General features: G+C 39.1%; 2 protein-coding genes across 3 annotated transcripts; both read left to right on the top strand.

Annotated features, from left to right (window-relative positions):
* The first annotated feature begins 1,645 nt into the window (after positions 1 to 1,645).
* Positions 1,646 to 153,610, top strand: LOC136879358 (ionotropic receptor 21a-like). Its single transcript, XM_068229089.1, has 11 exons — positions 1,646 to 2,008; positions 2,548 to 2,917; positions 6,005 to 6,654; positions 36,698 to 36,921; positions 55,392 to 55,535; positions 56,980 to 57,147; positions 77,499 to 77,740; positions 90,675 to 90,815; positions 126,309 to 126,501; positions 152,830 to 153,034; positions 153,503 to 153,610. The coding sequence occupies exons 1-11, from the start codon at positions 1,646 to 1,648 to the stop codon at positions 153,608 to 153,610; spliced, it is 2,808 nt and encodes a 935-aa protein (XP_068085190.1).
* Positions 153,611 to 212,848: 59,238 nt separating this feature from the next.
* Positions 212,849 to 467,751, top strand: Nhe3 (Na[+]/H[+] hydrogen exchanger 3). 2 transcript variants are annotated; one of them, XM_067153086.2, is made up of 15 exons: positions 212,849 to 213,106; positions 224,628 to 224,857; positions 263,423 to 263,500; positions 269,033 to 269,109; positions 269,209 to 269,415; positions 271,653 to 271,797; positions 312,462 to 312,567; positions 312,651 to 312,853; positions 315,102 to 315,213; positions 334,785 to 334,938; positions 366,573 to 366,624; positions 381,323 to 381,352; positions 404,790 to 404,981; positions 405,068 to 405,166; positions 466,740 to 467,751. In XM_067153086.2, the coding sequence occupies exons 1-15, from the start codon at positions 212,866 to 212,868 to the stop codon at positions 466,779 to 466,781; spliced, it is 1,968 nt and encodes a 655-aa protein (XP_067009187.1). In that variant the 5' UTR covers positions 212,849 to 212,865; the 3' UTR covers positions 466,782 to 467,751. The 2 variants fall into 2 exon arrangements, with proteins under 2 accessions (XP_067009187.1, XP_067009188.1); XM_067153087.2 differs by lacking the exon at positions 381,323 to 381,352.
* The last annotated feature ends 104,212 nt before the right edge of the window (positions 467,752 to 571,963 follow it).

The following is a 571,963-nucleotide window of genomic DNA, read 5'->3' as shown; positions in this document are numbered from 1 at the left end:
TATCTAGCTAAAGAGTACAGCACTGTGCTCTGTTGATTAAAGATGGTGGATGGTAGCTGTCAAAAAAGCACGTGAGTTTGTTTCCAAACAAGGGCACGTGGAATTTTTCAATTTGCCGCCACCACATAGAGGGCAGCACGGTGCTCTCTTGATTAAAGATGGCTGCTGTCACGTGGAATTGTCTGCTACCACAGGTATCTAGCTAAAGAGGGCAGCACTGAGGTTTGCGATGCAAGATGGCTGCTGTCAAAAAGCATTTTTCAAATTATCCGCCACCACATTTCAAAGGTAAGTAGCTAAAGAGGGCAGCACTGTGCTCTATGGATTAAAGATGGCGGATGACAGCTGTCAAAAAACACGTGGCTTTGTTTACCTCGCGCTAGTTAGGTTAAGTTGGTAGCACTAAGGTTTAGACCCGTCAAGATGGCAGCACTGCCGATGACAGGTGACGAATTTTGCAGCTACTGCGATATAGAGGGCGGCACAGTGCTTTGTGGTTTAAAGATGGCGGATGACAGCTGTCAAAAAAGCACGTGGCTGTCAAAAAACACGTGGCTTTGTTTACCTCACGCTAGTGAGGTTAAGTTGGCACTAGTGAGGTTTAGGCCCGTCAAGATGGCAGTACTGAGGTTAGCGTTGCGTTGTTGTCGATGACAGCTGTCAAAAAGCACGTGGCTTTGTTTACAAATTCAAATTTCCCGCGGGAGGTGGAGGAGACCTCTGGGAGGCCTCTGGCTGAGGTGGAGGTGGAGGAGGCATCTGGGAGGCCTCTGGCTGAGGTGGAGGTGGAGGTGGCCTCTGGGAGCCTGAGGTGGAGGTGGCCGCCGAACCATCCAATTATACTACTCTCTTCTAATGTTCTATTTCGTAGGAAACTTAAGAATTGTTGTATGAGAGGCATTGCCATAGTTAGACTAAAAACTGGTCCACCTAGTGCACTCATGTTTTTTAATGAGTAAAAATACGATCAAAACAAGCACATTCTCACATTACTGCGTATAATTACAGATCCTATGTACCCACCGACTCATATAAATACACTCGCACACTTATATTCTACAAAGAAACTAACATTTATCGTCAAATTTAATAAAATTACACCGACTACGTACGATAACAACAAACCAAAACAAACCCACATTTCCAACAATTTCGGCTACTCGATTCGCCATCTTTGAACGATCGAGAGTAGCATTAAGGTCTGAGGATTGGAGTCGGTCTTGATCCAACCAATCCCAACCTGCCATTTATATCGATGTATATCGGCAGAGCACGATCTCGAAACCTAGTTGCCAAGTCTGATATTTACATTCACCACGTGGTTAACCTATCTCGTTCAACGTGTATGGTATTCGGTACGGTTCGCGATCTTTTGCATTTTCCTCCAGTAATTAGTGTTTTATCATATAAGTTTTATCTCTCTAGTATAGTACAGTATAGCGTAGTTTACAGTTTAGCATGGCATAAGTACAGTATAGGTTTAATTATTAAATAGCTGTAGTTTTATTTACGTCCGTGTATCAGTGTACTTAGTTCGTCGTGTTTACCATATCTCAGTGTAGTTCAGCAAAGACAAGTGGCAAGAAATCGAGACGTGTGGGACAAGGCACGCCCTTGAGAAGCCAGGCTCGTGAAATTGTGTCCAATGTGCGCGAGTAGGTACTTTGAGAAAGAAAAGGAGGACGGTGCTACATTGCTTCCTTTAGCACAAGCTGTACAGAGAACTGCCGACGCTACCAAAGTGAGTAAATACACAGTAGTGGCAATTGGAAAGGAGAAATACCACGCTGAGGAACAAGCTCCTGGATCCTCTAAGTTTGAAACACCGGGTAAGAAAAGGAATCGGGCCAAACCAGTGACGAACTTGGACAGTTTCGAGAAAGATGCCATTCGTCGTCATATTTATGACTACTACCGCAGAAAAGAACACCCTACTCTTGCGAAGCTACGTGAGTCTCTGAAGGAAAGCGAACTATTTAAAGGCAGCAAGACTTCACTGAATGTTGTGGTAAAGGAACTGGGATTCCGTTACAAGAAATTAAACGGTCGCCGAGTGTTAATGGAGAGAAGTGATATTGTGATGTGGCGCTGCCGGTTTTTAAGGGACGTTATGAAGGAAAATTTTGATTCGATTGCGTGGTTAGATGAAACATGGTTTAATGCAAACCATACCGTAGGAAAAGGCTGGACAGATGATTCTGTGGAAGGTACAATGGCAGTGCCCATTGGAAAGGGGGAAGAATTATTGTGCTACATGCCGGTACCGCAAACGGATTTGTACCTAACTGTTTATATGTTCTGAGGTCTAAGAAGACTGGCGATTACCACGAGGAGATGAATAGTGTCAATTTTCAGAACTGGTTTGAATACACATTGATGAATAACCTGTCTGAAAATTGTACAATAATAATGGACAATGCCCCCTACCATTCCGTAATTCAAGACAAAGCTCCGACAATGGCAGCAAAGAAGTCGATTCTTGCTGAGTGGTTAAGGAGGCACAACATTCCTGTGCGGGACGACATGAAGAAAGGTGAACTGTTGCAGCTTGTGAAAGAAAACAAGCCACAATTTCCTGTGTATGTCGTGGACGAAATTGCAAGACGTCATGGACATAAAGTTATTCGACTTCTACCTTATCATTGCCACTTCAATGCAATAGAGAAGATTTGGGCTCAGGTTAAGGGTTATGTTGCAACAAAAAATAAGCGTTTTACTGTACCCGAGGTGGAAAACCTGTTAACCGAAGCTGTGGTGAACGTCAGTGCCGATGACTGGAGGAAAGTTGTGCGCAGTACACAAAGATTAATACGTGAGGCGTGGGAAAATGAAGATGTACTGGAGAACTCCGTCGAAAGTTTAATAATATCTTTGGGACCTGGTGATAGTGACAATGATTCATCGTTAGAGGGTTTCAGTGACTCTGAGATCAGTGGAGTGTTCCCTTTGTAGGCCATAACCTCCTTCCTGTGTCAGCCATTGGCGGTGAGTGATGTGTTATTTCCTAATTCTCTTTTAATCTGAATAATATATTCTCTTATTAGTGTCAGATGTTGTTAGTAAGTGTAGATTTTATGAATTTGTTTTCATTCCATATGTATTCGTTTTTCTGAGTACGGTATTACATTTTACTATATATGGCTGTTTACCGCGGTCGTATTGCTTCAGCTGTTCTCGCGGGTGTAGCGCGCTGGCAACAGAGGATTGGCGATGCTCATTTGTTTTGCGAAACTTCAATTTAGAAGTAAGGCCGTGCGGAGTAGGCAAGATGAGGAGTAAGGTAGTTTGCCATTGTTTTCCTTACACAGTTGTAACAGGGTTCTGTAAATACAGCAATTCCCCTCACACAGGAAACATAACGTAGAGCAACAATGATCGGCATCTACAACCCTAATGTTGTCATTTAAAGGTTGATATGAACTCAATCCTTTGTGTATTAATTGTCTGATGAAATATACAATTGTCGGCATTTGTGGTGTAATGGTTAGTGTTATTAGCTCCCACTCCCGGAGGCACCGGTTCGATTCCCGGCTCTGCCACGAAATTTGAAAAGTGGTACGAGGGCTGGAACGGGGTCCACTCAGCCTCGGGAGGTCAACTGAGTAGAGGTGGGTTCGATTCCCACCTCAGCCATCCTCGAAGTGGTTTTCCTTGTTTTGCCACTTCTCCTCCAGGCAAATGCCGGGATGGTGCCTAACTTAAGGCCACGGTCGCTTCCTTCCCTCTTCCTTGTCTATCCCTTCCAGTCTTCCCATTCCCCCGCAAGGCCCCTGTTCAGCATAGCAGGTGAGGCTGCCTGGGCGAGGTACTGGTCATCCTCCCCAGTGGTATCCCCCGACCCAGAGTCTGAAGCTCCAGCACACTGCCCTTGAGGCGGTACAGGTGGGATCCTTCGCTGAGTCCGAGGGAAAAACTGACCCTGTAGGGTAAACAGATAAATAATAATAAGAAGAATATACAATTACAGATATTAGCGACCGGCCAGTGAATGTTAATGTGTTGAAATTAAATAGGAATCAGATGAGATTTGCATGTTATTTATGCAGACTGAGTGAATACAATACCACACTGAATACAATACTACAGCGCATATACTATGTTTCTGAACGCCCTACACATGTAACTTTGCAATAAATTTCTCTGGCAGTAATATTGTTATTATTTCGCACAATGTTATTACTGGTACAAGTTTTCCTACAAGGACGTCGAGGGAATAATATTTCACAGCCATCAACATTTCCCTGGTGGCTACTTCCAGGCTGCAAAGTAATAAAAGAAATAATAATAATAATAATAATAATAATAATAATAATAATAATAATAATAATAATAATAATAATAATAATAATAATAATAATAATAATAATAATAATAATAATAATAATAATAATAGAACGTTGCCGTTATCGGCATTGGAAAAGGTGGGGAACACAGTGAGGAAACTATCCCCATTCCACGCTTATCTGTCTATCTTTCGAGTTAACCGTTTGTTAGTAAGTAATACATTTTAGTGCCTATGATGATCATAAGTATTGTAACAATCAATTTATTGACGGGCGATGACTCAACAAAACTAATCATTAGCAGCAAACACACTTCAATCCACACCACAAAAATAGTCTGTATATGACTCTGAATGCCGTGCACTCCAATACAATAGATTACAGTTCTTAAGACATGTCCACAGATAGCGACACTAGTATGCTTGGAGTCGAGTATTCCGATTCTAAATAGCACATTACTCGATTCTACTCGATTCCACTCGATACCGTCGCTAGCCCATCACTACTAATTTACCACGTGTGGCGCACGGACATTTTGACATGTATTGATCGCACGCTAACAAGGCGAGATGACATCACAGGAGATTGGGAGTGGTCTCAAATGAAAGAGTATGTCCTGACGATAGAAACGATACCCGCAGTACGAGCAATGTACAGCGATGAAGTTATTAGCATTTAAAATCTTTCATGACGCGGTGACGTGTATTTTCCTATAGGGACTGCCGGGAGAGTATTCTACGTCAAAATAATATTGAACTCCGCTGCGAACTTATTTAAATATTCGCCCAGAAATCAAAGCCAGGACGTTGACCAGTCAGTCACTTCAGAGTATCGGTATATGATAACCTGGTTGTTTCTTTTCCGTAATCAGCAGTCGTCTTCACGACCACCATGTCTCAGCATTTCTCACTGTCGGACGGGGAATTGAACCTGTGGCCTTCGAACGAACCTAACACTCTTGGCTAGATATTTCCTAGTTTAACCACAATGCACTTATGATTACACCATCGATTGGGATATTTTCTCGTTTTAAGTTACTACGGTAAGCCTCCGTGGCTCAGGCGGCAGCGCGCCGGCCTCTCACCCCCGGGTTTCGTGGTTCAAATCCCGATTACTCCATGTGAGATTAGTGCTGGACAAAGTGGAGGCGGGACAGGTTTTTCTCCGGGTACTGCGGTTTTCCCTGTCATCTTTCATTCCGGCAACACACTCCAATATCATTTCATTTCATTTCATTGATGCTGCGGTTTACTAAAGACGGCACCGCACTTCAATCAAGAAAACGAGGTTCTGTCTTCTTCTCGTCCCTTCTTAATTATCTCTCAAAAATAAAATTTGCCCGTTTCGTTTCTAGATCACATATTACTGCGATCTACCTCACTGCATTTAAACTGACATATTAACAACAAATGTGTTGTGTTGCATGGAAAGGCCATGACTTCCGCAAGCCTGTTATATTATTCTATTAACCTATATAAACCAGAAGTTGAATGAGGATCGATGACTCCTGTAATAACTGTTATGAAATTCTTATTTACCTTTATGTTCGTTTCCTGTGTAACTCAGTTTCTTTTTGTTCTTTTAAGACGTAACATATTATTGTATCTGCTACAATCATGGTTTTTGCAATAGTTTCTGTTCAGTAGTGGCCATGTTACATATCATGAGATCACTAATGTTGAAAACAACTTTGCGTTTGGTTCTGTTTTATATTTTTCCAGCGTTGAGCTTCAGTGTTATTCTGAGAGAGAGATTTCCTCCACGAAACTTCACACCGGGAAAAGAAATTAATTTCTGCAAAGTAAATCTAGACAATAAAATTAGTAGATTCACTAACCTTTTTGGAAAGGGTATTCGGCAAAACGTTCCTAAAAGGAACTTATATACTATAAAATTCGGCCTCGAACGGACAGATGGTGTTGAGACTGCGTGTTGGGAATTCCAGAATGAATGTAACGACAATAATGCCAAAACGCCGCCGATTATTAAACTTTTAGATTATATAAACGGTCGGTACCTTGGAGGTTGTATCACGGTCATTAAGTATGACGATTATTATAAATACAACGAGGAATGGATCTTGGATTACTTCCTTCGTCAAGAACAATCACCCCATATCCATGGACCGGTCGAAAAAAAGACCAAAAAGAGTGCAAAGGCTCTTTCAGTTTCATTTAAGGGAAGAGATTGCAGGAACTACATATTTTTGATAAGTGATGTTCTCCGGGCTCGAGGGAGAATAGGCTGGCACGTCGGCAGTAAAGTTGTGATAATAACGCGTTCGTCCAAGGAAGATATCCATGACTTCTTACGCCACTTCACCTCCTCAGCTGTACGGAACCTTCTCATTGTTGCCAATTCAAAAAATGAGGTAAGCCTCAGAAAAATTTGCTTTTAGTTCTGTATATAGGAACTTTTGCTATAGTCTTACTAGCTCCTGTGTCCGACTCGTTGCCCGAGTGGTCAGCGCACTGGCCTTCGGTTCAGAGGGTCCCGGGTTCGATTCCCGGCCGGGTCGGGGATTTTAACCTTCATTGGTTGATTCCAATGGCCTGGGGGCTGGGTGTTTGTGTTGTCCCCAACATCCCTGCAACTCACACACCATACATAACACTATCCTCCGCCACAATAACACGCAGTTACCTACATATGGCAGATGCCGCCCACCCTCATCGGAGGGTCTGCCTTACAAGGCCTAGAAATAGCCATACGAAATTTAAAAAACTAATTGCTGTGTAGGTACCCATTATTTTGTACTTACAACAGTAATCGCTAATCAGAGTTAGGAAGTATTTGAGTAAAAGTAATCGAATTACTTGTAACTTTGAAATCATTTCTCTTAATACACTGACTGACAGAGCAAATGCAACACCAAGAAGGAGTGGTTCGAAAGGGATGAAAGTTGGGGAAAAAACAGAGACGGCACGGACGAATAATTGATGTTTATTTCAAACCGATATGCAGGTTACACAATGCGCACGGCATCGACTCAGTAGGATGTAGGACCACCGCGAGCGGCAATGCACGCAGAAACACGTCGAGGTACAGAGTCAATAAGAGTGCGGATGGTGTCCTGAGGGATGGTTCTCCATTCTCTGTCAACCATTTGCCACAGTTGGTCGTCCGTACGAGGCTGGGGCAGAGTTTGCAAACGGCGTCCAATGAGATCCCACACGTGTTCGATTGGTGAGAGATCCGGAGAGTACGCTGGCCACGGAAGCATCTATACACCTCGTAGAGCCTGTTGGGAGATGCGAGCAGTGTGTGGGCGGGCATTATCCTGCTGAAACAGAGCATCGGGCAGCCCCTGAAGGTACGGGAGTGCCACCGGCCGCAGCACATGCTGCACGTAGCGGTGGGCATTTAACGTGCCTTGAATACGCACTAGAGGTGACGTGGAATCATACGCAATAGCGCCCCAAACCATGATGCCGCGTTGTCTAGCGGTAGGGCGCTCCACAGTTACTGCCGGATTTGACCTTTCTCCCCGCCGACGCCACACTCGTCTGCGGTGACTATCACTGACAGAACAGAAGCGTGACTAATCGGAGAACACGACGTTCCGCCATTCCCTCATCCAAGTCGCTCTAGCCCGGCACAATGCCAGGCGTGCACGTCTATGCTGTGGAGTCAATGGTAGTCTTCTGAGCGGACGCCGGGAGTGCAGGCCTCCTTCAACCAATCGACGGGAAATTGTTCTGGTCGATATTGGAACAGCCAGGGTGTCTTGCACATGCTGAAGAATGGCGGTTGACGTGGCGTGCGGGGCTGCCACCGCTTGGCGGCGGATGCGCCGATCCTCGCGTGCTGACGTCACTCGGGCTGCGCTTGGACCCCTCGCACGTGCCACATGTCCCTGCGCCAACCATCTTCGCCACAGGCGCTGCACCGTGGACACATCCCTATGGGTATCGGCTGCGATTTGACGAAGCGACCAACCTGCCCTTCTCAGCCCGATCACCATACCCCTCGTAAAGTCGTCTGTCTGCTGGAAATGCCTCCGTTGACGGCGGCCTGGCATTCTTAGCTATACACGTGTCCTGTGGCACACGACAACACGTTCTACAATGACTGTCGGCTGAGAAATCACGGTACGAAGTGGGCCATTCGCCAACGCCGTGTCCCATTTATCGTTCGCTACGTGCGCAGCACAGCGGTGCATTTCACATCATGAGCATACCTCAGTGACGTCAGTCTACCCTGCAATTGGCATAAAGTTCTGACCACTCCTTCTTGGTGTTGCATTTGCTCTGTCAGTCAGTGTAAAATGTAGCTTTTACACGTAATTTACTTCTTGAAATAAAATTGTTATCGTTACATTCTAGTAATCGGCATAGGTATTATGGAAACAGAAAATCAAGTAAGTAAGTAAACTCGTGTCCTCATCCCGAGGTGGTGCAGCTCTTTTCAGGCACACCCGCATTGGAGGTGAGCTGCATGTACCATTCCAACCACATACCAGCCCTCCTGCCATTCTCAAATTTCTGGCAGTACCGGGAATCGAACCCTGCCCCCGAGGACGGCAGCTAATAACACTAACCGTTACGCTACGGAGGCGGACAGAAAAATTAAGTGATGAAGAAGATAACTTTTTCAGTTTTAATACAGCAGAATCAGTAGTTTCACCATAATCGTAATATTGAGGATGCGTTCCGACAGTTAGAGGGAGGTCCCTTTACTGTCTTCCTGGGTGGGGAGAAGGAGTAGGGGATGTGGTTGCCATGGAAACGTTAGCGCACCCAGTGCTGTTTGCATGGAGATAACCCTGCTGGCTGGCTCGTGTTAGTAGTAGGACTAGGCGAGTTCTAAACCATGGCGTCAGAATTTTTTTCTGCTGAGTCAGAACCTGAGGTCATTGACTCCATGACGTCACAAGCACGTGGACAAGAGAATGTAGCTAACCTCACTGCCGCAATCTTAACGACGTATAGGGAACAGAATTTAAAATCCTCGTGCTTTTATGACAGCTACCATCTTGTCGGGTCCTAACCACGTGGGTGCGGATTTAACCTCACTGCTGCCATCTTAACAGGTCCTAACCTTACTTTTTTGGCCACGTGGGAGCACGGAATTTGATTGTGTGAACGTGGCTAACCTGACAGCTATTATCTTGACAGGTCCTAACCTCATGCGTTTGTTTTAGCACGAAATTTTGAATTTGTGTGCATGGCTAACCTCACTGTTGTTATCTTGATAGGTTCTGACAACGCGCACTTGTTTTGGCGCGGATTTTGAACAAGTGAACGCGGCTAACCTCACTGCTGCCATCTTAAAAGGTCTTAAGCTCACTGCTGCCACCTTAACTACGTGGAGGGCGCTGAATTTAAACAGCTGTAAAGATAAGAGCTGCCATCTTGACAGGTCATAACTACATGCACTTTTTGAATAGTGAATGTGGCTAACCTTACTGCTACCATCTTGACAGGTCCTAACCTCACTGCTGCCATCTTAACTACGTGGAGGCGCGGAATTTGAATAAGTGACAGCTGTCAAGATGATCGCTGCCATCTTGAAAAGTCCTAACCACGTGCACTTTTTTGCCGCGGAATTTTGAAAAGTGAACGATCCCTATAACCTCACTGCTATCATCTTGACGGGACTTAGACACGTGAAGGGGCGGAATTTTTGAAAAAGGGTACGATCCTGACCTTACTGCTTTTATCTTGACAGGATATAGCCAGGGGACTTAACCACAGAGGATTATAGTTTTAAGACTAGTTGCCCTTCTCGACACCATCATAGAGGGGCTTAACCTCAGAGAATTAAGGCTGGCTGTCCCTCTCGACATGCCCCTTCCCCGTCACCATCTTGGAGGAGGCCTAACCTTAGAGGATTATAGTTTTAAGGCTAGCTGCCCTTCTCGACGTGTCCTTCCTGACATCTTGGAGGCGTCTAACCTTACTGGGACCATAGTTTTAAGGCAAGATGTCCTTCTCGACACTATCTTAGAATGCTAGCGTAACGACTCTAGTTAAAGTTGGCTGCACTTCTCGACAGCGTTACGTTACGAAGGTCAGCTCAATCCCTCCTCCTCACAGTTTTACAGACAGATGCCCTCCCCTTTACTATTTTTTGGAGGAAGCCTAACTACACCGTCGCTAAGACTTTACCTCTCAATCCGACACGTGACCTCCCCTCCTGAACAAGATAAAACATCTTGTTAATTAATCGTGTTACAGAGGACCGGAAATGATGTGCCCCTCTACTACGAGCATCATTTTGTTGTGTTTAGAACATATATACAGTCTGATGTTATCTCACAGTAAAGATTTGAATAGTCAGCATACATTCCTATCGTGTTCTAAACAGAAAAACTTACCTTGATTGTATGATAGGAGGAGGGCGCGCGGTATTTTGTTGATATAAAAAAGGGAAATTGACACGCAGGCAGATGATTATTGCATGGAATAAAACTCCCTCTCCTTATTTTGTGAATATAACATGAACTTTTGTGACGCAAACAGAATAAAACATCATGGATTCGAACTCTGATCTCTACCCCGTTCTTATTGATTAATAGTAGAATAAGAAATATCTTACTCCTTATTTCGTATGCTGTCTACACATGGTTCTTGGCACAGTTGCCGTAAAAAATTACATGCATGGGAATCGAACACGGAAACTCTCTGATGTGGAAGATAACAGACTATACATGATAACAAACGCACTACTTCTTTGATGTTATACACACACAACACACTCTATCGTAAAACCGGACTCTCACAAAAATACGGAATTGATTGTAGAACAACCAAATGCTGTGAGGTAGGCCCGCACACTCATACAATTCTTCACAACGCACAAACACACACTTTATTTAGCAATTACATTTTGATTACCTGAGATACTTACGTGTGAAAAAGAAGGGAGAGTGTAGTAACACATACTCCTTTTTTCTATCGAATAGCATTGTGAGGTTAGCATAAAGCTTTAGTCCCAATCCGACAAACAGATACAGTAACTATGAACAGCGTCCTCTCGCTACGGAGGGGATTTTTTACACACACAGAATGGTATATACCTACTCTGTTTTGCTGAATGGCTTGGATGACTCTGTCCTTAATGATACCATCTTCTAATGCAAAGCAGTAAATTAAGGAGAATCTAAATAGCATCTTCTGCTGGCCTCACGAACTAGCCCATAGTAAATACCAAGAAAATACTGCGACTGTATCTTCCATCGATATTCGTTTAGAATTTAAAACATCTCAAACTATTCCGGCAAACACAACAGCTTATTGTCATGATACTTACCATCTTCTAACGAATATTGTTACAAGACAATCCCTGTTCTGACTGGGAATCGAACATGTGAATACTATCTTACTTAAATGTGCAATCACAACACTGTCACCATTGACGGGAGGGCTGTGTGCGTAAGCTTGAACGTGAACACACAACAAAGTACTTACTTTAAAACTAATTGAATGTCATATTGTAAGAATAAAGAAACGGCCTGTCATGCGATAATAGCATACGCTTATATTGATATTATTTGTTCGATTTAATGGCTAAATGAGTTAGCATACTGGCCTTTAGTCATATAAGTTCAGGATTCGATTCCGTCAGTGTCTAGAATTTCAACAAAGGCAGCATAAATAAAAATACTACGACCACAGAACACATTTTAATCGTAAATTATATTGAAGAAAATATACATACACTTACCTTTGAATACACACCCATAACCGCGTGGCCATTTCGCTCGATATATGTGTATTGCAATGACATTAACACACATGTGTTTAGAACACTGAATGTTTAATTGTAACATTTTGAGCTTCTTAATTAAACACTACAGCCTCTGACTAAAACAAAAGGATTGGACAAACTGGGGCAAATATTCATTTATAGGAAGGGGAGTTAGGGATTGGAATAACTTACCAAGGGAGATGTTCAATAAATTTCCAATCTCTTCGCAATCATTTAAGAAAAGGCTAGGAAAACAACAGATGGGGAATCTGCCACCTGGGCGACTGCCCTAAATGCAGATCAGTAGTGATTGATTGAACTGATTAATAAAGTTGACTTTCCGTGGTTTGGTTTTCCGTGGCTTGTCATTTTCACACCAGGTGAATCGAACACCGGGACGTACAACGCATTCGATGATAGCATACGCTTATTTTGATATTATTCGTTCGGCTTAATGGCTAAATGGGTTAGCATGCTGGCCTTCAGTCGTAGAGTCCCGGTTTCGATTCCCGACAGTGTCTGGAATTTCAACAAAGACACACAGCATTAAAAAATACTACGATCACAGAACACATTTTAATCGTAGATTATATTGAAGAAAATATATATACACTTAGCTTTGAATACATGTCCTAACCGTGTGGTCAAATCGCTCGGTGTAGGTGTGTTGCAATGACATTAACACACAGGTGTTTAGAACACTGAATGTTTGATTGTAACATTTCAAGCTTATAGATTTAAACACTACAGCCTCTGACTAAGATAAAAGGACTGTATTCGTAACTGATTAATAAAGTTGGCTTTCCGTGATTTTACATTTTCACACCAGGCAAATGCTACCTACCGAAACAAACAGAATCACGTAGCCTCTGACTCAGAGAAGAGAACTGTATACTGTTATTCATAACTGATTAATACAGTTGGCTTTCCGTGGTTTGTCATTTTCACACCAGGCGAATCGAACCCCGGGACCTGCAACGCATTCGATAATAGCATACGCTTATATTGATATTATTAGTTCGGCTTAATGGCTAAATCGATTCGATTCCCGACAGTGTCTAGAATTTTAACAAAGGCACACAGCATTAAAAATACTACGATTACAGAACACATTTTAATCGTAGATTATATTGAAGAAAATATACATACACTTACCTTTGAATACATATCCCTGACCGCGTGACCAATTCGCTCGGTATAGGTGTGTTGCAATGACATTAACACATAGGTGTTCCGAACACTGAATGTTTGATTGTAACATTTCGAGCTTATAGATTTAAACACTAGAGCCTCTGACTAAGAAAATTATTGTATTCATAACTGATTAATAAATTTGGCTTTCCGTGGTTTGACTTTTCACACCAGGCAAATGGTACCTACCGAAAAAAACAGAATCACATAGCCCCTGACTAAGAGAAAAGGATTGTATTCATAACTGATTAATACAGTTGTCTTTCCGTGGTTTGACATTTTCACACCGGGCGAATCGAACCACGGGATCTGCATCGCATTGGACTACGTAGATTTGTTTCTTTTTACGATAAAAATGATGAAACATAGATATATTAAAACACAACACATTGCACACGCATTACGTAACACTATATTCTAATGTAGTGAAGACATACACTTGAATCGCATTTTTTCACTTATACACTTGATCGCATTTTTTATACATACCATATACTGTACTTACATATTCATGTTTTATAATGATATATGCAATCTTTAATGTGTACGTGCTGGCTGCATGCAGTAAAGGAATGGAAGAAGTCTGCTTTCTGCAGCGGAAGCTGGAAGTCGAGTTAGCGTTTATATGCATGCATGTACAATGTCCTTGAATTATCTCTGCTGCCTGCGATAAGTCCTGCAGCGTGTTAACCATGTAACATTTACTATCATTCAGTCGAAGCGAATTATTCACTTACCTTTGAATATATATCCCTGACCGCGTGACCAATTCGCTCTGTATAGGTGTGTTGCAATGACATTAACACATAGGTGTTTCGAACACTGAATGTTTGATTGTAACATTTCGAGCTTATAGATTTAAACACTAGAGCCTCTGACTAAGAAAATTATTGTATTCATAACTGATTAATAAATTTGGCTTTCCGTGGTTTGACTTTTTCACACCAGGCAAACGGTACATACCGAGAAAAACAGAATCAGATATGATTTTAAAAATGATGCACGGTTATATAGTGTAGGGGATGAGATCATTACCTAGACCACTCGGGGGTCAATTCCCGGCCAGGTTAGAATTTTTAACCTGCATCTAAGGGATTGTTTGTAGCCGGAAGTTCGATTCGCCGGTCAGAGTAGTATAATACAGGGATTCGGCGGCCACCGCAGAGCTCCGAGGGGTCTCCTCCACCGCCACCGCACTGGGGGGCCTCCCAGGGGCCTCCTCCACCGCAGCCAGGGGCCTCTTCCAGTGCTGCCAACTTAACCTTACTAGCGCGAAATTTGAATTGGTAAACAAAGCCACGTGCTTTTTTTTGACAGCCACGTGCTTTTTGACAGACAACAACGCATCGCTAACCTCACTGCTGCCATCTTGACGGGCGTGAACCTCAGTGCTACCAACTTAACCTAACTAGCGCGAGATTTGAATCGGTAAAAAATCCACGTGCTTTTTTGACAACCACGTGCTTTTTGACAGACAACAACGCATCGCTGCCTGACTTGTTGGCTGAACGGCCAGCGTACTGGCCTTCGGTTCAGAGGGTCCCGGGTTCGATTCCCGGCCGGGTCGGGGATTTTAACCTTAATTGGTTAATTCCAATGGCACGGGGGCTGGGTGTATGTGTTGTCTTCATCATCATTTCATCGTCATCACGACGCGCAGGTCGCCTACGGGGTCAAATAGAAAGACCTGCACCTGGTGAGCCAAACCCGTTCCGGGATATCCCGACACTAAAAGCCATACGACATTCCATTTCAACGCATCGCTAACTTCAGCGCTACCATCTTGACGGGCCTAAACCTTCGTGGTGCCAATTTAACCTCACTAGCGCGAGATTTGAATCGGTAAACAAATCCACGTGCTTTTTTGACAGCTGTCATCTGCCATCTTTAATCAACAGAGCACCGTGCTGCCCTCTTTAGTTACATATCTTTGAAATGTGTTGGCGGATAATTTGAAAAATGCTTTTTGATAGCAGCCATCTTTAATAGACAGAGCACCGTGCTGCACTCTTTAGTTGAAATGTGGTGGCGGCAATTTGAAAACTTCTACGTGCTCTTGTTTGGAAACAAAGCCACGTGATTTTTTGTCAGCTACCATCCGCCATCTTTAATCAAGGGAGCACCGTTCTGCACTCTTTAGTTGAAATGTGGTGGCGGCAATTTGAAAAATTCCACGTGCTCTTGTTTGGAAACAATGCCACATGCATTTTTTGACACCTACCATACGCCATCTTTAATCAAGAGGGCACCGTGTTGCACTCTTTAGTTGAAATGTAGAGGCGGAAAATTCGAAGTGCTTTACAAACTCACGTGCTTTTTTGACAGCTGTCTTCCGCCATCTTTAATCAAGAGAGGACAGTGCTGCACTCTTTAGCTACATACCTTTGAAATGTGGTGGCGGTAATTTGAAAAATTCTAGTCGCTCTTGTTTGGAAACAAACCAACGTGCTTTTTTGACAGCTGTCATCTGCCGTCTTTAATCAACAGAGCACCGTGCTGCCCTCTTTAGCTACAAACATTTAACATGTGGTGGCGGACATTTTGAAAAATTCTTTTTGAGAGCAGCCATCTTTAATCAACAGAGCACCGTGCTACTATCTTTATTGTAGTAGTAGTAGTAGTAGTAGTAGAAGACAATTTCTACGCCACAGCTGTCATTCGCCATCTTGCATCGCAAACCGCAGTGCTGCACTCATTACCTACTACCTTTGAAATATGGTGGTGGATAATTTAAAAATTCTACAACAACCTTCTCTCGACGCTAGTTGCACAAGATGGTGGCTATGCATCACTCCTTAAGGGTGGTTACGCAAGATGGCTGCTATATATAGGTTCTTGTGAGACACCCTTGGGATGCTTGCCCAAGATGGCGGCTATACATGGCTCCTTACGAGACTCCCTAGGGATGCTTGCTCAAGATGGCGACTGCTCTTATGAGACAGCTTAAGGGTCCTTGCACAAGATGGTTTGAGACGCCCTAAGGATGCTTTTGCAAGATGGCGGACACAAGATGGCGGCTATACACGACTCCTTATGAGATTCCTTAAGGGTGCTTGCGCAAGATGGCTGCTGCTCTTATCAAGATACCTAGCTTAGAGGCTACCGTGCCGTGCTAGTTCGATTCATTAAATTTGGGGCTTAAATGCATAATGTTAAATATCTCGAATATGGTGCATCGTAGAGCAAAACGGACAACATTTTTTCGCCTCATACCCATGTTCGCAGTATGAGGATCATGATAGCATAAGAAAAACATAGTCTAATGATGAGATCAACGGTTCGGTACCTACTTAGGCCCTTTGGCATTTGCACTATTTTAGCTTGTATTGAAGCAAGTTTGTGTAACATGATCAGGTCTAGCTATGGTAGAGAATATTCGATTCATTATATTTGGGGATTAAATGCAAAATGTTAAATATCTCGAAAACGGTGCATCGTAGAGCAAAACGGACAAAATTTTTCTGCATAATACGCAGGTTCGCAGTATGAGAAACATGATAGCATAAGAAAAATATAGTCTAATGATGAGATCAACGGTTCGCTTCCTACTTAGGCCCTTTGGCATTTGCTCTGTTTTAGCTTGTATTGAAGCAAGTTTTTGTAACATGATCAGGTCTAGCTATGGTAGAGAGTATAACGTGCTATGCTGGTTCGATTCATTAAATTTGGGGCTTAAATGCAAAATGTTAAATATCTTCAAAACGGTACGTCGTAGAGCAAAGCGGACCAAATTTTTCTGCCTAATACCCAGGTTCGCAGTATCAGGAATATGATAGCATAAGAAAAACATAGTTTAATGATGAGATCAACGGTTCGGTTCCACTTAGGCCCTTTGGCATTAACGGCTATCTAATTCTACAAGATGGCGTCTGCTCTTATGAGACAGCTTAAGGGTGCTCGCACAAGATGGCTTGAGACTCCCTAGGGATGCTTGCGCAAGATGACGGACACAAGATGGCGGCTATACATGGCTCCTTATGAGACGGCTTAAGAGCGCTTGTACAAGATGGCTGCTGCTCTTATGAGACTCCCTAGGGGTGCTTGCGCAAGATAGCAGCGACAAGATGGTGACTATGCATAGCTCCTTAAGAGACAGCCTAGGGGTGCTCGCACAAGATGGCGGCTACTCTTATGAAGAAAGCTAGCTTAGAGGCTACTGCGCAAGATGGCGGCTGCATTAGTAGTATAATTTGACAGTTCGGCGGCCTCCTCCCACGGAAAATTTGAATTCTGGCGGGAAATTTGAATTTTGGCGGGAGATTTGAATTTGTAAACAAAGCCACGTGCTTTTTGACAGCTGTCATCGACAACAACGCATCGCTAACCTCACTGCTGCCATCTTGACGGGCCTAAACCTCAGTAGTGCCAACTTAACCTAACTTGCGAGAGGTAAACAAAACCACGTGTTTTTTGACAGCCACGTGCTTTTTGACAGACAACAACGCATCGCTAACCTCAGTACTGCCATCTTGACGGGCCTAAACCTCAGTAGTGCCAACTTAACCTACTAGCGCGAGGTAAACAAAGCCACGTGTTTTTTGAGAGCCACGTGCTTTTTGACAGACAACAACGCATCGCTAACCTCAGTACTGCCATCTTGACAGGCCTAAACCTCAGTAGTACCAACTTAACCTAACTAGCGTGTGGTAAACAAAGCCACGTGCTCTTTGACAGCTGTCATCCGCCATCTCTAAACCACAGAGCACTGTGCTGCCCTCTTTATCGTAGTAGATGTAAAATTCGTCACCTGTCATCGGCAGTGCTGCCATCTTGGCGGGCCTAAACCTTAGTGCTACCAACCTAACCTCACTAGCGTGAGATAAACAAATCCACGTGCTTTTCTGACAGCTGTCATCCGCCATCTTTAATCTATAGAGCACAGTGCTACCCTCTTTGTGGTAGCGGATAATTTGAAAAGTGCTTTTTGACAGCAACCATCTTTGAGCACCGTGCTGCCCTCTTTAGCTACTTACCTTTGAAATATGGTGGCGGTAAATTCCACGTCATCTTGTTTGGAAATAAACACATGTGCTTTTTGACAGCTGTCTTCCGCCATCTTTAATCCAGAGAGAACAGTGCTGCAATCTTTAGTTTGAAATGCGGTGGCGGCAAATTCCACGTGGTCTTGTTTGGAAACAAATCAACATGCTTTGTTGACAGCTGTCATCCGCCTTCTTTAATCACCGTGCTGCCCTCTTTAGCTACTTACCTTTGAAATGTGGTGGCGGTAAATTCCACGTGCTTTACAAACCTATATGCTTTACTGACAGCTGTCATCCGCCATCTTTAATGCAGAGAGAACAGCGCTGCAATCTTTAGTTGAAATGTGGTAGCGGCAAATTCCACGTGCTCATCTTTGGAAACAAAGCCATGTGCTTTTTTGACAGCTGTCATCCGCCATCTTTAATCAACAGAGCACCATGCTGCTATCATGCGGGCAATTTCGTCAGCTGTCATCCGCCATCTTTAATCCACAGAACACCGTGCTGCCCTCTTTATGGCTACTACCTTAAGCACGTAGTAGCGGGCAATTTGAAAAGTTCTGTTAGCTATCATCCGCCATCTTTAATCAAGAGAGCACCGTGCTGCCCTCTTTAGCATCTTTAATCCAGAGAGAACAGTGCTGCAATCTTTAGTTTGAAATGTGGTGGCAGCAAATTCCACGTGCTCTTGTTTGGAAACAAAGCTATGTGCTTTTTTGACAGCTGTCATCCGCCATCTTTAATCAACAGAGCACCATGCTGCTATCATGCGGGCAATTTCGTCAGCTGTCATCCACCATCTTTAATCCACAGAACACCGTGCTGCCCTCTTTATAGCTACTACCTTAAGCACGTAGTAGTGGGCAATTTGAAAAGTTCTGTTAGCTATCATCCGCCATCTTTAATCAAGAGAGCACCGTGCTGCCCTCTTTAGCTAGATACCTTTGAAATGTGGTGGTGGCAAATTGAAAAATTTCACGCGCAATTGTTTGGAAACAAACTCACGTGCTTTTTTGACAGCCATCATCCGCCATCTTTAAGCAACAGAGTACAGTGCTGCCCTCTTTGTTGTGGCGGTAAATTCCACGTGCTCTTGTTTGGAAACAAAGCCATGTGCTTTTTTGACAGCTGTCATCTTCCATCTTTAAATCAACAGAGCACCATGCTGCTATCATGCGGGCAATTTCGTCAGCTGTCATCCGCCATCTTTAATCCACAGAACACCGTGCTGGCCTCTTTATGGCTACTACCTTAAGCACGTAGTAGCGGGCAATTTGAAAAGTTCTGTTAGCTATCATCCGCCATCTTTAATCAAGAGAGCACCGTGCTGCCCTCCTTAGCATCTTTAATCCAGAGAGAACAGTGCTGCAATCTTTAGTTTGAAATGTTGTGGCAGCAAATTCCACGTGCTCTTGTTTGGAAACAAAGCTATGTGCTTTTTTGACAGCTGTCATCCGCCATCTTTAATCAACAGAGCACCATGCTGCTATCATGCGGGCAATTTCGTCAGCTGTCATCCACCATCTTTAATCCACAGAACACCGTGCTGCCCTCTTTATAGCTACTACATTAAGCACGTAGTAGCGGGCAATTTGAAAACTTCTGTTAGCTATCATCCGCCATCTTTAATCAAGAGAGCACCGTGCTGCCCTCTTTAGCTAGATACCTTTGAAATGTGGTGGTGGCAAATTGAAAAATTTCACGCGCTCTTGTTTGGAAACAAACTCACGTGCTTTTTTGACAGCCATCATCTGCCATCTTTAAGCAACAGAGTACAGTGCTGCCCTCTTTGTTGTGGCGGTAAATTCCACGTGCTCTTGTTTGGAAACAAAGCCATGTGCTTTTTTGACAGGTGTCATCTGCCATCTTTAACCAACAGAGCACTATGCTGCTATCATGCGGGCAATTTCGTTAGCTGTCATCCGCCATCTTTTAATGAACAGAGCACCGTGCTGCCCTATGCGGGGCAATTTCGTCAGCTGTCATCCGCTCGCTCTACAGCAGCCATCTCTCGACGCTAATTGCACAAGATGGTGGCTATACATGACTCCTTAAAGGTGCTTATGCGAGATGATCGCTATACATAGTTTCTTATGAGACGCCCTTGGGATGCTTGCGCAAGATGGCGGTTATACAAGGCTCCCTATGAGACACCCTAGGGATGCTTGCGCAAGATGGTGGTTGCTCGTACGAGGCGGCTTAAGGATCCTTGCATAAGTTGGCTAGAGACGCCCCCCACCCCTAAGGATGCTTGCGCAAGATGGCTGACGCAAGATGGCGGTTATACATAGCTCCTTATGAGACAGCTAGTACTCGATACAACATGTGATCAGAACATTCATTGATGTGTTCAGAACACAAAATAAGTGATCAAGACTAGAATCGAACACTGTACTCGATGTCGTTAACTTCAACATGTGATTAAAACATTGTTTGGTGTGTTCAGAACACTACATAAGTAGAATCGAACGCTGTACAACATGTTAGGGGGTACCTTTGTTCTAAGAAGATCAGATTGAAACATAATAAGACTAGAATTGAACACTGCACTCGATGTCGTTAACCTTAACATGTGAACAGAACATTGATTGATGTGTTCAGATCACTAAACAAGTAGAACCGAACACTGTACAACATGTTAGGGGATACCTTTGTTCTAAGAAAATTAGATTGAAACATAACAAGGCTAGAATCGAACACTGCCCTCGATGTCGTTAACCTTAACATGTGATCAGAACATTGATTGATGTGTTCAGATCACTAAACAAGTAGAACCGAACACTGTACAACATGTTAGGGGATACCTTTGTTCTAAGAAGATCAGATTGAAACATAACAAGACTAGAATTGAACACAGCACTCGATATCGTTAACCTTAACATGTGATCAGAACATTGATTGATGTGTTCAGATCACTAAACAAGTAGAACCGAACACCGTACAACATGTTAGGGGATACCTTTGTTCTAAGAAGATCAGATTGAAACATAACAAGACTAGAATTGAACACAGCACTCGATATCGTTAACCTTAACATGTGATCAGAACATTGATTGATGTGTTCAGATCACTAAACAAGTAGAACCGAACACTGTACAACATGTTAGGGGATACCTTTGTTCTAAGAAAATTAGATTGAAACATAACAAGACTAGAATCGAACACTGCACTCGATGCCGTTAACCTTAACATGTGATCCGATACAACATGTTAGGGGATACCTTTGTTCTAAGAAAATTAGATTGAAGCATAGCAAGACTAGAATCGAACACTGTAAGAACATTGTTTGATGTGTTCAGAGCAAAAGTACAACTTCAATGATTTACCTAGTGTAAAACACACACTGTGCACATATCGCATAGCTATCTCGCCTATCACTTGCCTAGTATCAAAATCAAAAACACACTGTGCACATATCGCATAGCTAACTCGGCAACACTTCAAATGATTTGCTTAGTACGAAAATAAAAAATCTATACCGCGTAGCTAACTCGTTCATCGCACTGCTAAGACGCTTAGTAATTGCAAATACACTGATATATGTCATACGAAAATCAAGAAAGCACACTGCGTAGCCAACTCGCTCGGGTCACTCGCTTAGTAATTGCAACACGACTAGAACACTGATACACGTTACTCTTTTTTTGTCGAAACACACACACACGGATAAGAATGTTCCGAGATACTACATACTTACATGTTTTTTAAAAAAATTGGGGGATGAAAGATCATAAATTATATGTACACATGTTGTCTCCTCCAAGTTGTAAGACGAAATAGACGCAGTATTGCGAGTTTCCGCTATAGCTGGCGAACGGAAGTAGCATGATATCTCAGCAAAAAAACAAAACAAAAAAAAAACGCGTGAGCTTGCAAGTCAGACACAATGATGGATACCGCGATTCAAATCCTGGCAACTTATGCCGTCAGGAAGGGCATCTGGCGAGCATCTAGCTGTAAATCCCCGATTCTCATGTTAGAAAGAACAACTTGTTGTAAAACATTCTAAATCCCAGTTCTTTGACGTCAGGAAGGGCAACCGGTCGAAAGCAATAGTGTATGATGTAAGAGGCTAGATACTGCTAGTTTTGCGTCAGGAAGGGCAACTAGTCTTAAAACAAATTCTTCTGATTTAAAATCTTAGTTTTGCGTCAGGAAGTGCATCCGGCTGTAAAACAATAGTTCACGATACAGCGATTTAAAATGTAAGAAGTGCATCTAGCTGTAAAACCTCGATTCTCGTGTTAGAAGTTGTAAAAGAGATTCTTAATCCAAGTTCTTTGACGTCAGGAAGGGCAACCGGTCGAATACAATAGTGTATGATGTACGAGGCTAGATACTGCCACTTTTGCGTCAGGAAGGGCAACTAGTCTTAAAACAAATTCTTGCGATTTAAAATCTTAGTTTTGCGTCAGGAAGGGTATCCGGCTGTAAAACAATAGTTCACGATACAGCGATTTAAGATCTAAGAAGTGCATCTAGCTGTAAAACCCCGATTCTCGTGTTAGAAGTTGTAAAAGAGATTCTTAATTCAAGTTCTTTGACGTCAGGAAGGGCAACCGGTCGAAAACAATAGTGTATGATGTAAGAGGCTAGATACTGCCAGTTTTGCGTCAGGAAGGGCAACTAATCTTAAAACAAATTCTTGCGATTTAAAATCTTAGTTTTGCGTCAGGAAGGGCATCCGGCTGTAAAAATATAGTTCACGATACAGCCATTTAAAATCTAAGAAGTGCATCTAGCTGTAAAACCCCGATTCTCGTGTTAGAAGTTGTAGAACATTCTTAATCCTAGTTCTTTGACGTCAGGAAGGGCAACCGGTCGAGAACAATAGTGTATGATGTAAGAGGCTAGATACTGCCACTTTTGCGTCAGGAAGGGCAACTAGTCTTAAAACAAATTCTTGCGATTTAAAATCTTAGTTTTGCGTCAGGAAGGGCATCCGGCTGTAAGACAATAGTTCACGATACAGCGATTTAAAATCTAAGAAGTGCATCTAGCTGTAAAACTCCGATTCTCGTGTTAGAAGTTGTGAAAGAGATTCTTAATCCAAGTTCTTTGACGTCAGGAAGGGCAACCGGTCGAAAACAATAGTGTATGATGTAAGAGGCTAGATACTGCCAGTTTTGCGTCAGGAAGGGCAACTAGTCTTAAAACAAATTCTTGCGATTTAAAATCTTAGTTTTGCGTCAGGAAGGGCATCCGGCTGTAAAACAATAGTTTACGATACAGCGATTTAAAATCGAAGAAGTGCATCCAGCTGTAAATCCCCGTTTCTCGTGTTAGAAGTTGTAAAAGAGATTCTTAATCCGAGTTCTTTGACGTCAGGAAGGGCAACCGGTCGAAAACAATGGTGTATGATGTAAGAGGCTAGATACTGCCAGTTTTGCGTCAGGAAGGGCAACTAGTCTTAAAACAAATTCTTGCGATTTAAAATCTTAGTTTTGCGTCAGGAAGGGCATCCGGCTGTAAAACAATAGTTCGCGATACACCGATTTAAAATCCAAGAAGAGCATCTAGCTGTAAATCCCCGATTCTCGTGTTAGAAGTTGTAAAACATTCTTAATCCTAGTTCTTTGACGTCAGGAAGGGCAACCGGTCGAAAACAATAGTGTATGATGTAAGAAGCTAGATACTGCCAGTTTTGCGTCAGGAAGGGCAACTAGTCTTAAAACAAATTCTTGCGATTTAAAATCTTAGTTTTGCGTCAGGAAGGGCATCCGACTGTAAAACAATAGTTCGCGATACAGCGATTTAAAATCTAAGAAGTGCATCTAGCTGTAAAACCCGTGTTGAGGGTGATTCATTTGTCGGATATGGGTGATCCTACTGTTGCATATTACATTCTCAGGTAGTTTCGAGGGCGTGCAAAGAGCCAGCATTAAGTAAGGGCTGTTGATGGAGGGGTGTTAAACCTTGTACAGGCTCCTTCAACAGGAGTAGCCTACATGCCGGCGTCGTGCAGGCTCTTTCGATAGGAGTAGGCTATATGCTAGCACTGTGTTTTAACCTCTCCGTACAATCATGATATTTTATGTTAGGAACTTACATGGGCTAAATGTTACACATTCCGTGGCAGAGCCGGGAATCGAACTCGGGCCTCCGGGGGTAGCAGCTAATCACACTAACTACTACACCACAGAGGAGGACTATTTCAGTTTTACAGAACAGAATATTTTACAACCTTAATACGCTTATAATCTATCAATAAGACGTTGTATGAGTTACAAGTTGCTTATCAGCACACCGTGTCTTCGTTTCAAGGTTAGTGTAGCCGGAAGCCGAGTGTACAATTTCAGCTAACACATGCATTCCATATCTCGCTCTGAATGACTGCGCCGATACAACTTCAAAGATAGTGTTCTATGCAGTAGAACAAAAAATGTAACCTATAACCCGTTCCTAAAGCTTAAAACTGTAAATGTTTGAAGCTCCTGTTTTTACAGCTAGATGTGGTTCCTAACGTAGCAAGGCCGGGATTAAAAATATGTTTTAAAGCCGAGTGCCTCCTCCTGACGCAGGAGTTTAAAACGCAAGAATATGTTTTACGACCGGTTGCCCTTCCTGACGCGAGATTTTAAATCACAAGAATCCGTTTTACAACAGGATGCCCTTCTAGGATTTTAAAAAGCAGTATCTAGCCTCTTACATCATACGCTATTGTTTTCGACAGGTTACCCTTCCTAACGTCAAAGAACTTGGATTAAGAATTTCTTTTACAACTTCTAACACGAGAGTCGGGGTTTTACAGCTAGATGCACTTCTTAGATCTTAAATCGTTGTATCGTGAACTATTGTTTTACAGAAGGATGCCCTTCCTGACGCAAAACTAAGATTTTAAATCGCAAGAATTTTTTTAAGACTAGTTGCCCTTTCTGATGCAAAACTGGCAGTATCTAGCCTCTTACATCATACACTATTGTTTTCGACCGGTTGCCCTTCCTGACGTCAAAGAACTCGAATTAAGAATCTCTTTTACAACTTCTAACACGAGAATCGGGGTTTTACAGCTGGACGCACTTCTTACATTTTAAATCGCTGTATCGTGAACTATTGTTTTACAGCCGGATGCCCGTCCTGACGCAAAACTAAGATTTTAAATCGCAAGAATTTGTTTTAAGACTAGTTGCCCTTCCTGACGCAAAACTGGCAGTATCTAGCCTCTTACATCATACACTATTGTTCTCGACCGGTTGCCCTTCCTGACGTCAAAGAACTAGGATTAAGAATGTTCTACAACTTCTAACACGAGAATCGGGGATTTACAGGTAGATGCTCTTCTTAGATTTTAAATCGCTGTATCATGAACTATTGTTTTACAGCCGGATGCCCTTCCTGACGCAAAACTAAGATTTTAAATCAGAAGAATTTGTTTTAAGACTAGTTGCCCTTACTGACGCAAAACTAGCAGTATCTAGCCTCTTACATCATACACTATTGTTTTCGACCGGTTGTCCTTCCTGACGTCAAAGAACTGGGATTAAGAATGTTTTACAACAAGTTGTTCTTTCTAACATGAGAATCGGGGATTTACAGCTAGATGCTCGCCGGATGCCCTTCCTGACCGCATAAGTTGCCAGGATTTAAATCGCGGTATCCATCATTGTGTCTGACTTGCAAGCTCACGCGTATTTTTTTTTGCTGAGATATCATGCTACTTCCGTTCGCCAGCTATAGCGGAAACTCGCAGTACTGCGTCTATTTCGTCTTACAACTTGGAGGAGACAACATGTGTACATATAATTTATGATCTTTCACCCCCAATATTTAAAAAAAACACATGTAAGTATGTAGTATCTCGCAACATTCTTATCCGTGTGTGTATCAGTGTTCTAGTCGTGTTGCAATTACTAAGCGAGTGACCCGAGCGAGTTGGCTACGCAGTGTGCTTTCTTGATTTTCGTATGACATATATCAGTGTATTTGCAATTACTAAGCGTCTTAGCAGTGCGATGAACGAGTTAGCTACGCGGTATAGATTTTTTATTTTCGTACTAAGCAAATCATTTGAAGTGTTGCCGAGTTAGCTATGCGATATGTGCACAGTGTGTTTTTGATTTTGATACTAGGCAAGTGATAGGCGAGATAGCTATGCGATATGTGCACAGTGTGTGTTTTACACTAGGTAAATCATTGAAGTTGTACTTTTGCTCTGAACACATCAAACAATGTTCTTACAGTGTTCGATTCTAGTCTTGCTATGCTTCAATCTAATTTTCTTAGAACAAAGGTATCCCCTAACATGTTGTATCGGATCACATGTTAAGGTTAACGGCATCGAGTGCAGTGTTCGATTCTAGTCTTGTTATGTTTCAATCTAATTTTCTTAGAACAAAGGTATCCCCTAACATGTTGTACAGTGTTCGGTTCTACTTGTTTAGTGATCTGAACACATCAATCAATGTTCTGATCACATGTTAAGGTTAACGATATCGAGTGCTGTGTTCAATTCTAGTCTTGTTATGTTTCAATCTGATCTTCTTAGAACAAAGGTATCCCCTAACATGTTGTACAGTGTTCGGTTCTACTTGTTTAGTGATCTGAACACATCAATCAATGTTCTGATCACATGTTACGGTTAACGACATCGAGTGTAGTGTTCGATTCTAGTCTTGTTATGTTTCAATCTAATTTTCTTAGAACAAAGGTATCCCCTAACATGTTGTACAGTGTTCGGTTCTACTTGTTTAGTGATCTGAACACATCAATCAATGTTCTGATCACATGTTAAGGTTAACGACATCGAGTGCAGTGTTCAATTCTAGTCTTGTTATGTTTCAATCTGATCTTCTTAGAACAAAGGTACCCCCTAACATGTTGTACAGCGTTCGATTCTACTTATGTAGTGTTCTGAACACACCAAACAATGTTTTAATCACATGTTGAAGTTAACGACATCGAGTACAGTGTTCGATTCTAGTCTTGATCACTTATTTTGTGTTCTGAACACATCAATGAATGTTCTGATCACATGTTGTATCGAGTACTAGCTGTCTCATAAGGAGCTATGTATAACCGCCATCTTGCGTCCGCCATCTTGCGCAAGCATCCCTAGGGTGTCTCATAGGGAGCCTTGTATAACCGCCATCTTGCGCAAGCATCCCAAGGGCGTCTCATAAGAAACTATGTATAGCGATCATCTCGCATAAGTACCTTTAAGGAGTCATGTATAGCCACCATCTTGTGCAATTAGCGTCGAGAGATGGCTGCTGTAGAGCGAGCGGATGACAGCTGACGAAATTGCCCCGCATAGGGCAGCACGGTGCTCTGTTCATTAAAAGATGGCGGATGACAGCTAACGAAATTGCCCGCATGATAGCAGCATAGTGCTCTGTTGGTTAAAGATGGCAGATGACACCTGTCAAAAAAAAGCACATGGCTTTGTTTCCAAACAAGAGCACGTGGAATTTACCGCCACAACAAAGAGGGCAGCACTGTACTCTGTTGCTTAAAGATGGCGGATGATGGCTGCCAAAAAAGCACGTGAGTTTGTTTCCAAACAAGAGCGCGTGAAATTTTTCAATTTGCCACCACCACATTTCAAAGGTATCTAGCTAAAGAGGGCAGCACGGTGCTCTCTTGATTAAAGATGGCGGATGATAGCTAACAGAAGTTTTCAAATTGCCCGCTACTACGTGCTTAATGTAGTAGCTATAAAGAGGGCAGCACGGTGTTCTGTGGATTAAAGATGGTGGATGACAGCTGACGAAATTGCCCGCATGATAGCAGCATGGTGCTCTGTTGATTAAAGATGGCGGATGACAGCTGTCAAAAAAGCACATAGCTTTGTTTCCAAACAAGAGCACGTGGAATTTGCTGCCACCACATTTCAAACTAAAGATTGCAGCACTGTTCTCTCTGGATTAAAGATGCTAAAGAGGGCAGCACGGTGCTCTCTTGATTAAAGATGGCGGATGATAGCTAACAGAACTTTTCAAATTGCCCGCTACTACGTGCTTAAGGTAGTAGCCATAAAGAGAGCAGCACGGTGTTCTGTGGATTAAAGATGGCGGATGACAGCTGACGAAATTGCCCGCATGATAGCAGCATGGTGCTCTTTTGATTAAAGATGGCGGATGACAGCTGTCAAAAAAGCACATGGCTTTGTTTCCAAAGAAGAGCACTTGGAATTTGCCGCTACCACATTTCAACTAAAGATTGCAGCGCTGTTCTCTCTGGATTAAAGATGGCGGATGACAGCTGTCAGAAAAGCATATAGGTTTGTAAAGCACGTGGAATTTACCGCCACCACATTTCAAAGGTAAGTAGCTAAAGAGAGCAGCACGGTGATTAAAAATGGCGGATGACAGCTGTCAACACAGCATGTTGATTTGTTTCCAAACAAGAGCACGTGGAATTTGCCGCCACCGCATTTCAAACTAAAGATTGCAGCACTGTTCTCTCTGGATTAAAGATGGCGGATGACAGCTGTCAAAGAAGCACATGGGTTTATTTCCAAACAAGAGGACGTGGAATTTACCGCCACCACATTTCAAAGGTAAATAGCTAAAGAGGGCAGCACGGTGCTCAAAGATGGTTGCTGTCAAAAAGCATTTTTCAAATTATCCGCTACCACAAAGAGGGTAGCACTGTGCTCTATAGATTAAAGATGGCGGATGACAGCTGTCAGAAAAGCACGTGGATTTGTTTATCTCACGCTAGTGAGGTTAAGTTGGTAGCACTAAGGTTTAGGCCCGCCAAGATGGCAGCACTGCCGATGACAGGTGACGAATTTTACATCTACTACGATAAAGAGGGCAGCACAGTGCTCTGTGGTTTAAGGATGGCGGATGACAGGTGTCAAACAAGCACGTGGCTTTGTTTACCACACGCTAGTTAGGTTAAGTTGGTACCACTAAGGTTTAGGCCCGTCAAGATGGCAGTACTGAGGTTAGCGATGCATTGTTGTCTGTCAAAAAGCACGTGGCTGTCAAAAAACACGTGGCTTTGTTTACCTCGCGCTAGTTAGGTTAAGTTGGCACTACTGAGGTTTAGGCCCGTCAAGATGGCAGTACTGAGGTTAGCGATGCGTTTTTGTCTGTCAAAAAGCACGTGGCTGTCTAAAAACACGTGACTTTGTTTACCTCGCGCTAGTTAGGTTAAGTTGGCACTACTGAGGTTTAGGCCCGTCAAGATGGCAGCAGTGAGGTTAGCGATGCGTTGTTGTCGATGACAGCTGTCAAAAAGCACGTGGCTTTGTTTACAAATTCAAATCTCCCGCCAAAATTCAAATTTCCCGCCAAAATACAAATTTCCCGCGGGAGGAGGCCGCCGAACTGTCCAATTATACTACTTGCATTTATGCATGCGGTGGAAGGCAATTTGTGACAGCTCTCATCTTTAATCAACAGAACATCTTGCTGGTATCTTTAGCTACTACCTTTGAAATGTGATGGTGGGTAATTAAAAAATTCTTCGTGCTTTTTTGACATCTAAGAGCGGTCATCTTTAAGCAATGGCGGTTATACGTAAACTGTTAAGGCCTCTTCCTGTGTCAAGACATTGTTCTATCGAACAAGTTTAAACCTGCATCGCGAAGGCAAGGGTGTGCAGCGATAACATCATCGTGCATGTTTAGACTTGCGAAACATAACAAGACTAGAATCGATGTCGTTAACCTCAACATGTGATCAGAATATTGATTGACGTGTTCAGAACACTACATAAGTGATTAAGACTAGAATCGGACACTGTACTCGATACAACATGCGTTTAGACCATGTTAAGGGATACCTTTCTTCTAAGAAGATTAGATTGAAACATAACAAGACTAGAATCGTTGCTGTTAACTTGTTGATGTTTGATATGTTGAGAGCAAAAGTACAACTTCAATGATTTGGCTAGTGTAAAAATCGAAAACACACTGTGTACATATTGCGTAGCTAACTCGCTCAGTAAACGATATCGCAAAAGTACAACTTCAATGTTTTGCCTAGTGTAAAAATAAAAAACCACATACTGTGCACATACTGCGTAGCCAACTTGCTCGGTAAACGATATAGCAAAAGTACAACTTATGTTATTCGTCTTGTGCGAAAATAAAAAACTACAGAAAAAACTATACTGCGTAGCCAACTCGCTCGGTAAACAATAATCTGATTTAGTTGCAATAGAAAAAACATAGATTCAAACCCAGTTCTATCATCGCAAACACAGAGAGTAAACATTAAACAGAATGATTGGTGCTATAAGAAATACATTGGTTACATTTAAGTCCCTCGCAGTCAAACAAGTTATCGCATAAACATGTAATATGAAATATCAGCCAATCTGTTGGCATACGTTACAAGAATGTAGCTCATACGGAATGATACAACATGTGTTCAGAACATTGCTTGATGTGTTCAGAACACTAAATAAGTGATCAAGACTAGAATAGAACACTGTACTTGATACAACATGTGTTTAGAACATATTCTGGGATAATCTTGTTCTAAGAAGATCAGATTACAAAAGAAGTGATTAAGACTAGAATCGAACACTGTACTCGATGTCATTAACAACATGTGATTAGAACATTGATTGATGTGTTCAGAACAAAAGGACTTTTCCTCCACCTCCTCCTCCTACGCCTCCTCATCATCATCCTAGGGCTAAAGGGCTAATGGGCTAAAGGGCTAATGGGCTGAAGGGCTAAAGGGCAAAAGGGCTCCTCCTTTACCTTACTACGCCCTCTTCCTTCCGGAAGGAGTTAGCTAAACTAGGTACATTTTTAACGCCCTCATCGATCGCTATCCGCAAGAACGCTTCTACTTTGTTAAGTGTAGAAAATTAATCTTTATTGGTAAATGGTTTTATGTTCAGAACATGGAATGGAACCTAGGGGTCACGTCTTATCAGAATTACCTAATAAAATCCCTGAGGTGCGATGAGTTGCGCTTTTCTGACAGAAATCAGTATCTGCTTGATTGTTTTAAGTGTTTGGAACACTGAACTTTACAAGAAGGCAGCAGTGAGGTTAGCGATATTCTGTTGTTGGATTTTAAATTCCGCGCTACGACACGTATAAGGTGGCAACCTTGAGGTTTAGCGCCGTAAAGATGACAGCAGTGAGGTTAGCGATGTTCTGTTGTTGGATTTTAAATTCTGCACTACAACATGCATAAGGTGGCAGCCTTGAGGTTTAGCGCTGTAAAGATAGCAACAGTGAGGTTAGCGATGCTCTATTGTCCTTCAAAGTGAGGTTAGGGTCCGTCAAGATGACAGCTGTTACATCACGTTTTTCATCTTAATAAATAGCTGTTTTAATTTGTATTTTCTGAAATTATTATTAATGATCCTTAAATTCCAAGTTAGTGTACTTAATGGATAGTGTTCCGTCACCCCACCCCTGGGAGGTTTTAGAGTCTCATTACGTGTTGTTATTATTATTATTATTATTATTATTATTGTATTGTATTGTATTGTATTGTATTGTATTGTATTTTATTTCGTCCAACTGATCATACAGTGATATGGGACACGTCAATAATCATATTTACAGTAACAAAGGATAAAACAGTAATATACATGCCATGATAAATAAAGAGAAATATACAATGTAGTAAAGAGGCACAGATTTTTAAAAAAAGTGATACATAAGTTAATTTTCAAGAGCTAAGTATTCTTCAATAGAATAAAAACAATGGTTAGAAACAAATTTGAATAATTCTTTCTTAAATTTTGAACATGGTTTTATCTGCTTAATGTAGTCTGGTAATTTATTTAATAAATGTACTCCTGCATAACTCAAACTTGATTCATATAGCTTAGTTTTGTGTGGTTCTATGTGCAGACTGTGTTTATTTCTGGTATTATACCTATGTACATCAGAGTTTATGGTGTAGCTGTTTACATTCTCCTTCATATATACAAGTGTATGGAAGATATAAAGGCTAGGCAATGGTAAAATAAAATAAAGTTTAACGTATTTCTTGCAGCTTGTCCTCCTGCCGACACCGGCCAATCCTCTAATTATTTTCTTTTGTAACTTAAAGATGACTTCGCTATATCGTGAATTCCACCAGTAAATGATTCCATAGGTTAGTATGGGATGGACATATGCAAAATACATAATTTGGCAAGCCTTTAAATTAAAACTATTTTTCAAAGATATTATCATGAAATAAATTTTACTAAGCTTTTTCCCTATAAACTCTGTATGTTTTTCCCAGGTTAATGATTCATCCATCCACAGGCCAAGAAACTTTGTTGATGATGAGTACTCAATTATGGTCTCTCCAAATGATATTGGACTAACTTCCATATTTAAATTAATCTTATGGTGAAATCTAATCACAGAGTTTTTTTGTTTACTTAAAATTAATTTATTATCTTTAAGCCAGCTCAGGATATTACTCACTATATTGCCTGCATTCAATTCTAACCCTTCAGAACTTTCATCAGCTACAAAAACAGTAATATCATCTGCAAACAAAGTTAATTGCACTCCTTGAATATCATCGACAATTTGGACGATATCATTAATAAATACTAAAAATAATAATGGTCCCAAAACTGACCCCTGTGGACCACCATGATCTATGTTTCTGGCACAGGAATGCACATTCTTAATTACATTTTTGCTCAAATCAGTACCGGTATATGATATTTCAACAATCTGTCTTCTATCCCCTAAAAATGATTTGAACCAGTCATAGGCCATTCCCCGAACTCCATACATGTATAACTTTTCTAAAAGCAAGCTGTGGTCAATTATATCAAACGCTTTTGTTAAGTCCAAGAAAATACCTAAACATGCACCCTTCCCATCTAGTGTGTCATATATCCGTTCAATAAAGTTAATGAATGCTGTGGTAGTTGATCTATTTTTACGAAAGCCATTCTGGCAACCAGCTAATATATTATGCTTCTCTAAGAATGATAACAGTCTATCGTACATAATTCTTTCCAGTATTTTGGAGAATACAGAGGGGAGGCAGACAGGCCTATAGTTACCAGCATCTTCTTCACTACCCTTTTTATGTATCGGAACAACTTTGCTTACCTTGAATTTGTCTGGAAATTTACCAGTGGTTAGTGACAAATTTATCAAGTAACAGAGAGGCTTGATTATGTATTGGTAACAGCATTTAATAAGGTAGTTTGAATAACCATCTAAACCAGAAGACTTCTTTTTACCCATCTGTTTTATTATCTTATCTATCTCTTGCTCAGTCACAGGAGTAAGAAACATGGATGATACATTCCTGTGAACTGTATTCAAGCCTGTTCTTGTCACTGATGTTTGAAAATTTTCCGTTAACCTCAAAACTGCTTCTATAAAATAGTTACTAAATATTTCTGCAACTTCTCCTGGATCACTGATTTCTTTCCCTGCATTTGTAAGAGTAATATTATTTTTTAATGGAACTAGAGTACCTTTCTCCCTTTTTATAATGTTCCACATACATTTAGACCTGTTTTTAGAATTTTTTAGCTCATTCTCATTATGCAATCTTTTGGCAGCCTTCAAAACTTCTTGATATATGTTCTTATATTTCTTATAATAATCCTTCAATTCAGATGAGGTGTTACTCCCTTTCACACATTTGCTTAAAAACCTTAATCGTCTACTTGAATTTCTAATTCCTGTTGTTATCCACCCATTCCTATAATTCTTTACAATTACCCTTTTGACTGGTATTGCCACTTGATAATAATAATCGAACAAACCCAAAAACTCACTGAAGGCCTCATTAGTTGAGTTATTTCTATATACACTCTCCCAACTTTCCTTGGCCAATAACTGGTTAAAATATGAAATATTTTCCTTGTTGCACATTCTAGTTTCCCTGTAAATTACATTGTTATTTTTTAAATTATGGTTTCCTATTACCCTAAAATTTAGATGCACAATTTGAGCAAAATGATCTGAAAAACCTGTATCATAAAGTTCTATTTCATAGTTCCACATTTCCTCATTCAATACAACTTGATCTACTGCTGACTTTGTATCCCCAGATATTCTAGTTGGTTGATTTACAACTGCCTTTAGTCCGTACAAGGAAAACAACATTTCTAGCCTTTGCTTATCTCGCCCACCATTATTCCCTAAAAAATCTACATTGAAGTCACCCATGATTATTACATTTTTGTTATGATTCTGTAGGTCATCAAAAATAATTTCAATATTATTATAAAAAGTTTCAACATTACTAGAAGGATTTCTATAAATGCATATAAGTATTAACTTATAATCCACTAGTTCAACAAAGCTAGCCTCGAAATGCTCCTCTACATTCAGATATTCAAATTTATCCAACTGCTTACATTTGATATTATTATTCACATATATACATGAACCTCCACACTTAATTTTCTTTCTACAAAACTTACTTGCAAGAGCATAACCTTCTAATACAAAATTTGAAATCTCATCCTCTATCAACCAATGTTCAGTTAAGCATAAAACATCATACCCTTGTAGGTTATCTGCCAACAGAACCTCCATACTTAGAATTTTATTTCTTAAAGATTGAACATTCTGGTGGAACAAATTTAGCTCTCCCTTTAGATTATAACTATTGCTACCTTTTACCGTAAAAAATCCTGCTCTAGTAATACTGGTCGTTTCCTTGTCCTACTTGACGTTCTTATTTCTGGTTGTTTAGCTTGCCCTCCTTCAGTTCGTCCTGATGGTGCTCCAACATCCAACTTCTCCAGTAACTCCTCTCCTCGTTCATCCAACTGACTGCTACTGACGATCTCAATGGTTATTATTATTATTATTATTATTATTATTATTATTATTATTATTATTATTAATTATCAACTATCATTTTCAAGCCATAAGCTAGAAGGCTGGCACCCATAGGATATTGTTTATGGAGAAACAATGAGATATCATTTATTTATATTAATATTAAGGTGACCTGCCACGTCATAATTTTGTCACACATCTGTGGGCAGAGTGGGTACATCATAAGCTGAATGCGGGTTGTTTCCGTTTCCATACAGACTACCTTCCATAATGCACAATTAATGCACATACACATTGCAAAGTAAAAAGTGCACTATAACAGATTGTTTAAAACAATTTTTGCACTCTGTTTGTCAGAAGGTAGCAATATGGACTATTTTAAGCAAAGAAGGTCATGTAAACATATGTTGATTGATCAGTCCTATGACAGAAACACAGATACATCAATCCACTGATTAATCTTCAATTATTTGTCAATTGCTAAAACAGTTAAGTCACACTTGTTATAAGTTTAACAAGAGGACTTTGGAATCAACAAATTCTAGTAGTTAAGACTGAGTAACCCACATTTTTATTCTGTAAATTTATAGTACAATCTGTAGTTTTAAAATGTTCATTTTAAGCATATAGGTGTTATATTCCTACTATATAAATTGTCAGTTTTAGTTGTAATGGCTGAGCATGACCCTTGAAGGGTCAAAACCGGTCCCATTGTATGTATTTAATGTAAAGATAACTTACATCAAATATTAATTTGTATTGAATAGGTGGACCTTCCTTCAATTCTTATAATTGTGAATGTTTGTCAATACGGATCATAATGAAATTCATATATTATGATATTCAAACTTAGCAACAATAATGTTATTAATTTACAACTGTTCAAACTTTTTTAAATGTCATGTTTCTCACAAAATGGCATATTCCCCCTAACCCAAAGGCCACAGAACTATACCAAGAGACTCTATCAGAATATTGTGATACCCCTCATTTTTGCTCTGATTTTATCATTCACAATACTGATTACCAAAATTTGTACCAACTTCTGGGATAAAAACAACCAACCTCCACAACTATTGTATCTTAGCTTGTAATTAAACATCTTCATTATAGATGATTATGCCTTTGAATGTTCCGCCTGCAAACTAACTAAATTTTTCCACAATCCTCCATTTCCTATTAGTTCTGTGGCCTCGTTTAATTCTGCATTTCTTGTCAGTATATAATTAAAAGTTGAGCCTAACTGCTTGTCATTTTGGTCTTATCTATTACTCTTACCCTCCACAGCCAAGTCCGTTATTCTCCACCATTCACTTCACGTGACCCCACCGAGGCCAGTTTATCCATATAGCTTCACCCATTGAGTTTATTCGTAAAATAGCCTTTACTTCCCCACTCCAAGTACCCTCCTGCCATTGTTCCTACTGGTTATTGTTCTTACTACGTTCATGTCTGTTACTTTCAACTTATGAATAAGATGTCATACTCCACCCAGCCTTTACTCCCATACAGTTTAGTCTGAGAACAGACCACCGTAAAGAGTTTTGTCTGGGAGTTGACTACCATCTTGTAGAATAATGTTGATCACAACTGTGAGCTCATTGCAGTAGCTATACTGCACCTTGATCCAGTTCCACTTACTGCATCACCATCCTGGTAGAATACAAGTACATGAATTGATCGACCTATCGCAATCTTGTATTCCCTACCTGATATTTAGTACAATGTCCTTAGGTTATTTTCCTACTGACATCACATCTTCAAAATGCTTATTTTTGTATCATACTTGCTGTCTATAATGGCAGAGATAAGACACTTCTCCTTTACCATAATATGATATAAGTATAGTTGTTTTGTTTCCTTCCCAGAGTTCAAGCCAACGGTATCCTGACATAAACATGTACACCCACCAGCTGTTTGCCGATAGCAATGGTTCAAGCATTCCTCAGATACTGACGGCTTGGCGGTGTTCCACTCTCACAAGACCACATGTCAGTCTTTTCCCACCTAAAATGCGTGGAGGACTCAATGGCTATTCTGTCAAAGTGGTACTGGGCCATCAGCCTCCTTTCGTCTTTCCAAAACTATCAAAGTAAGTACCGGTACTCACCAAAATGAGTGTGTCCACATAGAAGTCTTGCTGTTACTTTCATTACACAGTGGGACATAGTATGTATTCTCTCCAGCATTGGGTTTACCGAAGAAATTTTGTTAACATGCACAAAGGATAAATGTAATTACATTCTGGTACTGGAAGACATGGGAAACAAGAAATGGGAAACAACACTGAACATCTTTTTAGCTATAAAAATGCAGAAGCTTATTCATTCTTCTCATTTGATGCTGGTTCCCACTATTCTGAAAGAAGTTAATAATAATAATAATAATAATAATAATAATAATAATAATAATAATAATAATAATAATAATAATAATAATAATAATAATAATAATAATAATAATAATAATAATAATAATAATAATAATAATAATAATACCTGTGTGGGGATTTACCAGTTACCTCCATCGGGCACGTCCCATTGGAATTGGGGAAGCTCGGCTCTGCCACCAGCAGAGTCAGAGGGTAATAGGAAGTAAAATACCACTATGAAAAAAAAAAAAAAGAACTGGTCCATTGCCAGAGTTACGGCGAAGACTGGTAAATGCCCAGAAGCAAGAAAACACCTTGAGGCAACCTCTAGGGCTAACAACCCTAGTTGTAAAAGGATGGGTACCCATCCAAAACAAAGTCAAGTCAAGAAGCATGACGGCACAATGTTTCAAGAAATATACCCCAGGGGGTAAATCTTTGGATAAATCCCTCATTGTGAACTTCATGGCGCACGAGTCTCGTTCGAATTCTTGGGGAGATTCGACATCATGCAAAAGATGAGTCGGAGCGTCTCGGTGTAACCCGAAGAGTCAAAAACTCAGGCCAACATCTAAATCTTTCTAGCAACTTTCAACATAAATTCACTTACTCAAACTGGCAAGCTGAAAACTCTCACCACACGAAAATCAGATATCCATAATGGCCCTACAAGAAATAAGGTACCCTGATGAAGAGATTTTTGAATCCGAAGGCTACCGATTTTTCAAGAGCAAAGCGCAAAGAGGAATCCTCAATGGAGCTGTGATGCTTGGAACCGCGTTTGCTGTTTGAACCAAGATCCTTAAATCGGTTACAAATTTTGAACCTGTGAATGATAGATTGTCTATACTAACAATTAAATGCGTAAACAAAACCTATGGCCTAGGTAACGCACATGCTCCTACAAACGATAAGAACAAGTCTGATCCAGATGAAGTTGAAAATTTCTGGGACCTACTGGATGAAAAATTAAACAAAATCCCCAAACACCATGTCAAGCTTCTTTTGGGTGACTTCAATGCCCAACTAGGGCATGAACAGAAGTACAAGAAAGTTAAAGGAAATTACCCTGCTCACAAAGGACCAATCCCAATGGCAAAAGACTGGTGTCCATTTGCGAAAATCACAACCTGCAGGTCATGTCGACCCACTTTCACCATCTACCCAGAAAGCAAATGACTTGGTGTTCTCCCGTCCAAACTCTCGGAGAGTTTCAAATAGATCATGTTGCAATCTCCAGGAGAAACAGCCCTTAGATTATGAATATCAAAGTAAAGAAAGGCATCAATGTGGCCTCAGATCACTATATGTCTCTGATCAAATTCAAACCAATTCCTGCAAACACAAGGAAGACAACCAAACAGATCACACACTTCGGCAGTGATAAACTTTGGCAAAGGGTCGAGGAGTTCCGGGAGAAGGCTAGACCAAATGACTGTGACTTTAACAACACCAAAAGTCTCCTTGTTGAGGCCGCCAAAGACGTTGCAGAAATCAAGAGAAGCAAAAAGCATGCCTGGTGAAATGGTACCTGCGAATCAGTTCTGAAAGAAAGACTCAATGCGTGGAAACAGTACTACTCTACGAAATTAGAAAATGATTGGGAACCTACAAAACCCAACATGCCGAAACAGCTAGGGTGTTCAGAACTGAGAAACGTAAAACCCAACATGCCGAAACAGCTAGGGTGTTCAGAACTGAGAAACGTAAATACGAAAAATCTCTCATTGAAAAGATAGAACAAAACTTTAGGAAGAATGAAAGCAGAGAGTATTACTGCTCCTTCAAACGCAAACTCACTGGCTATAAACCACCATCTCTATGCTTTGAGTGAAAAGACGGCACACTGGCGACGTCAAATGAAGAAAATTGCAGCATTCTGGCAGACTACTTCAAGAATTTACTTAATTGCTCTAAACTGCAAAGCCCCATTGAGACCAAGGAACCCTTACTCAGGTACCTAGATTCCAGACCACCTGACAGAGATGAAATCAAGTGCCACATTGCCCGTCTCAAAAACAACAAAGCGCCGGGGGAAGACTCAGTAGTAGCAGAACTATAGAAATATGCCCCAGAGGAATCACTTGATATCTTGCAAAAGCAAATAGAAGAAATTTGGAACAAGGAGACCCTACCCGAAAATTGGAAAATAGCTTTGATTCACCCATTACACAAAAAAGGCAGAATGAAGAACATCAACAACTACAGAGGTATATCTTTGCTACCCGTAACTTACAAAATTCTATCACTTGCCATCCTGGAGCGTTTGGAAGCACAAGTTAAACATCAAATAGGTGGATACCAAGGAGGGTTCAGAAAAGGTCGCTCGACAGCCGAACAGATCCAAAATCTCAAAACAATCATCAGATATTGTACACTAAGATCCAAGCAGTATGTGTCTGTCTTTGTGGACTTCAAGAAAGCATATGACTTCATTGACCGGGAAGTCCTGCTAAACATCTTAAATGAATTTGGAGTTGATCTGAAACTGTTGGCATTAATTAGAGCCACCCTGACCGATACAAAATCCAAGGTGAAGTTCCACGGGCTATCCCCGATACTCTTTAACTGCGTTCTTGAAAAGATAATCAGAACCTGGCGGGTGAGATTACAGGAAACCAACTACAGTTCATTAAGGATAGGAACCAAATCCAAGGGGATCACAACAGATTGCTTAGCATTTGCCGATGATATTGCTGTTCTCTCGAACGACATAGAAACTGCTAGAGCTCAAGTTGGAATGTTAAAGGAAATTGCCGAACAAACTAGTCTGCAGATATCATTTGAGAAAACAGAAGTAATGACTAACATCAAAGAGGCCCCAGCAAAACTCCATACAAAATATGGGGACATCACCCGAGTAGACAAATTCAAGTATCTGGGTGAGATCATCATGAAAATTGGACTGGACAAAGAAGCACTTCAGGAGCGAGTACGCAAACTGGAAATAGCCTACCAAACATCCTGCACAGTCTACAACAAAAAATGCCTTTCCCAAAACACCAAGATACATCACTATGAAACAGTTCTGAAGCCAGTAGTTCTATATGCAGCCGAAACCATGTCTCTAAATGCCAACAAAGGACTTCTTGAAGAACCGGAGAAAAAAAGGCACAAAATTGTGAGAGGAATCTTGGGATCAAAGTATAGAAATGGAATCCATCAAAAGAGATCCAACGAGGAAGTCTACAGCAAAATAGAGAAAATTACCGACACAATCAGAAAAAGACGGGCACGATTTTACGGTTGTCTGAAAAGAATGGACGAAAGAAAGTTAACTAAAGAAATCTTTCACTTTTTTGATTCAAACCCCAAAACCACAATTCCCTGGTTTAGAAATACCAAAGAAGACCTGCAAATGCTACATATCTCAGCTGAAGATGCCCTTAACAGAGATCGCTTCCGCAAGAAAATATTGACGAATGGGCTAAACCAAGACGAGCAACCGAAGAGAAGAGGAGCGTAAGCAGGCCCACTCTCAAAGAATGAGGGAAATCTGGGCTCTAAAGAAGGCCAAGTTCAGTGTCAAATGCAACAAGACTTAACGTGGTCCTTGATGGCCCTAGTGAATTATATAATAATAATAATAATAATAATAATAATAATATTAATAATAATAATAATAGTAATAATCATCATCATCATCATCATCATCTTATCCCAAGACATTTCAACAGCCCAAAATCAGATTGAATTCCTGAAATAAATAGCAGAAAATGTCAGCCTTCAGATATTTTTTAAAAAGAGAGCATACATGATCTGCAACAAACTAGCAACAAAATTCATGGATACAAAGTATGGCAAAATTAAACGACAATCAAAATATATGTATTCAGGAAAATGGACTCGAAATAAAAGCCAATGAAATTAGATGCCAAAAGATGGAAACGGCATACCAACTATTCCAAAATATCTACAACCAAAAATGTATCTCCAAACACAAAAAATTAAGACATTACAATAGAATCATTAAACCAGAATGTATTTATGCTAATTTTGAACAGGAAAGCAGACATTGAAAATATTGAGAAAAAAAGGAATGTAAAATTATAAGAAAATTCTAATCCCAAAACTCACCAATGGACAATACTTACTCAGAGGCAGACAAGAAATCAAACTGTTACTGTGTTTTTGTGGATCACAGAGGTGAAAGAAGGTGCGGGCATGAATGCGTCTATCTACTACAATCAAAAGATTAATTAAAGCTTTAAAATTAGAGCTTTTTTTAAAATGCTAAGTTTTAACAAAAGTTGATCAGCAACAGAACCAGATTTCAGGTACAGAATTAGCTCGTGAGCTTAGATATAAGATAGGAGAAATCAAAGAAATCAACAAAATTGCCAGTTAACAATATGAGCTTAAAGCTCCCAATTTTACAAACATTACTTGAGAACTATGGCTCAATCCACTCAATAGTCAAGGAGACAGGTCTCCCAATTTCATTTACAGAGTAAACTAACACCTTTACAAGAATAGATAGAGTATCTATGCTCTATGAATTTATCTAGGAGACTGCGCTCCGAACCTTATACCCTTACTGCCTTCTCAAGGTAACCTTCAACTTTTACATTTACAACAAGAGCATCTTTGCTCACTAAATTTACACTTTCCAGGCCTCTCGAGGCGCAACCTACATTTCAAACATTATTCACTGTCTTTAACACTCCACAGTCTAACCTCTTAACATAAATGACAGAATTTTACAAGAGTATGTAATACCCATTCTACTGGGCCTTTGTGGGAGGAAAAAAAAAAGCACAGGATGAAGTTACTGGCCCAAAAATCAACATTTGCACAAAAAAAAATTAATACCCTATTTGGGCTTCAGGCCTGAAGTTACAGAGGCTAATCCTATACTACTGAGGTGACTAGATGGAGAAAATTTAAGTTACAGACAGAAAACGGTTACAAAATCATAGTCACCTCAAAGTCAAGCTGATAGGAAACTCGAGAGTGTGTCACACTCTCTATTCCCGAATTTTGGCTGTTTCTAGGCTAGTTTTGAGATTTACATTTGAAGATGAAATTTACATAATTGAATATTGGAAATTTAAGATTACGTTATTAAAGATTGGAAACCTTTCCGTCGAGCTAGCTTTCTGTGGCTATCACATAGTTATTATATGGCTGCCATTACCTTAATCAACAGGAATACTCAATGATGGGCAAAACGCCCCCGCCTTCACGATTAACACACACTCAGTAGACTGGACGATCAATAAGACAAAGTGGCTTGAAAAGGTGCCAGCTTTTATACATGAGAGGAAAGTTCTAGAGAGCTCTGGGCTAAGGCCTGACACACCCCCAATTTTTATTGGATAATTAAATAGTTACAGGATAAACGTAATTGGCTGAAAATTAAATACACAAAATTTTATATTGGCCAACATCTTAAGTTGGCAGGAAAAGATTGAAGTATTGACAACTTTAACATACCAAACAAAGAATAAACCTCAAAATAAAAAATTACTTTAGGATTTTAATAGTTCCTCTTCACACTAGAGGACATAACATACAGGTTTTTTTGGTAGAGACATCTGTGAAGAAAAGTCCAAACTTCTTGCACAAGTTGTTGCAAGTTTATATTGAACATGGCATTCTTCAAGGAACTTAATTTGAATGAATGGGGCAGGTATACCTCGCAGTACACAAACAATACACAAATATTCACAGTGACATTGAAAACACAGCTTAAGATTCTATAGCCATATTAAAAGAATGGATCCAGGTAGACTTACAAAACAAATAGTTTAATTCTACAAAAACAGGAGTAAAGCCAAAACAGACACAATGAAATGGATTGGCAAAATCAAATCTAGTTTGAAACAGGCAGGAATTACACCAGCAGATATCCAAAACAGGGTAATCTTCAGATCCAAAATTCACAAGTGGCAAGTTGACTAAGAAGAAAGACCAAAGGAGAAGATTGGAACAACCTGATCTGAAGAGCAGAAAGGAAGCCCGCAGTAAAAGAATGAAAGAAATACAGGTAGAGAAGACAAATTCACACCTCTGAATACTTTGCGTAGTCCTGATGGGCTTGTTCATATATACAGTATATTATAATTATGATGATGATGATGATTAATATTAATAATAATCTGGATGCAAATAAGCTCAGAAGAATTCTATTCAGCAACTGAGCAATTCACTTCAGTTGCACACAAAAGATGTATGAATTTCTACAGATATTTAGGATGAATGGATGGCTTATGGTTGACTGAAATCTTTTTTCATTATCAATGGAGCACAACAAATCAAAGAATACAGGCTAGTAGACACACAAAAAGATTTCTCAGAAATCAATACCGACCCACTCACATCAAGGAGTACAGACAGACAAAAGAATAACACTCATAAGTTTGAGCCCTAGAATCCAATACCAAGAAACTTGAAGCTATAGAATGCTTGGACACAAGAAAGACAATGGGCTCATAGTGAAAGGATGAAGAAGTTTTGGGAAAATAAAAAGAACAAGGTCAAGACAAAGAATACCAGTACTATATAATGAATAGTTCTACATTATCTTTTCTTTTCTGGATTACTCTCGATGTCTTTTATTATTATTGTTGTTGTTGTTGTTGTTGTTGTTGTTATTGTAGGTCTTGGTAGCGACAAGATCAGTAAGTCTGTTGTGCATGCAATGATCGAAGCTTTCGTTGGTAATCACCCATATTATTGACATGGAAAGTAAGTATAAGTAATATTTAATATACATGCTTTCAATATTTAATATGATAAAGTACGGTAGTGGGTGTAAAGTTCAAGACATTGATATTGTGTGTTAGTGAAATTGCGTTTTTAGGTTACCTAGTTTTGTCATAGAAAATAACAGAGAGTATTTCTCTGCGACCTGAGTTATGGCCACTTGGACTCCCTATACGGCATGATGTCGGGAGGTGGAATCCAGTGTGACTCTGTGGATTTGAATTGAGAATCTATGGAACATGGCCACAATATCACAGACATGGAGCACACACATGATACATGCAATAGTAGTATTGAGCAGAATGCGAAGAATAATTTAAGGCTTGATATCACTCAACAAATTATGGAGGATATGTTAAAAGAGGAAGAACAACTGGAAATCGCCAGGGGCCTGTTGAAAAGTATTCTTGCAATTCAGCAGAAAAATATGAAGATGGAAATTCAGCAAGGTTTAAAGAAATTGGAGGAAGCCCTAGATGCGGGATCTATGCACAGAAAAGCTTGGAAAGCAACTAGAGCATTAATGCAAAAGGATTTGCCCGTTCAAGATAAGGTAGAACAGAGCACCACAAACAGCAACGTAGAACAGGATAAATGGGAAATAGCGTTATCCAAGAAGAAGAAGAGGGAACAGAGGCAGAAGAAGACAGATGAAGATGAAGGTACTCAACCTGAACCAGTAACGGTATCTGAAACTGTTAAAAAGAAAGAGCAACGGAAACGTTCAACTATAAGACGCCGCCCAGAAGCCGTACTTATTAAACTGATGAATGGCAAGACTTTTGCAGATGTTGTAAAAGATATCCGCAGCAAAGTGAAGCCAGACAACAGTGGCGCTGGTATTAGATCAATCAAGAAAACTATATCTGGAGTGGTTCTTCTTGAATTTAATAAGGCCACGGAAAAGAAGAATAGAGAAAATTTTAATAAATCACTTAAAGGTGCTCTTGGACATGATGGCAAAGTAAAGGTTTTGACGCCTAGAACTACATTGGAAATTTGGGACATGGACAGTGTCACCACTATTTCCGACGTAGAGGAGGCTGTAAGACGAGAATTAGAAAATCTTAATCAAGAATTGAAGGTCTCAATCACAAATCCGAACAGCAGGGGACGAAAACTCGCCATTGTGAAGAGAGAAGATAGCGAGGCACGAAAGCTGTTAGACATAGGCAAAATTAAAGTAGGCTGGCTATACTGCAGAGTAAGACGGTGGGCCGTAGTTCCTCGGTACTTTAGATGTCTGTCATATGGGCATCAAGCACGAAACTGTCAAGGATTGGACAGAAGTAAACTCTGCTTTAAGTGCAGGGAAGCTGGTCACAAGGTAGTAGGATGCAAAACGAATCCGCGATGCATAATTTGCACAGATATGGGTGTTGAAGAGTCAAAACTACATCATGCTCTTGGCTCAGGCAATAGAAAAGGCCAAAACGGAGTGGTGAATGGTACAGATCCTTCAAGCCAATATACACAGGAGTCTAACTCCAATGATCTATTGATGCAGATGACCTATGAGATAGGAGCAGACATCTTGATTCTTAGTGAACAATATCAAGACAGAGATCAACCAGGCTGGTTTTCAGACAATTTAGGGACAGCTGCGATATGGGTACCAGCCCTTGGAAAATATTCAGTTATAAATCAAGAATGCGGGGATGGGTTTGTCTGGGTCCAAGTGAGAAGGTAATTTTTGTCACCTGTTATTTTACCCCGAAAGAGGCTATTTCTGACTTCCAGACAAACCTAGATGGGCTTGAAGATACTCTGCGAGGGATGAACACTAACCTAGTTGTTGCTGGTGATTTTAATGCTCAAGCAGTTGAATGGAACATGCCTCAAACAGATTCTAGAGGGTGCACAGTGGGTAATTTCTAGCATCCAGCCGGCCAAAAATAAGATTTTCAACCCTTGTCTTCGGTGCGCATTTTCTGTGAGTCGTGTTTATAAGACTCTTGGGTACAGTAATTAAGTATTGAAAAATCGCGCTGTCTGATTATCTAATCTCACCAAAGGTCTAAAGTGGCTCTCCTCTGGTAGGGCATCATATTCTGGTGAGGCGAGCGCGCAGTTATTATTATGTGAGGGCTTAGTAAGGATGTCAGAACTAAATATTTCTTTAGTTTGCAATGTGATTACATTAAATGAAGGTATGTATTTTATACAGTATGTAGCATTTTCTGAAAGTTACTATATTTTTGTCCGGAATATGCACTTAAAATTCAAGTACAGGGTGTCCAAGAGCTATCTAATTATATAAATTTGAGCTGACTTTCAAAATGGATTGCCTTTGATTTCCGCAATGAAAGTATTTGGAGGAGTTATCTATACTTTAATGAATAGAAAACTGTGACTTTTTGCTGCGACCAGGCGCGACCATGAGAGTAATTAATTTTTTCAGAAGCCATGTACTCTGTAACCCGGAGGTTGATTTTCGAGCTGTTGAGGAACAGCAGGGAATATAAGCGGAACGAAGATATTGCGAATGTTGTAATTGAACATGTAGGCTTTGAGGATTGTTCCGAGGATATATCCAAGTCAATAAGGAAGTTCGTCAGTATTTTGTGTGCTCAAATTCGATCACGTTGGACAAAATATAGTAGAAAAAGGGACAAATTGCTGAAGTACAATAAAAGTTGGTTCGACCGGTGAATGAGCCTTGCAGAAGGACGTGCATCACAGCAATGTCAGGATGAGCCTGCTACTACTATAGCTCATTCCATGTTAAGAAAACAGTATTGCTCTTATGACAACAGGGTTGCCATATAAAAAGGCTTTTCTCAACGCCATCACGGGAAAACGGCAGCACATAAATTTGTGAAATTCGGTATTTAAGTTCAAGACAAAAAGCTGAAGAAACTACGCTACAAATTATTTTTATGAACTAAAGGGGACGCGGGGTTTACAGGGGCCACTTTTGGTTTGTACAGAATCAGAGGAAAACTACGGCACATAAGAAACCTCAGCACTGAAATATAAGGCAAATTGAGGGAGAAAATAGACAAATTATTTTATGGGCTCGAGGAACGGGGGATGTATTTAATTGCATTTAATAAATGTATCCAGACAATAAAAGCTAGAAGAAAGACGCAATAAACAAATACTGCAGATGACTATAAAAGATCACAGTATTAATATTAGGCTTATCGCATAACTCTCATTCAACACAATACAATTACGCACTGATTTAAAGCCTAAAATACACACGCAATGCATAAATACTGTAGATGACTTCACTACAGAAGTGAGCTGCCAGCGGTTCACAGGGCGGTTGAACAGGAGCTACATTTCACTGTGGTGGAAGGAAAAGTTTGCAGTGCATTGTCTTCCTATCAGTCTTATCAAAGGTGATAGATATGTGGCGCGTCCCCCAAAGGGATGAATAATATTCCTGAAGTGACTGAAAGAGTAATTAACCCAACACCACTTAAGTTTGGGTTATGACCATTTCATGCATGGATTCGAAGTTTTGAAAGCCTTTTACATATAGTGTACACACTTGACGTAAGAAAGTAGCAAATAAGAGATGCCGAGGAGAAAAAACTGGTTGAAGAAAGAAGAATATACAGGTTTGGTTCAGGGAGGAAACGGGTCTATTGGTTGATATCCGAAGCAAAGTGCTGGCAATACCAATGATGGAAACCGCTAGAATATTCTTCAGAGAGGCTTCCACTTCTGCGGATATTATTGGAGTAGATCTAAATTTAATGAACCATCTACGTGTCATCTTAGAAACTCTTTCGTGTGGGTATGCCATTGATAAAGTGACATTTGGAATGTACTAAAGGAAACTATACAATTGTACTTACAAAAATGCAAATCATACTACATGCCTGTAACTTTGCACAAACTCTTGGTTCATGGAGATGAGGTAATTAGGCACTGTATTACACCTATTGGACAACTCTCCATGGAAGCCCGGGAGAGCAGGAATAAAGATAACAGTAAACCTTCCAGAAAGGACACAAATACTGACCTTTTCCATAGGCTGCTTATATCATCGGACCCTTACATTACCAGATTAAGGAAATCAGGGAGGAATAAGTTGATTCCGCTTTCACGAGAAGTGCTCAACTTGCTGAATCCCCTGTATCTGGTTCTGCCGAAGGAGATAATGACAATGAAGTTTGCGATTCTGATGTTACTGCATCTAATAACTAAGTACATGTATTCCTATATCTGTTTTTAAACATTCTAAACAGCATGTCCCACTATTAACATCTATTTAATTTCTTAAAGCTATAACGAAAAATGATTAAAATTACAAAGATTACTAATTCTATTCCTGGCGTAGTAATTTGTTCTTTGTACTTGATTGACCACACACTTAATTATCTCCAATAATATCAGTTACATACTAAGTTTCATGTAAATCGGTCCATTAGTTTCCGAGATACGATTTTTGGCCGGCTGGATTCCTGAAATTACACACTGTGGAGCAGCGTACAATGGAGATGGCCACCAGATTGGGATTAATGGTTATCAACATTGGTAATGTGACAACCTTTCGGCGACCAGGATGTCAGGGAACTATACCAGATGTAACCTTTGCTTCTGAAGACATTGCGTCTAAGATAACTGAATGGCGAGTAATTGAAGTAATTGAAGAATATACGGGAAGCTGTCATCAGTATATCACTTTTCGCGTACTTCAAGAGACTCCGCATATAAGGATTACCACGCACAAGCCAAAAAGATGGAACATAGCCACTATGGATAGAGAAAAATTTCATGAAGTAATACAGAATGGAATGGACTGTATGACGGATACATGTCATGGAGGCAAAAGAAGCATAATTGCTAATAAATGCATGGAATTCCTTCAGCAAGCATGTGACGCATCAATGACCAGAATCAAACAACGGAGGGGCAAGCGTCCAGCATATTGGTGGAATGAAGAAATCGCTGAGCTGAGGAACCAATGCCTGCGACTCAGACGAAGGACACAAAGAGCACGACATAACGATGAAGCTCTCTCAGTAGAGTATAAGACTATAAAGAAAATACTGCAAAATACAATTAAAAAGAGTAAAGGCAACAAGTGGTGGGAAATGTCTAAGGAAGTGGATGAAAATCCATGGGGATTAGGGTATAAAATCGTTATGAAGAAATTCCCTATCATGGATCCACGCACCATGGAAGAAAGAGTACACACACTATTCCCTGATCATGCAGAGAGGATTGATGATGAGGCCGAGAAAGAACTAGATAATGTACCACCTTTTACTACTGAAGAATTGATAACAGCAATTAATTCCCTTAGAAATAATAAAGCCCCTGGACCAGATGGTATTCCAGCAGAAGTACTAAAGGTGGCAGTCGAATTATGTCCTCAACTGCTGTTGAGAATGTATAATCATCGTTTGAAAGCAGGAATTTTTAGCTTCTGTTGGAAGATAGCTAGATTGGTTCTGATCAGTAAAGGGAAAACTGGGGGTTACAGACCTCTATGTATGCTGGACGCTGCCGGGATAGGTTTAGAGAAGCTACTACAACTGAGAATACTAGCAGCAGTCCGATTAGCTGGCGACCTATCTGACCAACAACATGGATTTCGCAGAGGTCACTCAACGCTAGATGCTGTGAAGGAAGTGGTGAAGACAGCAGAACGAGCTCAAATGGGTAATCATTACTCTAGAAAGCTGACGCTTCTTGTGACTCTAGTTGTTAAAAATTCTTTCAACGCTGCAAGATGGAGTGATATTTTGGAAGCTCTACAAGAAACTTTCAAGCTACCAGAATATCTCATGTATATACTGCGAGACTATTTGAAAGACCATAGATTGTTATACAACACGGAAGATGGTCAGAGAAGAAAACGGCTCACACCTGGTGCAGCGCAAGGCTCAATTCGCGGACCACACCTTTGGAATATCAGATATGATGGTTTGTTATGGCTGGAGATGCCAGAAGATGTAAAACTTGTGGGTTATGCTGATGATGTGGCTGTTGTGATTGTAACCCGTAACCTAGAGCTGGCTGAATTTAAATTGAATCAGGTGATGCGACGTGTCAAGGAATGGCTGATAAATCACAAGTTAGAACTCGCAGATCATAAAACGGAAATTGTCCTCCTGATGAGGAAAAGGATTAATACTGTTGTACCGATGCAGTTCAGGCAGATAGCCATTGAAACAACTAGGAGCACAAAATATCTTGGTGTAACGATTGATACTAAGCTTACATATTGGGACCACATCCAACGGGTAACAGATAAGGCAGTGAAAACCATGACTGCACTGAGTAGACTCATGGGAAATATCAAGGCGCCGAAATCTAGTAAAAGGTGGCTTCTCATGTCGACTGTTCAATCGATACTGCTATACGGTTCGGAAATTTGGGCTGAATTGTTAAAAATTGCGAAATATCGGACAAGAATTGCGGCTATACAACGGAGAGCAGCTTTATGAATTGCTTGCGCATATTGTACAGTATCAGAACCTGCGATTCTAGTAGTAGCAGCAGTAGCTCCTATTGACTTGTTGGCCTTCGAAAGACAAGAAATTTGGCTCACACAAGAAGAGCTAGGAATGAAAAGGGCAAAGGCTTTGGCTCTTAGTCGCAGTATGCAACGATGGCAAACAAGATGGGAAGATGATTCTAGAGGGAAATGGACGAAAAGACTGATACCTTTTCTGGGCGTATGGATTGGCCGAAATCATGGTGAAGTGAACTACTATCTCACACAGTTCTTGACAGGTCATGGATACTTCCGAAAATTTCTTCATAGACTAGGGCTAGCAACTAGTCCGTTGTGCATATACTGCGGTGATATCGATGACGTATTACATACTTTCTTTGTGTGTGTTCATTGGCTGCCACAAAGAAGATGCTTAGTAGTTATGCAGGGAGAATTGACGCCAGAAGGGATCGTGTCAGTAATGCTACGAAGTCAAGAATCTTGGGACTAGGTGGCAGTCTACGTAGAAAATATTCCGCGTCAGAAGAAGAAGGACCTGGATGATTACGACAGATGGTAAAGCAGAAGAAGGAAGATGAAGCACAAGATGCATTAAGCACGACATCCGTCCTGAAGTAATACGAGAGCGGTTTCTGGGGCGGAGATAAACGTTGTGGGAAAAGAGAGTGTGGTTTTTAGTGGGTAAGAATCTCCACACACTTGTTGAGTTTGGACCCTCACAAGTGTCTTATGAAAGATTTTCCACACTCCCTTGCAAAAAAAATGAAATATATATATATTATTATTATTATTATTATTATTATTATTATTATTATTATTATTATTATTATTATTATTATTATTATTATTATTATTATTATTATTATTATTATTATTAATATTATTATTATTATTATTTTATTTTTTTATTATACCAATGTCACTTCAATTTCCATACCTTTTAAGAGATCTTTGCAATCAGAATTTTACCCCATCTTTATTCTGTGTAAATCTATCCTAGGACAAGTATCAAGTGGACATCATCCAAACCTGTCTGACCTATGCTTCTTCCTTCATTTCTCGATATTATGATCTTCCTCTCACAATGTCTGTGAGCATTCCATACCGTGGTCTTCCTCTTCCACTCTTCCTATCAATTTTTTCCTCCACTTTTCTTTGGAAATAATCCCTCCTCAAGAAGTGCCAAAGCCACAGTCATTTCCTCTTCTTGGTTGTCGTCATTAGATTCATCTTCTATCTTTCTCAGTACCTCTTTATTTCTCACTCTGACTATCTGCTTCACCTTTTACATCCTTCTCCAAACCTACATATCAAAATCCTCAAGATTGTGGACATCTTTTTATCAAGTGTCCATATTTCGCTTCTATATATCAGTACACTTTTTCTGTTTGTTTGTTTTTTTGTTTCTTTGTTTGTTTGTTATTATAGCAGAAGCCATCTCTCTTCAGTTTTGACCTTAGTTAATATATCAAAACTAATGCAGAATTAATAAAATTAAAAAATACCTGTAAAAGAGTCCTTGATCAGTGATAGATCAATGTTTTGAACGTTCAGTTTTTAATCATATTGTAACATATTCTAGTAATGACAGGGTGGACAATAAAAGAATAAGAATTTTATGATTGTATACAGAGTGTTAGGGGTATAAGTGCAGACATTTTGCTAGTCGGTAAAGAAAAGTATATCTCACCACACATGCTATGTATGTTTTACCATGTCCTATTAGTTTCCCTATAAATAAGCCAAATATTTCAGAAAATGTGTTTTGAATTGCCATAGTAGGAAATGCCGGTTAAGTCGTACTGTCCTCATGTCATTGAGTCATGTGTTAACTACAGTAGCAGAGTATAGGGGTTGTTGAACCTGTTTGCTAGCATAAACCAACTCACGTTGCTGTGCTTTTCCCCTAGTCACTGGGGAAGAGGGGAAGCAGCACACATGCAAGATGAGGTCTTGTTGTAATCGTAAACTAGTCTGGCTTTTGTGATGATGATGATAATAATAATAATAATAATAATAATAATAATAATAATAATAATAATAATAATAATAATAATAATAATAATAATAATAATAATAATAATGTTATTTGGTTTTACATTCCACTAACTACTTTTACAGTTTTCAGAGACACAGAGATGCCAGAATTTTGTCCCACATGAGTTCTTTTACATGCTACCAACACGAGGCTGATGTATTTGAGCACCTTCACATATAACCGGACTGAGCTGGATCGAACCTACCAGGTTGCGATCCGTAGGCCAGCGCTCTACCGTCCAGCTAATCAGCCCAGCATTAGAGCATCCATTTCACCATATTTAGGACATTATACTCTGTTGAGATCCATAGTTATAAACATTGATAAGTGCTTTCTAGGCAGAGCATTAATTACGAGTAGTCCTTCTTATCATTATTATTACATATGACTTCGCTTCATTGATGATTCATTCCTAATTTTCTTCTTCTTCTACCGCTTTTCCCACATCTGTGGGGTCGCGGGTGTGAACTGTGTTGCACATGTGGATTTAGCCCCTTTTTACGACCGGATGTCCTTCCTGATGGCAACGCTACATGGCGGGATGTAATCACTATTGTGTTTTTATGTAGTGGTTGGTAGTGCAATGCATTGTCTGAAATGAAGATGAGTGTTGGGACAAACACAAACATCCAGTCCCCAAGCAAGAAGAATTAATCACGTGCTATTAAAATCCCCGACTCGGCCAGGAATCAAACCCGGGACCCTCTGAACCGAAGGCCTCAATGCTGACCATTCAGCCAGTGAGTCAGACTGATTCATTCCTAAATGTATCCTACTTTTTATTTTAAATGTTTGAAGGTTAATCAAATACAAACAGGATTTTTGTTCCTGAACATGAACAGTTGGTAGGACTGGCTTCATGCTTTGTTGATATTTTTGGAGGTCTGTCAGAGGCTTACAGCAAGTTTTGTGGAAGAAAGTGATGCATTTTTGAGCCAGATCATTGCCTGCAATGAAACATGGGTCCACTACTACACTCCCGAATCCAAAGAAGCTAGTAAGGAGAGGCGGAGGAAGGGGGAAGCAGCACTAATGAAAGCCAAGACTCGACTGTCAGCTGGCAAGGTTCTTGCAACCGTTCTTTTTTTGATCAGTGAGGCATTTTGCTGAATGTTTTTTTTGCATTAGCGACGCACAATCAATGCTGCTTACTACTGCGAGCTGTTGAAAAAGGCGAGGGTTGCATATTGCCACAAAAGATGAGACCAACCACAACAATGTGCAGCCCCATCCTACAGCTCTGTCTCCAAGCTAGAGGAAATGCACTGGTCTACACTTGATCATTCTCCTTACAGCCTGGACTTATCGCCCTGCTATTGCCATTTGTTCAGACTGCTTAAAGAAGCTCTAGGAGGGCAACGATTTGAAGATGATGAGAGTGTGGAAGACTTCATGCGCAACTGGCTGGTGACACGACCCTGTTCTTTTTACAATCAGGGCATCAAAAAGCTGCCCATAATAATGTTATTTGCTTATGTCCCACTGACTCCTTTTGACAGTTTTCGGAGACTCCAAGGTGCCAGAACTTTTCTGGAGACTCCAAGGTGCCAGAATTTTGTCCCACATGTGTTCTTTAAGGTGCCTGTAAGTCTACTGATAGGAAAATGACCTATTTGAGCAGCTTCAAATACCGGACTGAGCCAGGATTAAGCTTGTCAAGTAAAGACCAGGAAGCCAGTGCTTTAACCGTCTGAGCCACTCAGCCTGTAAACTTTAAATTTGATACGGTTAATAAGCACTGCAAAATGCAGCAATAAGTTATAATGCTTTATTTTACTGTTATACATGTTCTTTTCATTTGGAAAGATGGACTGTAGGTACGTTTATGTAGTTTAATAACATGTACATTATCCGTTTGAAACAAAACATTCGATGTGCTTTAATAATTCACTTTCAATACTACTCATTTGGATATCCTATCCTGTGCATTATTTCCTTGACACAAGGAACATTGTTTACATATATGTCAGCATGATTTTGCCTTGTTCATTCTCCATTTATGCCATGCAAAACAGGAATAGTAGCATACTTCATGTCCTGGAGAGCCTATCCCAACCCTTCGCTCGAATAATTATAATACCACACAATCTTACAGACCCAGCACCGACACAGAAGGTCAGGCCATTTTTACACTTACTAGAGCATGAGGCTGATGACCACAGATATCCCAATCCCCTAAAGGACATAACAGCAACAGAATCCACATTAACACCAGCTATTCGAGTGATGGTTTGTAACATCTCCATTAACCAAGATCGATGACCAAGGGCGTCTGAAGATCTTGAAACAGAAACAAAATGCTAACATTTTATTGTGGACAGGCTGTCCGTAAATAAAAAAAACTGGTTTGGGAAGAATGTTATGTAACATATCATAATCCAGTAGCACCAGTGTTCAGGTGTTATCTTGGACAGGATGTACATACCCATTAACAAAACCAGTTTGGCAAGAATGGTGCATAACTTGTCATTAACCAGTAGCACCAACCTTCAGCTGTTATCATGGACACGCTCATATACATAAACAAAGCAAAGCTGTCCATCACATCAAAGAGGTGTATTAACTACTCTAAAAACATCATATCCCTTTGCTCACAAAAGTAACTTCTGACAATTACTAAAAGAATGATTGATATATCGTCATTGCCGGGACAAAACCTCCTATGTGATAATATTCTTGGAGATATACTGACCCGCTGCACATACATTATGAAGAGCGAGAATGCCTTGACAATATTCACACAATATTGCACCTTAGATGACAGAACCTTACCAGCCGAAGTTCTAAGCTAAAATATTTCACATACGAGGTTTTGTCCCGGCAGCGACGATATGTTGCTTCAACACATCATTCTCGACTGCTACGAGAAATATCTGCAATCATACCCTTAACATTCTGTATATCAATATGGAACCAAAATGAATTTTATTTTATGTAATGTATATAAAAACCATAATCATGATGATAAATTAAATTTTAAAATTCAACATTTTACAGTGTAATTCTGTAGTGTTACTCTTGTAGGATCAATCCCGACCTTATCGACAAGTGTAACTACACCGCCCCACCCGACGAATGGGACGGACGAGAGGTTCGTCTCCTGAGGCTTCTCAGTACTGCACTCAACTTTACTCTTATCTTCAGAGAAGCTCACGTCTCTGGTGTTGGGTAAGTGAAGGAGAGATTAATTAACTTCCACGAAAATTGCTCCAAATTCTCATTTAAATATTTCTTCTGTTATGTGGCCTGGGGATAGAGTGGCTTTGTAGTACCTGCAGAGACTAAAGGAAAAGTGCTTATTGGTGCCAAACAGTTCTGTATTTTGTTATTCACTACTGCCTTACTTCTATTTCTTACTCAATCCAGTACTCTTCACTGGTGACGTGGTCTACCCACGGGATCTTAAATACTCTGGGATACATCCTCATTTCAAAGGCCTACAGTTGGATCATTCATAAAGCCTTTAGTGCTCATCCTTTGACTCTGTAATGCAGCATTGGAAACACACAACACTTCATGATTCACCAACGAGTTTTGAATTAGAAGTCATAGTTGATCACAAGATGTCTTAATTTCAGAAATACACTTCTTGTAATGCTAATTCTGGGTTAATTTTTATGCCTGGATTCCATTCTTGTGTTAGGCATCATCCTAGCTAATGGACATGTGACACCCTTTCTATAGTGTTGCATTCCAAGGTGATAACAGCATTGGTAAATTTCTCTGCTTATTACCATGAATATGTCTGCCTCCATAGTGTAACAGTTATTGTTATTAGCTGCCATCCTCCAGGGTCGATTCCTGGTACTGCCAGATATTTAAGATTAGCAGGAGGGTTGGTATGTGGTTAAAATGGCACATTCAGCTTACCTCCATTGGGGGTGTGTCTAAAAAGAGCTGCACCACCTTGGGTTGAGGACACAAGTTTACTTTACTTTACCATGAATATTATTTTCTGGCTGTTTGTCATAATAAAATTTATATCTCTTAATGTTTGTCATAAGGCCATAATTCTTGTTTAGTTTGTTGATGATGTTCAAAAGGAATTGAAGGTCTTCCAAATCATCAGCAAGTATCACAGTGACATCTGCCTGGCGAAAGGTGTTTATTTACTTCCTTTACTTTGCATTGATCTTGATTCCTCTATCAATTTCATCAAGGGCAATTCTAAAAATACCTTCAGAATTTAAACATTCCTAAGACAAATTTTGTTTTCTCCTCTATTTCACCACATTTACTTTCATAAATATACCTGCACCGTGAAAGCAACAATCTCCACTGTTGATTATTTCATCTCATGGAAACTCCATATTATTAGGTTCCATACATTAAAGAACTCTATGGGACAAAATTCTGACACCCCAATGATAATTAAAATCCATACCATCCATATTATTATTATTATTATTATTATTATTATTATTATTGTTGTTGTTGTTGTTGTTGTTGTTGTTGTTGTTGTTGTAATGGTGGTATGAGGCTAATTATAGCAATTTCACAAAGAAGAAGTAGTTTGAGAGATGAAGTGTTACTAGTTGATGCATTAAGGGAGTGATTTTACCATCTTCCTTGAGATCTAAGCTAAGTAGAGTCCTTGTTGATGTAATTTTAGTAAAGAAGTAGCTTCTAAGATGGTCCAGCAACTGATATCGGGCAAGGTGAATGTTGCAGCGGGAGGCATACATTTGACCCCAAGTCGACTGAGAACTATCAACATGGACATGCCACACTCACAAGACTGTATCACATTTGTCACAAAGGCTTCTGTGGCAATGCCAAGGTGAGTTTTGGTTCTGCTCAAGACTCAGTCAGGTCTACTTAAGGTGACACTCCGGAGATAAAATTTGATATTTTGGTCATTTTGGCAATTTCTTTTTAATGACTGAAATTGAAAGGATTGAATTTCTTCTTTCTTGTCACAAAGTTATTTCGTTGAATTCAAAAAATTTATCACTTTAATAATGCTTTGTTTGCCAGTCTGCACACAGAAGAAATGGGCATGGCATCTGCTGAATTGTTTTGTTAGGTAATGATGTCATTGTCATGTTTCCATTAAATCAAATATGCCTGTTCTTTGCAATTATGCATCCATGGGATGGGCCAGAAGCCCCCCCCCCCCCCCCCCCACCTGCTTCTCCTGATATTTTTGTACAGACTCAAGCTGTAAGATCTACCATATATCTGAATAAATTTATAAAGCCTTTTATGGACTAATATTCCAGTACTCGACTGTCATTGAGCAACATTTAATGTTTGTATTGGTATTCCTGATGGTACTACAATAATGTTGACAACTATAAGTTTTGTTATTCTTGTATGTTTAATCTTTTTTGTGGGTTTTATGTTGGCGGTCAGTTTGTTTACATTTGTGAGGTACACGCGCAAGTAACGTCTTGTAGTTGCGTATCAAGATACTGTTATTATTGAAAGACAATGTGCTGTAAGAATTGATAACTTGTATTCAAGGGAATAAACAATGTGTAAACATAAATCAGCCTTAGCTAAGCGATGAATTGCTGAACTTTTAATAGGAAAGAGATGGGGATCAGCTATTACCGAACAGGGGTCTCCATTGAAGAAATCAGGGACAAAAGGTCATGAAATGTTATCGGAATCAGATTTTTCTCATCAGGAAAGTGTTGCATCAACTTCAAGCCATGTAAGTCCTGCACCTGTACCCAACAATCATGACATGACAGAAACTGCAATCCCCATAACTTTGACTCAGGAAAGGTTGCATTGTGAAAAACAAAATGCAGGTGAATCATTTTCCGTTCTTTGGAGAAGGAGAAGAAGAAGAGACAAGCTTCCGTTGTTCTGACGACTTTTAGGTAATGAATCAGGAAGAAAACATCACTTGAACTTTGCTTTAATTTTCCTGACAATTGTAATTTTTACACTTAAATCCCATTTTTCTCCCATAATTTTCAGCCAATTGTAACAAAATTTGTATGGTATATGTACCAAAACTATATTAAGAAACATGCATGTGGAATTTTTGATTGCAGAATTTTTTCAAGTAGCAGAGATTTTTAAGTCCAAAATTTTAAAACGTAAATTTCCCACAAACTTTACTGTAGTATGATATATCTCCTTATATAAATTATGTACAGAAAAATCGATACATAGTGCTTTTAAAAGAAGTATTATCTATCTAATTAAAAATTTACATTAACATGTTAATTAAATTTCATGAAAAAAATGGAATTAAAATTTTTTTGGGGGAAAACCACTTATTGTATATGAATGAAATTTTTGTGATATCTTACTTTTATGTAGGTGACATTCCAACAAATTTTTGTGAAAATCCATGCATTAGGTAAAAATATCTTTTTATATCTCCGGTGTGTCACCTTAAGAGAGCTTTACATGTTATAATTCTCATGTTTTGGTCCATATTTTGAAATGTACAATGAAGTCAAATAAATATAGGTGGAATAAATAAATTTTAATATTTATTTGACTTCATTAAGAGAGCTTTCCATTTTAACCCATCCAGATGTGAATATTTTCCCTTTTATAACATTTAAAGGATCTGATAAAGTCGATCTTAATAACTACAGACCTATCTCAGTCCTTCCCATTGTGTCAAAAATCCTAGAGATAGTGGTCAAAGATAGGCTACTAAAATACCTACAATGTAATGACTATTTTTATCCATACCAGTACAGATGTTTGCCTAACTCTAGTACCTACAATGCTGTGGAAGACATTATTATTAAGTTACAGGAGTTCTTAGACTCATGTATGGTAGCATCAGGCCTTTTTATAGATCTTCAGAAAGCATTTGACACAGTTGACCATAACATTTTGTTACTGAAGTTGGAGGCAGCAGGGGTTAGAGGTTTAGCACTTAACTGGTTTACAGATTATCTTAGAGACAGGGTACAGTTCGTTAGTTGTATGGGAGCAGAAAGCACGTTGGAGACTATAACAACTGGTGTGCCTCAAGGTTCTGTTCTAGCACCAATATTATTTCTTATATTTGTCAATGATATTGGTAACTTGCCGCTGTTCGGCAAATTGTCATTATTTGCTGATGACACAAATATTTTCTACACAGGGAATTGTATATATAATCTTGAAGAAAAGATGCAACATGACATATCTTTAATTCAGACCTGGCTTACTACCAACCGACTAAGAATTAATCATAATAAAACTAACTACACTGACTGACAGAGCAAATGCAACACCAAGAAGGAGTGGTCAGAACTTTATGCCAATTGCAGGGTAGACTGACGTCACTGAGGTATGCTCATGATGTGAAATGCGCCGCTGTGCTGCGCATGTAGCGAACGATAAATGGGACACGGCGTTGGCGAATGGCCCACTTCGTACCGTGATTTCTCAGCCGACAGTCATTGTAGAACGTGTTGTCGTGTGCCACAGGACACATGTATAGCTAAGAATGCCAGGCCGCCGCCAACGGAGGCATTTCCAGCAGACAGACAACTTTACGAGGGGTATGGTGATCGGGCTGAGAAGGGCAGGTTGGTCGCTTCGTCAAATCGCAGCTGATACCCATAGGGATGTGTCCACGGTGCAGCGCCTGTGGCGAAGATGGTTGGCGCAGGGACATGTGGCACGTGCGAGGGGTCCAGGCGCAGCCCGAGTGATGTCAGCACGCGAGGATCAGCGCATCCGCCGCCAAGCGGTGGCAGCCCCGCACGCCACGTCAACCGCCATTCTTCAGCATGTGCAAGACACCCTGGCTGTTCCAATATCAACCAGAACAATTTCCCGTCGATTGGTTGAAGGAGGCCTGCACTCCCGGCGTCCGCTCAGAAGACTACCATTGACTCCACAGCATAGACGTGCACGCCTGGCATGGTGCCGGGCTAGAGCGACTTGGATGAGGGAATGGCGGAACGTCGTGTTCTCCGATTAGTCACGCTTCTGTTCTGTCAGTGATAGTCACCGCAGACGAGTGTGGCGTCGGCGTGGAGAAAGGTCAAATCCGGCAGTAACTGTGGAGCGCCCTACCGCTAGACAACGCGGCATCATGGTTTGGGGTGCTATTGCGTATGATTCCACGTCACCTCTAGTGCGTATTCAAGGCACGTTAAATGCCCACCGCTACGTGCAGCATGTGCTGCGGCCGGTGGCACTCCCGTACCTTCAGGGGCTGCCCAATGCTCTGTTTCAGCAGGATAATGCCCGCCCACACACTGCTCGCATCTCCCAACAGGCTCTACGAGGTGTACAGATGCTTCCATGGCCAGCGTACTCTCCGGATCTCTCACCAATCGAACACGTGTGGGATCTCATTGGACGCCATTTGCAAACTCTGCCCCAGCCTCGTACGGACGACCAACTGTGGCAAATGGTTGACAGAGAATGGAGAACCATCCCTCAGGACACCATCCGCACTCTTATTGACTCTGTACCTCGACGTGTTTCTGCGTGCATCGCCGCTCGCGGTGGTCCTACATCCTACTGAGTCGATGCCGTGCGCATTGTGTAACCTGCATATCGGTTTGAAATAAACATCAATTATTCGTCCGTGCCGTCTCTGTTTTTTCCCCAACTTTCATCCCTTTCGAACCACTCCTTCTTGGTGTTGCATTTGCTCTGTCAGTCAGTGTATATCATATTTCACAAACCATTATGTGCATTTCCTCTGGACATCAACTTAAGTTTCTATGACTAAGTGGTACCTCGTGTTCAATCAACCAAATTTCTAGGACTTAGCATAGATGAGTCGCTAACTTGGGAGAATCACATCACAATGCTGTGTGATAGAATAACTCCTGCTATTGGTGTACTCAGCCGATTAAAATACAAAGTTTCTCGTGTACTGTTGAAGAGTATTTATCATGCACTAATTGAAAGCCACCTGAATTATATGATTCATATCTGGGCATGTTGCAGTAAAGAACAATTTGAAAAGATCAGTATCTTACAGAAAAGAGCACTGAAAATACTTTTCAACTTACCCACCTTAACACCAACCATACAGGTCTACCAGTATTGTAACGTGCTGTCACTAGATGGTCTTCGTAAAAAAGCTTCAGCTATTATGTTGTATAAATTGAAAAATGGACAAACTCATTTGAACACATTTTGCAACTTGAATTCTGACATACATTCATACAGTACAAGAGGATCTACTAAAATTCACTGTAAATTATCAAAGTCTACTAAGTATGGCACTAATTCTTTATGGCATTTCTCTGTAAAGTTTTTCAATAGCCTTCCTGAGCATATTCGAGAAGCCGCTAACTTACCCATCTTTAAAACCAAGCTTGTTAATTTTCTTAAAGTAAAAATGCCAAGCCTATAGAGTACTGATTTAGTATACTATATCACTGCTGTTCATATTTGGTTTCTATCACTAGGATACCTTAATATTATTATTATTCTCCATTGTACAGTATATTATACTTTTGTCCTAGAAGCTGATGTTCTAAAATCTCATCTTTGTTGCCAAATGTAATTAATATTATAATTATTCATTGTACAGTATATTATATTTTTGTCCTAGAAGCTGATGTTCTCAAATCTCATCTTTGTTGCCAAATGTAATTATTTATACTGCACCATTATGAGCCTTGGCTCAGGTGCCTCTTTTGAAATAAATAAATAAATTTAAAAAATAATAATAAATGAACACAGTGACAGGTTAGTGTGGGGAGAGGAGACAAGCACAAGCATGAAAGCATTGAAGGACGAGGGTGATCTCCATATTGTGACAATGAAGGTGAAATGCAGGGCAGCTGGTATTAATGACAGTGAGATACAATAACTGCAGCAGAGCAGCTGGATGGGTTAGGCAGCAAGCAAACAATAGAGCTGCCAGACTGTTAGAGCTCACGGTGAGGAAACTCTTAGAAGATGCTGGAAGCTGATTAACAATGAACAGGCACCCGGAATGATTTGGAAGTAGGAACAACTAGAATATTTTGCAGGAAATTGTGGGAGTGTAGAGTAAGTCTTGAGTACATCAAATGTGAGTTAAAGTAAGCAGTTATGAGACAGTTGTGAGTCTGTGATGAGTCTTTCAACTGCAGAGTGTCTGTCACATGGCTATGCAGATTTCAAGAAGGCCTGCAAGTTGCAAACTGTTCTGGAATGACACTGCACTGTGAGAAGCTGTGTGGAGAACAATAGGTCAATGCACCAGTGTGGAGAGAGACTTGTAATAATGTAAATAGTAGTTCTATAAATTTAGTAGATAGTAAAAGATGCTATCTCTCTCTGAAATAATTTTAGTTTTAAGGATCTTGATAACTTGGAATGATATCTTCAAACAGATGGGCTCTCTCTTCATAAACCACCATTCTTCCATATCTATTTCTTCTCAGCACCTAATAAATTTTGTGGAAGTATAAAGACAGCAGTGGGAATTGATTTGAAATTTCTTATTTTATTGTATAAAAATTATTTGTTTTTTGAATAAGATTTTATTCTCTTTGGACTGAAATTTTGGACATGGAAGAATTGTTTTGATCTCATAAACCAGGACCTCTCCGGATCATTTTAAATTGTCTGTTTTAAAAACTCTTATTTATATTATTATAATATTAAAATCCACAGATTAAGGATAATTTTGATACAACCCATAAATAAGAGTTTTTAAAATAGACAGTTTAAAATGATCTGGATAGGTCCTGGTTTATGAGACTGAAACAATTCTTCCAGGTCCAAAATTTCAGTCAAAACAGAATAAAACTTTATAAAAATTAATACAATAAGATATTTCAAATCAATTCCCACTGCTGTCTTTATACTGCTACAACTATGTTTCTGCTTCCCTAACGGGTCAATACAAGTAAAGGAAAGGTGATGATGGTGATCATTTCCAAGTACTCTCAAATGCTGAAAGTGCTCCAGTACAAAGCAGCCACAATAGCTTTATCACTAACTGTAGTGAACTCTTCAAGCTGGGTTTCCACAGGGCATTTTGGACTGTTATATAATGTTCAAGATCTTGAATTGCACCATAGTTGCAGTCAGCTTATAACCCCACCTTTTGAGAGTAGCCTTGGTTCTAGGCATTCCAGTTCTTATCCAATTAAGGATCTTCCAAACAGTTCAAGACTGTGAAGTATGTGCTTGAGTTCCTTCTGTTGGTCAATTCCGGTTGGATAGCGTGGGCTGTTGCTGCCAGTATTGATTCCTCTTGTGTGGCTGGTGCTAGCCTGGTGTTATTATTGAATCTCCTCCATGATCTGAGATGTTGTTGTAACACAAGTGGGAATCAAATATAAACAGGATTTTATTTATTATTTAAATTCATTTATTGAAAAACACAAAGCAATTACAATTTATTTTTCCACATAGTTTCCTGCTTTGGAAATGCATTTGTCCCAGCATATGGGCAGCTTTTTGATGCCCTGATTGTAAAAAGAACAGGGTCGTGTCACCACCCAGTTGCGCATGAAGTCTTCCACACTCTCATCATCTTCAAATCGTTGCCCTCCTAGAGCTTCTTTAAGCAGTCTGAACAAATGGAAATAGCAGGGCGATAAATCCAGGCTGTAAGGAGAATGATCAAGTGTAGACCAGTGCATTTCCTCTAGCTTGGAGACAGAGTTGTAGGATGGGGCTGCACATTGTTGTGGTTGGTCTCATCTTTTGTGGCAATATGCAACCCTCGCCTTTTTCAACAGCTCGCAGTAGTAAGCAGCATTGATTGTGCGTCGCTCATGCAAAAAATCAATCAGCAAAATGCCTCGTGAATTGAAAAAAAATGGTTGCCAGCTGGCAGTTGAGTCTTGGCTTTCATAGGTGCTGCCTCCCATTTCCTCCGCCACTCCTTACTGGCTTCTTTGGATTGGGGAGTGTATTGGTGGACCCATGTTTCATTGCAGGTGGCAATCTGACTCAAAAATGTATCACCTTCTTCTGCAAACCTTGCCGTAATACTCTGACAGACCTCCAAACATCTCAACTTCAGATTTTCGGTCAAAAGGCGAGAGACCCACGTGGAGCACACTTTACAGAACTGTAGGTCATTTGTGATGATTGGTTGACAGCTTCAATAACTGATTCCGACTTGTTCTGCGATTCTGATACTCTCACCCATCAATCGTCATCAATAATGTCTTTAACCGCACAAATGTTTTCGTCTGCAATGGTGGTCCGAGGATGGCGATCGTGTTGCTGATTTTTCACACGTTCTCGTTCTTCCTTGAACTTTTTATGCCAGGCAAATACATGCGTCCTTGACAATGTTTGATCACCGAACTGTGCAGTCAATCACTTGCATATTTCCGCCACTGTAACTCCTTTCGAGGAAGAAATTCTATAATTATGCATTGCGCAATGGAGGGGTTTTCACTCCCACATCATGAGCATTACTGATGAAACCACAGGAAATATCTAACAGCATGCTCTCCCCACTCCTAATGTTCCTGCCTAAGCATAGCAGAAGCACTATGCCAGTCCTACCAACTGCTGATGTTCAGGAACAAAAATCCCTTTCATAGTTGATCGTCCTTTGTATTTCATGATCATAGAGAGAATGATGGTTGTCCACCTCTCGTTTGAGTTTCTCAGTTTCAGATGCTACTTGACATCGGATTGAAAGTGGATCTATGCTACAAGTATGGTGCTTTTTGATGTTTGTTGATCTGAAGCAGCCAGAAACTGCATGGAATATGTCGTTCAAAGCAATATCCATATCCATATCGTTCTTCTAGTCTCGCTATAGAACTCTACATTTAGTGATAAATTTTGTGAGACTACTAAGGGAACATTTGAGAGTTAATTTAAATCAGTAAATTGGCTTCCAGTAACATAGCTAAGTCTTCACATGCACAAAATATGTAATTATCAGTTTTGTCTGTTTAATGGCATCTAACACCAGATGGATTCACAGCAATTCTAATTTGCAATGACCACTGAGCTGATCAGTTGTCTATTTCAGTTTTCTTCTGTCAATATGAGGTACTTTATTGGCCTACTTTCATTTGGCTCTTTATATGAGACCCATTGTGTGGAAAGGGACTCAAAGTCGGCAATGGAAATTTTACAGCAGAGCTGAACAAAAGTGTCTGTGGTGCAAAACATTGCATTTCTATGTTTTGCCATCCTGCACTACCTATGAGTCTTCTTAACAAACTAAATTATGCAGCAGTTCAAGTCTTCACTGCTTGAAGTCATGAAAACTTTGTACAATTGGTAAGAAAATTTGTGAAAGCTGTAGTTACTTTTCTCAAAATACAGTTTTCTTAACAGCAACAGTCAATAATGAATATTTTCTGAAGTATTGCAGCTAGAAGCATGAACTCCTTTTGTAAATGCTCAGTATCTTATACCAATTTTAGAACAATGAAAATCTCAAAAGTGAAAACTCTGATTTTAGGTTCCTTTCCATGCAACAGGTCACATATAAAGAGCCAAATGGAAGTAGGGCAAATAAACTACTTCATATTGGCAGAAGAAAACTGATGTGCCAAAACTGCAGATGTGACAATGCTCTTCCTATCCTTTATTTCTCTTAAGACTGGTCATGCCTCCCAGCCACATATTGATATGTAGTCCATCACAACAATTTTCAATGAATTCATTTTTCCTACGCACGTGTGTAAAGGAAAATGAACTGTACTGTACTGTAGGAATGTATATTTGCATGACATATTTACACACACCCAGAGTATGATGTATTTAAGGGTACTCTTTTATTAAAATCACACCTTTGCTCTTTTGTGGAAGATTACACCACTTATCAAATTCAGAATCCCTAAGCTTATCTCTTATCTTGCAGGTATCTAGGAGGTTGGCTCCTGGATTTTTAAGACTAACATCATCTGTGAGGCCAAGATTCTGAAGACATTGTGTACTCTCCTCATCAAGCTGTTATCTGTTGTTAAAATAAGAGTTTTTTGCTCTCTTTAGACATCTTAGTCAATTCATTTGTTAGAAGGTCACTTTCCATCTTACACTGAAATACCAACATCCTTAAATTTTGTATGGGTGTAAATCAAGTCCCATAAATTGTTCAAACACTTACGAGTGTTGAGGTAATGATCGTAGGTTTTCGTGGCTCATAATATTAACGTAAATAAATAAATAAATAAATAAATAAATAAATAAATAAATAAATAAATAAATAAATAAATAAATAAATAAATAAATACTGGACTAAAGCCACTATATTTATTTGATGAACCTAAGCTTTCAGCCAAATTGCATTGGCCTTCATCAAGGCATATTAATTTCTGCTTCTGACAGCGAGCAAAGAAATTTAAAGAGACGTGGAAGTCATGACCGTACTATCCACGGCCTACCCCACTAAATTGGACTCAAGGATCATTGTGCTGTGATTCAGCGCCCTCTGTTGATGGTTTCGTGAGTGCGTCCTGCTGTTCCATGGTGGTGTTGTGCATGTATTTCTGCAGTACAGGTCTCCATGTATTTAAAGAGATTTAAAGGGACGTGGGAGTCATGACCGTACTATTCACGGCCTACCCCACTAATTGGACTCAAGGATCATCGTGCTGTGATTCACCGCCCTCTGTCGATGGTTTCGTGAGTGCGTCACGCTGTTCCATGGTGGTGTTGTGCATGTATTTCTGTAGTACAGATCTCCATGTATTTGATAACTTGAAACCGTCTTCCCTATTGATGTTGTTTGGCGCAGCTCTATCTCTATGGTTTCTCTTACCAGTTGAGCATAGAAGTCTTTTACAGGTGTGATGACCTTAACCTGGTCAAAGAGGATTTCATGTCCTGTGTTGTAGAAATGTTCTGCTATGGCAGACTGGCTCATGGCATTCTCCGTGGAGGATGAAAGAGCGCCATTCTTTACCGATCGAATGTGTTCTTTCACCCTGGTGCTGACAAGCCTTTTCGTCATGCCAATATATGAGTAAACACAACCACATGGAACTTCATACACGCCTGGTATTTCAGGATGTGGTTTTTTCTTTGAATGGTCGAAACAGGGATTTGAGCTTCCGGTCTGTGGTGAAAACTGGAATTATATTGTGCTTCCTAAGAATGTGCCCTATTCTGTCAGTTATACCTGCCACGTAAGGAAGGAATACTTTCTTCTTTTTACTTTAGTCCTGGTTGGTACTATCCCTGTTAGGCTCATTGATTTTCACAGCTCGTGCTATGTCTCCTGACATATAGCCGTTTTTCTTCATGGATGTTGTCAGTTCTCTTAATGCACTTGAGTGGTTATTAATGTCTGCAACGTTATTCACCCTAGTAAATAACGTTTGAAGGAGAGCTGCTTTTTGGCACGGATGGTGATGTGACTACTAATATTTTTATGGAACACTTTGAGTCTGCTGCATTAACTACAGCGCCATTGAAACCAAAGTGCTTTTATTGTTATGTGGATGATATATTTTTGGTCTGGCCACATGGAAGGGAAACATTAAATGAATTTTTGGAACACCTAAATTCTATTAACAATAAGATCAAATTCACAATGGAAGTAGAAAATGAAGGTAAATTACCTTTTCTTGATGTGTTAGTATACAAGAAGAATGATGGTACACTAGGCCATGCAATGTACAAGAATCCTACACATTCTGAAAGATACCTTCATAAGTCCTCACATCACCACCTGTGCCAAAAAGCAGCCCTCCTTCGAACATTATTTACTAGGGTGAATAACGTTGCAGATACTGATAACCACTCAAGTGCATTAAGAGAACTGACAACATCCATGAAGAAAAATGGCTATACATCAGGAGACGTAGCACAATCTGAGAAGATCAAGGAGCCTAACAGGGATAGTACCAACCAGGACTACAGTAAGAAAAAAAAGACGGTATTCCTTCCTTACGTAGCAGGTATAACTGACAGAATAGGGCGCATTCTTAGGAAGCACAATATAATTCCAGTTTTCACCACAGACCGGAAGCTCAAATCCCTGTTTCGACCATTCAAAGAAAAACCACACCCCAAAACACCAGGCGTATATGAAGTTCCTTGTGGTTGTTCATATACTGGCATGACGAAAAGGCTTGTCAACACCATGGTGAAAGAACACATAGGTCGGTAAAGAATGTCACTCTCTCATCCTCCACGGAGAATGCCATGAGCCAGTCTGCCATAGCAGAACATTTCTACAACACAGGACAAGTAATTCTCTTTGACCAGGTTAAGGTCATCGCACCTGTAAAATACTTCTATGCTCGACTGGTGAGAGAAGCCATAGAGATAGAGCTGCGCCCAAATAACATCAACAGGGAAGATGGCTTCAAGTTATCAAATACATGGAGACCTGTACTGCAGAAATACATGCATAACACCACCATGGAACAGCACGACGCACTCACAAAACCACTGACAGAGGGCGGTGAATTACAGCACGATGATCCTTGAGTCCAATTAGTGGGGTAGGCCATGGATAGTACGGTCATGACTTCCACGTTTCTTTGAATTTCTTTGCTCACTGTCGGAAGCAGAACTTAATATGCCCTGATGAAGGTCAATGAAATTTGGCTGGAAGCTCGGCTTCATTAAACAAATATAGTGGCTTTAATCCAGTATTCATTTATTTATTTATTTACTTATGAGTGTTGTATGGTCAACAAAGTTTCAAGAATGCAGACTTTGTAGTCTAACTTTGCTGATCTTACACTTTGTCTTCCACTAGCTAAGTTATTGTACAAAAAGCTGTTCCTCCAGTGACCTGGCTGAGAGGTGAGAAACGAACTTTCGTGGCCTGCTCTCAGCGGGCCTTATATAGCGAGGCAGCATGTGCCTCCGGCCATCATATGTTCGTATTGCATCAATTGTGGTTTTCAGTCAATTAAAAGTCCGCCTCCGTAGCGTAACAGTTAGCACTATTAGCTGCCGTCTTCAGGGGTCCAGGTTCGATTCCTGGTACTGCCAGAAATTTAAGAATGGCGGGAGGGCTGTCAGGTGGTTAGAATGGTACATGCAGCTCACCTCCATTGGGATGTGCCTGGAAAGAGCTGCACCACCTCTGGATGGGGACATGAGTTTACAATTTTTTCAGTCAATTATAAGCCATAAGAATCTTATAATTAGATTCCTATGTGGTTATTTCATTGTGTACTGTATTAATCTACTTGTTACCATCTTAAACTTTATTCTGTTGCATTGATTTAAAGACATGTTGAAATAATCGATATGTGAGTTAGCTCTGAGTGATTGTGGAACCTGGTTGGAAGTGGTGCGATATATGTCAGCTTTTCAACATTGAAGCGCTCCTGGTTGTTATGTTTAAATTGCTGGGAACGCTTTGCATTTCAGCTTAATAATAAATAATGCGCTGGTGTTTTTGGTAGTAAATATGTATAATTGTTATGAGTAAAGAACTGGAATCACAGATAATTTTTATGGATGATGCAATAATGTAAACAGTATTCTGTAAGAAAGAAGTTAGCTTCTGGACGAAACTACTGTATCATTACACCGGTCTGTTTTCAGACCAACTTTTCTTTGCGAGCATGAAAGCTGGGTGGACACAGGATATCTTATTCATAAGTTATAAGTAACAGACATGGAAGCAGCGAGATGGAAACAATGGCAGGAGGGTACTCAGAGTAAGGAGATAAAGGCTAAGTTAGGAATGAAATCTACTGATAATGCATAAACCAGCTTTGGTGGTGGGGTCATGTGAAGTGAACAGAGGAGGAGGATAGGTTACCTAAGAGAATAATGGACTCAGTCATGGATGTTAGGAGAAGTAGAGGGAGACCAAGACAACGATGGCTAGACTCAGTATCTAATGATCTAAAAATAGGAGGTATAGAACTACATGAGGCCACAAAGCTTGTTACAAATAGAGGATTATAGCAGAATTTAATAAATTGCAGACTGAATGCTGTAAGGCATAACAGTCTATAATTTTTTTAAAATTTCGTGTGGCTATTTCTAGCCGAGTGCAGCCCTTGTAAGGCAGACCCTCCAGTGAGGGTGGGTGGCATCTGCCATGTGTAGGTAACTGCATGTTATTGTGGTGGAGGATAGTGTTATGTGTGGTGTGTGAGTTACAGGGATGTCGAGGACAGCACAAACACCCAGCCCCCAGGCCATTGGAATTAACCAATGAAGGTTAAAATCCTCGACCCGGCCGGGAATCGAACCCGGGACCCTCTGAACCAAAGGCCAGTATGCTGACCATTCAGCCAATGAGTCGGACACAGTCTATAATGAAGAGCTATGTATGTATGTATGTAATACTATGTAGAGTAATAAATAAGTTACAGGATTGTGAACGACTGACAAAGGACCTCAGCAGTGTTGCGAGGGACTCCAGACAATGGTATGATGGTAAACGGAGTGAAAAGTCAGGTTGTAAGTTTTACCATGAGGAAAAGTCCTCTCAGTTTTAATTACTGGTGACCATGATCATTAAAGCATTTCTATGGACTGACACCGATTTGACTTTGAGTATCATTGTTGAAAATAATTTCACCATCAAAATATTGGCTGACCAGGTAGGAGACATGGTAATATACAGCATTTAATGTTCGGCTCCATGGCTAGATGGTTAGCGTGCTGGCCTTTGGTCACAGGGGTCCTGGGTTTGATTCCCGCCAGGATCAGGAATTTTAACCTTAATTGGTTAATTTCGCTGGCACGGGGCCTGGGTGTATGGGTCGTCTTCATCATCATTTCATCCTCATCACGACGCGCAGGTCGCCTCCGGGAATCAAATCAAAAGATCTGCATATGGCGAGCCAAACTTGTCCTCGGACACTCCCGACACTAAATGCCATACGCTATTTCATTTCATTACAGCATTTAATCACTAGATTACCTGCCAAAAATCTGGATTCAGTTCTAAACATCTCCAAGGTAATCATATGGAGTGAGAGCATATGGTGCAGTTGATGGTGATTTGTCTGTCGGATGGAGATCGTAAGCTTTGAGCAGACCTCTTCAACAGGGATAAGCTACGGTATTTGCCAACAGTGAGTTTTATCCTCTGCCTACCTCATCGCACACCTAGATCAGCAGGTCGCCTATGGGTGTCAAACAGAAAGATCTGTACCAAGCGAAACGAACATATCCTCGGACACTTTCTGCAGTACAAGCCATATGCTAAATAAAAAATAAAAGCTTGAATTATTATGTTGATGGAGTAAAAGTATCTCAAGTGATCACTGTAAGTTTCTTCTTCTTATTATTCTTCTTCTTACGCTTTTCCCACACCTGCGTGATCACAGGTGCGAATTGTGTCGCACATGTGCATTTGGCCCTGTTTTTATATCTGGATGTCCTTTCTGGTGACAACCCCATATGAAGGGATGTAATCACTATTGCATGTTTCTGTTGTGGATGGTAGTGTGATGTGTTGTATGAGTATGAACAAGGGAGTGTAGGGACAAATGCAAACATCCAGTTCCCGAGCCAGAAAATTTAATCAGATCCGATTAAAATCTTTGACCTGGCCGCAAATCAAACCCGGGACCATCTGAAACAAAGGCCTCAATACTGACCATTCAGCCAAGGACTTGGATGGATCACTGTAGGTACCTAGGTAGTATTATTAACTTTATTAGCCACATTGGACCACTTGAATCTTCCATGTACACTTTTTCTTTGAAGGTTGTACTGTTTGATTCTTCTTATCTGCCCAGTACTTCTTCATTCATTCTGATTGCTGTGTTCTTAATTCATCTGAATTCTCTACAGGCCTTCTGTGCATCGTTTCAGTTGAAAATTTGTGATTCCTAAGAAGAGTGGTAATTTTATTCTTGTTCTCTGCATCTGTAATTTCAAGTGCAACTGTTTTGAGATCCTCTTGAATTTCTTTGATCCAGTGCCCTCCTGTCTTCTTTCCCAGATTTCTCATCACTAGTTGTTGTAAAATCCTGTTGTCTGGTAATTGTAAGATGTGAAAGAAATAATAGATTCTTTTCTTCTTCATTGTGCTGGTAACTGAGTCAGTCTCTCGATAGACAGTTTCATTGGGCAGGATTCTCCAGACTCCTTCAACCTGGTACTTTTTATTTATGCAACTTCTAAAAATTCTTCTTTCTGTTTTGAGGAGCTGATCAGTTCTTCTTTCATTTTTAATTTGGAACAAGATTTTGCAAGCAAAAGTGGCTTCGGGCAAAGTTACAGTTTTGTAGTTTTGATTCTTAGTGTCTATTGACAAGCATTTTTTGTTATAAATTGACCAGGATAGAAATTGTGCTTTTTTCATTTTGTTGGTTCTATTTATCCATGGTTTTAGAAAAGGTTATTCCAGTGAAGCTCAACTTGTAGAATTTCAGCAATATATAGCAGATATCCTGGATTCAGGAGGTTAGTTGGACTGTATCGCGATTGACCTATCTAAGGCATTTGATAGGGTAGATCATGGGAGACTACTGGCAAAAATGAGTGCAATTGGACTTGACAAAAGAGTGACTGAATGGGTGGCTATGTTTCTAGAAAATAGAACTCAGAGAATTAGAGTAGGCGAAGCTTGATCTGACCCTGTAATAATTAAGAGGGGAATTCCTCAAGGCAGTATTATTATGTTTTCTTATATATATCAATGATATGTGTAAAGAAGTGGAATCAGAGATAAAGCTTTTTGCAGATAGAATCATAAATAAGTTACAAGATTGTGAGCAACTGCAAAATGACCTTGATAATGTGAGATGGACAGTAGGCAATGGTATGATGATAAACGGGTTTAAGAGTCAGGTTGTGAGTTTCACAAATAGGAAAAGTCCTCTCAGTTTCAATTACTGCGTTGATGGGGTGAAAGTTTCCTTTTGGGATCATTGTAAGTACCTAGGTCTTAATATATGGAAAGATCTTCATTGGGGTTATCACATAAATATGATTGTTAATAAAGGGTACAGATATCTGCACATGGTTATGAGGGTATTTAGGGGTTGTAGTAAGGATGTAAAGGAGAAGGCATATAAGTCTCTGGTAAGACCCCAACTAGAGTATGGTTCCAGTGTATGGGACCTTGACCAGGATTACTTGATTCAAGAATTGGAAGAAATCCAAAGAAAAGCAGCTCGATTTCTTCTGCGTGATTTTAGACAAAAGAGTAGCGTTACAAAAATGTTGCGAAGTTTGGGCTGGGAAGACTTGGGAGAAAGGAGATGAGCTGCTCGACTAAATGGTATGTAATACCAATATAATTAGGGATGGGCGCGACTGAAGCCTGGAGTCGAGAGCGTCGACTCCATCGACTCCGAACACCGGTCTCGGTTCGCATGAAGCCTCTCGACTCCAAGTTACCCTGATGCGCATTGCAGGGCCGGCCGGTCGCTTCACATGAAGCCTCACGACTCCAAGCGAACTTGACTCTCATTTCGGGGCCGCTTGCGTGTCGAGGCGCGGAAAATATCATACATGTTGCTGCTCATTTGTCCATTGGGTTTTTTAAGAGTATTGTAGGGTGAAGTACGGTATCGTTAATGAAGACGACGAGCGTAATGGTGTAGTTGAAATAAAACTAAACGTGTTAAGTCAGAAAGTACCATCATAGCAGACCACGGACATTTAATTTCACGTCTTTATTTGTCGCGATCAGGAAATTGATAAACAGATATCGATGGTAAATCATTATGAATTCCACATGAACGATGAAAACAAATCTAATATGGGTAAATCCACTAACATAATTGGAACATAGATGGAGCCATCTAAAGCCTCCGTGGCTCAGGTGGCAACGCGTTGGCATTTCACCGCTGGATTCCGTGGTTCAAATCCCGGTCACTCCACGTGAAATTCGTTTTTCTCCGGGTACTCTGGTTTTCCCTGTCATCTTTCATTCTAGCAATACTCTCCAATATTTCATTTCATCCGTCAGTCATTCACCATTTCCCCAGAGGAGTGCAACAGGCCTCGGCAGCCAGTACAATTCCTATCCTCGCCGCAGGATGGGGGCTTCATTCATTCCATTCCTGACCCGGTCAGTGACTGGAAAATGGGTTGTAGGTTGTCGTTATAATTCAAGGACCACGTGAAGTCTTGTTGCAATATTATTATTATTATTATTATTATTATTATTATTATTATTATTATTATTATTATTATTATTATTATTCATCTGTTTACCCTCCAGGTTCGGCTTTTCCCTCGGACTGAGCGAGGGATCCCACCTCTACCACCTCAAGGGCAGTGTCCTGGAGCTTCAGACTCTTGGTCGGGGGATGAAACTGGGGAGTATGACCAGTACCTCGCCCAGGCGGGCTCACCTGCTATAGTGAACAGGGGCCTAGTAGGGGGATGGGAAGATTGGAAGGGATAGGCAAGGATGAGGGAAGGAAGCGGCCGTGACCTTAAGATAGGTACCATCCCGGCATTTGCTTGGAGGTGAAGTGGGAAACCACGAAAAACCACTTCGAGGATGGCTGAGGTGGGAATCGAACCCGCCTCTACTCAGTTGACCTCCCGAGGCTGAGTGGACCCCGTTCCAGCCCTCGTACCACTTTTCAAATTTCGTGGCAGAGCCGGGAATCGAACCCAGACCTCCGGGGGTGGCAGCTAATCACGCTAACCACTACACCACAGAGGCGGCATTATTATTATTATTACTATACACAAAAGCCCTTTTTCACGACAGCCCTGGTAGGCCTTGGCCTACCAAGTGACCCCTGCCCAGCTCGAAGGCGAGTAGATTACGAGGTGACGTGTGTTCAGCACGACGAATCCTCTCGACCGTTATTCTTGGCTTTCTAGACCCGGTCTCTACCTCACCGTCATCTCGAAACCTGAGATACAGGTAAAAATCCCTGACCTGGCCGGACTCGATCCCGGGGCATCCCTAGACTGCGGAGGTGGCTGTTATGACGCACGATGTTTGGTAAAATATTTGTTGTAAAATCATATTCTAAGCACTCGCTTCTTTTTTTTTTTTTCTGTTTTATGCCCCAGGCTAGGGATATTAATCATTTACAATTAAAATATCTAACCCGGCCAAGAATCGAACCCGAGGCCGCCGGGTGACAGACGGACGCTTTGCTCCCTACACCGCGGGGCTGAACTGATTGAAGGTAATATTGGCAATTATGTAAACGTAAACTGTCAGATTAGTATTACCACTGCTATTATCGTCATCTTTATCAACATCGTCACCAAAATAGACCTACAATATTAACACCAACGATGATAAAATCCCGAAACAATATTTAATGTTTGCTGGCTAATAATCATCTTGTATTCATCGTATCACAAGTTACCAAGAGACGAACGTGGAACTATGATTCCAAGCAGTTCCGACAATACTTGTTAGATGGCGTTAGTGCATCAGTGGAGTCGACACTGGAGTCGAGAGTGTCGGTTCCAGAGGTAGCAGTCTCGACTCTTCGCAACTCCGTTCACAGCCCATCCCTAAATATAATGGTCCGTTATTGGACATTATAAATTTTCCAGCTAACTCATTCTTGGTTGCCTGCATTTCGCCCTCGTGTGCTAAGTTGGGCTCGTCAGTTGGGACTTAGCACACCTCCCAAGATGCAAGGCTAGTGCATACCATGGAGGCCACTGCATAGGCTACTTGAAGCCACCAGCAGTGCCAATGCACTATGAGAGCTATGTCACATTTCCAAAAATTGATGCCTGCCTGGCCATCAGATGATATAGATGTTGATACCCATAGGGAACTTAAAATATTTGTCCCGAATGAGTAAATTTATAATACCAATATAATGGTCCGTTATTGGACATTATAAATTTTCCAGCTAACTCATTCTTGGTTGCCTGCGTTTCGTCCTCGTGTGCTAAGTTGAGCTCGTCAGTTGGGACTTAGCACACCTCCCAAGACGCAAGGTTAGTGCATACCGTTGAGGCCACTGCATAGGCTACTTGAAGCCACCAGCAGTCCCAATGCACTATGAGAGCTATGTCTCATTTCCAAAAATTGATGCCTGCCTGGCCATCAGATGATATAGATGTTGATACCCATAGGGAACATCAGTAGACGAATAAGTTTGAGTGGTGTCTTTAAAAGTAGGAGAGATCACAACATGAAGATAAATTTGGAATTCAAGAGGACGAACTGGGGCAAGTATTAATTTATAGGAAGGGGAGTTAGGGATTGGAATAACTTACCAAGGGAGATGTTCAATTAATTTTGCAATTTCTTTGCAGTCATTTAAGAAAAGACTAGGAAAGCAACAGATAGGGAACCTGCCACCTGGGCAACTGCCCTAAATGCAGATAAGGATTGATTGATTGATTGATTGATTGATTGATTGATTGATTGATTGATTGATTGATTGATTGATTGATTGATTGATTGATTGATTGATTGATTGATTGATTGATTTATTTATTTATTTATTTTTGCTTTCTCACTTAAGTTGTGCATATTGATTTCTTCAAGGTATTTATATTGTAGGACTATGTTAATTTTTTGATAATTTATGATGACTTTGTTTATGTGTTAATATAAGGAAAGATCTTCATTGATGTAAACATGTCAACGGATGCTAATTAAAGGTTACAGATCTCTTCATATGGTTATGGGGGTATTTAGAATATTAGTAAGAATGTAAAGGAGAGGGCACATAAGTCACTGGTAAGAAGTAGAGGTTCCAGTGCAAGGTAAGTGATATAGCTGTCAGCAGAGAGACCACATGGAATTACATTAGTAGACAAATAAGTTTGAGTGCATTTTTTGAAGGTAAGAAGATTAAGTTGGAATTCAAAAGAACAAACTGGGGCAGATATTTGTTTACAGGAGGATGAATTAAATATAGGAATGATCTGCCAATGTAGATCTTCGATAAATTTGCAGTTTCTTTGAAGTCAGTTAAGAATGGACTTTCTGAACAACAGATATGGAATCTGCCACTTGAGCAATAGCCCTAAATGCAGATCACTGGGGTTGGGTTGGGTTGGGTTGGGTTGGGTTGGGTTGGGTTGGGTTGGGTTTGGTTTGGTTTGGTTTGGTGCAGACTTATATCTAGTATTCACTATATATTGATATATTGCAAGTTTTGTAAACATGTAGCGTAGCCTTCTAGATGATAGCCTGTGCATGAAGCCACATGGGCCGTTCCACTGGGTGTATGGTTGGCTCTGACATACTTTAACACTCACAGAGCTGATGTTATCTTTGACAGATACCGAGCCATCATGAGCCTGTTCCACTTGAAGGTGTGGTTATCTGTGAAACTGACATATCTGCTGGCCATATTCCCTCTCACCTTCTTTCAATGTTACACTTTCTCTGATATGCCGATTAACCCCTGGAATATGGAAAACATGTTGTGAAGTTATCTTTGACAGGTACCGAGCCATCATGGGCCCGTTTCACTGGAAGGTGTGGGTAGCTGTGACACTGATATACCTGCTGGCCATGTTCCCTCTCGCCTTCTCTCACCGTCACACTCTGTCTGATCTGCTGACTAATCCCTGGGAGATAGAGAACATGTTCTGGTATGTGTTTGGTACATTCACCAACTGTTTCACATTCAAAAGCAAATCTTCATGGAGCCAGGCTGATAAAAGTGCCACCAAAATGTTAATAGGTAAGTGTAAGAGACTTGTTTAGGTCATAATGTAGTCTAGTTGTCACCAATCATGGCTCAACAGTGGGAGAGGGGCAAGAGTAAAATAGTTGTGTACTGTACTATGTGCTTCAGATACATAATCCACTGTATGATGGAATACTGCATCTGGCAGATGCTGTTAAAAGAAGTAATAAACACAATGTTTCCACCTGATCAATACTGTTTATTTGCTTAAGGCAAATTATAAAATTGCATTTTCGACCAATAATAATACAAAATGTATGTTTTTGAATCACAATTCAGTTAATAATTCAGTATGTATGTTGGGTATTCAGCCCGATGGCTGGTTTGATCCTCCATAGTTCTGCCAACAGCTGTCATAGATAGCCTAGGTGTCACTGAAGAGGCATACTAGGGAAATGAGGAGTGAGGTAGTTTCCTGTTGCTTTCCTCACTGTGCCAGAAGTTGCTATTACATATCAGTCTGCCAAGCCCATTGAAATGCATGCACCAACCAACCCTATGAGTGATATTTTCACACCATTCATAATAGGCACTGGCTGCATAAGGAATGGTATTACTAGCATCGCTCATACCTCGGTCACCTTCATATTATCAAAGCCAAGGATGACACTGAGACAGGTCAATGAAAGTAACAAATTTATTCTAGCCCATATCAGGAGACATAGTTCACTGTAAAAACTATATCTCTCCAGCAAAGGCATAAGTACGATAAATTTCTCAACTCAGGAATCTACAGATTAACGTGCTTACAGTGCAAAAAATCATACATTGTGCAATCTGGATCCAATTATATGATTATATACCAAGAGCAGGTCAGTGCAATAAGGCATAACAGGTTTTCAGCAATGCGAGCTCATAAAAACACAACAGGTCACAAATTCGATAGTATTGAACAAGATCTCAAAATTATAAATTATAAAAAGATTGAATAAGGGCAGGCTAATGAATACTTTGGAGCATAAAAGTTCCTTGTATGACCATCTTTTACTTCATTTGAGAGATTTGGGAATGAAATGCAACTTTGCAAATGATATTATTAAATCAGAATGGCAGTGGTCACAACATGAAGTCCCCTCCCAACAAGTAGTAGCAAATGATGAGGCTTCTAAAGACACCCTGTCCCCCTCGCTACTGTAGCAAATGAGACTCTGTGCATATGCATCAGTACAACACAAGGCAGAGAGCTAAAACACAGACCAGGAAACCACTCCTCAAAAATATATTAGATAAGTAACTCAGGGAGGTCAGAAAGTAAGCCACATCTTAATATTACAACAGTCGTCCACACAAATAATTTCTTTGCACACACGTGTTTATAGACTTTCCTTTCCCCCTGAATGCAGAACTGGTTGCAAGCTGCCATCTAACTTGTCAGCAGTTAAATACAAGACAGTCACAAGATTCTCAATAAGACAGTGACTCTCTTTCAAACACAACAACAAGAATAGCGTTCTAAAGAAAGACACCAAATAATCATCCACGTAGTGAATTGTAGTTAGATTTGCCACAAAGATTTTAAAAGAAGTTATTACGACACATGAACAGTGACAACGGCAAACATTTTAGCTTCAAGGAATTTTTGTTTACAGGATATTTCAGTGAGAATTAGTTAATGCACTATATTCCCTTTCCATCCATGAACACCCCTCCCCCACCCCCAGCTTTTTTTCTGTGACACATACATTTTAGTATATAATTACCAGTAAGTTAAACTTTTTAAATATTTTTAATATCTGTTTTAACATTAAGATAACAGGAATGTGTCCTTGTTAATTATGCAGTATGCCTAAGCACATGTAGCTGAAGATGTCTTCAAAGTAGACAAAACATGTTCCGCAGTTTTTAATTTCTTAAGCAAATAAACAGTAGGCCTATCGATCAGGTGGAAGCGTTGTGTTTTTTACTTCTTTTAACAGAGTATATGTGGATGATTGCTTGCAATCTGGCAGATGCTTTCATATGGAAAGTGAAAGGAAAATTACAATATCTATCAATATTGTTGCATGTTTCATCACAGCAAATTTTCAAAATAGCCTCCTCCATGTTCTATACACAGTGCTACTCTTCTCATTATGCTTTCACACTCTTGTTAACATTGCCAGTGTGATAATTCCTGTTGCTGCACAAAGTTTCTGTACATGGTCAGCTTGTTTAGAGGCAATATTGTATAAATTTAATTGTGCAGACAATACAATTAAAAAATCCATGAGGAATAAATCATACAATCTTGGAGTTTTAATCTGGTAAACCAAAACAATGTGAGCCACTACATATGTAAATTTACAGCATTTAAGAAAACATCATGCTCAAGTTTCCACCACTCCTTTGTTCTGTAGCTGTTAGGTTTTTCAGTCTGTTGAAACTAATGATTCATAAAAATTTAGAAAATAGTTGAAAAAGAAAACATTTAACAATAGATTACACCTGAAAAAGAAACAACTTAATTAAAATAGAATGACGTCTTTTGTTCTTGAAAGAACATCATCAGGTTCTATCAAATCACACTCATTAATATTAATATTAGTAATATTGATTAATATTAGTAATAACTATTTATGTTAAAACCTGAGTCCACATTTCTAAAAATATTGTTGAAATGTTATAACTATATTAATGAAGTATTCCTTATGTGGTTCTTCTCTCTTCACTGGTCCATAGGAGTGTGATGTTGCACAATATGCTGTCATTGGCATTGCGCCAGCTGTGTTGTCTACTGTAACTTGTCATTGTGTTACATTCTGGTGATGTCATTGGCTTTCTCAGAGTTGTAATGATATTATTATCATCTTTTAAATTGTTTTTGAATGATTTAGGGCATGTTTAATGAGGTTAGTGAATCAATAAATTATATAATTTTAATGGAGTTTGAATTGTTGTGCTTTCTTGATACGTAATTTAATTTACAATAGAGTCTCACTCAACCGCCCTTCGCTTATCCGACATTCCGTGTTATCCGACATTCCGTGTTATCCGACACGGGTAGGCTTAATTTGCAGTCAGGTGGTAGGACCGGTTTTTTCTCAAGGACAGGTGCAGCGGGTTTTCAGTCATTGTTCAGTGTAGTATTGGTTGGGTGCAGATGTTACAGTTTTCATATCCTCTGTGAGTATGGCAAGTAAACGGAAGAAAGTGTTGGACGTGTTACAGTGGGAGACTGGAAACATAAGGGGGAAGAAATTGAAAAGTGGTGCTCTACCAGAGCAACAAGTGATGCACTGAAAATTAGAAAAACAATTCAAAATGGAGTAGGAAAAAGTGAGTGAGCACTATTTCTTTGGTTCACTCAAAACCGGGAAAAGGGCCTGTCAATATCTGGCCTCATTCTGCAAGAAATGGCGGTGTATTTCCAGAAGGAGTTTAATGAAGGGGACCCTAATGTCATTGACAGTGCTGGGAGGCTTGATCGGTGGAAAAAACAGTACGGCATTGGGCAGTTTAATATCTGTGTATAAAAACTGTCAGCTAAATACAATGAGGTTGTGAAATTTAAAAAGGAATTTCAGGAAATAATTCTTGTTGAAGGATTAACCGGTGATCAGATTTTTAATTGTGATGAGACGGGGCTCAATTTCAGGATGCTGCCATCAAACCTCTCGCAGCCCAAAACCAATACGTCTGCACCTGGCTGCAAGCGTAGTAAGGAAAGAGTTAAACTGTTCTTGCCTGTAGTAATATTACTGGGAATTTAAGAGCAAAATTGCTTATAGTCGGTAAAGCAAAGAAGCCTAGAACATTTAAAAACTTTTCTTTAATGCTCTTCCAGTCCATTACACAAATCAGAAGGCTGCGTGGATGTCTGCTGACTTCTTGAAAGACTGTTCTTTACACAGTTTGTTCCAGATGTAGAAAAATGTCAAGCTTCAAACAATCTTCCTAGAAAAGCTCTTCTTCTACTAGACAATGCTCCATCACAGCCAAAATGAAGAGCAACTTAGAAAAGGTGACATCAAAGTCATACTCTTTCCACCTAGCGTGCCGTCATTATGCCGCCAATGGACCAAGGTATGCTGGAAACATTGAAGAGGAAATTTCGGTGGAAACTCCTTTCATCCCTGATAGAGAAAATGGACAATGGCAACGACATGGATAGAAAAATTAAAATGAAACAACATGAAAGACGTGGCATACTGAATAGCGCAGTCTTGAGAAGAAATTGAAACAATGACATTAGAGAGTCTTGGAATATATTGTTGAGTGAGTTTGAACTTCGAGAGGAGGTGGTACAAGAAGATATGGAAAACATTGTTCCCTTACTGAATTTCATTCCTGGCTGTGAAGATGCTACGACTCAAGATGTAAGTGGTATGCACAATATCAGCTGTTTGAACTAACTGACCCTGATATTATTGGTTTTGTGAATGCTAACGAAAATGAGGATAATGAAGAAGAAGAACAAGGCATTGCAGAACAAAAGGCAGAAATGATGACTCACAGTGAAGGATTATCGTCAATGGCGGGATCTTGCAGCAAGAAAATGTGAATCAGCAGGCAAGCACACATTGTTGACAAGTTTCTTTTCGTAAGACATTTGAAATGTTTTCGTTCAATACTGCATGTACTGTACAATTGAATTGATAATTCAATAAATAGATTACCGTAAAACATAGTAAGTAATACAGTATAGCCTTCCTGTTTGTTTTAGTTCATTTTCAAAGATATTCTGTATTATGCGACATTTTTGGTGATCCGACGTACTCCAGGTCCCGTTTAGGTCGGATAATCGAGACTCTACTGTATTATAATGAAGTCTGGGAAATCTTTTAGCTGCATTTTTATTACATCATGCTCTGATGATGTCATTGGCTTATGTACAACCTTAATTGTATTCCATCATCATTATTATTATTATTATTATTATTATTATTATTATTATTATTATTATTATTATTATTATTATTATTATTATTATCCTGCCAGGTGGCCATGATCGTTAAGGCGTTGAAGTCTAAACGGTCTCACAACGTGGTTAGCTAGTTCAAGTCCCGTTGGTCAAAAAAGAATTCACCATCAGAATGTTGGCCGGCAGGATAGGAGAGGTAGTGGTATACAATTTCTAGAAAGCCTGAATTAAATTCCAAACCTCTCCGATATGGAGTGAGGGTAAATGACGCTGTTGATGGTGATTCGTCTGCCGGATAGAGACGTTAAGCCTTGACCAGACAGCAGTGGGCTATGTGCCAACACCGGGTTTCCTACTATCATATATCACGTCATTCATTTCATCTCATTAATTTCTCTGATGAGGTTGACATCAGGAAGGGCATCTGGTCATCAAAACCTGCCATGACAGATTCATCTCACCTCATACCCAAACCCGTAGAGAAACGGAACAAGGTTGGGCAAACAAACATACATCGTTATTGTTATTGTTACTCTTATTGTTATTTAAACCATTTTTGATATATTTTAGGGGCTGTTGAATGATTATTAGGAATTACAATATATAAATTTTAATGTACTCTGAAATGTTGTGTTTTACTGATTCAGTGTGTGATTTAACTAATCCCTTAAATGGGTCACTGCACTTCTATGTGGGTTTGATTGCATTAGCCAATCGCAACATTTTTCGCTTATTTCTCTAAGAGATGACGCAGCCGTGGAGTCTACTGTGTTGATATATTTTCCACAATGTCACGCTGTGTATTGTATTGAATAACTATCATAGCTTCCTATAATGAATTTGTTTTGGTGCCTTGCATGATGCATCCCGTTCTTCTGCTGATATAACACACTGCCTATGTTTTATGTTTTAAGTGATAATTTTGCATATTTGTTGTTTAGAATCTTCTTCTCTTCTCTATTTTCAATTTGCTCTGTAGATCAGCTTGATTGTGCAGGAATTTTCACAGTTCTAGAAGTGGAGAGTGAATGTAATGATGAGTGGATGTTTATTGAAGAATAGGACAGTGAAAGTGATCCTGAAAGTAAAAGTGAAGTGGTTCCAGATGAACCAAATGACGAGGAAGATGTTCAGAATGTGACAGCCACCCCATTTCGGTGCAAATGGTGTCCCAAGAACAAAATTTGCTTTTACGGGTGTAAACACGATTATTTATTTACACTATTTACGCCTACATTGGAGTACCAAAATCAACTTTATACAGTACAATAAAATCTTCAAAAAATAAGTACATCAAGAAATAAGTTCATTTCTTACACTTGATAATTTCTTCTTTTCACCAAACTTCTTCATTCTAGATGATCTTGCAGCCCATTCTTCTGCTGATATAACACACTGCTTATGTTTTGATGTTTTAAGCGATAATTTTGTATATTTGTTGTTTTGAATCTTCTTCTCTTCTCTATTTTCAATTTGCTCTGTAGTAATTTTCAATTCATCCAAATCCATTTGTATTTTTTAAACCAAGTGTTGTTTGTTTTACTATTCCAAAAGAAGTCAAAACGCTATTTTAGGAGTCTAAAATTTTAATGTGTCCAAAAAATGCAATCCTCCGTTTTATCATTGTGTCTGTACCGGGAGGTACACCTCAATTCCACTCATTGGAAAGAAGCACCTTTAAGAACGTTTTTCTCAACTAAATTAACTTTCATTTATTTTGTTATTTCAAGGTTTGTAACACTTCTTTCTCATTCCGCCAGTTTTTGAATCTGGCCAATCACTAATTTTCTGTAAATATTTTTCAGCCAATTACTGGCTTCTTGTAGGTTTTTGGTTTACCAATAAAATTGAGAGGGTGTGTCCGGATTTAGTTCAGAACCCTCTCGAACCATCCCCTCGGGTATATAAGCTGCAGCCTTCTCAGGCTACCTTGTCTTTTGATTGCCGAATTTCTGAGAGTGTGTGCGTTAAGACATTTTTTGCCAGGCAGTTCATCAGCCAAGGTAATGGCCACCAGTCATATCTCTCTGTAGCTACTTCCGCAGACTTACACGAGGGGAAGGTTCGAATTTCTAACTATGTAACCACCTGTTTTCTAAAATGTAAATTTTCTTTCAGTTAATGTAAAATTTCATAAAGTCTTAAACTGTACATCGGGGATAGAGAGTGCGTAACCCTCTCGAGTTCCCCTTCAACTTAGTTTGAGGTGACTACGATTTTGTAACTCTTTTTCTTTTCTGTAAAACATTTAATTAACCTTCATTCTAGTCACCTCAGTAGCTTGGGATTAGCCTCTGCATCATCGGGCTGAGAGCCCAATTAGGGTTTTATATTTAATTTTCTAGGAGCGCAAGTGTATGCCTCCATTCATTTTGTGTTCAGGCCAGTAATTTAACCTGTTTTCTTTTCCACGAAGGCCCAGTAGTTTGGGTACTAGTTACCTCTGTGTACTAAATTGTAAAATTGTAAGTTGAGCCTAGAGAGGCCATAAATTTATAAGATTTTTGTACAAAATTGGGAGTGCAGTCTCCTTGGTTAATGTTGGAGAGCATGTTAAGCTATTTTCTGAGATTGCTGTAATATTGAGGGGTGCCTTTGGAAGGCCGTATTTGTAACCTATGGAGCAAGGTGCTCTTGTTTTGGGAGATTTCTCCTTGTCTACGTAAACGCTAATTGGCAATATTTTAAAGTTGGAAATTAGGGGCTTAAAGCCCAAATCTGTTAAATTCCCTATTCTTGGGTTTTCCAATTCTTTTATCAAGATTGTTATTGTACCAGACCTTTCTTTTCTTCACCTAATGAAGAAGCTTGTTAAGTTTGAAATTTGAAAAGAAATATGACCTTTATTTTAAAGTTTTAAGTTAATCTTTGACATATTAGATAGACCCATTCCACCCAGCACCTTCTTTCACCTCTCTCTGAACCATGGAAACTCCATAACAGTGTCAATAATTGATTCACTTTCCTTGTAAATTACCGAGTTAGCTAAAAGTCTCCACTGGCCATCAACCTGATGTTTTTATTAATAATTGTCCAGAGAATTCTTCTATCAACTTTATGTAGTTTGTCTGCTGTTGTCTAGGTATTTAGTTTGAATAATGTTTCACTTGCATACGTTGCTTCTGGTTTGATGACAGAATTATAATGCCAAGATTTAGCATTAATTGAAACAGACTGTTTTTCGTAACTCGACCGTGTAATTTGTTGTGCTTGTCTCAGTTTTGGAGTTCTATTATCTATAGATGCTTTTTTCATTAGCATTCCAAGTAACAATTTCACCAAGATATTTACATTTATTCACAACTTTTATTTTATGAGTATTATTTAATATAATATGTGGAATGTCAACTTTAAAGGATGGCATAATTTTTGTTTTCTTAAAAGATATTTTCAACCTAACCTTCGCTGATAATCTTTCTAGTTCCTCTACTTGAAATTTATTTATTATTAGTATTGTTATTATTATTATACAATCTGCCTGCAACAGCTGCAGGTTGCCCAAAGACAAAGAGTACCTTCGCAACAATAATAGATAATGTGATCGTATGATGTTAAATGTAGGCAATCGAGTGAGGCATGTCAAACATTTATTTGTGGTCCGCAAGCATGGTTCTTGAAGATCATGATGGACTTCTTGAGTGTGGTAATGGAAATGTTATAGATAAAATCTCTATTTAGCCCAAAGGTATTGCAGAAGTTGACAAAAAATGTAGGTATGGTTCCTCGAGCACCTAACATCAAACCAATGACAGAAATGGATGAGAGCTTATATTTTCGCTTGTAGAAGTCCACCGTTTCTTCATAAATTCTTCTCTTTTCTGCATCGACCTCTTCCGGCTGGTTTTCATTGGTCTCAAATCTAATTGTTGGATCAATGATGAAACCTTCAGAACAGGATGGCTTAAAAGCAATAATGTCAATGCGTCGGTTGCTTCCTCTGTTGGAGAGACCGTGTACTTCTTCATAGACATTATAACCTTGTCCTCTCAGAGCGTTAGCTATCATTGATCTGGCTACATTATGACGTAAGGTGCGTAGTAATTCACCATGTGGACAGGCTCCCAGGACATGTGAAAGTGTTTTGAACTCTCTGTGGCAACGCCGACAGAGGCTATTGCCCTGGGATCTGCCAGGTACAGTCCTGTCGAAGACCAGAGATTTCATTTCTGAACCTGACTTTAGACTTTGTGTGTTTCTTAGAGTGAACGCAATTAGGTTAACAAGTTTCTGATGTAGACCAAATTCAGTAAGGATATGTAGTAATGATTCACAATGGATAGTATCATAAGCCTTTTGAAAATCAACACAAAAGTGATCACTAAATTATTGCTCCTAATATGTTGATGTTTTATGATCCATTTAAGACTGATAATTTGATGTTGACAACTTCATCCTCGATGAAAACCATCCTGATATTCATCCATTTCACTATCAAGTTGTTCATGGATTCTGGAATATAGGATCTTAGAGAAAATTTTATAAGTTAGGTGATACCTAGCAAATTCCCCGATAGTTACTAGGATCTGATCTATCACCTTTTTTATGGATTGGGTGTATAATTGCAACATTCCATTCTTCGGGCAATATTTCTGTGTTCCAAATGTCAATGAGATGTTTATGTAGATTCTGAATAGTCTGTATATATGCATTCTTCCAGAGTTCTGCTACTAGTTGATTTTTTTCTGCTGCTTTAAAATTTTTCAGTGAATCAGTAGCTGCAATTACTTCATCGTAAACTGGTGGTATGACCTTCTCCAAAGATGTTTTATTTCTGGGAAATATATCAGAACTAGGATCATACAATCTTTTCCTATTAAGATTTTACAGTTTATTTTTTCCTTTTGTTTGTCACTATTAAGTAATGTTGTGAAGTATTCAGCCAAAATTGTCATAATTATTATGGCTCACTGTTCCATTCTTATCTTTCATCAAAAGAGTAAGAGGAGTATAATTTTTTTAGTATTGTTTAAATGCCTTATAATAGTCTCTTGCTTTATTTCAATTGAAAGCTTCAGCAGTAGATTTTAATGTTTCCTGCTGATAATTTCTTTTAACTCTCCTGATTTCTTCAACTGCTAATTGTCTAGCATTAATTAGTTCTTCTTTAGAGCTTTCTGTTTTTTGTTGTTGATCATTCAACCAGGCTTTATGCCAGCATACTATTGCTGTATCACACTCTGTATTCCACCATGCATGGTTTCTTTAATTTTTTAATGGGAGCAACTTCCTCCGCTATGGCTTTTAGTTTGTTAATAGTAGTTCCCAAGATATCACTTAAAAGTGTTGTGGAATTCTCAAAGTATGTTCGATAATTAATAACTGAACTAGGATCATACAATCTTTTCCTATTAAGGTTTTACAGTTTACTTTTTCCTTTTATGAGTTAATTTAAGCTTAATCTTGGAGATGTAATGGTCTGAATCAACATCAACACCACACAGAACCTTAACATTATAAATTTCTTGATGAAATTTATGATCCATGGACACATGATCTATTTGGGATTCACCCAGTTTAACATTTGAACTTTTCCAAGTCATTAATTTATGCGGTTTTCTTGTAAACCTTGTTGTTTCTAAAATTAGTCCATGGTTGATACAAAATTCAATTAACTGTTCGCCATTCTTGTTCGTTAATTTATGTGCTGGCCATCATCCCTTCATAACATGAAATTTTCTCTCACATCTAATCTTTGCGTTAAAATCTCCAAGAAGAATTTTAATGTTAGTATCAGGTAGCCTACATTCGTTACTAATTGGTCAAGTTCATCCCAAAATTGATCTGTTCCCTCTTTGACAGTTCTGTTCTTTTCGTTTGTTGGAGCATGAACTTTTATCAATGTATAGATATTGTTTTCCACTTTAATCTTTAATAATGCTACTCTTGATGTATTTGAGAGATAATCAATAATGGAATCTAGAATTCTATTTTGTATCAAGAAACCAACTCCAAATTGAGGAATATTTTTTATGGCTCTTTCACCTGGAGGCCCTTCATAGAGACGTTACCCTCCTAATTCAATTGGGTTATGATCAGTATTATGTAATTCTTGAAAAGCTGTGATCACAATTTTATGTTGAATCAAAATATCTATTAGATGTTTCAACTTACCAACCTTCATCAGTGAATTGATTTTTAATGTTGCCAAATACAAAAAACTTTCCTGGTTTGTTGAACTTAAATACATTCTTAGTTTAATTAATCTGCATGATTGATCATTATTCCTGGTCACTCCATGTGAGATTTGTGCTGGACAAAGCAGAGGCAGAACAGGTTTTTCTCCGGGTACTCCAATTTTCTCTGTCATATTTCATTCCAGCAACACTCTCCAGTATCATTTCATTTCATCTGTCATTCATTAATCATTGCCCCAGAAGAGTACAACAGGCTTCAGCAGCTGGCACAATTTGTATCTAAGAAACAAAGTTAGGTTTTGGTCCACCCAATCAATACACCTGACTTTGTTTCTTAGTTTTATTTGTATCAATACGAACCTATACGATGAAGTTCATAAATTGTACAATTTGTATCCTCGCCACTAGATGGGAGCTTCATTCATTCCATTCCTGACCCGGTCGAATGACTGGAAACAGGCTGTGGATTTTCATTTTAATTGATGATTATGCCTCTGGACGCTCCGACTCGCCACAATCCTCTATCTAACACCCCACCGTATCTGAATGGTGTCTTTGTTTGGAAGATTGTATAGCTGTCCAAACTGGTGGATTCTTTCAATAGAAGACTTCCCATATTAAGTTGATTGTCTGATCAATGATCAAGAGTCTGACCGTGGTCAGGGTTTGCAATTCCAGATGTGATCTGGAAAGATGATAAATGAAATATGATGAAAAATGAGATTGTAAAGTGTGTTTGCCTCAAGATGGTCTTCGGCTGTTATTTTACGGCATTGAGCCATCCTTTCCCCGGGCTTGGGACTGGCAATAGCAACTACTGAGCTACTCAATCCACCCAGTAGGTGCTGTAGGTGGATAAACACGATATATATCATTTTAATGTAAATAATGTTAGTAACCCATTATTGAAGTATAATAATCACTATCATACTACATTAATCTGCCGGGCTGAGTGGCTCAGACGGTTGAGGCGCTGGCCTTCTGACCTCAACTTGGCGGGTTCAATCCTGGCTCAGTCCAGTAGTATTTGGAGGTGCTCAAATACGTCAGCCTCATGTCAGTAGATTTACTGGCACATAAAAGAACTCCTGTGGGACAAAATTCTGGCACCTTGGCATTTCTGAAAACTGTAAAAGTAGTTAGTGTGATGTAAAGCAAATAACATTATTAATACATTAAACTAATTGTGTACACATTTTTTAAAGGAAATATTAATTTAAATATTACAAAGTGGGGAAAAAGGTACCCAGGGCAGGTTACACATGTGGAGAACTTAGTGCCAATTAAGGGGTTCAGCAGAGTGAAGAGTGATGAATCCTTTTAGGTGAATGTGATCGTTGAGGTTATTCTGGTTGGATTGACTCCTTCATGTTTAAAGATTTTTTAAATTATTTTCCGTGTGTAATATGTTCAGATCTGTACTGATGTCTGAAGTGATGGGCATTGTCATGCATGTGTTGACAGAATTCAGAGAGTGTGTTGTGTCTAATTATGTTTTTGTGTTCTTTATACCTAGTGGAGAAATTACATTTCGTTTGGCTCATGAAGGTATACAGCATTACAATTTGGTTCATGGCATTTGAGTTCGTATTTGTTGGATTTGGCAAAAATGGTCTTTTTTATTTAGATTACATTTACTAATTTGGTTTTGTAATGTGTTGTTTGTTCTGAATGCTGTTTTAATCCTTGCTTTTTGAAAACATTAGCTAAATTGTACAGCTTATTACTCACAAAATTAAGACCTCCATATTTATCATTTTTGGGTGATGGTTTGTTTAGGTTTTTTATTGTTTTTTAAGCTCTGGAGATAATGAAACATGACAACTGTCTCAATGAGAAAGAAGAAGGTTTACAGATTAAAACCGTTGCTCCTCATCATTTAATTTAGTTTTTCAGTTATCTTTCACCGGTACAGTAGTTATATTCCATATCTCGCTGTTGTTTCTCTTTACAGGCTGGTACTGGGTGTTCAGCATCATTATAACTGCCTGCTACACAGGGTCCATCATAGCCTTTGTCACTCTTCCAGTGTACCCTGCATTTGTTGACACCAGTCAAGAGGTGCTGGACAGACGTTTCAGGATTGGAACTCTAGGTGAATTATATGAAATTTGTATGTGATACCATAAAATGGGGTAAAACCAATCAATTTTTGATGTTTTTTATTTTAAAAATACATTAATCCAATCACCCATATATGAACATGATATTTAATTAAGTACCATTTTTAAATATGGCCTCTGCAGTACTTTGGTCGTCGTTCAGCGCGTGCATGCTCAGTATGTACACCTGTAGGCTAGCCACAAATGCCTTTACTGGAGCACTCGTCCATATTTACATTTGTTTGTGTGTATTAAAAATTACTCTGACAATTAACGGTCCCGTCAAGTGTGAAATATGTGCTGTGATTCATTTTCTAAATGCAAAAGACGCGAAAGCCATTGAAATTCATTGGTGGAATAGTGAAATGAATGGAAAACACACTATGAGTGAAGGAATCGTAAGAAGATGGGTTAGAGCATCTAAAGAAAGCCTACTAATGTCCAAGATTGAAAGCGTAGTGTCATTACTAAAGATCTGAAGCAGAAAATTTCAACAGTTCAAGAAAACTAGATGTTTTATGATTTCATCATTAAGTTATGAGTTGCCTGAAATTTCAAGGAGTGTTCTTTATGAAATTGTGACAGGACACTTAGATTATTGGAAGTTGTACTCTCCCTAGGTATGGAGAATGTTGCTGCAGGTGCATAAAACCAAGCGCATGGGCAGTGCTTTAACAATCCTTGAGTGGTACAGTAATGAAGGTGATGTGTTTCCTAAGCTGAATTATCACCGGCAATGAAAATGGATGGCTTATGTTACACCAGAATCAAAACAGCAATCCTTGGAATGGAGACACTCAACATCATCCCAGAAAGTAAAGTGCAAGCAAGCAATTTTTCTTGAAAACCTATTAATTTACACTGTGTTTGAAGATAGATTGTACTGTTTGTTTTTATTTGCACTGGGGCGACACAATAAATGCAGAGACTTATTATGGGACCTTATGTAAAGTCAGTCGTGCTCTTTTGCTTCGCGACAATGTGCAACTTCACACGGCATCCTCCGTATGGCCTTGACCTAGCACCTGGTGACCACCACTTGTTCCTGCACATGTAAAAACATCTAGGAGGTCAGAGCCACAATGATGATGATGATGATGACCTAAAAAGGACCATTTTGCAGTGGCTGGCTTACCAGGTGGCAGATATCTATGAGGATGGAATTCAAAGCTGGTTTCATGGAAGTGTGTAGAGGAAAGGGAACAAGTTTGGAGTGACATACAAGCATTAGATTAAGACAGATGTTGATTAAAATAGAAGGGAAAGGAGGAGGATAAGGAGAAGGTGGTAATTTTCCATGGTGGTACCAATAACACCTAAGGTAAGCAGGAATATGTATTAACATAGTCAGCGATATGTGGGATCTGGTTACATGAGTGTGGAAGAAGTTTAAGGAAGCAGTGATTGTTATCAATGGAATACAGTACTGTGTAGGAGGAATACTGACTGGAGGATAAGTGGAGATTCAAATGAAACTATAGTATGGTATGAGTATGTGGGGAAATTGGGAATGAGATTTATAGATCCTAATGGGTGTGTAGGAGATAGGGATTTATATTCAAATGGTCTTCACCTGCTGCGCAACTCTTGTGCCGCACATGACATGGCCAGCGTGTGCCAACCTCAGAAAGAAATAGAAGAAAAGAATGTTATAATCTTTTCTCCAGAGAGTTCTTGTAGCCAGAGATACCATGGATCAGTCAACATGCATACGCAAGTCATCTGTTGCATTAAACCTGAACAAACTGTATTTGAAAACCGGCTTTAACAGAATTGGATCTCATCGGATCATGGCTGTATTATGATTCACAGAGCATTAGATAACATTGGATCTTGGCAGCCATGGGTTAAACCTGCTTGTTCCATGACAAGGCATAAGCCACTCTACGTGGACAACCATCATTTGCCCTTGGGGAGGTCACTGAATCCTGTGGACTATGTTGTTAATCCTCATGATACCCTTTACATGGTGACTGGAGCTTCGGCGACTCCCCAATTCATCCATACGGGTTGATATAGACATACGAGGTCACTTTCCTGGAATCTTGCTGAGTTTGTCTGCAGGTTGTATCGATTATCCAGTTGCTTCATGTGTCATCGGACATACTCATGGCGTCGCTGAGCTGCTTCACTAGCTTGCATGCATAGTTTGTCACTAGTTATTCTTGCTTCTCAAAGATTAAGTCACATGGCAGACGTAGTTCTCTGTTGAAGACCATACTGGTGGGTAACATGCCTGTCGTCTCATGGGTGAATGTAAAGTACTTGATCAGGAAAAAGGGCATCCTCTCATCATAGTCTCTCTGGTGGGAAAGAAAACTTTTAATAACAGATCATACCTGAAAAGGATACCATTTAAATAAAGACAGAAGGGTATATTTCATTCTTGAAAGGCTATCATCAGATTCTATGAAATCACACTTTTAATTTATTATTATTATTATTATTATTATTATTATTATTATTATTATTATTATTATTATTATTATTATTATTATTATTATTATTATTATTATTATTATTATTATTATTATTACTAGCGAATTCTCCTGGTATTGGAAGATGTTAAGCAAATAACTCAATCAATTTTTCTGTGGGTTCTTCTTGTTTTTCCAATAGGTTTTCATTCTTTCCGAGAAGGCTTGTTTACATTCTGCCGACCACTTTGGTCTGCACTGTTTTTGTTGTGGTTGCTGTGATGTTGCTTCCCAACTGTCTACTTTGTGCCTAATGATGTCTCTTTCTGGGATGTCTGTTGAACCTATGTTTGTGCTTTTTTAGGTCCTTCCGAAGTTCGTTAAGCTGGGGTGTTGACTTTTTAAGCGAGGTTACATAATCTATTATCCTATTCGTCAGATGGCCGAAGAATTTAATTCGCCTTTTCCCAATGTCAGTTTTGATGTTTGAGAACTTTTCTGTTGTTTTGATTGATTGTAACCTGGAACCACCTTGGGTATATCTTGCTCCTAAGATTTTCCTAAAGATCTTCCTCTCTTCTTTTTTGATTTCTTCAATTTCTTGTTTTCTGTTTAGTGCCAGTGTTTCACATGCGTAAAGGACTGTTGGTTTTATGACTGTGTTGTAATGCCGAATTTTTGTATGTCTTGACATGGATTTTTTGTTGTAGATGTTTCGGACTAACTGTAACAGTCTTTTAATTTTTTGGAGACGAGTTTGTTGTGAGATCTTTTCAAGGCCTGTCAGTTCGATAAATTCTCCAAAGTATTTAAAGCAATGAACTCTGCCAATTGAACCATATTTTATTCTCAGGCTCTTGATATCTGTCATTAAAAATAAGAATTTAGTTTTCTCAAATGATATTTGTAGTCCCACCTTTTCTGCAGTTTCTTTATCTTGAACTGTTTAATGGCAGTCACCTCATTCTCTGTTAGTAACACCAGATCATCTGCAAAAACAAGGTATGGTATGTAGAGGTTATCTTTGGGAAAGCCCAGTCAGATTGGCTTCCAGAACTCACATTTCTTTAGTTTTTTCTCCCCGTTTTCTATAACCTTGCCTAGGACGATGTTGAACAGAATAGGAGAGACTCCATTGCCTTGTCTCATGCGTGTTTGAATGTCGAAGGGTTCTGAGGTTTCCCCCATACATTTCACTTTAGATTTCGTGCCAGTCAGTGTTTGTTTTATGAGTTCTCGAGTTTTGGGACCCAGTCCCATCTCTTCTAGAATTTGGAACAGTGAGGGCCTGTCGATTGAATCATAAGACTTTTTGAAATCTACAAATGTGCATATGAAGGATTTTTGTATGAGAGCTCGCATTTTAAGTATGGTTTTGAGGTTAAAAATTTGTTCGGGGCATGACCTAATTGGTCTGAATCCTGCTTGATATCCAGCTAATTTGGGTTCCTAACTGCTTTTGTGTTCTTTGCAAGAGACATGCTGATAAAATAGTGTGACAGATACAACAGAGATCCCTTTGTAATTATTTATATCTGTTTTATTGCTTTTTTATGTAGTGGATGGATTAGAGCAATCTCCCAGTCATCTGGGATCTTTTCAATTTGCCAAATGTTTTGAATTATTTGTGTAATTTCTTTGAGTGAATTTGGGCCTAAATTTTTCAAATGTTCCGCTACAATTCTGTCCTCCCCTGATGCTTTGTTGTTTTTAAGTTTCTTGATGTGTAAATAAATTTCTTCTTGTGTTGGTGGTGATGAATTTTCTAGTGTGATGACTGGCTGTGTTTTCGGGAATCTCTCAGTAGGTTCTGGACAATTTAAAAGCTGTGGAAATTACATGGCTAGTTCCTGACAATTTTCTTTATTTGTTAAGGTCAGTTTATCACCTTGTTTCTGAATGCAAAGGTTCTGTGGAGAAAACCCTTTAATTTGGTTTGTGAAGGTCTTGTAAAAATTGTGTGTGTTGTAATTTTTGCAATCATCTTCAACTGACTTCAGTTGATCGTTTATTCTGTCTTAGAATCGTAGATGTTTGTTTTCGAACTTCAAAAAATTTCATCTGTGTTTCTTCTGATTTGTTGCAATTGTAGTTCTAAAATACCTTTTTTCTTTTCTTCTAGTGTGCACTTACATTCTTGATTCTTCTTGTGAAGAGGGATGAGATCTTTCGCTATTTTGATGATCTTATTTTGAAATTTCTCCCAATTTTCTGCAGGTTGTTCTTTCCATTCTTCTGTTATTTTGGACTCTTTGATTTTATGTAGATCAAATTTTGAGATCACCGGCGTTTTCCTTTTGAATTTTCTTTTGGGTGTGAATTGAATTTTGATCCTGGGTAAATAATGATCCAAATCGATGTTAGCACCTCTGTGCACTTTCACACCGTGAATTTTCTTTTGATAATCGTACGATATTGCCACATGATCAATCTGAAATTCTCCTAAGTAGTGGATGGGTGATCACCCATGTTTTTTGAATTTTGGGATTTTTTTGGAGTGAAGTTGTCATAATTTTCAAGTTGTTTTGTTGGCATAACGAAATAAGATTGTGCCATTCTTATTGGTGAACCTGTGTGCTGAATAGACTCCCACAGTCTTTTTGTATTCCGCAAGAAATAAATTTCATAATAAATCTGTATTGTCAGCCTCAACAAGAAATAAGGTCTTATTGATTGATTGATTGATTGATTGATTGATTGATTGATTGATTGATTGATTGATTGATTGATTGATTGATTGATTGATTGATTGATTGATTGATTGATTGAGTGAGTGACTCCACCTTTACAATACAATACAATACAATACAATGCAATATTCCTTTTTACTTTATTTTAAGAAAAGGGACATGTTTCATCTCTTCTTTTGTGAGACATCTTCAGCCTAAGCTATTATGGTAAAACACATGGTGATCTTCAAACTAAAAAACAATGACATGTATTAAAATGTTGAAGAGTCAAGGTGACTCAATATGTTGCATGTAAACACAGATTTTTGTATTTGCATTTGTGTTCCCTTTCAATTTGTGCATTGAAATCACCGAGTAGAATTTTCACATCATCTTTTGGGATTTTGGCCATCTCTTTTTAAATTTCCCAGAATCTTTACATTTTTCTGGGCTCCTTTTTATTGTCATCATTTGTTGGTGCATGGACATTAATAAAGGTGTAGCTTTTGTTGGTGTGTTTGATTCTTGAAGTCATAAGTCTATTGTTGATGGGTTTCACCTCTTTTACGGATTCTAAAACTTTTTTGTCAACAATGAAGGCCATGCCAAATAGTGCTGCTCCTTTGCCAATTTTCTTGTTTTCTTGTTACCGAGCAAGATGGCCATGTGGTTAGGGGCACGCATCTGTGAGCTTGCATCCAGGATATAGTAGGTTCAACCCCCACTGTTGGCAGCCCTGAAGATGGTTTTCTGTGGTTTCCCCATTTTCACACCAGGCAAATGCTGGGGCTGTACCTTAATTAAGGCCACAGCCGCTTTCTTCCCAGTCCTAGCCCTTTCCTATCCCATTGTTGCCATAAGACCTATCTGTGTCGGTGCGACGTAGAGCAAAAAAAAAAAAAAACAGATCTTATTTGTTTCACTTTTGAAGATTCTATAATTATTGTAGAATATCATTTCTGAATCTGTGAAACGTGTTTCTTGCAGGGCCAGAATTTGGATTTTCTCCTTTGTGAGTTCTGTTGTGAGATTGTATAGTTTTCCTGTTTAAATCAGTGTCTGATGTAAGTAAGTGTGTGTATTGTGTGGAAGTTTACCAGAGCACTCTGACTTGCTCTCTCGTAGAAGTCCAAGCTCCCCAGAATCCGAATGCTTGGTTACCACTTTAGCGTGGATGGCTCGTCCCTGGGGTAATGTTGTCTTTACTTATACGAGTCATAATTGCTTGTAATCAATTTTTTAGCTTTCACTAGTGGTGTAGAACCAGGGATTGTTAGTTCCTGGAGCATGTTTACAGCCACACCTCTGGTGATCTGACACTGACCACTTTGCCACTTGCTACAAGTCAGACGTGAAGCGGTTTTGTATTGGTTCTTCCGCTCTCTTTGCCATTGGCCGTTGACCATTTTTCTCTTTACCTTAGGTGATCTGCGAGTGCTTATTTGGCTAAGCCTTATTCACACTCTCCTGCATATCTACAGGAACTTCCCCTATCAGCCATTGTGATGTGTCCAGTGTCTCACGCAGGGTTGTGCTTAGTTCTTACTCAGTTCAGAGCTAAACTCTCTCGCAAGCTAACCAGGTAATAGTGTAATATGCTGTCCAGTATAAAAGCCTCATATTGCCCGTCTTAAAGATGGCTGACAATACTGGCAGGCTGTGAGACCTAGGCAACATCGAGATAGTAAGTAGAGTGTATATATTCTTTGTGGTTTCCATAGGATTAATTACAAAAGAAACAAAATATGGGATGGTTAGGGCAAAGATTTTTAGCCAAATATTATGAGTGACTCTCTAGTCAGTGTTATCTATGGAACAAGTGTAGCAACTGACAAAATGGCTGACATTTACTGCACAAAATTAATAATAAATATGGCCCTAAGACATCATTAAATGAAAATAGATTCATTGAAAAACACTAACATCAACTTATCACTCAAAATAAAGTCACAAATATTCCCTGGAAGGCAAAAATGAAGCACAGGTCTTCTGTATAAGTGGATATAAGACGCAGCACTGTTACACACAAGCTCACCCTCTGGGCACAGATTATTGATATTATTTTTTTTTATTTTTAAGAACTGATGAATATTATGGATAATGTCTTTCTTTAGTATGCTACCACCTTTTCTCCTCTGTTCTGGATCTGTGGCACAGCAGTCCACTAATCCCCACATTTCTGTCATTGGTGTCAATGGTGAACTTCTCTCCAGACTTGAGATAACCCATAAGCACAGGGACTCCTTGAGTAACTGGAATGCAACTTACACATCTGGTGACCGTCAAAACAGCCTCTTCTCCACTGTGAGCTGCGTGAGCAGCTTTAAGATGGTGATGAAGCTGGCAATGAACCTCCTGCAGAAGATAAACAGGCCAAGCAAATTCCTGAACTCCCACTTGTCTTTCAACACACATCATTCTCTAATGGCTTCTAGCTTTACTGGATCAGTGATTGCTTTCTATGTGATATGTGTGGCCTAGGTAGTGTATCCCCTACAAAAATATTTGGAACTGCCAGGGTTCTGTTTTAGGTGAGAACCTTGTGGTCTCTGCCAATATCCCAACTTCAGGTCCAGTGTTGTGAACCACTGGGATCCAAAAATAGTGTCCAAGGGGTCATCTATTTGAGGTAAAGGAAAACAGTCCTTCTTAAAGATCAGCTTCCGATAGTCGATGCAGAAGCGTAGCTCACCGTTCTTCTGCTTTGCCAGCACTACACTGGATGACCATAGACTGTTGGATCCTTCAACTGTGATCCTCCCCCCCCCAAATGTTTCATGTCGCTCAGCACCTTACCAGTTTTTGTCTCTTTAGCCAGAGGTGCCCAGTGGGATAGTTAATGGATAGGAATTGTGTCACAGTGTTAATGCAATGGAAGACCCCATCAGTCCTCATAGTCACCTCCCATTTTAGTTAAGATGTATTGGAACTCCATGATCAGCTTCTTGGGCTCTTCAAACTTGTCTGCCTCTAGGTGTCTTCCTGGCATTAGATATCACTCTCTGGATCTTGGCATACACCTCCCTAGTTTCAGGAGCCACTGTGTCCTCATCATCTGTTGGTACTACAAAGTTGGCTGGTTCACACATTCTAAGTTCTGTCTTGCTAGAGAACGGTATATACTGCAAAATTGTATTGAGAATTCACACCAGCATGTATTCAATCAATCACTACTGATCTGCATTTAGGGCAGTCACCCAGGTGGCAGATTCCTTATCTGTTGTTTTCCTAGCCTTTTCTTAAATGATCGCAAAGAAATTGGAAAATTATTGAACATTTCCCTTGGAAAGTTATTCCAATCCCTAACTACCCTTCCTATAAATGAATATTTGCCCCTATTTGTCCTCATGAATTCCAACTTTATCTTCATATTGTGATCTTTCCTACTTTTAAAGACACCACTCAAACTTATTCATCTACTGATGTCCTCCCACGCCATCTCTCCACTGACAGCTCGGAACACTTAATCGAGCAGCTTGTCTCCTTTCTCCCAAGTCTTCCCAGCCCAAACTTTGCAACATTTCTGTAACGCTACTCTTTTGTCGGAAATCACCCAGAACAAATCGAGCTGTTTTTCTTTCGATTTTTTCCAGTTCTTGAATCAAGTAATCTTGGTGACCGTCGCATATACTGGAACCATACTCTAGATGGGGTCTTGCCAGAGACTTATATTCCCTCTCCTTTACATCCTTTCTACAACCCCTAAATACCCTCATAACCATGTGCAGAGATCTGTACCCTTTATTAACAATCATATTTATGTGATTAGGCCAATGAAGGTCTTTTCTTATATTAACACCTAGGTACTTACAATGATCCCCAAAAGGAACTTTCACCCCATAAACGCAGTAATTAAAACTGAGAGACTTTTCCTATTTGTAAAACTCACAACCTGACTTTTAACCCAGTTTATCATCATACCATTGCCCACCGTCCATCTCACAACACTATCGAGGTCACCCTGCAGCCGCTCACAATCTTGTAACTTATTTATTACTTTGTACAGAATAACATCATCTGCAAACAGCCTTATTTCTGATTCCACCTCTTTACACATATCATTGATATATATATAAGAAAACATAAAGGTCCAATAATACTGCCTTGAGGAATTCCCCTCTTAATTATTACAAGGTCAGATAAAGCTTCGCCTACTCTAATTCTCTGAGTTCTATTTTCTAGAAATATAGCCACCCTTTCAGTCACTCTTTTTTCTAGTCCAATAGCACTCATTTTGCCAGTAGTCTTCCAGGATCTCCCCTATCAAATGCCTTAGATAGGTCAATCGCAATCCAGGATATCTGCTATTTTTTGCTGAAATCCTACAAGCTGAGCTTCAGTGGAATAATGTTTCCTAAACCCAACTGCCTTCTGTCAAACTGGTTATTAATTTTGCAAACATGTCTAATATAATAAGAAAGAATGCTTTCCCAAAGCTTACATGCAATGCATGTCAAACTGACTGGTCTGTAATTTTCAGCTTTATGTCTATCACCCTTTCCTTTATACACAGGGGCTACTATAGCTACTCTCCATTTATTTGGTATAGCTCCTTCAAGCAAACAATAATCAAATAAGTATTTCAGATATGGTACTATATCCCAACCCATTGCCTTTAGTATATCCCCAGAAATCTTATCAATTCCAGCTGCTTTTTTAGTTTTCAACTTTTGTATCTTACTGTAAATGTCGTTGTCATCATAGGTAAATTTTAATACTTCTTTAGTATTACTCACCTCCCTATCTGGACATTATCCTTGTAACCAACAATCTTTACATACTGCTGACTGAATACTTCTGCCTTTTGAAGATCTTCCCATACACACTCTCCTTGTTCATTAATGATTCCTGGAATGTCCTTCTTGGAACCTGTTTCTGCCTTAAAGTACCTATACATACTCTTCCATTTTTCACTAAAATTTGTATGACCACCAATTATGCTTGCCATCATGTTATCCTTAGCTGACTTCTTTGCTAGATTCAATTTCTTACTCAGTTCCTTCAATTTCTCCTTACTTCCACAGCCATTTCTAACTCTATTTTGTTCCAACCTGCACCTCCTTCTTAGTCTCTTTACTTCTCTGTTATAATATAGTGGATCTTTACCATTCCTTACCACCTTTAAAGGTACAAACCTATTTTCACATTCCTCAACAATTGCTTTAAACCCATCCCAGAGTCTGTTTACATTTTTATTTACCATTTTCCAGTGATCATAGTTACTTTTTAAAAACTCCCTCATGCCTGTTTTATCAGCCATATGGTACTGCCTAATAGTCCTAATTTTAATACCTTCCTTTCTTTCACATTTATTTTTAACTATGACAAAAACAGCTTCATGATCACTAATACCATCTATTACTTCGGTTTCTCTATAGAGCTCATCTGGTTTTATCAGCACCACATCCAAAATATTCTTCCCTCTAGTTGGTTCCATCACTTTCTGAATCAGCTGCCCTTCCCATATTAATTTATTTGCCATTTGTTTGTCATGCTTCCTGTCGTTCGCATTACCTTCCCAATTGACATTTGGTAAATTGAGATCACCTGCTACTATCACATTCCTTTCCATATCATTTCCAACATAGCTGATTATCTTATCAAATAATTCTGAATCAGCGTCAGCGCTACCCTTTCCCAGTCTGTACACTCCAAAGACATCAAGTTGCCTATTATCTTTAGAGAAGAGCCTTACACCCAGAATTTCATGTTTTTCATCCTTAACTTTTTTGTAGCTTACAAATTCTTCTTTCACCAGAATGAATACTCCCCCTCCTACCAATCCTATCCTATCTCTACGATAAACACTCCAGTTCCGTGAGAATATTTCTGCATTCATTATATCATTTCTCAGCCATGATTCAACTCCTATCACAATATCTGGTAAGTATATATTTATTAAATTACTTAATTCGATTCCTTTGTTTACAATGCTTCTACAGTTGAGCACTAACATTTTTATGTCATCCCTACTTGATTTCCAGTTCCCTTTTCCCTTAACACCACTCCCTAGGCCACCCCATTTCCCTGAATGTGCCTGCCTATAACCCTTCTAAACAAGTTTCCTAACTTATATGTACCATTGCGGTTTAAGTGAAGGCCATCTGAGTGCAGATCCCTGTCTCCTACCCACCCATTTGGATCTAGAAACTTCACTCCCAGTTTCCCACATACCCACTCCATAGTCTCATTTAAATACCCAATCACCTTCCAGTCAGTATCCCTCCTACACAGTATTCCACTGATTACAATCTCTGCTTCCTTAAACTTTATCCGTGCTGCATTTACCAGATCCCATACATCCCCAACTATGTTGGTACTTATACCTGCTTGCCTTACGTTGTTAGTACCAACGTGAAACACTACCACCTTCTCCTTTCCCTCTTCCTTTTCTTCTACTTTCCTCAACATCTACCTCAACCTAATTCCTGGATAACACTCTACCCTGGTTCCCTTTCCTCCACACACTTTCCCCACATGTCTAACGATGGAATCCCCCACGACCAGAGCCTCAACCCTACCCACCTCATTTGATCCCCTCCCCTTCTGGTCAGTCCTATCTTCTCTCACTGCTGCAGAAGCTACTTCCTCCTCCCTTTTCTCCATCCCATGACCCTGTTCCACCTGTCTTTTCCTTTCTACTACACTACATTTCCCTTTCCTACCTTTTCCCTTCCTCCTATTTCCACACATCTCAGCAACAGTTCCCTGTTCCTCATCTTCCCTCGGTTGTTCTACCTGCAGTGACTCGTACCGATTTCTTACAGACACCTGTCCTGAATTCTGATCCTGAACAGAGCCCTTAGCCTGCAATCTTCTTCCCCTTAAAATATTAGACCACCTGTCTTCTACTATTTCCCCATTTCCTTCCCATCCCTCCTTTACACCTAGTGTATCCTGTACATTATTTGAGGGAGGCCTACTTTCCTTCCTGTCCTCTGAGAGATTCCTTATTATCTCTCTCAAACTCTCCAACTCCTCCCTCATACTCCTTAATGCCTGGCCACATCCACAGTTCCTACACTTGCACTGCTTATTCATTATTTACGGAATAATGGGAAGAAAGGAAAAATAAAATAACTTATTCTGTGCAAATAAAAATGAAAGGAAAGAAATATTGTCTAGGATAGTTCACAAAGATCACACAACAACAAGGTAATTAATATAAGTTACTACTACACTACAATACTACTTAGTTGTACACATTTCTTTTTCTACAACACCCTAACAGAATGAAAATTGCTGTTAATTACTGAAAACCAAAAGTAATACACAAGAATTAGGTCTACACATTTCTAAACTGCAGTTAAGTCTACCCTAATTACTGCAACAGAATTCTAGTAAGAGAGTTAATATGGATACAACAGATACTATAGGTACTACAGATACTATACTACACAAATATTTTACAGTAATAGAATAAACACACTAATTTATAATAAGATACCTACTATAATACACTACAATGATTTTAAACTACGTTCAAACGTATCCTAATTATAATACTACAGGTTAATACCAAGCAAAAGCTGAAATGGAAATTGCAATTCAAGTTTGAAATTTGCAAGACTACTCAAAATAATAGAATAAGCACTCTAATTTCTAATAAGTCAAGGTTTATAATGAGGTTTATAATGGCAATGAGCATCCTGGCCAGGTGAAGTCCTCATTCGTTAGTTGTCCATTCAGGTTCCACTGCTTTACTGTCCTCCATGAAAGGCCCATCCAGTCATGCCATCATCACAACCTCACTATGAGCTGGTATCACTTCCTCCTTGTGGACATGTTCCAAGGTAATGAAGCACACATCATCTCATGTCAAGAATCATTTCATAAGCCTGGAACTCATCGAGTTCCAGGATAATCTCATCAGAAATATCAGCGATGAAGACCCAGACACGTAGAGTTCTCCACCCCAGCATCAAGTTTATCAATGCTTCCTTCTGGACAGGGGTAGTGTCTCAAGAAGCAGTCTAAAGTGCATGAGAACAGTTCAGCTTTTATGGAAAGTTGTTGTTTTGACTCAAGCCATTTTTGACAGAATAAATTCTGTGGCAAAGAAACAGACCATCCTTTTGTCAAAATTGTTAATGGCAACATGTATATGGCTCATTAACCAAAAACCTGTGGTGCTCCTCTCATTTTCCTCCTTGTTAAATGCTGAGAGGGGAAAAGATTCCAGAATTGGACAGTTCTCAGAGACCTGAAACTAACATCCAACAGTGTTTCCTAGAATGGTATTGTTGTCTAGCATTTCAAAGGCAGTAACAATCACTGGCATCCACCATCACCCTTTCCCATTTGATCCACACAAACATGCAGATTAGTTTTCTTCAAATATGGCATACTAAGGAGTTGCCTTTGCCGCATCAACCCAGACTGCAGTGATAGTGCAGTCACTTATAAATAATCATCCATGTTTTCCAGTTTGCTCAGGAAAACTCCCAAGTTGTGTGTGTGTTAATGTATGCAAGCTCTGGAATCTTCATGTACCAAAGGCATGCTGTATAAAATTCTAGGTTTTTTTAGATATCCTTAGGTTATGTGCCATAGTGACAAACTTGTTTCAAGACAATTCTAGAACAGGAACTTTTCAAGGATTTCTTGATATTATTGTAGAATCTTCCAGGTATCTTGTAGTAATACTATGTTGTCTTCTTATTTCCTTTAATTCCATGTGGAACATAGGGCCTCGATGATATTTCTCCAGCTTGTTCTATCTGCTGCCAATGCTTTTACCTCCCTCCATGTCTTGTTAACTCCAGCAATCTCCTTATCTATGTTTCTCTTCCAGGTAATCCTCGGTCTGCCTTGCCTGCGACTGCCTTGTGGATTCCAACTCAATGCCTGCCTTGTGATACTCTCTTGTGGTCTTCTCAGGGTGTGCCCAATCCATCTCCATTTTCTTCTCATTATCTGTTCCTGTATGGGACTTTGACTTGTGGCCTCCCAAAGGTCTTTGTTTGAGATAGTTTTTGGCCACCATATTCTCATAATGTACCTCAAACACCGATTTATAAAAGTATGTAACCTTGTGGTGATGTCTTTGGTCACTTTCCAGGTCTCACTTCCATACAGTAACACAGATTTAACATTTGAGTTGAATATCCTTAGCTTTGTTTTTATACGAATGTGAGGGGATCTCCATATTGGTCGTAACTGTGCAAAAGCTCCTTTGGCTTTATTTATACGACTCACCACATCTCTAAAAGCACTTGCTACTTAGGAAGCATGGTAAGCCAATCCATTCCATCTAGAGTCAAGTTGCAATTGTTACGATGGTTTATGCACATTTCTTTAGTCTTTTTGTTATTAATCTTTAAGCCTACTTCTTTAGCTTCTATTTTTAAGTCATTCAGTTTGATTTCCATGTCCCAAAAACATTCTGCAAGAAGACAGAGATCATCCGCATAATCCAGTTCTTCCAATCGGTTACTATGTTGTAAGAAAGCAAAATTATCTAGAATTATAGCCAGTTTATAGAGAGTTTTAGAGAATAGCTGAAGGAGATTTATGGAGTTATGTTGTTGATACTGCTGCGGCAGATCAATCTTGGCTTACTGTATGAGAGGAGAAGTTAAGGTATTGCTGCTGTTCCCGGTCTAGAAAGCCAATAATAACAGCCGAGAGGATTCGTCGTGTTGAACACACGACACCTCGTAATCTGCAGGCCTTCGGCTGAGCAGCGGTCGGTTGGTAGGCTAAGGCCCTTCAAGGGCTGTAGTGCCGTGGGTTTTGGTTTGGTTTGGTTTGGTTTGGTTTGGTTTGGTTTGGTTTGGTTTGGTTTGGTTTGGTTTGGTTTGGTTTGGTTTGGTTTGGTTTGGTTTGGTTTGGTTTGGTTTGGTTTGGTTTGGTTTGGTTTGGTTGCTGCTGTTATATTGACACCACAACAATAGGTCATTCATAAATTACTATGCATTTTGTATGTGATCAGTTCATTGAGTGAATTATAAGTCCAGACAGTCATTTGACAATGTAGTGAGCTATCATTGATCAGTTGTACCTTATTGATACTGCGCATATCGATTCTAAATTATTGTGTGTGTATATTTCGACATGTGACACTGCAGGATATTTGTGTTAAGTGAAAATATATATATTTAACTGCAGTCAGTGATAGTACTGTAGTGATATTATTATTATTATTATTATTATTATTATTATTATTATTATTATTATTATTATTATTATTATTATTATTATTATTATTATTATTATTATTATTGTTGTTGTTGTTGTTGTTGTTGTTGTTGTTGTTGTTGCTGCTGTTGTCAAATTCGTGTTCATGACAGGAGTTTGTCATATTGTGACATGGCTATTCTGTACAAACGTGTGATAATTGTGTTGAGATTAGGTTATCGCTGATGAGTTGAAGAGTGTTTAAGTACTGTTGTATGATAACTTGAAAGATAGTGAATTCATGAAGGTATTCTTCAAGGACTTCACAATAAGCCAACTGAAGTGTCAGTTGAAGGAGTGTGCACTTTCTACTTCAGGAAAGTAATCAGACCAAATTATACAACTCTGAGAAAAGCTAATTGTGAATAAAATAAATCCAGACAAGTTTTACATCAAGTACGACAAGGAGAGAGTATCTTCAAAATCAGGAGAGGGGATGAGCATCCAAACATTGTTCACAAAGCTGATAACCGCATTCATTCCAGAAGGTCCTGGGTTCAATTCCCAACTCGGTTGGGGATTTTAATCACATATGGTCAATTTATCTGGCTTGGGGACTGGATATTTGTGGTTGTCCGGATATTATCCTTTTCATACCCACACAATACAACTACCAGAGAAACACACAGTAGTAGAGTTAGCATCACAAAAGGCATCTGGCTGTAAAACAGAGCCAAATCCACATGTACGAAACAGTTCACACTCACAACCCCATAAGGAAAGCAGTAAAAGAACAATAAGAAGAAGATGAAGAATTCCTAGCATTACAACGCTTCATAACATATACTCCAGTGGCATTTCAAAGCATAATGGTGTCTGGTCTGTTTTATCAATTTGCGAGAGTATATACAAATTTTACTGGCACTAGTTTGAGTATCTCAGGCAGTAGAGCACTGGCCTCCTGCGTTCAAGGTGTTGCGTCAATCCTGGCCAGTCCAGTGGTATTTGAAGGTGCTCAAATACATCAGCTTCATGTCGGTAGATTTACTGGCGTATAAACGAACTTCTGCAGGACAAAATTCTAGTATCTTGGCATCTCCAAAAACCAAAAAAGTAGTTAGTGGGATGTTAATCTATTATTATTATTATTATTATTATTATTATTATTATTATTAATTTTGAAAAAGGCACGATGTTTCGGAAAGTACACTGACTGACAGAGCAAATGCAACACCAAGAAGGAGTGGTCAGAACTTTATGCCAATTGCAGGGTAGACTGACGTCACTGAGGTATGCTCATGATGTGAAATGCGCCGCTGTGCTGCGCACGTAGCAAACGATAAATGGGACACGGCGTTGGCGAATGGCCCACTTCGTACCGTGATTTCTCAGCCGACAGTCATTGTAGAACGTGTTGTCGTGTGCCACAGGACACGTGTATAGCTAAGAATGCCAGGCTGCCATCAACGGAGGCATTTCCAGCAGACAGACGACTTTACGAGGGGTATGGTGATCGGGCTGAGAAGGGCAGGTTGGTCGCTTCGTCAAATCGCAGCCGATACCCATAGGGATGTGTCCACGGTGCAGCGCCTGTGGCGAAGATGGTCGGCGCAGGGACATGTGGCACGTGCGAGGGGTCCAGGCGCAGCCCAAGTGACGTCAGCACGCGAGATCGGCGCATCCGCCGCCAAGCGGTGGCAGCCCAGCACGCCACGTCAACCGCCATTCTTCAGCATGTGCAAGACACCCTGGCTGTTCCAATATCGACCAGAACAATTTCCCGTCGATTGGTTGAAGGAGGCCTGCACTCCCGGCGTCCGCTCAGAAGACTACCATTGACTCCACAGCATAGGCGTGCACGCCTGGCATGGTGCCAGGCTAGAGCGACTTGGATGAGGGAATGGCGGAACGTCGTGTTCTCCGATGAGTCACGCTTCTGTTCTGTCAGTGATAGTCACCGCAGACGAGTGTGGCGTCGGCGTGGAGAAAGGTCAAATCCGGCAGTAACTGTGGAGCGCCCTACCGCTAGACAACGCGGCATCATGGTTTGGGGCGCTATTGCGTATGATTCCACGTCACCTCTAGTGCGTATTCAAGGCACGTTAAATGCCCACCGCTACGTGCAGCATGTGCTGTGGCCGGTGGCACTCCCGTACCTTCAGGGGCTGCCCAATGCTCTGTTTCAGCAGGATAATGCCCGCCCACACACTGCTCGCATCTCCCAACAGGCTCTACGAGGTGTACAGATGCTTCCGTGGCCAGCGTACTCTCCGGATCTCTCACCAATCGAACACGTGTGGGATCTCATTGGACGCCGTTTGCAAACTCTGCCCCAGTCTCGTACGGACGACCAACTGTGGCAAATGGTTGACAGAGAATGGAGAACCATCCCTCAGGACACCATCCGTACTCTTATTGACTCTGTACCTCGACGTGTTTCTGCGTGCATCGCCGCTCGCGGTGGTCCTACATCCTACTGAGTCGATGCCGTGCGCATTGTGTAACCTGCATATCGGTTTGAAATAAACATCAATTATTCGTCCGTGCCGTCTCTGTTTTTTCCCCAACTTTCATCCCTTTCGAACCACTCCTTTTTGGTGTTGCATTTGCTCTGTCAGTCAGTGTAATAAGATCAGCACGGTTTATATTATTCTGTTCTGTTCGTGAAGTTAATTTGGGCTCGTTATTTCACCCATGCACAATACTGTATTATATTTGTACTAGTTCTACACGCGCACACAATTTCAATAAAGTAGTACACCAATGCAGTTTACAATGTTTTCTGAGTACGAAGTACTTGAAGATTGAGGGAAATAGAACATGCAGCGGACTCACAAAATGGGTTCAAAGCACTTGAAGTAGTTCAGGAAAAGACGTATCACCTAGACAACTGAGAGTGAGGAAATACGTATACAAGACTAGGAGATATAGGAAAAGCACAGGGACATAAGGTTATACTAATCTTCACGCTAGAGTGGCCGTCTCAGCGACTTCTACAAAACATACACACCGGGCCAACATATAAGGGATAAGCAGGAGAGGGCAGTGGAACGACGGGGGGTGGATATATGTGAGAGTGTAGGACTTTGGACAGATGGAAAGAAATATCTGAGCAACGTATATGGGGGGTGTAGAGAGCGCAAAGTGTCAGTGAAATCTTCGAGCATGCTCGAAGAGTGAAATCGTAAACAAAAGATGAAGAGGGGCGACAGTGTGTTGATATGAACATCAATGAAAATGTACACGCGATCGGTGGAAGGGGAGATGAGAATAAACGGTAGCGATGTGTCTTGGTTGAAGAGGAGGCGTTAGGGAGGGCGGGAGGCAAATGAGAATATGATGAAATATGTAAGTAGTGTCAATGTATTGTGGGAAAGTGGGGTTAGAGTTGTAAATTAGAGTGATCTAAGAACTGATTTAAGATACGTATGATTGTGAGAGAGGGCTTGTATACGAGACATGTAGTTGACGAGGGGAGTGGATAATTGTATTGAATTAAGCTGGAGTACAGGCATCGGCGAGGAGAGTTGTACAATGAGCATTGAAAAAAGAGATGATTGATATCAGCATCTACAGATCCACAATGACATAGGGGATGCGGTTGTAAGCGAAATCGAAATTTATATAGAGTTGTAAGGGAATGATTAAAGCGAAGACGTATGATATTGATGATATGACGACGAGTGTAGGTGGCGTGTTGATACCAGAAAGTAGTAGGTAGTATGGGTTGGAGACTATGATAGAATTTGCCCTTCTGACATGCAGATGTTGTCCATGTGTTTTGCCATATTCGTCGTTGTTGTGATTTGAGGAGAGATATGAAATCTGTGGCTGGAACAGAAAATGTAGCTGGGGTTGTAGATAAAGAGGGAAGCCTCTTTCGCTAAGCGATCGGCTCGTTCATTGCCTGGTATGTTCTTATGTGCAGGTATCCAAATGAGGGTTATTTGGACACCTAATTGGTGTAAATTGAAGAGGATGTGTTTGACATTATAAACATACCAGTTCAGCGTAAACTTGTTAGATTTTAGTGTTTGGAGCACGGAGAGAGAGTCAGTGAATATATTAGCAGATTGTATGGATGAATGTTTGATGTACAGTAATGTTTGTCGTATGGCAAGGAGTTCAGCCGAAAAAATAGAAAAGTGGGACGATAAGTGAAACAATTCAGCATACTGAGTCTGTTCGTAATAAAAAGCAGCGCCGACACCACAAGAATTTTTGGACCCATCAGTATAAAAATTGGGACAGGCATTAGTGGATGAAATGCGAACTTTTTTAGAATGTAGAGGAAAAAATGAAAGCCGGTAAGGGAGCATAGCAAAAGAAGATTCTTTAGAATGAATAATAGTAGGAGTATATTGAATCACGTCGTATGCCACAGAATAGTATGGTAGCACATGACTACGAATAATAGTAGATTTAAAAGGGGAGACAGACTCAAATGCCCAAATTAAGGCAGGGGCTCGGCAAGGATGTGTGATAGGTGTCGAGAATGATTGCGCGAGTAATTGTATTTTGGGTAGAAGGTTATTGGAGAGCACTAGAAGTCGTTAGATGCTAGAAATATGCGTCGGAGGAGAAGAGGGGGGTCACCAGTTTCAACTAATAAGGCATTAGTAGGTGTGGTAGACAACGCACCAAAACAAACTCGTAGTGCTTGATTTTGAATTATGTTGAGGGATTGAAGGGCAGATGGTGATGCAAGATCAATTATATGTGCACAGTAGTCGAAACGAGCACGGATGGTGGAGCAGTAGACTAATTTTGCTGTAGCAGGATCAGCTCCCCACGAACGACGTGTAATGGCTTTTAGGAGGTTAATATACGTGGTAGTACAGTTGCGTAGGTGTTGTGTATGTTGGGAAAATTGTAATTTACGGTCAAGGATAATGCCAAGATATTTATGGTGCGAACGTATGGGAATTTCATAAGTATCGAACAGTAAAGGCTCGGAGTTGTAAACCTGCTTGGTAGTAAAAATTACTGCAGAGCATTTATCGGGTGGTAAAGAGAACCCATGAGTGTGTAACCAGGACTGAACTTGAATGAGCAGCCGTGTTATGCATTTGCGAGCAACATCTACGTCTTTATGGGAAAAGTAGAGAATTATGTCGTCGGCATACATAAGAATTCGGGCAGATTGGAGGGCAAGTTGCTCGAGGCCGGATAAACATAAAGCAAACAGTATTCCACTGAAGATATCACCTTGAGGGACGCCGACAGTAGCTTGACGAGGGGATGGCGTAGTGAGAGGAGGTTTGAAGATTAGAGTGCGAGACGTTAACAGATGACGTAGAAGAGTTATGAAAGTGGTAGGGATGCCTTTCTGTGATAACACATCCCATAACATATTCAGGGGGACGGAATCGAAGGCACCTCGTATATCGAGGAAGACAGCAATAGTGTGTTCTTTTCGAGATTTAGCTAATAAGATGTCTATTATGAGCATATTGATCGCATCCTGAGCATTTCGACCTTTACAGTAAGCATACTGATACTTGGGAAGGAGGGAATAATATTCTAAGTACCAGAGAAACCTTTGGAGCATGAGTTTAAGAAATAGTTTGCGTATACAAGATGGCAAAATTATTCCCCTAATATTGTGAGGGGAGGTCATTGGATGTCGAGGCTTTGGAACCGGGACGAGGAAAAAAGTGTTCCACTCGGGAGGAGGAGTCGTAGTATGTAACACAAAATTAAAGTACTGAACAAGCACTTGTAGGGCTTTGGTCGGCAACTGTTGTAACATAGCATAAGAGATATAATCAGGACCGGGAGTGGATGATTTGCAGGAGTTAAGAACGGACGTGAGCTCAGGGAGAGTGATGGGACGAGAAAGGACTGAACACTGACGAGTGGAAGCAGAGATAGCTGGAGTATAAGGTGGAAGTGCATGGTCTGGAGTGAGGGACCTTAGAAAGTCATTCAGAATAGTCGGCGGGATTTGAGGGCGTGGGACGTGAGTGGAAGCCCGGATGAGAGCACGGATAGCATTCCATAATTGAGATGCAGAAATATGGTTATGGAAAGAGGATATAAAAGTTTTCCAGGCCTGTCGTCGTTTTTGATTGAATACACGTCTGATATGAGCAATATGATGTTTGAAGCGAACGTAGTGTGAAGGGGTTAGAGTTTTACGATAAATTTTGAAGAGTCTCTTGCGTTTAAGGATTAATTGGTGACATTCACTGTCCCACCACTTTAATTTAGAGGCACCAGTTGTCATGGAGTTTGATGGTGGTGTAAAAGGATGGTATAGGTCCAGATACTGTGTTATTATTTTGAGCAGTGAGTGATAGGATAATTCTGTTACAGGGAAGGTCTCCAATTGGGTTACCATGTAGGAGTTAAAGCACGAAGCATTGAACTGTTTCATGGAACGTGCGGGGCGATATAATGGTCGTTAAGTGGGTTTTTAGTAATATACCCGTGGCCATAAGTAATGAGGATAGGAAAGTGATCACTTGTATGAGTGTCACTGAGTACCCGCCACGTGGTTATAGAGGCAATGGAGTTGCGGCAAAGTGATAGTTCGACTGCACTAGGCAACGAACCAGGAGGAGTGAGCCTGGTAGGGGAACCATCGTTCAGAAGCAAGAGATTATGTTGAGTTACAGCATGTAAGAACTGTGTGCTTTTGGAGGTGTTGAGCGGGGCTCCCCACTGAGTATGATGAATATTGACATCTCCCAAAAACAACAGTTGGGTATCAGGTGGAAACTGATTAAAAAATTTGAACCATTGGGCAAAAGAGGTGTAGTTATCAGGGGGATTATACAAGTTTATAACATATGTGTTCTGATATATAAGACCTAGGGAATAGGTATTTGGTATTATGTATTGTAGATGTAATGGAGTGTACGATAACGAAGTATGTATCATAAGTGCGACACCATCAAATCCTGGTCCGTCATGGCGTTCGATAGAATATCCTGTAAAATAAAAGTTAGTTGTATGAGAAAACCAAGTTTCTTGCAAAGCGACTATATGAGGAGATGTTTCGTGCATGAGAATTTTGAATTCGTATTGTTTATTTTGTAGGCTCCTAGCATTCCATTGAAGGATGCGTACTACCATTATTAAAGATAAGGTGTAAACTTTCGCGAAGTTGACTAATAACTGGTAAGATATTGGGGTGATCTCCAATTAGTTGAGTAAGCTGCATGAGAAGATTGAGAACACACTGTTGAACATGTTCTCGCTGTGGGAGTGTAGTACCTGTTTGGGGATGCTGTGCGGGTTGCAGAGGCATTGGCGGGCTCGATGTTGAGGGAGTTGGCTGACTGGGTTGAATGGGGTATTGATAACTCAGAGATTGAGAGGGGGGAGAGGATGTAGTGGATTGCACTAGCTGGAGATACCCAGCTCTATCATATCCGGGAGAAGGTTTAGGTGGAAAAAAACCTTAACAATCACTTGTGTGAATTTGCGTTTGCGAGGGGCGTCTGGTATTGGAGAAGGATGTTGAGAGGGTAGGGGAGGAAATTGTTGAATGTTATTATACTCAGAATAAGTAGGTGGAAATAGTCGAGGAGAAGCTTCTGAGAAGGAGATGTTATCAGTGCACATGAGTTTTTTGATTTCCACTTGCTTCTGATGAACAGCACAATCTGATGAACCCGTTTCATGTTTCCGATTGCAATGTACACATAATTTGACATTAGCAAGGCAGTCTGAGGTAGGATGATTCAAACCACAGTTGCGACAGCGAAAGTTAGTGGACTGGCAATTGCGTATGGTGTGTCCAAAACGCTGGCATTTGGAACAAATAATGGGGTAAAATATAAAGGGATTGACTTCTAACATTACATGATAGATTGAAACATATTTGGGCAACGTTTTGGACCAAAAAACAATCTTTACGGAGCCGGTAGGTAGATATACTGCCTGACCATCTTGGAGGGATTTACGGCGTAGGCGATGAACAGAATGAACTTTGACGTCACTCTGAAGTAAAGTAAGAATATCGGATTCAGTTAGATCTTTCTCAACACCGCGTATAATGCCTACGCGGAAGATACTGGAGTGAGGAATAAAGACATGCAACTTGTGTGTATCAAGGAACTTATTCTGCAAAAAGTCATTAGCATGATTAGGAGAGTGAAAGTTTACCTGAATCCTGTTACGGCCTTTATACTGGATGGATTTAACAGGAAAGTTCCTTTCATGGAGTAAACTCCCTATAGCCATAGGGTGTAGGTTGCCAATGTTATTACCTTGTTTGGATGAAACAAAAACAAGATATGGTCCTGGGTGGTTTAATGGGTATAAATTACATGCACTAGTATTAGGAGGTTGAGCAGGAAGGGGAGAGTTAGTATTGCATTGGGTCGAAGTTTGCAACGAAGGGGTAGGGGTAGAACTATCATTCACGTTTGTATCCATTTTCACTTCTTCTTCCCGTTCAACATTACTATTTGACGCGGGATGAAAGTCCCGAGTACCTCCACTATCAGAACTCATACCACCACTTCACAATCACACGCAAGCTAGCACTCGAACGCAGGAGTAAGTTCTAGAAACTTCAGACACCGAACACGAAACCTCGAACACAACGAACCGTACAGTACGATGTCGCGGACGAGACCAATCCACGGTTTATATTAAAGTGACACTATTTATTACATACGTAAATCACAGATGGATGCAGTGAAACAGTAGACATGGAGATTACAATTGTGACGTGTCAGAATAGACAAAGAAAACGTAGTGTGATGGTGACTCAGCCAGGGTCATATGAATATGTATAAATATTCTCAATACCCACTCTCGAAGGCTCTACCAACTTCAACGTTTCAGTCTTCTGACATCCAGACACACTACACACTTCCAGTGCTTATACTTCGGTAGTCCCTTTGTTAATATATCTGCAGGCACCTTGTCAGTTGACAAGTATTCGAGATGAATGTCCCCAGATGAAAGATCCTCTCGTACAAAATGATGTCGCACATCAATGTGCTTAGTCCGAGAGTGGAAAACAGGATTTCCAGCAAGCTTCTGAGCTCCAATGTGGTCGTTATATAGCTGTACAGACGACACGCTGTTAATGCCTATCTCCCTTGCTAGTCGTAGTATCTGCACTGCCTCTTTTGAAGCCTCACCCAAGGTCATATATTCTGCCTCCGCTGAGGACAATGTCACTGTCCGTTGTTTCCTGGATTCCCAAGATACAACCCCGCCATACATTGTGAAGGCAAAGCCAGTGTATGACCTGCGATCGTTGATGCATGCAGCCCAATCAGCATCTACATAGCCAGTTAAATTTCTGGTATCGCTTCCAGAAGAACCCTTCAAGTACCTCATACTCTCTTTGCCGCTTGCCAATGTTCTTTGCCAAAAGAATCATTGTATTGGCTTAAGACACTCACTGCATGAGATATGTCTGGACGCGTTGCAGTTGATAGGTACATAAGAGCACCTATGAGCTCTCTGTAGGGGGGCCTCTCGCCATCATCCTTGGACCAAGTACTTGATCTTAGCAGTTTAATTCCAGGTTCAATTGGTGTGGCCACAGGCTTGCAATCAGACATTCGAAAGCGATCTAAGATGTCCATAATATAACCATCCTGCTTCAAGGTGATACCGGATTCATCTCGAGAAAACTCAATCCCGAGACAGTACCGTACTTAATGTCTTCCAGGTCTTTGACCTCAAATGATGTTTGTAGAAATTTGTGGACCTCGTCAATTTCTCTCGAGTTCCGTGATAAAACTAAAATGTCATCAACATCAACTATGATTAGGAGAGCATCAGCATCAGAACCCTTCACATACAGTATCGAATCGCCGGACGTTGGTTTGACACCAAGCTTTAGTAGTTGCATGTTCAAGCGTTGGTGCCAACAACGGCCAGCCTGCTTCAAGCCATACAGAGCCTTTTTAATACGGCACACACAATCCTTGTTCAACATCTTCAGCATCCTCATGGCTTCAGCTATAATCTCGGATGTTGCATTGCTTTCCTCTGCGATGAATTTGAGTATTTCTCTGGTGTAGTTTGGTACTTCCATAAAGATTTCCTCTTCAACAATTCCATTTAAGTATGCAGTTGCTACATCGAATTGTCGGACATACATTCCATGATGAGCAGCGAGCGCAATAGCCATTCGTAATGAGCTGAGGCATGCTACTGGTGCGAATGGTTCAGTATATTCTATACCTGGCCTCTGGGAAAAACCCCTGGCCACGGCTCTAGCCTTCCTTCTCGTGATCTCGCCATTTGCTCCGTATTTATTCCTAAGGACTACACGACTTCCAATCGTCGTCCTATTTTCTGGGCGGTCTTCGAGATCCCAGACCTTGTTTCTTAGAATAGAGACAAATTCATCTGCCATCGCCTGCATCCACTCATTTTTCTCTGGACCTGAAAGTGCCATCTGAATTGGAACCTCAACCAGACATACTGAATCAATTTGTCTTCCATCGTGTTCCTGGTAAAGCTTTCGAGGTCTGCCTCGTGTTCCCGAACGGATCATTTTTAGTCTTCCTGGAGCATGTCGAGATTGTCGTATTTCTGGTTCTGGTTCACTTTCAAAACCAAGAAATTCTTCTTCAGAACTATCCGGATCTTTGGTGCTTTCTGTACGTTCTGTATCTCTAGGAGTTATGTTTACATTGATGAAAGGATCAACCTGCACTGGCTCTATACTGGGATGATCTTCATCAAAGTGCTCTGCATTTGGGTGCTGACTTGAAAAAATATCAAGATCGAATTTTTGCTCTTTTCTGTCCCCTTTCAGAAACTTGACATCACGTGAGATTTCTACTTTTCGTTCCTGTGGTATCCAAATTCTGAAACCCTTAGACTGCTCCGCATATCCGAGGAATATGCCCCTTTTTCCCCGAGGGACGGATTTTCCTATGTTCGGCGTTCGATTTAGGCAGTAGGTTTCACATCCAAATTTTTCGAATTTACAAACATTTGGAACCTTACCAATCCAGGCTTCGTAAGGAGTTCGTCCACCCAGTTTACTCGTAGGACATCTATTCCTAATGTAATTCGCCGTTGAAACAGCTTCTGCCCAGAAAGAAGGAGGAAGTTCGGACTGCATTAATACACATATGGCCATCTCGACGAGTGTACTGTTTTTCCTCTCAGCTACTCCATTTCGTTCCGGGTTACGCGGATCGTCAGGCGTCGTAGGATCCCGCAGTATTTCAACAGTGCGTCGAATTGGGAATTCACGTATTCCGTACCATTATCAGACTACAAAATCTTTATATTCGCGTTTTTCTGTGTTTCGAGACGTTTTTTGAAGCCCTGAAACTCATTAACGACTTCATTCTTCTGACGAAGAAACTTCACTTCGCACCATCCAGTCGCATCGTCGACGAATGTGACGAAGTAACGCGCGTTTCCATTCGAGGAAACCCTCATTGGGCCACAAATATCGGAATGAATCAATTCCCCTGGTTCCATTCTCCTATCGGACTTTTTCGGAAAAGGGGTACGTGTCATCTTTCCTTGGAGACAGATCTCATATTCAAAATCCTCTTCAGTGTCGATGACTTCGATTCCATCTATCCTTTTATTCTTCACTGCCTTACGTAGATCCGTTATGTTTAGATGCCCCAATCGAATGTGTCAGTCCGTAATAGACCCTTTGCGTGTAGGTATCTTCAGCTTGGGCAATTTTTCCCCGTTCTTTGGCGTACGACCCATTAACGTGATAAAGTCCGTCTTTTTTATGTGCAATGAATAAGGTACAATCGTTCGCATCTGTAACTTGAGCGGATGTTTTGTCAAACACTACGCGGTGACCCCTGTCTACGATCTTCCCGACTGAGAGTAGATTAGTACGCAGATCAGGTACGTATAATGTATCGCATAGGTTGAAACTTCTATCACAACCATCAACGTTCAAAGACATTGTCACAACAACTTTTGCACTTATTTTCGTTGTAGAACTGTTCGCTAACTTTAAATCGTCAGAAACATCGGATTCTACTTGTGAAAAATAGTCCAGATTTTTACACATGTGCGATGTACAGCCGCTGTCGAGGCACCACACTGTATCTGCGTCGCGGTCCGTCACGAACTTGCACGAGTTCAGTTCTGAAGTAATATATAGCGAGATACTTCCTTCGGCCTTGTGAGCATGGTCATAATAATTTTTACTCGTTTTGCACTCCTTCGCCTTATGACCTATCTTTTTACAACTATAACAACGAAAACATGTGAATCCTCCTTTTTCGCCTTTATCGACTTTGCTAGTGGGCTTTCTATAATTGTTCTTGTATATTCGTTCAACATTCATACAGTTTTGCATCATGTTGTTCCGGGCACTACTCCTCGCATCACTTTCTTCGTGCACCGAAAGTATTAGAAACCATTGAGCTTGTCCACGGCATCGGAAAATCTCCGCAAATGATCGCGTACATCCCCATCTTCACTCATTCTTTGAAGCATGATCTGCTTTAATAATGTTGCTTTCCACGCTGGCCCCTTCGATTGGTAAATCGACTTAGTTTTAGCCACAGTTCGCGCGAAGTGACACAATATTTTACCTCTTTCAATTCCGTGGGTTGTATCGCCAAGATGATATCTGACATTGCTTCACTGTCACGTTCTGCCCATTCTGTAATAGCGGCCGTGTTCTCGCTAACTGGTTCAGGCTTAACCTTTATTCCGCCTACGTACACCCTTGAACGATTTTTTACTAACACAGCCTTCATGTGAATTTTGCACGTGTCAAAGTTGTCCTTTGACGACATCTCGACGCGCACCATACTTGAAGTGTTCATCTTCACACACTATTTCTTCGCAGAAGTCACTTGGCTAAATGTTTAACCATGGGCGCCCGCAAGGCCACCTCCCGCTGGAATTCTAAAAAGGTTGATGTTCAATTGTTTAATATCATACCAGATTATTTCATAAACCGACAGTCATCTAGCATCTGTTATAACCAGAAATTTCTATAAACAATTTAATGTTGCTGACGTTGTATTGGTTTTTATATTCAAGAAAACTGTTAATGAGGCTCCCCCTGGAAAATATCCTGCGGGCGCCCATGTGCTTAACTCAACCTCGCCAACCGTGTGCGACACGATATTTTCACGCATCTATTATTCAGTGTATTTTATCCCTACACATTTAATCACTTTCCAAACGCGCATCGTGGGCCCGTAACCTGTTGGAAAGGCACGATGTTTCGGGAAGTAATAAGGTCAGCATGGTTTATATTGAAATGACACTATTCATTACATACATAAATCACAAATGGATACAGTGAAAACAATGGACATGGAGATTACAATCGTGACGTGTCAGAATGGACAAAGAAAACGTAGTGTGTAGGTGGCTCTGCTTGATGGTGGCTCATCCAGAGTCATATGAATATATATAAATATTCTCAACATTATTATTATTATTATTATTATTATTATTATTATTATTATTATTATTATTAATTGGTGCAAATCAATAATAAATCTGTGGAATTCCACCATATTTTCCTCATAATTTGCTAGGAGACATTGCTCAATGTTTGTTTTCTTTCAAATACTGAAGTCGTTTCATTAAAGAAACTAATGAGACATCGACAGCTAGCCTTCTTTTCTTAATTAAGCTATCAACCAAAACAGTTTACTTGTGACTGCACAACCAAACTATGTCTTTACAGTCACATATTCACATATCCTGTTTTTGATTTCTGGAAACTTCACATTTTGTCCACAAATGCCCGGAGGTTACTGTTTGTTCAAGATGGGCTGAATTTTTCCTCCACTCACATACCTTACTCCATCTCTCATCCTCATCGTACTTTCTTCCCAAAGCACGAATACAAATTTGTTCTGCCCTAATAATGTGCGGCTTTTCTTTAGCCATGCACAGTCTGTTACAAGTAGCTGTCCTAAACACGTGCCACTACTTAAAGCTGATGTCATGCAAGTGATGCAATAGGTACGCGGCACAACTTCTCGGTTATGGCTGGAAGAGAGCTGCCAACTACGGGGGTGGAGGGATACCAACTTCCAGGTTTCTATATGTCAAGAGCACTGTACCAGCCTTCATACAAAGGTAGATGGAACAGAGGTGCCAAGAGAGAGGTGTAGAAAGATACAAACTTCCGGGTATCTATACATCCCCATGAACACCGAAACGTGCACTCCTGTGGAAGCTGAGAAGCAGAAACAAGCTTGTTGGGGGCTGAGAAGAAATGGATGCAGAATAACTAGGATTGATGAGTAGAGAGCCCAATCTGTTTCAAAATATGAAGATCATCCTCGTTCTTCAGTGGTTTCACGTTTATCCTTGTTTCCTTTTTCTATTGTTCCCCCTTCATACACTCACATGGCGTTATGTATATCATATTAGAGTAAAATTTTACTGTTACAGAAGCCATTATAATGAAATATTCATAATTTTTTAAAAATATTCTTAGTCCCCTTCCCTTTTCTCTATTTAATGTATGTAAAAATAATTCATTTTAACATATTTCAAACTTTCAGTATAACAAACTTATCGTAAGTGGTGTTCTGCCTATATTTAACTTTCTTTTTACAAAATATAATTTAAATTCATCCTTATTTTAATTGCCAGGCATTTCATACTGCACGTTCATATGCACCTAACGTCAGACAGCACACTAATTACAACACATCGGTGCGACTAGCTGATTTTAAATATCAGGGGAAGGTAAGCAAACTACATAACAGTGGAGAAGAAAGATAGTCGTGGACGGAAGTGACGCGTAGCCATTTTAGGCCTAATGTTAAACATATGGGAAAAACTACGAACAGCTTAAAACCGGGAAAAAATTCTTTGCAGTGCCAAAATAGATTTCAGTCATTGCAACACGTTCCAGAAGAAGACACATCAAGTTTTCCGAATAATTTTAAATCCAGTGGAGTTAACCTACAGAAGAAGAAAACCAACCGGAAGTCAAGATCGCCAAAAATTCATCTCTACGCAAACAGTGAAGGGCGGGGTATGGCAGAAGGCATCAAGGATGAGCTGCATAATCCAGAAACTGAGGTTTTAGGACTAATAAAACCAGGTGCCAAAACTGAAGACGTCCTTTCAAGTTGTGATCCTGTGTTAGAGAAGGACAACTACGTGGTGAATGTGAGTGGTACAAATGACATTGCTGCAAATGAAGGTGAGGAACTAATTACGACCCTCAGAGGTAAGATTTCGAAACTACCTGACTCAAAAGTAATTGTATTTAATGTGCCACCCAGGTATGACCTTATAGAAGACTCGTGTGTGAACAAAGCTGTACATGATGTAAATATAAAAATCAAGAGATTAAGTAAGAGTTTTAGAAATGTCTATGTAGTAGATACTTTAGGTCTTGGCAGGCAAATGTTCACTAGGCATCTGAATGGTAATGGAAAAGCAAATCTCTGTAGACAAATTGCTACAATTATCAACAGAGATTTGCAAACTAATATGCACTTAAGAAAACCCATACCACTAAATTGGCATGTACAGGGAAAGTTGCCAGAAAACCCAGATCCTTAAATCAAGATCTATGTACACAGATCTGGGTTCCAGGGACGTTCTCAACTCATGAGTCAAATGTTACCCAGTTACAACAGTCAAGTTTTAGGGTGGAAGGGGGTCTGAGATTGCTCTTGGTAAACTGTCAGAGTGTAGTAAATAAACAAATAAAATGCAGTACATTGATGGAATCTTATGAGACTGAAGTGGTGATAGGAGTAGAATCATGGTTGAGAGAAGGGGTGGGTAATAGAGAAGTATTTCCAGAAGAGTATACAGTCTATCGTAGAGACTGAGGAAATAAAAAGCGTGGGGAAGTGTTTATTCTGGTGAAGGAAACTTATTGTTCACATGAATGGTTTACCAATGAAAGGGATGAAATATTAGGGATAACATTAGTTTGCGATAATGTGAAGGAGGTGGGAATTATAGGAACATATAGGCCTGTAAGAGAAGAAAGAGACATGGAAATATTTGAGAAAATAATAGATTATACTCATAAAAACAATCATAATGATATGGTAATAATTGGGGGAGATCTAAACTTGCCAGAAGTTGAATGGAATGGAGCTGCAAGTGAAGCCCATGAACAGAACTGGGAAATAAGTTAATTTGGGAGGGAGGATTTACACAAGTAGTACAGGAACCGACTCATCTCAACAACTTGCTAGATGTATTCTTGGTTAAACCATGGGAAATTGTTGATAAAACAGGTAATTGAATGTATAGGTGATCATAAAGCTGTAATAATCGGATGTAGGACTTGTACCAAAAATGCTTAATAAGAGGTCACAGAAGACAAGAAATTATACAGAAAAACTAAAGTTGATGAATTTGGGACTTACCTTAAATCACAATTCAGTTGTTAGATAAGTGAAGGGAGTAATGTGGATACACTTTGGGCTAAATTTAAAGGAATCATTTGGGAAGGAGAGAAGAGATTTGTACCTGTTAAGAAGGGTAAAATGACCTCAGACCCTGTTTATTATACAAGGGAAATAAGGAAATTAAAAAGAAAATGTAGAATAGTAAACAGGAAAATCAAAGAGGGTAGGGAGAATAGAGGGATCTGAATAGAGTGAAAAAGGAAGCAAAAGAGAAATATATGAATGACATACTTCAAGAGGGTAATGATCACAAAGGGAAATGGAAAAACCTGTATTCATATATTAGGTATCAAAAAGGAAAGGAATCCAAATTCCTACAATGGTGGGAGAAGGGGGTGAACAATATTTAACAGATACTGAAAAAGCAAACCTCTTTAGTAGGGAATTCAGAGATTCAGTAGAAGATTGTCAGGACTTGGAAACCATAACAGAAGATAGAGAGGGAGAGACACAAGGGAAACAAGAAGCTTCTCATTCACAAATGAAGATATTTTCAGAGAAATCCAACTGCTTCAGCAAGGAAAAGCTGCAGGGAGTGATCAAATTACTGGGGAGGTATTAAAGACAATGGGGTGGTATATAATGCCTTATTTAAAATTTCTCTTTGACTATGTCATAAATAATAGTGCAATACCAAAAGAATGGAAGGAATCTACAATAATACCAATTTATGAAGGAAAGGGTGATAAAAGGAAACCAGAGAACTGCAGACCAATCAGCCTGACCAGTATAGTTTTTAAAATACTGGAGAGTTTAATAGCAAAGTACATCAGAGGGATATGTGATGATAAAAATTGGTTCATGAGGAGCCAGTATGGATTTTGAAAGAAATTTTCTTGTGAGGCACAACTGGTGGGATTTCAGCAGGACATATCAGATCAGTTGGATTTAGGAGGCCAGTTAGATTGCATAGCCATAGATCGTTCCAAAGCCTTTGATAGAGTGGAACATGGAATATTATTAAAGAAATTGGAGGGAATAGGATTAGACGTAAGAGTTATACGTTGGGTAAGAACATTTCTAAATTCAAGGGTTCAGAAAGTCAAAGTAGGAAATAATATATCACAGGAAGAGAAAGTTTGAAAGGGAATCGCACAGGATAGTATAATCGGTCCGTTACTTTTCTTAATATACACAAATGATTTAGGGAATAATATAACATCAAAAATAAGATTGTATGCAGATGACATAATTGTTTATAGGAAAATAAATAACGTTGAGGATTGTTAAGAATTACAAAGGGACCTTGAATGTATCCACAGTGGGTTGAAGAAATTAATACGAAGGTTAATGGAGGCAAATCAACTGTTACAACATTTACAAACAGGAGCTTTAAAATTGAATTTGAATATACTTTGGATGAGGTAGTTATCCCGAAAGATGGCAAGTGCAAATACTGAAGTGTGAGATTTGAATGTAATTTGCACTGGAAGGGTCATGTTGATGACATTGTTGGGAAAGCATACAGATCATTACATGTCATAATGAGGCTACTTAAAGGATGCAACAAAGAATTAAAATAAAAAAGTTACTTAAGTATGGTTCGTCCATTATTGGAGTATGCAAACAGTGTTTGGGATCCTCACCAAGAATACCTAATAAAAGAAATAGATAGTGAGCAGAGGAAAGCAGAAAGATTTGTAACAGGGGATTTCAGGAGAAACAGCAGTGTATCAGAAATGTTAGAGGAACTTGTGTGGGAAACTTTAAGTAAGAGAAGGGAGAAAACTAGACTTATAGGATTATATAGAGCCTATACAGGAGAAGAAGCATGGGGAGAAATCCGTGAGAGGCTTCAGTTGGAAAATAATTATATTGGCAGAACTGACCACAAGTATAAAATTAGAAGGAATTTTAGTAGAAGCGACTGGAGTAAATTTTCATTCATTGGGAAGGGCGTGAATGAGTGCAACAGTTTACCAGGGGTAGTGTTTGATCCTTTTCCAAAATCTGTACAGGTATTCAAGAAGAGAATAAACAGCAACAGGGAAAATAAATGAAATGTTAGAGGGCATTCGACCAGTGCAGGTTATTGTAAATTAAAAAAATGTGTGTGAATAAATTAATTCCATTCCCTGGTCCATGGAGTTTGGACAGCCAAAGTAGGGGACTGCCTGTAGGGGTGAAGTACAGTGGGGACTTCGAGGGCCCTGGGACCGCTACGGTAGCTGTGAAGGCCCTTCAGGAACTCTGAAAAGTGGCGGCAAAAGGGGGCTCTGGTTAAGACGCAGCAGGTCGTTATGCTACTTAGGTTCCAAAATGGGTAAAAAAAGTATAAAAATGCAATGTAAATTTTAATCTTATACCAGTTGAATAGTATTATTTGAAGTAATTCCACATACTGTATATGAGTTGACTATGTTTATAAGTATAGGAGATATTATAAGTAGAATTTTGTGAACAATATAAATTTATTAAGGATGATCTGTTTGCTTAATAGAAAAAAATGTTAGCATAAATTGTATATTATTTTATTCTATAATTTTTTTCTTCTCTTGTTAATTTAAAATTTAGTGCTTGACAATAATGTACTTTAGTGTACCATTTGCCACCGAAGTAGACACCTCATTTGCAAATAACGAGATTTTGATATGATTTGATAACAATTCTGATCAGAGGGTTGTTTACCCAACAGAATGTAAAGATAAATGATGCGGTTCTTAAAACAAATTTACATTTTATTCAGTTATGGAGTACATCATAATGCTGGATTAATTTCCTGTAATTAAAACACTAATTAAAGTCAATTTCCTGTGTAATGCTGCCTCGGAGATGGACCTTAATATCAACATTTTGGAAGTAATGCAGACATTCATTGCTGCGTGGAGATCCCTGAAAGATGAAATCATTGCAAATTGCTTTAGAAAAATTGGAGTGGTTTATGCAGAAGATGACATCACATAAAGTGAAGCATTGGATGATGCAGAAACAGAGGAAAAATGGAAGCATTTGTGTGAAAAGTTGGATCTGCTAATAAGTCTGAATCTTGCAGACTATGTCAACATTGTCTGTGATGTTTAAATGCAAAAAGAAATCACTGATGATGAAATTGTTTCAGCAGACATTATGAGTGAAATGAAATGTCGTATGGCTTTCAGTGCCGGGATATCCCAGGACGGGTTCGGCTCGCCAAAGTGCAGGTCTTTCTATTTGACGCCCGTAGGCAACCTGCGCGTCGTGATGAGGATGAAATGATGATGAAGACAACACATACACCCAGCCCCCGTGCAGTAGGAATTAACCAATTAAGGTTAAAATCCCCGACCCGGCCGGGAATCGAACCCGGGACCCTCTAAACCGAAGGCCAGTACGCTGACCGTTCAGCCAACGAACATTATGAGTAATAGAAAGCCATGTGATGATGAGGTGGAAAAAAAGTACCTCAACTTGTTCGACAAAGTTCGACTTTTGGTGCAGGCAAAAGACATGCCACGTAGTCTTCAAGGATTTCTTGTCACGAAGTGATATGCCACAATCTGTCTTTAATGTTTGTGCAGAGATTGGTGATTATCTACAATGTTCTTTTGCGTTTGGGATTGTTCAAAATAAACCACAGACTTTTTCAAAAAATAAAATCCACAACATAGTGTACATATGCTGAAAATTTGGAGAAAACCTCTTGCAATTACTGTATAGCAGTACTTTGTGTACTTATATCCTAATTTTCCTATCATCTAGTAAATATTATGCCTTTTCATTTCTAAATTCAGGCTGAAGAAATGTACATCCTGCAAGGATATAGCAACAAGTTAGTTCTTAATAATTGACCTATTTCAATATTTAAACATTTCACTATAACAAATTAATTCCTGAGGTCCCCAACATTTTGTTATACTGGTATTTCATTGTTTGTGTTCATATTCTTTTACTCCTTATTTTTTTCACTTGCAACTATATGCTCGTAAAACAACATAAGGTATTAGTACTTTTCTCATATGTTCATACAGAAGGCGGAGGTTACGACAAGCTACTCAACAACTCAGCCGACCCAGTGATCACAGCACTCCTCGAAAATTTGGAATTTGTGCCTAGAGTCTCTGATGGAATACTCAATATTACTAAAGCATTCTATCGTCCGTATGCATACCTTGGATCGAGGACCTTACTGGACTTCATATTAAAGGCCAATTACACCTCAAGGTCAGTCCTGTAGTAGTGCAAATAAAATATTACTCAACTAATTTCAAATATTTCTAATTACGAATTCACCTATATTGTTATAGCAGATTTAATGAATGAAGAGCCCTGTGTTAGAATACTTTGAAAATTACTGAATAAAATGTTAATTAATGCAAGTATTGATTAGGTTGACATTAATTAACATTTTATTTTATAACTGATAACTGTCAATATAGATCACATTGAAATTTGTAACAATTGTAACAATACTTTGAAAAGAACTCAAGTCTGTTCGCCGCCATGTGAAATGCAATGGTCACTTTCATCTCCTCCCTTATTTAAATAGTATAGCATTTTTATTCATCCATCAAATCAAATACATGTACACTATACAACGTACTTTTTGATACTGGACATGTCTTATAGCTATATGATGTAAAACAAATATAAACACACGTATGATAAATAAATCGCTATGAACAAATAAATTGTTATGTATATTATATATTCTAATCTTATGTAATACATAAAGCAAAACATTACAGCACTTAATAAATCTTATGACCTATTTAGATATTCCTCCACAGAATAAAAACAAAGGTATGCCAGATATACCTTTATACAAATTGCTTTACGTCGCACCGACACAAATAGGTCTTATGGCGACGATGGACAGGGAAGGGCTAGGAGTGGGAAGTAAGCAGCCATGGCCTTAATTAAGGTACGGCCCCAGCATTTTCCTGATGTGAAAATGGGAAGCAACGGATAACTATTATCATGGCTGCTGACAGTGGGGTTTGAACCCACTATCTCCCGAATACTGGATGCTGGCCACACTTAAACGACTGCAGCTATCGAGCTCGATAAAATATGTCTTTAATTATCTTTCAAATTTTTGTATTTTGGGGCAAAGTCCTGTGATAGTTCATTGTATAATTTGGTCCCTATATGATATGTTCCTTTTTGATACATATTTGTATTTGTGTAAAAGCTATTAATGTTTTGTTTGTGCCTTGTGTTATGGGCATGAATATAGCTATTTATTTTTAGGGAACTCTTTTTATTCATTAAATTCACTTTAAAAAGCAGAATACTTTCAAAGATACAGGGTAATGTGAGGATGTGCTCAGTTTTGAATTTAAATACTGTACTGTATATATTTATTCCTTTTGAGATCATGCTGAATCCAAATCCCTAAAATTGTTGTTTCTAAGTTGTTTTGTACTTGGCAGTCATTTAAAATTATATTTGGAGTTGCAGGATCCCTGTTCTGAGGGGTATAGGGATATTTTCTCACAATTTATTATTAGACAATTTTTTGAGATCATTCAGATAAGAGTATCAGCAGACTGCTGCAGAACCTCATTTGTTTTACCTTTTATTAAAACTGTGGTATCATTCACAACCAATATTCTCAGATGAATCAGTATTCTGAGTTATGTCATTTATATAGTAAAGAAAAAATATAGGGCCCAAGACTGACCCTTGCAGAATTCCAAATTTCATGGTACCCTTGTCAGGTAACTGTTCACTTTGTGGAGTATTTCCACCGCCATTGTATTTTAAGCTAACAATTTGTTTCCGCCTAACTAGATGTGGTTCAATCCGTTTGTTTTCTATCCTACCCCTAATACCATTTTGATTTAGTTTTGCAATAAGGATTTTGTTATTGACAACATCAAGAGTTAATGGATAAATTGGAAAATACAATGTAGGTACTTAAACATGATAAGTGCATGCTGTGAATCTCTATTTCTAAAAGGTGTCAAGTTGGATGAGGTAAGAATAGTTATATAGGAAGTAAAGACTCATTTCTGTATTAGTATTGATGGCATGCCTGATTCAATTTTAAAGAAATGTACATTTCAGTACATTCAATTTATCATTATACATTTTCCTTGCTAGTCTTACTACTTTCCTTAATATGCTAGTGTATTTTTTGTAGTGTACGGTATGTGGAATTCAGGTATTGTATAGCTTTGTCATATTGTTTTTGAAGTTTCATTATTGATTCAGTTACATCAGTACTAAATATTTGTGCATGATCGTGTAACGTGCTCCCCTACATATTTATTACTTCAAAATTTCTACTTTACCATCTGTCAACTTCTTCGGCCTGCTCTTACTACAGCGTGTATTTTGACTGCTTACCCAGCCCACTATGCACACTATTGCTGCTCTCCCTCCATCCCTGCCCCTCTTCCGCTGCATGTATACGTCACGTCTATTTCTCGTATATTCTGGACTCTGCTATCTTCCACTATAAATCCCAGCCCTGGCCTCGAACAGGCGGTCAGACATCCAATGACGAACTGTGTGGAGGGAAGCGTTCGCACTCGCATTACGGCTGGCCCGTATGTGACATCTTATTTTAACTGCTACATCACATCTGAATTTTCGACGGCTAGCTGGGTGAGCAAAAATTAATCGTGTTGTCTTTCAACTCCTAAATAAGGAACATTTATTCTCTTCCACTATGCCCTTCAGGCTGGATTCGCAGTGTTACATTTTGTGTGTTAACGAATATTATCTACGAGTATGTTCATTCTGAACTTGATTTGTAATTTTCAAACCGTTATTACCACTAGGCTTACTTCATGTACAGACGCTTGAAGAGATAAACATTATCTGTGATTTTTCCTTGTTTTTGAACAGTGTGTACGGCTAATTGTGTGCGTGGCTTTACTACTTTCTGGAAACTTTTATGCAGGCTGAAAATCTTCCTTACCCGTCTCCTCGCAGCCCTTTGATTTCTTTGTTCTCTCCTATTGCTCCTTTTTCTCTTTCTAGGTGACTCTGGTGGTTTTCTTATTGTACAGTGGCCTTCGTGTTTTTATATATCTTTCTAAACATAGTGCTTTTTAAATAGGATGTTAGTCATATTGTAATCTAGTCATGTTTTGCATGATCTAACCTATTCATTAGTCATGCGTATTAAATTTTGTAAATTTTTCTCTTCTCCACCTGACTGAATCTATACTATTACAAATTTGTCCCTTTTTACAGTGTTAAAATTTCTAGTTTCTTGGTTTCAATTAAATCTTGTCGTCTACTCTTTAAAAATCAACTTATACACTAAAACTTGCCAATGTAACTATATTTTTTATTGGTATTTGTAATATACAAGTGTTGTGCAAATCTAAGTGGTTGTACGTTCCTGATTGTCGTTTCACCTTTCCTTATTCTGTTGCTAATCTGTGCTTACCACGTAAGACTTCTGGAAAGGTCTCAGCCATGCGCTTCGCGCGAGACTGCCCCCTAGCTGCGATTTGGATTTTGAAACATAACTTGATTAGTCTCCTATTAATGAAGTATCTTCTTAAATGCTGGGCACTCACAGTGTAAAGGTGTCCACGGTCTTTACTGTTCACATCGCCAAACTGCAGTCCTTATCCCATATCGCCTGTGCCAACTACACTAGTCAGACTGGTATCTCAATTTTGGAGTATATTTCTATTCAAAACTGTTATTTCAACTTTTACTTTATCTGAGTACATAACTGTGAGTACGCGTAATCGACCATTAAGCTATATTTTTCTATCCCATGTCCAATCCAATTAAAACAACCTAACATTTACGTGACAATGCTAACTAAATCCTGGACAGTAAACCTCTATTGTGTGATAATATTTGGCTGTATTTATGAAAATTTGATCGGGGATTTTTCTACTTACTTTTGTTATTCTCGTAGGGTTTTTTGCTGTGCGATTAAGCCCATATGAATTTCCAAGTTGTAGTAACTCTCTACTTTTGTCATATTTCAAGAAGTCTACATTTACATCCCCACAAATAATTATATCAACTCATTTTACTTGCATTATTTAATAATAATTCTAATTTTTCAATGAATAAATGAAATTTTCCTAATGGTGAACAGTACATACACACTATTATGAGTTTTAATTTCAGAATCTTTATTGAGGTGAGCTGAAATTCCTGTTCAGTAATAAGATAATTGTAAGTTGTCAAAGCTTCATGATCAATATTCTTTCTGATAAAGATGTGGGTGACACCATGTTTACTATCTGATGTACAGTAACTGCTAGCTATAACAAATCCTACAAAATTTATAATTTATAAATGATTTTTTATTTATTTAAATGTCTGGCCAGGACATCCTACTATAGTAATGGAGTAGACCATACAGCCAGCGACTCAACGCTGAGTGTTAAGCGGCGGTAAATAACTCGACTCCTTAAGGCGACCAACGGCTTGGGGTGGATGAGTCGCTTTAGATGGGGTGATGGTCCCCAGGGTGGAGGAAATGGCACCTTAACCCATAAAGCATCGTCTATTCTCCATGCTGGGAGTGGCTGCCTCCTATTACTCGGCAGCAGCAGTGTAGGTGAATGTCTAAGGCGGATGAACTCCTAGGTGTCAACGGCAATGACATTATGACTGCGCAGAAGAAAGCAATGGTAAACCACTTCTGTATTATTTCCAAGAAAATTCTATGGAAAGTCTCTCAGTTATTTCAAGTATGGTACCCATTGGTAGGACGCCCAGGGCAGCAAGTATTGAATATGCTACCGGGGAAGAGCAACGGTCACTTACAAGGAATCTCGGTTTGAATGACGTGAGTAGGGTAAATTCTTCTGGGAGCCCACTTGCTGATGTTGTCCCTGATGAAAGGAAGGATTTGTGCTGTATGACAACCCATCATATTGCAACATGGAATGTTCAAGGAATGAGTCAAAGCAAACTTCACATTGTTAAGAATGAAATGTTCAGATTAAAGATTGATCTGCTTAGTATTAAGAGATAAAAATTTCATATTGTTCTATATTCAAGTAAGTTCACTAATAAGTTACAAGGAAGTATAGAATGATTCAACCTTTCAATATTATTTATTTATTTAGTCTGATCCAGGACACCCTAGATTTGCCATAAGACACAGAATAATACACAATAACAATTTTGAGGGAAGATAAAAAGATTAATGTTTAAAAAATGATAGGTTACAATTAACCATGTTAAATGGCATGAACTCCATATAAATGGTGACGAAGAATCGAAACGGAGTACTTGATGAGTGAGACGACTATCTCATCTTGTAGGCTTCTCGCTAGTTTATATTTTTGTCGCCATGTGACGAAAGATTTGGGAATTGTTCCCCTCGCGCCAAAGAAAAGTCCAGTCACCGTAATTTTTTTAAGGTTATACGACTCAAGAAAGAAAGGGATGGTTGGATTATAGATATCCTTTTTCTCATTGTCTACGTCAGTCGGCTGAGAGGCTGAAGATTCAAAGCGTACCGTAGGATCAATAATTTCTGCTTCGTTCCTCCGTCTATCAATCGCTATAATATCAATCCTGCGAGTGCTGCCTCCTTCGGCGAGGCAGTGGACTTCTTCGTACACTTCTAGATTTTTGAGACGAAGAGCATTAGCAATCAGGTTTCTGATGATGTTATGGCGTTTGATCCTAAGCAGTTCTCCTTGAGGGCAACTCCCCAGCACATGTGGTAAGGTTTCATACTCACTGCAGTGTCTGCAGTGGCCTGTGCTGGTAGAACGTCCCGGCAGAGTACGTACTGGTGCAACCATCGCTGTCATCTTCAACATCTCCCTCCATTCCGAACAAGTTAAACCATCTCTTCTGGTAACCCAAGAATTAGCAGCAGGAACTTGAGCAAATAACTCAACACCTCTTCCTTTTTGTGGATATGCACACCAAGCTTCAAATTCGCGTGTTCTAAGTATATCGCGCAGTTGTCTAACAGATTTCGTTGATGTCTCTTCATTGAGTTGAAGTTCAGATAGGCAGCGAGTTTTTATTGCTGTGAAATTTCGAACAGCATTTACGTGCGAATCATTCACAGCTTCTAGCTTAAGATTGATGTTCAGCTGTTGAAGGTATGCTTCCCAAGTAGCGCGCATTAGTGCTAACCCTTTACATTTGTGGCTCGAATATATCATACTTGTCGGTGTGTCACTCGGAAGTTGTAGAATTTCTTTAAGTGCGCTTCTGATCATGTTGTCGGCTTTTAACAGACTTGATTTGGGAATTTTCTCAACCGAAACAGTCTGGAAGGGGTATATCAGTGTAGGGCCAATAAACTGATTTATTACAGTCAATTTTTGATGCGGTTGGAGTAAGTGAGTCCTGGTAATCTGATCTAAGTTAGCTTTCAATTTTTCAAGTACCTGATGTTCATTGAAGACTAAAGTCTGTCTGAAAGTTGCCCCTAAATATTTTATTTCTTCTCTATCATTTATACTTCTAATGTTTCCAGAGACCGTCACGATATCGTCAGAATGAAGCTTACCATTTTCTATAATAATGGCATTTGATTTGTCTGCATTTATATGCAAACCTATTTCTTGAAGCAGGTTTATGACAGAAGTGACTAGGATTGAAGCTGCTGCTTGATCTTTAGCTATGATCACCAGATCGTCGGCAAAGCATAGGGATGTTAAAGGTACAGTGTTAGGACTCAATTGAAAACCATACATTTCTGATACTTTGATGTCTGTGAGTTCATCAAGGATGTGGTTTATACCCCAGTTAAATAAGAAAGGTGAAATGGGATCTCCTTGCATCACTCCACATTTGATGTTTATCTTATCTGTATGACCACGAGCAGTTTGAACTTGTGTTGTGTTTTCTGTGAGAAGTTTGACTAGTAACTTCTTAATGGATCTGGGTAGTACAGAGTTTACATTCCTATTTAATTAAAATTTGTACTGGTTTCGACCAGTATTTTTGTTCATCAGCCAATCTCAAATAAGTGTAAAACAATGCACTGATAAAGAAATTGCGAAGTATAAAGAATTCTGTAGGTTGCTGATAGTGAAGCACTGAAATCTTTAGGGAGTACTGTGCATTGAAAAATAGTCAATCACGTGCAGTTTATTTGATTTTAGACTTTTTTCATAACATTGTGCTATAGCGCTTCATAAACTGCATGTGATCGATTATTTTTCAATGCACAGTACTCCCTAAAGATTTCAGTGCTTCACTATCAGCAACCTACAGAATTCTTTATACTTCACAATTTATTTATCCGTGCATTGTTTTATGCTTATTTGTGATCAGCTGATGAACAAAAATACTGATCGAAACCAATACTAATTTTATTTAACTAGGAATGTAAAATTACATTTCTTATTTTAATAGTATTGAAAGGGTGAACCATTTTATACTTTCTTTTAACTTATTACTGCTTGGTATTACCGAGCTGCACTGGACAGGAAATGGCTTCTTCAGACAAGTCGGATGACTTTACAATTTATTATTTTGTAAATGACAACAGAAAGCAGAATGGTGAAGCTTTCATTGCAAACAAGGAAACTGCAGCAACTGTGGAAAGTTACATAGTCAGCGATAGTATTTTAGCCATCCGTGTATAGGGGAAACCACTCAATATCACTATTCTACAAGTCTATGCTCCAACGTTGGTGGCATCAGAAGATGAAATTGAATCCGTTTATGCTATATTAGAAGATGCCTAAAAAGGATATAATTTATATCAAGGGTAAACTCAATGCAAAAATAGGGGCACAAAGAGACCTCATCATCACTGATCGCTTTGGTCTAGGGGAGCGTAATGATGCTGGTGACCGACTGCTCCAGTTATGCATGGAAAATCAGTTTAGAATCATGAATACCTGCTTCAGCCTAAACGACAACTGAATATCTGGACATCCCCTGATGGTGTATATCACAACCAGATTGATTACATTTTATGTTGCCAACGCTGGAGTAGCTTCATCTACTCAGCGAAAACCTTTCCTGTTGCAGACTATGGCTCAGATCATCAACTATTTGCAGCCAAAATTAGAGTTTTGCAAAATTAAGAAGCTTGCTCCTCCAAAAATGTTTCTAAGATCCAAACTTTGTACTATTCATACATTGAGCTTAGGATCAGATTTGAATTGCTTGAGACTGATGAAAAGCATCCTGATTAGCTGTGGCTATAAATAGAGTCCATCATTAATTCAATAACACAAGAACATGTACCATACAAGAAACCAGAGAAGCATCACAAATGGCTCTCTGCACATACCATACAGATCACAGATCGAAGGATATCAGCCAAGGCTAATGGTAATAGAGATCTAATTAGACAGCTGAATTTGGATTTTCAACGAGCTGCAACGCAAGACAAGGAAATACATTGGAGTCAGCAGAGCCACCAATTAGAAGAGGAGTCACACCCAGAACCTTTTCATACAGGTAAAGAAAGTTCAAACTCCTTTTAGTGCTCGTAAAGGAGCAATAAGTTGCAAGGATGGGAAGATCCTGACTGCACAACAAAGTATTAAGTACAGATGGCGTGAGTATAGTAAACAGCTATATTCCCACAATGGTAAAACTGTTCCGCCATGTAGCATTGAACTATATGAATTAGAACCATATATCCTGCAGGAAGAAGTGGAATGGGCACTGAAACAGTTACCAGACAATAAAGCTCCTGCTTTCGATTATATCCCAGATGAGCTGCTAAAGCCTGTCCCTTTGTTTGCTATCACTACTTTGTGGCAGAAAATATGGCAAACTACCACCTGGCCAAAGGGATGGAAAGGATCAAGAAAGGAGATGTTATTGACTGCTCAAATAATCGTACTGTAGCTTTGATTTCCCACACTAGCAAAGTTCTTCTAAAAAATCATCCAGCAACGTGTTGCACCCATCCTTGAAGCTCAGTTACCTTAAGTTCAAGCTTGTTTTTGTCATATTGTGATCATATTGCTAATCTGTGGTGGATCATGGAGAAAGCACATGAATACCAGGAAACCGTCTACATGTGTTAATTGACTACAGAAAAGCCTTTGACTGTGTTGAGCATGACAGACTATGGGAAGCCATGCTGGTACCCTTACATCTGACTTAGTTGATACGTTCGCTTTATACAGAACAAGAGGCAGAAATTTGCACACCATATGGTGACTCTGAATGGTTTAAAACTGAAAAGGGTGTCATCAAGGCTGCATTCTTTCACCAGTGATTTTCAATCTGTTTGCAGAAATAATTATGCAGAAGTTAAATTTAGAGGAACTTGACATCGATGTGAAGATTGGAGGAAGAACTATAAACAATTTGAGATATGCTGATGGTGCAACCTTGCTGGCGGAAACAGAAGAATATCTAAAGCTTTTAATTTCCCACCTCAAAATGAAAGTGAAAAAATGGACCTTTATCTCAAAATTAAAATCAACGAAGTTATGACAACAAAGGAGTGTGGTTAAGTTTGTCCTGTGCTAAATGGGGAGGAGATAGAGAGTGTGGATGGTTGGATTCAACTGAACGGATGACATCATCACATCATCGTCCGTCCGTCCGTTCGTTCGTTCGTTCGTTCGTTCGTTGGTTCGTGGAGATTACTGTCCTGAAATTAAAAGATTGGATTCGTTTGTATGAATCGCTATGTCCCCGATCTGGAAGAGCAGAGATATCAGTTTGGCTACCAAATACGGATTAGTCAATGCGATTATATTCCCACTGTTCATGTATGGATGTGAGAGGTGAACACTGAAACAGGCAGACAGTGGGAAGATTGACACTTTTGAGCTCTGGTGTTGCTGAAGACTCTTACGAATACCAAGGACCGCAAAAATCAACAATAAGGCAGTTTTAGAGTGCATCAGCGCATCAAGCCCTGTATGTCATTGGTTGGTATGACTATGAAGCTGAGACTAGCATACTCTGGCCACATTATGCGATCAGATGCATTGGAAAAAGCAATCGTGCTAGGAATGATCAGTGGTACAAAAAGACCGGGTTGCCAGTGGACTCATTGGTTAGACACCATTGAAACAGACACCACCCTCACCCTGGAACAACTAAAGGAGGCAGTGTGTGGCAGGACAACTTGGAGAGCGCTAATTCATAGAACCGCCGATGGTTGGATTCAACTGAACGGATGACATCATCACATCATCGTCCGTTCGTCCGTTCGTTCGTTCGTTCGTTCGTTCGTTCGTTCGTTCGTTGGTTCGTTCGTTCGTTCTGCCTTATAACAACAAGTCAGTCTCCTGCCATGTAGCAAGGAATGGTCACTTTTAGCTCCTTCTCTATTTAAATATTGTTGTCATATTATCAACAAGTCAGCCTCCCACTATACGGTACTTTAAAAAAATGTTAGGTTCTTCAGTCTGCCGAAACTAATATTAAGTAATAAATTTATAAACTACCTGAAAAAAAGAAAATATATGGTAACAGTATTATACTTGAAAAATAAACAACTTAATTGTAAGTGTAATATAGTTACCATATGTTTCATTTTTCAGTAGTTTATAAATGTATTACTCAAAATTAGTTTCAGCAGACTGAAGAACCTAAAGGCCGGTCTCCACTGATTAACATTTAACACCAACATGTTAAATTTAACACGTTACAATTGATATGTAAATTGTGATTGTGTCTTCCAATTGACTGTGCATGTTAACTCAGAATGTTGAGGTTAACACTTTTAACATGTTGGCGTGTTTTCCGCTCCAAGTGGAAAACATGTCAAGTCAATTCGTTGTTCGTGAGATGTTAGCACAGCTTCGGCAACTTCCTTGCCGTTTCCATGTCAACAGATAGCCAAACGACGCAAACGACGTGCTTCTCGTGAAGTAGGATTATAGTACAACACTCCGCAACACTCATTCTTTTTGTTATAAGCTACAAATACAGTACCGGTACGCGCACGCATGTCGTTCTCTCTGCACTATACTAAAATTTATAGTCAGAAATGGAGTGGAACAAGATTACTTTGGACTTAATTAATGACATAATAGAAATGCCTTGTTTGTGGGATATCTCATCGAAGGAATACAGAGATAAAGCGAAGAAAGCCGACAGTTTCCAGGAACTTTAAATTATCTATAATTATTCCCGCGAGTTCATCGAAAAAAACTAGCGTCCCTCCGCTCCCAGTACAGTCGAGTATTGCAAAAAATCAGAAAAGTTGGAAGTCGGGGGGTGGGAGCGGACGAAGTTTATACTTCAAAGAGGTTTGCTTTTGAAGCAATGAGCAGGATGAGAGGAGGGATTGTGTCTAATAAAACTGCATTTCTAAATCACAACAAGAAGCAACAGTGGCAATACCAAAGGCCAAATCCTCTTCATCTGAGTCCATTGTCCCTGTTTGAAAATACTAGACACCACATAAATATATTACCGCAAATTGATATGATGAACTACCTATATATAAACAAAGAAAGTCAAGTTTAACATGTTTATTAAGTGTGGACACAATGTTAAATGAAACAGTATTCATCATTTAACATTTAACATGTTCATGGTGTCACCAGTTAACATTTAACACTTCTAACATTTAACATGTTGTTGTTAAATGTCAATCAGTGGAAACCGGCCTTCACAGTTATACATTAACTAAGATGAAAATGAAAAGAGATGGCTTCAGAAATTACCAAAGAAAAGAAAAATCCCACCATATGGCATAGAATGATCAGTTTTAGCTCCACCCCTATTTCTACCTCATTAACAATAAATCTGTTCCCCAGCATGTAACATAATTATCACTTTCAGCTCCTCCTCTATTTAAAGAACTCAAGAGAGTTCATTTTCTGCCTTAATAACAAGTACGGAATGATCACCTTCAGAGCCTCCCCTGTTTAAAGGCCCAGGCAACCTATTTTTGAGTTTTATTTTCTTCACTCATTGAACAGAGGATTACATTTTAATCAACGTGTTGAAAAATCTATTGAATTATTTTATACTGTTCAAGAGATATAAACAGAAAACGGCCACACCACTTGAGCGAGTGACGTCACTGTTGGCAAGCTGCTTCCTGCAGAGCTTACGAAAAGTATCCTTCCGCACGTGAGCATGTTCCCTGTTCCCCCTTCCCTTCTCGTCATGATTCTCCATCTCCGCCATAACCAGCTTATTAACGTCGTGCGTCCATCTGACAAGTACAGTACTTCATTCTGGAATAGTGAAGCATCAAACGAAATCACTTCCTTTCACATAGCTGTACTTTGATTACGTACCATATCTATTTATTCCTTTATTGACCATGTAAAACCTACAGATTACTTCATTATTTCATAATTTGTGTGAGGCACATGGAGACTTACAACATAAGTATACGATTCCGCTCTCGTGGTAGTTTCTCACAGTAAAACAAGCTGAAAAACCCATCCGTGAGTGGGATTGCAAAATACAATGCTTCCAGGTATGTTATAAATATTGTAGTCTCGTCATTCGGAAGGTAAAAACGAACTCATGATCCTCTCATGACAACATTTCTGCAGGTAGAGAGCGGTTACGAATATAAAGTAAGTACGGTACACGTTATTATTATTATTATTATTATTATTATTATTATTATTATTATTATTATTATTATTATTATTATTATCATCATCATCGAATACGCCAAGGATCATAGTCCCATACCGTCTTAAGGCCCTTCCTGTTTCATTTACGGCGAGTGCTGAGCTGACACATCGCTCTTTCGCTGGAGACTTGGATATTCCGTGGAGTTTAAAATCCAAGCGAGCGGCGTAAACACTGCACACTTAAACGCCGATCAGCTGCGTGGACTTTTTCACGTCTTCCACAGTCCACAGTGGATTCTAATCTCGTAGGCTACTGTAAACGTTTAAAAGAATTTGGTTTAGATTTTCTACATTATATTTCTCCACTTTTGTTAGCTTTAAAGTATTTCACAGGGGACTCAAGCGGCACAGCATCACACACGTCTTGTTCACAGCTGGCAGCCATGATGAATACTGAACACGCTGTTGCAGCCAGTATTGCCAACAGATTTCTTGGATCCATCTTCAACGTCGCACATATTATTCGAACTTGTGAGCAGTGTAATGAACTCGAACAAACTAACTAACTACACATTGCAATAAGATATCAATATCATATTAAATAATTATTATTTTGCTTCATACACCACTGAAAACAACAACTATTCATAGCCATCTACGTATGAAATATAAGACTTGGTAACGAACCCGAATAACATACAACCTGTGATATATTTCCCATATTTATACAGGGCAAAAATTTTAATTCATCAAGTCAGTTCACCAGAGTATATAACCAAACTGAAGAAAGCTCCTGACTTCAGGATCAAGTAACAAAACCTAGGGAACTTTTTGGCGCTGCGGAAGCTCTTTCACCGACCAGAAGTCTGACTAACATCAAAGGGACGACTAAGGTCTTGAGTTGACTCTCAGTAAGTATAGCAGAATCAGGCAGTGCAACTCTTGGTTCGGCATATTTAACTACTCTAAACAATACCTAAGCAAAAACATGTTTTACTGTGTTGTGTATGGTTGCAACCACGCAAACACTTCGCAACCATTGAAAGAAGAAGGTGTTGGTTTCACATATTCCCCATTCAAGAGAAATTTCCAGAGAGATATCGCGCTTAGCTATAAAAAAAATAGTCGCTCTAATTTCTCACCAAACTCGACGTAGTTTCATATTGTACCGGGAAATTATTGAATGATGAGCCATGACTAGTTATTTTGGAGAGTTGTAAGAAATCTCAACCACAAGGCACACTGGGTGTAGACCTGGAGCTGGGGACAGAGAGAGGTCCTAACTACAATGAGTTTATATTTAAAAAATACTGAATTAATTCTCATAAGGTTCATCTTACAGTTGTGCTGGTTACAGTGAAATTGCTCCAGAGATACTCTTTGTTGAACGGCGACCCAACCATGGGAACACGATTCCTCGTGTTCAGCAAGCGAACCATGGAACCACGATTCCTCAAAGGCAGCAATCAAACCATGGAAACACGATCATTTTATGTTCAGCTACCAAACCATGGAACCACCACCCCTCAAAGGCAGCAATCATACCATGGAAACACGATCCCTCGTGTTCAGCAACCAAGCCACGGAACCACGACCCCTTAAAGGCAGCAATCAAACCATGGAAGCACGATCCTTCGTGTTCAGCAACCGAACCACAGAACCACGACCTCTCAAACTCAGCAACCACACCATGGAAACATGATCCCTTGTGTTCAGCAACCAAACCATGAAACCACGATCCATTGTAAGCAGCGGCAATGGTCGTCATCGATTCTAGAAGGTCTCGGCATTGGGTAACCACTCACTGATTATGTTACGGTAGTGTCCACATTTAACAGTCCCCCGAGTATTGGAATGATTTCATGTAAACAACAGCACTTAGTAATCGTAACATAATATTGAATTATTGACTAGGCTCTGACTTAGAACCAGAATGTTAGTTTGGTAAAATAAGTTGCGCCTGTGTGAAAAGATTATGATTGTTTTCCCACACACACAAATAAAAAGTTTGAATCTCTTCACTTGTGTGGTGTCTTGCCACGAAACTGGAAATTAACACTGTTTCTTTGCACTAATAACTGCATAGTTTTTTCCTAATCACATCAGAAAATATAGTGTCAGATGGTATAACTTTAACTTAGAATGATTCCTAAATGTTCTATAATGAAATTAAATGTCTGCAGCGACCGATCAAAAGCACTCCTGAGATGAAGTGTCAATTTGCATATCACAGTTAAAATGGAAATATCACTGTAATCACTGCATTCTACACGAATGTCTAAACCGATCTACGATTGCACTCGTGACATTAAATGTCTGTTTGCAAAATACAATTCACTTTGAAAAAGCAATGATAATTACTACGTTCTACATGAAGCACTTATTATTATTATTATTATTATTATTATTATTATTATTATTATTATTATTATTATTATTATTATTATTATTATTATTATTATCGTCATCATCATCATCATCATCTATTAGCGGAGCTCAGTTCACTTTAAAATGTCACTTATAATTATTGCATTCTCCACAATGTCTGAAGAGAACTACTAGAACACTTGCAATACGAACAGTCCATTAGCAAAGTATCTGAATATTCTGTCACTCAAGTCGTAATGTTAAAGTTTTCAATCAAGTTCAATTTCAAACTGTTCTGACATATGTCACACACGTCAATATTGGTTCCTTAATAAAGTTCTACTCACTGCAAATGTATAAGTTTGTAACACCAAAATTGTACTATGTCCAAAGTTCGTTCTTCACTCGGTCAGAGTTCTGTCTTGTAAATACAATGCAACGAACCAATATCTTCGAGGTGTAGACTATTGCTGAACTGTTGGTGAACTGGTGACAGGGCTCAGAATGGTGGCCCTTTTATATAAAACTGGCTCTGACGTAACGTTTTACTAAACCTTGAATATCTCTGTAGTCCCTGGATCGATTTGGAAAAATTTAACATGAGAAGATGTTTGAAATGTGTCCTATAAGATGCCGTTGTTTCTAAATCGATATCTTAATTGGTTCAGGATTTAGAAAAGCTCTTGGCTGGATGTTTCAAGAATGTATGATGGTATAAACCTGTCCTTGACGAGCGCTGGCCAGGCGATGACGCAAGCAGCGTTCTGCAGCTCGACTACTTACTCCTGTAGGACTTTGTTTCTGTCGGCGTTCAAAAAATACACACGCCAATATTTTATCAGTTTTTCATGGTGAATAGTATTTAAGAAATATTTTATGTGCGCTCAATCCTTGTGCAATATGCTCTACACATTTCAGAGAGCACGGCTATGAACTATCAATTATTATTAAATATCAAGCCAAACTCCTGAGACAAAGGAGAAAATGTGTGTTGAAAAAGGTTCTTTGCCACTCTAAATATGAGGGGAATTAAATCTGTTCATGTTGCAAAGCGTGCATCTACAATTTCCCACCATATGATGTGGAATGGTCACATTTTTCTCCTCCCCTGTTTAAGCATTATTCTGCCTTATTGAAGTTTCCAGAAATATGTTTCTAAACACATTTCTGTGACCTCTTTGTTACTTACGAATTTCCACATCTATTCTTATAGGTTTCTTCTTTTGAAATGTCTCAACTAGGTTTTAGCACCTTTTAAACAGTAGAAGAACATAGTTCATGAACATCAGACTCCTCTAGAGTCAAGATGGTCCCAGTTTCATCCTTACTGGCTTCAAAGTTACAACCATGGATTGCAGTTGACGAGTCCTTTACAACTGATGGCAAAGTAATGATTTGGCAAGCATCCAACAAACAAATTGCATGTTCCTTGAAATTCCAGCTTGAACAACATGCACAAAGTGCTCTGCATAGAAAAATCTAACAAGAAAAGAGTAAGGACTAGCAGAGAAACAGCTGGGGCCTAAATTAAGGTAAATTTGAATAGTGTGAAAATGGAAAACCATGGAAAACCATTTTCAGTGTTCCTGATGGTGGGGTTTGAACCCAATGCAAGCAACTAACATAGTCGGTCTTCCAGCTTTGGTTCAGCAACGATATTCTACATATTCTTTAAGCCTCAGGGTACTTGCTCCTACTTTCCTCACACTCTGGTTTCCCTTTCTCCTCACCTTAACTTTCTCATTATTCCATGGTATTTATCTGTCTTACTTTCCTGATGTTCTGCCAGCACTATAGGCAAATGCACCCTTTAAATTCTTCCATTCATCTTCGACATGTCCACGTCCAGCTTTGCCTTTAATTGAAACATGTTTTAACACCCTATCCAATAATAGATGACCTTAACTATTTTATTTATATACTGGCAATACCCACTGCTCTTCCGGCATTGAAGTTAGAATTAGAACTCAGATTTGTACACTCGTGGTAGCAACAGTGAACTGTCAAATAATAACTGCAATCTGATCAACCTCTCTCTTCCTCTGGCCTCTATATCAATTAGCATGTCAATTCCCAAAGCCGGGGAACATTACTCATGGACTTGCACCAATATTGCAGAGCAATAACTATTTTAATTTTAATCCACCCAGCTGTACCTCGCTCGATGTGCAAGTCCTGTGGGCTGTATGTTCTAAATGCTTCTGTCTTCTTCTTCTTCTTCTTCTTCTTTTATGACCGCATAGGATCACTTTAGTCAGTCCATCGTTCAGGTCTCTTTGGAGGGATTGTTCGGGCTTTGCAGTCCTCCCGGTACTTCTTCATACACTCAGATCTTCGTGCCCTTTCCTTGGTTGAAATTATGCGTGTTGTTGGTTGGTTTCTTGTTAGGGTAAAGCGGAGGTTTAATACATAAAAATATAATTATCTAGCAAACTATTAGAATTATATGCGTGAATAATCACTGCATATTTTGGGAAATTGAGGTGCTGTTATGTTTGCATCAAGATTAGTGCAGTGCTCCTGACATACAACAGTCTGGAAGCTGGTGTTTTTTCTCTACACTCACCAAAAGTGAGAGGCATGCCGTGCACATTTCATGTTATTTGCATGGGATCAGTTTAGTAATATCACAGCAGATCTCAGATTATTGATTTTAAAATCAAAAGACAATGTTTTAAGTGACTGGAATTCAAATATGAATTGTTGCATGGAGATGAAGTGGCAGGAAAATTTTCTGATGTTAACACGCTGTTGTTAGAATGGTTTAGAAGCACCAAGTCAAAGAACTTTAATATGAGTGGTCCCCTAACAAAGGGAAAGCATTAGAAATTGCTAAACTAATTGGAGTTTCAGACTGAGTGAGTTTGCTGTGCAGATATGGTCATGCAGCTGTGCGATTGCATTCGGGAGATGGTAGGTTCGAACCTCACTGTTGGCAGCCCTGAAGACAGATTTCTGTGTTTTCCAATTTTCACATCAGGCAAATGCTGGGGCTATACCTTAATAAAGGCCATGGCTACTTATTTCCCACTCCTAGCCCTTTCCTATCCCGTCATTGCCATAAGACCTATCTGTGCCAGTGCGACGTAAAGAAAATTGTAAAAAAAATGGTCAATCAGTGGTAGACAGGCGATGTAAATGATAGCGCTTGTGAAGATTGGAAATATTGCCTCCCTTCGATTATTGAAGGATATGATAAATGAAAGATAATATGGGCTTAAAAATTTCGAAAGAACACTTGTATGTGTCCCTCTATGTAAATTGGGCAGTTGAAGAAGAACTGTCTGTAGTAATCAGTAAATCCCTTCACACTAGACATTTCAAAATCTGGACATGGCAAACAGACAAGAAAACATGGATGGGGAGAGAAACGTTTCAAGAGTGGGTGTTAAAATTTTGACAAGAAATGGTGTAACCAAAACAGGAATATTCTTTTATTAGATAATGCTCTTTGCTATGTCAGTCAATATTAAAATTGAAAAAAAATGTGAAACGCTAGTTCCATCCACCTAACATAACTGCAATATTACAACCCCTTGATCAGGGAATAATCCAAGCTTTTAGCTAAGCTATAGAGTGCATGTTCTTTGTTATGTGATTGCTCGTATGGATGAAGTTGCCAATGCATTCAATTTAGCAAAGAAAATAAAAGTTAATGGTGCCATTTCTTGGATCACTTCAGCTTGGGAAGAAGTTTGCCCAACAACAATAAGGAATCCTGAAGATTTCCTGGAGATCCAGGTCCCGTTTCGGTACTGGAAGAAGCAACAGAAGGCTTAAAATTTCTTGCTGGAATGGCTGAGAATATCTAATTGTATTCAGTAGCTGTAAAAGCAAATGGAAATTGGCATGTTTTGATGACCTGAGGGAATGTTTTTGCCAAGTTTTTATAAAATGTCTTTTCATAAGATTTAGAAAAAACTATCTGTCGATGGCGGTGGCAGTGATGATTGTGATGATGATGATGATGATGATGATGATGATGATGATGATGATGATGATGATGATGAAACAGTATCTGTGCATGAAACAATGTCATTTCAAGAAATTTTGTCTAGCATTGACCGAATTCAGTGATCAGCTCATTTGAAAGACTGTGCAACTGGACAACATATGAATTAACATTTCACAGTGTTAAAGGACAATTTAGAAACTGAAATAAGAAAAAGAAATTTATCAGAATGTGTTGGAAGTGTGGTTTTCTCAAAAAATAAAATGTCATGTGTATATAGTTTTAAGGAATACAACATTGAGGTTATGTATCGGTAACTCAGATAATTGAGTGGAGTGGTTTATCTTCGGCTGTTTTATTCTTTGAACGTTTGAACTCCTTGATGTGTGTGAAAGACAGTTGTAGTCAACAGCTCGTAATAAATAGATGTGTTTCATAGAGCTGGTTGAAGATATATCAACAGGTTATGGGCCCAGAGCTCCAGAGCGCCAAAACGCCGCAGTAAATTTCGGACAATATAAGTGGAAATGGAGTAACGAGAATTAACGTCGGACGAAGCAATGTGTGACATTATTGACGGTAAAAATGGCGACCTCGTGGCCCGGTGAAGAAACACTGAGTATGAACGTGACCAAACTTACAGTGCAGGACTATTTTTCGTGGGCATTAAGGGTGAAACAAGAGCTGTTGTTGGAAGATGTATGGGAATTAGTAATAGGGTATGCGGATACACCAGGTTGTCAACTGCCTCAGACAGAAACGAGACGAAGAGCGCGAAATAATGTGATCGCGTTAGCGGTTATTTTCAAATATGTGGGAAAAGATTTTGAAAGTAACATTGCATATATTGAAACAGCGAAAAGGGCATGGGAAAAACTGGACGAGCTGTGTAATGACGGAGGGCTAGTGAATGGTGCTATGACCCTGAAACTGTTAAATCATTTTGTGAAGCCCAAGGACATGAATGTTCAAGAATACTTCGCAAAAATAAATCAACTGTGGAGGAGAACGAATAAAGCCGGATACGAGTTCACAGATCAACAAGTTGCAGGAATGATCATCGGAAAACGTACAGAGGAATATGCAGCTTGTATACCTTCCTTGAAAGGTGATTTGGCGAAACTGACCATCTCGAAGGTAGAGAGATTACTCGCGGGAGAAAGCAAAAGGAAACTTCAGCAAAATGGAGGAAAGGCTTACGACACTGGAAAACGTGAGGGGGATGAAGCTCAAGCCATGGTTGTTCAACAGAAGCGAGAAATCAAGAAAGAAGACGTGGGACGAGGAAAATATAGTTGCTACAATTGCGGTAAACAGGGACATGTATCTAAATATTGACGCAGTATCCAAAAGTGCTTCAATTGTGGTAAGTCAGGACTTTATTCAAAAGTATGTCCAACAATGAAGAGTGACGAATCACCGCAGGAGAGTAGGTCAGTGAATACGAGTGGAAAAGTGGTAAGCTCAGAAATTATACATGTAGCAGATAAAGCTATGTCCATGGTAGTTTTTGTAGGAACTGAGAAAATTAAAGATTGGCTGTTCGATTCAGGTGCATCCCATCATATGTGTCCAACAAAGGAGATGTTTATAGACATGTTAACAAATGTAACCGGGAATGTAGGAATGGGAGATAACAGTAAGCTGGATATCAAAGGTATAGGTAAGGTGATAGTAAAAATGTCCACAGGATGGACAATTACATTTACATACGTGTTGTATGTACCAAACTTAGGTGCGAATTTAATATCAGTTGGTAAGTTAACCAGCAATGGTTTCAAAGTATGATTTTCAGGTGAGAAAGCAGTGGTTGTAGATAAGAATGGAGATGAAACATTGTTTGTTGCAAATAGGAGGAATGATGTGTATGTAGTACAAATAGAGGGGAGAAATGATATTGTAGCTGTGAGTGACTGTGATCAAATAATAGATCAAGAATGTAATAACAATGTAGCATTTAAAAGTGTCGGGCAGGTTAGGTTGTGGCATGAGAGATATGGACATGTTCTTTCTGAAGCTTTGTTTAAATTGCCTATGTTAGAATTGAAAGGGAGTAATGATATTAATACTTGTTCTGTATGCATTCAGGGGAAACTAAGTAACAAGGGAGTACCTAGGTCTTGTGAGCGTAAGGCATAAAAACCACTTGATGTTGTGCACACTGATGTAATTGGAAAAATTAGTCCACCATCACTTGGGAAATCTCAATACGTTGTAACTATGATTGATGAATACTCCAGATTTAATGTGGCTGTATGTATACAAAATAAGGATGAAGTATTGGAGATGTTTAATAGGTATCAGGCAAATGCAGAAAAGTTACATGGTGTAGGAATTAAGGTACTGAAATCTGACAATGGTACAGAGTATATATGTAGCGGGTTTCAAGCACAATTGCAAAAATGTGGTATTACTCACAGGAGATCTGTACAGTATACTCCACAACAAAATAGATTAGCAGAGGAGCAGATATTTCCCTTTAAGGTGAAAAGTCCTAGAATTGATATCAAGGAAAAGAGAAATGTAACAAAGGCAGAGGGTAGTGAAACATACTTTGACATACTGTGCACTGAAGATCCATAGATAAAATTAGGGACTGAGTTAGACACAGAGGAGGACAGAGAGGAAACATTGGCTGTTGAATCAACGACCGGAGAGGAAAAACTAGAGGTTGAGTCTATAGTAATACAAGAGCCAGGGAATAGTCTGAGAAGGTCAATAAGACAGAAGAAAGGTAAGACTTGTGCAGATTGTAAGGCAGTGATGGAAGTTAGACATGCAAATGTAGTGGAACCTATAACAGTTGAGGAGGCTATGTCAAGCCAAGAGTCTGCTAACTGGATGGAAGCCATGAAAGTGGAGATCAATGAGATGAGAAAGAATGATGTTTGGGAAATTGTAAAAAGACCAGAAAATGTCAAGATAATTAGTTCTAAGTGGGTGTTTTCACTGAAATATGACAGTGAGGGTAACATTCAGAAATATAAGGCCAGGTTGGTTGCTCAAGGTTTTAAGAGACAGATGAACCTTAGTTTTGATGAAACATTTAGTCCTGTTATAAAGAGGAAAACAATGAGACTGTTAATAGGTTTTGCAATACGTAAAGGTTGGACTGTAGAACATCTAGATGTAACTAGTGCTTACTTAAATAGTGAAATCAGTTGTACTGTATACATGGAACAACCAGAATTGTTCGTAGAAAAAGATGTCCAAAACTATGTATATTGAAGAAAAGCATCTATGGACTACCTAATTCGAGTAAAGACTGGAATGCTTGTGTTGATGCTATAATTAGAAGACTAGATTTTAAGAAATGTATCAAAGAACCATGTGTGTATATAAAGGAGTGTTCTATTATTGACTTGTATGTTGACGACATTATTGCAATAGGTGACAAAGAGGTTGTTAAGTTGGTTAAAATAAGGTTGGCAGATGAGTTAGAGATTAAATATCTAGGGAAAGCAACAAACTTAATATCAATAAAAATAGAACAGACAAAAGAAAGTGTTATGTTGAGTAAAAGTTTATACATTGACAAATTACTTGCTGATTCTTCCATGAATGACTGTAAACCGAGTAAGACTATTTTACCAAGTGGGTATTCAGCAGCTGAAAGTGATGAGCAGGAATTTGATTGTACCATTTATTGCAGTGCAGTAGGAAGTTTGCTATATTTATCAGATAATACTGGACCTGACATTGCATTTACGGGAAGTAAAGTTATTCAAAATTGTCAAAAACCTAAGATTAAATATTGGAAAGAAATGAAGCAGATCATGAGATATCTATGTGGTACTAGAGATTTAAAGTTTGTTTTAAAAATTGTGAGGAGTCTGTACAAGTGTTCTGTGATGCAGATTGGGGAGGAGATACTAAGTCTAGAAGATCAGTGAGTGGGTATCTATCCACAGTGGCAGGGGGAGCAGTATCATGGTATAGTAAGGAACAGAGTTGTATTGCTAGATCTACCATGGATGCTGAATACATGGCAACGGCAGAGGTATCTCGAGAAGTAACTTGGATGAAAGATTTGCTATCAGAACTAGGGCTGGAAAGCTTTACGTATATACCTTGTAAAGTTTTTGCTGACAATGCAGCAGCAATTAAATTGAGTAAAAACTATATTGTGAGTGAAATGTCGAAACATATTGACATCATGTACCATGTATGTAGAGAGCTAGTAGAAAAGGGGTTCATTGAGTTCATTGTAGCATCAGAGGGGAACGCTGCAGACTTGTTCACATAGAATTTATCTGGCAACAAGCTTAAGAGTTTGTATAAGCTTATAGGTTTGCAATGAGAGGACAGTTGATTGAAATGTAGTTTTTTTAGAAAAGGGGAGTGTTGGAAGTGTGGTTTTCTCATAAAAATGTCATGAGTATATAGTTTTAAGGAATACAAAATTGTGGTTATGTGTCGGAAACTCAGATAATTGAATGGAGTGGTTTACCTTCGGTTGTTTTATTCTTTGAACGTTCGAACTCCTTGATGTGTGTGAAAGTCAGTTGTAGTCAACAGCTGAAACATCATTTTTTATATTTGCGTTCGAAGAGTGAACGGTATATTCAGGTCATACAAGCTGTAACCCGTAGGCAACGGGGGGCAGATCCCGTTGTGGTGCTATCTTTGTACAAAACCACTATTAGATCGATATTGGATTACGGATCACATATTTTTGACTTGGCATCGTATACTAACTTGAATATTCTTAACACTTGTCAATATAAAGCAATACGCTCCTGTATTGGAGCTTTAAAGTCCACACCTACCAATGCACTTTTAGTCGAATCCTGCGAAGCTCCCTTACAAGTACGTAGAAAAATACTCGCGACGAAATATTTACTTAAAAAGTTTTCTTTAACAAGTCATCCTTTAATTCCGAAGTTACAGTTACTCTCGGTGTATTATTCCGTACGGCGTCAGGGTTTATGCAGATTGCCAGTACTGTTTCATGCTTTTACTACGTTGAAGTCGAAACAGTATACCTTATTACACAGTGTTAATTTAATACCCTATACCTTACCCTATCAGGTTTCTTATTATAAGCCTCAAATAATATGGCCTAGACGTAATGGCTCTACTAACGTTACTTGTCTGCAGGAGACCGTGATTTGTCCTGTTAAAAGAGTGAAGTTTTCTAATATTCCACGAAGTATAAACATTTTTACAGATGGGGCAAAGAACATTAATGGAGTTGGTTCCGCTTATTATATACCTTCTCTAAATGTTAAAGAACAATATGGTTTGCCTAGTGACTGTTCGATTTTTACGGCGGAGTTATTCGCTATACAGCAAGCTTTACTTTTTGTTCAGCGACAGGGATATACGCGAGTTACAATTTATACGGATTCGCTGAGTGCATTACAATCTTTGGTTTCGTATGAGTTATCCAATAATTGGTATATATACAATGTCAAGAGTCTCCTTTATATGCTTTACAACGTCGGTATTTACATAACTTTAGTATGGGTACCAGGTCATGTGGGTATCGAGGGCAATGAAAAAGCAGATTGTCTTGCAAAACAAGCTTCTCGTCTTCCTGTTCCGAATACTAACAATATTGTTCCAGCTTCTGGTTATGTAGTTGTTATCCGACAGGAGGGGCGTCAAGAATGGCAGAATTTCTATAGACAGACTGCACAAGTCAAAGGTAACTTCTATTATCATTTACAACCAACACTTTTAGTTAAACCTTGGTTTATACGAGGATCTTATACTAGACGACATATTATTAACATCATTCGGTTATGGTTTAATCATTCCCTTACACCACAATATAGATCACGTTTCTATTTAACGCAGGATACAAACTGTTTGTGTGGTACAAATATTCGTAATGGCGACTCCAACCACATTTTATTTGAATGTTCTTTATATGCTAACCCCCGTAAAAACTTATGACTAATCTCAAGCGACTCAAGCAGTTTTTTCCAACCAGTGTTTCTTGTTTGCTCTGTAATCCTACAGTCGAGATTATTCGAGTGCTAAATTTGTTTCTAGATGAAGCCAATATCGTGTTATAATTCTGTCTGTAATATAGGGTGAGAATTGCTCATGCTTTTGAAGGTTCCATTTGAGTGATTCCTCATATCATTAGTGTATTACTTGCGAGTGCTATTTTGGATTCTTCGTGTGGGTGAAGCTTTAGACGCAGTGTGATTGCAAGATTGGAAGTTTCCCGTATGAAAACAGTCTGTTCTAGCAAACTAGGGTTGTTATGTGATATAGTGAAGTTCAGTGTTTTGTGTTTTTCTACTTGCAATCTCAAGCATCAATTATTGAACTGAAGTTTTTCATTTATACTAGTGTGTTTATATGAGTAAGCGAGTATTGACTGGGTGAAATGTCGTAGACACAGCCCATAAGCATCAGCAAGCAAGCAAGCAAGTAGTCAACAGCTCGTAATAAATGGATGTATGTCTTAAAGCTGGTGTTTCAATGGTATATGTTGATGTCCTAAACCGGTGTAACGAGCAGAAATGCAGATATATCAACAGAATGAAAGAAATTTCTGTTTCTGATTTTCTACATTAAAATGAATGATAGTAAATGACAATTGTATTTTCAAATTGCATACAGTACTGTTATTGACAATCCACAGCCTGTTACCAGTCATTCCACAGGGTCAGGAATAGAATGAATGGAGCTCCCATCTAGCGGTGAGGATGAGAATCTCTCTCCATAGTCAGCCTTTGATATTTGAAGCATTCTACAATTTTAGGGTTTAGATCTCCAACGTTTACGATTCTTTTGTCACCTCTTATCGCCTCTGCTTTGTTCTTATCGACACTAAAATTTCATAGCATTATCAGCAATTTCTTCCTTCTCCTACTCCAGTTCGCCATGTGTGGTACTCAGACGTTCACCACTTCTTCATATCTTCATATACTCTGTGTTGTACTTGGACACTCTCTTATGTGAATCCCTTTTCCTTTACTCCGAATTTCACTGCCTTTATTCAATGCTTCCTTGGCCTTCCCCTTCTTCTTTTTCCATCTGCTTTGCAGCTAAAGTATTTCCTCACAGGTCCCCTCTCACTGTCCGTTCTCATTACATCTCCATACCACTGATGTCTACACTTCTTTATAACACTGGCAATAGAAACCTTCCTTCCTTCTTACACCATTTCTGTTCTTTCCTCTCTGGTCTTTTGGTTCAGAGTGTTCAGCAATCTCATTTCTGTTGCTGAGGTCTTTGTTTACTAGAGTACATATCCCCAAAGAGTAGATGAGAGGTGGTGTGATACATAGTTGTCTCGTACTGTACTTCACAATTTTCTCGCTCAGTATGTCCAGTTGTTCTTGTACTTCATTCCCTACAACACTATATCTTTACCTGCATCTCTCTTTCACCAAATGGATTCCTTCCCAATTTCATGGTGGTGAAAGCCTTAGCCCAGTAATATTCCATCCTCCCAATTTTAGGTCTGGACACAGCTGAAACTTTTGCCATACATTGCTCATAGAACTCCCGTTTTTACCATGGTCTCTAGCATCTTTCCACTGGCTACATTATTATTTGCCCTTAAATAAAATAATGTTGTCAATACATCTTTCCCATATTCACAATGTTTTTCCATTAACTATCACATACTAAAAGTAAAAAATAAATTAAATAAAATTAAAATAATATAAGAAATGAAACAATGAGTATCGCTAGTGGTCAACGAGAGGAAGTTAAGACAGCCAAATATGTAAGAATCACACTAGTGGCACTGAAGGAGGTAAGAAATGAATATAAGGTATTTCTCTGTTTTCTTGTAGGTGCAACATTGATAAATGTAATATGTTCCAGCTCAGAAGGTGCCCGTGACCGGTTCCACCTGGCTGATGAATGTGTAGTGCCATTCCATCTAGCACTCGCCTTCCCAGTGAATGCCACCTATGCATACGCCTTGAACCATGGAACCCTGTTGGTCCTTGAGAGTGGTCTGTTCTCTAAAATAAAGAAGGATGTCAAATGGGAGAATGACCGTACCAGCAGAGGAAAATTAATTCAGGTAAGAAGAAATAAAATGGAGAAGGAACGGAAGAAAACTTGGTACAGATTCAAATTTATGCAAATATAATTGGAGTTTGATGTCTCAATATATAAACCATTTACTAAGATACTATGAATGACATATACCCTGGATATTATTCAGCTAGTTGATCTGGCAGGTTTTTTATCTAGGTTTTCAAAACTTGACCATCTAATGTTAGTAATCAGGATATTGAGAAATATAAGGAATTGACTTTACAAAAGATTTCAATACAGTCAAATATTCATGTCTTTTGAGAGTTATTTCCAAGCAAGGAGTGCCAAATATTTTGCTTACTATTGGATTCATGGGGTGGACAAACTGATATAACCGTGTATGATACCATGTTCATGGACGATTAAAGCCGGCCAACTTGCACGGTGAAAGTTATTCTGCCAAAGTGCACACCCATGTGCCAACCATGTGATGTTTATTTCTTTTCTCAAGGAAAGAACTTTATTGGAAAGCACAAAAACTGTCACACACTCTTCGAAACAGCGAGAATCTCATCATCGAGCAGATGCTATAAAGATTCATAGCCTTGTACATAATTAGTTATTGACACCAATATTCCAGACGATGATAAACACATGGTCCAATATGTTGAAATACACAGCGGAGAGGCGTATCATCATGAATGGAAATCAGGTTTGCTTTCTGAAGAATATTGGATGGGTGAAATATGCATGCAATAAGTTGGCTTTCATCCAATGTGCTTGGTGCAGTGGATTTCTCTGCTATTCCGTCGTCTGTGAGACAGTGAGCCGAGCGGATGTGCTGAGTGGAGCGCGGAGCAATGGGTATCACGTTCACACAATATAGGATAGCGATCGGGAGATGGAACTGTATAAAGGGAAGTAGTATGGGAACAAGGATGGAGTTAAAGGGTGAAAAAAGGAGGATGGTGGCTATGTTACTGGTGGCGGAGGTGGTGATGGTGTTGCTGATAATAGGAGGAGTAGAGATTAATCCCGGCCCAGGTCCAGTAGGTTCCATTGGATGGGAAGAGTACGACGCGATTAGAGAGATGATAAGAGAGGCTTGTCAGACGGAGCAAATAAAAGGAATGTTCCGAGAGTTATCCAAGGAATTTATGGACCTAAAATTGAGTGTTAAGGAACATGTAAAGAAGATATTGAAAGAGGAAGGGTGTAATAAAGATGAATTAGACCTATTGAAGCAGAAGGTAAGAAGTCTGGAGTGGGACCTAAGAGAAACGAAGAAAGTAGTCGAGAAGAGTATACAAGAAAGCGTAAGAAAAAATATCTTCATATATGGTGTCCAAGAAGAGGAAAGAGAGTCTAAAGTTGAACTAGTGTACAAAGTGGTAGAAGTGATTCAGAACAGGATGAAGGTCAACTTCAGTGAAGTTGATATTGACGAGGTGCAGCGTGTGGGGAGAGTGAAAGGAAAGAGACCAATTAGAGTGAAATTATTATCGACACTGATGGCGGACATTGTAATAAGAAATTCGAGTAATCTAAAAGGAGAGAAGGTGTGGATAAAACGGGAGATGACCGGGCGAGTTGGCCGTGCGCGTAGAGGCGCGCGGCTGTGAGCTTGCATCCGGGAGATAGTAGGTTCGAATCCCACTCTCGGCAGCCCTGAAAATGGTTTTCCGTTGTTTCCCATTTTCACACCAGGCAAATGCTGGGACTGTACCTTAATTAAGGCCACGGCCGCTTCCTTCCAACTCCTAGGCTTTTCCTATCCCATCGCCGCCATAAGACCTATCTGTGTCGGTGTGACGTAAAGCCCCCTAGCAAAAAAAAACGGGAGATGGACAGGGAAGCGAGAGAGAAGAACAAAATTCTGAATAGACATTTAAGAGAGGCAAGAAAACAAGGTCTTAAGGCATATATTAGAGGGCAGCAGCTGGTGGTTGGAATCGGAAGGTGGAATCGAGTGTGGGGTTTGGGAAGGCTGAAAAAACTTGATGAAGAACACCAACAGCAGCAGAACGTGTCCTTGGCAACAGTGCAAGTAGAAAGGAAAGGCAGTGACGTAGAAAGGAGTGATATTACGGAAGTGAGCGAAGTCCACATCACATCAGGTGCGGGAAGTAGGGATATGCTGAACAGCAGTGCCAGCAACCAGGTGGGCGGAAATGCAGAGACCTTGAAGAGTCAGCACAACACAGAGAAGGAGGAAGCAAGTAATGTGCCACAACTGGTGAAGAGTGCAGTGAAAATTGTGAATGAAGGTAACAGTAGACAGGGTAAGGTTGCATCCTCTCCGAGTAAAAAGAACACAGAAAATAAAATGGAAAAAAGACAGACGCTAAATAAGGAAGGATCATTAAGTTTGAAAGATTTATGGGGAAAGAAAAAAGGCGCAGGTATGGAGAAGGGGAAGGAAGACGGGAGAAAAGTGGATGAGGAGAGATCTGGAGAGGACGCACAGGGAAGAGTGACAAGGAGTAGAGGTGTAAGTGGAGAAGCACAGATGCAGAGAGTTGGAGGGAATAAATAACTAGATGTGGCGACTGGGTTGTGGAATAATGAGGGGTTAATGGGGAAGATAGGTAATAAAGGATTGGAGAAAATAGTAAAGGAGTATGAGATTATTGCCCTAGTAGAGACATGGTTAGGGAAAGGGATAGAATTTGAATGGAATGGGTATAGAGTAGTCAACGTGATAAAGAAAAAAGGGGGAAAATGGGAAGAAACCCGGGCGGGATAACAGTTTTAATCAAAAATGAGATAGTAGAGAGAGTAGAGAGAGTAGAGAGAATACAGAATGAGGTAGAAGGGGTGGTGTGGCTGAGAATTAAAATGGGAAATGATGCGAAGGAGGCAATTTGCCTGGCTCTATTATACAACCATCCTAAAGACGCAACTTATGCGAATAAAACATTTTTTGAAGAACTGATTGAAGAAATAAACAAAATTAAAGGATTGTATGTGGAAGATGGAATGATATTGTTAGGGGATTGGAATGCAAGAGTGAGTAATAGGGTACCTGATTATGGGAGAGAGGATAATGAAGTGAGAGAGAGTACAGAAGAAATAGTTTTTTTTTTTGCTAGTTGCTTTACGTCGCACCGACACAGATAGGTCTTATGGCGACGATGGGACAGGGAAGGGCTAGGAGTGGGAAGGAAGCGGCCGTGGCCTTAATTAAGGTACAGCCCCAGCATTTGCCTGGTGTGAAAATGGGAAACCACGGAAAACCATCTTAAGGGCTGCCGACAGTGGGGTTCGAACCTACTATCTCCCGAATACTGGATACTGGCCGCATTTAAGCGACTGCAGCTCGGTAGAAGAAATAGTAAAGACAAAGATATAAATAGATATGGTGTAAGGCTATTAGAGTTATGTGCTATAGAAAAATTATATGTTTTAAATGGATGGATGAAGGGAGATAGTAATGGGGAACTGACATTCATCACATCGAAGGGTGGGAGTGTAGTAGATATAGGAGTAAGCACGGAAATAGCTCTAAAGAAAATAATAAGTTTTGAGGTGACAGAATGTGTGATAACACAACATATGCCCATCAAGATAAAATTAAGAGGGGAGTATGATGGAGTGAAGAGAATGGTAGGAAAAAGAGACAGATATAAGGAGGGTTGGAAGTACATTTGGAATGATACTACGATTGAGAGATTGAGAACAGAGTTAAAAGTGAGTGAAGAAAGTATAAGGGTTGAAAGTGAAAGGATGTTGGAAGTAGGGGATGTGGATGAAGTTTTAAAACTAATAGAATGCCCAGTATGGAAGGTGGGTAAGAAACTGAGGATAAGAGAAGAGAAAGACAGGAACATAGGCACGGGGTGGTTTGATGAAGAGTGTAAGAGGAAAGTCAGCTCTAGCGGATTTTAAGAAAGGAGGGGAACAAGGGAAAAGAGAGGAATATTGTAAATTAAGAAGAGATTACAAGAAGTTACTAAATGAGAAAAAAATGTTGGAAAGAGGCGGAAGCTGAGGGAGTGAACAGATATTGTAAAGAGAAAAGATTTGATAGGGTTTGGGAAACAATAAATAAGATAAAGAGAACTAGATCGACAGGGGGAGGAACAATGATAGCAGAAAATGAGTGGATAGGATATTTTGCAGAGCTTTTGGGTGGGAGGGGAGAAGGACAGGCGGGTATGGAAAAGACGTATATTGTAAAAGAAGTACAAATAGGAGTACAGTTACTAGATGAGGAGATAACAAGTCAGGAAATAGCCAGGGGGTTAAGTAAAATAAAAACCAAAACAGCGGGTGAGGCAAATGGTATTACCAACAGGATATGGAAGGAAGTAGGAGCAAATGAAGTAATGCTTAAAGTGATGGTGAAATTTTTAACAAGATATGGGAAACGAATAAATTCCCTAGCGAGTGGAGAAAAGGAGTACTTTGTCCTATATACAAGAATAAATGAAGTCGAAGTGATCCAAACAACTATAGAGGAATAACACTCCTGGACTCGCTGTCGAAGGTATATACAGGAATTCTAGCTAATAGGATTATAAATTGGACTGAGAATTATGGAAGGATTTCGGACTATCAAAATGGGTTTCGAAAAGAGAAAAATACTGTGGATAATGTATGGATTCTGGATACTTTAATTACGAAGTATGTGAAAATAGCAGGGAAGAGTATATATATATAGCAGCAATAGATTTAGAGAAAGCCTTCGATGCAGTGAATAGGGAGGCGTTATTTACTAGATTAAGAGAGGTTGGGTTATCGAAGAAAATGAGACTGGCAATAGAAGGAATATATGAGAAAGTATTGGTGATGATTAAACTACAAGGGGGTGGGTTGAGTAAGTGTATGGAATCGAAGAGGGGTGTGAGGCAGGGTTGTAAGCTGTCACCGATATTATTTCTATAGTTTATAAATAATACATAAGATAGACATGGAGGTGAGAGATGGCAATGCCCTTGGATTGAGAAGAGGGAGATACCGGGGCTGCTATTTGCAGACGATTTATTGATCTTTGCATTAACAGCAAAGGGATTGCAAGAAGGGCTAAATGAGGTAATGGAATATACTAGAAGATGGGCGCTCAAAATAAATGTACGGAAGACGCAGATAATGATATGTAGGAAGAGGAAAGCCAAAAAAGAAAAGAAATTCTGGACAGTCGAGCAGCAAGAAATCAGACCAGAAAAAATGGAGTATTTTGGAGTTGTAATTAGTAGTAACGGTTCGTGGGAAAATCAGTGCAGAATAGCCAAATATAAAGGGAGGTGAGCACTGGCAGTAGTGGGGATATTAGAAAATAAATTCCCGGATATAAACTACAAAATACGGAGATTGGTGTTCCAGTCAATGGTTAAAGGAAAAATGTTATATGGGGTAGAAATATGGGGATTGGAGGAAAGTAGAAAAGAACAAAATCAGGTGGTGGCAAAATTTAGTAAGATTATTATGGGGGTCCCAAACTGTACTGCAAATGTGGGGGCTAGATTAGTATGTAAAGAATCGATAGACATTACTATAGCCAAGAGGGTGATGAAGTATTGGATGAGATTGGAAGAAGGGAAAGGAGGGAATTTAATTCAAGAGACGTATAGGTTCCAGAAAAATATGGAGAACGAGAGGTATTGGGTGAATAAGTGCAAAAATAAATTACGAAAACTAGGGTTAGGAGATATAGGATATGAGAGATGGAGTGAGAAGAAAGAATGGGTATGGAGAAGGGTTATAAAGAGAGTTGCCGGTATAGAGAGACAGAGTTTAATAATTGAATGAAGAGAAAGAGCCTCACTATCAGTATTAAACAAATTGTTAGAAACCATGAACCCGAAAATCGAAGTTGAGGACAGGAAGGGCAAAAGAGGTCTATACTGGTGAAGTTTTGGAATTCCAAGAAATAGAGGGTGGATAGGAAGAGAAAATGCGGGTAGATGTATTCTGTGTGGAGGAAGATGGTCGGACCTACATATATTTATCGAATGTAGGGAGTTAGAGGAGTTGAAAAAGAAAGTGCTGAGTAAAAAAGAGATAGAAAAAGTAGAAAAAATTGAAAGGATGACGGTATGGCTAGCCAGAGAATGGGGAACAGGAACAAATATTTCCAAATATTTAAATATGGTAACAATTAGATTTATAAATAAATTAAGAGAATAAGGAGTAGAAGAGGGTTACAGAGGAAAGAGAGGAAAGAGGTAGACGAAACTGCTAGGTTATAAAAAACTTTTATTACATTAAGAGGAGTTTGGAATATAACTGAGGAGACTGTGTGATGAAAAGAAGATTTGTATATACTGGGAGAGGAGGCATACGTGAGAGAACGTAGAAGGAAGCTAATGTAGTTAGAAAAAAAGGACGATAATAGTATAAAGTATCGAGTGGTAATAGCAGGAAAGAGTCGGGATGAGTTGATATCACAATAGAAGAAAAAAATTTAAACATTAATTAAGATTCTAATAAGTAATGAGTGGCTGTGAGTAAGAGGAACTGTTGGACTGTTTAGAAACGGAAATAAGCGGAAGAAATGGGAGGAGTAAGGAAAAGACAGGTTTGATTGTTGGCAATTCGATGGATTAATATGTAAGTTCAACTAAAAAATGTAATTAGAGAGTAGTTTCTAGTTTTAGTCTAAATAAGGAGCTAGAGAATTGTCAATAAGCACATTTGTACACAGTGTTTGAATATTAACTATAGGGTTAGTGGACAAGAAAAGGAGTTTGGAATATAAACAGATAAGATTGTATGATGAAAAGAAAATTTGTATATATTGGGAGAGGATTGCATATGTGAGAGAACGTAGGAACTAGCTAAGGTAGTGATCAAAAGAAGAAAGGGAAGAAAATAGTATTAAGTTCCGAACTGGTAACAGCGCGAAGGAGTCGGAATGAGTTGATAACATAATAGAAGAAAACTTTAAACACCAGTTTAAAATTTTAATAAGTAATGAGTGGCCGTGAGGAAGAGGAACTGTTGGACTGTTTAGAGATGTAAATGAGTGATAAGTGATGTGAGGAATAAGCAAAAGACAGATCTGATTTGTGGCAATTCGGTGATCAATATGTAAGTTCAACTAAAAATGTAATTAGGTAGTAGTTTTAGTCTAAGAGGCGGAAGAATAAGAAAGGAATGTGATGAATAAGGAACTGGAAAATTGTAAACAAGTACGTTTGTAAATAGTGTTTAAATATTAACTATAGGGTTTAGTAGATGATCATGTGTAAAAATTAGCGAATAAGTATTATAAGAGAGATAAACAGAGGTAAGGAAGAAGTGGGAAGATTGGGGATGGAAGGGGGGAGGGGTATAAGAGCCAGACGGATGGGATGGTACAGTCCCATCCCAAGGTGAAAGATGAAGCATGTCCGCTCACAGAATAACAAGTGAATCAAGATGGTGGCAGGAATGAAGTAAGACGACCCGGTTATAGGCGGAGCAGTAGATAAAAGCGTGACGGATCCTATGATGGACTGGTAACCGCCTCTACGATTCGCCACGTAAAAGAGGAGAGAAGTACGAGTTATAGGTGGGAGTAATATCTAACCCGGGAGGAGTGGCTGATAGCGGTGATGGGTGGGAAGGTTCTCTCCTTACTAGGGTTCCGCGTGCAGCCAATGTTTCTTTCTCTTTTGGTTAGTTAGCTGTAGATAGTAGAATATGTGTTACAGAAGAATGGAAAAACAAGTTGAAGCTGAGTTGGGAGAAGATCAATTTGGCTTCAGAAGAAATGTAGGAACACGTGAAGCAATCCTGACTTTACGTCTGATCTTAGAGGATCGAATCAAGAAGGACAAGCCCACGTACATGGCATTCGTAGATCTAGAAAAGGTATTCGATAATGTTGATTGGACCAAGCTATTTATGATTCTGATCATGATAGGGATCAGATACCGAGAACGAAGAATTATCTACAACCTGTATAAAAATCAGTCTGCAGTGATAAGAATCGAGGGCTTTGAAAAAGAAGCAGCAATCCAGAAAGGAGTGAGGCAAGGCTGCAGTTTGTCCCCTCTCCTTTTCAGTGTTTACATAGAACAGGCAGTAAAGGAAATCAAAGAGAAATTTGGAAAGGGAATCACAGTCCAAGGAGAGGAAATCAAAACCTTGAGATTTGCCGATGATATTGTTATTTTATCTGAGACTGCAGAAGATCTCGAGAAGTTGCTGAATGGTATGGATGAAGTCTTAGGTAAGGAGTACAAGATGAAAATAAATAAGTCCAAAACAAAAGTAATGAAGTGCAGTCGAACGAAGGCAGGTGATGTAGGAAATATTAGATTAGGAAACGAAGTCTTAAAGGAAGTAGATGAATATTGTTACTTGGGTAGTAAAATAACCAACGATGGCAGAAGTAAGGAGGACATAAAATGCAGACTAGCACAAGCAAGGAAGAGCTTTCTTAAGAAAAGAAATTTGCTCACTTCAAACATTGATACCGGAATTAGAAAGATGTTTTTGAAGACTTTTGTGTGGAGCGTGGCATTGTATGGAAGTGAAACATGGACGATAACTAGCTCAGAAAGAAAGAGAAGAGAAGCTTTTGAAAATTGGTGTTACAGAAGAATGCTGAAGGTGAGATGGATAGATCGAATCACGAATGAAGAGATACTGAATCGAATTGGTGAGAGGAGATCGATTTGGCTACATTTGACGAGAAGAAGAGATAGAATGATAGGACACATCTTAAGACACCCAGGACTTGTTCAGTTGGTTTTCGAGGGAAGGGTAGGTGGCAAGAACGGTAGGGGTAGACCAAGGTATGAATATGACAAACAGATTAGAGCAGATGTAAGATGCGATAGTTACGTAGAAATGAAAAGGTTAGCACAGGATAGGGTGGCATGGAGGGCTGCATCAAACCAGTCTATGGACTGATGACTCAACAACACACATTAGAATTAAGGTTGGGGTTGCCCTATCATGCGGTTGGTGTTCCTCGCATATCAGAGGCATCTCAATAGTTTTAGACGAGGTGGTGCAGTGCAAGGCTGGATTCCGCCGACACGGGCACCACTAATTAGAGTAGATGGTAAATAGTTTTAGTGTAGATAGTAAGAGTTGTACATGATATAATAGTTAGTTTATATTGTTTTGTTTGGTTTTTGGTTTATGTGTATTTCATAGTCTTTATTGCCTGTAACCGATGGTGTAAACTAGGGTGGGCAATAAAGAGTTATCTTATCTTATCTTATCTTATCTTATCTTATCTTATCTTATCTTATCTTATCTTATCTTATCTTATCTTATCTTATCTTATCTTATCTTATCTTATCTTATCTTATCTTATCTTATCTTATCTTATCTTATCTTATCTTATCTCTGCTATTCATTTGTCTTTGATGAATACCATCCAACATCCTGTAAAGGCAAACCATCACTAGAAGAATGAGAATGAGTCAACATGAGATCGAACAGTAATTGTAAGAATGTTCATATTAATTTGAGGTTGAAAATAAAGTTCACTGCAGTTTGCCTAATATTTTGATTCATATCTTTACCTTCACGTTCCCTCAAATAATAATTTATTTTGTACAAATAAAATAGCTGCGATGAGGCTCGAACTGACGTTGTCAAGGTTCGCAGACAAATACGGTGACCACTCGGCCACCACTCCGATTGACTGTCGTGTAATTTTTCAAGTACATATGCGTTGCATTGGAATCGATGATTCATCAATTTTTTTAGAAATTATTAGGTTGCAGACCTGACATGATTAAGTAAAATTTGTTTGCCTTTTAGTATTCTGTCACCTCCACTTTATCTGAAGTAGATCCTGTGTCATGACGTTTGACGTAATTTTTTTAAACGAAAGAGTATTGACCTAAACCCTTATACACAAGTTACTATTGAGTGTCACCCAACAGTTCGTTGAAATCAGTTGGTTGAGGGTTTGACCTCTCCTTGTTAGCCCTTGTTTTATTCAAAGAGCAAAAACGAATTACAGTACTCCTTTGCTATTTGCTTTATGTCGCACGGACACAGATAGTTCTTATGGCGACGATGGAATGGGAAATGCCTAGGATGTGGAAGGATGCGGCCGTGGCCTTAATTAAGGTACAGCCCCGTCATTTGCCTGGTGTGAAAATGGGAAACCACGGAAAACCATCTTCAGGGCTGCCGACCGTGGGGCTCGAACCCACTATCTCCCGATTACTGGATACTGGCCGCACTTAAGCGACTGCAGCTATCGAGCTCGGTACAGTACTCCTTTTCAAAGAGACTAGATATATAGATTTCACTCATATTTTCATTTTCTTCTTCTTTGACACTAGATAGTGGTAATGTTACAGTTTCGGTTTTTTAATAGAAAAGGTTTGTATGTTTATGTTCCCCACAAGACCATTAAAATGGTCAAATTGATAAATTGTCCGCCTCTGTGGTGTATTGGTTAGCGTGATTAGCTGCCACCCCCGGAGGTCCGGGTTCGATTCCCGGCTCTGCCACGAAATTTGAAAAGTGGTACGAGGGCTGGAACGGGGTCCACTCAGCCTCGGGAGGTCAACTGAGTAGAGGTGGGTTCGATTCCCACCTCAACCATCCTGGAAATGGTTTTCCTTGGTTTTCCACTTCTCCTCCAGGCAAATGCCGGAATGGTACCTAACTTAAGACCACAGCCGCTTTCTTCCCTATTCCTTGTCTATCCCTTCCAATCTTCCCCATCCCCCGCAAGGCCCCTGTTCAGCATAGCAGGTGAGGTACTGGCCATTCTCCCCAGTTGTATCCCCGACCAAGAGTCTGAAGCTCCAGGACACTGCCTTTGAGGCGGTAGAGGTGGTATCCCTCGCTGAATCCGAGGGAAAAACCTGAAACCTGGAGGGTAAACAGATGATGATAATGAAATTGATAAATTCCAATAAGCATCCTGCTTAGTCGATTCGTCGATCGGATTGAGATGTTAAGCCTTGAGCAAAACCCCTTATGCTATTCAACATGAATAGGCTATGTGCCAGCATCAGGTTTCACCCTTCCTCTTCCTACCATCCATCATACACCACGTCATTCATTTCATCTCATTAACTCCTCTGATGAAGTTGGCGTCAGGAATGGCATCCGGTAATAAAAGCTTGCTTCAAATATTCATCTCACTTCATATCCGAACCCTTAGAAAAATGGAATAAGGGTTGACCACACACTTTACATCCTTCCTATCTTATAACCTTATTTGCTGTTGTTTGTACCTTTCTATTGCTTATATATTGAGCCATTGGTTTTGTTTTCTCCTTTTGTGTTTTTTCTGTGTTCCCAGTCCTTTGTCACCTATATTTATCTTTGTCTCTTCCTTTTCCTGTTTTAACCTGACTTTCTTCTTATCCAAATGACTGGAGATCTATCAAGATGACCTCTCACCGAGTGTTGAAGCCATCCTCCTCTGTTGAAGAACTGGGATTGATGAAGATTTGAAGGGTTCTAATCCTTTTGTGTTTTCTAATAAATAATAATGTTATTTGTTTTACGTCCCACTAACTACTTTTTAAGGTCTTCGGAAATTTAGTCCCGCAGGAGTTCTTTTACGTGCCAGTAAATCTACCGAAACGGGGCTGTCGTATTTGAGCATCTTCAAATACCACCGGACTGAGCCAGAATCGAACCTGCCAATTTGGGGATAGAAGGCCAGCGCCTTAAACGTCTGAGCCACTCAGCCCGGCCTTTGTGTTTTCATGTTTGTTCTTGTCTCCTTTTATTTTATTGCTCCCTCTTTCCATATTTGTTTATCATTGTGTTTATCACATTTGGTATTCCTATTTATGTTCTTATATTACAGTATATGACTTGATTTATCATCTTCAATTTTCACCTCCATTCATAGTGATCATAAACCATATATTTCACTACTGTCCTTGAAACACTTCAGTCCTCAGTAACTGATCAAAGACAGTAGTAAAGTCAGTATTCTTTGTTAGTTGTTGTCATACTAACATGGTTTGCCAGAACTCTGAGTTGTACCATGGAGAATTGAGTTCGACCTGATCTTATGTATTCTTTCAGGCTGCTGTGGCCTCTTCAGTAAAGTCAATAACTGACAGAAGGAAGTTATCCCTAGATGATGTGCAAGGCACATTCCTACTTCTTGGAGCAGGGTTTGCTATTGGTTTTTTTACCTTATTTCTGGAATGTGTAAATTGGATGTGGAAAACTAAGAGCTGCTGGTGCTGCAAGAGAACACCTGCACCCACTAAAGAAAACAGTTTTGCCAACCATAACTGAAATAAGGGATGAATACTTATACTTTACTGAAATGTATGTGACTTTAGTTGCAGAGGTAGAGGGAATATTTCTCAGAGGAATGTTGGCCTGCAAGGCAGGAGGGGTTGAGGTGGGCTCAAAGTGTCCCTTATCAACATGAAGGTTCTTTCCTACTCCTGGGGGCTGTTGACCTGCAGTTTAAGTATCAGTCAGTTACAATCCAGGCGCTTATCACAGCCATCTGCTTTGTCAAGGACAAATTTAATGAGGCAGGAAAACGTAGGTCACTTACAAAGGAACTGCTTGGATTGAACCAGATCAATTGCAATGCAACATCCTTGAATGATCAATTAGAACATCACGGGCTTAATTTTGGCATAAAATAATATTTACACATTAAAAAATAGCAAATTTTTGCAGCACTTGTAAATGAAGTGTGGTGTATCGAAGGAAACGATTGCAATGAAACACGGCAAGATGATGAAGTACACTGACTGACAGAGCAAATGCAACACCAAGAAGGAGTGGTTCGAAAGTGTTGAAAGTTGGGAAAAAAACAGAGACGGAACGGACGAATAATTAATGTTTATTTCAAACCGATATGCAGGTTACACAATGCGCACGGCATCGACTCAGTAGGATGTAGGACCACGGCGAGCGGCGATGCACGCAGAAACACGTCGAGGTACAGAGTCAATAAGGGTGCGGATGGTGTCCTGAGGGATGGTTCTCCATTCTCTGTCAACCATTTGCCACAGTTGGTCGTCCGTACGAGGCTGGGGCAGAGTTTGCAAACGGCGTCCAATGAGATCCCACACGTGTTCGATTGGTGAGAGATCCGGAGAGTACGCTGGCCACGGAAGCATCTGAACATCTCGTAGAGCCTGTTGGGAGATGCGAGCAGTGTGTGGGCGGGCATTATCCTGCTGAAACAGAGCATTGGGCAGCCCCTGAAGGTACGGGAGTGCCACCGGCCGCAGCACATGCTGCACGTAGCGGTGGGCATTTAACGTGCCTTGAATACGCACTAGAGGTGACGTGGAATCATACGCAATAGCGCCCCAAACCATGATCCATGATGCCGCGTTGTCTAGCGGTAGGGCGCTCCACAGTTACTGCCGGATTTGACCTTTCTCCACGCCGATGCCACACTCGTCTGCGGTGACTATCACTGACAGAACAGAAGCGTGACCCATCGGAGAACACGACGTTCCGCCATTCCCTCATCCAAGTCGCTCTAGCCCGGCACCATGCCAGGCGTGCACGTCTATGCTGTGGAGTCAATGGTAGTCTTCTGAGCGGCCGCCGGGAGTGCAGGCCTCCTTCAGCCAATCGACGGGAAATTGTTCTGGTCGATATTGGAACAGCCAGGTTGTCTTGCACATGCTGAAGAATGGCGGTTGACGTGGCGTGTGGGGCTGCCACCGCTTGGTGGCGGATGCACCGATCCTCGGGTGCTGACGTCACTCGGGCTGCGCCTGGACCCCTCGCACGTGCCACATGTCCCTGCGCCAACCATCTTCGCCACAGGCGCTGCACCGTGGACACATCCCTATGGGTATCGGCTGCGATTTGATGAAGCGACCAACCTGCCCTTCTCAGCCCGATCACCATACCTCTCGTAAAGTCGTCTGTCTGCTGGAAATGCCTCCGTTGACGGCGGCCTGGCATTCTTAGCTATACACGTGTCCTGTGGCACACGACAACACGTTCTACAATGACTGTCGGCTGAGAAATCACGGTACGAAGTGGGCCATTCGCCAACGCCGTGTCCCATTTATCGTTCACTACGTGCGCAGCACAGCGGCGCATTTCACATCATGAGCATACCTCAGTGACGTCAGTCTACCCTGCAATTGGCATAAAGTTCTGACCACTCCTTCTTGGTGTTGCATTTGCTCTGTCAGTCAGTGTAAGTCATCAGAACATCACTGCATGCCTGCTATTGTTACATGAAAAATGAGTAATTGTGAACAGGAATCCAGCAGTTTCCTTGTTTGTGCTAATGAAAAATTATCATGTCTATATACTATATACTGTATAAGACTTCAGAGCACAAATATAATATGTTCCATTGTAAATAACGCAGAAGAATTAAAACCTTAATATTCTGATAAATTTACACACTGTATATCTAAAGCCGGACCTCCACTGATTAACATTTAACAACAAACTTGATAAAAATGACATGTTGAAATCGACATGTATACAGACATTTGGTTCAAAATTGACTTAACATGTTAACTTGATATGTTAAAGTTAATATACAGTATTTAACATGCTGGCATGTTTTCCACTGGGATTGGAAAACATGTTAAGTCAATTCTTTGTTTGTGTGGTACCGGCGTGACTTCAGCCAAGTTCGTATAAGTAAATTACGTTTAAAATATGCTCAGACATTCTCAGAACCTTTTAAAATCCAAACCTATTTTCAACTTTAAGCTCATTCAGAATTCCATCCACATTGTGCCACATTGTCGCACCCACATTCTCCAATCCTTCCTTCTCAAGAAGGACCGATGATCGAGATGTTAGGCTCCTTTAAACAATAAGCATCATCTTCATAATCATCCTTCGTAAAATCCTGTAAGAAGCAACAGTGGCAATAACAAAGGCTAAATCGTCATCTGAGTCCGTTGTCCTTGTTTGAAATTGCAAGACACCACCTGAATGTATTAACACAAACTGATATGTTGAACTAGCTCTGTATAAGCAAAGGAAGTCAAGATTAACATGTTTATAAGTGTGGACACAATGTTAAATGAAATAGTGTTTGACAGTTAACATGTTGGTGGTGTCACTAGTTAACATTTAAAAGTTTTAACATTTAACATATTGTTAATGTTAATCAGTGGAGACCAGTCGTTAGTAAAGAGGTTTGTAGAGGGTGAAGTTCTCCTTGTGTTGTCAAAATCTCTTTTTGGTATAAAGAGTTTATGTAACTTAAAAAGAGAACTATTGATATATTTTTACAGTGCATATGTCATCAGCAGCTAACTACTCTGAGCCAGTCAGCTATTTTTGAGCAATTAATTGTAATATTACTATTGATTTTACGGCAATATGATTGCTTTTATTAGATTTAGGGTACGTTAATTGATCATTCGTCCAAGTTCCAAAGAAACTTGTCTGATCCAACACAAACAGTTCTTTTATTAGTAACTACTTCTTATGTTGAATAATTCACCACTAGGTCAATGCTAATAGTGAAGGTTAGATGTAAATATTCCATTAAATAATAAGCCAAATAAGTTTGTAGTTTTACTTGACTGTTGATATGGTGATCACAACTATGGGACCTCCAATTTAACATGAAGTCTGAACCAGTAGCGGCGACTAAGGGGGCGAGGGGGGGAGGGCAGTTGTCCCCACTTTGTGGAGAAAACATTACATTTTAATTCCATTTTAGCCGGCTGAAACTAGCAATTATTGGAATTATTAAAAACATATACGGGCCCCGTTACCTGATCAACTACCTCTTTAATATATTTTCTTTAATTATTAGCTGAAATACGTACAAAATGTCGTTCGTCGCGGCTAACCGATTTGCATAGCGCCTCATTAAGTAGTGAAGACGTTGCATGTGCTATGAAAAACGGTAGCAGGGGTATGTCTTTTTGCCGAGACCAAGGACACTTGAGGTATGATTCAGCGAATGTCGTGCGTATTCATCCGCCTGGCAGCCTCTTTATTGTCTATTGATGCGTGTAGTCAAATAATAAATGATTTTAATTGTATAATCACGCCGTACTTCTAATTAATTGTAAAACATTATATTTTTCCTGTGGTGAAAGTTTTATTCTGTAGTCTAGTATTGAATCAACAACTCAAAAACTGTCATTACCGCACTTAAATGCCCAGAGAGCATAAACAAATGTACCACTTTGTAGCTTTTCTTCCAGTTTACATATATATACCCCCGCCCGCCATATTCCACTAATCCGGGTATTTTTTGTTGTCTTTAGTTTATCCCCCCCCCCACATTTAATTCCAATCGCCGCTACTGGTCTGAACCACAGGGTCAGGATTCTTCATTTCAAAAATGGCACATGCATAGCTGAGATCACTGGGAACTGTACCATAAAATGGGGTGATCCGGTGCAGGTGGTGCGAACCCAATCATTTACATATTTAAAAAAATAGATAATATGCACATGGCATTGTAATAAGTATTATATAGCTGATTATTGGTTTGAATTGTTGACAAATTGATCTACAATGATGATAAGCTGTATTGTGCAATATCAATAAATTTGTTATAGTGGAAGCCATTTCTTTTTAGTTTTGACTAAGTTAATCTATAACAATAAATGTCATTGTCTGCCAATTTTTATTATATTGCTGCACCTATGAAGTAAGTAAATCAGTCAAAAACTTCTATTGTTCACAATCACTTCAGTTGCAGACCTGATAAATTATTATATTTTTAATCTTATACGAACATCTTGAATATTTAGATTGATGCTTTCTTGGCCCACAGTTGAAGAGATTATGATAATAAGCTTTTAGGCTTTTGTCAAGGGAACAAGGTGAAATTCTTTACGTTTCGCAGAGAAAATTGCCCCGCGTCTTCAGAAGAAAATCTCTACTGTTCACGAGAAAGACTTCTCCAATAATGAAAGTTTGAATTTAAGAATGCTATCTGTTGGTCTGTAGTTAGCAAGTGGTACTCTCATTCGTCACCAAATGGCTCACTGTACGCTAACATTCCGAGTGGGAGCTGACGACACCATCTAAGCTCCAATTAAGATGTTTCTTGTTACACCGTACGTGCGTTGCATTTATTGGAGAAGTCATCCTCGTGAGCAGTCGATATTTTCTTCTGAAGACGCAGAGCAATGTTCTCTGCAAAATGTAAATAATTTCACCTTGTTTTCTTGATACGGCAAAAGCTCAAAATCATGTCTGTCGTAAACATTACTCTTCATTTACATGTGTATCTACACTACAGTATGTTTAGTCTATCTAATTATACTACTGTAATTTTGTAGGGTGAATCCAATCATAATAGTATGGTATATAACAAGGTTTTGGGTCCATATAAGAAAAGACTGGCATAATCACGTTAACAAGGTTATAAATATGGGTTACAGCTCTCTTAATATGGTTATGAGTGTGTTTAGCGGCTGTAATACAGTTGTGAAGAAGAGGTCATGTAAGTTACTGGTAAGACTCCAAATAAAACATCGCTCCAGTGTATGGGACCCTCACTAAGATTACTTGCTTTAAATATGGGAAGGGATTTAAAGGAAAGCAGCGCGATTTGTTCTGGGTGATTACAGAGAAACGAGTAGTTTTATGAAAATATTATTATCTATGGGCTGGGAAAATTTGGGATTAAGAAGGCGAGCTTCTCTAAGCGGTATGTTCCAGGCTGTCACTGGATAGACAGCATGGAATGAGATTAGTAGATGAATAAGTCTGATCGGAAGTTTTAAAAGTAAGGAAAATCATAATATGAAGATAAATTTGGAAATCAAGAGGACAAATAGGGGCAAGTGTTCATTCACACGAAGAGGAATTAAGGACTGAAATAATTTACCAAGGGAGGTATTTGATAAATTTTCAACTTCTTTGACATTATTTAAGAAAAGACTAGGTAAAAATTCATTGGGAATATGCCACCTGGGCAATAGCACTTAATGCAGAGCAGTAGTATTTGAAATGAATTGACACATTACCATTAATAATTGAAACGTACCGTAGCCATAAGTCAAGCACTAGAGAAAAACATATTGTTGAAATTGGCAAGTAGGTAACTTAAGTGACAGTAAATCAAAATAAGTACCTGACATTTTATTTATTTATTTATTTATTTATTTATTTAGCATATCATGTTACAGTTTACAATCGACTCTATGTACACGTTCTTGACATACACACAAAAAATTGGCTTTATATACACCTCAATATATATGAGATTAAAAGGTTAATGTGGAGGGCTTTCAGTCTCTTATAGACGAATGTCTTGCTCATCTAACCTAGAGAGTGCCTCAGGGGTCAAACTATGTATGTCCTCAATGGAACCAGCTAAAGCTCGCAGAGGGCAGTCCTTCAGAATGTGCATGATGGTGTGTACTTCAGCAACATAGTCAAGGATTGGAGAGTCTTACCAGCCCCACTGATGCAGAGCAGAAGCACTTCTTCCGACTCTGCAGCTTATCCTGTTAAGCGTGGTCCAGGTGGATTGAGGACGGTTGAAACCAGGCATTCATATTCAATACAAAGTTAAAAATTTGTTTTATATTTGAACATTATATTGTTTAATTCAAAGCACAAATAACATAGTACAACTCTCATATATTTAAACATGTTTTTAATGATGAAACACTCCTAGGTGAAAGGAAAAAATTATGCTGGTACTGGACACAGAAATCTAATTCTTTTTTTGCTAGTTGCTTTACGTCGCACCGACTCAGATAGGTCTTATGGCGACGATGGGACAGGGAAGGGCTAGGAAGTGGAAGGAAGCGGCCGTGGCCAGCATTTGCCTGGTGCGAAAATGGGAAACCACGGAAAACCATCTTCAGGGCTGCCGACAGTGGGGTTCGAACCTACTATCTCCCGAATACTGGATACTGGCTGCACTTAGGCGACTGCAGCTATCGAGCTCGGTAAATCTAATTTTTGCAAAACTGAAATGATGTTCAAGTTCTTGGCTGCTTGATGATGTGTTCCTTGAATAGTTTTCTAGGTGGGGAAATTTGAGGTTTGGTAAGTAGGAAAATAGGCTCCTAAACCCTACACCCACAACTACACATAGAGTTGATTGACAGCTGTTGGCAGATGATTCCAGACATTCCACTTATCATGCAATTAAATTCAAAGGTCCAAAGAAAACATCCCAGTTCCTTAACCTAGTTGTGATGTATTAACAATGTTGAAGTGTCATGGTTGATGTGTATGTTTTATTATTGAAGTGGATTTTAATGATAAAATACCAACTGTATTCTTTTATTGATGTTGCATATTCTACTGTCATTGCAATTCAAGTAACCACTGACAATGTAAGTATCATTTTGAGATTTGGGTAAATATGGTTCAAATTCTTGGTAAAATTGCATTTCCTTACCTGGGCCTGCTGGGCTCAAATTAAGCTACTTCTACTTTATCAACGTTTATCATTCAGTTCCTTACAGGGTCTTGTCCTATCCTCTTTGGTCCTGACATTTCCTACTTTACCAAAGGGTATGCAGCTAGTCATTCTGGAGAGAGTTATAAAGTGGAATAAAATAGATTTTGAGTATGTTCTGATTTTGATGTGATGAATATATTTGCACACTTGAGTTCATGTGTTATGGTTTAGTTTGACTAAGCTTTAAGAACTAGAGCTCTATAGCGAGGTGTGTGGAAGGGAAAATATTGAACCATTTCCCATACAGCGTTGTCGAACAACCTGCACCTCGAAGTGAAAACTCGTTTTTTTAGAACATCACAGATATTAAGGTAATTTAATCTTTGGCTGTAATTTCTACTAACCACATTTTACACAACTGATGTGTCTGGCTTCTTGGCTAAACAGTCAATGTGCTGGCCTTGGTCCAAAGATACCATATTAGATTCCCAGCGAATCAAGGGAGTTAACCTTTGGGAATGATTGTGTGTGCCAGCATAAAAATTCATCACAGATAGGCCTCAAAGACAAGAGGGCACCTATAGGCATATATTCTAAAGACCAATACCAGTGCTCTCTAGAGGCATACACCATTATTACTCACTGATGCACAATGCTTCAACACCTGCCTTTGAAAGACAAACGATGCATATCCAACAAGCTCCTGCTAGTTGAATGTTCACATCAGAACAATATAATTCATTGTTTCACAATTTCTTCAATAAATAATATTTTTTCTAATACAGTATTCAAACTAATTTCATTTAAACCTGTTGCCATTGATGTTGTTGTTAACTTACCTGATTTCCCTTTGTAATTTCTCAGGTTGCTCTGTAGGGTTCAAAAATATATAACCTCAAAGTACCTAATTTATGCTCTAAGCAAGAAATACTGTCGAGGTGTAGTAGCCTTAATATAATGAAGCATGCCATGGCAACGATAACAGAGATGCCACATTAAAGGATGCTATCGCCACGTGGGCTGGCTTGCTCTCATTCGGTTTTGTGATATTATTCGGAGTGATACTGTATTAGCTGTGTTAGTTGTTGCTGGTTTATGTAATACTTTAAGGCCCGGTTTCTTCAACGAATTTAAGCGTTAACTCTGCTGTTAAGGATACTTAACATATAATTTAACAATATGGTCGTCTCATCAAGTATTGTTAACTCTAACAGATTGTTAATACACTGAAGAAAATGGAAATTGCAACACCCAGAAGGAGTGGTGCTACATTGCTGCAATTGAACATGCAGGACGAGTGTTCGATTGTGCTTCGATGATTATACTGTGTGCCTCTCGACAATAAGATCTGGGCGGCCCCTCTCCGCGGTACGTCAGCGCACACGATCCCGGCGATCACTGCGGGCAAGACAGAAGCGCGATTCATCACTAAAGACGACCCTATGCCATTCGTCAACCCACGTCGATCTTTCTCGACACTAGGCCAGCCTTACACGTCGCTGTTGTGGGGCCAATGGAACACCTTCTGCAGGGACACGGGCTCGTAAGCCAGCTACACGCAGGCGATTACCAACTGTTTGCAGTGGCGGCTCGTCGCTGTAAATTATGGTGAAGAGCTATTACCCGTTCGGTTTCGAGCGACAGATTTAGGAACTTCTTTCTTTCTTTCTTTCTTTCTTTCTTTCTTACTTTCTTAATCTGCTTACACTCCAGGGTTAGTTTCCCTCGGACTCAGCGAGGGATTCAACCTCTACCGCCTCAAGGACAGTGTCCTGGAGCTTCAGACTCTGGGGTCGGGGATACAACTGGGGAGGATGACCAGCACCTCGCCCAGGCGGCCTCACCTGCTATGCTGAACAGGGGCCTTGATGGGGGATGGGAAGATTGGAAGGGTTTAGACTAGGAAGAAGGTAGTTAAGTTAGGTACTTACCTGGCATTTGCCTGGAGGAGAAGTGGGGAAACCATGGAAAACCACTTCCAGGATGGCTAAGGTGGAAATTGTGTGCATAAAGCAGTGTTACCCTTGGATATAAACATATAAATATATACAAAGTGTTCTATAATAATGGGAATCGAGCCCACCTGTACTCAGTTGATCTCCCGAGGCTGAGTGGACCCCGTTCCAGCCCTCGTACCACTTTTCAAATTTCGTGGCAGAGCCGGGAATCGAACGCGGGCCTCCGGGGTGGCAGCTAATCACACTAACCACTACACCAGAGAGGAGGAACAGATTTAGTAACTACGTGTTGTTTTTGGTTGTTTTGTACTCGTACCTGTGACTGGCGGAGGGTCCAGAACGTGACCACGGTTTATTGAATTTGAAGTTTCCTCATGGCCACGAAAAGCTAGTTCTTCATCATCATCATCATTATCAGCTGTTTACCCTCTAGTTTCGGTTTTTCCCTCGGACTTAGCGAGGGATCCCACCTCTACCGCCTCAAGGGCAGTGTCCTAGAGCTTAAGACTCTTGGTCGGGGGATACAACTGGGGAGTATGACCAGTACCTCGCCCAGGCGGCCTCACCTGCTACGCTGAACAGGGGCCTTGTGGAGGGATGGGAAGATTGGAAGGGATAGGCAAGGCAGAGGGAAGGAAGCGGCCGTGGCCGTAAGTTAGGTACCATCCCGGCATTCGCCTGGAGGAGAAGTGGGAAACCACGGAAATCCACTTCTAGGATGGCTGAGGTCGGAATCGAACCCACCTCTACTCAGTTGACCTCCCGAGGCTGAGTGGACCTCGTTCCGGCCCTCGTACTACTTTTCAAATTTCGTGGCAGAGCCGGGAATCGAACCCGGGCCTCCGGGAGTGGCAGCTAATCACGCTAAGCACTACACAACAGAGGCGGACAGCTAGTTCTTGCTTACTTAAATAGAGCACTGCATCAATTACCAACTGAAGGAAAAGCCTATTTAAGTGTACATTTTCACTGAAGTGTACAATTACAATATACAGTCTGGCATTTTCCTTCAGGACATCAGAGATCGTATTTTGGTTTGTTTCCAATGTCTTGAAATCTAGCTGCCGTATTTTATGTTCTGCAGAGTCTGAGTGTTTATGTAAAGAACGTGTTATGTTCAAAAGGGCTGAAAATCCTTCTTTATTCCAAACGTTGTACCTTTTTTTATGACTACTGATAAATAAAATCATGAATAAAAATATATAAATAAATTTACTCAAAACTTAATAAAATTAATAAGCATAATTAACCGAAATGTCCGTAGTATGGGCGCCAGAGTTCACCAGAATGGATCCCTCGAATTTAGATAAGAGCATGATAAACTGTATATCCCAGGGCGTGTACATAATGCTGCGTACTGGTACATCTGCTGCAGGCCTTACCTAACCTCCTGAAAACGACTAATTAGGTAGGAACTGCACCTAGGTTCATCAATAACACTGATTCTAAAATAGCTAACTATATTCTTAACAAATTCCGTGCATGAGCACCTCATCAACATACAACATTATACATATAATACACACATAAAATATTGCTGGAAGACTCCATATTTACAACAACAATAATGAAAACCGTGGGAAAACGAAAGCGAGAACTAAGCTACCATTTGTAGATAGTCCGATGAACAATGTACATGTATGAAGGTAAATACCCTTCACTGTCTCTATATCAATTCGACTTACCGATTCTCATAATCGGCAGTTATCACATCACACAGATACTGTACCTTGTACTACTGTGTTCACATATTTTAACACTTGTTGTAAAGATATATACACACGTCTGTCGATCCTCAACATAAATTATGGAAAGTCTGAGATAGCTTTCACCAACATATAATGGTAGGCCGCCACAAGTGCTACAATACTTAATGCGCAAGCACTCTCCACAATCATCCACTTTCCACGAACATAACAAGACTACGCTCCACGAACGTTTGAAGTCCAGTCCATTGCTGCCGTGTCACTCCAGTACCGTGTATTAGCACTACTTCCTTCCCGTACAGTGTGTCAGTTGTCGTTCCTTCATACAGTGTCACTGGTTGTAGTTATCTTCCTTCTCGTTCCTTTACAATCACCTTTACAATGTCCTCGTTTGCCGCCGTATGATCAACCTTTATAGATATCAACATCCCCCTCCTCTCAGATGATACGTCTGGATTGGTGCTTGCCAGCCAATCATGAGTGAACCTCTTGTCAAGTCCTTGCTCCCAAGAGATAAACAAACTCTGGGGTTTGCCTCGGATGAGTCAACGAACTTCCCTAATACAACAACAAGCTCATCTCTTCAGACTGGGATATATACATGACTCACGGAATATCCCGACACAAGTACATAACAACAAACACTGGGGTAGCCATATGACTCAACCAAATTACCAGAGTTATTAAAGCAATGTTTTCCCACTCGTGCAAAACAAATTACTCATACCTACATATGTGGGTATCTTCCAGCTTACCAATATAAATGGCAAAATATACAAATGAAATACTGATAATAATAATAATAATAATAATAATAATAATAATAATAATAATAATAATAATAATAATGATAAATCGAATACTGACAATAATATCTCTAACTTCTACATATAATTCGGGGTGTGATATATGTACTATCACAACGTTATTTTTATTGATAAAAGGCAAGCAGGCCCAAGAAAACAACTTCTGTAGAGCTGGAGAGGAGCACAACCATGGAAAATCCTTAAACCACGATCGTTTGAAATTAAGATTGTAAGATTTACCGGAATGTTTCACTTCTTTTGTAGCACAAATATGCAGTGATTCAGTAGGGCGATCAAAAAGTAGAACTTCATTTTTAACTTCATTTCTCCAACGTGAAAATTGTTTATAATAAAATGCACACTATGCCACAAATAGGATACATATTTAAATAAAATAACACAACACTACGAATGAACCCCGATATGTAAGTACTCGTACTTCACACAGGATGACGCAGGGAAGACGAAACATTCCGATCTTCCGATAACTTCACTAGCACTTTTCGCGGGTGACGCCACGGATGTCATGGCAACCGCCAAGCCCAAGCGCTAGGAGGGAGCACTTGGGAGGTAGAGGCAGCTGCGGAATCTCTCGTCTTCACACATTCTCACGCGCCATACTGTGGCCGAGAGCCGGCGCTTTCGTGAGTTCCCCTGGTTCTTATCAGGTGATGAGGTGCTCCAAACGCCGTACAATAAAACATTTTCTTTCCGTAAAACCAACAAATGTCATAAGAGAAATAAAATTTAAGTAATTCATTATGGTAAAAATAAGTGGTGAAGTGGCATTTCACCTACTTCACCTGAAAAACCGCCCCTGACTGTTTGTTGTGTAACGTGGGGTGCCACAGCCGCTCAAATTTGCGCTGCTGTTGCATGGGTGGTTCCATCCGGGCCATCGAATGATGCAGCGATCCTCTCTCACAGTTGTCTGTCGCGCTGGGCCTGTGCCAGGTCTACGAGTGTGAGTACCTTCATTTGACCACTGCTGCCATACACGTTGTACCGTAGATGCCTGTCGGCCAACACGTGCAGCGACAGTCCTTAGTGATAATCCAGCCTCACACAGCCCAATTATCCGAGCCCTCTCAAACGGCGACAGTTGTTGATAGCGTGCTATTCTCTGTCGTCGAGACATGTTTGACGGGGAACACTTCACTGCACAGACTGCAAGTCAACTACGCTACACCAGAGTCCGTATACTGGAGTTAATTCTTCCGCGGCCAATCACGTGGGGAGACCTGTAGCAACAATCCAATGGCTCTGAAACTTTGATAGTTTACACACCTACATGGCATCGTTCCATATCTTGAAAATCAACAGAAACGACCAATGCCTTCACGGTGTTGCAATTTCCATTTTCTTAAGTATATCATTCATCACGACACAGTTTTTTAGGCCACCTTCTCCAGCGAAAATTTGCATTGCCTACCAGTGTTTCTTGTTTACTCTATAACCTGGCACCTAATTTAATTACTACCATTAACACATTCCTTGATGATTCCAACCTCACTTTATAACTCTATAAACTATTAATCTTTCAAGTATTTGTGTTTGTACGCTCCTGACCTCGTTTGTGTATAAAAGATAATAGTTTTGTTTTTAATATTTCTGGTGATTATCCACCAATTATGACATGTTTCACAGTAGCTTTCTGAGCGGCCCACTACGCGTCTCTTATACATCGTATCATATACAGTTACAATCTTTGATCACATCAATATTTCGTACCGTATCCGTATACACAGATTCCCTTATTTTGTGCATAAAGCAGTGTTACCCTTGGATATAAATATATACAAAGTGTTCTATAATTATCCCAAGATATCTCACTGGGCAAAAATTAAAGGGAGTCCAAAAAACCTTTCACGAAGATCTCCCTCTCTTTGAGGCATTTTCAGGAAAACTCGGGCCGCCTAGATCTGTGGTTGCTTGTGAGCACCTGTAAGCTAACGTGGGACCCATCTTGCACAGATTTTCGATATTGCAAGACATCTGACCACATCGTCGCATTAGGGGAGCATCTAATTTCCATACTAGAAGGTAGTCGATTCATTATCTCATTATCTCTGATCTTCGTTCGCCACATTCCGAACAGCAGCAGAGGCTGCATTGCCTGTGGGGGTAAAGCCTGCTGCTATGCGCGTCATCTTGCACATTTTGCCGTCCTTCCAGGAACCATGAAGGCCAGTGGCAAACCACTTGCATGCTCATTCATCCTTCATTAAATGACGATGAATATTGATAGCTGTTTCATTTTTCTCCATGAGAATGCGAATATTAGAACGGAGTCTACAAGCGGACACGCTTACAAGTGGTAGCTCCAAGGCAGCTGGCGCCATACTCGCGAACGCCGAGTATGCATGTGCTGTTGAATGTCATGCGCAGCCACCATACCCCAGAGAAAATTCCTACAGTAGTACCAACTTAATTTTAAAACATGTGACTTGCAGAGAAAAATGAAAAACATATTAATTGGATGACGTTCGTAATATGATCCTATATTTTAAAATAATTAAATACACTTAAAATGGTAGGATATACATCTGTATGTCTTAAAAATACAAGTAAAAAACAAGAAATAATATAATATAATATAATATAATATAATATAATATAATATAATATAATATAATATAATATAATATATTATTATTATTATTATTATTATTATTATTATTATTATTATTATTATTATTATTATTATTACCGTGTTTTGGTGGATCGCAGAAAGAGGTGAAAGAAGGTGCGGCTGTTAAACTTTAAATAAAGGTTACATTTCTTGCAAAAAAACTTAACAAAATCTCACTAGGTGAAATAACAATGAAATCTCAGGTACAAAATAGCAGTCTTGAAACAATACTTGCACAATCCAAGATTAGTGAATATTTACAGATTTGGGGCTTCACGCCCTTAGTTTACAAATTCTGAGATACCGGATCCAGTTTACAAAGTTTCGAAATCTCAATGTTCAGACAAGGACGGACATATCCCAATCTAAGAGCACTTGACCCAAAAATTTACAATATTTAGCCTTCCAGATGCACCCCTCACTATAACAAAAATTTAGCAGAGAGCTTTCATGTTCTAAATTTCTTACAGCCTACTCAAGGTAACATTGCATCAACATTTTACAATCTCTGGCCTCTCAAGATACGATTTACAATGGAAATAGTTTACAAAGGGGTATCTAGTACCCAACCTACATGGCCTTCGCGGAAAAAGGAATAACAGGTTGAATTTTTGGCCCGAACACAAAATGGATGGGGGCGTATCCTTAATGAAAAATAAAATCCTAACAGGGCTCCCGGCCCAGTGATACAGGGGCTAATCCCAAGCTACTGAGGAGACTCGAATGAAAGTTTCTTTAAGGCATTACAAAAAAGAAAACAGTTACCAAATCGTAGTCTCCTCGAACCAAGTTGTAGGGTAACTCGAATGAGTAATGCACTCTCTATCCCCGAATTACAGTTAAAGATTTTATGAAATTTTTACATTAGCCGACCGAAAGTTTACATCTTAGAAAATGTTGGTTACATAGTTAGAAATTTGGACTTTCCCCTCGGATAAGTTGCGGAGACAGCTACAGAAAACTAAGTCTGGTGGTCATTATCTGGCTGATGTTCTGCCTGCCGAATAATGAGACGCCCCTCCTCCTGCCTTAACACACACACTCAGAAAGACGACGAACAATGAGACAAGGTAGCCAGAGCAGCCGCAGGTTATATACCCTCAGGGAAGGTCCGAGAGGATTATGGACTAGTCCGGACACACCCTCTCAATTTTATTGGCAGACACAAAAGTTGCACCCAAAGAACCATAAAGAAGCCTGTGATAGGCTGAAAAATAATTATAGAAAATTCAAATTGGCTAACTTCAAAACTGGCGGACTGAGAAATAAGTGTTACGAACTTGAAATATATCAGAATAACAAATGAAAGTTAATTTACTAAAGATTACCCCTGAACAAAAATTTATTTCAATAACAACTTCCTTTACCTTGCACCAGAGTGCATGGCCATAGTCTTTTGGTAGTGACATCTGTGGAAAAGCGTCCAAACTTCTTGACGTACAGCAAAAAGAAAACCAAAAGAAATACAATCAGTTTAGGAATCTTCACAGTAACACAAATACTTATTTATTATTATTATTATTATTATTATTATTATTATTATTATTATTATTATTATTATTATTACAATAATAATAAATAAGTATTTGTGACTTCAGTAATGACATCTGATTAACTTTCCAACTTCCTAGAGTAGCAATTTCACGTATTGATCGATAGAGGAGTTCTTAAGGCGGTTCTTTTGAATGTGCGGAGTTGAGGTGTACCTCCCGGTACAACAACAACAATAATAATAATAATAATAATAATAATAATAATAATAATAATAATAATAATAATAATAATAATAATAATAATAATAATAATTGTTACCGTATTTTTGTGGTAGGTAGAGGTGAAAGAAGGTGCGGGGGTGAACGGGTCTCAAAACTACGAAATTAAAGTTAATGTAAAATTTATCAAGGTTATATTCTCTTTTCAAAATCAAGAAATAACAAGCATGGAAGGTACAGAGTAGCAAGGCAACAACAGTATTTACAGGCTTTGGGCTTCGAGCCCCGAACTCACAATTCTTGAGCAGTTAGCCCAAGCTTACATGTACATAAGTTTTAACCAAGGGGCAGAAAACCCCAATCACGCCCAGGAGCACTTGCTCCAAATTACGCAGTAAGACCTCCTAGAGGCACGCAGAAACAAATTTCAAAAGAGCGATCCGCTCTCAAAATTTTAAGCCTATCAAAAGGCCACACCTAACTCGACCTTCAAGCTGTCCTCTAAGGACGTAAACACAGGGGTAAAATACCCAACCTACTGAGGCCTATTAAGCGAGAAAAGGATAATTACATGGCCTCTAAAATACCAATTTGAGAGGAGGCGAACTGCACTCCTAATACATTTTGTTTTAAAACCTAATCTGGCTCTAGGCCACAAATGCAAGGGCTAATCCCATACTACAGAGGTGACTTTAGAAAAGAACAATTTACATTACATTAAGGAAGAATCGGTTGTGAGAAATAAGTTCACCTCAAAGCAATATGAGTGGGAGCTCGAGAGGGTTAAGCACTCTCTATCCCAATATGTGACTTTAAAAGAGAATAGAGCTAAGAGTCGTTACATTTTAGGGAAAAGTTACATGGTGGAAACGCTTCGGACCCGCCCCGAGAGTTAAACTGCTGAGCTAGCAAGAAGAGAAGTTATTATACGGCCATTACCTGGTTGTTGAACTGCTGCCCGAATAAAGAGGCGCTTCCCGCCCCCTGCTAGGTAATTTACACACTGAAAGATGGTAGAGAAGTGGCGCAGTGACCCTAAAATCAGCAGTTTATATACTCTCGCGGAAGGTTCGAGGCGTTTCAGGAAAGAAAACACCCGCCCACAATCATTTATTGGTTAGGGTTAAGCAGCATATCCAATTTGAAGAAGAAACACCTTATTGGTCGTAAATTAATTAAAGAAATTCGGGATTGGCTAAATTCAAAACAAGGGGAAAGAAAGGGGAATACAGCCAACTTAAACAATACCAGAAAGAAATTTAACAAGAAACAAACTTTTGAAATAAAAATTTCTCCAAAAAACAGTTCTTTCACCTTGCACTAGGGTGCACTATTGTAGTTCTTCAGTAGTGTCCTCTAGAAGAGAAAGTTCACACTTCTTACTACAAGCAAAACAAAAATACGTCGAAAACGACCCAGTTCAGAAACTTCAAAATTTCCAAGTAGTGACATCTTCTGGGTAACTTGAAAATTAATACATTAGATAAAGTTCGGACTTCCTCCAGCAGAGGATTTCCAACTGGCGCAAAGTTTGAATTAGCGGCGTGGAGGTGTACCGCCCGGTACAATAATAATGAGTGAATCAACACGCGTAGGCGATCAAGTTTTACTTACAAAAGCGACAGAACTCGCAACCTCTTCGGCAACACGACTAACAGAAAGAATACCTGCATTAACCATTGTAGCCGCTATGACAAGTAAAAGTTGTACGGCTATGCGTCATGGTTTAAAATGAAAACGTAGGTTTATAGTTTAAGGATTTCTACAGCATTGCAGCTGCTCGATCCACCACAAGCTGCAGATTTCCTTCCCTAACAGGCAGTTATTTGTATAAATATTCTTTTTACAAAATATAAAATTTACTCAAGATTAAGTAAAATAATAGTCATCACTGCGATAATTTCCCCAGGCTATCGTACCTGATGAGTTACTGTAGGTTGTGGCGGAGAGAAATAGTATGTGGTATCAATATATTATATATTTATAGGAATGACGAAAACGATGTAAATCACAGCACAGGTAATGAAAAGTGATTGGCCCATGGCACAAAGGATCATCAAACAGTATACATTTAGATTTTTTCTTTAGATCAAGGCCCGGTTTCATCAACACATGTTAGTACTTAACAAGGTGTTAAATCATTTTAACATACGATTTAAGAAAATTTGCGTTTCATCAACAAATGTTAACATTAACAAATGTTAAACTGCGTATTAAAGTTAACATCAGCCATTTCCAATGTTAAATGCCTAACATTAGGATTTAGCAACCTGTTCCAAAATGGCTGCTGTGAATCTCGCTTTCGAGGCGGAATTGCTCTATTTAGATCTTTTACAAAACAGTCCTGATCGAAGAAAAGTTCAGCGACGTAATGACTTTGAAAATTTGACGGATCCGAAATTTCTTCATAGATACAGGTTATCGAAAACAGTCGTTGCTAAGGTTGTTGACGAAATTCAAGTGAGGTTAGAATATCCTAGAATATCCTACCTCTTTCTCCAATGTTGCAGGTACTGATAATATTACGAGTTTTTGCTACTGGTTATTTTCACATAATGGCCGGAGACAATGCTGGAATTTATAAAGCCACTGTTAACAGAGTTGCTTGTCGTGTGTCTGCAGCCATAGCATCCATGAGAAGGAGGTATATAACATTCCCTTCAGTAGAAGAGCGTCAGTAAATTATCCGCGACTTCTATGAAATAATGTAGGATGAAATAAGCCGTTTTCCTGGTGTTTGTTCTACGTGCAATAGATTGCACACATGTAAGAATCCAATCACCTGGAGGCAATTGGGCCGAAATATATCGTAATCGAAAGGGATATTTCTCTGTTAATGTTAATGTTCAGGTGATTAGTGAGCCTAACCTCCAAATCAGGGATATACTTGCTAGGTAGTCTGGTTCTGCACACGACAATACAATATTTAATAACTCCCATATCGGAGCACAGTTTGAAGTGGGACAATTAACGAAGTGATTTTGTTAGGTGACAGCGGATACCCGCTAAAAAAAAGTATCTGTTTACCCCCATTGAAAACCTCGCGGACTTTTCCCCCGCCTCGTCCTTTTCTTTTATCGTCAAGCCATCTGTGCGCTTGCACTCAATAATATATATATTTACTAACTAATTCAATTAACAACTCTTCTTCGAAGGAGGAAAAATTAGAACTACGATTCCGTTTCACTTCACACGCCATATTTTACAGCTGTGCACAAACAAAAGCGCATCGGAGCGCGCTGTAAAACAGCATGTTCGTACCATTGCCTCCTTGATTCGCACCAGTTCGCAATATTGGGAGAGTTAACAGTCGATTAGTTAACATTTCACAAGAAAAGTTTGATGAAACGCAAGAAACCTAACAAGATGTTAAATATCTAACTCCGTATTAACTAACTACTTGTTAGTATATATTTAACATGTGTTGATGAAACCGGGCCCTACAGTAATAATAACCATTTGATCCGTTATAAAGGAAAATAACAATGTCCAGCCTGAGCCAAATTTCATACCACTAACTTGGTGGACCCCCACACAGGCGGAATACCAGACAACCATGCAAAGTTCCACCCCTAGCTAAATCTGTTAAGCTGCCTCAAACATGGACGGATGACCAGCTCACATGCTAGGGCACCCCCTACATCTAAATTAAGCCTATAACTAATTACTTACAACATTAAATCTATATAATTCTATCCTAGTACCTCTTATCATTAACTAATAAATCACTCACCAATACTATCTCAATACACATAAATACACCTTCACTTGAATAAATACCCTCTAAACTTCGCTATCGCTCTTAATTTCCATCCATCGAACTCAACAATCATTCACTTCATTTCCATGCCACATATCATTACATATCTACCTCTTATCATAAAGACACCTTTACTGGAATAAATACCCACTAAACTTCGCTATCTTTCTTATCATCCATTCGCCACCATGCCCCTGCTGAATATACACACAAACCTTTGCACATTCCATTCCTCCTACATTTCCTCTACTTGACTCTCTCAGGGTTGCTGATTCCATGCTTCAGCGGTATTATGAATGTCACAGACCTCATACACGCTAACCTTAGCACATTCCATTCCTACTACATTTCCTCTACTTGACTCCCTCCTGGTTGCTGATTCCATACTTCCGTTGCACTCACATTCTGCTAATACGTATTCTACTCTTGTTGCAACTTTATCACTGCACTACCTGTCTGTTCCTGCTCATCTTATTCAACCATGCTTAATCTAATTAAATAATCATCTAAAACCAACTTTGCTTGCCGATTTACCATTAACTAATAAAACACTTACCAATACCATTTAAACTTCGCTGCTACCTCTCTTATCATTCATCCATCATCATCTTTCATACTTAACACTTCAATTCCAGTCCTCATTTACTTTATAATTATAATAGACATTAAGACATCTTTACTTGAATAAATACCATCTAAACTTCGCTACCCCTCTTCTCCTCCATCCTTCGAATTCAACAATCCATCCATCTTATATCTCAAGACATCATTACTGGAATAAGTACCATACAATTACAGTACACTTAAAACACCTTATCACCTCGCTACCTCTCTTATCACCGGGCGAGTTGGCCGTGCGCGTAGAGGCGTGCGGCTGTGAGCTTGCATCCGGGAGATAGTAGGTTCGAATCCCACTATCGGCAGCCCTGAAGATGGTTTTCCGTGGTTTCCCATTTTCACGCCAGGCAAATGCTGGGGCTGTACCTTAATTAAGGCCACGGCCGATTCCTTCCAACTCCTAGGCCTTTCCTATCCCATCGTCGCCATAAGACCTATCTGTGTCGGTGCGACGTAAAGCCCATAGCAAAAAAAACCTCTCTTATCATTCATCCATCATACAATACACATGCAGACACCATCAGTTCTTTACTTTAACCATTACAACGCCTTTCGAACTAATCCATCCATCTTATATCTCAAGACACCATTATATGAATAAGTGCCATACAATTACAGTACACTTAAAAACACCTTATCACCTCGCTACCTCTCTTATCATTCATCCATCATACAATATACATGCAGACACCATCACTTCTTTACTCTAACCATTACAATTATAGACACCATCACTTCTTTACTTTAAGTACCATCTAAACTTCACTACCTCTCTTATCATCCATCCATCTAAACTCTGATCCAACTTCTAAACATCAATACATATCTACCTCTTATCATTCTTCACTTGAATAAATACCCTCTAACCTTCACTACCTCTCTTATCATCCATCCACCGCACTCCACAATCATTCTCTTCAATTCCATACCACATATCCTTACATATATACAATATACATGCAGACACCATCACTTCTTTACTTTAACCATTACAATTATAGACACCATCACTTCTTTACTTTAAGTACCATCTAAACTTCGCTACCTCTCTTATAATCCATCCATCTAAACTCTGATCCAACTTCTAAACATCAATACATATCTACCTTATCATTCTTCACTTGAATAAATACCCTCTAAGCTTCACTACCTCTATTATCATCCATCCATCGCACTCCACAATCATTCTCTTCAATTTCATACCACATATCCTTACATAACAATCACTTATACTTAACACCGCCCCTTACAGACATCTATTTCATAACACAGGCAAACCATGTTACTTACTACTGTTACTTGTCTTTTTACTTCTCGTAATTACTCCTTCTTCCATTTTTCCCTTTTTACCCCATAGCTCCTTCAAACTCAAGCTTCTCCCTTTAACCACGGCACTTCTTACTTCTGCTTCCACCGGGCGAGTTAGCCGTGCGCGTAGAGGCGCGCGGCTGTGAGCTTGCATCCGGAAGATAGTAGGTTCGAATCCCACTATCGGCAGCCCTGAAAATGGTTTTCCGTGGTTTCCCATTTTCACACCAGGCAAATGCTGGGGCTGTACCTTAATTAAGGCCACGGCCGCTTCCTTCCAACTCCCAGGCCTTTCCTATCCCATCGTCGCCATAAGACCTATCAGTGTCGGTGCGACGTAAAGCCCCTAGAAAAAAAACTTCTGCTTCCTCCCTCCAACCATTATTCTCGCTCCGATTCTGTCCACTTGTCTTTTCCTGTGATTCTTCTTCCATCCTCTCTTCCTGCATCCTGCTTTCTTCACTCACGCCGACCTCCGACACTAGTTCGTTCATTAATTTCCTGACTACTTCCATCCTTCTTGCATTTCCTTTTTCTTCAGCTCTTTTTACGATCGCTTCCCAGGAACCCCATCTACTCAGTGTCCCTCCCTTTACAGTATGTACATCAGCCCTGGTAGTTTCTTCTTGTCTCGAACTCTCAGCCCTTCTTTTTCCTTCTTGCCTCACATCAGCCCTGGTAGTTTCTTCTTGCCTCGAACTCTCAGCCCTGCTTTTTTCTTCTTGCCTCAAACTCTCATCCATTGATTTCAGTTTCGATACTGTCCACTTCCGGGTCCAATTCCTGTCGCTTACCACAAGTATCTGACCATTAATATACGCTCTCAGCCCCTGGATTTTCGCTTTCACTAAGTGTTTCTTTTCTACTTTTCAAATTCCTACTCTCTTCTCTTCCGAAATCGCTCTTCACGCCAATTTTCTCACTCTGCAGATTACCAGCGTTCCTTATTACTATATCTGCCATCAATGAAGATAGCAGCGACACTTTTATGGACCTGTACCCTCCCACCTTGCCAACTCTCTCCACATTGTATATATCGACCTCACTAAAATTAATTTTCATTTTATTTTGTGTGAGATCTACCACTTTGTAAATAATGTCCACTTTAGATTCTGACTTTTCTTCCTCCACCCCGTAAATAAATATGGATTTCTTCTTACGCTCCTGTCTGCAAACTGCTATTTCTTTCTTCAGGTTTACCACCTCCTCTTCCATATTTTTTATTTTCTCCCTTACTGACACCAGATCTTTCTCGCTGTCTTTCATTATTGCCTTCGTATTTTTCATGTAATCCTGGATCCACTGTCTCGTCTTTTCGTACTCCTAGACTTGCTCCTGAAGCATCTTTTTTAATTGCTCGAACGGGCATAACTCCTGTACTACCTCTTTTACCACATTTCTCATAACTTCTACGTCTACCCAGCTCATCCTATCCATCTCTTTGCCGTCCACTTGGCCCGACCGCTTCCCCATTCCTACTCCACTCCACTCCACTCCACTCCACAGGCGCACGTCACACGACACGTCTGCTCTCCTTACTGGCTTCCGCTAGACTGATGAAACAGTATACATTTTCGAGCTTCTCAGCACCTAATACAGGTAGGTATCATTTCACCGGTGGGAACTTGTCAGACCACGAAAGGGCATGTGTCAGATACCCAAATCCATAAATCTCGTTAGGTTACGGCAACACAAAAACTAATGTGTTAGACATGACATTTAACAATCAGCAGAGTCGGTGGAACTTCGACAGGCACCAAGAGGGCCGTCCGTGGTAACGGGAAGTGCAGAGTCCAAAAAAGAGAACAGAGGTGAGGGAGTACACAACAAACAGGAATTAAAGAAAAGGGAATCAATTTAAGTAAGTTATATTTCAAACATAAATGACTGGAACAGACAGAGTGCAAAAAACCAAGAATAAGAATCACACAGATTTTAGTAATTGGGGGGGGGGCGGAGGGGGTTAATACAATTTGACAATACTGATTTAAAGCCACACATTATAAATCAAATATGAAACCGAAAGTGGGGTAAGTAATATAGAGAGTTAGAGCACGTTACAAGACAAAAATATATGAGTTAATACCGTGGAAAGAAAAAAAGGAGACAGGCAGAGAAGGGAAGGAAAGGGGGGATTTTTCCAGGCTGCTTAAACCCTATGTCAGTAGTGAGAGCGACCGCTCCAGCCTCAAGAAAAAGTTCAGGATGTAGCAAAACTTCTAACATTTGTCCAGATGTAGTCCACCATGTAATGTTGAAGATTAATAAAGATATCAGTCTGAAGTACTCAGTTAGAATGAAATCCAATAGGGCATAGAATAATCAATAGTTCAGTCCTCAAGTCTTGATGAAAACACGAAACATGAAAAATTTATAACATTTGCTCACCCAGTCTGTATGAAGATTTTAAATGCAGCATTTTCAGAATAAAAGTTTAAAACATCGCAACGGACCAGCCGCCTGCGAAATATTCTGCTCCCTCCACTCAGGAATAATTTCACTCGATGTCTGACGTACGAAACGAAGTAATAGCACGCTTATATAGGCGGTGAAGCGAGTCCAGAAGTTACTCGAAGAAAAATACGTAAGCGTGACGTCACAGCGGCGCAGCAGCAGTGCAGGGGAAGAGGCCAGTTAGTGAACAGCTGAGTGAGCAATTAGATGGTGAGAATAAGGCAGCAGTAGAATGTGATGGATGGCAGACGGTAAGAAGAAAAATCTTGATGTAGTAGAGAGGCCGTAACAAGGTATAACAAATCTCTTGCTATCATAATTTGTTGGAGCAACTTTGTTTTGTAATTGAGTGTAAAACTGATGATTCTTGCTCCTAATCGTATACATTTGCTTCAGTGATACACGTGAAGTATTGAGAACACAATTCTTGTTTTCTTCTTCTTTTAACTAATTTTCAACAACACTTTTAATAATTAATTTCAGCTTTTTTGTTACTGAATTATCCACTGGTTTAACGCAAAACGATTTAGCTTTTGTAGCGATACGGTATCAATGACAACGGCCGCATATTCATCCTTCATTTTGCCTGGAACTTTCTTGTTTATTAATGGAAGTTTATATATATTGTTTACTGGGTTGTTACTTGTGTCAAACTTGTCTAAATGGTGTTTAATACAATTATAAAAGTCATTTATCTTAATCTCATAAATAAAATCCAGTGTCAGTATAAAGTAATTTAGCCCTTTTTACCGTATTCCATTTTTATATAACCATAATGCAAATCGTACATGAGTGTTTTAGACAGTTCGAGTACTGCAAAGCCTACATATTGTACCCATACCCCGAATTAATGTAAAGTACAGAATTATTTTATTCATCATTAGATCGGAAAAGACAGCCAGTGCTGCGTAGGTTTTACTCAGGCGGCTAGGGAAATCCAATATAATTTCTGCGGACAGAAACTTGAGCTCTTTCACTAGTCTTAAAGGACGTTCCAGGAAATGTCTAAAAAATTGCATTTGCTAACAGCCCTCCAATAAACGTCAGGACACCGACAACTACGTACTTTTGTTGTGACTTTCTCACGGGATCCAGGACGTCGATAGTCATAAAGCCGCACCCTGTGGCGAACAGTCAGGGAAAGAGATAGAAAGCATATTTGCGAACAACAATGAAATGATGGCGTACATTCCCTGGTGAGAAGTGGTTAGTTCCAAACAGAAGAAATCTTATACCTCTAGGCAAAACTCAGCCAATAATTGAGCTCCAAATGATTCTTTAAAATCAAGCGCCTATAATCATTTAGTCGATTCTGGACATGGGACGACTATTAATGAAGATTCGAGGTGGTTACGACAGCATGTGAAAATAACATTCTTTCTGTGTAATTTCTCTAATTAACCTATGTGGTGTGACTTTAATTCTGAAAGTGCGTCCCGCGCTGTCAGTCACATGCCGATATTTTACATCAACGTACAGTGCATCGTCTTCAGAACATACTGCCACCCACGCTTTCAAATTAAATAACAAGCCTACGATCGATTTTTGATAAAACGTCAGTCAGAATAATTGCTAGAATATTGTGATTTTGACATAAGCTGAGAAAGTGAGGGTTGGAGATGTGTGAGAAAAATATTTGTACAAGAGAAACTTACCCCTAGAGCGCACGAATATCAATGATGTAAAACCCCTCAGGGCACCACGCCGAGCCCAATTTTGCCGCCGTACCTATGTAAGAAACGAGACCGCCGAGTTCTCTCTCAGTGTTTGACAATTTTTCAGTCTTTGACAGTTGTCAGTTGTATTTAGTTGTCGATCGCTACTCAGTTGTTACTCAGTTAACGCGTCTCGCGACTTATTAATATTTGTGTCTAGGGAACTCGCATCATGGGGAGAGTCACCCCTAGTGTATTTCATACGCTAGTTGGAATCATCGGAAAAGTAAGTTACTCATAAACATTGACCTTTGTTGTATTAATTCATGGACAATGAAGATAAACAATTATTGGCATTTAATCAGCCTGACCAATGGTCATAAACTATTTGAGCACGCAGCGCAAAAGGAGAAGATATTCTTTAAAGGTACGTAGCAAGATTTCCTGTGGGACAATAAACCGTTTAACTACAATTCTTATCAAGTTAACAATTTCATGTTTTCGCTGTTCAGACAAAGATATTAGAACACGCGACAGCATTTTATATTTATGATATTCTCGCTGTAATGACAAAGGACATTCAACTTGGTAAAGGAAGTAGACAAGCAGCTGCTAAAATAAGACAGACTCGACTTATTGAAACTCGGGAGAGGTAGCTGTTTTTAAGGGAATGTCTAGTCACAGGATGGCTCATTTAGGCCACCAGAATTCTCAGAACTGTGAGGTGCTTGACATCAAACGTAAAAACAGCACGGTAGCTCAAGAAAGGGAAGGTAATCTCAAACGCCCGTTACAGACAAGGAATGTTCCAGCCAGCTGTTTAGGATATGCAGAGGGAGAATTTTTCACCGCCAGAGAAACGCCATAATCGGGTGTTAATATCAGATTGTTTTCATATCCGTGTGTAAAGCTTGTATGTTTAATCAATGTGTTATTTTATGGTGTAATTAAAATTTAATGTAACCTCAAGATAAAATTTATGCATGAGTATAACTGAGTGGAAATTCAAGAAATAACCATGACGGGATACCGCACGGTAACCTCGCCACATTTCGCAATCATGATGGTTTAAGCTAATCAACCATCAGGGCCATGGAATAGACGGCCGACGTCCCACCGATATGTAAGTGAATTTTTTTTTTGCTAGGGGCTTTACGTCGCACCGACACAGATAGGTCTTATGGCGACGATGGGATAGGAAAGGCCTAGGAGTTGGAAGGAAGCGGCCGTGGCCTTAATTAAGGTACAGCCCCAGCATTTGCCTGGTGTGAAAATGGGAAACCACGGAAAACCATCTTCAGGGCTGCCGATAGTGGGATTCGAACCTACTATCTCCCGGATGCAAGCTCACAGCCGCGCGCCTCTACGCGCACGGCTAACTCGCCCGGTTAAGTGAAATTTGATCTAAGGTTTGGTCTATTGTACATAATGTAAATATTAGTTGTTAAGGAGGCGAGCTGACGAGCTCATAGCTCAGCTGTTAAATATTCAAAGCCATGTGATTTTTACAGCCCATCAATCTCCTTATAGGTAATTAATTTCAGCATGCACGCATTATGATGTTAATTATCTGAATTTATTCGAGTACCGGTATCGTTCTACATCAGTTCAGATTATGAATTTATCCGATTGGTAAAGATACACTTTGTGATGATGGAATTACATACAACGTTTGATTTACCACAGTAAATTCAGGAGAATCTTATTCTCATGGTAGAATGAAGCAAATTATTATATTATTAGTATTATACTGCGCACCTATATTTCCGTTCTTTTAATTGTGATTTTGCTTGCATAATTTACATGATCGCTTATGATCAAGCTAGTTTTTGGTAACCATTTGAGATTGTTGAATTTTCTATTTCCGTATTGAATAAATAAGCTTTTGCCGCTGTGCTATGATTGATAACGTGGTTGTGGGAGGATTATTACAACGTTGAGCGGTCCATTTTGAATACGAATGAAGAGCATTGAGTGTGAATTTATCCAAAGTAGTTGAATAGATTTTTCTAGATCAGTGGATTAGATGACAGACAAGTCATACAATGATGCAATTACGTACCAGCGAGAAAGCTGAGATAGTAATTACGCTGAGAATGATAATGAAAGAAGTCCGCGTCGCTCTGCAAACGACAGTACAGCGCAATAAATTGTATATTCACAACTATGGGTATGATATGACTTCTACGACAAGACAAATAAGGATATGTATTGATAAATGGAGAAAAATGGAGTTGAGGTAATGCTCACCAAGCACATAAGAAGGACCCGATAGAAAATAAATATTCCGCACAACTATTTATCAAATACTTATTCTAGTAATTATTTTATAAGATACGCTGGCCCGTGCAGCGGAGATCAGATTAATTGTTGAATTTCTGATAATAATGTCAAATGATGTTTTTCCTTTAATCCTTTAGGGAGAAGAGTGGGTGGTGGCAAATTTTTAATGCATTGCTTAATTATAAGTTTGTGTTAACGTCTCTGGGTAAGTTATCGGTGCGCTAGGTTTGTGTTTAGAATGCTTCATTCTGTCTTGACTGGTTGTTTGAGTTAATTTAGGGCAATCGATAACCATGAATTACAGTATACCAATCCAGGTCATGGTCCACTCTTGATCTCAACGATGATAATCCAAGGACGCTGAAATCTATCCGTGTAGAATTGTGCAAATTTATATTCATTTTATGATCTGATGACCTAGATGAGTAGATGCGTGCAATGAAATGATATAAGCTAGTATAGGATTTTACCATATCTTTCATTTCAGGTTTATTTCTCCTTGACTTGTGATTTTATCGTAGAATAGGCGTTGACTGGCTGAGGTCCAGTCTGTAAATAATTTTTCTTTTTTCTATGATGGAAGATTTTTCCGTTTTGTTTGATTAGTTATTAGGGAAATGAGAGCTCGCGTCAAACCAAGATAAACAACATCTTAGAACACACTTATGGGTTTCATAAACATGAAACAATAAAAGTAACAATCAAATATAATGTTTGATTTCTCTGAAATTTCCTTTAGATTATAGTTAGGATTCAATAACTGTTCCAGATGGATAAAACAATTTACGGTCGTCCACTTCTCGGCCTTCCTTTTTTTGCTTGTTGCTTTACGTCTCATCGAAACAGATAGGTCTTACGGCGACGATGGGACAGGGAAGGGCTAGAAGTGGGAAGGAAGCCGCCGTGACCTTAATTAAGGTACAGCCCCAGCATTTGCCTGGTGTGAAAATGGGAAACCACATAAAACCATTTTCAGGCTGCCGACAGTTGTGTTTGAACCCCACTATCTCCCGAATACTGGATACTGGCCGCCGCCTACCTTTGACTATTGTGCATAAACATGCTAGACTGCGACGTCACTGGGGACAGCAATGGCAGCAGAGTGTGTTTTCGGACGAATCTAGGTTCTGTTTGTTTGAAAATGATAGGCGCATTTTGGTTCGCCACAGACTGGGGCAGAGGTGTCTCATTGACTAATTCGCACAAGACACACTGCGCCAACTCAAGTCCTTATGGCTGCTGTTGGGTACAACCCAAATCACAGTTGGTGCGTGTCCAGGGCACTGAGAACAGTTTGACCTACGTGAATGACATCCTGCGACCCGTAGCCATACCCTTTCTGCACGGCACCCCAGACGCCATATTTCAGCAGGACAATGCGTGACCACATGTTGCTGCACGAACACGTGCCTTCTTGTGGCAGTCTGTTGCCCTGGCCCATACGATCACCGGACTTGTCGCCAATCAAAAATGTGAGGGATATAGTGAAATGACTGGTGTGGCGCTGTGAAACAATGCCAACCACCAAAGATGAACTGTGGAACCAGGTGAATGGAGCATGGATGGCTATACCGCAGGACGCCATTCGCGCCATATACGTGTCGATGCCATCACGCATGGAACAAATTATCAGTGCCCGTGGAGGATCCAGTGCCTACTAATCAACAGGGCACGTGCTAAACCAAGATGATTGAAATACTAATCATTTCTGCAGAACATACTAATGAACATGTTCTGTGAAAATCAACTTCCTATCTCTAGCCTTCCAAGGTGTTCTTTATTTATGTACATGAGTGTATAACTCCAGAGATCTTGAAAAGATGCTGGTTCAGTCTTGAAGGATTATCTTTTTAATGTTATGGCGTTGTGTTACGAAACTGAAGAGATCCTAGACGACTTTAGGAAAAGCAGAACAGTCACTGTCCCAAAAATAGGAATGTTATGGAATGTAGTAATTACGGTATAGAGCGATCTTAATCATACCCCATGCTTCAGAGATACTCTTAAATATAATAAAGAACAGGATGGAATTTAAAATAGAACAGTAGTACATAGAAGATGATCAATTTGGTTTTAGACAATGGAAAGGAACGAGATAAGCAATTCTTGCATTAAGAATGATACAGGAAAGGAGGTCAGAAATCAACAGAAAAGTGTTTATAGCATACATTGACTTGGAAAAACCTTTTGACATGATCAATTTGGAAGTCTTTTTAAACTGTTCGAAGAAAGTATGAATTGACTGGAAAGATAGGAGGCTCATTGAGAAAATTTACAAGAACCAGTGTAGAAATGTAGTGGTGAATGGATGTACAAGAAGGGCAAGATTTAAGAACGGAGTGAGGCAGAGTTTTCAACTTTCCCCATACGTTTTCAATTTGTTTATTGAAGAAGCTTATTGTTTTTAAAGGAAAGGATTAAAGATAAATGGGAAAAGAATCCACGGTATTAGATTTGCTGATTATATTTCCATAGTAGCAGATTCTGATAAAGAATTAAAATAAAATGCTGACTATTCTGTGTGATATACTGAAACATTACCATCTGAAAATCAATAGTAATAAACCCAAACTTTTAGTTGAGAGTAAAGATGATATGAAAGTTAATTCAACATAAAGATAGGAAATGCCGAAATAGAACAAGTGTAATATTTCTCTCACTTAGGAAGCGTTATCACTGAAGGCAATAGATTCACCAAGGAAATCAAGGGAAGAACAGCTCTGGCTAAGCAACATTTTCAAAATAAAGGAAGTGTTTTATTAAATACCCATGTAGGCTTAAAAACAAAGAAGGCTTTTATAAAATCGTTTGCCTGGAGTCTACTTCTTTACAATTGTGAGAGCTGGACGATTCGAAAAAGAAAGCGATTCATTTGAAGCAACTGGAAGAATATGACGAAGACATGCTGGACTGAAAAACGAATCTTGTTGTTCTAGAGGAAATCATTGAACAACGGAGACTAATAAATGATATGAAAAGAAGGAAGTCAATAATTGTGGGTCATATCCCGAGACATAATGACTTCCAAGTAAACGTCTATGAAGGAAAAATTCTCAGAAGGAAAGGAAGAGGAAGAGCAAGGAAGACATACTTCGAGGATTGAGAAACTTTGTGGGATGTAAAAACTACAAGGAAGTGAATAAAACAGCAGCGTTGTGAGAAGAATGGTTGCAGCGACAAGGTTTAGGCTTTCTTGTGTATGATGGTGCTGTTAATACTATTAAAGTATTTAACAGGACTGCACAATTGTGTTTTATTTTATTTCATCCATCTGATCATACAGTGATATGGGACACGTCAATAATCATATTTACAGTAACAAAGTATAAAACAGTAATATACATGCCATGAGAAATAAAGGGAAATATGTAATGTGGTAAAGAGGCATGGATTTAAAAAAGGTGATACATAATTCAATTTTCAAGTGCTAAGTATTCTTCAGTATAATAAAAACAATGGTTAGGAACAAATTTGAATAATTGTTTCTTAAATTTTGAACATGGTTTTATATGCTTAATATAGTCTGACAATTTATTAAATAAATGTACTCCTGCATAACTCAAACTTGATTCATATAGCTTAATCTTGTGTGGTTCTATGTGCACACTGTGTCTATTTCTAGATTATACCTATGTACATCGGAGTTTATGGTGAAACTGTTTACATTCTCCTTCATATATACAAGTGTATGGAAGATATAAAGGCTAGGAAATGATAAAATAAAGTAAAGTTTAAAGTATTTCATGCAGCTTGTCCTCCTGCCGACACCGGCCATTCCTCTAATTATTTTATTTTTTAACTTAAAGTTGACTTCTCTATATCGTGAATTCCCCCAGTAAATGATTCCATAGTTTAGTATGAGATGGACATATGCAAAATTCATTATTCGGCAAGCCTCTAAATTAAATTTATTTTTCAAAGATATTATCCTGAAGTAATTCTACTAAACATTTTTCCTATAAACTCTGTATATTTTTACCAGGTTAATGAGTCATCCATTCACAAGCCAAAACACTTTGTTGATGATGAGTACTCAACTATATTGTCTCCAAATGATACTGGACTAATTTCCATATTTAGATTAATCTTATAGTGAAATCTAATCACAGAAGTTTTCTGTTTACGGTACTTAAAATTAATTTATTATCTTCAAGCCAGCTCAGGGTATTACTCACTATATTGCCTGCCTTTAATTCTAACCCTTCAGAACTTTCATCCGGTACAAAAACTGTAAAATCATCTGCAAACAAAGTTAATTGAACTCCTTGAATATCATCGACAATTTGGACGATATCATCAATAAATATTAAAAATAATAATGATCCTGAAACTGACCCGTGTGGAACACTGTGTTCTGTGTTTCTGGCACAGGAATACACATTCTTTAATACATTTTTGCTCAAATAAGTACCGGTATATTCTTTATTATTATTTTTCTCTAGGTCACAGTGAACAAATACCAAATTGATCCGTTGAATGAGAAAAATAACAGCGTTCAACTTTAGCCACACACACAACTTCTACTAACTTTAAAACAAACAGACATAATTAATATACATACAGAGAAAGAAAAGAACACCACATCTTACAGGCAAAGACAAAAATAAAAGAACACCACATAAAAAACCTACTGTCCGGCCGAGTCATCACCCCTGGTGAGAAGAAGGCCGCCCTCCCGATGTTGACCCAACCGGTCCTGCCCGTGGAGAACTCCTGAAGGCCCCAAGATCTAACCAGATGACAATGTTTTCCCTCTCACCATTCCATTTCTAAACGTACCCCTTGGACATGCCATGAAGTTCGTCGGATACTCCGGATATGTGACTCCCTCTGATAGGGTCACCCAGTAGTCATCTTCAGGGCCCTTCCCCACCCCGACTTCTTACGGGTGAGTCCTCCTCACCCTTGTCCCCCTTTCCTTGCCATCTACACCATCATTTCTCTATACTTCTCCTGCACCACTTTCCAGCATAAAATTCAGCCTTAAATAATCACTTCAAAAATACCCAGCCCTTACCATTACGACCACCCTTACATGTTTTCCCTCTCACCATTCCATCTCTAAACGTACCCCTTGGACATGACATGAAGTCCTTCGGATACTCCGGATATGTGCCTCCCTCTGATAGGGTCACCCAGTAGTCATCCTCAGTGTTTTCATGTTATGTCCAGCCTAAATATTTACACCATCATTTCTCTATACTTACTAAACTACATATAAACAACAAATGGCCCACGGTGATTTACCTCAATGAACCGTTGGCCATAGAAAGAAGAAGAAAAAAATACAGAAAGAAAGGCCAGCACATACTTAAATATAAACATAGCATACCACATATGCAATCCCGGAGCAAGACTACACCTTCTACCCACTGTCCTAGTCGACACGGCACATTCCATCACCGCCATTTTTCTTCTGCTTGACCTACTCCGGATTGCTGAGCCCAGACAACCTTACCTCACCCGCTGTGTCTGTGTTTACATTCTCCATCTCCTGTTGCAACTTCATCCTTGCTTCATCCTTGCTTAATCATGCTATATCTAATTCAAATACCAAACCATACTCTACATTAAATTTGCCATCTCGTCCACAAAACCACAATTTTCCAACTCTCACAATTACATATAGACACCTATGTGCTACTTCTCTAAAATACCATATAGTTAAAAGACATACACCACACGCCCTTCCATCTCCTCAATTCCGTCACAAATAGATTTACATAATACACAATACATACACCATCACTTCACCCTACTTCTCAAACACCCCATTACATCATACCACACACACTTCATTATTTACCTCTACCATCACCTCTCAGCCAATACTTTAACTTCGTTCTTTAATAATTTATTACAACCATAAATACACCACCACTCTACTATACTACTCCAGTACCACATTTCAACATCTCACACAGACTTTATTCCTCTCCTGTTGCAACTTCATCCTTGCTTCATCCTTGCTTAACCATACTTGTTCTAATTCAAATACCAAGCCGTACTCTATATTAAATTTGCCACCTCATCCACAAACCACAATTTGCCAAACTCTCACAAATACATACAGACCCCTATGTACCACTTCTCCCAAATACAATATAGCCAAAAGACACACATCCACCATCTTTTCTCCACCTCCACCTTACAACAATTAATACACCACACACCCCTCCATCTCCCTAATTCCACCACAAATAAATTTGCATAATACACAATACATACACCATCACCTCACCCTACTTCTCTAACACCCCATTTCATCATACCACACACACTTCATTATTTACCTCTACCATCACCTCTCAGCCAATACTTTAACTTCACTCTTTAATAATTTATTACAACCATAAATACACCACCACTCTACTATACTACTCCAGAACCACATTTCAACATCTCACACAGACTTTATTCCTCTCCTGTTGCAACTTCATCCTTGCTTCATCCTTGCTTAACCATACTTGATCTAATTCAAATACCAAGCCGTACTCTATATTAAATTTGCCACCTCATCCACAAACCACAATTTGCCAAACTCTCACAAATACATACAGACCCCTATGTACCACTTCCCCCAAATACAATATACCCAAAAGACACACATCCACCATCTTTTCTCCACCTCCACCTTACAACAATGAATTCACGACACACCCCTCCATCTCCCCAATTCCACCACAAATAAATTTACATAATACACAATACATACACCATCACCTCACCCTACTTCTCTAACACCCCATTTCATCATACCACACACACTTCATTATTTACCTCTATCATCACCTCTCAGCCAATATTTTAACTTCACTCTTTAATAATTTAGTACAACAATAAACACTTCTTAATTACTTCTCCAGTACCACATTCCAATAAATAACCTTCCACCAACTTCTCATTATACATCCAATTACTACAACCTTCTACCATCCTATCTCCATCACCACATTTCAATCTCCACAATCATAACTCTGCTCCCTCTCTACATTCTCTCATTTCATCAATACATAACCATTCACCGACTACGCATTATACATCCAATTACAATATCGCTTCTCCATCATTCAATACCCATACATATTCATACTCCTTGGACATGCCATGAAGTTCATCGGATACTCCGGATATATGACTCCCACATGGTCACCCAGTAGCAATCCCCACTGCCTTCATGCCACGTCCATCCTCTAATGAATAATACATCGATACCTATTATTCATCAGTATCTAAAACTAAAACCCTATACCATCACTTCTCCATCACCACATTTCAACCTCCACAATCATAACTCTACTCCCTCTCCACATTCACACATTTCATCAACAACTAACCATCCACCAACTACGCATTATACACCTCCATCACCACATTTCAACCTCCACCATCCTAACTCTACTCCCTCTCAACACTCACATATTTCATCCATAAATAACCCTCCACCAACTACACTTTATACATCCAATTACAACTTCTGTCATCACTATTCAATACTCTAATGTTTTTTACTTCGAGTAATCACACCCCCTTCATTTCCAACCTGTACCCCACATGTCTGTCAATTTTTTATTCCTCCCTGCCTCTTTACCACCTCTCTTGGCCGCCGTTTCATCGCTATCTTCACTCTGTTGACTTCCTTTGCCACCAACTTCAGCTCCCTTAAGCTTCTGCTCCTCTCTCTGCTCCTACTTAGATCAAGACTCCCCCAGGTTGCCTCTGACCTTGCCTTTTTCCCGTGCGCTTCCCTTACTTTACTGCCTTGACTTTCCTGCCTTTCGTCTTCACTGTTTCTGGTCACATTTTCACTTGGTACCTCTCCCTGCTTCTGATCACACAGTACACTGTTACTTTTGGTATTTTGCCTATCTTCCCCACTGATCGCAGCACTTCTCTCTTTTTCTTCATCTTGTTTTATCTTCCTTTCTAAGTCCATCTAACCATTCACAGTCCAGATTCTCTTCCAGTTGCTGCCTGACACCACTAGTTCTTGACCTTTGATAGTTGCTCTCAGCCCCTGATTTATAGCTAGAATCCTGTGCTATCTAAGTATTTTTTCATTTCTAATCGCCTCTCTTCCCACGTCTCTCTTAATCCATATTTTTTCTCTCTGCACATTTCCCGCACTGCCTATCACAGCATCAGCCATCAGCGTAAAAAACAGTTGAACTTTGATAGGCCTGTTGCCCCTAATTCTTCCCACTCTCTGCACATCATCTATGTCCACTTCATTAAAATTAACTTTCATTTTCCCTTGTATTAAGTCCACTACTTTATAGGTTGTAATCACCCGTTTTCTCTCCGCTCCTCCGGCACATCATATATAAATAGGCACTTCTTCCTGCGATTTAAAGTGTTAGCTTCCACTTCTGCTTTCAGTTTCTGCGTCTCCTCTTTTAATCGTCCTATTTTCTTTTTTCAGTGTTGCCACTTCTTCGGCATTACTCCTCGCTTGAGATGTTATATCGTCAGTCTTTTCCCGTAGCCCTGCCCTCATTTTCTCGAACTCCCTGGTTTGTTCTTGAATCAAATTTTTTCAGTTGCTCAAAGGGGCAGTCTTCTTCAACCACATCTTTTACAAGGCTTCTGAATTCTTCAAAGTCTGGCCATTCCTCATTTCTACTAGATGCCGGACCTGGGTTCAGCTCGAACCCCCAATCCATTGCAACATCATAACCACCGCCGCTGCAAGCAATAATTCTTCTTTAATCTCCATTTCCATTTTACACCCAACTGATTTCGCTTCACCTTTCTTCTTTCTCCCCTGCCATCTTCCTATAGTTGCTCTGTATTGTTCAACACCAATCATTGTCGTTACAACTCCGCACAACCTTCCAGCACTCCACACTCTCTCTCCCTACTCCCACTCCCGGGACCCTCCACGCAATACGTCCGCGCTCGACCGTGGCTAAAGTTGCACTGAGTACCGGTATATGATATTTCAACAATCTGTCTTGTATCCCCAAAAATGATTTGAACCATTTATAGGCCATTCCCGGAACTCCACACATGTATAACTTTTCTAAAAGCAAGCTGTGGTCAATTATATCAAAAGCTTTTGTTAAGTCTAAGAAAATACCTAAACATGCACCTTTCCCATATAGTGTGTCATATACCCTTTCAATGAAGTTAATGAATGCTGTGGTAGTTGATCTATTTTTACGAAAGCCATTTTGGCAATCAGCTAATATATTATGCTTCTCTAAGAATGATAACAGTCTATTGCACATAATTCTTTCCAGTATTTGGGAGAATACAGGGGGGAGGCAGACAGGCCTATAGTTACCAACATCTTCTTCACTACCCTTTTTATGTATCGGAACTACTTTGGTTGCCTTGAATTTGTCTTGACATTTACCAGTGGTTAGTGACAAATTTATCAAATAACAGAGAGGCTTGATTATGTATTGGTAACAGCATTTAGTTAGGTAGTTTGAATGACCATCTAAACCAGACGACTTCTTTTTATCCATCTGTTTTATTATCTTCTCTATCTCTTGCTCAGTCACAGGAGTAAGAAACTTGAATAATACATTCCTGTGAACTATGTTCTAGTTTGTTCTTGTCACTGATGTTTGAAAATTTTCAGTTAACCTCAAAATTGCTTCTAGAAAATAGTTACTAAAGATTTCTGCAACTTCTTTCCCTGCATTTGTGAGAGTAATTTTATTTTTTAATGGAACTAGAGTACCTTTCTCCCTTTCTACCTTTTTATAATGTTCCACATACATTTAGACCAGTTTTTAGATTTTTGAGCTCATTCTCATTATGCAATCTTTTGGCAGCCTTCAAAACTTCTCGATATATGTTCTTATATTTCTTATACTAATCCTACAATTCAGATGAGGCGTTACTCCCTTTCACATATTTGCTTAAAAACCTTAATCGTCTACTTGAATTTCTAATTCCGGTTGTAGTCCATCCACTCCTATAATTTTTTACAATTGCCCTTTTGAATGGTATTGCTACTTGATAAGAATATTTGAATAAACCCAAAAACTCACCGAAGGCCTCATTAGTTGAGTTATTTCTATATACACTTTCCCAAGTTTCCTTGGCCAATAACTGTTTAAATATGAAATATTTTCCTTGTTACACATTTTAGTTTCCCTGTAAATTACATTGTTATTTTTTTAATTACGTTTTCCTATTACTCTAAAATTTAAATGCACAATTTGAGCAAAATGATCTGAAAAACCAGTATCATAAACTTCTATTTCATAATTCCACATTTCTTCATTCAATACAACTTGATCTATACTACTGACTTTTTTTCCCCAGATATTCTAGTTGATTGATTTACAACTGCCTTTAGACCATACGAGGAAGGCAACATTTCTAGCCCTTGCTTATCTCGGCCACCATTATTCCCTAAAAATATGCATTACATTCGCCCATGATTATTTCATTTTTGTTCTTATTCTGTAGGTCATCTAAATTAATTTCAATATTATAATAAAATGTTTCAACATTACTAGACGGATTTGTATAAATGCATATAAGTATTAACTTATAATCCACTAGTTTAGCAAAGCTAGCCTAGAAATGCTCCTCTACATTCAGATATTCAAATTTATCCAACAGCTTACATATGATATTATTATTCACATATATTCATGAACTTCAACACTTCATTTTCTTTCCACAAAACTTACTTGCAAGAGCATAACGTTTTAACACAAAGTTTGAAATCTCATCCTCTATCAACCAATGTTCAGTTAAACATAAATCATCATACCCTTGTAAGTTATTTGCCTCCAGAACCTCCATACTTAGAATTTTATTTCTTAAACATTGAACATTCTGGTAGAACAAGTCCCCTGTTCAGCATAGCAGGTGAGGCTGCCTGGGCGAGGTACTGATCATCCCCCCCAGCTATATAGTCCGATCCAAAGTCTGGCGCTCCAGGACACTACCCTTGAGGTGGTAGGGGTGGGATCCCTCGCTGAGTCCGAGGGGAAAATCGACCCTGGAGGGTAAACGGATGAAAAAAAGAAGAATAAATTCTTTCTAACAGGAATAAAGCTTCTAAATGACCAATTTCAGCATGCTTTTCAATTTGGTTTGCTTTTTGGTTAAGATCAGATATCGTAAAACTTTTTTTTCTGATTTCATTACCCGTATCCTACTTCTCAATTTACAGATTGTTTTCTGTAATCTGATATTTAATTTTCTCATCGTATATATTTTAGATTTAACAGAGATACTCGTAGACTTTCCTTGATATAGAAATGAGACTTGTTCCCCTTTTTCGTTTGTGGCTGACGCATGAAGGTATGGTATGTTCATCGTTATCTGAATCGGAACTTTTACTAAATTTTGATGGCAATACATCCTTTTTTGGAGCTGGACACTTCCTGCGTTTGACATTTTCCTGTTTATAAACAGGATATACAATGAAAACAGAAGGAAGTTTGATTGATGTGCTTACACAAAAATCTGTTTTATGAGAAGAATTGCTAGGTACGTAAAGAGATCCTACTATATCACCTTGTGTAGAAATAGTTTGCTCCCATTTCTTCCTTAAACCACACTCGGAAAGGAAACTATGGAACGTCAATATTCATGCTTTTTTAGTGTCATCCGAAATACAAAGAGGTACACAACACTGCACCGTCTTCTCAACCTCACAGACACTCACCGACAGAAACAATATTCACAATAAATTGCACCAAATCAACACAGCATCACTATTACTCCGCATATCACAATGTTAAAAGTCCGCCAAGAACAGAACGGATACCTGACATCTAGCGGCCAAACCGTGCACACGGTCGGGTTGCTTTATCAGCGACAAATTAGTAGCTATGTCCCGGCCAACGAGCTAGAATAACATAGAGGGGCTGTATACCTGACATCAGCGCTCCCTGCTTGAAACAAGTTGATAAGGGGCAGCCATGTTAACGGTTGTCAAAACAGAGCGAATTGGCGCGAGAACATATGTTGAGGTGACAGGGAGATCGTGCATGCCAATTTAATTCCCTAAGTTTTAAAAAGTGAAAAGATATATTCTCGCTTTCAAGAATGCCAGCCGTAAGCTCAGCGTATGGTTGTACTAATCGGAGTAATCAAACCAAGGATATCTCGTACTTTAAGTATTACTGAATTATTGCCGAGATTCATTTTTATAATTTCTGTTTGTAATTAAATCCATTTTATTGTTTACTTAGCGAAAGTACGGATAGCCACGGTAATTATTTGTCGAATTTTGTTTCAGATTTCGTTTAAAGAACAAGGAATTAACCGAACAATGCGTTGTGAGGGCGAAAAGAGATAAATGGTATCCCACTCAATTCAGTTGCTTATGCTCTGTACATTTCCAGCCCTATTTAATTTTCATTCACATTTACAAATAAAGGAAATGGAACGCCCACCACCAAGAAAACGTAACCACAAAAAAATCACTTATTTCGTTCAAACGTACACCAAGTATGATAAATACAGCATTTTACTGCTATTTATGAAATGTATACAGCCTTTATTGTAGATGTCTGTTGCCTTGGTTTTTAAAACTATGCCACACTTCATAATGGACAACTTTCAAGCTAGTAATCCCAGTATGATATGGTAATGGGAGAAACATGATATTCCCCCTATATTATAATAAATAATTACACTAAACGATTATTGTGGTAAAGTATTCATGGGCCGCCTCTGTGGTGCACTGGTTAGCGTGAGCAGCTGCCACCCCTGGAAGCCCGGGTTCGATTCCCAGCTCCGCCACGAAATTTGAAAAGGGGCACGAGGGCTGTAACGGGATTCTATCAGCCTGGGGAGGTCAACTGAGTAGAAGTGGGCTCGACTCCCACCTCAGCCATCCTCGAAATGATTTTCCGTGGTTCTCACTTCTCCTCCAGGAAAATGCCGGGATGGTACCTCACTTAAGGCCACGGCCGCTTCCTTCTCCCTCCCCTCCACAAGGCCCCTGTTCAGCATAGCAGGTGCAGCCCTCCCTCACAGTTGTATCCCCCGACCCAATGTCTCACGCTCCAGAACACTGCCCTTGAGGTGGTAGAGGTGGGATCCGTCGCTCAGTCCGTGGGAAAAACCAACCCGGGAGGGTAAACAGATTAAGAAAGGAACACAGTACTCATGAGGATGCAATAATTTTAAAAATATTAACAGAATGAGGTTGTAACCTATTATAGGTCCCTATGATTTTAAGGTTTCCTGTCATAAATATTTATGTCTATCGTTTATATTCTAATTTACGCTTAACCACAAAGCCAAACAGGGTAACGCTCTTGTTCCGATTTCGAGGCCCATTCGTATGTCACTGTGCGATGATTTCGAACTACCCTACAATCAACTGATCGTGATGTTGGCCTCGTGCCGCAATATGATGATGTGGCGGTATTTGCTTTCATGCTTCAAGCTTTCGGCCACGGACTTTAACTCTCCCCCAGCGATTCTAAAATGCGCATTTTCTACACTTTTCGTCATTTAAAGGCCATGCCCCCTTGCTTGTGTGACAACAGGAAACATGGCGAACGTTCGTTCTATTAGGTTCACCCAGGCAGCGCTTCCGCCTCTCTATGTTATTCTAGCTCGTTGGTCCCGGCCTTGTATATCTCGTAGGCAACGGCTGCAAAGAGAATAACGGCTGTGCGTGCTTGAAACAACTGACAAGCTAACAAATTCCGCAAATATTACTCTTTGGTACTCCGGTGCGGGACTAGGGACAATCTGGTAGTCTCGTCCGCGACATCGTGCTGTACGGTTCGTTGTGTTCGAGGTTTCGTGTTCGGTGTTTGACGTTTCTCGAACTTACTCGTGCGTTCGGGTGCTAGCTTGCGTGTGATTGTGCAGTGGTAGTGGCATGAGTTCTGATAGTGGAGGTACTCGGGACTTTCATCCCGCGTCACATAGTAATGTTGAACGAGAAGAAGAAGTGCAAATGGATACAACCGTGACTGATAATTCTACGCCTACCCCTTCGTTGCAAACCGCGACTCAATCCAATCCTAACCCTCCCCCTCCTACTCCACCTCCTAATACTAGTGCATGTAATTTATACCCATTAAACCACCCGGGACCATATTTTGTTTTTGTTTCATCCAAACAAGGTAATAACATTGGCAATCTACACCCTATGGCTATAGGGCGTCTACTCCATGAAAGGAAATTTCCTGTTAAATCCATCCAGTATAAAGGCCGTAACAGGATTCAGGTAAACTTTCACTCTCCTAATCATGCTAATGACTTTCTGCAGAATAAGTTTCTTGAGACACAAAAGTTGCATGCCTTTATTCCTCACTCCAATATCTTCCGCGTAGGCATTATACGCGGTGTTGACAAAGATCTAACTGAATCCGATATTCTTACTTTACTTCAGAGTGACGTCAAAGTTCATTCTGTTCAACGCCTACGTCGTAAATCCCTCCAAGATGGTCAGTCCGTATATCTACCTACCGGCTCCGTCAAGATTGTTTTTTGCTCCAAAACGTTGCCCAAATATGTTTCCATCTATCATGTAATGTTAGAAGTCAATCCCTTTATATTTTACCCCATTATTTGTTCCAAATGCCAGCGTTATGGACACACCCTCCGCAATTGCCAGTCCACTAACTTTCGCTGTCGCAACTGTGGTTTGAACCATTCTACCTCAGACTGCCTTGCTAATGTCAAGTTATGTGTACATTGCAATCGGGAACACGAAACGGGTTCATCAGATTGTGCTGTTCATCAGAAGCAAGTGGAAATCAAAAAACTTATGTGCACTGATAATATTTCGTTCTCCGAAGCTTCTGCTCGACTATTTCCACCTACTTATTCTGAGTATCATAACGTCCAACAATTTCCTCCCCTACCATCTCAACATCCTTCTCCATTACCAGACGCCCCTCGCAAACGCAAATTCACACAAGTGGTTGTTAAGGATTTGCCACCTAAACCTTCTCCCGGCTATGATAGAGCTGCATATCTCCAGCTACTGCAATCCACTACATCCTCTCACCCCTCTCAATCTCTGAGTTATCAATACCCCATTCAACCCAGTCAGCCCCCTCCCTCAACATCGAGCCCGTCAATGCCTCTGCAACCCGCACAGCATTCTCACACAGGTACTACACTTCCTCAGCGAGAACATGTTCATCAGTGTGTTCTCCATCTTCTCATGCAGCTTACTCAACTAATTGGCGATCACCCCAATATCTTACCAGTTATTAGTCAACTTCGCGAAAGTTTACACCTTATCTTTAATAATGGTAGTACGCATCCTTCAATGGAATGCTAGGAGCCTACAAAATAAACACTACGAATTCAAAATTCTCATGCACGAAACATCTCCTCACATAGTCGCTTTGCAAGAAACTTGGTTTTCTCATACAACTCACTTTTACTTTCCAGGATATTCTATCGAACGCCATGACGGACCAGGATTTAATGGTGTCGCACTTATGATACATACTTCGTTATCGTACACTCCATTACATCTACAATACATAATACCAAATACCTATTCCCTAGGTCTTATATATCAGAACACATATGTTATAAACTTGTATAATCCCCCTGATAACTACATATCTTTTGCCCAATGGTTCAAATTTTTTAATCAGTTTCCACCTGACACCCAACTGTTGTTTTTAGGCGATGTCAACATTCATCATACTCAGTGGGGAGCTCCGCTCAACACCTCCAAAGGCACACAGTTCTTACATGCTGTAACTCAACATAATCTTTTGCTTCTGAACGATGGTTCCCCTACCAGGCTCACTCCTCCTGGTTCGTTGCCTAGTGCAGTCGATCTATCACTTTGCCGCAACTCCATTGCCCCTATAACCACGTGGAGAGTACTCAGTGACACTCATACAAGTGATCACTTTCCTATCCTCATTACTTATGGCCACGGGTATATCACTAAAAATCCCCTTAACGACCATTATATCGCTCCGCTACGTTCCATGAGACAATTCAATGCTTCGTGCTTTAACTCCTACATGGTAACCCAATTGGAGACCTTCCCTGTAACAGAATTATCCTATCACTCCCTGCTCAAAATAATAACACAGTATTTGGACCTCTACCATCCTTTTACGACACCATCAAACTCCATGACCACTGGTGCCTCTCAATTAAAGTGGTGGGACAGTGAATGTCACCAACTAATCCTTAAACGCAAGAGACTCTTCAAAATTTATCGTAAAACTCTAACCCCTTCACACTACTTTCACCTCAAACATCATATTGCGCATATCAAACGTGTATTCAATCAAAAACGACGACAGGCCTGGAAAACTTTTATATCCTCTTTCCATAACCATATTTCTGCATCTCGCTTATGGAATGCTATCCGTGCTCTCACCCGGGCTTCCACTCATGTTCCACGCCCTCAAATCCCGCCGCCTATTCTGAATGACTTTATCAGGTCCCTCACTCCAGATCATGCACTTCCACCTTATACTCCAGTTATCTCTGCTTCCACTCGTAATTGTTCAGTACTTTCACGTCCCATCACTCTCCCTGAGCTCACGTCCGTTCTTAATTCCTGCAAATCATCCACTCCCGGTCCTGATTATATCTCTTATGCCATGTTACAACAGTTGCCGACCAAAGCCCTACACGTGCTTGTTCAGTACTTTAATTTTGTGTTACATACTACGACTCCACCTCCCGAGTGGAACACTTTTTTCCTAGTTCCGGTTCCAAAGCCTCGACGTCCAATGACCTCCCCTCACAATATTCGAGGAATAATTTTGCCGTCTTGTATACGCAAACTATTTCTTAAACTCCTCCTCCAAAGGTTTCTCTGGTACTTGGAATATTATTCCCTCCTTCCCAAGTATCAGTATGCTTACTGTAAGGGTCGAAATGCTCAGGATGCGATCAATATGCTTATAATAGACATCTTATTAGCTAAATCTCGAAAAGAACACACTATTGCTGTCTTCCTCGATATACGAGGTGCCTTTGATTCCGTCCCCCTGAATATGTTATGGGATGTGTTATCACAGAAAGGCATCCCAGCCACTTTCATAACTCTTCTACGTCATCTCTTAACGTCTCGCACTCTAATCTTCAAACCTCCTCTCACTACGCCATCCCCTCGTCAAGCTAATGTCGGCGTCCCTCAAGGTGATATCTTCAGTGGAATACTGTTTGCTTTATATTTATCCGGCCTCGAGCAACTTGCCCTCCAATCTGCCCGAATTCTTATGTATGCTGACGACATAGTTCTCTACTTTTCCCATAGAGACGTAGATGTTGCTCGCACATGTATAACACGGCTACTCATTCAAGTTCAGTCCTGGTTACATACTCATGGGTTCTCTTTATCACCTGATAAATGCTCTGCAGTAATCTTTACTACCAAGCGGATTTACAACTCCGAGCCTTTACTGTTCGATACTTCTGAAATTTCCATACGTTCGCACCATAAATATCTTGGCATTATCCTTGACCGTAAATTACAATTTTCCCAACATATACAACACCTACGTAACTCTACTGCCACGTATATTAACCTCCTCAAAGCCATTACACGTCGTTCGTGGGGAGCTGATCCTGCTACAGCAAAATTAGTCTATTGCTCCACGATCCGTGCTCGTTTCGACTACTGTGCACATATAATTGATCTAGCATCACCATCTGCCCTTCAATCCCTCACCACAATTCAAAATCAAGCACTACGAGTTTGTTTTGGTGCGTTGTCTACCACACCTACTAATGCCTTATTAGTTGAAACTGGTGACCCTCCTCTTCCCCTTCGACGCAGATTTCTAGCAGCTAAGTATCTCCTCAAACGACTTCTCGTACTCTCCAATAACCTTCTACCCAAAATACAATTACTCGCTCAATCATTTGCAACGCCTATCCCACATCCTTGCCGAGCCCCTGCCTTAATTTGGGCATTTCAGTTTGTCTCCCCTTTTAAATCTACTATTATTCGTAGTCATGTGCTACCATACTATTCTGTGGCATACGATGTGATTCAATATACACCTCCTATTATTCATTCTAAAGAATCTTCTTTTGCTATGCTCCCTTACCGGCTTTCATATTTTCCTCTACATTCTAAAAAAGTTCGCATATCATCCACTAATGCCTGTCCCAATTTTTATACTGATGGATCGAAAAATTCTTGTGGTGTCGGCGCTGCTTTTTATTACGAACAGACTCAGTATGCTGAATTGTTGCACTTATCGTCCCACTTTTCTATTTTTTCGGCTGAACTCCTTGCCATACGCCAAACATTACTCTACATCAAACATTCATCCATACAATCTGCTAATATATTCACTGATTCTCTCTCTGTGCTACAAACACTAAAATCTAACAAGTTTACACTGAACTGGTATGTTTATAACGTCAAACACATCCTCTTCAATTTACACCAATCAGGTGTCCAAATCACCCTCATTTGGATACCTGCACATAAGAACATACCAGGCAATGAACGAGCCGATCGCTTAGCGAAAGAGGCTTCCCTCTTATCTACAACCCCAGCTACATTTTCTGTTCCAGCCACAGATTTCATATCTCTCCTCAAATCACAACAACGACAAACATGGCAAAACACATGGACAACATCTGCATGTCAGAAGGGCAAATTCTATCATAGTCTCCAACCCATACTACCTACTACTTTCTGGTATCAACACGACACCTACACTCGTCGTCATATCATCAATATCATACGTCTTCGCTTTAATCATTCCCTTACCCCTCTCTATAAATTTCGCTTTCGCTTACAACCGCATCCCATATGCCATTGTGGATCTGTAGATGCTGATATCAATCATCTCTTTTTTCAATGCCCATTGTATAACTCTCCTCGTCGATGCCTGTACTCCAACTTAATACAATACAAATATCCACTTCCCACGTCAATTGCATGTCTCGTCTACAAGCCCTCTCCCACAATCATACGTATCTTAAATCAGTTCTTAGATCACTCTAATTTACAACTCTAACCCCACTTTCCCACAATACATTGACACAACTTACATATTTCATCATATTCTCATTGCCTCCTGCCCTCCCTAACGCCTCCTCTTCAACCACGACACATAGCTACCGTTTTTTTTTTTCATCTCCCCCTCCGCCGATCGCGTGTACCTTTTCATTGATGTTCATAACAACACAATATCGCCCCTCTTCCTCTTTTGTTTACGATTTCACCGACACTTTCCCCTCCCTACATCCCCCATATACTTTGCTCAGATCTTTCCTTCCATCCGTCCAAAGTCCTACACCCTCACATATATCCACCCCTCCGTCGTTCCCCTGCCCTCTCCTGCTTGTCCCTTATATGTTGGCCCGGTGTGTATGTTTTGTAGAAGTCGCTGAGACGGCCACTCTAGCGTGAAGATTAGTATACCTTGTGTCCCTGTGCTTTTCCTATATCTCCTAGTCTTGTATACGTAATTCCTCCCTTTTACTTGTCTAGGTGATACGTCTTTTCTTGATCTACTTTCAGTGCTTTGAAACCATTTGTGAGTCTGCTGCATGGTCTACTTCCCTCAATCTTCAAGTACTTGTACTCCGAAAACATTGTCAACTGCATTGGTGTACTACTTTATTGAAATTGTGTGCGTGTGTAGATCTAGTACAAATATCATACGGTATAGTGTCTGGGTGAAATAACGAGCCCAAATAAACTTCACGAACAGAACAGAACAGGGACAATCTGGTCATCAGTACCAGTACCTACCATTCAGTAGTATAATATGGAGCGGAAAGTAAGATGGCATTAAGCAAGACCAACTACAATATATTGTAGATGGTCTTGCATTAAGTTGTGTTGTGTAAACATGGCGCCTGTTAAAATTATCCGGCTCGTCATACTCGCCTCGATATGTTATGCTGCGCATTTTGTTGAATGTGCTCCGACTGATATTCAATTGGATGCAAAGGCCCTGCTTACGCACCGTATTGACAGCTTGAATTTGCTCTTATATACATTTTTGTTAATTTTGACAGTGTTGACAATATGGTTGTTCAAACACCGGCGATTGCGATTTCTTCACGAAACCGGCCTTGCAGTTATATATGGTAATTGTGAAGTTTCTAAAATGTAGTTTGATTATTGCTAATGTTTACGTTATAGATTAGAAGATGGTTTGATGAGCCCATATTGATGACAAAGTTACGTAAGGTAAAGGTTACTTTTAACTACATTATTCTTATCAGCATATTGGAATTGATCATATGGTTGTAGGATTGTCATAAAATGGGTTGCATTTGTTGAATTCCTTAGGAGTGGACTATATTCGACGTAAGCATTGGTCCAAATTCCTTCTGAATGTAGCCCATAAAATTATGCTAATATGTAAACTAAACTGTGATTCATTACAAGGAAAAGTTCCGATGACATTTCATATACGTCACTCAGAGACCTTGTTGACAAGTGACATGTAGCCTATAGTTTTTTTTTTTAATCTGTCGTGCTTCATTTGCCGATAGACTGAAGGAAAAAGCAAAATTTAGTCGTATATGTACCAATTTTTATCTTGTACAATCGATTTGATAACATGGTTTCTTCAAGAGTTTTACAGAAAGTTGAACACACTATAAACCATGCTCACAGGGTAATAGCCTGAACTGACATCAGTACAGTGATGGTATTCTCCTCTACAAAGGCAGTATAAACTATGTAGGCCTACTCAGTAGCTCACTCGTATCACTAGGCCTATGTTATACAGCAGATTATGAATCCAACAGATCAGTCTACTTTGTAGTTTCAACACTACAAAAGACGAATATTTCACATAAGCAGAAACCCTATTACTGTATGTCTGTCATCCTAATTCTCTACACTGCAGACGACCAGCCTTATGATGCATGTTAAACAGCTCGTCTGACCTCAGAATCTTACAGTGAACTACAGATAATGATTAGAACAACAGATCGTCTAGGGAAAGAAGTAGTATGTTACGTGGGATACTGTGGTTTAATCTCCTCTTTGGTACAAACCTAAATAAATGATAATGATAATGGAAATCAACTGCAACAGCCAAATACACCTATAATCGCACCTTCAAAATCTTGCATGGAAAGAGGGACATGTGAAAAGACTTTTATTCAACTGACACAGTGTTGACGGAAGAGTGGAAGAAATCAAACTACGAATTAAGACATTTAATGTCGCCTTTTGCCGTGCATGGTTTTCGCCACAAAGTTTGTGTTATCAAAAGATTTCATAATAATTTTGAGGACTGCAAATGCAAGTTAGGCTATGTGAAGAACAGTGTGATTGATAACATGTTGGACGGTGTAAGAGGAGATTGATATCCTTTTAAGTTCTGTTCATATTGTAACATCTTGTAAACCTTCTAATGGCCATTTGGTTGCAGCATTAATAATAATAATAATAAAACAGTGTATAACTTCAGTGCCGGTACGAGATCGTTTTTGTTGGAAATAGGGCCGACGTATTCTTAATGGAGAAAATTGTCTTTGTGGCTGCTGCTGTTCTTTCTTGAATATGACCTTTGTTGTAGTTTGGAGTTTTAATTTTTTTGATTTTAGGCCTATTGTATGATCACTTTGGCCTCACCATAGATTCATTTGAAAATATGCCCAACATGCCTTACAAAGTTCATTGTCTATATCTCAGAAGTGACTAGAATATGTAGAACATTTTTCATACCTTGGGAGCACCATGTCTATATGTTGCACCTCAGAAGAGGATATATGAAAAACAGACTCCCTGCTGCCCACTTGGCATTTGGCCGAATGTTGATCCAGATTTTCGGGATTAAAGACATAACTGTTCATACCAAACTCAGGGTGTATAAAAGCAGTCATAATCTCAACTTTACTTTGTGGGTGTGAAACCTAGGCCTAGTCTCTGTTCCGCTGTGACATCAAGAAACTTGAGCATTTTTGTCAATAGATACTTAGTTCCATGTTAAGTATCATATGGGAGAACAACGTCTCCGATCTCATAGTTCTTGAGAAAGTGTGTGTGAATGGTGTAGAAGCCTCTGTTATTGGCTCTCGGAATACAGGAAATGGTGAGGAAGTCTGGTGTCCCTCATATTGCTGACGTGCCCTGTCCACTTACGCCGACGGCAAATAAGAGAGGTTTCCACACCATAAACTCTGCTTGGGCACAAGACCAAGTGATGTCCCTCAAAGACCAGCTTAAACAAACCCTGAAGGTCACAGATACTAATCCACAAATCTGGGACACACTTGCCAAGGATTGCTTGGTTTGGTGGCGAACCACCGCTATTGCTGTCGAAATGTTTGAGCTAGAGTATCGCAGATTTGAAGAGTCTAAGCAACAGAAATTCATGCTCTATCAGTTGCAACCTTGTTTTTCCCTATCTGTCATGTGCAATGTGTATGGACGCATATTTTATACTAAATGTGGTTCATTCATTCATTCATGCATTGGAAGTACAGGCACTAAGAGCACTGGGTATAGACAACCTATCCTCTACGCGGCTTTACTTCTAAATTGACAGTTCGCATGAGCTTCACCTGACCTATGTTGCCATTCTATTGCTCCGAGAACAGGTGATGCAATACGACCATGGCACACAGACTGCGTAAAAGGTAGTATGTACTCAGAAAAACGAACGAATCATGAGTGGAAACAAATTCACAATAAATACGCTTGCTAACAATATCGGACACTAAAACAAGAATATATTATTAAAAATAAAAATGAATGAGGAAATAAGAAATTTCTCGCTACTAAGGGACGGCACAGGAAGGAAACAAAGGAAACACTCCACTATATTAAGAGTCGCTTCCTTGCCACTTCGTGGGTGGGGGCAGTAGAATAACACCCACGGTATCCCCTGCCTGTCGTAAGAGGCGACTAAAAGAGGCTCCAGGGGCTCTGAACTTTGGAGCGTGGGTTGGCGACCACGGGGCCCTTAGCTGAGTCCTGGCATTGCTTCCACTTACTTGTGCCAGGCTCCTCACTTTCATCTATCCTATCCGACCTCCATTGGTCAACTCTTGTTCTTTTCCGACCCCGACGCTATTAAGTTTGCGAGGGCTAGGGAGTCTTTCATTTTCACGCCCTTCGTGGCCCTTCTCTTCCTTTGGCCGATAGCTTCATTTTTTCGAAGTGTCGGATCCCTTCCATTTTTCCCTCTGATTAGTGTTAAATAGAGGATGGTTGCCTAGTTGTACTTCCTCTTGAAACAATAATCACCACCACCACCTTGCCACTTGTCTTTCCCGAACTACACTGAGACTGAAACATGGTACACACAGATGAACTTGATATACTAACTAAAACAAGGACGTAAATACAACTACAGCTACACTGAACTAATTTTTTTTTTACAATTGGCTTTACGTCGCACCGATACAGATAGGTCTTATGGCGATGATGGGATTGGAAAGGGCTAGGAGTGAGAAGGAAGCGGCCATGGCCTTAATTAAGGTACAGTCCCAGCATTTTCCTGGTGTGAAAATGGAAAACCATCTTCAGGACCGCTGACAGTGGGGTTTGAACCCACTGTCTCCCGAATACTGGGTACTGGCCGCATTTAAGCGACTGCAGCTATCGAGCTCGGTCACACTGAACTATTAAAACTATAAATAACTATTAGGCTATTTTATTAAATTATGCTGTGCTAAACTGTAAACTTTGCTATGCTATACTATAAATGTTAAAGTTAACAACATGAAAAACACACATTACTGAAGAAAATGCAAAAGATAAAGAGCCGTACCAAATACTATATACACCGAGCAAGATAACTTAACTTTGTGGTGAATGTACACAATACAGTTGGCAACTAGGTTTTGATATTGCCCTCAGTCGATATAAATCGATGTGAACGGCTGCATGCGATTGGTTGTATGTCTGTGTTTCCGAGCACAACCACCCAAATTGGTCTAACCATCAATTTAGAAGCCATAATGTTCAGAGTATAAGCAAGAGAAATTGTACGCTTGGAAATGAGCAGGAGCCGGTGATGTCACTGTTCATGATTTCATGGTCCGCCTACATAATGTAGGCCTATACAAACATTGATATACAAGTTTATGTCAAGAAGCATACATTTTCTGAACAACTAGGTCCATATGATGTATTAATTAGTAATAATGACTCATGTTAAAAAACATGCAACTAATTTTACATCTCTTCGGAGGTCCTCTTGCATTTCCAATTGTAGGTGGATTTAACAGAAGTGTAGCAGATTTCATCCAGATGAGAAAGTCGCTTCCAGTAGCCCTAGAACCAGCAATGTTAAATTCTGTACCAGCAGCCATTTTGTGATATTTACCACCAAGTGGATTATTATTTTCATCCTGTTGTGAACAGTGTTCCACATCACTGTGTCATGTCATTAAAAATGCATTGAACTGGAGATTCAGAAGGTAATGTTAACTTTTCTGTGAGGTTCGTTTTAAAAAAATGGAGACTTGAAAATAGTGGAGTGATTATTTCATAAACATCTGGCTCCATGGCTAAATGGTAAGCGTGCTGGCCTTTGGTCACAGGGGTCCCGGGTTCGATTCCTGGCAGGGTCAGGAATTTTAACCTTAATTGGTTAATTTCGTTGGCATGGGGGTCGGGTGTAAGTGTCGTCTTCATCATCATTTCATCCTCATCACGACGCGCAGGTTGCCTACGGGAGTCAGATCAAAAGACCTGCATCTGGCGAGCCAGGCTTGTTCTCGGACACTCCCGGCACTAAAAGCCATACGCCTTTTTTATTTATTTCATAAACAATATCAAAATTCTAACAATAATAAATACAAGATGAAACATGAAACAGAAAATCCAAGATGTACAAAATTATGCACATATATCTATCTAATATGTGTGTAAGTTTCAGGTCCATGCAATGATATTTGTTCAATTGATAATAAAATATGCATTTTCCCCTACATGCGATCCTGTCTACATCTTGCTCCTCTTCACCCTAGGGCTGCTCCTGTAGTAATGTTCTAGTTGAGGCCAACATTACAACCAGGACACCAGTAGCTGGATCTTTCTCTCTTCTTTGTATGGTCACGTACGACACACAATCTTTCTTGTTAGCCTGGTAGGTGAACAAGCTCGTGCTTAGGTCCGTCACCATCACCACTTGGAACTGGAGTCTGAGGTGCTGGATCATCAGATACACGATCTTCAATAATTCACATCCCCGTGTGGGTGGGGGCTCTAGAATAACACCCATGGTATCCCCTGCCTGTCGTAAGAGGCAATTAAAAGGGGCCCCAGGGACTCTTAACTTGGCGAGCGTGAGTTGAGGACCACAGGGCCCTTAGCAGAGTCCTGGCATTGCTTCCACTTACTTGTGCCATGCTGCTCACGTTCCTCTGCACTGCCAGACGTCTTTTAGTCAACTATTTTTATTTTCCGCCACCCGTGGTATTAGTATGGAGGCCTAGGGAATCTTCCATTTTCATGGCCTTCATGGCCATTATTTTTCTTTGGCCAGTACCTTCATTTTTTGAAGTGTCAGACCCCTTCTATTTTTTTCTCTTTGATTAGTGTTATATAGAGGTTGGTTGCCCAGTTGTACTTCCCTCTAAAAACAATAATCACCACCACCACCTTCAATAATTGACACTACAAACCTGTACTTGTCCATTATTTGGTGATCAGCATTTTGTTGATGGATTATGTAAACATTCTGAAGAGCTATATCTATAGAATTAAAAAAAAAAAAAAAAAAAAAAAAAAAAAAAAACTTACAGTGATGCCTGGTTGGTCTGTTGCAACTTATGTGATAACATGTCAACATTACCCATTCCCTTTTTGTAGACCATAATTATGAGAGGTTTCGCAGTTTCTTTCACACTTCTACTCCTAACTAGCAGAGCTGCAGCATGTGTACATATCGACAGCAGGAAAACTGTCTTACGACCTTTTTCTTCTGCTGATGTGCTGTACAGGCTGGCCCATGGTGTAGGGGTAGTGTGCCTGCCTCTTACCCGGAGGCCCCGGCTTCGATTCCCGGCCAGGTCAGGGATTTTTACCTGGACCTGAGGGGTGGTTCGAGGTCCACTCAGCCTACGTGATTAGAATTGAAGAGCTATCTGATGGTGAGTTAGCGGCCCCGTTCTAGGAAGCCAAGAATAATGGCCGAGAGGATTCGAGGTGCTGACCACACGACACCTCGTAATCTGCAGGCCTTCGGGCTGAGCAGCGGTCGCTTGGTAGGCCAAGACCCTTCAAGGGCTCTAGTGCCATGGGGTTTGGTTTGGTTTGATGTGCAGTACAGACACCTTTTGTAGCCGGCCCAGCCCAGGGTCAGGCGCTACTGATGCGTTTCAGTGTCATTTCCTACATTAAGGGGACATCACCCTACCTAAGGAAACGCTCACCCGCCCGAAGCCATCGGTCACCGTAGATCCCCCTGTGAGTGGGGGCGGTAGAATAACACCTGCGCTATCACCTACCCGTTGTAAGAGGCGACTGAAAGGGGCCCCAGGGGCTCTGAACTTGAGAGCGTGGGATGGCGACCACGGGGCCTTCAGCTGAGTCCTGGCTTTGCTCTCACTTTCTTGTGCTAGGGTCCTCACTTTCATCTATCCTATCCAACATTTCTTGGTCAACTCTTGCCTTTTTCCAAACCCAATGGTATTAGAGCAGTCAAGGCCTAGGGAGTCTTGCATTTCATCCCCTTTGTGGCCCTAGTTTTCCTTTGGCCTGTACCTTCATTTTTTGAAGTGTCAGATCCCTTCCATTTTTTCTCTCTGATTAGTGTTATATAGAGGGTGGTTGCCTAGTTGTACTTCCCTCTTAAAACAATAATCACTACCACCACCACCATCGGTCACCTTTGAGTATCATGTTATGCACTGCCGCCTGTCACTTGGTGTTGAGATGCTGGTTGTATGGTCTATTCATTACCGTAGCTAGGTAACCAACCAGACACAAGAAATTGTACCTTTATATTGTAAATATTGTGAATTATGTATACTTCCCTTTAACAAGTTATTATTATTATTATTATTATTATTATTATTATTATTATTATTATTATTTTGTCACAGCGTTGATACAACATGAACAGTACAAATATTCATAAATACAAATAAATATAACATACACATTACATTCCACAAAAGACACCACGGCTCTTTACAGATATTTGTTCGGTCACTGAATCCATCGCAGTAATCAGCAACAGCAATTCCCTGTGTGGGCGCTTGAACGAGGCCTTGAAGTGTACATTGGACAGGCCATAATTTACAGTTATACACATGTGGGTCAGTTTGTTTTTCCCCGCAGTTACAAAGTTCTGTCTGTTTTTGTAAACATCCAGTACCACTCCTCAATGATTAAGTGACCTCCAAGTAGCCCATTTGAGCTGTAATCCAGGAGGTGGAGATTCATGAGGTACCATTTACTGTGGAAAGTGTTGTATTCTGCTTTGTCACAGGTCTTGCCGCGCTGTTGCTGGTGATTTGTTTAAAGTGGTAGAAGCATTGAGGAAGCTCTTTCTTGATTTTAATCTTTTAGGAGGTGGTTGAGGTCCAAATAAAGGGTTACTCCTGTTGTTCTCCACCTTTATCCTCTCATGCCTTGCTGCCGCTTCTCCTATCAGGGGAAGCAATCGCAACCAGACAGTTAAGTTTCTCAGTAGGGGTTGCTTTCAAGCATCCTGAAACTACTCTGCAGGTTTCATTCAAAGCTACATCCACCTGCTTTGTATGAGCCGAATTGAACCACACAGGGCTTGCATATTCTGCCGCAGAGAAACTGAGAGCCAAAGCAGATGTCCTCAGTACTGTTGGATGTGCGCCCCACGTGGTCAAGTAAAGTTGACGAAGGATATTGGTCCGGCTAAGAGCTTTTGTCCAGCATTCATGCAGTGTGTCCTGTATGTTAAGGTCCAGTCCAGGGTGACTTCAAGGTAGGTCTACTTTGGAAGAAAGTAATGCTCCAATTGTCTGCCCTCCCACTCCGCAATCAATTGCAATCAGCTTCCTACCTCCAAGAGAACTGCCATGGCTTCATTGATTCTGCACATATTCTTAGTGCTGCAGTGGTAACCGTCACAACTAGATGGTCCACACGTGATTGAGTGGTCTCAGTTGAGCTACAGTAACTTGCAATATCCTTTGAGGGGGAAAAAAAAAAAAAGTACACAATGTGGCTCCGAGTATGTGGACTTAGGGACTGGGGAGGTACCAAGAAAGCTGAAGGAATAAATGACATTGAACACTTTAGTAAAAGAAGAAGTAATAGTAGTAGCTTGCTGCCACATACCCTCATATTAGAAATTTGTGCTATTGAGATTGTATTAGAGCTTTAAATGCTTCTCAAAGCTTTTTAAATGGTATACGATTAATTATAGAAAATATGTATGGCAATTGTCTAGATATGAAATTGCTGCTATTGTCATCGAGAGAACCAAAATTGATGTAAACAAAGAACATCATGTATCCATCCATGGTCTCCACGTTGATTGGAGAATCACTGGAATGCTCCGAGCACATGACGAGAGCCATGTAGGATTGTTTAAGAGCTGTCATTACCTAACCTGATTGTCGCAATTTAATCAGATTTGACTATCCATAGACTTGCTGGATACAACTGATGTCAACATGTAATTAAAATGCTATGGTGAGTGGATTATTCAACTGTCCATGAGGAATAAAAAAACGAATGACAAATCACATCTGGATATTTAACATCTCAGAAAAGAAATAAACTACATAAGGTTGATGGATTTGATGTTATACCCAAAACGTAAATACATAATAAGTAATTGACAACAGCTCATATAAAGAAATATTCACACTTTTAATTTTTCAATAAAGGGTAATATAGTTTCAAAAAGGAAATATTTAAGAAAATTAAAAAAGTACTGTACTGAAATAGAATCTGATAAAGGACAAATTCCTTCCAAGTCGGATTTTCTCTCTCTTCTATCTCACTGCTGCTCGTATCGTTCAGATTAATGACAAGACAGTCGTCAGTCGTGTAGCACAGACTGTCGGATTCCCAGAATCTCAGCTCATCTGCACCACATGATCAATAAATGCATGTCATATTTCGGCTGTGAAGCTCGCCAGAGTTTCATTAACGTCCTGACTTTTACAAGTTTAAAAGTTTTATTTCGCACAACATATCCCTTTACCAGGCTCCGCACTAACCCAGTGGGGTAAAGCAGCCGTTGAGCTATGGACGGTCGTAGAGAGTAGATATGAAACATGGCATGAACAGACAATGTCATAGTGATTAGAGATGCAACATGGTGGGTCAAGCGTGAATGCATGCATCCCTTGCACTCTTCAGTTTGATTTGCTTGTTCATAGTAATGGCAGTGAATACAAATCAGTTCTTGCATATTTTTCAGACTTCAGTTATTTAAGAAATTATATTTTGGACATTTTGCATGTAGAATCGTATTGAACTGTGACCTGGCTAACGAACTCCTTTGACATCTCCTAGGTATTCTGCGGTAGCATCAACCAATAAATGTTAACATGAGCGCGTGTTCAGCAGGACTGTTTTTTTTAGTAGAGTGAAATGATAGGTCATAGAACTATGATTCCCAGAATCAATCTATCACTTCCAGACACATCACAATTTTTTTTGTTCAAAAGCAATCCTTTTCTATTTGTCATACCTTTTTGTATGATGATTAATGAAGCGTAAGGGCAAATTTTAGATCATATTGGTATCTACCTCAGACAATATTTACTCATGGCTATTTATGTCTTCAGTGCATTCCTTCAATAATTTGAAAGGGAAAGCTGTACCTAAATGTCATACTACTCTCAATCTAGTAGGCCTATATAAAGAAGTGCTTTAAAAAGGGCATTGAGTGCAATTCATAGGAGATCCATTACTTTTTTTAATAGAAAACTACTACAGTAGAATCTCGATTATCCGACCTAAACGGGACCTGGAGTACATCGGATCACCGAAAATGTCGGATAATGCAGAATAACTTTGAAAATTAACTGAAACAAACAGGAAGGCTATACTCTAGTACTAAAACAATGACATGTTTTACGGTACTCTGTTTATTGAATTATCAACTCAGTTGTGCAGTACATGCAGTATTGAACGAAAACATTCCAGATGTCTTACGAAAAGAAACTTTTCTCCACAGATATTAAGCTGCCTAATGCCATACTGTTTTTTCCACCGATCAAGCCACCCAACACTGGCAGGAAAATTAGGGTCCCCTTCATTAAACTCCTTCTGGAAATACACAGCCTTTTCCTGCAGAATGGGGCTGGATATTGGCAGGCCCTTCTCCCAGTGTTGAGATAAAAAAAAAAAAAAATAGTGCTTCACTTACTTTTTCGTACTCACGTTTTTCATTTTTTCTCTGCTCTGGTAGAGCACCACTTTTAAATTTCTTCCCTCTGGTTTTTCCAGTCTCCCACTGTAACACATCCAACACCATAATCTGAAGCCACATTTTGAAGAATTTCCCCTTTGTCCAGTCTCTTTAATGCACTCAACTTGTCTTCCATAGAAACAGTCACTTTCTTCCATTTACTCGCTGTACTCACAGAGGATATGAAAACTATAACATCCGCACCCAACCAATACTACAATGAACAATGACTGAAGACTCACTGCACCTGTCCTTGAGAAAAAAAACTGTCTACCGCCAGTGCTTGTTCCATGGTCGCACCCTCCACAGCAGCTGGCGAATTTAGTCTCCACCAAAAGTTCAAATTAAGTCTATCAGTGTCGGATAACACAGAATGTCGGATAAGCGAAGGTCGGATGAGCGAGACTCTACTGTATATATTATTCTATTAAATAAATATGCTGTTTATTTTTAAGACATTTTTCAAAGGAAAATCATGTGTCAAATTTTGATGCGAAATTGATTTGCACAGTGATTTTGCTGTCGTGATCAGTGGTATTCTGTAAGAATGAAATCAGCTCCTAGATGAAACAGTCTTAGGTTTTCAGACCTTCTTTTCGGGAATGGAAGCTGGGTAGACTCAGATTATCTTATTCATAAGATAACGGACATGAAAGTAGTGAGAATGATTGCTAGTACAAACAGGTGGGAACGATGGCAGCAGGGGACACAGAAGGAGGAGGATAAAAGTTAAGTTTGGAATCAACTTTAAAAATGAAGCTGTATGTACAACCTGGCATTGATGGTGGAGACACATGAGGCGAATGGAGGGAAAGAAGGTTACTGGTACCTAGGAGAATTATGGACTAGACCATCAAGAGTGAGAGAAGTAGATGGGGACCAAGATGATGATGGTTAAAGTAGGTTTTTTGATTTAATGATAAGAGTTGTGGAACCAAATGTGGCCACAGAGCTAGTTGCAAATTATTAATTGTTGAGGTGCTTAATTCGCAGAGGTTTGCCGATTGAATGCTGAAAGGCATACCTGTCTATAATGAAGATGTATCCATTTGGAATGCATTAAAAATGTGTCCACAGCTTTTGCCTAAACTTTAAAATAAGTACCATCCTGTGTAATGGTAATACAATATTTATTAGTTGTAGTTCTCTTCTTACGTCTTGAGTATTTTACTACATTTCCTGTATCATTGTTCTTCCTATTTACAGACTGAAACATCTGGGTACGTGAAAGCATTAACAGGCCAACGAGGAAAAAGTACATATCTAAACATTATTGTTTACAGGGTTGATTGTTGGCGCTCTGATCCGGTATACAGGAAGCTCCAGCACCGTGCTGCACATGGCGGTGGCACCTGAGAAAGGCAGCACCTACAATGAGTCCCTTCCTCCCGATACATTGTGGCTGCATTTCCCTGGTAAAGGTTCTGCACCCCAGACATCCATCAACAAGACATACACCTATACCTTCAGAGGAGAGATCTTGGACCTTGAAGATAACGAGATTGATCTCAAGGTGAGGGAACATAATTTCCTTTCATGTGCAAATTTTGTTTTCACTTCTGAAGGCATATTCTTCTGTCACCCTTGTCCATTACATAAATTACCTCCATTTTTTTCTCTCCTTCCACCACTCTGATATTATCTACAGCCCCTTACGGTGTCTTCCAATATTCTTTACGATTTGGTCACGCCAAATACTTTAACAGCTTACTGTTTTCAGTGAGAAAGCCGATAGTGCTGCTACCTACATGGCTTGGTGTGACCAACATTTCAAAACATGCTGCCGTCTGTATGATGCTTGCCGCACTGTCATGTTGCTTATAATGTATCAGTGTCTGTCACTAAATAATCTTACATTGCAATTATATTCCATGAAAAGTGTTATGCGCTGAACAAATTACCCAGCAAGATAATGGGTATGGGAAATAAGGACCGCAAGTATTAAAAAGAAGTAATGACCTCGCATCTGTGTTGAGGTTACATTCTACGCCCCTTATATTAAGAAATTTAATCAAATAGCCTACTGAAATGTTTTTTTTTTGCTAGTTGCTTTACGTCGCGCTGACACAGATAGGTCTTATGCCGACGATAGGACAGGAAAGTTTTACGGTTTTTGGACACGCCGAGGTGCCGGAATATAATCCTGCAGGAATTCTTTTACATGTCAGTAAATCTACCGACACGTGTTTGAGCACCTTCAAATACCACCGAACTGAACCAGGATCAAACCTGCCAAATTGGACCAGAAGGCCATCGCATCAACCGTCTGAGCCACTCAGCCCGGTGTAAGAAAATTATTTCAGTGTATTATTGGCATAGGGTTGAGCACTAGTCCAACTAATTTAATACGTGTGTATGGTAATTGTTCATGCATAAATTTGTGAAAGAGACTTTTGGAAATTCTGAACACTTCATCCTTGTCAGGAACATCGTAGTTCACTCATGTAACCCCAATATGTGTTATATATAGCCTATTATGTATTTCTGTCTTCAGGGGTAAAACAGAAAATTCAAAGAACAGCAAAAGCGAGATGGCAGCGTGAGGTTGAGTTGCTCTCAGTGGCGGCTGGTCAGTACGTGCTACCGGGCTCCAGCACGTAGCTTGGAACTGTAAGGAATATTATTTATGTACAGTACAATTATCCTGGTGCCTTTTCGTTGTTTTGAGTACGATATGAATTTGTGTTTTGTGAAAATCAGGACGAGATCTGTCGAACACCTAGCGCCGTTCTTCCGGGGAACAAGGCTCGTGCTCATGTGAAGTGAGCCCTTGCCTGTAGCCTGAAAGAAGCAATACGCAGGCGCAGCCAAGCTTGCAACACTCCCCCTAGCCGGCGGAGTATACCGTAAACCGGGATCAACTTCCACTGATCCCGTTTATAGTTACTTCCTCTCCCGCAAGGGGGTAGAATTACTCGATGTCTCCTGCTACCCGGAGCGCAGCGAGGGATCCAGTCGGCCGTGCTTATGTTGAACGTGGTAAGCGAATCTGCCACTAGAGAGTAGCATCGTCTGGGTTCGAAAGTAAAGCGTAAGTGGAGGCAATCTATCTCACACATGCTTATTAAAATATCCATCTTCCTTTTGTGTCAAAAATAAGGAATTCGTAGGCGAGTCAAAGAATCTTTGACTGACCCTAAATGTTATCCCGCATTACAATGTAATTTACTCTGGTGAAATGAAATAGCGTATGGCTTTTAGTGCCGGAAGTATCCGAGGACATGTTCGACTCGCCAGATGCAGATCTTTTGATTTGACTCCCGTAGGCGACCTGCGAGTCGTGATGAGGATGAAATGATGATGACGACAACACGTACACCCAATGATGGTTAAAATTCCAGACCCTGCCGGGAATCGAATCCAGGATCCCTGTGACCAAAGGCCAGCACGCTAACCATTTACCGGGCGAGTTGGCCGTGCGCGTAGAGGCGCGCGGATGTGAGCTTGCATCCCGGAGATAGTAGGTTCGAATCCCACTATCGGCAGCCCTGAAGATGGTTTTCTGTGGTTTCCCATTTTCACACCAGGCAAATGCTGGGGCTGTACCTTAATTAAGGCCACGGCCGCTTCCTTCCAACTCCTAGGCCTTTCCTATCCCATCGTCGCCATAAGACCTATCTGTGTCGGTGCGACGTAAAGCCCCTAGCAAACAATAGCTAACCATTTAGCCATGGAGCCGGACATTTACTCTGGTAATAGGGGAGGTCTCAATGAATCAGCTGGCAGCTCTTTCAGTTGCTCTGTGTAGTTTTTAATCTCGCGTTTATATTACTGGTGCGTGTTTTTCCTGTCATTGTGTTAGTGCTAAAGTTTATACGAAGATTTATCAAATTATTTATCCACTGCAGTGTATATAAAGTGAAATTAAATTAGTGTTCTTAGTGGGGATCTATATTCCCACGATTCTATTTGCACTGATGTAAGTTGCGCCATTAGGTTAGTAAAAACAATATTTCTTCAATGAATTATTTATCTCGTAGACAGTTGTCGAAGAATTCATCTGCTTCCAAATTAATGTTGTTTTTGTTTGTTCTGAGTAATAAATTGTGAAAAAAGTTGTATTATTATTATTATTATTATTATTATTATTATTATTATTATTATTATTAGTAGTAGTAGTAGTAGTAGTAGTAGTAGTATTACCAAGTTTGAAGTATGCGTTGTTCATCATGGCAATATGCAGATTTAAAACAGCGTATTTAGCTTGTTTTTTGTAGCACGTAGGACGATTTTTTCACGAGCCGCCACTGGTTGCTCTGTAGATCGGCCATACAGAAGAAGAAGAAGAAGAAGAAGAAGAAGACTACTGTTTCTTAATTACAGCTTCTTCTCTTTCCCAAAATCTTAATAAATCATGGATGTTGTTAGGTTATCTGCCCCCTTTGGCTCTTTGGCTGAATGATTAGCTCTTCGTGCCACCCCCCCACCCCCCCTTTCATTCTTCGGAGTTTTGGACCTCTTCCAATTTCCTTCTGATTAGTGTTAATAGAGGATGGCTGGCCAGTTGTACTTCCTTTTAAATTATCACCACCACGGAATGGTCAGCGTACTGGCCTTCGGTTCAGAGGGCCCCGGTACGATACCCGGCTGAGTCAGAGATTTTAATCACGTCTCTTAATTCCTGTAGATCGAGGGTTTGTGTTTGTATCCATACGCATCTTCAAGTATATAAAACACATCCTATGAAAAACAACCACAAAAACACGCAATGGTGAGTACGGTATATATATCTATCCATATATGATTGCTGTTATGAAAGGCATCCGGCCGGAAAACTAGGCTAAGTCCATACAAAATCCTGCGCTAGGTAATTGAGAACAGGCTAGAAAAAAGAGGAGAGTGTAGTTATTAAACATTTTCCCCAGAGGCTGGGTGGATCCTCAAACAGATTCTACTTTATAATTTTTCCACTCAATGCTGTTGAGATAGAGCTGTCCGGTATTGGTGTATTAAAGTATTTGGTCACGCCATCTCTTCCTTAGTCTTGCTCTCGGCCTCATTCCCTCCATTCTCTGCTCCATATCTCCCTTGGGATTCTTCCATTCTTTTCACATGCTCAAAACACTTTAGGCAGTACAGTGGAACCTTGATTCTCCGTTTTTTGAGGGACCACGAAAATAAAATGTATAACATGGGAAAACGGAAAATTCGGGAATGAACAAAAACCATCAACAATTTGGCTAAACATCACAAAAATGAAATATGTATAATTATAATCTTACAAACACTCCCAAACCAAACTACAGCCCAAATGGGCCTTTGCCTCCCAAGCGACCGCTGCTCAACCCGAAGGCCTGCAAATTGTGAGGTGTCGCATGCTCAGTGTGACGAATCCTCTCGGCCGTTATTCTTGGCTCTCTAGACTGGGGTCACCATCTCACCATTAGATAGCTCCTCAAATAAAGGTAATCATGTAGGTTGAGTGGACCTCGAATCAGCCCTTATATCCAGGTAAAAATGCCTGACCTGGCTGCGAATCGAACCCGGGCCCTCTGGATGAGAGGCAGGCAAGTTAGACCATGAAACCAGCATTAAACGTTAGTTACCGGTATGCGAGTTCAAAATCTCGACACTTTATGTTCAGTTTTACAGGGAAAACTTCTTTCAGTTCAGCAACTTTGATTAGCCAAACTCTTCGAAAAATATAACAACGCCAATTCAAACGACAGTCGACCACAAGTGTTGTTTTTAATTCTCTCATCTAATAAAATAAAGCACTTTAGATACAAAACCGCCCAACATGATGGCAAAATCCCTTCTTTTCTTAATCTTCCATTGTAATTTAATCTACGGTATACTGTTCGTAGTCAGTTTCTGGAAATCTTGTACCGCATAAATTAGGCCTACATTGATTTTTAAAGGTTATGTTGAACTCGAGAACATGGTTTCGAATGTATCGATTCTCGAAAGTTCTCGAATAAATTATATTCAATTCTGCCTGTTACTAATCCAATCAAATTGGAAAGAGAAAAAAACCCATCAGAACTTCAGGAATTACTTTTATTCGTTACCTTGAGCTCAGCTGGAAAGTGCGCTCGCTGCACATGTCAGTACGAGTTGGAAATGATACAAATCATTTAAATGTAACGTGCGCAAATAAAACTACTGCAGATTTTAACATTTTAACACCAAAACATAAAATTCCCAGTCTTATATTAGGCCCAAAACAGTAATAGGCAATCCCTAGAGCTCCCATGGCCTTTTGTATATAAGGGTGCAACATCTGTTCTGGTCTCAGTAACATAATTGTACACGATAATATTAAAATCCTAGATTTGTGTTTAGAAAGAATAGTTTTGATTCCTGCCTGAAAGCACAGTGACTATACAGTGCCCTGAGGAAAGTGCCGAAAACCTGTTCGGCAATACAATCGAAAAAAGTAAAAATATAAACATTTAATCGTGGACATGTGGACGCTTTATAAGTGCGAATATTTGATGAAACTCGTTCCATCTTCAAGTAGAGCTGTTAAAATGTGCTGTGTCTCCTTACAGTTGTTGTGGCCACTCTCTGCTTTATGATTTCTGAGATTCTCTAAACAATACCTACCACCCGAATGCGATGCTGAGATGGTCACTTATGCAGGTTCACGCCGATCGCTTTTCCAGTACACTACTTGCTCTAATCATCTCAATGACGGGGCGGTAACGCCAAGATCCATAAGTATGCCTTAGCCATCCTTTAGTGAGGTAAACTTTATTGAAAAATGGTTGGTCGAGGATTTAGCGTTGATGGGACTGAAATTTCTGGACGGTTGATCCGGGCGATCGTTTCTTCGAGGGATGGATAATGCAGGATTTTTACAACGTGATTTAATTACGATGCTCGCGGGACCACGTAATATAGGCTATAAAGATAAAAATTTCATTGTTCCGTATTGAAATTATTGATGTTAAAAATTAAATAATTAAAAAGGAGGTTCAACCTATCTTCGTATATTAGTTGATAGTGTTGTGACTTTGTGCATGACAGAATGTGGTGTCATGTCTTTGTGCCTATCAGAGTGTGAAACTGACCTCCAATATTCATAAACATTGTACATGTTTTTACGGCTGATGATGACCTGGACTAAGGTCGAAACCGGTCCCATTTAAATAGGAATGTGATTACTGCATTTCTTTCTTTTAAGTATTGAATAGGTTGAACCTCCTTTTTAATTATTTAATTTTTAACATATAGGCTATAACTCAAAGAAAAATAATAAAAAACATAGCCACCAACAAAGCCCTAACAATAATTAGATTGAAAATTCCGTCAAACAGCCAAATTGTACAACTCAGTACTTGGCTTGAAAACAATTAAGAACAAAATTTAAAAATATAAGGTTTTTTGAGGGAAGTGTAGGTGGTAAGAACAGTAGGGGTAGACCAAGGTACGAATATGACAAGCAGATTAGAGCAAATATAGGATGTAGTAATGTAGAAAAAAATAGGTTAGCACAGGATAGGGTGGCATTGCGAGCTGTATCAAACCAGCCTATGGACTGATGACTCAAACAACAACAGTTCTCAAAAAAAAAGAAATGTTATAAGAATTTTGTAACAAAACTTGCATGTTTGTTCCTCCACTGATCTCCTGTCAAGACATTTAGAACCTAATTGTCTATGTATTGCTAAATTTAAGTAAAATCAATTACTGAGGATAAGATATTATCCATTTTGTTAACTTTATGACTCAAGAGTTCCATGAAGTGTACCTTTAAACTGTGCAGTGTTCTAGAAATGTTTATTTTAAACACTTGCACTAGGTAGTGTTATTCTTGACTCTGTTGTCCGTGAGCTCAATCATTTTAAGTAAGTTAAATGAAGATTGTACTTGCTGAGTGGAAAATTGACCCTTTTAAAGCATATCATCTCATAGGTATAGTTGACATGGTGCTTTGTAAAATTATTTCCTTTGGGCAGGTCCTAAACCCATTACTAAGATTGGTTGATGGGTTGTGCTGGTTGCACTTTGCATGTTGTTTCAAACATATGCTATCGTACCACTTGCTTTTGCATTACATGCAATGACAGGAAGTTTGAAGAGTATTTTAGTTATGGAAAGTTTAGGAGAGAAATATGATTCCTGTCAGCAGGTTAACAGAAATGAATAATTCCTTTGGTTTGGGGTCACTGTTACTTTGTTGAGTTTGTTTCAAAGTCTGTCACCTTTTGTTGATGGGGTTAGAAGTAGATGTTAAAATTAAATATTTGTCTCTCATGTTTTCAACAAAATAATCTAATCATTAAAAAGTGTAATATATTTTCTCCCCCCCCCCCCCCCCACACACACACACACACACAGAGGGAGAGAGTGAGTTGGGAAACTGAGAAGCTGAATGGAAATTAAACTTATTGTAAAAGAAGGAGCTGTTAGAATTGCATGAAACTTGATGTGGGTAATTGTGCATTTGATGGAAGTTGGCAGTTACAGTATCAGAGCAAAAGGTTAGTTTATGGTGGAATAAAGAACACTGGAAAGAAGATTTTGTTACTCTGTGGGGGTCAGCCACTAGCTTTGCTATAAGGTGTGATATGAGCGAGCATGAAGGCATACAGGTTTCATATGTTATCCTGCAGCATATCTGTCCATATTTGCTGCAAGTGATCCGTGATCCTCTAGCTCGTGTAGTAAACTCCTAGACTGCTGAGGTTGTCACCGCAGATGGCCCCAGATATTTTCAATGGCAGTAAATCTGGCGATCGGGCAGGCTGTGGATGTGTGGCAATGTTGCGGAGACATTCGTGTGATACTCTTTTGTGTGCAGTTAAGCATTATCCTGCTGGAAAATGTCTTGGAAGCCTTGCCATGAAGGCAAACACCAAAGAGGATAGAATAGAATAGAGATGTAACTCAATGATAAATTTCGGTACCAAGTCACTAGTAGTTTGTCTCCGATAAGAGATAGCGCCAGAGTGCGCATTTTGTGCAATACCTTACTGCTGTTATCAACAGATAGCGCAGAGAAGTAGCATCCGGCGCAGTGACGCACATCCAGTTACGCTTACAGCTCCCCCCCCCCTTTCCCCTTCCCCTTCTCCTTGACCCCCCCCCGTCGATAATAATGCAGTTCTGCTACTTCCATGCCCAATACATTGTAATTCATATATTTTCATTTTCAAGTACTTACTATGTTGTAAATAATGATCTGATACCCCTAGTTCGTATGGCATACTATGTTACTGAGAACATAACCTCACGCCTCAAAGCAGCTTTTAAATTCAAATGAATGATTGACACATTAACACAAAGCTGATATTATAACAAATAAGAAATCCCTTTGAAAGCAAGACAACAGAGTACACCATATGCAACCATATGCAAGAGAATGGGGTATCACATCAATATCCAAGTATCACATGAAAATAAAAATAACAGAATTAAATGCACTGAGACAGGAAACATATAGAACTACATTAATAGAACCATTCAGCTTTCAGCCCCTGAGGTGTACTCAAGCAGGAAATACAGGATTTCAGGAGGACTGGTGAAGATATATTTCTAATAAACAAGCACAAGGAACAAAGTTTTACAGCACAAGCACGTGGGCACTTTGAATTCAAACAACACAAATACTGTAGCATCATGGGAACTATTGCTTAAAATCGATATAAGTTCGAACAAGGTTAATCGATTGGGTAAAGTCGGATTCAATGCAATCCAGCAATATTATCTCCATAATGCTCGACGTTATATGACTAATTCTTTGTTAGAAGGGCCCACTGATTGAGGTTAGACTTCAAATACTTCAGTTCGAGACAAACTGCCTTTAGTTATCAATATCGCTCATTTCATGCCTACTTGCGTGCCATCTACAGAACCTGTGTACAACTATCTACACGTTATGAATGACCTCCAGCGCCATAAAAAATCGGAGACTGAAACTACGTGAAGCAGATTGGAACCATAAGCCCCATTAAACTTTCACCGGGGTGGCCAACACATTAAAGCCACAGAACATCCCTAATGTATTGCTGTACCGTCATTGTCTCTCGTTTCACTACTGTCTTATGCAGTGGCATCCTAGATCAGCATGTCAGCTGCGGGGATGATGTGTTATGCCACAGCAAAGGCAAGATTGAGGCACTCCGCGAGTCCTCTGGACATGAACACAGCCATTGTCAGTGCATAAGGAGAAACTGGATTCTTTACTAAAGATAACCCGTTTCCAGTCCATGGCAGTCTAGGTTTGAAGTTTACGATGGATAAGGTCAAAGGCTGGACACTTAATGGGCATCATTAGACTAAGTTTCCTTCAGCCAAGCACCTGGAAATGGTTCAGGTACACACATGGGTCTGGATGGCGGATACCATAAAAGTTCGATCAGCTTGTACTTGTTGGAGGATCAGACTTCCCTCTCTTCTGGTGGTCACTCGAAGGTATCGTTTGCCAATTGCAGTGTATATGTACCATCATGCATCCAGTGGTCCCAACACACCCTATCAGTTTGTTCAGAAAGGCATAGGTGACGTTCTCTTCTTGATTCCTTTTCATTCATTGCTTGTAATTTATAACTGTTAGGTTCTTCAGTCGATCAAAACTAATTTATGAATAAGTAAAATGTAAAAAACACCTGGAAAAGAAACAACTGAATTACATTAAATTCTTTTTCAGGTATAATCTCCTATATGTTTTCTTTTCCGGGTATTTTCTAAATTGTATTTATTTATAGATTAGTTTCAACAGACTGAAGAACCTAATACAGTAGTTATAAATTAACTGTGTTGAAATCGAATCAAAATGATTTCCACCATTAAAAAAAATCATTGCTTGTAATTCGTAAGTTTTGTCTTATACGTAGATGGTTTGAAAAGTTCTTGGAATGTACTAGAATTAAGTATCTTACCTCGGTGGAACTGCTTTTATTTTTCAACATAGTCTCCCTGTAGACTAATGCATTTGGTCCAGCGATGTTCCAATGCCTTGATCCCATCTCGAAAATGAGATTCCTCCAGGCCTGCAAAATACCTCTCCAGTTCGGCTGTCATTTCTTCCCTTGTAGAAAATCTCCGTCCACCGAGGAAAATTTTCAGCTTGGGGAATAGATGAAAGTCTGATGGTGCCAAATCAGGTGAATAAGGCGGATGTGGCAACAATTCGTACCCCGGTTCATGAAGATTTGCCATGGCAATAACACTTGTGTGCGGCGGAGCGTTGTCCTGATGAAAGATGACCTTTTCCCTTGCCAAACCAGGCCTTGTTTCGCGTATCTTTTCCTGTAGTTGGTCTAGGAGGTTTGCGTAGTATTGCCCTGTAATTGTTTGGCTAGTAGGAAGATAATCTATCAGCAGAATGCCTTTTGCATCCCAGAAAACTGAGGCCATGACCTTTCTGGCAGAATGCACTGCCTTTGCTTTCTTTGGTGGTGGTGAATCAGCATGTTTCCACTGCTTTGGCTGCTATTTTGTCTCTGGGGTATAGTAGTGGACCCAAGTTTCATCCGTAGTCACAAACTGGCGCAAAAAAATCTTGTTGGTTGCACTGAAAACAGGCCAGACTTTTTTCGGACATTTCCAATCTGGTGCGTTTATTGTCCAAAGTCAAGAGCCGCAGTACCCATCTTGCGGATAATTTTTTCATACCCAATTCTTCGGTTAAATTATAATATACCCGTTCAGAAGACATCCCTATAGTTTCAGTAATCTCCCGCACTTTCAGTGGACGATCCTCCATGACCATTTTATGCACTTTTGCGATAAATTCTGGGGTCGTAACACTTTTTGGCCGTCCACTACGCAGATCATCATCCAAGCTCTCCCGACCAAATTTAAACTCGCTGGTCCACTTGGCAACAGTTGAAAATGAAGGAGCAGAGTGCCCCAGTGTGTTCTGAAAGTCAGCATGAATTTCCTTTGCTTTCATACCTTTCTTTACAAAGTATTTAATCACTATTCGAATCTCAGTTTTTTCCATTGACACAAATCACTACGCGGGAACAACAACAAAGAGTCGTCACTACCACATTCCTGCAGCTAGAGCACTGACTCGCCACATGTTCACTCCCAAAGGATGTGTGATTATTGCGCGGGAACCTCGTTGCTCTAGCACTGACATCTGGCGGCGATTCAGAGAAATTTTCAAACCGTCGTCGTAGGTATGTGGAGCTTCTTTTCTTTTGTTGCTGCTGGCTACAATTGAAATTTTCCTTATTCTTTCAGTAGTCTATCTACTCTTTGTATTTGTATTTTTTTCCTTCCAGTTCATTCTCCATGACGTACAGCATCATGTGCATTTTTCTGTTAGTATTTAAATACAATGTTAATCGGCACGCCGGAGATGACTAATTTCCCTGTAATTTCATCAATGTTTGATAGTGGGGAAGTAAAAGGTGAAGAGGTAGAGCATAAACAGCCCTAGGTCAGTCATGGTTAGGAGAAGACCTTGACACTTAACTTCATTTTTCAATCAATCAGTCACCACTGATTTGCATTTAGGGCTATTGCCCAGGTGGCAGATTCTCTATCAATTGTTCACCTAATCTTTTCTGAAGTGATTTCCAAGAAGTTAAATATCTATCAAACATCTCCCTTGGTAAATTAGTCCAATCTCTCCTTCCTTTTCTTATAAATGACTGATATGAAAATCCACAGCCTGTTTTCAGTCAATTCTACCACTCAGGAATGGAATGAATGAAGCCCCAATAACTATTTGCCCTAATTTCCAACATTGTCCATATTGCTGGAATGAAGAGCCCTCCTGGTGGTCATGGTTATTAAAATGTTTAGTCTCTATGGTCTGACTGGTTTCGAATCTGCGGCAGTCCATTGCAGTCGTGGTACTAGAACCTGCATGTCGCATTTCATTTGTGCCGCAGGTTATAGTTCCGAGATGATAGTGTGTGGGTCACTTCCTTGCAAGCTGCGATCCATCTTAAACAAAATCTTGCTTGTGGCACTTTTTCTTGCTGTCACTCCCTTCAACTCAAGTCCAACGGCGATGGGATAAGGATGATGGAGGCAGGTTTTCTGGTGAAACTGGAAGCCTCTAGTTCGGACCTGCACGTTGGCTGCAGATGTGTGATGGTCGTCTTTCTGAGATCCTATGACTACTCAGGAATTCGGTCCTGCATCTGTGTTTGAGCAGGCCTATTTAGGATCACCACTGCCCACCCTGAATGGGGAAGGCCCTAGAAAATGTGGGCTAAATATCGATGAAGGTTACCCAAACTTTGATTATTGACGTCAGAAAAGTTGGATGGCGCAGCCACGCGGAAGAATGTTGAAGCTGCAACATAGTGACTGGTGAGCTTTATTTACATGGCGAAGCATTGACGTCGTGATGGAAACAGAAAGAAAATTGTCAAATTTGAGGAGGTACTGCTCTGTATACGGTTGCAAATCGTATAAAACGGGTGCGAAATCTCTTCACTACTTTCCTGTACAAAAAGTTCAGAGAGAAAGATGGGCTTTCGCGCTGTCAATTGGAAAACGCGTTAGGCGATACATGACAGTGTGCAGTCTGCATTCTCGTGAAGACGACTTCTTTCCACAGCGTAGGTACCGGTACTGTTTATTGTACTCATTGATAGTTATTGTCTCTAATTTGTATTCACAAAGATTTAGCTACATCAAAAATACTGATAAACTTGTAGCCTAATACTTCTGTGCCGCACATAGAATATAATCCGCTCTTTGTAAACTTCTTCATATGTGTAACAGCAGACAGTAAATTAACTATCTACGTGTGAGTAATATCTTTAACTGGTAGTAATTAAACACTGCATTTAAATTGTCTATAAAATACTTCTTTCAATTAAAGAAAATACGTAGTATTTTGCCATCATAAATTAGCTTTTTTTGCTATTTGTTTTACGTCACACCGACACAGATAGGTCCTATGGCGACGATGGGACAGGAAAGGTCTAGGAATGGGAAGGAAGCGGCCGTGGCCTTAATTAAGGTACAGCCCCAGCATTTGGGAAACCACGGAAAACCATCCTCAGGGCTGCCGACAGTGGGGGTCGAACCCACTATCTCCCGGATGCGAGCTCACAGCTGCACGCTCCTAACCGCACGGCCAACTCGCCCGATCATCATAAATTAGAAGCCATAACCTAATTATTTGGTAGAATTTGACAAACCAAGTATTCTTCAACCCCAAACAGCTGTGACTGTAGAGGTTATAGTATTCTTTAATTATAATTTTCAAACTTTGCTCTGCATATTCTATAGCTAGTTATAATTTTTATACTTATTATTGTCGGTTCTAAGTTCTAACTTTTGTGCTGATGGTAAAAATGGAAGAATATTAAGATTCGGATGTGGGCTGTTCCAACACAAGCCTGTATAAAGCCTAGGATTTATTTGCTTTACAACATTTACTTATTAGAATTATTATTTTATTTCTTCCCCAAGATTACAGTTTACAAGACAGGTAACTCCCCGTCACCTGGCTAAGGCTTTGGCATGGACCAAATCAACAAGAAATTACTCCATAACCTCTAATAGTGGAAAATTACAGTAGCTTAACTGTTAAGGTGCATTGGCGTGTCAACGGTAACATTTCTCTGACAAACCCGCTTTACATGTACAGTTGCACTTCACATTTTCACTCCCTTTGTTCAAGACAACATTAACTTTGTGGGGTTTTGAATCGATGTGGGATGATTGTAAACACAACGCTACAACACCAGTTTCATCTTCTGTTTCAAACTTTTTACCTACACATATCAAGTAATTACTCTTGAATATTTCTTCCCCTTCCACTAATGGACGCGTGAAATCTCCGACAACTTTCAACAGTTCAACAATAATAAAGGTGTTTTAATTTATTCCACCTATTCTATACTTATATATTCACTTATAGTTGTTACATAATTAAATTCTTGGTTACATGGGACATGTTTTGCCCTCAATTAAGGGCATCTTCAGCCTAAATACAATAATCAAAAATACAACTAAATTAAAAGTGGAAGTTAAATACAATAATCAAAAATACAACTAAAATAAAAAGTGGAAGTTAAAAGTTTAGTCTGTTATTAAAATTCGGAACAATAAAAATGTGAAAAACTTCTAAGTTTTAGTCTCCGACAAGATTATAGTTTAAGACAGTTTTCCATTAGCATCTTTTTATTTTATCATTTTTCACATTTTTATTGTTCCGAATTTTAATAACAGACTAAACTTTTAACTTCCACTTTTTATTTCAGTTGTATTTTTGATGATTGCATTTAACTTCCACTTTTAATTTAGTTGTATTTTTGATTATTGTATTTAGGCTGAAGATGCCCTTAATTGAGGGCGAAACATGTCCCATGTAACCAAGAATTTAATTATGTAACAACTATAAGTGAATATATAAGTATTGAATAGGTGGAATAAATTAAAACACCTTTATTATTGTTGAACTGTTAAAACATTTTCAATACGGACCTAAAATGAGGTTTATAACATGTAACTTTCAACAGTTGCGCACATGACACCAAAGACATTTTGAACACTTAATAAATCCTACAGATGCACACCCGATCACTGTCGTGTTTATTTCCCGTCACTATCTCGCCGCCATATTGGAAACAGCTGACCGTAGGCTCCTCCCCCGTTTCGGACGTCAATAGGAACCTGGAATGTTCAAACCCTACTTGATTTGAAAGACAATAACAGACCTGAGAGAAGAACAGCGCTTGTCACCCATGAGCTTGAGCGAATGAACATTGATATTGCTGCCTTAAGTGAAACCAGACTGTCCAGCGAAAGTAAACTTACAGCGTTCAGCTCAGGCTACACAATCTTCTGGAAGGGAAAAGATGAGGGAGAACACTGCATTCACGGTGTGGGATTTGCTGTGAAGACCACGTTGGTGAATGATTATCAGCTAACTCCAACCGCAGTCAGTGAAATAATTATGACTCTCCGAATCCCACTCTCTGGAGCCAAATCTATGACGCTCATCTCTGCATATGCTCACACCTTGGATGCTGATGTAAAAGTTAAAGACCAATTCTACAACCTGCTGAGCACTGCCATCACCAAAGTACCACCAAGAGAAAAACTCTTACTACTTGGCGATTTGAATGCTAGAGTTGGTAAAGATCACCAATTATGGGGCAATGTGATGGGAAAACATGGACTTGGCAATTGTAATGCCAATGGTCTACTGCTCCTTGGTTTATGTGCTGAAAATGAACTCTTCATTACTAATACTCAGTTCCGCCTGCCTAATCGCTACAAGACCACTTGGATGCATCCTCGCTCTCGCTCTTTGATTATATCATCACCAGGCGATGCGATAAAAAAGATGTCCTTGTTACAAGTACCGCAAGAAATGTAGATGACTGCTGGACAGATCGTAAGCTCCTTTTTTGCCGGTTGAGAATCTTGATCTGTCGCAAACCAAAAAGATCCATCCACAACCTGCCCAGAAAGAAATTTGATACTTCTAAACTTCAAATTGAATCCATTGTTGCAGATTACAGAATTGCATTCTCAAACAAACTGGCTAGTCACCCAGTCAGCAGTGATAGTACAAATCAGGAATGGGCTACGCTTCAGAAGGTCATCACTGAGTCCGCTGAGGGAACATTTTGTTTTTAGAGGGAAAAAAAGACCAGGCTGGTTTGATGAAAATAATGAAGAAATTAAATGTGTGATCAATGCCAAACGGGAAGCCCACCTATCCTATCTTAAAGATCCGTCTTCCAATGTGAAGAAATCACATTTCTTGGAACTTAAAGGAAAATGTCAGGCTCAAATTAGGGAAATTAAGAATAATTGGTGGCAACAAAAAACTGCAAACCTTAAGTTATTTAGCCTTTTCCCATTGATTTTGATTCCTGTACTTTGCCAGTTGATTTTTGACATGGCCATCTCTAATACTGCTGAGAACAGCTTGGAAAATCTGTGGTTGGCACGTTGACGTTCACAAAGGCTGAAGAGGTTTCGTAGATATGCTGGAGTACTCTTATGTAGGCAGCGTCGACGTCTTGTTCGGTGAAGGCTTGCATAACAGCAGCGTGGCTCACCGAGTCAAAAGCCTTTTCAAAGTCCACAATGGCTAGACAGAGCGGCATTTGATTTTCATTACTTCTGCTGATAACTTTACGAAGGGTGAGTATGTGGTTGATTGTTCCAAAACCTCGGCGGAAACCTGCTTGTTCAATTGGCTGGGCAAAATCAAGCGTTGAACTGATTCTGCTTGTCAGTACCTTGATGAAAACCTTGTAAAGGACAGAAAGCAAGCTAATAGGACGATAGTTTCTGATGTCTTGTATGTTCCCTTTTTTTGTGCAGGAGAATTATCATTGCTCTGTTCCAAGACATTCTCCACTCTACTTCGGCGTTCGAGACCGCAGCGCATGACCTTGAATGTGCCGCGCTGATCACCGGGAACTGGCGGTTTGCTTCTACAAATCTATTCGTCTGCGACTTCAAGTTTATTTATAATCTTCATATATTATTTGATAGTGTTGTTACTTTGTGCCTGACAAAGTGTGAAACTGACCCATTTCTCCAATATTCATAAACATTGTGTGATTTCGCCTACTTGTTTTTACGGCTGACGATGACCTGGACTAGGGTCGAAACTGGTCCCATTTAAATAAGAATGTAATTACTACATTTCTTTCTTTTATGTATTGAATTGGTTGAACTTCAATTATTTAATTTTTAATTGCGTAGACAAGACGTGAATATTTTTGCCAAGTGGCTTAAAGTTTCATCACCAACAAGTTTGAGAATGCTAACTGAAAGGTTATAGCTACCTGCGACTGATTCCTTTTTCATACTGTTTATAGCATGTCTGATCTCAGATGGGAGTACTTCCGGGACTTGGGAAATGCTGGAATAAGTCAGGCAAAGACAGGTTACCATCAGCGTTCTCGTACAATTTGTTATAGAAGTTTCTGATGAACTCAAGAAGTTCTTCCCTATCGGTAATTCGGCTGTTGTCCCCATCTAATGCAATTAATTGCTTCTTCCCAATCTGTAGCTTCCTTTTAGTAGACTTCAAACTTGATTTTTCAGATAAGCAAGTTCTTAGAGTATCTTCATTGAATTTCTTTAAATCTGTTTTAATTCTCTTTCTTATGGTTTTTGCACAGCTCAGAGTACTGTATTTTGTCACAGACTGAATTTTCATTTCTCTTCTCTTCTTTAGCAGGTTGCTGGTATCACTGAGTTTCTTCTCGCTAGTGTTATTCTTTTTCAACCCTCCAATTACTTCAACCGTATCCATTAGCATTTTTGCCAGATTTTCGCCAGTTGTTTCATGTAGGCTTTGTTGAAGGGCTTGATGAAATTTCTCTTTATTTTTTTCTAGATGTTTACGATTTAGTTGTTTCTTTTTCTCCCGCACTAGTTTAAGTCGATGTTTCTTAATGTTTAACTTGGCTCTAGCCCTTACTAATCGGTGGTCACTACCAGTATTGAAACTGTTGAGGACTGATGCATCTTTAATGATTTGAGGGATGTTAGAGAGCACAAAATCAATCTCATTGGTGAATTCAAAATTGGGACTTCTCCATGTCCATTTACGCCCTGGGTGTTTCTTAAAGAATGTATTCATTATACGCATGTTGGTGTATTCGGCAAACTAGACCAATCTCTCCCCTCTCTCATTTCTCTCGTCTATCCCATAGTTTCCAATAACTGTTTCATCAGTTTTACAGGTTCCAACCTTCGCATTGAAGTCACCCATTACTATTTGAAAGTGACAGTCACTCCCCATCTCAAGGTTTCATGTAGACTCTCATAAAAGGATTCTAACTCCTCGTCTGAATGGTTTGATGTGGGGGCGTATACTTGCACAATATGCATTTCATATCTCTTAGAGAGTTTTAGAACTAATCGCGCAATTCTACCCGAAGTACCTTCCAATACAGAGACCTTGTTTACGAGATGTCGATTGATTAGGAATTCTACTCTATTAAGCCCTCCTTCTGGTTCACCACAGTAATAGAATAAATTACCAGAATTCAAAAGGTAACACCCTTCACCTTTACGGCGTACTTCAGATAGACCAATTACGCTCCAGTTGATCTTTCTCGGTTCATCTTCAAGCTCTTCTAATCTGTCATTGCATAATAGAGAACAACAGTTGTGTGTGCAAAGCTGGTAGGTTTGGATTTTTCCTATGGTTGTTTCTCTTTCATGTGACATCAAAGTAGCACCCACCCGGAGATCCGATTGTGGGGCTATTTTACCTCCGGAATGTAGGAATTTCACCTTAATGTCACTCATTGTCTTTTGACTTAAAGGATATGAGGCATAATCACCACGCCTGCTTCATTGATGGATTGGTGATCCTCCCGCACTGATCGGCTCGCCAACCCAGCTTCCAGCCAGGATTAGTTAGCTGAACCTTCCACTGGGTTGCTTGGCTTAATGGTGGCACCTTAAGGTTGTAGGTTACGTTCTTGGAGTTGGAGTGTGAGAGGTTAGAGGACTCAGACTTGCCGAGTCTTTATGTTATTGTTGCAAGATGGATTGCAACGATGCGTCACACCCCCCAGTACGCCCCTACTCAATCAACTAAAACCAAGATAACATCCCTCTGGAACTGATACAAAATGGAGGTATACCCTTGAAGACTAGACTTTTCACACTCATCCTCTTGATTTGGGAAACTCGAAGTACCTGACGACTTGCTACCATCATCACTGTCTCCAAGAAAGGCGATCGTAGTGTATGTGGGAACTACCGTGGTATATCGCTTTTGTCAATTACAGGTAAAATTCTTGCAAGAATTCTATTAAACCGGCTCCGAGTTATCTCAGAGAGAATTTTGCCTGAGTCTCAGTATGGTTTCCAAAACCTCTAGAGGCACAACAGATATGATCTGTGCTAGACAACTCCAGGAAAAATGCAGAGAACAGCAGCAGCTTCTGTATTTAGTTTTCTATGATCTGGAAAAAGCCTTTGATTCAGTACCAATATCTGCTATGTGGAAAGTATTGACACATTTTGGATGTCCTGAACGTTATGTGGAATTGGTTCAAGCTCTTCAGGATGGCATGTTTCGACAGGTTCTTCATGGTAACTCAGTATCAGACTCGTTCCCAATCATTCATGGATTGAAACAAGGCTGTGGGCTTGCACCTACACTCGTTGCACTGTACATGGCTGCCATGCTGCATGAATCATCTGCAAACAACTTAGGCATGGATATAAATTTCGTTTTGATAGAGGCCTTTTCTATCTGGCAAGACCGCGCACATAGACGTACTCTGGTTACCCGGGTGACAGAACTGCAGTATGTAAACTCTTTCAAGATTAAAATTATTGTGTCCACCTTTTCAATACAAATATATATTTTTAGTGGTTAAATTCTACATGAATGAAACACACCAGTTAGGGACATGTTTCGCCCTAGTTATGGGCATCTTCAGCCTATATTAATCCTAAGGTCAAGAATTAAAACTATAAACATTGGAACTTATAGTAAACTAACTTAATACTAAATACAATTGTCTTATGTTATTTACACAGTTTACAATATGTACAGTATGTACAATAAGTAATTGTAATAAGTAATTGTAATTAGAACTGCAGTATGCCGATGACACTACATCTCCTGCTCTAACACCTCCAGAACTACAACAATCAGTCAGCTGTTTTAAAACTGCATGTGATTGCTTTGGTCTTGCCATTAATGTGAAAAAAACGAAGGTACTTTCTCAGCCTGCCCCAGGATTAACACTTCCTGAGTTCAGTATTTCCATCTTAGACATACCACTGGAACAGGTTGATCACTTTTCATATCTTGGAAGCATCTTGTCTAAACGGTGTACCTGTGAACAAGATGTTGAGATAAAAGATTTGGGGCTGCTCATGCAGCATTCGGATGGTTAACGCACAGAGTCTTCATGAATAAAGACGTAAAACTGCATACCAAACTTATGGTGTACAAAGCTGTTGTCATTTCCACGCTGCTGTATGGCTGTGAAACTTGGACACACTATCGCCGTGATATCAAAAAACTTGAGTGCTTCCACCAACAGAAAATGAGATTCATCTTGAATATTAAGTGGGAGGACTATGTGACCAACATGGCAGTTCTCGACAAAGCGCAGCTAAATAGCATTGAGGCAACAATCATTGCTCATCAGCTGAGATGGTTAGGCCATGTTCAGCGCATGGGTGATACCAGGCTTTCGTGCCGAATTCTTTACGGTGAACTTTGCTCTGGCAGTAGACCTCATGGAGCCCCTCTTGAGCGTTTTAAGGACCAGCTGAAACACATCATGAAGACAACTGGTATGGATATACAGACATGGGAAGAATGTGCTGTGGACCGCTCACTGTGGCAGAACATGACATCCACCGCTGTCAACTTGTTTGAAGGAGAACGCCGCAGACATCAAGAGGCCAAGTGACAAGCAAGAAAACGCCATCAATTAAAACCCAGCCCTCCTCCATCCATTCAGTGTGATTTGTGTGGGTGTATGTTTTATGCCAGGATTGGTCTGTTTAGTCATCGTAAACACATCCATAAGGCCGTCCCTGTGGTGTAGGGGTAGTGTGGTTGCCTCTTACCTGGAGGCCCCGGGTTTGATTCCCGGCCAGGTCAGGGATTTTTACCTGGACCCGAGGGCTGGTTCGAGGTCCACTGAGCCTATGCGATTAGAATTGAGGAGCTATCTGACGGTGAGATAGTGGCTCTGGTCTAGAAAACCAAGAATAACGGCCGAGGGGATTCGTCGTGCTGACCACACGACACTTCGTAATCTGCAGGCCTTCGGCTGAGCAGCGGTTGCTTGGTAGGCCAAGGCCCTTCAAGCTGTAGTGCTATGGGAGTAAACACATCCATAAACTGAGTTGAACTGGTCAATGTACAGTGAATTAACTTTTAATGTCCACCTATTCAATACAATAATAATATTGTTTATAGATGTAATTACAACATTCTAATTATATTCGGTACTAGTTTCGACTCATTTTTGAGTCATCCTCAGCTGTACAAAGAAATCGGAAAATAGGCAAATTGTATAAAACTCATGATAGATATTGAATTGTGCGTGATATAAAAACCCTATGAAATCTACATTAAAACCATGACACATAATAAAACCATATTGAACAAGTTAAGGACTTGCAAGTCAAACATATACTGAATGCTGAGTAACAGTTCTCAAGTTGATTCATGTCCCTGTGGACATACAGTAGTAAGCTCAATAAATTTGGTGAAAGATTTACAATAATAAAATATTTTGTGTTTTAAAACATTTTTACACCTTAATGCAACTACGGTTCATAAACTGCGGAGTCATCTTAAAATAATCATGAATATTGCTGAATAAAATTTGGGTATGGCAGAATTCTTCTATATCTAAGGCCTACGAGGTGGAAACATATAAATGACTCCTTAAGATGTAAACAGGAACTATATTTCTCAGTTCAAATCTGGAACCTGTGAAAAATGAAAAACACCAATAACGATTCGAAGCAGAAAGTTTTAAGACTCTACTCAATATTATAAGTGTACGCAAGACTCACCCCATACGGCTGTAGACTGATTGTAATGTAAATAACGTGCAGTCAACAATGAACAGCTCGAGTCAGGTGTGCATATCTGGACAGGACAAGGGAGGAGCGATAAGGATAGGCAGAAGTAGGGCGTGTGGAGGGGATCTGGTGGGCGTGGACTATGAAACAAATATTGAGAAAACTTGTTGCGCATAATACACAGAATTAAACTCTTGTTTGGAATTTGAACATTTTTGAGAAATGGTATAAGGAAATCAAAGAGAACTTTCGGTGTCTCGGATATATAATTTAGATTGAGATTTGCATTGAAATACTGGTCCAGTTGGATATAACAGAATTCAGTAGCATCCAGCAATGAATCTGAATGTCTTGCTCCTAGCTTGTGAAAATGTTTTAATTCGTGGACATGTTGGCCTACCACAGAGAATCTATTGTATCTCACGGCATTAACATGTTCAGTATATCTTCTCTTGAAGTTGCGCCCAGTTTGTCCGAGATAGGCGCTACCACAGTCATTGCACTGAAATCTATATACTCCTAATCTGAGATAAGGATTGGATTTATTTATAGTGGCTGAATTATGTAACACCTCAGTACTTCTATTATCAGTAAGAAAGGATATCTTTACTTTATTCTTATTAAATATATTAATAAGAATTTATTGCAGCCAGATGGCCATATAATGGGATACAACAGTTCAAGGTTTCAAGGTTACAAAGTAAGCATGAAATATTGTCACACAGTATACTGCGATTTACAGATACTCGAGGCAGTTTAGTCTTTGCTATAGACAACTATGCTCTTTTCCCTGTTACTACACAGTGTTATGTGTTACTTGTCGCATGGCTTCTCACACAGAGAACATATACATTCTTTGTTCGGTTCATGATATTTTATGTTTTTGCAAATTTTGTGATGGAAGCATTGTACGGTGAGTCTTGTGACTGTTTCTTAGTTCCTGATTTCCCTGTGTCCATCGTCTATCGGTCATTGCTTCCGTTGCATAAAAATCCAGTGGTATGTCCTGTTGCTTCAGATGCTTATGCTCAAGTACCTTCTCCATTTGCAGGGTAGATGGCTGGTGTAGTTTGAATTGGAGGTCTTGGATATAGAAAGGTTCCCTTGCTAATTCATAGATTAGTCTGGACGGTGACGATCTTGCCACACCCAGTGCTCTCTTAAGGAATCGTGCTTTCACTTTTTCTATCGTGGTAAGGTCTGTTGTGGTTAGCCTTTCCCATATTAGCTCTAGGCTGTATGAGATAATGGGAGTTATTTTGGCGTGGAAGAGTGTCATTGCTGTTCGTAGTGAGAGTTTGGTTATGTTCTTCAGATCGTATATTCCTCTGATGGCAGCTGTTGCTCGTTCCTTTATGTTGTGTCTGAAAGAGTGGCATGTTGTTTGCAGGGTGACGCCGAGGTATTTGTAGGTATTAACTAACATGAGTTCTTCTTCGCCGAGAGTTATTTTGTTTTCTGCTGCTAGTTTTCCCCCTTTTTGGAAACCCATGTACACTGTCTTTCTCTGGTTTATGCTAAGATAGTTATCAACTGCCCAATTGTGAAGGTGGTTTAACACTTTCTGTAGCTGTTGCCGGTTTGGGGAACTCAGGACCATGTCGTTTGCGTAAACATAGAGAGAAACTGAAGTTGTTTCCTCTAGAATCATTGTGACGTCTGCTGTTGCGACGTTAAACAGGGTGGGACTCAGTGGGTCCCCTTGCAGAACTTCATTTGTCTGGATTATTTCTTTTGAGGTCGATATTCTGTCACATACTTTCACTTTGTTGTAGGCCAAAATGTTTATTATCCGTGTGAATCTGTGGTCCTCCGTTAACATATGTTCTAGTTTCTGAACAAGCTTTGATCTGGTCAATAAGTCGAAAGCTTTGGTGAAGCCTCTGAATATTGTGTGAAATATTCCTTTGGGATGTCTAAAAGCTTCCTCTATGTCGTTTAATAGATTGCTTACAGCATGCAAGGTGGACCTTGCTTTCCTGAACCTGAATTGCTGTTCAGGGATCATTGGATCTAGCGCCGGAGTGAGTCTCTTGAGGATTAGGTTTTTAAAGACTTTGAAAATGGTGTTCTCCAGGGCAATATCACGGTATGAGTTTGGGTCGTTGCTTTCACTTTTACCTTTGTAGATGACTTTTATTGTGGATTTCCTCCATTCGTCTGGTATTTCCCCTGGTGATAGGCATCTATTGAACAGGTCTGTCCATAGCTCACTTAGTGTTTCAGCCGAGTCTTTTAGCATCTCATTGTAGATCCCATCTGGGCCGGTCGCCTTCCTGTCTTTTGTCTTCTTTATTGTTTCTCTCACTTCCTCTGTTGTGAACTGTGAGACTGGGCTAGTTCCTGTGTGGTGGGTAGTGTTGTATGCAGTTTGCGTTTGTGCTAGGTTCAGAATCTGTGAGGCGTGCTTTTCCCATACTTCCATTTTGATTTCCGCTTGTTTTCTATTGGATTTTCTCCTAGTGGCTAAAAAAGGGTCTTTAAGTGCTTCTTCTGCCTCCCTAAGGACTTGATTTTCTATATATAGTCCTTTTTTCGCTTTCAGCATGGCTTTGTACTCTTTATGTTTGACTGCGTATGTTTCCAGAACAGTCCTTTCTTTATGTAGTTTGGCCTCATGTACGGCTTGCAGAACTTCGTTTCGCAGCAGATAGCATTCTGTATCGAACCATGGTTTTGCTGTCCTTTGTATGACCGGGATGGTTGCAGTTTTTAGGGCTTCTTGTATCGTTACCAACGCACAGTTTATGTTGTTGGCTTTTAGATGCTGGTTAGCTTCATATATTGCTCTAGTGTTGCTTAAGGAATTGACGTCTATCTTTCTGGAAGTTCTTTTTACTTTACAAAAGAAAATATTTATAAAATCCTCCTATCAATACAATTCAAGTCATCTGTTAGATGAAACAAAGTTCTTTTGGTTATTTTGTTCAGCGCATTTTCTTTGGGTTCTTTGAGTGTGATGGTCATCCTGATGGGTATATGTTTGGTAAGCCGTGTAGTGACTTTATAAATGTTGTCATTAAATATGAAGTTTGAATAGGAATTATGACTGGGTTTATCTCTGCTTAGCGTGGTTTGCAGACGATGTCTAATCTTAATGATTATATGTTCGATGAAAGAATCTTTATAACCGTTAGCGGATGGTGTTCAACTCCTTGTTCAAGTCAACTTTAGACATTGGGATCCTAAAAGCGCGATCTACTAGACTAATGTATGTAGCTCTTTATTGGGCTTGTGGGTGTACTGAATCCTGTCTTATGGTAACATTAGTCTGTGTGGGCTTTCTATAAATGTTAAACGTAAAGGTTGAAGGTTGTCTATTAATAGTTAAATCTAAAAAATTGATTGATCCATTCTTTTCCGATACCAAAGTGAACTTAATATGTGGGTCTATACTATTGAGTTTTTCTAAGGTGGCAGTCACGTCTGTTATCCGCTCATCTAGAACTAAGAAAGTATCGTCTACGTATCTAGAACAGTAATGTATGTTACTAAACATGTGTCCGTTATCTATTACAGAATCCTCCAAAAAATCCAAATACATTTCAGCTAGAATCCCCGAGGCTGGAGACCCCATTGCTAGCCCAGTTTGTTTATAAATTATACTGTCAAAGACAAAGTAATTATTTTTAATTAGCAACGTTAGTATGTCCATAAAATCTTTTATTTCCATTTTGCTTAGGTGACTGTGAGTTTTTAAATTCTTGTTGATGATTGGTAGTAGCTTTCTGGCATTTATACTTGGAAACATGTTAGCAAACGAGTGTATTGTATGATAGGGCTGTAATTTAAAATCTGTCAATTTATTAACCAATTCTATAGTATTCCTGATTGATTTATAAGCCATGAATCTATAATGTTGTTTAAGGAATTTCTGAATAAACTGTGCCACTTTGTAAAGAGGACTCGGTCTATAATTTATTATGGGTCTAATGGGGACTCCGGCCTTGTGGATCTTTGGAATTGCTTTAGTTGTTGGGAGTCCCGGGTTCATATTAATTAATTTATACTTCTCTTGTTCCGTAAAGAGAAAAACAGCATTCTTTAATGTTTGTTTTAATTGCTTTTGAAGTAGTTGTCGGATCTTTCTTGGAAACGGTAAAGGTCTCATTGTCAAAAAATGTTTTGGCTTTTTGAATGTAATCGGCCTTATGCATAATTACTGTCGTGTTACCCTTGTCAGCTTTAGTTACAATAAGCTCTTCGTCTTTAATCTTCTTCCTAAGATCAAGGATATGCTTTCTTACGATAAGGGAGGCTTTATCAATAACGCTGGGTTTGTTGTTATTATATGTAATAAAAAGTTTGTCTTTTTACGTCTGTCCTGACGTCATCCTGCAAATCATGCGGCATCTTACGAATTGCAACTTCAGATTCAGTCGCTAGTTTAGAGGCTACGTTGGCTAAATTAAAATTAGGCCAGTTGTGTTTAGGGCCCTTAGCAAGAATAATCTTTTCTTTCTCATTTAATTCAGTCTTAGACTGGTTAATTACTGGAGTATGAAAATGACCTATTAATCTGTCTTTGGAACTAAGCTTAGCTTTTTGAATGAAAGTTTTGCTGGATGCTACTTCTTTCTGTAGTATATCAAGTTTTTTCTCTAATACTGTCTGTTTAACAGCGGAGCTTGTATTTGGGAGATGATGGGTTCAAATCCCACCCTTGGCAGCCCTGAACAATGTTTTCTGTGGTTTCCCATTATGATCACACCAGGCAAGTGTTGGGGCTGTGCCTTAATTAAGGCCACGTCCTCTACCTTCCCATTCCTAGCCCTTTCCCATCCTTTTGTTTGCTGAATCCCTTTGATATGTTAGTGTGACGTTAAATCACTTGCAAGAAAAGAAATTACATCTTATATGTCCCATCGCCTACCACATCTCACAGTCGTAGAAGAACACTATTTCATGGTTAACTGACAGATACTCATATTTGTCTTCGTCCCAAGTTTGGAGATTTCCACAGTGGTCAGGACTGTCGGAGGCGCCTGTGGCCTTCTTGCCCCTATTTTGGACATCATTTGTCCCTGCATTGCTAGAAATAATGCTTCCTTGGTAACAGAAATGGTCAACTTGAACTATCTCATTTTCTAGTACCAGTGGATTCATGTTTCTGGTGTTTACCCTTAGCTCCTTTCTCTTGGCAACATTTATTTTGAATCCTACCATATGTACTTCAGTTTCAGAGTCTTTCATCTTCTCAGACATATGCCTGAACAAATGTGATAATAGGAATATGTCATCTGCAAAGTCCAAATCTTCCTCACACTCAGTCAGGCCGACTGTATTCCTCTGCTTTCCTTCAACAACCTAAATAGCAGCATCAGATGAAGTTAAAATAGCAAATGACACACTGAAGAACAGGCATTGGATGAGGCACTAGAGTATATTGAAATAATTATTTAAAATACAATACCATCAGTGGTGCCAATGGTCGTAGCCGTGTTGAAACACCGGATCCTGTGAGATCTCCGAAGTTAAGCAACATTGTGCATGGTCAAAATTTGGGTGGGTTGCCATGCACTATTTGTGGGGGGTAAGGGAATGGAGGAGTGGAAAGGAACTGGCCCCTGTACCGTACGTAAACCCCGTCTCAGGTACACCTCTGCGGAGGTTCTGACCTGCCTTCGGGCAGAATACACCCTCAGCTTACCTCACCATCAGTGGTGCAAAACACCAAGGAGGCAAAGCTGTGGTTTAATGAAGCCTACTATCCCGCTTGACAACAGACCCTGAAAGCTTTAAACAAAGCTCGATGCACTCAGTCTGCTAATGACTTGACAACCTATCCCAGAGTAAGACAAAGTTTCAAGATTTTAGTAAGGTGACTAAGGAAAAAATGGAGTTCTTGAAGATTATTTATCGTATGACTTTTACATGTAGAACTATAGTATTTTTTACTAGAATGAAAGATAACAAAAGTACTATATACAATATTTACCTAAATACACCGGGTCCATGGCTAAATGGTTAGTGTGCTGGCCTTTGGTCACAGGGGTCCCGGGTTCGATTCCTGTCAGAGTCGTGAATTTTAACCATCATTGGTTAATTTTGCTGGCACTGGGGCGGGGTGTATGTGTCGTCTTCATCATCATTATTTCATCCTCATCACGATGCGCAGGTTGCCTACGGACGTCAAATCAAAAGACCTGTACCTGGTGAGCCGAACATGTCCTCGGACACTCCCGGCACTAAAAGCCGTGTGCCATTTCACCCAAATACACATAATAGGAAACAAAATCAGATCTATATTCTTAAGTCCAAACTATCCAGCCACCGCATCACTGAAGGTGTGGCCTGAACCAAGTCCAATGGATTACCTTCGTAGGCCCCCAGTTTGAACTTGAATGTTATGCGTTATATAGACAGGGAAGGAGCACTACATTCACACTGGGGAAATGGAACTTTGTCCCATTTGAACAAGGACTTTGCAGTTTCGAAGAAAAAATGACAAATGGAAGAAGCTGAACAGGATTGTTCTGCAGCTCTTCAGTCGAAACAACACAGTCTTAGTTTGTACGAGAAATACCCATGCAGGTTTGGGAAATCCTAATCCTCTTTGCCAAGTTCTACACTACAACACAAGGACACAAGACCAAACCTTGATGAGGGACAAATAGTGAGCAGTATCAAAGATCTAGGGCTTTTCTCATGAATGGAGCTGGAAAATCCAATAAAAGCCATGTAGAACAGGAAAGTGTGTTGACCAGATAAAATACACTGGCAGACAAAAAAATAGGTCACTTAAATTTAAGAACTATAGCTGTATTTATCTTAAGCCATGTGCTTTTTTCTTCATTCCTACATCTTGTTATAAAATGAAGTTAACCAGTGCTCTGCATACTGATTATTGAAGTTTTTCTTTTAAGTTTATCCATAAAATTCTTAGATGCTGCAATTTATGAAAACGTCATTACTTTTAAATTAATATTGCATTACACTGAGCAAACTTATAAACATACCAGTGAAAGTCCTGGATTGTTTCCTGGGGGATGAGTGTCCACTCTTCCAGCCGAAGCACCCAAGCGCTGGGTTCTTCGGCAGGCGAATTGGCCAGAATTTTTGAAATGTGCAGTGATGGCCGAAGATATGCTGGAGTCTGTTGCTGACCACATTTCTTCCATTACTACTGGAATTTTGACTACTGCAGAGGAAACAATTCCATCCTCATCTCGTATTCGTCGCCGGAAGCAGGTCCCATGGTGGACGGACGAAATTGAAGCAGCCATACATGATTGCAGATGGGCTTTTAAGCACTATCGTCGGGATCCTACGATGGCCAATCATACCACATTTAAGCTTCTACGCATGAAAGCCTGTTTTTTGATTTGAGAAAGTAAGAAAGCTACGTGGGAAAAGTATGTGTCTTCCATGATGGCACATACTCCATCACAAGTGTGGACAAAACTCCGCCTTATTGTCGGAGTACAGAGTGTGCTCTCAGTCCCCGGTATCTCCATTAATGGAGATATTGTTAAGATTCCTTCAGTCATTGCAGACCACATCGCGTCACATTTTGCTAATACGTCCAGCTCTGGGAGATATGGCCCTGCATTTTTACCAATTAAATGCGAAGCAGAGGCACACCATCTCTCTTCCACCTCTAGTGCTTCACATTTCTAAAACGTGCCTTTCACAAGGTGGGAGTCGCGGAGTGCACTCGTGCAATGCAGAGACATGGCTCCTGGACCGGACAAAATCCTAATCAAATGCTTAAGCATTTGAGTGACAGATGTCTCAAGGATATCCTCACCCTATTTAGCAGAATATGGAGTGAGGGAGTGTTTCCATCTCAATGGCGTGAGGGAATTGTGATACCAGTTCTCAATCCAGGTAAAGATCCAAAACTCCTGAATAGTTATAGGCCAATATGCCTTACAAATGGCCTTTGTAATCCCCCTGTGGGTGGGGGCGGTAGAATAACACCCACGGTATCACCTGCCTGTCATAAGAGGCGACTAAAATGGGCCTCAGGGGCTCTGAACTTTGGAGCGTGGGTTGGCGACCACAGGGCCCTCAGCTGAGTTCTGGCATTGCTTCCACTTACTTGTGCCTGGCTCCTCACTTTCATCTATCCTATCCGACCTCTCTTGGTCAACTCTTGTTCTTTTCCGACCCCAACGCTATTAGGTTTGCGAGGGCTAGGGAGTCTTTCATTTTCACGCCCTTCGTGGCCCTTGACTTTCTTTGACCGATATCCTCATTTTTCGAGGTGTCGGATCCCTTCCATTTTTTCCCTCTGATTAGTGTTATATAGAGGATGGTTGCCTAGTTGTACTTCCTCTTAAAACAATAATCACCATCACCAGTGGCCTTTGTAATCTATTTGAAAGGATGGTCTTGTGTGGGCCATGGAAAAGGAAGGTCTCTTGTCTAACTACCAGTGTGGGTTTCGCTGTCATTGGTCTGCCATTGATCATCTTGTCAGACTGGAGAGCGCCATTCAGGAGGCCTTTCTCCGGAAGGAACACCTAGTTGCCGTGTTTTTGTGACCTGGAGAAATCTTATGATACTACCTGGCGATATGGAATTCACTCTACACCAGTGGGGATTTCAGGGAAATTTGCCAACGTTTACTGAGAACTTCATGTCCCTCCGGCTCTTTTGAGTCTGAGTAGGGAATGCATTTTCTCAATATTATGTTTAGGAAAATGGAGTACCTCAGGGATCTGTATTGAGTGTCGCACTGTTCGCAATCACCATCAACGGCATAGTTGCCGCTGCTGGGCCCGCAGTCGTTCCATCGCTGTATGTAGACGACTTAGCTCTACATTACAGCTCCAGAAGGGTGGCGTTTTCTGAGAGATAGCTACAGCAAGTTATTAACGGAGTCGACAGATGGGCCTTGTAACATGGTTTTCGATTTTCAGCGGCGAAAACCTCAGTTGTACACTTCTGTCGGCTTGTACATCCTGAACCGGAGCTCCGCTTGCAAAACAGTGTCTTCAAGACACCTGCAGATTACTGGGTCTCCATTTTGATAAGAGACTAATGTGGCAGACCCACATCCGTCTGTTAAAGGTTGCCTGCATGAAGAGACTTAACAGGTTTAAGTTTCTCAGTGGCACTTCGTGGGGGGCTGACCGTGCGGTGCTGCTAAGCTTTTACCCGGCAACGGTCCTCTTCCGAATTGACTATCGAAGTGTGGCTTATGGCTCAGCATCAAAATCTATGCTGAGCCTTTTAGACAGTATTCACCATAGTGGAGTTAGGCTGGCAACGGGCGCTTTCCCTACTACCCCATTCCCAGCCTACTCGCTGAAGTGGGAGTTTCACCTTTACGGATAAGGAGGCAGCAGTTACTGCTCACGTACGCAGCCAAAATTCGTGAAATGCCACTACGTCCAGGCTGTCGATACATCTTTAGTACACAATACCACCAGAGGTACCAAAACCGGCCGAATGCCACACAGCCGGTTGGGTTTCGAATTGATAGTTTGTGTCGTGATTTGAATATCGATGTCAGTAATTGTCTTGAACAAACTTTCAGCGAGGTACCTTCGTGGTTAGTTCTGCAACCGGCTATACAGTACGTCTAGATCTACTCCATGGACCCAAGGTGAACACGGATTCCTCCGTTTATCAGAGGTATTTCCAAGACTTCGTTCACGAATACCCGGCTGCAAAACATATCTTCACGGATGGTTCTAAAATCGGAGATAATGTTGGTTGCTCTTTCGTCACTGATGATATGAGCACGAAGATCTCGCTTCCTAGTGTATGTAGCATGTATACTGCGGAGCTTTACACCATCTTAGAGGCTCTGCAGTTTTTACTGGGTGATGAAAGAAGCCACTTTCTTATGTGCACCGTCTCGTTAAGCTCTCTGCAGTCTATTGAAGCCTGTTTCTCGCAACACCCACTGGTGCAGCAGATTCATGACCTTCTAGCCAGGTTAAGTAATGCTGGCACCAGAATAACTTTTGCATGGTTTCCAAGCCATGCTGGGATTGTGGGAAACAAACTTGCGGATGAAGTTGCAAAGGAAGCACTTTTACCTCCAAGACCTGTCAGTTTACCTGCTAAAGATATTTGTTCTCAGCTGCATCGAGCCATCTTGGCGTACTGGGAATCGGAGTGGCTAACTATCCAAACTCCTAACAAGCTGAGATCAATTAAGAAGACAACTACCGTGTGGCAGTCCTCTTTCCAGCCTTCACGGAGAGACGCTATAGTATTGTATAGGCTGAGGATAGGTCATTTACGATCTACCCACTCTTATCTACTAAAGAGGGAAGACCCCCCCAGTGTGTTCTTGTGGTGCCGACTTCACCGTGGCCCACATCCTCACAGAGTGCGCTGATCTCTGTGGCCTAAGACAGAGCTTTGGCCTGCAGGAAACCCTCAAATGCATACTAGCCAATTACGCGACTACTGCTGATCTCGCCATCCGCTTTATGTGCAAGAGTAGATTAATCAAGGGTATATAAATTACAAGTATACTGTTACTCAGGAAACGCACATTCCCTTTTGATTCGTTAGTAATTTTTCGGCCTAATTAGATTATTTTTTCGTTTTATTTTGTACTGTGTTTCCAAATTCCTTTGTTGAGTAAATAATTTTGTTTTTATTTTAAATTTCTTTTCCACGGATTTGTTCAGAGAGGATGATTACCTCACTGTACTTTCTCTTAAAACAAAAATCACCACCACCATGACTCTTCCAGTAGTATTACCCGTCTTTTGTTAAGGGTGTCAGAGTTGTGACGCCACATTTCGGCTAAGCATATCTCACAGGTATTCTGTGGGATTGAGGTTGGACTGTGAGCTGGTCAGTCGAGGGTTTGTATCCTGTCGTCACGTAGATATTCCATCAGGCAGTGAGTGGCATGTGGGCGTGCATTATCATGCATCAGGATAAAATTTTCACCAACTAAGGTAGCGTAGGGGATTACATGCCCTGCTAACACCTCTACGATGTAACTGTGTGCATTCAGAGCACCTGCATCATTGAAAACAATTTCTGTCCGGGCCTCAAAGCTGTTGATAATGATGTTGATTCGCATAGGGGACCTAAAAATTTTATCCTGAACGAGTAAATTTATAATACCAATATAGTTGGTCTGTTAGTGGACATTATAAATTTTCCAGCTAACTCATTGCTGGTTACCAGCGTTTCGCCCCACTGTGCTAAGTTGGGCTCATAATTTGGTAAATAGCACACCTACTAAGACGCCTGGTTAGTGCATACCATGGTGGCCACTGCGTAGGCTACTTGGAGCCACCGGCAGTGCCAGTGTACTATGAGAGACTTTGTGTCCTTTTCGAAAATTGATGCCTTCCTGGTCATCAGATAATATACTTGTTGATTCCCATAGGGAGCCTGAAATATTTGTCCCGAATGATGTCCAATATCGGACCAGGTATATTAGTATTACCTCAAAGCTGAACCGGCCCATGCCATGATTGAGCCATACCAAAATGGTGGGTGACCTCTTGGAGATGTTACAAGGTGAATATCGCACTCCACACCTTCTCCACTTTCTTTACCATTAGGTGACAAGAAGCACATCATCTGTGAGGACTACCATTGACCAGTGTTCCACAGTCCAATTCCGATGTTGATGTGCAAATTGTTATCAAGCTGTCCTGTTCTGGGAGTAAGCTGTGGACCAGTTAGAGGTCTTCTTGAGGTCAAATTAGCTATCCGGAGTCTTCATCTAACAATACTCGCAGTCACGGTAACGTTTCTTACTTTCTCAAGTCGATTTCTGAGTTGGACGGCGGTAGTTTGGCGTTCACTCAAGACCTGGATGACCAAACCATCGTCCCTGTCAGATGTTGACCTCCTGGGGGACTAAATTCCAGCACCTCGGCATCTCCAAAACTGTAGAAGTAGTTAGTCAGATGTAAAGCCAATAACATTGTTATTACAGAGAAGTATTACATAATCATGGTGAGAAAATTATGCTAATTCCCCATTCCCCCGCCCAGTTTCCATTCCAAAATTAAGGGTGCGAGAATTACATGGTGCGGGGGAGGGGGGGATTACGTGGAGCCATACCAGAAAAGTGAAGGAATGCTTTTTTTTTTGCTTTACATCGCACCGACACAGATAGGTCTTATGGCGACGACGGGAGAGAAAAGGCCTAGGACGTGGATGAAAGCGGTTGTGGCCGTAATTAAGGTACAGCCCCGCCATTTACCTGGTGTGAAAATGGGAAACCAGAGAAAACCATCTTCAGGGCTGCTGACAGTGGGGCTCGAACCCACTATCTCCCGATTACTGGATACTGGCCTCACTTAAGCGACTGCAGCTATTGAGCTTGGTGGAGGAATGCTTTTGTCAAGATGATGTATAAGGAGAAAAGAGAAACAAATGGTCCTAGACTTACAGGCCTTTGACTTAATGTACAGATCAATACTGACAAGGAAAATTGAAGAAATGATAGGGATGAGGCTATTATGAACATCTTTTGAATCGAGAAACAGAGTATTATTTAATGAATGTTGAATTTTCACGACCGCATTGTAATCAAAAGCGACTTTCAACCTATTAGGTTGTGTTACGTACATTTAGTACGTGTTGAATAGATGTTAAGTACAGAACAAAAATGACCAACCAGGCACGAGTGGGATCCGAACCCACAACCACCCGACAACAACCGACGCAAAATCGGGAGGTTGTGGGTTCGGATCCCACTGGTGTCTGGTTGGCCATTTTTGTTCTGTACTTAACATCTATTCAACACGTACTAAATGTACGTAACACGACCTAATAGGTTGAAAATCGCTTTCGAGAGTATTATTTATTTATTTTTTTAATTACTTTTTTTTGCTATTTGCTGCAAGTCGCACCGACACAGATAGGTCTTACGGCAACGATGGGAAGGAAGCGGCCGTGGCCTTAATTAAGGTACAGCCCCAGCATTTGCCTGGTGTGAAAATAGGAAACCACAGAAAACCATCTTCAGGGCTGCCGACAGTGGGGTTCGAACCAGAATAAAGATAGACGATTGTATAGCAGAGCCAAAACTACAACAACAAACCAGGGGTGTCCTCCAAGGTAATTTCCTGAGCCCTCTGCTTTTTAATATAGCAGAACATGATATGTGCCGGTACTACTGAAGATGTTAAATCATATATAGGCATATATATGTATGCGTGGATGACATGGTGCTGGTTTCCACGTCAAACGTGAAACTACAGGCTTCTTTTGATTGACTCTCTCAATGGGCTCAAGTAAATGAGCTACACCTAGACAATCTGAAAATGATCTGCATGATTTGCAGAAAAGAGGCAGAAATGAGACAAATGACAAAATACACTAGTGTCCAAAATTTAAGCATAATCACTAAACGAGGCCATACCGCCTGATATAAATGCCAGACGGTTTGCTGAACAAATGGAAGCTAAATCACACACCATATGTCACACAACATGTCCGAAAAAACAGTGTCAGAAAGGTTCTGATAGCTAAGGTACACCTTTGACAACAACTAACAAAACTTGGTAATGTCTTCCACAACAAAATATGCTGTTAATAGGGTGTATGGTTACCCCTAACGGCCACACATGCTTCGCAGCGACGTGGCATGCTCTCTATCAGATGGTCCAAGAGCTCTTGTGGCAGTCGATCCCATTCCTCCGAAAGGGCAATGTGAATGTCTTGGTGGAGGCTGATGGGATGCATTTCGTCTCTCCAATGCATCCCAGGCATGTTCTATAGGATTTAGATCCGCAGACCTTGCTGGCCAGTCCATGTGATGAATGTCTTCCCCAGCCAGAAATTCATCCACCAGAGCAATGCGGTGCAGTCGGGCATTATTTTCCATTAAGAAGAAGTCTGGACCAACTGCACCTCTGAAGAGTCGAACATGTGATCTCGGTACCTCATCCCTGTATCTCCGAGCGTTAAGTGTTCTTTGGACCGCCCATGAAGATGTACAGGTCCGTAAGGCCATTCAGCATGATGCCGACCCACACGACGCCACCACCACCACCATACTGATCCCGTTCCACGATGTTTCTGTGGTTGTATCGGCTACCCGGTTCTCTCCAGATTAATGTGTGACGGGAATCGTTCTGCAAACTGAAGCGGATTCATCTGTGAAGAGCACATACTTCCATTCATTAATGGTCCAGTTTCGATGCTGACGGCTCCACAGTAAACAGGCCTGTCTCTGTGCTGGAGTAAGTGGGATGCACACCGCTGGACATCGGGCAAACAGCCCTGCTGTTCTGAGCCTCCGGTACACAGTTTGCCGGGAAACGGCAACCCCTGAGACGGCTGCAAGCTCTGCCGACAATTGTCTTGCAGGTGCACTGGGGCGGTTAAGGCCAGATATCGGTCCTGCTGTGGGGTGATTACCCTTGGTTGACCTGGTACTGGCATACAACTAACATCTCCTTTGTCTCAAAATAGTCTCCAAAGCTTGGAAATGACACTTTGTGGCGGATTGAAGGATACAGCGACTTCGGTCTGTGTCTGGCCTGCTTCCAGGCGGCCGAGTATTCTACCCTGCAAAACGGGGTCCAAATGGCCTCGTTGTGCCATTATGTTGTCACATTCACCACGAGGCTACACTCTACACACTATAACAGGGCAAACACAACTGAGGGAATATAGGGCACAGGCACTGGCTGCGTTTACCTTGTGGTTATGTCGCTGGTCAAAGCAGGGAACACTCCTTTTCTATACAGAGCGAACACGTAAGGTTGGTAGGTGCATATGTCGTGTGATTTGCGGTCTATTTCCTGTTGCCCTGTTTACTCGTAACTTATGCTTAACTTTTGGACACTAGTGTATATTATAAAAATCAGCCAATGATAAAAGTGAACCATTTCAAATACCTAGAGTGACCTTACATACACATGGATAATCATTCAAAGATCACGTCAGCGATAAAGTAACAACTGCAATAATTGCAATGCATAACATTGTCAAACTGAGAAGTTTCACTAGAAACAGCGATGAAATTATTTAAATTAAAAGTCTCGTCTAACCAACCATTACAAGCGATTTAGAATCGATTTGGAATATCTAATAAAGGCAAATCTGCGATCTGTGGAAGAAGTGAAATCAACATTTTAAAAGCGAGATAGCATACTCAGCCCAACGGGTGATTTGATTCTCAACAGCTCCGCCATCAGTTGTTATATATGCCACATGAGCCTCTGAAAAACATACTAGGAAAAGGAGGACTGAGTTTTTTTTTTAAACTGTAGGAATCGTAAATTGGCAATGTGTTCTTCCTGAGAGTAGGTTGTCATTCAGCAACAGATATATAGCAGTTGTATAAAATGCTTTGTATGTGATGCTGACTGGTTTTAAAAACAATTATACAGTTAATTATCGCCCCTCAAAGTTCTTTTGCTAAATATCCTACATTTGTTATTATATATCGTATGGTTGTACAAGTACACAAAAGTTTACAAATAATCAAATGGAAATATCCAAATTTGACCACCATTCCAGAGCACATGGTATAACTTAGTGTAGAGTCTTCAGACCACCATCAAATGCACAAAGTGGGCACTCCTGAACAATGTGTTGTATGGTTTTGGCCCTCCACTCCAGTCACAGGCAGCAGATAAACGGAAACCCCATTTCTTTAAGGTTTGACCACACCTCCCTTGACTCGTTCTCATGTGGTTCAGCTTCGACCAGGTTTGGTGGGGTAGTTGGAATTCCTCTACCTTCTTTATAGGCTCTTCAACCAGGTGAGCATTGTTGGGTGGATGTTCGTTCCAACTTTGTTGCCACTTGGAGGTCATGTCGAAATAATTGATACCTTAAATCAACCCAGGGTGGCTTGCGCGATTTCAAATGTTTTGTTGGTGGATCTTGCAGGGCATACAACGGAGTCTGGTTCCATGGCTAAATGGTTAGCGTACTGGCCTGTGGTCACAGGGGTCCTGGGTTCGATTCTCGGCAGGGTCGAGAATTTTAACCATCATTGGTTAATTTCCCTGGCACGGGGACTGGGTGTATGTGTCGTCTTCATCATAATTTCATCCTCATCTTGACGCGCAGGTCTCCTAAGGGCGTCAAATAGAAAGACCTGCACCAGGCGAGCTGAACATGTCCTCGGAGACTCCCGGCACTAAAAGCCATACGCCATTTCATTCATCATGCAACGGAGAGTTCTTATGAGAGGTGATCTTCTTGAGCAAGCTTACTTTAGCTGCTTTCCTCCTTAGATCTTGCAGAGTGATGTTAGCTAGGACTGGTAGCCACTGTGTGGGAGTAGATCTAACAGTACCATTGAAAACTCCCATGGTCTCATTGAGTTGCGCATCAATCTTAGTGGTATGAGTGCTGTTTTCCCATACAGGGGCACAATATTCACCAGCACAATACACAAGAACGAGTGCAGCAGAACGTAGAGTATTAGCGTCTGCACCCCAGCTGCTTCCGGCAATCTTGCGGAGTAGATTCACTCTTGAGCCAAGTTTCTTTGATAACTTGATGCACTATTGTTTGAATGCCAAGGACTGATCCAGAGTGATTCCAAGATATATTGGATTGTAGTTATGGGGTACCTAGCTTTATATGTACTACATTTAAAATGGGAAATGTTATTTTCTACAACTTTTATTATGCAACATTTATTAACAGGACCCATATTAACTGTGATATTTGAGAATTAATTTTTAGACCTGCCTGGAAAAATACCATAAACGTTGCCTGTGAAGGTTCTTGAGGGTGAAATGGCAAGATCGATGCACTAACATCAGTGTTCTGGAAGAAGCTAACTCCACTAGCATTGAGGCCACGATTATCAAGCACCAACTTCGCTGGACAGGCCACATCGTTCGCATGCCTGAATTCTGTCTCCCAAAACAAATTATGTACTCCCAGCTAAAGGATGGTCATAGAAAACTTGGAAGACCACAAAAGCATTACAAAGATGCGCTAAAAACCAACATGAAAAAGTGTCAAATCAAAACTAAAAACTGGGAAGCTACTGCACGTAACTGCACAGTCTGGCGTCATAATGTTTCAGTGCTTCGAGCAAGAAAGGCGGAGAACAGAAATTGACAAGCGCAATGCAAGAAAACAATGTAAGCTCATGAAGAAAAACCAAACTACACAGCCAGTACCTAACTAAACAAATGTGTGTGAAAAATGCAGAAAAATTTGCAGTTTTAGGATTGGCCTCTACAGTCACTTAAGGTCTCACAAAAACTAAGTTCTTCAGGAAGGCAATCATACTAATCTACGAGGGATAGCGCATCAAAGTACTATTTCACCAGCACAAATAAAAATATTATATTGTAGCGCTGTATTCCCTGATCTTAAATTCAGATCTTCATTAAATTCTCTTCCGGCATTTTCTTATGATGCATATACATATAGACAGACATATATGATGGAAATTTAATAATTGCATTTCCCCCTTATTCTGGACATGATCAACACACAAATAGGCTACCGGTATTCATTTTCAACAGTTCTGACAAAAATACAGACAAAATGCTATTATTTTTCAATTTATTTTAAGTTATTTTTTGTTCTTTCTTTCTTTCTTTCTTTCTTTCTTTCTTTCTTTCTTTCTTGTGCCATTTTATAATTTCTTTTTGTCCAATTTGGTAATTGTCTGATGTAGTGACTCATCTCTTTGTGAAATTATGTTGTATTTTACTTTGAAAATGTTCTGGATGCTTTTTGTGGTGAATTGTGTGTGTGTTCATGTTGTATAATGATTGTTTTACAGGCAACCTTCGATCCGGAAATCTTCTTCAACATTATACTTCCACCAATCATCTTTCATGCTGGATACAGTTTGAAAAGGGTAAGTCATGGGTAGCCTTGTATTGTGTGCACTGAATCAAAATAATCACAGTAGAGAAATATTTTGCATTATTCATCACCTTCATAAACAGGGCTATTTGAACATTACTCTGTGGATCAGTGATGCAGTGTTGGACTTGCAACACCAAACCTGACAGAGGTGGTTGGATTTTTATATATGTCCATTCAGGACATTTAGTGCTCATCTGAAGAAAGAAAAAAATAAAATGCACCAATAGTTTCCAGAGTCCAGTTTTGTTTCTTAGCTTCCTAGCAGAGAAAAACATTAGAATTATATATATTATTAGAATTTTTAACATTAGGATTGACATGATACACAGATAGTATACCTGTAGCTGAGGCCATATAATTATTGCTGTCGCTGCTGTTATTGTTAGAGAATGGATTTTAACGTTCAGTACCTTTCCTACATATAGCTATTTTCATACAAATAGGCCATTATATGCATTTTGGAATATGAAATTGAGTAAAATGTAGGCTATTTGTTGCACCTTTTGCACTATTTTGTGAGATATCTATATTTAGCCACCTTTTTCCCTTCTATTTCATGCTTTGGCACCTTTCCCTCCTCCACTTTTATCTGTGTTTTTAAAAGATTTGACATATCTTGTCTCTTCTTGAACAGATTTTTAAAATTTTGTTGTATCAGAAGTCAACAATAGTCAATAAATAAATATTAAAATAGAATTTATGGAAACCTCCAGTACTTCATATTCCAGTTAAGGGCCAACCGTGACCGGGAGAGTTGGCCGTGCGCGTAGAGGCACGCGGCTGTGAGCTTGCATCCAGGAGATAGTAGGTTCGAATCCCACTATCGGCAGCCCTGAAAATGGTTTTCCGTGGTTTCCCATTTTCACACCAGGCAAATGCTGGGGCTGTACCTTAATTAAGGTCACGGCCGCTTCCTTGCAACTCCTAGGCCTTTCCTATCCCATCGTCACCATAAGACCTATCTGTGTCGGTGCGACGTAAAGCCCATATCAAAAAAAAAAAAGGGCCAACCGCAGCAAGAATTGCTGCAAAATCAAATTAAAACTTAAACAATGATGCTGCAACAGTTTAAAGTAAGTTCAATTAGTACTGGTATAAATTTAACAGGGCGTTCAGCTGTAAGCTTGCATTTGGGAGATAGTGGGTTCGAATCCCATTGTCGGCAGCTCTGGAGATTCTTTTCCGTGGTTTCCTATTTTCACACCAGACAAATGCTGGGGCTTTATCTTAAGTATGTACTGTAATTCGAAGTGTCTTAGTTGACTATTGTCCTGTAATACGTAGCAAACATTTGAAGTTTCATAAGAACAAAATAATTGAAAGTTACCAAATTATTCAAAACTTACTATTGAGGATGCCCAGTGAATATTTATTGTATTCTTGAAGCATTTGAGTTAAACTGATAAAATGAAGCTTGAAAAAACTTGGCAAAATGATAATAATTTTACTTTATTCTTAAATGTCATTTTTGTTATCTTCACCATTTGCTAAACTCACTCCATATAAATATATGCTCTCTTTACCCAGCTTTCTTCTTAATCCTCCATCAGGTGCATCAGTTTTATAACACCATTGGGTGCAATGTGCTTGAGAAGCAGAACTATTATTCTTCATGTGTTCTATCCATGAATAATAATGTACTAGCCTTTCTATTGTCAGAGTGTTTACTTTATGAATATCTTGATTGTTAAAAGGAAATTGCGGTTAGGACTAGGCCTGCAATATAAACTTCATTCAGCCTCACTGAATTTTTGCAAAATATTGTTTACATTTTTAGAAAATTACTACATCAATGAAACTTGAATGTGAAATTATAATGGACAAATTTAAACAAGGAATGAATTTAAAATATGAAACATCAAAGAACTAAAAAGATTTTGTGTACCGGTACCAAAAAGAAGCATACATTAATACTTTATTAACGGTAATACCATTTTACATAACAGTAGAGAAGAATAAACAAAACAAAACACACTAAAAAGAAAGTTCAATGGAGTGTAAGTAGAAAAATATGTACAGATATATGCACAGGTTATATTACAAGTAATCACAGGAAAGTAATAGTCAAATTTGGAGATTATGTAAGTGATTTCTCAATTTTGACAATGAGCAGTTAAATATATCAATATCCAGTTTGTTTAGAGATCTTGACATTCGTTCAATTGGCCCATTGAATGCGTAGTTAGTTCTATGCCAATTTGTAGACAATGTATTCTTGAACCTTGTGCGTCTGTCTGGTACATGTACGTTAATTTTTGCAAGGAGTTGTGGACAATTCAAGGAATGAAGCAATTTAAAAATGAAGAGTGTATCCAATAATTCACGGCGTTGTGACAGGCTATGCATGTATAAGGACTGTTGTAAGGATGTATAATCAGCATTATCATATGAGAATCCTGCTCTAAATGAATATAAACGAAGAAATTTATGTTGTACTGAATCTAATCTATGGATAGAGGTCTGATGAGAAGGGTTCCAAACAGGTGTACAGTATTCTAGTATAGGGCATACCATAGACACATATAGCAATCGATAGGTAGCTAAGTTTGAAAATTCTCTAGAATATTTAGTGACGCAACCCAATCTTTGAAATGCTTTCTTACAAATATTTTCAATATGTTCATTAAACAAGAGGTTATAACTGAATAAAACACCTAGGTCATTAACTTGTGAAACAGGAGTTAGAATGTTGTTATTACTAAATTTGTACTGAAATGATATTTTCTTCTCGTTTTAAAAAAGCGATATTATTTTACATTTCTCATGATTAAGTTTCAACCCATTTTGAATGCAATACTTTTCCAGATGATGTAAATCTTCTTGAAGTTTTAAACAATCAAGGGAAAGGATGTCCATGACACATTCACAACAGAGAAATATCACTGCAAACATTGAAACATAGACTGTGAAAATCAAGAATAAAGCTGGAATATTACTGACAAAACTTATTTAATCGTCGCCATAAGACCTATCTGTGTCGGTGCGACGTAAAACCCCTAGCAAAAAAAACAAACAAAAAAAAAACAAATTTATCTAAGTCTGATGACAAATCTGTAGTTATGCAAGAGTCTCATATCAAGTTGGCATTTATTAAGCAAATTGCATTATGGCATCATTTTCACTTGAGCTTAGAGAGGTGCCTTATGCCACTTTTCACTGTGCATTTTTTACATTCTCTTCTTGTTTGCTGGTACTGGATCGTTTTTGCAGAAGTTGAAGGTCAAAATTGTTTCGTTAGCAGCTGAAGGGGTATACCTATAATTCGTGTGAACTATTTCTGTAGAACTCTTCTAGCACCAGCTTATAGGAAAGCTGTTTGAGGAACAGTTGCCTCCATCTAGGCTGAAATAAATGTAAATAAATTGGGCATTGATTCCACTCATATTCTGTTTTGGCAAAAAATATCACCATTGGCTATCTTTTGATATTTTTGGCACATTTTAAGTTGCACCCATTTTGTCTGCTGTCTCTACTCCACCTTTGGTTGAATAATTCAATTATAATTATTATAAAATGTATAGACAATCTTTTAGTCTATAATTTCTCTTAAATTTCCACATCATTGTGCAGTGATGATGTGAGAATTACTGTTTTCTTTTTCTTTGGGACATATGAAACCAAGGATGTCTTTGTTGAATCTGAAAAGGCTGGATAATTCTTCTCTTCCTTTTGATGTGGCAAATTCTGGTGGTATTTGTCTCTTATTTTTCTTAACTGTTCCAACAAACGGCAATGTTTTCTTCTTCAGAAATTCTGTTGGTTCAAAATCAGTGAATCCAGTTATTACAGGTTATGTTACGACCTGAACCATATATACCCTCGTGTAGTCTTTTCACAACATCTGCAGGTTTATTGGGAACTCAGAATGGTCCATCTGGTTGTTTTCCTATATATACCTCCTCCATGTTATAAAGATACCACATTCTGGTGTCCACAAGAATGTAAATCTTGATACCGTACTTGTTGAGTTTCGAGGTGATGTTTTGGCAAAACCATTTCCCTCTATAACCTAATTTCTCATCAAGAGTTACGTATTCCCAAAGGAATAACTTTTCTGAAATTTATCAAATATTACTCAGGTAGGATCTAACTTGTCAAAAGCTTTTCTTTCACCTCTTGTCTTCCGATTTTGAGACTGCAAACAACGGACTAAAAACTTAAAAACATTTTACAGTCGTAACTATCTAGAATTTCGCTATACCATCTTCATTTATTCCCCACAACTCTTCTACACTCTTGTCTATTTGCTCTGTGTACCTCCACTAAATAAAGTAGACAAATGAAAGTTTTGTTTTTGATTTTGACAAGTCAGTTGGACATTCCTCTCTCATGAAAAGTCTTTGTTTAGGTGAGTAATGTGCTGGTTTGTATATTTGATGATATCCAAAATATCATTACAAGTAATCATGTTCATATTGGTCTGTATTGACTATATAACTTGAAATTAAAAAAAAACTACCTAATCAATACACAGTATTATAATATCACTCTCCAAAAGGCAATTCCAGCATTCGAGAGGTGCCTTCACGTTTTTCGCATCACCTGTTGACACCAGGCAAATGTGTCAACAGATTGTGTTGTATTGTGTGGTTTCTTTGAAGGTGGAATATTACACCACTCGGTGTTATCCTTGCCATAGAATGACTTCATCATTCACATTGTCCTCTTGCTTGGATTGAGAATCTTCCTTGCATTCCTCAACTATGTCTTCCAAATCAGTCACTTTCATGTTCTAAATCTTCAGGCTCTCCTAAATCCTACGCAGTTTTCATCTTCTAACAAATGATGAACTTCTAAAACATTATCAGGTTTCTCGAGGTTATATATTTTCTTCGCTGCTGCCATCATTCCTTGTAGAAAAGAAACTGTAAAATTTACAAGGTTGGGTGCATTTTGCCTGGTTGACTGATTACACTGGGCATTTTCAACATAAAAACTCTTATTTCCACTGGTTTCACTTTAAATACATGTAAACAGTTCTCACAGAACAACTTGCCAACAGTTAATTGTTTTATGAAGGAATGAACATAATCGGCCGCAATGCTCCTTATAGGCTAAATTTCACGAATGTACTCTGTATCAAGGCTAACATTAACAATGCTACCACAACTGTGGCAGGAAGGGGAGTCAGAAAGGTACTGGGGAAAGGGGGGAAGCGATGCCCGGTGGCCTTGGTGTTGCTGCCTTTATCTTATTCCTGTGTCTCAGGAACTGGTTGCATCAAGATAGAAGATTGTCCATATGGCCCTTCAATGAGAGTTAAAGCCCACTCTCCTGATGAAGCCGGGAAGTAGAAATGAGCTTGTTGGAGACTGATATAACAAATGGATGTTGAAGAACTGGGATTGATGAGGAGGGTGCCTATCTATATGGAGATGTGAATATTGTCCTTGTAATTTTGTGTTTTCATGTTTGTCCTTGTCTCCTCTTCCCACACTGATCTGCCATTGTGTTTATCCTGTTATGTATTCGTATTCATGTCTGTACATACTTAATAATGCTTGTTTGTTTTCCTCTTCAGAAATATTTCTTTCGAAACTTGGGGGCTATCCTGACCTATGCTCTTGTTGGCACCACCATTTCTTCATTTGTTGTTGGGTAAGATTGAGATATTATCTTATTCTCCTACTGGAATTATAGCAAACTTTGATTACATGTAATAACTTTTTTTCTTTTTCTTCTTTTATCGTTTCGCAGGGCACTCATGTATGGATTTGTTCAACTGCCGTACTTGAAAGGTAGCTTTACCTTCTTGGACACACTGTATTTTGGAGCGCTCATATCATCTACAGACCCTCTTACTATTCTTGCCATCTTTCATGATCTTCATGTTGATGTGAACTTGTACGCTTTGGTCTTTGGTGAAAGTGTTCTTAATGATGCGGTGGCAATTGTACTTAGTGGGTAAGTGGAGTGTCTGAATTATTGCATATCCAATTGCATTGGTCATTTGAGAAACCCCCCACATCTGCACTGTTAAAGGAAGAGGAGTTTGCCACATTATTTGAGTTCTCTTAAAGATAGCTGCATTGATGCAATGAGAAGTCCCATTACTAGAAATATTAAACGATTTTTGAAACTGGTGGTGCATTGAGAACCCCTTAGATATGGTGTTTAATTACAAATCATGCTTGCTTGCTTCTTTACCTATTTACTTATCTACTCACATATATATATGCAAATAAATCCTTGCACCCTGATTTTAGGAAGGGAAAATTTGAAAAAGTTCTATGGATATAGCTGTTATGGGAAGTAAACCATCGAGCAATCTGGCTGATATCTAGTGCTATCTCAGATCCAGGCTGGATGAAATTGGTGCCTGGGTACTCAAAGGTAGACTCCCAGGCCTCATATGGTAAATGTGACTTGTTGCGACATGGAAAACAAACAGTCTCTTTGATACCAGTGCAAAATAGCCATGTGGATATGAAAGTGCTTTCACAGTCTGGAAACTTCAGATTGTTGAAAATGAAATGGTCAGTCATGACATTGATATATTGGGTCTATCGGAGTTGCATAGACAAGGAAATGGATTCTTTAATACTACGAGAGGTAACAGTGTACTTTTCTGGTCTGGGTATGAAGACCTATGTACAAATGGTGGTGTTGTCATTGTTCCCAATCACCTATCAAATTTAGTTATTTGGGGTGTACAAGTATTGATGATTGAATCATACATCTCACTTTCAACATCACAGTGTGCTGACTCAATGTAGTTCAGATTTAAACACCAATATTTCTTGCTGAAGAAGGCAATAGAGGGAAATTCTATGGTGAACTAGATGTGATGAACAACATCCCAAGCAGGGAAAAAATGGTGGTTCTTGGAGATTTCAATGCAAAAATTGACACAACCATCACTGATAATGAATTCAAGAATATCATTGGCAAATATGGTACTAGTGAAAGAAATGACAGAAGAACATGTTTTATGTGAAACATCAGTTATATTTAATGAAATATCTTTTTCAGTATTATATTCTAATGTTACTCATGGCATTTGCCTGATCTTTATAGAGATAAAACAGACTTCATATGGAGATCTTCTGTTTTTCATGCTAAAACGTTTCCAGTTGGAACTAGTAAATTACCCTTACCATTTATGCAATTTTCAGATAGCTCATGTGAGTGAAATAAGTGATCTTGAAGCGACACTGTCAAACTGTTACGGTGCTTCCTTCAAGAAACATTTAAGACAAGATTTTTAGGAAAGGGTTTAAATGACACTTGGCTTCCTAAATATAAACTGTGCTGAATTTATTTCTCCTAGAACTCTGAAAACTTTGTTTTGCACTCTTACCAGGCCATCGTTAGAATACTGTTGTGAAGTATGGCTACCTCCTCAGCAGTATTTAATAGAAAACTTGGAAATGGTCCAAATAAGATTCATGAAATGGATTAGCTACAAAGGTTTGGGTGTTTCTGTCTTTTCGTCAGATTGAGTTGTTTTGAGAGTATGAATGTGAGGACATTGCACTCGCACTGCAGATGTGTCGATGCCCTTTTTCTTCATAAGTGTCTGATGAATAGAGTGGATTGCTCAACATCGTTGGAGTTGATTCCATTACATATTCCTTGCTGCAATATTAGGCAAAGATATATTTTTCATCTGCCTAAAGTGAGAACTGTGGCTTGGGCATACTCATGGGTACTGAGGGCACTAAAATCACTGAATGAGTTGGGTGAATCAGTGTGCCATTTTTCACTCAACCCCATCTGAAATTAGATGTGCCCTAACAACCTCAATAATGTAAGGTCCTCTTTATATAAGTATGTGTATATAAATGTCTGTAGAGCTTAAACTTGGTAATTATTTTAGGAAATTACTTTTATTAACTTAAGGTGTATTTGTTGCATATAATGTTTTATTGAATCATCTATAATTGATGATAAATCTCTGAGGCCATACTATTACTACTACTACTACTATTGTTTATTTATTTATTTATTTATTGATTGATTGATTGAAATCTTCAACATTTTTGTAACATCAAGGCCAAAATATTATTTTTTAATCAATAAATTTGCTGTTTTATTCATATCCTGATTCGACTTAAATTTAGAATAGTAAATGTTTCATTTTAGATTTTGTTGCAACAATATTTATGAGTTATGCATAAATTTTGTTACTTTTTCCCCAGAGCCATTCAGAATTATGCGGAGAGGTACCAGTCAGGCTCAGGTGAATTTGAGACTTATGCCTTCTTCAGGGCCCTTGGGGACTTCATTGGCATCTTCTCCCTGTCTCTGCTCATAGGTGCTGTCATGGGCTGTCTCACGGCATTGATATCCTTTTTGACTTGTGATGAGTTGTACAGATTTTATTACAAAGTTGATGGGAATGGGTCACATTGATTATTTTATGTGTTGGAAGGGTATTAGTATATTCTAGATATTTGATAGGCATATGGTAAATAAATAATAAATTCATTCACCCATTCTATAAGTAAAATATATGTAAGCAAAATATATGTGATTATTTTGTATGTATCATAGTGATGTCTAATATTGTATCTCTTAATGTGAGGGCACACCTATTCATGTAAATTTTACCACATACAATACTTACACTATGTACGACACAGTTATATCTCTTGACCTGCAAGTACCCATGGCTCTTCCACGCATTGAAGTCAGAATTAGAAATCCGATTTGAACACTATTTAGCAACAGTGTTGAACAGTCCAAAAATAACTCTTCTCTGATGGTTAAATCGCCTCTGATGGATCTCTGTCGTGTTTCATTTCACTCCTGTGCCACTACATCAATAGGGAACATGCATGATCCGGGGTTTTAATTAAAAATATGCTAATCTGATTCAGAATTTCATGCAGAATTCAAAAAATGTGATCAGAATGTACAAATAATAACTCCAAACATGATAAAAATCTAAATGAATGTAAGAAACTGTCACGTGACGCAAGTACGCGATCTCATTGGTCTGACGTCATCGTACAGGTTGACTGAATTAGCAGACGAAATAACACATAGTGTGCTGTGAGAAGCAGGATACACTTCGCGTATTTCTACTTTATGTTAGTGCCTGGTATAGTTAAATTTGAGGTCTATACATTGGATAATAATCTTAGTGGTATATTTTAGACTTAAAATTAATCCTGCGCAGACAGTGAGGCAGAAAACTTATAAATGGTGTAGAGTTCCGATGTGCAATAGCACATCGCATACCATCCCAAACAAATTGTTTATAAATGTTCCAAAGACGCTAAAACTAGGGAGAAATGGATTTTGGCGAGCCGGAGAAATGCTGGTGATATATCGGAGAAGTCTACAGTTTATTTTTTGAAGATTTTAACGTAAGATGAATTTGTTCGAATTTTCAATCATTTTTCATGTCAGCTGTTCTAGTGGTAAAACTTTAAATTTTAATGTATGATGCTTTATTTAAATGCTTCAATTACATCTTTAAATATGAAAGTAATAAACAGTGCATTAATTAATGCTGATTATTAAAGTATTCTACAAATCTAACCTATGTTTTGGGTGATCCATGTCAAGATAATAAATCAAACAGGTTATGAACCATATTGACAGCTCTAATTCTACCAATTTATCTCGGCATGCGACAGTTATTTATGTCTTTATTGAACAGCTTAATTTGTAAAGAAATTTAGGCTATATCTAAATACTCTATAATAAAACAAAAAATAGGTGTGTACATCATGAAAGGAAACAACGTGAATTTAACAAATGTATAACTCTACATAAAACCAATGCTTGTCTGTTGGGGTCTTATAAGTTAACAATGCTCAATTATAATAATTATCATAATATTAATGATATAAATAACATAATTGCACACAGGTGAAAATAGTGATGTTGGTGTTTAAAATATTATCCAATTAGCCTAAGTTTTAGGTTATACAAGCCAAGTCAATAAACCGAAGGGTAAAAATACCAGGCGAGTTGGCCGTGCGGTTAGGAGCGCGCAGCTGTGAGCTCGCATCCGGGAGATATTGGGTTCGAACCCCACTGTCGGCAGTTCTGAAGATGGTTTTCCGTGGTTTCCATTTTTACAAAAGGCAAATGCTGGGGCTGTACCTAAGGAATTTAGTCCTGCAGGAGTTCTTTTACGTGCCAGTAAATCTACCGACACGAGGCTGACGTATTTGAGCACCTTCAACTATGACCGGACTGAACCAGGATCGAACCTGCCAAGTTGCGGTCAGAAGGCCGGCACCTCAACCGTCTGAACCACTCAGCCCGACTTGTGAAAACTAGATGAAGTCACATTTATCTTTATCATGTTTAACTTTTTCCCTCCACAAAGATATTTAATGTTTCTCTTTCATGGGCCTCGGAAGTGAGTAGGCCAGTTGCCCCAACCATAAATATATATTTTTTCGGGAATGATAGATTATAGACCTATAGTACTATGATCTTTCTTTCTTTCTTTCTTTCTTTAATATTTAGAAATTTCATGATCCGTATTGCCCCCGTTTTGCCGGGCAGCCCAGCCGGTAAGCAAAAGTCCCAGAGGCGGAACGTTCGCTTACAGGCAACGCTAAATTATAGGGGACAGGGACAATCTAAGGACTGACGACAAATGAAAACACTAAAAGAAATGGGTTTTAACATTTATTAAATAAAATATCAGCACTTTCCAGATTCTATAAATATTTTCAAAATCTTGAAATAAAAATATTTAGCTCTTCCCTGCTGGAATTCACCCACAGTTCTTCATTAAATTGCATTCTGCAAAGATACGAAACTAAGTCTTAATAAATCGTATTAGGAAATTAAATAAATTATTATTTGAGAAAATCCTATCTCAAAATATCAAAAATCTGAATTATTTTCTTTTTAAATTATTATTTAAATTACCAATACTCTGCGATTCATTTTACCGTGAGTCAAATTTTTACCTCACACGAAAAATCAAATAAATCATTTCTATTAATTAAATATTATTCTAATTAATTATTTAAGCTTCAAATTATATAATAAAATTATTTTGAAATCCAATATCCAACTCATTAGATTCTTATTTTTATGTCAATTGACCTAGTGTTGTGCACAACTCGCAATAAAGACTTAAAATTCTCGCATTGTAGAGTTAAACATTTTACATTTTGTGAGCTTAGTTCATTGACGCGATCCTTGCTTAAGTATTTTCCCTCGAAGGAAAGATCCTAATCTATCTTATTCCGTCATAAAATTACTTAAAGATTCATAATTGAGCCAAATATGCTCGCCACAAAACAACAAAAAAAATCGAAACTTCACGCGCTCAGCGTACACATATCATGACGAAATATAACCATGAAAATCACAATTACAAACAAAATGTCATTCATCCATCTCACATTCAAGCTATGGTCCACGGTAATATTATCAAGTAGATTTATCGAACCCTATCTCTTGATTTTTAATTATAAATTTTATTCGAAATATGAGAGTTTCTCCTGATGACAATATCAGACAAGGGCTACCATTACGATCGTCTGACGTGTGATTGTGACAGGATTATCACTTTTCCAATGAAATAGATTCCACAACGATGTTCCAGGATAATTTTACAGTAGAAATCATCACTAAAAATTCCATAGAACTGCCTACAGTCACAGATAAACAAACATTCGCGCATACGGTCTATGAGTCACGACTACGTTATTTTTAATCTCTTATTATCTCAAATTATCGATCAACATGTGCTGCATAAGAAGAAATTATGTTCAAAGACACACTCTCTTCCTTAACTGACTCGTGTAATGGACACACAAATAAAATCCTATCTTAAGATCCATTTACAAGTCTCAAAATACCAATAACAGTAAATGCAAAATTTGTGGACATTCAAACCACGACCAATATTCCAGACCAACATCTACTTCAATATAGCACACATTAATCACTTATAAGCAACAGTAACAATTACACTCATGACCTTTAAACATTCTATTAGACCGTAATAATGCCAATTATTATACGCGCGCGGTCGCGTCATCGCAGGCTATGGTTTAATGAAATCATAGATGACTATTCTATCTCGAATCTATGGTAAACCACAAAACATCAAGGGAAAATCCTAAATTCACAGAGCACGTCGATATTCTGTCCCAAATAATTCACAAATTATTCCATCATTATTTTATAAATTAATAACTATTATCGCGTGGGTCAAATATTTTTAACACTTTCCTCGACTTATCATGGGACAGTGAGAACATGTCACGAAGCACTCACTCAAATAGAACAAATTATAGGTCCCAAATACACTCTCACACACATCAAATCTACCAACACCAGTGAAAGAAGAGTGAAATTCCTAACTACAAAGACTATTAGAAATGATTTCAAATATTCAAGCAAGGACTACGTCTACATAATTATTACAACAGAAAATAGAGAAAAGTATAATTTAAAATCTTAGCTGTAGTAGACTTGGCTTCTGGACTAGGTTGATGATCAGTGAATATTTAACCAAACTCCATCTCCGATATTATTCTCTCCCGGGCTGAATTATGCCTCACATTTTAATTATACATGGCTGCAGCAGGCGAGGACTTAGGACAATTATAAACTCCGTCGTAATGCTGAAGTTCCATTCTTCCGAAATATTTCAGGACTGCTAGGGATCTTCCGTCTTCTGGTGAAAGCTGAAACTAAAAGATCTGTTTTAGAAATAGTTCCCAACACACACTCGATTCTTCAAGATGGCACAGTTTTTACCTACTTAAAAAATTTTCTTCAGATTTATAAAGTTAAGGAAATCTGAACTGCTGCGTTTCCGATATTTCTGTGTCACAAAATTTCCTCAGAAGCAGAAAAATTATCGTCTTTCATCAAATGAATGCTGGTAATGTTCCACGTCGGATACGCCGTCTCCAATAACACATGTGCTTGAACAATTATTCCCGTAGACAACTGAGCGAATGAGCAGAATGAGCAGAATGCAAATGAGAAAGATTTCCCCAGGTACATGGGTATTTATTTCTTCAAGACGTAGGTGTACCGGGCGAGTTGGCCGTGCGCGTAGAGGCGCGCGGCTGTGAGCTTGCATCCGGGAGATAGTAGGTTCGAATCCCACTATCGACAGCCCTGAAGATGGTTTTCCGTGGTTTCCCATTTTCACACCAGGCAAATGCTGGGGCTGTACCTTAATTAAGGCCACGGCCGCTTCCTTCCAACTCCTAGGCCTTTCCTATCCCATCGTCGCCATAAGACCTATCTGTGTCGGTGCGACGTAAAGCCCCTAGCAAAAAAAAAAAAAAAAAAGACGTAGGTGTGTTTGTTAATTGAATTTTATTGGCTGAGATTTAGCGATCGGGCTAACCTTGCGATTCAATTGGTTAAATATCGTGACGTCAAAATCTCAAAGTATTGATTGCTTTTAATCTGGTAGAGTTCCTGTCCACGTGCTACCCCTCTGGTGTCTTCAACAAGGCACAGAAAAAAAACCCAGACTCGCTTACACGGCACGGGGAAAACCTGTTTCACTGCGGGCTAGCAGACAGTGCAGAGTTGAAATCACCTTCCTGGATGATAATTTTATGCATTGTTCCACCCCAGTAATAAAATATTCTTTCCATACAAACCAGTAACCAATTTTCAAGGGTGCATCTTGTCCCATGGCTGAAAAAATGATTTGATGGGCAGATTAAATCATTATTATCTGGAAATATAATTAATATGTCCCTTGAAAATTTTGAAGTACAGTTATGTGTCACACTATTCCATAATTATTCCAGATGACGTTCCAGCACGTAGCCTACTATTGTCCAGTTCCAGCGCAGCACAAAGCAAGCGTAATTGACTCATGGCGGAATCTTGTAACTCCTGACACTCTTTACATACTTCTTCCGTCATATCGACCTGCGTTGAAGCATGAAGGTAGATTGGATCCTCATCTTCGTTCCATGACGTTTCTTCTTCAAAGATGACGTTTATTTGATTTATAGCAGATTGTTTAGGACAGTTATAACTCTTCAAATTTGAACCATTATGAACTCCTTCATATGATTGATCAAGACTTTGTATGCGATAGGCATTGTTCCCATAGACTTTAATAATTTTGTATGGCCCAATAAATAACGGTGCAAACTTGGGGCATAAAATTTACTTGTGGTTTCTGAGGAAGCTGGTTTCTTGAGTAACACAAGCTCATGTAATTTTAATGGACGACGAAACTTCTTGTTTCTGACACGTCTTTGCCTTCTCTCAGCTTGTTCCTTTAGAGATTTAGCTGCCTTCTCAATATTCTCCTCCAGGGTAGGTTTTACATTTCCTGGGCATTGAATGATACTATCCCAAGGTCGGTAAGGTCGTCTGTCAAAATGAAGAACAACTGGAATCTGAGATGTTGCCTCGTGCATAGTGTTATTTAAGCATTCCATCATAATTGGTAACACATCTACCCATAACCAATGTGTATTTCCGCAGAAAATACGGCATAATTTTGACAGTTCCTGCATTACTCTTTCAGCTGGATTGCTCGATGGATGGCGGACAGAATTCAATATATGCTTAATGCCCAATTGTTTCATAGCTTGACGAAATTCAGCGGAGGTAAATTGTGATCCGTGATCAGTCAATATGGCCTTTGGCTTGCCCATATGAGGTATCAGGTTGCGGATTATCCGACGGATTACAGATTTGGAATTCGCCTTTTGGATAGGATACAAGGCAATATACTTAGAAAATACATCGATAGTGACTATTACATGTCGGTTTCCCCTCCTAGAGATCGGGACGGGTCCAGATAGGTCCATTGCAAATAACTGTTTAGGCCCTGTAGGTATTATGGGAATAGGACTGTGCTGAAGCAGATGGGAGCTAGGTTTTACTCGCTGACAAGTATCACAGGTGCGGACTACATTATGAACAATGGTTCGAAGTTTCTCCCAAGTGAATTTCTCTTGAATAGTGGCAACCGTCTTGTCAATACCACCATGACCAGTTATCCTGTGCGTATGCCAGATAAGGGATTCCTGTAATTTTGGAGGCACCACAACTCTAAGTTCAGATTTTGCAGAATCAATGAATTTAAACAATATTCCATCCAAATATTGGTAACGTGAAGCTTTCCTCTTACATCTTCTATAATTAGGTTCTCCGGGTTTGATTCTCTTCTCCAAAAAGTCTATGATGTTTCTTAAATCTTTGTCTCTTTTCTGGGCTTGCCGAATATAACGTAATTTTCTTAAAAATTCGTGGTCCTCTGGAACTAATTCAATCTGATGGATTTCCTCAGTATCGGCATTCGGGTTACGACTTAAACAGTCAGCTAACAAATTGCTTTTTCCAGTACATTGCTCCAGTTTAATGTCAAATTGCTGGACAAACATCGTCCACCTGAATATTCGTTCGGATGCCATGGTAGTTTTCAACATGAAAGTCAAAGCTTTGTGATCAGTCCTGATAATAATTTGATAACCATATATTATCTTCTGCCAGTATTTGAGGGTATAAACTATTGACAACATCTCCAATTCAGTAACCGTGTAGTGTTTTTCGTGATTTCTCAATTTTCGGCTGACGAAGGCAAGATAAATCCTCCTTTCAGGGTCTTCCTTATTTTCTTGGAATAACACAGCTCCAATTCCAATACCTGATGCGTCTGTTTGTAATATGAACGGTTTTCCAAAGTCTGGATATCCCAATTTGACGTTTTGTATCAGCATTTCCTTGGTCTTATTAAATGCTGTCTCACATTCATCATTCCATTTCCATCTGTTCCCCTTTTTTAGCATATCTTGTAAAGGTGCGACAGTCTGCGTAAAATTAGGGCAATGGTTGGCGAAAAAGTTGGCCATCCCTAAAAATTGCCTTACATGTTTTACTCTTATGGGCCTTGGAAATTTACTTATGGCTTCAATCTTGACCGGGTTAGGTCTGATTCCCTCACCATCTATTATATGTCCTAAAAATAAAATTTCAGTCTGACAGAATTTTGACTTGGCTAAATTTATATGGAATCCCGTTCTAGAAAGATTCTCCAGCAATTTCTCCAGTTTAGATAAGTGATCTTCGAAGGTTTCACTGGCCAAAAGTAAGTCGTCAATGTACTTTGTCGTGAAGCTCTTTACTTCCTCCGTAAGACATCGATCCAGTGCTCGAATAAGAGCGCTTCCTGCATTACATATGCCAAAGGGCAATTTTCGGAAGACGTAGGTCTGTTGATTGAACATGAATCCAGTTAGGAGTCTAGATTTTTCCTCCAGGAGAATGTGATAATATGAAGAAGTGAAGTCGACTGACGTAAAGAGATTCATCCCTCGAAATTTCCTCAGAACTTCTTTAATAGCAGGTGCCTGGTCTCTTTCAGGGATTAGCTTGCGGTTTATCTCACGAGCGTCTAAACACAAACGAAGGGATCCATCTGGCTTGTTTACGATGACTAAAGAACTAAGAAAGGTGTACTAGCTTTCATTATAATCCCATCTTTCTCCATGCCTTCGATTAATTTTTCCACTCTAGAATGGAATTTCTCCGGGATCGGGTATGGCTTCTTCTTGAAAGGAGTCCAGTCATTTGCCACCAATGAATATTTAAAATCTGGAATTTGTCCCGGTTTGTCATCAAACAAGTTCTTATATTTTAATAATAAATTTCGAAGTTGTTCCTTTTCTTTATCAGTTCCCTGAGCTGAATTCACCTTCTGATTTATAAGATCCAAGGGATGTGTTCTATTTTCGCCCTCTTCAATGATGTCATCCAGAACCTGATGAATTTCTTCTAAGGCCTCATGGTCTTCTTTCTCCCTCGATGTTAAGGCGCAATTTATGTGGAACACCTCTTGGTCGGTTACATCAACAGGATTCATGACTGCAATTTCTGAAAATTCCTCCAGACGAAATACTATTTGGTTGGAGTCCAAACTAATGTTTGCATGGTATGATGTAAGAAAATCCATTCCAAGAATGATATTAAATTTGATATTTGTCATAGCCAAAAATATATTAGGGAACTTGGTGTTTCCGATTTCCACATCGAGAAATGTCTGCTGCTTGCAAATTACAATCTTGTCAGGGATAATTCCTTTAATTTTAACGTGTGAGACTGGAATGATGGGTATTTCATGCCTTTCTCTTAAGTCATTCATAAATGATGTTGATATTACACTAATAGTGGAGCCGGTGTCAACTAAGCATTTAACTCTCACGCCACAAACTCTAGCTAATATTATTGGTAATGTCCTTGCATTATTTCTACTAGCCTCATGATTTTCTTCTAACAGATCATCAGATTTAGTAACCCATGAATCAATCTGAACTACAATCCATTCCTTCGGGACCTCTGAATTACAAGAACTAGGATTCGTACTATCATTTTCTAGTTGGATGGATGTTTTTTTTTTAATAGCCCCTTGACTATAATCTTCCTTTTCATAGCGTTGTCGATTATCTTCTTGCTTAGCCCTTTGGTATTCTAAGCTTTCTGCTCCTACTATATCTGGGTTCACGTCCTGGTCCTGAATCGCGTGACGCCACTTGGATTTCTCCTGATTTTCCTTGCGTAATTCCTGGATGTATTTCTCTCTCTCTTCTTGCCTCCAGTTTCTTTTTCTTCCTCCCGTATAGTTAGTTTCGCTATTTCTTCTCCACCTTCCTCGAATATTTTCATAGGGTCTGCGTCGTACATTCCTTCGGTAATAATCTCTCTCCTCGTCACTTCTGTGTCCTGACCTAGGAGAACGGTCTCTCGGTGACATTTCCTTTGTAGTTCGACCGCTAGGTCTCCCTTGGTTGAATGAAGTTCCGCTGTCGGCTCGGATGACTGTAGCTTGCAACACCTGTTGCTCTTGACCGAGATTACGTCGTGGCTGCTCTCTCAAAGTTAAATCAAGTCGGCGAAGTACGGCCTCAGCCTGAATTGCTGTCTGCGCGTTCGAAGCAATCATTATACGTTGAATGTCCGCTGGAAGTTGCCTTATTATTACACGGACTACTTCAACTTCTGAGGGTGGCATATCAAGCTCCTTTAGTTTACGTAATTGAGCCGAAAAATAATCAGCGTAGCGTGTGGGTGTAGAAGAAGCGTACCTCTTAGTGTAGAGTTCTGTTTTTAAATTATGCTGTAAGTTACTGTTCCAATATCTCTCCAGAAATGCTTTCTTAAACCCTTCAAAATCTTCAAATGAATACTTGAACGCTTCATACCATGTTAATACTGAATTCTCCAAATAGCGTTCAGTCACCCTTAGTTGGCGTTCAGGAGGTATCTTATTATCTCTAAAGTATTCCTGAAGTTCACGAATGAAGCTTTTAGGAGTAACGCCTTTAACATTATTGAACTTCTTTGGCTGTTCCTCATGTAATTTAATAATATTAACGATTTGAGTCTGACCTGAAATATTTATGAATTTATCCCACTACTGTCCTGATTTATGTAAGGATTTGTGTTATTTATGGGATTAGCCATGTCCACCCTATTATCTACTTTTGGAGTTGAAGACGGGACTTCACCAGACATCCGCTTCTCCAATTGACCTTGCCTTTCCAATAATGTTGAAGTGACAATATTATGACTCTCGCCCTGAAGTTTGATTATCTTAAGCTCTTCAACAAGTTCCTTAATTCCATCCTGAAGTTCACGCTTCGATGCTTCGGACTCAGCTTTTACTTCGCTGATTTCCTTGTCCACTTTCGTTTTTATTTCTTTAAGACCTGTCTGTGTCTCTTCGATAGTCTCATAGAAATATTCTAGCCTTTCTGACGTGGTTACATGGGAAACTTTTATTTCTGCTACGACTCCCTTTTCCACCTGTTTCAAAGTTTCGTAAAGGCCGGTAAACTTTTTACTCCATGCTGCCTTAGTCGCTGTAAGGTCCTCTGCATTGTCCACAATTTTCTCCTCAATATTCTGAAAGTTTTTCTCCACCTCATTTTTGTATTTATCAAGCCCCTGTAGTACGTCTGTCTGGACTTTAGCGAGTCTCTCACTTACTTCGTTCGACATATCAGCCAACGAACTTGTAATACCCGCCTGTATTTCACCTTTATAGTCTGAGAAATTTTGTTTGACTGCTACAAGTTCACTTTGAATGGATGCTATTTTCCCATTAAATAATTTCACATCCATGTGCAGTTTATTAATGTTTTCGTCCGTCCTATTCTGTATTTCTTCCAATGCAATTTTAAGATCGGATTTAAATTTATCCTGTCCCTCGTTCAGTTCTAATTTCAGTTTTTCATTATTCTCACTTAGATCCTGTTTCAACTCCTGTTTTAATTTAGCACTATTTTCACTTAATTCAGCACTAAGTTCCCGTTTTAACTCCTGTTTTAATTTAGCACTATTTTCACTTAATTCAGCACTAAGTTCCAGTTTTAACTCCTGTTTTAATTTATCACTGTTCTCGGTCATTCTAAGCTCAAATTTAGCCTGATTTTCACTAAGATCCTTCAGGTCCTGCTTCAAGCTGTCTTTCAAATTTCCTAACGCATTCTCCAAAAATGCACGCCATTCATCCATAATGACAAACTTTTCAAAGAAACGGCAGTTCAGACCTCGGGGAGAATATTATCAGAGTATAAACCAGAGTCCAGTTCCACATCCACTAATGAATTAAGCTCACCTCCTTAGGGGAAGATTTGTATATCATTTCAATAATGTTTAACTATTAAAATACGAAATGTTGCGCAAATGCAGTCGCATCAAAAAAAAAATGAAATTTTCCTAATCTCCAAGATTTTGTTTCAAGTATTCAACATGGCCCTTCCTAACTTTAACTAAAGTGCACTCTGCCACAGAGATCTGGGCTAATAAATGTTATCGAATAACCTAAAAATCCTATTGTCGCCGCATCTTGCTTATGTCCAAATTTTGGACTACAAGATCGAGTCCTTAGATTGGCGTCGCCGATGAAATTCGGGCCAAGCACGTTACGGGCGCCAAATTTGTACTACCTGCCCCCGTTTTGCCGGGCAGCCCAGCCGGTAAGCAAAAGTCCCCGAGGCGGAACGTTCGCTTACAGGCAATGCTAAATTATAGGGGACAGGGACAATCTAAGGACTGACGACAAATGAAAACACTAAAAGAAATGGGTTTTAACATTTATTAAATAAAATATCAGCACTTTCCAGATTCTATAAATATTTTCAAAATCTTGAAATAAAAATATTTAGCTCTTCCCTGCTGGAATTCACCCACAGTTCTTCATTAAATTGCATTCTGCAAAGATACGAAACTAAGTCTTAATAAATCGTATTAGGAAATTAAATAAATTATTATTTGAGAAAATCCTATCTCAAAATATCAAAAATCTGAATTATTTTCTTTTTAAATTATTATTTAAATTACCAATACTCTGCGATTCATTTTACCGTGAGTCAAATTTTTACCTCACACGAAAAATCAAATAAATCATTTCTATTAATTAAATATTATTCTAATTAATTATTTAAGCTTCAAATTATATAATAAAATTATTTTGAAATCCAATATCCAACTCATTAGATTCTTATTTTTATGTCAATTGACCTAGTGTTATGCACAACTCACAATAAAGACTTAAAATTCTCGCATTGTAGAGTTAAACATTTTACATTTTGTGAGCTTAGTTCATTGACGCGATCCTTGCTTAAGTATTTTCCCTCGAAGCAAAGATCCTAATCTATCTTATTCCGTCATAAAATTACTTAGATTCATAATTGAGCCAAATATGCTCGCCACAAAACAACAAAAAAAATCGAAACTTTACGCGCTCAGCGTACACATATCATGACGAAATATAACCATGAAAATCACAATTACAAACAAAATCAGTCATTCATCCATCTCACATTCAAGCTTTGGTCCACGGTAATATTATCAAATAGATTTATCGAACCCTATCTCTTGATTTTTAATTTTTAATTTTATTCGAAATATGAGAGTTTCTCCCGATGACAATATCAGACAAGGGCTACCATTACGATCGTCTGACGTGTGATTGTGACAGGATTATCACTTTTCCAATGAAATAGATTCCACAACGATGTTCCAGGATAATTTTACAGTAGAAATCATCACTAAAAATTCCATAGAACTGCCTACAGTCACAGATAAATAAACATTCGCGCATACGGTCTATGAGTCACGACTACGTTATTTTTAATCTCTTATTATCTCAAATTATCGATCAACATGTGCTGCATAAGAAGAAATTATGTTCAAAGACACACTCTCTTCCTTAACTGACTCGTGTAATGGACACACAAATAAAATCCTATCTTAAGATCCATTTACAAGTCTCAAAATACCAATAACAGTAAATGCAAAATTTGTGGACATTCAAACCACGACCAATATTCCAGACCAACATCTACTTCAATATAGCACACATTAATCACTTATAAGCACAGTAACAATTACACTCATGACCTTTAAACATTCTATTAGACCGTAATAATGCCAATTATTATACGCGTGCGGTCGCGTCATCGCAGGCTATGGTTTAATGAAATCATAGATGACTCTATTCTATCTCGAATCTATGGTAAACCACAAAACATCAAGGGAAAATCCTAAATTCACAGAGCACGTCGATATTCTGTCCCAAATAATTCACAAATTATTCCATCATTATTTTATAAATTAATAACTATTATCGCGTGGGTCAAATATTTTTAACACTTTCCTCGACTTATCATGGGACAGTGAGAACATGTCACGAAGCACTCACTCAAATAGAACAAATTATAGGTCCCAAATACACTCTCACACACATCAAATCTACCAACACCAGTGAAAGAAGAGTGAAATTCCTAACTACAAAGACTATTAGAAATGATTTCAAATATTCAAGCAAGGACTACGTCTACATAATTATTACAACAGAAAATAGAGAAAAGTATAATTTAAAATCTTAGCTGTAGTAGACTTGGCTTCTGGACTAGGTTGATGATCAGTGAATATTTAACCAAACTCCATCTCCGATATTATTCTCTCCCGGGCTGAATTATGCCTCACATTTTAATTATACATGGCTGCAGCAGGCGAGGACTTAGGACAATTATAAACTCCGTCGTAATGCTGAAGTTCCATTCTTCCGAAATATTTCAGGACTGCTAGGGATCTTCCGTCTTCTGGTGAAAGCTGAAACTAAAAGATCTGTTTTAGAAATAGTTCCCGACACACACTCGATTCTTCAAGATGGCACAGTTTTTACCTACTTAAAAAATTTTCTTCAGATTTATAAAGTTAAGGAAATCTGAACTGCTGCGTTTCCGATATTTCTGTGTCACAAAATTTCCTCAGAAGCAGAAAAATTATCGTCTTTCATCAAATGAATGCTGGTAATGTTCCACGTCGGATACGCAGTCTCCAATAACACATGTGCTCGAACAATTATTCCCGTAGACAACTGAGCAACTGAGCGAATGAGCAGAATGAGCAGAATGAGCAGAATGCAAATGAGAAAGATTTCCCCAGGTACATGGGTATTTATTTCTTCAAGACGTAGGTGTGTTTGTTAATTGAATTTTATTGGCTGAGATTTAGCGATCGGGCTAACCTTGCGATTCAATTGGTTAAATATCGTGACGTCAAAATCTCAAAGTATTGATCGCTTTTAATCTGGTAGAGTTCCTGTCCACGTGCTACCCCTCTGGTGTCTTCAACAAGGCACAGAAAAAAAAACCAGACTCGCTTACACGGCACGGGGAAAACCTGTTTCACTGCGGGCTAGCAGACAGTGCAGAGTTGAAATCACCTTCCTGGATGATAATTTTATGCATTGTTCCACCCCAGTAATAAAATATTCTCTCCATACAAACCAATAACCAATTTTCAAGGGTGCAGTATTGAAGTGGGATTACAATATTTGAAAATTAAGAGGGTTCCTCCTATTCAATACAAAGATATTTATTAATGTGAAAGAATCACGATATGAACGATATGTGATTCTTTCACATTAATAAATATCTTTGTATTGAATAGGAGGAACCCTCTTAATTTTTAAATATTGTATTCTTTCTTTCTTAATCAGTTTATCTTCCAGGGTTGGTTTTCTCTCGGGCTCAGCGAGGGATTTCACCTCTACTGCTTCAAGGGCAGTGTCCTGGAACGTAAGACTTTGGGTATGGTGATGAAACTGGTGAGGAGGGCCATTACCTCGCCCAGGCGCCCTCACCTGCTATGCTCAACAGGGGCTTGTTGGAGGATGGGAGGATCAGAAAGGATAGACAAGGAAGAGGGAAGGAAATGGCCGTGGCCTTAGGTGCCTGGAGAAGAAGTGGGAAAATACGAAAAACCACTTCGAGGATGGCTGAGGTGGGATTCGAAACCCCACTACTCAGTTGACCTCCCGAGGCTGAGTAGACCCCGTTCCAGCCCTCGTACTATTTGTTTCCAACTTTCATGGCAGAGCCGGGAATCGAAATCGGGCCTCCGGGGGTGGCAGCTAATCACATTAACCACTTCACCACAGAGGCGGACTAGTACTATAATGCTGCCTATATGTTTATGTTAGTGCTGAAATCCGATTTCTTACTTTACTAATGCTGAAAGCCCGAAAATGTAATGTTATTCTTTAATATGGGAATCAGTCTAGAAGGAAAAGTTGAAAGTGATGCGATTTCTATCCAGGTTTGTGTTATCCTAATACTATGAGTTACAGTACATTGCACGTATATAAAAGACGCCACTTACAAACTTGCTTTTTATCCGCGAATTTCTGCGGCCACAAAAGTCACTATTTTTCAAGAATGATGACATCTACACATGGTAGATTGTCAGACTGGGCTGTTTTGAACCTTTCTTCTGTCATTTCAAAGTTATTCCCGATCACGAATAATAAACAATCGGCTTTTAGCAACGGTTGATGCACAACGGCTGGTAGAGCTGCATGCGGTACTGGATCGTGACGTCACAGCGCGCCGCTTACGTCAGAGGCCGTTTCACTCGCCTTGCGGAAAGGCACTATTAAATATTATTTGAATGGTAGGAAACAAGGCAACTTACCACAATGTAATACGTTCACGTACTATTTTATTGGTGTACTACATACATACATACATTATCGTTATAGACTGTTATGCCTTTCAGCGTTCAGTCTGCAAGCCTCTGAGAATTTACTCAACGTCACCACAATCCTCGATTTGCAACTAGTGTTGTGGCCTCATTTAGTTCTATACCTCTTATCTTTAAATTGTTAGAAACCGAGTCTAACCATTGTCGTCTTGGCCTTCCTCTACTTCTCCTACCCTCCATAACAGAGTCCATTATTCTCCTAGGTAACCTATCCTCCTCCATTCGCCTCACATGACCCCACCACCGAAGCTGGTTTGTGCGTACAGCTTCATCCATCGAGTTCATTCCTAAATTAGCCTTTATCTCCTCATTCTGAGTACCCTCCTGCCATTGTTCCCACCTGTTTGTACCAGCAATCATTCTCGCTACTTTCATGTCTGTTACTTCTAACTTATGAATAAGATATCCTGAGTCCACCCAGCTTTCGCTCCCGCAAAGCAAAGTTGGTCTGAAAACAGACCAATGTAAAGATAGTTTCGTCTGGGAGCTGACTTCCTTCTTACAGAATACTGCTGATCGCAACTACGAGCTCACTGCATTAGCTGTACTACACCTTGATTCAATCTCATTTACTATATTACCATCCTGGGAGAACACACAACCTAAATACTTGAAATTATCGACCTGTTCTAGCTTTGTATCACCAATATGACATTCAATTCTGTTGAATTTCTTACCTACTGACATCAATTTAGTCTTCGAGAGGCTAATTTTCATACCATACTCATTGCACCTATTTTCAAGTTCCAAGATATTACACTGCAGGCTTTCGGCACAGTCTGCCATTAAGACCAAGTCGTCAGCATAGGCCAAACTGCTAACTACATTTCCACCTAACTGAATCTCTCCCTGCCATTTTATACGTTTCAGCAGATGATCCATGTAAACTACAAACAGCAAAGGTGAAAGATTACAGCCTTGTCTAACTCCTGTAAGTACCCTGAACCAAGAACTCATTCTACCATCAATTCTCACTGAAGCCCAATTGTCAACATAAATGCCTTTGATTGATTTTAATACTCTACCTTTAATTCCTTAGTCCCCCAGTATGGCGAACATCTTTTCCCTCGGTACCCTGTCATATGCTTTCTCTAGATCTACGAAACATAAACACAACTGCCTATTCCTCTCATAGCATTTTTCAATTACCTGGCGCATACTGAAAATCTGATCCTGACAGCCTCTCTGTGGTCTGAAACCACACTGGTTTTCATCCAACTTCCTCTAACGACTGATCGAACCCTCCCTTCCAGGATGCCAGTGAATACTTTGCCTGGTATACTAATCAATGAGATCCCTCGATAGTTGTTGCAATCCTTCCTGTTCCCTTGCTTATAGATAGGTGCAATTACTGCTTTTGTCCAATCTGAAGGTACCTTACCAACACTCCACGCTAATTTTACTACTCTATGAAGCCATTTCATCCCTGCCTTCCCACTGTACTTCACCATTTCAGGTCTAATTTCATCTATTCCTGCTGCATTATGACAATGGAGTTTATTTACTATCCTTTCCACTTCCTCAAGCATAATTTCACAAACATCGTTTTCCTCCTCCCCTTGAGCTTGGTTGTTTTCATCACCACCATGATGATTTCCTTTTACGTTGAGATGATGTTCAAAATATTCCCTCCACCTCTCCAGTGATTTCCTGGGATCTACCATGAGTTCACCTGAATTACTCAAAACACTGTTCATTTCCTTTTTCCCTCCCTTGCTAAGATTCTTTATTACTGTCCAGAAAGGTTTCCCTGCTGCTTCACCTAGCCTTTCCAGGTTATTACCAAAATCTTCCCATGACTTCTTTTTGGAATCAACAACTATTTGTTTCGCTCTGTTTCTTTCAACTACGTACCAATCCCTGTCTGCCTTGGCCCTTGTTTGGAGCCATTTCTGATAAGCTTTCTTTTTATGTTTACAGGCTGCTCTCACTTCATCATTCCACAAAGATGTTCGCCTTTTCCCATCTTTACACACAGTTGTTCCTAGGCATTCCCTTGCAGTTTCTATTACAGCATCCCTGTATGCCACCCATTCACTTTCTATATCCTGAACCTGCTTACTGTCTACTGTTCGAAACTTCTCACTAATCATATCCATGTACTTCTGCTCAGAATATGTCCGAGATGCCCACTCCCATTCCATAGCAACTGGTATCCCGACTCTCAGGACCACTTACTAGGCTACTCAGCTGTTGCCCATGGTTCACGAACTAGGACGTGACTACAGTAACCCACACACATGAACCACTATTGGTGTACTTTTCAAAAAAAATATTTTTGAAAATTGTGCATGTTCCCTATTAGCATGTTGAGTCTCAGAGCCAAGAAACATTTCTTATATTTCTAACACGTTAGCCAGTCCCAGACATATGTTTCCTTCGGCTTGCATTGCATTTTCTTTCATTCCACTCCCTCCTCCTTAGTATTCTTTCCCAGAAAGAAAAAGTATAACGATTGTTCGACTTGTGCGAGGCTGAGTGACTCGTACAGTTGAGGGCTGGCTTTCTGACCCCAACTTGGCAGGTTCAACCCTGGCTCAGTCTGGCGGTATTTGAAGGTGCTCAAATACGACAGCCTCGTGTCGGTAGATTTACTGGTGCGTAAAAGGACTCCTGCGGGACAAAATTCTGGCAACTCTGCATTTCCGAAAACCGCCGAAAGTAATTATGGTGCGAAAAAACAATAACATTAATTATGTTCGACTTGTGCTACTTCTGGATACCAAAAACTGTTTTCACTCCAATCCACTCAACTGTACTGTACTTATTGTGAACCCTCTGGGCTGCATGCTCAAAATACTTGTTTGGCACGTATAAAAACAATTGAGGGGTTGCCGGCAAGAACCCCACTAGTCAGAAAATCACAATTATGGGGAAATGAGAGAAACTGCATTTCTTCATCCCATAAATAGCTATTTTTATTTTTGTTTTGTGTAAATACTCTGTAGGCATCAGGGGTGTTATCAGAACTCATTGAGTGATACTAAATTATATTCTCTTGGCGTGAAGAAGGAAAATGGATTGGACTAGTGGGTTTTTTGCAGAATTCAATACAATACCACTAATAATATTATAATATATATATATATATATATATATATATTTAAAGAATTGTAGCTACCATCTTTATGTGGACGACTTACAAATTTATTGTCACTGTAAGACCTCTGACTTGCCTCATGCCATAACAGGCATCAATGCTGACCTTCAGCGACTTAATGCTTACTCCTTGAAAAATTCCCTCCTTCTTAACCCCTTCAAGACACAAGCAATCATTATTGGCTCTCAAAAATTATTGGCCACACTACGGTACGAAACTATTCCTCCAGTTATACTGAATGGTAGAGTTATTCCATTCAGCCAAACTGTGAGAAATCTTGGAGTGACAATGAACAAAACATTAAATTGGACTGAATATATTAAGAATGTGTGTAAAAAAAATATTTTCGATACTCCATTCGGTTAAAAGAAACAGAGATATTGTACCTTGTAATGTGAGAGTCAAACTCATGCAAACGCTAGTGCTTCCCGTCCTCGACTACTCTGACGTCATTCTGGTAGACGCAACATAAGAGCAGACTTTGAAACTTCAGCGAGCGCTTAATTGTTGCCTTAGATTTATATACAGTCTGAGTTATGATACGCATGTCACCCCATACTATCACACTATTTCATGGCTGAAACCTGACAAACGACGAACGTATCACATACTGATACAGATGTACAGACTGCTCTCTGAAGACAGACCACTACACATTTCCTCCCAGCTTAAGTATTTGTCCTCCTTTCACAGCAGTAATACCCGCTCTGGTTCCTCCCTTTCTGTTCCTGTCCACCGATCCTCTATGTACAACAATTGCTTTGTTGTGGCGGGTTCTAGACTTTGGAATTCCCTGCCAGTCAGTGTCAGAAATTCCACCTCATTACCTAAATTCAAGTCTGCTTGCCGAGACTACCTGCTAAATGCAGCTGACTAACTTGTATGCCTGGAAGATCGAATGAATGTGAGTTAGAAAAGTGTAATGTATTTTTGTGTAGGTTATTATTTACTGTATAATATGATGTACTCAAACCGTATCACTACAGTGGTTAAGTGTAAGAGAGGGCCAAGAGCCCTAACTTTGCCACCTACAAAGGCATAATAAATAAATAAATAAATAAATAAATAAATAAATAAATAAATAAATAAATACAAATATAAATGATTATTTATTAAAGAAAGAGGAGGAAAATGTGATATACAGCATACAATGACAACTCAAAACATTAATCTTCACATCCATCACTATTGTCATCAATGTCTGTTTCATAGTTACAACTGGTTGTAGGTACATCCACTGATGCAGCTGTGCCAAAGAGGCTTAAGTAGTACTCTTTGCTTGCAGGATTTGCGAGGTATTCGGCAAGTTTTAATATGTCAAAAACATATCAGATGTAAAGTTTTTCAGGCGTTTGCTCTATTAACCAGCGTTTCGTCTTAGGTCTGACACTAGACTCATCAGAGTGGGATGTGTCGGACCCTACCCACTGACGCTAGGGCGTATGCAGGTGAATCTTATCAGAAGCCCTTATAAGAGGCACAGTCTGATAACTGCATACGAGAGATAAATCTCCGCAGTGGAATTATTGCCCGCCTAGCAATTCCGAATGGAAAATTTTAAATTCCTATGTAGGGAATTAGATTTTAATATGACCTTAGCCTTCGCATGTTTCACTGCGGGAGGGGGTGTGAAAGCTCCTGGTAAGTCGATTGTGTCAGGAGTTTTGAACTTCGGATCTGTGATGATGTGACGGCTCCAAGGACCACGCTATGTTTGTCGCAAATATACAGCTTTATGTTTGAAGTCACACCGCATAGATCGAACACACTGAAGCCTGAATGCTCGCTTTGGTTTTTTACAAAACAAACTGTCGGTTGCATTTTTAAAATCCTTGAAATAATGGTGGGTGGATATCTCCAAACCAAATGGAGATGTACGCGTTCGGGCCTTCAGAATTCTTTCATCCCAATCTTCAGGAAGTTTGGTCGGCGATGGTAGTCTTCCTGCGTTGAGCAGAAATAAGTGGAAAGTCCTGGTCGTTTGGTAGGTAGCTATGACCATAAACAGGAAAAAGGTATGTAACCCTTTTAAAAAGTTTGAGAATGTGCACTACACAGAAGAGGAAGTAAACCATTGTTTTATTTTTGTTTTGCCTAGGACAGCTGTCACTTATTAAAATAAGCTCATCCGTTAACTCAGAGTGTGGGATGCTATTTATGAAATGTAGCAGCATTGAGATAACCTCATTGGACCATTTGTGTCCATATTAACGTAAAACCTTGGAGAACTGGAGTACAACCTAGAGGAATGTAGGCAGTTGTAAACAAAAGTGTAGCTTATCAGTGGGTTATCGGGAGTTGAGCAGACCGCTCTCGTAGCACCTGCCTGAAGCACCGCTGACTAGTTTTGTTCTCGCTAACAACAGTCCAGACTTGTGTTTTTTTTGCCAAATCGCCATATGTTTAGAGGCTAATACAGTACGACTTGAGGTGTTTTTGACAGAACCGGTTGTGTAATCAAGTGCGTAATGCTGAACACTACAAGATAGCGCTTATAACTGGTGGGGTTCTTGCCGGCAACCCCTCAATTATTTGAAAACTGTTGGAGTTTCGAAGAAAAATGGACATTTTTGTAGGAAATTTAATATTAAATCATTCAGGAGATGGATGGGCTTGATATCCACTGTTGGCAGCCCTGAAAATGCTTGTTTATGGTTTCCCTATTTTCACACCTTAATTTAGATTTAGTTCCATTCTATCACTTCCCATTATCATCTTAAGACCTATCTGTGTCAGTGCATCATAAAACCAATATGAAAGAAAAAAAAATTAATTCTAAATCCTGCATATTTTTTTTTTTTTTGTCCAACCCTTGTCCCGTTTCGCTACGGGGTGGGGTATGAGGTGAGATGAATTTGTCGTGGCGGTTTTTTATGACCGGATGCCCTTCCTGACGTCAACCTCATCAGAGGAGTTAATGGGAGATGAAATGAATGACGTGATATATGATAGTAGGGAGAGGGTGAAACCCGGTGCCAGCACATAGCCTACTCCTGTCGAATAGCACCAAGGGGTCTGCTCAAGGCTTAACGTCCCCATCCGACGGACGAATCACCATCAACAGCGTCATATGCCCTCACTCCATATGAGCACTGCGGAGAGGTTTGGAATTTAATCCTGGCTTTTGGCACGCAATCTAGTGATTAGAAATTGTATACCACCACCTCCCCTACCCTGCCGGCCAACATTCTGATGGTGAAATTTTTGTTTAAATAAATAAATATATATATATATATAACTAACAGTTACCCATTACTTTGGTTTTTGTCAGATATAGCATGCATTAAAAAGGACAGAAAATAATGTTTTTAATGGAAAACTGAAAGTTAGGAAGAAAATTCATATGAACTTTTTGTAGAAGAGTGATTTCTAAGTATACTTGGTGGGCTCAATTTTTTTAATGGGACTAATACTTCACACTTCTGGCAGTATATTCACTTTTAAGGGTCCTAGATGCATTATTTTTCTGGCTTGCTCTGCTTTCTTTTACACTAGCTATTCCCTAGATAAGCTAGCATTAGTCTACCATGGGGTTGACGTCCTCCAGGGTCGAGTTGGAGTACTGTTTCGGCCACAGAATCATTGTCTCTTCTCATGAACATGACCGTACCACTGGAGTAGCACCTCTCTTGGGACTATTCTCTATTGGGACTACACCAAGCCTTAGACATACACTGTCATTTGTTGCATGATCGTAACTATTTAAAGATAAAAATTTCATAATGTTCCGTATTGAACTGTATCACAATTAAATTGAAACATTAAATTAAGTGGTTCAACCTATTCAATACAAGTAAATAATAAATGTAGTGTTACATTCTTATTTAGTTAAAAGTGGTACCAGTGTCGACCACCAATCTGGGTTATCATCAGCCAATTAAAAATACAAAAACAATGCATAGGAAAACAAAAAATTAAAGGATAAGTCTTTCACAAAAGCAGTTCAAGAAGCAATATAAGACAATAGGGGTTAGCACTGCACGATTTTAAATCGTAAAGTCCAGAAGAATACGAAGATCAGTCACTTATATGTAGCAAGGTACAAGTCCCTGAAGAGTAGCACAGAACACGCAATGTCTGGCACTGTGCTTTAAAATGTTTACGAGAAGAGGTGAACAGTTCATTGAACAATCCTGCAAACACTGCCAGGTGCAAAGTCACAACACGATTTAATAAATTTGAAGTCCCAAAATTGTGTAGAAGTCGAAAACAAGTCGCTTAAATAAAGTAAGATGCTAGCTCCTGAAGATCAGCGTAACATACATAGGTCAGCATTCTATCCCATCAAGAGCTACAGGGTGCACTGTTTTATAAATTTTTGCCTTCAGATGTTCAGGCATATTTTAGACACAGGTCGTCGTCGGCAGTTACTCGTTTCTTAGTTTACACATTTCCTGGCTAATAGCTCACTTCAATTCACAGCAGTTTGTATTTAAACTTCCCGTGACTGTACAGGCCAGGCCAATTCTTGCCTAGAACATAGTATGTCCACACATCCTGCAGTTGAGGGACTGGGGAGGTCTTGGCTGGGTTTGGCGAAGTTTGCGTTCCTGTCACTTAATATCTTACATGTCTGCGGCGTTCTTGTTCGAAGTGTTGAACTGAGGCACAGACACTTCGCCGCCAAAGTAAACGGTCATTGGCAAGTGTTTCCCAGGTTTGTGGGTTTATTTCTGCCATCTTTAAGGTTTGTTTCAGTTGGTCTTTGAAACCTCTCAGGGGGGGCACCCCGTGGTCTTGAACCGGCGCTAAGTTCACCATTGAGGATCTGGCGCGGTAGTCTGTCATTCATACGGTACACATGTCCTGCCCATCTGAGGCGATGGCTAATGACCAATGCTTCTACACTCTTAGCACATGCTTTTTCGAGAACTTCAACATTAGAGACGTAGTTTACCCACTTGATGTTCATGATGGAGCGTAGCTTTTGTTGGTGAAAGCGCTCCAGCTTTTTGATGTCTCGGTGGTATAAGATCCACGTTTCACAGCCATAGAGAAGTGTAAAGATGACTACAGCCTGGTACACCATTAGTTTTGTACGAATTGTAAGGTTTTTATTTTTAGACACAGGTATATATATTGTAAAAATTAACTGTTTCAAAATCATGATATTTATGGTGTACAGTATTCAGTTTGGCTTCCTTACACACTGTCTAACAAAAAAATTGAAGCACGCAGAAGAAATGATCGTATATCATTGTAATTTCATACATGTACACACCATCGGTGGGTATGTAAATGATTAGAGTTGCAATTCTCTGTGGCAGGTAGAACGGCCACCAAAGTGCTTTAGTGTTGTTCATGTTCAGTGTTGTTACCAGGCCTGGTAGGGTATATAAGGGTGCGTGAACAGCATCAGATGTTGAGTGATTACTGTGAAGGACATGTAGATGCCACGTACTCAAGTGAGACAGCATTATTAGCACCTGACAGAGTTTGAAAGGGCCTCATTATGGGTCTCCACTTTGCTGGCTGGTCGCATCGTGCAATATCCAGATTTGTGGAGTGTTCGGATGTGATGGTGGCCCGATGTTGGACTGCATGGGAACTTAATGACAGGCATACTCGTCAAGGTTCCCGTCGACCACGCCTGACCGTCACAAGGGAGGATTGCCGTGTTGTGTACCAAGCACATCGTAACCTCTTTACATCTGCACCTGCCATCTGAGAACAAGTAATGGACTCCCTGCAACATTCTGTGTCATTCCGCACCATTGGTTGGAGACTAGCATCAGCCAGACTATGGAATTACCATCCCATGCGTAGGCTGCCGTTAACACCACAATATAAATGGCTGTGTTAAGAATGCTGCAGTGACCGGCAAGCATGGACTGGTGGACTGCTGATGAATGGAGTCTCATTGTGTTCTGCGATGAACCGCTGTTCTGAATTACCCGGATGAACATTGTCTGTGAGTATGGTGGCTACATGGGGAGAGGTCCCATTCTTCCAATGTTTTGGAGAAGCACAGTGATGTTACTCCTGGCATCATGGTGTGGAGAGCTATTGGGTATGACTTCAGGTTACAGCAGGTAGTGATTTAGGGAACTCGGACATCACTGCGGTACGTCACAAGACATCCTGTGTCCTCATGTGTTACGTCCCATGCGACAGTATCATGGTGCCATTTTTCAACAGAGCAATGCTTGTCCACACACTGCACATGTCTCTATGAACTGTCTGCATGATGTTGATGTACTTCCGTGGCCAGCAAGATCTCCAGATTTGTTCCTGATTGAACATATGTGGGACCAGCTGGGATGTCAACTCTGTTCCAGTGCCAGCATATCAAGGACCAGTTAAAAAGGTTGTGGGCCAGCTTGCCTCAGGAGAGGATACAACAGCTTTATACGAATCAGTGCATGCATCGTGGCCAGAGGGTGTGCAACGTCATACTGATAAGTGGGCTTTTGCTGCCAAGTTTTGTAAATTTGACTAGATTTTATAATCACTGAATATAGTAAGTAAGATCGAATCAATGTGTTGTAAAGCTAATGCAGTGAGTTCGCAGGGGTGATCAACGGTATTCTGTAAGAAGGAAGTCAGCTCCCAGACGAAACTATCTTTACATCGGTCTGTTTTCAAACCAACTTTGCTTTACGGGAGCAAAATCTGGGTGGACTCAGGATATCTTATTCATAAGTTAGAAGTAACAGACACGAAAGTAGCAAGAATGATTGCTGGTACAAACAGGTGGGAACAATGGCAGGAGGGTACTCGGAATGAGGAGATAAAGGCTAATTTAGGAATGAACTCGATGGATGAAGCTGTACGCATAAACTGGCTTTGGTGGTGGGGTCATGTGAGGCGAATGGAGGAGGATAGGTTACCTAGGAGAATAATGGACTCTGTTATGGAGGGTAAGAGAAGTAGAGGCAGACCAAGACGACGATGGTTAGACTCAGTTCCTAACGATTTCAAGATAAGAGGTATAGAACTAAATGAGGCCACAACACTAGTTGCAAATCGAGGATTGTGGCGACGTTTAGTAAATTCATAGAGGCTTGCAGACTGAACGCTGAAAGGCATAACAGTCTATAATGATTATGTATGTATGAAAAAACATCACATACTTTCTCAACACATGAAGTTTAATTTCATTTTTTCCTCCCCTTCTGGGTGCTTCAATTTTTTTGTCAGGCAGTGTATTCCCCGTTGCAAGATGCAGTCAAATTTTTGGTAGATGTGGCCCATTGGCTTATACCAGGTCCATACATTGTAATTTTTGCTGTTCTTCAGCCCGTCTTTCTTCTTATTTGTAATTCTGTATCTGTTTTTGACCTTTATTCATTCATTTAGTGTCCTAACAATCTGTCAGTTATTGTTTTTATCACTCTGTTTTCCACTTTTAATTCTTTTTGCCTGTCTTCCTTTCTCTCTCTGTCATCAGTAACATCAGTTGCAGTTAGAATGTAACCTAATTGGTGTTGTTTATGATGCGTGTGATTTTATTCAGTGGGAATGCAGTCCTTTCCCTAATACAGTAGAAGTCAGTTATAGCGAGTGCGGCATATGTGAGAACTCCATTATAACGACAGCTTTTTCTGTCCCTTCAAAATTCCTATACCAAACTGTGTATTATCCTTCGGTTACAGCAAGAACCCTATCACTAATGCATCTGTTATTACGAGCGATTAAGCGTGCGTAATTGTTTTTCATTATCAGTATTTATGCACTTCAGCGATCAATCAATTCAATCACTACTGATCTGCATTTAGGGCAGTCACCCAGGTGGCAGATTCCCTATCTGTTGTTTTTCTAGCCTTTTCTTAAATGATTGCAAAGAAATTGGAAATTTATTGAACATCTCCCTTGGTAAGTTATTCCAATCCCTAACTCCCCTTCCTATAAACGAATATTTGCCCCAATTTGTCCTCATGAATTCCAACTTTATCTTCGTATTGTGATCTTTCCTACTTTTAAAGACATCATCCAAACATTCGTCTACTGATGTCCTCCCACGCCATCTCTCCACTGACAGCTCGGAACATTCCACTTAGTCGAGCAGCTCGTCTCCTTTCTCCTTACATTGAATGTGATTGATCATCTTCCGTATAGATTTTTCACTCTCGTCAACATTCGAATTTGAAGACTATATCGGAGTCGATTAGTAATACTTGTCGACTGGTGTTCTATAAGCACAATTCAAAATGAAAGAAAACATGTTTCCGTAATAAATGCATAAATAATGTGGCTGATAGAGGTAGTTAACTCTTTAGAAATAAAGGCTGAAGTAAAGGATCGCTTAATTTTAAAACTATGTACCTCAAAATATGGCGCAGAGTGGATGACTGATTTCAGAGGTTAGTTTATTGAGTGAAACCTTGTTAGGCATTTCTGCAGGTTACAAGGAAAGAAAATGTGTTAAGCAAGAAAATGTACTATTGGACACACAAATAAAAACTATCCAACACTAATATGTAAACACTTAATATGTTTTTATTTTTCCGACGTGTGGATTTTACGTCGTGTATGTGCGGGTTCTGTGAAAGATATAGACTATCTACTATTTTTAAAGATGCGATGAGAGTATTAAAAGGCGTGAAAAATACGAGAGAACAAATATGAAAACCTTTTCCACTGGAGCTTATTAAATAAAAAAGGTGTGTTAAACACCTAATGCATATAAAAATGTTTGCAGTGGGGCCACATTAAAGTATCAGTGCATTATTGTAGATCATACATTTTCTAACACAAATGTCAGCAGAAGCCTTATATTTTAGACAAGTGGGTTAAACATTGTTTTCTGGTCACACTCTTTGACCATGAATTTGGAGGTTAAACTCAGCCATATGCGAGAGAAATGACTTTGACCGTCATCTTGAATCTCATTGTTAACCTACTGGTCCGAAATATAAGGCTTCAGCTGACATTTGTTTTAGAAAATGTATGATCTACAATAATGTGCTGATACTTTCATGTGGCCCCACTGCAAACATTTTTACATGTATTAGGTGTTTGACACACCTTTCAACACACCATTTTTATTTAATAAGCTCCAGTGGAAAAGGTTTTCATATTTGAATGCGACAGCACTTCGATCGACTTTAGTCGAAACTCGAAGGTGCGAGTTTCAACATACGCGCCACAGTTGAAAGATTTAGATGCCTGACCATTTCCTGAATATTGTCTTCATTAGAAGTGATTTCAATACTTTCAGTATGTATAATGGGCCTACCACAAGACAACTGTGCACCACGCTAGTCAACTTCCCACGATTATGTTCCAAATCCTTACGTAGTCTATCACGTGACAAATATTTGCTACCCTTCACTGTGTCATTCAACACGGAATAGAACTTCAGAACGGAATGCGAAATACAAACTCAAACAGGCTTACTGGGTTATTCAGCAATATCAATGAAAACCGGAAAGCAAAACTGACCTTTCTTGAGGCTAATGGCTTGCTTCTCAAAGCTATAATTTACTCTCTAAATTTCTGGAATTCAAGGCCATTTCCCATTTTTGCGTAACTTTCCCCGAGTTGGCTCCTGTGGAGGGCTCAAATCTGTGTTGGAAATCACGTTCCTTTCACAAGGGATGACAAAGAACAATTTCAAGGCTGGGAAAAATGTGATCGTACTGAGCAGTAATAATGAAAAGTCGTGATGCTATATGTGAGGTACGTTTAAATACCATAGATTTCATATGACATGAATAGGGACTTCGAATGTACGACGTGCTAAGTGAGAAACCGTCTTAATGAGGAATGCACTACTAGGTTTCACTGTATTTTCTCGCGTCTGGTTAAATTTCGGAAAAGCTATTCTCGAGTAATTTATAGCGATAAGGTTATCATTACTCTACTGGTGCTTGAAATATGTTTCCATGGTACATATGAGGTTAAGTTAGGTTATGTGACTTTGAATAAGAAAACCGAAACGTTTGTCACAGAAGCCACTGGAGTGATACTACTAGAATTTTTCATAATGAAATTGAACATGCACATTCACCTTGTCTCGGAATTAAAGATAACTTACAAGTAAACCGTAGTATGGAAATCTGTGAAAAAGAAAGTTTAAACGGATTGCCGTTCCATACCTATTTTAATGCCCTAATTTTACCAAAACCGGATATAACGACAATCCGTTATTACAAGTAAATTTTTTGCCGTTACTAATTCTTGCTCTGTCTGGGTCATGTAAATCAAGATGACCCCTCAATGACTCGGTGAGTGTTGATGCCCACCCTCCTGATGATGAAGTTAAGAACCAGAAATGAGCTTGTCAGGGGCTAAGAGGAGAAGGGTGTAGAAGAACGGATTGATGAAGAAAGAAACTATCTATCGAAGATGGCAGCGTCTGAAGATGTGGAGATTGTTCTTGTCCTTTTGTCCTTGTGTTCTCTTTCTATTGCTCCCTCTTCCTACATTGACATGCCATTGTGTTCTTCCTGTTAAGCGTTCCTTTTCATGTTCCTTCCTGTATAAGACTTTGATTTGATACTTGGTTGTTCCTTTCCAATACTTATAAGCATGACAACTGCCTTTTGTCTTAGGTGAACAAAACAAATTATTCTTACATACTGTTTGCCTTGGATCGAGTAGGGGTATAGTGGTCTCCTGGATGAAGAATACTGCAATGTACAGTAGAAGTCCGTTATAGCGAGAATTCGCAACAGCGGAAAATTTACTCGCTATAGCGGATTGCCGTTATATCCGATTTTTGTATCAGAGTCGGAAAACTCCTTATACACATTAAAATTGATACGAAACGGCAATCACTTTGTTCAAAATTTGCGTTTTTGCGGATGATATCCACACTACGACTTACTTGTTTGTTATTTTTCGAAATGCAACACTATGTGAAAGTGTATATGTTTAATTTCATTCTGAAAAATTGCAGTTCCGTATTTCTCCAAATACAAGATGATCCCCAATTTTTCCTTCAAAAATTTAAATCAGGCTTGAAAAGGGCATTGTAAAATCATATGAATGCCTTTGTTGTACAGTACACATTTTAATACCATTTTAGACGCCGAACATTGGCTTTCGTTATGCCGCATTTTTTGCGGTTGCTCAATTATTATTAACTTAAAATTGGCATAATACCAAAGAGAACCCGCTGAAAATTTGCCGGCAATACCTATTCCATGCATCTCTACAATCCGTCAGGAAAATATTCTTGCTGTCTATAAAACTGTTACGTTACTTTTACTCAGTGTCAGATATAACCGGCTACTGCTACACGCACGTCTTGCTCGCCGGGTTCGGCCAACTTCAGCGGCTAGCGATGTACCAATAGGCCTAATCGCGGACGTTGAAGGTCAGCGAACGAGTTTATTTCGCCACGGTATGGCCTTTCTGCCCTTGCGTTTTTCGTGCACATACTGGTACCTCACAATTTCATTTTCGACGTCTTTAAAGCATCCTTGTTGTGGGCCACTGAATGCATTTTTTTGTATCTTTGTCTTCACGCTGACGCCAAATATTGGCTTTAGTTAGGTCTGTGCCATATTTTCTTGCGGCTGCACAATTATTCTACATTTCCGAGTGTTTAATAAGCATTAACTTAAAGTTGGCATCATAATATCGATGAGAAACCCTTGAAAATTTGCGGGCAATACCTGTTTGACGTATCTTTACGACTATCCATCACGAAAACATCCTTGCTGTCTATAAAATTTAATTTTACTAAGTCAGGTACAGTAGACGCGTTATAACTCTATTACTGAGTAGCCGTGGCCTTTCTAAGAATTAGATGGCTCGCATGTTTTGATGTCATTCTGCAGATGTGAGAAACGTTTTTGTAGAGGCTAAGAGAATGTCATTCTCTCTTCACTATTTCCCGAGATCCAGTGACGTTACACACAGGCACTGTACAACCGGTTGTCATGGCTAGCGATGTATAATAAAGAGTCGGTTGTTTATTTTCAACAAATTTTGTGTGTGCATCCGCGTGCGGGGGTGAAAAGAAACAGCGTGGTTACCGCGAGAGTTGCCAGTGGTATTCATTACTGTTACGCCGCGAATGCAAGACGACCCTTGATTTTTCGCATGAGATTCTGAGGGGAAAGAAAACATCGTCTTGGATTCGAAGAAATACGGTATCTTTCCAGAGTTTTCTTCTTCAAATGGCGTCACCTAACTTAAGCGTATGTGTGTCATGAAAACATAATTGAAATGCATGTAGAGAAATGAGTTATCCTCGCTAGAATTTACATGTGACTAGCCTTTCCGAAATTTAACTAGACACGAGAAAATATGAACTATCCTCTGAAATCAGCGATGTATTCTGCCATATCTTGAGGTGTATCACATTCTTACTTAATTTCATTATATAACAATGAAATTAAGAGATGGTTTACTTCAGCCGTTGTTTTGAACGAGTTAACAACTGCTATCGGCCGCTTTATTTATGCATTTATTACGAAAACTTGTTATCCTCTTTCATTTCGAATTTTCTTTAGAGAATAGCAGTCGTTGGATATTACTAACTGACTCCAACATCGCCTTCAAATGTTGACGAGAGAGCTCGCAAATGCACAGCAATAAAACTATACCATACCAAAGATGATCAATCTCATTTTGTGGTAAACGTTTGTTTCCTTATTCAAGCAGCGTCACCTGTCCTAACTTAACCGTACTATACATATGCTGAAAACATACTTCAAGCATCAGTAGAGAAATGATAACCTTCTCGCTATAACCTTTCCGTAATATAACCAGACGCGAGGAAATATAAACTAACCTGTGAAATCAATTATGCACTCTGCCATATCTCGAGGTTACTTACTTACTTTTTACTTAATTGCAGTATTTAGCATTAAAATTAAGCGATCGTTTAGTCAGCCTACATTTTTAACAATTTAAGAACTGTTATCGGACACGTTATTTACGCATTTATTATGAAAATATGTTCTCCTTCATTTCAAATTTTTTTTTTTTTTACGGAAGAGCAGTCAACGGGTATTACTAACAGACTCCAACATCGACTTCGAATGCCGGCGAGAGAACTCGCTAGTTACCACAGCGAGGAAACGGTTGTGTTCGATTGTGATGTGACTTTATGCCTGACAGTGTTTAAAAACTGGCTCATTTAACCGTTCTCCACTATTCGTGAACATTGTGGGACTTTGCCTAGCGCTGCGTGTGCCATACTGCCGCTCAGAGAATTGCGCACTGTTTGCTTTTGAGTGACTTGCATTTTACTTCTTAGTTTTACAGTGTCTACCCCCGTTCATTTTTATATCGCCTCTTCTACTGATCCTATGCATTGTTTTTTGTCTTAATCGGCTGATGATGACCTGGACTAGGGTCGAAACTGGTACCATTTCTACCTATTATTAAATGGGAATGTAATTCACTACATTTCGTATTCTTTTGTATTGAATAGTTTGAATCTCTTAATCAATTATTTCAATTTTAACTGTAATATTCTTCAATACGGAACAATGAAATTTTTAACTTTAAATGCTCTTCTGTGGTAGATTGGTAGGTTGTGAACTGTTTTCAGAACTGCAGAAGGACAGTACTGTCCCATGTGCTTCGGTATTAGCCCAATAACCACATTCTCCTGTTGGCGGTACTTATCCATATAAAAAGTAACTGTAGGAACATAACCATTCTCTTCTTCAGCCTGGCCTCTATGGTTTTCGAATCGGATGTTTGGGTCAGTTATGTAGCCTTTATGTAGTTATTATTGTCAGTTATGTCAATACGCATTGTGCTACCAGCAGATTATATACCGTGGACATCTTCATACATGTCTTCCTACACAGTTGATCCACATTTTAAGATCAGATTTTATGATGTTGGGAATTCCTCAGTACTGTACTTTCCAAGAACGTAAGCCAGTGTTTCTTTCTCTCTGCAACATCATTATTCAACAAGTGCTAAAACGTTCAAACATTTTTGAGAATAATTTCACCGACTTTTTCAGCTCCCTGTGTGAATCATTGGTAGAGTGTAAGCCTCTGGATCCCAAGATGGTGGGTTCAAACCTTGCAGAGGTTGTCGAAAGTCCATTCGACATTCCATGTCATACGTCACTACATAAAAGATCCATGGCAACAAATTTTATGTTTACCCGACAAAATCGATTTAAACTTAGCCACAGATTGCTTAATTGAGATCCGTTTCTCTGCCATGGAGTAAAGTAAAATGGAACTTTGAAATTGACTCTCGGGCATCCTGGATGACTTCAAATCAAAATGCTTGCACATGATAATTGTGACCACAGGTGATGATTATTATTATTATGATGATGATAATTATGATGATGATGGTGGTGATGATTGACTTTATCAGTGGTGGCCTCATTAAAAAGTACAGGGCCGTCTGTATTGTGAAGTCTCCAATCTCTTCCCTGCCCTCCTCAAATTTTTAAAACCATTTGAAGACTAGGGTACAAGATATTTATTGCCATAAACTTCCATTAACAAGTAGCAGAGTTGGGGAATTTCTCTTTGTCCCATTACTCTAATCGAACATTGGTTAGAAATATATTCATCATCCAGAACACAGGCTGTCATGCGGCTATATTCATTCTCATATAGACTCTAAACTTAGCCGGTTGATGCATAACACCGTCCAATTGATATGCTAGAATAGAAACAAGTAAAGAACCACCGTCCGAGGACTTCATAAAAGTTAAGTTCCAAATTTCAAGTATAGGATTTAAACAGAATTTAAACATAAATGTTTATACATTCTAAATGTTTTAGAGTGTGATTTAATAGAGTCTGATGATCTTCCAAGAACAAAACATGTTATTTTATTTTTGTAACTAGCTCTAGGCCTACTACCCGTTGTTGGCGGGACAATCATATAGCATGTGCAAAGTTACCTAACTCCACAGCTACTTTCCACCAATATTCAGGCAGACTGTTACTCAGCTCGCAGCAGTAATCCCATCTATCGGAGATGAGTGGAAGCAGAAGAGACTAATCACATCACAACAATGGTCAATGTAATGTTATTCGGTTTTATGAGCTTTAGATATGGTAGGCCTCCACTTTTAGTTTTCTTCCGACTGTGATTTGCTTGCTGCTTGTTGTTTTAAGGGGCCTAACATCGATGGTCATTGGCCCAGACTGTAATTTAGGACATATACTGTAATGCAAAGGGAGTCCTTCCTTCTTTCATGACTCCATCTTGTCTTAATCTTAAAAGCAATTGTTTCTTTATGATTCTTTTCTCATTTTTTATAATCATCTTCACAGATTTTGTTGGCCATATGGACCGATGACCCTGCGGTTTTATGCCTTAAGACAATCAAGACAAAAGACAATCACCAGTTAACACGATTAAACAATATTTTCATGTTAGCAATGCTCGGCGTTGATATGGACTAAGCAACAAAAGTTTAAATTCATGAATTCTATTATCATAGTCGGTATGGTAAAACTGAATCAGACATACATGATCGGAACTTGTATTCTCTGTAAATTTTGTTATATAATACTTTGGGCCAATAACATAGATACCGTATTTTCTCATGTATTAGACCCCTTTTTCCCCCCACTTTTACAGCCAAAAAAGTAAGGGGGTTCCAATATGCGATAACCTCAAATTTTGTGCAGTGAACACCTGGTTTCTAGGTTATAAAGAACTGTAAATTATGGATGTTAACATTCTACACTATTCTTTAACAAACTTATGAATATATTTGAGTTATAATGACTATTTTCATTGGAAGTCAGTACTTCTAAATGTAAAAAGACAATAAATGGTGAACACTAATTTTAGGCCTGTATATAAAGTATATACAGTCAGTTTTAGTTACTCATATCACGTCACTCGTTTCATCTCATTAATTCCTCTGATTAGGTTGACGTCAGGAAGGGCATACGGTCGTAAAAACTTGCTACGAATATTCATCTCGCTTCATACTCGACCCCAAAGAGAAAAAGGGTAAGGGTATCGTATTATATTATGCAATAATGATACATAAGAACTTAATGGTCAGTCATTTGTTTCTGTCAGTTGAGCAGTAGGCCTAAACACATTAAACCTGAGTAAACTTGATCGCTGCTTTCATTTGAATTAGTCTTGTGCCGCCAACTTCTCTGCTACCGGCATGTCATCATTCCAAATGATTTCATATTCACTACCATCTCGTCAGCCTCGTATCGAGAACATTCGAGGTTCTGTCTTTTTTTAAACTTTTAGAAATAGTTTTGTTCTCGACTATAGAGTAAACTATAGTGAAGAAATATTAATGTTTATAAAATTCCACCTATTCAATACATAAAGAGTAATTTTAATTTAGAATTAAAACTTATGAAGTAAATTATAGAGACATGTTTTGCCCTTTTTCTAAGGGCATCTTCAGCCTTAATCTCAAACCTGAAAGATAATAAATCAGGATCCTGATTGCTCTTTATTGTAGTTTTTTAAGAAAAATTACAAATTATAAATGTGAGATTGACGTAGGTATGTGCGTCAAAAAATGAGTGAGAGGGATGACAGTAGTTAAAATATTCTTATAATAAAGCCTTTATAAAGCCTGACAAACAGTCCTAATTTATATACTTTTATGAATGTCCTTGTCTAAAAATGTGGTAACAAGTTGTATATTAGTAGTTCTATAAGAACATCTTCCAGGACCCCTACTATTTTAAAAAACACAACTCCCACCCTGTCCGCCCCCACAAACCCACCACAACCAACAACACACAAATTTAACGCCCCGCCTATCCCCCTCCCTCTCCTCCACACCCACCTCCCCTAATCTCGCAAGTGTCAATCATTTCAACGCTATCATAGCAACTGATTAACACTATAACAGTCGAAAAATGAAATTACATGCAACATTTTTCTTTAACTAATCTTTACTTTAACCAATTAATATCGTAATGGACAAAGGGATAAGTGAATTTACACACATCGTTTTTTCTTTGAACTCGCCTTTCCTTCAATTCATTCCTTAATACGTAACTCTCCTCTTGTTACAGACTTTAAACCACATTTCCCTTTTGACTCTCTATATAAGAAGCCACAGTCGCACCTTCTAGCTAATTATAAATACAGCTGTTTACCATCGAGCACTCTTCCTCACTCCTACAACCTGCTTTAAGAAGACTGCAGACTTATTTCATCATACGAGATTAACAACAAACTAGCAACTTTAAATTTAATTTTAAACCCCACTTGGAGTGATTAGAAATACTTTTCTTAGTCATTATTCTAAAGATTTAACTGTTTAAAGCTCTAAATTTATTTCTTACACCCTCAACTTTGGACAGAGCATCCTTTTAACAAATTTCAATTCAACGCAGAATTAATTTTGTTCTTATAGAACTTTATAATTACAGCTGCTTACTATGAAGCATTTTTCCTCGCTCCTACAACGTGATTTAAGAAGGCAGCAGACTTATCTCATCACAAAAGATTAACAATAAACTAGCAACTTTAACATTTATTTGAACTCCACTTGGAGTAACCAATAAAACGTTTCTTCATTATTATTTTAAAAATTGAGCTGTTTAAGCTCCAAGCTTATTTCTTACGCCCTTAATCCATTCAGGGTATCTTAAACAAGGTTGAATTGAATGCAGCAATAATTGTGTTCTTAAAGAACTACTAATATACAACTTGTTACCACATTTTTAGACAAGGACATTCAAAAAAGTATATAAATTAGGACTGTGTGTAAGGCTTTATAAAGACTTTATTATAAGAATATTTTAACTACTGTCATCCCTCTCTCATTTTTTGACTCATGTACCTACATCATCCTCACATTTATAATTTGTAATTTTAAAAAAATCAATTAAGAGCAATCAGGATCCTGATTTCTTATCTTTCAGGTTTGAGATTAAGGCTGAAGATGCCCTTAAAAAAAAGGGCAAAACATGCCCTTATAATTTACTTCATAAGTTTTAATTCTTAATTCAAATTACTCTGTATGTATTGAATAGGTGGAATATAATAAACATTAATATTTATTTGACTTTATTGTACAATTCAATGTGGACCAAAATATGAGAATTACGTGTAATATAAACGGTGAGAATCTATTCCCAAATTGTTTCTTTAGATCTGGAGATGGTCTCTTATATTCCGAGTTTGTGTATTTGTTGCAGAAGCCACTACATACATACATATCCCACGTCATTCCATCTTAAGCGATGGGTCGGCGAACGAGGCTTCTCCACCAGTTGCGGTCTCTGAACTTCTCTCCTTCTTCTATGCTTTCCAAAGTATGTCCTTCCGAATAAAGCCGTGCTATAGAAAGCATGTCAAACCACCAGCTGACAACTAGCATATGTTAAGAGTTGTACTTCCGAATGTAATACATAGTGACTGGAAGCGTTCTCTGGATAACTGCGGCTGTTTGAAAGCCAAACCCTTATCTTTAAGTATCTTTCATGCTTGTTCTCCACATTTATCACATCAGGATTTAACTGAACAGCTGTAAACAAAATGAGAGACCGCACTTTTTAGGTGCCACAAGTTGCACGACAGGAAGATTAAAAATAAATAACATGAAGGTTTGTTGCATTTAAGGATATCTACATGTGTGGTGGTAATGAGTTTTATCATCATAATCGTACGATCATTGTCTTCATTTCTTTATTAACGTATAGTATGTTTAGATTGGTGTGTCCGAAAATCATTAAGTGGGGACGTAAAATCGTTGTTGTTGTTGTTATTATTATTGTTATTATTATTGTTATTATTATTGTTATTATTATTGTTATTATTATTGTTATTATTATTATTATTATTATTATTATTATTATTATTATTATTTGTGAGGTACGTTGGCAAGTAAAACAGTCATTATGATTGGATTGTTTTTATCACGTTTTAAATCTAATTCTCTCCAAAAAAAAAACTATATTTGCCCGAGTTACGAGAGATTAAACGATAACTTTGTTGATGATCTCGCCTGCTATAGTAATAGCAACGACCGTGAATATTTCTCAACTAAAGTAGTCTCGTTTCCTCATCCCAAGGTGGTGCAGCTCTTGTTAGGCAGGCCCCCAGTGGAAGGGAGTTGCATGTACCATTTTTATCGCATATCAACCTTCCTGTCATTCGTAAATCTCTGGCGATACAGTGAAGGGAATCGAACTCACGCTCCCGAGAACTACAGCTAATTGTGCTAACCATTACGCTGGTGGACATTCTTTACTACAAAACACGGACACATATACATGACTGATGCATGCTTGCAATGCGCGGGTCAGACTCGGAACTATTCACCTATTTGTGCGACATCATCAGAGCTGCAGTAGGCCTGCGCTATGGAGGCGGACATTTATTAGCTACGAAACACAGATGTACCGCATGTCGTCAATGCTTGTTTCCATTGCATGGGTCGTACGGACAAAACTATTCACAAATTTGTGTGATGTCATCAGAGCTGCAGTAAGGCGTGTACCCGCTTCGAAGTGGAATAGTTGTTCTTCTTTGACGAATTACGTTGGGGGGTCTTGTATGCGAGATTAATTTTTTCATTTTCTTCGTCTCAAAAAGCCAGGGTGGGGTCTATACGAGAGTAAATACGGTATTTAAACAAATAAATTTTAGGCACCTTCCCCTAAACCACCATTTTATCCAACGTGAATAAAATTATTTATTGACTGTAGTATCTCATTGCTAGACTCTAAATAGCTATTTTCATTCAGTTCTGTTCACTTATTTTCTCATGGTTCGGTGTTGATATGGACGTAGCAACAAAAATCAAAATTCATGAATATTTATCATAGCTGGTACAGTTAAAATGTATGACATAAATGATCAGAAATTTAATTCTCTATAACTTTAGTTTGTAGTATTTATCTATAGGACCACTAATAACATAAATATTTGAGAATTAAATTTTAGTCGTTACCCTAAACTACCATTTCACTCGGTGTGAATAAAATTATTTAGCCTAGATTGTAGTGCCTCATTCTCTGACTTTTATAGTGATTTTCATTAAATTTGCTTCAGCCATTTTCTTGTGATGAGCATATGTACGTACATACATACATACATACGTACATACATACAGATAGAGATAACAGAAAATGAAAAGATGCATTTCCTTGTTACTGTGGACATGACTAATACAGAAAGACCATTCTTTTTTAATTCTAAGCAATGTACAGACAAAACTCTTATGTAGTTTCTTTTTCAGGTATAATTCTTTCATGATATAATTTATTGCCAGGTAGTTTTCTAAATTTTACTTACTCATAAGTTAGTTTTAACAGACCGAAGAACCTAACAGTTATAAATTGTTGATAGTTTGTCGAGTACACTTTTCTCCTGATATGAGAAACATCTTGAATCTTCCACTAAATCACATCCTTTGTGTAGGTGTCCTGTAACTTAAAATTATTACATTAACGAAGAAAGTGCCAGGTTTCAATCTTCCTCGACATGAGTGGTCAAAACTCAACTGTTTCAGAATAGGCCACTGCAGGTGCCGATACATGATGAAAAAGTGGGGATATTGTGAAAGTGCTGCATGGAGTGTGGTGCTGAGAAGCAGAAATTGCTTCATGTTATTGAGAGCTGTCCACTGTCAGCATCTAAGGACGGTTTACGGGCTCTGCATGAATTGACACCAAGTGCAATGGACTGGTTTTCGAAGTTGGACATTCTGGTTTAATTACTTCTATATTTTAATTTATATGTTCATTGTATATTTTTACACATTATGCCTGTAAATGCCATACAATAGTAATAATAATTACATTATTTTTACTGATGAATCTAGTTTTATATATATATAGAGAGAGAGAGAGAGAGAGAGAGAGAGATTGGGGGGTAGAAAGAAGATAAGGTACACATAATAGGACAAACACAATGGCAGGTCAGTGCAGAAAGAGGGACCAACATAAAAAAGATATAAGGACAATCTCCGTATCTTCACACACTGCTGTCTTCAAATAGGCTCTCTCCTCATCAATCCCAGTTCTTCTACATCCTATTATGACTAGATTTGACACTTGTTTGTTCCTTTCCAATTCTTATTATATTGATGAAGTCTTTTCAAGTCCCTTACATGATAAATAGTTACCACTTTTGCAACTACTACGCTGTCTTTAAACCTCTTCTCTTACTGTCAGGTTTACCAAGATAAGGTTTTGATTTTTCTGCACACTCGGTAACTTCCATTTTATGGTTGATAGTGAAAATTTTGCTACCTAGATATAAAGGCTACTGAAAGAAGTCACTACTGCACTATTGTTGACTTAATACATGAATTGTCTGGGCTGAAAGTGTAGTTATGCTAAATAAATGAAACAAGGGACATTTATGACATATCTTTCAAATTCCAATAATTAATGTTGGCAGCTACACAAACTTTCCCCAAAATATTTGTACTGGCCTGCATTATTTCTCATTTAAAGGTGCTGAATTGCCATAAAACTACACTATCATGCAGTTCAGTATTCCTGTAACCAAACATTTAATGTTCTTGCGGTCTCAATCCTTATTGTGTTCATAGTACAGATCATCATCATCCAGGTATTATGCCTTAAGTTACGTGATGTATGTTTGGACATGAAATTCTGTCCTTGTTAGAAGTGTGTTCAGACAGGAGATACTTCACAGGTTGAGGTGTAAGGTTTCCTGCTAGTTTGTGTTATGTGAAGTTCTCTAAGCTTCTGTTGTTCATTCTTGGTGCCAAGGTATGAGATCTGAGCTGCTACTCTGCTACAGCACAAATCCCAGAGTTTTGAAATAAAAAGTTGTGTCTCAAGTCTGACTGGATGCCCCATGACTCTGACAACATATCAAGTTTTCTTTCATTCCTAATGCTTATGTTTTTAGAATTCTAGTAATTCCAGTGTTCGTTTATTTCAAGGGGTAACAGTGTGACTTCAAAGACCAGTACCCAAAGTATTAACATGAGAGTTCCTGTGTTAAGTCTTAAGTGTATTTTAGTGGTTACTGTGAATTTTGTTGTTTCTTTTCCTTAACTGAACTCCACTTAACAAAATTTACTCGAGTACGTGATTTTCCTCTTCTGGAATCTGCCTTATTTGTTCTCATGTCATATAGCACATTTCTTATAGCAGAAGCATCTGAGCTCACAGGTAAGTATTATAAATATTTTAAATTTCTTTGTTCTTTGAGGTTTCAAATAGTTATACTAACCCATGGTTCATGTCTCTTGCAGGCGTTGTTGCAGTCCTCTTTTGTGGCATTTGCCAAGCTCATTATACCTACAACAATCTGTCAGTGGACTCGAGGGCAAGAACGAAAAAGTTGTTTGAACTACTTAACTTCTTAGCAGAAAATTTTATTTTCTCCTATATTGGTGTATCAATGTTTACTTTTCCTAAACATCATTTTGATATGCCGTTCATCATAGTTGGATTTGTATCCTTTTTTTAAAATGTACATGTTGATTGAAAAGTAGACATTATTTGTTTGTATGATTCTGAGAATCCTGTGGAAATAGGAAAGAGGTGCAGCGAGATTGATTTGAAAAAAAAGCATTTCCAAGATGAAAGTGATGTCAGTAGGGAAGAAATCTAAGAGGATTGAATGTCAGGTAGGAAATACAAAACTGGAACATGTATGATATATATTCGCCTTGAATAGTAGCAAGTGAAATTGGACATAGTTAGTTTAGAGTTGCAGTCATTGGTATTGTGTAAGGAAGAAGTCGGCTCCCATATGAACTATCTTTACACTGGTCTGTTTCCAGACCATCTTTGCTGTATGGAAGTGATAGCTGGGTGGATTCATATAAGTTAGAAGTAACAGAGTTGAAAGTAGCAGGAATGTTTGCTGGTACAAACAGGTGGGAACAATGATGGAGGGTACTCGGAATGGGGAGATAAAAGCTTAGATAGGAATAACCTGAATGGATGAAACTGTATGCATAAACAGTGGGGGGGGGGGGGTTAGTGAGGTGAGTAGAGGACGATAGGTTACCTAGGAGAATAACGGACTTGGCCATGGAGGGTAAGAGAAGTAGAGGACGACCAAGATGAGGAATTAGACTTGTTCTTTATTTTTTAATGGTGAGACGTATGGAAGCAAATGATGTCACAGAACTAGTTGCAAAAAGAGGGCAGACTGAATCCTGAACTATGTACAGTAGAACCTTGATAATTCAAAATCGGTTAATTTAAAATCCCACATAATGCAAAGCACCTCTCATTCCCAGAAACATAAGGTACGGTTTTGCATGTCATTTAAATTGTTTAATTCAAAATACGGATAATCGTAATTCGAAGGACAGTGTTGGTCCCATTACCGAAATTCAGACTTATAATTCAAAAATGCCTTTGCATTTTTAAAAAGTAGTATTTTTCAGAGTAATTTGAATTAAAAATTTAACTGTGTCATGATAGAACGCTTCTTTTAGAACGTGCTGGGGTAGCTTTCCGTGCTTTCACTCACTTCATTGTGCCTACAGTGTACTTCATATTTGCTAAGTTTGAGTAAAACTGTAATTCTTTTGTATTCATATCATCACATAGCAGGCAGTGTGTGGAGAAGCAGAATCCGTGATCACTGGCGATGCCAACAGTTGGCGATAAAATGTGGCTTATATAATCAATTCCTATGCATCGAACAGTATTGTCGATGTCAATGAAACTGCATTGTTTTTTAATGTTGAGCCCAAACGGACTTATGGTCTTAAAGGAGAGAAGTGCCAGCCGGGAAATCATAGGGGGAGGGGCATCTTACTGTGTTGCAATGCACACGGAAGCTAGAGACTTCCTCCCCTCGTCATAGGGAAGTTTGATAAGCCACAATGTTTTATGGCGTCGGGTACTTTCCATGCAAGGCATCTAAAAAATTCAAACAGTACAGTAATCCAAGAAACAAAGCATTTACAGAGGAGAGCCAGCATAATTTATCCTCATCTTTGAATTGTGGTTTTTCTTTCAATGTGTGAGGTTATGTTTGCCAGTGATTTATCCAAGTGCATTATTTGAATAATGTAAATGCACCTTGTTGGATACATTTCGGAAATAATTTTTTCCATGGCATTTGAAAGGTTTAAACTGTGAATCAAGATGATTGCATGCAATAATGAGTCTTAGAATACTTTGTGACATGGAAAACTGAATTTCGAGAGAAGTACCATAGCGGGTTAATCATACAAGGATGAAGTCGCTGTACTGTGTCGTAACGTAGATGGAAGCAAGAGACTTTCTCCCCTCATCATAAGAAAGTTTGATAAGCTACAATGTTTTAAGCGCATCAGGTACTTTAAGTGCAAGTTCACATCTAAAATGCATACAGTACAGAAATCCAACGAATAAAGGACTTGAACAGAGAGTCAGCATAATTTGTCCTGTAAATGCACCTTGTTGGATACATTTTGGAAATAGTTTTTCCTCTCTTGGCATTTGAAAAGTTTAAAATATGAATCAATGTTAATTGCATGCAGTAACGGGTCTTAGAATATTTTGTGATGCGGCAAGGGTTGGCATTTCTGAATTATGAGTTAGCAGTTAATTCTAAATCATGTAATTCAAAGTCCAATTTTTGCGCCCCAACGACTTCGAATGAACAAGGTTTTACTGTAATAGTCTCTAATGAAGCTGTATGTATATATTGTTATATTTTAGTGCTATAATGATACTATTCCTTAAGGAAAGGTCAGATATGTGCAATGCTGGGACGTGCTGTTAATATTTATCCACTGTCATTTCTTTTGAATCTTGGTAGAAGACCAAAGATCCCCTTTAACTTTCAACATATGCTGTTTTTTGCAGGTAAGAGTTGTTGTGTTGGTATATCGAGGCAGGTTGTATATTTTCCTGTTTGAACATCATATCTTGGTTAATAATCTCAATTACAGTGATGTAAACATTGCATGTGTTCTTATTAAGTAGATTTTAGTACAAAATAGTTGTTGAGCTGAACTACTGAGATAGTCTACTAATCATTCTAGCTTCATGTAATTAGTCATAATACTTGGTTGGTCACATCTTCACATTCATCTGCTGCTTCCACCAATTGCCATGTGTTGATTTATTTGTGTGACTGGTACGTGATGCTTGCTTCTTGACTCAATAGTTACGGAGCTACGGAGTTGCTCAGATGACACTGTGGTATCTGCTACTGCAGAACTATTGCAAAATATACTTGATCTCACCTTCTGATTTTGTAACCTTCACTACAGTGGTTACACAAAACAAAGCACTAAACACAATAAAAGGGGGAAGTAAGAGCAACTACACAACATCAGAAACTACTACACACTCAGAAACATTAACTGAAATTACGCGGATCTCCGCCGAGCAAAACATGTAAATATCAGTAGGGCCAACTAGTGGACAATAAACCAGGAAGCTGAAAGGAACTACGACCTACTGAGGCCAAGGACATGGCTTAGGTTGCAGATTCGGAAATAATTTGCCGTGATCCTTAAATTTGAAAAAAATATTATTTACAAGTGAAATTTTACAAATACATTCCGAAACCAAATCCACAAACTTGCAACTTACGAACTATAAGCTCCATGATACACATAACTTAGAGGTTCTTTGATAATATCTACGTACAAGTTACAAAATTCCAAACCAACTATACATCTAGTTACAAATCCAGTTGTACAATGCAATTTACAGTGAAGTAAACGTACTCTCCAAAACTCTAGCGTACATCAAGTGCCACTGAACTACCAGAGGCAAACCCCAGGGTAAATATATCAAACTACAATCTACATATTTAGTGAAATAAGAAATGGGAATGCCTCGAAAACAAACAGGCAAGCCCAGCTGAAAAGCTAAGGCGTCGTAAATAATTAATTCGGCGAATCTAGGTTAGGCTAGGGCAGACTCCTATATGAAAAAGCAACCGAACATTACGGAAATTTTAGCCGGAACGGAATTCAAGAGTGCTTACCCGAAGGGGGCCCATCCCAGAAGCGAGGCATTGCACACGGCGTAAAACTTCAGACAGACCAAGACAGACAAAACAGACCGAATTGTCACGAACGCTGCCTCGCTCCCTATACGTAGGAAAACCCTGGCCTTGGAGTAGCCAATCAGAATGCATGAATCCGCCCATCCCCTCCTAGGTTCAACAATCACAACTCCAACTTTAGTCGCGAACGCAACCTACATTCTCGAATACGTGATCGCGAACCTTCTATTTCCAGAACAGTCAGAAAATATATTCTAGAATACCTAACCAACAAAAGACAACACACCCTGTTCAAAAATTTATGTAACAAAAGTTTCTGGATACTTCCAGTAAATATAGAACTGAATACTACTATTTACAAATACATATGTTATCACATTGTACAGGTTAGGTCATTACATGGCATACAAAGAAAACAAATCGCCACACTTTCCAAATAAAGTCTTCAATAAACATTTTCCACTTCCACTGCATTGTTCACCCGTGACAGATTTGATTGCTTCGCATGAGGTGATTGGGAGGCAGGGCTTAATTGTCTGCCAACAGACATGGAGTTCTCTTAGTCATATTAACCTTCCTGTGCTCAAATGTAGTCATAGGAGATGCCATGTTCAAAAAGTTAATTCAGTCCTACTGCCAAGTGTTAGTGTTAGTGAAAGCCATTTTACAGTAGCTTGAAATTCCTTGAAACGGTCACAATCAACCCCCTCTCCCAGACATACTGTAGAGATGAAAGTTGGTTGACATGAAGTATATTAAATTTCTAAGTTGTATACATATTCTCAGTGTTTAATGATGAATAGTTTGAGAGGGAAGAGGAAGAGTGTTTTGACTTGGAAGAGTCAAATATATGAATATATAACTTAAACCTATTATCTGTGCAGAGTTTTGTATAAAAGACAAGAATAAACTCATAAGACACATGCACTTAATCATTTTGAAAAGATTGTAACAAGAAAAAATGTTCATAATATATTATTTTATACATTTGTACATAATATATACCAGAATGTGAATTTGTAAAAAGTGAAATCTACATTCATATACCTAGTATATTTTATTATGAATACAAGAAGAAAGTGCTCTACAAGATAGAATTTCTTTCACGTGACATAATAATAGTTTGGTGAATGTAGAAAATGATCAAAATAATCTTTGTTAATACTATGCACAATGAATGAAATAAATTTAATCAGTCATCTTTTTCTCAGTAACATATTCCCTGCTCACCAAATGCAAATGAAACAGCTTTGTCAAACTAGTCAGGTGGATTGATGGAATAGTCTGACTTGCAGAAAGCATACTTCACCAGATTTACATATCTTGGAGACTTAAACTGATGGTAAATGTAGCTGTGTAATTTTGTATGTTGTTCTGTTTTGTAAAGTGCATAAAGAAACTATAGCCACTCCATGGATTGACAAGAGGATGATTCTTGGTTCCGCATAAAGGATGAAAGCAATGAAAGAACTTCACAGTTCATTTGTGATTTTACCACTGCTGCTAGCTACTGCATACACATTACAAAGATCATTAATGAATTCACTGATGCCTGCCTCTAGTGTCTTTTGGAAAATACCTCCTGGTTCCTTAAGAATAATAAAAAGTTTATCTGCTAATTTGCCATCCAAATTTATTAATGGCTGAATGGTGTATGAATGGGGGGTGGTATTTAAGTTGATGACTTGAGCTGTCCCTTGTTTTTCACCTTTATTTTCAAGAGTTTGCATTTTGTGCATACTGCTCTTCATGATGAGAAAGCATAGGTTTAATCTTTGTAACAAACGATGTTGCTGTATGTTGAATTTTTTTAATTGTCCCATAATGATGATTTTGTTTTCAGTGCTGTTATCTTCCCAGATGCAATAGAAAACCTTTTCTTAAAATACTGAAGCCATTTTACACTAGCTTGAAATTCCTTGAAGTTTAGTTTTGTAGCAGTTTCTAATGGCCATGCGGTTAGGGGCGTGCAGCTGTGAGGTTGCGTCCGGGAGATGGTGGGTTCGAAGCTCACTGTTGGCAGCCCCGAAGATGGTTTTCCGTGGTTTCCCATTTTCACACCAGGCAAATGTTGGGGCTGTATCTTAAGGCCATGTCCGCTTCCTTCCCATTCCTAGGCCTTTCCTATCCCATCGTCGCCATAAGACCTATCTGTGACAGTGCGACGTAAAGCAAATACAGTGAAACCTCATTAGTGCGTTCCTCATTAACATGTTTTCCTGCTTAGCACGTCATAAATTTGACATCCCGATTCTCACCGTAATAAATCTATATAAAAACACCTCGCTTATCACGTCACAAATTTTCGTTATTACCACATAGAAGATGTACAATATTAGAAGGATCCACCTTTCAATACTTCGTTGTAAGTTGAACTAAAAAGAAGTCACAACTTGTTTATTGGGACCGGTTTCGACACATTACAAGTGTCATCATCAGCCAAATAGTAAAGTAGGGCAAGATATAAAGATCTTAAAACAACTAATACATTGAACACGGGTAAAAAATTAACATTGATTCATATCGTAGCAATTCAGTTAATGTCCAAAACACAATGGTCGCAGTCAAGTGAGTAAACAGAACATCATTGTCTTGCGCCGAAAACTATATTTGACTGCGATCATTGTGTTTTGGACATTAACTGAATTGCTACGATATGAATCAATGTTAATTTTTTACATGTGTTCAATGTATTAGTTGTTTTAAGATCTTTATATCTTGCCCTACTTTACTATTTGGCTGATGATGACACTTGTAATGTGTCAAAACCGGTCCCAATAAACAAGTTGTGACTTCTTTTTAGTTCAACTTACAAAGAAGTATTGAAAGGTGGATCCTTCTAATATTGTACATCTTATTTCTCTATTCAATACGGAGCGATCATGAAGTTTTTAACTTTAAAATTACCGCATAGTACGATTACATTTTTCCTAGTCCTGAAAATGTTATTTGTCATCCCTTGTGAAACAAACATGATTTCCAACTTGGGTAAGATCCGTCACCACAGTTGCATGATTACGGAAAAATGTCTTAAATTCCTGAACTTAACAGGATAATTTGCACGTTCGAGGAGCAAGCTGTTAGCCTCAGGAATGTTCAGTTTTGCTTGCCGGTTAGCAGCAAGATTGCTGAATAACACAGTGAGTCTATTTGTCTTGTATTTTGCATTCCATTCATAAGTTAGAAATTTATTTTGTGTTGAGTGTTGCAGTTAAGTGTAGTGAATATTTGTCACGTGATATGGTAGCCTATATCTGGATTAAAAACACACAAATATACCTATAGCATCACAAATTTTTGCTATTACCATTTACTACGACTACGATTACATTTTTCCTAGCCCCGAAAATATTTTTGTCATCCCTTGTGAAAGAAACGTGATTTACAACTCTGGTAAGAGCCGTCGTCACAGTTGCGCGATTACGGAAAAAGTGAGCCTATTTGTGCTTGTATTTCGCATTCCATTCAGAACTTATTCATAAGTTGGAAGTAACAGACATGAAAGTAGCGGGAATGATTGCTGGTATAAACAGGTGGGAACAATGGCAGGAGGGTACTCAGAATAAGGAGATAAAGGCTTTTAGGAATGAACTCGATGGATGAAGCTGTACGCTTAAACCGGCTTCAGTGGTGGGGTCATGTGAGGCGAATGGAGGAGGATAGGTTACCTAGGAGAATAATGGACTCTGTTATGGAGGGTAAGGGAAGTAGAGGGGCCAAGACGACGATGGTTAGACTCAGTTTCTAACGATTTAAAGAGAAGAGGTATAGAACTAAATGAGGCCACAGCACCAGTTGCAAGTAGAGGATTGTGGCGACGTTCAGTAAATTCAGAGAGGCTTGCAGACTGAACGCTGAACGGCATATGTCTATAATGATCTATGTATGTATGTATATATGTATGTATCAGTGGTACAGTGAAGTTTTGTTGCGTGATATGGTGGCCTTTATCTGGATTAGGAACATAATCGCGTGAAATTGACTAGTGTGGTGCATATTAGTCTTTTTTTTTCTTTACGTCGCACAGAGACAGATAGGTCTTATGGCGACGATGGAATAGAAAAGGCCTAGGAATTTGAAGGAAGCGGCCGTGGTCTTAATTAACCCGTTCGGTGGGCGATGCAGCGGGTCCCGCGGCTGCAAGTCGCTTGCTCGGTGGGGAACGCGGATATATCCGCCGATTCAATTTTTTTTTTCTCAGTTGCCTGCCTGCAGAGGTTTATTTCCTTTTCAGCAGCGTATTCTGGATGAGTCTGCCCTCTGATGTGAATTTTTTCAACTATGTTCTCCCAATACCAATGTCTCATCCATGAGTTGCAACATAAAGAACGCAGCTGAGTCCGGGCAAGAATGATGTAATAATATTGCTGTGGAAGGGATTTCCAGAGATTATGACACAGAACAGACCTCTCTGATTACATTTTAGAACTGTGACCTGATTTATTATCCCCAGTCTTGAGTTCTTCCTTCACGACTGGAGTGTCTGTTTATCGCGAGTTACACTACATTTTATTACCGTACGAATCCGTAATAGTCATATTTCATGATTTCTGTGCAAACTGCTGAGACCAGGGTTCTATTCGATCATTTTTCTTACATTTTTTCCCGCTAAAATATCTATAACGAATTACTGGGCCCCACTGTTAGAGGAAGCTGATTTATAGGTCTTGATAAACAAAATGCTGGAATTTAGTGGGGAGAATTGTGATATTGGTGAAGTAAGTTCTGCCGAAGGGGAATTCGTAAGTGACGGGAAATTACCTGGAATAAGTATTGCAGGCTCGAATATACAGGGTTTTTGGTGTAGCTGATGCGGATGTTCAACAGTCGCAAAAGAGACAACACGTGCTCGATTCCAGTTCAAGTAGTGATCATGACAGTGGCAATTGTGACGATAATACCGATTGCAATCCAACCATTGCAAGTTCTTTATCAACTTATACTGAAAATGGACAAAGAAATTCCTGCTTTAATCCAAATTTCCACCGTGATGTAAAGAGAGTGTTTTTAGGGAAAACAAAACTGAGTGAAATATTTTAATTACTTTTTTATAATGAGATATGCCAGAACATAGCTGAACAGACAAAAGATGCCAAGCAGGAAATTGCACATAAAACCCAGTTTAGTAAGATGAAAGGAAGGAATCAAGATCAAGACCGTGTCCAGACAAATAAGGACGAAATAAAGCTTCTTATGGCCATTCTGTTGCCGCAGGGGATTGTACAGAAACCTTAATTAGGACACTATTTCTCGCAATCGATTGTTCACTACGCCTATTTTCTATGAGCTGATGACACAGAAGAGAATTTTTTTCTCGCCAGATTGAGTGGCCTGGCCGGCCTCCTGACCCTAACTTGGCAGGTTCGATTCTGGCTCAGACCGGTGGTATTTCAAGGGGCTCAGATACGTCGGCCTCATGACAGTAGATTTACTGGCATGCAAAAGAACTGTGGGACTAAATTCCAGCACCCCAGTGTCTCCGAAAACCATGAAAGTAGTTAGTGGGACGTGAAGCCAATAACATTATTTGTTTGTTTGTTTGTTTGTTTGTTTGTTGATTTATTTATTTATTTATTTATTTATTTATTTATTTATTTATTTATTTATTTATTTATTTATTTATTTATTTATTTACTCGTGCTTCGCTACGGGATTCTCAGAAAGACTGACTTGGTGGTTTTCCTAACTGAATTCAACGTAGGTCATTACAAAAACGTCAGTAGGAATGTAGCGATTGAAAGCAATGTTATGATATAAAATACTCGATCAAATGAAAAACCGCACACTTTCTCACTTTCAACGAATAGTACTACGGTGCCGATCTAAGAGTCCAAAGTTCCAGAGCTGGAATAACCAGGTCGCAGACTGCCGTGAACACTCCTCTGTCATTGTTCCGTTAAATATGCACACTACTCATTCCAATCAGTGGCTCAGAGTAGGGATTGTATAGCTCGAATACTATGATGAACCATTGTGTTACGTACCAGATATATCAGAAAATGTATGAACCAGAGGAATGGCATGCTAAAGAAGAAATTTATCTTACACCCCAGCTACTTCCCACCAATATACAGGCAGGCTGTTACTGTCGGTACGACCAAGCGAGTTGGCCTTGTGGTTAGGGGCGCGCAGCTGTGAGATTGCATCCGGGAGATAGTGGATTCGAACCCCACTGCCGACAACCATGAAGATGGTATTCAGGAGATGGTGGGTTCGAGCCCCACTGTCGGCAGCCCTGACGATGGTTCTCCGTGGTTTCCCATTTTCACACCAGGCAAATGCCGGGACTGTAGCTTAATTAAAGCCACGGCAGCTTCCTTCCAGTTCCTAGACCTTTCCTATCCCATCGTCGCACAAGACATATCTGTGTCGGTGCGACGTTAAGCAAAAAAAAAAAAAAAATTGGTATTCCGTGGTTTCCCATTTTCACACCAGGCTGTACCTTAAAGCCAAGGCCGCTTCCTTCACACCACTATTCATTTCCTATCCCATCGTCGCCATAAGACCTACCTGTGTCGGTGCGATGTCAAGTAAATTTTAAAAAACCTTGGTACGCTGCAGTAATCCTATCTATCGGGGATGAGAGGAAAGAGAAGACAGAAAGCACATCACAACAAACAATGATCAATGTAGTGTTATTGTTGATAAAGTTTATGATCTTTCTATATTGCAGGCCTTCACATTAGTTTTCTTTCGACTTTGTGATATTAGGTTGTCTTACAAAATTATTTACATCGTAGACTGTAGTACCTTATTCTCAGACTTTACATACCGATTTTCTCTAAATTCTGTTTACCCATTTTCTCGTGACTCGACGCTGATATGGACTTAGTAACAAAAATCCAAATTCATGAATATCTCCGATTATATGCGGTACGGTAACAATGTATAAGACATAAGTGATCGGAAATTTAATAACTTCTTACATAACTACTACTAACTTACGACATAACTAAAGTTAGGTTAGTTATGTAGTATTTATCGATACGACCACAAATAACATAAATAACTTATTTGAGAATTACATTTCAGACCTTCCCCTAAACTACCATTTCACTCAGCGTGAATAAAATAATTTGTAGCCTAGATTGCAGTGGTTCATCACCCGTCATTACATACCGATTTTCATTAAATTCTCTTCAGCCGTTTTATCGTGATGCGTGTACATACATACATACATACAGACAGACAGACAGACAGACAGACAGACAGACAGACAGACAGACAGACAGAAATTACGGAAAAGTAAACAATGCATTTCGTTGTCACTGGGGACATAACCGACACATAAATACCATTCATTTCAAATTCTGAGTAATGTACAGACAAAACTCTTATTTTATATATATAGATTTATTTGAGCACTTACATCAAACCAAATACATTTATGTTAACAAAGAACTAACTGAAGATTTAGCTTGCATTATCTTCTTCCTTTCCCAAAACCTCTTCATTCTGGCTGAGCTGGCTGCCCTTTCTTCATCAGATATGACATATTGTTTGTGTTGTACAGTTTTTAACGACAATCTTATTTGTTTGTTCTTGAGAATCCTTTTCTTCTCTATTTTCAATTTTCTTCATTGTAATATTCAGCTCTTCTAAGTCATTCTGAACTTCTTTAAACCAATTATTTTTTGTTTTACTTTTCCAAAAGTAATTAAATAGTTGTTTTATTATCCGATTATCATTTAATCTAGAAAGATGACAGAAATAGGCAATTCTTCTTTTTCTCATCGTATCTATTATAGATTCATTTTCCCTATAAACCACTGCATTAGGCAATAATCTCCATTGTCCATCCACGTGATGTTTTTTATTAATGATTGTTCCGAGTATCCTTCTGTCAACCTTTTGCAGTGTATCAGTTGTTGCTTTGGTGTTCAATTTAAATAGTGTTTCACAAGCATAAGTCGCTTGAGGTTTAATGACGGAACAGTAATGTTGCAGTTTAGCATTTATTGAAAGAGATTTTTTCTTGTATGTTGGCCATGTAATTCGTTGTGCTTTTTTAAACTTAAATGTTCTGCTTTCTATTGATGATTTTTCATTGGTGTTCCAAGTTATAATTTCACCAAGATATTTGAACTTATTCACAACTAGCTGATGTACCGGTGCTTCGCTACGGGATTCTCAGAAAGACTGACTTGGCAGTTTTCCTAACTGAATTCAACATAGGTCATGACAAAAACGTCAGTAGGAATGTAGCGATTGAAAGCAATGTTATGATATAAAATACTTGATCAAATGAAAAACCGCACACTTTCTCAATTTCAACGAACAGTACTACGGTGCCGATCTAAGAGTCCAAAGTTCCAGAGCTGGAATAACCAGGTCGCAGACTGCCGTGAACACTCGTCTGTCATTATTCCGTTTAATATGCACACTACTCATTCCATTCAGTGGCTCAGAGTAGGGATTGTATAACTCGAATACTATGATGAACCAGTGTGTTACGTACCACATATATCAGAAAATGTATGAACCAGAGGAATGGCATGCTAAAGAAGAGAGTTATCTCACACCCCAGCTGCTTCCCACCAATATACAGGCAGGCTGTTACAGTCGGTACGACCAAGCGAGTTGGCCGTCTGGTTAGGGGCGCGCAGCTGTGAGATTGCATCCGGGAGATAGTGGATTCGAACCCCACTGCCGGCAACCCTGAAGATGGTATTCGGGAGATGGTGGGTTCGAGCCCCACTGTCGGCAACCCTGACGATGGTTCTCGATGGTTTCCCACTTTCACACCAGGCAAATGCCAGGCCTGTACCTTAATTAAAGCCACGGCCGCTTCCTTCCAGTTCCTAGACCTTTCCTATCCCATCGTCGCACAAGACATATCTGTGTCGGTGCGACGTTAAGCAAAAAAAAAATAAAATGGTATTCCGTGGTTTCCCATTTTCACACCAGTCACACCAGGCTGTACCTTAAAGCCAAGGCCGCTTCCTTCACACCACTCTTCATTTCCTATCCCATCATCGCCATAAGACCTACCTGTGTTGGTGCGACGTCAAGCAAATTTAAAAAAACCTCGGTACGCTGCAGTAATCCTATCTATCGGGGATGAGAGGAGAGAGAAGGCAAAAAGCACATCACAACAAACAATGATCAATGTAGTGTTATTGTTGATAAAGTTTATGAGCTTTCTATATTGCAGGCCTTCACATTAGTTTTCTTTCGATTCTGTGATATTAGGGTGTCTTACAAAATTATTTATATCGTAGACTGTAGTACCTTATTCTCAGACTTTACATACCGATTTTCACTAAATTCTGTTTACCCATTTTCTCGTGACTCGACGCTGATATGGACTTAGTAACAAAAATCCAAATTCATGAATATCTCCTATTATATGCGGTACGGTAACAATGTATAAGACATAAGTGATCGGAAATTTAATAACTTACATAACTACTACTAACTTACGACATAACTAAAGTTAGGTTAGTAATGTAGTATTTATCGATACGACCACTAATAACATAAATAATTTGAGAATTACATTTCAGACCTTCTCCTAAAGTACCATTTCACTCAGCGTGAATAAAATAATTTGTAGCCTAGATTGCAGTGGTTCATCACCCGTCATTACATACCGATTTTCATTAAATTCTCTTCAGCCGTTTTATCGTGATGCGTGTACATACATACATACATACATACATACATACATACATACATACATACATACATACATACATACATACATACATACATAGGCTACATACAGACAGACAGAAATTACGCAAAAGTAATAAATGCATTTTGTTGTCATAGTGGACATAACCAACACAGAAATACCATTCTTTTCAAATTCTGAGTAATGTACAGACAAAACTCTTATTTTATATATATAGATTTATGGATACGACCACTAATAACATAAATAACTTATTTGAGAATTACATTTCAGGCCTTCCCCTAAACTACCATTTCACTCAGCGTGAATAAAATAATGTATAGCCAAGCTTGTACTGGTTCATCACCCGATATTACATACCGATTTTCATTAAATTCTCTTGAGCCGTTTTCTATTGATGCATGTACAGACAGACAGACAGACTGACTGAAATTACGGAAAAGTAAAAAATGCATTTCTTTGTTACTGTGGACATGACCGATACAGAAATACCATTCTTTTCAAATTCTGATCAATGTACAGACAAAACTCTTAGGCTATTTTATATATAGATTACATTTCAGGCCTTCCCCTAAACTACCATTTCACTCAGTGCGATTAACATTGACAGCCTACATTATAGCGACCTATTCCCCGACTTTGCATACAAATTTTCGTGAAGACACGACCACTAATAAAATAAATATTTGACAGTTAAATTTTAGGCCTTCCCCTAAACTACCATTCTTCTGAGCGTGTATAGCCTATATTGTAGCGACTTATTTTCCATCTTTGTATAGCGATTTTCATAAAGACATGACCACTAATAACATGAATATTTGAGAATTCAATTTCAGGCCTTCCCCTAAACTACCATTTCACTCAGCGTGATTAAAATAATTTATAGCCTAGATTGTAGCGGTTCATCACCCGACTTTACATTCAGATTTTAATAAAATTCTCTTCAGCCGTTTTCTCGTGATGCGTGTACAGACAGACAGAAATTACGGAAAAGTAAAAAATGCATTTTCTTGTTATTGTGGACATGACCGATACAGAAATACCATTCTTTTCAAATTCTGATCAGTGTACAGACAAAACTCTTATTTTATATATATAGATTTTAATTTGTTTGGTATTGGCTAAGGTAATGATTGGTGCTCTAACAGGGAAGGTTGGCATTATTTCTGTTTTTTCATATGAAATTTGCAATCCAACTTTTCTTGCTATGTTACCAAGTTCTTCTATTTGCAATTTAGCTTCTTCCATATCATTAGCAAGTAGTGCAAGATCATCAGCTATGGTCATGGATGAAATTGTAAAGGAAATGAATGAAGCCTATGGAGATAAAGATATGAAGATACTGCTATTTGCAGATGGAAAGAACAGCTAAGAAGTGCAACAACAACTAGATGTACTGAATGAAAAAATTGAGAAGTATGGCTTGAAAATCGGTACAGAGAAAAGATCGACTATGGTGATGTCGAGAGGGGAAAGGCAAGTAAAGTGTACTATGAAAATTGGAAGTCATAGTCTAGAAATTGTGGACAGCTATCTAGGAAGTGAATTAATGCAAAATGCTAGGGTGGAGATGGAGATTAGCAGGAGGGTACAGCAGGATAATACATTCTACCAAAGTGTAAGAAAACGTGTTTGGAGCAAAGAAGTACCAAGGAAAATTAAAGAGATAATATACAAAATGTACTATGTACCCATATTGACTTATGCAGCTGAGACTTGGACTTTCAAATAAATAAATATTCTTAGATGTTTTCATGTTACACTACTTTCTTGGCTATTTCTGTTAGCCTATTGATTTTATTGATTGCTGAATTAATGCTATATTACTAATTATTAACAAGAAAGAAAGTCATAATGATGAGCAAATTCATTAGTGCACCAAGAACATGGTCACACAGCATTAAACAGAGAGCTATTCCCACACACGGGTTGGATATTAGCTAAATGAGCTATCCACTTCATGTCCGTGTCAATATGACAATCTAAGAATCAAATAATTATTTAACCACCTAATTGATACGTTTATTTGCCTTGCGAAGCAGTCAAAACCTGTACTACTAATGATTTTATAAAATTGTCAAAGGCAAAGAAAGGTATTGATTAGGTGGTTAAATAATTCTTTGATTCTTAGCTAAATGAGCAGTGACTATATGATGCAATGGTTTTCCACCATTGATAATTTGCCACTTTCAAAAGGTACTTTAATGCATAAATATCGATTGAGAATTGAAATTCAACAGCTTTTTGAGCTGAAAAGCGATGGGCAAGTTTATAACTTGTAATATGTGAAAAGTGAAGGAATTTAAACGACGGACATGTAATTTTTACTCAAGAATAACTGTACAAATAGAAAGTACTGTACTTGTAATGGTTTACCGAAAGGTAGGCTGTTCCAACTAATTTCCCTTGTTTTTATTGTTTATTATGTCTTCCAGGTCATTTGTGATGGAGTATAGTCACATCATATTTCACACCACTATGTGCATTCTTCTTGAATTATTCAATGGACAAAATGTCCCCTGTAGTCATAGCCTTCATTCTAATAACTTCCGATCTATTGGACGATCCCATTTTGTTTCTTCTACACAAATCCTGTTACAAGTCTATCCGTTTTGCTAAATTTTCCCATCTTTGATCCTTGGAATGCTTCTTTTGATGTGCTGGCTATGGCGTTTTTGAAGTTACCTTCATCCTTATGCCTGTGTTGTACGTTACGCGCAGAAACATAGATTTTTTGTTTTGTTTTTACAGTCTGTACTTTATTAGTAATTTTATGTTGCATAGAACCCACAATGTGAAGTTTATACCAATCTCTCATGCCTTTATTACTGAAGCAACAAATACACTCCTTTCCACAGTCTGCCGTGACTGGAATGGTGGGTAGTGACCAAAACTGAATGCATTAACATGATCCCAGTCAAGCAATAATAGATCACAGGCCACAAATTGGAAATAATCATCAATACTTAACAAATTTCCATTTATTTGTGACCTTGAGCACAGCTGCAATGTTGGAACTACTGCTGCAAAAAGCAGTATAGTTGCGGTATGATACAAATAGACCTCCAGAAAAATGACTTTAAATGTTGGGCTGCACATGAGACGACAAAAATGTTGCAAAGTTTGGGCTGGGAAGATTTGGGAGAAAGGAGACAAGCTGCTCGATTAAATGGTATGTTATTACAAGTGATGAAATTCATTTTTCGTCCGTATTGAAAGTGTCGTAAAATGTATATAGGAAAATATTTAATATTTATTTCCACCTATTCAATACAATACAAGATGTAGGCATTAAAGATAAAACATTTTTTTAAATGTGAGACATGTTTTGCCTCTTACTGTGAGGCATCTTCAGTCACTATCAAAACCTTTTATTTTTGTCAGACAACAGGTTGAAATTATCCTAAAATGTGTTTGATAATGATTGTAGGTGAGATAAAAAAAATTTACAGTTATTGTAAAAATGTTCATAAATAACTAAAAATCGTATATAATGATGAAATCATGTGTAATTCACTTGATGAATAGGACGTCATTTGATGGTACAGTAGCAAGAAAATGGCTTGAAGCCTTAGTCAATACCAGATATCCAAAACATTGACTATGGCTTTAAGCCATCAACTGTCACTCATAATTATGACACCTCCATCTTTATGTGTACTACCTAAGAATCTACTAGTTTAAAAAAAATATATTGTTGTGATTATTGGGATTCTATTATTTGGACTCGGAAAAATAGCGATGAAATTGTATGTATGTAATGTATTTGTTAATTTGTTTTCCCTTTTGTCTCTTCTCGGTATGTGAATTTTGGAATTGTTTAATTTGTTTGATGTTAATATGATTTTAAAATTATTCAATCATCATGGTAATTCTGGTGCATACGGTACCACACGTGCCACTTCGGCGTGGGAGATTTCCGGTTTCGTAAAGTTGCATCAATTTCGTAATTTCTCGAGGATTCCCAAATGTTCTTGGTCAGCACTAATTTCTGTGCTCCAATTGGAGAAAATAAAAGTGAATGTGATTGGTAGGTGAAGGAAAAGATCGGACGCTCATTGGCTGTATAAGATTTCCTAATTTCCGGAGAGAAGCGTTGTCGCTAGAGCTTGGCCCTGCGAAGGCGTCTTTTCTGTTTGACCAGTGAAGGGAACGGTCGCCTCCTAAGGTATGGGTCTTCTTGGCCCCGCCATCCGGTAAGCACTTCATTACTTTTCAGTTTCAAATGTAGTGTTTTGTTTAATTTTCTTTGCCGGAGCGTACCCGTGTTTCCTTTAGCTACCAAATTTAATTAATATGACTTAGCCATTTCGGTAAGTCACCTCACCTTTGCAAAGAGACAGTTCCCGTTTTGTTGTTCTGGTAAATTAAATTTTATACGCCGTTCTATGTAACCACTAAATGTAATTTCTCCTCGGGACTGTCTCGTTCTTTCTGCTTCATCGTGGAGTATTCCCCTTTAGGTCAGGTACCCTTTCTCAGAAGTGTTTTTGAGGGGGCTACCCGCTGAAGGCGCTCTGCTCCATGATTAGATTTTAAATGTTATTTCCTTAGATGTACGTTTTCACTTTAATGTAAATTTACCCTGCTCTTTCTTCTTTCAAACTGCTTTGGTTTTTAAAAGTATTGCCACAAACAGTGGAACAACATGTGCAGTGTTCCGGTGGAAATTTACATAACTTTTATCTAAACTCATGGTAGACTGTAATAACAGCTGTAATAATGTCGTCAAATTTTAATGGTGTATTTGTTATTATTTTATATTTGAATTTGCATCGAAATTGTTAAGTAAAGTTTAGGATTACATTGACTTCGCTTCTTCAGTATTACCAATACCTTCCACTCCCCGGATATGGTTCCCAGCCGCTTCCCTGTTATCCTTTCATAGTCGTCATGTTGGTTATCCTGTTCGTTTTAGTTTCTGTGACTAAAGTGTTTATAATTTAATTTCGTACATGTTGAGATGCCTCGTGTAGAGTACATATTTGGTAAATGCACAACGGTAGCAAATATTTTCTTTTTATTATTTCTGTAACTTGTAACTCCAAGGGGAGGTTGCAGTATGAACCACGCTCTGCTACCATTTAGTGGTTACATAGAACGGTGTATAAAATTTAATTTACCACAACAACAAAATGGGAACTGTCTCTTTGCAAAGGTGAGGTGACTTACCGAAATGGCTAAGTCATATTAATTAAATTCGGTAGCTAAAGGAAACACGGGTACGCTCCGGCAAAGAAAATTAAACGAAACACTACATTTGAAACTGAAAAGTAATGAAGTGCTTACCGGATGGCGGGGCCAAGAAGACCCATACCTTAGGAGGCGACCGTTCCCTTCACTGGTCAAACAGAAAAGACGCCTTCGCAGGGCCAAGCTTTAGCGACAACGCTTCTCTCCGGAAATTAGGAAATCTTATACAGCCAATGAGCGTCCGATCTTTTCCTTCATCTAAAAATCACATTCACTTTTATTTTCTCCAATTGGAGCACAGAAATTAGTGCTGACCAAGAACATTTGGGAATCCTCGAGAAATTACGAAATTGATGCAACTTTACGAAACCGGAAATCTCCCACGCCGAAGTGGCGCGTGTGGTACCGTATGCACCAGAATTACCATGATGACTGAATAATTTTAAAATCATATTAACATCAAACAAATTAAACAATTCCAAAATTCACATACCGAGAAGAGACAAAAGGGAAAACAAAGGAACAAATACATTACATATATACAATTTCATCACCATTTTCCAAGTCCAAATAATAGAATCCCAATAATCACAACAAATATCATTTGAATGTATTGTATATCTTCACTGTAATGTTTTTATACGCTTTCCACTATGTTTTGGATATTTGGTATTGACTAAGGCTTCAAGCCATTTTCTTGCTACTGTACCATCAAATGACATCCTATTCATCAAGTGAATTACACATGTCCCTTCTGCATGGAGTTCTAAACACAGGTGTACCAAATTATCTCTCTTCAAAATTTAATTACCTCTCCTCCTATCATAACCACGATACACGATCTGGCTCCTGTTTAACAATATCTCTGTCACTCCAGGACCTGCAACCGCTCCATTGTAGTCACTGCCGCGAGGCTATGGAATACCCTACCTGCTACCATTAGGGATTTGCGTTCTCGTAGGAGATTTAAGATGGATTGCCGGAATCACTTTCTGAATACTTCTAGCTGACTTTTTGATGCGTGTAGTGTGAATGAGTGCGTGAATGAGCATATTTTCATAAAAAGTAGAATTATATTCGCTAGTTATAGGTTTTTACTGGGTTTACGTCCCTTATTATCACTAGTGTTAGTTTTATATTTATTATCATGTACATTTACATTGTCGTGTTGTACATTCTATAATGGTTTTTATTATAATCTCCACATTTTCCATTAGCACTATATTATTATTTTAAAATTTGTTGTATTTAAATATTATACTGTATGTATGTTAATTATTTTAAATATTGTGGTTAAGTATAAGAGAGGGCCTTGAGCCCTAACTTCGCCACGAATAAAGACGAATTACTTACTTACTTACTTACTTACTTACTTACCATCAAATGACGTCCTATTCATCAAGTGAATTACACATGATTTCATCATTATATAAGATTTTTAGTTATTCATGAACATTTTTACAATAACTGTAATTTTTTTTATCTCACCTACAATCATTATCGAACACATTTTAGGATAATTTCAACCTGTTGTTTGACAAAAATAAGAGGTTTTGATAGTGACTGAAGATGCCTCACAGTAAGAGGTGAAACATGTCTCACATTTAAAAAAATGTTTTAACTTAAATGCCAACATCTTGTATTGTATTGACTAGGTGGAAATAAATATTAAATATTTTCCTATATACAATAAATGGTATGTTTCGAGCTGTCAGAGGAGAGATGGCGTGGGAGGACATCAGTAGACGAATAAGTTTGAGTGGTCTTTAAAAGTAGGAAAGATCACAATATGAAGATAAGGTTGGAATTCAAGAGGACAAATTGGGGCAAATATTCGTTTATAGGAAGGGGAGTAACTTACCAAGGGAAATGTTCAATAATTTTCCAATTTCTTTGCGATCGTTTAAGAAAAGGCTAGGAAAACAACAGATAGGGAATCTGCTATCTGGGCGACTGCCCTAAATGCAGATCAGTAGTGATTGAATTGGTAAAAAAAAAAAAAGGCTGTTTTTTCTTAGTACATTTTGGCATAGAAAATGTCTTATATAAGGGCCAATGTGATTTGATTTGTCACTTGCTTGGTTTTTGTCATTACTTTCACAGATGCGAGTACATCATGTTCCTGTGGTTATACTTCAGTTGCTCAGATTACTTGTAATTATCATCATTTTTAAGGCTTTCATTGTTTGTGAATGTGAAGTCAGTGGAGTGATTTGAAGAGGGTTTTCAGTTTCTTCTTGTTCATTTTGTATGTCTTGTTGTTTCTGATATGTTTCTGTAATTCTGGGACATTTTCTTGGCCGCAAGTTGTGGTGCTTTGATATTGGAGATATGGAATGGTGCCAGCTAGGTACATAAACGATTCTGGTGACGTGAAGTGTTCACTTGTAAAGCATGCCGTGCCGATGGACACAAGCTGGATATAAACAGTTGTCACCAGTTGAGAGGGCCCAGATAATTCGTCATTGTGGGAATGGGCTATGAATTCTGGCTGACGCTGCATGTGTTGGCCGAAATGCACCTATAGTATAACATGTATGGCTGCAGTGATCAAGTAAAGAAACATATACCCAAAGACGTAAAAGAGGATGAACCCAACGGTCAACAGTGTGGGAAGATCGTCACTTCCTTGTCGGTCTGATGTCTTGGACATACAAGCCAATGACTTAGATGTTAGGCCTCTTTAAACAGCAAGCATCTTGGACATACCTCCAAACAACAGCACAGAAATTTGCACTTTTGTGGCATCACACGTTACCTAGCAAACTTGACTTGGTAACTGACTTTCATATTTTTGTCTTGGCTGTAGTGATCATCGCAACAGTGTCCAACAGCATAACAAGAAAAGCTGTGCCAGTCTTGTCAAAAGGCACACACTGCCAACCTCAGACATTTAGAGTGTGGGAAGGTATTGATTTCATGTGAAATTGCCAGTAGTGATTGTTGAGGGCACAACAACTGCTCCACAGTGTGTGGACAGGGTTGTCAATCCAGTGATTGTCCCCCTTATGGCGACTATTGCAAATAGCGTGTTTCAGCTGGACATTGCCCACCCTCACAATGCAGGCATCTCCATGGAAGCTCTCCAAGATGGTACAGTTTTATACTTGGCTGCAAGGTTCCCAATCCTAAGCTGTATTGTACATGTGTGAGACATGATTAATAAATGCGTGCACATCTCCCCTCAATCACCTCAAATTGTGGGCAGACTGACCCTCACGGTGTTGCTTGCATAAGCCACAATTTTGCAGTCCATGGTCTAGGGGCTTACTGACTTCATACCATGCAGGATATGGCAGTGTATTGCAGCTCAGTATGGGCATACCCTCTACTAACACATATCCACATGAGCATACATACACACCTGGAAATGTTAACAGCATATCACTGCCTCACACCCATCCAATCATGCTCGCTTGGGGCATTTTAGGCACAGTGGTGGTGCAGTTTCCATTTTCCCTAGTGTATTTCTCTAAGCTCTGGTCCCACTACTTTTTCAAAAATTTGTGAAGTACATAAATTAATTTTTCAGATCAGTTACCTGTTTGACATTCACCAGTGACATATGAAGATCCTATATTTCAGGGTTGCGAGGTGCTATGTCGTTTGCTTTGGCTATTCGCAATACGGTGTCTGATGCGAGAAAGGCCATGCTGACCACAACATCGCTGATTGTGATCATTACGGTCATCGTTCAGGGTGGTGCTACCATGCAACTTCTCACCTGGTTCAAAATACCGTGAGTTTTTATATTTAGGTATATTTTACTCCTTTCTGTATTGAAACTATTGTAGAAACTGATTTACACATAATTCAGTGGAAAACAGTTTGAACTACTTAGGCTGTAATTAGGATTTTGTTTTTGAAAAATTATTTGTGGTAAAAAAATAATTTTACAATTTTTTTTACTGTAATGAAGTTTTCAAGAGTGTGTTTTCAACTTTGACACTATAATAGACAATTAGGTTTTTCACTCTTGATAGATTTTTTTACAGGAAAATTTCTTGAAACAGTACTTAATTTAGAAACACTGCCTTTAAATGGCAACAAAACTAAATGTACAATAAAATAAGACCATGTACCAAAACATGTGCAATTTGTAAAAGTTTTAGATTTTAAGAATCTGATTAATATTGAATAAGGTGGAAACAGAATTATTGCCTTTCAAGATCATTATATGAAAATAACACCAGTCACAGTATCTACCCAATTCTCCTATCTTAATGGTTCCTGGAAGTTTGAGGTACATAAATTCATTTCTTTTGAGATATTATCCTTAACTTTTAAGAAATTTTTATGGGTGAGTTAGAACTGGTACACATTTGTAGAGATTCACTGGTGAATTCATTCAAAATTATCACTCACCTCATTAATGGAAGTTAAGATATTTTGGGACACAAATTGCTGCGTTGGCTTTTGAGCTAAATTAGTATAATCTGATCAATTATAAAATATAACAATAATATGGTTGAACACTATAATCCTTTAGTGTTCAGAATTGATCAGAATGCTGCTTACAATTGCACACCCTGGATGAAACAGTTTCACTGTATACTTGTATATATTGTAAATAACGTTTTTTCTCTCTTGGGCCTCCACTTCTCAAATAAATCTCACTTTGTCTTCTAGAGATTCATTTTTATTTTCTGTTGCTTGTGGTTTAGACCTACTGATCAATCATCTGTATTGACTTAATAATGTATAAACTTTTGTTCCCATGTTGTGTACTGTATGCATTGTCTAGTAAAAAGTCTTCTCTCTGTGCTTGTCTCTGCTTGTATATACCAGTATTGCTAGTGCAGTTGTATGACTTCCATCTTCTCTTTGAGCTAGTTCCCTTTGGCTGCACAACAACACACGTGCAGCCAAGAATAGAATAACTGTGTACAACTCAACCTTCAGATTGAAAATATGTTATGCAGAAATGAGAATTATGTTTAAATTAGTTGCACACAACTTGGAGTAATATTATAACCATCGAAAGGAACATGCAGCGGAATGAACACGGTGACAGTTGAGTGTGGGAAGAGGGTAATATAGAAAGGAAACATGAAAGGATAAGGACAAACTCTGCATCTTCATACACTGCACTCTTCAAAGCGATTGGTTCTCTCTTCATCAATCCCAGTTCTTTTACCTCAATTTCTTCTCAGCCCCAAAGAGCTTGTTTCTGCTTACCAGCTTCATCAGGATAATGGACTTCAACACTCATTGAAAGATCAAGACTGAAGATCTGTTTCTGCTTTCCAGCTTTATATTTATGTCTCTTCCCTGTGTTCACCTGGCTTTCCTTTTGTCCCACACTATCCACATTAAGATTGAGGATCCATCAGAAAGACACCTCAGTGAATGTTGGAACCTGCCCTCCAGATGCAGCAGGAAAGCGGAAATTAGCTCATCGGGGGGCTGAGAAGAAGTGGATGTTGAAGAACTGGGATTGATGAGACAGCGGAGAATATTTTTTATTTTGCAGGTCAGTGTAATTTGTCCACCATTTGTTTCCTGTACAGTGCTGGTGCAACATAAGGCGAATCATTGAAAGAAAATTCCTGTACAGCCCGCAGTCTTCTAGGATAGTAGCATAAGAGTGTAACCCTCGATCATCAGGAGGTTCCTTTCCTGCACCATGCTTTCTGACAAACAGAACACAATAATTCATGCATGAAAGTGGCACAGACTTTTTTGGGATCACAGAATTGCCTGGTACATCACCAGGATCTTAATCTAGCAGAGCATTTTGGGGTGTTATTGAAGGAAGCAGTAGAGGCTCTGATAATTCAGTAACGAGGAAATTGTGTATTTTCAAGAAATAAAATTAGTGGCACACTGTGAAACAGTTTTTATGGACATGGAACGAGATACAAATGTCAATAATAATGTTGCTGGTTATAGGGGTCCTTAAACTAAAATTACTACATGGAGAAGCAGCATGTTTTACCGTCAGCTAAATTTATTAAACTATAATTTACAAGTTCACCTGTGACAGTTTTTCACTCAACACAGTTTTTCTTCACTCTCTCCCCCTCATCATATTGCACACCGTTGCATCGAATCGTGTTCTCCATATGGCTTTTCACAGTACAATATTGTTCCAGAACAGTTCACAGTTAACAAGGCTCATTGAAGTCTCTGTAACAGACTGACGAACTTGCCCTACAACTGTCCTTAAATGATTTCAAAGAATTTGGAACTGAGCTCAGTAATTGCACTTAAGTGTGGCCAGTATCCAGTATTTGGCAGATAGTGGGTTGGAAGCCCACTGTCGGCAGCCCTGAAGATGGTTTTCCGTGGTTTCCCATTTTCACACCAGGGAAATGCTGGGACTGTACCTTAATTAAGGCCACAGCCAGTTCCTTCCCACTCCTAGCCCTTTCCTGTTCCATTGTCACCATAAGACCTATCTGTGTCAGTGCAACGTAAAGCAACTTGAAAAAAAATATGGAAATTTATTGAATACTAGCAATTACCCGCGGCTTTGCTCGCGTGGATTTCATAGTTTGATCAGAGTATTCGTTCCTTGGCATTGTACTAAGTCAGTATCTGAAAATTCCTAAAGTATAAAAACTCACCCAAAAATTGAGTTTCATTTACCCCAGAAATTCTTTGTAAACCATGTTTGTGGTATTACCTTTTGGGGCTAAGATGACCATGCGACATAGAACTGTTCATGCAAGAAACAGTCATCTCTCAAGTCAAAAAATAAATACATGTTTCTGTATGTTTAAAGGAGATTCCAAATACCTATTCCCACATCTGTAACATATTCAGTTTTTGAGATGTACATAAGTATCCCCATAAAAAGAATTCAACCCCTTGATCAGTCCTTCCCCTACCTCCATCTACGTGTATTTTCCGAAAACAAAAATACTTGTTTCCTCATTTTTAAAGGAGATTCCAAATATAAATTTTCACGTCTGTAACATTTACAGTTTTTAAGATGTGAGTGTCCTCATAAAAAAAACAATTCAACTACTTTTCACTACATTTCACCCCCTGTTAAGTGCCCTCTCTGAAAACAAAAATGTACAGGTTCCTGTATTTTTAAAGGACTTTCCAAATACCAAGTTTCTTGTCTCTAGCATGTTAAGTTTTTGACATATAATGTAAAATAAAATGGCGTATGGCTTTTAGTGCCGGGAGATTCTAGGATGGATTTGGCTCGCCAGGTGCAGGTCTTTTGATTTGGCGCCCGTAGGCGACCTGCACATCGTGATGAGGATGAAATGATGATGAAGACAACACATACACCCTGCCCCCGTGCCAGGGAAATTAACCATTGATGGTTAAAATTCCTGACCCTGCCAGGAATCGAACCTGTGACCAAAGGCCAGCACGCTAACCATTTAGCCATGGAACCGGACGACATATAATATGGATATACCGGTACTCATTTTAAAAATTCACCCGCTTTTCCAATTCTTTAGAGCCCCTCAATTGGATTTTTCAGAAAAAAGAAAAGTGTTTCATTATTTTTAAAGGATATTAAAATACCAGTTTCTATGCCTCTATATCTGTAAAACCTTTGGTTTTTGAATGAGATTCCAAATAGCAATGTTCACGTCTTTAACATTTTTAGTTGAAATGAAATGGCGTATGGCTTTTAGTACCGGAAGAATCAGGACGGGTTCGGCTCGCCAGGCGCAGGTCTTTTGATTTGACTCCCGTAGGCGACCTGCTGTTTGTGATGAGGATGAAATGATGATGAAGACAACACATACACCCAGCCCCCCGTGCCAGGAAAATTAACCAATGATGGTTAAAATTCCTGACCCTGCCAGGAGTCGAACCCTGGACCCCTGTGACCAAGGACAGAACGCTAACCATTTAGCCATGGAGTCGGACAACATTTTTAATTTTTTGAGATATAAGTATCCTCGCACAAAAAATTAAACTAATTTTTCAATTCATTCACCCCCTTAAGTGGATTTTCCACAGACAAAAGAACACGTGTTTCTTTACTTTGGAAGAAGATTCGAAATATAAATATTCATGCCTCTACCATCTTCATTTTTTGAGATATAAGTATCATCATAAAAGAATTCAACTCCTTTTTCACCCCAGCCCGTTAAGTTGATTTTCCCTCCCCTCGCTTTCTTACTTTATTCTTTAAGATGATTCCAAGTAAAAATTTTCACGTGTGCAACCTTAAGTTTTTGAGATATAAGTTCCTCTATAAAAAGAATTACATTTTTTCACTTCCTTTCACCCTCCCCCCTTAAGTGACTTTTCCAAAAACCAAAACAACTTGTTTCTTTGTTTATAAAGGAGCTTCCAAATGCCAATTACCACGACTGCAACATCTTCAGTTTTGAGATATATGTATCCTCATAGAAAGGAATTAAAACTCCTTTTTCACCGCCCCCGCCCCAAGTTGATTCCCTCCCCCCTCCAAAATGCATGTTTCTTTATTTTTAAAGGAGATTCCAAATACTATTTTTTCACGTCTGTAACATCTATAGTTTTGAGTATCCTCATACAAAGTATTCAAGTAATTTTTCAATTAATTCACCCCCTTAACACATTGCGGACCAGGTGCACTTCACCCCATGCACAGCCCTGTTCCCGGCCACTTTCTAACTACCTCTAAGATGGAATGCATGGATTCAAATAAACTGTCAGAACTTCACTATCTTTTGAAGGACTACTGTGTATTTTTCTAGTGGCCTTCCTGAATAGTTGTTGAAATGCAGGGTATTTCTCAAAATCTATTTCGGCTCATAGTTTTCAAAAATATGGGTTTTTTATTAGGGGATCGGTTGGCTTGTAATCTTCCAGACATGATTTCTTCACCTGCCCTATCAATATACACAGAGCAATATTTTTTTTAATTTCCCTGCTAGTAACATTAGTCCACTTTAGTGTTTTAGGGGATATGTTATGAGAATGTGAATTCTGCTCATAGTATGTCTTTTCAGCTACATACTGAAAATATTCCTCATCAAACATAAGTCCTGCTACTTGTTCTGTGTTTCCAGACTCATTAGACCATACCTTTATACCAGCAGCACCTTCAAAATCCTATAGCCTAGGTTCACTGTTGCCCATAACCCAGTTGTCAGAAAACACTACATTATTTACAATATTTAGAATATTTACATCCGCAACACAATTATCAGACTCGTTCTGCCCTACGAGTGTTCCACACCTTGAAGATAATACTATATCCTCGTCATCACTTGAAACATTTCCGTTAGAAGATATTTCATCATCGAACTCTAAATATTTAGCATCACTTAGATATTTGGAGCCTGTATCAGCACATAATTCGCAAATAATTTCATCTTTGTCTAAACACGTGCGATCCCGGGGCGCTGCCATCTTGCACGGCTCTTTGAACTTTGTAAACATGTTGTCAGGAAATGCAAAGAAAATCTATGATATGAAGAATACACGAAAAGAAATGCGACTATCGATTGTGTAGAACCATACATAACAGAGTTCTATCACCCCTGACCTCCAAATAGTTCCCGTATATCTTAAAAGATAGCATTAAAGTTCAGTCTGCTGGGTCTGCTGCTAACATGAGATAATTCGGGACCGGTCTGCAACGCTCGGCTAGGCAAACACGAGTTTTCTCAGGACCAGTCCGCAATGTGTTATGTGGATTTTCTAAACACAAAATATTACGTGTTTCTTTACTTTGAAAGAAAATTCCAAATGCAAATTTTCATGTTTGTAACATCTTCAGTTTTTGAGATATAATAATCCTCATGAAAACAATTCAACTCTTTTATCACTCCACCTCCGCCCGTTAAGTTGGTTTTCCCCCACACAAAAAATGCGTGTTTCTTTATTTTCAGAGGAGATTCCAAATACCTATTTCCACATCTGTAACCTTCAGTTTTGAGATATACGTTTCTCCAGAAAAAGTATTCAATTTTTTTACTTCCCTTCACACTCCCCACTCAAGTGAATTTTCCAAAAACAAACAGTACTTGTTTCTTTAAAAGAGCTTCCAAATACCAGTTATCACTTCTGTAACATCTTCAGTTTTTGAGATATATGTATCCTCGTAAAAGGAATTCATCTCCGTTCTCAGGACCCCCACCCCCCTAACAAGTTGATTCCCCTACCAAATGCATGTTTCTTTGTTGTTAAAGCAGATTCTATATACCAGTTTTCACGTTTGTAACATCTTTAAATTTTTTGGTATATATGTACATTCTCTTACAAATAATTCAACTAATTTTTTAATTCCCCTCCCCCGTCCAAGTATTTTCCGAAAACCAAAGAATACGTGTTTCCTTATTTTTAAAGGAGGTTCCAAATACCAATTTTCATGTCTGCAACATGTTGAGATTTTGATGTATACTAAATACTGTAAGCTAATTTTAAACATTCACCCCCCTTTTTCAGTTCTCCTTAAGTGGATTTTCCAAATAAAATATTTGTTTCTTTACGTTTACATGAAATTCCAAATACCAGTTTTCAAATCTGTACTATGTTACGTGTCTGAGATAATTCACAGATACAGTCTTTTTTTTTTTTAAATTCGCCCCATTTGTCACTTCTGTTCATCCCCTATTCATCATATTACCCAAAAACACAAAAATACGTGTTTCTTTATTTTCAAATTATATTTCAATTTTCATGCCTGTAACGTCTTCAGTTTTTTAGATATAACTCTTGTCATAAAAAGTGTTCAACCCCTTTTCTCCCTTCTTTCACCCCCCCTTAATGGGATTTTTCGAAAACAAAAAAATACGTGTTTGCTTATTTTTAGAGGAGATTCCAAATACCAATTTTTACGTCTGTAAACTTTTAAGTTTCTGAGGTATAGATATCCTTATTTTTTTAAATTCACCCCCCTTTTCTCCCCCTTAGTGACGGAATATCCAAAAATCCTCCCTTAGCAAACACCTACATGTTAACATGAATGTATTCCAAAAATTTAATTTCTTTATGTCCAGTAGTTTTGGCTCGGCAATGATGAATCAGTCGGTCAGTCAGGACAAGTTATTTTATATATATATAGATTTCCCTTCAAATTATTACATAATTGTTCCCTAATTCCTCTTGCTATAAATGAATATTTGACCCAGTTTGTCCTCTTGAATTCCAACTTTATTTTCAAATTATGATATTTTCTACCTTTAAAAACTCCTCCCAAGCTTTTTCGTCTATCATTCCATGCCATCTCTCCACCAACAGCTTCGATCATACCAGTTAGTTAAACAGCTTCTCCTTATTCCTAAGTCATCCCAGCCCAAAGTTCGCAACATATTGTAACACACTGTGACAATACCTCTAAGGGAACAGTTCTGCATTTGTTACGTACTATACAGTACACTGACAGAACAGATTGAACACACTGTGACAAATGTGTCCATGTCTTGTTTGAGGTTGTTGCATTACTGTTTTTTGTGTTATACATTATGGTTATTGCATATTACAGGCTTTGCATTACTCTGTGTTCCGTGTTGTACCTTTTGGTTATTGCATATTACAGGCTTTGCATTACTCTGTATTTTGTGTAGTACCTTTTGGTTATTGCATATTACAAGCTTTGCATTACTCTGTGTTTCGTGTTGTAATTGCATATTACATACAGGCTTTGCATTACTCTGTCTTCCGTGTTGTACCTTTTGGTTACTTCATATTACAGGCTTTGCAGTGCTTTGTATTTTGTGTAGTACTTTTTGGTTATTGCATATTACAGGCTTTGCATTACTCTGTATTTCGTGTAGTACCTTTTGGTTATTGCATATTACCAGTTTCTTCGTTGATATGAAGCTTTTTTCACAGAAACAAGGATGATTGGGGTAACAAACCAAATAAATCATAATTACATTATTACTCTGTAATGAGCCACTGGAGACCATGGGTCCCTTATACCAATATACTCAGAAGGTATCCTTCAACAACCTCCGAAAGTTTGTTGGTGGAGTTCGGCTTCACCCTATATACTGCTGCCTTCTGTAAGTCCTTACGTATACACTCCCCTTGTTCATTAATGATCCCTGGTACGCTTTGTCCTTTCTGGAACCTGTTTCTGCCTTAAAGTACTGTACCAGGAAATGATAGTGGGTTTTGGGCATGAGGAGGATCTCGGGTAGTGTACAGTGTTTTTGGAGCCGATACAGAGAAGGATAGAATCGCAGGGCGAATAATAGATGGTTATATCTTTTTCTATAAAATGTATTAATAATATCAAAAGATAGATCACCCTGTAATCTTACTGTAGAACTCAAATCTATCATCAATATTTGTCAAAATCAAAGATTTATATCGTGACCTTCTTGAAGTCAGTTTGAAAATAAATATCGCTCCTTCATGGGACATTAATATTCTACAGTCTTTTTAAATCTCGTGAGAACATAAGATATCAATTTTGCACCTAGTCTTTCTAAGTTTTAAATCACACAAAAATGAACACACACGTTTATCATGAAAAAGTTGAGTAAAATATTTAAACTCTTGTGGAGTGTCTCTGTCTGGATTGTAAGAAATGATAATAAAGCACTTGAAAACCCTAAAGTTTATCTAGGTAACGTGAATTTGAATTACTTATTAACTTTGAAATAAATTTGTCACAGAATGTGAACTTCTTTGATATGATGAGAAAATTATGGGATACTTTTCACACAAAGCACTGATAATATCACTGTATTGGATTAACTGTTTGGTAAAAGTCAGTCAGTTTGTAATTACTCACTCAGAACAGAAATATCTGCTTACGAATGTTGAAGTTGGAGACTCGGCGTCTGGAACATTCCACGGAGTGCGGAAGAAGACTCGAACTCGGCGATGTTCCGTGAAGAGATCACGTCGACGTCCCTCGATGGGTACCATAGATGAAGGAATGATGTCGATGTAGCAGGATGTAGTATTTCGCCAAGGTTTCCATGACTCTTGGAGGTGATATTAGCACACGGAAAGTTCAATTGGCACTGAGCAATTCAGTAATCATGGAAATTATTACCACTCACTGTCGTGATACACCGTTCTGTTCTAACTCTAATTTTACGATATTAAATTAATATTTACAGTCCTTGTGGCACAAAACACAGTTCATAATCATCACTGATTACATCTGAAATCATGATTGCAAAGTAGTAAGCACAGTTCAAACACTTGAAAATGTAATTTGCGATAGTTTTTATCACAGTCCCTGAACAATTGTTGTTGGCAGATTAAGGTGATTATATGGCCGTGTTTATATAACACTAGTCTGAATTATTTAATATAACCATAAAAATTTCTTAATGTTCTCTGCGTTTATTATAGCGTTGATCGAAAGATCGAGAAAGTTCACTGGGAAAAATAGCAAACTGTTACGGAACAAATGTTAAGAAAATAAGTTCACTGTTATACTGTCTTAAAGGAGTGTGTCCTAGAAATTAAAATTGTCGTAAATTATGATTTCCATTTTGCCACACACGATAATTTAAGATATCGTCATAGTCCACAATTACACGAAATTAGTAAAGTGTACCAGTCCGTAAAATATCAGTAACTAGAATTCTCACTCCGAATTATGGTCTTATTCAGTTAATAATTTCACAAATGTTATATTACGGAAACGTCTAGAATTTTACCGTCATCACGGTGTATTGGAACTTCACGTACGGTACTAGTTCAACGGCGTTCGATCATGGCCATAACCACGTCCTCGTGAATCGCGACGGAGCATACTTTCTTCACTGACGAGACTGCACTGACAGACTGTACTCGCCACACAGGTCAGACTGCTCTCTCTCTCTGGCCTTGGCCCAGTGGCATATATATACATGCCAGGTGAGAGGCGCTATGAATCAGCTGACGGAGGGGTGTTCATTCTTCCCAAACTTTAAATCATTATATTTTGATAACTACTGGATGGATTGACTTGAAATTTGCAGGGCATTACTTCCTTACACCCGGTTTCTTCAACTCTACGTTGAATTTTGCTTAACAACTGTTAACTAACAATTGTTATTAATGTAACACTTCGTTTAAAAGTACCCTGTTTCACGAACATATTTCCAACATTTGTTACGAAACAATTGTTAAAGACAAATTAACACATTTCCATAAGATTTCTGAATGCGTTTGGCAGTGAGCGTCTTTTGTTTCTTTACATATAGCGCTCCTAGTGGCGTGTTGAAATAGTATTTTGTCACACAGACACATGGTTGACATTATTATAGGTTATGGTTAGCGGAGACCGCTAAGAAGTAAACATGTCAAGTAAGAGGCAACATCAGCGTTATTATGATGAATGCGAGGCAAATGTTATAGTTTTAATTTAAAATTATGCGAGTGTGCTTAAAATATGAAATAACGGACTGTTATATCACAACATTCTATATAGCCTATTCTTGTAGGAGTGCAATCTAAGGTTCCTACATCACCGGGAAAATGTGATAATTGATATGTTTTGAATGATTTTCGGGCATTCTTTTATTGCGGGGAAAATAATGTTGTGCCTTGTTAATGCTGCAATGGCAGCAAGAATTATTTGTAGAATTCTACACATTCTTTTCTTGCCCTCATGAACATAGTCGCCTACAATTAGGCCTTTTTTTTTTTTTGAAATAAATACTATTTCTTCGGGATGTCGACCTATGAAGATCTTTTGCCCCTACAATTAGGCCTACATGGAAAGTGTCTCGAGGTCAGATGTCATTACAAACCTCCGCTTCGGACGAAGTGGAGGTGATATAACACTAAAGGCGAACAAATTTTACTTATACTTGTCAGGTCCGCAACCTAATAACTTCTGAAAAATTTATGAAACCCCAATTCCAATGCAAGGCGTATATATTTAGGAGTTGTAGCATAGTGGCCATCGTACTTGTCTGCGAGCGTCGTAGACGTGAGTTCGAGTCTCGTTTCAGGGAACGTTATTTAAAAATTGGAACAAAAATATTACGCAAATTGCAGTACCGGTACACTTTGTTTTCTACCTGAAATTAATATAGGTCTAAACGTTCTCACAGTTACTGCTGGATCTCTTCTTAATCTGTTTATCCTCCAGGGTCGGTTTTTCCCTCGGACTCAGCGAGGGATCCCACCTCTACCGCCTCAAGGGCAGTGTCCTGGAGCTTCAGACTTTGGGTTGGGGGATACAATTGGGGAGAATGATCAGTACCCCCCCAGGCGGCCTCACCTGCTATGCTGAACAGGGGCCATGTGGAGGTATGGAAAGAAGATTGGATGGGACAGGGAAGGAAGCGGCCGTGGCCTTAAGTTAGGTACCATCCCGGCATTTGCCTGGAGGAGAAGTGGGAACCCACGGAAAACCATTTCGAGGATGGCTGAACCCTCCTTTACTCAGTTGACCTCCCGAGGCTGAGTGGACCCCGTTCCAGCCCTCATACCACTTTTCAAATTTCGTGGCAGAGCCAGGAATCGAACCCGGACCTCCGGGGGGTGGCAGCTAATCACGCTAACCACTACACCACAGAGGCGGACTATATTAATTAGAGGTAGGAAATAAAGTTCCACTGCAATTTGATCATTACTTTTATTCGCATTTTTACCTTCACATTCCCTGAAATAATTAATTATATTTGAATTTAAAAAAAAGTGATCTAACGCGGGACTCGAACTCTCATCGTCGTGGTTCGTAGACAAGTACGATGACCACTCGGCCACTGCTACACTTGACTAGTGTGCAACTTTTCAAGTATATATGCAGTGCTTTACAATCGGGAATTCGTAATTTTTTCGGAAATTATTAGGTTACGGACCTAACATGTACAAGTTAAATGTGTTCGCATTTTAGTGTTCTATCCCCTCCACGTGGTCCGAAGCGGATCCTGCCTCATGACATTTGTCCTCATTTATTTGGAAAACGAATCTGTACGGTATTGACCCAAACCCTTCTACACGAGTTACTGTTGAGTATCCCCCAGCAGGTACATTAAGCTAGTTGAAATCGATTGGACGCAGGGTCTAACCCATCCTTGTAAAGTCTATAAGCAACTGCTGCACTGGAGAGATTGGTAAGTTGCAATCTGTTGGAAACTCTAACCTATATCGTCTAGTAGGTACCTTGTTCATTATGGCTTCGGTAATTAGAAATCTTTCTTCTGACAATTCTAAAAGGTCGTTATTTCTTAGTATGGGTCGTCCTTTGCCGTCTTCAGATCATAAATAGTCCTCATACAGCAGTAAAGCTTCAAACTTACGTCTTCTACATGTCTCCATTTTGAAATTTTAGCAACTGTTAAGAGGTTTAACACAGGGGTGCTGCTAGGTTAATTTAACACAAGATTTAACAGTTGTTAGAGTTAACAATTCTTGATGAGACGACCATTTTGTTAAATTGTGTGTTAAGTCTCCTTAACAGCAGTGTTAACGCTTAACATTCGTTGAAGAAACCGGGCCTTAATGTTAGCTATAGTTTAGTGTTGGTCTCATTTTAATCGGTCCAGGCATTAAAAAGTTAATGAAAAAACGTCTAGAAATATCTGTAGGGGAAGTAAGCTGTAAACGGCGGTGACGTCACTTGACCTTGCTTGACTTGCCCGTGAAGTGTGGTAGGTACTAGAACATTCTTTCACACAGCCGTTCACGTATCTGAATGGAATTGTATGCTGGAAATAAAGTTTTTAATTATATGTGCCAGGACCTAGGCCTTCCTGGTACAGTATATATCCTTCATGTTTTCCAAAAAATTCATATGACTACCAATTGTTAGCTGACTTCTTTGATAATTCAGTTTCCTAGTAAATTCCTTCAATCTCTCCATACTTCCACAACCATTTCTAACTCTTTCTTTTCAGTTTGCACCTCTTCTTAATCTCTTTATTTCTGTTATCAAATAGTGGGTCTTTACCATTCCTTGTTACATTTAAAGGTATTAAAGGTTTTTACACTCTTCAGCAATTGCTTAAGTCCATTCCATAGACTGTTTAATTTTTATTTACCATTTACCTCTGATCATAGTTGCTTTTTAAAACCTCCCACATGCCTCCGAATAGTCCTCCTTTTAGAACCTTCCTAGCTATTGGTATTTTTATTAATTGCAAGAAAAATTATTTCATCATTTACTGTATATCATCCATCAGTACAGTTTCTTCGTAGAGCTCATCTGATTTTATCAACACCACGGCTGGAATATTTTACCCCCTAGTTCAGGGATGGCGAACCTTTTCCAACTAGTGTCATTTTAAGTCTGGATTATTATTCTCAACTGTTGCCTGTGCCACTTGTTATTTTCCTTTAAGGAATGGCAACAACCTACAACACCCCCCCTCCCCGTGACTTCCTTTCGAAATTTCCAAATATGTTCCATAACATGTTATATATTTATTTTTTACTGATTTATTCATTTATTTATTAGATATATATCTTGTAAATACATTTGATTGCATGTTCTGCGGTCGTATTTTGCAAATACTGCAAAAATAACATTTTTAAATATTTAAGTTTTGAGAATACATATTATTTGTAAATAAATAAATAATAAGCTTCCATTGTAACACACTTCATGATTAAATATTATTACCGGGAGAGTTGGCCGCACGGTTAGGGGCGTGCAGCTGTGAGCTTGCATCTGGGAGATAGTGGGTTCGAGCCCCACTGTCGGCAGCCCCGAAGATGGTTTTCCGTGGCTTCCCATTTTTACATCAGGCAAATGCTGGGGTTGTATCTCAATTAAGGCCACGGCGCTTTCCTTCCCAATCGTAGGCCTTTCCTCTCCCATCGTCCTCATAAGACCCATCTGTGTCCATGCGACGTAAAAAAAAAAATGTAAAAGGATAAATAGTATTAGATATAAAAATAAAAAATACTAATATTGCCAATGGACTACACTTCCTGCATTAGCTTAATTATATTTCCATGTTGTAGTTCATATGCTCAGCAATTCAACTAATTTCTACCTCATCATATTTCTGCAAAGAAATCAGAAAAAACAGCTATCCTTTCTTGTAAGGTCACATTCAGGCTTTCATCAAAACATACTGCATACATCTGGAAATTATCCAAATTAGTTTTCAATTGCTCCAAAACTTTTTCACTCATTCTTATTTTTCTATGCTTGTCAGCAGTTCAGCTGGCTGGTATTCCTTTCATTCTGTTAATCATTTGTTGTTTGTTAGCGAAGTTTTCAAATAATGTGTCCGACATCAATAAGGAAGTTTATTTCAAGAACTCTCTGTCAGAAAGCAGTTTCCCCACGCATGTCGTACTATGCAGTGAGACAGATGGAAACAGCTGCACTGATATTTTTCTGTGGCAGAAAAGATGATAAAAAAGAACTAGTTTGTTTTGTGTAATGTTCGATATTTTATGACACGAACTCTCTTCTTTCTTCATTTGGCATGGAACAAACTTTTGAATGATTAGTCTCAAAATGGTGTTTTACATTAAATCTGAGGGATACAATTGTTTTCGAACACAGGCAACACATCTTTCTATCCGTCTGAATTCCCTTGTCCACTGCTCTTGAAAAATTCAGTCACTACGTTTGTTAAGTTTCTGTTCTTTTCGGCACCGAAAATATGTTTGCGAGGTCCGTATACGAAACCATCAGAAAATGATACTGTTATCTCACTTGGCTTTCGGACCTATCAGTGTAGTTTTGTTGCCATATTGAATGTCGTGTTTGCGTGTCACTTAGTGACGCATGGCATAGGTTCGCCATCCCTGCTCTAGTAGGATCAATCACTGTCTGATTCAGCTGTCCTTCCCAGAATAACTATTCGCCATTTGTTGGTCGTGCTTTCTATCCTTCACATTACCTTCCCAGCCAATATTTGGTAAGTTGAGATCACCCTCTACAATAACGTTCCTTTCTGTGTCTTGTTTGGCATTGGCAAATCTGTTTTGTAGTGATGGAAGAATTTCTAAATTCATATATTTATAAAGTTTGTTTCTTTGTTGACACTTGTGGTCAATGTAATTTCACTTGAAAAGAACTGGGCATTTTGTAATTTTAGAGCAAAAATAGCTAGATACAGCAACAGTATATTCAAGAAGAGGAAATATGTGGAGGAAAATGAAAATAGTGAGTTGTCACGAATCACCGTCATGTTTCTCTTCACCAGAAACTAAAGTAGAAAGAAGCTGAATAATAGTGGTGTAAAATATTAGCAGTTTGAATGGGATAGAAGATATTTAAATGAAATTATAAATATTGGTTTACTTTCTGAGGTTTTGAAGAATTACACATTATGTAAAAATTGCAAGGAGCGTGGCATTGAAATTAACATAACATAATGGGTTGGCTTTTCAGCACACACAAAATGCCAATGAAGGTATGAACAATCTAATTTGGACCAGGATACCAAAGAGTGTTTGTGAACATTAAAACATGCATTTTGGAGTTTTTGATACCATAGCAGCATATAATGAGGGCAATATTATTAAATGTGAGGTGTTTAATTTCTGGGATTTTACCCTGAATTCATAATGGTGCAAGCCATGAAATTAATCAACAAGGTAAAGGGGTGCAGAGGAGAGAAAATGGACATAGAGAACTCTGCCAATAAGGGAATCCAAGCATTGAAAAGGAGGCTACTGGAAAATGAAGAATCTGGTATCGAGGAGCCATCATGTGGTGCAGGGATACATTGATCAACTTTAAAACTCATTTCCTATAAGTTAAAAATGTTCATGTAAAAGTAACATTTTCTCATAAACTATTAAATATAGGCTAATGAAATTTGCATGATTTGTGGAATACGGTATATACCATGTTTTAACAAGCAGTTTTTAAATATTTTTACTAGTTTCCATTTTATGGGATGAATAAGGCAGTTTTTGGTACACACAAAATGGGAAAGCTCCTCTGTTAAAGAGTGTGGGAAAGTTACAGAAACACACAGGAAAAGTTTCAACTTGTCTCTAATAGGTCCATAGAAAATGTTCCTTAAATTTCACCACAATTAACATTGCTAAGATATCCCCCTCTGGCTCGTATATTTGCTGGGTTTCAAAGGAGCTGTCCATGTTCATCCATGATGTGGATAACATGACCAATATCTTCAGTGGCACAGTGACTAGATCTGACAAGGCTCTAGATGGCAATGGCTCCTCTGAGTTGATCTAATTTTTTTTCATAAAGGTCACAAGAGTAATTGTCCTTGGCGGTTGCTGCAGCTTTTGGCAACAAATTTGAGCTTCCTGCAGCAGACCAGATTGATGCCAGTTCTTGGTCAAAGCCATACCTTTTAAGTGATCTTTGTGGACTTCACTGAATGCTGGACCTCATCATTTCACTACCAGACCTGTTTGTTCACAAAACGCTTTCCTGGTCTGGTCACTCCTTCAAATTCATGCAGCGATCTCATCCTGTGTGTCCTTCACAAGGCGGTTGGTGTTCAGGAGGGGACAGATGGTGTCCATAAGCTCTGTTGCTTTGTCATGAAGCTTCCACAACTTGATGCATTTTGTAGTGATGACACGTCGGCCAAGTGGACAAAGGTGAAGTTGAAAGTTAAGAACCAGGGGTCCGTGCTAAGGAAGTGATGTTGCCTGATGGTTTCACTTTATACAGTCCATTCTTAGTCGCAGGTCCTTCCTGTTCACCATCCAATAATAGATTTGCAACTTGCGACCTCCACTGTTATATGTGATAACGTGGGACAGGCATTTCTTGAACATATTTGCTGATTGCAAAAAATACATTATTGCAAAATAAATTATTGCAAATAATAAATTATTTTTGTGATAATTTGCTTATATTTGCTAATGTCAAGGCACATTCCAAGTTTCATTCACCAGTTTCATTACACACACCAAAACTGAATCAACCATGCACTCGTTTGAAACCATCTCTTGTATAGCCAACATGGCTGGATTTCTTTACTGATTAACAGGTGTTTGGGATCAGTGGAGTGAATGTATGAATCCAGGCCTGTCTATTATCCAGCTTCTTCCTGTACTAGGTATCCTACCTGTGGTGCACAACAAGAGTCTATGCATACTGTGACAGCGTGTGGCTTTGGGAGAAGCAAATTAGCCTGGCATGGCCGCAAGTGATGTCACTGAGTAGGGCCTCGCCCACTCGCCACTGCAGTAATCAGTCTGGATCGAGCCAAACGCACAGGGCCAGCCCCCTCTGCCACACTTCATGACCTCATTTCAAGCCTCCTTGATGGCACAAGTAAGGACTAGAAAGGTGAACCAAAAGCTTTCTGATTTCAGAGAACTCCAGGGGTTTCCCCTTGTGCGAATTTCCTGGAAGGGATGGCTTTCCTGTATAAGGCAGACCAGACAAACTTCAGTGGCACAGTTCTGCAAGCTATCAAGATGGCTCATTTCTGCTAGCGATTGAGACAGTTCAGTTCTGTGAGTGACGTTGTTGTGTGTGAGCTGAGCGCAAGTGCGGAACAGTGCAGATGAGCGACGAGACATTGAACAAAGACCGCCACGTGCGTTTGGATTGTATATCGTGTTCGGAGTTTTGAGACTGTGATCCGCACATGTAAACTGTGAAGCGTGTGACCGCAATAATTGTACATACATACATACATACATACATACATACATACATACATACATACATACATACATACATACATACATACATACATACTGTACCAGGAAAAGTTTGGGGCATAAGGCATGAGAAGGATCTCAGGTAGTGGAAGTTGGTTTGGAGCCGGTACAGAGCAGGATAGACTCGCAGGGCGTATAATAGATGGTTATACCTTTTTCAAACAATTTATTAATAATGTTAATTAATTCACCACCCTGCAATGTTGATATAGGATTCAAATAATATGTCGAAATCAAAAGGGTTAACGGAAATCTTCTTGAGTGCAATTTGTGAAAATAAATAAATCTCACAGATCCTATAGTCTTTTGCGAAAACACAAAGTATCAGTTTTTCACCTAAAGTCTTTCTAAGTATTATGACATGACATGAACACATTTATAATTGAAAATAAGAATTTGAACTTCTGTTGAGAGTTTCTCAGTTTGTTAGCCTTGAAACTTAGAACACTTAAAACTCCTAAAGTCTTTCTTCTGTGAAATAGATTTTGGAAATAGATTTATCATTAAAAGGTGAATTTTGAGTAATGATGGAGAACTACAAAGTATCGTCACACGCAGCACTGGGTAAACCACTGTTCAAGATTGGTAAGAGAAAAAAAAAAAGGTCAGTCAGTTTGTGACTACCCACTTTTTAAAGAAAATTTGGCTTACAAATACTGATGAGAATCTGGAACATTCCGCGGGTGCGGATGATGACTCGAACTTGAAGCTCCACGAAGAAACCACGTTGACGTCATAGATGAAATGATGTTGAAGGTAGCTGGATCTTGTAGAATTTTCTCAAGATTTCTGCTGCTCGTGGACATGATTTTAACACACGGAACATGCAAGTAGTATTGACAGATGCTATCGTTCACTGTTAAACACAGTCCAATGTTAATTTTAGGACGTCAATTGAATGATCACAGTCCTTGTTGCAAAAAAAAAAACAACACTATTTTAAATCGTCACTGAGAACGTCCAACACAGTGCAAATACGTAATATTTCTCATTACCGTCTCTGACCACAGTCTTTGAATCGTCATCCTGACAGATAACACTGATTCTCTAATGTTGATAGAACTATATTATTTTAGAAAAGGTTCTTAACTTTCACTAAGTTTATCACTAACATGCCATGTCCTAATATGGTACATAAATAAAGAGACACAGTCCAAGGATGTGCTATGTTAGAAAATAAGTTCTAGAGTAGTTAGAGTTACTGTACACAACAGTTTCTGTTGGTAATTTAATATTGTGTGAAATTAATTAAGTCCACACGTCATGTTCTAGTTTGTGAATGTCCAAGATATAACTTCGAACTTCACTGATTTCGTACGTGTTATACTTCGAAATGTCTGTAAATTATATCGTAGTCGCGGCACAATAGATTACTTACGGTGCGACGTCCTTTTTCAAATACGATGGCGATTTACTATCTCGTAATTTCGTCTCCACGAAACACGACGGAAAGTACTGTCTTCGAGACTGCATGAACATACTATGCGAGGGCCAGTCTCCCCTCTCCCTTACTCATACACATACTATACTGCTAGACTGGACTGCTTGCCATGAACTGAACTCAACTCAACACCACCACCTGTTAACCTTGACCCAGTGGCATATATAGCTGGCGCTGGGAAGGGTAGTTTCTCTCAGCCATGTGACCGTGAGTGCGTAATTTCTGTTAGATTTTAAATCATTATAACTCAGCAACCATGGGATGGATTAATTTGAAATTCACAGGGATTAATTTTTATGACGTCCGCTACAATTTAGCGTTTGTTCCATTAAAATTGGTACAGGCGTTGAAAACTTGCGAAAAGAAAGATATTTTCGAGAAACATCTCTAGGGAAGGTGAGCTTTGAACGATAGGTGACGTCACTTGACTCCGCCTAGCGCACTCGTGGAGTCTGGTACATACTGGAACATTCTTTTACTTAGATGTTCATACGTCGGACGAATCTTATATGCTGGAACAACATTTCTTTTGATAACTATGGACCAGGACCTAGGCTTTCCTGGTACAATACATACATACATACATACATACATACATACATACATACGTACATTATCATTAAAGACTGCTATGCCTTTCAGCGTTCAGTCTGCAAGCCTCTGTGAATTTATTAAACGTTGCCACAATCCTCTATTTGCAACTAGTGCTGTGGCCTCATAATTGTACAGTGAGTTTAATCATGTACTGCCCTAGGGTCTAAGTGACAGTTGCAGAACAGTGTATGTAGTATAATGGTTTCATTGTCAGGTTGAATAACTAGTGTGACTGAACAGTGAGAACAGAAAGAGAGAGCACGAAGTAGCATGATTGTGTGCCTATATAGTCGTGTAAGTAATTATTAGAGTTAGTTAATAAATCCTTGAGAAATGCTTATTTACCACCGCCGCCTTCATGTTATAATACATTTGTTGACCCAGTTATAACTCAGATGATAGTCAAGTTTGGACATACAGTCTATGTGGGTGATCTTCTCATAATCTCTCGGAGACAGCAATTGCCACACCATTTTGGCAGGATATTATGCCGTAGTACATGAGCTTATATCCTTTACCAATATCACAGGCTTTTTCACTTTTCCACTTTGCTCCTGGATAGAGGCAATGTCTAACCATTGTAGCCATCTCGTGGTTGCATCCAATCAATATCCTAATGCTAATTGTTACAAATTAGGTAATTTGGTCTTGCTTCTTTAATCTGCTCCAGCCTTCGGCAGGTAGCCCTCGCACATTTCTCACTCCGATTGGGCAGCATCAGCCACGTCACTTACGGGGAATCGGGGAATATCCTAGCCATTACCTGGATATTGTTTAGGCTCTGATACATGTTGATGCAATGTTAAGACCTTGGATGGACTTGTCGCACAGTTTAACACTAACCCCCCCTCCTTTGATCAGGCTTGGGACTGCCATTGGAATGTCCGTGATGTATCTTGTAGCAGCAGAGTTATTTTTTAAAGCAGTTATACCCCCTTTTTTCTAATTCTTTGTTCACTTGATGTTTCTTTGATGCTCTTCATAACTGTAACGAACAGCATTGGGGACTGTGCACTGCCCGACTGGATGCCACTCATAGGCATAAACCACGATGCTGCTCTTCTCCAGTTTGCTTGCATTTGGTACAGTCCTTGTACAACATCTGGACTTACCTTACACATCTTTGAGGCACCGTCCTCTTTCTCAGGCACTGCCAGATCATTTCTCTTGCGACCCTCAGCTCTGTGATATCGAAAAGTTTCTGCCCATATGACACGAGAGTTACGCCTCTATAGTCGGTGGATATGCATTTGCTGGCAGGACCTAGTCTTTACAGTGCACTATGTCTTCTGGTATGGGCTAGAGCAATTTTGTTACTTTCATTGATCTGTCTCTGTCTTATCCTTGCTTTGACAATATGAAAGTGACTGAGGTATGTGCGATGCTAGTAATGTCAATCCTTCTGCAGCCAGTCCCTGCTATGAATGGTGTGAAAATGTTGCTTATAGGGTCGGTTGGTGCATGCATTTCACTGGTCTTGGCAGACTGATATGTAATAGCAACTTTTGGCTCGGTGAAGAAAGCAACGGGAAACTACCTCACGCCTCATTTCCCTAGTACGCCTCTTCAGCGATGCCTAGGCCATCTATGACAGCTGATGGCAGAGCTGTTGAGGATCCAACCAACCTTAGGGCTGAAGACTGAACACACACACACAGTCGGTGGATATTTGCCTATTCCTTTTCTTGAGCAGAGGAATGATAACACCCTTGTTCCAGTTTGCAGGTATCTAATGCTTCCATACTACATTAAGCAGTCAATGTAACTACTGCTGACCCTCATGCTTTGATCATTTGTGTGTTCACATCATCTATTTGCCACAGTTTTCCTTTAGGGATAGTTTCTGTGAGAAAATTTCTACTCTTCATCTTCTCCTCTTGAACTGTCCCTTTCTCTTTCGGTCTTTCTCTTTCTGTGATGCATTCTTTTCTCTTATGGCTACTAACACTCTTTCAATTCACTATGATGTTTCCTTCATTCTCAGTTTCAAACCTGTCTTCCCACAGAGTTCAGTTGCTTTCTTTACCTTGCTGTTTTCCAGTCTGGCCCAGACTTCACCTCCAGTATTCACTTCTCTTGGCAACTGACTTCTTATCTAGTCCAGATAATCGGCTCTCTTATCTGTTTTCTGAGCCTACCACACCCTGATCTTTGGCATCTTCCCGATTGGTATTTTTGGTGTGTGAAAGTCATTCATATTTACTCTCACTTTGACATCTATCACAAGCGTACTCCTTTCTTCGTCTGTTTTGCAATAATCTGTTACGGTCTTATGTTATCCACCTCAACTGTATCTTGTGATTAACTCTTTTTTTTAACTATCTTTTTTCACGACCAAGCCATTCCCAGGCAGTAGTTGAGGAGATCTTCTCCTTCTGTATTTCTTCCTGCCATACCTATGTGGTCCTATCATCTTTTCATACCCAGTCCTGTCTTTCCCAGTTTGTGCATTCAGTCTCCTATGATGATGGCTCTATATTTTATGATGACTGTTCTATCTATATGAATGGCCTTTCGTAGATCATCCAGAAATTTGATTTTATCATCCTGATTAACTAGGTCTGTGGTGCGTACACTTCTACCTCTCCTTCCCTACATTCTCATCATCATCATCATCATCATCATCATCATCATCTTCAGTCTCCAGCTGTTGGCCAGGTCTGCTTCCCTACATTCCCAGTCATCTTTTATTATTCTTTCATTGACACACTGAATGTCGGAGATTCCTTCCAGGTGATTTGCCATGCTGAATCAAACACCATTCCTCATATCTTTGGTATTGCCCTTCCAGTCCACAGTGGGCCAGAACTGTATTGTAGCGGAACAAAAATACAAAATACAACATTTTTCTTGTTTCTATTCTTCTTTCTCAAACTATAGGCAAATAACCAGGGATAATGAATTTAAACCCTAGTGATGACATAAATAGATATGGCTGGAAACAGCACTCCTCATCTCCCATTTCTGGAAGATGCTGTCTGGCTTACTGCTAGTTGTGTTTTAGCAGCAAAGTTTGCCGGTCGCTAACATAGTATCAGTGGACGGTAGTAAATATCTTGCAAAAGAAAGCTACAAGTATGCTACTTTATGTTGACTTAATTGAAACATAAGTATTATCATCACTGTTTCACCCCAAAGACTTATATTGTGCCATGTAAATAGTGTGTGAAATTTGAACTTTACAACATTTACATGGAGTTATAAAAATGTATCCAAACATTCCTGCCTGCATTTTGGTACCATAATATAAGAAATTCACAAATATTACTGCTAATGTCTCAATACATGCACTTTCTTGCACTCGTCGTAGAAAAGTAACTTTATTTGCAGTGGTGCGTGTTCCACCGTGATCCGTAATAACACATCGTGATCTGTTTAGAGTGTTGTGGGACAATAAACAGATTGGAAATGAGGTAGTGGGTTCTTCTTCACGTACTTCACTTATTTCCTGTATCTCCTAAGTGGAGCATGGGGCATCAATGAACTTCCGCCAGCGGACTCTGTTCTGTGCCATCATCCTGATCTCGATCCAGGTCTTCCCTCCTTTCTCCATCTCTTCCGCTATTGCACTCCTCCATGTGTTCCTTGGTCTGCCTCTTCTCCTGCTACCTTTTGGGTTCCATTCCGTGGCTTGTATTGCTATGTTGTCTTCATCTCGCCGTAATGTACGCCCAATCCTACAATGCATCTCGGTGTCAATGGGTGTTTGATGGGTTCTTCTCCATGGCTCTTCATTGGAGATTTGTGGTTACCATATCCTCAGGATATTCCTCAAACTTCTATTCACAAATGTTTGGAGTATGCTAATCAGTTGTTTGTTAGTCTTCCAAGTTTCACACCCATAGAGCAGTACTGACTTGACATTGATATTGAAGATGCGTAGTTTGGTATAGGTGTTAATTTCCCTTGATTTCCAGAGTGGTCTCAGGATTGTGTGGAGAGCTGCCATGTGAAGGCCTGCCATATGGCAGAATACTGATGATGATTTCCTATATCCTCTATAGTTCCTCCCTCAGTGGTGACCATACTTCCCTGGTAGCAAAACTGCCTGACTTGTTCGATCTTTTTATTTCCCCAAAATAATAGTGCCTTATTGCTGTTATTATAGCGCATCTTCTTGGCTTTCATTCCATTGATCTTCAACCCCGCCTCTGATGCTTCGGTTTTTAAATCATTCAGCTTTGCTTCCATATCCTTACAACTGCTGGCTAGCAAACACAAGTCATCCACGAAGTCCAAGTCCTCTAACCTGTCCATCAGTCCCCACTGAATTCCTCTTCGGCGATTCATAAGGTGATAAGGTCCAGCACCATAAGAAATAGTATTGGTGACAGTAAACATCCTTGCTTAACACCTCTATTTACTCGGATGGGCTCAGACAACATCACCTGATGCAAAACTTGACATGTGTAGTTCTCATACATTTTTTGAGTTATGTTTATAATTTTCTTTGGAATCCCAAACTCTTTCATGGCTTTCCACATCATCATTACACTATCAAATGCCTTTTCAAAGTTTACGAATGGTGGATACAGTGACAATTGCAGCTCCGAGGATTGTTCTATGATTATGCGCAGTGTATTGATCTGATCTGTACAGGAATAACCTTCTCTAAATCCTGCTTGTACTTTCCTCAGCCTTGAGTTAACTTGCTGTTTTATCCTTTCTAGAATTTCTCATGAGAGTACCTTACTTGTTATTGAAAGGAGGGTAATCCCTCTCCAGTTATCACATTCTAATATCTCCTTTCTCTGGAAGCTTAATCAACAGTCCTTTCTTCCAATCTGTGGGGATCTTCTCTTCTTCCCAGATCTTCTTGAAAAGGGGAACAGAATTTCAACTGAAGTACTGTACCAGTAAAATGTAGCCCGACTTCATCATTTACTTTAAGATGGCACGAGTTATGTCTCAGGGCTGTTTCAGGTAAATTATACCTAGGGCTTGGTACAGGAGGAAGGGTTCTATCTACAAGAAAACTTGAAATTTTTTAAAGTATGGAGTTCATTCAAATAAATGCATGTTGAATTGCATATTACCTTAGTGTAGATATTTGTTGTCTTCAACATCGCCTATCAGGTAACCGGTACTCCCAGGTCACTATGCTGAACTGGACTGGAACTCATTCTGCAGGCCCCTCTCATTGCGATGAAATGGAACTGGAACACCCAGGTCGGTCTGACATGGGATCGAACTCGTACCTCTGAAGATCTAGACGGTCTCCGACAATGTTGCGGGATAATCACTCGTTGCTTTACTCACATGAGTGTCCACAATAGCACGGTCCCCCGACATATTTATTTGACACCAATGTTTAATTTAATATTGTCGTGATATGCAGTCGAACTCTACTAGTCACTTGTAGATAATGTTCTTTAAAGATGAAGATGCGAATAGCATTGAATTTAGAAAAGAAATAAATCACAGTATGGTTCATGTTTGTGGGTTACTGTAGTCACGTCCTAGTTTGTGAACCATGGGCAACAGCTGAGTGGCCTAGTAAGTGGTCCTGAGAGTCGGGATACCAGTTGCTATGGAATGGAAGTGGGCATCTCATTCATATTCTGAGTCCTCGCCCTCCTTGTGCTCAGGCGGCAAGGACTATACAATTCTCCGGTGGTCCATAACCCGTTAGAGGAGAGATCCTCACTTGGACTATGTGCAAGTAGGGTAGCATCCTGCTTCATGAATTTACCGAGCTCAGAACACTTTAAGCAAGCCTCGGACCTATGGGAGTAACGAAGTCCCACTCCCATTTGGCAGGCGAGGGACTCCTTGGAAACAACTTGGCCAACGAAATGGAATTCGATGGGGAGCTATCAATATTAATGGGGCTTATGGAAGAAAGAAAGTAGAACTGGCTGAGTCAGCAAAGAGGAGCATCTGGATGTGATAGGAATAAGTGATATTCGGGTAAGGGGAGATAACGAGGAAGAGATAGGAGATTATAAAGTGTACTTGACGGGTGTTAGAAAGGGAAGGGCAGAGTCTGGGGTAGGGCTCTTTATCATCAGGAATACCATTGCTCGCAACATAGTTTCTGTTAGGCACATAAACGAGCGAATGATGTGGGTAGATTTTTCAGTTGGAGGAATTAGGACTAGAATTGTGTCCGTGTATTCACCATGTGAGGGTGCAGATGAGGATATTGACAAGTTTTATGAAGCATTGAGTGACATCGTGGTCAGGGTCAACGGCAAGGATAGAATAGTGCTAATGGGCGATTTCAGTGCGAGAGTTGGGAATACAACTGAAGGATACGAAAGGGTGATTGGTAAATGTGAGAAAGATATGGAAGCTAATGGGAATGGGAAGCGTTTGCTGGACTTCTGTGCTAGTATGGGTTTAGCTATTGCGAATACATTCTTCAAGCATAAGGCTATTCACCGCTACACATGGGAGGCTAGGGGTACCAGATCCATAATAGACTATATCTTAACAGACTTTGAATTCAGGAAATCTGTTAGGAATGTACGAGTTTTCTGCGGATTTTTCGATGATACAAACCACTATCTGATCTGTAGTGAACTAAGTATCTCTAGGCCTAGGTTAGAGAAAGTGAAATCTGTCTGCAAACGAATAAGGGTAGAAAATATCCAGGATGAGGAAATTAGACAGGACATGGATATGATTAGTGAGAACTTTCGAACAGTAGACAGTTAGCAGGTTCAGGATATAGAAAGTGAATGAGTGGCATACAGGGATGCTGTAGTGGAAACAGCAAGGGAATGCCTAGGAACAGCTGTGTGTAAAGATGGGAAAAGGCAAACATCTTGGTGGAGTGATGAAGTGAGAGCAGCTTGTAAATGTAAAAAGAAAGCTTATCAGAAATGGCTCCAAACAAGGGCTGGGGCAGACAGGGATTTGTACGTAGATGAAAGAAACAGAGCGAAACAAATAGTTGTTGAATCCAAAAAGAAGTAACAGCCTGGAAAGGCTAAGTCAACCAGCAGGGAAACCTTTCTGGACAGTAATAAAGAATCTTAGGAAGGGAGGGAAAAAGGAAATGAACAGTGTTTAGAGTAATTCAGGTGAACTCATAGATCCCAGGGAATCACTAGAGAAGTGGAGGGAGTATTTTGAACATCTTCTCAATGTAAAAGGAAATCATTCTGGTGGTGTTGCGAAGAGCCAAGCTCATGGGGAGGAGAAAAATGGTGTTGGTGAAATTATGTTTGAGGAAGTGGAAAGAATGATGAATAAACTCCATTGTCATAAGGCAGCAGGAATAGATGAAATTAGACCTGAAGTGGTGAAGTATAGTGGGAAGGCAGGGATGAAATTGCTTCATAGAGTAGTAAAATTAGCATGGAGTGTTGGTAAGGTACCTTCAGATTGGGCAAAAGCAGTAATTGCACTGTCTATAAGCAAGGGAACAGGAAGGATTGCAACAACTATCGAGGTATCTCATTGATTAGTATACCTGGCAAAGTATTCACAGGCATCTTGGAAGGGAGGGTGCGATCAGTCATTGAGAAGAAGTTGGATGAAAAGCAGTGTGGTTTCAGACCACAGAGAGGCTGTCAGGATCAGATTTTCAGTATGCGCCAGGTAATTGAAAAATGCTACGAGAGGAATAGGCAGTTGTGTTTATGTTTCGTAGATCTAGAGAAAGCATATGACAGGGTACCGAGGGAAAAGATGTTCACCATACTGGAGGACTATGGAATTAAAGGTAGATTATTAAAAGCAATCAAAGGCATTTATGTTGACAATTGGACTTCAGTGAGAATTGATGGTAGAATGAGTTCTTGGTTCAGGGTACTTACAGGGGTTAGACAAGGCTGTAATCTTTCACCTTTGCTGTTCGTAGTTTACATGGATCATTGCTGAAAAGTATAAAATGGCAGGGAGGGATTCAGTTAGGTGGAAATGTAGTAAGCTGTCTGGCCAATGCTGACGACTTGGTCTTAATGGCAGATTGTGCCGAAAGCCTGCAGTGTAATATCTTGGAACTTGAAAATAGGTGCAATGAGTATGGTATGAAAATTAGCCTCTTGAAGACTAAATTGATGTCAGTAGGTAAGAAATTCAACAGAATTGAATGTCAGATTGGTGATACAAAGCTAGAACAGGTCGATAATTTCAAGTATTTAGGTTGTGTGTTTTCCCAGGATGGTAATATAGTAAGTGAGATTGAATCAAGGTGTCGTAAAGCTAATTCAGTGAGCTCGCATTTGCGATCAACAGTATTCTGTAAGAAGTAAGTGAGCTCCCAGACGAAACTATCTTTACATTGATCTGTTTTCAGACCAACTTTGCTTTACGGGAGCGAAAGCTGGGTGGACTCAGGATATGTTATTCATAAGTTAGAAGTAACAGACATGAAAGTAGCAAGAATGATTACTGGTACAAACAGGTGAGAACAATGGCAGGAGGGTACTCAGAATGAGGAGATAAGGGCTAATTTAGGAATGAACTTGATGGATGAAGCTGTACGCATAAACCAGCTTCGGTGGTGGGGTCATGTGCGGCGAATGGAGGAGAATAGGTTACCTAGGAGAATAATGGACTCTGCTATGGAGGGTAAGATAACTAGTGGTAGACAAAGACGATGATGGTTAGACTCGGTTTCTAACGATTTAAAGATAAGAGGTATAGAACTAAATGAGGCCACAACACTAGTTGCAAATCGAGGATTGTGGCGATGTTTAGTAAATTCACAGAGGCTTGCAGACTGGGCGCTGAAAGGCATAACAGTCTATAATGATAATGTATGTAATGTATGTATAAATCACAGTTCATGAACATAAGTTTATAGAAATAACGAACTGAAGACTGTTCATAAATTATGCACAGTTCTTGGTTGCTTTCCACTGAAATGGGCGCACTTGACACAAAAATAAATATGCGATTGCTCAAGAGTTTATCCTACGGACACTGCTGCACTAATTATTAAACACTTTGAGGAAGAAGTAAGCAGTTATTATGCAGAGTTCAAAATGCAGCTCGGTTTGAATTGAATATCATTCACTTCAACCCCGAAATCTAGAAAATAAGAAAGTTAGCAAGTACTGTGCACAGTTGTACATTAACGCAGTTTGAAGTGATTATCATTCAGAAGTAATCACTTGTCTCGAAGCACATGAGTATAAGTTGTGTAGTAGGCAATCATTTGCATTTATGGTAGGGAAAAAAGTTAAAACACTTTCATGAACACTTCTACGAAGATAAGCTGACTGAGTTTTAAGAGAATTCCACAGTTAATAATAATGCAGTGGTGTGTCACTTTGCAAGGCACAACGCTTGTTGAGACTAAGTTCCACAATTGTAAAAATGATGTAAAACTAAGTTCCACAATTAAAAAGACTTGTCACATATTGGAGTTTCAACATACGCAGAAATTATAAGTTCCAATTGACTGTCAGAACCTAAGTCCACTGTAAGACTTGTCACGTATTAGAGTTTCAACATGCGCACAAATACAAAGTTCAAATCAACTCACAGAATCTAAGTCCACTATCAAGACTTGTAGAATTTCGAAGATAAATTGGTCAGCACTTTGACCCGACGAACAGAAAATGATGTAGCGTGGTGAGTCAGACTGGACTCCCAGCTATGACTGCACTGACTTGGTTGGGTTGAGCTCTTCTTATATATGATTTGTGCTATTATGTCATCAGATATCATGATTTCTATAAAGTTGGATAACTTGAGAATCCCTCAACGGATTTACTTGAAACTTGGAATTAGAGATGTTTACATGATCCTATACAAAATGACACATCCCTCAAGTTGATAGATCATTATTACAGGAGTTTTGAAAATTTTCAAGTCGAACATTCAGGAAGGTGTGACGTGGCTTCTAGAACACGCCAGTCCATGCCAGGCGACATGTGGCATGACCAGGCGGGTAGCCTATCTTGCTCCTACATCCACGTCACTTGTTTCAAGCGGGCTCACTCCACCGAGCGTATACAGACCAAGCTCGCAGTAAATGTCTTGTGTGATGATTAAACATTATTGATCTTTAAAAAAATACGGCATTTACCGCGCAAAACCGGTACAGTACCCACATCCACTTTCAAGGCCTTTTGGAGTGATATTGTCCATACCTGTCGCTTTGCCATTCTTTAGTTGTTTAATGGCCCTTTGGATCTCCGTTCTTGATGGTGGTTCTGTACTAATACCATCCTCCTGCTCTTCTGTCATCACCTCTGTCTCCCCTTCCTCGATTGTTTCATGATTCAAAATCTCCAGAAAGTATTCTCTCCATCTTTCTAGCCGTTCATTTCGCGTGGACAGTAATCTTTGGCTTTCACTGGTTTGTCTTTTGTAAAATCTTGAAAACGTTCATGTGGTAAAGGGTCCTACTATCATTGTTTTATGCTGCTGTCTCTGCTTGTATTGCAAAATTATTAACAAATGCTAGTTTGTCATGTCAAAAACTCCTCTTCACTATTTTGTTAAGTTGATTAAAGTTTTTTCTAGTTTGTACTTTCTCTTTTTGTGTTCTTGCGGTATTGAGTCTTTGTTTGCATTCCTTCCTTTGATTCACGGCTCCCCATGTCTCAGAAGAAATCCATTACTCTCTTCCTCTCTCCCTCTTGCCTGGGACCTTTACACAGGTATTAATGTAGGTGCTTTCTATGCTCTTTCACTTATGTTCAATATACTGTCCTTCTTCCTCTCTTAGCTGTTGGAATCTGTTCCTCAATTATAGTGAAAAATGTTGCTGCACCTCCTTATCCCTCACTTTATCAAAGCTATACTTTATCCTCCTATTTTGATGTATGTGCCTAGTACTTGCAATCTTCAATCGGAGTGTAGCTACTGCTAAATGATAGTCACTTCCCACGTCTGCCCCTCTCTTGTTCCTCACATCCAACAGGGAGGTTCGCCATGTCTTGCTAATAGTGAAATGGTCAATCTGATTCTCCGTTCTATGATCAGGGGAAACCCATGTCACTTTATGGCAGTTCTTATGAGGGAAGATAGTGCCTATGTCTTGCTCCATGGCTAAATGATTGTGCTGGCCTTTGTTCACAGGGGTCCCAGGTTCGATTCCCAGCAGAGCCGATGTATTTGAAGTGTATAAAAATATGGAGATTGTCCTTGTCTCCTCTTTTTTATTGCTCTCTCTGATTCTGACTTGTCATTGTATTTATCCTATTATGTGTTCCTATCTTTCTTTATATGACTTGATTTGTCACTTAGTTCCTTTCTATCGGGCTATCAATCAATCAATCAATCAATACTGATCTGCATTTAGGGCAGTCGCCCAGGTGGCAGATTCCCTATCTGTTGCTTTCCTATGATCAGGAGTGGGAAGATCCAGGGATAACTTGAAGAAATAGGGGTTCAGTACAAGTGACACAATGTGTGAATGTGGACAAGGAACAAACTGCGCGCCACATGCTTCATTGTCGTCTGTGCCCAACATCTTGCACATCTACAAGCCACTCTGAGTGTATTAGACATTGCAGAATACTGAGCATGTGTAATATGATTTCACTTGTTATGGTTTGTGTGCTTCCAACTGACTTGTACATTAACTGTAAATGTGTATGTTTTTGACTCTAGTATAGTAATATAATACCAATAGTTCCTTTCTATTACTTCCATCTTTTAAATCTTTCCAGAAAGAATGTTTGTGGTGTTAAGTCAGAGGAATTAGGGAGTAAATAATACTGTCAGAATTCTATTAGAAGTAGACAGAAGTTTGTTTCAGTTCTGATAACTCATAAGAAAATGTATGTGAAGTTTGTAAGCATTAACAGGTTTCTCAAAGGAAAATTCCTGTATTACCCATTTTTCTTTACCAAACCCCTGTTTTCAAATCATGTTGGGTTACAGTTTTTATTTTGAGGATCAAGCGTCCTCCGAAAACAAGAGAAGACAAAAGTTTTATGTCTACATTTTCACTTGCCTCAACATGTCTTAATTGCTTGTTTGTTTTTTGTTAGGGTGGGAGTGGAGGAAGAAGTGGAAATACTCCCTTATGCAGGAGTCAGAAGTGTGAGTACTACTGTCTATTTAGATTAACTCTAGTTGAATATTGCTTGTATAACCCTTAAGAATCATATTTACCCCAGGTTTGGACAAACCAAAAGGATTAGCTTTTATTTAAACTTCTTGGCTTTCTTAGAAAGATGTTCATTTATTGCAATTTGTGCAATCTTCATGTTACTGTGTTAAAATGTTATCTTGAAGGAAATGTTTCTTACTCATTCATTTTTAGTATACCTGTCTTGATGCTGACCTGAGGATATATTTTAGTCTCACTGTGTGAAATATGACCATGGCAAGGTCATTGTCATTTTGAAACTTCATATAAGAAGTCATAGTGAACTTGGAGTTTAATTTTGTTTATGTCTATGGCTAGTTCCTATGGTCGTCTTCTGAATATGGATATCAGTTCAGTTGTCCTGTAAGAGGTAGCATTATAAATCCTGAACGATTCATTACACATGTTGTTTGGTGAAATTGTTCGGAAACATTCCTTCTTGGTAGTTGCTGTTGTTAAAGTAGAAAGAGTCTTAACTCATACATAACTTAATTATGTTTTGTGAATGTTTTTTTGTTTAAAATTATTTCTGTGTACTGTTCTGGTGTGCCTATGGATGATTTGTTTACTGATAGAAATCTGAAGCATTACTGCCCATTAACGAATGCATTTGTGTGCTTCCCTGTGTGTGAGTAGGCCATTATTGTTCTTCTTGTAGCATAGGAGACACATTTTAGTAGTTAGCTTGTAACTTATTTCAAAAAATACTCTCTGTAGTGTTTTAATATGTTGTTTGTTCTGAGTGTACTATGAGCTTGATTTGCAAATTTAACTCGTACATTGCTTAGTAGAAGTACTTGAATAATATAGTTGTTTTTTTTCCAACAAATGAAGTACTTTTTCTTCTTCTTTGGAGAACTGTTAAATATATGTTCCACATTAGCACGTACAGTATGTCCAAAAGGTAAATGGAGGCCTTCCAGTTTCTCTCAAACTCTTCTGCAGAAGGAGCTTGTAATGAGAAATCTGAAAAGTCTCACATTATGAACCAATATTTGTCACATGGATTCTGGGAGAGAATGTTAATGGATTTTTATTTGCTTATCTGATGCTGTACTTGCTTTGCAAGGGTTGTTATGGCTCGTATGCTGGTTTTCTCACCCATAATACACAGCTTTTTACTTGGTTATGGTGCTTTGTCATTAATCCTATTCTTGCCTTTATTATGCAAAATTTGGTGGTGGTTTTTTACCGTTCGTATAAACTGCCATAATATACCAGGTGAATCTGCTGAGGCGTTCACCTCAAATATCTCATAAATGGTTAAATATCAAAAATCTTTTCACTTTAGTAATGTTACCAAGGGGCTTACAGTTGAATTTACAGTATCTTTCCAGTGTCAATATCTGCCGAAATAACAATTCTAACATGGTTTTTAAATGGAATTGCGCTGTTTTCTATATTCATAATCATCATTTAACCATCTCCAGTTTCCCGGCTGTAGTGTAAGGGTGTTCTTCATTTCTGTCTGCACAGATATATTCCTTCCTCTTCAACTTTACACCATTCTACGCCTCTTCTATGCAGATCCATCTTTTATTTGGGATGTCCGTCTTGTCTTTGGCCTGCCTCTAGTTCGCTTGCCCTCCAGGTCCCTTTCAAACATTCCCTTGTTACTCTCTTTGAATCTATTCTCTTCAAGTGACCACACCATTTCAGTCAATGTTGCTGGAGTTGCAGGAAGTGGTTCCATTTGGACGTCTTTTCAGATGATTTCATTTCTGAACTGATCGCATCTTGTTTTGCTGAAACATTGACCTCAGAAATTTCATTTTTGCAGCCTGGAGTCTGTTATTATCCCTTCTGTTGATGGTGCAATGTTCCAGTTCATATGTTATTGGTATGAAGTAGGCCTGATACAGTGTCTTCTTAGATATCAAAGGCATTTGACTGTCCCAAAGGAGGTTCATGACTTGGTGGTAAAAATGGGCTCCTTTCTTAACTTCAGTTGAGCTTCGGCCATCTTGAGTTACAATGCTGCCAAGGTATTAGACACCTAGATCAACTGCTTCTAATTTCTTTCCATCCAGCATAATGTTCGTATGTAATTGCCTGTTCACTTCCATCGCTAAGGACAGATTTTAAGGCTAAACTCCTTAAATAAGCAGATCCAGGTGTTTCCTTTCTGCAATTCCATATCACTACATCGTCTGCAAAAGCACATGCCTGAAAATCATTTCTGGATTTCAGTTGTTTTACCATCTTTATGATTTCATCTGTTATAGTGATGAATAATAATGGTGACAGTTTACTGCCTTGTTGCACTCCCATAGTTGTGACAAACCAATCCAAATATCCACTCTCTATTTGGACATAACTCTGACAATGGTTATAGAATATTTTCACTTTCCTGATAAGAGATTCTGGTACTTCTCTTCTTACAAAATAAATGAGAGTTAAATCAAGTGCCCAATTCCATACCTCATCAAGATTGTGAATTTCAACTTGTATCTACGTTCTTGAATACTAAGAAGAATACGAAAATATTTCTTCTTCTTCTCCTTCTCCTCCTCCTCCTCATATATTCCCACAGCTAAGTGAACAAAAGTGTCATAAGGAAATTCTAAAAACCTTTTTTTGTTTTCACGGTGTCAAACTTCTATGTTTTAAGACCATCTTTAAAACAACTGTGTTTCAAATACGTTGTTCTACACGCGATATGGCTGAAGACGACCTTTAAATAGGTCGAAACTAGTCCCATTAAATGTTTATTTAATAAATACTATTTAATTTGTACTGAAAAGGTGGATTTAACTCGCTTATTTTAATTTGGTTTAATCAAAGTTTAATACGGACCCATAAAATGAAATTCATTTCTCTAGACTTCTCTTCATGTTAGACATTCCCAGATTTTGTCCCTAGGCAACTTGTCATAATCCTTTTCAATATCTAAGAAAACAAAGATGATCTCTTCTTTTATTTCTAGTATTTCTTCATAATCATCTTAACAGCAAAGATGACGTGTGTGGTTGTTTTGTTACTCCTAATTCCATAATTTTCCTCTAGCTCAGATTCAATGATACTCCTTAACCATTGGTCGATGATGTTCTCCAACAGAGACAGGAGTGCGATTCCTCTGTAGTTGCCACATTTACTCTCCTTCTTCCCTTTTTCTATATTGTTACAAATAAAACACTGTCTACTTTATCGTTCAAATTTAATTCTTGGAGCTCAAGCGGTTCAGGTGTTGGCATTCTGACCCCAGTTTGGCAGGTTCAATCCTGACTCAGTCCGGTGATACTTGAAGTTGCTCAAATAGGTCAGCCTGGTGTCAGTAGATTTACTGGCACATAAAAGAACTCCTGAGAGGCAAAATGCTGGCACCTTGGCATCTTCAAAAACTGCCAAAAGTAGTTGTGGGACATAAACACAATAACATTAATAAATATATACATACATACATCTTCATTATAGACTGTTATGCCTTTCAGCGTTCAGCCTTTAAGCCTCTGTAAATTTACTAACCACCACCACAATCCTCTGCTTGTAACTAAACTCTTTCCAACGAAAGAATAAAGTAGACATAAACAAACATTTTGTATCACTCTGCGAGCTGCATGTGTCTCACTGCCTGCTCTTTACATCAATATGAACATAAATCATAATTGATGGATATAGACATATGAACATATTTGAGATACAGTAACAAAAATACATCATCATTGCTATTAAATATATTTGCCACAAAAATTAACAAGTAGACATGGGATTGGATGATTCGCTGTCACATCCTCTCCTAAATTGATAGCCATTTCTTCAACTATAGTATCTATGGCACTTTCCATGTCCCACATAATTTTTTTCTTTGCGCACCACATACTGGATACAGGAACGCCATTGATCAGCTGTCACTTCACGAAATGCTGTGTCAAGATGTGTGCGCACATCACAAAGTTTGAAAGTGGTGTTAAGGCTGGCAACATAAAGTTTGATGTGGCTCCATACCATCTGTATTGGGTTTTAGTTCACAGTGATACGGGGGCAGTCTGAGAACAGTGTGGCATGCTTGTTCGGCTATATCATCAATTACATATTTCTTGAACTGAGGCCTGTGAGTCTTCACCAATTTCAGCAACTCGGTTTTAACAAGTCCCTCATCACGTTGCGTTTTTACTTCTCAGCCAGGAAATTACTTCAGCTTTCTTCCAGGATTTGTTTGGGATACATTGTCTAACACAATAACACTACCAGGGATCAGCTTTGGTAATATTCTTTCAATCATGATTTAAAAAGATCACTAGTCATTTCATCGTGATAGTCTGTTTTCTTTTTAACTCGAACACAAGATCACCACCATCCACAAAACCGTCATTACTTCCAGTGTGTGACACTATCAGTCGCGTACCCCTTCCTGCTGGATTTTTTTAACTCTGTGTTTAAACCTGAAAGAATTTCCTGTTTCTTCGACTTTACGGTAGTTCAATACGGACAAAAAATGAAATTCTTAGATTTACGGAAGTGTCTCGCCATGCCTTTGATGTTGTATGCCCTTTGTTAATCCACATCTCATCCAAACAGTATAAATTCCTCCCGTTGTCTAAATTCTCTTATCTTGCGCAGACAGCACCTATGCCACAATATAATATTATCTCTGTCCACTAAGACGTCTTTTTGATTTCTACAGATGAACTTGCAACCTATTTCTTTCAGTATATTGTGAAGGGAGGATTTTTTTAAATCTGGGAGTTTAGGATCAGAATTTACAGCTGATAACACTTTGTTAACCGTAGGGGGTTCATTGTTTAAAAAAAAAATACGTGCACTTTCACAGTATGTGTTGCTGGCATTTCTGCTGCTTTTATGTAATGCATTACTTTAGGTAGTGTAGTTGCTTCATAGTGTCTGGGTTTTTGTAGGAATGTGACTTTAATTTGCTTTTTACTAAACTTTTTGCAATAATGTTTGATAAAATGTGAAACCAGTGTCCAAAATATTGTATAGACTATGAAATGTGTTTTTAAAATGCTAAGATGTGGATTCTCTTTGAAATAATTCCAAAATTAAGTAGGAAAATATTTTCGCTTCTAATTGATTATAAAGGGTTTTCATGTTTTCACATGCTCTAGATCTGGAAGAAAAGTATATTTTTTTCTAAAACTTATGTTTAAATTGTATTTAAACTCTCAAGATAGCACCAGATCTGAAAACCCAATCTTCCAAGTTGACATTTTCTACTTCGGATATAGACTCATCAAATTTTCAAGTTTGTGAAAATCATTTGCAAAATTCTCAAAATTATTTTCATTTTAGGTTTATCTATTAGTGAGTTGGTGCCTAGTGAATCCCTCTTGAACATGCAATATGATGACCTCATGTTTCATGAAAGCTCAAGATGATTTGTTTCAAGGTAAGGAAAACCAGAAATTTAGATGGAAGTTGAAGAGACATTTCTTCACAAATTTGAAATCAAAGTAGGTTAAAGCACAGTATGTTGGAGGGATTTACAGGCTGCTGGGTACAAAGTATGGATCTCTAAGATAGAACTATTACATTTGTAGGACAGGGAGAACATCCTCAGAACCTGAACCTGAGGACCACTAGGGTGATGAATTCCTTTATTATTATTAAATGAAAAGCGCACAATGTGCAAAAACAGTTTTTGTACAGATGGTCAACTATACTAATGCCATTCTTATTATTGAGGTTGTCCTCATTTTGCAGTTTTGTGCATGGTATCTTTCACAATGATCGTTGCACAGGTTACATATACAGTCTTCGTTCGGCTGGTGGAAGTTTTTGGTTTGGCAGAATCTGTGGTGAAATCCATGAGTGGCGTAACGTGTAATTACGTGCCGTAGCCCGTAATTTGCTTGCTTCCATTCTTCCGTCATTATAGCGTCCCTGTATCTGAGACTTTCTCCAGTCCAGACCACACTATATCTGATGCTCATGGTCAGTGGGTTTTTCCTGTCATCACCATCATCAATTCACATTTCCAGTTGCTGCCATGTAGGAGCAAATATGGTTCCTCTCCATTTACTTCTATCATTGCAGCCCTTCCCATCCAACATTATTCCAGGTTTTGCTGTCTTATGCTGTTTTGAAATAAGTACATCCATCTCAGTCTTTGTTGTCATTGGTAACTCTTCCCTTCATTTGCCTTTTCATTGTGTGTTTTGACATTCTTTAATCACTCATCCTTTTAATATGTCCAAACCAACTAAGCCTGCTTTTCTGTATTTTCTCTAACCACAAGAATGACCAAACTTCTGTCATACCTATGAAGACTGCAAACAGTAATTTTGACCGTTGCTGCTTACTGATACCAGATTAAATCAGCTGCCCCTACCAGTATTGTTTTATGCAAACCGTAGTTCTGTATACATCCTGAAAGAAAAAAAAATCAGTCTGATTCACACAGTAAACACAGTTAAGCGAATACATTTGTATTTACGGCCTACACAAATAGGACGCTGTTATGCCATAATATTATTAAATGATAGAAACCATGATTGTACTATTCACAGACGTTTCATTTACATATCAGATCAGTTAGATAATTGGATTATAAGTTGGATAATTGGAAACATGAAGTGGACATTGAGACCGTGTTAAAACTATCACATGAGCTGTAAAAACAAGCTAAATGCTATGGTGCACCAGTCTTACTCATGATAGGTTTGAGTCCAGAGCAGGGATACTCTTTTATTTTTGTTTTATTTAGTTTTTACATTTCCTAATGTACTTGAAAAAATCCTTTTATCGACATTTCTAGTGAAAGAAAGTGTATGTAGCCTTAAGAAGGGTAGATATGTTACCAGGGTCTGAGGAAGATGGCATAGGTAGTTCTGGGGGGGACAACGACACCAAAGTGTGCTAACATTGGTTTTGAGAATAAGACCGGGATCAGGCAATAGGCGGACTCTCACTGTTGTTCTTCAGTATACACTGAACAAAGTTCTCAGACAATGGAGGGTAACAAATGACAAGATGTGGATACCAAAGACATGTGGGGGACAAGAAGGATAACAGGGCACAGGTGGATTGCCTAGCCTTTGTGGATGGCATAGCCATAGTGAGACAGAAGAAGACTCAAAGAAACATCTCAACAGCATGAGGAACATAGCTTGAAGAATAGGACTACAGATCACCTATGACAAGACAGACTCTGAACACCACTGGGGATTAAACACTAGAAGGCACTGTGCAGAATATATGACAGGAAGGAACAGGAGCAGTGAGGGATAAGGAAGAGGGTGAAAAAGTTGAGGATAAGGTACTTTGCAACCAGAGAAGTGCACAATAAAAGAAACATATCAGTGGATTTGAAGATCAGGCACTAAAAGGTAACAGTGTAGAACACGTTACTGTATGCTGCTGAAACGATGACACTAGGAAGGCATAGGGCAGAGCAAGTGGCAAAATATGGAAGAAAATTCCTGGGGAAGTTATTGGGACCAAAAAGAAAAGGTGAAAGATGGGAACGAAGATCAAGGGACTAACTGCACAGAAACATGAGGACGATCTCTGAAGAAATATGACTCAAAAGAGCAAGATTTTCTAGACATGTGATCAGGATGGACATGCAGAAAATGATCAGGAAAGTGTGGGAGACAGTGGGTAGGACAAGAGGAAAGGCTGGAGCCAAGTGGGTTGTCGAACTCTAGAGGGACTGGACTGAGATGGTGAACAAGAGGGAAGGGACAGAGAACTGGAGAAATAAATATACTCCAACCCATATTCCAGACCTCAGCAACAGAGAAAGGTACAGGAACAGGAAAGAGAAACACCAATGGGAGAGACAGGATACTAAAAATCTCAGCTGAAGAACCGAAGAGAAGTGAGAGAGGATGAAGAGGATCTGGGAGAAGAAGAAAACCCAAACCATAACAAAGCTACCCCATGGTCCTACAGAGACTGTAATGAAAGAAGAAGAAGAAGACAAAAATTCTCTCTTGCTTCCCTGTACATAAGGAGCATGTCACCGGCTGTGGAATACATGGCAAATGACAAAAGCAACTTCATTCCAACTGTATAGCTGTGCAGTGTTTGGAGCACACAAAAGCAATATTAGCGGCCTTTTCCTGCTTGCATATGGCACACACTGGCATGTGCTTAAGCACTGAAGCTTTATATCCGCTGTACTGCAGCTGAGAGTGTGACTTTTATTAAGAATGCTTTAGAGTATGCTACTCCTCCAGTTCACTGTTTTGCACACTGTCCACGTCACTGTCGTAGTTTTAAGCGTTGATTTCACAATTTGCTGTACCATTTCACTTGGCATGACATCTTAACATAAGTACATGGTAACTGATATGCAATGAATGATTGAAAGGATGTAGTGTTTTTTGAATAGTCTATAGTCACATGATAAGAATGACACCTAGTCTTCAAAATATTTGTAGAATGTGCTTACAGTGCATTAGTACCATAGGGATGCTAGCAGGTAAATATCAACCTGACAATGGTCTCGCATGTTTGTTGGGCTGCAGAACAAAGTATTGGTAGGGGCAGCTAATTCACCTATCTGACCTACTGGAGCTAAAAAACATCTTTCTTTAAAAAACAACTTAATTAACAATTGGAATTTATTGTATCAAAACCAACCCATTGTTAAGTATGTATAATTGTAAATTTTACTGAACTTATATTAGGTAACAATGTAATATGTTGATGTACTTGCAGTCAACATGGTTTTGTGGAAAGCTTACTTTATGCTAAAATTAATGTATGTGAACTATAGTTTTTAGGGGCTGCCTGGCTGAGACAGTAAAGGCGTGCTCGGTTCGCCCAGAAGGATGTGGGTTCGAATTCTCGTCAGGAAGTCGTAAAAATTTAAGAAACGAGATTTCCACTTCCGGAGGTGCATATGGCCCGGAGGTTCACTCAGCCTACATAAAAAATGAGTACCAGGTTAATTCCTGGGGGCAAAGGCGGTCGGGCGTAGAGCTAACCACTCTACCCCATCACGTGCCGAGGTTAACAATGGTGGAAGCCTTTACCTTCCACTCCTCCAAAGGCCTTCATGGCCTGTACATAGGTGACTTTGCTTCGCTTTACTTTTTTGAACTATAGTCTTCATTTGTTCAGAGAGCCTAATATTCAAATGGTCAAACTCTTGATAAGCAGTTTATGCAAATGAGTATTACAGCGTATTAATCGCTGGGAAAAACCCAATTCCAGTTAATGGGTCCCCCACCAGGATTACTGGATTCAAGAACAGCAAAAAATTCCAAGGAAAGCAGCATGAATTGTTCTGGGTGATTTTTTTTTTTAAAGAAAAATAGTGTTATAAAAATGTGTCAATCTTTGGGCTTTGGAGTAAGGAGATGAGCTGCTCAACAAAGCGGTGTATTCCAAACTGTCGGTGGAGAGATGGTGTGTAATGATATTAGTAGACGAATAAGCTTGAGTGGAGTTTCTAAAGTAGGAAAGATACAAAGTATGGGACATTAAAAAAGTAAGGCAGGGTACATACAAATAAAACAGAGGTCAAGACATCACATCCCGCTTCCCTTGGCATGCATTTATGAAGATAAAGTTGTAATTCAAGAGGGCAAATTGGAGCAAATATTCATTTCTCAGAAGAGGAATACTGGAATGCAATAATTTACCAAGGGAGATTTTTGATAAATTTTCAACTTTTTTCAAAATAATTTAAGAAAAGACTAGGTAAATGACTAATAGGGAATCTGCTGCCTGGGCTACAGCCCTAAATTCAGATCAGTGGGGATTGGCAATGATTGATGATTACCTTATGTGAATATTTTCCACAGACCACCTTGTTTCATGTTGAGCATGTGTCAGAGATTTTGTTCGTTTTATGGTTGGGGTTTAATTGATAATGTCACTTATGACTGGCACCGTGGACCAGAGGCCAAGGCTCAGGCTTACATTCAGAGAGTTGAATCGATCTTGTCTTTACAAAATGAGATCTTAGTTCTTACATCACTTGATATGGAGAGTGTGTCTGATCCGTAATTTCCTTCTACACTATCCATGAATTTATTGCTGCTACATCAAGTAAGTTATAAAATAAACGTACAGGTCACCTTTGGGATCCAGTCCTCATGGAGTATTTACGTGCCATTTGATCTACATCCATTCCATACTTAGATCTGTTGTAGAATTCAGTAGTATTAGGAAGATTCTTAATTTCTTCACTGACCTCAATGCTCAGGTGTAGAATGCTTAGCAGAAGCACATTCTTGTTCTTTTTTGCCATGATAAACTGTGATGTTATTGTGATCTTCCTTATGAAATACAATAGTCCCATTCAGATTCCTGCATGATGATTTTATTCTCTCTGGGATTCAATTCCTCGCACAATTGACTGTTCCAGCAATACTCACTTGCTGCTTTTTCAGTTTCTCATCCAGCTTTACCGGTATAAAGAAGTATTGGTGGTCATATTATGTCCTTTCTTGACGTATAGGCCCATGAAATTTGTAACATTTTCAGGCAGTGACTCATTGGCAAGGCGTATTTAGTCTTTCCAAACATAACAAAACCAGCATTTGCCAGTAGCCAGAATTTTGTGCCAAATTTATCTGGCTTGTTGAACATAACAAAACCAGCATTTGCCAGTAGCCAGAATTTTGTGCCAAATTAATCTGGCTTGTTGAACATGTTCTTCGTGAACTTGCACCAAGCTTTACTGGGAAAGCAGTGACATTTTGATCTGGTTTATTGTATACACAACAATTCTCAATAAATCTGTTCAAAATAGAATATGCCAATGCAAATTTGTCTGCCTGCAAAGAAGTTGATCTATTTTTCTATCTCAGCATTTTTTTGGAACTGTTTTTCCCACTAGTATTAGTGTAAACAGAGCGCCTCATAAAGATGACCACACAAGGCCCACAGAGAAAGGAGTTTAAAAACTCCACAGGTGTATAACAAAGCAATAAATGCATCCAATTATTCCAAACAAATGGACCATTCATTATCCATTACCTGCTTATGTCCGGTTCAATGACTAAATGGTTGGCGTGCTCTCCTTTGGTCACAGGGGTCCCGGGTTTGATTCCTGGCAGGGTCTGAAATTTTAACCTTAATTGGTTAATTTTGCTGGCACGGGGGGCTGGTGTATGCGTCATCTTCATCATCATTTCATCCTCATCATGATGCGCAGGTTGCCTACGGGTGTCACATCAAAAGACCTGCATCTGGCGAGCCGAACTTGTCCTCGGACACTCCCGGCACTAAAAGCCATATGCCATTTCATTTACCTGCTTATAAGTGTCAGTCTTTGTGCACATCTTTATATGCTTCAACATGAATGTATCAATGAATAAATACAGAATACTAACCTTGCTGCTAGTCTCAGCATTGCGTGCAAAAGTATTGTCCATAGAGAGAGCTGGTATATTTCAATGGGTTTGGCAGTCCAGTATGTAATAGCAACTTCTGCATCAGTGAGAAAAGGAATGGGAAAGTACCTTACTCCTTATTTATCTAGTATGCCTCGTTAGTGACACTTAGGTCATCTACAACAGCTGATGGCGAAGTTTTTGAGGATCCGACCAGTCTTCAGGTTGAGTATTCAACTTATATACAACTCCACTGTGCTTAGTAAATGTGTAAATAACAGGGTCTTTGTCAGTTTTTGTCCGGTTCCAGTAGGTTTGTTTCTTTAGTGTATTGGTGCAAACACACTTTGAAGGGTCCGGCCTGTCTTTGTCACTTTCCTCCTCCACTTCCCCCTTCAGTATTATCACTATTGTCAGGATTATATTCTCACACTGTTTCATGTTCACGAAAATTGTTAACTTCAGAACCACTCTCTAAAATCATGTTCTAGGAGTTTTCTTATTTTGTCTCTATCCACACGAGTGCACCTTTTAAACCCATGATGGCAAATGAGATCACGAAAGAGCATGAATAAAAATGCTACACATAAACTGTTGTTTCTCATTTAAGACACATGGGGTGTGAGTTAGGTTGGGGAGTTTCAGAACTCACAAGTCTACATTTCAATTTAGAATGCATTCAAGACACATGTATACCTGCCAACTTTCCCGATTTAGGTGGGAGGCTTCAGATTTTCGACAGTTTTTTCCGCCTCCCCTTTGTTCTATTATTTCTCCCGATTTTAGGTTGTTTTTTGGTGAACTTCAAACATTTATTTCACATCCCTCCATTTAAGCTCGGTACACCAGTGGCTGAAAGTCCTTCGCTCATTGGCCACTTTCAAATGAAATATCGACGTTTTTTTAATAAGAGAAATGTGCGCGAATGTGCGATGTTTATTGAAACCTTTATATCGCAATGCATGTATCGATTGCCAATCTCCCGTTCTCACGTGCTATGTTCGTGTTCGTTCACATCAGTATAGTTGATTCTAGAGGCTAGTCACTAGATTTGGAGTCTTTTTTGTAATTTAATAATAACATTTCAAAAATAGAGACCAGTGACTTTTCTAGAGTTTTTAGGAGCCATTTCGAGACAATTGTGGCAGTCTTAAATTTATTACCTGGTAAAAAATAGCATTCCGCTTCGCATAATCGTGTGGGCGCGTGGTGCAATATACTAATCTATGCATCTGCTAAGTAATGGCATCTAAGTGCATAATAATAATAATAATAATAATAATAATAATAATAATAATAATAATAATAATAATAATATTTGCTTTACGTCCCACTAACTACTTTTTTCATTTCGGAGATGCCGAGGTGCCGGAATTTAGTCCCGCAGGAGTTCTTTTACGTGCCAGTAAATCTACTGACACAAGGCTGATGTATTTGAGCACCTTTAAATACCGCCGGACTGAGCCACGATCGAACCTGCCAAGTTGGGGTCAGAAGGTCAGCGCCTCAACCGTCTGAGCCACTCAGCCCGGCACATCTAAGTGCCTGACTGGTTCACACATGTGGAGAATTAGTTCATACTGTTTTCGGAAGGCTTATCAGAGACCGATCATCTCACTTACATACTTCCTGTGAGGGAATAGAGGTGTGTAATTTTTAGCCTTCTAGCCTCATATAGTAACAGTCGAGTTTTTGAGACAATCAGTGTTATTATATATACAGTAGTACTCCTGTATTGTGCAAGACATGTAGAATAAACAGTTTTGCCCAGTTGTATCTTTTGATTTCATATCAAAATCTCCTTATTTTTGGTTCTTTAAAGTTGGCAGGTATGCACATGGTAGGTTAGGATATGAATTGTATGCAGTTATACTAAGTAGTATAGCACTATGAGCTGTGTTTGTCAAACGATTCATATGCCATAACAGCTTGGCGCGTCCACAACTTGTCAAATGTTGCAATTGGATTTTCATTCATTCATTCATTCATTCATTCATTCATTCATTCATTTTTGCCCTTATGGACAGTGTTTGAACTCGAATATCTCATGATTTACTAATAAAAACAAATCACTGGTACCAGTACATATAGTATTCAGTTAGATGCAAGTTATATGGGCCTGCAATCTGAATATTGAGGCCTTGGGAAGTTGAGATGCTGATCACTATATAACCATTGTCGTCTTGGGTCTCACTCTTCTTCTCTTCCCTTCCCTTCCATTATAGTCCACCGGGCTGAGTGGCTCAGACGGTTGAGGCGATGGCCTTCTAACCCCAACTTGGCAGGTTCGATCCTGGCTCAGTCCGGTGGTATTTGAAGGTGCTCAAATACGACAGCCTCGTGTCGGTAGATTTACTGGCACCGTAAAAGAACTCCTGCGGGACTAAATTCCGGCACCTCGGCATCTCCGAAAACCGTAAAAGTAGTTAGTGGGACGTAAAGCAAATATCATCATCATCATCATTATAGTCCATTATTCTCTTAGGTAACCTCCTTCATTTTCACGTGACTCTGCCACTGAAGCTGGTTATGCGTACTGCTTCATCCATAGAGTTCAATTCTAACTTAGCCTTTATATCCTCATTCCGAGTACCCTCCTGCAATTGTTTCCACCTGTTTGTACCAGCAATCATTCGGACTACTTTCATGTCTGTTACTTCTAATTTATGAATACGATATCATGAGTCCACCCACCTTTCACTCCCGTAAAGCAAAGGTGATCTGAAAACTGATCGGTATAAAGATATTTTCGTTTGGGAGCTGACTTCTTTCTTATAGAAACTGCGAGCTCACTGCATTAGCTATGCAGCACTTTGATTCAATCTCATTCACTATACCCCACTACCATTCTGAGAGAATACACATCCTAAATACTTGAACCTGTTCCAGTCTTGTATTTGTGGGTCTTGAAATGCTAATTTTTCTCTGCACCTATTTTCAAGTTCTAAGATGTTAGATTGCTGGCTTTCAGCAGTCTGCCATTAATACCCAGTCATTGGCATAGGCCATACTGCTTTTCTACCTTTCCACGAATCCCTCTCTGCCACTTTATACCTTTCAGTAGACGATCCATGTAATCTCTGAACAACAAAGGGCCCTGTTGAACCCTTGTAAGTACCTTGAACCAAGAACTCATCTTACCATCAATTATCTGCGTAGCCAAATTGTCAACATTAATGCCTTCGGTTGATTTTAATAATTACCCTTAATGTCATAATCACATGTTATGAAACCAAAATAAGAAGTGTACAAACAGATTAGTAGACTAGTAACCTTGCTTGAGGCTGTGCATTATGATGAGAGAGAACCTGTACGGCACATTAACTAACTTATAAAATACTTGCATGTGTTCAAAATCTTATGCAAGTGTATTCTCTTTGTTCATATCACTTTGCAGGTTTACAATTCGGTTGGAACAACAGCTGGGGTAGGTACTCTTTCTTAATATGTCTATTTTGGTGGTAAGACAGCTTACTTTTTCCATATTGATATCATGCCAATAGAAAAACTTTCTTTGCCAGCTGTCTTATTGTTCTAGGCTGTCTTTTCTTCCTATTTTGCTGTAGATGTTGACAGTTAGATGAATTTGAGGTCTTATATTTTAATTCTTTTCCACTCGTGCTGTGGGAATTTAAAAGTTAATGTTGACATTGATATTGGAGGAAAGAAAGGTAAGTCTGTTGCAAATATTCCTTGCACAAATGGAGAGTAATTGGAAGTAAAAGGTGAACTTCTTTGAGCTACTTGCTGAGCTACATCATTTAGCCCAGGGGTTTCCAACTGGCAGCCCGCAAGACCTTTTCTTGTGGTCCGAGAAGTCATTGAAAAAAATTCTTTAATTTAATTTATGCAGTGTGTCCAGTAAATGGTAGAGCAAGCCAAAGGGGCATGAAACTTCAATGAAAAGGAAATATAACACACTTTGTTTCAAAATCCTGTCAAGTACAGTTTTGAAAATATGGCCTGTTCAGTTTGTGGTGAAAGAGAAGAGTTGGCAGGACTATGGGCAGCGCATAGCGCAGACGTGGTTTGGCCATGCTCCGCCTGCCTCACTTGTTCATTGTGTATAGCAGGGGAAGCCAGCAAATTACTGACACACTATGCGTGCATGTTTGCTTTCCCAGGATGTCTTAAAGTTCATTATTTGTTCTCACACTGCTCTTAATGTAGAACAGTTTTAAAAATCTATGTTGACATTCTTCAGCACCTAGCATTCTCCTGAGTTTGGCTTGCTCTACTATGTAATGAACATCCTGTATATTTTTATTAAAATATATATCATTGCTGAAGAAATGTGGAGCTCTGGTTTGACAATGCGGAAGAAGAAATATCGCATGTCGATTTCATTTTTCAGTTGGTAATGATATCAATGAAACCATGTTCTTGGAATACTTTGGATCATACCTTTACCCCTGTATTGGTTCACCCCATTGCTGAGTGGAACAAACTCCTCCCCCACTGTTATGGAATTAATTTCCATTGTTTTAAGTTTTTATTTTTTTTACTATTTAAAAAAATTATTACTCAATACAGTATGTATGCTATTTTACTGAAAGAAATTTCCTGTAAGTTTCCATTTTTAATTTGAAATACCATAGTTTTTCCCACTCGCTAACTGCATATTAACTTAGGGTCAAGGTAAAATGGTCACCTTTTACTTTTAATGAAATGCTGGTGCAGTCTGGCAAAGGACTGTGTATGATCTAAGCCAAGTAAATTACTTCTAAACTTATATTTTTGAAAAGTTTCTTCAGTTACGAACTTTATCTATACATTTTGAATTCACTTTTTGTTCATATATTCTGTTTATCTTGTTTTTGAAGATCAAATAGTTTTTGCAGCCTTAAATCAATTCCTGGAGACAGTTGTGGCCCTCTGACATTTTGGAGTTTAAAATCCCTGATCTACTTTACCTAGTAGCAGTTATGTAAGTTGGTTCTTTTCCACCAGGCCTTCCATCTGAATGGTACTAGGAGTAGTAGTACCACCCAATTGAATTGGACTGTCACAGCTCGATGCTCTCTCTGACATTTTTTATTAAAAATGTCTTATGCTCAGTTGCCTCATATTTAGCAGTGACATAAAAATTGGTCCAGGCTTAAAAACTTTTTCGCAGGAGACATTCTGTAAGAGAAGGGCAAACCCGTCATTAGTAAACTTTCTCTCTTTGCCACTGCATGTAGCTTTGTCTGTGCTCTATAAGGCCAGTCTGAGACATGTTGGCGAGATCACCCATATAGCATTGAAAGCAGATGTTGTTATAAAGGCTACCTATTTTGTTGAAATTAAGACTACAGTATTATGCAAGAGAATGGTAAATGTGCTATTCTCAGTCATGTTATAAACACACTATAGTGAGGTATTATGCTTCTGCAGGGAATTATTAATGATGAGAGTTCTAATCAGCCTATTTATTCAAGGAAACGTCAGATGTATATGGATAAATGGTGCAAGCAAATTTAAAAGGCAGAGACAAGGCGTACGTTAGAAATATGTTGCACGGTTATGGTGTCCTGCAGATGTGCATTTCAAAGAGGAAACCAAAGGAGGCCAACTTTTAGGATGGTGTACTCAAACAAAGCTATGATGACCTTGTACGTCTCAGTGAAGTGCAGCTGCAGAAGGGCAGGTCCAAGTTGTACGATCTCTCTTGGAAAATGTTGCCTCAGAAGTATACCACACCAATAAAGCTCACAGACTATAGAGTAAAGGACCTCAAAGCTGTTCTCATCTGTATGTGCCATTTCATCATAGGAAGCTCCTGGACAGCATATTTGCCCAGTAAATATGGATCTATCAGTGAATGCCTCCAAGAAGACAGTGCTCCCAGAATAAGCATCATCATAGGGCGAGTAGGCCATGTGTGTAGAGGCGCGCGGCTGTCAGCTTGCATCCGGGAGATAGTAGGTTTGAATCCCACTATCGGCAGCCCTGAAGATGGTTTTCCGTGGTTTCCCATTTTCACACCAGGCTGTACCTTAATTAAGGCCACGGCTGCTTCCTTCCAACTCCTAGGCCTTTCCTCTCCCATCATCGCCATAAGATCTATCTGTGTCGGTGCGACGTAAAGCCCCTAGAATAAGCATCATTAACCCATTCGCCTCACATTTAAATACCATAGGAGTTCACTAAGAAATCGCATTTAAATACCACTCTACGGCCGTCGTCATCACACTGTTATTTAGAAAATCATACAAAACCAACCAGTAAATATTCCTTTCTGAAAATTTGCATGCATGATAAAGAAGTAATAAACTTACCAATGCTGCTATTTTAGTATGTCTGCTGGGTGTGGTACACCTCAAAACATTCTTCTAAGTGAAGAGCTACGCCACACTTTTTGCACTGCCAGCAACTTTCGCTTCTTTTACCCCGGCTGTAGCACACAACTCACCTTCTTGTGACTTTTGATTTCTTCTCTGTAGGGGGAATATGCATGGGAAAGTGGGCCCATGATTTAGCTTGTAATCTGGTTGGGGTGGTGTTCGCTGAAGGTCGACCTCGAACCGAGTACTCCGGCAACTAAACAGTCTCTAGTAGCTGCTGCGCAATGCTAGTTCGGAAGTCCATGTAGCTCGTCTTTCTGTTAGCAGCGATCTTGTGATACACAGTGAAGGAATTGAAAATACACATATCTAGGAGGTAAAAGAATATTTTCCTATATCCTTTCACTGTGCGTCGCATGACGGGGAACAGAGGTAACCTGATCCTGAAGGTCAACACCACCCATCCCCTTCTGGTATTCAAGGCCACACTTGGGCTTTATCACTTCTTCCCTCGGGGTTTGTCCTCTCTTTCGTCTAAGTTTGCCTGTCCCTGTCATGTCAGCTGATTTGTGTTTAGTGGTGAGAAAGCACACATCCTTGTTATCTTTCCACTTCACACACAACATACTGTTGGCAGCCCACGTCTCGTACTCTCCACGTTTTAGTTTCTTCTTACTGATATCGCGAGGCATGTCTTTTCGGTTCTGTCTAACAGTTCCAATTACATTCATCTGCTTGTCGTGTAGCCTTTTGAATAAATCTGGGGAAGAATACCAGTTATCTAAAAACAATGTATGTCCTCGGCCTAACAAGGGTTCACACATGTTGAGCACAACGTTTGTACTTGCTGGCAGACTTGGATCCGTTACATCATCACCTACATAAATTTTGAAAGACAGACAGTAGCCAGAACTTGATTCACAAATTTTGTAAATTTTTATTCCAAACCTAGAACGTTTAGACCTTTTACACTGGACATATGAAAGGCGGCCTCTGAATTTCATTAGACTTTCATCTAGAGCAATGTCTTGTGAAGGTAAATATAATTCTGAAAATTTGGAGCAGAAATGTTGTATTATAGGCCTAATCTTTCTTAGTTTGTCACTACTATCGACTTGTTCATCGTCAACAAAATGTAAAATCATGAAATTATAATAAATCTTCCCCTGCTCATGGTTTCACGAAAAATAGGAGTGTTTATACACCTGTTTTTACTCCAGTATAACTGTATTCTTGACTTTCGCACTTGTGACATTAGTATAACTAACGCAAAATATGCCCTAATTTCATCGGATGTAGTCTCAAACCATTTGTCATTGTCTTTCAACTTTTTTCTGTCAGGATTGCTCAACTGTTTTGCTGCATATGAATTTGTCTCGACAGATATTTTATCAAACAAAGGGTTCATGTATTCACAAAAAACTGAGAGTTCAGATAGTGGCTGTGTATCAAACTTTTTCAATAAATTTTCACTAACCCCACTGTATTCACTAAACTTATGAATAACAGGTTTATTGTCACTTTTTGTCCAGTTCCAGTCAGTCAAGTTAGTCTGTGCCGAGGTACGAGCTCGTTTCGAAAGACTCGGCACACCGTCGTTGTTTGCTTCACTTTCCGTGTCATCAGAACTATTATACACATCACTAGTCTCGAACTAAGGACTTCAGAGTCTATTTCGTCATCACAAACATCACTGCCTTCAATATCACTCTCTAAAATACTATCTATTAGCTTCCGTATTCCTTCTTTATCAACACCAGCATATCTGCTTGACGCCATGATGGTAACTGACAAGAACGAAATTATGTGAAAAAAGATTCTCTTATCTCTTGTTCTGGAAGTGTGCAAGAACCTGGTGAAAGGGAAAAAACCGAAGCCACATGTGTGAACTTGAGCTCAGAATGCATACAAGTGGCGTCTGTGGGTTAGTGACTGAACTATATGGATTGATATACAGCTGTGCATCGCCGCGAGCAGAGCTCGTCATTTGATTCATATGCCACGAATAACTATGACGAGCTAGGGTCGTCAAATGATGTGATTGGGTTAAGGACTATGATGTACTCTCCTAATGTTACCACTAGCACTGTACTGTTTATTGTGCAGTAATGTGCCTGTGTTGTTTCATAATGTCCACAGAACAATGATGATGACCATAACCATATTTCAATACTCATTGCATCATCATCATCCAACTCCAGTTTCCCGGGTGTGGTGTACAAGCACTCGCCATTTCCTTCTGTCTTCATACATCTTCTGTTCCAGTACATCCTCCCATTTGTGTCCTCTCTCCTCCACATCTGATCTTAGTCCTTATCCAGTGTTTTCTTGGTCTTCCCTGTGGTCTTCTTCCTATGAGATTAAGGGCCGGTTCTACCTTCTGCTGGTAAAGTGGCTGGCAGCTGCCCGGGAGGTAAACTACCTGGAGGTGTAAATCGGCTGGTACTTTGGCTTGCGTCCAACCACCTCCGTGCAAGTGCTAGGTACCTACCCGGGGCTAGACACCGATATACGAAGTTGGCTAGACTGATTTTCAGCGACTTCTCGCTTTCGAGTGTGGTGCTATCTATCGTCAGATGCATGAAACTCATTTCGATTGTCTTATTTCCCTGTGCTTGCGTTTGCTGATTATCACCAAAAAGCCTAAGAGTTATGGACAACGATTTATGTCAAGCTTTCGTGATTTTAATCTATGATCTTCAATATCAATACCTAATTGGGATTAAAATCCTCGAGATTACATTTTCTTACGCCCGTTATAACCTGTCATGTAAGGCAGCGTTTTTGAAAAGCATTCTCGTAGTAGATTGATCAAGTCGCTCGCTCTGTAATAGAAGGTACGCAGGTTTTCATCGTATTTCTAATTTACATTTTAAAATGTATTTTCGTTCCCTGCCGTTGATCTTAACTCTCTTTTACGCGCTTCCATATAGGCCCTACGTAGGCCTATATACACACACATTTTCTTTACGGACTGATTGTCTTTGAGCATTCTATCTGCAGGCTTCTGTGAATTGATTATCTCCACGATGGTCTATTTGCAACTAGTTCTGTGACCTCGTTTCATTCCACATGCTTCCATTTATTGATAAAGCATTTCATTCTAATGTTTAAAGTTGTAAGGTACTGTACTGTAAATGTAAAGAACTAATCGGGATAAATATCCATTCATAGGAAGAGGAATTCGGGAATGGAATAGTTTCCAATTTCTTCGAAATAATTTACAAGAAGACTATGTAAACAACTAATAGGGAATCTGCTACCTGGGCGACAGTCCTATGTGCTATTAATCATAACACCACTTCCTATAAGTACCGTAGCATACATATAAAGCAATTTCCTAGTAGACATAATATTGTGATTAAATATTTCAATGAAATATATTATTAACAAAAGAACGTATGAAAAGAGGCATACAGATTAACACAACGCTAATAATGGAAATAAAAGAGATTCGTCATAATGAAGACTCGAACCTGCATACCTCGTATTACAAATTAAGCGTGTTAGCCATTACGCTACGAGAACATTTGAACAGTTGCAATACATTAAGTTATACCTCGTGTCTGAAAACTGAAAAAGTAGAAAATTAAATCCAATTTGAAATTATTTCCAAACAGATTTTGATTTTATATCCTTTTAAAGTTTCTTTACGAAAGCTTGACTTATAAAATGTGTTTCCTACTAAACTACCGATGCGAGAGGCTGGTGTGACCGTTGCAACACAAGGGAAGCATTAATGTTCAAGATCCTGCAATACAATATCGGCCACTGTTACAGTATCATGCTTTTTCAGTATATTAAGCTAATTTAAGTTATGTCACCAGAAATACAGCTAATAATGTTCAACTCTCAAAACTTGCCCGGCAGGTAAAGTCTTATCGGGCCCTCGAAGTGGCCGAGAAATTACGCGCCGGGTAACTACGATTTATGCTGCCGATAGCGCTACCTGGGGGTGGTCGAACGGAAACATCCTTTTACACGGAGGGCAAATTACGCGCTGCTTTACCAGTAGGTGGTAGAACCGGCCCTAAGGTCAAAATATTTTCTGGCAGGTCTTTCCATGTTCATTCTCATTATGTGCCATACCACTGCAGTCTGCGTTTCCTTACGACACTGGTAATAGGAACCTCGATACTCATTGCACTCAATATGAATACAGTATTTAAAGAGTAGCCTATGGAAGGGTCGCCCATATTTGATTTAAGGATATGCAAACCTTGCACATCGATTATTTCAGAACATTGTACGATATAAATTTCGTGATTGTATTGATGATTCCTTAATGAATATAATACCTAGGCTTGACAATGCTGCAAATTGAAGACCAAGAAGAGAAGAGAATCCTGAGAAGCAGAGGCTTGAGACTTAAACTAAAAATGTTTTCACGCAAACAGTACACCGTAACTGACGAAGAAAGGGCAGCCAGGTTGGAAAGAATGAAGCAGTTCTGGGAGCAGAAAAAGAAACATAAGCCAAATTTGTAGTCAATACTCATTAAGACTTAAATGTACTGTATATGGATTGATTAAAGTGCTCCAATGTGGGCATAAAATATTTTAAAAACACTTAAGTTAAAAAGTGGGGGGTGGGGGGTATGGTGGGGGGGGGGGGGTGGAGATGTTCCACCTGATGTCTGATGTCTCCCCTTAACTTAGATATTATATTATCTCAAAACATACTTTCGGTGGGCTTGTCTTGCTTGTGTGGAATGCCTCTTATACTCCACTCTCACCAGTCCTGAAAAAGAAAATAGTAACAATTATTAATCTTTTCATAAAGAATTGCTCTAACCATACTAGATAACTGTTGTCACCAGCACAGAACTATGTGTATGAAGCAGTGAAACTCCCAAGTCTTTGGCCTAGTGTTTGGTTTTACACATCCCAGGTCTCTGAAAATTTATTTATTCTTCAGTGAAGAAGGAGAAAGGAAGCATAAGTTTCCATTCATCTCAGTTGTCAATACTTTAAAAAGTGATTGTATTTAAGTTTTCAGTAGCCATAGTACATGCAATTACATTTAATCTCAAACCTGTCTTTGCTGCACTGCTGGTAAAGAAGAGAAGTTAGCTTTCACATGCCACGCAGTTGAAATGTATGCGCAAACAAATGTCTGTTGCATTTTGTTTTACACCAAATTATTTACAGAACAAAGGTCTGTGATGTGCCCTTGATCTGTATGAGTGCTTAGTTTGAGCATACTGCAAGCAGTTGGCCTCAGTTTTCCAAAATTCTGAATTGAAATGCGCTTTGAACTTTGGAATAAAAGTCTATATTATTTCGCTCCCAGCAGTAGCTATGATGGCAGTGTTACAGATTGAAAATAGCTCTTCGTAATTACTGTATCCAGGAGGTTATTCTGATGTTTCCAGCTTTGAATTAAGTTCATCAACAAAATGGACATGTAGTCAGGCAAGAGTGGTGATCATAATGTTGTCAAGTGAAGTACACAGATTGACAAAAAACTGATTCTGGAAAAGTAGTATCTATGTCAGGAAATCCCACAACACGCAAATTTCATTTCAGTATTATCCAGTTGTCTCGCCAAGAAATGTGATAATTGATGAGATTTAAATTTTTTTTTACTCTGTTCCTGTGTGTAAGATGGTATGCTAGTTACGAAGGAAAAAAAAGGTTATGCAAGACAAGCTGAAGTAGGCTACCTGAAAGAGGAGCACCGTTTTCTCATTAAGTTCATCAACGAAGAACCTAATCGGTGTAGAAAAATGTCTGTTTCTATTTAAAGAAACATTATTTTCAGTTAATATTTTACCATTTTTTGAAAAATGCTTGCTCAAAAATGTGTTATTCTTTCCAGTAGGTATTCATTTTTGTGTACACGAATAGCACATATTCTTAAACATTGTGTTGGGTTTATGGAACAAAATCTGTGTTGCCTCATCCTGCATAACCATGTTCTTCAGACAAAATCAACTTCGTTGCTGTTTTTATCAATAAATGCTGAATGTAACATGGGCATTTGTTCATTATGCTTCAAGTGTATAATTTGATCCTGTTGTGTACGGGTTTGACTGTGAATGCAAGACATCAAACTAATTCAGTGATAATTTATTTGATCTGTAGAGCCTTGCTTATGAACTCCAGAAGTTCTTTGACACATGGCTCAGTTTTCTCACTGCTATTTAACTTGACTGGTGTAGATTACATCACTTTCTCTCTGTCAGTAGTTTTTGTGTCGTTTGTAGTTATTTTTTTTTTTTTTTGCTAGGGGTCTTACGTCGCACCGACACAGATAGGTCTTATGGCGACGATGGGATAGGAAAGACCTAGGAGTTGGAAGGAAGCGGCCGTGGCCTTAATTAAGGTACAGCCCCAGCATTTGCCTGGTGTGAAAATGGGAAACCACGGAAAACCATCTTCAGGGCTGCCGATAGTGGGATTCGAACCTACTATCTCCCGGATGCAAGCTCACAGCTGTAGTTATATTCAACTGATTAAAACACTAAGATAACTTATAATACATGAATCAACACTACCACCACCACTTTAAAAACTATACAAGATGGTAGTAAACAAGGGACTTACTTCAATTGCAACCAGAAAAGCAACAGAATCACATGAAAGAGTGTGGGTGAATAAAGCTAATGGAGCAATCACAGCACTCGAAAGTCAAAACCATTCTTGTATTGGACAACCTGTAGATCTCTACAATTCACGTACAGTGCCCTGTCAGCAGATCTCTGATCTTGTTCCAAGGAACTCTTGAACTATAAGTGTCTCCTTATCTGAATTGTCAGTGTAGGGGATCTCTCTGGATTTAAACACTTTTCTTCCCTTCATTTCTTCCTGAAAATTTCAACTGTAGCTCTCTCCATGTGGTGATCAGCCAGATTTGGAGTTAACACTTTTTATGTTTTGGTAAAAAGTCTGTTTCCTTTTTAAAAATCTTACTTCCCAGAGAAATCATTTCTCATTTATTGCATTTTTTAAGTATGTATTCGAGATTTTAAAATCTTTACCCACCGAGCGACTTGGTCGTGCGGTTAGGGGCACATGGCTGTGAGCTCCTAAGCCTTTCCAATCCCATCATTGCCATAAGACTCATCTGTGTCGGTGTGACGTAAAGCCATTAGCAGAAAAAAACTTTACCTAAGAAAAACTGAAGAAGCCTGTCATTCATTATCCCTTACTCCATATCCCAGTCCCCATTACTTATATATTGCTATCCTGTTTTGTTTGAACTTTATACTGTTGAAATATTCTCTTTGTTCTATGTTTGTCTAAAGTATAATTGAAAAATCAAGAGCTTGTATTTCATTGTCAAATACTACTTCAGTTACTATAACATTTTCTTGAAGATGAAGATTGCAGTTCAGCTCCATACAAATCATTGGTTTGGCCAAAAATGGAAGAAAAGGATTCTTTCTTAAGCTCACTCTCCACAGTTGTTCAGTTCCATTAACCTTTCTTCTACCAGGAAGATTTTTGCATTGAAAGTTGCTGGCGATGGTGTGTCCTACAATGCTTCTGGGGTACTGTTTTTCTCTGTCTGTGATGAGGGGTTAGACCAGTGGTTCCCAACCTGGGGGCAATCGCCCCCAAGTGGGCGATTTTGGTTATCAGGGGGGCAATAAATAAGTGGGGGGTGATGAGTATTCAAAGAGGGGAAAATTAAAATAGTACTGTACAGTAGAAGTTGCCGGGTAGCAAGAGTCCCTGCCTGTTCTCAGCCGGCGAGTTCACTGCACTCACCCCTCTCCACAGTCCCTGCCTGTTGTTGCTCAGTGCAGCCGACTGGTGACTCAACCCCCTCCCCCTCCTGCCATCACAACACACTTGCCATTGATCTACATTCATCTTCAGTCTTAACTAGCCTTCACCAGTTTTTGTGCGTTTGTTTTGAAGTGTAGAAGTTCATGCACAATGGATTCAAAAAGGAAGTGTCGTCAATACTCGGCTGAGTATTTCGAATTCGGTTTATCGCATCACCACAAAATGTGCACTTTCCACATTGTATTTTGTGCGATAAAATATTTACCAGTAATGAAGCCTTTGTGAATGAAGGATCATTTATCAAGAATACACAGTGATAAAGTGAGGAAAGAACTTAGTTATTTTCAACACCTCAAGGCTAAAGCTGATAAACAGCCCATTTGAGTGAATTATTTAAAAGAACGAGCAGCCGACCATGAGAAAGGTCTTCTTGCTTCTTACGAGTCTTTATTGATTGCTAAATGTGGCAAACCTCACACAATTGACGAAACTCTTGTTTTACCGGCTACCAAAAAAAAAAAAAAAAAAAAAAAAAAGGTTGAAATCATGCTAGGCGAGGACCCTAGTAATAATTCAATCGGTTCCTTTGAGCAACAGTACTGTTTCCAGACGAATTGACGAAATGACCACGGACGTTGAATCCAAACTCGCCAGTTTGTTGAAAAAAAAATTTGCATTGCATATTGTACCAGGAAAAGTTGTGGGCAAAGGGCATGAGTAGGACCTCAGGGAGTGGAACTGGGTTTTGGAGCCGATACAGAGAAGGATAGTCTCGCAGAGCGAATAATAGATGGTAAATAATTTTTTTTTCAAAACAATTTATTAATTTCTCACCCTGCGGTATGATTGTTGACTCAAAATTTATATTGAAATTAAATGTTGAAAATAATCTTCTTGAAAAAAAATGGCATAAATATCATTGGTTTCAAAGTCTTTCATATGTGTGAATTTCCACCTAAAGTCTTTTTAAACCTAAGCACACTTTTATAATGGTAAATGGATATGAGAAATTATTAAAAGTTTTCAGTTCTCAGTTCGTCAATCTCGTTATACAGCACACTTGAAATCCTACAGTCTTTCTACGAGAAATGAAATTGAAATTAAATTTATCACTTTTGAGAAATTATGGAAATTGTTCACACGCGACACTGAAGTTTCACTGTTCAAAATAAATGAAAAAGTTGAGTCAGTTTGTTACTCACTTATGACAAGAACTGTTGTTACCAAATGTCGAAAGATGGACATCTGGAATGTTCCATGTAGAAGCAGGATCGGCGATGTTGACGTTCCCGATGAGGTGATGACAACTGGAACTGTTGAGTTTCGCACACGAAAATTCATTTAGTGCGACTGATTATCACTTACACTGTTGAACACTATTTATGGCGTATGAAGAATCACAGTCCTTTCTGTACTAAATACTATTTACAGTCGTTATTGAAACGTTCTTAATCACACAGTTCACACTTGAAGAAAGAAAAAAAAAGAAAGCAAGTCGATAAGCACAGTCTGTGAACACAGTCATTAAGTTAGATTTTCTGCTAATCCTGTTATATTAACTCAGAAAAGTTCTTACTTTTTCATTCAAAATATTGATGTGACGTGAATAAAGAAATATAATGCAATACTCGAGAGAAAAAAAATAAGTTCTGGTGATTCTTAAGTATTAGGCTCTGTAGAAGTTTAATGTTACTTGACGTTGCCTAAGTCCACACGTAATGAAATAGTTAATATTTGTACTCCAATAAGTTCACTCGTGTTACAGTCTTAAATGTCTTTTTAGGATTATATTGTAATCGCGACGCGACATACTAACTGCAGTGCGACGTCCTTTATCGGCGATAGAATTTCGCGTTCTGGAGATACGACGAAAGTACTTCTACCGTGACTGCGCGAACATACTGTACGCGGGCCGGTCTCTTCACTATCTCACTCACACAGTTGTCTGCTTGTCCTTGTACGGTACTGTACTGTACTGCACTGGTTTGCGGGCTATCTGGCCTTGACATATATAGATACCAGCGCAGGGAGGGGTGGCAGCTCTCTCTCGGCCATGTGACCGTAATTACGTAATTTCGTTGAGACTTTAAATTGTTATAACTCAACAACCGTTTGATGAATTAATTTGAAATTTACAGGGATTAACTTTTATGATGTTTGCTATAATTCAGCGTTTGTCCCGTTGAAATTGGTTAAGGTGTTAAAAAGCTGTTAAAAGAAAAATTCTTTCGAGAAATATCTCTAGGGGAGGTGAGCTTCGAGCGACAGGTGACGTCACTTGACTCCGCCTAGCGTACTCGTAGGGTCTGGCACATACTGGAACATTCTTTACATGGATGTTCGTACGTCGGTCGGATCTTTAATGCTGGAAATAACATTTCTTTCAATTAATATGGACCAGGACCTAGGCCTTCCTGGTACAATATTGATGAATCAACTGTGATTGATAACAAAGCAATTGTATTTAATTATCTTACGTGAGGTTTATCAATGAACAAAAGGAAATTACCGAGGAAATGTTGTTTGCTTGAACTTTGATCACTGATACGAAGGGATCGCTGATATTTGAAGTGGTGCAAGATTATTTTGAGGAAAAAGAGATTCCCCTAACAAACGTGAGCGCTTAAGCAACAGACGGTGCTCCTGCCATGTCAGGTTGCCATGCTTGGTTTCTAACCCACCTTACGGAAGAAGTGCCAGAGATCATCACTATTCACTGTATGATTCATCGTCAACACTTATCTGTGAAAAAATTGAGTGATGTCCTGCATGAAACCGTACATCTGGTTATTACTGGTGTCAACAATATCAAAGCTAATTCTCTCAGTGACCGTTTGCTCCGACAACTTTGCGGTGAAAATGACGAGGAATTCGAACGCTTGCTTCTACATATGGCCGTGAGGTGGCTTTCCAAAGGAAACGGTTTGTGCTGTTTCTTCAAATTGTTTGACACGGTTACTGAGTTTCCCGATACGTGTGATCTTGTTTTAGGCGAAAATGTGAAGCAACGCAAGTTGGAACTTGCGTACTTTACATACATTTTTGAAAAAATGAACGAAGTCAATATAAGGCTTCAAGGAAACAAGATGAAACTTATCAAGCTCAAAGGAATTATTTCATCATTCATCGCCAAGTTTGATTCAATTTCCGGCCCTTAGAAGGCGTTCAGTGTCGGATAACGGGACTCCTGAACTCCCAGAAGACAAAATCCTAACTTTTACTCATCACCTTGACAAGTTAAAAACTGACATGGAATCAAGATTTGAAGATTTGACCAAGTTACAAATTCCGGATTGGATTCTAGATCCATTCTCGTTTGAAGCTTTGGATAAGCTTGATAACTCTTTTCAGACACAGTTTCTAGATCTGAAGTATGACTGTGAGGTGAAAATCATTTTCAAGCAGAGCGGTCACGAGTAAGCCTGGGTGAAGCTTATAGACACTTATCCACAACTGTGGGGAAAATTGGACCACTTCTCATCTTGTTCCCGTCAATATTCTTAGCTGAAAAAGAATTTATTTCTGTTGTCCAGCTCCTCACAAAACTAAGAAATAAGTCAGACATTTTCCTCAAAGGAGAATTGGACCTGAACTTGACGAACATAAAGCCGGATATTCAAGCTTTAACTGAAATCCACCAAGCACAAGGCAGCCATTGAAAAGATAAAAATAAAACAATAACAGTGTTTTCAAACTTTCATTTCCTTTTTCAAATTTAACTGTCAACTTTCTCAATTTTTCCAGATTCCAATTTAAAAATGAAAACATATACTTCTGTTTTTTAAATGTAGGCTACGTCAATGATCTTAGTTAATTATTTCACTTCTATGTTCATAAAAATTTGTAAAAAAAAAAAAAAAATCTACATTTTAATATTTTTCTATTTTATTTAAGAGTGACTGGATAAAACTGCTTCGTTTGTTTTCATATATGGTAATAAAATCGTCTAAAATTATAAAACTGCTTTATTATTTACACTTTACTTCAAATTAAAATTAGGCATACAATGGAAATGAAAAGGGGGCGATAGGTGTTAGTCAACCTCCAGAAAGGGGAGATGGCCACAAAAGGTTGGGAACCACTGGGTTAGACTATTTTCTACTCCAGCTTGCAATATTATGATGTCAGCTACCCCTGATGTAGAGTTCAGACACTACTCATTTCTTAGACTTTGGAACCTGGCTTGGCATTATACGGGGCAATTCATACAGAACCAATGATTATCTTTCATCCATTATTTGAATTTGAATACGCCGAAATGTTTCATTCAGCTATCAAATGACGCAGGCAGGTCTTGGAAATTTTTTTGCCGCTGTGGATGGGGGCAGTAGAATAAAACCCACATTATCCCATGCTTGTTGTAAGAGACTATTGAAAGGGGCACTGGGGGTTCTAAACTTGGGAGCATGGATTGGCAACCACAGGGCCCTGAGCTATGTCCTGGCATTGCTTCCACTTGTGCTAGGCTCCTAAATTTAATCTATCCTATCTGACCTCCCTTGGTCAACTCTTGTTCTTTTCTGACCCAGATGGCATTAGGTTTACGAGGTCTAGGATGGTTGCCTAGTTTTACTTCCTCTTAAAACAATCACCACCACCTCTTGGAGTTTTGACTGCAAGTCATTCAGGAGATTTAGAACTATTGGATAACAAAATCGTTCATTGCCACACAAACGGCATACCATAGGGAATTTAGTGTTCGCAATCATCCAGACAATACTGCGTTGGTATAAGAGTTGGAAACAACTGAACATCTTGTGAGTGAAACTGGCAAGCATCGTTCATTTTTACTTGCAATGGTTGCTGTCGATGTTCAGGAACTACTATAGGAGTCACCCTGTAAGTCGTTAAGGCATCTGTCACAGGAGATTGGATACTCATGTGATGCATCAGAGAGCTTCAAACTGTATAGGGCAACATCTGTTCATGAGCTGTTTGAGCCAAATAAGGCAAAGAGGGTGGAATATTGTTGTTGGCTCCAAATGACTATTGTTCAAAATCTTGGCATACTGTTCAAAATCTTGGCTCCTGTCCATTGCATGGCTCACAGATGAGGCATGGTTTCACCTAAGCAGTTGCGTAAACTTGCAGAACACATGCATTTGGTTAGCACAAAATCCACATGGTATTCATTCAAAGTCCGAAGGTGTCCACTATCAGCACAGAGAATCGTAGGACAAGTATTTTCCAATATACAGTGAACAACGAAGTGTACAGACGCGTTCTCACTGAACCATAATTAACTTGAAGTAGAGTTTGAAAAACATTTTAGAAACCACTGTCCAGGTTTCTTGTTACATGTCCAGACTCCCGCCATGCGTATTCTAACATGACTTGCAATACAAGGAAACAGAATTGATGATCGATAACAGAATGTAATTTTATTATAATGACTCTGTCTAGGAGAGAATTATTTGGGTTTGAATAATAGTTTTATTGTTTAAAATAATCTTTATTTCAGGGTTGTAAAACATATCATTAATGACAAAAGTATTACACGAACAACTGTCGCTACACTACAAGAATTAGTACGTATAATTTTTTTTTCAATAGTCTAGGCCCAGGGGGAATGGTTGCCTTGTTAGTGCTACAGAGGTCTGATTTGAATCATTCACAATTCTGAGCTCTATTTCTGGCAGTTGAAATGGAGGGCATACTGGTGTTTACTCTGCATGTTTTTACCTTTCTGGATGGTGTTACAGGCTGATCAGTCCACCGAGCAAATTTTCGGAGATGGCGAGGCAAATCAGAGAGATAAAAGCAATCCAGGGTTTGGGGTGAGACTGTGCTTGCTTGCATGAATGTAGCATTCTCTGTAGCATGAGTAGTAAAGTAGTACTAGTCTAGCTCTTACAAAGAATGTTCAGCGTTAGCTATCAACAGCAGTAATTACACATAAATCTTGCCAGCATAAAAGTACATGACAGTAAGCACATTCAATGCAGTTGAGAGTTGAGCAACTTAAGTCCTCTAGTTAACATTGTGGGCATGATAGCTAAGTGGCTTATTCACTGGCTTCTCTCCATGGTAAAATTGTCAACCAACGCAGTAGGGATTTTGAAAATGAAGTTGCGTACCTGTGGTTTGAATTCCATATAAAACTAGAGACCGCGTGGCTTTGATCCTGATATCATCAAACACAAAAAACTGGTAGTTCTGTGTGTACGATCATATCACCAACAGTTGCAAGAAAGTGGAAATCCGAAGGCTGTGATCACTGTATCAACAGTCTCGTAAAACTGTAGGTCTCATAGCTATGAACATGATATTTTAACAATCAGTTAAAACGGAAAGTTCCATGGCTGCGATCACAATGTCAGCATCCACATAAAACTGAAGATGCGGTGGCTTTGATCACGATATTAACAGTCGGTAAAACTGGAAGTCCCATGGCTGTGACTGCAATATCTAGTCATGTAAACCTGGAGGATCCATATCAAGTCATGTAAAACTGAAGGTTCTTTCGTTATGATCATGACATCAGCAGTCACGTAAAACTGGTGGTCCTGTGGCTATGATTACAATATCATATCTCCCCATTCCACTTTGTCTCGTGCTTTCTTCTGCCAACCTTAGACTCGCAACTGATGTAGATCTTCCACCACATTATCCAGTCATCTCTTCATGGTCTACTTCTGTCCTTCAAGTTTACCAATGTACATCTTCTTGAAAGCAATTTGCACAGTACTCTTCCAGCTGATTTCCTAGGTTTATCACCAAACAGTTTTTTTTTTCTGGGATTTTTCTCCCTTAGCATTTTAGTGGTGAGAGAGGAGGCATTTCTGGACATACAATGATGGTGAAGTCTCGTTCAACACCACCCTACCCAGCATGCTGGAAGGGTTTGATGATGATGATGATGATGATGATGATGATATCTTGTTTTGTCATCACTGTGGTTCAGTAATGAAAAGAATATTTCATCTGTTCCTCGAGGTTTATTATCTTCAAGCTCCTAATTGCTCCATTCACTTCCTCAAGTGATGGCACTTCTGTCTGCAACTGTGGTTCATTTCACAATGTACTTTCTCCCTCTCTGCTGCAATGATCATTTGGTCTTCTTCATCTTCCCCAGAACTCAGGCATGTATTGAAATATTATGCCCACGTCTTCATTACCCCACTAGTATCACCAACCAGATTTCCATCTCTGTCTCCACAAAAAAGATGTTCTCGGCTGGAGCTCTCTTTTTATTTCTTTTTCTTTGTTGTAAAAGTTTGTACCTCTTTTCTCAATAAATATCTCCTCCATGTCCATCAGTCTCTTACTCTCCAACTATCTCTTTTTCCTTTTCTAAGTTATTTTTACTTCTCTTCTTTTAACTTCACGGTAATTTCTCATTCGCTGCAACATTTTAATTTGCACCTGATTTCATATGTAGAGCTTTTTGACATTCCTTGTCAACCCACTCAGCCCTAACCATTGGCGGTTGCCTTCCTAGTACTTCCCAGGCTGTGGTTGTAACATTGTTTAATTTTTGCCACTGATCTTCTACAATTTTTTCTATATCATCTATCCTTATTGTTCAATTTAATGACCGCAAATCTTTTCTCCCTCTGTCCGGCTTCCTGTTTAACATTGGCTATCTGCTGTCTAAATTTCACCACTACCATTCAGTGGTCACTGTCACAATCTCTTGGTTGTGACTGGTAACAGATTTAATTATTTACAAAGAATGATTATTCTGCTTTACTGTGTTTCCATCCAGTGACATCCAGGTTTCCCAATGAATCCGCTTGTGGGGAAAGTAAGTACTACGAAGACTCATATTCCTACTTGTTGCAGAAAAATAGAGCAGCTATGTTCACTGTATATTTTCCCAATATGTGCTTCAGGTTTCTCATAGCTCTGATTCTGTTGAAGCTCAGCAGATTCAAGCCACAAATTCTTACATCATTTGCCCTTTTCCATTTCCTGGGTCTGCCCGAAAAATCCATCTAGCGTCTGTCGTTAGATTTTGTAATGAGAGGTGGGTGGGTTTTTTTCTTTTTTTTTTTTTCGGGATAAGATGTTAGTCCTACACCCAATCCTCAACCTGGAAGACCTAGATCATCACCTCCGACCTGTCCAGCATGGTACGCCGTACCATTAGCTAAGCTACAGCCAGCATAGCTCTTGGGATCATTTGACCATGCAAGCCCCGCCTCCACAAGGTAAGGTTATTGGTAGGTTTGCAGCATTATCAGGAGCATTGAAAAAAACATCACATTCAGGTGGAAATGAAAATGTAGAGAAAATATTCAACTATGTGGAGATAATGCCTCTCTCCAAATGTTCAAACAAAATTTGTGTTCTAATGCTCAGGCACTTGGATACAAGTCCATTAGCTGTAATAAGCTGTTTGTGATATTTATTGATTGATTGATTGATTGATTGATTGATTGATTGATTGATTGATTGATTGATTGATTGATTGATTGATTGATTGATTGATTGATTGATTGAATGAATGAATTCATTCATTTTTATTTATTTATTTCACAAGATTTGAAATTGAATCCAGGCTTTTGAGACACACTGTAGTGATTATACCATTGTAGCCTCTCCTACCCTGCTGACATTATTGTGTTGTGATTTTTTCTTTTCATCAGTAGGACTTGAACTGGCTAATCAGTGTCAGATCATAAAGATGATCATAAACTACAACAGGCTTCAAAGTATCTGAATTTATATTCACTCCAACAGAAAGACATTAGAGATAAAATTGCTTGGATGAGCCTCTAGATATGAATGGCAAGAACTTAGCAAAATAATTTATATTGTGAGTGATTTTTGCTCAGCAACATTGATATTGACATGGAATATTTAATGTCATCTGGAAGAAAGCAGCATTTCCAGTTGAAGGTGATGTCTTTGATACTCGTGACACTGGTATCTAGAAGTGGTTCCACTCCCAGCTGCACAAATGAGTAGTGAATATTAATTTTCACTGTACTTGAAGTACACTTCTCTAGGGGCCATACACCACTATTATTATTATTATTATTATTATTATTATTATTATTATTATTATTATTATTTAATAGTAAGTTTTATTAAATATATATAGTACATGTTGAAAGATGGCAAGTACAAAAATGACTTGCTGGATGCCAGTGGAACCTGAACCCACAACCTTCCAATTTTGCCTTAGATGCTCTACTGTTTAATCTGTTGTAGTCTAGATTGTATTTGTTCTTTTGGAAAGGTTCTGAGGTACATGTCTGGCACTGCTGCCAGGACAACTGATGAGCATACACTTGTAGCCCATTGTGGGCTAGTACAGGTGGATACTTAGTTTTCTCGACCACTTTGTGCTTGAAATACAATTTCAACTTCCTAAATTATGTTGAGTACATATAGTAGCCTATGTGCTGAAGAGATGTTAAGTGCAAAACAGAGCTTTTCCATCAGAATATACTGTGTATGTTTTAGGCCACCATATCTCAATCAGTAGAGCATCCAATGAAATCGGAAGGTTGTGGGTTTGAATACCACTAGTGTCAGTTTGGCTGTTTTTGTTCTACACTCAAAATCTCTTCAGCATGTACTATACATACTCAAAATAGCCTAATAAGTCGAAAGTGTACTTCATGTGCACAAATTAATCATTCACCCACATGCATATTGTTGTGTACATAATATTTTTTGTCATCATCAGTAGGCATTCACTTACTGCCGAATCTAGTGATTGGCTTCCGTGTGGCATGGCTGAAGAGACGAATTCCAGAACCACACAATCACACACTCTCTCTCTTTTATTTTTTAGAGTTGGCATAGTTCTTCCGCCTCTGCTGATGATGGCTCTGTAGCACTATCTAGTGAAATTTGTTTCCATAGTTATAGGGGAACTGTTTTTGTTGGACCAGACAGATTTCAATGAAACTTTGGTGAACGATAATTAACATATCATAAATTTAGTGATAATATCTTTGCCATAAAATCAGTGGTAGTGTTGTAGTTATTTGCTGAAAAATATCTGGGCTGCTCGAGCAGTTATCCAATGATGTATGTAAAGTCACATAAAAGTGGAAGTGGGATTTTGACCACAGAAACAAAAGTTCACAAATTTATAAACTTTATTTTACTAAGATGTCCAGTATATGACTATACCAAAATATTAGGGCTTAGTACTTTTGTGTTATTGTTTTTCTTCTTCTGCACCCTCTATCTGACTTCTTCAGGTGGAGAAATGGACCATTAGCCACCACCTCTGCCCGTTCTTCCACCATTCTTTTCAACATTCTGGGCTTGTTCACATCTCTACTCTCTGTTGCTTCCTCCATTGAGGATGGTTACCTTTCCTTTTAAAATAAAAATCACCACCAGACAGTCCAGAAGTTTTTTATGCATCAGAGCTTGAGTGTGAGAAATAAAACCTCAAAACGAGAACTGGAGAAACTAGAACAAAGTATAGGGAAAGAGATCTTAGGACCCATTAAAAAGGAAGGAACATGGAAGCTTAGAAAAATTGAAGTGAAAAAAACAAGGTGGACAAAGTAACAATGTCATCAGGAAAAGGAGGCTGACTTTCTTTGTTCATGACAAAACAGATCCTAACACAAGTTTTGAAATCTCAAAGGCAAACCTATATGGTACCAAGAAGTGGCTGATGATTTGAGGCTGAGTGGGATTACAGAACAAGATACACATATTTCAGCAAAAAAAATAATCCAAGATTGGAGGGTATCTGAAGATAGGTAAAATCAGTGAAACAGCTTTAATGGTCAAAGAACAGAAGAAATGCTCACAATAAAAGAATAAGACATATGGGCAAGGATGTGTAAACGTTGGAAACCTAAACGAATGTGGTCCAGTGAGGACATAATGATGTTAAGAAGTAAAAAGAAAGAAAAAAGTCAATCTTCTTTGGTTTCCCCCTGAGTCTTGTTGATCACCTTCCATTCTATCATTGCTCTATTATTTCCATCCTGCCAGTGGGACCAAACTACATTAGTCTACTGGTCCCTGTTCTATTTTGTAACTTCTGTATCCCAGCTTTTCTCATCTTCTTTGTATGTTCCTTCGGTCTTTACAAGCATGGTTCTAAGGAACTTCATTTCCATTCCCTGCACCCTGCCTCACTCTCTGGATGTTATTGTCCACATCTAAAAACATTTGCAGACTGTGTTCACTCTCATCCCATATCACAATATCATCAGAAAATAACCAAGATGGAATATAATCTCGTACCATCATCCCTTTTACTTTTTCCTGTACTTTGCCCATTACAGTGACAAACAAGAGTAGAGAAAACACACTTTCCCATCCTAGTCCTATCTGTACTTCAAACCAATCTGTTTTCCCAGTCCTCTTCTTAACTCTGCTTTTGCATTTCCTGCACAATGCCTGGATCATGTGTACAGTCTCTTCTGCAACTCCTTTAGTGCTCAATACTCTCTGTACTCTTTTTCTGGGTACACTATCATATGTCTTCTGGATGTTAGAAGAAGACATCACTACATCCTTATCATACTCCCAACATTTTCCACCAGTTGTCACATTGCAAATATCTAATCTACAGTTGATCTGCTCCTTTGTAAACCATGCTTCTCTTCCTCCAGCATCTGGAAAAGACATCGGACCGGGCAGCCCCAACCTTTTACTCTTCCATGGCGTCAATATCCAGGGAAACAGTCATCAGGTGGTCCTTTGTTCATCCTGCTCGGGAGTCACTTTAATTCCCCTTGTTGCCATGTTCCCAGCGGATTGTAGAAGATTGCCTGAGAAAGGTACTAGTAATAGAACAACACCTGAAGGAAGAGTCTCTCATTACTTCATAACCAACTAATCACTTCAAATAATACTGGTGATGCTTTATCGTATTAGATGGTATGAATGTAGCCTCTATGATTTTAAAATAGCTTGAAAAATTTTCAAATGATGGGCATCCAAATTTCATGGCTCTTCCTAGCCTCACCGAGGGTTTTTCTTATATGTGTAGCCCATTGTTCAAGTCTATTTCTCAGTACTGACTTCCATTACCTTCACTTATCAACGGCTAATTTCAGACTTTCCTCATCTTCCAAGCAGCAGATTATTTTAATACAGAGGCTTAAGTCTTGCTTTGTTTTCCACTAGTTCTAACGTCTGCTCCCAGCCTAGTACCAGTCATGAAATTTCCAACTTATAAACACAAAATTGCTTATGTTCATCATTATTTGTTGGCGAATCCGAATAATTGGGCTCCATTGGGAAATATTTTGTTAAACCAATTCTTTCCTCAACCTGTATTGCTTAAATATTTTAGATATATTTTATATCTCCATGTGAAATGAAATGGCGTATGGCTTTTAGTGCCGAGAGTGTCCAAGGACAAGTTCGGCTCGCCAGATGCAGGTCTTTTGATGTGACACCCGTAGGCGACCTGCGCGTCATGATGAGGATGAAATGATGACGAAGACGACACATTCACCCCACTGTTCGACATAATGCGATCATGGCTTTAGGGATACAAACACAATCTATTTGGTGAAGTGAATAACCTTTGAAGCGTGACAGAATTGTCCACACCATTCTTGATTCTTTGCATAATTAGGATAAATAATATGGGTGACAGTACAATTCCCTGTCTCAATCACTTTGTTTGGCATAACCTATTTCTCACACAGCTTTCACAATTTGATACATGGCTTTGATTATATTTTTTCCTTATTAATTTGCTGCAGATATTTTGGGGCACTATCTTTGCTGTTACTAGGAAAATCGGTACTATATCCTTCCAATACTCCCACAATTTTTCCACAACTTGTCTTAATGTAAAGACAGGGTCAAAAATCAAACTATGTTACGGTCAACTGCATTAAAATCTCTTGTAAATGATTACAATTTCCGTTGTACTGTGGAATGAATTGGCTCTATATCATATCATGTTGTCTTCCAGGATGTTGCTGAACCACCGTGGGAAGGTAACAAGCCTAATGAAAAAGCCTGGCTGGCTCGAATTTGGGCTGACTTTGATGTAAAGTATATGAAACCCTTTCTCACCCATGCACGACCGACACTTCTTGAAACCCTTCCTGTCTGTTGTAACCCCTTGGCAAGGGTCTTGACCACAACAGAGCAGATGACACAGGTACACTGAGATAGAATATGCACTGGAATTATTGTAGTCTATTAGTGAATTGAGAATTGTTGCTTACAAAGCATTCTTTTGTACAGGAGAGTCACACTAGAGCGGGACTGGACTCTGACTCGGATCTCTGTATCGAAGAAAATGACCATGGATATGGGAACCAGCGGAGAACTAGCAGTGCGAGGGTAAGTAATTTGAGAGAGACAGATTTGTTCTGCTTATTGAGGGTCAAAATCTTTGACTGTGAAAGTGTTAATTCTTCCCTTATTGAAAATTTTGAGAAGTCAGTCCTAATCTTTAGTGTTACAGTACTAAGAAGGAGAGGAAGAATTCTCCCCCAATCAAAATCTAATCCTTAGTATTACTTCGAAGAAGAGAAAAAGTCCCTCCATATCGACAATTTTGAGAAGAAAATCCGAATCTTATTGTTACTATGAAAGAGAGAGAATTCTCCCCCTATTGAAAATTTTGAGAAGGAAGTCTTCATCCTTAGGGTTTACTATAAAAGAGAGAAAGTTCTCCCCTTATCAAACATTTTGAGAAGGAAGTCTGAAGCCTTAGTGTTACTATGAAAGAGAAACAATATTCCTCCTCCTATTGAAAATTTTGAGAAGGAACTCCTTTCAATGAATCTCAAACTGCTTGGCATTTTTCACTTTCAATGACACTATCAAGACCCACATCATCTTAATTTTTGTTCCTATGGATGATAACCCTCATGTATAAAAAGACTGTTTCTGTGACCAGCTCCAGAATGATCTAGAATCAGTTCCACAAGTGGATTTTTCAACTTGGCTGGTGAATTCAATGGCCACATTGGTTCAGATAGGAATGGCTGGGAAGAAATAATTGGTTGTTTTGACATGGGGCTTTGTCTGTTGTCCTTTCTCATTTAATAATCTGTTGGGGAATATCTTTTCTAACACTAAAACACCTGCTTACATGAAGAAATCCTTTCGGAAGTCACTGCAGTTCTGGATTACATACTCATCAGCTCCCGTTTCAGATCATCGATCAAGGATATTTGGGCAGCGAGGAAATCTAACTGCTTGTCATATCATTATTTTTTGCGTGCAAGACTGAGCTGCGCTCCGACTGGTAAGGCGAAGGATATCTCCATCAACCAAGCTGGACTGGACTCTACTGAAGGACTCTGAAGTTGACCAGGAGTTCCAGATTGCACTGTCCAAGAAATCGACCAGAAGATGCAGAGGTGAAAGGAAAGTTTGAATCAGAATCCATTCTGGATTGTGTTACCCCTCTGTGCTCATTCTTCAGGCATTGAACGCAACCATGGATTTCAAATGAATGTCTGGAGCTTGTTGAAAAACTGAAACAGATGAAGCATGTTGACTTCAAACAGTATCGAGAACTTAATGAACAGGTCAGAAAGAAGATGAAGGCAGAAGTTCAGGCATATTGGAACAACCTAGCATTGAATCTTAAGGAAGCAGCTTCCAGACATGAGTATTGAAAACTTACCAAATGTGAAAACTGGGTGGGAAAATAGTCATTAAACGACAACACATCAGGAAAAAGTCTGGGTCATTTGTGTTTTCAACTAATGAACACTTGCAATGATGGCAAGAGTACTTCCAGGAGCTCTACAGTCATGATCATCATGAGACCATGAAATAACCACAATATCTTGACCTTCCAGAGTGTCCATCTATTGACCACGAATCTGCTGTTGAAGTTGGGTCTGCCATTAAGATGCTGAGAAATGGAAAAGCAACAAGAGTTGATCAAATCACTTCTGAAGTGATGGAGAGGGGACAGCTTGCTGGAAAAATTACAAATCTCATCATGTTAGTCTGGCACTCAGAACACATACCATCAATGTGGAAGAAAGTCACAATTGTGACAATCGTGAAGAAAGATGATAGCTGGAAATGTGAAAACTACCATGAAATCAGTCTCCTTTCCATTCCCGGTCAAGTTTTCATGAAGATACTGTAAACATGGCTCAAGAAACATTGAGGAACAGGGAGGTTTCTGGCCAAGTCGAGGATGTTGTGACCAAATATTGTCTATCTGCCAAGTGATGGAAGAATGAATTCAATGTGGGAAGAGAATGGTAGTCATCTTCATTCATTTAAAATCTTTGTTTGACAGTATACTTCGGACAGCATTTTGGAGTATTTTGGAAGCTATGGGTGTACCAAGAAAGGTTATTCGCATCCTTCAGGCATTTTACAGAAATTCATCCTGCATTGTTTGAATTTTAAATGAACTGTCAGAAGAGTTCTTAATTCAATCAGGAATTAGTCGTGGTGATGTCATCTCTCCATCACTTTTCAATATGGTAATTGATTCCATTATGAGGAAAGATTTTGAGGGTAGACAAGTAGTTTAGTATGATGAGTATTTCTTCCTGACTGACCTCATATTCACTGATGACAGTGCCATCTTCGCCAAGACCAATGCTGAAGCTACATACATACTTCACAGTGTTGCAAACATTACTTCATTGTATGACCTGAGGATAGATGCAGACAAGACCAAAACCGTAACGACAGATGGGATACAGGCTAAGGTTCCCCTCAGTGAGATACGTATTGAATAAAATCAGCACTTCAATATTTGGGGTTGTTGATCTCGGAGAATAAGAGTAACATCAAGTGCAGACATACATACCAGAATTGGACAGCAAGCGGCAGCCTTTTCATCCCTTAGGTGGTGATTAAAAATGAAATGGCGTATGGCTTTTAGTGTCGGGAGTGTCCGAGGACAAGTTTGGCTCGCCAGATGCAGGTCTTTTGATTTGACGCTCGTAGGCGACCTGCGCGTTGTGATGAGGATGAAATCATGATGAAGACGACACACCCAGCCCCCGTGCCAGCGAAATTAACTAATTATGGTTAAAATTCCTGACCATGCCAGGAATCGAACCCGGGACCCCTGTGACCAAAGGCCAGCACGCTAACCACTTAGCCATGGAGCTGGACAGGTGGTGGTTGTGGAAGGAGAATAACATCAGGCTTAAAAACTAAGATCCGCCTCTTTCATACACTGATTCTTACCAGTCCTGATATATATTTCTGAGACATGAACCCTCCTTGAAACAAGACATTCAGAAGGTAGAAGTCTTCCATATGAGATGCCTCTGTCAGATTCTTGACATTCTCAGAGGCCACTTATAAAATGATACCATTCAGTGTGATGATCAGCCAACTATTGAAGAAACATTCCTCTCAAACAGCAGCACCCACAGCAGTTGTCCACTGCCCAGTAAAATGCACACCATATCTGCGCGCTACTCATTGTCAAATAACAGCCGTAGAAGTCTCTTTCTGATTAAATTAACATACTAGAATCTCTATTAATGGTTATGAATTTCATGTTTTTGGTCCGTATTGAACTGAGAATAATATATAAGTAATAATAATAACAGCGTAAACGTTTCCACCTTTTCAGTACTAAAATATATTCACAAAATTATAAATTACATGGTACTAGTTTCGACCCATCTAGGGGTCATCATCAGCCGTATTGGAGCAAAGATCACTTTTGGCGAAATCCTAAGAAAATGTTAAAGAGTAACAAGTGAATGTGGTAGATGAAATGAGATGTTATTATGGTAATAGTTAATAATACAAGGAATATACATACTAAGAGGTTTTTAACAAAGAATAAAGTATAAATGGGGTGTTGTAAAAATTATAATCATGGAAATCAGTAAGTTCTTGTATTGAAATGACATATATAAAATTATATATGACTTAGGAAGAGGGCTTAAGGTGGGACTGAAGGGTGCTCCAATACGGCTGATGATGACCCCTAGATGGGTCGAAACTAGTACCGTGTAATTTATAATTTTGTGAATATATTTTAGTATTGAAAAGTTGGAAACTTTTACGTTGTTATTATTATTACTTATATATTATACTAGAATCTCGCCTTGCATTAAAGGTGATGTTCTAAGTGATATCCCTCAGCTGTCATACTTTTTTTTTTTTTTCAAACACCGTTGATCTTCATTTCTGCATTTAGGGCTGTTACCCAGCTTCAGACCAGATCCTGACCTGTTATTAACTATAAAACAAAGAAAAAAGAATCCTTAGTGTTAGTATGAAATAAATCTTAACAGATTTGTAGACACTTGGCGAATCTCATTGTGTTTTATATTCAGTATAACTTGCCGAATATTCTCTGCTAGTTCTTCTGTTGTCAGATTTGATTGACATTCATTTTCCCCCCACATTTAAGTATTATGACAGGGATTTACATCGAGGAATCTGGCAGGCGACATAGATTTCGAAGAGCTTCTTTCAAAGAGGGCTTCTATTTCATCAAGCTTTTTCTATATTAAGACAGTAGACAATTTTTGTTTTTATTAAGAATGGACCTAGTAGTGCATAAGTTGTTCACTTTATTATTATTATGAATAAAACGCTTACTATTTTATTAACCTCTTGAGTTGACCTCTGTACTATGTATAGGCCTCCGTTTCTTCACATGCTGCTGACCTCTATGTGTGGTGTAGACCCTTGTGGACCTAACTTAATTTTGTTCTAGCTAGTAAAGTTTTAAAGTTTTGAGATTAAAATGGTATATCTTTGAAGCTGAAGGTCTCTCTTTGCCTTCCTTCTGTGTATGAATGGAAATCGAAATAGTCCGATCTCTTTCCACCTGGGACCATACAGACTTAAATTTCTGCTGCATTCTGGCAGATGTATGTTTTGCTACACAGTATTTCCTTATGTTGATTGGATTGTATAAATTACAATCTTTCCATTAATAAGCATATTCACATGTTCTGGTGATTATGTCGTTCTTTTTTCTTTCTAATTGCATTTCTGTAAGTCTCTTATAACCACAAGTGTGCACGTACATCTAGCTTTCTAATGGTTTCTAGTGGGCCTGTAACTAACTACTTGAGATTTCAAGTCAATGTTGATGGAATGATCTGTAGCTTTTCAGTTTGTATATACATTTTCTCATTTTTCAAGGATTCCTACAATTCTTTCAAGAACTGGAGCTGGAAACAAATGCATAAAAATAAACTTCCCCAGGAGCTGCTTCCTCTCCTCATCTCTCTCTTCAGACATTGACTGTCTTTCATTTTCTATAGATGATAATGCACATTATGCAAGCTGCTCCCTCCATTTAACTTCTCTCTATAACATGTCACCTGTCATTGTACCTCCAGTATTTGCATTTAGACTGCATTGTGTATTATATACATTCTTTTGAGTCTGCTGTAAACGCTTGAAACTAATCTTAGCCAGACTGTTGTAACAGTGAATTTTTAAAGATTGATGCAATTTTTTTTAGTGCTCACACCTGAATCGCCTCTGTCCACTGTGTAATGCAAGCGCTCATATGCTCCTCATCAGTGAGAGGTTAAACTAATTTAATCAAGGGTGACCCAATTAGTACACACAGTTATTATACTTGACACTGAATGACAGCACTTCACTAATCAGTGGTTATTTACAAAATAATGGAAAAACTTAAGAGTAAACTAGACGCATTAGCATCAACTCCAGTACTGCAGCCACACCAGAAATCTAATGTGCTATCAACCTACATTTTCCCATTTCACACTACACCTTTACATCGAATACCTGTAAGTTCCCTGACTGATACTGACAATCTTATCAAAAGTACCTTGAAAGAAGTTATTCAGTTTCTTAAAAAGTATAAAGGACTCAGTCTTTTCAAGTGTGGTTGGGAGGCTTATCTACAGCATATAAATGCATGCCAAGTTCTCCAACAATATACACATTAACCATACCAGAGACCTCCATACAGAAACAGAGAAGGGCTTCGAAAAACTTGGCCTACTCCTGAATACTGAATACGAATCGGTCAGCGTCTCGCTACTACGACAACAACTCCACGAGAAAGAATTTGATGCCTGATGTGTTATACTGTATAAGGAATACACACCAGTCAATCAGTGGGTAAGAAAACCCGAAGGTTTAACCAGTAGCGACTGGAGAAATGCCATAAAACCGACAGCAAATGTAGTTCCAGTTCGTGCATTACCTGGCAGGTCCCAAGACAATAACCACTGTCGGCGTTGCCACAGTGAGATTGAAACGTTTGGTCACGTCTTGGGTTCCTGTCCATTTAATGACACCCTATTTGGAGATGTACACCAGTAATTGAAACCGTCACTCACACCTTAACATACATTACTGATTCATATCCCAGGCTAGATGGTACGTCTACTATTGCCACTTCAAGGCTTACCAACTACTCCTTTTGACTGTTGAGTGTGATTTTGTGTCCCTTAAGTTTGAAATCGTCGTTCTCTTCTTCTGGCTTGATTCAGGAGGTGCAGGATGTGAAGAATGTAGGAAAATGGAATGAGACGAAAGATAACGATGAATACAGGTAGTAATAGACTAAGATGGCAGTAGATATTGAACAGCACAAGCCTAACATCTTGTTTGCTAATATCTTGGAAGCCCTCTTTAAAGGAACATTGATCCAAGTGGTTAATAGCCACAAATGCTAAGTCTGTAGATGACTTTGTGGGATTAATCCCACTGGTGTCCAGTTGGCCACTTTTGTTCTTATACTTAGACATCTCTTCAATATGTACTGGACACGACCTAATAAGTTGAATGTTTATTCCGAAAACTTTCTTATTATTTTTTGTATTAAATGCTTAGTTACCAGCCTCCATTATTCCTGAATCTGCTTTCTCCTGATATAACAAGATTCTTCTTCTTCTTTTTTCACATTTTGTGAGTTGTTGTAGGCCTGATTCAACTCTAAAAGGTTATTCTTATCGTTGTCCTTGTGTGTTTTTTTTTCTTATGTTGCTCCCACTTTGCACACTGACTTGTCATTGCGTTTGATAATAATAATAATAATAATAATAATAATAATAATAATAATAATAATTTTGTATCCTAACTATTTTTATGGTTTTCGGAGATCATTGTGTTTATTGTATTGTGTTCCTTTTCACATTCCTACCTTATATATTACTTGATTCATCACTTGGTTCCTTTCTTTTACTTGAATTTATAATTTGTGCATGGAAGTAGTTGCATTGCAAATATTACCTCCATTCCTTGCTGATGCACACTGCATGAATCTGCACAGCTTGTTGTTACATTTATGACTGGTGTCCACTTTCAAATTTGGTGAGTTAGAGTAGTACACAGCCTGCTGCTTAGCATATTAAACAACCCTCTGTTCTGTATTGTCAGGCTAAATTTGTTTAAGATTTGCTTGCTGCCTTGCTTTACCTTGTACAAAGTTTACAGTCTTAGTAAATGTTGCTTGAAGACTAAATTTATTTACACATTGAAAAATTAATGACACTGTTGGTGAATAGTTATGTTCATACCCAAGGGCCCTCCCAGCTTCGGAGATGTCCCAGCTGAGTCTATCCTATATAGACTCCTTCCAAACCTGATATTAACTTTCCAAACCTTTGACAGTCTTTAATTTTTCCTACTTCCGTAGGTCTTTCCTTGATACCCTCATTCTTGGACCAGTCAAAACTTTTCACTATTCAGGTTTCCTGAGGCCTTTAAAAGACACTAAATGTTGACTTCCTTAAATTTGTATTCCAGTGCAACAAAAGCATGGAATTGTTTGTTCCTTTCTATTACTTATGACCTGTTGGTTTCCTTTTCACCTGTCTTTTTTTTTTTTTTTTTGCTAAGGGCTGCCGACAGTGGGATTCGAACCCACTATATCCCGGATGCAGCTCACAGCCGCGTGCGCCTGACCGCACGGCCAACTCGCCCGGTATATCATATGTTTCTGGCCTTGTATTACTTGTATTCAATTTGTATCCTTGTGTCTCTTTTCTTTCCCGGAGTTTATCCAGCTTTCTTCTTATCCCATACTTCCAACATCAAGTTTGAAGATCTGTCAAGGTGGCCTTTTCAGTAAGTGTTGATGCCCACCCTCCAGATGAAGCCGAGAGGCAGAAACAAGCTCATCGGGGGCTGAGATGATATGGATATAGAAGAACTAGGATTGCTGAAGAGGGAACCTTTCTGTCTGAGGAAAGCAGTGTTGTTTATGTTAAATTCTTCTTGCAGCATTTAAAGGCTGCCAGAAATTTAAAAAGTACCATAAAAATTTCAGTTAAGCATGAACCTGTTAATTTTAGAAGCTGAATAATAGAAGAAAAAATAAAAGAACAAGTGATCATTTATAAGGTCCATATGCGTGGCTCCTAAAAATGAAGATTGAGACTTTTAGTACTTTGTTGCAGTGTTAGTGATGAAGGATTTTGGTAGTCAGAACTTCATTGAATCCAACAAGTAACAAGTTTAAGTAACTTGGTTGCAGGATTACTGACACCGTAGATCTTGATATGGAAATCAGTACTAGTTTAGAAATAGTTTGAACTCCTGGGTTGGGGAGTGGATCACTGACCTCTATTAACTTCTTCTTGCACCTCCTTGGAGATGTAAGAGATACGCATCGCTTCTGGGGTACTCCCTAGCAGCCACCTTGATGCTTCATATAAGCTATTGTTACAGCAGGCTTGCCACACCCAAAGGCATTGTATACATAGCTGCCAGATTTCAATTATGCTGCCCTACCATGGAGAACAGACAACTTTACTTTTTTTTTTTTTTTTGTTACGCCGCACCGACACAGATAGGTCTACATAAAATCAGCTTCATGGTCCGTATCGCACTTCAATAGATTCACAATTAAGTATTTATTTTCCACCTAGTCGATACAATGATTGCTTAAGGCAATTTTTAATGGTCAAAAGTGGTACATGTTTCGTATATTATCAACATCTTCAGCCACATAACACTGTTTAGATGAAAAATGTATAAAATTGACAAAGTAATGCTTTAGAGGAAGTGTCCTTAAAATTAACATAAGATTGACAAGATTAATAAAAAAAAATAATAATAATAATAATATACGAAACATGTACCACTTTTGACCATTAAAAATTGCCTTAAGCAATCATTGTATCGACTAGGTGGAAAATAAATACTTAATTGTGAACAGATAGGTCTTACGGCGACGATGGGATAGGAAAGGTCTAGGAATGGAAAGGAAGCAGCCGTGGCCTTAATTAAGGTATATTTGCCTGGTGTGAAAATGGGAAACTACGGAAAACCATCTTCAGGGCTGCTGACAGTGGAGTTCAAACCCACTATCTCCCGAATGCAAGCTCACAGCTGTGCGCCCCTAACCGCATAACCAACTCGCCCGGTAGAGACAACTTTAAATAAAAATAGTAAATAATGCTATTGGCTGTACACCCCACTAACTACTTTTACGGTTTTTGGAGACACCGAGGTGCTGGTTTTAAGTCCCGGAGGAGTTCTCTTACGTGCTACTGAATTTACGAAGTTAAATTAATAAATTTCATTATTTGTCCGTATTGAAACAAGATTACAACTTTTTATTATCATTTTTGGGTCCACCTTATTCAATACATAAAAATTGTTGCGTAGATGTAATTACAACATATATTTTTCAATCAGTATTAGTTTCGACGCCTCACTGCGTCGTCATCAGCTGTGATAGAAGTTTGTAGAAAAATTGACAATCATATAAGTTTATCAACATCAAATTCATCACAATTTAAAATCACATTAACAATGAAACTGTGTTAAAAATATACTGTCTCTAAGTTCATATTTTCAATAAGTCGAAGACTTGTGAGACTTGTGCCATAATCTGATAAAAACTGCTTGCTGTGCTTCATTGTGCTTCGCATAGTCAGCGACCTTTTGAGGTCCGCATTGAACTGGGAACGTTGTTCTTGGTAACATCTCAAAGGACTTAGTGTTTGTTCCACCTCATTAGGATTGCTCCATTAAAGGGACACTGTAGTTTTTATTGAATTGTTTCTACTATGATACTACGTGAAGTTTTAAGAAGTGCCATAAATTAAGCACATAGTGTTTCAAGACCATTCTATTTTATAATTTGGTTCTTTTTTAAATCCACTTTATATCATAAGTGAGCAAACCGATTTGTATATGTTTTTATCAGATTATGGCATAAGACTCGCAAGTCTTCGACTTGTTGAAAATATGAACTTAGTATATTTTTAACACAGTTTTATTGTTGTTAATATGGTTTTAAATTGTGATGAATTTGATGTTGATAAATTTGTATGATCGTCAGTTTTTCTACAAACTTCTATTAGCTGATGACGCAGTGAGGCATCGAAACCAATACTGATTGAAAAATATATGTTATAATTACATCTACGCAACAGTTTTTATGTATTGAATAAGGTGGACCCAAAAATTATAATCAAAAGTTGAATCTACGAACACGAGGCTGACATATTTGAGCACCTTCAAATGCCACTGGACTGAGCCAGGATTGAACCTGCCATCTTGGGGCCAGATGGCCAGCGCCTCAACCATCTGAGCCACTCAGCCCAGCCAGACATCAGTTGGTATATTTAGATTTGATATGACCATTCCTGTTGTACCTTATTGTTTTTATTGCTGAATTAAGAAGTTTTCCTGTTGAAAAAAAAAAAAGAAATGGCGTATGGCTTTCAGTGCTGGGAGTGTCCGAGGACAAGTTCGGCTCGCCAGATATGCAGGTCTTTTGATTTGACACCCATAGGCGACCTGCGCGTCGTGATGAGAATGAAATGATGATGAAGACAACCCATACACCCAGCCCCCGTGCCAGCGAAATTAACCAATGTTGGTTAAAATTCCTGACCCTGCCCCGGCAATTGAACCCGGACCCGTGTGACCTAAGGCCAGCATGCTAACCATTTAGCCATGGAGCCGGACTTCCTGTTGAAGAAGTTGGAGAGCACAATCCTTATGTAGTTCCCTTACAAACTCGTCTCTATACTTTCTTTTTACTACTTCCCTGGGAGAAGTTTCTTCTCCAGTTTAACTTGAAAACATTATGTAATAATTTGATATTACTCCCATTTTATGTCACTTCTGCCCAAGATTCATTTACCTTCCTCTTTTCTTTAAGATCAAATATATTAATTTTTATCGCAGTGCATTTTAGAAGAGTTTGCTATGCCTATCACAGAGGATAATTTTCCATTGTCCAGTATTCGGGAGATAGTAGATTCGAACCCCACTGTCGGCAGCCCTGAAAATGGTTTTCTGTGGTTTCCCATTTTCACACCAGGCGAATGCTGGGGCTGTACCTTAATTAAGGCCACAGCCGCTTCCTTCCCACTCCTAGCCCTTCCCTGTCCCATTGTCGCCATAAGACCTATCTGTGTCGGTGCGACGTAAAGCAATTAGCAAAAAAAAAATTTCCATTGTAGTTAACTCCCCTAGCCTTATGTTAAAGAGTGGTTCAGTTTCCTCGTACGAGCGAGTAGCTGGGTGGTTTGGGTTATATAGCTGTCAGCTTGCATTTAGGAGATATTGGATTGGAACCCCACTGTTGCCAACCCTGAAGATGTTACCCCTGGAGAGAGGTTGTCTTAGATGCTGGGTTCTGTTGTAGAGTATGTGAACTACCCTTAATTATGTGCAAGGCTCTGGGGATGTTCCTTCTCATACACTCTGAAAACTGTTACATTCCTTCTAATTTCCTTTCTTTGGAATAAATCCTGTATTATAATTTCATTTTGTTGGTCTTTTGGCATATAGTTCCCTTTCTGTATGTCCACTGTATAATTTCTACTGTTCTCACTTTCATCTTTTGATGTTTTCTTCAACTAGTACTCCTGTTGACTATGATAAATATTTTTCACACCTGCTGGCATTGTCAGTTTTACTTCGTTTCGTCCTTTACAAGTCTACTGTTAGAATGTGTTCACACTGCTGGCAGAGTCAAACCATGCAAGTGGCACAGGCCAACACATTTAGATGACACTGATCCAAACTGAGCAGAAATCCAAAGCTCGAACAAGTTTGTGTTGTCCACTTTAACATGGTTGAAATACCACTAAGTTTCATATAACTTGTAAAAATGTGAGAATGGGCACAGAAATGCTCATTGATTTTGTGAGATCTCACCCTGCTATTTAGGACCAGAAAAGTAAGAATTATCATAAGAGAGACATAATTTTAAAAACTGTCAAAAGAACTTTCCATGGAATGCAATACACTTTAACAAAGCTTTGTTTTGTATACTGGTTGCATGTATGCAGGTAAACATCCATGGGTCCATATCCTTTTCAGCTTCCTCCTTCAACTTAGTCTTTTAGCAAAGACACTTTCCAGCTGATGCTGGATGTGGCACTTGAAGATGTCATTTCTATGACCTACACTTAAGAAGCTCCCCAGATCTATCTCTGGTGAGGTATTGTGTGTAGACTGTAAGGTGTCTCCTGGTATGAGCTAGATCAAGTTTGTTACTTTCATTTTTTCTGTCTGTCTCAGTCTCATCCTTGGATTTGACGATATCAGAGTGACTGAGGTATGAGTGATGGTACTAATGCCATTCCTTATGCAGCCAGTCGTCGTGATGGTATGGAAATGTTCCTCATAGGGTCACTTGGTGAATGCATTTTAGTGGGCTTGGCAGGCTATGAAATAGCACCTTCTGGGCCAGTGAGGAAATAAACAGGATACTTCATCACTCCTCATTTCCCTAGTACCCCTCTACAGAGACACCTGTGCTACATATGATAGCTTTTATGCCGAGGACACAGCGCACATATACCGAGCAAGTGGCCGCGTGGTTTGGGTCGCGGAGCTATTGTCTTGCATTTGGGAGATAGTAGGTTCAAACCACACTGTTGCCAGCTCTGAAGATGGCTTTCCATGGTTTCCCATTTTCACACCAGGCAAATGCTGGGACTGTACCTTAATTAAGACCACGGTCACTTCCTTCCCACTCTTAGTCCTTTCCTATCCCATCGTTGCCTTAAAACCTATCTGTGTCGGTGCAATGTAAAAAAACAAAGCAAAAAAGAAAACGAATCAACATATACTTAAGAACTGCACGACAGACTTTTGGCATCCAGTGTGAACACTTTCCCATTTGACTAGTCTCTGCTCTTAACCCAGTACAGCCCAACTCGTCACTGTAATCAGTATAAAAATAGCCTGAACATTTTTATAACTTCATGTATTAGTTTCTTCACAGTGTACAGATAATCTCATATTTCCTGTGTGATCAGTTCCCAGTTTTCCTTCATTTTACCACCTCCTACTTTCTTCAGTTTTTCTTATTTCCCATTTTCTATACATTTTCTTCTTTTTCTTAACTTTTTTTTTTCTTGCTCTATCTTACTGTTTCTATGTTCCTCCCCCTATTCTTCTTGCAGTACTATAAGTTTTTCAGTCTGTCAAAGCACTAAATACTAATTAGAACACTATAACCGGTAAAAGAACACATTATTAATAGAATGATATGTTTCATTTTGTGAAAACATACTCAATATTCTATCAAATCACTTTCAACAATGCATGTATATGTACAATATTGTTTACATTGTGTAAACTTGTCAGAGATTGTGAATGGAAAATGTTAGGAACAAGCGTGACAGATTAATGTTGAAGTCCATTCTTGACAAATAGATTTGAGATAATTTTCAGTACTTAAATACAGCTCTGGTTCCGCACATCTGTTACCTCCAGTGTCCATGTTTGGACTGATTTCAGGTCATTGGCCTCGATCGTGGTTCGCTAATACATACCTGTCTGTAGAGGAAGGTGTAGGGCAGGGGGCAGCTCAGTTTAGCGTAGAGAGGGAGAGGTGATAGGTGGCTACAGCCTATTTGTCTTTACGTGTAATAGAAAATTAATGCATAGTAATGACTTTATAGAAGCAATGAAGAATGAAGTAAAGAGTTCTTTGTATGACTTCATCTTTAATGCTAAAATAATAGCCTTCAGTACAGTTCTGTGTGGAAACATACAGCCAGCGATTCCATACTAAGTTAATTATTTTAACCATAATGGTCAACTAATTAGGTCCGTATTGACTGCAACTTAATCATACATTCATATATTTAACACAGTTGTCAATACATTATGTTGAACAAGAGTGTTAAATATATGAATATATGATCCAGACTGAGTGTCGGGTGCTGGGAAGTAATTTAAGCTTCTAAGGAGGCCAAGGGCTTCAGGCAGATGAGCCCCCTTAGTTAAGGTGATGATGGTCTTCTCGGTTGAGGAAATGCTACTGGAATCCATCATGCAGCGTCTGTTATTCGAGTTAGGGGTGACCTTGTAAAATACCTGGCAGCAAAGATATAAAATGCTTCAATGTCAGCTTTATGACAAACCAGTAGGAAAAAAAAATTGTTGCATCTTATACATATGGCTGAAACTTTTACTGCACCATCTGTTAAGAGCGCACTCTGCATAAAGCGATGCGCTTCATCTTTGCCCGAATGTGTGAGAAGTGGGTGAGGGCTACTCACTCAGAGGCGGGGTGGGCTAAAGAAGAGATTTTAGCAAATTTGGTCGACCACCATCAACATTGGTACACTTACGAGATGCATCCTTGAACTAGCTGATGTCCTGAACAACTGTCACATCGACATTGCCTGCATCCAAGAATCCCAGTGGACTGGCTCGAAGATTAAAGAAATCGAAGAAGTATGCGAGTTGTTCTTCCATGGAAATGCATCTGACTGAAATAGTTTGGCCACTGGTGTGAGTTCTGAATTCAGAGCTAGCATCACTGAAGTTGTCCGTTTATCAGACCGACTTAATGTTTATTAAGATCGATAGAGGAATAGATGCCCTACGTATGGTCTCCTGCTACACTCCACAAACTGAGTGGACTAATAACGGAAAAGAAGAATTTTGTGGTAGCCTTGAAACTTATCTGCAATTCCTATGAGAAAGAACTCTTATTCGTTGGTGGTGATGTCAATGGGTTCATCGGACAAAGACAAAACAGTTACGATAGAATCTATGGTGATCAGGTTTTTGGATTGTGGAATGAGACAGAAACCGAATCTTGAAGCGTGCCAAAGCTATGATCTAGCTCTGGCCAACACTTTTCTCAGGAAGTATTCATTGCATCTAATCACCTATTTATCTAATGTCCAATAATAGTTTTTATGCAGAAGAGGAGATTACTGTATACCAATCAACTTAATCATCCCCTGCAATGAGAATGCTACATGCATTTGTACGGACAGTTGTACATTATGCCTGTGAAACATGAACACTAAAAATGAAAATAACTTTCTTTAAGCCTTTGAGATATGGTGCTGTCATAAGATGATAAATGTTACGTGGAGAGATAAGATGTCAAACACCAGAGTTCTAGACATCGAACCAACGGAGATCAATCCTTCACACCATCCATAACGATAGTCTTGCATAGTGGGGTCACACAATATGCCATTCCAGTTTAATGAGAACTGTAGCAGAAGGCTTCATTGAAGGAAAACATTCACAGGGAAGACCTAGAGAAATTCTAATTGACATCCAGGCACAGAATTATGTTTCAAAGAAGGAAGCAGCAATTGACAGGACAACTGGCAATGTTTTATGGCAGCTGATCAGTCCCAGGATTGTAAACCGGTGATGATGATGATGATGATGAGTGGTGAAAGAAATACACAGATTGATTACTCTGGTTGGTAAGATGATGTGATCTAAAACCACTCCTTGACACAAAAGTTATTCCATCATATAACATCGCACCCCAACATTATCTACTCCTCCTAAGCTTCAGGATTCACCTGGATCCTCACATGAAGCTCTTTCTATGACCACAGACAAACAAATTAAGTGTTGAAATTCAACCAGTATTGCGCACAGCTGAAAACCTCCATTGGTAATTTAGGCGATCTACAACATAGTCAGAATGCTGCTGAAGTTTGGGCAACAGCCAAGAGACTTTTAAAATGTGTGCTTCAATGACATGATGCATCAACAGAATGAAATATGGAAAGGCAGCTGGACCAGATGATCTTCTAGCTGAAGTAGAGAAGCTGGTTGGGCCTGAGGCAGCTCAGTTTCTGGCAGATCTGTTCAATAAAATCACTGTTGAATATGAAGCCCTTCCCATATGGCTTACTAGAATTACAGTTCCAATATGGGGAACGGTAAGGTGACGTCAGAATCTGCTCCTCCAATCCTCCTGCTTTGCATCACTATGAAGATTTTGAACATGTACTGGACGCATGTCTTCGGTCTGAACCAGTGTGTTTTTGTAAAAAGTGGAGGAACAGTTGACGCCATAAATGCCGCATGCCTCTTTATGGAACACTACCAACAAAAAAATGGAAACCGCTCCATGTGGAATTCCTGGATCTTGAAAAGGCATTTGACAGACTGCCACATTATTTTATGTGGCATGCACTTGGATTGCACAGTGTACCAGACATTTATGTTCGATGGGTCCAGCTCCTTTATCAGAATGCCTCCAGCTGCATCTGATGTGCTGCAGGAATCTCGACACCATTTTGGTATGCATCAGGCATCTTTTATCTCCAGGTTTGTTCATCCTGTGCCTGGGCACCATCACTGTAGAGTTGCAGACACCACATCCTTGGACTATAGTTTATGCTGGTAATATCTCGGCAAAGTGCCTTTGCTGGCAGGATGTAGTGTTTACAGTGCACTATGTCTTGTGGTATGGGCTAGAATAAATTTGTTACTTTCATTGACCTGTCTCAGTCTCATCCTTGGCTTTGACAATATGAAAGTGACTGAGGTATGAGCGATGCCAGTAATGCCATTCCTTATGCAGCCAGTCCCTGTTATGAATGGTGTGAAAATATCGCTCATAGGGTCGGTTGGCGCATGCATTTCAGTGGGCTTGGCAGACTGATATGCAGTAGCAACTTCTGGCTCAGTGAGGAAAGCAATGGGAAACTACCTCACTCCTCACTTCCCTAGTATGCCTCTTCAGTGACACCTAGGCTATCTGTGACAGCTGTTGGTGGAACTGTAGAGGATCAAACCAGCCTTCGGGCTGAATACTCAACATACATCTCGGCAAAAGCTACAACTGATAGTCTAACACTGGAAAAGTCACTTGGATAAATACAGACTGTGACTTAATGTCAAGGAGACTGAGTCTTTAGTGTGAAGAAGAAAGAAATGGGTCCATTAACATTCATAACAATCTTTCTAAAGAATATTTGGTTTCTGTCATTTCAGATTGCGATATACTGTCAGATGTAAGGAACAAAATAAATGCAGCCTGGATTAAGAAGCACCAAGTCACAGGAGTCCTTTTCAACCTAAAGATCCCATTGTACTTAAAATTTATAAAACAGTCATTTGTCCAATACCACTATACAGTGTAGAGTGCTGACCAGTCACAAAAAGACATGTAATGGAAATTAAGGTTCTGTGAAACGTGAACACTAAAAATGAAAAGAACTTTCTTGAAGCCTTTGAGACGTGGTGCTGTCATAAGATGATAAATGTTATGTGGAGAGATAAGATGTCAAACACCAGAATTCTAGACATCGAACCAACGGAGATCAATCCTTCACACCATCCATAACGATAGTCTTGCATAGTGGGGTCACACAATATGCCATTCCAGTTTAATGAGAACTGTCGCAGAAGGATTGGGACTCACTAAATTGGATTGCATAAGAAACCAGGATCTCACGAATGGCATTTGGAGTGGCTTCAATTACTGAAAAATCGCAGAAGACTCTCCCAAGAGGGTATGTCCATGTGCTGCACAGCAGTATTACCTCAGTTGCAACAACAGTTTGAATATAAACCCTGAAGGCCGTCAACCATGGTGGCATTCGAGCTTGACGCTACTACAGGAGGACATGCTTGGTGAACATCACTCTAGTTGATGACATCGAAGATTAGAAACAATGGAAAGTGAACTGCAGAAAAGTAGACCCTGCAATTATGCAGAATAAACACTAGGTAGGAAAGAAAAAAGGTGTAACCTAAGCCACATTAGGCATACTTTGCTTCAGAGTAAAATCCAGTGGGATTAAGAGCTAAATAAAACCAGAGTGAAATGTTGTTTCACCAAAATTTGAATCAAGTAATGCAAAGAGGGAAGAATTTTTTAGGTGTGTGATCATTGAGGTTGGTTTGGTTGGCTTTTTAAATTTTTTTAAAATTTCTGTTTTCTTTGTTTAATGATTTTACTTATATTTTTTATGTTTAAAATGTTAAAATATGTGAAACAGGATGGTGGGAGCTGCTCTCCAAAGGCTGAATGTCCGTTGTATCTGACTGCATTTTGGGCTCTTTATCTGTTCTTTGAACCTGGTGTGAAAATGTTGTTCTTAGAAGGTTCATTATTTTGTTTGTTTCTTGTAGTGAATTGTTTTCTTTCATTTTGAATGATTCTTCTAGTGGTACATTAGTGTACATGTTTGTAATGTCAAAGAATATCATTCTTGTGCTCTGTTATGTTCAGCTTATTTAATATTTTAGTTAGTCATTAGGATGTTTTTAATTGACCTATCATCTTTGATTGAATTTTTGTTCATTTAGCATTTGGTTGAGTAGTTCACTCACATTGTAATTTGATGCATCTTTGAAATTTACTCTTTGTCTCGTGGGACAAGTCTGTGCATTTTGAGGAGGGCTCATAGTGTAGGGACTTCTTTCTTTATGGTCTTTCTTTTTCCTACTTTGTGAGAACAAGGTCTGTTCCTTTTTTTGATCACATGTTTTACCTCGTTTTGAAATTTGTTGAGTTGTGCTGGATCTCTTGTATTTTGGTGTTAGTGAATTCTTTTGTTTCTCGATGTACTATTTTATTACGACTTGCGTTCCTGTATTCTGCTTTGTAATGATTAGTGTGTGTGTCTCTCTCTCTCTCTCCAGTGTATTATACAGAGTTTTGAAATTTCGTTGTTTTAAGGAATTTATATTGTATTGTTGTATTAGGTTTTATCAGGCAATTTCTACGTGGGTGACCAGTTATTTTATGTTTTCCAGGTGATGTTTATGGCAGATGAACTTGAAACCTTTTTCTAGCAGATTAATTTCCTTATTCAAAAAAGTTGTTTTGGATCTGTTGGTCACTCTTGAGTGGAATTCAGTGAGTTTGCAATGGCGTTTGTTTTCTGGCTTTGTTTGTTTATTACTTTGGTTACTGATTTGGTTGTCAGTGACAATTTGTTTTGTGATTGCATTTTTTTTTAATGTATTCATGTACATAATCATGTAGGTTGTCCATTGAGTGGGGTGCCAAAAGTTGCTTAGGTCTAAGTGAATGCATAACATTTGCTTGTTAATATCTTGTTTCTTGCTAAATGTGAATTTGATTTTTATCCATAATAACTGTGATGGTGATGTTGAAATTTTAATTGATGTTTTGGTGGGTTTATTTTCTTTCCTTTTTTCTTTTTTCTTTTGGTGCGTAGATAGAGAATTTAATGAATTTTCTCTTTAGGAAATTTAAATTCATTACAAGATAATTTTGGCCAAAACATGGGTTGTTGAAGATTGCAGTGGAACTTGAAAATAAATGTGGATGAAATAGCAGAAGTGTGGAGGACATACTATCAGAATGTATATAAAGGAGACTGACAACAGGAGTATGAAAATCACAGTGGTGGAGACATAGAAGAATCTAACCTGTTTGAGAGTGAAATCTAAACAGCAATGAAGAAGCTAAAAGAAAGACACCTGGCCAAGATCTAATAATGAAAGAGATACTGAAGGCTACAAAGGGCATTGGAATAAGACTTCTTAAGCCGGGCTGAGTGGCTCAGACGGTTAAGGCGCTAGCCTTCTAACCCCAACTTGGCAGGTTCGATCCTGGCTCAGTCCGGTGGTATTTGAAGGTGCTCAAATACGACAGCCCCGTGTCGGTAGATTTACTGGCACGTAAAAGAACTCCTGCGGGACTAAATTCCGGCACCTTAAAAAGTAGTTAGTGGGACGTAAAGCAAATAACATTATTATTATTAAGACTTCTTAAATCTCCTCTGCAATAAAATATGGCAAACCAGAAAATGGCCCAAGGACCAGAGACAAAGTTCACTAATATCCTCATTCACAAAAAAGGAAATCTCCATGAATATGACAACAGAACCATTACTTTCATGTCATATGTTGGTAAGGTAACACTCCACGCTATTAATGAGAGACAGACATCCTATTTGCAGTTGGAAATACCACCTGAACAAGTGGGGTTCATAAAGGGGGGAAAAGTACTCGAGAAAACCGAGAAAACGTGCTGAACCTACGGCGGTTGATTGAGAAGTCAAAAGAATTTTGTTCTCTTTTTTTTTAAAATCAGAAAGCCTTGAGCAAAGTAAAGTGGCATCAACTATGGCTAGTGTTAAGGATAATGGGTGTGCCAAATCAACTTACATTGCTGATAGTTGAATTGCATAAACAAATTACACGATCGGTCAGTGCTTCATACTCTGTCAAAGATGTTCCACTCAGAATACTGTATCAGACAAGGTAGTATACTGTCGCATCAACTCTTCAACATATATGGCGAGTGTATCATGAGGAAAGCTCTGGGCAGATGGGAAGGTGGTGTTTCAGTTAATGGCCAGAAAATTAACAATTTGCACTTTGCTGATGGTACTGCTTTATTAGCAAACAGCCAAGATTAATTATTGGAACTCATCCAGTTAATTGAAAAGGATAACCAAGAATTTGGTTTACAACTGAACACCTCGAAAACAAAATGAATGATAGTGGGCAGGCAAAATAACAACCAACCAGAAATAAAGTGGAAGCATCGATTTGAAATTGTCGATCAATACATTTATTATGGATCTCTGATAAATTCTGGATCATCAGGAGAAGAGATTAAATAAAGATGCAGTCTGGCTAAGGTGTCAATGAAATAATTAACAAGACTGGAAAGACCAACAGATTCCCAAGAACCTGAAAATAAGACTGGTAAACTGTCTGGTATTTCCCATACTAAAGTATGGTTATGAATTGTGGGCGTTAAGAAAGAAGGAGATTATAAAAATCGATGTAAGTTAAATGATGTTGAAAATTCCATGGACTGATCACTACACAAATAACTCCATCCTAAAAGAGCTTAAAATTGAAAGGAAAATCCAAGGCCAGGTTTGACTGCATCAGCTGAAACACTTTGACCATTTAATGAGGAAAGGATCAGAAAATTGGGAAAAGTTGATAATTCAGGGAAAAACCAAGGGTCAGAGGCCACGAGGAAGACTCCTAACAAAGTGAATAGCCTGATCACCAATACATGTGGAAGAACAAGGCATGATCTAATACAGTAAGTCATTGACAGGGAATCATGGAGAAAAATGATCTATGATATAACGACCACCGCATGTCTTACAGCAGGTTGGGATTGAAGTGTGAGATTTTGAGATGAGTTTTAATTCTAAACATGTGTTTAAATGCAGTGAATTTGTCAATATTGATGGTCCTGATTTTAAGTGATTTGAGTGTTTTGACTGTAATTTACTTGACTGGCCAAATACTTTTTTAAGAAGGAATCTATTCTTTTTTGTGTGTCAATTCTATTAATATAAGCTTTAAGTTTATCAGTCTGTCAAAGCAAGAAATACAATACTTAGAACATTATAACATGCCTGTAAAAATAATAATAATAATAATAATAATAACACATTAATAACAGAATCGCAATGACATCCTAAGATTCTATCACATCACTTTTAACCATGCATGCATATGCACAATATTGTTTGCATTGCGTTAACTTGTCAATGATTGTGAATGGATGAACTGATGTGACAAATTGTGTGATGTTGAGGTCCGTTATTATACTTCAATAGATTTGAAAAAGTTTTCTGTACTTAAATACAGCTCTGGTTACACACATCAGTTACCTCGACTGATTTCAGGTCATTCTAAACCAGGGCCATCCAAACAGCGCTCTGGCCGCGCTCTAGGCCAGTGCTCCAAGCGCTTTGGGGGAAGGTAGTTTCGGCAGTGGTGGGAGGAGCTTGGCTGGCTGAGCAAGCGGTCTGCCTGCCATGCCGAAGCGAGCAGTCGATCCATCAGTTGCTAGTCTAGTCCAATGCGCTTTGTTGACAGCATGTTTTTTTGCTTTACGTCGCACCGGCACAGATAGGTCTTATGGTGATGATGGGATAGGAAAGGCCTAGGAGTGGGAAGGAAGCGGCTGTGGCTGTAATTATGGTACAGCCCTAGCATTTGCCTGATGTGAAAATGGGAAACCAGGGAAAACCATCTTCAGGGTTGCCGACAGGATTCGAACCCACTATCTCCCGGATGCAAGCTCACAGCTGCATGACCCTAACTGCACGGCCAACTCACCCGGTTTGACAGCATGTAACTAAATCAGTTTCTCAGTTGTCATGACTGAACATCATACAAAAGAAAGGAGGAGTAGTGAAGCAGCAGCCTTTAAAGCAGCAGAATGGGAAATTTCATTTTTCTGTACAGTTTATAAAGGGCATGCCAAATGTTCAGTGTTTAATGTGTTTTTAAAAAAACACAGTTTGGAACGGCACTGCAGTGCCGACCACAGGGATGATTACGGTGATTTGACAGACGCCAGTCGCCAAACGAAGTTGGAATAATTGAAACAAAATTTCAAGCAGCACTATTCTGTAAGTATTATTGTTTTAATTTTAAAATGCTTGTTTACAAACGGGAATAAAGAAATGATTGAATTATCTGAAGAACACTAAAATTGTAACTTGCTGTATTTTTGTCTGACAGGAGATTGAGGAGAGTGAGGTTGGTGGATCCATTTTACAAGCAAGCTACAAATGTTCCCTGCGAATTGCCAAAGCTGGGAAACCCCTCACGGAAGGGAATTTAAGCTGAAAGTACCTAATAGACACGGTGGCATGCATTTGTCTTATGGAGCTAGTTGAGAAATTTGACAAAATCTGTTTCTCTCCTCAAACTGTGGCTCGCAGAACAGACGATATGGCCGTTGATATGGAACAGCAATTAATGGAGAAGGCAGCAAATTTCGTATCATTTTCCATCGCCCTCGACGAATCAACCAACATTGTGGACACAACTCAGCTCGTTATTTTCATTCAAGGGGTGGATGACTATCTTTGGGTCACCAAGGATTTCCTAGACTTGGTAGCTCTCAAAGACACCACTACCGGTTTCAATATTTTCCAAGCTGTATAGGGTGTTTTTGAATCAGTGGGATTAAAATGGGAGCGGTTGACGAGTGTAATGACAGGTGGAGCTCCTGCTTTGCGTTGTCTACACACGGGGCTCCTCAGCTATGTAAAATTAAAAATGGCTGAGAATGGCAGTATCCTAACGGCGGCGATCCATTGCTTGATACACCAGGAGGCCATCTGTGCAAAAGTCGCCAAGCTTAAAGACGTAATGGGAACAGTTGTGCGAATGGTAAATTTTCTTCGCTCCTCTGGATTCACACATCCTTAATCCAAAGAGTTCTTGGATGGCATCGAAGTGGAATATCCGAATATCTTGTACCACGCAGAAGTAAGATGGCTGAGCAAGGCGAAGGTGCTTCTTCATGTTTTTTGTTTGCAGAATGCAATAGACACCTTTTGTGACATGAAAGGTCGGCCCGAAGTTCTTTTGCATGATCCTAAGTGGGTGGCGGACTTGCCATTTTTAAGTGACATTACTGCCCATCTGAATACTTTGAACACTTCGCTTCAGGGCGAAAAGCACAATATCTGCGATTTGGTGGAAGAAATTCAAGCGTTCAAAAGAAAATGAATTTTGTGGGAAAATCATTTGCGTGCAAGGAACACAGGACATTTTCCATTGCTTGAAACAGTGAAAGAAGGTGTCAACTTTGATGAGTATTTTCAGGTAATTCGTTAGGTACAAGAAGTTTGAAAAGAGATGTTTCAGAATTATCAGAACTCCAAGCGGTGTTAGATGTATTTGTTCGACCATTTTCTCTTAGTGCAGACAGTGTTCCACAGCTATTTCAATTAGAGTTGATTGAACTGCAGTGCAATGTTCGTTTTAAAGACCGCTTTCTAATGTCACGAAGTTTTGAAGAATTTTACAGCGGCTTTCTGCAAGAAGTATACTCCCTTTTGTGTAAACATGCATATAAAGTTCTGTCAATGTTCGGCTCAACGTACATTTGTGAGCGTTTCTCTTCGGTTCTTAAGCTTACCAAAAGTAAACATCATGCAACGATGAGCGATAGAAACTTGCGCAGTTATTGTTTAAGAATAGCTGTGTCCAGAAATATTGTACCCAATTTGGAGAAGATTGTTTGCTCCAAAACTAAAAGCTCGTAAAAACGGCTGAGCAAAAGTCACTCAAGGTCTGTACTATCTGTTCATATTGGTAAACTTTTGTTGAATTTTCTTCTCAAATACATTCAAATTTAAGTTTTGAATAAATCACATTATTCTTTACTTAACACTTGATTTCGTTTCCTGCACATTCAGTACATCGGAGTACCTTTCTATTTGTATATGCAGTATATTTGTTATGGCAAAACAGCCCTATCAATATGATGTCAACAAACCCACAAAAGCCGTCGGCCACACGACTGTACGTACGTATCTAGTCAGCGTGGTCCGAACATCGTCCATCTGTCTCAGGTCTCCTCGCTGCCACGGTGTATTGGGGGTAGGGGAAGGAGAGCTAGTCTGATTGCCCAGTGTTCCCCGAGCGCGGGTGAGCTCTCGTAGCGCAATGATCGGATGGCCCTGTTCTAAACTATTGAGGTCCAAGTTTAAGGAATTTACTCATGAATTATACTTGAAAATAATATTTGTCTTTGAATGAAACAAATCCTTCCCAATGTACTACAACAAAAGGTTGCCATTTGCAATAACAAAACAGGAATGTAATTTTGTTAGTCCTGCTGTTAATTTTTGTTGTGTAATAGTGAAACTCATGTGGAGACATTTCTTTTAGCTTGTACTGTACGTGCTGAATAAAAGATAGATTGGCCTTCACTTCGTAGAGCTTATGTATGAGTGTGTATATATATATTTCCTTTCTTTCTTTTCTGGATGAAGTTTGTTATCTCTCTCTTGTTGCATGCTATCCAATCCCCAGGAGGATGCAGATATACACAGCCAGCTAAGTGTGGAAGCTCACAATTTCATGTAGTTTGTGTAGGGTAGGTCTCATTTAACATTGTGAGCATGATAACTGCATGAATCGTGTTTGTTAATTCTGTTATGTACGAGGTCAAGGCAATCAATTCCCGGACTGAATTCATAAATAGTTCATTGTGAACCTCGGACATTATTGGCCTCCATCAACTTCACAGTAGTTATTCAAGGCTAGACATAGATTCCAGCACAGCTGTCTCAATCGGAAGCTTTACAGGAATTCATTTTTTCGCTGCTTGTTCAAAGTAGACTGTTATTAAGTTCACATATCCTCCATCACCATTTCAGCTGCTATTTCCGTTCTGAGAATGGTATAAAATCACAGGGTGCAAGATCAGGCCAATAGGGAGGATGTACAGCAAGGTAATGTTTTTCTTAGCCAAAACCTGTCAAGTCAGAAGAGCAGGTGATCAGGTGCATTGTCATGGTGAATGTGCCATGGATCAGGTCGTTCCCTCCCTTAAGCGTTTGAAAACTTTGATGCAGAACTTAAGTGTCTGACTGTCTTTGCAGGTAGACTGACACACTTTTGCAATCATTCCTGGCATTGAAGTGGACACTAGGGAACGAGGACGCACATAATCATCAATTGATCTTCTGTTTCTGCCCCCGGAGTGGGAAAACCACTCAACTATTTGGGAACATCCCATAGCCTTCTCTGCAAATCTGTCGTCAGCATTTCATAACATTCTAAAGTTGTTTTCCCTAGCTTGAAGCTATTCACGTAAATCCTCCATGTCACTATTCACAAAGAGCACATACAAATGCAAGTGCACGGCAGTGCTGCTAGTGGCAGGTAAGAATAACTGTGCTTCGTACAAGTTCAAGAAGTACAGTCTGGGAATTAAATGACTAGACCTTGTATGTTGTCACAAATTACTGTACTTGATGTCATTTGAAGTCAATATTTGTTTCTTCTTGTGAGGCACTGGAAGTGTGTACCATTCTTGTTTACTCATCGGCAGGATGAGACTGCAATAATTTTAAATGGTTGTATTTATCTATAAAGAACTGCCGGTCCTGCTATGGAATTACCACCTCAGCCATTTCAGACTCTGCCTGAACATCCAGAAAACTATGTATTTGGAGTCTGTTGCAACTCTTGAACACTCCATATCAATGCACAACTTAGAAGTTGAACTTTTTCCAGTATCTTGGTAGCATCTGTGGCAACGTGCAAGCAAGAGTTAATACAGCCTGGATGTGTTGGGGGAATTTATTGGAGTGCTATGTAACAAACTAATTTCAGTCTGACTCAGGCATATAATCTACAGATCAGGTGTCCACCTTGTTGTACAGTATGGCACCAAGTGTTGGACAGAAACGTTGGACACTGAGAGCTATCCCCATGCCATGGAGATGTGAATGCTGTGATGGATGCTCTTAATGACCGTGTAACCATTGACCATTTGGAAGTAATTTACTGTGTCATAAATTGCAGAAAAGATAAATTTGGTTTGGCTACATTGAATATGTCCTGAGGGCAGTATGCTGCATTGTTGCCAAAACCACTTACCACCTGGAAATTGAAGGCAAGCCTCCATGTGATCCGCCAAAGAGAAGTTGGCAGAATGTAGTCGATAAAGTTAAAAACTTCATAGCTGTTCCGTATTGAACTGAGAATCGCACAAGTAATTTTAATATAAGGAAATCTACCTTTTCACATAAATTATACAACATTTTTATTGTTATGGAGGTACTGGTTTTGACATGTTTTCAATGTCATCATCAGCCTTTCATAAAACCAAGGAAGAGAAAAGCAAAACTTTACAGCATGAATCCGGGTCTGCCCACCGCTAAAGCATTCCCTAAGATCCACAAGGCTGGTGCCCCCATCCACCCAATTATTAATTATAGGCCTACCCCGCTTTATAAACTTTCTCAGTTCATTCAGAAATTCTTAAAGAACAACTACAGGTTTTTGTCAAATAAATGTGTAAAAAAACACTATGGAGCTGATCAAGAAACTAGATAACTTTGAAATACAACCCCATTATTCCATCCACTCGTTTGACATTACTAATATGTATCCAAGTATTAACATCAAAAAATTAATTCCCATCATTGAAAGAAATCAAAATACACACAGTTCCCAAGCAAACTTGAGACCTCATGAAGGTCCTGAAATTAGTAGTCAATAACTTCTTTGTCTTTGACAGCATCATATATCAACAGGATGGTCTGGCAATGGGGTCACCGGATTCGGGGATCTTAGCGGAAATATATCTAGATTTCTTAGAACATACAATAATTGACAACAATGACACTTTTGCCAATATTCTATTATGGTCTAGATACGTCGATGATACTTTGGTAATAGTAGACGACAGGACTACTAGTGCTACCTCTACTCTTGACAACCTCAACAATATAGATCCAGATATTAAATTCACCCTTGAGTCGGAATCCAACAAACAAATTAACTTTCTAGACGTCACGATAAGCAGGCTCTCATCCTCCCTAACAAACAGAATATATAGAAAACCCACACAAACTGTCACAACCATAAGACAGGATTCTACACATCCTTACACACAAAAATGTGCTACTTATAATAGCATGGTTGGCCACGCATTTAAAATACCAATGTCAAAAACAAATTTAAACAAATCCGTTCCATTGCCAAATTTAATGGATATAATGACTGTTTCATAGAAAGAATAATAAATAAATTCAAGCATCGACTAAATACAACGTTAGAAAAAGAAGAACCCAACCCTATTACATATTCTACCTTCACTTTCAATGAAAATGTTTACAGTATTACCAACATTTTTGAGAAACATAAGATCAAGATATCCTTTCGTACCAATAATAGGAATATGGAAATAATACATAACTCTAACACTCATCATCATCATCATTTCTTCGCTCCAGCAAACCGGGTGCAATTGTGTACGAGCCTCCTGCAGTTTGTTCTATCCATCCATAGATGCTGCTCATATATGCAACGCCAGTTCACATCTTTAATTTCAAGGTCCTTCAGTATCTGGTTTTCCCAAACATCGCGAGGTTTTCCTCTTGGTCTTGTAACCGTTACTTCAGCGGCTACACTAAACACAGTAAAGGGAGGAAAGTAAGTGCAATTACACAGTACCAAAAACCACTACACACTCAGTAAAACATCAGCTGAAACTACGCGGATCTCCGCCAATAACAACACTAGTAAATATCAGTAGGGCCAACTAGATGACAATAAACCAGGAAGGTGGGAAGGAGCTGGGAACCTACCAAGGACATGGAGATGGCTTAGGTTGCAGTTTCCAAAATAATCAACCGTGATCCTTAATTTTTAAAAAAATATAATTTACCAAAGGACTTTACAAATGAGTTCCGAACCAATTCAGCCATGCGGATAGTAAAATACAACTTACATGTTCTGTTGAGACACACCAATTATTACTACACATTCCTTGACAATAGCTTCCTACAAGTTCAAAGAGTCAAGCCAATACAATATATCTAGTTACCAAACAGTTTGTACAATACAATTTAGAAGGTAGGAATAAACGTAATATGCAATTACAATTTACAGTGAAGCTAAGAGTACCTTTGAAAACTCTGGCGTACATCAAGTGACATGGAACTACTAGAGGCAAAACCGCAAGGTAAATATATAAAACTACAATTTACATGTTTAGCGAAACAAGGAATGGGGAATGCTCGAAAACAAACAGGCAAGCCCAGCTGAAAAGCTAAGGCATCAGAAATAATTGGGTGGCGAATCTAGGGGAGGTTACGGCAGACTCCTATATGAAAAAGCAAGCGAACATTACAGGAAATTAAAGGTGGAATGGAAATCAAGAGTGCTTACCCCAAAGTGGCCCATCCCGGTAGTGAGGCGTCGCTGACGGCATCAAAACTTCGGATGGTCAAGAGATCGAAGACTGACAGACAGACCGCTCACAGACCACAGACAGACCGAGACCACGAAATGCTGCCTCGCTCTCTTTAAAAGGTAAACCCTGGGCTTGGAGTAACCAATTGGAACGCATGAGCCCACCTATTGCCACCCAGATTCACCAATCACAACTCCTACTTCAGTCGCGATGTTAAAATACTTTCTCAAATACGTACGATCACGAATTTTCCATTTCCAGAATAGTCAGAAAATACTTTCTAGAATACATAACCAACAAAAGGCAACACCACCCTGTTCAAAAATTCATGTGATAACTTTCTGCACAGTTCCAGTAAATATAGAAATGAAATCCACTATTTACAAATACCATATGTTACCAAAATATTACACTGTACAGGTTAGGTCGTTACATGGAATACAAATAAAACATTATATCACCACACTTCAGATCATACAGTAAGTACTATGGAAGGTTTACAAATAAAGTCTTTAATAAACACTTTCCAATTCCAATACATTCTACACCTGTGAGAGTCTCTTCCCAGGGACATTGTGGTCAAAGTATGTTCGAGGAGTCCTGTGAGGGTCCATTCTTTTCATGTGACCATACCAATGTAATCTCTTCACTTCTAGAGTCTCCAGCAAGCTTCTTTCCAATCCAAGCTGTTGCCAGATATCCACATTCTTTATTTTATCCATTTTTGTTTTCTGTAGACAAGAACTGAGGAACTTCATTTCTGTTGCCTGAAGACGACTCTTTTGTTGGTCCAGTAAGTGTTGCTGCTTCCAGGCCATACGTCAGTATAGGTACTAGATATATTTTGTACAAGCTGATTTTGGAAACTAACGGAAATTTGACGTACAGCTTGATAGAATTTGGAGTCTGTATGCTGTTGCTAATTTCTTGATGTATGGTATTGTCTGATGACAGAACACTTCCTAAATACTGGAAGTTGTCTACAATATCCATCTCCTCATCTCCAATTCTTAGATGAATAGTTGGAGACTTTCTACTTATCACCAAGCCAACTGTCTTCGTTTTGCTGATTTTGAGACCTAAGGTTGTAAAAGCTTCATGCCAGAGATCTAATCTAGTTTGTACTTCCGCTCCTGTCTCACCCCATACCATTACATCATCAGCAAAATCCAGGACTTTAGTTGTTGGATCCTTTCTTTTAACCGCTTTTAAAATTCATCCATTATGATTATGAAGAGAAGTGGTGAAAGGCAACTTCCTTGCTGGACTCCACTCTTCGTTTCGAACCAACCTGACCTTCCATCCTGGACCTGGTTTCATCATATAATCGTTGTACTCTTGCTGTGATATCATCAGGCACTTCCTTATGTCTCAAACATTCCCATATATGCTTGCATGGTACATGGTCATATGCTTTCTCGATGTCCAGAAAAACAGTTATGTGTTTTACCTTTCTCCCAATACTTCTCCAGAGAGTAAGCTTCTTGGCACGGTACGGCAAGGTGAGACTCACACTATAAGTCTCTATACCTTTGCTCATATGACTTGCTCTTTATAGAACACCATATTAACATCAGCTCTCCCCTTTTTCTCTAGGTTTCATGTTCCGCTTGAACTGAGGAACCTCGGTCTTGCATATCATCCTAGGACCTAGCTGTACATTGAAAACCACTTTCGACGTGCATAGTACAACTTTAAGATAAGAAGACTATGCCATCAACAGCGCTCAGGTTATACCTCAGTGTCACATTCCACTATGAATAAGATACTTCTCAAGATTTTAATGTGTTCATTCAGCTTTATCATACCAAAGCCCAACATTACAGAAAGTGCCTCAACTTATGTACCAAGACAATATAAGACTATTACGCCGCCAGCACGTAGAATCCTCATATATTTTATATAAACTATTTTAAACGTGTGCCATTATGCGAATTTTACCTAGTGTATATATATTGTTGCTCTATGTGAATTTATTCTCTTACTTGGTTTTTTGAAATGCTGATGACATTGAAAACCTGTTGAAACTGGTACCTTCATTATAATAAAATTGTTGTAGTATAATTTATGTGCAACAGTTTTGTATGTATTGAAAGGGTGGATTTCCTTATATTAAAGTTACTTGTATGAAGGATATGCATATCGTTGGCCTGAACCCTGAAGATTCATTTGATGGAAGGAAGTGCCACTTGAAAATCCGAATAGCAAACCCCGTGCCTGCAGGGAGACACAGTGGTGGTGGAAATGAACGGAAATGGAGTATGTGAACCAGAATGGTGAGAGATAGCAGGAAAACTAACCTTGTGATATACTGTATTTTCCAAATTCATACTCCTTACATTACTCAACCCATATCAAAATTAAATACTTAATCATATATTAGCACCCGTTTTGGGGTGTCAAAATGTGCTCATTTGGGCACTGCATAGACAGAATTGAGTGGCGGGAAGCAGGTAGAGGCAGCGTATCCGGCCAGTTCAACTGCCACATTCTTGCTCATTTTCTCTCTCTCGCACGCACATGCACACACACACACACATTCATAGCCTCGACAATTGCTGCCACTCAATGCGGTTAATGGGACCGTGTGGTCCCATGTACATATATGTCCTAAAATATGTACAGTAAATAAATTAACATGTGGTCTTTCCCCTGGTTTTTGTTGAACAAATATGTGCAGAAAACTTACTGTATATTTTATAAGCCAGATCAGCCTCTGCTTTGTTTATTGCAGTTTCCTGCCAGTCTTCTTCAGCAGATAATGCCATTAGGCTTTGAATAACTTTCTAGCCATTAGATAACAGGATGCAGACATTCATTGTGATATCTTTTCATAGTTAAAAACAACCATACGTACTCATGAAGTAAACGGTAATGACACGTAATTATTCACATATACATTGTAAATTATATAACAGTGTGTGACTCATTGCAATTAAACACATACAGTTCATGTCACATAGTCATAAAGAAGGAGTATTTCCACGAATACTGTAAAATATTGCATTGAGGAACGTACAGTCCCGTTCACCTTGTGGAGTGGTAGTGATTGCCGAGGCTGGGAAAGTATGTATAGAGAGAAAGCACATGCGTGCTGCTCAAAGAAGCAAACTTTGACACCCCAAAACAGGTGCTAAATATTCAATTGGGCAGCGAATTTTGATATGGCGGAATAAAATATCCCTATTAAATTCATCTTACCAAATCTCAATCAGATTGGAGATTTTCAGATGAAAGGATTTCCTTGTCAGTGTTATTTAAACCTAAGAATTTCATTTTTGTCCGTATTGAACTGAGAATGGATGATAGGAAAACTTAAAACGGTCCACCTTTTCAATACAAAAATGTTATAGTTTATTTTATAACATGTACTTGCACTTGGAACTAGTTTCGACGCTGTTTTGCGTCATCATCAGCCAAAAATGTGGGAAATAGGCCAGCATGTAGGCATTTATATTACACAAGGCGTTACATTAAACAATACACATCTTACAAGGAGATAAAAACAGGGACGAATATAGAAACAAATGAATTGTTGAGAAAGCAAAAGTTATACATATTAAAAATAACCTTAACCACATATCTTGCAGTGCGAAAGTGTTCTTCTTGAATAATTCCTGAATATAAAACACACATGCACACATTTCTGAAGAGCCAGCAGGCAGGACAAAGTAAAGTGAAACCTTAAGAGTTCTTCTGAGAAGAGTTTATCATTTTTTCTATGTTCCGACTAACTAATGAAGTCTCCCTTGAGTTCCTGATAAACATACACAACAGGAAATTAAACAATACACATCTTACAAGGAGATAAAAACAGGGAAAGTTATGCATATTAAAAATAACCTTAACCACACATCTTGTAGTGCGAAAATATTCGTCTTGAATGATTCCTGAATACAAAACACACGCGCACACATTTCTGAAGAGCTAGCAGGCAGGAAAAAGTAAAGTGAAACCTTAAGAGTTCTTCTGAGAAGAGTTCATCTTTTTTCTATGTTCCGACTAACTAATGAAGTCTCCTTTGAGTTCCTGATAAACATACACAACAGGAAATTCTCCTTCACTCTCAACAATAGCTATAAAGACCAACGGTAAATTTCATTTTAAATATTGTGCAGAGACGTGAAAGCATGATCTTAAACATGATATAACTCCTTCATTTAACCCAATTTTTTTACACAAGGTGTTACATTAAACAATACACATCTTACGAGGAGGTAAAAACAGGGACGAATGTAGAAACAAATGCATCGTTGAGAAAGCAAAAGTTATACATATTAAAAATAAGCTTAACCACACAATTTGCAGTGCGAAAATATTGCCTTGAATGATTCCTGAATACAAAACGCACGCGCACACATTTCTAAAGAGCCAGCAGGCAGGAAAAAGTAAGGTGAAACCTTAAGAGTTCTTCTGAGAAGAGTTCATCATTCTTTCTATGTTCCGACTAACTAATGAAGTCTCTCCTTGAGTTCCTGATAAACATACACAACAGGAAATTCTCCTTAACTCTCAACAATAGCTATAAAAGACCAACGGTAAATTGTGTTTTAAATACTGTGCAGAGATGTGGAAGCATGATCTTGAACATGATATAACTTCTTCATTTAACCACCTTTGAAAGTCTCTCTCTATATTACATAGCTTCATTAACACACCATTCTGTAGATGCACAAAATAATTTTGTAATCTTCACAGGTCCGGTATTCAGCTTGACAAGAATATAAAATAGGTATTAAGGAATATGTTGTTGAGAGTTTGGAGGTTGACTGTGCCAGTATTTGTGGTGTATTGTTGCAGCGTTACGTGTAGGGTGGGGGCAGGTTTCTATGATGTTTATTGCGGGACATGAGGCGGTAAAGCTATGGCGCGAGATGAAGAGAAACAGAGCGTGTTGGATAGTTTAGGTCTGGGGAGCGGCCATTGTTGGATTAGGAGGGGAGAGGGGAGGAGCGGTAGGGGAGGAGGAGTGGAAGGAGGGGAAGTATGGAGGGTGATGTGGTGAAAGTGTGTGGCGTGACAAAGTATTATGCATAATCTGAAAGACAGATCTGTTTTTCGGGATATTCATGTTTTTGAAAAATTCAATGAGAAAGTCGAATAGGATCTTTGGTTTCTCTGAGATATCATTTAAGTTTAGGTTGGGATTGAAATATTGGTCTAAATGAATATAGAGGTTTTCAGTGACGTCTAGGAAAGAACCTTTGTTTAGAATATCTAATACCTCAAGATCTTGATTTATTTCAGTAAAGTTGTGCTTAAATTCTTTTATATGTAGGCCGACCGCGGAAAAACGGTTGTGTATGTATAACTTTTGCTTTCTCAACGATTCATTTGTTTCTATATTCGTCCCTGTTTTTATCTCCTTGTAAGATGTGTATTGTTTAATGTAACGCGTTGTGTAATATAAATGCCTACATGCTGGCCTATTTCCCACATTTTTGGCTGATGATGATGCAAAACAGCGTCGAAACTAGTTCCAAGTGCAAGTACATGTTATAAAATAAACTATAACATTTTTGTATTGAAAAGGTGGACCGTTTTAAGCTATCATCCATTGTCAGTGTTAGTTATATTGGGTTATTCAGAAAATGAAGTTCCTAGAGAAATGGTAGGAGATTTTTTTAATGAAGTAAAAGTTGAGAATGAACCTAGATCATTTTAGATGAAGGCTATTGGTTGCTGTTAGTAATGGTCGGTTGTAGAAAATGTTTTTTCTAAAATATTCTTTATGATAGTTTACAATAGTACAACAATTAGATAGAAAGAGCTTTCAAACCAGAACTTTTGCCAGGCTGTGAGTAGCTTAGGTGGTAGAGCACTGGCCTTCTGTGCGTAAGTTGGTGGGTCAATCTTGGCTCAGTCCGATGATATTTGAAGGGGCTCACTATGTCACCCTCGAATTGGTAAATTTACTGGCATGTAAAAGAATTCTTGCACGACAAAATTCCAGCACTTCAGCATCTCCAAAAGCCATAAAAATTCTTAGTGAACGTCAGACAAAATGACATTTAAAAAATTTAAAAATTTAAAAAATAGAACTTCCTTGTCTCTCCTCATTAACATTCAGTTCTCTGGCACTTCACATCCTTTCAGAGTGCCTGGCTACTGGTTAATTCTAATGCTTTGGCCTAGCTGAGTGGCTCAGACAGTTGCGGCGCTGGTCTTCTGACCCCAACTTTTCAGGTTCGTTCCTGGCTCAGTCCGGTGGTATTTGAAGGTGGTCAAATATGACAGCCTCATGTCGGTAGATTTACTGTCACGTAAAAGAACTCCTGCGGGACTAAATTCCGGCCCCTCAGCGTCTCTGAAGACCGTAAAAGTAGTTAGTGGGACGTAAAGCAAATGACATTATTATTATTCTAATGCTTTGTTGTTGAGTTCCTGTTAAACAAACAATTATTGTTGTCAATATTATTCTGAAAATTACTTCAGACCAAGGTATATATACTGCTCTTATTCTCTAAAGGCCTATCCTCTGGGTAGGTCAGGAATTTTTACCTGGATCTGAGAGGTTGTTCAAGGTCCACTCAGCCTGTGTGAGAACAATCGAGGAGCTATCTGACGTTCCAATAGTAAGCGTGGTCTACAAAGCCAAGAATAACAGCCACGAGGATTTGTCACGCTGACCACACCTTCATTATTCGAAGTGTCGGATCCCTTCCCTTTTTTTCTCTGATTAGTGTTATGTAGAGTATGGTTGCCTAGTTGTACTTCCTCTTAAAACAATAATCACCACCACCACCACCACACATAATTTCGTAATCGGTTAGCCTTTCAGCTGAACAGCAGTCGCTTGGTGGGCCAGGGCCCTTTAGGACTCTAGTATCTTGGAATTTGGTTTTCTTTCTTTTAACCATTCAAGTCACAAGAAATAGCCACATTGTTGACTGTGGAATCAAATTTAATTCCCCCCATAGTTTGAGCGTACCTGTCACACAAAAACATGCATCAAAGAATAACTAATGCAGATAATTCACTCAAATTTTGCATTCATGCCATTCTTTGTTCCTTGAGTGACCGATGGTTGTGGTACAAATGTTTCATTTGAAATAATTTCAAAAAGGGAGGATCCATGTACTTTAAAAACATCGGAGGTTTGGACGGTGGGCAGACTATGAATTTTTTATAAGTATTTCTGAAACACTGCTATATCCACAAAATTGATATACATCAGGATTATTGTCTTTTTCTCCAGTTTCCAATCTACGGTTCTTTTGTGTCACTGGCCGTGCGCGTTTGTAGAAACCTGGTTCGGCACTTTCACTCTCAATTTCTTCAATGCCCTGCCCACTTCAATAACTTTTACTGTTCTTATCACTACCCTTGAACTCGGATTCATTTCTCAGAACGTCATTGCCATTATTGCCATCTAAAACAATGTCTACAAGCACTTTCAATCTCTCGTCATTACCGCGAAACCAGTTGTACTGCATAATGAATACTAAATAATGGTGAAAATAAACTGTTGTTCACCAACACAGAAATACAGACAGCATGGTTATCAACAGTACATGCCTCTAGTTCCTTACAGTGTGTATGTGAGAAATTATATTGCAAAGGGAATCTAATATACGAAGATAAATGAGGCACTGCGTCATTGTGAGCCAAGCTCGTCATTTGATTTGTGCGCCAAAACACTACGCGCGACCACAGCTTATCATATGACTAAATGGGTTAATATCCTTTTGTAGAAAAGATTTGAGTACAATATAGAGGTTGGTAATATAAGAATAATGCCAATCCTTCTCAGTGTTGACTTAATATAACTTGTAAGCTTTTCAGTCTGATGTCATTTTTTACAGGTATGTTGTCATTTTTTACAGGTATGTTAGTGTACTAAATATTAAATTTCATGTTTTGATAAACTGGATCAGGTAAATGAAAAACTATCCCTCTGGGTTTTCATGATAATGCAAGTCTGACTTTGTTTGAAATAAAAAGTTACTTTTAGAGAATCAATTCAATACAATTTTATTACTAGCAACACGGATGGCTAATTATATAGTCCGAGCAGACTGTACCACTTCTTATCATTAAGTACCACAATTTTGATTCTTATCAAGAAAAAGTTCCACCTTTACAATACTTAAAAAGTTCCCCCTACATAAACAAGTCCAATACTACACACAAGATCCTCTATAAAAATTGGTTCCTTCACCTGTAGAACATATTTTATCGCAAACAGTAGGAACGAAACCAAGACTGTACATCAGTTAATCTTTTACTGTTTTACTAGTAGCTCATCAATTCTAGAAAACATAAGACTTTGTCATAGTTCACCCAACGACAACCTCGCAAGTGAAGAATTTTAATTACATGTTACCAAATGTGGTTCAGTGAAACATAAGGGGAAAAAACATTTAAATAGATTATTATAGATTGCAATTTTTATTAGAACATATATTTTAATATTTTTAGATATGCTTGAATTTTTACCGTGTAACTTTCTTAAGAGGGCTGTAAATAAAGTAGTGGCTACGTAATCCAGACACTCGCAGGAGATCGGGCATGCGCAAATAGGATATGGGAGCTGTCAGGTGTAGTGTGCATTTGATGGACTTCTGGTTGGGAGTGGTGTTGCTGTGTGGCGTTGAAGTGAAGAGAGTCTATTTCACTGCTCTAAAGCGCGTTTTCAAAAGGTGATCAGCATTCGGGGATCAAAATCGGGGTTGCCCATGGCAAAGTGCATCGGAATGTTATCGAGGATTAACGTGAAGCCTGTGGTGATAATGCATTTCCTTATAGGATGGTTGCACGATGGGTCAAAACTTCCTGTGCAGGTCGGAATGAGATTGTGGATTTGCACAGCACGCATCGGCCATCCATTCTTCAAGATTAGATTGACTATGTGAGTAGTCACATTTCCGTAGGCCATCAATGAACTGTCCGAGAATTATCCTAGGAGGTTGGTCTCAGTCATCAAATGGTATGGCACATACTGCCAAAATCTCTTACCATGAGGAAAATTGTGTCCGGAGATGGCACAGGTATGCATTGGCTGGCATCCACCTGGACAGGTACTGCAACGAAGGAGACTCATTTCTGCCGTGTATTGTTGCTATTGTCGAGACATGGGCAGGAGCCTACAAGCCTGAATTAAAATGTCAGTGAAATGAATGGCGTTAACTAGGTTTGCGACGTCCACAGAAATTTCAACAGGAACCCAGTCAGGTAGAGCTTATGCTGATTGTGGCATACGACTATGAGAATGTTATTCTTACACGTGCTGTGCCTGAGGAACAAACTACAATTGCAGATTTCTGCATCAGTCTATGCAGCGCAGACGTCCACATTTATTGCAAGACAATTGCCCTGTCATGTTGCATGACAACGTACGTTGTTGCAACATTGTCAGGCTCTTATTGAAACGGTGGCATTGGGAGGTCTTGGAACACCCTCCATACTCACCAGACACGAGTCCTTGTGACTTCAACCTGTTTCTGTAGTTGAAGTAACCCCTCCAAGGCCACCAATTTGCTGACGTGGCATCTGTACTCCGCTCAGTAGGGCGCTCCATCGCCGTCATCAACAGAGAATGCCTTGCCAATGATCCTAATGTCATATTTCAATCCTATTCAAATTCCTTTCTGATGATGCCAAACACAGAAATGTTTTGAAACGTGGTTATTTTATGAAATTTCATGCACCATGTATCTTCCGCCTTAATTGTCCTAAGTCTACTGCAGTGAAACTGTTAGGCGTAAGATTCCATGATACTACAGTTTATGAGTATCGTATTGGTTCTGTATTGACTTTGAATAATAAAATAATTATTTCTTTAAACGGAATGGTGTATACTTTTTCCACCTTTCAATAATTAAGTTATAATTACATATAATAGTACATGTTTCAGTTGTTATTATGGAAACATATATAAAGATTCTGAAAGAACTGTTTTTTATCATTAATGAATTGAAACATTCTTTGAATGAAGAATTATATAATAAATTGATGTTTCTGAAGAGATATTCTTTAAAAAGGGAACATGTCTTTCATGCGGCCTTGTTGAAAGTTAACAGGAACTGCAGGACTGCTAAGCAAGTGTGGTGTTGAATTCAGGGATTAAGTAGTGAGGGAGGCTCTTATGTGTTTTGAAAGCAACTATAAATAAGCTCTTTTACTGGCTTGCTAGGCCTAACATAATTGGGGATTTTCTTTCGGGGGTTAGTCCGAGCCTTAGAGGATCCCTCCTCATCCCACAAAGCAGTGGGTTCTACCTGTACTTCCCCCAGGGGAATGGGTTGCCTCCTCCGCCAGCTCCACTGCACCGAATCATATTCTCCGCTTTTGCTGCTGTTGAGATCTTCACTCTTTACCCTGAGCTGGGACCCTTTACCAGATGGTACACACTGGGTTAGCATGCTCTGGGATTTACATAGGCAGGGGCGCCACTCCCTGGGCAGGGCTGCCTCTAAGAGGGTCCCTCCCTGTTACCTCATGCTGATGGAAAAGTATTGGGAGAAAGGCAAGAACCTGGTCATTGTATTCCTGGATGTAGAAAAGGTCTATGATAGTGTTTTAAGAGATAAGATCTGGGAGTATCTGAGGAAAAGAAATGTGCCTGAAGGACTGGTAAGGAAAATTCAGACTGTACTAGCTGTGTACAAATTGGGGAAGGTCGATCATCATGGTTTGAGACCAAGAGTGGAGTTCAGCAAGGAAGCGCACTGTCCCCACTACTGTTCATCACTGTTATGGACAATATAATGAAGCGTGTCAAAGAAAAGTTAGGTGAACTGAATGCAGTAACCTTTGCTGATATCATGATTTGGGGTGAAACAGAAGAGGAAGTACAGACCAGACTCAACGTATGGAAATCCAAGTTCCAGGAATATAACCTCAACATCAGCGAGACCAAGACAGTGGTGACGGCAGTCAACAGAGAAGAGCGTCCAACAAGTGTAAAACTAGGGGACCACCAGCTAGAGTGTGTGGATAGTTTTCCTTACCTTGGAAGTGTAATCTCCAGTGATAATTTGGTCAGAAAGGTAATTACAAACAGAGTGCAAAAGGGATCAGAATTCTACCAACAAGTAAGAACACTTTTATGGGATGACATGATTCCAAAACCAGCCAAACAGCTATTTCATACCAATATTGACCTATGGTATTGAAGCGTGCACCCTCACAAAAAGAGATTCATCAAGACTGTAAGCATCAGAGATGAAATTTCTTAGATCCACCCTCCATAACACCAAGATGGAGAAGTTAATAAATGAAGAGGTGAGGAAAGAAGCCAGAATAAACACATCCCTATTAGACCGAATTGGCACATCCAGACTACGGTAGTATGGGCATGTGATGAGGATGGAACCCATAAGAACAGCCAGAATAAATTTGGAAAGACAGATGGAGGGAAAAAGACCTGCAGGAAGACCTAAAACCCAATGGATGGACATGATCAAGGTTGAACTAGTTGCCAGATGATGGACAGTGGATGATGTTCTCCTGGCAAGACCCCCTGTGGGTGGGGGCGGTAGAATAACACCCACAGTATCCCCTGCCTGTCGTAAGAGGCGACTAAAAGGGGCCCCAGGGGCTCTGAACTTTGGAGCGCGGGTTGGCGACCACGGGGCCCTCAGCTGAGTCCTGGCATTGCTTCCACTTACTTGTGCCAGGCTCCTCACTTTCATCTATCCTATCCGACCTCCCTTGGTCAACTCTTGTTCCTTTCCGACCCCAACGCTATTAGGTTTGCGAGGGCTAGGGAGTCTTTCATTTTCACGCCCTTCGTGGCCCTTGTCTTTCTTTGACCGATATCTTCATTCTTCGAAGTGTTGGATCCCTTCCTTTTTTCCCTCTAATTAGTGTTATATAGAGGATGGTTGCCTAGTTGTACTTCCTCTTAAAACATTAATCACCACCACCACCACCACTCTCTTGACAAGTTGTATATGGACAGGAAGAAGTGGAAGGGGCTCATTAACAGTACCCGGGAAACTGGAACTATACAATGATGATGATGATGATGATGATGATGATGATGATGATGATGATGATGAAGTAGTGAGGGAGAGGGGAACGAGTGAAGGAGAAGGGATCGTTTTCTATTGAGTAATATGATAACTGGTAATTATTTGCTGTGTTTTTTATGTGTTTGCATAACTATAATGCAACAGTTCACTGAATAAATATATTACATTCATAGCTGATGAAGTTCAAATAGACTGAAACATGTACAAGTATATGTAATTATAACTTGTTAAGTATTGAAAGGTAGACAAAATATATACCAATCCATTTGTTCAGTGATGCACACTACACAGGTCTTGGATCAAATTTGTTTTTTTAATTTGGTATGAAGCAAATAAATAAATTCTTATATTTTCAAGCTCTGCGTAATTGTTCCTAGGGATTGTAGGACACCATTATGGTGCCATTGTCGTGGGCTCAGGGAGAGCTTTCTAATGGCAATTGATATTTAGACAGCCAAATCATCGTTGTTTCAAATATATATATATATCGAAGTTTAAAATTTGGACCCCTTTGTTTTAGTGCCATTGTTTTGGGATTCTGTCTCTTAGCGTTGTCCGAGAAACACATGGAGAGGTCCCCACACGTTGTTTCCAATGTAATGTGCCAGTTGCGGACTTGTGATTATAATGGCAGGTCCCCTTTTTAACTGCAATTCACAATCGTGTTCGGGAGATTTTACTATAACGGCAGGCGGTTACTTGCCGACTGCTATTCACATTGAGTTGGGGAGTTTTGATTATAATGGCAGGTCCCCTTGCCTACTACCAGTTGGGGAGATTTCATAATCATGACAGACACCTTGCATACTCTAATCCAAAATGAGGTTTTCATTATAATGCTAGACCCCTTGCTTATTGCCGATCACAATCGAATTGGGGAGCTCTTATTATATTGGCAGATACATTTCCCATTTCCCTACTGCCAGTCACAATAGAGTTGCAGAGTTTTAATTATAGTGGCAGGTGTGGTTGCCTACTGCCATTCTCAATAGTTCTGGGTAGTTTTCATTATGGTGGCAAGCTCCCTTGCCTGCTGCCAGTCACAATCCATTTGGGGAGGTATTATTCTAATGGCAGACCCCATGTTAACTGCCGGTCACTGTCAATTTGGGGAATTTTCATTATAGTGGCAGGTCCCCTTGCCTACTGCCAGTCACAATCGAAGTAGAAAGTTTACATTATAATGGCAGGGCCCGTTGCCTACTGCCAGTCACAGTCGAGTCGGAGAGTTTTTATTCAAATGACAAGACCCCCTTGCCTACAGCCGGTCTCAATCAAATTTGTGAGTTTTCATTATAGTGGCAGGTCCCCTTGCCTACTGCCAGTCACTGTCAATTTGGGGAGTTTTCATTATAGTGGCAGGTTCCCTTGCCTACTGCCAGTCACAATCGAGATAGAGAGATTTCATTATAGTGGCACGCCCACTTGCCTATTGACAGCCACTATTGTGTCAGACATTTTTATTCAAATGACAGGCCCCCTTGCCTGCTGCATTCACAATTGTTTTGGGGAATTTTCATTAGGGTGGCAGGCCCCTGGCCCACTGCCAGTCACAATCGATTCAGGGAGTTTTCATTATAATGGCAGGCCTCTTGCCTACTTCTACTCACATTTGAAGAATGGAGTTTTCGTTATAATGGCAGCCTTACCTTGCCTACTGTGAGTCACAGGTCAGTTGGATAGTTTTCATTAAGATGGTAAGCCCCATACCTACTGCCTGTCACTGTCAATTTGGGGAGTTTTCATTATAGTGGCAGGTCCCTTGCCAACTGCCAGTCACAATGAAATTTGAAAGTTTACATTATAATGGCCAGTGCCTGCTGCCAGTCATAGTCAAGTTGGGGAGTTTTCATTCAAATGTCAGGACCCCTTGCCTACTGCTGATCTCAGTCAAATTGGTGAGTTTTCATCATTAGGCTTCATTGCCTACTGCCATTCACAACTGTTTTGGGGAAAATTTGTTATGGTGGCAAGCTCCCTTTCCTACAGACAGTCACAATCTATTTTGGGAGATATTAATATAATCGCAGGCCCCATGCCTACTGCAGATCACTGTCTATCTGGGGAGTTTTCATTATAGTGGCAGGTCCCCTTGCCTACTGCCAGTCGCATTCAAGGTAGAAAGTTTTCATTATAATGGCAGGCCCTTTCCTACTGCCAGTTACAGTTCAATTGGGGAGTTTTTGTTATGATAGTAGGCCCCATGCCTACTGCAAGTCACTGTCGATTTGAGGAGATTTCATTATAGTGGCAGGTCCCCATGCCTACTGTCAGTCCCAGTCGAGATAGAAAGGTTTCATTATAATGGCAGGCCCCCTTGACATTTTTTATTCCAGTGACAGGCCTCCTTGCCTGCTGCATTCACAATCGTTTGGGGAGTTTTCATTATGTTGGCAGGCTCTCTGGACTACCGCCAGTCACAATCGGTTTGGGGAGTTTTCATTTTATTGGAAGGCCCCCTTGCCTACTGCCACTCACAGTTGAAGTTTTCATTATAATGGCAGGCCACCCTTGCCTCCTGCCAGTCACAGTTCAGTTGGGGAGTTTTCATCATGATGGTGGGCCTCCATGCCTACTGCAAGTCACTGTCGATTTGGGAGTTTTCCTTATATTGGCAGGTCCCCTTGCCTACTGCCAATTACAATCGAGGTAGAAAGTTTTCATTATAATGGCAGGCACATTTGCCTACTGATAGTCAGTACTGAATCAGAAATTTTTTCAATGGCAGTCCCCCTTGCCTACTGCCATTCACAATCGTTTTGGGAGTTTTCATTATGGTAGCAGGCCCCTCGGCCTACCGCCAGTTGCAGTCGATTTGGGGAGTTTTCATTATAATGGCAGTCCCCCTTGCCTACTGCCACTCACAGTTGAAGAACAGAATTTTCATTATAATGGCAGGCCTCCCTTGCCTACTACCAGTAAATTCATGTGGGGAGTTTGCATTGTAATTGCAGTACCCTATGCCTACTGCCAATAAACATCAAGTAGGGGAGTTTTAATTATAATGGCAGGCCCCCTTGCCTACTGCCAGGCATAATTGAGTCAAGGAGTATTCATTATAATGGCAGGCCCCTTGCCAACTGCCTCTCACAATCCAGCTGGAGAGTTTTCATTGCAGTGGTAGGCCCCTTGCCTACTGCCAGTTTTTCTCAAGTTACGGAGTTTTCATTATAATGGCAGGCCCCCTTGCCTACTGCAAGTGAAGTCAAGTGGGGGAGTTTTCATTATAATGGCAAGCCCCTTTCCCACCTTCAGTGAATCATATCTACCTCGTTTTATTGTAAACTCACTTTTTTGCATGTTATTAAATATAGAGCTGCAATTTACAAATTTAAAATTAAAATATCATAAAAATTCTCTATGAGATTAATTTAACCCAAAACTTGCTGATAAACAACATTTTTTTAGTTTCACCTTCTGGAGCGAGAATACATACATTCTTGGGTGAGCCCACCCTTGAGCAAGCAACGTAAAGTTGTCCGTGGGAGAAACATGGCAATCTCAAATCCAATCTGCAGTACTTAATAGACTGCCCCTGTGACTTGTTGATCATGATGGAGAACGCAAGTCTCACTGGAAACTCCAATCTTTAAAGTTAAAAGGGAGATCTATCGGAGTGAGTGGTATACGTGGAATAAAAACAGTTTCACCCTTTCCCTTTCCTGTTAAATTAGTCGCTTCTATTATATTTGCCATCAACCTCTTAACACACAGCCTTGTGCCATTGCAAAGTTTTGGTGGGTCGAGGTTCCGTAGTAAAATTATTGGAGATCCAACTTTAAGTAAAAGACGATGTGGAGGCATTCCAGGTGGATCAAGTGAGTTTAAAAACTCTGGTGGGAAATTGATGACCTTATCGGCATCTACCATGATATCTATGGACTTGTATTCATTGACTACGCCTTGTAACATGGCAAGTATTTGATTGTTTATTTCGTGGATGTCTTCATTTTTAGCAGCAAGAATGACCCTCTCTTGCAACCAGTTCAAATGTTGATAATTTTGGTAAATAGCAGGATAGACTGCATGTATTAGTTCTGTGACGGACGACACCAGATTACAAAATTCGGATGGCAACTTTATCTTTCCAGAAGACAGGACTGCTAATCTACCCTCTCTGATCTCTAGTAGCTTGTTTGTGAAATTGTGAGCCCTCTGACTTTCCCGATGTACCCTCATGTTTTGCTTTAAAGTTATGTTTCGCTCATGTCTCCACAAAACTGAATGTTTTAAACATGCGTGAATCTCATCGGCTGGTGTTGACTTTGGAATGACTGGCAGAGTCTGACGAAAGTCTCCACAGAGGAGTACCAGAGTTCCTCCCATCATATTATCGTTCCCTCTCAGATCTCTCAGAATGATGTCAAGGGCCTCGAGAGCTTTCTTGTGGGCCATAGTGCATTCATCCCATACGATTAATTTACATGTCTTGAGCACCTGAGCCCGACCACTTGACTTGCTTATATTGCAGGTAGGATTCTCCTGCCTGACGATGTCAAATTGCAACTTAAGTACGGAATGGGCTGTCCTCCCTCCTTCCATTAACATTGCGGCAATACCTGAAGAGGCAATGGCAAGAGCAATTTCTCCCTGAGCCCTAATTTCAGCCAGAATTAAATTAATTAAAAATGTTTTCCCTGTGCCGCCCGAAGCATCAAGAAAAATGATACCACCTTGTTTTACTATATGATCCATGATAATTTGGTACGCATTTTTGTGGTCTCTGTTTAGAAGCGTTTCCCCCCCGCAACGTATGCACTAAGCTCTCTGATGTAGTTCTTTTCTCGTATGTAATCTGTGTGAAGTATGTCTTGTCGGTCTCGCAGTGGTGCAGGCAGGCCGAGTTGTGTTAGTTTTATTGATCATTGGCCACACATTTGTCCTCAAGAATAATGAGAGCCTGGTTGAAAATGTCCAGACTAAACGTTAATTCTAACGTTGGATTATCCCTCCGAACTTTGGCGAGTATATCCTCACTCAGAGCCTCCTTATATTTTTCCCCATATGGTTTTTGGATTGGATGGACTGCATGTAGTCAATATTATAGCAAACAGATTTCTGATTTGTTCTGGGAGAGAGATCAGTTCAGCTTCTCGCAATGTGTCATCCCAGTGATGGTCTCCTTCCAACAAACCCAACTTCTCACAGGCCTCTCTAAATGTCTGGCATACCTTGCCGTTTACTGTTCTTAGCTCTGTGAAGGATCTTGGTCCCCGAATTGAGTGAAGAAGCATTTTAAGGAAATAGCATTCGGCGTTATTAGGGTGAACTGTGTACACTCGGCCTAAGGCTTCACACTTGACTTTGTCATTTCCAGGGACGGGTCGGCCAACTTTTCTTCTACAGAAAACTTTCTTCGATGTATTCCATGTGTAATATCGAGGTATCTCAGGGTACAACAAAGTCCTTGCGAAAGGATTGTGCTGACACAGTTGAAAGAATGCTATTAAGGTTGTATTTGGTGGCTGATCAACTACTCTAGAAGCACACTCTGTTGTGAAGTAAACTCTCTGACCATTTTCTAAATGGACACTGAGGTGAACAACAGTAGGGTGCCTTTTGTGAATCGGAAATCCTAGGATTCGCCAAACTGCCTCGTTGCTACTAATGTATCTTCCCAACTGATACCGTATCACTTCATCGTTTTTTCTGTCGTTGCTTATGCCGAAGACTGCCATATTGCTACCTTTGTTAACATACTTGCACACACATTTGATCGATTTCACACTGTTACAGTATTCCACATTGATGTGTGCCAGAAACATTTTTGACAGCAGCGGCGAAAATGGCACAACCTTCCTATTGTCGATTTCTACTTCTGTTTTTTTGCGTATCTTTACTTTCACCGTGAACCCTCCATCTTCTGGAGCTCGCTGTCTATACAGCGGATAACCGTCATTTCCGGTTTGTCTCTCTTTTATCAATTTTCTTGGGTATTTTTTCGTACACTTTGCGTCTCTCATACACGGAGAGTTGGGATTGATATTTCCACATGGTCCATGGATCATGTTTTTTGTTACTACTGCGAAAAGTTCAGGATCTTGTCTTGGGTCAGGCAACTCAGCAGATATAATATCATCGATTTGTGTTGTCTGAATTTTGTCCGCCAACCAGATTAAATTGTGTGAGCGTGACAATCCTCGCTTTTGCCATTCAGTCGTGTACATCCAGCATCTGGACTCCAAAGATATGACCCTTCGATATAACTTCAATTAGTTTCAACTGATTCTGTCTAAATACTCTCACAATCAAGTCATGGCGCTCACTGGGTAATTCACCATTAGCAAGCATGTCCTTGATTTCTGTCCAAGTAGGGTTTGCAGGTGAAGGTGATAAATAGGTCTGGTCTCCCGTCAGTCCTCACGTAAGTCATAGCATCTATGTGTGTATTCATGCATACGTCTTAGACTGCTTGTAAATGTAGCTGGTAGTATGACTGAGGTACCTAGATTTTCTACGTTCCCGTCATTTGCCACAGCGTCTCTCAGATGAATATATTCTTCAACTCTTAGATTACATTGATTTAGACGAATGTACAGAAGATGCTCACTCAATTTTTGCATACATATCAACGATGAATTGATGAAACAATTGTCTGCAATTTAATAGGTTATTCTGTTCAATATCTCGTACCATTAATCTGTATGCATAGAAATCCTTCGCTGAGACTTTCTTGCTGGTTGTTTCACCTGTTCTTGGGTTGACCTGCCTCAGATTAAAATGATATCCATCTTAATCACATGAAAATATGACTGGATACTGCAGACCATCATAAGATCGATGTGTTTCTGAAACACGCTGCAATGATTCATCTCATCGTTGAATTATGATATCCCGTTGATGAAGCTCATCGCCAGATATAACCACCGCGACTTCATCTACCTGAGGAGCATTGAAGTGCCGCTCGTGTTCACCTACTGGTCTTCTATCTGCTCTTATAACCACTTTATATTCATCGGTTGGCATACGTTCCAATGCTGTTTTAAACGTTTCAATAAGAGCATTGCGCTCATGAAACATCCTTTGCAAATTTAATACAATTTGACGTCTTGTTCCTGAGATGTAGGTGCACCTCTGGTCAGTTTCCATTTGTTCGTTTTCAGTTAAATATAGTTGTAGAAATTTGGCTGGCAACGGAAGCAACGATCCAACTTTATGATAAATCTGCCCTTGCACGGTGAATGTTGATGGAAATCCGGGCATTTCAACAACTGATGTGGCACCGAATGATGTCATTTGAAAACTTGAGTTGTATTTTCTGATGTTACTGAGAAATTGCTTTGACTCAGACGTATCTCGTAATGTGTAAGTCAGCAGTTCTTATGGTGGTGGTTCTAGTTGGCAGAGTTTCACTTTCCCATTTTTGCAGCAAATACCAGCAGACTCTGATTTCAACTTTTTGGCTCGACAGTAACAACTAACTATTTCCATTTTCCTATAGTATCACTTGCATGCTGCGAGTATTCTTTATGTGGGTCATAGTGGAATCCTTCCAATGCAAGGCTAATATGTTGTGCGTTCTGTGATCGTCTGGCTCTATCTCTCATTTCCAGTAGTCAGGCCTCACGCTGTTCTTCTCTCTCTGCAGCCCTACTTGTAGCAGCTCTATCTCTCTTATCCTGTAGTCGGGCGTCACGCTGTTGTACATTCTCTGAAGCTCTAGATGTAGTAGCTATCCCATGGAGTGTTTCAAGCCTCCTATTCCTCTCCCCAGGAGTTTCTTGTTTACGCTGTAGTTTACATTTTTTAGCCTTTGACTGCACTCATCCTTGTACTGGTCTGCTCTGCTTGTTAGCCTTGACATATATACTGGCGCTGGGAGGGGTGGTTCTCTTGGTCATGTGACCGTGAGTGCATAATCTTCTTAGATTTTAAATTATTATAACTCAACAACCATGGGATGGATTAATTCAAAATTCACAGGGATTAACTTTTATGACGTCCGCTACAATTCAGCGTTTGTCCCGTTGAAATTGGTTAAGGCGTTGAAAAGCTTGCGAAAATGACTGGTAGTATGACTGAGGTACCTAGATTTTCCACATTCCCGTCATTTGCCACAGCGTCTCTCAGATGAATATATTCTTCAACTCTCAGATTACGTTGATTTAGACGAATGTACAGAAGACGCTCGCTCTCAATTTTTGCATACATATCAACGATGAATTGATTCCATGTTTTTTCACACTAGTTTTAAGCCTATTTTCATTTTATAAATATAAATGTTGATTCTTAGGGTGCCATATATGTTAAGGACACTAGGTTCAGGGCCCTGACCTAACTTTAGGCTAAGATTTATTTTTGGCTGATGATGCTTACTACTGTTAAGCGAAACATGTCCCATCTTACAACGCCTGTTGTAATGTTTATTTCCTAAATATAGGAAAGATAAGTATTGGAAAGGTGGTGTTAACTATTATTCTTGTTTTAATGTTCATATCTGATGTCCAGTATGGTCTACAATGAGATTTATTACTTGTAAAGAAAATTCTTTTCGAGAAATATCTCTAAGGGAGGTGAGCTTCGAGCGACAGGTGACGTCACTTGACTTCGCCTAGTGCACTCGTGGAGTCTGGCACATGCTGGAACATTCCTTTGCTCAGTTGTTCGTACGTCGGACGGATATTTTATGCTGGAATAACGTTTCTTTTGATTGATATGGGCCAGGACCTAGGCTTTCCTGGTACAATACATACATACATACATACATACATTTTTATATATAGTAAGATAAGATAAGATAGATATATTTTTATATCTCACTTCCCCCTCGCCCCTCACTGCAAAGAGGGCTTAACTTTGACTTTAAAAAAATACAGAGTGTTACTATTCACCTCAGCGACCCCAAAAACTATGGATTTGACACTATTTTAGATTATTTTTATACCTGACCCCCCTAACCTCCCACTCCTATTGGAGCTAGAGATGGCTTACCCCCACAGTGCTCATCTCCAGATAGCAAATAATAAGTGTTCAAAATTTGACTGAAATTACTCCAGTGGTTTAGGAGAAGATGTGTCATTTACACACATACATACATCCATTTTTATATATAGTAAGATAAGATAAGATTATCTTGAGCCAGGTTGAGTGGCTCTGAAGGTACAGCATTAGCCTTCAGGGTTTGATCCTGGCTCAGTCCGGAGGAATTTGAAGGTGCTCACATATGCCAGTCTTGTGCCAACAGATATTCTGGCATGTGAAATAATTCCTCTGGGACAAACTTCCTGGCACCTTGGCATCTATGAAAACTGTGAAAGTTCTTCCTTATTCTTCTTATTCTTATCCTTCTTGGTCGTGTTTTGATTATGAACATCATGACTCTTCATGTAGTTCTGTGAGCAATTCTCCACCATGTACCACAGTCTTCAGCCGTGTTCATTAGTCTTTCAAGTTGCAGATTCGTCAAACTGTTTATCTAGTCGTCAACTACGCCCTGAATGATATGCTTCTCAATGCCATTTCGCCGGATGACATGGCCAAAAATTTCAAGATAAGCCTTTGGATGTTTGGGAGTAGGTGTGCTTTAGGTGGGTTTCTTAGCTCCTTCTTACTAGCCATGATATTCGTAGCATTCTTTGGTAAACTTTAATTTTGAAGGCTTCGATTATCCTACGGCTTGCAACATTTTTTTGTCCAGGACTCTGAGATATATATATATATATAGCGACAGGAAATACCAAAGCTTGAACCAGTTGCCTCCTTGTTTACTTGGTAATATGATGGTCCATATTTTTGTTAGACTAGACAGTGCAATCTTAGCCATACCTATTATTTTAATATCACCTTCATAATTTCCCTTACTGGAAATGCAAAATCCTAGGTAGACTGTATCTTCCACGAGATCTATATCCTATATAAACTGAAAGGAAGAAGGTTGTTGTACCCTGTCTGTCTACTACCATCAAGTAACTTAAAAAAAGAAAAGCGCTTCTCTGTGCTGCAGCCTCCTTTCATGTGTGATCTGTGCTTATGTACCTGGTGTCACCTGTTTTCTATGCACATGTATTCAACTTTTGTTAGTTTTATTATCTGAACATTTGAACATTTGAACATGTATTAGCAGCAAGGTATAAAATAAAAAGAAAGGTTCACGATTGTCTCAGAAAGGAATATTTGTAGCATCTGTTCACTTTCTGTCTTTTACTTAAGTGCAGTCCAACTCTTTGGCTGATTGGTCAGCGTACTGGCCTTCGGTTCAGAGGGTCCTGGGTTCAATTCCCAGTCGGATTGGGGATTTTAACCTTCATTGGTAGGGACCTGAAAAATTAGCATCTATTTTTTTTCCAAAATTAGCATCTATTTTTCCAAAATTAGGGTCTACTAACAAAGTTAAAATAATCGCATGGTATTATTAATTTCAACTATTCCAACTTTATAAAGCAAGGACAATACAAATACAAATTCATTGTTCAAACGAAAGCATTGTCAGTACTTCGGTATTGCTTTTTTTTCAAAGTGCACCGTCTGTCTGTAACCACTGTGTTGTAATGAGGCAACACACGCTCGCTATCTACATTGTTCGTTGGGGTCCACAACAACTCAAGACAGTATTTAGCAAATATGCTGAACTCTGTCTTAATTGCAGTTAATGCAACCATGACATCACAGTTTTCACTTTCTTTCATTTGGGTTTGAATTGCATGTTTCAGAGAACAGTAACCAGACCATATATAGTTTTGTGAGAGATCTGTTACTCTAAACAATTTCTCAAGCTCATCTAATTTACGAAATTAAAACTTACCCCATAAATATACTTCGCGTAGAGTTCTCACACATGGCAGCACTTCATTTGAAAACTCAGTAATCTAGGCTCTTAGCTCTTTGCTTTTCAGCTTTTCCAGAGGTATATTTGCTTTGGCATTGCGTTTACCTACACATGGCAGATGCCGCCCACCCTCATCGGAGGGTCTGCCTTACAAGGGCTGCACTCGGCACGAAATTAATTAATTAACCTAAGTGCAACCTGCATGGTGGAAATGATAGGTAAGGTGAGAAGTCTATATAGTCTGACACCATGGTTAGCCAGTTTCAGTCCCATTGGTGGAAGAAATATTTGCCATCAGAATGTTGGTCGGCAGGGTAGGAGAGTTGTATGCAATTTCTAATTACTAGATTGCATTCCAAAACCTTGGATTCAATTCCGAACCTCTCCGCAGTGTTCATATGGAGTGAGGGCATATGATGATATTGATGGCCATTCATTCATTCATTCATTCATTCATTCATTCATTCATTCATTCATCCATCCATCCATCCATCCATCCATCATATGGGGACGTTAAGCCTTGATTAGACCCCGTGGTGTTATTCGACAAGAGTAAGTTATGTGCCGACACCAGGTTTCACCCTCTCCCTCGCTCATCATAGGCATTGTCGTCATCATCATCCCACACCCAGATATGTTGGTCTGTCATGGGCATCAAATGGAAAGACCTTTACCAGGCAAATTGAACATGTCCTTGGACACTCTTGGCACTAAAAGTCGTATGCTAAATAAATAAAATGTAAGTGCACATCCCGAAGTTATTTGCTCAGGTAAGAAAGGTAACTCGAGCAGAATATACACACATGTAAGGAACAATTGGAGAGCAGCAACAATGTCTTCACTGGATCATCATTGATTTGCATTTAGGGCTGTTGCCCAGGTGGCAAATTCCCCATCAGTTGTTTCCCTTGTCTTTTCGTAAACGATTTCAAAGTAGTTGAAATTTTATCAACCATCTCCTTGGATAAATTATTCCAACCCCTAATTCTCTTCTTATAAACAAGTTTTTGTGTGTACTTTATCCATATGTTCTTATGCAGTAAGTCACTGCTCTCCATCTGTTTTCTATATGTATAATTATATGTTATGATTTGTTATAAACCTCAGACATACACCATGACATTCTACATATCATCCCTATTTTAACAAAATTAATTATTTATTGCTGAAATATTTATTCAAGTGAAGTTAAATTGTGAGAATATTACTAAACTGTTCATGAATTAAACACTTGGCATTGTCTAATCCCATATGTGATGGAAAATGCATCTATCTTAAGAGCTTTCTTTCTTGTTGATTTTAATTGTTTCAATATTTATCACCTATGATATAAAATGATGTTGGTATATACATTATATACATTATGAAGATTGGATACACAAATTTGGTTACTTCTTTGGTGGGTTAGTCCATTTCTGCACTCCAAAAGAACCATATCAGCAGACATACAAGAAATTCAGCTGGTTGTCTTCAGCCACTAAGAGCTTCCGTGATGTCTGACCAACCATTAAAAGTTAGTACCCATGTTAATCTAGAGATGGCAGTACTAATATCAAAATTTTCAAATCTGTTGGTTACATGATTTTTGTTTACATGTTCATTTGTAGTGTTTAAGAATTTGTGCAAATGCTACTATTTTCAGTCTCCAAAGTATGTTCATTATGTACATCATCAGTGTTGTTGGAATCTCATCCAGCGTATTAGGCACCTATTATATCATGTTCCAAGCTCTGTTGTTCTTATGCTGGTATCCATTCCATGTAGGACTTGGATGGGTTGTTGCTCCCTGTGGAAAGTTTTGAACTGTAACTATATATAGTCAGTGTGTTTGTCGTGTATTATTATCCCCCTTCTTATGTTTGACGTGCTTTTGATAAAATTACCCATGAAATCACCACCGCCATTTCCTCTTATCCAGCTTCATCATTCTTTTTTCTGTAATTCTGGTCTATTCCAGGTGCCTTCTTCTTATACTAGTCCACTTCCATGGCTAAATGGTTAGCGTGCTGGCCTCTGGTCACATTGGTCCTGGGTTCAATACCCAGCAGGATCGGGAATTTTAACCATCATTGGTTAATTTCGCTGTCACGGGGCTGGGTGTATGTGTTGTCTTCATCATCATTTCATCCTCATCGTGATGTGCAGGTCGCCTACGGGAGTCAAATCAAAAAGACCTGCACCTGGCAAGCCGAACATGTCCTTGGACACTCCCGGCACTAAAAGCCATACGCCATTTCATTTTTCTTCTTACACTGGTCTTGATCAAACCTGTCCATATTACTATCCTTCCCTTAAAATTAGTCTCCTTCATGCATTTTGGTATCCTTCACTCGTCCTCCAAACTTTCTTGTCTAGAAGACTATGTTTAATATCATCTTCAGCCACATCGTCAAGATTAATGACAACACTTAACTGTTCAAGTCCATCTCCTTTGACAAAGTCCAGCAAGGTCCCATGTCTATATTGTGACAGATCCTTTTGTCAACAACCGTGGGATATCCATTCACATTAGGTGATCCCTCTCTGATATTCTCCAGAACATCGTTGTTGAGAGGCAGTCCCAAACTAATGCTATTGGCTTGAAAGTGAAAGTACCGAGTTCCAAAGCATCCAAATGTGATGATCTCTCCAAATATAAGGATATTATTTTCAAGTTGAAGGCTAAAGTTACCTGTGATTTGATATCTCTGAATTTGATCGAAGTGTAAATGATCTTCAGATACATCCAGCTATTAAAGACTATAAAGCACAACAGAATGGAAGAAAATAAAACATTCAGCATGAAATGTGCAACTAGCTCTAATCCATAGAGAGGAACAAAGGATGTCCAAGAAAAGTGTCTTGAAAAGTGCACAATTGAAGTGCTTAGAACAGCAGATGTGTATGCACCAAAGTATGTTGGTTTTTTTCATTTTTTCTTACAACATATAGTATGAAGTGTACTCTTTTATGACTGTTAAGCGTGAATGGTCGATAGGCCTTGGTTATGAACAAAACGTTCACGTTCATTTTAATATAGCATATCATTCAACATGCACTGCAGCTCAGTCTCGAGAATTGTTTTGCACGACCTGGGATAATAACAAGCAAACAAGAAATAATAAATGACCAGAATACATACCCAGAAATCTCACCGAAAAGGCCGTCGCGATTTGCAGAAGCAAGGACACAAGAGGCCAAGTGAATCAATTAAACTAAGTTTAATAACTAATTGGCTGAAATAATAATTCCTCAAATTAGATTTTTGAAAGAAAACTTTAATAGAAGGTAAATTAATTAAAGCAGAATCCCGACCTTGTCAAACTACAAATCAAAATATTTCAGATATCAATTAATTGAAAATTAATTCAAATTAAAATTATTAACATCAATTATCAGTTATTGAACGCTAACCACAGAAAAAAAAACCAGAAAACCTTTCTAATGCACTATGTCGGGTATCTTTGATGCATGAAAACGGACATAAACCCCAAACTTCCCGCAACTTCAATTATCTGGGAGAAGAAGATCAATAAAGAAGCAAACAAACCCACAAGAAGGACAAATAAATAAATATCACACTTCCAACCGTTACTATAATTGAGTATCACAAGAGTGCAGGAAAGTGATCAGCACGCACGAAAAGTCATATCCCCATCAGATGAATGTCAAGTGTCATCAATAATTAACCGATACTCACATGTCAGACACAACAGAGCAACACCCCCCAACCGTTTTCATTCTATTACACGGCTGTGTAACATATGACTACCACCATAATCAAAATGGCTACTCGAAAGTACCGAGGAGTTCATTAGGAAAGCTTTCTTCTAAATATTTTACTTGCTCAAATGGTGGTTTGAAAGTCTCCAAATGATAAATATGATTAATAGGATAAATTAAAGAAAATGAAATTAGATCACCGTATTGGTTATACAGACTCTACGTACATCATTACTTTTGTTAGGAGCTCCTCTACATAATTTATTCCTTTACGTCCATGAAACTTTAAATAGCTGTACCAAGAAGGTAAAATTAATTATATCATTATAATTTAAAATTGAAACCCCAAGCTAATTGTACTTTACATAGTTACAATCATGACCTGTTTCTCAAATATTTTCAAATCTCAACTTTCCGAAAGATTGGATCCAGAATTTTTCACACATAGTAACGCTGAAAGGTCTCCTTTTCTCTTAACACCACGAAATAGTAGATTTCGTAGACTAGGTTAGCCCAGTAGTAAAGCTGATTGAAGAATACTCACAAGGTCGATAAAAGCGACAGATTAAATAAAAACAAACCAATTCTTCGGGCCTTATGCCCCAGATGGATAATCATTATTCCGGATCGAGTCCCAACACCATCTTCACATCCTCGAGTGATTAATTTTATCCGTTAATCCACAACCAGCGTAGCTTGTAATGCCTCGTCTTTGATGTAATAATCAGGAATCAAAACAACTGCCTTCCTCCTACATTGTCGTGTTACCGTTCATCACATAGCAAGCTCATCTTCTCGCGGCTAGAGAGCAGCACATACTAGCGACCAGGAAGTCTTAGTACCAAGTTGGCCTCTAGAAAGCGTACCATCACCAAATTGGAGTAAAAGGCAATACAATCTCGATGTTCAAACTTACAGAAACGTCGACAATTATATGAAGACATAAATGAGTCCCAAAATGCATCGTACCATGCGAGGAGTAATTCATAATCCATTACAAATGTACTAGAATTAAGTATCTTACCTCGGTGGAACTGCTTTTATTTTTCAACATAGTCTCCCTGTAGACTAATGCATTTGGTCCAGCGATGTTCCAATGCCTTGATCTCATCTCAAAAATGAGATTCCTCCAGGCCTGCAAAATACCTCTCCAATTCGGCTGTCAGTTCTTCCCTTGTAGAAAATCTCTGACCACTGAGGAAAATTTTCAGCTTGGGGAATAGATGAAAGTCTGATGGTGCCAAATCAGGTGAATAAGGTGGATGTGGCAACAATTCGTACCCTAGTTCATGAAGTTTTGCCATGGCAATAACACTTGTGTTCGGCGGAGCGTTGTCCTGATGAAAGATGACCTTTTTCCTTGCCAAACCAGGCCTTGTTTCGCGTATCTTTTCCTGTAGTTGGTCTAGGAGGTTTGCATAGTATTGCCCCGTAATTGTTTGGCCAGTAGGAAGATAATCTATGAGCAGAATGCCTTTTGCATCCCAGAAAACTGAGGCCATGACCTTTCCGGCTGAACGCACTGCCTTTGCTTTCTTTGGTGGTAGTGAATCAGCATGTTTCCACTGCTTTGACTGCTGTTTTATCTCTGTGGTATAGTAGTGGACCCAAGTTTCATCTGTAGTCACAAACTGGCACAAAAAATCTTGTTGGTTGCACTGAAAACGGGCCAGACTTTGTTCGGACATTTCCAATCTGGTGCGTTTATTGTCCAATGACAAGACATTGCGGATAATTTTTTCATACCCAATTCTTTGGTTAAAATATAATATAGCCATTCAGAAGACATCCCTACAGCTACAGCAATCTCCCGCACTTTCAGTCGACGATCTTCCATGACCATTTTATGCACTTTTGCGATAAATTGTGGGGTCGTAACACTTTTTCACCGTCCACTACGTGGATCATCCAAGCTCTCCCGACCAAATTTAAACTCGCTGATCCACTTAGCAACAGTTGCATATGAAGGAGCAGAGTCCCCCAGTGTGTTCTGAAAGTCGGCATGAATTTCCTTTGCTTTCATACCTTTCTTTACAAAGTATTTAATCACTGCCCGGATCTCAGTTTTTTCCCATTGTCACAAATCACTACGCGGGGACAACAACAAAGAGTCGTCACTACCACACTCCTGCAGCTATAGCACTGACGCACCACATGTTCACCTCACAAAGGATGTGTGTTTATTGTGCGGGAACCTCGTTGCTCTAGCACTGACATCTAGCGGTGATTCCGAGAACTTTTCAAACCGTCCTCGTATGAGCCAGCCTGTTGGCCAGTCACTGTCCTGTGATAGCTACTATGTATTTAACAGCATGGGGCAGTAAATCTCATAATAGAGGGTGTTGTTTGTTTTCAGACATTCAACTCTCATAAATTCCTTTTGTTGTTTTAGATTTTTTATCTTTCTTGTATGGTGGTGTCTGTTCGATAGTTCAGCTTTTCGTTCAGTCTTTTGCTTCCAAAGCTAGACTCATTCTCGGTATCATTCAGTTCTTGGAGTAATATTTATTTGGTGTATTTAGTGTTGTGTATTTAAATGCTTACTTTTAACCATTATCATTCAAGGGATGAAACTTTTAATGTAGACTTTTCATTATTATTTACTTTTATTAAGCACAAACAATGAGTGATATAGAGTGTGCTTCTCTTCTCATCATGTAAGTCATCCTAGAAAACACTGGAAAATAAACGTGGCTAAGAAAAAGAGAAAGTCAGGTGAAGATTATTTAAGCTGGAAAACTAAAAATGTTTTAAGTGCAAGGAAAGTAGAGCGTCCTTGTCGGTGTGGTTGTTTCGAGAAAGTGGGTCGAGGTGAAATTGATGAAATATTTTGATCATTTTGGGAAATAGAGGATTACAATTTAGAGAACAACTAATTAAATAAACTAGTGACAAGTGTGGGTGTGAAAAGATTGCATGTAAAAGACAGGCCTTCTCACAGATTGCGCACAGTAATTTATAAAGTCATTCATTTAAATAAAATCGACAAAGTTTGAGCAGTAGGTTTTCGGAGCATTCATGATTTGAGTGTAAAAGACTGTGTACTGTTCGTAACAAAGTTAGAGGAACTGTAAAGTAGTATTTTGCAATTATAATTTACAGTAATAATGCCTGCTGCTCTATTTCTGAACAGTGTAAAATATTTCAGTGTGTATGTAGATGTTTCTCTGTGTGCTACTTAGCAAAATTTTAAATATGTTTTTCTCAAAAACATATCTATTGGTGCATACACCTCTGCTATTCTAATGGCCTCAATTTCAGTATTACAGTGAAAGACTTAAACCGGTCAGGCCAGTAATTGAATTTGTTAAATTAACATGTAAACTAAAAGAACACCTAGTATATAACGCTTACTCTTCCCGTTCTCAAACCCAAATAACAGTTTAAGACATGAATACAGCTGCCCTTTAGCAGAAGCAGAAAGCTTCAAATTAGATTAATTGTTCCAAACAAAGGTTTCTAAACAAATGAGGTCTCATTTGTAGTTAGTGGCATAGCTATTGACTGCTCTAGGCCCTGATCATGTCTTGATGAAGGTTGTTTAATATAAGACTGTCTTAGAGACAATTGCTTTCAATGCATCAAAAATGCTTGAAATGGGGTATATACCTTAGAGTTTCCAAACAGCTAGAACTATGCTTGTTCACAAAAAAGTAGATACTATTGATATTGAAAACTGGTCTATTGTGTAGGGAATTATTGAGCGACGGGTGCTGGACGTGTGCCTTAAGGAGGAGTTCATATCATTCAGTCATTGTCAGTATGGTTTTACCAGTTCACCAGAAACCCTTATCACTACATTTATTCTCTGCTCGGTTCTAGCCAACACAAAAGAGAAGATCAACTCTGTGTTTGTGTTCTTGGATATAAGAAAAGTATTTGACAATATAGGACATTGCATATCTTCGAAAGACTACAATCTCTGCCTATTCCAACTAAGTTGGCTGATCTGATATCAGACCTTGAGGAACACAACTTCACTAAGTTTGAGGTGAATCACAAAACGGCAAGACTATTAAATTGAAAATGGGTGTGATGCAAGATTCTTCGCTTTCACCTGCATGTTATAATCTTACAACAGGTCATATACTGTATATTGGATGAACTGTCTGAAGAACCATTCGCTGATGAATACGGCTATCCTTTAATTCTAGGTTTATGGCCTGTTACAGTTCTTGCCTTTACAGATAACAACATTGTGGTGAATAACAGTAATAAATTTGTCTGCTTTGCAGCTAACTACTGTAGAATGGCAATACTAGGTTTTAAAGAGATTGATCTAGAAATCAACTTTGAAAAATGTACGACAGCATCTCGTAAGGAAAATTGCAGAATGGCCATCTAAATATCAATCACCTGATGAACATGTCCACTATCTTGGTGTAAACTTTGCTGATGCCCAAAGGCCACTCTTACTGCATTCAAAAATAAATTAGAGTTGTTGACATCTTCATCTCTGTTATATCCTGACCAGAAGTTTAGTATAATTAATAAATCACTAACTACCACAATTCGTATGAGGTAATTGACATCTGTCTGCATCAGTTGAAGTGAGTAAGATCTGAAACATGTTTAAATACTGGGGACAAGTGTATATAGATGCTTATAAAGTCAGAACTGATCTGCATGACGTGGAATATCAAGCACTGTGTAAACAACCTCATATGAATAAAGGTGTTATTCTGTATAAAGGCTACACCGCAATGGAGTCTCTTGCTCTAAATGGAAGGATGCCCTCAAAATGACGTGCAATGTTGCTGCAGTCCAAACTGTTCCGGGGAAAACTTTGGACGGTAACCACTGACAGTGAGATTGAAATCCTTCCACGTGTTCTTGGCTTCTGTCCACACAGTGAATATCTTCGTAATACCCATCACCACATCCTTCAGTCACATGCTAGCTGACTCATTATGAAGGAGGGGATATACAACTCATGGGGAAGTGTCTGGAATCGTTATGTAAGGGAGCATGAAGGAAATCAGTAGATAGCCTTTAAAACTGAATCGAAAACTGGTTACAGTATATACTAGATCAACTGTGAGGTTTGAAAAGAGTTCAGACCAGATACAATATGTTGACAGTGAGGAGGAGAATATTATAAATTTTCCAACTAACTCATTTCTGGTTGCCAACGTTTCACCCCCGTGTGCTAAGTTGGGCTCATCAGTTGGTAAAAAGCACATCCACCAGGACACATGGCTAGTGCATACCATGTAGGCCACTGCGTAGGCTACTTCGTGCCACCGGCAGTGCCAATGCACTATGAGAGACTGTCTCATTTTCAAAAATTGATGCCTGCCTGGCCATCAGATGATGTAGATGTTGATTCCCATATTTCAGGTTCCCTATGGGAATCAACATCTATATCAGTGAGGAGGAGGTCATCTACAAATCCACAGCATCCTTGTGTAAAAATAAATACAACCTTGATCATACTGAGGTGATCGGATTGATGGTGGGTGGTCGTGGAACAATTCCAAGCCTTCTTGTAAAGACCTGCAAAATGGTGGGTATCCCAAGTAATAAAATCAAGGAAATTGCAATCTCGATAGTTATGGTGTATGTTGAGATTTTACAACCTCACTTATATATTATGTAACCAATGTCTTACTGTTCCTAATCCTTTATACTATTTTCCTATCTTTGACTTGTAATTTTCTACCTATATTATGCTTTGTTCTTGTGGCAATTTGATAATTTTTAGGAAGCCAATAAAATAAAATACAGTTCCACCATTTAACTTTTCTACCCCACTTTCCTTCCTGACATCTTCATTTCTCACTCTGTCCTTATTATCACATTTCATTTCAGTGGCTTGAATTTTATTCTCCTCTCTTTTTGTCACCTCGCAGGTCTCAATACGTATGGGTATACATCTCCTCCTTCCAAACTAGCTTCTATACGTGACACCCCTTCGTTAATCTCTGCATCGCCGGGCAGAGTGGCTCAGACAGTTGAGGCGCTGGCCTTCTGACCCCAGCTTGGTAGGTTCGATCCTGGCTCAGTCCAGTGGTACTTGAAGGTGCTCAAATACTTCAGCCTCATGTCGGTAGATTTACTGGCACGTAAAAGTACTTTTTCGGGACTAAATTTCGGCACTTCGGTGTCTCCGAAAACTGTAAAATTAGTTAGTGGAGCATAAAGCAAAATAACATTATTATTAACCTCTGCATCCAGCTTTAGTTCACTTCCTAGCTATTTGAATCTGTCCACAATTTAAAGGTTCTGACCTCCAATATTTATGATTCCTTTCCTTACTCGTGTCACCTCTTATTCTTCTTCACACTGAATTTCATACCATATTTCACATTTTTCGATTCAGTATGCTGTTTTTGTACTTCATTCCCCACACCTCAGTGTACTTCCTTCAACTCCTTCACAGTTTCATCCATTGCCATTATGCAGTAAATAATAGTGTTATAGCCTTAGCCCAACAACTTTCAGCTAAAACATTTGCCATACATTGCTTGTAGAATTTCCATTGTTTTTTATTTATGTACCAACTCCCTTTCCCATACCTTTTTCTTGGATGTACCTTTACTTATGAAAGATAATACTAATTTAATTGCCTTTGTAGTTTAGTGGGACTACCAGTGTATCTACTGTTATAGTGTTGTATTTTATCTCTTGCAGAATGTTATCATAGCTAGTAACGGACGGCAGTTCCCGCTCTGAGCTTCTACTGCTTCTCTATCCTTGGCTGGCTCGTGCATGGCAACTTTTAAGAGCTTGTGCTCCTTGCTTGTTGTAATTAAGTTTATGTTCATGACATATTCTGTATACAACAAGACAAGTCTGTAAAAATATGTAATTTGGATCTGTAGAAATTAGATTTATCTCAGCACTTATGATGCATGTTTTAGGCATGCCCTGGAGAATTGTGATCATTTTTTACTTCAATACAGGTGTTTTAACAAATGTATGAATAAAAAATATACACTGACATGCCAAAAGTCATGGGATAGGGGTCTAGTGCTGTGTAGACCTTCCTCTAGCACGAAGAAGTACAGCAACTCATCATGGTTTTGATTCCAGAAGTGGACATAACACCTGTGGGGATTGTTGAACCATGCCATCTGGATAATTACCCACAGCTCCCTGTTATTTTTAGGTGCAGAATCTTGAGTGTGATTGGACCCCTCCACCACATCCAATAAATGCTCGATGGGGTTCATATCAGGCAAACAAAGTGGCCACAGTAGTCATTGAAACTCTCCAGAATGCTCCTTGAACAAAATCTGGACAATTTGTGCCCAGTGACATGGTACATGTCTGAAATACCTCATCATTGTGTGTGTGTGTGTGTTTTTATGTTTGTGAAATCCATTGAGGGTTGCTCATGCTCGGTGAATGACCTACTCAGGTGGCCCAGTAGACACTGCCCGTGTCTCATGAACACACCCCACACCATTACAGCCTGTATGGTGTCTTGTTGATGTATGGTTGTTGTTGTTGAATGGTGTATTTTCCTTAAAAAAAAAAGGACACTTCCTCTAAAGCACTGATACTTTGTCATTATATGAATTTTTCATCTAAACAGTGTTATGTGGCTGAAGATGTTTATAATATACAAAACATGTACCACTTTAACCAATAAGTTGCCTTAAGCAATTTAGTGTATCAACAAGGTGGAAAATAAATACTTAGTTGTGAATGAAGATTCATCTTGCTTCACACCCGACCCCATAGAGAAATGGATATACATTTCTATACGTCCTCTTCATAGCCATAGTCATCAAAAGGAGTCGTGTATCTCGTCGTCAAGACTGGTAAGTCGAACCAAGGTCTCTTGTAATCTCTCCTAGTAGTACTGGTAGTCTTCAAGCGGTGAATCTTCTGTTAATTTTCCCATATCTTGGAGAAACTGCATTGTTATTTTTCTCCCACATACTTTTTTTTTTTCAAAGTCGCCAGCTGTTTTCTTGAGTTGCCCTGTCATTGTAAGCTAGATTGTGAATCTTGGAGGTGTGATTTTCATGCAGTCAGCTCTTTCTGGATGGATACATTTGTCCCTGCTCGGGTTGTAAACCTTGGAGGTGTGTCTCATACTGTCAGCTCTTCTTCAACGGAGGTTCTTGTCCCCACTACAAGGAGGTGCAAGGGTGCATAATTTAAACTTTGGTAACAGAGCGCACACATGTAGTTTGAAAACAGTTCACATGTGTGAACTTCATTCACTAACAGGGAGTGCCTGCATAAAGCTAGAGGCAAGGTATATTTTCAAACTGCACTGCAGGTAGTATATGCAACCTGCTGTACAGTTTCAAAAACTTTTATAGAGCGTGCATATCTAACCTCATGATTGAAGTGCTTATATTATCACAATATTCCAGAATTAATGCATAGATGATCATACCAGTCACGCTATCTGTAAATATCTAAGGATATTTCATAATAAACGTTCTGATTCGGACTGAGCTAGGTATGGAGACATGGATAGTGAAGTGGTAGGTTGGTGTATATCAAAGCATGATTGAATGGGGCATGGTGTAATCAATTTCATGAATCACCTGTGGCATCCCCTTGAGGCATGAAGTGAATAGAATCCAGTGGCAGGAAGATCCTGAAGTCTTTGTGCATGAAGTAGTGAAGTTTAACTAGTCCTGATTCCCAGGTTTCATTGCCATATGTTAAGTACACACACATTCTAGGAGCAAACACATTCACAGAAGGTACTCTTCCTGATAGTGTCTGTCAATCCTTCACAGCCTGCATGTTACACATCCTCCTGCAGTCAATCCATCCACCAATTTTTCTGTTGTCACCATCCTTCAGGGCTATGTTCAAGTGCCTGTTTCACAGTTGTTTTTCTATCAGTTCTGGTTTCTAGTTCATACCAATACAATTTTATCTCTCACCTCTTGACCAGTAAATGGTGATCTTGAAGGTACTCCATATAGAATGTAAGACCCAGTACATTAATCTCATGCAGGATCTGCTTGTACCTCTCCATCGCAGGTCAACATTCCACCCCATAAAGTAAGATAACTTAGGAGCCTTTCTTCCAAAACATGCAACATGATTTCTTAGTATCAGAGATAAGGTTGTCCTGTAATTATCATATTTCATTTCAAGGACCTAGTGAAAATGGTAATACTTTCCCCTAAACAACTGACGGTATCCTAAGAGAGAAATCTTTGTGCTATTAAAAACAAATATCATGCCATTTGTGTGGAGTTTTCAACACTTAAAATAACACTAACGTAATGGGCAAACATTCAATACAGGCAACTTGATCATACAAGTACAGTTTGTTCCCATATGACTGTATAGCCCATATTCATTGACAGTGTCTGCAGATATACCCAAAAAATCCTGCTCATGTGAAATCAGGTTTTTGTTGATGTCTCCACTGTTTGCTTTCTGCCGCAACAAGCCGGCAGTTGGCTTTGAATGATTCCAAACCATTATAGATAATTTCCTCCATATCCAAAGCTATGTTTCCTCAGACTTTGATATCTATGATGCACTTTTTTTTTTTTAGGCTGGATTTTGCAATGCCCTTGTTACATTTTGTTTGCTCTCCGATTTTGTCGTTTGCTGTAGTCACCCTGCAGCCTTGATATATGTCACTTGTCGCATTTTGTCCTTACTGTTTTGCTGTAGTCACCCTGCAGCCTTGATACCTGTCACTTGTCGCATTTTGTCCTTACTGTTTTAATGAACAAGATATTTTAATGTTAAATCTCATTCATGGTTAAAAAGAGACTACAGACAGTGGTGTAAGCTGACTTTCCTAACTTTTCCTGAAGATTATTATAGTTCTTTGTAATGGTCATTGATCACAATTTGCCAGTGAATGCCTGTGCAATAGAGTTGCTACATTTTGTAGAATGTTGAATGTAATTTGGCGGTACAGTTTTTTGTTGCAAGCATGGTAAGATACTTTGTATACAACAAAGCTTTGCTGTTATGTTTTGTCATTGTCATTACTTAGTAAGTAAGCTTCAGGAAAGAAAGACATCACATTGGTAAGAACCATGTACAGTATGTAACTTGCCTCATGTTTCACTCTTACCATAATACCTCATATAGAAAGTATGGAGAGATTCAATGAACTTTTAACCGAATGGCGCTTGTTGCCATCTGTGGATATTGTAAGAGTAACCATGACTGCACAACCATACAAGTTTTCCTTTACTGTTTTAAAAGATTTTACTCACTGATACTGAAACTGTCCACCATCGTGATCCAGACATTTTTGGTGCCTCTTTAAGAAAAAAAAAACTCCCATCACTTGCTGTAGTTCACATTCAGTAATGCTGGTTATTTCCTTACTGATATTCTTTTTCAATTCTTGCAGGGTATATGGATTTGGCTTGTATACATTATTTTTAATTTTTCCCAGAAATAAAATTTGTTGTAAATTTTGTATGGCCTGGAATTTTACACCTGGGAATATTCTTCAAATTTTTGAACTCGACAAGCTGACTGAATTAACACATATGAATCTTAAATAAATACATATTGTGCAGGAAAAAAAAAAAAAATACTGAGCCATATTTCACTTCATGATTAAATACAGAACAAGCCAGGCTGAGTAGCTCAAACAGTAGAACACTGGTCTGCTATGCCCAATTTGGTGGCTTCAGTCCTGACTCAGTCCAGTGGTATTTGAATGTACTCAAATACATCAGCCTCATTTTGGTAGATTCACTGGCATGTTAAAGAACTCCTGTAGGATAAAATTCCGGCAGCTTTGCATCTCTGAAAACCGTAAACTAGTAGTTTGTGATACGTAAAATTATTAACATTATTATTAAACTAGCAAATGTACCCATGCTTCGCTATGGTATTCTACCTCGTGTATGGATTTCTACATAAATTACTGCACACACAGTGAGTATGTATGTTGGGTAGTCAGCCCGAAGGCTGGTTTGATCCTCTGCAGTTCTACCAACAGCTGTCATAAATAGCCTAGGTGTCACTGAAGAGGCGTACTAGGGAAATGAGGAGTGAGGTAATTTCCCGTTGCTTTCCTCACCGAGCCAGCCGTTGCTATTACATATCAGTCTGCCAAGCCCACTGAAATGCATGCACCAACAGACCCTATGAGCGATATTTTCACACCATTCATAACAGGGACTGGCTGCATAAGGAATGGTATTACTAGCATCACTCATACCTCAGTAAGACTTCATTAAATTGCATGTCTCTTAGCGCAATCCAAAATGCAAAACGGGGAGGACCCTATACGTTGTTTCCTATGTAAGGTGTGTGTTGGGCAGTTTTGATGATAATGGCAGGCCGCATTTCCTACTAGCAAATAGAATCAATCCCGTAAAAGAAATACTGTACAAGTAAAAATACATTTTTATTATTTTTGATCCGGATAAACTGGAGATCCAGATTAGTGAGGCCCAGATAAACGAAGTTCTTGTGTACTTACTCCTAAAGAGTAAGGGCAGAGGCAAGAAATTAAAGCAGAAAATGAAATAATGGTCTACAATCTGTGGTACTGTTCAAATATTAACAGCCCCCTTTAGTGCAAATTGAAGATAATTGTAGCCTACAACGGTATTTGGCAAATATCCTGGAGAATGGAAGCTTGACATCTCTCTCGCCTTTGACGCAAGGAACAACCACAAGATTGCAGGAATGATGATGAAAATGTCATTACATTACTTCCCTGCTGGCAAGCAGTCAGAGATGTTACCATGGTAACCGTAATGGTGAAAGAGAAAAACAGACATGAAAGCTAAAATCCACTGATACGGTCTTGAGTTGACCTAAAATGGATAAATATCTGAAAATTTGCCACAAAAAAAAAAAAGGGCAAAATTAGACAGCGGACCCCCTACAACTTTATTATAGATACAGAACAAAACACGCCATTCATAATAACTGAATTGAACTAATCCACTTTACGATCCCCACTAAGAGCAAGCAGCTATCAGGACCTTGTTCCCATCATGTGTTCAGTCAAAGGACAAAACCAGCTGGTTTATAGTTCATTGGATCTCTCTGTATTTAACTGCTGTACAGTATGTTTGAACTAAATTGGAAGGTCTCATATCAGTCGGTGACCTAATAACATATACGCATTTCCTCTGGTTCATGCGCAATGGTTGATATTGTGCCTGCAGACGAATTAGTTCCGTAAATTGAAATAAAACTGATTGAAATGTATGACGGTAAGTCAGAAAAAATCTAATGTTTTGCATGTGACCAGGTTAATATAAAAAAATCCTATGGTGCTACAGCCCTTGCATGCCTTGACCTACCAAGCAACTGCTGCTCAGCCTGAGAGCATGCAGATTATGAAGTGATAAATCCTCTCTGCCATTATTTGTAGCTTTCAAAAACTCAGGCCACTGTTTCACAATCAGATAGCTCGTCAGTTAATTTCAGATAGGCCATGTGGACCCAAACTAGCTGGGAATCAATCCAGAATTCCATGCAAGAGTCTGGCTCACTACTCCTAGACCGCAGGGCTGGTGGTGTCTCCTTTCTGTGACAGTATTAAGTGGTCTCCTGTTCCTTGAATACCTCTGACTTATTCAGCATTACATGCCTGTTCTCCTGCACCATTCTTCGATTGGCATTAGCAAGTGTGTCAGATATTATTGGACAGCCATTCCATTCTTCATCTTTGACAGTCCTTCCACCCTCTGCAAATCTTGGTACCACTTCCCCAGTTGTTGGACAAATCACTTTACAAACACAGTCCACCTGTGAATTTTGTCTTGTTCCAAGTTTTCTTTCCAATGGAAATGGATTGCTCTATGGACCATGTTCCCCAATAATTCATTCAGTAACTTAGCCATTTTGCAGCTGTTGCTGCACCGGGGTTGTGGTTTGCCAGCTTGTCCATCTGTGCGCATTCTATCAGTGTGACTAGAAACTATTGGATATGTAAGTTGGAGCAAGCTCTTTTCCTTCATGTCTGAGTGATAAAACATGTAAAGTTCCCCTCACCAAATGAGTTGGTTACGGATTTGCGTCAGCTTTAGCTTGCATTTGGGAGATGGTGGGTTTGAACCCCATCGTCGGCAGTTCTGAGGTGGTTTTCCCATGTCTTCCCATTTTTATACCAGGCAAATGTTGGGGATGTACCTTTAGACCACAGTTGCTTTCTTCCCTGTCCTATCGATATCCTATCCCATCTTCACTGTGAGACTTGTATGTGGCAGTGCAACATAAAACCAACAGTAAAAACAAACAAAGAAGACTTACCCTCATAACATCTAAGCTTAAAAATTGCTGGGATTTCAGATGGTGGTTTTTCTGTTCCCCACTAGTTGATACATAGTATGGAGTAGCAGACTGTTTTCTGGAGGAAATTGGAGAGAAAAAACCTGGATTGAGGCAAGGCTTACTAACATTGTTATAAGACTGATTGGATTTTAGTTTCAGCAGTGATGTCTTTCTTCCTTGTTGTAGTGATCAATTAGCTGTGATCTTGAGCAGTATGTCGTTTGGAAGTATTAGTGTAGTTAGTTTGAATAGCAAATCTCTTGTTGAATTTATCCTTTACTTTACTTTTCTGTTTTTTAAACTACGTCCTTTGTAACTGCATGGTTCTGATATGAAGATCAGATGCTCAAAAATAATCTACTCTCTAGTCCTATACATCCTTGTAAATAGTGCATAAAAGTTAGAATTTTAATGCCTTGTTAAAGGGAGCTGGATAGGGGATATCCTTGCAGTTATTGATTTTGGTCAACTTTAAGAAACATTTTCTCTGAACTTATTAAAAGTAGAAGTTGAAAATTTTTACAGAATAGTCAGTGGGTAAATTTTAAATTTTAGTCTATCATTTCGTTTCATATTTTGTCAATAGGGCTGATGACCTAAATGTTAGACCCCTTTAAACAACAATCATTATCATTTTTAAAAGTTGTTTCCAAGACCTTTTCACATTGTTTGATGGAGTAAATTTTTATTTTCATGTTTTATGTTTGGAATATGATGTTTTAAATATTTGCTTTATTCTTTGTTCATAAACTGGACATAATTATTTGCATAAACATGAACATATAATAATACATGAAAACTGTGATGCTGCAACTTGTACTGTAATCTGTTCTCTAACTTCTATAAGTTTAATTTGAATATCTTTAATAGATTCTGTGAAAGTTATTTTATGGGGAAATTTTTTACATATGGAAAACAAATCTGAAGTTGATCAGTGCATCTCTGCACCATATGATGGTTCATGAGTGCCACTTTCTTCACCATCCAGTAGCCTCCTCTTCACTAATTAAATCTTGTTTTGGCAGAGTACTCTTGGTCTTTACCCTCCTTTCTGCACCCATTTTCCTTTCATTGTTGACTGACTTCACTGCTTGCACCACTTTGAATCCTATACAAAGTCACATGTTTTGTAGCATTCCACTTTTAATAATTTTACCTTCATTATTTGTTGCTATACTCCAAAATTCAGAGTTTTTATATTCATGCTTTCATTGGGGTTGTGTGTCCAACTGTGTAAACATTTCTTTAGGAGTAACTTTTGTGACAAATCCCCAAATATTGGTTAATAGTATCTGCAACTGGATTTGTCCCAGAGTGTTTTTGCTCATATATCTACCAGTCTGTTTACACCTGTTGAAACCATACCAGGAATTGTTAACAGGGACAGATGGGCATTAGCAAATATGAAGGTAAGGCACTACAAAATATGGAGGTTGTATGGATCCTCATCTATGATTGTGATCTTTTAAAAATTCATTTAACATATAGAATTGGATCATATTTGTATAATATGGCTTAAATTGTAGCTGAAACCCCTGAACTGTCTTTTTTACCTCAAAACAAAAAACAAAACAAACAAAGGATAATTTTGGTATGTTACCTCCTCCGGCTTCCTTTTGTCTACATGCAGATAATATTTACTAGCCTACATTAGATTCTCGTAGTTCCTGCTTAACTTCTGCTCAGTACACAATTTCAAACCTGAAAGTATAGGTCTTGGAATTAAAATTGAATACATTGCTTGAAATGTTTATCATTTTTAATACTGTATTTCTCACAGTGAAATATCTGTGAAGTACTATGTTTGCAAACATTTCGTTCAGAAATTCATTACAGTCACACGGTGCTCAGAGAGTGGACTGTTATAAAGTAATTTAAGATAATTTCCTAAATTAACAGCCTTGTTGGTGAATTAAACCCATCATGTAAGGAGAATTTTCACCATATTGTCATATTGATAACCATTCAGAATTCTTTCAATTAGGCTTTCAAGTATAATGTGCACTTAAATGTTTATATTGTAAAAACAATAATTATTGCGTCTGGCCTGTGACATGCACGGTTTAGTGTTAAGATTTAATGTCCTGGCTGGTTTAGCCAGGCCATGACAAATGTTTAAATCTAGGAGCCAGCACTTAAACCTAGGAGCCAGGTATTTTTTCTAGTACTTGCATTGTTCTTCTGAAAAATAAAACATGGTAGTAATAGCAATAGGTATTGAGATTTTATAGTTTTATACACTCCAACAGATTACCACAAAATGTGAAGACAGCATTGTCATTGAACTGCATAAGACAGGCCACTTTGTGTGCAAATTTATGAAAATAGCCAATTGCTGCATACTTATATTTTGGATCTATTCTAATGAACTTATAAATTATAAATTGTAAAATATAAATAGCAAAGTGAATATTGTTACCAACAACACCAAATTGTACAATTCCTTTGTATGTGTTAGTGTGCGATGTTAAAGGATTAATAACTTTAAGGTTAAACTTTATCTACCTGTCTAATAAAGATATGATGCAAAGAACAACCAACACTTTACAAGACATCATTTTTGTGTCCATGCTTAGGAGCTTCGTATACTGCCTACATATGGAAATACATTCCGCAAGAGTATGTTCCATTTCACTTTACAATAACAGCTCTGTTAAAATAATCTGTTTAATAGCAAAAGAGATTCTATTTTGATAGTAAAGGAGCATCACAGGATATTACTAGTTTCTTTACCGGGCGAGTTGGCCATGCGGTTAGGAGCGCGCAGTTGTGAGCTCGCATCCGGGAGATAGTGGGTTCGAATCCCACTGTCAGCAGCCCTGAAGATGGTTTTTCATGGTTTCCCATTTTCCCATTATTATTTATTATTATTATTATTATTATTATTTATTATAGCTGCCTCTGTGGATCAGCGGTAGAGTGTCGGCCTCCGGATCCCAAGATAGCGGGTTCAAACCCGGCAGAGGTAGTCGGATTTTTGAAGGGCGGAAAAAAGTCCATTCGACACTCCATGTCGTACGATGTCGGCATGTAAAAGATCTCTGGTGACACATTTGGTGTTTACCCGACAAAATTCATTAAATCTCAGCCATAGACGCCCATGAGAGTTTCGGTTTACTCGGTCTGCCATCTAGTGGGGGCCTGGAGTAAAACGGAACGTCGAAATTGACGAGCAGACAGCCAGATGGCATCAAATTGAAATGTCTGCACACGGTAGCTGAGGCCATACGATTATTATTATTATTATTTTATTATTATTACCTTAATTAAGGCCACGGGCACTTCCTTCCCATTCCTAGGCCTTTCCTGTCCCATCGTTGCCATAAGACCTATCTGTGTCCAGCACTAACAAAAAGAAGAAAAAAAAGCTAGTTTCTTTTACAGAAGAAGTTCTTGTATATTTGAGTTATTTCTAAGTTGGTAATACTTTCTTTACAAGAGGTTTTCTCGACACCCTAATGTTCGTAATTAACCATTTTTCTTCTGTTGGGTATATAATATGGCCTTGATTGTTACTTCACATGGTATTAACATTAATATCAAAGCAGGAATCTTCTATACTTACCAAAATCCCTCCGGGTACCTAACCTCATCCTCTTGTTCAACCAAGTTCAATAAATCTTATGGAGTGTCATAAGAGTTGTATTATTACATGCACTTTGCAACATTTTAGCAACACTAAACTGGGAATTAAATTTATAAAGGAGGAGTTGATACTCGGCTCAAAAAGGAAGGCGCCAAAGAAAGAATTTTAGGTGCCGTGGCAACTTGGCACCCGGCATTTGTCAGGTCCTGGGTTTAGCCATTTTGGCAACTATCAATCAATAGGTGACTTAAATTTTGCTCTGTGATCTCTCAAATGCTGGGAAGACTGGTCTGCGCTAGAGTAACACAATGACTGATGGCTGTTATGCTCCAGGCTCTTCATCTCATTGACACAAAAGTGCGATATAGCCCTTCAGACAATTGCTCTTCCTATGACTAAACTAGGTTGGCTCTTTCCATTACCTTCTTGGAAAGAGAGGGGATACCATAGATTCTTGAAAATAATGTTAACTCATTTGCTTGTTCATCTTGTAAGGAAAAATAGGTTGGTTTTTCTGTTGTTTTTTATTATTTTTTACAATTTGGCATACTTCATATTCTTTACAATTTGTTGCAGTAACCTTAAAATTCAATAATTATAGAAAATAAGTTCACTCAGTGTTTCATTAAATACACTAGGTTTATTCAGTTTTGTATTCAAAATGTCAAACTTCTCCCAAAATTGATTACATCACTCTCATCAATAAATGGAAGGTTCAAAACCACATTGGTTACACTCTGCCATTGCCATGTGTAATGGCACAGATATATCCAGATATATCCACAGATATATCGATATGTCGAGAACCGATCTACTTGCTGCTTCTGTTCCATTCATGGTTTTATCCTCATTATTACTGTTGCTACATTCACTCCAATACAAACATACAGTACATTTGATCATTGTACTATCTTTAGACAGTCTTTGATTTAAATTTTGATCCCTCCAGAAGTTAACACAAATAGCCACAATGCTCACACAAGGGGTTTGGTGCTAGTTGGCATGTAGACTAATGGGCAAACATGGAAGCACTATGAAACAAAAGAATAATGTATTTATGAAGAAGGCTGTGCTTCTACATGTAAAGATTCTGCTCTAGACTATTTTGCTCAACTCCTTTCACCTTCTAGTGGAGTTCAAACCATTTAAGGGTCAAAATTGATGACTGAAGGCTTTGAGAGTTCCGGTAGTCGAAGTATCTTTGGGCCAGAAAAATTATCTGCGAGTAGCACAGGTCAAAATAAGCCAGTGGGTGGTTAGTAATTTGGTGAAAATTAACTTGCTGTCTTTTCTCTTTATTTAGTTGAAAAAACTTAAAGAACAGTATCCTCATGATTCAAATAGGTCAACTTTATGGAAGACTGAGAGTATACTTATACCATCCCCCTTTTTACTGAAGTGGGTTGATGAAAAATTAGAGTGATGTCTTCTTCAGGGTCATTGTTAGTACCTTTACCATGTAAGAAGTTTGTTCATCTGTCCATCACTGTAGGTGTTCGTTGCAGCATCATTGATAGAATAACAGTCACTTCTGAGTCTATCTGTAGCATGATTCTTTTTAGCATTTTATTACTACAGTCAAATGTCAGTATAACGATATGCTGGGGTCTTTGAAATTATTTTCGTTGTATAGAAATTTCGTTCATCTGAACATATACAACACCAAACAGTTCTGAACATGAAATTATGCAATTACAGAAGCACACATGGCAATAAACTATTCTAGATATGAAATTATACAAGTGCAAGTATATTTTTTACTTAATCCTATCAGTTTTATATTGTAGGATCAATATATTACAATTGTAATCCCTACAACTGTAACTACAACACAGTTTTGCTAATTGTACAAGACAATAAGAAATACCCACATCTGGAAATACAGTATGGTGCATGTACTTATTTAAGGTAATTCTATGCTGCAACTCTCTCTGGACCCCTGTCCCAACAGCAGTGAAAGATTGACAGTAGACTGTAGATTATAGCAGAGATAATAGGACATTTTGAAGCTGCAATTGCTGAGCTTCTCTGTTATCTCCCATATCTTCAAATTTCTTGTAAGAGTGCTTTTAGATAATGGGTTTATCTATATGCAGCTTACTATGTTTCACAATACACAAGTGGAGATATGTGTACAAAATAAATTTATTAATTTGGTCATATGTTAATCAGGGGACATTATTTCTTTGCACTAATGAATTCTTCGTGGTGCTGGCGTATGCTCAATTGAAATTATTTTACATTGCGCCTTACAGAACAATAGAGATGAATTATTTATAAGGTTCAACCTATTCAGTACTAATTACGTGTTGTATAGATGTTATTCACAACATTTATTTAACATGGGACCGGTTTCAACATTTAAATGTCATCATCAGCCATAAAACAAATCACAGACAAATGAGCAAGGACATATTAATTAAAACTGCTGTAGTTACACATTGAAATATGTACATTAAAAGTCTTTATACGTCCATTCACACCATGTGTCAAATCGTCAAAACAAAAGAGCAACGGCATAATAAAGCTGGCGCAGTGACACATTGAAGTATGTACATAGCCTCTCACTATTCCAGGATTAAAAGAAAGTTCCTTGATATGTAGTCAAAGCATAAAAGTCTTTGTACGCCTATTCACATCCCGTGTTAATTAAACATATAAAATCAGAACCGGCGTAGTGACACAGAGACATTTACATAGTCCTCTCGCCAATCCAAGTCAATAGAAGGCTCCGAAGCACTTCCAGAGTTAAGTAATTAAAACACCCATGCACGCTATGTGTCAAACAAACCATCAAGAACTTATTGGAATCACTTGGTATACAATTTTTTTTTACACTGATATATATGAAATTATAAGAGATAGTCAGTGGTAATAGGTTGTCCTTCAGTATTTTTCTTACAGTACAGATGATCAAAAATTTTCTTAGTTCAATTTGGAAAGATTTTATAAGCTTTAGAACAGCATGTTGAGACATTAACCTTGTGAGAAGGAGGTACAGACTGTTATGTGCAGTAGGTCAGGAGGGGAGGGGGGGGACAGGGTAAGGATTATGTTGTGAATAACATCTATACAACATGTAATTAGTATTGAATAGTTTGAACCTTATAAATAACTCATCTCTGTGTTCTCAGTTCAATACGGAAACAACAATGAAACTCATATCTTTGAATTACAGAACAATAGGCAGCGATTACAAATTTTTTGTTCAACTGGTATTCATTGTTTTGACATTTGACTGTAGTGTATGATAGAAACCCAAAAGTTATACATGTCATTCACTTTCATTTTTGCTTTGCTGACCACTAAAAGAAGCAGGTGTTAGCATTTTTGTCGTTATATTTTCTTCTCTCTTTAATTTTCCATACCGTACATCAACTTAAGTTATTTTTCCATCTTCTTCCAAACAAAACAAGAATTTATTAAAACATTTTAAAAAGTTTTGTGTATATAATGAGTGTTCTGTAAACAAAAATCTGTGATATGTACAATATTCTAAGAAAATAAGGTCTCTGCAATCATTCATTAAATCTAAGAATATTTAAATGTAAGCAACAAAGGATAGCCATGGTATTATTAGCTCACCGGTGTTACCATTTTAAATGAACTGAGCTCTTGCAGTAAGTTAGGTATTGCATCGTCACACCTTCACTTAAACCTTGACAAGTGATATTAGCATTATGCTTCCCTGAAACCTTATAAGACATTGCCTTTAGAAAAGTGATTGTAAAATTCAGGAGAAATTTCAAATCACATTTCTTTACTCCACAAACATCAAATGAAAAGAAAAAAATGTCACTGTCATGAGTTTAACAAATCTGAAATGTGTACTGTGTTCTTTATATTTGATGTGTTCCAAGGAACAAAATTGTGCGATTTATATATATTGTTTCTAATTGATCCTCCTGTCACCAAGCAATTACAAATGTTGTAAATATAGGACTACTGCATTTCAGTTCCCTCCTTGTTTTATTGTATGTGTTAGTTGTGATAGTATTGTAACAAGTTGTAATATACTTATTTTAATTCTGTTAAGCATCTTATCTTTCTTCTTCTCCACTCGTCATTGGTTGTGATGTTGTTGTAACAGTAAGTTGTAATATATATATTTTAATTCTGTTAAACATCTTATCGTTCTCCTTGACCATAAAAGTTTGTGTGCACTCACCGTTGTGACAGTATTGTAACAGTAAGTTGTAATATACGTATTTTCATTCTGTTAAACATTTTATCCTTCTCCTTTACCACAAAAGTTGGTATGCACTCACTGTTGTGACAGTATTGTAACAGTAAGTTGTAATATACATATTTTAATTGTGTTAAACATCTTATCCTTCTTCTCCACCAGACAAGTTGTAGTGTACCCATCATCATAATTGCAGGATTAATGCCATCTAGCAGAGATGAGTGGCAGCAGCAGAAGAGACAAAACACACCTCAGCTAACAGTAGTCAATCAGGATAATGTTATTGTTAAGTTGTAGGAGTTTAGGACATTGTAGATTACCACATTTTGGTTTCTTCCGGTGCTGCGATATTAATGCATTCAAGACTGAGGCTTTCAACACTCCTCCTTATCACTCCTGTTTCCCCTCATTTTTCGATTGATAGTTTTAGGGCCATGTCCTGCTGCTTGGCAGAATGGTCAGCATACTGGCCTTTGATTCAGATCCAATTCCTGGGCATTCAGTGTCTTAGATGATTTACCAGCAATATTTTCTTAACTGGAGCTAATACCTTAACACTCGTGGTTTGCCATAATGGACTCTATATACGATTTTTTGCAATTTTACAGTAAGCTTTTAACATTCAAAGGCCGATATTACTGCCTACTGGCCATGGGTCTGTATTGCAAGGCACAAGTATACTTGCACAACCATCGGTCGGTAATGTCTTTGAGATTGAGCCAGAGATACTTCTGAAGCCTGTGGTAATATGATGGGGAGGGTCCATGGAAAGGAAACGGTGGTTGGTACGTGTGGATGTTGATGGGGTGGAAAGAGTACCTTTGGTTGTAGGGCTCTTTTGTCATCTGTTTAATTGACTGTACAGTTGAAGGTGTGCTGTAGAACTACCTCTGTCCACAATCTGAAATCACATAAATAATTGAAAAGTGATATGTTGTCTCGTGGGAAAACTATGCAGTAATGCATTAATGCATTCAAAACAGAGGCTTTCAACACTCCCACTTATGATTCCTTTTTCCCTCATTTTTTCGATTTATAGTTTTAGGACCATGCCCTACTGGCAGAATGGTTAGCATACTGGCCTTTGGTTCAGATCTGATTCATGGGCTGAGAATTTTAGCTGTGGATGTGTAATTCCTCTGGCTCAGGGACTGAGTGTTTGTCTTCATATATATTCCCAGCAAACCACACTTCCAACCCCATAGAAACATAAATAATGATGAAATAATAGCGTATCCTAGAATTGTACACAGCGTTTTATCATGAAAGGAATTTCATAGCTGGGATGAGTGGCTCAGATGGTTGAGGCGCAGGCCTTCTGACCCCAGCATGGCAGGTTCGATCCTGGTTCAGTCCGGTAGTATTTGAAGGTGTTCAAATACGTCAGTCTCATGTCAGTAGATTTACTGGCATGTGAAAGAACTCCTGCGGCACTAAATTCCAGCACCTCGACGTCTCCAAAAACCATAAAAAGAAAGTAGTTAGTGGGACGTAAAGCAACTATTTGAAAAAAGGAATTTCACAACTTAAGTGAACAAGGCTGGCATTAGTGCTGTATAGAAAATCAAAATCAAATATCCTGACACGGCATGCTGTACTGTAAATAAAAGTGATATACATTCCCTTATTAGTTTTGGGTTCGTAGCAAAGCCTAGCCCTTGTCACTTATTCCACCTCCAGTTAATAACTGATGTTGTACCAAGTGTCCCTGTGCTCCACCTACCAAGTAATGATGGGTTAATCGATTCCTTTTAATAATTGATAAACCTCCAACTAATTATTTAAATACAGTGGGTCGATTGCAGAAACAGTATTTAGATGATGTCTACAGTTAAACAATGTCTAAGTATGGCTGTCGCATTGCAAAGATGTTATTTATCACTTAGACGCTGTTTAACCTCAAATTTTGAGAGTAAATCACAATCAGAGGTTATGTACCATGAATCATAATTTGTATTATGTTAAGAAGATTCCAGGAAGAAAAGTTAGCCAGACAGCCTCCTGTGGGTTGTAATGTACAGGAATGTACAGTTTAAAATATGACTTTACTTTTCAAGAGATAATATAAGACCGACACAGGGGACAGTCTGGTATCTATCAACTTGACTACAATTCTTGCCTCAACAATCAGCACATGAAAGTCTCTTTGAACTGAACTATCTGACCTGGACCTTATCAGCGACACACTTAGTTATGAATAGAATGATGCAAGATATGCTGGAAAATCCCTTGATAACTGGTAGCATTCCTAGGCAGCTAGAATTCTCAGAATGTACACTAATTAGAACACAAGAAGACCCTAGCAAAAGGATTGCAAAGAGCCCTGTACACAGCAATTAACTTCACAGTAGTGATGGGCAACGCTCTCGCTCGAGACTCTCGAGACTGACGTCGCAGATATCGAGACTCTCGCGAGAATCTCGAGACCGATCCACCTGTAGTGCAAGCTGTGCGGCGTACCAGTAAGTACGACTGTAAACTTGATAGTATATCGTTCTCATATGAAAACGTGTGAGCCAATACATTTTGTCAAAAGCCTGGAAAAGTACTGCATGTTCAGCTATGAACCCCTTAATAGCATTAACGAAAGTGATAACCTAATGTCAATATCTTAAACTGTTCACGGCTCATTTGAGGTGGACATCTTAGCTGAATAACCCTGCATAATTTGCGAACAACTGTAGATAGGATGTACACCTACTTGGATACTGGAGGCGTGCATTATTCAAACCTGAGACGAGGAAGATGTGCTTTGCTACATGTGCAACCACCATTACACATGAGTGGAACGTGTAATCTAAAATGCCCGACTTGGCTTCAAATTCAGCAGGGGTGATGGGCATCGCTCTCGAGATGGATTCTCGTGTGCTGCGAGCTTTGCGACGCGACGTCCCAGTACTACGAGTGTAAGCTTGGTAGTTATCATCAGCAGTTCTAATATGGAAAAGTGTGTGACGATAAATTTTATCAAAAGCCTAGGAAAGCACTGCATGTTGAACTATGAGTTCCTTAATACCATTAATGAAAGTGAAGACAGAATGCCAGTATCTTAAACTGTTCACGAGTTATTTTAGGTGGACTTCTTAACTGAATAACCCGTATAATTTGTTAATAACTGTTATTAGGATGTAAACCTATCTGGATGCCTCACAATCGCTGTCGGCAGGGTAGCTTCTTGTGATTCAGACCGGGCCGGAGGTGTTCTGTGACTATTCCTCTTCATTTATATTATGTGTTTTTAAGTGTCGGATCATCCCAAAAGTATTTTTGCCGATGTATTTTACTTCTTTTGAATAAACAACACAGCGGGCTCTGCTATGTGGCATCTCTTCAAAATAACAGACAGCCACGACTGACGTTGCATTTCGGACATCGTCTTCAAGTTGTCGCGTACACCTAGTACAATTTCACATTGCACCGTCATATATCGAAGTACCTAATTATGGCAGGCATAACATTGTAAGGAATTACATCCTTCGTCACCAAAATATCGGTAAACACAAACAGTGGTCATATGTTATTGAATGTGGGGTCTGATAACGATGTACACCTATCTGTCGAAAGAATTGGAGCAAACTGAAGCACTTTACATTACGCATTCCACTCATGCATAATCGCAGTTGCATACACAGCAAGGCGCATCTTGCCTCGTCTGGAGTTCGAATAATGCACGCCTCTAGTATCCAGGTACGTGTACCTATAGTAACCGTCAGGTTCTGTACTTAAACCACTCATTCGTATACCTCCCAGTGCATACAGTGCCAGAATGCGTATCCTTTATAATTATGTTATGCTGCGTCAGAATAGAACTCGGTAAAAATGAACGCCCTAGTCGCTTGTTGACACGTATTTACGAAATGGAGAAGGCCTGTGGTTGGCTATTCGCATACTCGGCACAAATAATATTCAGCTCAGACTACCTGTAGGCCTACGACACGCTGCTTGCCGCAAAATGCGAGGACAACGCTCTCGAGATCTCTCGAAATTTCTCACGAGAAACATTGCTTGCGATAGTCTCGAGAAATCTCGAGACCTAGTCTCAGACTGCCCATCACTACTTCACAGCTACTTAAGCATTCCTATGTAAGTTTCATCTCTATTTTCCTTGGACTTGAAATAGGCAATTCTCGTAAGTCTGCAGGATGATATTAAGTGTCTGCTTTAGACAAGTGGGTGAGACTAATGGCGATGTTTGCTGTCCAGAATTCGAGGTGTCCTCTTAAATGAGGCTTATTTAACACTTGTCTTGTGTAAAATAAAATCAGTTCTGAGTAAAAATGTCCATATAGAGAGGTGTCCGCTGAATAAAGGTGTCCGTTAGGACAGGTTTGTCTGTATTTAATGCCAAGTAAGCACACATAATAGTGACACTACAATCAGGTTGTGTGTGTGGGTTTTTTTGTATGTGCGGATAATCGTCACACTAATTCAGATAAGTTTTCGGCAACTATGAAATAGGAAAAGGCAAGGACTGGGATGGTAGAACCTTGTTCATGTCCATGCCCCAGTACTTGTGTAGTGTAAAAATGAGGAAACTACAGAAAACAATCTTCAGGGCTGCCGATGGTGCGTTTCAAACCTATGGCCTTGAGAATACAAGCTATATCTATATGGTCTATACAACTCATTCAGTTACACGGTATTATAGTTTCATATTCCCTTCGCTGATGGTATTTAGATTACTCACCATAACAACACTATAAACAAAGCTACACTTCCTTGCACGGTGGTGTGTCGCTTTAGTCTCGATAATATTATGAAATTTAATTTCCATCGAAAGCGATATTCTTATCTGTGGACAAGTCATGCTCATTCTTAGCCATATTTGAGTAGTGTTTTGTTGAAAACTGGTAAGAAAAAATACCTTCAATCACAGGCGGGTATTCTTCGGAAAATATTTTGAATGCCGATGAAACTGGATTATTTTTTCATGCTTTACCCGACAAAACTGTTTCAAAGAAATCGTACTGGTGGAAAAATTGCAGGCAATATACCTACTGTAATTACCGTATATGTCAATGGAAAAAAATAAATTATTTTAGCTTTAACATCACAGCAAAGTATTTTGACAGTAGTAATAATTTTTTAATTTAGGTTTAAGGTTTCTGAGCCCAAAGGATTCTTGCATTTTCATGCTCTTCGTGGCCCTTGTATTTCTTTGGCCATACCTTAATTCTTCAAGGTGTCAGACACCTTCCATTTTTTCCCTCTGATTAATATTAATAGGGGATCATTGCCCACTTGTACTTCCTCTGAAAATGGTTACCACCACCACCACCCCCTTTTCCTTGATTGTTTTCAGCTCTTACTTACATACTTTCCTGGCTAGGGAAAGAACTGCCATCACAAAATATCATCAGTGTTGCCAACTCTAGTGATCTGGAGTCTTTGCCATTTAGAGAACATTCTGGCAAATTTTAATTTATGACTTTGCCGGGCTGAGTGGCTCGGTTGAGACGCTGGCCTTCTAACCCCTACATGGCAGGTTCAATCTTGGCTCAGTCCGGTATTATTGAAGGTGCTGAAATACGTCAGCTTCGTGTCACTAGATTTACTGGCACGTAAAAGAAACCTTGTGAGACTAAATTCTGGCACCTCAAGTCTCCGAAAATCTTCAGGAATAGTTAGTGGGACGTAAAAACAATAACAATATAAATTTGATAAATTTGGTGAACCAAGTAGTCAACAATAGAGCATTGCACTTCGCGTAATTACGTGGGCGCATAATGTATTTTACTATAATCTATCAGCTTTTTTAAGTAATGGCATCTGAGTGCATAACTCATTCGCACATGTGGGGCATAAGTTTGTATTATTTCCAGAAGACTTATCAGAGATATATCGTCTCACCCACACACTTCCTATAAGGGAACGGAGATAGGTAATTTTAATTTCCCTGTGATGAAATTGATGAGTTGATGAGAACATTTGGATCACTTTTCATTCGATTATTTCAAAAGAGTTCACTATTGCCTCATTCGTTTTTATGGAGTTTCGAATGAATAATTGAAAAATAATCAAATGGAAAAAAATAATCAAATAAAATGAAATAATTGAATAAGCGATTATTTTGTATTCGATGATCCCACCACTACTACCAAGCCTTCAGTAGCCAGTGGAATGTCTCATTTCATCTGCTGGCAGCTCTCAACTCCATTTGGAGTTCTGGGTTTAGGCCTAATAAGCTAATTTTCCTAGTTAGCTACCTAGAAGACTGTTTAAGGTACCCTTAGGTGGCAAACAACAGCTGCAGTTCTATTCCCAGCACCAGCATAATTCCACACTACTTTTCCCTGCCACCTAGGCAGCATTCCATCATCCTTCAACATAATTTTTCTGAAAATATGTGAGTCCTAATATGGTATTTTTACTATAAATTAAACAAATAATGTTCAAGTTAGACATGATTTTGAACATTATATTTTCTAGGCGTGTCAAGGAACCACGAGAAAAGTTTGAATTATTCATAAATTCAAATCATAAGCAAACTAACCCAGTTCTATTGTACTTACTGGAAAATATCCTGGAAGTTTCTCAGGAATATGATTTAAAATTAATGCAAGGATAATTTTTTTATATGAGGAAGGGCTAAAAAATGTAAAGTGAGTAAATGGCAATTGAAGGTGTGGAGTTGCTTTACTCAAGACCACCTCCTTTTAAAAATGGTGACAGGGCAAGTAATTACATTTTTTTGGTAGGAGAATATGTTGTATGTCCGGCGCTCCCTTTCTCGCTCCTCCAGCCAGCTGCACGCGCGCCTGTGTATCATTCTGCTAGCTTCGACGCGCAGCCCTCAGTGCGCGTGCCTGACCATCGAGTGTACTATAAATAGGAGCTCCCTGCCTGCTCAATTGCCCACTCGCCCCGGTGTCCAGCTCCAGAATACACCCTACGTCGAGCACGGAGGCTACTCCTCTTGAAAATGTGCTTCGACCAGGTGGACTGAATTTCTGGCAGTACGAGGTTTCACCTCTGGTCACCGCTCCCTTACCTGTTTCCGCTGCCTATGTTCCGTAATTCTTTCACAAGCCATTTTCATTCCCTAATTTATGCAAGCTCCCTTAGTTTCGCTAGGTGGAATTTCTTCAATCAATTGAACTTGCTTTTTAGGAATTCAGGCACTTCAACAAACAAGGACTCTCAAAGACATTCATGTTAGTGTGCCAGATAGTTCTCGACTATCAACGTGTCAATTCACAAAGACTATCTTTTCAAGATAGAAGTGTATATAAAGACTGTAAACCTGTACATATTGTATAAAGACAGACTTTTCTCAAGATTCAATATTCCTTTTTGCTTCAAAATAAATTTCAGTTATTTGTGTAAATATCATAAAGTGAAGCAATAAAAGTTGTGTTCTGTAAACTTCAATCTTGGTTACAACACAACTCTATGGCGACGAGGTAAAAAAGCAACTCTACAATTCTTCGGCCCCATTCGCCAACTCTATGGCGACGAGGTAAAAAAGCAACAACCTACAATTCTTCGACCCCAGTTGCCAACTCTATAGTGACGAGGTAAAAAAGCAACAAACTACACGTCATCAGCCCCATTCGCCAACTCTATAGCAACGAGGTGAACACGACACTACAATTCAACAGGCCCAGTTGTCAACTCTACGGCGACGTGCTAAACAACAACGACACTCTAACCAGTTCTGACACACAGCTTACCTTACTCTTTCTTGCACGCATCTCGCAATGGCTACTGCGGAACAACTCGCTACGGTCTTCCAAGCCTTACAGCAGCAACAACAACAGTTTATGCAACAACAACAGGCAGCATTAATTCAGGCTATTCAAGCTATTTCTGTCTCTACACAGCCATCAGCTATTCCTCCGTTCTCTGCTTTTGATCCAGCTAAGGAAGAATGGTCAGTTTATTTAGCCCGTTTACAACAGCATTTCATCTGCCATTCTGTCCCCGATGATCAACGCCGCCGCGCATTATTTCTTAGTTCGGTTGGCAATGCTACGTGTGACTTACTACGTAAATTAAGTCCGGAAGAACACTTATCTGAGGTACCCTTCACACAGCTCTTGGCCCGTCTCACGGAACACTATGCCAAAGCTCCTCACATAGTGGCTGCTCGCTATAAATTTTTTCAGAGCAGAAAGCAACCCCATCAGACACATACTGAATGGATAACTGAATTGCGTGGTCTAGCTAAACCCTGCCAGTTCATCTGCTCCAAGGACGGTTGTGGTTCATCCTACACTGATTCTCTCATTCGGGACATGATAATTTTACATACTCCTGAAGACAAAATACGTTTTGACGCTGTCAAGCAGAGTAACCCTTCTTTAGAAGACGTCCAGCGTATTGCTACGGTTTATGAGCTTACTACCAAGACTGCCGCAGCCATAGCTTCTCCACACGAAGTTGCACAAGTCTCGCCTCAGGCCCGCAAGTCCTCTGCTACAGTGAACCGTACGGATAAGGCGCTCTCCACCAAGCATTCTCGCCAGGTTCCCTCTCGTAATGCTACACGGAAGCCCAATTCTAAAAGCACCTCGAAACTCCTGCCTTCCTGCCGAGGTTGTTTCAAGCATCATGAACGTCGTGACTGTCGTTTTTTCAAAGCTACTTGTGAACGATGTAATAAACTTGGACACATTAAAACTGTCTGTCAAAGTTCGCTCCGCCCTGCTAAGACTAATGCAGCACGCCGGAAGCATATACAGCCCCGCCAGGACATGGAAGTTGATCAGATCAATCTTATTCTTCCCACAAAGGATTCTCACAAAATCATCATTCCTCTCTCATTCTCTGATCGATCTGTCGAATTTCAATTAGATACTGGATCACCTGTCTCTATTATTAACCTGACTACCTACCACGACTTAGGTTCACCTTCATGCTCTCCAGCTGACATCCAGCTCGTGACATTTAACAAGAAGAAAATTGACATCAAAGGTCAAATCAAGCTTCAGGCTAGTTATAAAGGAATTCAGAAGGCCATTCCTCTTCTCGTAGTTAACAACTACACTGCATCAAACATTATGGGCATGGATCTATTTAACTTATTTGGTTTCCAGATACATGACAACATTAACGTCGTATCTACATTGCATCCTACTTCTGACGTTACCGCTCTCCTAGCGCAGTTTCCTGAAGTCTTCGACTCTCAGCTCGGAACAGCAAAAGACTATACAGCTCACATACAGCTGAAATCCGGAGCTAAGCCTCGCTTCTTCAAAGCTCGTCCAGTACCCCTAGCACTTCAAGACCAGGTCACGAAAGAATTAGAAAGATGGATACAAACTGGAATTGTTGTACCAGTTACTTCTAGTCAATGGGCTACTCCACTCGTGGTAATCAAGAAACCTGATGGTAATGTTCGACTTTGTGGCGATTTTCGATCTACAGTCAACGCACAACTCGACACAGATATCTTTCCTATTCCACGTCCAGAAGACTTATTCCGTCGTCTCTCTGGTGGACAATTCTTCTCTCGAGTTGATCTTAAAGAAGCATATCTCCAGCTACTTTTAGACGAAGAATCTAAGAAATTTCTCACACTTAACACTCCTCTCGGACTGCTCCAGCTCCAGCGGCTCCCATTCGGTGTTTCATCCTCAGCGGCTATTTTTCAGCGCTATTTGGCTCAACTCACCGCCTCCATTCCCGGTTGTGCTAACTACCTGGATGATATTATTGTTACTGGAAAAGATCATCAGGAACATCTAACCAATCTACGCCTCCTTCTCCAGAAATTGAAAGACAATGGCCTACGAGCGAATCTCGCTAAATGTACCTTCTTTCAGCCTCAAGTTCACTACCTAGGACATATACTTGATAAGAATGGAATTCGTCCTAGTACACAGAATGTCTCAGCGATAGTAAACATGCCAGCACCTCAGAACCTCAAGCAGCTTCAGTCCTTCATAGGCAAAGCGAACTATTATAATACGTTCATTCCACGCTTCGCTACAGTGGCAGCTCCATTAAACGCTCTACGTAAAAAAGGTGTTAAGTTTCAGTGGACTCCGCAATGCCAACAGGCATGGAAAACAATCAACAACGCCTTAATTCAAGCTATACAACTCACTCATTTTCGGCCCGACAAGATCATCACGCTAGCTACTGACGCTTCAGACTACGGTGTCGGTGCCGTTCTCTCCCAGAAGGATCGTCATGGACAAGAACGCCCCATCGCCTTCGCTTCGAAAACACTTAATGACCATCAACGTCGATACTCACAGATAGAGAAAGAAGCTTTAGCCATCATCTTTGGTATTCGCCGTTTCAATGAATATCTCTATGGCAACCATTTCCTGATCATTACCGATCATAAGCCTCTCGTACACTTATTCCATCCTGGTAATAAGATCCCAGAGAATTCCCTCAGAAAGCTTCAAAGATGGTCCATGTTCCTTTCTGATTATTCCTATCAGATTGTATATCGAGCCACATCCCAGCATTGTAATGCTGATGCCCTCTCCCGCTTACCCGTTGGTCCTGATACTGCCTTCGATTCTCAAGAATCTGAATGTCTTCAGTTGGACATAGAACTTGAAGATACTGTATCCAGTTTTCCTATTGATGCTACCTGCATAGCTAAAGCTACTGATAAGGATAGTACACTTGCTACTGTACGTACTTACATCCGCAACGGTTGGCCTCTTCAGAGCACACTTCCTGCCCACCTGGCACCTTATCATCGTATGCAGCATCGTCTCACGACTCGTGCCGGAGTTGTATTACTAGAAGCAGGCACCATCTTCCGAGTGGTTATCCCACTTAGCCTCCAGAAACAAGTTCTCGAATTATTACACCAAAGCCATTGGGGTATCTCCAGAACAAAGCAACTCGCCCGTCAACACTGCTACTGGCCCGGTATTGATGCCGCCATCGAAAAGCTAATACGTCATTGTGAGCAATGTCAAACGAATCAGAACGCCCCGTCTTCTGATCTTGCTTCATGGCCTCCTGCTACTACTCCATGGGAACGAGTTCACATCGATTTCGCAGGTCCTTTCCTCAATTCCATGTGGTTAATAGTCATCGATTCACTGTCAAACTTTCCATATGTAGTGGATATGCATTCGACTACTACAACCGAAGCTACCATTCGTGCTCTCCAGAAAATCTTTACTACAGAAGGCTTACCACAAGTACTCATTTCGGACAACGGACCTCAATTTACAGCTACTGCTTTTCAGAACTTTTGTACACATAATGGCATTCGTCATATCCTAGCACCACCTTTTCACCCTCAATCTAATGGTGAAGCTGAACGCTTCGTACAGACATTTAAAAGAAGTATGAAGAAAGCTGTCTCTTCAGGCTTAACTAAAGACCAAGCCTTGCTCCAACTCCTAAACACCTACAGAACTCTACCCGGCGCTGATAATGTCACTCCTGCACAGAAGCTCCATGGACGACCTCACAGAACTTTACTTTCTCTGTTACAGCCTCTTCCGACCCAGCATAAGACCTCACCAACGAAGTTCTCCCTCAACGACAAGGTCTACACCAGGACATTCAAATCCAACCCACTCTGGATACCTGGAGTCATCTGCAGATCTTTGGGTCATCGTCTATACGAGATACAGACTACGGAGAAACGTATCTGCCGCCATCAAGATCAGATACGTCTGCGCTACCGCCCCTGTCCAGCTATTGATGCTATTGCTAAACCTGATAAATCTATTGCTGAACGCGCTTTAGATCATTTAATAACAATGGGTTCCTTTCAGGCCGAGACAGCGCCACTCCGCCCAGTTCCAGCTCCGGACAATACAACAGAGACATCAGCAGCTCCGCCCCAGCATCGCAGTCGCCGCCAGCGCCGCCGCCGTTTCACGCCGTACCGGCGTATTTAGGAGGGGAGGGTGTTGTATGTCCGGCGCTCCCTTTCTCGCTCCTCCAGCCAGCTGCACGCGCGCCTGTGTATCATTCTGCTAGCTTCGACGCGCAGCCCTCAGTGCGCGTGCCTGACCATCGAGTGTACTATAAATAGGAGCTCCCTGCCTGCTCAATTGCCCACTCGCCCCGGTGTCCAGCTCCAGAATACACCCTACGTCGAGCACGGAGGCTACTCCTCTTGAAAATGTGCTTCGACCAGGTGGACTGAATTTCTGGCAGTACGAGGTTTCACCTCTGGTCACCGCTCCCTTACCTGTTTCCGCTGCCTATGTTCCGTAATTCTTTCACAAGCCATTTTCATTCCCTAATTTATGCAAGCTCCCTTAGTTTCACTAGGTGGAATTTCTTCAATCAATTGAACTTGCTTTTTAGGAATTCAGGCACTTCAACAAACAAGGACTCTCAAAGACATTCATGTTAGTGTGCCAGATAGTTCTCGACTATCAACGTGTCAATTCACAAAGACTATCTTTTCAAGATAGAAGTGTATATAAAGACTGTAAACCTGTACATATTGTATAAAGACAGACTTTTCTCAAGATTCAATATTCCTTTTTGCTTCAAAATAAATTTCAGTTATTTGTGTAAATATCATAAAGTGAAGCAATAAAAGTTGTGTTCTGTAAACTTCAATCTTGGTTACAACAGAATACCAAAAAAAAAAAAAAAGCCTTAAATTGAAAATTCAATATTTTGGATTGAAATGGCTGACATCGTAGTCGTGACTCGTCCTAAAAGACCATGAGAGGTTCAGAAGAAACATAACGTATATCAAAATCTGTTTAGATCAGTACTTGGTACTTGAGGTGATCTCTGGTGGTATGCAACGAGGTAGCTGAGAAAAAAATTTTAAAAAATTGAAAAAAATCTTAAGATGGTGCTGGAAAGATATCGGTTTAGAATAAATAACTGTTGACCGAGCAAGTTGGCCACATGGTTTGTATCATGTAACTGTGTTTGATTTTGGCGTGTGGTGGGTTTGAATTCCATAATCGGCAGCCCTGAAGATTTTTTTTTTTTTACCCACCATGCAAATACTAGGGCTGTACCTTAATTAAAGCCACGGCTGCTACTTCTTGTTCCTCTGCAAACATTGATTCTCAAGGCTGGAACAGGATCCATTTTCTGATCTGCTACCATCCCAGTCCTATCAATTTCCCATCTTTGTGTCACCAAAAACCTTTGATGTGTTTGTGTGATATTAAACCACTAGCAAAAAGAAAACAACTGTTGTGTGGTCTCTAATATTCAATGGGAAATTCATTATATATTACTACCTATTGCCAGGTGAGCAAACTAGTTTTTTTTTTTGCTCTGCTCCCTGTGTTAACCTTTCTGGAACATTTATATTCCTGCCATATAACACAGCCCAAGATCTTTGTCCTTTGGATATTATTGTTCTTCACCTAGTTAAAAAATACAATTTTAAGTCCTACCTATAATCAACAATGTCTGTCTGTTAGATCATCAGCCCCGAGGCTGATTGGATCCTCAAATAGCACCACCAAGGTTATGCGGTTATAAGGAAACCCCAAAAACCAATGGCAGCACCAAAATGAGGCGTACTAGGCAAGAAGAGGAGTGAGGTAGTTTGCCATTGCTTTCCTCACTGGGTCAGAAAGTACCATTGCAGCACGACTGACCCTATGAGCAGCACCTTTCATAACACTCAGATGCACTAGTCATGCTCTGAATGTCATTACTGAGCACTACCCATACCCCCAGCAACTTCCATATTGTCACAGCCATGGATGTTGACTGGGACTTCGGTGGAAGCTACACTTTAATCTGGCCTGTGCCAAGAGATGGATGCAAAAGTACTGTATAAATCAAAAAATTACAGCAGGCAGCATAGTCAACAATAAGCATTGTTAATGTCCATTAAGGACCATTATTTACTCTATCTCTCTGTTTTGCGCAGGAACATGCATAACATATTAAATAACAGATTTGAAAATATTAACTTTTTGCCTCATAATTACATTCTTTTGTGAATGGGTCATTAATTAATTGTGCAGTATAAGATTTAACTAAGCAGCCATCTGCTCTTAACTCTAATCACGTTGGGGTTGGAAGAGAACAAGAGAATCAAGTTAATATCAGGCTCAGCTATAGACCTGTGGTTGCCAAGCTGAGAACTTCTTTTAGTCAACTGTGGTTTTTGTTTTGATAGGGGAAGTATTCTATGTATTCTTGAATTCTCCTTAGGACACCTGGACAAGAAAAATAATCAAAAATTCACATTTCATTTTTCACTTCTTTGAACTGAGTAAGCTTTCCTGAATACAAAAAAGAGAGTATGTGTGTTCCTATAACAAAGGTGTAGTTTAAATATGGTGGTACCGCTGACACCTAACATTACGTTTCCCAAGGTGACATTTTTTAATCTTCAGGTACACTTTTCTCAGGAACCGTAATAGCCAGGGCAGTCAAACTCAGTAACCTTATTTAAGTACCTGAAAGCTGTTAGGAATACCCACAAAATATATTTTTATGAGAAGTATGACATTAACAACCAATGTTAGGGAAATATTTTCTAAGGGCCCATTTTAATAGGATTATTATTAGCGTATGGCAAGGAAATTATATACATAATATACAATACATACACAATAACAAAAACATTGATTCACTTCAGGCATTAGTGTTCTCTTATATCTGAATGTCCAACTTTTCAATCCACTGTAGTGCTTCCGCTGTTGGAGATAGGAAGTCTTCCAAACTACCTGGATAAGCCCGCAGTTGACACTCGCTTATAATGTGGGGAATAGTCTGGCGAGGGGCTCCACAGTCACATTCTGGAGATGGTACAAAGTTCCACTTGTAGAGAGAATCCCTGCACCTTCCATGACCTGTCCTGATCCTGTTCAGTCTCGACCAAGTTGCACGTGGTAGTTGGGATCCACTTGCAATATTTTCCCCTCTGAAGATGTTATACAGGGGCACGTTGGGAGAGTTATTCCAGCGGCCTTTCCACTCCTCCAAAGCATTGAAGTTGGTGGATGTCTTCAGAGCAGCATCACAAAGGGGTGGATGTCGTGATTTCAGTCTTTTGAGACTAAGAGCTGGTATGTCATTTAGAACAGGTAGCAGAGGATTCTTGCAGATCTCGTTGTACTCTCGAACAAGAGCTCTGGATCTTCGTAAGTCAGGTGGCATTAAATGTGATTTGTTGCTGTTTACATGCCTGTTTTAAAACTGAGCGAGAGGGAGATTTTTTCCTAATTGATGTTAAAAGGTGAGCAAAGTTTGGTAGTCGTGGAAAAAGTAAGTGTCGCATATGTTGGTAAAAAGTGGATGTTCAACATGCAGGTTTCATATCCTGTTGCCTTTAATCATCTTCTTGGAAGACTAGAACTGTGGATGACCTAAAGGAGATAGAACTTCAGGAAGAGAATCTAAGAGAGAAGAATGATCCGTGTATCTGACCTCTTTGAGTTGGGAGAACTACAACTCGCTTTAATATGGTAGGGTCATCAGTCCATAGACTGATTTGATGCACTTCTCCATTACTACAGTATGTGTCCTGTCAGTATCTCTCCTTCTGGTCAAATTTCACTCACCAACTTAATTTAGTATCTTTTCATTTGTGATCCAAACTAGCCATCTCGCTTTCAGCATTCTTCTGTGACACCAAATCTCAAAAGCCTGTATTTTCCTTCTTTCTGCACTAGTCATTGTCTAGGTTTCGCTACCATATGCCACACTGCACACAAAAGTCTTCAAAAATATCTTTCTAAAATTTATTTTGACATAAATATGTCTTATAGCCGAGTGTCATCTGAAATTGGCCATAAAAAATGTGTTGACACGAAATTACCTAGCAACCATGCAGGCTTTTATGTGAACTATTGTTAGATGGCCATGACTGAGACACATCTGGAAGGTTTTTTTTTTTTTTAGAGGGGCCTCATCTCATCTACTCCAGGGAACCAATCATTTCATTCATGGTAGTTTCCTAGGTCCTGAGTCAGTTTCCCCCTTCCGATGCACTGAATCCTACACTTGTTGACTCCAAATTCCATATAGATGACTCGAAAACTATTTGTTAGATGCAAGTAAATTAATCGTTGTCAAATTGAGTTTCATTTATTGAAATACATATCATTTGATTTTTCCAATGGGAAATTTGACACAATTTTTTTAAGAAAGGTCTTCCATGCTTGAGCTACTCTACATTTTATGTTCTTACTTCTGCCATTAGTTATTCTACTACCCAAGTAACAATATTCATCTAGCGCCTCTAAGACTTAATTTCTTAATCTAATATTTCCTGCATCACCTGACTTCATTTGACTGTATTCCATTACTTTTTGCTTGGATTTATTTATTTTCATCTTGTATTCTTTCTTCAAGACTGTGTCCATGCCATTCAGCAATATATACATTAAGATAAAAAGAAATATATGTGATACGCTAATAAACTTAAATTATCAAGAGTCGTGATATTCTTGAGGGTAGTTCTATGTACTTGGTAACTCATAGTATAAAAAATATCTTCTTATCTAAAACTAACTGTAACTTCTCATTAGAATTGAACTCCCTGATGTACGAAGGAAGGTAACAACGGCTGTTGGGAAGATTCTCTTAGCCTTCTTAAGGGCCACTGTCTACCCAAATCTCGCTTGATCTTGGGTTCTTCTACAACCCCAAGAAATCAGATGCATCAATCTAATGTCCCAGATATTGAAAACAAAGAGTTGACTCTCTTTTGTTATTTCAAGAGCCCTAAGCAGGCATTTCAAGACAAACCTTTTGAAATGAAAATACAGAGCCATCTAAAACCAAATGTATCTCTTTGCCTGCAGGAGACTTGCTGAACCCTGTGCAGTTCAGGTCCTCATTGAAGAAAATGACTAGGCCATTTTTGCTGCTGAATTTGATCTGCACACCGAATGAAATAATATATTTGTCCCTTCCTAGGCCTACAGAGGTGCTATACACCTAGTGTAGAAACCTGTATTATTTGTTCATTTAAAAATATTCTCGTCTTTCCATGTGTTGATGTTTGGGATGGATGTGGCTGTAGTGAGAACTGTTTACTTATTGACTTCCCTAAAATCCCCAGCCCATTTTTTGGGAGCTTTGTTCAGATTGTGTTACTTGAACGAGGTGGACATTCAGTTCCTTTGTACACTCGTCAGAAGAAAGAATCACTCACCAAGTAGTAGTTGTCGTTTTGCTCCAAAACTCGGCATGCAGTTACATCTTGAGCAGATAGTCAGATAAGTACACAGTGACATGATAAACAAATTAATTTATTCTTAGAAGTAGAATTATATATTTCTTCCATCTTTCAATACTTACCAAATTTAACATGTGATGAATTACAGATAATACGACATGTTTCAGTTGTTATTTGTAACCTCCTTCAGCTTCAAATGTATCAAGTTTACACAAAACACAGGTTATGGGAGTCAGACAGTTATTATTCAATAAAATGTTGAGTCTTCATCATAGAAACATATATAAAAGTACTGAGAAGACTGGTAACATAAAATACCTTTACGTTGCACCAACAGAGATAGGTCTTATGGTGTCAGTGAGATAGGAAAGGGAGGTACAGCCCTAGTATTTGCTGGGTGTAAAAATAGGAAACCATGAAAAACAAATCTTCAGAGCTACCTGCAGTGGGGATTCATTTATACATTCTTTGAATAATGAATTATATGATTAAATTGATAATTCCAAAGAGATGTACGTTTAATATCCCTTCAAAAGGAAATATGGCTTTCGTGTAGCCTTGTTTAAGGTTGGTAGAACTGTAGGGCTGCTAAGCAAGTGTGTTGCTACATTAAGGGGAAGTAGGATGGACTGCATTTTGCTCTAAGTAATATGATCATTGGTAATTTTCCCTAAAAAGGAATTTCATTTGAATAACCGTATTATTTCTGTGATCAAATAGAATATGAATATTTTTGTAAATGTTCATTAAAGTACCTTTTTGCATTTTATGGAGGATTAATAAATCTTAATTGATGGAAGTCAAACTGTGATTGAAGTTTATCATATGTTTGTTCATGGCTAAAAATCTATAATAAGTCTGTGGCTTTTATGTGCTCTTGATAACGCATATGGAAGTTCCTTCCATTTTGACCTGTATAGCTAGAATTACATTATGTTCATTTGAGTTTGTAAATACCAGAATTAGAATGTATGTATGTTCAGTCCGTCAGCAATAACGCTGGTGGGATCCTCAACAGCTCTGCCATCAGCTGTCATAGATGGCCTAGGCATCACTGAAGAGGCGTACTAGGGAAATGAGGAGTGAGGTGGTTTCCCGTTGCTTTCCTCACCGAGCCAGGAGTTGCTATTACATATCAGTCTTCCAAGCCCACTGAAATGCATGCACCAACCGACCCTATGAGCAACATTTTCACACCATTCATAGCAGGGACTAGAATTAGAATACTCATCATTATTCTTAATGGTGTGAGTGTTAAAAAATAATTTAGAATTGGTGTTATTAGTTTTGAAAGCTACTTTAAAGTTAAGTTTTTTTAAGATACTGTACTAGTTTGAAAATATTCTTAGTAATGTAAGTAATTATAAGAAAGTTATTTTTTTCTTTTCTTTTGGATTTGGCTAATTTGGTGGATTGTTTATTTTTTACTTAAGTACAGTATTCTCTTGGCAGAATTTTTATTGTAGCCATGGATGAGGGCAATGTTCTAAATGTTATTAATTTGTTTTTTATATTGTTACTGGATACACTTATTTTCAAAATGCTATGAATCCGACTATTAAAAATAGGCTTTATTGTGGGCACCTGAATGTTGGGTGTCCTATCTTATTGTATTTGAAGTTAAAGTGGGTTTTTTCAAGACATCATAATGGAATGGTTATTGTTCCTAGTAATTTTAGTGAATATAATGTAGGGATCTGTAGAATTTAAATATTGAAGTAAAGTGTCACCATTAGTGACTTGATTATCTATTATGGTGGAAATGTTGTCGACATATCTTGTTTCTTCTTTCGTATTGGCCGACTATGGACCATATTAATTCAAATTCAGCTCCATCTGTTTCTGGGCTTTGATCCTTGTCCAGTACTCCTTCATCCTTTCACTTTGCAATCACCTCCTCTCTTCTGTCCACAAGTGCTTGGGTATAGTATCTAACTTTTTCTTGAAAACTCTTCATGGTCTTGATCCTCGACTTGTAAGCATCCCTGTTGGTGATTTCCATTTCTTCTATTCTCATTTTTTCCAGGTCCTTCTTCACCTCCTGATGCCAGCGCACCATAGTTTTCTTGGTCTTAACAAACCATCTGATTGGTCGGTATTTCCAGGCTCACTCTGTAGATTTTTCCAAAGAACATGGCTCTCCTCTTCTAGATGGTATCTGAGATCTTTTCCATCTTGATATAATTCTTGGTTTCCTTTCTTTCTGTATCATCTATCCTCTGTTCTTTGGGGTCCCAGTATCTTCCTAAGAATTTTTTCCCCCACCAGTTCCAACTTCTTGACCAATCCTGTTTTTATCAGGTTCAAACATTCAGCTGCATATATAACTTACAGGCAGATCACTGTCTGGTAGTGTCTGAGTTTTGCATTGATCGAGATCTTGTAAGTCTTCATAGTTAGTTTATATGCCTAGTTCATCTTTTTGATTCTCGATAACAGTGCCTCCCTTCCTGACAGGTTGTTGACTATCGGCTCTCCCAGATATTTTATTTTCCACTTTCCGAATCCTTTCTCTCTCAACTGTCTTACATCTGGGTACTGTTTCGGTGTTGATCATGCATTGTGTATTCTCAAAGAAGATCCATAGGCCTGTATTCCTGGAGTTGGATAATTTGGTTCCCTGCCTCCTCTATTGAATGTAACAGAACACAATGTCATCCGCAAAGGCTACACAGTCAACTCATATTCCTTTGTTTTTGCATCTCATCCGTATATCACCTATTCCTTGCATTTTTTGGCGTCACTCTGTAATCACTTTGTCAAAAACACAGTTGAACAGACTTTATGTTTATTAATATTGTTGTCCCACTAAATTGTCCAAATAAATGTATGCCAAAATATCTGAAGCAGGTGAACCCATAGATGAAGGTGAAAAATTTGTCTATAATTTAATATATCTATTTAGATGATTTTTTATTAAATAAATGGTCTCTATAATAGGAACATTTGAATACATATTTGTGATGTCATAGTAATGAATAGAACAGTTGGGTTGTAGATTTAGATTTTTAGTTCTCTTGCAGAACTCTAAGGAGTTCTTAATTGAAGTTTTGGTTGTGTTTTTTTTTTTTCTAAATGAATTGAGCAACCTTATAAGTGGGACTATTTCTGAAATTGATGATAGGTCTGATAGGTGTGTGTAGTTTAGGTAGGGTTATGGCTGTAGGTAATTTAGGGTTCATGCTAATTCAATCAATATGAATCAATCAATACTGATCTGCATTTAGGGCAGTCACCCAGGTGGCAGATTCCCTATCTTATATTTTGTTTTCCTAGCTTTTTCCGAAATGATTTCAAAGAAATTGGAAATTTATTGAACATCTCCCTTGGTAAATTATTCCAATCCCAAACTCCCCTTCCTATAAAAGAATATTTGCCCCAGTTTGTCCTCTTGAATTCCAACTTTATCTTCATATTCATATCTTTCCTACTTTTATAAACGCCACTCAAACTTATTCGTCTACTAATGTCATTCCATGCCATCTGTCCGCTGACAGCTCGGAACATACCACTTAATCGAGCAGCTCTCCTTCTTTCTCTCAATTCTTCCCAGCCCAAACTTCGCAACATTTTTGTAACGCTACTCTTTTGTTGGAAATCACCCAGAACAAATCGAGCTGCTTTTCTTTGGATTTTTTCCAGTTCCTGAATCAGGTAATCCTGGTGAGGGTCCCATACACTGGAACCATACTCTAGTTGGGGTCTTACCAGAGACTTATATGCCCTCTCCTTTACATCCTTACTACAACCCCTAAACACCCTCATAACCATGTGCAGTGATCTGTACCCTTTATTTACAATCCCATTTATGTGATTACCCCAATGAAGATCTTTACTTATATTAACACCTAGATACCTACAATGATCCCCAAAAGGAACTTTCACCCCATCAACGCAGAAATTAAAACTGAGAAGCCTTTTCCTATTTGTGAAACTCACAACCTGACTTTTAACCCCGTTTATCAACCTTGCAGTTGCTCACAATCTTGTAACTTATTTGTTACTCTATAGAGAATAACATCATTCGCAAAAAGCCTTACCTCTGATTCCACTCCTTTACTCATATCATCAATATATATATAAGAAAACATAAAGGTCCGATAATACTGCCTTGAGGAATTCCCCTCTTAATTATTACACGGTCAGATAAAGCTTCACCTACTCTAATTCTCTGAGATCTACTTTCTAGAAATATAGCAACCCATTCAGTCACTCTTTTGTCTAGTCCAATTGCACTCATTTTTGCCAGTAGTCTCCCATGATCCACCCTATCAAATGCTTTAGACAGGTCAGTCGCGATACAGTCCATTTGACCTCCTAATCCAAGATATCTGCTATATCTTGCCGGAATCCTAGAAGTTGGGCTTCTATTGAACCAGTTATTAGTTTCACAAATATGTCTAATATAATCGGAAAGAATGTCTTCCCAAAGCTTAAATACAATGCATGTCAAACTTACTGGCCTGTAATTATCAGCTTTATGTTTATCACCCTTTCCTTTATACACAGGGGCTACAATAGCAACTCTCCATTCATCTGGTATAGCTCCTCTGACCAAACAATAATCAAATAAGTACTTCAGATATGGTACTATATCCCAACCCATTGTCTTTAGTATATCCCCAGAAATCTTATCAATTCCAGCCACTTTTCTAGTTTTCAACTTTTGTATCTTATTGTAAATGTCATTGTTATCATGTGTAAATTTTAATACTTCTTTAGTATTAGTCTCCTCTATCTGGACATTATCCTTGTAACCAACAATCTATACATACTGCTGACTGAATACCCTGCCTTTTGAAGATCCTCATATACACACTTCCCTTGTTCATTAATTATTCCTGGAATGTCCTTCTTGGAACCTGTTTCTGCCTTAAAATACCTATACATACCCTTCCATTTTTCACTAAAATTTATATGACTGCCAATTATGCTTGCCATGATGTTATCCTTAGCTGCCTTCTTTGCTAGATTCAATCTTCTAGTAAGTTCCTTCAATTTCTCCTGCACCTCCTTCTTAGTCTCTTTATTGCTCTATTATAATAAGGTGGGTCTCTACCATTCCTTACCTCCCTTAAAGGTACAAACCTGTTTTTGCATTCCTCAACAATTTCTTTAAACCCATCCCAGAGTCTGTTTACATTCTTATTTACCGTTTTCCACCGATCATAGTTACTTTTTAGAAACTGCCTCATGCCTGCTTTATCAGCCATATGGTACTGCCTAATAGTCCTACTTTTAAGACCTTCCTTTCTATCACATTTATTTTTAACTATGACAAAAACAGCTTCATGATCACTAATACCATCTATTACTTCGGTTTCTCTATAGAGCTCATCTGGTTTTATCAGCACCACATCCAGGATATTTTTCCCTCTTGTTGGTTCCATCACTTTCTGAATCAGCTGTCCTTCCCATATTAACTTATTTGCCATTTGTTGGTCATGCTTCCTGTCATTCGCATTACCTTCCCAATTGACATCTGGTAAATTCAGATCTCCCGCTACAATCACATTTCTTTCCTTGTCGTTTCCTACATAGCTGATTATCTTATCAAATAATTCTGAATCCATGTCAGTGCTACCCTTTCCTGGTCTGTACACTCCGAATATATCAAGTTGCCTATTATCTTCAGAAATGAGCCTTACACTTAGAATTTCATGTGTCTCATCTTTAACTTTTTCGTAGCTTACAAATTCTTCTTTCACCAGAATGAATACTCCCCCTCCCACCATTCCTATCCTATCTCTACGATACACACTCCAGTTCCGTGAGAAAATTTCTGCATCCATTATATCATTTCTCAGCCATGATTCAACTCCTATTACAATATCTGGTAAATATATATCTATTAAATTACTCAATTCTATTCCTTTCTTTACAATACTTCTACAGTTCAACACTAACAATTTTATGTCATCCCTACTTGATTTCCAGTTCCCTGTTCCCTTATCACCGCTTCCTAGGCCACCCCATTTCCCTGAATATACCTCCCTATTACCCTTCCAAACAAATTTCCTAACTTATATGTACCACTGCGGTTTAAGTAAAGACCATCTGAGCGCAGATCCCTATCTCCTACCCACCCATTAGGATCTAGAAATTTCACTCCCAGTTTCCCACATACCCACTCCATAGTCTCATTTAAATACCCAATCACCCTCCAGTCAGTATTCCACTAATAACAATCTCCGCTTTCTTAAACTTCACCCGTGCTGCATTTACCAGATCCCACACATCTCCAACTATGTTGGTACTTATATCAGTTTGCCTTACGTTGTTGGTACTAACGTGAAACACTACCACCTTCTCCTTCCCCACCTCCCTCTCTTCTACTTTCCTCAACATCTGCCTCAACCTAATTCCTGGATAACATTCTACCCTGGTTCCCTTTCCTCCACACACTTTCCCCACGTGTCTAACGATGGAATCCCTCATGACCAGAGCCTCAACCCTACCCACCTCATTTGATCCCCTCCCCTCCTGGTCAGCCCTATCTTTCCTGATAGCTGCAGAAGCTACTTCCTCCTCCCTTTTCTCCTTCCCATGACCCTGTTCCACCTGTCTTTTCCTATCCTCTACTCTACATTTCCCTTTCCTACCTTTTCCCTTCCTCCTACTTCCACACATCTATGCAACAGTTCCCTGTCCCTCATCTTCCCTCTGTTGTTCTACCTGGAGTGACTCGTACTGATTTCGCACAGACACCTGTCCTGAATTCTGATCCTGAATAGAGCTCTTAGCCTGCAATCTCCTTCCCCTTAGAACATTAGACCACATGTCTTCTACAACTTCCACCTTTCCTTCCCCTCCCTCTTGTACACCTACTGTAACCTGTACATTGTTTAAGTGAATCCTATCTTCCTTCCTGTCTTCTGTGAGAATCCTAATTATCTCCCTCAAACTCTCCAACTCCTCCCTCATACCCCTCAATGCCTCGCCACACCCAGAGTTCGTACACTCGCGCTCCTTAGCCATTCTTTACGGAAAAAATAAAAATAAAATAACTTATTTGCAAAAAAAAAATGAATGGAGTGATATATTGTCTGGGATAGTACTCAAAGATCACACAACAATAAGGTAATTAATATACGACTCAACTACAATACTACTCTATTTTTTTATCCTACAACCCCCTAACAGGATAAAAACTGCTGTTAATTAATGAATATCTAAAGGAATACACAAGAACTACACAATTCCAAACTGCATTTAAGCCTATCCTAATTACAACAACAGAATTTTAGTAAGAGTTTCTATGGATACCTGTAATACATCAGTACTACACAAATATTTTACAATAATAAAATAAGCACACTAAATTCTGATAGGATATTAGTCCACTCGTATACTACTGTACAGTACACTAGAGTAATTTTTAAACTACTTTCAGATGTATCCTAATTACAATACCGGTACCGTATGTCACTACTAAGCACAAACAGAAATGAAATTTGCAAGAACTACTGTACTCAAAGATTACCAACAAAGCTAAATGCTTAGACAAATTATTATTAGAACTACGCTCTAATAGATACACACGAAAGATAACACATGAATATAGCAGGCAAGATACGGCACTATATAAATATATTGTATCTACACTACAATGTATCTAGGCCCTACACTACAATTTTCAGCTGAAGTGTGGTTATATGAACTTTTACACTGGTGGATTAGTATTATTTTCCCTACTACGTGGGACGGTGAATAAAAGTGTCCTTAAATGCTGAGAATAAGAGGTTGTCTACTATAATTTCTGTCAAAACCACACCGGGGGCTTCAAATGCAAATTTTATTGGGATATAGGAATTTGATTATTATCTTTTACTCGATGAATAAACAAAGGTGGAAATTACAAAGTATGGAGGGAACTAAGAGTACAAATTATGGGAATAATGAATCAGCTGACGTATTTATTTACGCAACTATCATGTGCATGCAGCAACAATCGTCAACAATCCAAATAACTGTTAACTACCGTAGTTATCGAGTGAAATTACTGAGAATTCTCTTTAACTTCTCTTTAAATCGATGTTTACAGGCTTATCGTGTTATTTAATGTAATGAATTATTACCATCATGATAGTTTGAATGGATATCTGTACAAAATATCGGAAACGTAGCGGCGGAAATTACAATGAGTTAGAACTCCTTATGATAATCTGCCTTTGTAAGTATTATACCAAAGAACCTACAGATATTTAAAAATATTGTTTTAAAAGTTAATATTATTACCTAAAGTATTTCCTAAACCTAAATTCAAAATAAAGTACACCTAGCTAGCTTACTTAACCTAGAAAACGTAATCTACTGAACACCAATTGAATTACTTGTTATAAAATTTAAATAAATAATACTACTCCCAATTTCTACCAACAAGCACTAAACATATATAAAAAAATAAATAAATAAAAAATATATAAATAGCCCTAAATGTAACATGCACACACAAAATTTAAATAATTTTAATAGGTTTTAACTACTTTTTTCACTACAATAATGCAAGAGCTCTCTCAACAGCCAACTGTTCACAAGCGCATCCAACAATGAAGCCTAATTAGTTTAGCGTCGGACTGAATGGCTCAGACAGTTGAGGCGCTGGCCTTCTGATCCCAACTTGGCAGGTTCAATCCTGGCTCAGTCCATTGGTATTTGAAGGTGCTCAAATACGTCAGCCTCATGTTGGTAGATATATTGGCATGCGAAAGAACTCCTTTAGGACTAAATTCTGGCACCTCAGCATCTCCGAAAACAGTTAAAAGGTAGGTAGTGAGACGTAAAGCAAATAACAGTATTATTATTAATTTGTTCAAAAACTTCTTGTTCATTGAGAAGAGACTGGGAATTTTTAAGGATGTGTTCTAATTGTCTTTGCATGGAATTGATGGGATGAATTTGTTTTAATGTTCTTTGTCTATAATTACTGTGGTATTCTGATTTGGTGACTATTAAATTATTGTTTTAAATATTTAATGCCTATTGGTTGTTGTGTTGTCTTTGAAATCATATTTATTTTGAATCTTTTGAAGTTTCTTTTTTACTTATCTTATTTCGGCCTGTTTGTCTATGGGGAGGATTGGATTGCCTGTTCTGCTTCTGCGATTGTTGTTATAATGTTATTTTGTAATAGGAAAATTAATCCAGTTGTGTTTAGGTCCTTTGTTAAGTATGTTGGTTTCTGTTTCTATAAAATGTATATCAGTGAGATTCTTGATGATAGAGGGTAAAATTTTGAAATTACAATCTTTAGTTTGAGGAGTATCATTCTGGCAGAAATGGGTGGGCTTAGCAGTCTTCAAATGTTCCAGTTTTTCATTCAAAGTATTTTGTTTAAAGGATAAAATATTTTGGAGCTTTGAATTAACATACTTTGGAAGAAGTCCCATTCCGAAGGTAGCAAATGTTTTGGCATCCTGATGTGCCTTGTATAGTTCAATGTTCAAAAAGGCTTTATTCATATAGAAGCATCTGATTTTGTTCTTGATTTTAACTTGTTAGTTTTATCTTGAACTTTCATAGTTTATGTTGAGTTATTGTTTTTATTTTGGAGGACCACACCAATATCCTTTTCAAGGAACTACGGTAATTAACATATTAAAAAAAGCAAAAAATAATTACCAGAGATCATATTACCTAGTAGAATTCAATCCCTCCTACTTCACCCCTTCCCATCCCACTCACTACTTCCCCTTAGTCCAGGAACATGCTTGCACACCAACTCTACAGTCCCATTAACCTTCAACAAAACCACATGAAAGGCATGTTTCTATTCCAGAGGGTATCAAATGAACATTTCTTTGCAATTATCAATTTAATCATACAATTCTTGTCTTTATTCAGAGAATGTATAAATTCATTAGTGTTACTGAGAATAATATTATTTGCTTTGCATCACACTAACTACTTCTATGGTTTTCGGAGATGCCGAGGTGCCGGAATTTAGTCCTGCAAAAGTTCTTTTACATGCCACTAAATCTACCGACATGAAGCTGGCGTATTTCAGCACCTTCATATACCACCAGACTGGGCCAGGATCGAACCAGCCAAGTTGGGGTCAGAAGGCCAGCACCTCAACCATCTGAGCCACTCAGTCCAGCTGTTACTAGAAAATTTCCTCATATCTTATATATATGTTTCTCTGAAGACAACACAACATTTTATTGATTTAGAACAGTGTTTTATGTAAACTTCATACATTTGTAGCCAAAGAAGTGATGTGGATCAAAATACACTACTTGACAAAAAAAATTTAAGCATCCACAAAAAATGGTCGGATGTCAATGTAACTTTGGACACCTACGCAACATCAGCGGATATGTAAATGATTGAGTTGCGATTCTCTATGACGGGTAGAACCCCCAGGGTACATTAGTGTTATTTGTGTTAAGTGTTGTTACCAGGCCTGGTAGGGTATATAAGGGACGTGAACAGCGTTAGATGTTGAGCGATTACTGAGAAGGACACAGAGATGCTATGTACTCGTGTGAGAGAGCATTATCAGCACCTGACAAGAGTTTGAGAGAGGTCTCATTGTGGGTCTGCATTTGGCCAGCTGGTCGAACCATGCAGTAAACAGAGTTGTGGGGCATTCGGATGTGACACTGGCCTACCCATGCGTAGACTGCCTTTAACACCACAACACGATCAGCTACTTTTGGAGCGGTGCCATGACTGGGAAGCATGGACTGCTGATGAATGACATCGCATTGTGTTCAGCGATGAATCGTGGTTCTGCACCATCCCGGATGACCATCGTCTGCAAATATGGTGGCAACCTGGGGAGGTCCCATTCTTCCAGTGTTTTGGAGAGGCACAGCAGTGTTACTCCTGCATCATGGTGTGGGGATCCATCGGGTATGACTTCAAGTCATGGCTGGTAGTGATTGAGGGGACTACTCTGATGACACAATGGTATGTCACGAACATCCTGCATCGTCATGTTTTACTTCTCATGCGGCAGTATTGTGGTGCCATTTTTCAGCAGGATAATGCTCATCCACACTTGGCACATGTCTCTATGAACTATCTGCATGCTGTTGAGGTACTTCCATTAAATAGGTTAGAAAATAGCAGAACTTTCTTGAAAATGCTTAGCTTTCTGATGAGACAGCGCCACTAACGCTATCCAGCAGCTCATGTTTATAACTACTTACAGATGTGATCCACTATTGTTGGCTTCTATGACATAATTCATGAACAAGAGATCTCGAAATTTCACTTGTAAGCAAAAACGTATTTCCTTTAAGATTTGAAGTAATTGTGGCACAGGTTTTCAAGTACAAAATGTTTGATCTGGGGTTATAACATTTTATTAGTCACGAGATAAGGCATGAAAAGGGATGTTTGCTGGGCTGAGTGGCTCAGACGGTCGAGGCGCTGGCCTTCTGACCCCAACTTGACAGGTTTGATCCTGGTTCAGTCTGGTGGTATTTGAAGGTGCTCAAATACGTCAGCCTTATGTCCGCAAATTTACTGGCACATAAAAGAACTCATGCGGGACTAAATTCCGGCACCTCGGCGTCTCCAAAAACTATAAAAGTAGTTAGTGGGATGTAAAACAAATATCATTATTATTAAAAAGGACCCTTTTTTATGCCTACAACTAAACCATATCTGAAGTACTTATTTGATTATTGTTTGGTCGGAGGAGCTATACCAGATGAATGGAGAGTTGCTATAGTAAGCCCTGTGTATAAAGGAAAGCGTGATAGACATAAAGCTGAAAATTACAGGCCAGTAAGTTTGACGTGCATTGTATGTAAGCTTTGGGAAGGCATTCTTTCCGATTATATTAGACATGTTTGTGAAATTAATAACTGGTTCGATAGAAGGCAGTTCGGTTTTAGGAAAGGTTATTCAACTGAAGCTCAACTTGTAGGATTCCAGCAAGATATAGCAGATATCTTGGTTTCTGGAGGTCAAATGGACTGTATCGCAATTGACCTGTGTAGAGCATTTGATAGGGTGGATCATGGGAGACTACTGGCAAAAATGAGTGCTGTTGGACTAGACAAAAGAGTGACTGAATGGGTTGCTGTATTTCTAGAAAATAGATCTCAGAAAATTAGAGTAGGTGAAGCTTTATCTGACCCTGTAATAATTAAGAGGGGAATTCCTCAAGGCAGTATTATCAGACTTTTATGTTTTCTTATATATATATATATATATAAATGATATGAGTAAAGGAGTGGAATCGGAGGTAAGGCTTTTTGCGGATGATGTTATTCTCTATAGAGTGATAAATAAGTTACAAGATTGTGAGCAACTGCAGCGTGACCTCGAAAATGTTGTGAGATGGACAGCAGACAATGGTACGTAGATAAACGGGGTTAAAAGTCAGGTTGTGAGTTTCACAAATAGGAAAAGTCCTCTCAGTTTTAATTACTGCGTTGATGATGGGGTGAAAGTTCCTTTTGGGGATCATTGTAAGTATCTAGGTGTTAATATAAGGAAAGATCTTCATTGGGGTAATCACGTAAATGGGATTGTAAATAAAGGGTACAGATCTCTGCACATGGTTATGAGGGTGTTTAGGGGTTGTAGTAAGGACGTAAAGGAGAGGGCATATAAGTCTCTGGTAAGACCCCAACTAGAGTATGGTTCCAGTGTATGGGATCCTCACCAGGATTACCTGATTCAAGAACTGGAAAAAATGCAAAGAAAAGCAGCTCGATTTTTTCTGGGTGATTTCCAACAAAAGAGTAGCGTTAAAAAAATGTTGCAAAGTTTGGGTTGGAAAGAATTGAGAGAAAGAAGGAGAGCTGCTCGACTAAGTGGTATGGAAATTCTAAGTTCCCATGGAGGGAATTAGATATTTTTCCACCAATAGAGCTGTCAGCGGAGAGATGGTGTGTAATGACATTACTAGACGAATAAGTTTGAGTGGCGTTTATAAAAGTAGTAAAGATCACAATATGAAGATGAAGTTGGAATTCAAGAGGACAAACTGGGGCAAATATTCATTTGTAGGAAGGGGAGTTAGGGATTGGAATAACTTACCAAGGGAGATGTTCTATAAATTTCCAATTTCTTTGAAATCATTTAGGAAAAGGCTAGGAAAACAACAGATAGGGAATCTGCCACCTGGGCGACTGCCCTGAATGCAGATCAGTATTGATTGATTGATTGATCGATCAAAACCTCTTACATGTGGTACTGTCTGCAATTTTCAGGTAAGGCATCAAAAGTGACAACTACATACATGCAAATACAATTTGGCCTACTATACATATTTTATTTTCTGCAAATCAATGTTTAGACATGAAAAATTACTGTAAAAATTTACATTATGCCACCATATTTACATTAAATTCACTTAGACATACATTTTGTATTTTTGTAATTAGAGATTAGGTATGAATAGTGACAACCATGCATGTACCATATTTATATAAATACTGTATCATGTAGATCCACATGCACATTAATACAAAATCACATATGTGTTACTTTCTGTAATTTGGCATATTTCTTTTTCTGTTGAGATGTATAGGGATCATTTATTTACAAAGGCTTTTTTGAGGACTGCAATGTATTTATGGGCCAACAAGAAATTACAATTGTCACACATACCATCTACACTAACATATTCACTCATTACGGACTTCACCAACTTCACATTAAAACAATTTTACATGCATACTTATATTTCTTTTATTTCTTGGAAATCTGTTGAAAGACTTTGACGCAGTATGCCGTCTGTAATTATTACAACTATACATAGATCAAATACTGCCTCTTCCAGTGATTTTTTCTCAAAATAATTATTATTCAGATTTGACATTGTATTGCTTCACAGTTGTTGATCTCTGTGGACTTCGAGCCACCAGAGTGATACCAGTATAGTTGGTCTGTTATTGGACATTATAAATTTTCCAGGTAACTCATTCATGGTTGCCAGCATTTCTCCCCAGTGTGTTAAGTTGGGCTCATCAGTTGATAATAGCACACCTGCCACTCCGTAGGCTACTTTGATCCACCAGCAGTGCCAATGCACTATTAGAGACTGTCTCTTTTTCAAAAATTATTGTGTGCCTGGCCTATGGGAATCAATATCTATATCACCACTAGAGTGAATCGCAGTTGCTGTCTCAAGTTTTCACGCCTGCTTTCCACTATTATCTTTGTAACTTATTTGTTTCTGTGGCCAGCAAGATCCCCAATAGAACATGTGTGGGACCATCTCGGTCGTCAACTCTGCCCCAGTGCCACTATATCAAGAACCAGTTACAACTGTTGTGGCCAGGAGAAGATACAATGGCTTTATGACACGCTTTTCAACTGAATCAATGTATACATCCAGGCCAGAGGAGGTACAACATCATACTAATAAGTGGGGTCATACTGCCAAATTCTTTGTAAATGTGTCTTGATATTGTACATCCATCCATCCACGCACCCACCCACCCACCCACCCGTCCGTCCCTCCCTCCCTCCATCCATCCGTCCGTCCCTCCCTCCATCCATCCCTCCCTCCATCCATCCATCCCTCCATCCATCCATCCATCCATCCATCCATCCATCCATCCATCCATCCATCCATCCATCCATTCATCCATGAAAAAAACATCACAAATCCTCTCAACACTTGAAGTTTCATTTCGTTTCCTCCTCCCTTCTGGGTGCTTCAGTTTGTTTGTTTTTTTTTTTTTTTTTTTTTCAGGGAGTGTATGTCCTACTGTCTGTCATTCATCATGTGTTGGATGTGTTCACCCTCAATTAGTCATGCATGGTCTTTTACTAAATTTAGTCGCACATGGTCTTAAACACTGGGTACAAAATAAACACTTCCTTCTCAAAGAAACTTTGTCAAATGAAAAAAATTAGCATAAATGATTAATACAATCAATAGAAATGTCTGAACATACTTCTACACGTGTTCATTTGTGCTCGTTTTCTTAACCTAACTTATATATTCCTTTGTCCACGTGCTGTTCCGATGGTTGGCTAGTATATTCATGTAGGCTCCATGACTCGTATTCCTATTCTGTCGCAAGGTACAGAAACTGCATCTTCCACGCGCACCTGTGGCTCTGATGACTTGCCTGTCAGGAATATGGTAAGCAGGCAGACTTACACTTTCAATTACCGAGGGAGGCTTTCGACTGTAGTTGTAGAATTTGAATGCTAGACAGTACTGTAAGAAACAAAATTTTTAAAAATAACACTCGGTAATTGCAACGATAACAGCAGATAATTCGGCATCCATAGCTAGTAGCACACAGAAGTTTTGACTTTGTTTCTGCATTAATACAATGTATACACTCCTCTTTACTACCGAAAACATTCTCTAATTAAAAATAACCAGCTCAATTATCAACAATGAGTACTGGGAAAGGTATACGACATGGCAGTTATCTCTGTTGACTGCAAAGCTCATGAGAAGCAAAGTAAAACACAAATGGTCTAAAAGACAAGGCGCGACTAATTAAGGGTTAAGTATCGAAAGGTGGAAGAAATCACTTAGAGGAATAAATTTATTTGTTATTCAAAATCAATACAGAACCAAACATGAAATTCATCAGTTGCATGACAAGATTAGTTGAACAGGTTTGCCACCAGAGGCCGTGACCGTGCTGCCACCCGTGACCTATGTAATGGCCCACAGAAGCTACTCGCACGTAGTGGAACGCTGCTTCCAGTTGTGGACCACTCGACATACTTCCACAATGCATTCAAAGAGAGTTCAGCAAGTTATCAATTTGAGAGTGGTTGCATCGTTGGAATGTGTGAGGCTGGATTGTCGTATCAACAAATCGCCCATCATCTAGGGCATTTTGGAACCAGTGAGGGCGCGCACGCATACACACGGCTACGGGCTCAGGATGCCCTCACTGACCAGCAGGAGAGAGGATCACCTGAGTCGATCCTCCAACAAGCATGAGCAGATCCACCTGTTGTGATCTGCCATCCAGGCACATGTTGCACCATTGTTACAGGCCCTTGCATCTGCCCAAACCATGTCCAAGTAATTGGCTCAAGGAAATTTAGTCTTTTAGCTCCAATTACGGGTCCTACCAATGACACCTATCCACCATTTTCTCTATTTAAAGTGGTGTAATGACAAGGCTGTGGTTTTTTTTTTATTATTATTTTTTAATTTTTTTTACAATTGGCTTTATGTAGCACTGACAATATGGCAATGTTGGGACAGGAAAAGGCTAGGAGTGGGAAGGAAGTGGCCATAGCCTTAATTAAGGTACAGCCTCAGCATTCGCCTGGTATGAAAATGGGAAACCACAGAAAACCATCTTCATGTCTGTTGACAGTGGGGTTAAACCCACTATCTCCTGAATGCAGGCTCATAGCTGCACACTGCTAACTGCACGATCAACCAAAGCTGGACTGCTAAGGACTGTAACTGGGTTGTCTGTGCACTGACGACAGCCATGTTTGTATCTGGAGGCCTCATGGGAGGGCCTCAATCCAGCCTTTGCTGTGGCGCAACACAAAGCTCTAATTGTTGATGTGCATACGATAGTCATCATTGTCTTCCCCGCTATTGAAATGAAGGACATTGGCAGCACTGCGATATGTGCAGAACGTCGTGCTGCTGCATGTGTTGCCCTTCACAATAGGGCTTTCAACCAGGATAATGTTTAGCCACACACAGTAAGGGTGTCAGGAATGCCTGTGGAACATTGCCACATTGCCAATTTCAGCAGCATAGGAGTTTACACAAGCTAGAGGTTAAGTTGGAGCAAATATGGATAGATATGATGCAGAATACCATACAAAACCTATATGCACCTATGACTGCTTATGTCACATCATTTATGCAAGCTAGGAGTTATTTACATATCAGTCGCCCACTTCAATGACTCCTCCTTGCTTTTTTTTTTTTTTTTTTTTTTTTTTTTTTTTTTTTTTTTTTTTTTTTTTCTTCTGGTGTCCATTTGTTAAAGTAGTAAAATCAAGGAGTGTGGAGCATGGTTACCATATGATAAGGTACAAAGGATTAGGAGTACTCTATAACCAATTATTTCTCTGTTACAGGGTGACAGTTTGCTGTCGGGAGACTTAGGGCTGGGAAGCAGAATGGTGGTGGACACCCGAGTGAGACTGCCCGGCACTACCGGCAAAGAAATCTAGGCTGTGAAGACGGTGATCAAGTCCACTCAGTCTGAAAGAAGACTGAACAGGTTTATTAATGCTGTTAAATTTTGTGTGACTCATACCTTCTTTCATTCTTATTGCAATTGTTCTGTCATTGTGCCATAAGAGTAAGTGGTCAGATTTTTTTATCATTTTTCTTAGTTCCTGTTATTAGTCTGTGTCACTAATGAGAGAGACCTAGGTATTGCTCGAAGATACTTCAAGATGGAAGACTGTGATTTAACTTAGAATAACTAACTTTAGAGTTCATTTAAATTTTTTAAAAATTCTACAAAATGTCATTGCACCTGTTTTCCCTATCCAAGTTCAGATAAAGAAATAATGGAGCAGCAATTACATTTGGGGCATTCCAGGTGGAATAAGACAGAAAAATTAATATTAAAAAAAAAATTGAAGTACAGTAATATCTTAGAAAAATAGTGATTGGGAGATAGCTCATCTGCTTCCTCTGTTCAACACTATGCTGAATAATTGTCTTCAGAAAGCTATTTATTAACATTTTCTTGAAACATATTTATTAAATTTGATCTACTTCCCTACATTGAAATAATACTGTACCTACACTGAAAGTTACCATGGTTTCCTCTTCAAAGCAGGAGATGGAAAAACTTACAAGAGCTTACAAACCTTTGGAGGTCTTTCTGTAATTGCACAAAAGTGAATTTATTAGTTCAGTTTTTGGCATTAGCACCTTAATTTTATCCATCATCATCATCATCCTTATCCTTTCAAACAAGATTGGCTCTTAGGCACCTTATGGATCATGGTTCACCACTCTACTTTGTCTTGCACACTGCTTGTTTCAGTAGTTCCATTGTCATCTTGGTGTCTGCTTTGTTGGTATCAAACCAGCAAATTCTTCTGCAAGCTGGTCTTCACTCACTGCTGTCTGCTTCCTACATAATTGATAACTCCAGTGTATCAGCACACATTGCGTGGCCAAAATATGAGAACTGCTGTTTTGTTATCTTGACCTCCAGAAACATCCTTGTTCTGATATTGTCAAGGACGACTCTCATTTTTGCTGTCCATAGAATGCGTGGAAGTCTCCTCCACAACTGCAGTTTGAAGAGATCTACCCTCCTTCAGTCAGATTTCTTCATTGTCCACATTTCACAGCCGTAGATTGGAATGGGGAAGACAAGTGTTTTGACTGGAGTACTGTTGCAATGCTAATATCTGTACTTCTCCAAAACTTGTTCAGACTTAGCATTGCAATGCGGCCAAGGACTGTGTGACGCTTTATTTCAGATCCAGATTCTCCATCTTGGTGGATTATTGATCCATGGAAGATGAAATCTAGGATATTTTCAATGATTTCATTATTAATGTTGATTGCAGTGGTGTCATTCAAAGCTGTTGTTAGGATTTTCAATTGTTTATTATTTATGTAGCCCTGCCTTTTCACCTTCTGATTTAACTCTAAAAGTAAGATATTCCAGATCTTCAAGACTAGAGGCTAGCAGGGTTGTCATTAGCATAACAAAGGCTGTTGATGTTCCTACCTCCAATTTCTGCACCATTGTCAGAATCTTCTAGGTCTTTTTTTTTTCTTCTTTTAATCGATTGAATAAGACTGGTGATAAGATGCAACCATGTACAGTATTTTACACCTTTACTGATCCTGAACCATTCTGTATAACCACACACAGTCTTGATAGTGGCTTCTTGATTCATGTAAAGTGATTATAAGTTGCATCGGATGTACAGGAATTCCCATCTGCCTGATATATTGAACAGTTTTTTCATGTTCCACACAATTAAACGCTTTACTGTAGTCAGTAAAGTACATGTACAGTATATAATTGTTTTTCTAGTATTCACAGGCCTTTTTCATAATCCACCTGAGATTTGCGATTTGATTTCCAGTCCCACGCCCTTACGAAAGCCCACTTGAACGTCTGGGAATTCATCATCCACAGTTGCAACAATGCATTTCTTTGTGATTTTTAGCAAGATCTAACTGGTATGTGAAATTAAAACAACTGTGTGATAATTATATCAATCAATCAATCAATCAATCAATCAATCACTACTTATCTGCATTTAGGGCAGTCGCCCAGGTGGCAGATTCCCTATCTGTTGTTTTCCTAGCCTTTTCTTAAATGATTGCAAAGAAATTGGAAATTTATTGAACATCTCCCTTGGTAAGTTATTCCAATCCCTAACTCCCCTTCCTATAAACGAATATTTGCCCCAATTTGTCCTCTTGAATTCCAACTTTATCTTCATATTGTGATCTTTCCTACTTTTAAAAACACCATCCAAACTTATTCGTCTACTGATGTCCTCCCACGCCATCTCTCCATTGACAGCTTGGAACATACCACTTAGTCGAGCAGCTCGTCTCCTTTCTCCCAAGTCTTCCCAGCCCAAACTTTGCAACATTTTTGTAACGCTACTCTTTTGTCGGAAATCGCCCAGAACAAATCGAGCTGCTTTCCTTTGGATTTTTTCCAGTTCCTGAATCAAGTAATCCTGGTAAGGGTCCCATACACTGGAACCATACTCAAGTTGAGGTCTCACCAGATCACATTATAACACATTATAACATTATCTGTCATCCTCATTTTTATAAAAACAGACCTAGTCCAATCTTTCAGCTATAAGTTAGTTCTTAGCCATTGATGGTCTTCTGACATTTCTGAGTCTAAGTTGACTTTTGCCAGCAATAGATAATCAGAACCACAGTTGCTCCAGGCTATAGTTTGTAGCAGAAATGGAGCTTTTTCATTTTTGTTGTGTTAGAAAGAAATCTATTTGATTCCCATGTATGGAGCCCATTAGGATATGTCCAAGTATATAGATGACGTTTTGGTTATTCAAACCATGTATTCATGATGACTGGCCAGACTGAGTAGCTCAGGTGGTATAATGCTAACTTAGCAGGTTCGATCCTGGCTCAGTCCGGTGGTATTTGAAGGTACTCAAATAGGTCAGCCTCATGTCAGTAGATTTATTGGCACATAAAAGAACTCCTGCAGAACAAAATACTGGTACCTCAGCATCTCTGAAAACCATAAGAATTTAGTTGCTGGGATGTGAAACCATATCTTCATGATTGTTGGCACATTTTCCTACCAGAACTGGATGCATCGGTCCCCGGTGTCATTTCTTTTGCCTAGGCCAAAGTTGCCTGCAGTAATTGATGATCGCTCTCCTAGTGTTAAAGTCACCTGTAATATAGATGATTTCTCTCGCTTCATAAGATGCAGTCATGGTTGAAACAAAAAATTGCAATATGGTTATTGCTTGCAGTTTTCCATTTATGTGGGTTTCATGATTCTGCCATGGATAGTTTGAAAATTGTGGACTGGTTTAACAGTTGTTTTGTTCACTATGAAAGCCACACTATTCCTTTAGATATTATCCCCTGAGAAATAAACCGTGAAGTCATCATGTGCAAACTATTCTCTTCCTGTCCAGTGCATTTCACTTATCCCAAAATGATGTATAGTTAGCCAGTTCATTGTTATTTTCATGAGTTCCAATTTTACCAGTGTTCATTCCTTGTACATTCCATGGGCCAATTGTCTGTGTGTTTTTTCTAAAGTGTGGGCGATTCCATTCTCTGTGATCAGCATCAGCAGGCACCCAGCTGGGTTTCCTCTGTCTGTCCATGTCATAAAATGCCAGACTACTTGAAAGTGGACTTTGCTTTTCCCCCGTTGCACTGTTGATACCATCTGACCGATGGGTTTCACCATTCATTGCCATATCTTCAGAAATAATATTCCTCATATCCATGAAGTATTTTAGTGAATGATAGTGTTTCCAGGCTTGAGACTGGTGCTGGGAAATCCATTGGTGGAGTTAATTTTATGCAACCCTACACAAACTGCAGCTGGTAGGAGGTTGCAATCTCTGCACCTTTCAGTTGAATACACACAGCATTGCAGCCCATATGAGTAACTACATGCTTCTTATGGGAGCTCAATCTCGCCGTGTAAACCATTGTAATATAATGTACACTGGTGCCTCTGAGAGAATTAAAACATTTTCAAAACCATTAGACCTACAGCTAGTGCAATTTATCTGTCACAAATCTTTTTTTGTTCCTATATAATTCACAGTCCCATAAATTTCACAGTGCAGATTTATTCAAGTGCCAAAACTGAAAGCAACTCTGTGTCAATTATTTGTAACATTTTGAAATTAAAATTAAATTAATCTTCTAATTTGTAAATAAAATCTCGTTCAGTGAAGAGTTACTGAAGAGTATGGGCCTCAGAGATCATAAAAATAATATTATACGGTAACTTAAAAGTTTTTTGGTGAACACTATCAGTTAGGAAAATATTGTTTGTACTTAATCCCGATTTTGATGCTTATGTACATCTGTCTTTATTATTTTCAGAATTGTTAAAAGTCCATGTTTTATTTTTTTGGCTGGTGTTTTTTAAACGTGGAATGTCCCATGCAGGAGGTTAACAGCTGCATATTGTATTTGCCTACATTATCCTATCTAGCATAGTTTCTTTGAATAAGTTATCATTCAGTTATTTAATCAGTGATAATTACAGTATTATTTATCAATCCTTCCGTCTTGAGGTTGCAACCTAAGCGACCTGGTCTTTTCATAAGTGTAATTTTGTTAAGTTCTTAATAAGAAATGTGATTTGTTGATGCTGAAATCAATTGTGATCTTAATATAGTATTAAAGTTGTGATAGGTGACCAGGTTCCATTTGAGAAACTTCTGTCAGTGTGATCCAGTACTCTTTTAGATCTAATTAACAGTTTTCTTTAATCCATATGGTTTCAATTATTAATGCCATATTTTAACCTCAAGTTCAGATGTCATTTGCCTGAAAAATAAAGGATGTTTCACTGCAAAATTCCAGGGTTGGATTCTCCGTAATATAGAGGATACAAAAAAGTTACATAAACATGGGTCCAAAAGATCTTAATTACCAATTATCAAACACTCGTATGTCGTAAGTTGGAACGTTGTTTGCTAGAATTTAGTTTGAATCAACCATCAGTCATCAATGATCTGCATTTAGGGCTGTTGCTGAGGTGGCAGATTCCCTAACAGTTGCTTACCTAGTCTTTTCTGTACTGCACTGTATGTTTGTTATTGTTTCACTTTGAAATTCTAGCAAATAACATCCCAACATTTGATACTTGAGATTCTGATATCCTAGAAATTGCAAATTTCTGGACCCATGTTTATATATCCTTTTATCTGCTTTACATATGAGAAATCTTAGCCTGCAATTTTGTTGTGTATTTTTGAAGCATCCTATGTAGCATAATAATATTAGAAGTAAGGACTAAAGGCACACTATTGAATATATGGGCTAAGTATGATAGATCAAGATCTTATTATGAGAGTACTTATTGATAATTGAAGAATGATAATAATTTCACTACATACTTTTTTTTATTTTTTTTTATTTTATTTTTTTTATGGTGAACTTCAGCGTTTGATACCCATGTCCATTACCAATGCTACGGTTAGAGAGGCACTTATGAAAAATGTGAATTATGTCTGTACGTTGATAATGTTGGTACTTAGGCTTGATGGCCATGTTTCGTATTGATGTCTAGTAAGTGGTTTGTTTTGTGTTCGAGTACTCTGATGTGTTCAGGTTAGAAATGTTGATCAGTTTGGGACTTTACTGAATTTGAGTTTTCAAACATCACTTGGTCCATATGTAAGTTACAAACTCAAATTCTGTGAAGATTTCAAAACAAGATACACAGTACACATTAGAGTTCTCAAAATAAAATAGATACCACTATTGGACAACATTCTTAATTAACAGATGAAACTTGCACTTAGTCAAATGCTCTTTGACTATAAAAGTGGTTAGTGAAGTTCAAATCAAATGAAAATCTCTTTATTTGCAAATGAGGTGTCTACCTCGGTGGCAAATGGTACACTAAAATACATTATTGTCAAGCACTAAATATTAAATTAACAAGAGAAGAAAATTTTCCTATAATACAATATTATACAATTTACGCTAACAATGTTTTCTTTTAAACACACAGCTCATCCTTAATAAATTTATATTGTGTACAAAATTCTACTTATAATATCTCCTGTACTACTTACAAATATAGTCAACTGATATACAGTATGTGGAATTACTTCAAATGATACTATACAACTGGTATAAGATTAATATTTACATTGCATTTATTTATTTACTTTTTTTTTTTTTTTTTTTTTTTTTTACCCGTTCTGGATCCTAAGTATCATAACAACCTGCTGCGTCTTAACCAGAGCCCCTTTTGCCACCACTTTTCAGAGTTCCTGAAGGGCCTTCACAGCTACCGTAGTGGTCCCAGGGCCCTCGAAGTCCCCACTGTACTTCACCCCAACAGGCAGTCCCCTACTTTGGCTGTCCAAACTCCTTAGACCAGGGGATGGAATTAATTTATTCACACACATTTTTTTTATTTGCAATAACCTGCACTGGTCGAATGCCTTCTAACACTTCATTTATTTTCTCTGTTGCTGTTTATTCTCTTCTTGAATATCTGTACAGATTTTGGAAAAGGATCAAACACTACCCCTGGTAAACTGTTCCACTCCTTCACACCCTTCCCAATGAATGAAAATTTACCCCAATCGCTTCTGCTAAAATTCCTTCTAATTTTATATTTGTGGTCAGTCCTGCCTATATAATTATTTTCCAACTGAAGCCTCTCACGGATATCTCACCCAGGCTGCTTCTCCTGTATAGGCTCTATATAATCCTATGTCTAGTTTTCTCCCTTCTCTTACTTAAAGTTTCCCACCCAAGTTCCTTTAACATTTCTGATACACTACTGTTTCTCCTGAAATCCCCTGTTACAAATCTTGCTGCTTTCCTCTGTACACTATCTATTTCTTTTATGAGGTATTCTTGGTGAGGATCCCAAACACTTTGCATATTCCAACAATGGATGAACCATACTCAAGTAACTTTTTTCTTTTAATTCTTTGTTGCATCCTTTAAGTAGCCTCATTATGACATCTAACGATCTGTATGCTTTCCCAGCAATGTCATCAATATGACCCTCCCAGTGCAAATTACTTTCAAATCTCACACCTAAGTATTTGCACTTGCCATCTTTTGGGATAACTAGCTCATCCAAAGTATATTCAAATTCAGTTTTAAAGCTCCTGTTTGTAAAAGTTGTTATTGTTGTTATTTCCTTGCCTTTGAAGAAAGTCAAACATCCCTTTTCAAAAAATGGAAATTGTGTGGAAATGTTTCCAGTGATAATGCAGAGAAGTAATGTACATTTGCTTGCACCTGTTGGCTGATATTTGATAGTTTTGACAGAAACTCAGGTTGTTTGCATCCAAACTTTGTTTCTGTCATTGCATGTTGCAGGTGTCCACATGTGCTGCTGAAACTTGTACATAAACTGAAGAAAATATAGTTGCTGGTTTTATTTAATGTGGGAACTCTTACGGGCTGTGGAGGTTTGTAATGGACTTCTTCTATAAAGCAAAATGCTACCATTGGCTAGGCTCACATTGCTTGAAAAAGAACTATGTTTTCACTTGTATCTTGGTGAAGCAAGGGAAATGTTCAAGGGGATTCAGTGCATCTTATCTTGACAATGTTTAATTATCTAATTTCAGGTGCACTTTTCTCAGCAACAGTGTAATGAACTGAAAGTTTTTATTTGACACTTCTTCCTCACATTAAACTAAATTTTATACCCTTCTAGCCAGAAAAATATTCTTTAATTTATAAAAAAATGTATATAGTTTTAAAAGATGATAAATGCACATTTTAATTTTCAATTTTAATAGATTGATCTCTAAACTTATCTAGTTTACATTGAAGAATATGCTTTGTTTTTATAATCCAAATTCAATTTAAGTTACTATCTTAAATAGCTTCTGAGATAAGTGCAACAAACTGAAAAATAAAAACATCTGTAGAAAGCGTTAAAATTACAGATTAAAAAATAACATATCAATCTGAGTATTAAAAACCTCCCTAGAATGGAAAAAACTCAAAACTCAAATCAACAAGAAAATAACTTGTTTCAGCTACAATGGTTTGTTTCAAATTCAAACACAGTGAAACCTCGTTAGTGCATTCCTCATTAAACGGTTTCCCGCTTAGCATGTCATAAATTCAGAGTCCCCATATTCATCATATTAAATCTATATAAAAATACCTCACTTATTGCATCACAAATTTTCACTATCACTGCTTAGTATAATCACATTTTTCCTAGACCTGAAAATGTTACTGTATTTGACATCCCTTTTGAAAGAAACATGATTTCCAACTCAGGTAAGAGCCGCAGCCACAGCTGCGTGATTACGGAAAAAAGCCTTCCTGAACTTCAAAAGATAAGTTGCACTTTCGATGAGCAAGCCATTAGCCTCAGAAATGTTCAGTTTTGTTTGCCGGTTAACAGTGAGATCACTGAATAGCAGAGTGAGCATGGTTGTGCTTTTACTTCTCATTCCATTCAGGTTGTATTTTGTGTTAAGTGGTACAGTGATGTGTGGTTAATATTTGTCACATGATACGGTCACCTATTTCAGATTAGTAATGTAATCGTGTGAAATTGACTAGCGTGGTACATATTTGTCTTGTGATAGCCCAGTTATGGATAAGGAAATTATTGTGAAATTCCTTAATACATACATTCTCATTATAGACCGTTATGCTTTTAAGTGTTCAGTCTGCAAACCTCTGTGAATTTACTAAACATCGCCACAATCCTCTATTTGCAACTAGTGCTGTGGCCACATTTAGTTCTGTACCTCTTATATTTAAATCGTTAGAAAGTGAGTCTAACCATCATCGTCTTGGTCTCCCTCTACTTCTGTTACCCTCCATAACCGAGTCCATTATTCTCCTAGGTAACCTATCCTCCTCCATTCACCTCACATGACCCCACCACCGAAGCTGGTTTATGCCTACAGATTAATCCATCGAGTTCATTCCTAAATTAGCCTTTATCTCCTCAAATCAAGTACCCTCGTGCCATTGTTCCCACCTGTTTGTACCGGCACTCATTCTTGCTACTTTCATTTCTGTTACTTCTAACTTATGAATAAGATATCCAGAGTCAACCGAGCTTTCGCTCCTGTAAAGCAAAGTTGGTCTGAAAACAGACTGATGTAAAGATAGTTTCATCTGAGAGCTGGCTTCCTTCTTACAGAATACTGTTGATCGCAAGTGCGAGCTCATTGAATTAGCTTTACTACACCTTGATTCATCTCACTTACTATATTACCATCTTAGGAGAACACACAACCTAAAAACTTGAAATTATCTACCTGTTGCAGCTTTGTATCACCAATCTGACATTCATTTCTGTTGAATTTCTTACCTACTGACATCAGTTTAGTCTTCGAAAGGCTAATTTTCATACCATCCTCATTGCACCTATTTTTAACTTCCAAGATATTAGACTGCAGGCATTCGGCACAATCTACCATTAAGACCAAGTCATCAGCATAGGCCAGACTGCTTACTACATTTCCACCTAACTGAATCCCTCCCTGTCACTTTACACCTTTCAGCAGATGATCCATGTAAACTACAAACAGCAAAGGTGAGAGATTACAGCCTTGTCTAACCCCTGTAAGTACCCTGAACCAAGAACTCATTCTACCATCAATTCTCACTGAAGTCCAATTGTCAACATAAATGCCTTTGATTGATTTTAATAATCTACCTTTAATTCCATAGTCCCCCAGTATGGCGAACATCTTTTCCCTCAGTACTCTGTCATATGATTTCTCTAGATCTATGAAACATAAACACAACTGTCTTTTCCTCTCATAGCATTTTTCATTTACCTAGCGCATACTGAAAATCTGATCCTGACAGCCCCTCTGTGGTCTGAAACCACACTGGTTTTCATCCAACTTCCTATCAACTACTGATTGCACCCTCCCTTCCAAGATGCCAGTGAATACTTTGCCTGGTATACTAATCAATGTGATACCTCGATAGTTGTTGCAATCCTTCCTGTTCCCTTGCTTATAGATAGATGCAATTAATGCTTTTGTCCAATCTGAAGGTACCTTACCAACACTCCATGCTAATCATACTACACTATGGAGCCATTTCATCCCTGCCTTCCCAAAACACTTCACCATTTCAGGTCTGATTTCATCTATTCCTACTGCTTTATGACAATGGAGTTTATTTACCATTGTTTCCACTTCCTCAAGCGTAATTTCACCAACATTGTTTTCCTCCTCCCCATGAGCTTGGTTCGCAATACCACCAGGAAGATTTCCTTTTACGTTGAGAAGATGTTCAAAATATTCCCTCCACCTCTCTAGTGATTCCCTGGGCTCTATTATGAGTTCACCTGAATTACCCAAAACACTGTTCATTTCCTTTTTCCCTCCCTTCCTAACATTCTCTATTACTGTCCAGAAAGGTTTCCCTGCTACTTGACCTAGTCTTTCCTGGTTATCACCAAAATCTTCCCATGACTTCTTGTTGCATTCAACAACTATATGTTTCGCTCTGTTTCTTTCATCTACGTGCAATTCCCTGCCTGCCTCAGCTCTTGTTTGGAGCCATTTCTTATAAGCTTTCTTTTTATCTTTACAAGCCACTCTCACTTCATCATTCCACCAAGATGTTTGCCTTTTCCCATCATTACACACAGTTGTTCCTAGGCATTCCCTTGCTATTTCTACTACAGTATCCATGTATGCCAGCCATTCTATTTCTATATCCTGAACCTGCTTACTGTCCACTATTCGATACTTCTCACTAATCAAATCCATGTACTTCTGTCTAATTTCCTTGGAGATTTACTACCCTTATTCATTTGCAGACAGATTTCACTTTCTCAATCCTAGGCCTAGAGATACTTAGTTCACTACAGATCAGATAGTAGTCTGTATCATTGAAAAATCCCCAGAAAATTTGTACATTCCTAACAGATTACCTGAATTTGAAGTCGGTTAAGATATAGTCTATTATGGATCTGGTACCCCTAGCCTCCCATGTATAGTAGTGAATAGCCTTATGCTTGAAGAATGTATTCGTAACTGCTAAAACCATACTAAGCACAGAAGTCCAGCAAACACTTCCCATTCCCATTAGCTTCCATATCTTCCCCATATTTACCAATCACCCTTTCATATCCTTCAGTTCTATTTCCAGCTCTCGCATTGAAATTGCCCATTAGCACTCTCCTAACCTTGCTGTTGACCCTGACCATGATGTCACTCAGTGCTTCATAAAACTTGTCAAAATCATCCTCATCTCCACCCACATCATTCGCTCATTTACGTGCCTAACAGGAACTATATTGCATGCAGTGGTATTCCTGATAAACAGCCACCCCTTACTCTTCCCTTCCCTTTCTAACACCCGTCAAGTACACTTTATAATCTCCTGTCTCTTCCTCGTTATCTCCCCTTACCCGAATATCACTTACTCCTAGCACATCCTAATGCATCCTCTTTGCTGACTAAGCCATTTCTACTTTCTTTCTTCCATAAGCCCCATTAATATTGATAGCTCCCCATCGAATTCCATTTCGTTGGCCAAGTTGTTTCCAAAGAGTCCCTCGCCTGCCAAATGGAAGTGGGACTCCATTAATCCCATAGATCTGAGGCTTGCTTAAAATGTTATGAGCTCGGTAAATTCATGAAGCAGGATGCTGCCCTATTTACACATAGTCCAAGTGAGGATCTCTCCTCTTAACGGGTTATGGACCACCGATGGATTGTATAGTCTCAGCCGCCTGAGCACAAGGAGGGCCATGACTCAGAATATGTCCAAGATGCCCACGCCCTTTCCATAGCAACTGGTATCCAGACTGTCAGGACCACTTACTAGGCCACTCGGCTGTTGCCCATGGTTCACGAACTAGGTCGTGACTACAGTAACCCACACCATGAACCATAATGTCAAAATTAAAATCCGTCAACGTGGACTGACATAAGTATGCAGAGGTCGCGAATATTTAAACTCGCACCTTTGAGTTTCGACTCGATCACTCAAAAAAACGGAAAATTCTAAATTCCCATGGAGGGAATTAGATATTTTTCACCAAGAGAGCATGTCAAAAATGTCAAAAACATATTAGATGTAAGGCTTTTCAGGCGTTGGCTCTATTAACCAGCGTTTCGTCTTAGGTCTGACGGGCAATAATTCCATTGTGGAGATTTATCTCCCTTATGCAGTTATCAGACTGTGCCTCTTATAAGGGCTTCTGATAAGTTCACCTGCATACACCCCAGCATCAGTGGGCAGAGTCTGACACATCCCACTCTGATGAGTCTAGTGTCAGACCTAAGACAAAACGCTGGTTAATAGAGCAAACGCCTGAAAAGCCTTACATCTGATATGTTTTTGACATCGATCACTCAAGTTGGTCAAAGTTTCGTTCGACTCAAAATGGCAAGATGGCGGAAGTAATTGTATGACTTATTAATCGTGGCAAATGTGATCAGTATGAATGCATTTTAATATGTGTGTATAGCATCGATGACTCTATACTTAATGCTGTTAAACAGTATGTAAGTAAATACCTAAGAAAGTGCAGCAAACTTTGTTATATTAATGGGTTTTCCCCTATGTTTACATGAATCTTTTGCTAGTTGCTTTATGTCGCACCGACACAGACAGGTCTTATGGCGACGATGGTGCAGGGTAGGAGTGGGAAGGAATCAGCCGTGGCCTTAATTAAGGTACAGCCCCAGCATTTGTCTGGTGTGAAAATGGGGAAACCCCGGAAAACCATCTTCAGGGCTGCCGACAGTGGGGTTCGAACCTACTATCTTCCGAATACTGGATACTGGCCGCACTTAAGCGACTGCAGCTATCGAGCTCGGTTACATGAATCTTAGTAAGTGATCAGTGTCAATATTAACACAGACTGTTCATACTAATATTTGCTAGTGGCTTTACGTCGCACTGACACAGATAGGTCTTATGGCGATGATGGGATAGGAAAGGCCTAGGAGCTGGGAGGAAGCAGCCGTGGCCTTAATTAAGGTACAGCCCCAGCATTTGCCTGGTGTTAAAATGGGAAACCACGGAAAACCATCTTCAGGGCTACCGACAGTGGGATTCGAACCCATACTCCCGGATGCAAGCTCACAGCCGCACAATGCTTACCGCGCGCATAGTAATATTTGAAGGAAGAGTTAAGAAATAATTAGCATCTGTCACGACATAGCAGTGGTAATATATACAAATATAGGGAAGTAAACCTTCATTAGGAAAATAAAAAAACTCCCCACCAGTGCAATTAGTGTAGTATAAGTAATTATGAGATGTGTGAACAAAAGTCAGAAGAATGAAATACCATAGATGCGGAACCTGTGAGAAAATCGCCAGAGAAGAAGAAGAACTAATACTTACCTGTGATGGATTCTGCAAAAGGAAGCACCATAAAGATTGCACAGGATTAACACAAGAGGAATTCAAGATACTCAAAAGGAAAAGCAGGAAGCTATCTTGGCTATGTGAAAATTATAAAAAATATACGTACAAAAGAAGACTAAACCAAAAAGAATGGAGCAGAAAATGACAAAGTAAATAACTTGGGAGAAAAAGTAGAAAATACAATGGACTTTCTTACAAATCGATTAGGCACGATGATTGAGAATAAGCCACACATTACTCCAGGTGACGAAACAACCACCTAAATCATCAGAAGTACAAAAAGAGAGGGAAATTACAGCACAAAGGACTGTAGAAGCAAGGCAAATTTCATGCAAGAGTCCGCTAGTCAGGATGAACAGGAAGGTGTCACATCTCCAGAGAAGAACCAAGTACTGTTACTGAAAACAATTAATGGAAAACCGCATCTCCATGAACAAATTCATCATATTGTTATTCGAAGGATATTATTGGAAGCAAAATGGAAGAAATTGAAAATGAACTCCAGGTTGCAGACAAAATGGCCTGGTTATATGTAGACCGACTGAAGAAAACCATGATTATTGAAAATATCCAAAACTACCTAAAGAAAAATGCAATTGTGGAAAATACACATTGTGAAGAGCTACAATTGACGGATGAAAGAAAAGCTTTCAAGGTAGGTTTTTCCTTTAATCACCTCAAAGTAACAGGAAGAGAAGGCCTTTGGCCAAAAGGAATTATGGTTAGAAGGTTTCGCTTTCGGAGATACTGACAAGTAAAAAATGTGGAACTCATCTAAATGTCTTTACGTTTTACTATGGAATATAGAAGGGTTGCAGAATATCTTGTTAAACATACCTACAAAAACTATAACAAAATAAGATGTTATTATCACCACGGAATCTTTCCTCACAAAACACTATAACATTCAAGGTTTCTACGGATTCCACTCATTTGCTCAACCGACTGAAGGTCGACCAGCAGGAGGAGTCTCCACCTTTTGTAAACCATGTCTCGATGCATTACAGAAAATAATAAAAGAAGACAACGTGGTCATAATAAAAACTACAGAGAACTATTGTGGGCATATATATTAATCCAAAAAGGGACACCGAAACTGCAGTGGAGAAAGTGATGGAGGCAATCGCAGAAACAAATGATGACTCAAGAGTTATCCTAGCTGGTGATTTAAATGCAAGGATCGACAAGCCAAACATAAAAATGGATCCGTTGCTGGAGATACATTAGAGGAAGGTTACACACTTATCAACAAACCAGACCAAAAGACATACATAGTGCCAGTTGGCACTACTACAATTGACCTTGTTTTCTTCAGAGGAGAAGATATGAATGTCATAAGCCAAGAAGGACTCTGGACATCAGCAACGACACTTATTAGGAAACATATTCCAATAGCCACAACAATCAGCATTCACCAGTTATACCCGCAAAACAATCCAGAACCCTGCACCACATCCAGGAAAATAGACATGGATGAACTCAGAAAGAATGTAGACAAAATAACTGAAACAACATCACAGATCAATCAGAATGAATTAGAAAAATCTATAGAAGTCTGTACTACAACATTCTTCTCGTGCACAGTCCCCGACAAGAGAAGGATTGAGCAACCATGGTTTGGCAAGGAACGCTAAATTAAAAGAAAAAAGTCATTGGCAACGCTACACCAGGCAAGATCCTCAATGCAAGAGACAGATCTATCCAATATACAAGTGAAAGAAAATCATATAAAGAACTAATAAAAATGGAAAGGACATTTTGCCTAGAAGAGAAAGCAAGAAAACAAGCTGAAAATGCCAAAAAGGATCCCTTCACAGGACTCAGAAAGAGAAGAATAATACCCACGAGAGAGGTTCCAATAGAAACTTGAGAACATAATTTTGAAAACATACTCAACTAGCCGCATAGGGAGACTGCATACAAATTTTCTGCTGATGAGAGTAGAAACACCCTCCCCGATCACCGCAATAAAGATAAAACAAGCAGTGAAAGCAAAAAATAAAAAGGCTGCAGGACCAGACGGCATATGTGCAGCCTTTTTATTGCACTTGAAAATATGCCATATAAAATGTTCTCTAATATCTTAACAAACTGACTTATGGAAATTATAGACCCAGCTTTCGCAAAAAATCAGTTCGGCTTTCGGAAGGGGAGAAGCACCCAACACACAATCGCTTACCTGATAGAGCAGATACAAGATACCCTACGCAATCCTGGAAAAAAAATTATACAGTCTTCATAGACTACAAGAAAGCTTTTGATAACATAGACAGATGGACAGACACTCGTCCAAAAACTTTGACAGATGGTCGGGGAGACTAACCCACTTACAAAAATAATTACAGGTATGTTGATTTACAACTACATTCAAATAGACTACAGCGTCACATTATCAAACAAAAGATTTCACTTTCCAAGTGAGGATAGTATATGTGAACTCTGTAACAATCAACGTACCTGGTCTCATGCTATTATGTGCAAAAAATACAAATATCACTAATGAAATCTTGCAGTGATTACTACAAGTAAATATCTTTTATTGTATGTCTATTTGTATATCTGTTCTGGTTTTTTGCTGCAATAAACCTTTCATTCAAAACAGCATCTAAAATTTCCTCGCAGATCACAGTTGCACATGGTTGAATGTTACCTCCAATTTATTGTCTATGAGTGTGACCAGAAAATAATGTTAAATTACCCAGTGCTCCAAAATAAAAGGATTCTACTAACATTTGTTTTAGAAATAGTGTGATCTGCAGTAATACTTCAATATTTTTGTTGGCCCCTGTGCATGTTTTCACATTTGTTGTCTGGTATTTTTCATACCTTTTAGTGTATTTGTTATTTTATAATCCCCGCCAGAAAAGGTGTTTATATTTGTTCCCTCGTGTTTTGCACACCTTTTATTACTTTCTTCCCATCTTTAGAAATGGTAGATAGACCTATAGTTTTCACTCTACCCGCACATACACAACGCAAAATGCCCTCATGTCGGAAAAAATGTATCTAGTGTTTCCTTATACCTGTTGGATAGTTTTTATTCGTATATTCATTAGAACGTTTTCTCGCATAACACATTCTTTTTCCTGTCCTCTGCAGAAACATTTTAACGAGGTTTTACTGTAATTTTCTTGAACTACTGAGAGGTGTCTGTGCATTATAGTTTGTTCACCACATGGCATACGATTAGGTTGAAGATCTGGCGAATTATTCACATTCTGATAACATTTTACGTTACCTGTATTATTATTAGCGTATCTATTACCGTAAAACTTCCTCTTCCCAAAATTTTTACCCCTTCCATGGTAAACAGAATTTTTTCTGCTATATATTCTTACAGGAAGTTGAAAAATTTAAGATGTGAGATTTCCACTTCCGGAGGTGCACATGGCCATGAGGTTCATTCAGCCTACACCAAAAATGAGTACCAGGTTAATTCCTGGGGACAAAGGCAGCCAGGCATGGAGCTAACCACTCTACCCTATCAAGTGTCAATGTTACGGATAGTGGAAGCCTTTGCCTTCTACCGCTCTCAGGGCCTTCATGGTCTGTATGGAGATGACTTGTTTTGCTTTGCTATATATTCTTACAAAAACTCCAACTTAAAACAGCTGATATTTTGCATTATACAAAGTGATGGAAACACGTGAAGCTGTTGCCCGGATATCGAACAAAATGACATAACATTCCCTTACAAATGAGGGTGCGTTCCTTTGGATAGCTGCAGTACTATTTGAGATGTGATGTTCCAAATGATGACATAGTATGGTAACATTTTGTTGGAGGTGTGTTGCCCATATAGACAGTGTGACAGATTTAAATGCCTGATAAGGGACTTAAAATATGTGTAAATGAAAAAGAAAGTACATAGCATTATTCTACGAATATCAAAGAATATTAATAATATAAAATCCAATTTTACCACTTTTTTAGCCAAAATCCGTGGTCACTCCTTAATTATTTCAGTACAGGGTCTTCATTTTATAACTGCAGCAGCATGTTGGCTGCATTGACAGTCCTCCACTGGCTGGTAAAATACATGCTGTGTCTGTGTGCTACAAAATTTCAAATAACAGTCATAGCAAGTCAATTTTAGTGAAAGAGGATGGTTATCTAGTTGTACTTCCTCTTAAAACAAATATCACGGCCACCACCTTTCTGGTGAAACTTAGAGATTAATAACTTACCTGGCATTAAAGAAGATGCTCAAAGTGTCCCTCAGTTCTCAAACACATTTGGCACCTGCTAAGCAGGATTGTTGACATTCGGCGAATCTCGCCCTCCGAGATGTTCTGTATAATTTGACAATTCTCCTGTAGTTCTTTTCTTGTACATGGGTTGTTGGCATACACCTTTCCTTTCAACATCCCCACACGGGTAATAATCACAGGAATGTAAATAATGAGATCTAGCAGCTGACAGAGATTTTAAGGGGCTTCTTTCAAAGAGAGCTCCTATTTCATGGAGGTTTTCCTATGTTAACTCATTTCATCTGCTACTTTTCTTTTTGTTAAGAAAAGACCCGGTGGTTTACCTTCGCTGTATTACTTTCTGTATTCCTATTTGGAAGACGCACTACAGGAAATATGTAAATGAATTTAAAATGGCACTCCTTGACAAATGAATAATTTGCATTGCATTCTGCAATGAAAACACGGTCTAAGTATTACTGTAAGTTACTAAAATATTCATACAGAATCTCCAGTGCCAAAATTAACATATTAACACTAGAACAATAGAAACATCACTAAATTCTTGGTAAACTTAATTAGGGGACTTCATCTATCATTCTTATTACATATTAACATTACATTACCGACCACTACCACTGCATTGCAGATGTGTTACTACGCATGTCCTCGCCCTGAGACTCCATGTTCGATTCCCGTCCAGGTCAGTGATTTTTACCTTGGATCTGAGGGATGGTTTGAGGTCCACTCACCCTACATGATTACAGTCTGACTGTGAGATGGTAGCCCTGATCAAGAAAACTAAGAAGAATGGCCAAGAGGATTCATCGCACCGACCATGTCGAGCAGTGTTCACGTGGTGTGTGGGTGGTGACAAAGCATGGACATGTGAGCACAAAATTCTGTGATAATTACCTTGGGATGATAGGAAAACTTAAACGGTCCACCTTTTCAATACAAAAATGAGCATGAATTTTTGTATTGAAAAGGTGGACCGTTTAAGTTTTCCTATCATCCTTTCTCAGTTCAATACGGACAAAAATGAAATTCCTAGGTTTAAATTACCTTGGGGTCGCAGTTGACATAATGCTGTTTGTTTTGGTATCCTCCTCCTGCCCATTCTTCCAACATGTCTCAGTGTCCATGTACTAAAGTGCAGGTTCAATTCTCAAAGGGGGCCGATGACCTTCGATGTTGGGCCCCTTTAAACAACAAGCAATTCTCAAAGGCAGATAGTAGTTTTAATTTTTAGGTAAATTAATGTGAGTGAAAATAATTACTTTAGTTACATGTTTATTTAAACTCTTCAGGCCAACACTTTGAATTTGAATCCTTTTACATATTATACATTTTTCTCCAAATATAAGTGTTTCACAGAAAAAACTATTTGTATTAATGGTATTGGGAGGGGGCAGCATGAGATTTGCAGAACTTACAAAGGGAGATGCCAGCTGGAAAAATTTGCAAACCACTATGAGCATAAAATGTACTAGGTACTATATTTAAGAATCCTTATTATATACTAGTTAAATATGTTGGAACGTTTCCAGGGGTATCATCATCAGGAGAAGGCAACATTACATAGCAAAAGGAGAGCAAAATATTTGGGGGCATTATCAGATAGTTCTTACCTGAACTATTCTTGCATTTGATTTACGGATTTCTTGAGTATCATTTGGTTCAGTTTGAACTGGGTCATTTAAGTTCAATGGTTTTTCCTTAGTACATTCCAGTCTGGGCTTCAAAATCTGTTCGAATCAGTCTGCTGTGACTTTTAAGGTTTTTCAAACATTTCATCTCTGCAATTTTTTTGAGTTATTTGCAAGATTTTTCTCTCTTTTTTCATTAGATTGTGTTGACCAGAACCAGTATGGTTTCACATCATATATGTCAACAAGTGTCACACTTCAGACTCTGTGGACCTCAACTGAGAAATACCGTGAACTGCATGAAGACCTCCATGTTGTTTTCATCGAACTGGAGAAAAGCTTTTGATCGTGTTCCTGGGGATATTGTCTATGCTATCAAACCGTCCCTGAGGTGTATATGAAGATGATCCAAGACGTACCTATGTCCATCTACCAAGATGAAAACTACTGTAGGTGCTTCCGTGTTGATGTTGGTGTACATCAGGACAGCACTGTTCGACATTGTCATTAACTACCTGATGGAGCAATTGATGACAGATCTACTGTGGACCATACTTCACGCAGGTGATATATTTTTTGGTTGCTGAGCAATGTGAGGAAGTTGAGGCAGTCTTGGAACAATGGCGAGTAATGTTAGAGGCAAATGGATTCAAAATAAATCACAAGAAAACAGAGTACAATGTGCAGCCTGGACAAGTGGGTCCACACAAATTGTCTTCCTTGCTGCAGAACTGCTGATGATGACTGACAAGTTCAAGTATCTCGGATCACTCATCACAACTGATTTTAATATCGATGCAGAAGTCAAGCACAGCATCAGGTTGGTTGGACTAAATCGCATTCCATAACTGGCGTTCTTTGTGATAAGTGTATGCCAATTAAATTGAAGGGCAAAGTGTACAAACACTTTATCCAGCCTGCCTTATGTGCATTTCTGAATGTTGGCAAGACAGAAGCAGTATGACCATCAAAAGCATGTAGCAGAGATGTGGGGATCTTTTAAAGTTGTGCCCATCAGTAAAAAGATAGAGCAAAGACAGCTCTGCTCTTACGGCCACGTCAAAAAAGACGTGATTAAAACATCTAGTACAGAAAGCTCTTGCCATTGATGAGCCAAAGAGAGGCAGAGTCTGTCTTAAGGCAACATGGAAATGAACTGCTGAGGCTGCTTTAAGAATAAGTGAAGTACCGCTAGACTCATGTAAGAACGTCGGATGTACTGTCTCCGAGTCAGACGAGGCAACCCTGAGTGAGTTTGGAAGTGCCTGTTTTATGGGAACGTATACAGCCAGGAAAGAATAAAAAAGGAAAATTGTGATGACTTTCTATATTAATTTGGTATATACCTAAATGTGAAACTCAGCTGTCACAGGCTGTTTTCCTATTTTTTAAAATAACCAATGGATGTTATACATATTTTCATTGAAAAAGAAAAACTTTGTAGACTAAGTCGATGAATGAACAAATACAGTAAATATTTACTAGGTTGTAACAATTTTCGTGACTGCAGTTACACTTGCATCCAGCACATTTCCACATTGCACAGTGTCAGATCACACATTATCAACTTGGGCACTAGTACTGCATCTAGCGACATATAGCCCACTAATGACGTGCATAGTTTATTTCCAGTTGTTATCATCTTCTTAAAGTCTATTGTGAGCTATACTCACATGTAGACCAGAGTTTATTTATATCCTTAAAATCATAAAACTGTTTGGTTCTTTAATTTGGCGAACCTGTTATGCAGGTGATATTTGTTAAGTTTTGTGTACGACAACACTGGATGTCGCAAGCGCCACGGCCAACACCAGCTGTGTGCCTTCCCATTGTAATATCAAATATTATGAAATAGTGAAATTTAAAAGAAAATGACAAACTATTTACCACATTACAGCAAATGCTGGAAATGTCCTACATTAGCCTGCCGATGTGTGTCGTAGAGTAAAATTAATTTCCTATTATTTACCCTTGCTACACAGCCATAGGATTTTTTAATATTTCACTACAGATTGCATCCTTGAGTTCTGTTGTGCATGGATTACTTTTATATACCTACCCCACAAATATAGAGCTTTAAATTGGGACTGGCCATAAGCCTTGCTGTATTATTCTTGTTGCATTAATGGCATACCAAGCACCAATTTCAGAGGTGTGAAGTGGAGTGTCAGGGATTAGTCTTGGGTTTTCATGGGACCAGTAGCAGTTATTTAGAACATTTAGCTGCCTGTTCTAATGAAACTATGCTTCATCAGAAAGCTATACCAATGCAGGGTTAAAATCATCACTGTTCACTGACTGAAGAAATTAATTGCAGTGCTGTATTCTAGCAACAGAATTTCTTTGGCTTAAACTTTCCACTTCCATTACTTTATACATTGTCCTGTCTGCTGTAAAATACAAAACATCAGCTTCTTGTGCAAGTCTTCCTAAGGATTTCTTTGGAGATTGCTCTAGTTGTTCTTGAACATTCTGTAGCTTTTAATCTGTTAGCACATTTGGTTCCGTGACAGCTTTCTGATTTAACCCGGGAGAAGTTGCATTACATTTGCTACGCAAGAAGTCGCGTATGGTCGAAAAGACCGCACCTATATTGAACTCTGATAACTTTATATCACATCAATTTTTTGCATTCGTTAGTATTGATTTTATTTATTTGTTGTTTCTTGTTTACTTTGCTTTTATTATTGAATACAAATACCAACTTACACAAGTTTAAAAAAGCATCCTTCATGTTAATTATTTTGAGAACTTACCTATTCATTCAAACATAAACTCAATACATTAACACACATATAATAAACATAAAAACCTACTTGTCAAGCATATATGTTGATTATAGATTGATTATCAAAACTTGTAGCAATATCTGATTTTTGTGTTCATTTTTATTCACCCCTATATCTTTCATGTTCACTCTGCCACTGCAATCTCTACAGGATTGTTTCATTCTGCATCATCTGCACTACTTCAGCTTTCCCTGCTACCACCACAGAAAACACAGGAACAAACAGCATGGTCTTGGCATACAAATGTTGTCTTGGCATACAAATGTTCCACACTAGGTGCAGGTGGTCTGTGTTTTTTTTTTTTTTTTTTACCTGGGCATTCTGTCTCTGGCTGTTCATATCTGGTTCTTTCCCAAAGAGTTCACTGATCCTTACTCGAACATCACAACGAATGCTGCTTCTCGTCAGACAAATCTCTAAGAAGTCCCTGCATAGTTGCAAGGATAGATCTTTCAAGAACTTTCTTCTGGTACATAGCTCCATGTTGCTTTTCAAAACGATGTAGGCATTGATATGTGCAATGTTCAGTAGAGTGTAAAATAAAGTGAGAATCCATCGAGTGCTCACTCTTGTAACATTGTACAATTGTTTCAGTTCATCAACTACATTGACACCCCCTTTGGTTAGGTTGTAGAGTGTGAGTATTTCAGGTTTGTGAGCATCACCTCAGTCAGCATCGATTTTGTCTGTTTCCTGCGTGGTGGATAGAAGCAACACAACTTTGTTCTTTGTAGGAACATATCAGAGCAGCATGAAAACACACTGCTTTTCACAGGCTTCCCTTTCACTTCTTTAAAGAACTGAGGAATTGTAAAGAAAAAGTTAGAACAATGAGCTGTAGGCCTAAGTCTAGCTGTAGATGGCTGATGTATGCTTTTGAATGAAATAACTTAAGTTTTAATAGAAAAAGTAGCATCACTCAACATCTCGCAGCCAACTACAGAGAAAAATTGTGAATTTCCACAGATTTATTGTTTTTGCACCAGAGAAATTCTTATAAATTCTTATTTACTCTCATAATATTGGTTATGTACACCACATATATTTGCTGTACTGTAGTATTTACAGTTTCCAATATAAATATTTAACAAAGCTATACAATTACAAAAAAAAACTTTTTTTTTTTTTTCAAAATTTCCCTTCCTAAGATAAGAGTACGGTGATTATTCGATAATGGGGATTATTACCATATATACAGTAATGTGTTCAAAAATAAAAATAAAATGAAGGCGTCTTTTGCACTGTCAATAGATGATGCACTTTTGATTTTTTTTTTTTTTCAATTTGCTTTACGTCGCATCGACACAGATAGATCTTACAGCGACGATGGGATAGGGAAGGCCTAGGAGTGGGAAGGAAGCGGCCGTGACCTTAATTAAAGAAAATGGGAAACCACAGAAAACCATCTTCAGGGGCTGCCAACTGTGGGGGTTCAAACCCACTATCTCCCGGACGCAAGCTCACTGCTGCGCACCTCTAACCGCATGGCCAACTTGCCCGGTACTTTTGCATTTTAACTTGTAGTTGAGAAATGGAGAAATTTTTGCTGCAGAGATTAGCATAAGGAACTGGATTGCAGTATTTCTGAAAATATTCGTTCTTGAACACTGTGCGAGGTATGAAAATAATAACCCCCTCCTCCAGTAAGTTCACCATATTTATAACCAGTTCATGAACCTAGCAAAGGCAGCCTTGTTTATCATGAATGTACCATGCAACTGATCACTGACATAAAAAAATTCATTTCTTAGCCAGAAGTTCCTTAAATACAAACTGTGTTGGATCACATTGATGTTGTAAATATAGAAATATTGTATATGTGTGCGGTGTTGATGAAGAATGGATAAGTGGCACCTTTGGTTTCTTCAAGTCAAAAATATGATATTGTTGTGATTACTTACATGCTTCAAAAAGTATTATTGTACAATATGAGAACCATAATATGATATAAATGAAAATTATATAAATGAGTTTAATTTATTCAAAGATTGTATGTACAACATATACGTATATTTATCTGTTTTGCATTGCATATATGCATGTCTGTATATTTTGATGTGTGTTTAGCTGAGAACTTAGAATATATAATTTGATGAAATACTGCAATGTTGTTACTTCAATGGCAATTGCATTTTAATCTAACAGGTTTTCAGATGAGATTCAGTAATTTTCTTTTTCCATATACCAGGAGGATAGCAGAATGGACCTGCAAGAAAGAAGTGTGTCCGTCTTGGCAAACAGTAATTAATAAGGGACAGATTTCTGTGGCTTTTCATATTTTTTACTTTGAAATATTTAAACTTTTAAAGTATAAACATTTTTCTTAGCATTCTGATGCATATTTTGACATTTTAACAGTACACAACATATTTATGACAAAATCACAATATAATGGCTATATTTTCTTGAAAATTCTTGTGGAATGTGGAGTTTCAAGCAAGAGGTAAAATTTGCCTTGAGCATGGGAACATTTTTACAACATAAAAGCAGGTTCGGTATGGGCAGAGGGTTTCCTCATTAATTGTACTTATCCTCCCACTCTACAACAACACAGATGAATGGATCAGGCATGTTTTGTTTTTTTGTTTTTTTCCCTCAGGTTTTGTTCTTGTCTCGGAGAATGCAGTACAACCCAATAGTTAATTCCCTAAAAACTAACTTATTCTCAACTTGTAACATCCACAGGTCAAGTTGAGAGAACTCTATGGTTTAAAGCACAAATTTAATACTATATACTGATGTAAAACATGTAGCAATGAAATGTTTTGTATGTTGCATATCTATTTTGATGATTGTCTCTGTAGGGTATATTTGTTGGGGCTGTTCATCAACTGAAATTTTTAATTGATTAATCAACCAATTGATCTAATTTTTGTCTGTTTTAAGAAATGTTATGTTTTGGAGCATAAACAACAAAATATAATTTTAATTGAACATGCAGAGCAGCATCATCATCATCATCATCATTTCTTCTCTCCAACAAGCCGGTTGCGGTTGTGTCCGAGCCTCTTCCAGTTTGTCCTATCCATCCACAGATGCTGCTCATATTTGTGATGCCAGTTCACATCTCTAATTTCAAGGTCCTTCAATATCTTTTTTACCCAAACATCACGAGGTCTTCCTCTTGGTCTCTTCCCGGGAACATTGTGGTCAGAGTGTGTTCGAGGAGTGCTGTGAGGGTCCATTCTTTTCATGTGACCATACCATTGCAATCTCTTCACTTCTAGAGTCTCCGGCAAGCTTCTTTCCAATCCAAGCTGTTGCCAGACATCCACATTTCTTATTTTATCCATTTTTCTTTTTTGTAGACAAGAACGGAGGAACTTCATTTCTGTTGCCTGAAGACGACTCTTTGTTGGTCCAGTAAGTGTTGCTGCTTCCAGGCCATACGTCAGTATAGGTACTAGATACATTCTGCACAAGCTAATCTTGTAAACTAACGGAAATGTTTCATCCCAAAGTATTTGACGTACAGTGTGATAGAATTTGGGAGCTTTCTGTATTCTGTTGCTAATCTCTTGATGTATGGTATTGTCTGATGACAGAACACTACCTAAGTACTGGAAGTTGTCTACAATATCCATCTCCTCATCTCCAATTTTAGATGAACAATTGGGGAGTTTCTACTCATCACCAAGCCAGCTGTCTTAGTTTTGCTGATTTTGAGACCTAAGTTTGTAAAAGCTTTATGCCAGAGATCTAGTCTAGTTTGTACTTCCACTTCTGTCTCACCCCATACCATTACATCATTAGCAAAAACCAGGGCATTAGTTGTTGGATCCTTTCCTTTAACCACTTTTAAAACTTCATCCATTATGATTATGAAGAGAAGTGGTGAAAGCAACTTCCTTGCTGGACTCCACTCTTTGTTTCGAACCAACCTGACCTTCCATCCTGGACCTGGACACAACACTTGTTTTCATCATATAATCATTGTACTCATGCTATGATGTCTTCGGGCACTTTCTTATGTCTCAAACATTCCCATATATGCTTGCGTGGTACATGGTCATATGCTTTCTCGATGTCCAGAAAAACAGTTATAAGTGTTTTACCTTTCTCCCATTACTTCTCATGGAGCATTCTGGTGGCAAAAATGAGGTCTATAGTTGATCATGAGGTCGAAATCCATGTTGTTCCTCCTCAAGTGTAGGTTCAATATATTTTCTAATCCTGCTCTCAAGGATGGATTCATAGATTTTGAGACCGTGTGACAGCAGAGTTATACCTCTGTAGTTGGTACATTTCTTTCTGTCACCTTTTTTCAACAATGGGATGATGACTCCTTGCTTCCAGTCATTGGGTATTACATTATCTTTCCAGATTCTATTTAGTACCCTGTACATCCACTGTTGTCCAACCTCTCTTAGTGCTTTGATCATCTGAAGACTTAATTCATCTGATCCAGTTGATGTGTTGTTTTTCAGCTTAGATATTGCTGTCTCTACTTCCAACCATGTCAGACTAGTGGTATTTGTGCTGCCAAAATCATAAGGTTCTTCGTCTAATGGAGTGACATTTTCATAACAGTTCAGCAAAGTTTCGAAGTGCCTTTGGAACTCCTGTAATATTTTGGTCTTATTCCTATAGTCACCTCACCATTAGGAAGTTCTACAGATTGGATAGATGCATTTTGAGTTCTTCTATTCTTAAAAATACTGTATAACAGTTTTTTATTTCCATCCTGCGTTATTTTGGTAGCCAGATCTTCCTTGCATTTCTGCTTTTCAGCTACAACCAACTGTTTGACCTGTAATTTTTTATTTCTGTAAAGTGACAGCTTCTCCTCTATTTCATGTTGATCTCCCTGTGTTCTTGCTTGATATAAGGATCTTCTTGCACGGTTTCTGTCATTGATAAAAAAGCAAAGTCTTCTCTGTACAGGCCATGAAAGCCCTTGGAGGGGTGGAAGGTAAAGGCTTCCACCATTCTTAACCTCGGCACATGATGAAGTGGAGTGGTTAGCTCTACGCCCGGCCGTCTTTGCCCCCAGGAATTAACCTGGTACTCATTTTTGGTGTAGGCTGAGTGAACCTCAGGGCCATATGCACCTCCGGAAGTGGAAATCTCGTTTCTTAAATTTTACGACTTCCTGACGGGGATTCGATCCCACGTCCTTCCGGGCGAACCGAGCACGCCTTTACCGCCTTGGCTTGGCAGCCCCTTCTGTCATTGATAGCCTTTTTAATATCTTTAGGTTTTCTTATTTGACTCGTCCACATACTTTTCTGCTGTACCAACTACAACCTTCTTTAGACGATTACAGATCTTCTCTCGGCAACAACCTACGGACACCTTCCCTGAATTCTTCCTTTACACTTGGCTCGGTTAGTCGCCAAGTTTTTATTTTTGTGACTCTTTTGTTACAGATTTTGGGAGGTCTTTTCTTTGCAGTGTATTAAAGGTAATAAAATAATAACCCATTATATGTCCTATCAATTTGGTGTACTGTTAAACAGACCAGATTATTCTATAATAATAATAATAATAATAATAATAATAATAATAATAATAATAATAATAATAATAATAATAATAATAATAATAACTGTGACTTCAAACACATCAGCATATTGCCAAGTTGGGAATTAATAATTGCTCTTCTCTTGCTACCAATATTTCCAGCATCATTAAAGCTCATTCACAGGGAACTGACATAGCTGGTATGTAAAGTAACTTCTTCACTATAGCTGCAAGATTTGGAAGCTGGATAGAATCTGTTTTCCACCACAACAGAAGGTCTGCGAATTCATCCTCTTAATTCCTGCAAAGACTTGTAAACTTTGATCTTGTTTACAAATGGTGTTGAATGGTCCATATAGTAAGGAGCTGAATCTGAACCATCTTCATCCCCCTTACTCTCAAAGTAAAAGTCAACTTCCTCTTCTTGATGCACGGTTCTCTTGGAGTTTGTGTTGCCCATGGCTCTACAAGAAAAAATTTCTGCACAGACTCCCTATAAATTATGTTTATGAATGCATCGCAGATATTTAAATCTAGGGTTGAGTTGTAACCCCAGATAGATTTATAAATTATTCCACACATTTGCTCTCCCTATGCAATCTTTAACAAGAGACATTTTAAATCTGGCTGCATACCCATGATCGACATCAAAAGAATTTTAAAACATTCTGAAGTGTATTACTGCTGGCAATACAACTCTTGCTATCGCATATTTACTACCTCCAAGAAGGTCCATATTTCCAAGCATGGCCTAAGACACAGAATCAGTTATTCCATCGTTTCCTATTAATTGCAGTTGGTGGTACAATATCAGAAGATGACTCCAACTTGGCAGGTTTGATCCTGGCTCAGTCCGGTGGTATTTGAAGGTGCTCAAATATGTCAGCCTCGTGTTGGTAGATTTACTGGCACGTAAAAGAACTCCTGGGACGTAAAGCTGATAACATTATTGATAACAGAACAGTTGGTCCATAATAAATCTATAACTCTCCTTTTAACTTTTAAAAGGCTCTCGAACATGAAACATGATATTTCCACCTACTTACATTTCTTGTTTTAGTTTGCATTGCTCAATGCCCAGTTATCTTAGTTTCCTGTCAAGTTGGTTTTCTAGATAAGGGCTGTATTTAAAATGACCCATTTTTCCATACATTTTGCAAGTAAAATGCCCAAAGAAGTATCCGTAATAGCCCTAGTTAAACTTAGTTGTAGAGTAAGGGCAGAACAGAGAAAAATATTGTAGTGTGCTTTTCCAACTTAGAGAACAATGTTTCTGGCATTGTCAGAACAAATATGAACCACTTTAGTTTCCAAAGTCTGCTCAAGTATTGCATCACCAAATTCTGCAGTGCATGTAGTGTTGTGTGTCTCTGTGATCTGCATAATTTCTTTTGTTGACCTGCAGTGTCTCCACTTTGACTCACTTCATTGCACTAGCCCTCCAAGTAGCTAAAATTAAATATCAAAGTCCAAACATCCCCAGTAAAACTATTTACTATGTTTCAGTTCATGTAATAATTTCAACTTTTCAGCATCATATAACTAAACTCTTTTTGTCTTTTTTAAATGTGTCTTTTCAAGGGAAACTGTAAGTCTTTGAACCAAGAGCTTTCGATAATTTCACATCAAGGCCACAGTCCGAGACGATATTGACTGGCCTACTATCTTGCACAGTCACAAGTGTATTAGTTAATTGTATTACTTTTCCAGAGGATACAGATTTCACTGCTTAGTATTCTCCAGCGTTGACTGAGACATACTAGGAGTAACAGCGTCAGCAGACGTAGATCCACTTTGGGGAGAATGATCGTGCTTCATATAATATTGGAGAGAATGCCGAAGGATTTTCTGCATTTCTTACAAAAGACTGTTTTTTTTTATGTCACCTTTCCAAATTCATTTAATTTAAATCTGAAACCTGCACCCAATTTTCCATGCAACAGTTCAAACTCATAATTTCATTCTACGACACACTAACCTCTGAGAAACCAACAATCCCACACAATATTTTAAAATGAACTGGTCTAAGGCATCTGATCAAAAATTAGATGTTGGCTTTTCCGGCGTTTGCTCTATTAACCAGCGTTTCGTCTTAGGTCTGACACAACCCACTCTGACGAGTCTAGTGTCAGACGCTGGGTGTATGCAGGTGAACTTATCAGAAGCCTATTTAAGAGGCACAGTCTGATAACTGCATACGGGAGATAAAACTCCACAATGGAATTAATGCCCACCTAGCAATTCCAGATGGAAATTCTAAGTTCCCATGGAGGGAATTATATATTTTTCCACCAATAGAGCATATAAAAAATCTGATCAAAAATTAGATGTTGGTTTTTCCGGCGTTTGCTCTATTAACCAGAGTTTCGTCTTAGGTCTGACACTAGACTCGTCAGAGTGGGATGTGTCAGACCCTACCCACTGATGCTGGGTGTATGGAGGTGAACTTATCACAAGCCTGTTTAAGAGGCACAGTCTGATAACTGCATACGGGAGATAAAACTCCACAATGGAATTAATGCCCGCCTAGCAATTCCAAATGGAAATTCTAAGTTCCCATGGAGGGAATTAGATATTTTTCCACCAATAGAGCATATCAAAAATGTGATCAAAAATTAGATGCTGGCTTTTCCGGCGTTTGCTCTATTAACCAGCGTTTCGTCTTAGGTCTGACACTAGACTCGTCAGAGTGGGATGTGTCAGACCCTACCCACTGACAGTGGGTGTATGCAGGTGAACTTAGAATTTCCATTTGGAATTGCTAGGCAGGCATTAATTCCATTGTGGAGTTTTATCTCCCATATGCAGTTATCAGACTGTGCCTCTTAAATAGGCTTCTGATAAGTTCACCTGCATACATCCAGCGTCAGTGGGTAGGGTCTGACACATCCCACTCTGACGAGTCTAGTGTCAGACCTAAGACGAAACGCTGGTTAATAGAGCAAATGCCAGAAAAGCCAACATCTAATTTTTTATCAGATTTTTTATATGCTCTATTGGTGGAAAAATATCTAATTCCCTCCATGGGAACTTAGAATTTCCATTTGGTGTAAGGCAGTCGAGAATTTCTTTATTGGAAGTGAATTATACACGTAGAAAAATATAGGCCTAGCTTTCGTAGTTCAACCTATGCCTGTCCAGTTCCCACGCCTTTCCTAGAAACAGAATCAAGCGGCTCTGCCAAGTTAGACCTGGCCTCTGTGACAAGCTTAAATAAACCTTATTTCCTGGAAAATGATAAATGCCAGACCCCTCCTCCCCAGTTAGTGGAGATAAATACCAACAAAGTAAACACTTAATTTCAAAGGCAAAACTATCCATGTTGACTATCTACAATATTCATGGGGCAGGGGGGTGAAGAAGGGTCATTTAAGTTTTTCCTGTCCTGTATGCATTCTTGGAATTGGTATTTCTGGAGGTTGTTGGGTGTCCCATTTCATCTTTGTTACAATGAGAGTCTGCTGGTGGAGGAAACCATAAACAGTTCCTTCATTTTTAATTGCATCTCTTTATTAAATCTATGCAAAACTCATCAGCACTAATAAGTCCATGTTTTAAAGAGATCAATCACACTTGAAGGGCAACCAAATCTCTGCCTGTCAGTAAATGAGAAATAATCACAATTCATAGACCAGTGAATTTTTCTTCACCGTATAGTTAAATTTAATCAGTTTGATCAACCAGTTAAACAGCATTTGATTGGTTAATCAAATTTTAAAATAGATTGGTTAATTGGTTTGATTAATAAACTATATCCGCAGCTTTAATATTTAACTTTTCAGTCATTAAAAATTTCTGATTTTTAGGTCATAGAAATCTGCCCCCTAGTAATTAACTCGTCATTAAAAGGTCATTAAAAAGGAACCAAATTCTTATAGTTGCTGTATCACTGGCTAGAGTGTCTTCAGATACTCTTATAACTACAGGAATGAAATTTGAAACACATGGAGTGCAGTGCCTTACTGTATAAGAACGCGTGGACATTTGTTTGGCTAGAATACTGGTAGAGATCTGGGCAGAGTCAACATTGAAGCCAGTAGATAATATTGGATGTATGCTCTATTCCTATGTGCTTACATGAAAAGTTGTTGGCCTCCATCTCTTCGTGAATGTAGCCTTGACAGAATTATCCTGAATGCTGGTTATGGTTACTACGTGAATTTGGTTGTACATACTGGAGATTGGATATGGCTTGTGCTCACTGATTAAAAATAACTCTCTATATATGATTTGAATCTTAAATAATAGTTAACATTCAATCAGCCAGTCAATACTATTTATTACATATTATCAATTATTCATCTAAGGAGTTTAGAAGCAGACTATATGAAGCATAAAGGATATTTGTTCATAGGGACTTCTTATATTATTCTAGGGGTGTAGGCCCTACTATCCATCCCCAGTTACTTCACACGTTTGGGAACACACTCTATATTTTCACATCTCTTCGTTTCTTAGTCTAAAATTGTATCATCTTCCATGAATCTGTCTTTCGACAAGCATCAACTGGACATCATCAGGATTCTCTGTCCTGAGTATCTTGTTTCAGTAGTTCATAGCTTCTACCTTGCTTGACATCTGAAGTTTGACTTAAATATTTGTAAGTAGTCAAGGGGCGTGAGACACTGAAATGTTACCAAATAGATATCAATTCCAGTGCCATAAACTTTCTGACATTGACAGAGAATTACTTTATGTGGTTACTATCCAAAATTTTTGTTGTCTTATATATATTAATGATATGTGTCAAGAAGTGCAATCAGAGATAAGACTGTTTGCAGATGATGTTATTCTGTACAGAGTAATAAATACATTACAAGATTGTGAGCAACTGCAAAATGACCTCAATAATGTTGTGAGATGGACAATAGGCAATGGTATGATGATAAATGGGGTTGAAAGTCAGCTTGTAAGTTTCACAAATAGGAAAAGTCCTCTCAGTTTTAATTACTGCGTTGATGGGGTGAAAGTTCTTTCTGGGGATCATTGTAAGTACCTAGATGTTAATATAAGGAAAGAACTTCATTGGGGTAATCACATAAATATGATTGTATATAAGGGTAGAGACCTTTTCACATGGTTATGAGGGTATTTAGGGGTCGGAGTAAGATAGTAAAGGAGAGGGCATATAAGTCTCTGGCAAGACCCCAACTAGAGTATGGTTCCAGCGTATGGGACCCTCACCAGGATTACTTGATTCAAGAACTGGAAAAAATCCAAAAAAAAGCAGCCTGTTTTTTTCTGGGTGATTTCCAACAAAAGAATAGCGTTACAAAAATGTTGTAAAGTTTGGGCTGGGAAGACTTGGGAGAAAGGAGACGAGCTGCTCGACTAAGTGGTATGTTGTAGATGTTGATTCCCACATGGAACTGAAATATTTGTCCCGAATGAGTAAATTTATAACATCAATATAGTTGGTCCGTTATTGGACATTCTAAATCTTCCAGCTAACCCATTCCAGGCTGCCAGTGTTTCATCCCAGTGTGCCAAATTGGGCTCATCAGTTGGTAAATGCGTACCTACCAAGATGCATGGCTAGTGCATACCGTGGAGGCCATTGCGTAGGCTACTTGGAGACACTGGCAGTGCTAATGCACTATGAGAGACTTTGTCTCATTTTCAAAAATTGATGCCTACTTGGCCATCATATGATATAGATGTTGATTCCCGTATGGAACCTGAAATATTTGTACTAAATGAGTAAATTTATAACACCAATATAGTTCGTCTGTTATTGGACATTATAAATCTTCCAGCTAACCCATTCCAGGCTGCCAGCGTTTTGCCCCAGTGTGCCAAATTGAGCTCATCAGTTGGTAAATAGCACACCTACCAAAACGCATGGTTAGTGCATGGTGCATTGGCACTGCCGGTGGCTCCAAGCAGCCTATGCAGTGGCCTCCACGGTATGCACTAGCCATGCGTCTTGGCAGGTGTGCTACTTACCAACTGATGAGCCCAATTTGGCATACTGGGGTGAAACGCTGGCAGCCTGTAATGGGTTAGCTGAAAGATTTCTAATGTCCAATAACGGACTAACTATATTGGTGTTATAAATTTACTCATTCGGGACAAATATTTCAGGTTCCATATGGGAATCAACATCTATATCATATGGTGGCCAGGTAGGCATCAGTTTTTGAAAATGAGACAAACTCTCTCATAGTGCATTGGTACTGCCAGTGGCTGCAAGTAGCCTACGCAGTTGCCTCCACAGTATGCACTTGTCATGCATCTTGGTAGGTGTGTTTTTTATCAACTGATGAGCCCAGTTTGACACACTGGTGTGAAACGCTGGCAGCCTTGAATTGGTTAGCTGGAAGATTTATAATATCCAATAACAGACCAACTATATTGGTGTTATAAATTTACTCATTCGGGACAAATATTTCAGGTTCCATATGGGAATCAACATCTATATCATCTGATGGCTAGGTAGGCATCAATTTTTGAAAATGAGACAGAGTCTCTCATAGTGCATTGGCACTGCCGGTGGCTCCAAGTAGCCTACGCAGTGGCCTCCACGGTATGCACTAGCCATGGGTCTTGGTAGGTGTGCTATTTACCAACTGATGATCCCAATTTGCCACACTGGGGCAAAACGCTGGCAGTATGGAATGGGTTAGCTGGAAGATTTATAATGTCCAATAACCAACCAACTATATTGGTGTGAAGTGGTATGTTCCGAGCTGTCAGTGGAGAGATGGCATGGAATGACATCAGTAGACAAATAAGTTTGAGTGGTGTCTTTAAAAGTAGGAAAGATCACAATATGAAGATAAAGCTGGAATTCAAGATGACAAATTGGGGCAAATATTTGTTTATAAGAAGAAGAGTTACAGATTGGAATAACTTACCAAGGGAGATGTTCAATACATTTCTAATTTCTTTCCAATCATTTTAGAAAAGGATAGGAAAACAACAGATAGGGAATCTGCCAACTGGGGGACTGCCCTAAATGCAGATCAGTAGTGATTGATTGTATTATTGAAGACACAGACCTGTTATATATAAGCTAATATAAGCTAAATTTTATAGGAGCCTGACGATGGTAGCACGACCCACCTGGGGACTAAACTCAGAAATTTTGAAGATTGTATATCGTGGAGCTGTTGAACCAATGGTGCTTTATTGTGTCACTGCTTTTGAACATGTTCTGCATAAAAAATGGGCGCAACATAAATTGTCTCAAATTCAAAGAGGTTTCGTATTACGCATCATGCGCTTACCGTACAATATCAACTGACTCTGCCCTTATTATTTCTGGTATAGAACCTCTGCATCTCACAGGACTCAGCATGTCAACTTCTGTCAACCATAAGAAGAACATAATACATCCGCAGGGTTTGGAAGGAGTGGAACTTAACTTTCCTGTACATCATACTGCACCGGACATCCAGCAGATTATGTGAGCTCTGTATTTGACCACCCATGTACCAGAGATCACAGCCATTCAGTATACACAGATGGTTCCCGCATTTCCAGCAGCGGAACACTAGTGGGCTGTGCTTTCGTGGTATATGAGGGTGAAGGGGAAGTTCATTCAGAGAAAATAAAACTAAAGGAATACTGTTCTGTGTTTCAAGCTGAGCTGCTTGCAGTATTGAAAGTAGTTGAGTGGTGCATAAACAAAAATACGTGTGTGACTATACTCAGTGACTCACAAGCTTCACTGAACTCCATAAAAGATAAATATAACTTACACAATTTGGCAGTACATGTGAGAGAGAATATATCAGAGTGCAATAACCATATATATTTCAGTTGGGTGTGAGGTCATTCTGCCATAAAAGGGAACAAAAGAGCTGACCAATTGGCCAAAAATGTTTGTAATTCTAACTTGTCAGAGAGTTGTACTAAATGCCCAATTTCTTTTGTCAAAAGAACCTTAGAGGATGAAATGCTGTGTCATTGGAATGAACTGTGGTTAGCAAGCAAAAATGGCTCAGTAACCAAAGACTTGTTTTTTCCAAATGTATATAGTAGGCTGGGATGTTAATATATAGTGTACAACTTTCATTTAACTCAAGTGCTATCAGGTCAGAGTAAATTCAAAGCTTACTTCGAGTGATTCAAAATTCCAACACAAAATGGCTCACTGTGCTTCTGCACGGAAGACATTCAAGCTGTAGAACACAATTCTGTTCAACGGTCCTGCTTTGGAGAGAGCGCGTTTTGAACTTAAGATGCATTTGTTAACTTCAGTTGCTATTTCTAAAAACCACTAACTTTCATATTTTATAAAAAATGCTGCACTTTTTTCAATTTTCAGATTTCATTGATTATGTATTTAAACACACATAATTTGATATTGTCTGCTTATTAGCTGTTTAACATATGTATTGTATATAATATGATCTGGTATTTTAAATATTAGTAATCTAGTATTAGGGATTGTACATTTCCATTTCTGTTCATGTCTGTTTTGCTGTTTATGTATTGAATTTTATCAGAGAAATTGTATATTTTGTATAAACTACAACCCTAACATACCTTATGGTAAAACAGGGTTCACAGCACTTTGGAGATTAAATAATAATAAATAAAAGCATTCTTGGTTGGAATTTGTTATGCAGATTAAGGCCTTGGTTAAAGCCTCCGTGGCTCAGGCGGCAGCACATCGGCCCCTCACCGCTGGGTACCGTGGTTCAAATCTCGGTCATTCCATGTGAGATTTGTGCTCAACAAAGCAGAGGAGGGACAGGTTATTCTCCGGGTACTCCAGTTTTCCCTGTCATCTTTCATTCCAGCAACACTCTCCATTAACATTTCATCTGTCAGTCATTTATCATTGCCCCAGAGGAGTGCGACAGGCTTCGGCAGCCGGCACATTCCTATCCTCGCTGCTAGATGGGGGCTTCATTCATTGCATTCCTGACCCAGTCGAATGACTGGAAACAGGGTGTAGATTTTCATTTTCATTAAGATATTGGTAAATGACTTAATAGTCTGTCAGCATTGATGCTGAAGCACAGAAGTATTCCAAAGGTGAAATTGCAATACCTGTAAGTCCTGTAGGAAAACTGAAGCCTGATTTAAATACCTATAATAATTTTAAATTATTAAATTGTAGTGAGTTTGAGTCACTGAAAATGTGAACCAGTAAAGTACGGCTTTTGCATTGCCTCAAACTCTTCAGCATTGATACAGAATCGTGATTACCGTCAAATGTATAACTTATGTATTTCAGAAGTGAATTTGGAGCAAGTCGTATTAACAAAATGAAGTTTTGATTCAAGATAAATCCAAAGCTGAAGTCTGATTTAAATTACCTTCTTCTCCTCCTTCCGGCCTTTATCCCAATTTATTAAGGTCGACACTTCATGTGCATTTGGCCCACTTTTAGAGCCAGATGCCCGTTCCGGTGCCAACCTATATGGAGGGTTATCAGGATTTTAGCTGCATATTGCTAATTCCTCTGCTCAGGAACGGGGTGTTTGTGCTTGTCTTAATACATTTCTCTTTATCTACATACAGTACACCACACATAATTCACCTTGAGATACTTTGTGTTCAGTAGCACAGTTTGTCTTCCTCTTCATGTTGAACAGATTCAAATTGAGAAACCCACATAAAGATGAGCATTTAAAAGGTATTATGAGTGTTTTATCCTGCCAAAATATTTCACCAGATTTTGAACACCTGGTAGGCAAAAGGTAATTCAAGACTTCCAGTACAAGATAATTCTTTTACCCTTCATGCCAATGTAAACTTTTAAAATCGTGTGTTCACATAGTATATGTCTGTTCTTGCAATTTGTTTATTTAATGTAATATTTTTGTACCACATTCAGTTACATAGGATTCAAACTGCATAGCATTTATATTATATCAATTTCAATACCTCACATTGATATTTTCTTGTTTCAATCAGTAGCCTGCTGTGCTCTCTTGATTACGTTATATGGCCTACCCACCAGTTTGAGTTTGACATCCCTGGTCTAGTGCATACCCCAGCTCTCCCTGAACCTAGATACAGAGTCTTGAGAAATTCTGTTTAGCTGCTTTCTTGTGATATCAGCACAAATGTATGGACAAAAATTGAACTCGACCCATTTTGTTTATTGTAAAATATTCCCAAGACAGTTGCAGGTTGCCCAGGGGTAAAGAGTTCTTGAAGAACAATAGATACAGCTGAACGGATTAGGCCAGTCCAGTGGCATTTGAAGGTTCTCGAATACATCAGCCCCATGTTGGTAGAATTACTGGCACGTGAAAGAACTCCTGTAGGACTAAATTCTGGCACTTCAGCATCTCCAAAAACTGTAAAGTAGTTAGTGGAACATAAAGCAAATATGATTATTATTATTATTATTATTATTATTATTATTATTATTATTATTATTATTATTATTATTGTTGTTGTTGTTGTTGTTGTTGTTGTTGTTGTTGTATTATTGCTTAGGCCTTCATGAGATATTGTGAAGTGTTTCAAACTACAATGAAACACATCAAACATGTATTTCGGGTCCATAGATATGGGTTCTTGAAGATCATAGTGGAAATCTAGAGGGTAGTAATTGTGGTGGTGTAGATGAAATCTCTTCTCAGCCCAAAGGTACTGCAAAGGTAGACCAAAAAATTAGGTATGGTTCCTCGGACATCCAACATCAAGCCAATTACTCCGATGGATGTGAGCTTGTACTTTAGCTTAAATGTAGTAGTCCACCATTTGTTCTTCTTCTTGGGTTCTGGCCTTCTAAGGACCATGTTACAATTTCAATTCTTCCTCCTTAGTTGTTCTTTCCTTTTCTTCCAGTATTCTTTCATTGTTTCACTGTGCTTCTTTTTCCTGTCTTCAGTCCACTTTGTGCATGTTTTCTTTTCCTTCCTCCCTTGGAATCCTTCCATTTGTAAAACTTTCTTCCAAAAATCCTTCTTTCCAATAATTCTTCTTCTCTTATGTTGTTCCTTTCCAGGTCTTTATTGACTTCTTGAATCCAGGTGGTAGTTGATTTCTTTTCCCAAAGGTACTTGAAGATTTGTTTAGTTAGTCTATTGTCATCCATTCTGTAAATGTGTCCAAGAAATAGCAATCTCCTTTTTCTTATTGTTTCTGATATGTTTTCTATGTTTTAGTAAATTTCATTGTTACTTCTTAATTTCCAAAACTCTGCAGTAAATACTACTCCCCCCCCATAGACGTCTCTGGCTGGTTTACGGTGATTCAAATCTAACTGTGGGATCAATGCTGAAGCCTTAAGAACAGGATGGCTTAAAAGCAATAATATTAGTCTGTTGGTTGCTGCCATTGTTGGAGAGACCATGTACTTCTTCAGTGACCTTATAACCTTGTCCCCTCGAGGCATTACCTATCATTATCTGGCTGCACGATGGCATTAGGAGCGTAGTAAATCCCTATGTGGACTGGCTTCAAGGACTTGTGAAGGAGTTCCAAACTCTCTCTGACAACTGTGACAGAGCCTATTGTTCTGGGACCTGCCAGGTACAGTACGCACAGCAGAGACAATACCAATCATTCATATTTATTGCCTCATGCCATTCAATGTAAAACAAGCCTTTATGGTTACAAATCCATATATTAAATAGGATTACACCTTTGCAAATCTATGAAATAGATTCAGTTTCTGCTATATTCAGTGTCGCTGGTTTCTTGACAGAAGTTTCTTGTTGAATGTAAAAAGACATTATTGAAGAAGTGAAAATTTTGCCTGCATTAATATTTTTCAGATAGAGCTCCCTTGATACACAGAATTAACTCAGCCCTTTATATCTTATTTCAGCAAATATACATTCGGAACATCCGTGGAAAGTCACAAATTTCCTTTAATGCTCCTTTAACTATAATATTGGAATCATTTATAGATTTGACTGGAATCTTTCGTGGTGCTACTGACTTAAATTTGTGTACTAAGCAGGGACAGATTTATTTTGTTTATGATTACAAACTTTTCATTGCAATGGAAAAGCTGTGAAGAAATGTGCTCTAGGGTGGTTACCTTCAAGACCTCAACGGACTAGAAAGTAGATATTTAATTTGAGGAATTTACTTTATAGAGTCAATATTAATGTTGATATGGTGCGCACTGGGCAATATATCCACAGCTATATGATTAATAGCAAAGGTGATTTCATCTGGGCATATGGTGTTATTGAGTAAACTGTCAACTTGGTCCCTATCAAAATCACTCTTATGAGAAGGGTATTCAGATAGAATCGAGTCATTATGTCCGACACCTCAGTTGGCACTGTATAGTCAGCCACGAGTCTCTCTAGGGCCGCCATATTTGAACATAAAGAAGAAAGATTCCTTGCAGGCTTAATCATTTCAATACCAACAGTTCATTGATAGAAATTGGACATGCTTTGTCAATCATCAGTGTAAACAACGCAAGAGAACATTATTTCTCCTTTTAATATTTCAAGGACAAGGACTTAGAAGTGCATCAAGTGACATGGTAGTTTTAAGCTGAAGGCAAATGCAGTGTAAAACACACCCTCTTATTTATGATTACAAACTTTTCATTGCAATGGAAAAGCTGTGAAGAAATGTGCTCTAGGGTGGTTATCTTAAAGACCTCCAAATACTTGATAGATTCTGCTTTATTCATATTCATTTGTCAATATTTTCTCTCTCTCTCTCTCTCTCTCTCATGAAGGACAACATATAATCAAGACAAGTGAAGTGAGCATTGAGTGAAACACAGTTGAACCTAATGAAGAACTAGTGTAGTGCCATAGAAGCAATTTTAGGAAATTTTAGTTTAGAAATAGCTTTTTAATTTGTATATCTAATTTTAACATCCCCCACTCCCACCCTCCCTCACCATTAAGTGTCCTTTACCAACAAATTTTAATTATGAAATGTTTTACGCTTTTTCGCCTAAGCTTCAAGATAAGCAGCTGATGATGATTGCCAAGCAATTGAAACATGTACTGCAATTTTTAATGACATAAAATTTAGCCTAACGTTAAATAATAAAAGTATCGATCAGGTGGAATTTTTTTTACTTAATTCTTATCTTGATTGCATTATTGATACGGAATGAAGTTGATAGTATGTAATACCGTGTAGGATGTCGTTAATGAACAGAAGAAATAATATGGGTGATAACTTGCAGCCCTGCTTAAGCCCCACCTTACATTCTATTTGACTGCTTATCAGATTTTCCTCCAATCTAATACAACAATATACTTTCTCATATAACGCTTGAATTGCTTTGATAATCTTCCTTGACACCCCCACCTTCCCTAATTTTTCTATTAATGCCCTTCTACTCACCATGTCAAATGCTTTCTCAAAATCTATTGCAGCTAAGTACACTTTACCCCCTTTCCTATCCTGGTATTTTTCTGTAATCATCTTGACAGTCATTATACTGTCTATTGTTCTTCGTCCTCTTCTGAACCCCCCTTGAAAAATCGATAATATCGACTGTCTCTCTGCCCAGACACTTAACCTGTCTGCCAATACTCCTGTGTACACCTTACTCAGCATGTCCAATAGTGTTACTCCTCTATAGTTCTTCGGTGAATTTCTGCTACCTTTCTTTTTATAAATTGGGCATATTACTCCAACTTCCCACTCTTTTGGGTACTTTCCCCCTTTGAAAATCATGTTAAAACGTTAAACTATACCTTCTATCATCTGTTCGTGTTTGCTTATTTCCTTCCAAAAAAAAAAAAAACCGTTGTTAATACTATTACATCCTCCTGCTGACTTGCTCTTAAGATTACTCATCACCCTTGTCACTTCATCCTTTGAAATCTCTTTATCAAGTTCATGGATTTGAGCCTCTAAAATTCTCCCTAATGCCATTTCCCTTTTCCCCTGACTCCATTTAGGTTCACCCCCTAATAGATCCCGGAAATAGTCAAGCCATTGGTCATCCGCTATATTCGGTTTGTCAACCATACCCTCTCCACATGATTCATCTTACACTCAGTATTTATTAGCTCGGCTTGCTCTTTCATCCAGATTTTCTTCCTCTCTGCAATTTTCAATTTGTATTATTTTCTTATGTTACAAAACGCTATTCTTTCTTCACACCCTCCCTTCTTCCTAATTTATTTTAGCGCCTCCATCACTAATTTTATTTTTTCTTTACATTCTTTGTTGTACCAACCCTCTTCATTCTTCTTCAACCTCCTCGGAACTCTATTTGCCTTTTGATTGGGTATTTCATTAGTTCTAATGCTCCATCAGTATTACCTTCTCTTAAGGCTTCTTCCTACCCACACCTAATTAAATCCAGCTCCTTATCAAAAATGGCATTTAGTTCCTGTTTTGTCTTTTCCGTCCATCTGTGTTTAGTATAACTGTTCTCCTTTTCCATGTACCTCTTTACCCCCTGCCCCCTTTTTCTTTCTTACATCTTTCTATCATCACCCATACAGGTGCGTGATGGGATTCTGCCCAGTCGCCAACCTCTATCTTTTTTATTTTCTCTAAAGCGTCTTCTGAACACAATACTAAATCAATCACACTCTCATCTTGTCCCGCGATGAATGTCAACTTACCCCCTCTAACTCCTTCCCACCATCCATTCGAAATATAAAATTTGCCTTTGGCACATAGCTCCAAAAGCTTTGATCCATAACCATTCCTGTCTTTGTCTGCACTTCTCTTCCCTACCCTCCTCATCATCTCGTCTTCTTTGTTGTAAACAGGGCACAGTTCTCCTATTCTAGCATTCCAGTCCCCAAATAATATTCCATCTTCATCCAATTTCTCTCTTATGGTACTTGTTTCTAGAAATAATTCCTCATAAAAATATGCAAAAGCCAGACGTATCTTCTTTTCCCTCCTTTGTACCTTCTCCCTACTAAGCCTGACCCAGATTACTTCCTCCATCTGATTTTCAATATCTTCTACTAGCTCACCAATCTTTTCTTTTATCAATAACGCTATTCCTCCTGGAACTCTCCCCTTTCCGCACTTTTCCCTTCTGGATTTATACTTTACCTCATACCCTTTCCATTTTATCTCCTTCCCGAATTCAAGCCATGTTTCTAGGAGCGCTACAATGTCAAAGCTTTCTACCGTTTTTATAACTACCTCATTACCTAGCTTATTTAAACCCTCCGTCGGTCGCGCCGTATCCAGAAGGCGCCAGCGTTAGTTTTTTTTGCGCCCTACCTCACAGCGCATGCGTCTGGTGAACCTGCACTCATGGTATCTTCATAGCTAATACCAATATAAATGGTCCGTTATTGGACATTATAAATTTTCCAGCTAACTCATTCTTGGTTGCCAGCGTTTCGCCCTCGTGTGCTAGGGTGGGCTCATCAGTTGGTACCTAGCACACCTACCAATACGCTGGCTAGTGCATACCGTGGAGGCCACTGCGTAGGCTACTTGCAGCCACCGGCAGTGCCAATGCACTAAGAGACTTTGTCTCATTACCAAAAATCGATGCCTGCTTGGCCATCAGATGATATATATGTTGATTCCCATAGGGTATTATAAATTTACTCATTCGGGACAAATGTTTCAGATTCCCTATGGGAATCAACATATATCATCATCTTCATAGCTGCCAGTGTCTTACAATACAGTTGAGAAGTTGTTATTGTTAATAACATCAGTGTTGGGATACTGAACGTTGGCGCCAACCGGGTGCCACGCGACCTAAACCTTCCATGTTTTTAGTATGGCCGGTAACCGTCAGTTCTTCAATGTAAACAATCCTAGTGATTTAAAATTAATGCACAATTTACTTACTGATGAGAATTTTGATGAAGAGCTACAGAATGAAGAGGACAGTGATACTGACGCTGAAGATATTCCGGCTGAGAGCAGAGAAGACGACAGACTCCAGTACTGAGGAAAGTGGAGCAGAAGATGAATCTCTTACATGTTACAAATTTCATATTTGGTCCATATTGAAATGTACAGCAGTTTAAGATATTACCAAAATTTACTAGGATCAACCTATTCAGTACAATTGTATTCAATACACCTCATGGCGCCTCCTAGATGCCGCGCGACTTATCGTGTTGAAATTAGAGCGCGGCCAACGGAGGATTAATAACCCTTCAATATTTACAAACACTATCTTCCAGTCTAGCTATGACTTACCCTCCTATTCCTCCCTTATTTTTACTTCTCGTTCTCATGGCCCTATTCTCTTCTGTATCCAATCCTTCCTTTTCTTTTTTTTTCTTTCTTTTTTTGTAGTGCACCTTGTCCTCCACAACTTTGCTTTTCTTACCCCATAGGTCTTTTAGACTTAAACTGTATTGAATAGGTTGAAAGGTTGATCCTAATAAATTTTGGTAATATCTTAAAAGATGAATCTCTTATTGGGGACATCTTGTTTTATGCAGGAAAGGATGGAAACACAAAATAGGGTAAGCACCCTGAATCAAATCGTAGGAAGAAAACACCCCCACATAATGTGCTCAACAAACTGCACGTCATGTAAAAGATGGTGGGTGCGGAAATTGTTTATAACTGACGAAATGATACATAATGACATTCGATATACAAATCAATATATAGAACACGTAAAAGGACATTTTCAAAGGGAAAGAGATGCGAGAGTGACTGATACTGAACTAAAGGCATTCTTAGGACTTCAATATTCAGCTGGAACTTTACATGCCAACAAAATAATGCTGGAGGAGATGAGGGGCATGGATGGCAATGGAGTGGAAAAATTCCGTCTTGTTATGAATTTGAGGTGTTTAAAATTTGTGCCTCGTTGCTTTCGTTTTGACAACAGGGTTACAAGTGAGAACCGTAAGAATTTGGACAACTTGGCACCTATCCGGGAAGTATTTCAATCATGTGTTGACAACTGTAAGAACTATTCCCTTCGGGCGTTCGTAACAATAGATGAATTGCTTGAAGCCTTTCGTGGAATATGCCGGTTTAAACAGTATATCGCATCAAAACCAGCCAAATACGGGATAAAAATATATGCCCTAGTGGATGCAAAACCTTTCTATAGTCATAATTTGGAAATTTACCTAGGGAAACAGCTAGAGGGGCCCATTTCATTTCAATAATAAACCATGGCGCCTCCTAGATGCCGCGCGACTTATCGCGTCGAAATTAGAGCGCGACCAACGGAGGATTAATAACCCTTCAATATTTACAAACACTATCTTCCAGTCTAGCTATGACTTACCCTCCCATTCCTCCCTTATTTTTACTTCTCGTTCTCATGGCCCTATTCTCTTCTGTTCCCAATTATTCCATTTATTTTAAATTTTTATTTTTTTTTTATAGTGCACCTTGTCCTCTACAACTTTGCTTTTCTTACCCCATAGGTCTTTTAGACTTAAACTTCTCCCTTTATTCAGGGTGTCTCGTCCTCTTATTTCCGGTTCGTGTAAGCCATATTCTATCAGCACTTGCTGACTCCCCACTTCTGCTCCTGCACTGCCCCGTACACTGACCCCTGGCATGCATTTCTTACTTGCTTCATTGTCCCGCGTTGCTTCCTCTGCTGCCTGCTTGTCGTCTTGACTTGATCCCACGATTTCTTCTCGCTTTAGCTTGTCATCGATCTTCTGCAACTTCTCCATCAGCCAACGTCTTAACCACTTGGTATTATATACTATCAACTGTTGGCCCCTGATATGCGCTCTGAGTCCTTGGTGTCTTGCCCTCCATAGATGTCTCCTTAAAGTATTTATGCACTCACTGCCTTCAGTCCCCATATCTCTTCTCACGCACAATTTTTCACCTTGCAAATTGTCCGCATTCCTCACAATTATTTCTGCAATCAAAGTCGATAGCAACTTAACTCTGATTGGCCTATTCCCTCTCACTTTTCCGACCCTTTCAACATCATCACTAGGGAGCGGATTTTTATGTGCTAAAAATGTGAAAAATATTTATTTTTTATGTGCTGAAAAACTTTAAAATATGTGATAAAAAATTGAAAATATTTTCCTTTAAATATCACATAACTACTCGCGCTCAAGAAGTAAATAAGTATAATGTTTTGTATTAGAATATGGTGCTACCAAACGTACTCCTTAAGGCAAAATGATGTCTGTGCATGGAAACGTGCTATATGGTATATTAATTTTTGATATTCCAGAGTAGATATTATGAATGGTTTTTTTAAAGGTAATGATTTGTTTAAATATGGCAAAAGCAACCTATCATCTTTGAAAAAATAGTACCAGTTCGTACTCACCCATCACACGCTGGAATATTAGTTGCTAGAAGTAGTCTCAAAATTGCAGTGAACAACAAAGGTCATCTCCAAATTGTCCATCGCAAATGCATGCCGATTATCTCTAAAGAACGCCTTATACTGCGAAAACGATCGCTCCACATCACAGGAAGTCAGACGAGCATAGTTAAAGAGAGGAATGTCACCAACAATAACGCCATCAATTTCGCCAACATGAGCACCCTCTAATACATTAGAAATTTGGCACATTGTTTGAAATCCTCTGTTTTTCCTGAACAAATTTTGATATTTGACCTTTAACAGTCCCCGTACCTGCGAAGCCGGGAGTGAATCTAATTTATTTTCAACAGCGTGCACTTCCTTCACTGTTTCGGACAACAGGTTAGTGGATTTTTCAAGTATGTCTATAGTTTTACACAAGAAGCTTAGATTGGCAGATATAAACGCCAAATCATTTTTCAAAGAGCTGTCTTTTAGTATCTCTTGAAAAATCTCAATTGACGACGCGTCGTTTTTATCTAGCACGTTCACAACGGATGCAAAACTTTCGAAATTGTCTGCGTAGTATACCACAGCGCTAAGCCAGGTACCCCACCGCGTAACAATAGGCAGAGGAGGAAGCGCAAGATCCAGGTTTTTCTCTTTAAAGAGATCGATTCTTGAGGGTGCTTTTACGAAGACTTTTTTGCCATTAGACACTAATTTATCCACTTGAGGATACTGAGCCCGCACAGTTTCACATAACTTATGTAGAGCATGAACAACGCAAGTTACGTGTATCATTTTCGGAAAGCTCACAGAAAGGCCTTCGGCTGCCTTTTTCATGTAAGCTGCACTGTCAGTAAGGAAAAGCAATACATGGTCGTATTTTATACCTTTTGGCCAAAGTAAGTGCATGGCTTCATTGAATAACCTAGCTACAGTGACATGGTTTGCAGCAAGCATTTCTTTACACGCTAGCAAATAAGAATGTTCGCAAGAAGTTTTGTCATTCTTCAACACACCAACTACAACATTTCCTACCTTTCTGCCACTTGAATCAGTGGTTTCGTCAATGCTCACCCACAGTTTTTCGCTATCACACACTGCCCGAATTCTCTGTAAAGTTTCTTCGTAACATTTTGGGAGATAGTTTTTCCTTAATGTGGATTCGTCTGGAGGCTCAAAATTAATGTACTTTGTTAGGAAATTTCTCAGTCCCGGATTATTTATTTTAGCAAGAGGAATGTCGGCGCAAACAAATGCTCTGCACACATCTAAATAATACTTGGAATATTTAGATGGGCCTGCATTTGAAGTAGCTGGTTCAGCTATTAGTAATTGTCGCGAACGCACACGCGAAGCAGCCGCAGTATGCTTGTTTCCAGACAAATGCTGGATTACTTGAGAACGTTGATCTGCACGTACTGTTTTACCACACGCTTGGCAAAATAATACTTTTCCATCGGTAGTGAAAATGCTTTTAAATTCCACTACATATTGTTGAAGACGCGACCTTGTACTCGACTTCTTTTTGGCATTATTTTGCAGGTTACAACACGCGCATTTGCGGTGAATAACTGTTTCAATAAAAAGAATAGCAGCGGACACTGAAGGAAATATTTCTTATAAATCCATACAAAATCACACGATCACGGGAATGATATATGGACCCGAACAGCTAACCTTACTCTTAGGAGTGATGAAATTCCACTACCTAATGGTGGGGCAATATTCTTCAGAGTCTCCCATGTCTTAACGGAATTACGTCACCTTATCTCTCCGTGATTGCCTTTCGCTGATATTCTATAAACAAAACCCGATAGGGCTGACTCAGAAAGAGTTGGAATGACATCATGCAAGGAAACATCTTGTGCAGCAAATCAAATCGCTGTCTAAATGTAACGACGTAGCCAGTGACCAGCAAGTTTTAGAACTTATGGAGGGAAGTCCATAAATAGCCGAAACATTCAGATACATTACGTTAAATACACTGTTAAAAATAATACCGTAATCTTAAAATGAAAATATGAGCATTATTTTATAACACAGAAGCATTTTAAATTTTATTGATCAACAAATATCGGCAATTTATGTGCTTATTATAGATTTTCTTAAAATATGTATTTACATTTTAAAAAATGTGAAAATATGTGTTTTTATGTGAAATAAGATTCAGTTTTTACACTTGGGGATGCACAATAGGAATAATGAACTTCATAACTTGCGTTAAAACTTACACAAAAAAATATGTAATTACATAAAAATCCGCTCCCTAATCATCACTATCCACTTTGCTAAAGTTGATCTTCATCTTATTCTGGATTACTTGGACCACCTTATATATGAGATCAACTTTAGCCTCTTGTACATCTTCCTTCACTCTATATATAGAAATATACATTTCTTCATACTTTCCTGACAATTCTCCTTTATCCATCTCTTCAGCTCTTCAAATTTCTTTGACTGGTTCTGGAACATCTCCTTTAGTTGGTCTGTTGTATAAACATCCTTCACTTCCTCACTCACTATTCCTTTAATAGCGTCCATATCGTCCCAGCTCATATTGCTGTTAGCATTCGGGCCCCCAATAACTAACAGCGGCGTTACCACCACAGCCTCCAGCACCATCTCTCCTATCTTCTGTAAATCAATCTTGTACTCCCTTTTCTCAGTTGTTTTCATCTTCATTCGCCAATGCCACCTTCCTATTGCTGCTCGGTATTGTTCCACACCAACCATTGCTCTGCACACTCCATTCAGCATGTCCGCTTCTGTTGCTAGCTTTGATAGGTCTTATCGAGTCATCGATGGTCTTCTCCACTTCTAACATAAAGGTGAACAACTGACATAAAGTGTCAGAATAATAATAATAATAATAATAATAATAATAATAATAATAATAATAATAATAATAATGCTCAGGCATCACTACATGGTCAACTAAATCTTTCTTATTTCCTTTCTTTGATAGTATGGAAGCAGCTGAGGTATGGATGGTGCTGAGCAATGACATTTGGAGAACTAGTGCATCTGGATGTCATGAAAGATGCTTCTCATAGGGTCAGTCTTACTGTAATAGCATCTTCTGGCCCAGTTAAAAAAGCAAAGTCAAGCTACCTCACTCCTCATGCCTTCTACGCCTCATGGCACCACCCTCAATTTTCTTATAACTGCTTTACCTTTGGTGGTGCTATCTGAGGTTCTAAAAGCCCTTACAACAGGGCAAAACATGTACTCATAATGAATAGTATTGACTGGCTGATTTAATGTGAACATAGTGTTAGAAAGTCAAAAAAAAGAGTTAATTATGTGTATTGATTTTCTTCAAATAACTCCATATTTTACTTACTTCTATATAGTGCTTCTCATTAAAAGTGTTTTGTCACAATTTAGTATTGAACTGTTGAAGAAAAAAGGGAATCCTCATTCATGCTGCTTTGTTTTATTCTCTGAAACTGTATGACAGTACTTTCAAAGACTGTCTTGAAGAAAAAAAGGGAATCCTCATTCATGCTGCTTTGTTTTATTCTCTGAAACTGTACGACAGTACTTTCAAAGACTGTCTTTATTTTGATGGTCTAGCTGCCTATGATGTGGTGCAGGAACATCACTTTCAGAGCTTCACTTTGTTTCCCTAGTCATTGCTATCTTTTAGACCACCGGTGTTTTTCTTACTGTTGAAATATATTGTGAATTAACTACTTTCCAATTTGTCATGCTTTATTTATGCAGAATTTGAATTAGTGGTAAGAATAGCTTGTAAATATTTTGCAATATGTAATAATACAATCAGATAAAATAAATTGTATATGTGAGATTTTTAAGTAACTTGTTGACAGCTTTGTCCAGTGATGACAAAGAATGTAAATTCATTCTTCTCTGATCATGTTCCCTACAGAGAGTATAAAGTACAATGACCTTTCCCCTCCATTGATGAGACAGTCCTCAATTATCCAGACCCTCATACTAGGAATTACTCATATTTATAAAAATCTTGATGTTGAGAATTCTGTTGGCGAGCATTCCTATCCTCCACCAGCAGTTTGTGTTTCATATCACCTTGGAATACAGAATACGAAATGAGGAGATATCAAGAAGAGCAGGTAAACAGCAAGAAAGAACTGACCAAGAAAAACTCAGGCAATTGATCAAGAACCTTATAGGATCAGTCCTGTCTAAAATCACTCTTCAGTCAGATGCTCTTTCAAAAAAAAAAAAAAAAAAAAAAAAAAGTTTGCTCAGGTTTTTACAATGTGAAAACACAGAGCTTGATAAAATATGAGTGACGTAACAACTCTATTCTCTGGCAGCAGTACACATAGTAGGGACATTTAATAGTACATTCTAGTATTAAAACATTCAGGTAAAACACAATTGGCTTATGAAATTATACTAATACACAGTTCAAAAAAATTAGAGGAATATGTTTTTGAACTTATGCCATGCTCCACAAAACAGAACCTCACACCCAGGTATATTATCAACTAAATCTTATTCTTTACCGTTGAAGTATACAAAAGAACATCGATGGATTTGCGTTCATTTTCAGAACACAGATGGAAATGTCCAAATAGGGGCGAAAACAAAGTGATAACAGTCCTCCAGGGTGGATTTTTATTTCAGTTGGAGTGCTTCAGTATGGTGTATGTCTTCCATGAGCATTTATCACAGCTTGGCACCTAGGTGGCATGCTCCGTATAAGTCGGCAGAGGTCACGTTGCAGTATCAGGTCCCATTCTTCAATGAGAGCCTGTTCGAGGTCCAGAGATTCTGTGGTGGAACAGGATGCCCACAAACACCTCTGTCAAGCCTATCCCACACATGCTTGATGGGATTAAGGTCGGGACTCACTGCTGGCCATTCCTTCTCTTGAATGTCCAATTCTTGCAAGACAACTCTGGTAATGTGCGCCATGTGATCCCTGCCCTTGTCGTGCACAAGTATAAATTCAGGGCCAACGCCATATACAGTAACCAACACATGTTGTAGGAGTATCTGCTTGATGTACCCTGCAGCGGTAAGATTACCACGGATGACGAAAAGACCATCACAGAACCTTGTCCAAATCGGTCGCCTTCCTGGACAACATTTGGCATGTACTGCTCACCACGGCATCTCCATACACATTGAAGCCCATCACTCTGTGTCAAGGGAAATCTGGATTCGTCTGTGAACAATACAGGTCTCCATTGGCAAAGTTGCCAGTTGACGTGGGTACGGGCTAACAGAAGGTGAGCAGTCGATGCTGCTGCACTAAACGGGGAACTCAAACAGGACGTCTGAGTCGTAAGGACACTTCTCTTAACTTCTCTTAACGTGTTCCTTACTGTCTGGTCAGATACCATGATTCCAGTGACCCTCCTGAGATCATGTTGCAGTTCTCTGGCAGTTGCTGAACTACGCTGCAATGCACATATGGTCAGTTATTGGTCATCCTGTGGGATTGTCATGCATCCAAGACCTTGTTCAACCCTCCTTGTAAACTGGCCTATCTCACTGTAGCGATTCCACAAGCAATGAATAACTGACGGAGAGACATTGAGATCCAGAGCAACACAACGAAAAGTCCAGCCTTTCTGGATCCAAGTGATGGCCCTTGCGACTTGAACCTCATTAAGATGCCTCATGGGATGTGGTGGTTGACTTACGTGCTCAAATGACCGCAGCAGCCTGTGTACCTCACGACGATACACTGCTATGCACTTTGTTTTGAGGGGTCACCTGACAGTTTAATGCATGGCTACGCCTACAGAGGGAGTATAACTTCAATTTGACATACCCTGATTAGCTAAGGTCTCAAGGTATGCTGTACGACCATTGGAACCGCATCTACCAAATTAATGTTTACACATCAGACATTACAAAACATGTTCCCCTAATTTTTTTTGAACTGTGTACATTGTATTTACCAGAGGCAATTTCTGTATGGAAGCAAGGGAAGCACTGCTTTCAGCATCATCTTTCCAGCAAAAGAAGAAAATATTCATTTCACTCCAAAGAAAGTAAATGTTTATTTTCATTTCATTTTCCTACCCAAACTGTAATCACTGCACCATAATGTTTGCACTCCTGGCACTAGATGTCCGAGCTTGTCAAGCGCTGCCTTTGCTGTGGCTGGAAGCTCTCAGATCACAGCATACAGTCAACACATGGAATTAATAATAATGCTATTTGCTTTACGTCCCACTAACTACTTTTACGGTCTTTGGAGACGCCGAGGTGCCGGAATTTAGTCCCGCAGGAGTTCTTTTACGTGCCAGTAAATCTACCGACACGAGGCTGTCGTATTTGAGCACCTTCAAATACCACCGGACTGAGCCAGGAACGAACCTGCCAAGTTGGGGTTAGAAGGCCAGCGCCTTAACCGTCTGAGCCACTCAGCCCGGCACGCATGGAATTAGTACACATTATAAGTGTCAGTATTATAGTGTGTTGTGATCATTGTTACAACTGTGGTAAAATTCCAGATATCCTTATCTTATCAATAAAGTAGGCCAATATAAAAATTACTTACAACATTGCTGGTAGTGGCAGTGATTGGGAGGGGAGGGAGTAAATATTACATTTTTTAAATTTAACATAAAAACTTTCCAGTCTGTCGAACAGACAAAAACTTCAAATAAATTAAATACTATAAACATACCAGTAAAATAAAACCACACTATTATACAAAGATTGACATGTTTTGTTCTACAAGAACATCTTCAGATTCTATCAAATCACTTAAATCATAAATCTTTGAATATAAAGCAAGCAAATTAAATGTACATTGCAAAAATAGCTAACGAAACCAGCTTAAATGGCCATACACATTTAAAAAATTCCTCCCTCTTCGCTCTACTTGCATAACTTCTGGTCAACACTTACTCTTTAAATTAGTGCTTAACGGCCTTTACAGTACAGTTTATCATAAAAAACATCTAGCAAATACTCTCTATTTCAATTCCATACTTTATTTAACCCAAAATCATTAACTTGCATTTATCCATATTACATAAAGTACATTATAACATGTAGAAGGTTAATAATTTCTCCCTTCTCCAGTAGATGAAAGAAGGTTCCACAACGCTCCCCTCGCTCTGCCTCTTCTTCCCCATCCCCTCTCCATGGTACAGTACGCTAGATAATAACATGGAGAAGGAATTAACATGCTCTCTCCTATTCAATAGGTAGAATCCACAACGTTCCACTTATAGACACGATACTGTATAGGCTTTTGGGCTTAAGCGTGTCAAGAAAATAAGGTGAAAGTTTTGCAGAGAACTGTGCTCTGCGTCATCAGAAGAAATCTTGACTGTCCACAAGAAAGGCTTATTACAAGTATATTTTTACAAGTATGTTTATAGTCTTATAATGTATTTGTAATTTTTGTGTGTTTGACAGACTGGAAAATTTTTCATTCATTCATTTTACTAAGTCAACATTGCAAAGCATGGCTTCCTTCTTAACACATTACATTTTTATTCAATTTTAGCCACCTGAAGCTAGGAATTATAGGAATTAAAAAAACCCTGTTGTCTTATCAGCTAATTATTTCCTTTAATTTCTTTATTTATTAAGGAAAATCCTTAGCGGAAAAAATGCACAAAATGTTGTCCGTCGTGACTATCCAATTCGTATTAGCGCCACAGCAAGCAGTGGAGATTTGTGCTACAGCATGTATGAAGTACTGTGAGGAAGGGAAGCAGAGGTATATTTTTGCCAAGGTCATGGGCAACGAGGCATGATACACCCGCTTGCCGTGCACATTCGTCAATCTGGCAGTCTCTCTCAGTCAATGTGAGGACCATTAAGGCCTGCAGATACCCATTATTAGGTCTATACCTGAACCTAGCAGGAACTTTCAAAAAGCTGGTTGGAAACGCGTATGCATTGTTCATAAATGCCAATATTAGATGGATAGCTCCAACTTCAGAAAATTCCGGGAGGTTTATTGGACAAATAAAATCTGCCGCAAAGAGAACCATTCCTTGAGGCTATCGAAAGTATTACATTCTGGGCTGGAATAAGGAAACCAGTCGCTTGTCCACTGAATATGACTTGAACTCCTGAAATTCCTAGATAATACTAGAAGAGAGACAATTACTTATCACATATTTCAAATAATTATGAACCGTGGAAGTACACCAATTAAACAAGCGTACCAAACTGGATGGTTAAATAGGGATAGTTTCCCGATACACAGGTTAAATATGCTTGAAGTAATAGAGTTTCCCTAATGCACGTTACAGTAAAAAATAAATAATATGTCTGTGTAGTTCTCTCTAGTGTGTGTTACTTTGTTAGTGTGAAGTCAAATACTAAATGATTTTGAACTGTATTTCTTTCTTATTGCATTTACCCTCCAGGGTTGGTTTTTCCCTCGGACTTAGAGAGGGACCCCACCTCTACCGTCTCATGGGTAGTGTTCTGGAGCGTGAGACATTTGGTCGGGGATACAACTGGGGAGGACGAGTACCTCGCCCAGGTGACCCCACCTGCTATGCTGAAAAGGGGCTTCCGGGGCATGGGGAGATCGGAAGAGATGACAAGGAAGAGGGAAGGAAGTGTCCGTGGCCTTAAGTTAGGTACCATCCTGACATTTGCCTGGAAGAGAAGTGAGAAACAACGGAAAACCACTATGAGGATGGCTGAGGTTGAAAGCTAACACTCCCCCCCTCTATTTAGTTGACCTCCTAAGGCTGAGTGGACCATATTCCAGTTCTCCTACCACTTTTCAAATTTTTGTGGCAGAGCCGGGAATTGGTCCTGGGCCACCGTGGGTGGCAGCTAATCACGCTAACCACTACACTACACCACAGAGGCAGACTTTATTGTATAGTATTGAATCAAAATCTTTAAAAAAAAACCTATTATTATCGAACTTAAGTTGGTAGACTGTGAACCTTTACCTTACTGTCGAAATCTAGCTATTCTTTAATTTTGATGTAACCCTCCTCCATCCCGGCCACTATATCCCTCAAACCCAGGTACTTCTTGTCTACAAATACTTGTGCTCCTCCCCCCCCCCCCTCCCTTTAATTCCCAATCACCGCTACTGATTGCTAATAATGTGGTTAGGCAGGAAGCTGGGATTGTTACATTGTTGTTAGATCAGATCAGCATGTTCAGACTGAGGTGGTTTGGGCATGTAATGAGGATGGAGCCAACAAGGACAGCATATGTTAACTTGGAGCGACATGTGGCAGTGAAACGAATGGAGGGAAGACTATGAACCCACTGAATGGACATTGCAGATCGGGGAAGGACACTGGAGGAAGTCGTTAACAACAGAACGTATCTCAATAAGACAGAATGGAAGAGGCTCACCAACAGTACCTGGGAAATGGAACTGTAAAATAATGATGATGATGATGATGATGATGATGTGTATTTCAATATGAAGGCCCAGGTTGACCAGCTAAGTTGTAACAAGTTGGTTTGATATTTTTCCACTTGGCATAACATTATCATTGTATAAACCTGCAGAAAAATACATATATAAAATAGAATAGCTTAGAGTTATGCCTACAGCAAAATTTTGTGTTTTGTGAACAGTCCAAATTATATACGTCAAGTGCTGTAAAGGAGACTACATTAGCCTAGGCCTATATAATCTAAAACAGAAATATACATAATGTTTAATCATCAAGTAGTTTACATACACAGGAAGATAACCTAAAAATTAATTGCATTGCAAATTCCTTTACTAGCTTTTTTTTTTTCTTTCTTTAACTTACCTTCAGAGACAATTTCATTGAGATGATACTCTCCTTCACTGCTACTATTGTCTAAACACAAAACCTTGTACAATTCATCATCAGATATCTATTCTATGACATGGTTGTCGAGGTTGGATTTTTACTACAATGCTTTATCAAAGTATTCCAAATCTGACTTAGACCACTTAACTTCAATGATTTCTAATTTTCATTCAGTAAACAGTATCATATTTTTCGGACCTAAGGCATACTTTTTGTTACAAAAATTACTGCATAAAATATGCCTGCATTTTATGGTCTGAAGGTCTACTATTTATGCGATTTGCTACACCAATGCTCAAAATTTTTTCTAATTGGCTTTCCGTTGCACCGACACGGAGAAGTCTTATGGCGACAATGGGATAGGAAAGGGCTAGAAGTGGGAAGGAAGTGGCCATGGCCTTAATTAAGATACAGCCCCAGCGTTTGCCTGGTGTGAAAACGGGAAACCACGGAAAACCATCTTCACGGCTGCCGACAGTGGGGAATGCTCAAAAAATTCCTTACAATACTCTCAACAGTTAACTCCTTTTATTACTGCAGTTAAACAGCAGCTATGGTATTCCTGCATTTGTCTGACAGGAGTGGGAGTTGCGAGGGAATTCCTAACAATATGACTGGAGAAACTGGGGAAACTGGAGATGGTTTAGGATGATGATGACTCGCAAGCCCTTCCCTGCCCATGTCCTTATCATACCAGGTAAACACACAGAGCTGTGACCTTCATTTCCATTATGGGTAACCTTCAAGGAAGGGCAGAAAGAAAATCTTTCACTTTGTAATCGGTAGCAAGTTCTGGAAGTGATAGTTTACTGTACTCAATGTCAGCTGGTTTAAAGAAGTTCAGAATGATTTAGAAGAGCTGAATATTATTACAATGAAGCAAATTGAAAATAGAGAAGAAAAAAGGATTCTCAAGAACAAACAAATAAGATTGTCATTAAAAACTGTACAACACAAACAACTTGTCATATCTGATGAAGAAAGGGCAGCCAGGTCAGCCAGAATGAAGAGGTTTTGGGAAAGGAAGAAGATGATTCAAGCAAAATCTTCAGTTAATTCTTTGTTAACATAAATGTATTTGGGTTTGATTTAAGTGCTCCAATGTGGGTGGAAACTATGTAAATAAATAAATAGCATTTAAATTTTAAAAAGTGGAATATGCAAAATTACAGGCTTGAATTGTCATGCCTCAATCTGTGTCTTTAATGTTGTCAATTCTTCAAATGTGACGATGTCCATTCTCATCACTCTTCCAAGGTGGTACTTCATTAATTTCACTCCATTTCTTAGATACCTCCAAATTGTGGGGCTAATGGTGGATGGAAATGTCACGTAAGACTCAATGAAGCTGTTAAATAGAGCAGCTCAATTCTTTGGTTGTAGTCTTGAAGAAATTTTCCTACTTCCTTGCAGGTTCCAACAAATCTGTGCCATTATCACT

This window comes from Anabrus simplex, chromosome 8 (assembly GCF_040414725.1).
Source record: "Anabrus simplex isolate iqAnaSimp1 chromosome 8, ASM4041472v1, whole genome shotgun sequence".
Lineage (NCBI taxonomy): Eukaryota > Metazoa > Arthropoda > Insecta > Orthoptera > Tettigoniidae > Anabrus > Anabrus simplex.
Note: the sequence above shows the minus strand (reverse complement) of the source record. Positions and strands in the feature narration are given on the sequence as shown.

Bases quoted from the DNA above. Each gene is read 5' to 3' on its own strand.
- LOC136879358 (XM_068229089.1), top strand. From the start codon at position 1,646: ATGTGCGCGAGTAGGTACTTTGAGAAAGAAAAGGAGGACGGTGCTACA. The intron at 57,148-77,498 runs GTGAGTTTTGGT...TATCTTTGACAG, and splicing joins GCTTCTGTGGCAATGCCAAG to GTACCGAGCCATCATGGGCC. The intron at 153,035-153,502 runs GTAAGAAGAAAT...TCTTTTCTCAAG, and splicing joins GCAGAGGAAAATTAATTCAG to GAAAGAACTTTATTGGAAAG.
- Nhe3 (XM_067153086.2), top strand. From the start codon at position 212,866: ATGGCGCCTGTTAAAATTATCCGGCTCGTCATACTCGCCTCGATATGT. The intron at 269,416-271,652 runs GTAAGTGGAGTG...CTTTTTCCCCAG, and splicing joins GTGGCAATTGTACTTAGTGG to AGCCATTCAGAATTATGCGG. The intron at 381,353-404,789 runs GTAGGTACTCTT...GTTGTCTTCCAG, and splicing joins CGGTTGGAACAACAGCTGGG to GATGTTGCTGAACCACCGTG.